The 576,716-nt window shown below is 42.6% G+C and overlaps 1 protein-coding gene and 3 long non-coding RNA genes across 10 annotated transcripts; 2 read left to right on the top strand and 2 right to left on the bottom strand.

Annotated features, from left to right (window-relative positions):
* The first annotated feature begins 4,622 nt into the window (after positions 1–4,622).
* On the top strand, positions 4,623–8,270 carry LOC307207404. The gene is made up of 3 exons (XR_013834674.1): positions 4,623–5,084; positions 5,813–5,918; positions 7,166–8,270. It is a non-coding gene; the product is annotated as an uncharacterized lncRNA (long non-coding RNA).
* A 98,117-nt stretch (positions 8,271–106,387) lies between these two features.
* Positions 106,388–498,804, top strand: AFF2 (ALF transcription elongation factor 2). 7 transcript variants are annotated; one of them, XM_079962631.1, is made up of 23 exons: positions 106,388–106,764; positions 208,256–208,376; positions 218,632–219,522; positions 334,352–334,396; positions 344,730–344,822; positions 349,485–349,577; positions 351,024–351,060; positions 351,291–351,342; positions 399,408–399,459; positions 419,145–419,182; positions 464,117–464,279; positions 465,219–466,232; positions 469,567–469,688; positions 474,796–475,012; positions 476,137–476,273; positions 479,202–479,265; positions 482,823–482,959; positions 486,236–486,424; positions 487,031–487,102; positions 488,466–488,559; positions 490,386–490,435; positions 495,297–495,511; positions 498,270–498,804. In XM_079962631.1, the coding sequence occupies exons 1-23, from the start codon at positions 106,718–106,720 to the stop codon at positions 498,389–498,391; spliced, it is 4,065 nt and encodes a 1,354-aa protein (XP_079818757.1). In that variant the 5' UTR covers positions 106,388–106,717; the 3' UTR covers positions 498,392–498,804. The 7 variants fall into 7 exon arrangements, with proteins under 7 accessions (XP_079818757.1, XP_079818756.1, XP_079818758.1 ...); XM_079962630.1 differs by having other exon boundaries at positions 469,564–469,688; XM_079962635.1 differs by lacking the exon at positions 106,388–106,764 and adding an exon at positions 205,168–205,344 and having other exon boundaries at positions 469,564–469,688.
* On the bottom strand, positions 230,995–248,790 carry LOC307208347. Its single transcript, XR_013835116.1, has 2 exons — positions 248,728–248,790; positions 230,995–231,222 (listed from the first exon to the last, which is right to left on the bottom strand). It is a non-coding gene; the product is annotated as an uncharacterized lncRNA (long non-coding RNA).
* Positions 360,904–366,066, bottom strand: LOC307208323. The gene is made up of 3 exons (XR_013835093.1): positions 365,923–366,066; positions 363,270–363,395; positions 360,904–362,262 (listed from the first exon to the last, which is right to left on the bottom strand). It is a non-coding gene; the product is annotated as an uncharacterized lncRNA (long non-coding RNA).
* Positions 498,805–576,716: the final 77,912 nt, after the last annotated feature.

Raw genomic sequence — 576,716 nt, 5'->3', positions numbered from 1 at the left:
ATTGGAGTACAGCCATCCCACTCAGTGGTGATGGTATTTGGACCAGCAGTCCCACATACAGTGCATTGCAGTAATCTACCCTGGAGTTTGAGTACTGGGGAGACCACATTTCTTCCTTCTAATCTAGAGAAGCCCCATATTTTAACATAGCTTAAAATAACCAGATATACAGAACAACAGTAATTCAGCAAGCCAACAGATACCTAGGTATTTATAAAGTTTAAGGAGGTGGGCTGATTCCAACTCTCATGGCCAACTCAATCTCCCCAAGTAATTTATGACACTTCTTATTTTATTTTTTTTACATTAAAAAAAAAAGTTTGTGTGGTATACAACAAACCTAATTTAGAAAGCATTTCATTTTATATCTGGTGGAGAGGAAGAAAAAAGGGGAGAAAACCAAACTCAAGGCCGCAAATGACAAAAGATACTATTTAGAGCCCAGATGGCAGCATAAAATAAATAGCCATTTCCTCCATAGAAGCACAAGCAATTTGGCTGCGCGGAACTGCGTTTCCAGCCGAGTTCCTTGAAACAGATGTCGAGATTGCTTGTGCCTGGAAACTTTTTAGGGAAAAGCAAGATGTTCAGGTAGAAAGTATAATAACAGGCACCCTCAGCTCTTTGGTGTCTATGCAGGGGAGATGAGTATTTACAATAAAAAAAAATTGTGAGCTTTCTGATGCTCGGCACGTAAACAATTCTCTTTGGACATGGGAGGCAAGATCGATACAGCTCTGGAAGCTTTTATGGCGCTCCTCTTTTTATCTATTTTTTTCTGCCTGTTGAGGAAGAAGGATGGGTTTTCTTGAAGAGAAACCTAAGGAAAAATCTCAATAATACGTCAAATATGGAGGCGTATAGATACCATCAATTGGGTTTTATGGACTGGTCGTTTGTGTTATTTATAGGGGAATGGGGACACCATCAGTTTGATTGTATGAATTGGTCACTTCAGATACTATTGGTGCGCTCTCTCTCTCTCTCTCTCTCTCTCTCTCTCTCTCTCTCCTCATCCATACTGTCGTTTAATGTAGACACGAAGAAACCTGTGCCTCTATTAATTCTCCATTGTTCATATGACGTTGTCCTCTAAATCACTGCCTCACCACCCTTTCCCCTCCGTCAGTCTGGATTTTCTCTTACCAGGGATTCTCCGAAAAGGGGAAGGAATGAGTAAATGTAGACTGAGGGAGGAGAAAGTTTGGGCAGTGATTTATAGGAGAACATTATATGGACAACTGAGAATTAATCAAGGAACAGGAAGCTTACAGTCCACATTAAACAGTATGGGTGAGCCTTCTCTCTTCTTTTAAGTCCAAATTGTCCTCAAAGCACTGTATAACAATGGCTCTATTGCCTTTAGCATCAGAGACAACATGCCTCTGAAGACAGGATGAATCACAAGGTTGTTTCTGCCTCTGGAATCTGGACTTCCCATTGGGGCATCTGCTTGGCCAGCGTATGCGGAACTAGGTTGGATGGTCATCTGTCATGAATGCTTTAGTTGAGATTCTTGCATTGCAAGGGATTGAACTAATGACCCTTGTGGGCACCTTCCAACTCTTAAGATTCTGTAATTCTATGATTAGATGGGCCACTGGCCTGATCCAGCAGGGCTCATCTTTTGTTCTAATGTTATAAAGGCATGGGTTGGTGATGATCTGGCCAGGGAGAAAAGAGGATATGTATTCATGTGTGTGTGTGTGTGTGTGTGTGTGTGTGTCTACAGTCATTGTTTCTCTTGAAATAACCTGCTTGCACATTTTTTTAATTAAAGCCCATTGCTGAACCTCCATAAAAGCCACAGTCGGTACTCTAATGACTGCAGAGAGATGCACAGCCCTGTTCCTCATACTCACAGAAAGACGTTTCACCAAACACTGCAGTGCTTCTTAAAGCCTAGTGGAATTCTGGCAAGTCGGTGCTGTTGGTTGCTGGAGAGTGGGGAGGACTCCTGCTGTAAGGAGGAACCATTGCTCAGTGGTTAGATTGCACATTGTGTATGTATACGGTTCCAGATTAGCCCATGGCATAAGAAAGATTCAGATAGAAGGGATAGGAAAGGCCTCTACTTGAGACCCTGGAGGATCACAATTGAACTAGGTGGACAAAGTCCCCTCCTAACAACCATAAAAAGCTACAGCTTGCAGGTTTCTTTGGTGGAGCCCATGGATGTTTAAAGTGAATGTGGCTATACCTCATTTACGGGAAGGCAAAAGTCCATAAAGTTTTTACAAATCATTTACTCAGGAATGCATTATATAAAGTCTGGAACAAATATAAATTGCAACTGGAACCACAAACCCCCTGGTGGCTTTTGATGCTGGAGGCACATTCCGTGAAAAAACTTAATATGAGAACAAACTGGGCATTATATAGACCACTACTGGAGAAAGATCAAGGAAAACTCAGAATAAAACCCTATGAGAAGATACGACAATATGTGTCAGATAGATGGCAATACCTGCAACTAACAAGTGTATTTAATTCAGATCTAAAAGAAGGTTTTGCAAAAGAGGATTCTAAACTGAGCACCACAATATTACAAAATAATAAGAAAATACTGTCTTAAACATATAATCTTTTACTTGATTGGGAATTGATGAATGAAGAAATGAAAGAAACTACGATCAAATGGGCTCAAGATGTTGGACATACGATATACTTAGAGTAATGGGAGAAATCCTGGTGAGAGGATAAAAGATTTACCACCTCTTACATGATTAAAGAAAATTTTGTTAAAATGTTCTACAGGTGGTATTTAACACCAGTTAAGCTGGCCAAAATCTATAAATTGAAATCCAGCCTCTGTTGGAAATGTGGCAAAGAAGGAGGAACAACAATACACATGTGGTGGGGCTGTGAGGAGATTAAGAAATTTTGGGGAGTAATACATGAGGAAATGTTGAAAATCCCAATTGTTAAAAAACCAGAGGCATATCTCCTAGGCTTGATAGGGAAAGATATACCACAAGTGGAAAAAAGAATATTTCTGTATGCAACTACGGCAGCCAGGGTAGTGGTTGCTTCTAAATGGAAATCTCAAATCTTACCCTCAAAAGAGGAGTGGATTTGCAAATTAAATGAATATTTAGAACTGGCAAAGCTAACCTCAATCATATGATATGAGTCAAATCAAAAATTAAAAAAGGAATGGAAATGTTTCAAAGATTATATGTTAAATATTATTCTAAGAAATTATGCTAATATGCCTAGAATAAAAATGTAAAGTACATCTATGATTTGGAAAAGAGAAGAGATAAAAGAAATACAAAGTATGATACATTTGGAGAATGCAAAGATAAAGGTGGAAATAGAGATTCTAAGAAGTCAAATTGTAGCGGAGGGAAGCTGCGGGTGGGGGGGAGAGTATTATATGATATGTAATATTTACTTTCAGTGTTTCTGGATTGTTTTCAAATCTATTTCTCTCTCTTTGTTGATGTTTTGGTTTTTTCTGTACTACTTAAACAAAATAAATAAATAAAATTTGGGGGGAGGGGAATAAAAATAAAGTGAATATGGCTAAAAATGTGATCTAACATAAGGTAAGTTCCTATATGCTTAACAGGCTAGGTTCTATGGCTTCTTCTTCTTCTTCTTCTTCTTCTTCTTCTTCTTCTTCTTCTTCTTCTCCTCCTCCTCCTCCTCCCCCTCCTCCCCCTCCTTGTTTCACAAATCACCTTCTTTAGATGCCTCAAGGTGATTTACAGGCACCGTATGGAAACAGCTTAAAACCATTTTGAAAACAGTGCAAACCTCCCCTGAAGATAAGTTTTAAAACAATGCAAAATGAACACCTTGAAACAGGGACCTATTTATCTGGCTGAGAAAGCCTGTCGAAACAAAAATGTCTTCAGTTGTTTCTGTAAAGTACAGAGAGTGGGCGACTGTCATATCTCAACAGGGAACATCTTCCACTAAGCAGGTGCTGTCATGCTGAAAGCTCTGCTCTGAGCTACTGTGGAGAGGGCTTCTGATACCTGAGGGACTTCAATGAAAGACATTCCTGTAGAATGCAGTGGGCGCAGGTGCATAAGGTGGTCTCCAGTTGGCATACCTGTCTAATGATGAGGGATTCCCTTCCATAGATGTTCAGCATGAATCAAGCAAGCAGGGCAAAATGATCTTGTGAAATCAGTGTATACAATTGTGCGTACATCTGGTTGTATTGCATTTTGCTCAACGGGTGCTTCGGAATTCCCATTGGGTTAGGGTTAGGGTTAGCTGATTCTTGGGCATACATTTGACAAAATAGGCACTTCGGCTGCATACATAATATGTCTTCAAAACATATTTTAAAAAACATTCCCCCTGCCATCAGGGGCGCTGTAGTTTGTTAAGGGTGATGGGATGTAATGCTATGCAGGGGTGATGATGATGATGACCTTATTAAATTTCTATCCTGCCCTTCCTCCCCAAAGGGACGAGGCCAAAAAAAAAACAATCTAGCAGGAAAACAATGTGATTAAAACAAAATTGTAATATATTTAAAACATCTGAAAAAAATTAAGAATATCAAAAAAATAAAAATGGTCATATACCCTCATATGTAATAGTGGATGGATCTAAACACAGGAAAATAAACGCTATAAATAAGTCAGAAATGAGAGGGGAAAATATCTATGGAAAATCGTGTTTTAAAATTTCCTGCTCTCTGTCGTCATCTGATGTTGCGTGTTTATAGCTCATTCAAATCACTGTTGCTTTCCTAATGTAGCTGAGTCCAAGTTTCAATGAGGCCAGGATCAATAATATTTCAGCCACCAAATGCCTGGGTGAACAGGAATGCACTGCTGATTTGCGTCCCCCTGTGTTTCCTGTTGCACTGCTGATTTGTGCCCCTCCCCCCATTATAATTCAAGCCTTCCATTTCCAATTGCAGTTTTCTGAGGTGATATTTGGAGCTTACATTTGGTGAAGTTGTTTTTGCTATTTATTTTGCGTTTTTTGTTTTGATGCTTTTTTTCAGTTAATTTGTTTTTGTGACTGTGTGGATCCCAGTTCAGCTACTGATTGATTGATTGATTGTGTGACTGTGGAAATGAATAAATTCCAAACAATGACTATCATCAGTGCAGGTAAGATTTTTTTAAAAATTTCTATTTTATCATCTACAATACTGTTTTATTTATTTTATAGTACAGTACATTTTTTATTGCTTTCATTTTATGGATCAATGGTCTCATAAAATAGTAAAATTCATGTTAAATTGCTGCTTTAGGGGTTGTTTTTAAAAGTTTGGAACGGATTAATCCGTTTTGCATTACTGTCTATGGGAAAGTGCACCTTGGTTTTGGAACGCTTTGGTTTTGGAACAGACTTCCAGAACTGATTAAGTTTGAGAACCAAGGTACCACTGTAATGAGGGAGATACATACACCACGCCTGGGAGGACCAACCAACCTTCACCATTTTACGTGGCAATTACCTGCAAGTTGAGTAATACAATGTGCATCATCTTTATGTATGGAGCTTAGATGAAGCAGCTTCCCATCATGGCTGGCTGCATATTCACCAACATATTACTTCCCCTAAAGAATCCAGGGAACTGTAGTTTATTATGCGTGCTGGAAATTGTAGTTCTATGAGAGGTAAACTACAGTTCTTGGGATTCTTTGTGGGAAAGCGTTTTGCTTTAAGTGTATACATAGCCCATAATTTCAACTGATGGTGGCTGCTTGCTCAGCCAAATGCACCTTTCCTGCGTCATGCAGTTTGCTTAGGGTAAATCAATTGTTCCATCAAAGCTACTGCTAGTACTGCAAACTAGCTTGCATTAACTTAGATGCCTTTTGTGTCTTTAAAGGAACACGCTGCATTTGATGTATAGCCAGGAAATCTAAAGGAACATCTACAATGAGAGGGAAGCACAACTGCATGAAGGCTGCAATTGTAACCCTGTCTACTTAGAGGTAAGTCACATTGAATTCAATGAATGGGAAACAAACATATTCAGTAAAAAGTAAGCTGATAAAAAGACTAGCAAATAAAGTCAGGAGACAAGCAAATTCTCTACGGTGTTCACAGCTGTTAGTTTCATAGAATTGCCCTTCCAAACAGATGGCAAAAAATGGGGGGTTGATGCCTCCATGTCCTCTAGGCATAAGAATTACAAAAATGCAATAGAGGACGCAAGTACAACATCCCTGAAAGATGTGACCACAGATGCTGAAATACCTCCAGTGAAGGATAACTTCCCCCTGCCCCCCTGAGGCAGCTTGCTCCACTGTTGAACAGCTCTTACCATTAGGGAGTTCATGGAGGGTAAGGCTATTGGTGGCTACTAACCTTGATGTCTTTATGTTCTACCTCCACTGTTGGAGGCAGTAATGCTTCTGAATACCATTCGGTGGAAACTGCAGGAGGGGAGAGGGCTCCTGTGCTCAGGTTCTGCCTGCAAGTTCCCAGAAGCATCTGGCTGGCCACTTGGGGAGTGGAGCTGCACACACAGTAACCCATTTGTAGCACAATAGTTTAGTTTTTCTCAGTCTGGACTCATTAATGCACTTCCTCAACATGCTGCTTTCCATCTAGATTGACGGATGTGGTTGTTGGATATGCATTTGATTAGGTTATCCGTGCCTTTACGCCCCCTGCACATGCCCAGGCGAATAAAGATGGAAGTGGTCATTACAATCTTGGTGTACATCCACCCACGATGTCATTGGGCAGAACTGCTTGCATCTGCTTTCAAATGGACACACTAAGGGGCAATGCAGAATTAATTTGAAATGAGCTTTCATTCTCAGAATAAAAGCAGCTTCTCAGGAAATGCTTTTTAGGGGCAAAAATATGGAGCGAAACTAGCTTGGCCAGAGCTGTTCGGCAGTGGAACAGACTCCCACAAGAGGTGATGGACTCTTCTTCCATGGAGGTTTGTAAGCAGAGGTTGGATGGCCATCTATCATGGATGCTTTAGCTGAGATTCCTGCATTGCAGGGGTTGGACTAGATGATCCTTGGGTCCCTTCCAACCTTAAGATTCTATGATTCTATGGGTGTGGCCTATATAAGGGGTGAAGTGCTGCATCTCAATGGATTCTAGAATAAAATGTCATGTGTGCCCAGTCTAGGATACATCAGGGTTCTTCTTATGTTGTTAGGAAGTTACTCCTAATAAAGTTGGTAAAAATATCTTGCCCTTCTATTTCCACACATAGGTTCTAGACCTGCCCTCTGGAACAACAGAGAACAAGCCGGCTACATCTTCTATATGACAGCAGCCCTTCAGATATTTGAAGGTTGCTATCTTAATTTTCTCTTCTCCGTTCATAGATTTTATGTTGGGGTTATATTCCAGGTCCCCATGTGCATAAGTGAAATGCACGTAAGTGGGGAGCTCCCTGCAGTACATATATCTTCCTGTCCAACAGCTGTTGTGCAGGGTAGCATGGCAGCAGCAAGAGCCATTTTGTAGCTGTTGGAGTCTCTTTTTTCTGGATGTTTGGCCCACTGGTGTCCTCTCCAGGCTCTTCAGAAGGGTCTCCTTACGAGCCACAATGTACTTTCCACCTACCATTTCTGGTTAGAATTTTTTTCTTTTTTAATTATGTCCAAGCACTGCACGTATACGTGGTCACATGCGAGCTGATGACATGTAAGTGTGGGGATGCCTGTACTCTCATTTTAAAATGCACAATTTGTGTTCATGTAGGCTGTGTATTTTTCCTTTTCTCTCTGCTGTGCTTGTCTTTAGAATCCTGTGCTGCATATAAAATTGTGTGTATTACCCCCAAAACTGCACCAATTTCAAGAGGACTTAAAAAATAACACTTGGCAAACTGATAAGAAAATGTGAGGAACTAAGATAAAGATTGGAAAAATGAGAAAGTGGGAGAAACCAGAATTAACTGATTTGCCAATCTCTGTCCAAGGCGAAGGCCTGAGCTCAACAGCTGAGCATCAGTTTCCCACGCAGAAGGTCCCAGGTTCAGTTCTTGGCATCTCCAGGTGAGACTGTGAATGTCCCCCATCTGAACCCCTGGAGAGCTGCTGCCTGTCAGTGGGACAATGCTGAGCTAGAGGAATTGATTGTCAGACTTAAATATAAGGCAGCTCCCTATGTTTCCAAAGCAGCACCTTGTCAGCCTGCCAGCACTCTCTGACTTATCCAGATCCAAGGCTTTGCAGCTGGCGCATATTTTAATGCCAAATGACTGGCACCATTGATGTTGGAACACATAGTCTCTTGGTGCCCACACTGCTTGCACATTCATTTCAGTATGTCACACTGTGTAACTACTTTTTGCTGTTGTTGCAACTTAAGTTTATATCTCCCCAGAGGTATTTACCCCACTCCCAAAATTCACACAGAGGAGAATGTGGGTCCCCTTTGCCAAGCAGCCATCCGCCTGATAAAATTAAGAAGAAAAACAACAGAAAGAGAAGCAGGGAGACCTCCTGTTAATTTACTGCCCTGAAACAGTCAATTAGAGACTTGCCAAACTGTCTGGCATTCGTTCCAAGTCCTTTGAAATGCCAACCCCCAAATGAAAGATGGAGGAGAGGATATTGCCTGGCTCTTTCCAAGAATTGGCCCAAACAGCAACCACAATGTGTCAACTTGCGAGCTGGGGCTAGTTTTGCTGATAGCAGAAATAAACGCCTGTTGTTTGTCAGAAATTGGGTTCAATTTTCCCAACAATAGTGTTGCTTCCCATGCTACACTAGTCTCACATGCTACTTCCAGAAGTGTCTGGAATTTAGTAATGCTCTGTGTTCGTTCTCTCTCTCTCTCTCTCTCTCTCTCTCTCTCTCTCTCACACACACACACACACACACACACACAGCCTGAATCTCTAATTGAAAGGACATGCGTTTACATCTAAGAAGTCTTGTGGGAATATTTGGATCGTTCAGTCTCCATTGGATAGCTCAGCTGGTGGAGCATGAGACTCTTGATCTCAGGATTATGGGATTGAGTCCCACATTGGGCAAAAAGTCTCCTGCATTGCAGGGGGTTGAACTAGATGACCCTTGTGGTCCCTTCTAACTCTACAATTCTATAAGATTCTATGAATCCACAGCTAGAGTGAAATAGCCCAATCACACTGACATCTGCCAAGGACAGTAAAAGAGGTGGAGAATGGTAATAACTTAGTGGAAGAGCATCTGCTTTGTATTCAGAAGGTCACAGGTTCAACCCCAAACATCTCCAGGTGGGGCTAGGAGTGTCCCCTGCCTCGGAGAGCTGCTGCCAGTCAGTGTAGATGACATTGGGACCATTGGACCAATTGGTTTGACTTAATAAAAATAACCTTCCTATGTTAATTTCTGAGTCTCAGAGCTGAGGGTAAGGGAAAAAGTTGACCAGGTTGTTCAGCAAGCAGAAAAAGGACAGACAGCTGTTGGTTCAGCAATCTCAGGCAAATAGACTAGTCAAAAAAATAAGCAGCTGCAAAGGCCTGTCACATAAAAAGGCATTCAAGAGATGCATGGAAATCAAAAGTGATGGTTCTTACTGAATCTCTGCAGGAAGAGTCCTCCAGGGCATGAGACCAATGGCACCAAATGCTGGACTTCTGGTTGAGGCCAGTCTGGTTTCTGTAACATGGGAGACAACTAACACTGTTCCTCCAGATGATTTCAGCCATTGGGCTGGGATATAAGAGCTCAGGCAGTCAACAGCAACAGCATTTTTTTTATTATTTGTACCCCGCCCATATGGCTGGGTTTCCCCAGCCACTCTGGGCAGCTCCCAACAGAGGACTAAAAACAGAATAAAACATCAAACATTAAAAACTTCCCGATACAGGGCTGCCTTCAGATGTCTTCTAAAAGTTGTCTAGTTCCTTATCTCCTTGACACCTGCTGGGAGGGTGTTCCAGAGGGTGGTCAGCACTACTGAGAAGGCCCTCTGTCTGGCTCCTTGTAACTTCACTTGTCGCAGACAGGGAACCACCAGAAGGCCCTCAGAGCTCTCAGTGTCTGGGCTGAGCAATGGGGGTGGAGACGCTCCTTCAGATATACAGGACCGAGGCCATTTAGGGCTTTAAAGGTCAGCACCAACACTTTGAACCAGTGTAATATGGTCTCAGCCACAGCTCCCAGTTACCTTAAGACTCTTCTAAAAACACAAGTAGAATAAAAACAGCCCTTGTAAAAGAGTCAGGGAGTGATTAGAATATTTCTGCTACCCTGTAGAAGTGTAGATATTCAATTACTTTAATATGAGCGGAGATTATTCTAAGATTAAAAGTAATCATGAGCATTGGCATAGGGGAGCAGATGATGCCTGTACCATGGAATCTGTTACACACTTGGGCTTCAGAGTGATTGATTTTATTCAGCCATGATATGCACTTGTAAAAGTAGGCTTTTTCTGTCCATTGATCCCATGGGGAGCAAGTGTTTAATGTCAACGCTGAATGTTAATGTACAATTAAAACCAAAACAAAATCGATATTCCTAGCAGGGAGGGAGAGAATGGGTTGCCATTCATAGGCTGCCTTGCTCATGAGATTCCCGCCCTGGTCCATGAAACTGCTCCAGTCTGAATGGTCTGTGAACTGCAGCTGTCATTTTTAAAAGGTTTTGGACACACTGATGTTTATTGTAGTTTAAACCCCCCTTTCTTTCTTTTAGTGGTGGGCTTTAAAACATTTACTGCCAATAATTTGGAGAATGGTGTGGGTTCTTTATATGTTAAGATTTATTACAGTCAGGAAACAAGTGTGTGTTAAACAGTCTCTAACCTTTCTTTAATAGCAATCCTTAAGCCAGGCCTGTACATCTTGGGTGACTCATAAGCCATTTGTTTCTATTGTAGGATACTTCAACATAGCCCTGTTTATTGTATGATGCAGGCACTGGCCTCAGGCCAGGCCAGTCCGTATGTAGGGCTCAGGCTTTTCCATAAGGGGACAGAGCTTTGATGTTGCTTCAGCAACAGTGAGCTTAGGTCCTATATGCATTATACATTGAAAGCACAATGATGCCACAGTCATGGCTTCCCCCAAGGAATCCTGGGAACTGAAGTTTGTTAAGGGTGCTGAGAGTGGTTAGGAAACCCTCTCAGAGCTACACTTCCCAGGCTGGTTTAATGGTCCATCCCTCTTAATAATAATAATAATAATAATAATACATTTATTGTCATTGTACAACCTTCTTCCCAGGAAACTCTGGGAATTGTAACTGTGATGGAAAGAGAGGCCTGTTCATCTGTTGTCAGGAATGGAAATTAGTCCAGTATTCATTTTCATTGTGGGGTTGTTGTTGTTTTTGAGTCTCCAAACAACATGTAATTAATTACCCACCCCCATTGTTTTGAAGTTTCCTTTACACCGAAATGAATGTAGACTACATACATTGCACAAGTTGTTATGCAACTCATGCTAAATAGCAGAGAGCAAGATGAATAACATAGTATTTGATGGAAAGTGAACTGCAGCAGAACAGAAACAGGGCGATTGTGGCAAATACAAGTTAGAATGGAAATTGCTGCCCTCTTACATTCTTCATTGTCACTGAGCACTCTGTAACCTTGCTCCTGCCAACCTCATTTTGCTTAAGTTCTTTTCAGGCTGGTGCTCACCCAACTTAAAGAAAACACCTTAAGCAGAATGAATGAATGACTCAACCAATTTGAGCAGAAGTCATATTGCATCATCAATAAATTGAAACATCATAGTTTAAGACTCCATTCATTCTCCGGTGCATTAGTCCTCCTATTTAGGAGAAGTCTTGAAATGTAAGAGCTTTTGCCATCAAACTCTTTTTTTCTTCACTTGATTCATCTTTTGTCTCCTCTGTGCCAATTATTTCTAACCAAGAACTGACAACCTCTTGTCATTCATTGTTCCTTCCCTCCCACATCTGCTCTCAGCATTGACAAAATGTTAAGGGGTTTTTTCCAGACCCGCATTGATAATTTGACTGACAATAGTTTATAATCTTGTAATAATCTCACTGCAGGATCTGTCAAATGAATGATCCTAGTTGAGAGCAGGGGGGAGGGATTGAAATTTAATTATAAGATACATGTTTGATATTAGGAAAGGATAAAAGTGATTCTTAGTTTTTATTTGCAGAAGAAGAAGGTGCCTTAATTTCCTCCTTTCGGCTGCTGAGTGAAACTGAAAAAAATGTAAAAGGAGAGAACTATGGTCTTTACATCCAGTGTTCTAGCCCAGTGGTTCCCAATGGTTTCCTTGAAAATTGCTGAGAGTCCTGGTGGTAGGGTTGCCATATTTTGAAGAGCAAAAAAGAAGACGCTATGATGGCCATTCAAAGCAAATAAATGCAACATGTCTCAAATTTTCCCCTGATAAAGAGGACGTGTCCTGGAAAAAAAAGAGGACACATGGCAACCCTACTCGGTGGACTACTTAATGATTTTTCTGCTTGTTCTAGCAACTGTAATTCCATAGAATTCAAATTTTAATACAAGAAATACAAGAAATAAATGTGATTAAAATGTGATTAAAAATCAATATGAATATTCAGTGTGATGGAAGTGCTGTTTCTCATCTTCATGCCATGGATTACCTGAATTAAATCCATGGACCACTGATGGAACCCACAGATTGTGAACCCTTAAGTCTATATAAATGAAGAGAGCTGCCTTATCCTGAGGCTATTGGTACCTCTAGCTCAATATTGTCTTCTAGATGAGTGAGGGAAAGAAGATGGTGTTCACATGTGGCTCCATAAAATGAAATATGTGTCATTTTCTGTTGAGTGCACTTCTCTGAAGTTGTTTGGCTTTGTGGGTCCTTGCTGATAAAACTGTACTTTTTGACCGTCAATTACTTTTTTTAAAAAAAATATTTATTGAGATTTTTTATATACAAAAGTGCAAAAATAATAAACAATAAGACATGTGTCATAACGTATTTTCAAAACTTCTTTGGACTCCCTCGCGTCCCCCGCTCCCACTTGCATCATTGTAAAACTTTTTCCAGCAATTTATCAACTTGTTTACATTCTTAAATCTCATTCATTTAATTTAGTCTAATAATTCTCCAAAAAAATTATATTTTCCTCAATCTCATTTATCATCCAGATTACGTCTAATTTAATGGTGCTCAATTGTTTATGATCTGGCATCCTTCTTAACATCCAATTAAATTACAGTATTTTTGTAAATAACACCTAAATTTCTTCCAGTCTTCTTCAACCCTCTCTTCTCCCAGGTCTCGGATTCTGCCGGTCATCTCAGCCAATTCCATATAGTCTATCAGTTGCTTTGACTGTCAATTACAGAGAGTTCTCTTTAGGCCCTGACCCAATGAAATCCTAGAGGCATAAACCACAACTGGGATAAAGCAAAGGGAAACACACAAGAATATAGTTAGGGATGTACAACCTTACATTTTAGGGAATATAGTGTGCGCAAATATGGCTGCCTTCCTCTGGCATTGGTATGACCCTAGTGCCTGCATCATGGTTTGTTCTAACCCTAACATCCAATATATACATGATATACATGATCCATATACATGGATAGTTTAATATCCAACACTGAATATTTTGGACTCCCATCAGTTCTGGCCAACAGGGGTCAGTGTCAGGGATGCTAGGATTTGTAGTCCACAACATCGGCAGTGCACCAAACAATGGAAGTCACTAAGAAGTGGTAGTGAAAGTCAAAGTGCAGCGGCAGAAATAAGGAATCTGTGGCTCTCCAAATATTGTTGTACTATAGCCCCCATCAGCCCCATCCAGGATGGCCAGTGGTCAGAGATGATGAGAATCATGGTCCAGCAACATCTCAGCATCCATGGTTCCCCATACCTGGACTATGAAAAGGAGTTGTAGTGGGCAGAAAGTCTTGTTCAGTAACAGAAGTCACTTGGGGCTTCCACTATTGGGCTTATGCCTCCAATCAAGACAATAACGAAAAGTTACCTTGTGGTACCTTTTCCATGTCAATATGGAGAGATGAACTGTCTTGTCAAAATACCATATGGGAAATCTGAAGCATGAAAATGTAAAATTCTCCGCACCACTAGGTGGCATTATAAACAAGCAGCTTAAGAACACAGGAACCGGACTTAACACTGAATTGTGTGGGATATTCAGTCCTATGTAACCAACATGCTTAACTCTAATGCATGAAGGGGTTAAGACCAGTGGCAGATCTTGGGGTCTCAAATATTAGCAGTGTCCCTTTCAGTGCCCAAATTTGGTGCCCCCACCTCTTGCCTTCAATTCTACATAATAGTTGTGGAACCCCCTCTGGCGCTCCTGAGTCTCCACACTCAGTGTGACTGAACTGGTCACGCTCCCCTAAATCCATCTGTTAGGACAATAGAGTATGTGGTCCTGCCAGGCCTAGCAAGGCCACACACCCTCATCTTGGGGGAAAGGGTTACTCTCTCTTCCACCCTACCGATAAGGAGGTCTAAGCTGGATGCTCCAAGCTTAGACCATGTGGCTTAATCAGGCCATCTTTGTGTCTCTATACAAATAATTTAAAAACATTTACCACTTTTGGAACCTACATTATACTGCCTGTCTTTTCTAGCTGTTGTATGAGAAAGCACTTGAATCTAACCTTTGAAGTGTTTTAAGTAAACTATTTTTAACTTACCAAACGTGTGGCTTCTTTCTATGCTAAGAGAAGAGGAGAACTTTGGAAGCAACTTAGAAGGGGATATTTTGAAGGTCTTACTGCTTATATTTCCACACTTTACTTTGCTGCATATTTTGTGATTTTAAATCTCTGCTGGTGTTCTCTCACCAAAGAGTACTTGCTACAGGAATTGTCCTTCGTATAACTAGTAAAGTGGTACCTTGGTTCTCGAACTTAATCCCTTCCGGGAGTCTGTTCAACTCCCAAAGCCATTCAAAAACCAAGGCATGGCTTCTGATTGGCTGCAGGAGCTTCCTGCACTCAAGTGAAAGCCGCGCCAGACGTTCAGCTTCTGAAAAACACTTGCAAACCGTGACAAACTGTTCGATTTGTTCAACAACTAAGCCATTCAAGAACCAAGGTATCACTGTATATATATATATACATCTTTTAAACAACATACAAAAAAATAAAATAACAAATTGCTCTCAATGGAAGCATCTCTCCTAGTCCTTCCTGGAGATGTTGGGGATGGCACCTCAAACTTTCTGCATGCAAAGCATGTGCTCTATCCACCTCTACCTTCTACTGTTATTATTTTGTTTGGCCAACAGCTTAGATTGCTTTAAAAGAGAATTGGACAAATTCATGGAGGACAAATCTATCAATGGCTACTAGTCATGATGGCTGTCCTCTGCCTCTGAGGTCAAAGGCAGTAATGCTTCTCAATACCCATTGCTGGATATCTTAGGAGGGGAGAGCACTCTTGTGCTCGGTTCCTGCTTCAGGGTTTTCTACAGATACCTTGTTAGCCACAAGGCAGGGTACAAATGGAACAAAACCATCGACGGCTTAAGGCAACCTTCCCCAATCTGATGCCCTCCAGATGTTTTGGATGACAGCTCCCATCATCCCTGGCCATTAGTCATGCTGTGTGTGACTGATGGGCATCAGAGTCCAACAACATCTAGAGTACACAAGATTCTGGAAGTTTGGCCTAAGGCTACCATCACCAGCCTTCCACAACCATTAGATGCACGCTGCTTACATTTGTACACATGTAGTCTCTCGCTCTCACACACATCTGGAATGGTAGTGTGAAATTGCAGCTGTTTATTAACTAAGGACACAGGTCTGTACACCAGCAAGTCCTGAAAGTCTGAAATAAATTCAGTGAAGCCAGAATATTATTTTTGCCCCCTTCTCTGAAATTTGGTCCACTCCTTCCTTTCTTGAGTTTCTCCGTCGCACAGCACCTCTAGGTATGAAAGAATAGGAGGGCAGTGAGTTGTGACTCTTCTCTTAAACCCAGAGATGAAGTGGGCCGTTCCTGAGTCTGTTCCAAGTAAGAGAAGTTTATCTGAATCAGATAAATAGGCTCCTTTTGAAATGTGAGGTGCCTTTATGTTGGCAATGAAGCAGCCTCTTCTTTTCCCTCTTCAGACGAAACTTGCTCTCTGTCTGAGCACTCTATGCAGAAACCTTGGGAGAACAATTATTTGCTATCTTAAGATATCATGACACACATCCTGGATACAATAACCAGGAAGCTCATACAAAAAGATGAAGAAACAGGCATAAATGCCTCCTGTATCCTCCTTTTCAATCTCTCCAGCTCTGAGCTGGATGTCTTCAGAGTTTTCTTCATGGTTCTTGCACATGCAGAGTTCTGAACTGATTTCCCCTATCTCAGGAATAGTGAGCATGCTCTGTATGGAAGGAGGCCCCAGGTTCAATTTTGGGTATCTCCAGATAAGACTGAGAAATAATGATAAAGTGGGTTTTTATGGAAGCCGCCCAGAGTGGCTGGGGAAACCCAGCCAGATGGGCGGGGTACAAATAAATTATTATTATTATTATTATTATTATTATTATTATTATTATTTCCTGCATAAGCAGAGGGTTGGAGTAGATGACCTCAGAGGTCCCTTTCCACTCTCCGATTCCTGTTTAAAACACTGGACAGCTACTGCCAGTCAGAGTGGACAATACTGAGCTGGATGGATGAATGGTCAAACTCTGTACACAGCAGTTTCCTCTGTTTCTTTGTCTTAAAAGCTGAGTGGTGAGAGCATCTGCTTTGCATGCAGAAAGTACCAGGTTCAATCCCTGGTATCTCCAAGTAGGGCTGGAAATAACTCCCATCTATAACCCTGGAGAGCCTCAGCCAATTAGAATAGGAATTGCTGAGTTAGTTGGACTGATGATCTGATTTAATTTAAAGCAACTTCTGGTGTTCCTCATAGTAACTCTCCCTGTCATGGGCAGGCCATTTAGCTGCCATCCCTGTTTATCTTCTAAAACAGCAGGGAAGGACCTCCAGCTTGAAGACCAAATTAGGTCTGGCAGGGGTCCTAATTTGACCCATGAGGCCGTTTCCCCCAAACCATGTCCATTTGATATCATATGTGTTGCTGTGTTTGATATAAGAATATAATAAGAGCCTGGTGGATCAGGCCAAGGGTGCATCTACTCTAGCATCTGGCCGACTAGATGCCCCAGGAAGCTCGCTCATAAGGATGCAGCTTCAAAGGAAGTGATGGAAGCTTAAAGAGTGCTCCCAATTGTTTATTGGCAAGTATGGCTTGCTGACAGCACCAATCAGCTGATTGGCTCTGACAGCAAGCTCTTCTGAAGTTGTCTATTGGAAGATGTGGTTTCGATTCAAAGCACATTTGTAGTTGGGCATTTTCTCTCTTTGTAGACAGCTTTCGCAGTCTGCAGAAAGAAAAGTGTCCATTTGCAGGTGTAATTTGAATTTAAATGCCCTCAAATGGACAAAGCAGGGCTCACTGTCAATGACAATCAGTTGATCACCACCTACTGCAGGCCTCGTTGAAGTTATCTGCATCTCACCACATGATCCTTCTCACACAGGAAGCCTTGCTTTGTTCCAAGAGAATTTGTGGGCTGGTGAGACAACATGTTCTGTTGTATCACCCAGTTTATATAAATCCTTCACCTGGAAGCCTTACCTAATTCCTTCTTGGCCTCTCTACATCTGGTGGCCTCTCTACATCTTGTTCCACCTTGTACGTACTAGAAGAAGAAGAAGAGAAGAGTTTGGATTTGATATCCCGCTTTATCACTACCCGAAGGAGTCTCAAAGTGGCTAACATTCTCCTTTCCCTTCCTCCCCCACAACAAACACTCTGTGAGGTGAGTGGGGCTGAGAGACTTCAGAGAAGTGTGACTGGCCCAAGGTCACCCAGCAGCTGCATGTGGAGGAGCGGAGATGCGAACCCGGTTCCCCAGATTACGAATCTACCGCTCTTAACCACTACACCACACTAGTTGTTAGCTTTTAGTTACATGCCGTCTAGTTTACTGTTTGTAAGGAATAGCATGGTCTTCACAGAAGCATGTCCCATTTGAATTCAACAGTTGGGTGTAGAATTGCACATTAAGCCATCTCAGTTTCTTTGCTGCTCAATTTTCATAGTTCAATTGCTTTAAAAATCCCTCTAAATATTTTATTTCTTGATTCTTGAAGGGTATAATCCTTTGGTCTCTTTGTGGTCCTGGAGGTGGTAGGGATCCCAGAAGTCACAGGGCATAGCAGATTTCCTCTCCATGGGTGAAGAAGAAGACCTGCCCTCAGAGGGGGAGAGCCATCCCTCAAAGCCCCATCCCAGCCACAGTGCAAAGAATATTTGCTGGGACTTCCTTATCATTGGAACATTGTCTCCCAGATCTTATACAGAGCCCAGACCAAGCAGGGTTCCACATCATACATAAGTTGCTTGCGATTTTTCAGATATACCTTCCGTCCACCATGGAAACAAAATGGCCATACCAATATGGACCTCACTCTGATGCAGGAAATGCATTTTTATGACAGAATTGCTAGATTCAGTCATTGCACAGCAATCTATCCAACAGGGAACGTAGATGTCATTGCACTCCAACTCCCATAGCAAGGCTGGTGGGGTTCACCAGAGGCTGGGAGATAATAAATCAGATAGGTTAACTCAGATGGGTTATCAGATGGGTGAACTCAGCAGGGTGATTAGAAATCAAGTTTTTAAAAGGCAAGTTTTAGAGTACTTGATTTGTGTTTCTTGCCCTATTATCTGGCTCCTGAGGTGCAGGTATCATTATGGAGAGATCTGCTTGGTGAATAAGCTGTAACTTCATATGGCATTTCACTTTTGTCATGTGAATGATAATCTGTACTCCATGTTTTGAACCCTTATCTTATTGTTTATTGTTTACTGAAAATCAGCAGAAGGCATATGGGAGTTGGAGCCCAACAGCTATTGGAGGGCCACAGGGCCTCCCCTCAATATAATAAATACATTGAATCCCACAAGGGTCCTTAATTCAATGAGCATGAATGACCTCACTGGGCATTTTAGCTACAATGCTGTTACACATTTTTCAGTAGCAATCCTTCATTAGAGCTGGATCTGGTCCTTGCTGTTAGCAGAGACTGAATGTTGAAAATCAGTGGTGGGCTGTGGGTGTTAGGACTAAAATAGTGGTTCTAGTCATCTCAGAAATTTGCAGCAACTAAGAAAGCCCAGCTCCCCCACTTTGCAATCTCACTTTCAAATACGTTGATCATGTATTGCTAAGAAGGCAGAGTGTTTGTAGTAGTTGCATGCCACTCTTAATTAAAAGAAAATGTTACTTCCATAGCACCTTTTGAGAGAGGATATCCTGGTGAATCCCATTAGATGTGCTAATGAATTTGCACTCTCTGCAACCCTGTGGGATGTGGTAGCAGTTTTATTTACTAAGACAGGCATCAGGCATTGAGATGTGATGCTCAAGGCCAGGATCACTGGTGTGAAATCAAAGTAATGCCAGGAAGATGTGGTGTAGATTAAGGCAATGGGACCCAAAGTTTAAGATTTTCAAGTTCTAAGCTTTGTTCTGCAGGGGCAATTGGGAAGTGGTAAGAACAAGGAGCAGGAATGGAGATCTGGACTAAAAAAGAGAAATCAGGTTGCAGGAGCAAGGATGCTTCCTAGCAGAATATCACATGTATAAATGGGTGAATCAAACAATTTTGGTTTCTCGGTTTCTCATTTTTCCAAACTTAAATTCAGTTCTTCACACTTCCAGATTGATCTGCTGTTGCTTTTTAAAGTAAAAAAATGCACTGGCATTTAATGTAAAATTCTCCTAAAATATGCAGTTTTGTATGCAGTTTTGTCTGACATACATTTTTGCAAAAGAGTTTTCCTAATAGATTGCATTTCTGCAATATGCTACGTTACACATCTTAATGCACACTTCACCCTATTATATGCATTTGTATACACATTACTTCACCCAGAAACCGCATTGCAAAATTTGGAGCAATGCGAATTTCAAAGGATGGTTGTGCTTCTGTTTGGTATATTGTTTCAGAAATAGCAGATCTGGTAGGTTTGCCTTTACAGTATATGTGAATTGAATCAAAGGGATACTCTGTTTTTAATTGATTTTTTTAAAGAATAAAAATGCAACATAAAATGGTAAGTAGCAGAAGCTGGCATGAAGCAATATAAAATATATAGAGCCAGAGTGGGATTTGTAAACAGCAGTACATATTATTCACTGCTTATTTCAAAGCAGAGGCCAGTAAAGGCGTTCTGACCCAATTCCTAAAGCATAACATAGCTGGCATCAGGCAAAAACCTCTGAGGAGGTTTTCTATCATTGGGGTGCCACCACCGAAAAGCCCCTGTGTGGAAACAGGGACACCTAGAGAAAGGATTCATAGGTCAGGGGATATTTCAATATTCATGCAGCTTCATGCAGGATCTCCCATTTTTGCACCCCTCTCCCATATAGATGCTTTGTTCTGTTTTTAAATAAAATTAATTGGTACAAGGTTGCCCATAGCTGTTTAAACAGCCTTTCCCAAACAACCAATTTAGTTCCTAAAAAAAGTTATTTAACTAACTGCCTATAAGTGATTTGAATGAAGGGTGTTTTTTATTGTTATTATTTCAATGCCTTGCGGCTGAGACAATGGAAAGCACACCATGACTGGAAGCTTTAATCAAGGTCAGATTCTGGAATTTTCCTTCATTGTAACCGGGGATCTCTCTGGTGGATTTAACCTTTCAAATGTCTCTTGAGTTTAGCCCTTCAATATGTTCTTTGCTTGGGCCTCTCTGTCTTAGATGTTCCCAATGCCAGCTAGCAGGTCTCAATGACATTATTATTTTAAAAAGTTAAAAAGGCTGTCAAACAAAGGCAGTGGTGGCGGTGGGGTGTTTGGGAGGGTGGTATTCAAATACGTTCATTTAAAAACAAAAGAAATCCAGCAAAAGTCAACATTATTGTTTAATAATTCGACCTTTAAAGGGCTAAAAGGAAGATAAGTTATGACTAGTTATAAGATAGAGATTTGAGGGCTAGGCAGCTGTCAGACATAAAAAGGGCTCAAAAACAGGGCTCTGGGTGGATTTAAGGCTGAGTTGAAAGCTTTCGGTGGAATGTCCCCCCCCCAGCCCCACCCCAAATTTGCAGTAAAATTTCAACTCACTTTGGGAGCTTAGGTGAGTGGCTAACTAGGGATGAAAAGCAGGACTCTCTGTTTTGCAGAAGTACTAGGTGCCTACCATCTCCACTAATGGCCCTTGAAACAATTTTAGGATGAGAGAATATAACAATTTTGGTTCTTCTCCATTTCTCATTTTTCCAACCTTAAGTTCAGATCTCCATATTTTCCTTTCTTTTCTTCCTCCTCCTCCTCCTCCTCCTCCTCCTCCTCCTCCTCCTCCTCTTCTTCTTCTTGTTTACATGCACATAAAACATACCAGCATTTTAGAGAAGAAAGGCTTTGTACACAATTGTATACAATTTTTTCATGACACACACGTATTTGTGTGTGTGTGTGCGTGCGCGTGCATGCGTGCGTGCGTGCGTGCGAAAAAAATTGTCCAAGCTTATTTATTTATTTATTTATTTATTTATTTAGCACACATTCCTTTTCTAGATAACTGCATTTCAACATTTGGAAAAGTAAGCTTTTCAAAGGATAGCTGTGTTTCAGTTTGCATCTTGTTTAGGGATGTGCCGATGAGATAAGTTCCCCTTTAAATGCAAACTGAATAGAATTTCAGTTTAAGAGACAGCACTTATACGATAACCCTGCTTCAGGAATTATACAGTTGCCCCCTTTGCCGTGGCACCACCCTCTGACCTCCATCTGGAGTGCTATGTGTGTTGGCTCTCCTCCCACAATGGTTTAGAACATAATTCAGAAAAAGTTCCACACCTTCTGGATAACCCTCCATGGGCCACAAGAAAAACCCAGAGACTCACTTTTACGTATGGTGATTATGATGCCCCTTCCTTCTTGACAGATTGCTTGCAGTGGGGCTTATGTGAAGGACCACCAGGGACCTCCCCACAGCCCCTCTGTGTATGTCTCCTGCATGAATGCAGGATAAAGAAATGCTGGTGGAGAATGGCAGGGGGACAGTCTTGTAGCCAGACAAAACTTGCCATGTCTGGGGCCTGATCAGTGGGGCCTGATCAGACAGACCAGCTGAAGAGAAACTCATTTGTTTGCATTGGGGCTCCAGAGTTCTTTATAACTGAGGAGGATGGGAAAGGAAGGGCCGGGATGGTTTGACTGGAGTTCCAGTTGAGCCATAGCCCAGGAGGGGGGAGGTGAGAATGATAGAACCATAGAATTATAGAGTTGGAAGGGGTACCAAGGGACATTTAATCCAACCCCCTGCAATGCACGAATCCTGCCCACAGCCATCCTTGACTGGGCTTGAGCCACCAATTTCTGGTTAACAGCCAGGCACACTGACCCATTGTGCCACCTATGGAGCAGGCCTTTTTTTCCAGCCTGAACCTGACGGAACTCAGTTCTGGTACCTCTCAGGTGGGTTCCATTTCCATTATAAGAGAACAAGGGTTCATGGTAAGTTCTGGTACCACATTTTTAAAATAGAAAAATAGCACTGCCAAGGACTCTCTAGGAACTTGAGGGGTCAGCTGGCTACAGGATGAGGTATAGGACCTGACACTTAACCCAACCAGTGCCCACCCCCAGACAGGGAACTGCAGGAGGGTATTCGCTGGAGGAGGAACATATGATATAACACCGTTATCTCCAATGAACAACTGTTTGTGGTTGTGGCAATTTGTGAGCAGGAAGACTGGCATCATGGACACCCTGGAGCTTTTGATATATCCCTGTCCATGGAAGTTCAACAGCTTGTTTTGCAAGAATGAGATTCAGCAGGATTACAGGGAATGATAGGAGGTGGTGGGGGAGGTAATGGATGGAGAAGAAAAGGAGGGGGGAACCACTCGCAAATATTACAATGATCTTGTTGAAGGGTACAAGAAAATCTCCCAGGATAAGAGGAAATAAATGCTAGATTGCAATTGTCTAAAAGCCGAATTATTCTTTGTTTCACCAGGTTATCTCCCCCGCACCCTGTTCCTTTTGGTATTTATATAGCCTAACAAATAATTCTCCTGAAAAAAGGAGAAGGTGGGGGAGATGGCCCAAGTATTTTAATGAGAGCTCCACAGTTTCCATGGAGATCAAGAGTCTGACAGCCAAGTACTATAGCATGCTCTAAAAGGCAGTCTGTGTTTCAGTGGAAAGCACAGTCTTGAGAAGAATATGTGGTTTCTTGTCTTGCTTTTTTTTATTTTCACACCCATCCAGACAGTGCCCATTTGAAACAAAGCTCAAGTCTAACCTTCCGCTTGTCCACCTCAGACTATTAATTGTCAAGACCATGATTATTATCTTTAGAGAGTATTCATCTCAGAGTCTTCTCACCTGCCAGGGACTCCGAGTATCCATTGTATTTGGATTCAACAAGTACTGCCCCCAACAGCATTCCTTTCCACATGGGCAGCTTCTGATGGAAAGGTGAGACAGAGGTTCACCTGGGGCCAGTGGTTGCCATTTGGCTACTTTCCTCCCAGAGCTTCTGCCATCAGCAGCCATTCTCATCTAACATCTGAAGGTGTGATGAGACAGTGAGGCCCCCTTCATTGGCTCAGTGGGGGCCAACTGCCATTTGGCTGCCTCCTCTTCCAGAACCGCCTCCACTAAATATATACAGTGGTACCTCGGGTTACATAAGCTTCAGGTTACATACGCTTCAGGTTACAAACTCTGCTAACCCAGAAATAGTGCTTCAGGTTAAGAACTTTGCTTCAGGATGAGAACAGAAATCGTGCTCCGGAGGTGCAGCAGCAGCAGGAGGCCCCATGAGCTAAAGTGGTGCTTCAGGTTAAGAACAGTTTCAGGTTAAGAACGGACCTCCAGAACGAATTAAGTACTTAACCCGAGGTACCACTGTATAAGAGATTTGCTAACTTTACAGTCATCTTTAAGGAACGCCATAGTTCAGTGAGAGAACATTCTCTGCCTGTACAAAGTTCTGAACTCTTCCCATGGCATTTCCAGTTCTAATTACCTTGCAGGACTGGGGAAAACTAGGGAGATACTGCTTGTCAAAACAAATAGTATCAAACATGAGTTATAAGATATTCCAGTCTAGTATGGATATGTTCCCAATGCAAAGCTATGCTTTGGAAAATATCAACAATTTTAGACAAGGGCTAGATGACATGAGTTCCCAGAATATGCAGAATGGATAAGGAAGTGCTGTGGTCAAGGTGACCTTTAGGACTCTAGCCATTTAAGGAGTTTATTTATAAACTAAGGACAGCACATTTTTGTCTTGTGGACAAACTTATTTTATTTGAAAAGCATGAGCTGACCACAGCCTGATACGTTAGGCTGAACAGCAGCAAGCAATGAACAGGCCTGCCATTGAGTAGCCAACCTGATCATCATGCCATTTCATGAAGGACTGCTCCAGACAACCTATTTATTGAGCATTCATCTTGAATTGCTTACACAAAGCTTATGTGGTGGTTAGATTGTCTTTACTGAGCATTCGTTCTGATTTGTTTGCCCCGGGGAGATTATACAATGAGCATTCCTCCTGAGTTGCTTGTGGGGTGTTTATGCACCTTCATGTTAATCATCTGTTTATTCCACACCTGTCAGTGCATAGGAGCCAACTCCTAGGGGCCGAGGGGTCTTTGCCCCCATAAAATATTTGAGGGGAACACCCCCACCCCCACATTGATGGGCATTGCCATTGAAATAGTGTGCATGTGCAGCATCATGTAGGGTGGGGCTTACCTGACCCCCATATTTTCTTCAAGTTGGCACCCCTGTTTCAATGTATTTCCCAATACTTTCCTAACCATAGAAGTACTGTTTCTTTTTAAAGTGGATTTGCTGCACAAGAGCAACCCAGCTCCTAAATCCATGTTAATGGTGCAAACTGAATTTTCCTGCTAGATGCTTGATTCCCTCTCACAAAATGCTGACAGGCTGGAGGTGCTCTAATTGTGCTTGCTTTCACCCCAAAAAGAGGACACCAGATTACATAACAATTGCATATGTTAAAGTATACATTCCAAGATGTATACTATAATGTAAACATAAATGCAATTCTCACTGTGTGGGGCAGGCTGTGATCAGGAGATCGGTGCCTGGTCCTCTTCAGTGTGCAGCTCAAGTGCTGTTGATGGGCAACCTCAAACAGACACACTCCCCTTCCCTCTCTTTCCTTAAGGTTATTTATCATTGATTGATTGATTGATTGATTGATTGATTGCATTTATATCCCCCCTTTCCTCTAAAGAATTCAAGGTGGGACACATTGTTCTCCTCCTACCCCATTCTATCTTCACAGCAACACCATGAGGTAGGGTACTCTGAAAGGTAGTGAATCTAGCCCAAGCTCAAGTTCAAGTGAGCTTCATGGCTGAATGTTGACTTTAACCCTGGTCTCCCAGGTCCCAGCCTGACTCTCTAATTACTACTGCATACTGGTGATCTATTTAGGAAGCCCTTCCATCAGAGAATACCAAGGAGAGTCCTCTGTTTGTAGGCAAGTGAGGATGCATGTTTGCCCTCCTCCTTTTCCACCTTTGGTTAAATATTGGGAAGGCTCATACAACACCTTCCATGATTCAGGGAGGCTTTGAAGTTTAGGTGTTCCCCTTGTCCTATAGCGTCTTTTGGTAGTTGCCAGGTATCATTTAAGACCTTAATTTTTCCACATTACCATATTAGTTTTGATAACCACGCAGAGACAGATGGCTGCACGTCGGCTTTCCAATGCGAAGGAATAATTTCCCCAGCTCGAGCTGGTGTAATGAGAGAGCCGCATTAAGCTGAAGATGAGGCGAAATCGAAGCATCTGTCAGTCCTCGCCTGCCAGCTCTGAGATGCTGCCGACAGACTGATATTTCACAAATAAAAGTTGAGACTATTATAGATTTGTGACACACACACAAAAAATTATGGTGTTGGATAACAATGCTATGGCAGATGTCACAAAGTCCATGCTTGAAGGTTTGGGGGCATTTTCCCTCTCATTCTCTCTCCCTCCCCTTCATTTTTTATTGCTGGTCTCTGTACCTCCTTGGAATCAGTCCTTGCTCTGCACAGCTTGTGTGGAGTGTGCTCATTATACAGAGGGGGGGGGGGTTTGCTTAAAAAAAAAATCTGAGGAAACAATGAGGCTAGGATGAAATTGTTGCTCTTCTGGTGATAGTCCTGTTGTTCTGCTTCTGAAGTTATCTTTGATCCAGAGTTTGCCTTTTATTTCATTCCTTTAAAACAGGGGTGAGGAAGGTTTTCCAGCCCAAGGGCCACATTGCCTTCAGGGCAAGCTTCTGGGGCCACATGATAGTGGTGGGAGGAGCCACTTGCTTCTGTGCAGGCAAGTAAGAAGCATGGTCAGAGTTAGAATGGAATCAGAGAATCATGGAGTTGTAGATTTGGAAGGGACCATGAGGGTCACCTAGTCCACCCCTTACATTGCAGGAGTGTTTCACCCAATGTGGGGCTCAAACCCATGGCACTGAGATTCAGAGTCTCGTGCTCTACTGATGGAGCTGTCACAGCTTCAGTTCAAGGGCACCTTCCAGGCAGGCAAAAACACTTGAGAAGGATGCAAAGCAGGCCAGATGGGAAAAAATGGCTCCAGAGGTTTGGGTCCTAGGGAGGCTCCCTGATCCTGAAATTTCCCATCCCTTCTTAAGAAAGCCACTTGATATGGAAGCCCCAGGGATGTGACCAGCATGATTTCCCACATAGTTTCAACTCTGGAAGCATATCCAACTGTTGTCAGGGTTGATGTGGATCTTGAGATTATGTACCTCAGCACATTTCAGCTTCTCAACGTTTATTTCTGACTGCAGGCCTGAGAACATTATTAGGGTCAAGGCTAGGCTTCTACTGCTTCCTGCCTGGATCCAGCTATCAACCGCAAGCAACAGAAAGGAGGGTGAAGCTAAATTAAAGCCTCTTCTTTGCTCCTAAGAGCCAGTGGCCATATCACTAAGCTGTATAGTTAGGAAGCATAGGAAGATACTGTAGACTGACACCTTATACCGTCAGGTGGAGAGGCCTCAGCCCCATAGAGTTGGCGTGCCTGACTGGCTACCAATGAAAGTGCAGCTTTTGACCTTAAGGTGCCAGGTAGTAACATTCCTCTTCTCCCAGGTTTTTTGGCTAATTAAACAATCTATGGCATTTTAAACTGGGATGATATGTATATTGTATTCATTCGTTCCTGTGATCCTTGGGTGAAGGGCACTATAGAAATTTTATAAATATAATAAATGACTTGGGAGCAGAGTAAGCAAGAGGGAATTTCCTCTGACATGAACCTGCCTAAGCAGGTCAGTTCCAACATAAGGATGCCTCTGTAAAGTGGACCTCCTACCTAATGCCCTGGAATCAGGCTGCATTGGTGCCCCCCTCACCATTTGGCACTGAGACCAATAGAGAGAGTGTGTGTGTGTGGGTGGGTGGGTGTGTGCTTGTGTGTTTTTTTAAAAGGCTGACTTTGAAGGTTGACTTCTCATTTTTCTTAAGCTCAGCTCTCTGCGTTTCAGTTTGCTATTTTTAAAGAAGTTCTCATGAAAATTTGTCAGCATTGCTCCCAGTTTACACCTTTGTAGGCAATTTTGCCTAATATACACATTTTTGGAAATTTATTTATATGGTGGTGGTAGATAACCAGTAGTTTGGTTATTGCTTGAGGTATTGGAAGTCCTGTACTGGGAATCCTTTAAGGTAAACAGGAACCCAAGAGGAATTGAAAGAACCTTTGCCATGCAAAAAGTGAGTATAATTTAAATTTTAAGCCATGCTTTCCTTCATAATATTTTTTTAAAAAAAACTAAGCATAGATGCAAATTGCACTACTTTTGTTTTTGTTTTAAGTAAAAAACAAAACAAACCACACACACCATCATGGTTACAGATAGTTATACAGCTTGGACAACCCTTGTTTTAAAATCTGCAGTCGAATGTAAGCTGGAAAACCCTTAGAATTCAGACCTATAGATCTAGACTCTTTGTTTTCCTTTTGTTTGTTTTCAGGAACTGACTTCCTTCAGCACGTAAGCATCCTGAGCCATTGGTATATCTCCTCTGATGCCATCTGTTAGAGTGGCTGGATGCCCGCTTGCAAGGTGCAATGCCAATTTCAGCAGGACATAGGTGCCAATGCAACATAGATTTAGCGAGATGCTCCATGGACAACCCTCCTGGTGGGAAACAGCAACAAATTAGGCCCCTGTGCTTCATTATGTGAGATAACATCTGTTTCTGCCATCAGCATCCACATTTATTCCCCTTCTCTCGTCTTTGCATGCTTGCAGGTTGCAAAAAAGGCAGGTTACAAAACAATTGCAAAGCTGGTGTGCTCTTTTAACAGATGCTTATCTTTGAAGCTGGGAGTATTTACCTGTCTTTTCTGTCTTTGTGCTTGACTCTCATGAGAGAGAGAGAGAGAGAGAGAGAGAGAGAGGAGAGAGAAAGAGAGCATGGAGCATTTAACAGGATATCCTCAATGGGCTTTAAGCAATGTTTCATCTAATCATCACCTGGTGCCCAAAGGAGTACCTGTTTCTCAGGTTCAAGCTACAAATTACCCATTCAGCTAATAATAATAATAATAATAATAATAATAATAATAATAATAATATATGGTGATTAGGCATGGTGGGGAATATAAACAAAAACAGAAATGGGAGGGATAATTGTCAATGTTCGATTATTCATTCTTTGTCTGGGATGGAAATCAATCTGGCAATTACAACTGGTATTCACTGTTGTTGATTTAATGATGTGTAATTGATCACACACACACACACACACACACACACACATTGTGTTTCTTTTGCATTGAAACAAATGGGATGGAATAATGCAAGGGCAATGTAACTTACATGCCTTACGTAATTAATTACATACATTACGTTATGTTACATAATTTTGCCACAGCTGACAGCGATATGAAAAACAGTTTTTCCTCCCAAAACATGAACAGCAGCAGAATGGAAACAGTACTGCATGCAATGAATACAAGGACAGGAACAATGCCTTCTGACATCAATGATGATGGTGGTGTCTTACCCACTGTTCAACCTTAAGGTTCTAAGGCAGGTTAAAACAATGCAAAAAGACAGTATTAAAATCAGTTAAAACAATTCATGATCACAATAATAGGGTGGGAGATGCATGCACACACACACACACACTATGAAAAGCCAGGATAAAGAGGAGTGTCTTCTGTATATGAAGGTGCCGGGTGCATCTCTGTGTGCAGAGAACTCCAAAGTTTAGAGACTACCACAGAAAATGCCTCTCTCCCAGGCCACCACTCTGGGAACATCTGAGTGTGATGGGACTACCAAGAGACCCCCTCTGCCAATGTTAACACCCAAGGTGTTCTGCAGTGGTCTTTCAAACATATGCAGATTGGACCAATTTAATACCCTTCCTTTTTCTTCCATATAACCTACAATACTTTTCCATCTATAAGACACCCCCATGTATAAGACACCCCCTATTTTGGGGGACTCAAATTTAAGAAAATGGGGGGAGACGGTACAGAGTTGTTGAGCTTTTTTTAGGGGGGATTGCAAAAGATTGCTCCTCACCCATACACGTCGCTAAATCCACCTCCCGTCTGTCCCATTGCCGGCCCAACTGCTGGAGCATCAGCTAATCAACACCACCCAATGATGTAGCAACCAATAACACACACAATAGCTGCTGACGACCTCGTCAGCAACCAATCAAACGTCCACCCTATGCACTACCCCCACTTTTTAGCATGATTTTTAAAGAAAAAAACATAGTCTTATACATGGAAAAGTATGGTAATTTTGACTAAGTCAATATGTGGCAGCCTTTTCCAAACCTTTAGATATTGTCAGTAAAGAGTATTTTCATCCCCCATTTTAAACTCATGGTTTTCCAGCAGTGAAAACTTGAGAACAGGACCCCTCCCCATTAGCTATGACAACAAGATGCTATCTACAACGTTTCATTTTTAAATTATATATATCTTTGCTGTTAATCACTTGCCCTACATGCATTCATTCATTCACTTACTTACTTACTCATTTATTATACCCAAATGCTTTGGGATTAAACCTCAAAGGCAGGCAAGCTTCATACAATCTTCCTTTTTCTATTTCTCTATTTTCCTTCATTTGTTTTTTTGTTTTGTTTTTTGGGTTTCTTTGAGGGGGAGGGGGATGTTCAAAGTTAGATTAAGCCTAGGTCCTGCTTAATGAGCTGCTTCTTCCTGACTTTTTCATGCCAAAAATTCCTCTTACTCAGCGGTATGTTCATACTATATAAATTATAAAATTTCTCAGATCCTCTTCATACACAGAAAGACCCTTACCCTATGCAGTAGCATATCCTAAGAAAAACAGCAGGGGTTTATGAGACATGGGGAGCTAGATTTCTTTGATACCACAGATAAACACACACATCTGTTTGATGCTTCTATTTTATTTTATTTTTCAAAGATTTTTTATTAAGAGTTTTGTTAATACAGTAGAGAAAAGACAGAATAAACAAAGAATAGACAAAAAAGAAACAAACATAAAATTTAACATCTTGTGATACCCATCTTTTCTTCATCTTTGGACTTCCTCACATCTCGCGCTCCTGCGTTCCAAATTTATAAAACTTTGGCCAGCAACTTATCACCTTATTTCCATTCTTATTGTGCATATTTCCAATGTTTTGTCCCTAACTTTGAATATTTTTTATCTAGGTCTTAGATATCTAGTTTTAACACAATATTTATTCAAAATTTATTTTTCTCATAAAATTCACTCCTTCTCATAATCTTTTCAACTAACTTTATGGGGCCCTGTTGTTTTCAAATCTCTCATCCTTCTTAACACTCATATAGTTTACAGTGTTTTTTGTAAATAGTCCTTAAATTTCTTCCAATCCTCTTCCACTGCTTCCTCTCCCAGGTCTCGGATTCTGCCGGTCATTTCTGCTAGCTCCATGTAGTCCATCAGTTGCATCTGCCATTCTTCCAGCATGGGCAAATCTTGAGATTTCCAATATTTAGCGACGAGTATCCTTGCTGCTGTTGTTGCATACATAAATAATGTTCGATCATTCTTTAACACCCTCTGGCCAACAATACCCAGAAGGAAGGCCTCTGGTTTCTTAGGAAAGGTATACTTAAATACCTTTTTCAGCTCGTTATATATCATTTCCCAGAAGGCCTTAACCCTGGGGCAAGTCCACCAGAGGTGAAAGAACGTTCCTTCAGTTTCCTTACATTTCCAACACTTATTATCTGACAGGTGATATATTTTTGCTAGCTTGACTGGGGTCATGTACCACCTATATATCATTTTCATAATATTTTCTTTCAAGGCATTACATGCAGTGAAGTTCAACCCAGTGGTCCACAACCTTTCCCAGTCCTCAAACATGATATTATACCCAATGTCCTGTGCCCACTTTATCATAGCTGATTTAACCGTTTCATCCTGTGTATTCCACCTCTGCAGCAAATTATACATTCTTGAAAGTAATTTAGTCTTAGGTTCTAACAGTTCTGTTTCCAATTTCGATTTTTCCACCTGGAATCCTAACTTTTTATCCAATTTAAAAGCCTCTTTAATCTGAGCATAATGTAACCAATCTCGCACTTTATCTTTTAGTTTCTCCAAACTCTGCAATCTCCAATTGTCTCCATCTCTTTCTAATATTTCCCAATACTTTGGCCATTTGACCTCCATATTGAGTCTTTTCACAGCCTTAGCTTCCATAGGTGATAACCACCTTGGGGTCTTATTTTCTAATAAGTCTTTATATTTTGTCCAGACATTAAACACTGCTTTCCTTACAATATGGTTCTTGAAATTCTTGTGAATCTTAACCTTGTCATACCACAGATATGCATGCCATCCAAAAGCATTGTTAAATCCTTCCAGGTCTAAAACATCAGTGTTTTCAAGAAGCAGCCAATCTTTCAGCCAGCAAAAAGCTGTTGATTCATAGTACAACCTTAAGTCTGGCAGGGCAAACCCCCCTCTTTCTTTAGCATCAGTTAATATTTTAAACTTAATTCTGGGCTTTTTGCCCTGCCAGACAAATTTAGAGATATCTCTTTGCCACCTCCCGAAACACTCCATTTTATCCACAATCTGTAAAGTCTGAAAAAGAAACAGCATCCTTGGCAATACATTCATTTTTATAGCAGCAATTCGGCCCAACAAGGAAAGTTTCAGTCTTGACCAACTTTCTAAATCTCTCTTGATTTCTGACCAGCACTTTTCATAATTGTCCTTGAATAAATTGAGATTTTTTCCTGTTATATTCACCCCTAGATATTTTACTTTTTTAACCACGTTTAACTCTGTCTCTTTCTGAAACCTTTCTGACTCTGAGACTGTCAATTTTTTTCCCAATGCCATAGTTTTCTGTTTGTTTACTTTTAAGGCCGAAATAAATAACAGAGGGGAAATAGGGCAACCTTGTCGTGTTCCTTTTTCAATTTTAAACTCTTCTGTCACCACATTGTTAACTATCAATTTAGCCTTTTGTTCTGAATAGATTGCATCTATCCCGTTTTCAAATCCCTGTCCCACTCCCATCCCTTCCAAGTTTCTCTTCATAAACTTCCAGGAAATGTTGTCAAAGGCCTTCTCCGCATCTATAAATATTAACACTGCTCTTGTATTAATATTTGTTTGCAGAAGTTCCAAAATGTCAATAATATTCCTTGTGTTAGCAAACAAATGTCTTCCTGGGAGAAAGCCTGCCTGATCTTTGTGAATCACTTCGCTTAACACCTTTTTAAATCTGTTTGCTAAAATGTCTGCAAAGATTTTGTAATCCACATTAAGAAGGGAAATGGGGCGGTAGTTCTTAAGTTGTGTCTTTTCCAATTCTGATTTAGGTATCAATGTGATGAAGGCTTCTTTCCACGTTTCCGGTGCTTTCTTCCCCTCCATAATCTCATTGCAAACCTCCATTAGTGGATGTGTCAAATAATCTTTCAGTGTCTTATAATATTTGGAGGTAAGCCCGTCAGGCCCTGGGGATTTGCCCAGTTGCATATTCTGAATGGCAACTTCAATCTCTTGTTGTGTTATTTTACAGTTCAGGATTGATCTGTTTTCTTGAGACAACCTTGGTAGTCCATTCTTTATCAAAAATTGTTCTATCTCCACCTTGTTTTGCGGCCCTTGAGTATATAATTGTTTAAAGTATCTCTGGAAGCACTTCCTAATCTCCACAGGGTTCTGCATATTTCTTCCTTCAATCTCTAGGTTAGTGATCGTATTTAATTTTTGTCTCTTTTTTAACTGCCATGCTAGCAGTTTTCCACATTTATTTGCCAAGTCGAATGATCTTTGTTTCATCAACTTAACTTTCCACTCCACTTCCTGATTTATCAATTTGGAGTATTGTGCTTGGTGAAATTTAATTTCTTTCAAAATCTCCTTTGACTTCGGTTTCACTCTTAGCTTTTTCTCACATTCTTTAATTTTCTCCAAAATCTTATCTTTTCTCTCATTTTGTGCTCTTTTCTTTGCAACGTTCTGTTGTATCAGAAACCCCCTCATAACCGCCTTACTTGCATCCCAGATGATTCTTTTTTCCACCGTAGTGTTCAAATTTATCTCAAAATAGTCCTTCAAGGCTTTTTGGGCCTTTTTGGTAATCTCCTGATCTCTAAACAGGTTGTCATTCATCTAAAGGAGCCGGTTGGGCTTAATCTCATATCCATCTTTACAGCATTATGGTCGGAGCAGGTCTTTGGGCAGATTTCCACCTTTCTCGTCTTAGGTGCCAGACCTCTAGTTATCCATATTTGGTCGATTCTTGTCCATGTCAGTTGGGCTTCAGAAAAGAATGTTCCCTCTCTTCCCAGGGGGGTTCTTTGTCCTCCAGATGTCAATCAAGTCCATATTGTCAGTCAGTTCAAAAAAAGTTTTAGGTAGTCTGCCATCTTTTGTCACATTTTGGTTTTGAGACTTGTCCATGTTGGTTGAAGCCACCCCGTTCATATCTGCCATCATAATGATGTTGTCATAGTCCAGATAGTCCAGCATTATCTCATGCAGCTTCTTGTAAAATTCCGATTTCCCCTCATTTGGTGCGTAAATTCCTAATATCAAAAACTTTTCTCCCTGGTTTTGTATCTCTATAGCCAAAATTCTTCCTTGCTCATCTTTAAATAGAAATTTTGGTGACAGGCTCTCCTTTGCATATATCACCACTCCTCTTTTCTTGACTCGGTCCAAAGTCACCTGGAGATACCCAGCCAGGTTAAATATCCATAGTATAGACCAGAACATGAATTATCTCTGGGAGGAGTGCAGAAGGAAGAAATGCTATAGTACACCTGCATCAACACAACCTGATGCCTTCATCTGCCCCAGCTGCAACAAAACATGTTTCTCCTGTATTGGTCTCTACAGACACAGCAGGAGCTGCAACCTTCCAACAGTCTGACTGTCGGAGCCAGCCAGTCAAGTGGTTTAGCATAGCATAGAAAGAAGACACAATGAGGCAGCGAGTATTTTCATAATACTGGAGGGCAGCTCCTTTCAGTCTTTCTCCTCCGGCAACTTTTTATTATCTCCTTTGTTCTCCCAGCCGCATGGCCGTTTTCCAAAGTCTCCTGTTACCTCATCCGGTCAAGGCTTGACACTCCCCTCTCCATATAAGGTAATCATTGCCCAGAGGAATGTCAGGGGGCACCCTGCAGTTTTTACAAGCCTCTGCCTTAGCTGTATGACTCCCACATACCCTCTTTCTTTATTTTATTATATCGAGTGCGATAAGCGACTCTTGTAAGGGCGGGAGCGGGCCGCGGACTGGACAACCATGCAGTACATATAGAGATTAAAGAAGGAATACATTGAATACAGCAACACAAAATAATGCAAATAACTACTATAATGATCACTAAAATTAATAAATGTCGAAGCCAACTTCCATCCGGAAGCCAAGAATATAAGAATTCTGATTCCAAGCTGCATGGTAGGCTTCCTTTGCAGTTTATAGCCATGCACTTGTGTCACTCCTACAGCACTGAGATTGGTCACTGTATGTTCCTGTAAGACAACAAGAGCTATTAAAAGTGAAATTCAATGTATATTGACAGTTTGGATATATGCCCCATGATTCTTTCCCCTCTCTAATTTGAAAACAAATTGGGGCAGGCTCATGGAGGGTCAATTGTACTGGAGGCCAAAAAGTTTGGTTAGGTGATATAACATTTGTAAATTGAAAAGATCCATTAATAGGCACACCATGAAGCATTAAGCCCGAATGAAGGGTAAAAGGGGGCATTTTTTACACAACCAGCATCTAGAAGCATGCAATACACTGGTAAACATAATCGTATCTTGTACAAAAATATCATCCCTCCATATCTTACGATAATTTTCTCCCCTAAAAGTCTTATTCAACAAAGCTGTTCTTATAGTTTGAGAGTGGCTGAGCCGTGGATGCTGCCAGCCAGAGTAGGATTCTGACGACTGCGGCTTGCCAGCTGATAAGGTGAAATATGGTGGTTTCAACTGGACTGTGTCGTCTGCTCCTCTTCCTTGTATAACGGTGCAGGAAAGGATGGCAAGGCAAATGGTCAGGAAGGCAAACACTGCCAGATGCAGTTCGTGTGTAGCACCTCTAGGTGGCGCATGCGGAAAGGTTTCAATGCTTCATCCACAAAATGTTGGCAAAGTGTAGGGGAGTTCCGCATGCCTTGTGGCAGAACAACCCACTGATATCGCTGGATGGGCTGCGAATTGTTATATACTGGCAATGTAAAAGCAACCCGTTCCTGTCTGCTGGGGCCAGTGGGATGAAAGTGGTTCAATGTGGCCGAAAGTCAATTGTTCAGAAATAAGCTGTTCAGAAACGAGATGGTGCCATTGCTGCGGATTTTTCTTTTGGTGGAGGCCACTCTACCCACACTGAGGTATCGGTGATCTTGGTTTGCCACGCTGGAAACGTTGTATCGGTGGCTACAGGCTGGTTTTTATTTTGCGCTGCTGCTAACAGATGAGCTGCTGTACCTACAGACTGACAAATGCGAAGCATGGCTGCTGTGTCTGTGGTAGGATTGTGTATTATCGGGCGCAACGCAACCTTACAATCCTCATTTGCATTTTCAAAGGCCAGTTGTTTGATAATTATTTGTTTGGCTTCAGGATTTTCAATTTGTCTACTCACTGCAGTAATCAGCCTGTCCATAAAGGAAGAATATGATTCTTTAGGTTCTTGTCTGATTGAACCCCACCTAGACTGAATACTGGAGGGTTCCGGGATTTTTCTCATTGCTTGTTGAGCAGCAAGAGCAGTATCCCTCAATAAGATCTGCAGCAGTGTGGCTTGCACTGAAGCCTGAGCAAAGGGCCCACGCCCCATCATAGCATCCATCACATCTGCGAGGGTAAGATTAGGATTATTCCCTCTTGCTTGTTGCAGTAAAGCAGGAGCATAAGCACGACAGGCGATTTCCCATTCATTGGCAAACAATACACCTGCTGATGGGGGTAACACTGTACGTGCCAAAAGCTTGATGTCATCTGGAATCAACAGCTGGGCTAATGTGGCTTCCAAAAGAGCTTGTGTAAATGGGGCTTGCAGTCCATTTGTCATAACTGACAATTGCAGTTCTTTCAAGATTTTAAAGTCAAAAGGTTGGTGCTGGGCTTGAGTTCCTGCTGGAGCACCAGCAGGGGGCACAATAACAGGGAATGCCATGGTATCCTGTGATAAGGAACAGGCAAGTACTGCACGTTGAAAAGGGGTAGCTTGTTCTGCCGCTGAAAGAGCAGGGTCATTTCCAGCCAGACCACTGTATTTTTGCAGGATTGGGTCCTCTGTGAGGCACTGTAATCTGGAGGTTTTGGGTCTGGGGCTGCTGGCAAAACAAGTGCTGGAACACATGGCATAACAGCATGCTGAATTAATGAAGCTGAAGGTTATTTTGGCAATGCAGCCATGGAGATATTTTTTGGTGATAAAGAGCCCATAGCATAACGAATTTTACACCAAGCATTTAAAATTCAAACACCAAAACTGGGATGTCCATGAAAATGTGCTCCAATCTTATCCCATTGTGTTAGTTCCCATGTGCCCTCTGCTGGAAACCAAGGACAATGCTCATCAATGGCCAGAATGAGCTGTATCAAATCACCCTCCAATTTGTTGGAGGAGAGGAGAAATTGTAAGTCTTTTAAAAATTTCTGTTGCGGAGATGACAGGGAATTGCCCATATTTCTAAAATCAATATAATAGGGATCGACTCACCAGGGATCCTTAGATGAAATCAGCGCTGTGTAACCCTTTCCGGGCGTGATGAGTCGATGATCGAGAAGCCTCTTACGGTTTCCTTTGAAGTTTGAAGTCAGCCTCTCACTGCTTCCTTTAGCCTTTGAAGTCCGCCTCAACTGCTTTCTTTAGTCAGCCTCCTTTCTTTTAAGTTTTCCTCTTCTTTTAATTGAGCCTCACACGGGGCACCACTTGTCGGAGCCAGCCAGTCAAGTGGTTTAGCATAGCATAGAAAGAAGACACAATGAGGCAGTGAGTATTTTCATAATACTGGAGGGCAGCTTCTTTCAGCCTTTCTCCTCCGGCAACTTTTTATTATCTCCTTTGTTCTCCCAGCCGCATGGCCGTTTTCCAAAGTCTCCTGTTACCTCATCCGGTCAAGGCTTGACACTCCCCTCTCCATATATGGTAATCATTGCCCAGAGGAATGTCAGGGGGCACCCTGCAGTTTTTACAAGCCTCTGCCTTAGCTGTATGACTCCCACATCTGACCACCTCCAAAGGAGCAGTCCTCCATTGACTCCTAAGACAGATGGATGGCAACCAACATACTTATTTATCACAGTGCTCTGCAGAAGAGGGCCTCCTGCAGGAGGTGCATTCTACCTGATGTAGGAATCAGACCCTTAGTGTGGTGGCACCTAACCCTTTGGAACTCCCCCCCCCCCCATTACAAATAAGACAAAGGCTGCCTTACTGTTTTTAGGCACCTATTGAAAGCTTCCCTTTTCCTTTTAAGTCTATATTTGTACTGGGTTTGAAATTGTTTTTATATATGTTTTGCTAATTGCTTTGGGATGTTTGGAAAGTGATTCATAAATTTGATATATCTATATGAATCTCCATGGTCATTATAATCCACAAGAGACAGCTTGCTTTTAGATTGCTCCTCTCTTCATTTTACAGGCAGGCTGAAGTTTTTCTATTTATAAAAAGGGGTTTTGTCTCTTGATGTCCCTGTTCTGCTGCCACAGTTTATATGTCATTTTGCATTTTGATTTTCTTGTTTTAATTGGCTTAGCTGGCTTTATCTGTTTTGGTTTTTATTGTTATATTGTACACTGCTTGGAGAACAAGTTTCAAAACAGAGAAATAAAGCCATTTGCTGATAACATTTTCCACCCCCCATTGTGACCCCCATGTGAGAACACGGGGAGGTTCAGATCCCGGACTGAGATATGAGGTGAGCCCAGGGAAGGGATATATTTAGGAACACAGTAAGCTATACAGAAGGGACGCGGGTGCTGTGGGTTAAACCGCAGAGCCTAGGACTTGCCGATCAGAAGGTCGGTGGTTCGAATCCCCGCAATGGGGTGAGCTCCCGTTGCTCGGTCCCTGCTCCTGCCAACCTAGCACATCAAAGTTCAAGTAGATAAATAGGTACCGCTCCGGCGGGAAGGTAAACGGCATTTCCGTGCACTGCTCTGGTTCACCAGAAGCGGCTTAGTCATGCTGGCCACATGACCTGGAAGCTGTACGCCGGCTCCCTCAGCCTATAGAGTGAGATGAGCGCCACAACCCCAGAGCCGGTCACGACTGGACCTAATGGTCAGGGGTCCCTTTATCTAAGCTATACAGAGTCCATCTAGCTCAATATTGCCTACACAGAATGGTGAAAGCTCTCCAGGGTTTTAGACAGGAATCTCTCACAGCTGTACCTGGAGAAGCTATTGGGGACTGAACCTGGGGTCTTCCGCATGCAGTATAGGGTGTTAGGAGAGGCTTAGTACCTCTGGTGGGGGACATGCCATGCTTCCTTCTAGAGTAATTTATTCTCCTTTGGTTCCCACCCTGCACTTGGCTCTCACCTGGGGCTCCTAGGAGCTATCAGCATGCAACAGAGGTCACACCCCATGAATGGCTTTGACTGAGCAGCTAAACCAGGTAAGGGTAGCCAATGGGTCTCATACTCTCAGTGAGTTAGTGAAGACAGGCTCTGGCAATTTGGGCAGACAAGACAAATAGTCAAGAAGGGGGTTCCTGCACATGTGTAGAGCAGCGGTTCTCAACCTGTGGGTCCCCAGATGTTGGACTATAACTCCCATCATCCCTGAGATCTGGTCTTGCTAGCTAGGGGTGATGGAAGTTGTAGTCCAACAACATCTGGGGACCCACAGGTTGAGAAAGGTTGCTGTAGAGGGAAGTATGGGTAGATGGGGCTCATCCCCCTTGAAGGTAGCACATCTAGATAAGGAAGCTCTGATCCTAAACCTTTGCTGTCTTGCAGCTATACTCATTTGTGGGAAAGGCTTTGGGGAAAAAGCACAAAGAAAAATGCATACCCACTGCCTTGCAGGACATCTTTGGGAGAAGAAAAGACAAAGGAGTAAACCCTACACAAATCTTGGGGGGGGGAGCCCTTAAGATGGTGGGATTGTGGCTTCTGCACCTCCTTCTGGCAACACCTGCAACCAAGCTGGAACCAAGCATATTGTTCTGCTTTCCTTTGGACCACAACAGCAAGTCGGAGAGGGAGGCTTTGTTGTCTGAGCAGCCCAGAACTTCCATACACACGGCCCAGGCTTGTGTCCTGGAGAGGTTACTTTAATGCTGCTAATGCAGCAAAAGCAATGTTGACTTTAATAGTGAAACTAGTAAACCTCGTAAATCTAGCCTCCATGTTCTGCATCAGCTACAACCTCCAGATGAACTTCACAAGAATGACCATGTTTGATTTGTGCCAGAATGTGTTTTATATTTTTGTATGGAAATAAAATTCAACTTTTAAAACAGGGATGTTGCTAGGTACTTAAAGAGCTCAGTAAACAGACCCAGAATAACAGATGGGTGAATCTGTTCCTTTCAGTTTCTCTCTGTTTTGCATTTTTCCAATCTGAAGTTCAGAAAGGTTTCTGTATCAGTTTGCAATTTTTTTGAATAAAAAAGGTCTGCATGAAAATTCCTCACAATTTTAGTGTAAACTTCTTACAATGTACACTTTCTTATGTAATTTTATGTAATTGTTATGTAATCTTTATTAAAATGCTCATTTTTGCAAGCTATTTCCTCTACATAATGCTTCTTTGCATGCTATCTTCATATGCATTTTATTGCACACTAATACATGCATTTCTAGGGTATTTTTTTGAGGTTGGGGAACAAATTGCAAAATTCAGAGAAGTGCAAATTTTGTGGGATAAACTCATTTTGGTTGATGTATTGCTTTGGGTGGTGCAAATTAAGAAGGTTTACATTAAAAGGTGAAGCTGATTTCCCCTGTCTCTACCCATAACACAATTTTGTACAAATTTTCAATTTTTGTGTGTGCATGCCTCTGGGAAATTAAAGGCAGCTGCTATTTTCTCCACACTGCACTTATGCAGTGCACTCAGTTAAAAAAAAAAAAAGTATCAAAAGGTGGTTAATAAAAGTGGTGGAGAATTGGGCAATCCTGGCTGCAACACAAAAAACTCAGGACTCAGAACTCCAGCCCTTCCCATCATAATGCCCCTGCCCTGATATTACCCTAAAGAAAACAATTCCCCACATTCCATGATCTGAAAATGAAAACCTGCTAAGTAACAATCCACACCCACCCACACTTGTTTTTACTACTGTTTCAATATCTTTACGACGTTGGGTTTTTACTACTGGCAACTAATAAATGATATTATGATATAATGATATAATGATATAATGATATGCTTATTGGCCCTCAAACAATGTCTACTCTCAGACGTCCCAAATTACTACTCTATAATCAGCTTTGAATGCTGTCATTTTATTAAAATCTGTTTCCATATCTTTATGATGTTGGGTTTTTGCTTCACTGTCCTGTTCATCTCAGAGTTCTGTAAGTAAAGCTGGAACTTTGCTTCATTTTCAGAAATTATTGTGCTGCAAAAGAAGGAATTATCAAAAGTGCAATAATATTAGACAAGGGAAAGTGTCAATACTCATCATTTAGAGTCTAGGTACTACAAAAGGAAGGAAGGAAGGAAGGAAGGAAGGAAGGAAGGAAGGAAGGGAAGGAAAGGGAAGGAAGGAAGGAAGGAAGGAAGGAAGGAAGGAAGGAAGGAAGGGGGAGAGGAAAAGGAAAAGGAAAAGAAATTGAACATAGACACATGCACCCCATTAAAACTTACTACAATAATAGCAGTGATTAGGCCATCATCATGAAAGGGATCACTGATTGCACACACCCAAAAAAACCCCGCATGGGTTAATATGGAACACACCAGTGATTTTTAGGAACAATGCTGCTGGATGTATTTATTTATTTATTTATTTAGCAGGTGACAGCAGCCAGGAAATTAAAAGACGCCTGCTTCTTGGGAGAAAAGCAATGACAAACCTAGACAGCATCTTAAAAAGTAGAGACATCACCTTGCCAACAAAGGTCCGTATAGTAAAAGCTATGGTTTTCCCAGTAGTGATGTATAGAAGTGAGAGCTGGACCCTAAAGGCGGATCGCCGAAGAATTGATGCTTTTGAATTATGGTGCTGGAGGAGACTCTTGAGAGTCCCATGAACTGCTTTGAAGATCAAATCTCTCCATTCTTAAGGAAATCAGCCCTGAGTGCTCACTGGAAGGACAGATCGTGAAGCTGAGGCTCCAATACTTTGGCCACCTCATGAGAAGAGAAGACTCCCTGGAAAAGACCCTGATGTTGGGAAAGATGGAGGGCACAAGGAGAAGGGGTCGACAGAGGGCGAGATGGTTGGACAGTGTTCTCGAAGCTACCAACATGAGTTTGACCAAACTGCGGGAGGCAGTGGAAGACAGGAGGGCCTGGCGTGCTCTGGTCCATGGGGTCATGAAGAGTCGGACACGACTAAATGACTAAAGAGCAAACCTGCTAAGACATTATAATTTGTTTCCTCCTACATTAAAAGGAAACAGAGGTAGGATCAAAAATGGTTGGCCCCAGTGCTTTTTTCCCTTAAAAAAATGTTTAGGGATACTCTCATTTTGGCTGCTACCCTTCCCCCTCACCCCCTTCCTCCCCCTGAACCCCTGGATGAGGGACTTGAGGCGGCGGCAGCTCTGAGAGGATGGGAAGGCCTCTGGCGGCAGCTGCTTGAGCAAGGAGGGACAAGCGTTTGCCAGCTGGCTCTAGCCCAGCAAGTGGAGGAGGAGGAGGAGGAGCACCATGACCTCCACTGCAGCCACCCCAGACCCACCCCAGGCACCGGCGGAGAGAATGACGGAGCTCCAGTCCGCACTGTTACTGCGGAGACAGCTGGGATGTTGGTCCATTGGTCGGCCAGGGCAACACAAAATGTTTAGGGATACACATACCCCTGTGTCCCCCCCCCCGAAAAAGCAGCGGTTGAACCGATGGGGACAGCATTGTCTGCAGCTAGGGGTGGAACCTGGAGAGCGTGTACTTTCCTTAAAAGTATCACTACACCTAAGAAAAGCCTTACTGGATGGGTCAAATGAACCACTGAGCACCGCATTCTGTTTCCCAACAGCATCCAAATTGCATGCCTCTGGAAACTACTCAAGCTGGGTATGAAAGCATGAAGTGGTTAATTCCACAAAATATGCTGTCCTGCCAAGCTTAGCTATGCCACTTAATTTAGCTTGGAATGAAATAAGTAATGAAGCCTGTTGTTCTCCCCCTGCCTACCTGAGAAGCTCAGTGTGTGAAGAGGTTTGAGCTGACCCCTGCAGCTCAGCCGCATGGCTCTCATCAGCTACTCTTGAGTTCCTATACAAATAAGCACTTCTTGGGCACAGCCATTGCAGCTAGGCAAGGCTGCCCAGCGCCAGTGACCAAGGAGGGAGCCCATTAGAGGACATATAGCCCAAGACTTCCTCAACCCTGAATGTAAGAAGAGCTCTGCTGGACCAGGCCAATGGTCCAGAATCCTATGAGGAAGCTTGTAGTCAGGATGTGACTGAAACAGCAGCTCTCTCACTTCTGATTCTTAGCATCTAGTATTCAGAGGCAAACTGCTTGATAGCCTCACACTATCAACAGAGGTAGCTGTTGATAGCCTCACATTCTGAATTTGTAGAATCCTCTTTTAAAGCCACCCAAGTTTAAAATGATGGTGGCCATCATTACATTTTATGGAAGCAAATTCTGCAGTTCACCTAAAAACTGCACAAAGAAATATCTGCTTTTATCTACCTTGGGTCTCCCAGTGCTCACCTTCATTGGATAGCTCCAAAGATATATCCTGAAGCAGCCTTGGAGAAGTTATGATTTCTCACCTAAACAGACCATTGGTCTTCCATCAACGATGACACACATTTGTCTGTGAGCAGACGATTAGGCCTGGGTTCCCATGACAAAGCATTTTCATTCGAATGGAAAATACACTTCAAGAGCCTCCACACGGCTTCTTCAGATAAAATGCAGTATGTGTTTCTTAATTATTTGGAGAAAGAAAGGAAGAGAGGGAGGGAGGGAGGGAGTAGACTTGGAGATTAGAAAGCATCTTTTAATTTGGGCATGGATGCTCTTGCTAACTTCCAAGCAAAGATGATGAATTGCAAAAATTCCTAAAACTTATTCCCAGCAGACTGTCAGTTTGCACTTTTAAAAGCAACCCTTGAATGATTTACTGGTGCTGGTAATAGCTCGCAGCTGCGGCAAAGGAAATCCCGTTGCTGTTTTGCAAATTTATTTTGCTTCATATGCCTTTTCTCTCCTCAAAATACGTCCCTCGTCTGGTCATTATTGCTGGGCCAATTCCCAAACAAAACGGAGTCTGTTCATTCACCATCCAGTGTGCTTAGTATATTATATCCTGTCGGTCATCCATCCCCTTCCCCTCCCCCCACCCACTTTCCCATGTGCTTCATCGTTTTGCTTTTAAAATTAATGTATTTGTAATTGCTTAACCTTTTCTTCCTCCATGTGTAGAGGGACATTTCACCAAGAGCTGACAATACCAAGGGAGCGGGAGCATGGATAGAAAAGTGGTTATTTCTCTCTATAATGTATAAAACATATGTCCGAACACATACGAAATCAATACTGGATGAAGCAAACTGCAGCCAAGATGTAATTTTTTTATGTTTGTAGAGAGACCTGAGTGCCTGGGGAAGCATTAACCCTGGAATGCAGTCAAATGGTATATTTTGGAATTATAGGAACCATTGCACAAAATGTCACCAAGCCAAAATTCGTTTAGCAACAATGGCAGAAAGCGAGTGGTTAAGACCGAGCAAAATGGTTAGTATCAAGTTCTGAAGCTGTAACGTTCCTTATTTAGATTTACAACAGCCTAAATAAGAGGCAAAAAGTTAGGCATTTTGTGCTCAGATTCACTATTCATTGTTTTTTCATCATACTCTTTCTCCTGGGAGATAGCCATGGATTGTATCCAGTGGTGCAGTTAGGGAAATCTAGACTGAGTGCTTTGTAGGATTCCCTTATTTAATGACGGTGTGCATTTATTTCACTTCAAAATGTGGTGACCCAGGCCTGCTGCATTTGGGAACCCTCCTTCTCATTCTACGTAGTGGAGCCCTGGACTTCTGCTCCAAAGACATCATAGGACAATGGTCTGTAGATCAGTGGAAGAACACCTTTGCCTGCAGTTGGTCCCAGGTCCAATCCCCAAAGGCATCTGCACATAGGCTGGAAATGTCCCTTATCCAAAACTCTGGAGAGCTGCTGCCAGGCAGTGTAAACAATACTGAACTTGATGGACCAATGGCCTGACTCAGTTTTAGGCAGTTGTGTATGTTCCTGTGCTCACTGTTTACCTCCAGACCATTCTCGCTCACAGAAATTCTGTGAGATAAGTTAGGCTGGGAAGGGATGACTGATAAAAAAAAAATAAAAAATGAACCGCTAAGTTTCTTGACTGACAGGGAATTTGATCCTAGCTCACCTAAGCCCAAGTCTGACATCCAGTCCATTACATTGCACTGGCTTTCAGTTAACATCTCACTCTGAAATGTGTGCTCTTCATATGAAAATCAAGTTTAGCTTTCATTTGGCGCTCAGTATTAAAAATGACCCATGTTGAGAAATGGACACATTCCATTCCCCCCCAGACATTTGTGTGCATGCAGCAACGACTGAAGTAGCAACATGACACAAAATACAACATTGAATAAATGGGTGCATAAACATTCTGTGGTTAAGCTGTATTTTGGAAACTCTTAAGATGGGATATGATCCATTTTTTTTTAAAAAAGGTAGTTTTCCAAGCAGTTATTTACATTGATTTCTTATTTGCCATGAATAGTTAGAATGTGGTGGGACTAATATTCTGTTACTTTAAGTATAGAGTGGGGAAGGAGAGAGGGAGTTGGCTCTCGTGTTTCTAGCCCTCAGTGGTGTTTGATCTTGTGAGAGCACTCTTTAAACATTTACGCTTGTAAAGGCTGTGTTTTATTCTTGTCCCTGTATGCTGTAGTTCTAACTCATGATTTATTGGTTGCATTTCACTGCATATTAATTGTATCTTTTGCTGAATTTAATACACTGATTCTGCTTTGGGGTCCTTTGAGCCACCCCCCAAAACCCCAGCATTGTACTTAAAGTATCTATTTGCAAAGAATTTGTAATCCAATGTCTGTTGAGGGACGACATACCCAAAACTACTGAGATTGTTTCAGGATATTTAGTCGAGATTTTAAAAGTCAAATTATTATTATTTAATTTTACTTAATGGTGGCTATCGAATCTTTTATGTTTTATGCATTTAATATGTCTGAATTACCAATGTTTTATTATTATTATTATTATTATTATTTTCTCTCTCTCTTATGATTTTATTGCCTAAATTATGCCAATAAAGTCTGAATGAATGAACGAATGAAAACGGTATTGTATATAAAAATAAGGGTTCATTTGTGATTCTAATCACTGAGTGTCTTCATTTTTAGGAATTAAGGAAGCTGCCCTGTACAGAAGAAAACCAACAGGCTATCTAGTTCATTACTGTCTACACTGGGGTTTCCTCCATCCATGCCTGGACATGCCAGGGATTGAATCAGGAAAGTTAGCTAGTTAGTTAGTTAGTATCCAGGCCTTCATCCAAAGATTGCAGAGTGGTTCACAACATAAAAATAGAAAATGAGAACACAAAATACATAATAAAAAGGAAAGAAAAACAAACCAATAACCCACCTTCCTACCAACACATTTAAAAGTCCATGGATTGCTTAATCAGCCAAAGGACGGGTTATAGTCGATTTTCACCTTCTGCGTGCAAGGTAGATGCTCAAGCTAAGTCTCTTCCCCTAAATTTAAATGGATGCAATAGAAAAATGAGATTTCACAATACTCAGAACCAACAAGGAACCTGAGCTGAAAGCATTTTGAAACCAGCAATAATGAAGACGCAAACTGAAAATCTTGTCCCTCTTTCCCCCCCAATGCAAACTCAATATTGCACGGGGTGAATTTAAGGTCAGCTTTTTTGAGTGAGTCATCAGTAGGTTTTTTTTTTTAAAAAAAAAAAACCACAGCAGCAAGTGTTAGAGATGCATGCAAGATAATGCGCTCATATCTTTGGTTGAAGTTTAATAGGAAAACGGTCCTCCTGTCAGCTAGCATCATACATAATAATGTTAACACCACTACAAGCAGGTTGTGGTTTATTGCTTCAATTTCTTATGTACTGGCAAGAGAATTAAGAAGATTGATGCTTTAAGATGGTAAAGCTCAGTCAAATTAGGAATCTGAGTGGAGGGGGGAACAACACTTCTTCGAAGGAGCTAGAATCAGTCAGGGATTTGTTACTACTTAGCATCAAGCCATGGGATCACCAAGGCAGATAAGCACAGGTTTGCTTGTACTTCTTCAGGATCAAGGAATTATGGGAATAAATGCACAGTGGGATTTCTAGCTAAGTTCTGGTGCAACCAGTGGTTTTATGTGCAACTGGTAGGGATGGTATAGGACATGGATTCTGTTCACATTCAGGGCTCTCCTATGCTTTTCTCTCCGTTTTGCTTCATATCTGTTCAATATGTATATTGAAACAAAGACGAGTGGGACCTTCAGCAAAGTATTGCAGCAAGGAGTGCTAATACTTTTTTCTCTTTCTTTTCAATATAAAACTTTATCATCATTCTTTAAAATAAGAATAATGAAACTGATGCAATTGTTGCATCCGAGGATGAAAATCAGTCTTATACTGAGCAATCCTATACATGCCTACTGAATGGGACTTAGGTAAAGGTAAAGGGACCCCATACCATTAGGTCCAGTCATGACCGACTCTGGGGTTGTGGCGCTCATCTCACTTTATTGGCCGAGGGAACCGGCGTACAGCTTCCGGGTCATATGGCCAGCATGACTAAGCTACTTCTGGCGAACAAGAGCAGCGCACGGAAACAGTGTTTACCTTCCTGCCAGAGTGATATTTATTTATCTACTTGCACTTTGACCTGCTTTCCAACTGCTAGGTTGGCAGGAGCAGGGACCAAGCAACAGGACCTCACCCCGTCACGGGGATTCGAACCGCCGACCTTCTGATTGGCAAGTCCTAGGCTCTGTGGTTTAATCCACAGCACCACCCATGTTCCTTACTCTCTAATAATTGTTTTTAGGATTGCTGCCTTGATTAGTTACTCACCCTCCCGACCACACACACACACACACACACAGAGAGAGAGAGAGAGAAAGAGGCAGGACAAATGCACAAGAGTAAGCGCAGTGCCTTTGCAAAGCTCACAGCTGCTTTTAATTTTGTTGAGGAGCTGAGAAGGGAAGGCAGAGTCATTTGGTGGGCCTCTTACAGAACCTTGGAAAATTACACTGCCATTGACTAGAATACATCAAGTACAAAAGGGACATATAATGGGGGGGAAAGTAGTTACGCACCTCAGCCCTGAAATGTAGCATTACATCCATCCAGAGAGGTAATCAGTCTTGCCATCATTACTGTGCTGCGTGATCACTCCTCCTTAGCATGATAGGAGTGTTGCCGGAGACCTGTGGGTTGGCTCAGCTGGGCTGCTCTTCATAACCTGCCTCTGTGGTTCTATCAAAGCTCAGAAAACATTTAGTGGTGCTGAGCCTGTCAGAGAACAATGGCATACAAGCTTAATGGAAATTGATGCAGAGTGCTTTGTATGATCAGTGGTGCAAAATTCTGATGCTCTGTCTCCACCAGTGCTGAAAAAATAGGCTTTGGTGCTTTCTGACTGCCATCGCCTTCCCTTACTACTTTTGTCCCCAGTTGCAATGAGCAACCACTCATTGGAGCAAGGAGCTATAGTGGATCAGACTAATGGCCCATCTGGTCTAGGAATGGGGGGGGGGGAGTTTGCATCCCTCAATATTTGGACTCCAACTCCTATCAGCCCCAACAAGCATGGCCCATGGTCAGAGATGATGGGAGTTTTCCAATATCTGGAAGGTCACAATTTCCCACACGCATGAACTTCTAATCCAGGGAACGGGGCACTATGGCTCTCTGGATCCCATTCAACTACATCGTTGTTGTTTTTTCTGTGCATTGGCCATGCTGCATATGGCTGATGGGGCTTGGAGTCCACCAACATCAGAAGGGCCTTAGCGTCCCACACCTGGACTGATCCATCATCCCATTTCCAACAGTGGCCAGACATACTGTTATGAGTTTGAGGCAGTAGGTTGTATGACAGACCCTTCTGATCCCTGAATCCAGCAAGTGTTGAATGCTAATCGAATCTTCTAATTCTGAAAATAGCAAAGCTAGCTTTCTGATGAGGTAACAGAGGATTATGGGCCTCGGGGCCAGATGGCAAATGGGTGGAGCACTCTCCCTCAACAGACAAAGCCAGAGTTTGGAGTGAAGTTTTGCAGGGATGCGACCTGCAAGAAAAGCAGCAAGCTGGGGAAAGAGAGGAAGAACAATGTTTGATTTCTGTTTGAATCCAAGGCTGCAGCTAGGGGAGATGCCATACCCTTTTGGGGGTGTAAATTCCGTGAACCCCTCTATCGTAGGCTCAGGTTGTATATATGTGTAAATAAACCATATCACATAATGATACCGCAGTCTCCACTGTGCCTCATTCTAAAAGGAAGCATGATCCCTGAGTAGAGGCCTGGAACGCCTGGAATCTTGTACTGCTTGGAGATTAGGGTGACATGCAACAATATGTTTCTAGGGAACCTACCAGCAAGTAGCCTGAAAAAATAGCCTTTCCTTGCTTTCGCTTTGCCCAGCAAATGATATTCAATAGCATACACTTAGATGTGGAGGCTGTGTACAACTGCCATGATGACTCATAGCCACTTATAGCCTTTCTCTTTATAAATTTATCTAAGCCCCTTATAAGCCAGCTACGTTTCTGGCTATCACATCATGTGACAGCAAGTTACATAGGTTAAATATGCATGATAATTATATGGAGATCCAGTGTGGTGTAGTGGTCAGAGTGTCAGACTAAGACCCTGGAGAACAGGGTTCAAATCCCAGCTCGGCCATGAAACGCACCGGGTGACCTTGGGCCAGTCATCATCTCTCAGCGTAACCTACCTCACAGGGTTGGTGAGAGGATAAAATGGGGAGGAACAGAACTATGTATGTCACCCTAAACTCCTAGGAGGAAAACAGTCAAGAATTATGGGAACTGTAGCTTGTTAAAGGTGCTGGGGGTTGTTAGGAGGCCCCCTGTTCCCCACACAGTTACAACTGCATGGTTTCCTTTGCAAAAGGATTGTCTGTTAATTCACTCAAGGAACTGGCACTCTGCAATGGGAAAGGAGGTCTCCTAAGAATGCTCAGCCCTACCGCTTCCAGAGTGTAGTTGTTTAAAGTAGCATCATAGCACTTTATATGCATTGTGTTGTTGTGATCTTACTCTGGGACATGATGAGCCTAAGCCAACCATAAGTTGTTTTGGATGACAACCGCTTTCAGCCTCAGTCAATATAGAGTGTACTAGGTTGGGTAACCTGGTTTAGGTGACTCAGATCTGGGTCCACCTTCCTAGTCGCAAGCGATATTCTCTGAATTGCAGCTTTGGTATTTATCACAAAGTTCTGGTTCTCACTGATCATCCCATGATTAAATCAGAGAATGGTTAATCCAAATACATGTGAAGACTCAAGGATATAAGAAGAGCACTTCCCCGAGAGTGCATTTTCTTCTAGTGTGGTCTCTAGGAGACAAGCTATCAAGTTGTCCAGTTCTCTTTAATTTGGTAACGATTGTGGATATATTTTTGTATGTGATTAATGTTTAGTTAGAAATTACCACTAGAGCTTGAAAAATTCACACTAGCTGTTTTTCTCTTTAGGGGAAACGAAGCCCATTTTTATTTATTCAGCTGCCTCTCTCCCTTTCTCCTTTATGCTTTTCCTACTTGATTCATTGAGCTTTTCTGTTTCTTTCTTTTAAGAAAAGAAAACAAACTTCGGAAGTCACGATCCAGAAACTCACCAGGGTTCTTAGATGAATTTCAAGGACACACAGAGAAGTTCTACAGGCTGGGTCTGGAGTAAGTGGTTTGTGGGTCGCAGGTATAAACCCTCTCCCAATGAATCAGTTTCATATGGTGCTAGCCCTACTCAGAGTAGACCCGTTGACATTAACAGACACCACTAATTTATGTCCATTCATTTCAGTGGATCTACTCTGACTAAAATTTTGTTGTTACAGTTTACACAGAAGTAAGTTTATAAATTGTTGTTTGATATAGCAAAACACTTACAGAGCACCTTTCATTCAAAAATTGCAAGGTAGCACGGTTACAAGTGTGCAAAAGATAGCAGCCCTGATATCCCCTTCTGGGTGGTAAGAGAATTTAGGCCAGCAAAGGGCCATGGCTCAGTAGCAGAGCATCTGCTTTGCATGTAAAAGTTCCAGGTTCAATCCTGGCATCTCCAGGTAGGACTGGGAGACCCTCCTGTGCAAAATCCCAGAGAGCTTCTGCCAATCAGTATGGATAATGCTGAGCTAGTTGAGCCAATGTCCTGACTCTGAATAATTCAACACCCTGTATCTTTTCTTTTTTTCTTTTTTTAAAAAGATGATTTGTATGTGATTTGCTTTACTGTTTTTAATCCCTGTAGGGCCTCCTGGAGAATTCTAGCCAGAGGGAGGCCAGTTGCCAGGTCAAATCCACCAGGGTTTCTACACAACCCCGAAGATGTTGCCACTCAACCCCAAAGTGATCCAAGTAAGCTGCAGCAATGTCAGTGTTGAGAAGGTGGCCCAGAATCTCTGCGTGCCACACCATTTGCTACTGAGGAAAGCCAATAAATTATATAAACCAGGGACGGGAGACCTTCAGCTGTAAGGCCAGCTGTGTCCTTCTAGGAGTCTCTATCTAGCCTTCAGAACTCTTCCTAGGCCATACATCCTCTCCTTGGGACATATCTCTCACTAGTCTCTAGAGTGCTTTTGCCTGGCTAGAATGTTTCCTTGAACTCTGACCACGTCTTTTGCTTGCCTGGATGAAGGAGAGAATGAATGTACAACTAGCCTACTGTACAAGGGTAACAGCTGTGTTTGTTGCTCTGCCCACCTTTGCACCTGACCCCACCCACCAGCATGTGGCCCTCGGAAAGCTGCCAAAAAGGGCAATTGGCCCTTAGGCTAAAAATGATTCCCTGAACTCTCATATAAAAAAATAAGCAAACAAAGAAACACAAGCCCCACATATCCTTTTGTTTTCTTGGAGCAAAACCAGGAGCTCCCATTTAAGTAAAAAAGGTAAAGGTACCCCTGCCCGTGCGGGCCAGTCGTGTCCGACTCTGGGGTTGCGCGCCCATCTCACTTAAGAGGCCGGGGGCCAGCGCTGTCCGCAGACACTTCCGGGTCACGTGGCCAGCGTGACAAGCTGCATCTGGCGAGCCAGCGCAGCACACGGAAATGCCGTTTACCTTCCCGCTAGTAAGCGGTCCCTATTTATCTACTTGCACCCGGGGGTGCTTTCGAACTGCTAGGTTGGCAGGCGCTGGGACCGAGCAACGGGAGCGCACCCCCACCGCGGAGATTCGAACCGCCGACCTGACGATCGGCAAGTCCTAGGCGCTGAGGTTTTACCCACAGCGCCACCTGCGTCCCTTTCCCATTTAAGTAAATGCCTTTATTTCCAGTTATCTTTTAAGCTCCCTGCATAGCATGACTTTGTCATGATGCGTTGGCTGCGATACAACGGAGAAACTTGTGACCTGAAACTGGCAGGTTTTATTCCTGGTCTCTGCTTGCTGGGAGCTCAGCTAAGCAGCCTTTTGTGAACGGTTTAATTACTTTGGGGCGTGCATGCAGAGAGATGCTGAAAATAAAATAATGGTGTGCTTACCTGGGCCAGCAACGCGGAGGTACAATTCATTATTAAAATGTGCCCCTCCTGCTCACTTAATAGCAACTTCCCAATCACTCGAGTTTGCCTGGGAGGAAACTGAACAATTTGTCTCCATTCTGTCTAGGTCAGTGGAATCCTTTTTTGTATCTGTAAGCAAGTAAGTCATCTCCTTGGTATTTTAATGAGAAGAGAGCAGAAGGGGTGGGGGGAGGGATGTGCAATGCAGGTATCTTCTCAGAGAACAGCAAGCACAAATAGATTTGAATACAGGAAGCTGCCTTATACTGAGTCAGGCCACCAGTCCATTTTGTAAGCTCGGTATCCATTTAGCTCACCGCCCAACAATGGCCCTTCAGTCTTACCTGGAGATGCTGGGGATTGAACCCAGGATGATCTGCATGCAAAGCAGAAGGCTTGGTGCTGCTCCTACACTGAGTAGACCTGCTGAAGTTAATGGACATGACTAAGTCGACACCCACACACTGAAAGCACTATGATGCTAGTTTTAAACAGTCATGGCTTCCCCCAAAGAATTCTAGGAGGTGTCATTTGTGAAGGGAGCAAAGAGCCCCCAGGAGCCCTCTATTCCTCTCAGACAGCTACATTTCTCAGAGTGGTTTAACAACAAAATCCCTGTTCACAGGGAATTCTGAGAATTGTAGCTCTATGAAAGGAATAGGGAGTGTATCCTAACAACTCTCAGCATCCTTGAGAAACTACAGCTCCCAGAGTTCTTTGGGGGAAGCTGTGACTGTTTAAAGTGGTGTCATCGTGCTTTAAATCTATGGTCTGGATGTGGCTAAACTTAGGTTCACGGGTCTACCCTGAAGAGAACTTAATTGGCTGCAACCCAAACTTTGCAGCTACAGGCGGCTTTAAAGAAGATTTGTCAAACGAGCTCATTAACACAAAGCTTTGCAAAGCGTTTCCATTTCAGATGTCATGAGTCCTGATTTTATGATGTTTTGGCGACAGCATTAAACCCTCTCCGATTCTGACAGCATGCAGCCAAAAAACTGCAGAATGTATGCAGGGACTCCAGAAGTTCCACTAATTGCCTGTAAAACGCAACTGCCGACTTCTCCCTTTTGGCAGACGGGGCTACAATAGACATTTTCCCTAACTGCACAACAACCAATTGCTCCTAGTTCCACTTGTTTGTTTCAAGCTAGAGCAATAAATGCCGTGTGTGTGTGTGTGTGTGTGTGTGTACACACACACACACAGAGGGGGGGACAGGAGAAGTAAGAAGGCTCTGATTGTCTAATGGAGCAATGTGTGTGCATTTGCACAAAGCTTTGACACATTTGCATAGAGTGCCATTCTTCTCTTCTGACTACCTGGAACCTTTAGTATGGACAAATCTGTCTTATTTCTTTCCTGTGTCAATGTTGTGTGTTTTGCATGTGTTGTTCTGCCCATTAATCTTTTTTTAAAAAAAATCAGTACAAAAAAATAGTATTTCAATGCATACTGAAATCTGTATTCTCTCACAGCAGGAAGAGGAAACCTGAGGAGCTTTGTTTATGTCAGGCAATGGAGCCGGCAACAGCAGTAGTGGTAGATGCAAAACTATGATGATGAATAAGCTTAGGATCTTGAGGCATCTAATCATAAACCTGCATTTTTATCAAGCTTATATTTTGATCAGGGCCTGTATCTTAAAATGAGCTTAAAGATTTTCAAATGTTCATGCCAGGCAGAAGAGCAGCTGCCTAAGATCCTTGGCAAAATGTTTTTCCTCCTAGACAAGGGGGCCCCCTGATTTATAGCAGAAAACAATTCTCAAAGTCAAAAAGGGAATTACAGGCTGACAGCCAAGGTTACACTGACCCTACATATTACAGAAGATAAAAAAAGAGATAAACATAATTAAGAGTGGGTAAATAGTAAAATAAAACCATGTGCCTCCCATTAAACTTGAGCCATATTTTCCTAAGGTTCAAAGGTCAAGAGCAATGGAAAAGCATCTAGCTGGCAGAAAGGAAGAGAGTATTTTGGGAAGTCTTTTTCTAAAGTTGTTTCTTTCTTAAACTGAGATCCTTTTAAGATTTCTTTTCCTTTTAAAAGGTTATTTATGTTATGTATTAAATATATTGGCTTAAATGTAATTATGCAAAGGAATTAGAAGCTAAGAAATGTTAAATCCTTATGCTAGATTCTTATTTCATATAGTTGGAAGAGATCACAGGGGCCATCAGCCACCAGCCTAGCCCCCGAGCCAAGCAGGAAACATCATTAGAGCACTGGTTGTCAGGCCTTTGTTTAAAAGACCTTCAAGAGAAGGAGATCTTTCAATGATGATCCTTGACATCTGTTTAAGATAAAAATTTGAGATTAAACCATTTGTTTTGGAGGGCAATATGGCGAGGTGAGCTGGTAATTAAGGTTCCTTGTTGAGACACATGTAAGATATATTACTACTTATTTGTCATTTATAGATAGAAGAATATATAGCTTTTTGTTTCCCATAAAAGGGCAGAAGGAAATGGGTGTATCTTTTGTGATTGGTTCTAGCAAACAGCCAATAGGAATTTCAACCAGGCTGATTGGACAGAGGCAGCCACAGGAGGAGCAAGGGGGCTGGATTAAGGAAATATAAGTGCTGGCCAGAATGGCAGGAGGCCAGGCCAGAGCTTGGTAACCATATACCACTGTGCCTCTCATTTATTTGTCTGACAAATAAATTATTATTTTAATTTCTCTATTGCTGCGTTGAATATTTCATTCCAGCTAAGCGTTAACCACAAGCAGGGTGCTACAATCTCTCTATGAGAGCAGAGAGAGGAAAGTTTACTGAACTGCTTCAAGAACCAAAAAGATGTGACCGTGTTGCTTGAGCAATATGTTACTTTGTATATTGTAATATTTATATGTAATTATTTTAAGACTATTTCCAGTATAGCTTTGAATCTCATTCTTGCGGGGGAGTGCAAATTCATTTTCTACTCTGGACAAGTTCCAGATCAGGGATTGCTTTGTAGCACATCTAACAGCTACGAGTTAGCATAAGCCTGAATTCAAAGTGTTGGTTTTGATCTATAAAACCTTACACAGTACAGGACCTCAAAATCTCAAGGACTACCTCTTCTCACTGGGACGCAGGTGGCACTGTGGGTTAAACCACAGAGCCTAGGACTTGCCGATCAGAAGGTCAGCGGTTCGAATCCCCATGATGGGGTGAGCTCCTGTTGCTCAATCCCTGCTCCTAGCAGTTTGAAAGCACGTCAAAGTGCAAGTAGGTACCACTCCAGCGGGAAGGTAAATGGCATTTTCGTGTGCTGCTCTGGTTTGCCAGAAACAGCTTAGTCATGCCGGCCACATGACCCAGAAGCTGTATGCCGGCTCCCTCGGCCAATAAAGCGAGATGAGCACCACAACCCCAGAGTCGGTCACGACTGGACCTTAATAGTCAGGGGTCCCTTTACCTTTTACCTTTACCTCTTCTCACATATCCAACACAGCCGTTGTGGTCTTCATCAGAAACCATTCTCGGTCCGCCTCACCCGAAGGAGGTGCAACAAGAGATGACCTTTTCAGTGGTGACTCCCTTGTTGTGGAATGCTTTCTCAAAGCAAATGTGTCAGGCACTATCATTTTCAACATCCCACCAACTAAATGGGGTGACTCTGCAGGTGAAATGATAATTTGGCATTCCTTCTACACTATATTTGGGGAAAATATTCATATGTGGAGCGAAGTGTGTTAAGAATTTCTGTCAAAACATTCTCAGCTCCAAGGAAACTTTGGGAGAAACCATTATTTTTAATGGCACAAAACTGGTTTTACTGGTCAATAGGCCTACAGAAGGAGTCGTCAACCTTTTTAGGCCAGTGAGTACATTTGGAATTTTGAGCAAGTGCTGCGGGCACCAGTCACAAAATGGCAATTGTTGGCTGTCACATGACATAAAATGGCCACCACATCTGAAAGACCTTGAAAAGGAGACACAAAATGGGGCGTTACCATGCCTCCCATCTCATGCATTGTGGATTTTTGAGAGGATATTCATGGAGACACTTCATGGGCACCATACATAGTAAGGGCTGGTGTGCAGGTGACCCCTGGCCTATAGAGTGTTCAGTGTTCTCAGATGGTGCAAAGTCAATTGAATGGTTGAAGTGGATTAGTTAGCAAGACAATGTACCATATAAGATTTGCATATTAAAAACACAAAGATATTATGAAATGTACAATAACCCCTTTGGTAGGCTTCAAGACAGTGCCTGGGGTGTGTGCAAGGGAGAGAGATATTAATGGCACGTAAATAAACATATCCTTTCCATTTAGGTCACCCTTTTCAGTTCCAGAAGTCAGTTTAATAGCAAATCATATCAGATGTTTTCCAGGACAGGGTGCATCTCATATGCCTGCTGTTGGGTTCATTACGTCAACCTGTCCTTCTTGTGTCTCCTTTTAATTGCATTTTATGTTCCGCAGAGCAGTGTGTTGTCTGGTGGGATGTTTATTCACTGTAACAATTAAGAAAGGGGCATCAGAGCTGACTCTGCATTCTAGGTAAGGAAGTGGAAACAATCTAAATGACTGAGGGAGTGGCAAGGGGGGGGAGAGAGAAGCAAAACAGAGCTGAATGCAAAGACAGGTGGTAGGAAAATGAGGACACCGTTGTTGTAAAGTATTGTTATTTATTTAAAAAGCCAATGTATTTATAAGGCTTCAGCATGGAGAGAGTGGAATGACCATAGAATTGGCACAGGAAAATTAGAAACATCTCAGGAATCACTCAAAACATTCAAGGAAGGAAATCATATATTGCATTCTGATTAGTGCAATCGCTTGGGGAGGGGGGTGTTGGCTATTCCTAAGGGGTGATGAGAGCTGTGGTCCAAACATCAGAATGGGGAAGGCTGGTGGGAAGGTAAACAGCATTTCTGTACGCTGCTCTGGTGTCAGTGTTCTGTTGAGCCAGAAGCGGCTTAGTCATGCTGGCCACATGACCCGGAAAAACTGTCTGTGGAGCGGACAAACGCCGGCTCCCTTGGCCTGTAAAGTGAGGTGAGCGCCACAACCCCAGAGTTGTTCGTGACTGGACTTAACTGTCAGGGGTCCCTTTACCCTTTACCTTTACAGCTCTTGGCTGAAGAAGGAGAGAGCTGAACCATGATCCCAGATCTGGGCGACATGCTGAACCAGGAATAGGGAACCTTTTTTGGCTAGTGGGCTAGATCTTTGTCTCCTCCATCCCACCCCTTGGGCCAACTTTGAGAGGTGGTACCAACCACTTGTCAATCATCCAATGTCAAAGATGGCAGGTGGTGGTCCTGCCCCTCTCTTAAACTGAGCCCATGGGGATGAGGGTGAGATAATGATCAAGCTGGCATGTGGTAAGCTCAGGCCTGTTTACTGCAGGGATCAGCTGTATAAGCAGACAAGCCAGCTGTCTCTACCTGGCCCACACATAACATTACATAAGACAACAGGTGGTCCAGAAGCTAGGTATGTTTTTTTAGAAAATGGCCTGGTGGTCCAAATTTGGCCCATGAGTGAAATGATCCCTCTGTGTTTAGCTGCCATGCTGTGTTTGTTCTGGGACTGTAACACTTAAGGTTGGTGGGGAGATGGGATGTGGTTCAGTTATTTCCTGCAATCAGTGAAAATAATTGGCTGCACACTGACAAACTTGTATATTGGGGAGAAAACTGGGCTTCAGTTCTTTTCTTTGACATTCATTTTCTTATGTATAAATTGCCTTACTAGTCTGACACACACTGCACCTTGCCAGTCAAAAACAAGTTTGCAAAAGAGGGGAAAGGAACATTATTATTATCTTTTTCCTTGAAGGCTAGTTTGTTGCTCAGGGTGTGATTACTGTGTACCAAATAAGAAAGAAAAAAGAAAGGTGAAAGTTGGTCCTTGAATTGAAATTTTGAAAAGAGAGGCTCCCATGGGTCTTCCAGGTGATCTTGCCATGTCTGACTTCGAAGTCTTTAATGTAATTTGTTCTGAGCATTATACGTAAGGTCAAATTCAAACGAGGCTTGATTCAGTTAAAGAGGAATAACAATGAGGACTAGTGTGTTTCCGTACAAGCTCACAGGGTGCATTTACATTTCTATTCCACTTCTAGGTCCCAGACAGTGAAGCTGACTTTAAAAGCATGGCTACCTGATGGCTAAAAGGCCAAAATGTACAGAAAACCAGAATTCATAACAGAAATCTGACGCTCGGAACATGATTTGGCTGGACACATTTAGCCATTCTCAGTATCAGAATAGTATTGTTAAGCACTTCGCACATGAGCAGGGAAAAGTCCAGGGATAACACTAAATCAACTTTTGGCAACCTGATCCCAGGCACTGTGTTCACTTTCTCTCAGACCCAAGCAACACAGCAGCATCCTGTTAAATCCATATCTTTAGGTACAGGAAGTGCCATGAGAGGGAACTGCTGGCCACTACATATAAATCTGATGGGTCTAGACCTCTGTATGGCGCAGCTGCCACTCAGTTGAGCAACATCAGCTTCGGGGTGGTCTTGGCAGTTCAGCATCAGCTGTGACGAGACCTGCTGGGCCTCTAGGACCCTGACATCTGCCCCATCATAGCTAGTACTGGGCCCATGCCTAGAATCAGAGTATTGGATCTAAAAAGCAAGGCTAAAAAGAAAAATCCCACACAGCTAATCTATACCTTGGAAAGTCCTTCTCAAGGTTTAGAAGATAATTCTATTTTCAGTGCAACCCTCATCAGAAGCCTTGGAAAATCTGGAACTCTACTTGATACTCTGATAACACTGTTAGTCTCTGCTTGGACTTTTAACCCATGTGCAGCTGTACTCATTCTGCATGCCCAATTTATAGTTTCATTCCTCATCTTTTGATTTTCATCTGTTGTTCTAATTGCTCTTTCTGTTTTGCATACATTTCAAAATGAAATAAATAAAAACTTTAGCAAAAAGAAAAGAAAAGAAAGGTTCAAAAGAAAATGTCATTCCAATCTAAAGCTTGAAAATTAAATATTTCCCACAGCCCCATCCCAAGGCAATAGGGACTTTAACTGAATTGGTCAGTTTTCAAGATGAGTCATAGAGGGGTTAGAAAAGGCTAACCAAAGAACAATCAAATCTTGCTAGCTGCAATAGCTGCATGCATGGAGAGATAACAATTTTGCTTTGGAAATAAAGACTGAATTTTCCTCTGATCCAAAAGACAGCACTGGAAATAAAATAAAATTATGGAGGCCTTCAAAAATACTTTATTCCATCTTAAATCCTCCCTACTCTCCTCATGCCAAAAAAATATTTTAAAAAATACAAGCCGTGAACTGGTGTTTTGCTGCCTATAAATCCCCTTTTCCTCTTGTTCTGAATTCCTGCTGTGCCTTTCTCATCAGCAATGTCAGAAATTTTCAGCAAAAGTGGAGTTTGTCCAGGTGCTATTTAACAGCTTCTTACATTTGGCACACACTTTCTAGATTCAGACAAACTCCATCTCCTATTTTGACTCCTGTGCTCCTCACAAAGCTATGATTTCCCTGGGGAAAGGGATTGACTGTTAATCACACTGAGAATTGTAGCTCTTGGAAGGGGGTTGCAGTTTCCTAACAACTCTCAGCATGCTTAACAAACTACAGCTCCCAGAATTCTTTGGGGGACTGTTTAAAGTCATCCGAGGCCCCTCTCTATGCCCCATCCCTCAGAGGTCTGGAGGGTGGCAACATGAAAATGGGCCTTTCTGTGGTGGCTCCCCAACTGGAATACTCTCCCTAGAGAGGCTTGCCTGGTGCTATAATTACATGTCTTTAGGCATCAGGCAAAAACATTCCTCTTTACACACACATTCAACCACTGAATAATCTATGGCTGTTAAAGCTGGAGCAGGGGGCTGTTGTTATGATTATTTTATTATTTTGCTATCTGGTATATGCTTTTTATTCTGCTTTTATTCTGTTTTTTATTGTTATTGATGTTCCATAAAACGTGTTCTTAATGTTGTACACTACCCTCAGGTCTTTTGATAAAGGGTGGTATATCAGTCAATCAATCAATAATAAAGTGGCATGATACTGCTTTAAATATATAGCACAGATGGGGCATTTGTTTCAAACAAACCAAGAGCAATAAGCCAAGGTGATTTCTGGCTTACTGCTCATGGTTTATTTTGTTAACATTAAATGTCAAGCTATGGGGTAGCCCTTTTTTCGCCTTGCTGGTGTCATGAGGAAGGAGGAAACTCCACAGGGACCTGATCAGTGCAATGAGGCAAGTTTGCCATTGAGCCATGCTTTAAAACAAATGACGACTTAATGTGATGTACGAAGCACCCCTATGTACAGTGGTGCCTCGCAAGATGAAAAGAATCCGTTCCGCGAGTCTCTTCGTCTAGCGGTTTTTTCGTCTTGCGAAGCAACCCTATTAGCGGCTTAGCGGATTAGCGCTATTAGCGGCTTAGCGGCTATTAGCAGCTTAGCGGCTTAGAAAAAAGGGGGGGAGCAAAAAAAATCGCAAGACTCGCAAGACGTTTTCGTCTTGCGAAGCAAGCCCATAGAGAAATTTGTCTTGCGAAGTGCCTCGAAAAACGGAAAACCCTTTCGTCTAGCGGGTTTTTCATCTTGCGAGGCATTCATCTTGCGGGGCACCACTGTATTGGTTACGCTTTCAGTTGGCCATGGATATTGCTGGTTAAAGGAACGGATATCATTGGGAAATGGCTACATATTAGATCTTGAAGGACATGATAACAGATCTGGCTGCCACGTTTATCTGTGGTGTAACAAGGTTGAAGTTCATAAAGTTTTTTTTGAATCATGTTATAAGGAAAGCGGCATATGAAGTATGGGGTAAATATAAAAATCTATTCAAACATAAAACACCATGGTGGCTCTCTCTCTGCTTGAAGCAATATTGGTGAAAAACAGAAATATGAGAAATGACTGGGCAACATGTAAGTAATTATTAACAGAAGTAGATCAAAATTTAAAGTTAAGGAGGTTTGAAGACATAAGAGAATTAGTAATCGATTGGTTGCAATATCACCAACTTAATGAAGTGTTTAAGATGGATAAAAAGGAAGTTTTTTTTCTAAACAAAACCTCCCAATTTGAAAGGGAACTGTTAGAAAATAAAACTAAGTTGATTTATAAAATGTATAAACTTCTATTAGACTGGCAAACGAAAGAACAGGTCAAATCGGTTATGATTCATTGGGCGAAGGATTTTGGTTGTAACACTGAATTAGCAGCATGGGAGAGGTTATGGACAATAGGATTAAAATTTACAGCCTATTATACTTTGAAAGAAAACTATATGAAAATGATGTATCATTGGTACTTAACTCCTAGTAAATTAGCTAAAATGTATAAATCAAAGTCTAAGACATGCTGGAAATGTAAAGAGAAAGAGGGCACGTTTTATCACATGTGGTGGTCATGTAAGCTGATAAAAGACTTTTGGGAAATGATATACGATGAATTGAAAAAAATGCTGAAAATAACTTTTTCTAAGAAACCCGAAGCTTTTATTTTAGATATTTTAGGTCCAGAGATCTCAAAGGACCAGACAAAATTATTCATGTACGCAACCATGACTGCATGGATGCTGCTAGCCCAGAGATGGAAAGACGGCACAACTTCGACCAAGGAAGAGTGGCAGATAAAACTGATGAACTAGACTGAGATGGCAAAACTTACAAGAAGAATTAGAAACCAGGAAGAGGCTGACTTTAATAAAGAATAGGAAAAGTTTATAATTTACTTTAAAAAATTACTGTAAACAGTTACCCTGTTTTCATGGACTAAACCCCCAACACTCATATAATGAAATCTTGGGTGAAAAAGCACCAGTGAATTATGGGGTGGGGTGTGGCAACATGTCTGATGTTCATTCTGGACTGAGCAAATTTGGCTGGGGCAGATTCTTCATGGTCGGCCTTGGGAGGTGGGCAGCATGCACTGCACAGGGCCCCTGACAGCCCTTTGCCAATGCCAGGTGCGCACGGCAGAGCCAGCTGGCAGCTTCAGTGCTGCGCTTGTCATGGGTCTCTCAGCCACCACCATTGCTGTGGGTACTTTTCCTGCAAGAACTACATACCTCGGCCTGGGGCTGAGAGTTGACAACATGAACGAGGAGGAAGGATGTGAGCAGGACAGGAGAGACTCTGGCAGCAGCGCACATGGTTTGTGCTTGCTCTTGCGTCTTGGCACCTGTGCTCTGGCTCAACACTGGTGCACCAACTCCTAGGGTCTGAGGCAGTTTTGGCCCCATGGCTCCTTGCGATATTGTGCACGACGTCATGACATTGCACGGTGTCATGTGCATGGTGTCATTATGTCACGCAGAGTCCCACACAGGCCCCCTCAATCCTCTTAAGATGGCTTCTCCGCTAAAGTGGATTATATGTCTAGACAGTGCTCAGCATGAAGTGCCACACTTTTAACCAGTGCTTTTCTTCTAGACAAAAAGCTGTCGTTACTCCATACCTTTGAGTACCCCCAGAAAAAAGCACTGTGCCTAGAAGGTCTGTGTCTTGTAGGTGAAAGAAAGGAACAGAAGGGAATTTGCTACCCTAAATCAGAAGACAGAGGAATATGTCGGGACAGAAAGATTCATATTAATTTGAGCAATCATGCCAGATTTTCAATTTTTCAACGATTATTCAAATTGCATGGACTTTCCAATAACAATACATCATTTGACTTCCCTACTGTGGTTTCTTACGTTATCTTGGAATTACTGCATCTTGGAATTAACTCCACTTATTATTTAGTCTCAAAGGTTTCCTTAACAAATATATTTAACTGCTTGTTCTATGTTAACGCTGCAAATGAATGTATATGTTCACTATAGTTTTTCAGATAGTTTTCCAGATATTTTCCCCAATCTTTATTAAAAATACTTTCTTCTTGGTTTCTTATTCTTTCAGTAGTTCAGTAGTTCTGCCATTTCAGCATAGTCCATTCATTTTATCTGTCACTCTTCCTTTGTTGGGATTGTATCTTCTTTCCATTTCTGAGCAAGGGTTATGTGGGAATCTGTTGCTGCATACATAAACAGGTGTTTTTTTCTGGTCCCTGGTTATCTCTGCACCTAATATTCCTAAAATAAAAGCTTCTGGGGGTTTGGGGTTTTTTTTTAATGTTATCGTAAACTTTTTAAAACTCATTACAGATCATTTCCCAGGAAGCTTTTACTACCCAAGACCACCACATATAATAAAAAGTACCTTTTTTCTTTACATTTTTTCTTTCTTTCTTTTCTTTACATTTCCAACATACATCTGATTTTGATTTATACATTTTTGCTAGTTTACTAGGAGTCAAATACCACCTGTACATCATTTTGAAATAAAATTTGTTTGAAATAAAAATAACATGTTTGGTAGCACATTCATTTTTGTAAGTGACATCCTTCCCAGCATAGGCACTCTCATCCTTCCCCACACTTTTAAGTTTTTCTTAATTTCTCTCCACACTTTTAAATAATTATATTTAAAGACGTTAATATTCTTTGTTGTTGACCAAACTCCCAAATATTTAACTTTTTTTCCAAGTGTTAATCCAGTTGTTATTTTTAGATCTCTCTTGGGTTGATCATTCACATTTTTCAGTAAAATTTTTGTTTTACTCTTATTTAGTTTAAAGTCTGCCACTTCTCCAAATTTAGTTATCTCTTCTGGAGGCTTTGGTATATGAACCAATGGCTCTGCCTAATTGCCAGTGCAGTTTAGTACTTTGTATACCCACTTCAGCCTGGAGAGTCCTGGGTTCAAATCCCCACTCAGTTACAAAGCTGACTGGGTAAACTTGGGCCACATGCTATCATTCTATCTGATCTACTGCACTGGGGTTGCTGTAAAAATAATCTGGGGAGAGCCATGATCAGGGTTGGATCTACCATTAAACTAATAAGGCTTAAGCTTCAGGGTTCCTAATCCTGGAGGGGCCCTAAAAGCAACTTTACTTCTCATTGCTTTAAAAAAAATGGACCCAGTAGACCCAGTTTGATTTGCACAACTCAAATTGATTGGTTTTTGTTGTTGTATATATTTCAACAATCCCAAAGTTTGAGAGTCAGTAGCACAGGCTACTGACATACCACTTGTTATTTTCTGCCTGTTCTGCCATTAAGAACTTCTTGGATCATTCTTTGTCTAGCTCTTCCCCCTTGACCTTACTACTTTGGGTGACCCTACTGGGAGTACAAGACTCCTGACGACTTCGCTCACAAGGGTCATAGGAACATGCAAGCCCACTCACCGCAACAAGGTGATGATCCAGCGAGTGGGACAGATGTTGCTGTAAAGGTTGTAAACAACTCCATTGAAGAAGGTAACAGGATAAGCTAATAATGTTAGGTATATTCACCATCAGAAGGAAAATACACATCAGGAAATGATAGGATGTCCAATTATTATTATTATTATTATTATTATTATTATTATTATTATTCTAGGTTAATAAATAGAGAAGAAAACAAGAGATAGTAGAAATAAAAAATTAAGTTTATTTTGTTAACAAATGGGGTATTACTTGTATATGGTTGCTGTTTTGTGGTATAAGATTTATACTCACGTCTAGTTAAAGAAGATGTATACTATATTTGTGGTATAAGATTGTCAATAAAGTATTATTTTTTAAAAAAAGAAAGAAAAAGAAGGTAACAGGGATTACCCAGAACTCATTGTCGGTTGCAAAGGTTCCCTCCATAACAGTTCGAGCTTCAGAGCCCAAAAAATGTTGGTCTGCCACTGGCCATGAAATTGCCTTGAGCTTGAAATGTGGCCTGTTTTTTGTAATAATTAATTTCTGTGGCTTCAGGCCTCCAAAGGAAGGGCTCTGAGGAAGATTTTAAATGGTGGGCAAATTAATCTGGAGGAAGGCAGCACATATGCGCAGGAGGGACTTATGGGTGCACTCTTCTGTCTTCATATTGTAACATAGGGCCTTGATATTTACAGGCACTATCAATGATCAGTCGAGTTATTCAGCATGTACCAAGAGGTGGCAGTTAATTAGGTCATTGATGAATGAGAGTATGACTTAGCAATGAATTGATGCAAACAGCCAAGTTAAAACTGCAATGAATTAAAAAGCCAAGCTACATGAATAAAATTCAATCTGAAGGGAAAATTCAATGAATTAAAATGTCAGCATAGGGGGCCTCTCAGAATTAGAATTCAATGTGTAGGATCAGTTAATCATTTTCATAATTATTGCAAAGCAGGCGGGCAAGGCAGAGGTCAGCGAAGCCGACGGCAAGCCATTTCAAGGCGTTGGCGGATAACACAGAGGTCCAAATTAACATGTTGGTTAATCGCGGTTTGCCTGCACTAAATTGGCCATTGATAAAATTAATTATTGGGCTTAAGTGAAATTAAATAAGGCACAACCACTTAAAAATAGCAAGGCAGCCGGCCATCCCGAGGCACACATAGGCATTTTTCAGCACTGGTCATAATAACATACTATAAAAGAGAACTTTGGTGTCAAATTAGTGTTTTAGATTAAATAGACTGAGGATAAAGAAGCAAAAGTTCCTTGTGGGTTGGCTTAACTGTCCGTTTTAGACATGATTATTTCGCTAAAAATTGGCATCGCTCCTGGCTTCTCCTTAATGGCTGCCTACAGCTTAGATAAGAGTTGGGGAATCTCCTGCAGCCTGGAAGCCACATCCCCTTCTGTGCAATCTACTGAGGGTCACCTGCTAGTGGGGGGTGGGGCCAGATGCAAAAGTGGGTGGAGCAGAGAATGCACATTCCCTCTTTGTACAGTTGGCTAGTCTCTACAGATACTCTCTCACACCCATCTCTGTCCTTTTAACCAAAGAAAGGTAGCACTCAAGTAAATTGTGTATGTATGTAATAGTGCCAGTCATGCAAATCAGAGCAGTCAAGTGGGCATATATGGGATTTATATATTAACACCTTGGACTTGGTCCACTAGCAAACTTTGACTTCTGTGTAAAGTGTGGGCAAGAACAAGCTCCACATGTATACTATTCTGTGCTTGTAGAGTCTGTTTTTGTGCTCAGGAATTGTTTTTGCATGTACAGTTGTGCACAAGTAAACCCTATTTGTGGAATAACCAACCTCATATAACCAACATGCTTCAGTCTAATTAATGCATGAAGGGGGTTAATACCATAGACTAAGCTTTCATGTTAAGCTTAGCTATGTCCACTTCCCTTATCTTGGGAGGAAATGGGCAATATTCAGCACATGAAGTGGTGTGAGTTGGTTGTTCCAGTTCAGACTAGAGATGTAAAATTTCCGGAAATTTTGAAGCCTTGGGGGGGAAAACGTCCCCCCCCCATTTTTTTTCTGGGGGGGGAAATGGAAATTTTGGAAAAACTGAAAAAAAGTTCAGTGTGGAGTGGTTTTACAAATTGCATGAAACGCAGTGTGTATAAAAGTATTATGCTTGCAATAAAACAGGTAACCACCCCCCTTTCACTCAAAAGGAACAAAAAAAGCAAGAAACCATCAACATAAATAAGAATCAGATTTGCCCCTTAGCACCAACAGCAAATAAAGTTAAGGTCCATCTCAATATTTAAGCTCCATAGACGGTATACCCTTTGAGTAGTGCTTTAAAAAACAACAGAAGACACAACATATACCTGCTGTTTATTCTATCTCATTTTCTGAACTACTGCTATCATTTTCCATTTCTTCCTCCTCTTCCTCTTTGTCATTTTTCTCATGGACTTCTAAAAAACAACTTTGGGGGGAAATGGGAAAGAACCTGTCCCCCCAAAAAAATTTTTGCAGGTTTCCCCCAGGCCTTCCCATCTCTACTTGAGGACAGCCAGGGCAAAGCATAAGGCAATTTTTTTTTGCATGCCAGGCCCTGAAAGAACCAAAGACTCTCCTCCCTGCAAGAGAGGGGAGCGGTTGTGGCCGGGAGCAGTTGTGGCCCCCTGCCTGCCACTCACCTGGCTGGCGCCCCCGCCCTCGGCCAAGCACCCAACCAGGTGCCTTCAAGGGGGCGTGTACAGCAGCCTGAATTGCTGCGGCGCCAGCCTCCAGCCCTCACTTTTTGTCGTCCCGTTGCGAGTCACCCACCCTCCACTCCCTTAGAGCAGGGTTTCCAGTTTTCTTTTGGCCTTGCTATGGACCTTAGGTTGGTTGCCCTGGTTGTCCAGGGGGCCTGGTAGGAATTTTTCCATTTGGCATTAGGCTTTTTGGTTTTTTCGCCTACCTCGTAGCAATCGTCACAACTTCCGTGGTATTGGTGGGTAGGTTAGGCATTGGAATAATGTGTTGTGGTGTCGAAGGGCTAGATGTGGCCATCACCTGCGCCTTCAGTTTTTGGGTATTCCGTTAAAGGAATCCGGTGGTCGTGTATTCTGTCCGATGCCTGCTTGGCGGGAGGCCATGGCACGACCCTCGGTGACATCAGGGGAGAGCCTATAGTTGGATTAGCATCAACAGGCTCCACCTACTGGTGAATAAACCCCCCTTTGTTTTTTTAGACTCACCCCTCTCCAAGTGGGTGGAGTCAGCTGACATAATCCAATGCCTAAGCCAATACCTTTTCACTTGCTGTAATCAATAAAGTTGTGGCCTTTTCTTGCCCATTAACCTTATATCACGTGTCCCTGTGTCTTCATTCCACTGCGCGGGGTTCGGGTCCTTGAACCACAACATCCAGTTACTTAATAGTATGTTCCACTAAGGCTCAAATTCTGTTTGAAAGGAAAAGGAGTGTGTGTGTGTGTGTGTGTGTGTGTGTGTTTTAAATTGAATTTGTTATTATATATTATAAACCGCTTCTAAATAGTTTACAAAAATATAGAAGAGAGCTTCTAAACAGTTTACAAAAATATACAACAGAACATTAAAACGATTGATAAAACACAGTTAAAAGCAGGTATTTAAGATTATTCAAAAGATGATTAAAGTCAGCAGTGGTTAAAAGGAAATAAATCACATGCAGCTTCTACGTGTTCAGATGGGCTGGCCCTAACGAAAATATTTTGAGCAGTTACCGGAAAGAGTACAGTCAGAGCACCTGCCTGGTGTCAGTCGGCAGGGAGCTCCAAAGTGGGGGTGCTGGAAGGCCTGGGAAAAAAATGGAAAATGGGAGGAGGGACAGGTTTTTTTCCCCTGTTTTTCCCCAAAGCCATTTTTTTCAGGAAAAAATGGGGGGGGGGGAGTTTGTGGAATATTCGAACTATATCAAACTCCCCCCCCACCCCAATTTTTCCAGGAAAAAACAGCTTTGAGGGAAAATGGGGGGAAACCTGGGGGGTTCCCCATTTTTTCAGGGTTTTTAAAGGCCTTCCCATCTCTAGCTCAGACTGCATGGGTCTCACAAGTCACTACTGAGTTCCTATACCAATAATTTAGGACATTTCACCACTTTCGAACTAAGCCAAGTTTTACTGCCTGAGCAACTTTTTCTGAATGTTGTATGGAAAAGCACATGAATCTGACCTTTGAAGAGTTTGCAAGTAAACAGTTTTTAACTTAAACACGTGGCCTTTTATTATGCTAGAGGAAGAGGGAAACTTTGGAACTCACTTTAAAGGGCATATTTCAAAGGTCTAACAGCCTATTTTTCCACACTTTACTTTGTTGCATATTTTAAATCTCTGCTGGGGTTCTCTTACCAAAAAATACTTTCCCCCAACTTGGATTTTGGCATCCAGGGAATGCTCCTTTCTATATACCTATATACCTATATACTGAATGGGCAGTGATCAGTGAAGGAACCAGTGCTTCTCTAGACTGAATGTGTGTACCAGAAGAACATGTGCAAAGAAATATGACAGAATTGGTGTCCATCTTCTATAGATCACAATGAAAAATAAATAAAAAAATGCCTGACACTTCAGCTGCATGCACCCCATACATTTATAGCATATTGACAGAGCATGACTTCCCCCAAAGATACTGGGAATTGCAGTTTACACCTCACACAGCTACAGTGTCCAGCACCCTTAACAAATAATGTACTAAAACTAAAACCACTGTCTTATTTAGTAACATAGCTCTCTGGTACTTCCTTGAAAGCTGAAACAGTTACACATCCGAAAGCCGGAAACATTTAGTCTAATCACAGAGCTATGCATTAATTTTTCATGCAGGAAGAAGGATTCCCCTCTTGGCTTATATATAAGTTACTGTAAACAAAGAAAGAATATTAAAAAGTATTCTGTCTGGTTTATAGCATTTATTATGGCCAAATGAACAGGATAAATCAAGTCACCAGATAACTTAACAAGGACTCTAAGCAAAAACTCTTTATTCATGACATGTTCATCCAATCTTTTCTCTGTAGAGCTGAGGATTGAATATGAAATTCTCTCTTCTCCCCCCACCTGCACTGCCTTATTTTATCACTGCAGCTCAAGGATGTGAAGGTTGGCCTGAGAGATGGTGCCTGGCCCAAGATTACCCAGCAAGCAACACAGCTAAGTGGGGGATTTCCCAGTCCTAGGCCACATTCAAACCATAAGCCTATTGTGCTGTGATACCACTTTAAACAGTCATGGCTTACCCCCACCAAAAGAATTCTGGGAGCTGTAGTTTATTATAGCTAAGAATTGTTAGGAGGCCCCTATTCTCCTCACAGGGATTGGCTACTAAAACACTCTGAATATTGTAGCTCTGTGATGGGAACAGGGCGGAGGCTACTGACAACTGTAACAAACCACAGCTCCAAAAATGATGATGATGATGATGATGATGATGATTATTTATTTATTTATTTATTTATTTATTTATTTATTTATTATTTCTACCCCACCCATCTGACCACTCTGGGCAGCTTTCAACAGAACATTAAAAACAGAATAAAACTTCAAACATTTAAAACTTCCCTAACCAGGGCTGCCTTCAGATGTCTTCTAAAAGTCAAATCGTTGTTTACAGTGGTGCCCCGCAAGACGAATGCCTCGCTAGACGAAAAACGCGCAAGACGAAGGGTTTTTTTGTTTCTTGAGTTGCTTCGCAAGACGAATTTCCCTATGGGCTTGCTTCGCAAGATGAAAACGTCTTGCGGGTTTGCTTCCTTTTTCTTAAAGCCGCTAATACCCGGGGAATCCGCGCTCCGCAAGACGAAAAAATCGCAAAATGAAGCAACTCGCGGAACGAATTAATTTCGTCTTGCGAGGCACCACTGTATTTCCTTGACATCTGATGGGAGGGCGTTCCACAGGGCGGGCGCCACTACCAAGGAGGCCCTCTGCCTGGATTCTTTGAGGGAAGCCATGACTGTTTAAAGTAGCATCATAGCCCTGTAAATGTACACAGTGAATGTGGTCTTAGTTATGTATAATTCAGGGGCTGGGAACCCAGGACCTAACATGGCCTTCCAGGCCTCTAAGTTTGGCCCCCAGAACTCTTCCCCCCTGGTCAGAACCTGCCATTGAACACTGATCATGGGTTTTGCTTGCCTGGATGAAGGATGGAGAGGAGTGTGTGGGTGTATTGTTTGACTCCCACTTGTGGACATGGCACTCTGTCTCAGCACAATTATTTTTGAAATGATCAAGCTTAGATCAGGTTACAAGGTGAGCAGGTCAGTGGTTAGAACAGGGAACCAAAGGTCATGGCTAGGCATAAACTAAGGCATTGTCCCAACACTTGACATGTCTCCTGCTTGACAGGCACAGTCATTGGCACATGTCCTGTCCTGAGCCATTGATCTTGGGCTTTGGGATTCTTGATTACCTGTTAACACTAAATTCTAGGCTAGGTGGGCCAGTGACTTGGCTCAGGACAAGGCTGTTTCCTGTGCTCATGGCCCAGCCCTCGCAACCAGCTTAGAAGTCCCAACACCCAGGTACACAAAGCGCCTGGCAAGCACCACTGAAGCAAAAGTGCTTTCCGAAATGCGTTCCACTGAAATGGTGCTCAGCTCCGATCCACAGCACCCAGAGATGCCTGCCAGTCCCCTGGAGGAAAGCCAGATGGGTAAAATATGAGAGCGAGAGATGTGGAGGACATGGTTAGAACAAAGCAGGTGGAAAAGAGGAGAGCTTCTTAAGTATGGCAATAAATCTAAATAAATAAAAGAGGTCTGCCGTGAGGCATTGGGGGTAACGGTGTTTTTTTTGCTGAGCTAGGTTGGAAAGAAGCCCAGGGAGGCTGCCAAGGCAGGGGAGCAGCTGCAAAATGCTAAGGTGTGGATATTTAGCTGTAATCTGCTCTAACCCTGCATATAATATGATATAATGCACAGTTCACCATGCGCTCGGTAAGCAGAAAGAAAGCCATGTATTGTATTGGCGGCAAACCACTTCCAAATAAATAAATAACCAAAATAACCCGTATGATGCCCATCACAATTATTGACTGTCAGAACCTGGCCTGGAAAGAAAAAGAAAGAAAGAAAGAAAGAAAGAAAGAAAGAAAGAAAGAAAGAAAGAGAAACATTAGCAAATGTAGGCATTTTGTTTTGTTTTCTGCCCTCTCTGTGTGATTCAGTCTTGGGTTCCTCTTTGCTTGCTATTCGGTAGCTGGTTTCTACTCTGTCCTAACAGAGCATGTTGAATTTTTCAAGTTTCAAAAATGAAGGATGCTTAGTGGTTTATACGGAATAAGGTTGGGGAAGAAGAAGGGGGCAGAGAGGGGGTTGGAGTGGTAATACTTAGTGTAGATGTGGAGTTTTAATGTCAGCATCACTTATGTAGAAAAGACTCTACAACCTGAAAAAAAGACAATGCAAGTACTTTTGTAAAGTAAGAAAATCTTTAATAACAATAAAAATATTTAAAAATGAAGGATGCTAAAAAGTTCTAACAAGACTTGGGAATTCAAAAGTTAATATAATTTAATTTTTCTTGGCAAGTAAAATGTGCATAGAAATAATTGAAAATGATCACCAAGTTATTCCAGTTGTACAATATATTATATATTATAGAATAATATTTATGTTTATTATTATTTATATATTGTTACTGTTATTTAGTATTACCCAACATTTTCAGAAGGTAAAATAATTTTCTTTGTTTTCCGAAAGCACTTTTTCATCATTTGCTTCTTCATCAAACTTAGACCTACCTTGTTAAATGTTGTCTAGTGACAAAACGATAATAGCAGATTTGAATTCCTCATACACATAAACACATTTGTAAGACCCATCACTGAATAAATTTGCAAAAATTAAGTTCCACCTTCTAAAATGACATGGCCTATGTGCCCTAAGTGCTTCACTGTAAGAGTCTGGTGGACCTGCACAAACTCTGATCCGTGTTTGAGCAGAAACTGTCACTATTTTTCAGGAGGGAATAAAGTGCTGGAACTTTAGGTTTGTGCAATTAAAATGGCCCAAAGTGCTTTGTTGCCCTAGCACAAAAAATTTGCATTAACAAACAAGCAAATGCAATTAAATAGCACTGACTTTTTGCAGTTAGGAAACTGATGAGGAAATGCACTGAAAAGTGTGGAATGAAAGAATGCTTAAAGAGAATATGTGTAAACACCCCACAAGCAAACAAGGATGAATACTCACTGCCATAAAGGTAAAGGTAAAGGTACCCCTGCCCGTACGGGCCAGTCTTGACAGACTCTGGGGTTGTGCGCCCATCTCACTTAAGAGGCCAGGGGCCAGCGCTGTCCGGAGACACTTCCGGGTCACGTGGCCAGCGTGACATCGCTGCTCTGGCGAGCCAGAGCTGCACACGGAAACGCCGTTTACCTTCCCGCTGGTAAGCGGTCCCTATTTATCTACTTGCACCCGGAGGTGCTTTCGAACTGCTAGGTTGGCAGGCGCTGGGACCGAGCAGCGGGAGCACACCCCGCCGCAGGGATTCGAACCGCCGACCTTTCGATCGGCAAGCCCTAGGCGCTGAGGCTTTAACCCACAGCGCCACCTGCGTCCCACTCACTGCCATACAAGTGCCAAATAAGCAAATCAGAACAAATGTGCAATGAAAACCAGACCTATAGGGCAGATCCACACTGTACATTGAAAGCACATCTGATACACACTTAAAGCACATGATTCCCCGCAAAAGGAATCCTGGGAACTATGTCTCAGAAAGCACAGATCTGATAGATTTGGCTTCTAATACACACTGAATTGAATTTCTCTTCTGTGCTGAGTTATGAGGTCAGGGCCTGCAGTTGCACCTGGCAATGTGACGGATTATATAAAACATACAAAGTGTGCAAAGACTGCAATCATTGCAATATCAACATTAAAAGTTGTTATATTTCCCCTGAGGGATAGCTCATTTGGTAGAGCATTGCACTCTTAATCCTAGAGTTGTCAGTTTGAGTCCCATGTTGGGTGAAAGATTATTGCACCACAGGGGGTTGGACGAGATGGTCCTCATGGTCCCTTCCAACTCTACAATTCTGTGATTCTGTGTTTCTCCTATAGATATAGATATGGAAATAGGCAGCAGCGCTGTAACAAAAACAGATATTTCCTAGGAACAGGAGTTCCAATGGTGTGGGGCTGCCTCCACATTCCCTGTCCCTGGAACCCACTAATACTAGTACTAACAGTACCAATACTAATGCTGCTGTAGTCAAAGCTTTTGAGTGAAAAAAGTTACTCTAGAACAGATGGGGGACCTTTTTCAGACAGGGGGCTGCATTCCTTTCTGGAGAATATGCTAGTGCCACATCCCCATAGTGGTGGGTGGGGCTAGGGGCAAAAGCGGGCGGAGCAATGAATATAATTTTTACCTCTGCTCAGTAGGCTAGTTTCTACCCAAACTTGTGACAATTTTGCTCTGTTCAGAGGACAAATCTAAGCCTGATTTCAATGTAGCAGAAACAAAGTCTGAGGGTTACATTTTTCAGTTTCATTCCCTTTGTAACTACTGCCACTTTAAGGGTGAGATTAATCCTCTGTAAGCACACAAGACTACTTAATGCTCAAGGATGAGCATTAAGGATGTGCTCATGAGCACATGGCAAATACATTTCCTATACTTAATAGAAGTTAATCAAGCATCACTAAAAAGAAGATGCATGACATTAAAAGAATTAGGAACTTTATAAAATACTAGCATTACAATTCTAAAATATTGATTATTGATGCAGAGCTATGATACCCTTGTTAAATCATAATCACTTGAATCAGGAAGGCTACAACTGGGCAGCAAGCAAAAGGTGATTTCAAATGAAAGGGATGAGAGATGCTGAAACAAAGGGATATTTATACTCAGGTTTTTTCATTTGAAGTCAATAAATTTTCTAACCTTACTCAATTAAAAAAACAAAACCCAAGACTGTATTTCACAAAATACCAAACTTCATGCAATGATTTGATAGATCAGCTGCCCAAAATACTGTTATTAGTTGTAGTTGTCAGGCCAGTTTGTGTGCTGGAGGAAGTAGGCTGTATGCAAGACCCTTCTAGTACCTGGATGCAGCACAGATTTACTTGCTGGAATAGCCAGGCCAGCCTGTGTGATGGGCCATTAAGAGAACAAAAGGGAAGGGGGTTCTGTGTCAGTGAGCAAATGGGTGGGACCTCTTTTAGGACAAAGCAGGAGTTTGAGGGCAGAGTTTGATGTGATGTGACCTGAGGGGGATGGGGAGCTGCAGACTGGAAAGGCAGAGAGAAATCCATGGCTGATTTCTGTTTGAATCAGAGACTGCAGCAATGGGAGAAACAATACCATTTGGGGGTGTTAATGCTGGGAACCCCTCCGTCGTAGGCTCAGGTTGTATATGTGTGTCAATAAATGACATATCATCAAGTCAGCACAGGCAGCATAAAGACAGCACTTTGCCCATCTGGTTAATAGTTATTTAGATTTTCAAAATTCAGGAAGTGATTCTTGAGAAGTGACTTTCCACAGCCTCCTTCAAGGAGATAGGGACCAAACTCTCTCTCAAGGATGCAGTTCCCTTCCCCGCTCATTTTTATCAGGCAAGATAGGCAAAGGTCCAAACTGCAAGTGGTCGCCCTGATCTACCCAAGCACCTTATCCATATCCTTAAGGCTTACTAACTGAAACATATTCAATGAAAAAGGGTGTTCTGGACACCCCTTGAGATTCATCTGTTGAACCTTGACAGCAGTGTCAAGTTTGTGGTGGATGGAAGAGATTTTATTCTCATAATGCTTTGCAAACAAGTCACAGAGAACTACCATTGGTTCTGCCACCCCCTTTGGGCAAGACTGTAAGAGGTCCAACACTCAGTGGCGTAGCGTGGGGGGTGCAGGGGGGGCCGGCCGCACCGGGCGCAACATCTGGGGGTTAGGGTTAGGGGGCGCAAATCCACGGGTTAGGGGGCGCAAATTACTTGCCTTGCCCCGGGTGCTGACAACCCATGCTACGCCACTGCCAACACTACCCAGAAAAAGCTTTGCCAGACAGCACATTGAGGATGAAGTGCTGCCTGCACTGACACTAAGTAGTTTGATGATGAGCCTTCACCAGTGTTCAATTTCATTTGACTGGAACTTGCCTCCACTTGCTTTCAAGCTGCCTCCCAGTTTGTTTCCTTGCCCTAAACTCTAAAATATACCAGGGAGCCAAGTTGGCTTCACAAAACAGGAGAGGGTGCTCAGGGGAAATCATGCCAATGGCATGCCAGACATCAGCCAGGGCTTCGAAAGGAATGCCAGTCGTATCAGCCAGAAAATCCGCCAGAGCGAACTGGAAACCCATTGGATCCCTTAGCCTCCAAGGGCGGACCATCCTTATAGGTCTACTGCCTGAAAGCTTCTGAAAGTCTAAATCTCAGCAGGATGTTAGTAGTCCATGATAAGGGACTGATGTCAATATCCTCCATTCTCAGATCACCCTCTTTCTGCCTAGCTAAGAAACCAAAGTCCAGAGTATGGTATGTCACATGCGTTAGGTTGGTGACATGTTTGGACAACCCCATGGCAGCCATGGTCCTAAGCCACTCCAGAGTTAGTTGCCTTGGCATGGATGTTGAAGTCCCCCAGTACCAACAGTCTGGGAAACCTCAACACCACCTCCAAGACCAACTCAGGCAGTGAGACTGTTGGGCTGCAAGGTGGGCTGTAAACCAGCAGAATCCCTAATATGCCCCAATTGTCCAGTGTCTGGAATGCGCACCCTAGGCCCACCCAAACAGCCTGGAAAGAGAAAATCTCTATATACAGCAACTCCCCCTCAAGCCTGTCCTGATGGACACTGAGTACCCAGGTGGACACAGCTGGGTGAGACCAAATCCACGCTGCTCATCCATCCAGGTCTCAGTGATACAGACCAGATTGACCTCCTCATCCATAATCAGACAACAGATGTGGGAAGTCTTACCCAGCAGCTGCAGACCTGAGGACTATCTGATAGGACCCCAAACCCAGAGCCACTGTGATTTGGACCCCACATACTCCCCAGATACATCCTACACCCCTTAATTTAAAATCAACACAAGTTTAAAAGGACACAAGTTAAAAGAAGTTAAAAACAACTTTAAACATTTTAAACAGGGCAATAAAAACAACAACAGAACCCCCCCACCCCTCAACAAAAATGCCTCAATGACCCTGTCTGCTTATCCACCTCATTTTTTTGTAGTTGGAGTCAGTCTGCGTCCTATCCTTCCAGGCCAGGTGGAAAAGGCCTGCAAGACAGAGAGCAGGACGCACAGCCATGATGACAGGGGCAGCCCAAGCAAAAGAATTTTAGCAACAAAATGACATCAAGTACAAATTGCTATTTTTTTGCTAATTTTAAATTATTATTATTTTTTTAAAAAAGGCATTTCTGAGTAGAAGTTACCTAGACATGATAAAGGTAAAGGTAAAGGTACCCCTGCCCATACGGGCCAGTCTTGACAGACTCTGGGGTTGTGCGCCCATCTCACTTAAGAGGCCAGGGGCCAGCGCTGTCCGGAGACACTTCCGGGTCACGTGGCCAGCGTGACATCGCTGCTCTGGCCAAAGCCAGAGCCAGAGCCAGAGCCGCACACGGAAACGCCGTTTACCTTCCCGCTGGTAAGCAGTCCCTATTTATCTACTTGCACCCGAAGGTGCTTTCGAACTGCTAGGTTGGCAGGCGCTGGGACCGAGCAGCGGGAGCGCACCCCGCCGCAGGGATTCGAACCGCCGACCTTTCGATCGGCAAGCCCTAGGTGCTGAGGCTTTAACCCACAGCGCCACCTGCTATCAAGACCTAAATTATAGAGGAATATATTTGGCTCATATCTGAAGATACCAAAAGTATCAATGTTAAAAATAGCATTTGCCATGAATACAATTTGTTTAACTATTCTATAAAGGTGGATATATTAAACCAGTCCAATTCAGAGTTGTTGTGGTTTTGTATGCTTATGCATACATAAGCATGTTGCAAAATTGGGATGAAGAGTAAAGATGCAACAGTCTGGTATGCCAGCCTGCAGTGGCATAGTGTGGGTTGCCAGCACCTGGGGCCACAAGAAGGGGGTGGGAGGGAGGGAAACAGAGTATGCATATTCAACCCTAATGGCATCCAAATTAACCAGGAGATCACAACCACAGAGATAAGAAGAGTTGTTCCATTGTCTGGAGAGGTCACTTCCTGGTTCACATGGAGAAGCTGTTTTCAACAGAGCCCTGTGCCAGAAGCATGCAGCTGTATTGAGGTGTTGGATTTTTGCACCCTTAACAATTTTGCACCTGGGGCAACTGCCCTTGTCCCCCCGCGCTGCACCACTCCCAGCCTGGATTGCATCTGAAGGACATTACAAAAACAGAACAATGCCTATTATTCCCATTTTAGTAAGCCTAATTATGTTGCATTAGGATAAGGAAAATCAGCTACAGGGCCTGTTGCTCTGGAACCAGCAAAAATAGGAGCCTGGTTCTGAGGTCCCCCACCCGCTACTGTGGGACTTTCTTGCCCGCAGGTCTCCGCCTTTCAGTCTCCAAACTGTGAGATTGCACAGCAGACATTCTTGAAACAACGGGTCTCTTACAGGTAAGCAGCTGTGCTGCATCTAGCTCTTAAAAATAAAAATAAAAATCAATCTCTCTCATGATCCAAAGTACAGCAATAAAGATTACAATAATTCCCTCTTCAAATGGAGGTCTGGTCTTAAATATCGCTATGTAGCATTGCCTCTGTGGGGTTCCTCCTCCATCTCTTTTTCTCCAAGTCCAAATCGATTTTGCTCCATTTACAAGGGAAAGGTATTCTTTTTCAGCTGCCAACCTTCCTCCCCACCACCACCTTTGCAGACCTGATATCTGGCTGTCAAGCTGCCTTCTCTCTCTAAAATATAACTCCCAACCCCAATCATCACCAGTTATTAAAACGCTCACAAACTGAATGATACACCCCCACCCAACCCCAGTTTCACACTTCAGTGCTTGGGGAGGGGGTTATATTGGTTGTGTTCGAGGATGTAATTTGAAGAAATGGGTTTGCACGGGTGTAATGTGAAGGCAGGATCATTATTGTTGGTTGTGTCTCACAAGTAATGAAGGCGCTCAGTGAGACTCGTCAGGGAGAAGATGGAATTGCCAGTATGGGCAGGTGAAGGTGAGAAAAATAACATCTTTGACTTGTGTTCAGGGCTGTTTCTGCTCTGGGAACCTAGAGAGTCCATAAACAGAGAAGCCCATGATGCTATTTTTACAGAACAGGACTGCATTTCAACCAAATTGGCAACAGCAGTACATTTTATCTTTGCTTGTTTGGGGATGTTTCCCCAAATCGAAATCTCCCCATTAGTTCTTGGGACCCACTGTCATAGCAGTTGAAGATTTGTCTGCTATCCTTTTTAGGAGAAATTGATTATTATTTCCTGAGACTATGTTTCTTGGCATTATAAGACAGCTAAAGCAAAGCTGACCAGCAAAGTTTAATTGGCTCCCTAAAGGTCTCTTCCTCTTCCAATAATAAATCCAAAATATCACTTAAGATAACCCAAGACCTTTTGTGTAATCATGCAGGATAATTTTAGAACATCAAATCAGGCATAATTGCACAGTTCCATGTGCACATCACTTTAAGGTAACGATATAGATAAATAAAAATTAGACAGTTGTATATAAGGAGAAATTTACAGCTGCTCTCAAAATATCTCTTCTTAGCAGTGCAGAAGAATTAATGAGGTCATTTTAAGAGAAAGAGAGAGAGAGAGAGAGAGAGAGAGAGGGACTGAGCATAGATGGAATAACCAGTGTGTTTAATTTTCATCTCAGTTTTAAAACAAATGTAACTTATGTAGGTTTAGATGTATTGGCTCCACAATTAAGAGAAAATAAAGTATCTACCCTCTTCTTCAAGCAGACATAAAAACAGACTTGCTGAGTCTGAATAATCTGGTCTATAAAACCTGGTGTAATGATGCCCAGATCGGAAAGTCTAATGGATATAAAGTTCCAATAGTGTGGTTTTACTCCAGCAATCCAGGGAGTGTTTCCAGGCAGGGGATTAATACTGTAAATGGGTCATTTATATCTTGCAAATAGGTCATGGGCAACATGTTTTGTTTTGTGTTTTACTGTTGTTTTTCCATAAAGGATAAATCTGGATTAAATGGGTAGGGAAATACTGACTAGTATGCCAACAAAATTGTGTGGAAGATGTGAAAGATCAGCTAGCGTCCACTTTTTCTCAAAAAAACAAAAACAAAACCACAACACAACAATTTATACATGTGTAGAGGCAGCTTGTGTCTGTGTTCATTGTGATGTGTGAACAAGTCTTGTGTGTAAGAGTGTACCATGGTATGGAGCTTGCTCCCACAGGCGGCAGTGATGGCCACCAACTTGGATGGCTTTAAAGGAAGATTGGACGAATTCATGGAGGAGGAGAATATCAGTGGCTACTCATCAAGCATTTCTGCAGGTGATATTTATTGAGCTTTCATCCTGATTTGCTTGTACAAAGCTGACAGGGAAGTTTGATTCTGTCTGGTCTTTAAAATCTCCAATGAAGGAGAGGCCACCACTTCTTGAGGGAGGCTATTTCGCAGCCAAACAGCTGCTTCGGCCACTTCAATATTTATGGGCAGGGGGTGGAGCGCCCCCCCCCAGTATCAAGGGGACCACCACCCCCACTGCCCATGGGCCTGCTGGGTGGGGGTGGAAGGCAAGGAGGGCCCCCTCAATGTGGGGGGAGGCAAGCTGGTGCCTCTGGCAACCAGAGCTACCCAAATAAATTTTTGCTCCTGAGGCAGACCATAAAATGTTACCCCTCTCCTTGCCAGGGAAGAAGGGGTAAGTGAAGATCTGCTGCCACTGTGGATCCTGTCTCACCTTGACTCATGGGTGGGCCAACCCTGTTGGCTTACAGAATAATTCCAGCACAGCACACTCTCTAACCAACTGCAGCTGAGAAGAGTGGTATGCTTGAAGTTTGAGCACTCATGTCCTGATCCCTACTGTTTACACAAAGCATCTTACAACCAACCTGTTGTCAACAGCTGAAAAGTAGCCTCTCCCTCCCTTAAATGAAATTGGAAGGTTTAAGACTCATGATACCTTACTGCAGGGAGGAGAAATCTTTTCCAGCTCAAGAGCTGCATTTTCTTCTGAGCAAGCAGGAAATCTCATGCGCTTTGTGAGATTTCACCAGAACCCATTGCTGTCGCCTAGATAAAGGAGTCTTTGGTGGGTTGGCATGAGGTTGCAGTGGTGGCATCAGAGTGCAGTGGCAAACTTCCTGTTTCACCTCAGACAGCGAAATGGGATGTGCCACCCCTGGAAACTTGTAGCTACGTATGTGATTTGGTGTCTTTGGACGGGAAAGTCTCATATCTCCTCCTGTTCTATGTACAGAGATTACCCACTCTAATGAATGATTCTCCCAACCCTCCAAGTCAAGGCATTAATGTTTTTCTGCATAAATATCCGGGCTCCTCTCCATCCCAAAACAAAAAGAGACTCTTATCTGAGATCAAAGAAAAGATATTTAGTGAAACAGAAAAGAGATACTGGCTCTACAACAGGGAGTGAGTCTTGCAGCAGCTGCTATGCTCAGGCTAGAAGCAGCAGTCTAAGTTTAAGGAGCCCAAGAGTAGGGCATTCTATTGCTGCACTTTAGGAGGGAAGGTGAAATGGGAGCACTGCTTCCCCAGCTGCAGTGGCCATATTCTGGGGGAGGAAATTCCCATAGCCTCTTTTACAAGTCTGCACTTGTAAGAGAGCCAGTGTGTTGCAGTGGTTAAGAACAGTAGACTCGCAATCTGGGGATCTGGGTTTGCGTCTCCGCTCCTCCAAATGCAGCTGCTGGGTGACCTTGGGCTAGTCACACTTCTTTGAAGTCTCTCAGCCCCACTCACCTCACAGAGTGTTTGTTGTGGGGGAAGAAGGGAAAGGAGAATGTGAACCGCTTTGAGACTCCTTCTGGTGGTGATAAAGCGGGATATCAAATCCAAACTCTTCTTCTTCTTCTTCTTCTACTCTCCTGTGCCATCCTCTTGTTCCTACTCCCTGCCCAACAAGCTCTGCTGCTCCATTCCTGAGCTTGGCAATGTCTCAGGACTCAGGACCGTAAAGCCAAATAATGTTTGTTTTTGTGAATAAGCATGTGAAGGATGAGCACTGTCTTCATTGAGTTGAATTAATCTGGTTATTATGGGAATCCACCTCCTAAATCCACTTGAGATGATGGAGCATGAAAGCACACCAACAAGTCTTCCCTTATACTTATGACCACAGGATGCACTCTGATCAAGTATTCAATAAAAACAAAGTCAAGCATTTGAAAGCTTCCAATACACAGGGGCCAGAGATCCCAGGCATAGCAACGGTGTCCAAGTAGAACCAACAGTTGCAAAACCACTTTAAGAGCTCTGGGGAAGTCAAGGCAACAACAATTAGATCCTGTAGGAATGGGCACAGAAGCTTTTTCACCAGTAGCAGCAGGAGCTGAATTAGGATAGCAATTAGAATTCCAGTGTCTTTGAAGCCATCGTTTCATTAATGCTCTGGTATCACAGAAACATTTCTGGAAACTCAACCTCTCAAGAGGGCACAGCAGGGACTCCTTTAAATATGATTTTATAACTATCATTATTAATCATTACATTTTTTATCCCACCTTTCTTTAACGAAACTCGAGGTGGTGTTAATGGGGTTCTCAGACAGTCTCCAATACAGGCACTAACCAGATCTAGGCTAGGGATACTCAAGTAATTTGACCTTTGTAAACTCTGACATTCACTGATGCAATCCACACCTCCTGGACTAACATTTGGATGTAGTTAGCATTCTTTTCTTTCCTTTTTTCATTTTGATGAGAAAACACCCCAGTGAGTACTGAGCATGACCAGGGGGAGGAGAGACAGAAAACCAAGGGAGGAGGAATGGAAGAGAGCTGCTCTGAATTGCAATGCTTTCTTGTAGGCAGGGAAATAGGAGCCAACTCTTTATTGTGGGCTTCGGCCTCCACAATCAAATATTTGAGGACCCCCACCAAGTTGATGGGCATTCCCATTCAAATGGTGGGTGGGTGTGCACTGCATCATGTGATCAGTTATTTGGGGCGGGGCTTACCTGGGCCCCAACAATATTTTATTCACGTTGGCACCCCTGGGCATGGATGTTAAAGAATTGATACAGAAATGGAAACAGGAGTAGAAATTGCCATTGTCCACTTAAGTCACCTCATGTCCAGAACACAAATTAGTCCGGCCGATATTATCAGCATTTGCTGCTGCTGCTGTTTTCAGTCAGCGAGTAATGCAGAATTGATCACTCCCACAACTCCGTTTCCATTGTATTCCCTTAGCACTGAAATGAATGCTGCAGAGTAATGTAATAATACAACACTGAGGTGGATAATGCAGCTTTTGTCAGAAGCGGCCTGCAGCGGAAGAGAAACAGCTGCATGCAACAAACATGGGTCGGAGCTCCAGTCAATGCCTGTTTATACCCCTAGTTGCTGGGTCTGTGTATAAAAATACAATAACAAATGTTTCTGTAAACAGTCCTAGACATTTGACCTTCTCCCTGACAACTACTCTTCTATGTGCAAGGGGTTTTCATATGGGAAAGCATTTGGTCTTGCAGTCTCAAACTAGTAGCTGAGAATGGTGCAGACCAGAATCAGTTTTGCCACAGGGTAAGAATCTATGAAGGTGCAGGTGGCACTGGAGGCCAGAAATGTTTCTTACCAGGCTAGGCTTCTTCACCAGCTACGTGCTATCTGGACAAAGTAGACCTGGACTCACAGACCCTCCAAGTATCCCTATTTTCCAGGGACATCCCTGATTTAGAGAAGCCTTGCCGGTTTCTGATTTGATCCTGGAATATCCTGCTTTTCCTTAGGATGTATCTATTTTTATTGGAGAAATGTTGGAGGGTATGGAGTTATCCAACCCCCGAGCTAAAGGCAATCCTGTATAGGAGGGATTTTTTTTTTTTTTTTAAATGTTTAATGTTGTATTATGTTTTTATATATGTTGGAAGCTGCCCAGAGTGGCTGGGGCAACCCAGTAAGATGTGTGGGGTATAAATAGTAAAATTATCATTATGGAATGGGACGTCCCTATTTTCACTGGAGAAATATTGGAGGGTATGGACTCAGTCATGCACATGCTGATTATATCCAGACTAGACTTCTGTAGTAATCTCTGTGTGGGGCTGTCTTCCAGATAGTCTGGAAACTTCAAGTGGTACAAAATGTAGCTGCCACAACACAAATAGAGGTCTAGGCAGTTGGCTCATATTATACATGAGTTGCATATGAATTGCACAAATGATTATGCAATCAATAGTAGTGGCTACCTTTTCAATTCCATGTGCAACTTAAAGTACCAATACTAATCTGAATGATTTGGGACCAGGTTAATTGAAGGGCCACCTGTACTGATATGGGCCGACCTGGGCTCTCAGATGAGTCTCAGGCACCTTATTTTCTGGCCTGCCATTCACATCTCTTAGGTTGTTGAGTACCATGTTCAGGACTCTTTCAATAGTAGCCCCACAGCTTGGGAATTCCCTACTCCCAATGTACAAAGTGTAGCTGTGATATTCCCTTTTCTCAAGGCCTGTTGGAAATTAAACATATCAACTGAAGAATGTGCAAAATACAACCTAGATATACATATTCCCCAAAGCCTGTTGGAGATTATGCATAATGGTCAAAGAACATAAAATACAGTCAAGATATTCACATTTCCTAAGGCCTGTTGGATATTATTTATATTGATGGGAAAATGTGCACAGATTATGCACACATGCTCCATGAGATACGGTAAATGTGCATAATGGCTGGTTATTACCCAGCAGCCAAACAATGACAAAGTCTGCCACTCCCATCTCGGAAACCCATGTGCCAAGTTTGGTGAGGGTATCTCAAGCAATGGCTGGACCTATAGAGAAGAGATGGACAGACAAGGAGATGGATGAACCCTGTTCCAAAATATATTGTAATTTGGTTTTTTTATTGTCTCATTTTTTAAAAAAAATGTATACTGCCTTGTAAAGACTTTCTCTAAAAAATGGGTATAAATATTTTTTTAATAACCTACTATTTCTCATAAATATTGGAAGGATCCTAAAATAGTTATGTTGCTACATAGTTCTTACATTTTAAAAAAACAACAACCACACCCAATTTTACCTGATGTTGAATTATTTTTTTTGTAGAGCTGCTCAGAGTAAATCAATCTATATGTGCATAGAAATCACATGGTACAGCCTTCCTTGGACGGCAGACCACTTCAAACTGCAGGTTAATAACTGCATGTTTCATTGTTTTAAAACAACACCTTTCTGTGTTTGCCAAGTTAATATGATGGTCCTTTCCTAGTTTTCTGGTCTCAGTACAACCAACAACCTCAAGAAAACCAAGCTTCTTTGCTATGGCAGCTTTACAGATAAATGTGGGAATCAGACTTCAGTTTCTGAATCAAAATCATTATACTAATTTCTACTCCATAAACACTGAATTAGTGTCCCATCCCCCTCTTGCTTCAGTGCTAGAGATGGCTTATGATGTTATAAATGTAAAGCTAAATAGAGATTAAAAATACTTCACAATAGAATGAATTAAAACCTAATTACAAGTGCTCAATCTCATTTGAATTTTATTTCAGCACTCAAAGACAGAAGCAAAAGAACGTAATGAGATAGGACCAGTTTGGATTCCAGAACAGAGCTAATCAAAAAGAGTTGCAACTGTATATAACTGATACTTTATCAACTTACACCGGGTTCTTGTTAGTTTCCAGACCCAATTCAAAGGGCTCAGTCCACAGGCAGAGGAGAAATTTGCTCAGTTCGCTTTTTACTGCATACAAACTTCCAGGTATATCAGAATGTAACTGGTGGTTGGCTGGCATCCTTCTGTGTTAAGAGGCAATGAAGGGTACCTCCTGCTGTGAAGTAAAACCACTAGAGAATCACAGCACCTGCTGTGGCTGCAGACACTTTTAACTAGTAACTGCTGCCACCCATGTTATTTTTGCTGTGTGGCAGCACTGAAGTGACCTCTCAGGGGTGCAAGCATGGGCAGTGTGTATAGACGTCCTGGGCTGCCCAGAGAACAAGACCTCCCTCTTGGGCTCACTGGTGTAGTCCAAAGGCAAGCAGAGCACCTGGGGTGTAAGGGGAATTAGGGGAGGGGCAGTGCCTCTGGTCATGCTCCTTTTGGCATAGTTTGTCCACCTTTGGTCCCCATCCTGCACTCAGCTCACAGCGGTGTCTCCTAGAAGCTGTCAACATGTGACAGCAGCCACACCCCATGAACAGCTTTGACTTGCCTGCTAAACCAGGTGAGGGTAACTGATAGGTCTCAAACCCTTGGTGAGTTAGGGACTTCCCCGCATTCAAAGGCTCTGGCAGATTGAGCAGAGGAGACCAATAATGGGTCCAATGGTTCAGAAGGCAGTTTCTGCCCATGCTTTAGAAGGAAGTGAGGAACAGATGCAGCTTGTCAACCTGGTAGTCCATCTAGGAGAAGGAAAACTCTGATCCTAAACCTCTGCTGCCTTGCAGGGTATCTTCTGGAGTAGCCTTAGCCTGAAAAGGCTAAGGAGTAAATCCCACACAAATTCAGGGTGGAGTCCCTAAGGCAGTTGGATGGCAGAACAAACACACTTTTTTAAAAGATTCAAGTAGGTAGCCATGTTGGTCTGACACAGTCAAAAAAAATAAAAAAAATTGTCCAGTAGCACCTTATAGACCAACTAAGTTTGTTCTGGTATAAGGTTTCATGTGTATGCAACACTTCTTCAGATACCTTATTTATTTATTTATTTATTTATTTATTTATTTATTTGTTTGTTTGTTTGTTTGTTTGTTTGTTTGTTTGTTTATTTTTATTTTGACTTTCTTAAAAGATTAGACTTTTTGCAATAAGTAAAGTGATGAAGAAATTCCCTAGAAAGTGTGGGATAATGCTTCCAACCTGCTTGCCAGCAAATCAGAATGAACACCATATTCTCTAACCTCTGTGCAAACAGAGTAAAATGAATGCTCAGTGAACAGTTATCTAGAAGTAACTTTCATTCAGGAAAATCTGGATTGTCTAAAGTGTCACTGTAAGATAGAAAACACTGGAGTGTCTCCTATCAATTCTTGGCACCCTCAGCAGACTACAGTCCCCAGTTTATTTGGGGAATCAATTACTGTTAAAGTGGTCTAAGGGTGTTTTAAATATACAGTGGTACCTCGGGTTACAGGTTCAGGTTACATACGCTTCAGGTTACAGACTCTGCTAACCCAGAAATAGTGCTTCAGGTTAAGAACTTTGCTTCAAGATAAGAACAGAAATTGGGCTCCAGCGGCACGGCGGCAGCAGGAAGCCCCAGTAGCTAAAGTGGTGCTTCAGGTTAAGAACGTTTCAGGTTAAGACCGGACCTCCGGAAAGAATTAAGTACTTAACCCAAGGTACCACTGTATTGTGTGGATGCGACCTGAGTCCTGTTAACTATTGCAATGGGTTTTTAATCTTCAGTATATATATATATATATATATATCCCAATGACCATTATTGTCCGAATCTTCACAACCTCCATCCTAGTCAAATACAATAAATGATGGATGGATGGGTGGATGGATGGATGGATGGATGAAAAAGTGCTTTTTTCCTGAGATACTAACTTTCTGCATGTCATTCCTTCAACAGCTTCCTGTGCAAAGATAAGGCTTGCTTTCATTGCTTTGATCATTTGTACAGTGGTGCCTCGCAAGACGAAATTAATTCGTTCCGCAAGTTTTTTCTTCTTGCGAGTTTTTCGTCTTGCGAAGCACGGTTTCCCATAGGAATGCATTGAAAATCAATTAATGCGTTCCTATGGAGACCGCTTGCCAGGCTGGCGGTGCGGAGAAGGGCTTTTCTCCCCACCGCAAGCCTTCAGGACAGGTAGGGGAACAGAGGGGAAGGCGCGCAGTGCTTCTCCTCTGTTCCCGGGGCTTGCGGTGGGAGGAGGGTTTTTCCTCCCCACGCCAACATTCAGAACAGCATTCTGAAAGTTGGCAGTGGGAAGGAAAACCCTCCTCCCACCGCAAGTCTTCAGGACAGCCATCCAAAGGCTGGCGGCGGAAGGAAGACTCTCCGCCCCACCGCCAGCCTTCGGAGCAGCCATCCCAAGGCTGGCAGCGGGAGGAGGTCTCTCCGCCCCACCGCCAGCCTTTGGAGGAGGTCTGAGGACAGTGGGGAAGACGCGCTGCGCTTCCCCGCTGTCCCGGAGATTTCCCTATGGGCTTTCGTCTTGCGAAGGAAGCCCATAGGGAAATTCGTTTTGCGAAGCGCCTCCAAAATGGAAAACCCTTTCATCTAGCGGGTTTTCCGTCTTGCGAGGTGTTCGTCTTGCGGGGCACCACTGTACATTTGACTAGTGTTGTGTGGAGGGAAATGCAGCCCCCGGGCTGAAAAATGTCCCCCTCCTGCCCTCCTGTGTTTGAAAATCTAGAATAAGAAACTGCGTCTTTTACCTCAGCTGCTATGTCTGTTGGTGACATCACAGGAGACCATACATAGACAGGGCTGGGGAAACTAGGCCTCAAGGGGGGCATTTATTAATAAAGAAATGATGACTGAGGACCCCCCCCCCTTGTGACACGTGTGGCATGTGGACTCCATGGCACACTCAAAAACCAAGGCCCCCTGACCCTCCCATTTTTAAAACGTTTTCCCAAACTCCATTAGTTTTTGCAGGGCTGCAAGACCGTTTGTTTTGGCAGTTGAGGGATTGTTATTATTTTTTTATTTGACCCTTTGTGGGAGATTAATAAACTGGTTCCTTTGACTTAAGGTCCCTGTATCCTTTTAAATAAAGTGATCTGGACAAAATGGGTGATTTAAGAAACCTTTTTATTAGACACACTTGCAAGTGGGGTATTCTAAGATCAGGTACATCTTCATCCGGAAAAACACATTTTACAAAGTCGCTTGTCCAGCCGCAAGTCCTTCCTTCCACGTCCACAAGAAGGGGCGTGCCAGTTTACAGAAGTATCGCGTCTGCCTCATTAACATTTTACCTACACCGAATGGTTCCATGGCTCTATCAAAAGCATAAACTCCATTAGATATTAGCAATCTAAATTCATATGCTCTGGAGACTATCCAATAAATGCATTTCCTTTGAACTTCCTCTGTATTATCATCTGCCTACATTGCATTTTCTGACCACCAGCTCGATGGATTTAAAACAAAACATAGCTAGCAATTGGAAAGAGGGCCTGGTGTTTGCCTTGTTCTCTGTGTTGATTTAACAGCAAACTAAATGCTGTTTTATGTTACTCTGTGTGGTACTCCTTTATATTATCCATCGTGAAACTATACGACCGTAAGTCACAGGCACTGGCAAGACTTATCTGTGCTGCTCATAAGGAAATAATGTTGCCTGATGGTGGGAAATATCAGAGAATATATAAATATTCCATAGGTGTGTTGGTGGGGGGTGGGGTGGGGGGGACACATCCATTAAAATGATGAAATGAGCCAAACATCCTGCCCGCACAAATGACATCCTTGCACAATTATGGAACACTATTAAAAGTTGCTGTGTTTACAAACCTTGTGTCTAGTGATGCAGTTATTTTGATCAAATATATGGTAGAAAGATATAAGTATCCTATAATGTTTCACAGTACAATTCAGCAGCTGTAGAGTGTTGAATAGCAAGCTGTGGGCTGCATGGTGACTTCATGTTCATGCACATGGAGCTACATGCATGTGCCCTAAATGCAAATTATCCTAAAATACGTTAAGAAATAGAAATAAAGATCTGGCAGCTGGCATGTGTGAAGCAGCAGGCTGCTCACTGCATGGCGCCTTAAAGGTCATGTGCAGTGAATCACACTACTGGCAAGAGATACCTTCTATCCACTCCGAGGTATTAATTTCAAGCAGGTCCAATTGTACCATTAGACAGAGTGAGACAGGTGTATCTGGTGGTTGATGGGTGGAGAGTAGCAATGTGATGCTAGAGGACTGTGCTGTGCTTGTTTCACAGCCTGCCTTGAGTGCCCTAAGCTAACCTGGAACCTTGTAGTGTAGATGTAGTGTAAGATGTAGTGTAAGATGCCATCCCATTGGCAATGTGAAGCAATATTCAACTGCTGGTTCATCTGGCTTCCACAGGTGAAACTGGAAAGGTTGCCATCTTCCTTTTGCCTTAGGCAGCAAAATGCGTTGTGCTAGTCCCGAACTGAATCCTGAAGAATGACACTTCTAGCTGATAAACCCTCAGGCCACTCCTTAAACTGTCTTATTTCTTCTGGAGACCAATACGAGGATTGTGCTTAACTGGAAGAAAAACAATACTCTAGATCTAAAATGGCATGATTGTTGAGCCAGCTAAGATCCAGTTGATAAGGGCCACATTACAGTTTTATAGCAAATGTTAACAATTTCATAGCTCTTCCCCAAAACATCATCCTATCTCTGGTGAACTCAAAAGGTGAGCTTGATTACGAATGCGGCAGGAGATTGGTATATCAGCAGTAAGGGCTGTACTTGATTAGCGCATACAATGACATTATTAAGAGTAGGAAATTGTCTGTAAAGGCCATGAATGCAGCTTTAGAGTATGAACAGTATTCCTGCACATCTCTACCTTCCCATGTGATAAGAAGTCAGATAATTAACAGTCAAGCTACAAGATACTTTGAAAGTCAATCAAAAATTAATTAAGAAATTATAAATCGGTCAATAATGCACCAAAAAGTCTTGTAATGACCTCAGTTATTCTGTTTAAGCACAAACAAGATCATCACTTCTGTTTCCCATCCAATGATAAGATCTTTGCCAATTAACTTAAGTCTTAATTAACTCTCTAAGGTGCTGAACTTTAGAAGTCTTGCATAGTGTGCTTTAATGCTCTAATTCCTTGTCACAACAGTGTGTGCAATTTCTTGATTTAGCAATATTATTTCATTACAGTTGCACTCATATTTATCCTACCATCTTTAATTTTATTTTTAAACCCCCCCCCAAAAAAAAAACCCCAACAAAAAACCAACAACATTATTAAATTCGTGCTAATGGAGCAAATCATTTCAAAACTTAATGGGAATAAAATGGAATGGAATGGGGGAGGGGGGGAATAAGCTTAGAACATTGTATGGACCACATATTTAAAGCAGTACCATACCACTTTAACAGTCACGACATCTGGCAAAGAATCCTTGAAAGTGTAGATTGTGGGTAGGCAAACTAAGGCCCGGGGGCTGGATGCGGCCCAATCTCCTTCTAAATCTGGTCTGCGGGCAGTCCGGGAATCAGCGTGTTTTTACATGAGAAGAATATGTCCTTTTATTTAAAATGCATCTCTGGGTTATTTGTGGGGCATAGGAATTCATTTATTATTATTTTTTCAAAAATAGCCCAGCCCCCCACATGATCTGAGGAACAGTGGACCGGCCCCCTGCTGGAAAAGTTTGCTGACCCCTGGTATAGATTGTTAAGGGTGCTAAGAGTTGTTAGGAGTTCCTTATTCTCCTCACACAGCTACAATTTTCAGAGTTCGCTAGGTAGAGGGATTGATTGTTTAACTATTCTGTGAATGTCTTTTACAGAGCGATAATGATTGAAGTCCACCCTCAACACAGAGAATGTTATGGTGGGATCTCCTGGGGTAAGTTGTATACCATATTCATTGTCTTGTGAACCTATACATAACTTATTTAGATTACAATTGGGGCTTTATTCTTCTGCATGATTGGATCAGTGAAATACATAATTGATGGATTGTATGAGTGCTCTTCATTGTATTGTTATGAAGGTTATGAGCCACCCCCAATTTCTGCCAAGCAAACCTGCACATAAAGGGCACTATACAAATTTAATAAATAATAGTAGTAATAATAAAGATTCCAGGGGGTTCCAGGGGCTTATCCCATGGAAATTTCAGTGGAGGGAGTGCAGGGTTTACAGCATAGATGCTGGCTCCTAAGGGCTGAAGCACTTTTGCTCCCCTCAATGATGAAAACCATATAAAGAAGGTGCCAGATGCAGCTCTGTGGAAAGAGAATTGCACAGCTTAGGGGCTGCCACAAAGAAGGCCCTTTCCCAGACCGTCAACACCACCCCAAGCTTCAGAGGGAGTTGGAACTACCAAGATGGCCCTGTCTCTTGATCTTAACACCCAAGTGGGTCAGTAGAGAAGGAGGCATTCTTTCAGATATTTTGGGGCCTAAGCCATTGAGAGCTTTAAGCACTAACAAGGGCCAGAAAAGTACCTGCAACAAATGTGGCTGATTTAAAATAGGGGCTATAGGAACTGTAAATAGAACCTCTGCTGCATTTTGGACCAGCTGAAGTTTCCAAGTTGTCTTCAAGGGCACCCCCACTAGGGCTGCCCCTTGGCTGCGTGTATAGACCAGGCCTAACGTTATGCTGAATGATTGCTTGCCTTCTACTTGTCTGGAAATCACTGAAGATTTAGGTGCATGTAAAACAGAGCTTAGCATGGTGCACAGAGTTAGACTGCAATCAATCTTGAATGCATCCCCAGAGTGTACTAACATTTCCTTGCACATGGGTGCTTTCCCAAAAGCTAGTAAATTACCTGTTTAGAGAGATTAAGTGAGGGGGCACAGCAACACGCAAACTGTAATTTAAAGGGACAAATCCCACTTGCTCTCTTCCCTTCCTTGCTGAAATTAAAACCTCCAGGAAACTTAATGCACATCTTTCATAAAGGGAAAGGGGAAGCGGAAAAGGCTGCACTCGCTTTGGTAAAGGAATATTTTTTATTACCATTCAGAGGCATTTCATTCTCTTTTCGAAAACCACAAGTACCAAGAGGAATATTACACCCATAACTTGGTTTGCTAAAAATTAATGCAAGGCGAAATTATGCTAAGAGAACTGGTTGAGTTTAATTGCAGTTCCCCCTGTAAAATATTTTGATGCTACTGCTGTAAAAATGCAGAATGAGAACATTACAGTTCTATTAAATGCCAGTAAATTTAGAAGGTAAGTCATGCTCACCACAATGTGGAATATTCTGTTTTTCTCCCCCAAACCTTTTGATCTTCCTTATCTGTAATTTTCAAGGGCTGGTTCACACATACGTGACCCAGCAGGGCAATTTTTATTAATTGACATACCGGCTTTCACTCCAGCGAGCTCAAGGAAACCTACATATCACAACCTCCCACATTCAATCCTACATCAATAGCCTAGTGAGATCATTGTTAGGATGAGAGAGTATGCAGCTGTCCCAAGGTCACACACTGGGTTTCCTGGTACAGAGCTATAGCTTGGGGGTAGAGCATCTGCCTTGAACACAGAAGGACCCAAGTTCAATACCTGGTTTCTTTGGAGGGTCACTGCCAGTCAGTGTCAATAATACTGAATTGTATGGTCTGTCTTGCCATAAGGCAGTTTCGTATGTTCTAGTGATGATGGTGAGGCTGAACCTATACACTCCTCCCCAAGTCCTAGTCTGACACTGTTAGCTACTATACTTAACTAACAATCATCAAATTTTCAGGTGACACCAAGCTGGGAGGGGTACCCATTGCTGTTGAATACAGAATCAGGATTCAATATGACCTAAACAGACTGGAGAACTGGTCCCATACTAACAAAATGAATTTCAAAAGGGACGTATGTAAGGTGTAGAACTTAGGAAGGAAGAACCAGATGCACAAATATAAGATGGGTGGCACCTTAGTTCTTAGTAGATCACAACTTTTACATGAGTCCACAGTGACTCAATATATATAAGGCAGCTCCCTATGTTTTGACTGCCTCATTGCTCTTGCTTTACTCACCTAGGAAAAAAAAATGGAAGAGGGCTATTGCATTTATGGGCTTTGCAGTGGCATCCCGTTTGCCTCTTTGGGAACAGAATGCAGACTCTTGGTATAAACCAGGAGGGCTCTTCTTATGTTCATGTGGTGAGTACCAATTTAGGAGGTGGATCAGAAAAAAAAAATCATGGAGGATAACGTTATCAATGGTTACTAGTCATCCATACAAGAGGCAGCCGATACAACTGCTGCGCACAAGTCATGATTACTTCTAGGCCTATGAATATCAGATGCTGAGGAAGAAGAATAGGAGAGGCAGTTCTGCTATGCCATATCCAGGTACACACCCACACATCCCACACAAGCTGTTACAAAAATATGCAAAAACTGATTGTGTCTGAAAGTGTATAGCATCAAAGTGATGGCCACAATGGCCTATGCTGCACCTTTATGGGCTGCCTTTGCAAACCTCTCACCATTAGAGTCACTTCAAAGCCAATTCTTACGCCGACTTTTAAAATTACCAACATGCGTAAGTAATGCGGCTATTCGCATAGAAATGAAGATCCCGTCAGTGGAGTTAGTTATATGGAGGAGAGTTTTGATCTATTGGATATCCCTATGGCATAAACTCCCGAACCACTATCTCATTCAATGCATGTGGCGAGATGACTTCACAAATTTGTGGTCAGGAAAAATCCTTGCCAAATTGCAGTCCTATGAGATCTCGCCCACTGAATTGCTCAAACTGGATCTAAATGTGGCAAAAAGGTGTATAAATCAAAGGCTGGATGATGCGGAGCTATACCAAAATTTCGTAGCTGGTGGTGGAGCCTGTTCGCCGTTAAATTTCGGCATAACCCCTATCTACCGCACTCCGTCCTACTTAACATCGCTTATGGCCGCGTCTCACCGATATGCCTTCATTAGAGCTAGGTTTAATGTCTTTCCAACAAACGTGCTGAGACATAGATTCACTAAGGGCCAAGTCCCTTCAACGTGTGCATGTGAAATGAAAACATCTGAATCTCTATATCATGTTATGTTTATCTGCCCTTTGTACAGTTCAGCCCGTGCTAGCATACTAAACTCTATAATCCAGCCAATGGCTGAAAAACCAGTAGACCTACAGCTTGCCTGGGTTCTTCAAGATGTGGATCCTTATATCACCCTACAGGTTGCTAAATTCCTAACAGCCGTCCTCTCGTACAAGAGACGGAATGGAATGTTAGCTGATTATTGATAGTTATAAGAATTTTCTATAACGACATCAGATATTGATTTTAGTGTAGTGCAATTTTTTTTTAATTTTAATCTTAATCTTAAACTTTTCTTATGAATGGCTGATATTTGTCCTTGTGAGTTGTGAACTGTGTTATATTACTTGTGGCTTGTACGAGTCCGCTGTTTTATTTGATTTGTTTTGTTGTGTTGTGTTTCATGATGGGCGTAAAGCCGAATAAACATTTTTTTTTTTATGATGATTGTGTCTGGAGCTGCAGAAGCTGTGAATAGCTTCACCTTGTGGTGAACTACTGAACTCAAGGCAGTAACTTTCCCCTGACATACTTTCAGTTCCAGGACAGAAAGAAGCATAACAGCAGAGGTGGATTTAGAGATGCATGATTAGTTCAGTTGCACTGGGTGAGGAGCCTCAGGGGCACTACAGGGAATGCAGCAACTTTGTTTTAGAATAGTGTGTGTGAAGTGGTGGGCACCTATGAAATCTGAGACACCAAGGTTGACCACTGATAACAGGCTTCCTGTTCCAGTTGAATGTTGCTTGTGCAGCATGGCCTCCTCAAGCTCTGGCATAATCCTATATCCTTTGTTAATCTTCAGTCTTCACTTCCTCCTTAATGTTTCCTCCAGGCTTGTCTGCTTAATGGAGGGCAAGGTTATCAATGGCAGCTTGCCATGATGGCTGCCTCCATGGCTGAAGGCAGTATGCCCTGGGACAACACTTGCTCAGAATCACAAGCGGGGACACGACTGTTGCACACAGGTTCTGCATGTAGGCTTCGCGCTGGCCTCTGTGAGAACAGGATGCTGGACAGAACGGGCTTTTGGCCTGCTCCACCAGAGCTTTTCCTTAGTTCGGACTTGCTCTTGACTACTGGCTGGTTCCATGGCTCCTAGTTCCTGGCTCAGCTCAAATCGTTGCCTGCCATCCAGCCCAGATGTATTGCCTCCTGGTTTGTAGCAACTGATTTATTTGTGCTTGCCTATAGTAAGGAATGGGTAGATCTGTCAGTTTTCTCTGCTCTCAGTTTATCATATTTCCAATGTTAAGTTCGGTTCTTCACATTTACATCAGTTTTTGATTTTTTCTAAAAAAAACCTCATGAAAATTCATCAGCATTTTTTGTGTGAATTTATCATAATCTACACTTTTATGCAATTTTGTCTACTATACACATTTTTGCAAAGCATTTTCTCTAAAGTAATGCACTTTTTGCATATTATCATCACTAATATATCTATTTTTATGTACATCGTTCCCTAGGGTATGTACACATTACCTGGCTGGAGAACTGCATTTGATAGTTGTGTTTCAGTTTGCATATTGAGGAGCATGATCAGTTCAGTCACACTGGGTGAGGAGCATATTGTTTTAGTAGGTAACTCTGCATTTGAACTGTGAACTGAATCAAATCTCTCCCACAACTCTGTCCTATGGGTCTGTGAGGTGGCCATGTATTTTGACTGGTGCCCTTCAAATATGTTATCAAAACAGCTTTCAATAAAACATCAAAACATCAGTAAAATAACTTACACGTTAAAAGATGTTTAAAATAACCATATAAAATAAAAGCATAAAAATAATCCATTTTTTTAATTCACGGAAGTAATGAAATCAATTTGCAACAGCTATATCTGTGACAAAAGAACAATATTAAGCTCACACTGCTATTGAAAACACAGAGTCTTATTTAATTGGGGTGCTATATGCACAAATGTTTTAAACTGGGGAGGGACACAGATTCACACAAGTTTTTTTAAAAAAACACCACCACAAAAATCTGGGGAATTTGTTTTTAAATGCCTTCTGGAACTGGAAAGACATCAAAGTGGAGCCCAGGCAAACTTCTCTGTGGACAGCATTCCACAGCTGAAATGCCACCACTGAAACTCTCTCTCTCTCCAGCAGCCTGCCATACCTCAGCCCACGTGAGAATTTGGAAAGGACTTTTAATGAGACTCTCAGGGAATGGGGAAGTACAGGTGGAGACTAGTGATCCTTCAGGACCCCTGTTGCAAATTGATTTTACTATGGCTTTGCCTTTCTTGCCTCACCACCAGTCCCATGGAAATGGTTTTTGGTTGCAACCACACCGCTGCAATAACTAGCTCAGGTAGGAGGCTGGAGCAGGAAAGGAGTGGCTGAGAAGCAGTGGGATCTGTGGAAACCCCTATTGCAGAGGTATACAATGTGTACCACCCCAGATGTTGGTGCATTCACCCCTGGGGTGCCAAGCAGTTACTAAGAGCCAAGGGAGCAACAGGGGGCTCTGGAGGTGTAAACAACGATCAGACTTTGAAAAGTTGGCATCACTGGACCAAGTTAATCAGTGCTGTTTAATTGATTAAACTAAATAGGTTTGATTGGATTTTGAATAAATGTGCAAATAATTGCTCCTGTTTTGTGTTTTATTGTGTTATTATATTCCTTAGTACTCAAATAGCTCAGCTGGTTAGAGCATGGTGTAGATAATGCCAAGGTTACAGGTTCAATCCCCTTATGGGACAATTGCATACTCCCCCTGCATTGCAGGGGGTTGTACTAGATGATCCTCAAGGTCCCTTCCAGCACTATGATTCTATGAATTATTTGCAAACTGCTACTGTGAATGATGCAGTTTATAGGGTAGGGGGCACTGGGGATGTGTTGACGGAAACTAGGGGGATAGCCTAAGAAAGTTTGGGAACTACTGATGTAGAGCATTTGAACCCTGGTCTTGGGAACTTTGGATGCCCTAGATTTAAATGCAGCCTCCTGAGCCAATAAATGCAAACAAAGCCTATTGGCTGGAAATCTGCACCCTTTACGGTCCGAAGGAGACAACAAAAGCAGGTGCACAAAACTTTAGGGCAAATAACATGGCTGATGAGTGTGGTGGAGTGGTTTAGAGCGGTGGACTCATAATCTGGTGAACCGGGTTCGCATCTCTGCTCCTCCACATGCAGCTGCTGGGTGACCTTGGGCTAGTCACACTTCTTTGAAGTCTCTCAGCCCCACTCACCTCACAGAGTGTTTGTTGTGGGGGAGGAAGGGAAAGGAGAATGTTAGCCGCTTTGAGACTCCTTCGCGTAGTGATAAAGCAAGATATCAAATCCAAACTCTTCTCTTCTTCTTCTCTTCAAATCTAGCAACAACTTGGCAGGAGAGGTTGTCTTTTGTGTCTACTTGCTGTACCACCTCTTCTGCCCCCCCCAATCTTTGCTCCTGCTGTCCCTCCACATTGCTCCCAACTCCAAACCTGCTTTTGAAGAGTGGGAAATCCCACATATGTCTTCCTCACTTGATTCTTTTAGCAGGCTTCTGGTTAATATGTGCAACAATTTCTCTAGATGTGCCCATCAGCACTCTCATCCTTTCAAAGGACTCTGGCAGCGTTCCCAGAAAAGCAAGACTTGGGTCACTGAAACCAGTTGCCAGGAAGGCGGATGGATAATCCTCATTCCAGCTATTTGTTCAAGATCCTACTTCTCCTTCTATGAAATAAAACGTGCCAGAAAATCCATTGCTTTAAAGAGAAAGAGTTGCCTCAAAGGTTTCAGGTGTGTACACATTTTGCAGCAGCATTTCAAAGGCTTACACAGACTCTCTGAATGGTGACCTCAGAGTCAGGTTATGTGGAAAGTCATTTATCATGCAGTACAACTCCATCTGTGTAATCATATTTGTCTCCCTTCTACTGGTGCTACAACCTCCACTTAGATTGGGTCCATTCCCTGCACACACACACACCCTTGCAATCTGAACATCTTCAATACTGAAGGACGGAAACCAATGTAGAACCACTACGGCAAGCTAAACCACACAAATTTCCATGTTGTTTCTTGTGGACTATCACCCACATCACGTATTGCCTCCTTGGGGTTAAGGCAAGTGAGCGTAATAACTTACGGTGATGAAAGTTGTGGTATTGGCACACCTAGCCCTGAGCAGGTACCTGATATGAAGTCCTCAGAGCTTGAATCAGACACCTCACAGTTTGAGGTCCTTGTGGAGCAATGCTGAGGATCTCCTTGAGGAGCCCTCCAGGTGGATGCCTGCTGAAGAACTCCTGGAAGAGGTGGGGGTGCCCTGCCCACAGTCTTCAAAAGTGCAGGCACCAAAAGCTTTGGGTCCAGGCTGAAGAGCAGCAGCACAGTATGTGTACATGGACCTAGAGGTGTTGATCCAATTGTGAGTAAGCAAACCCCGAGACTCCTCTACTTGAGCCAGCAGCTGGGTTTGGATGTGGTTTAGGGGACAGCAAACCCCATCTTCTGGTTGCTGGGGAAAACACAGGTCTGTGGCTCCTAGTTTGGTTTCCTCACCTTGCTGTGTTGCACCTTGCTTGAATGCCCTGTGATAAATTGAGCTTGTGCTGTTGTGTGACCTTGTCTCTGGATCATGTTTGATTCCTTTTCTGTACTTGACCATCATTTCTTTGCACTATGTTGCCTCTGCAGCCCTATCATCATTGGTTACTACTTTGGTGAAGGCATATTAACTTCTGTAGCTGGGACCTTAGCCCCTAAGAGCAGGTCCTGGAGCAAGGGTGGAAAGCTCATGAAGAAGAGGAGGAGGAGGAGGAGGAGGAGGAGGAGTTTGGATTTGATATCCCGCCTTTCACTCCCTTTAAGGAGTCTCAAAGCGGCTAACATTCTCCTTTCCCTTCCTCCCCCACAACAAACACTCTGTGAGGTGAGTGGGGCTGAGAGACTTCAAAGAAGTGTGACTAGCCCAAGGTCACCCAGCAGCTGCATGTGGAGGAGCGGAGACGCGAACCCGGTTCACCAGATTACGAGTCCACCACTCTAAACCACTACACCACACTACACCACCTCTAGTGATGAGAAAGTCACAGTTGTATGAAACTCTGAGTTGTAGACAGTGCTATTTTTTCTAGAGAGAGGTGCTGGGACTCACCATGAACACTTCCCACATTCTCTTAGAATGGCAATGGCACCCGCCTGAGAGGTGCTGGACCTGAGTTTCGGCAAGTTATGGCTGAAAAAAGCTCTGGCTGTACAGCATATTTTCAACAGCAAGAAACAATGCCATATTTGTTGAGCATTCCAGCAAGTGCTAACACTGCATGCCAGGGAAGATGTTGCTGGACTCCAAATCCCATTGCACCCAACCAGCATGGTCAATGGTGAGGGACCTGGAGCTCAGTAACTATTGGAGGGCCACAGGCTCCCCAGAATCATAGAGCTGTAGAATTGGAAATGACCCCTGGGAGTCATCTAATTCAATGCTCTGCAATGCAGAAATCTCAGCTGAAGCATCCATGACAGATGGCCCTCCAACCTTGGCTATCCCACGCCTGGGAGGGCACCCTGCACACCCCTCGAGAGAGCGCCCACCCTGGGCAGTGCAGGCATATGCTCCACCGCTGTTACCAGCGTCAAGTATTGGAGTGAAATCAGCATAACATTTGGAGAACCACTTTTTCCTACCGGTTGTAGCAACTGGAATGTGCTGTGCTAGATGCTGTATGATTTTTAATTATATTTTTTATTGCTGCATTTATTACATATTCTGAATTCTATAGACTTCAAATTACAATACAATGCAATGCAACATAAGAGAAGAAGCAATCAATGCAATTAAAAAACAATATGGATATTAAATGTAATAGATGTGCAGTCTCCCATCTTCAGTCACAAAGCCATGGACACCCCCACAGGCTACCTGAATGAAATTTGTTTGGGAACCCCTGGCCCATTTACAGCTTTTGCCAAATGCAGACAACAATAAAATATATAAAACATCTGTGCAGAAGAGTGGGATTCATTTAAATAATGAATTGGGGCTACATGACCACAGCAGACCGCAGAATAGAACCAGAAGAACCTACTGGATCAGGCCAGTGGCTCATAGTCTAGCATCCTGTATGCAGAGTGGCCAACCAGATGCCTGTGGGAAACCTACAAACAAGAGCACTCTCCCCTCATGAGGTTTCCAGAAACTTGTTTTGAGATACATTGCTTCTTCTGGCCAAGCAGGCAAAGCTTCGCCATTGTGGTTAATAGCCACTGACAGCCTTATCCTACACAAATTTGTCCAGTCCTCTTTGACTGTCTTCTTTGGATGGGCCTGTGTGTGGCTGGAGTCTCATGGTGGGAACAACACCTCCACAATGCAGCCCTTCTTCTTACAGTGGGAGTTTCTCCCCCTGCCCTCCGTGTTTTTATAAAACAGCCAAGGGAATCCAGGAGAATGAACTGATAATAGTGAGAGTGTTTCACTTTGTGAGGAAATAGAAATGCTGTTAGAGGAAATTATGAGACTTGGCGGGGCTGGGGGGAGACAGATAAAATGGCAGAGAGACAACTCAAGGAGGGTGTCTATGTGAGTCTGTCTTAAACATACCATCTGCAATTTGAAATGCCTGTCGGTTTCCAAGGGGAAGTTCTACCCATGAAGGGCTGACGTGATGGCACCTTTGTGGTATCAGTGCCCTGCTTGTGTGCATTCTTTCCTAAACCACAGTTTAATTTTACATCGGCCTGACACTGTGCTCTTTCTCAGTCAGTAGGATTGAGTCAGTTTGTGTTTAACATCAGGCTTATCTTAACATTTACATTGCTAAACCGTAGATTAAATCGTGTGCTATGCATTACATAAGGAGATTTGCTTTCTTGTTTTACTGATGTTTACACAGTTGCAAGGGTCGAGGGGAATTAAGTTGGACATGAAATGGAGGGGGGGGGGGAATCAGTCATTGGCTTACCCAGAAGTACTGTATAGGCTATAGCAGGAGGTATGGGTGTTTGCTGGAGAATGAAAGGGGGGGGGGATTCCTTTGGTGAAAGTATGGGTGGGTAATCTGTGGACCTCAATACCCATCAGCCCCAGTCATCATGGCTAATGGTAGATGCAGCACTATGGTACTTGCTGCCACAGAAGGCAGTGATGGCCAGCAATTTGGATGGCTTTGAAATTTGTGGAAGAGAAGGCTACTGATGCCTCCACAGAACAGGATTAGACACTAGATAGACATGGCTAGGGATGCAGGTGGCACTGTGGGTTAAACCAGAGCCTAGGACTTGCCAATCAGAAGGTCGGCGGTTTGAATCCCCGTGATGGGGTGAGCTCCCGTTGCTCGGTCCCAGCTCCTGCCAACCTAGCAGTTCGAAAGCACGTCAAAGTGCAAGTAGATAAATAGGTACCACTCCGGCAGGAAGGTAAACAGCGTTTCCGTGCGCTGCTCTGGTTAGCCAGAAGCAGCTTAGTCATGCTGGCCACATGACCTGGAAGCTGTATGCTAGCTCCCTCGGCCAGTAAACAAGATGAGTGCTGCAACCCCAGAGTCGGCCACGACTGGACCTAATGATCAGGGGTCCCTTTACCATTTAGACACGGGTAATCCATCAGGCTCTTTTGATTTTCTAATGTCAGGGCTGAAGGAAATGTAGTATCCAGCTACATTTTACTCAAAGCAGACCCATTAAAACTGATAAAGGTAAAGGTAAAAGGTACCCCTGCCCGTACGGGCCAGTCTTGACAGACTCTGGGGTTGATCATTGCCATTAGTTTCAATGAGTAGAAAGTAGTGGAAGACTACCCATTGTAGAATGGTATCAAACTGATACTGGCAGTAGAAACGTAGAGTTAGATCCAGACTGAAGTTGGATCCACACAATATGTTTATAGCTTTCCCCAAAGAATCCTGGGAACTGTAATTTGTTAAGGGTTCTGGGAATTGTAGTGCTGCGAGGTAAATTGTGAGGAAAAGGGCTCCATGGGCTCTGTAAATTATAGTTCCCAGAATTCTTTGGGGGAACATTATGTGTATGTGTTAAATATAAGATGTGGATGTGCAGTCAGTCACACAGAGCACAGTCTCACAGGATGTATCCCAAATAGGAATACTGCTACACAGATGTTCAGCGATGCCTCTATCACTTTTGAGTGGAATTACCACAGCCTCCTTCCCTCTCGCCCTCCCCCTTCCTATTGTGGGGTTGGAAGGAGAGGTCATCTAACCCAAGCCTCTGTTCAATTCAAGATCTTACAATCAGGGGTGCCAACTTGAATAAAATATTGGGGGGAAGGCAAATATGCCCCACCCTGCAAAACCAATCACATGACGGGATGCACCCACACCGTTTGATTGACATTGCCTGGGGGGGGGGGCTCAAAGGGACCTCAGCCCCTAGGAGTTGACCCCTATGTTTACAATGTAGGAGGCAGTTACAAGTGTACCTGACAGATGACCATTTACCCTCTGCTTCTCTTGAGGCATGCTGTTGTTCCACTGCCATAACTTTCTCATAAAGTTTAGCCAAAATCTGATTGCCAAACATTTCCACTGGCCTACTAGAGTAAGCCTGCTCCATCTTCTCTGTGACAGGCCTCCTGATCTAAGAAGGGTTCTATCATGCCTCTCCTTAGTCTTCTTTGGGCTATATGCCTCTTTCTTTCTTTTCTTCCTATGAAGAACTGCTGCCAGAGAAATTCTAAGTTGTAACTGCAACCCGTTTATGGGCTTCCCCTAGGAATCATTCCAAAAGTGCACCCACAGAGGCAAAGTTCTGAATGATCAGGCCTTGAAATCATCCAGAAATTTTTTTCATGTTCTCTGGAATGTGGTAAATCTCAAGTTTCGCCACATGGGGGCACATCCAGAAGAAACTGTCACCCTGTGAAAAATGACAGGTAAAAATCACATTGTGGCAGATTTTAACTTATTGTGAAAGACTGTGGGGATCTGGCTGCAGTGAGGACAGTCTGGGAGGGTTACAAAACATCAAGCAGCACCAGATTGGGACATTTTGACATGCTAATTGGAAAAAAACCACCTCTCTAATTCTGTAGCCTTACTCTGAGGTAAATATTGGGGGAAACTGCCATATATGGAGGCAGCTGATTCATTTAGCTCATTGTTGTCAACAATGTTGGATCTCCAGGTTTCAGATAGAATTTTTTTCTAGCCTAACCAGTACATACTAGGTTATTTGACCTGCAGTGTCTGCATGCAGTGCAGGTATTCTACCCCTGAGATATAGTTTGTCATCTCACGCCTCTCCCTGTCACCTTGGCAACCCTTATTTTGCACAGACCTAAAAACTTTCTCTGATGTGTAGATGCCTGGCCATTGTGTCATAATGGCTTGAATTGAACCAGCCTGGTGGCCAGGCGGGTTGGCATATACTGGCCCATGGATTCCTTACCTGTCACAGTTCTGTAGCTTGCATTTTCCCTTCCTATTCCAAATATTAGCTATATTTTGACATTCATTAATTTCTTGGGTTTAGCAGAATCTCTCCTTCCCACCCCCCACCATAACATTAGCAAAGCTATGTGTTTCTGCCAATTGCTGCTCTTGCAAAGGGGTCACTGTGTGGTTTATCATTCATATAGAGGTGGCTGGAACCTATTTGGGCTGTTAGGAAGAAAGGCTGAGAGGCCAGAGGAAGGTTGAGCCGAAGCCAATGACAGGCAGAGCTACCTAATTCTAGTTTTGTCCCCCATTCTCCTCCTTGCTAAGTCCTACAGGGATGAAGCTGAGAAGGAGCACGAAGAAGATGACAGACAGGGGCACATGCTAAGCTGGTTGTAAGTAAGAAAGCAAGCAAGTTTGGGCTGTCTGAGAGCAGACTGAGGCTGATAGGGCTTTGCCCCATTTGTCCTGATGGGCCAGTCTCCACTGCATATATATATATATATATATATATATATATATATATATTTCAACTGTGTACAGAAATGTCAGGCCATCTGCTACTGCGCTCCTTATTCATATTTATTTGGAGCATTTGTACCCACACTTCAACCAAAAAGGCTCCCGGGGCAGCTTACATACAATCAAAGAAAGATGGTCCCTATCCTCAAGCTCGCAGTCTTAAAAAATGAAAAGAGTGGGAACCATGGTGGCTCAATACTTTATTGACTAGGGGTTGCCAGGCTTAAGACGGACAGTAATTGACTAGTCAGACATGATGATCTCTCCTACTACCGAAGGCAGCCAGTAGTGCACATACCTTATGCCAATCAAATTGAGTTTATAAGTCATAACTGTTGCCTCCCGCATTGCTTGTGCTGTGTTAGCAGCACTGAAGGAACCTCTCCAGGGCATAAGCCTGGGCAGCGTGCATTAAGGTCCTGGGCTGCCCAGGTAACAAGATAGCCCCCCTTGACCTCACTCATGTGGTCCAAAGGAAAGCAGAGCAAGATGTTTGGCACCAGCTTGGCTGCAGGAGTTGCTGGAAAGAGCTGTACAAGGTGCCATCTAACTGCCTTAGGGACTCCACTCTGGATTTGTGTAGGGTTACTCCTCAGCCTTTTCTTTTGCTGAAGATGTCCTGCAAGGCAGCAGGTACAGATGGTTCCCCAGGGTGTACTCCTGAAGCCTTTTTCAGGAATCAGTATATCTACAAGGCAGCAGAGGTTTAGGATAATAGTATTCCTTCTCCCAGGTGGGCTACCTTACCAGGTAGAGAAGATCCAGCTGCCCCTTGGACAGGAGGGAGGAGGAAAATAAACACTAAAATTCAGACACCAGTTTCTAACTAGTTGTTCCTACATGGACTAGCTGGCACAGTTCAAGAGCAAGGAGGTTCCTGATGGAGCTGGGCTTCCAGAAAAGCTGATTAAATGAACCCTGCTTACTGTTTCTCCCACTGAGAGAGAAAGGCTGCCCCCAAGTGACAGTTGAGGGGACAGGAGGCCTGATGGAACTGGCCTGTTGCAGCAGAGCCGATGGAGCAAGCTCTGCTTCTCAGCTCTCTCAATGCCAGCTCTCATGGTATTTAATGGCTTTTGGGAACCTTACGTCACCACCACACACTCATTACCTGTGTCTCCATGTGTGTCTTCCCACTTACATTTTGACAGCAAGGATGAATCCAATGGATTCAAGTTATAAAGAAGGAAATTCTGACAGTAAAAGCTGTTCAACAGTGGAACTGACTCCCACCAGGAGGTGATGGACTCTCCTTACTTGGAGGTTTTTAAGCAGAGGTTGGATGGCCATCTGTCATGCATGCTTTAGTTGAGAATCCTGCATTCCCTATGATTCTATGTTTTGTGGACAGGGCAGCCAACAAACAAGCTCGTATGCTGCAGGAGCTATCTCTTCCCACAATCTGGAATCAACCAGAGTTCTGGGCGCATGTCTGTTGGGTTGCATGTGACTGGTCCAAAGTCACCCGCTGAGCTTCATGGCTGAGTGGGGATTTGAACCCTGGTCTCCCAGGTCCTAGGCTGACACCAAAAGCATTACTCCACCCCTTGTGATGTGGGATTGCTGATGCTGCAGTTTTAGATAACAATGAAGTTATTTGAATGCTGAAAATATTAACATCAATATTCATACATATTTTTAATTGTACTCCAAGAGGCCATAGGTATAGCCAAGGGGGGGGGCAGAGGGGCAGTTTTCCCCCAAATCAATACAAATCCGAGGTTCTGCACCCCCTAACAACCCCCTCTGTGAACAATCCTGGCTATGCCCATGCTAGTGGTGCCACAATAAAACTGCTAGCACATTTCCAAAGTTAAGTAGGGTCCAGTATGGTTTCTAATCCCTGCATTGCAAGGGGTTGGACTAGATGACTCTAAGGGTCCCTTCCAACTTTACATTGATATTCTTATTCTTATTCTAGTATTGCATGCACATAGAGCAACCCACAATGACACCCGTTTGGAAGCAACCAGAACCCCCGTCTCTCGTCCGTGGCACATGTGAACTCCACTCCAGCTGCGAATTGGCGAGCGGGGAGGGATGCTAATGCAACGCGTCTCGGAGTCGTGGCTCTTGCCGCTCGCTCCACCCCTTGTGGTGGGTGTTGATATTGCTGCTGCCGCCGCTATTTCTGCTTTTCTCAGCCAGCCAGCCAGCCAGCGAGTCAGTCAGTCAGGCTGCTGCTGGCTGTGGCGGCGGCGGCAGCAGCAGCAGCCACAGCTGAAGCCAGCAGAAGCGAGCGGAAGGAGCTGAGAGCAGCAGCAGAGCTGCCTTCCTCCTCCTCCCTCCGGCCGGAGAGACCATCGCAAGCCCCGGCTTGTCCCCCAAGCGCGGCGAAACGGAGAAAGCCCAGCTCGCCCTCCAGATGCGCTGCTAAGCCTGCCCTGCCCCGGTGACTTCTCCTAGCCGGGCTGGGGGGAGGCGGACCCGGGGAGGGGGGGCAGCCAGAGCTCGGAGTCTCTCCTGCCTCCCTTCGCAACCGCTATGGATCTATTCGACTTTTTCAGGGACTGGGACTTGGACCAGCAGTGGTAGGTTTGATTTCCCACCCCGCTCATCATCCTACTGCGATGCCTTCGGGTTGTTGTTGTTGTTGTTATTGTTATTATTAGCATCATTAATAGTGCAGCTCAGAAACCTTTTGTTGCATCTTCCTCTCCCCTCCTTCTCAGTGTCTTGTCTTTAATAATAATATCGAGAGCCATGCACCCGTGGTGGTTTTTGTCCGGAGGTGCGTGATGCGCGTCGCATGCCCTGTTTTTCGGAGGATGCTCCAACTTGGAAGTGGTCCATTTGCAAAACAGGCAGCATCTATGGAAGAAGTCGGCATAGTCTCGCTTCCTTTGAACCCGCTCTAGCATCCCATTATTTGAACCCCCTCTTTGAACCTATTCCCAACTCAATCCGATCCGCTGGGGGTGGTGTGGTGTTTGGGGGGTGGGCGTGGGGGTGTTGTTCACGCATCTTTCATTTTCCATGTTTCAAAATAGGTATCAGGACCTATGCTTTCTTCAACCTGTGGGATAAGTTGCAAGGGTGTGTGTGTGTTGGCTACCAAACCAAAAGCAACAAAAAACAAGGGGGGTTATCCAACCAGCAACACTCCCCCACACTGTTCATACATTGTCTTCATTGTGGCATTCTCAAACCTGCAGTTTAGTGGTGTCAGTTGCAAGATTTCTGTCTCTCTCTTTCAAAAACTGCCTGTGATTGTCTCTCCTCCTACCCTCTCTACTGATCCAGAACTGAAGTGATAGGGTCCCCCCCCCTTCCTAGTCACTGTCAGATCTCTTATTGTTTTAACTTATAAGCTTTGGAAATATCTTGACCATTACCATGTTTTTCTCGAATTTCAGATATGTTGTGATTTGCAAAGAAGGGAGTTGTGTGTGTTGGTTGTTTTTATTGTGAACTTGCTACAAAAAAATAAATCAAGCTTGGCATCTTTAAAAAAGAAAAGAAAAATTGGGGTGTTGATACTGGGAGAGCAGAAGTAGTGCAGAAGTTGTGATTTGATTGTGTATTTAACTTGGAAAACAGAGATGCTTTGTTGCCCATAAATATTTAAATATGATTTGCCAATGTCTGGACTGGTTCTGTGTTTCACTCTGCCAAGCTAACAAGTTGCAATTTGTGCTTTCGCTCTAAAATTTAAAATAATAATAATGAGCAACCGGATTGTGGCCATTTGAGGTAGGCTGTAATTTACTAACCAGGCAAGCAAAGTAAGTAAATGAATAAATTTGCATTTTGCATGCCTGATTGGCAAAAATCTTGGCGACATAGGTAATATTATGATGTGTTTTGCTGAGAGAAGGGCAGAATCATTTAAATTTGCTGGCATTTTAAGTAAATAATTGCTGAAAATACTAATAATAAAACATCTAGATTTTATATCAAGCTAATCAGTGACACTTTGTCAAGCATACTGTAGTTGCCCAGCTTGAAAACCCTGAAATACTGTCATGTTTTCATTTATTTTATTTTTATAGCGGTTGAGAATCAGTCCTTGGGACGATAAATTACTTGGTATCAGTTTTAATCAGCAAACCAGCATTGTGGATCTTGTGAAGTGTTTTATCAGCTCTGTGTAAACCATCACATTATGTCACTTAATAACCTTGCCGTTGTTACTTAAAAGTAATAATCACAATAAAATTAGTGCTCAATTAAATATGCTGCTTCACAGTATCTTTACCCTGCCAAACTAATTTATTTTTGCAGACAGCTGATAACCACTGTATTGCTACTCAAACAGTATTTGCATACAATTTGCCTAATTTATAGTGTGGGTAACATCATTAATTTAATGGAAGCTGTTACAACTGAGCATGGAGGTGTCATTTGGAAAAGGAAGCATGTTGCGGTGTTTGTAGAGTCCAACACTGGCTGGGATCAGGATGGTGAATGTTGAAATGATGTGTCTGAGAAAGAAGGAAACTGTTAACATGTGTTTTTGTTGTTGAGGTTTTGGTGGGGGTGGGGTGGGGGTGGACAAGTGTTACAATATTTCCTCCTCTTTCCTGATCACCATTAACTTCTTTTATCAAAATATTGCTGTTTTGATTTTTTTAAAGGCATCTAATGCTTTTGGCTGCAGGGGCTCTTTCGAGAGTTCGTCTCTTCTGATCTCATATGTGTCTCAGCATGGAGTATCTCCATAAATTCTTCGACTTGTGTGCCATAATAGGCAAATGCATCAATTCGGTGGGCTTGGGTCTGCATGGTGTTGTGTACATGCACTCACTGGGGGTCTCTGTGAATTTGTGTTGATGTTCACCAAACTATTTTCTGCTGGTGAGAAGAATTTGCCAGCATAGGCACTCACTGAATGACCCCCTCCCCAAACAAGCCATAGTCATCTATAATTTAATGGCTACTGCTACACATTTAAATTTTTAACTTTTGTTCACCCTGTGCATCAGATTCGTGCCTCTGCCCTGTTTACTGCTAATTAGCTAGTTGCGGAATGCGTGCGTTTGCTCCTCAAAGTTGGAAGAAACTGTACATTAAAAAACCATCCTGCTTTTTTAAAAAACTAAAACAAAACTAAAACCTGGGTGCAATAGGCAATCCACTCAGCGCTTTGCAGCAATTTGCCCCCCTGATTTCAGCGGCACTTACTCCCAAGCAAATGCATAAGACTGGGGCTGGAATTGACCAGTGCAAACAATTCTGATGTATGTTGGCTGCTAACTGTTGTGCATTTACATCTAAGTAGCCTTAAGTTCTATCTTTAAGGAACAACAAAAGATAATTTGCCAGAGATGAGCACACAGCAGCAGCCAATCTCTCCCTTAACCTGAAAGAAGAAGGGTTTGTAACCCTGGGATAAAAATATGCAGTGAATTACTGCAATATGTACATCTTATTCCACACAGTCAGTGTGCAAGGACACAACTACATTAAGGAAATGGGATTGTAAATCCAGATACTTATACAAAACTAGTATAAGCATGTGATTTAATGGAAATTTAAATTGTAACCTGCTTGGGGCAGAGAGCTAGTCTGAGGTTTGGTTTTCTCTTGATGATGCTATATAAATATAATAATTATGTTGGGAATGGAAGACCAAAAGCTATAGGATAGGTTTGGGGTGGGGTCTGTATCAGAGAATTCCACATGTGTTTCATAGTACATCTTGCAAATGAACCCCAAAGTAAAATTGTACCTGTCTATTTATTCATTACATGTCCCCCCCTCACCTAAGGAACTTGGATTGGAATTTATGTAGTCCCCCCAGTTTTATCTCCACTACCTCTCGGTATATTAAGCTAAAATACAGCAAATGGTCCAAGCCCATACAAGGCAAATTGTGGCTATCTGGGGATCTGAAGGCAGGTTTCTCTCCATGCAAAATTAAAACTCTGCCCACTACTGGCTCTCTTAGAAAATGACACATGTTAACTGACATAAGGCTCTGTATCAATCTAATTACCTTGGCTACATTCATATCACAGTTTATTTCATTTCCCTGATGTTTTCCTAACTGTTAATTTCCAGATTATATTTGAGCTTCCACATGACATAAACTAGATTTTGGAAATCTAGTGACATAAAAAAATGAAAGTTTAGTGGTAATTGCACTAGCATTTTAATCAGGAAAACCAACACAATTTTCCCCGTGTCTGAGTGGACCTTTCATCACCTTGTTTATGGAGATGTGGAGGCCCAGAAAGAAACCTGGGCAACATGGAATGACAGTGCTCTCCTCAATCCACTTTTGTTTTTTGATATTACCTGGTCCTTTACGAGGAATGTGGAACCAGATAATGTTGGACTCAGAACTCCCATCAGCCCTGGCCAACATGATCCTTGATCTGGGATGATGGGAGCTGGAGTCCAGCAACACCTGGAGGGTCACAGGATTTCCCCTCTTGTCTCCACTGTGCTCATGGGACTTTACAGCACTAAGCAAAGCAAGGCAGATTCCTAAGGTACATAGAAGATTATATTTAAAGATGGCTGGAGGTTAGGAAGGCCCAGGGGTTGGTAATTAGAAACTCCACAATATGGATGGGCTTTGATGGGGCTGTTGCAGGAAGAGAGAGTGTTGGCACTAGGTGTGTTCAGGAAACAAATAACAACAACAACAACAGCAGCAGCACCAGCACCACCAACAATTTATGCCCTACCCATCTGGCTGGGTTTCCCCAGCCACTCTGGGCAGCTTCCAGCACATATAAAAACAGTAATAATAAATAAGGACAAAGGAAGAGAACTGTCAGAGTCTGAAGTGCTGTGGTTGATCATGAGGTGGGAAGTCCTGGGTTCGAAATGCAGCATGCCCATCAGGTAACTTTAGCCAAGCCATAATGTAGCAGCCATTCCTCAGCATCAATAGCATATTATACTGAAATGTGTAGGAACATAGAAGGCTTCTACAGAGTCAGGCCATTGGAACATCTAGTTCAGTATTGTCCACATTGAATGGCATTGGCTATCCAGGGTTTCATGCAGGGGGCATTACCAGGCCTACGTGGAGAGATGCTGTGGATTGATCATGAGACCTTCTTACCTGGAAATCAGGTGCTCTGCCACTGATCTAAACTAGTCATTCTCAACTTGTAGGCTTCACTGAGCCAATGTCTATTTGGCTTTTGTGTTGCAGCAGAATCCTAGGTACAGAAAAAAGTCCTATTATGTTTGATAGTCCAGGGTATTGCTGCTAACAAGCAGTCTTGAGTTATCAGCCTTCTGCTGCAGGGCCCAGATACTCTTTCCTTCCCACTTTTTCGAAAAGAAAAGGAAAATCTTTGCTTACAGGGCATGTGGGGAAACTGACGAGCACAGCCGTGGTGAAACCCCAGACACCCTACACCTTAATTTCTCCCAAGGCACCTGTACCTGTAAATTAGTTCAATTTAAGGTAAAGGTAAAGGTACCCCTGCCCGTACGGGCCAGTCTTGACAGACTCTGGGGTTGTGCGCCCATCTCACTCAAGAGGCCAGGGGCCAGCGCTGTCCGGAGACACTTCCGGGTCACGTGGCCAGCGTGACATCGCTGCTCTGGCCAGAGCCAGAGCCAGAGCCAGAGCCGCACACGGAAACGCCATTTACCTTCCCGCTGGTAAGCGGTCCCTATTTATCTACTTGCACCCGGAGGTGCTTTTGAACTGCTAGGTTGGCAGGCGCTGGGACCGAGCAGCGCGAGCGCACCCCGCCGCAGGGATTCGAACCGCCGACCTTTCGATCGGCAAGCCCTAGGCACTGAGGCTTATAAGACTTGGTAGGCAGTATGGCACAATGGCTACTCCCTTAGTACTATTAATGAATTAATGAATTAATGAATCAAAACACACCTTCAAAAAAAGGAAAGATAATGCTTCAGAGGGTTTTATTTGTTTGTTTACCTCATAAAAAAGAGAGGTTGATTTACACCAGACATCAACAGTAATCCAATTGCATCAAACGGGGAAGAAAACTGGACATTTATTCAAGAAGCTAAAACTCACTAAAGTGTAACATAAATAGAAAGGTCAGAAGTTGCCCTGTAGCTGGTGGAGCTGAGAATGGACCATCTGTAGGTCAGGTCTCCTTCACTCCCCATATCCCCCCCCCCAATGTCTCTCTCCTAAACCAAGGCACCTGCTCCCCACCAGGGCATTCCGTCAAACCTACTTCCTCAATTGGGAGTGGGGAACCCTGCTTGCTTGCCAGACAAAGGTGAATTGTTTTTGATCTCTACCTCAACACATTTGTACCTCCCTCCCTCCAATATGCTGCCCTGGGATGCCTTCTCAGTTACTGTGCTTTACTGCCCTGAGGCCTCAAATCACTTATTAAATAACTGTTTCCCTCTGAACACAGGGATGGTTCAATGTTGCCTAATGGGTACGTGTGAAATGGAGTAGATAGATTCCCTCCCCCTTTTTTTTCGCGGTAGGAGTTGGAGGAAATTGAAATACTGAATGGAATACTCATTAACAAAAGAAATCCCATCTCTTTCCCCTTCTGTTCTCTTTTTGGAAGTTAAAGTGTGTTTATTTAGGGAATTTGTATTAGGCACATCCCCAAAGTAATTATTTAGGATCATTTTCAGTTTCCCCACTCCCAAACATAAAGGAATTACTCACCATGCTCCTTGCATGTGGTTGAAGGATTAGGATCTGTCAGAATGAGCCGCTGAGTCTAGGAGGAAATAAAATACAGTCCGGTTTGAGGCTTGGGAGGGTGGAATAAGCCCCGCAATTGATTATGCCGTAACATACTAAATTTTTCCTGGTCTTCCATGAGATTGCAAAGGATGTTAAACCAGAGTGGATCCTGGTGTTTGCAAAACACACAGCCTTGTATGCCACTGATGAGTCGAAATGATGAAGTAAGTGTGATGGAGGGGTGGGTTGTTTTGCTAATGAGTAACCTAAGAATGTTGCGGTTTTTTAAAAAACACACACCAGAGAAATCAAGAATGGACTAATACAAAAAGAGTGAGCTTTCAAGAAGTGAAAAGAAAAGAATCCAGAATTTTTGGACAGCTTTATGTACTGTATGCACTGTACATATATAAGCCCCATGAAATCAGATGGAGGTGGGTATGTGCAGTTTGAGTGTGAGATTGCAGGGGAGAGCCTCAAATGCCCTCAGATTTAAGCTCAGGCACTGCATGCAGAAAGTTGGGAGTTCAACAACATCTGAAGTACTAGAATCATAGAATCATAGAATCATAGAGTTGGAAGAGACCACAAGGGCCATCGAGTCCAACCCCCTGCCAAGCAGGAAACACCATCAGAGCACTCCTGACATATGGTTGTCAAGCCTCTGCTTAAAGACCTCCAAAGAAGGAGACTCCACCACACTCCTTGGCAGCAAATTCCACTGTCGAACAGCTCTTACTGTCAGCTCTTACTATAGGTTCCCCATCCCTGTGCTGAATTATGTGTGTTATTGTTTGTTTTTCAAAAAGTCACAGATTTAGTATCTCATTTAGATAATACATTGAAAGCACTTAGGAAGATGTATCCCTCCTTCCTTTCATTTTGGTCTCCAAGATATGACATCTCACCTATTGGCTTGGTAGAACGACTTGCCCTAAACATCATCCATGTATCAAGGGTGAAGGACCTCAGGCCAGGAGGTTGAATATGGCCTTCTGGGACAATCCTGAGGTCACATCCCCAACTCAGGCCACATCTATCTCCAGGGAGTGGCTGTAGCTAAGTGGCAGAGCATCTGCCTTGCATGTAGAAGGTCCCAGGTTCAATCCCTGGCATCTCCGGGTAGGCTGGGAGAGAACCCTACTTGAAACCCTGGAGAGCTGTTACCAGTCAGTGTAGACAATACTGAATGAGATAGGCCAGTGGTCTGACTCGGTAGAAGGCATTTACCTATGTTCCATGCTCTGTTACTCACTTATCTGTATACAGATTTTCCATCAGCAACTGGAAACTACAAACAAGTGACTGGTTAAATCAGGCATAGGCAACCTTCAGCCCTCCAGATGTTTTGGACTACAATTCCCATCATCCCTGACCACTGGTCCTGTGAGCTAGGGATCATGGGAGCTGTAAGCCAAAACATCTGGAGGGCCAAAGGTTGCCTATGTCTGGGTTAAATGATGGTATTTCCTAGGAGTTTGGAATGTTTTTCAGGTTCCCTTTCTTCTTCTCAAACACCTATTCTCCAAATATTATTACCTGATACCATCTAAAGTAACTTAGCCAGCAGAAACCCCGCCCCCCATGGTATGTATTGGTTGCTGGAAGCATCAACATCAAAATCTAGTATTTGATTGAGACTGTTTTGGCTGTATAAAGAATGCACTCATTCCAGTGCATTGGGAATGGAGGAGGGAATTATTATTTGTAGCAGTGCATCTTTCATGAGATTAGTGGTGGGGGATAAATTTGATTTAGTACGTATTTAAAGGTGAACCTACATTATTTGCACTTTCTGAAACAATATGTAAGCGCAAACACAGCTGCCCTTCAAAATTTGCACTTCTCCACGTTTTACAGTGCAAGTTCTCCAGTCAAGTGATGTGTTCAATGTAATGTAACCTATTCTACAAAGGCTAAAACTCACTTTCATTGTTTCACCCATTTTTGCCTCTTTACCCACCCACTACTGGAATGTGGCTCCTGAAAGGTTGTCCTGAATGGAATTTGGCCCTCAGATTGGAAAAAATCCTGGTATATTCTGTTGGATTCAGTCTGCTCAGCTAAGCTTTTTCTTTTATTTTCTTTTTTAAAAAAACAACCACCCTACTATCGTTTTTCAGTTCAGTACTCTGTCCACAAAGGGAACTAAGGAATACCTAACAACTTGAAAGCTTTTACTATCCAAAGGTAGCTGGCTAATGATGCTTGGCAATTCAAAGAGTTGTTTAAATTGTTGCAGTGTCTCTTGGACATGAACTCCCTGACCCTGATTATCTACAGACTAATGGAGATATCTAGAGATAAAAGGATATCAGAAGAGGAGGGAGGGAAGAGAAAAACAAATTCCTTGTCAGCATGGATTTGAAGTCTGCTTCGGATGACTTGTAATGATCCAGTGACCTTAAGTTGAGAAATGCCTGAAAGGTATGCTGGACAGCCAAGTGAGTAACTAGGGCTATGTTGTACCTCTGCCGTTGGAGGCAATATGCTTCTGAATGCCAGATTCTGGTAATCACAGGTGGGGAGACAGCTGCTGCACTCAGGTCCTGTTTTGGGGCTTTTGCTTGGCCACTGCATGAACAGGATGGAGGAATAGAGGGGCCTTTGGGTTAATCCATCAGGTGCTTTTTATATTAACTTGCGTTACAATCTTAAGTTGAAGGAAGTCCCGCGGAGATCAGTTAAGCACATTCCCTAGTGTGCATGCTTCGTAAAGGGGAATGCCTTGCTCTACAAATTATTATTTTGGATCCTGGCCAAGCAAACATCTGAATGCTTATCTACAGCTTGTCTGAACTGCCCTCTTGAATGGAATTCTTGTGTGTAGAAGCCAAGAGCCTACACATGTTCAGCAACAGGCAAAGGAAAAGATGCAGCTCTCCTCGGACTGTACCACTTCAAGAGGACCAGGCCAACAATTACCCTGGGAGGGTAGGAAACCTGTACCCCTCCAAATATTGGTAGGCTCCAGCTCCCATCAGCCTCAACCAGCATCAAGGTTGATGGGAGTTGCAGTCTAGCACACAAGTCCTGCACCCCTTAGCTAGCATGGCCAATCGTCAGGGATTGTGGGATATGCTGGGCTTTCCTGAGCATTCCATCTTGGCCTCATGATTCTCCATAGGCTGTGAATGGTCCTGAGCTACAGCCCTCAGCAGCCATCCTTTGCATTCTCCTTGAGTGCTTTTGCTTGGCTGTAAATGTGTTCTTGAACTCCGATCATGTGCCTTGCTTATCTAGAGGGAGAATCAAGAAGGGAAGCATGAATGTGAAGAAACTAACCAGAGGCAGCCCAGCCATTAGACAGGGTGAGGTCACTGCCTCAGGTGGCAGATGCCCTTGAGGTGACATTCCTGCAGGCGCCCTGCCTGCCGTGCTGCCAATGTTGGACAATTTCAGCACCAATTTCTGGCAAGATCTTGTGGGATGCGGAAGATGTCACATGATTTTGGGTGAGATCTTGCCCCAAATTGATGCCATCTAGCCTGAAATAGGTGGAATTGGATGTGGCAGTGTGCACGGTGGCAGCAGAGCAAGGACGGCAGGTGGCACCGGTGGCAGGAGCAGCAAGGAAAGGCAGCACTTTCTCTTTCACCTCAAGTGGCAAAACAGGATGTACCACTCCTGAAACTAATGTACTGTACAAAGGTAACATTTACATAGATTGTTCCACCCACTTCTGCTTTTGGCCTTACCTACCACTGGCATGTGGCCCTCAGAAGGCTTTCTAGAAGAGGATGTGGCCCTTGAGGTGAAAGCAGGTTATCCACTCCTGTGCTGGAGCTTCTGCAGAGAGTCTGCTTTTCGTGACTCTTCAACAGAAGAGGGAGGGCCGATTAACTTATTTCAGTGGGCGGGGGACTTGCAAAGCCAAAGTGAATTTTAAATGTAGATTAGGAGTAAATGTTGACAGCTAAGGCAGCATTACCTCAGCTGATTAATTTATAAGGATGCTGGTCAATGATTTTAACCAACAGCTACGTATAACAGAATCTTAATGGGATCTGTCTGTTAAGATTATACAAAGGAGAAGTGTTTGATTTATTTCATAGAGTATTTCCCCACCGCCCATCCCCTTTCTTCAAAGCTCCACTTTAACTTCATACAAATAATGCATTAGTCACACAGGATAAAATGGCATATTGAATAAAATTGTGATTTTGTCTGCCTTTCATAATCTGATTTAGTAAGGGATTAAATCTGTTTGAGTAGTTTATTCATATCATAAAAAGAGATTGTTGGCTGAATGAAATCTTTTACATCTGCCACTTTCTATCTCATTAGGAAAGACAGTAATGCAAAGCCCTTCATTTCTTTATAACGTATTCCCCATCACCACCACACATCCCCTGGCATTTCTGAGGATAGTTATTTGTTTGTTTGTGGTCCTCTGCATATATTTGTGTGCTAGATTAAGGCCGGGTAGGATTAACCACCAAAGTTAAATACTGCTTTTGTTGTTGGAAGCAACTGGCCATGGGGCTTAAGAAAGAAGCAAGACTCAGCTATGAAATTTAGGCAAAGTATAGTGCTTTCACCCTTTGTCTTGTGGGATTCTTGGAGACTTCTGGTTGGCCAATGTGAAGGGAAAATGTTTGACTAGAAGGTCCTTAGGTCTGAACTAGTAGACAGGGCCAGCTCTATCATGCCTCAGAGTGAGGTAGCTGCCTCAGGCTGTAGCAGATGTGGTTGCTAAGAGCAATGGCAGGATGCTGGAAGACAGAGCTCTGTGTGACAATAGCTCTGCCTGACCTCCCCTATATTAGCCTGCTATACTCAAGTGTCAGGAATGGGCAGGATGCTGATGAGTGTGCACTGGGGGCAGAGGCGGAAGTAGGGCTGGAGTATTGACTTGGGAAAGGGCGTCAGTGATTTGTGGGGAACTGTACCAGCAAGGAGGCAATAGTCAGAGGCAAGGGAAGCTTCAGTGTTTGAGGGTAGAGCACAGGATGGGTCTGAAAAAGACAAGGAAGATGTGGGTTGAAGACAGATGAGCAGAAGAAGTTTCCACACAGGTGTAGGCTCTGGCTGCATGTATGCAGCCTGCTGATAAACTGCTGGGGGGGGGGGGAGTGGTCCCCTGCTGCTGCAACTGCTCTGTAGAGTGCTTACCTTGGAATAGTTTCCTAGACGCTAGGCTGGTGTGCATAGGAATCCAGAGCTGTACAAGTGACTGTAAGTGTGATCTTTGACAATAAAGCACTACCTATCTGCTGTGTGCATTCCTTTGGATGGAAAATGCCCTTGACGTCAAGTGAGGTGGAGAACTCTGTGTAGAATTGTGGTTTCTGTACATCATGGGTAGGGAACCTCATTCCTGGGGCTCCTTCTTGGTTTTCCATAGGCTTCATCCCTTCTCCCCAAGCTACATCACTCACCAGTACTGCTTTGCACCCTGAATGTTTATGTCCAGATGGAATGTGATGGGCATGTGAATCTGTGTAGAAATTACTCTGTTGTACAAAGGTAAAATTTGCATCTATTGTTCCACCTCTTTTTGTCTGTGGTCCTGTCCACCAGTACCAAAGAGGGAATGCAGTCCTTATGCTGCAAAAGGTTCATATTCTCGGCTTTAAATGGGTAGAGGGGAAATTATTTTGCCCTTCTCAAAAGAAAAGAAAATGTCACGAGCTGCTCCTGCTGGAGGGGCTCTCCTTGCACACTTCATAGTCTTCATCTCTCTTTGTTCCTAAATTTCTCTGGTCTTTCAGCCTGTTGCCGACACCTCAAATTGTCCAATTTCACTGGGGGTTTTTTCTAGCATGGAACACAGAGCGTTCGTAGTAAAAACAACAGCAGCAGCAACAAACCATGGCAACACCTTCCCTTATGGCTTGTTTTTCTACCTAGCTTACAAAAATTTGTTTCGTAATATTATTTATTTATGCAACCAAGAAGATCCTGCTCTGGAATGGCAAGCAATCTTATTGGATGAACATTGATGATGATGATGATGATTTCATGGTATTGTACAGTTGGAAGGGACACAAAGCATCATCTAATCTAACCCCCTGCAATGCAACTTTATATTCTTATTAATTAAAATTATTAGTCTCTTTCCCAAAAAAAATAACTCAAAGAGAATAGCGCATCCTGTAAAACTAGCATTAAACTAAAACTGAGTAAAATCAAAACCTCATTCATTTTTAGAAAGCAGGAGTAAAACTGTGATGGCCTGGGATTCCGATTCAGAGGCTGAACCAGAGGAATCCCAGCCTGCACAGGAGTCCCTGCCTCCAGGGCCGGCTGAACTGGGGCAAGGCCTAGATTCTGAGGAGCCTGCACCTGTGTCAGATCCTCAAGAGCAGGCACCAGGTGAAACCCTTCTGGCCCCAGAGGTGCTTGAGGACTCAGTGGCTACAGGTGAGCCTCCTCCGGGGCCCAGTAACCCTTCGGCCTCTCCTGAACTACAGAGGCTTAGGGCAGAGAGGCGAAGGGAACTGGTTGCTCCCAGGAGGAGTGCTCGCCTTAAGGCCAGAGGAGGCGGGGCTCCTGGGGGCCGGGACCGCCCCTGGCCTTAGAAGAAGATAAAGGTCAGTCAGCCCGGTCCCAGGTTGCGGGAGCAACGTCGTGGTTGGCTTCAGACCTTCCAGTGTTCCTGTTCCCTGCTCGGCCTCCTGTTCCTGACCTTCCAGCGTTCCTGTTCCCTGCCCGGCCTCCTACTTCTGACCTTCCAGCATTCCTGTTCCCGCCCGGCTCCCAGTTTCGGACCTCGCCTCTCATCTTGTGAACTCTGACTACGATCACGGTACCTTCCCCCCGGGACCAGCACAAAAACACAGTGGAAAGTAGTGGACTCTCCTTCCTTGGAGGTTCATGAATGCATTGCAGGGGGTTGGACTAGATGACCCTTGAGGTCCCTTCCAACTCTAAACTGCCATGATTCTATGACCCCACCTACAGATAATTAAAGCCAAATGCCTGGCGAAAAAATAAATCTTTCCCCCAAGTGCCTAAAGATGGTGCTAGGCAAGCGTCCCTGGGAAGAGCATTCCATAAGCAGGGAGCCTCCATTGAAAATGCCAGGTCTTGTGTTGCCACTCTCCTGACCTTCCATGGAAGGGGCAAACAGAGAGGAGCCTCACAGAGAACCACATTTGCCAAGAACATAAGGTGAGTCCAACCATGTGCTACACATGCAGACTCTATATCCATGGAGGAGGGAAAGGTAGGGATGCATGCGGAACCTCCTGCCCCACTTTCAACACATTGTTCCAACATGCTCAGTCTTGACCTTTCCCTGGGTTGAGTGGAGAAGGTCTGCAGAGGGCTTCTGTTTACATCTGTCAACCCCCAGATAGCGGTGGGAAGCTCCCTGGCAGGGGTTGGGGTACATGAAGACAACAGCCTGCCCTGGTTCTTTGTCTGCTGCACCTGGAATTTTGAAGTAGACTCCCCCTGTGCACAGTAGCATCTGGTGTCTATTGTGGCAGAAAGCAGAGAGCCCAACAGGAGGTGGAGGCAGAGCCAACGACAGGCAGAGCCAAATGATTCTAGTTTGGGCTCCCTCTTCCTCCCCGCTGAGCTCTACGGGGACAACACCGAAGATCGAAGGGGAATCTGGCATGCAGTGCCACCCCAAAGACTGACTGTAAAGAGAAAGACTGGCAGGCGAGTGTTGGCTGAGTTTAGTGGAGCAGTGCCCCATTTGCCCTAACGGAGCAGCCGCCACTGCCTGTGGATGTAAATTCCGTTCCATCTTTCATGAGCTATCCTCTTTGAATTTACCTAATCCTTTTAAAATGTCAGCTGAGTTAATGGTTTTTGCCACCTCTTGTGGCATTGCATTTAATGAGATAATTATATGTGTCATTTCAAGTGCCTCCCCCTCCCCACCTTTGGTGTGTCCTAGATCTGCTGATAGATTCATAGGTGGAAATGGGATTGTAGCACAGTGGGAGGGGGGGATCTTCCTTTCCATACCACTCTTAGGGTTCATCAGAACATAGCCACCTGTTCAGAAAAATAGGGTGGCCAGTTGCAAAAAAGGACAGGGCTTGTGTCAGCTTGCAGGGGCAGCATTTCCTGTTTCGCCACTGCCACTCCCTCAACCACCTCTTCTTGCCACTGCCACCACATGCCCTGCTGCATCCACCACTGGTGGAGAAGCACCACCATCATTGGCACTGGCTGAGATCTTGCCCTAAATGGATGCAATATTGCCCAAAATCAATACTGATGGCAATAGCACTTCTCCACCTGCAGTGGAGGTGGCAGGCAGGTGGGGAGCCTGTGGTGTGCTGCCTTGCAGCTTCTGCCGCCTGAGGCAGCAGCCTCGCCCTGCCTAATGCCTGGGCCGGCTCTGCTAAGCTGAAACCCCCTCTTAAAGTACACAAGCCCTGTCCTCTTTTAGCATCTAGCCCAGTGTATTACAAACGCCTCAGGGCTTTGCCAGCATTCACACATGCACAGCAATGCTTTTTTTTTAAAGTCCATCTTACTGTTGTCTGATTGCTTTGTCTAATCCTGTACCCAGTGTTACTGGCTGCTATAAAATATGGTACAAGCATTAAATAACAGAACAATAACACACAAACAACATTCCTTTAGCTATTTTGGCTCAAGTAGCACTGCTGTTTGTGTATGTGTTTAAACATAATTAAAAGTGCAGAGAGAGAAAAATTCCATGTTTGTGCCTCTGAGGGAAATGGTTCAGTAGTGGCTAAAACCAAGCAGAACAGACACAGTGAGAAGTTTATCAGTGCATGACCCAGAGTCCTTAAAGTGATCTGTGGTTGGCAGTTGCGCTGTAAGTCTGCTTCTTGTCTCGGTTATTGCTCTGGCTAAAGTGTCTGCGCTTAGCAATTAGAGGGTGAGTAGATCACCTAGAAAGATCAGGTGAGAGTATCTGGTGATGATAACACTAGCTCAGCAGGCAAGCTCCTTGGTGACACCATTTCTGCCATCTCTCTTAATAAAGGCAGCTAATTATGGAGAGCTTGATCAGACTGATATTATTTGCCTGAACGAAATGTGTAATTTCCAGTTAAACAAGGTAGAGTTCAGACTAATAGCCTTGGGAGATTTTCATTGGCCTCCTTATGAGTGTCAACTTGTACCATTAATAGCCATCTTTATTGGATTTTGTATTTGGAAATGTTACTTAGGTTAAATGATGCCCAGCCAAGGCATCTGACATACAAGTTGTATGTCCAAATAATTTGCATGCATTTTGATTAAGTAGTTTAATTACAACTTACATATATCCTCCTGTGCATTTAAAATAACGGCTCTGGAGGAAAAGAGCATGCTTTCTGGATCAGCAGAAGTAGACAGGAGAAATAGTTTTGCATGGGAACCTTGCTTTGAAATTACACATTCTGCTAGCTTATGATAGCAGATGTTTTGAACATTCTTTGTTGAAGGCTACAATCTTGAACACACTTACTCGTAGGGGGGATTCAGTATTGTGCTATAGCAATTGTTCTGTTAGCACAAGCATTTCAGCTTGCTAAATGGAATGACCCTGCTCTCCACACCCAAACAGTTCTCGCACCCACCCCTAACCAATCGGAGCAGGAGGGAGAGATGAGCAGGGGAAAATTCCCATTGCACCAGCAGAAGTCCTTGTATGGACTACTGCAAGTGGGACTCAGTAGCTGAATCTGGCCCAGTGGAACATATTCCTGACTAAACGTGCATTGGATTGCAATGTAACTCTTGCAACAACTTTGTAAGGTAGGCTGACATTAATAACTGTACAGTATTACAATCTGGCATGGAGGATGACCCCTCATTGAGGCTGTATAGTGAGCTGATGCCTGGAGTCAGATTTGCGATGCTGAAAGTAATTGCTTGAAACATAAGGAGCCTCCAAGTGACTTACAAAATTTTAAAAGCATAAAGTGTGGCATAAAAAAGAATGCATTACAGTAAAAAAAACTATGCAGTAGCCCATAAAACAAACCCAATAAAACAGCAGCAGCAATGGTGGGGGGGGGGGAGTCTACCCATAAACAGAAAAATCATTATAGTTCATAAAAAGCCTGGGAAATGAGATAAGATTTCACCTGGCGCCGGGAGGATGTTAATGAAGGCACTAGGGAGACTTCACTGGAGAGAGAGCTGTGCAAGTGGGGAGCCACAACCAACTAGTCCCCCTCCCTTATCAGGACTTCTCATCTTGCAGTCTATGCTCTTCCCGACAACAATGCACCAATTTGTTGGTACCACACCATGGTGGGACTGAGGCTGATTTAATGGAGCCCATAGCTCAGTTGGTGAATTCAGACTTGAGGTGACCTGTAACTGACTTGGTGCAGATTTCACTTGCTCGTTGTGCTGATGGTGGAAGACCTGTTGGGTTTTGATCCAGTTCCTTTCCTTTTCTGGGATGCGGACGCAGCGCATCCTGACACTCATTTGAGGCTTGTAAAGAAAATGAAGGAAGGACAAAAATAGCCATGCCTTTAATGGCACTTGTGGCCCCCTGACCACCTGTCCCAGGGGAAAGAGGAAGCCAGAGTGGTTTAAAACAGAAGTGAAACTTCTAGCTGCTCTTTGGCGTCAAGAGTGCAGACCACAGGTGCTAAAAGCTTGGGCAGTGACAGCCATGATATGAAAAGAGAATTTTTGCAATGGGTCCCTTAGTTGTGGGATGAGTTGGCCTTCCTCAGTGCTGTGAAAAGGCAGACATGCAGATCACTAACTCAGTTTAATGCCTCTCTATCTCCTTTCATATCTTTAAAAGTGCTCTGCGAATGTTCATTTAGTGCTGTGCCGCTGAGCAACATTCAGTGCTTAAAGTTCATTCCAAATTTGAAGGGCTGGAGGCAGGAGGCAAAAGCCAGTTCCCCTCTGAATCAGCATTCTAGGAAATCTGAAGTGTCCGCCATCAACATTGCCTCGAGTATCACCTCACATATCAATGAATTGCCCCCCCCACTCCATTTTGTGCCATATGGGGCTGAGAAATGGGGCAGAGAAATGGGGCATGGTGTTCATTATTCATGCTAGTATTTTTAAAAGCAAAGCGAAACGAAACATTGTTAAATAGCAAAAGTGTTCAAGGGATTTAAGGGGAGGTGGGGTATCATGGTGACATCACAGAAGGCTAGCCAATTAGCAGGATGCAGGGCGGCACCTCTGCTCTAGGCTTGCAGAGCTGTGTGTCTCCTGACTTGACCCTGGCTCTCTAGAGAGAAAGTACACTTGTGTTGAATGTAATGTGGGTGCTTACAAAGTGCCTTTCTTTATGTCTGCCTTTATCATTATTGCTTCTAAAGAAATGTGAAGTGTGCAATGGTGGCTGCAGGAATAAGGCAAAACCTATTTCCTTAGATTCCTTTCCCCCTCTCCCTCCCCCCCTCCCCTTACTGGGGAGCACCAATTAGAATATATATTTTTGTTTCCAAATTAGTTTTTGTGTTTTATGCGAAGCAGTTATTTTCTGCAGATGCAATCATGTATTAAGCTCACTAAGTTTCACACACATACACAGAAGTTTTCAGGGAAATTGCAAGAACTCTTTGCCTGGAAAAAAGAGCTTTAGGGCTTTTTCTCTTTTATTCCCCCTCGTTTCTGTGTTCACTAATGTACTGTTTGTTCTAGAGTCACAGCGAGTGGGAGTTAAAGCTTATAAACGCACCGTTTGGCTCTTTAAAAAGGCATTTAGTGTACAATTACGGCTGTTTACTTTCTGTAATTGTTGTGTTTCGAGGTTTTAGCAGGGCTTAGAAAGATGGGTATCTACAATCTTGGAGGGCTGCTTCCCTTTTTAACAAAAAAAAGAAGGAAAAATATAATTATAGCTTACTGAGACAGATATACAGATAATGCAATGTTTTGTATGCTTTTCACACATGGCTATGATACTGCTTTGCGTGGTTTATAATTCCAGCTGGATTGAAGGAGACTGAGGTGCTCTTTCTACATTGCAGTCTTGGTGTGGAAGCTGCTTTTCTGTGACTCCAGCCAGTGGTATTGGAACAATATTCAAAAACCCTGTGGCACATCCTGCACCAGCCGTGGCTCAGTGGTAGAACACCTGCTTTGCATGCAAGAGGTCCCAGGTTCAGTACCCTGTCCCATTTCCAGGTAAGGCTTGGAGAGGCCTATGCCTGGAACCTGGAAGAACTGCTGCCAGTCAGTGTTGACAATACTGAACTAGGTGGACCAATAGACTTCCTATGCCATATGCCCATGAGTCCTTCTCTGGCAAATATTGCCTGGTCCAGGATAGGGAGTGAGAACTGAGTGGCAAGGGCCAAGCCCATTGCCTTTCCTCACACTTTCACTTCCTCTTTGTTTCTTCACACCCTTCCACCCACGACAAGGTGTATCAACCCCCCCCCCAAAAAAAAGAGAGAACAGAAGCATAAAGATATGGTGGGGAAAAACCTCCTCCCTGCATGTGCTAACTTTTGGACCCAAATTTAGAAATAACCACTAAAATGGAAAGAGAAATGCATTTCACCATACTGGGGTAAGACTGAACAGGAAACGTGTGTGACTGCTCCATCTGCTATCCAGGTGCTGAGTTCAAGGCTTCTGCCCTTTCTTGTTAAGAGTTATTTATCTTTTAACCTGAAGGCCTGCAAACGGATGATTCCTTCAAACAGAGGGCTGTCCTTGATGAAGTAGGATGCACGGCCATCAGATTCACATATCTATCCATTACTAGCACACATGGAACATGTCAACAGCACAGAACATTTACAGGCAAGATGGATCAAGATTCTTTTTGAACTATGCTTTGAGGACTGTTGTGTTTCTGGTAGTGTATTATGAATATGAATATGGGTACATTTTTTTTTTATCAGCCATGCCATGCTCTACCTGTGGCTGGCTGGGGGGGTAGGTTTGCCCTACGTCCGGAATTTCCTGGACGTATCCGGAATACTGCAGTTGACAGCAGTGCCTGGGCGGAAATTGGTAAAAAAACAACAACTTTGGGCAATTTTTTTTAAAAACCATCACTGTTTGAAATAACCCTAACAAAGGAGTTTGAAATATTCTAATTATTTGCTTTACGTTGGGAATTATTTGCAGATAACGTTAGGAATTGTTTCACATTCTATACATGTATCTTTGATACAGGCTGGGATAGGTTTCATTTGTTTAGAACAGATTAAGCCAATCTGTAGAGAGAAAAGCATCTCTCCACTGAAGAGTGAAGTCTGAGTGTTCAGCCAGCAATGTTAGGGTTCCCCCCCCTCCCACCTCTAACGCCTTTGAGAGTTGTTTCTCAGTCTAGTGTAAACAATTTATTGTTGAAGTCCTGGAATATTTGCATTTTAATTAAAGACAATTTTAATTAAACACCAAAACTTTAATAGGAAAAGTAGACTTTAAGCCTGCAGTTGCACTCACACACCAAGGAGGCCAATTCTGAGGGGACCCCTGCATTGTACATAAATCTAGCTTGTGTGTAATTTATGCCAAGGCAGAAAAGGATATGCCTCTTCCTGAAAGAAACAATCGCTCTTCCAAATAATAATAATAAAATCCGCTCTAGAAACAAGCTAGTTGGAGAAAAGGATGGGGAGTTTAGAAAGGGAAGGCAGCTAGGAGAAATACGCCCCAATTTTCAATACAGTGGTACCTCAGGTTAAGTACTTAATTCATTCCAGAGGTCTGTACTTAACCTGAAACTGTTCTTAACCTGAAGCACCACTTTAGCTAATGGGGCCTCCTGCTGCCGCCACACCGCCGGACCACAATTTCTGTTCTCATCCTGAAGCAAAGTTCTTAACCTGAAGCACTATTTCTGGGTTAGTGGAGTCTGTAACCTGAAGCGTATGTAACCTGAGGTACCACTGTAATAAGAAAAGTACCAACTTCTGTCAAAACTTTAGAGCTCTTCCGAATATTGGTCACCACCTATTGATAGCACATTATTTATTTCGCTTGCTTCTTCTATGGAGCCCAAGGTGGTGGTTCTCCCTCTCTGTGTCTTCTCCTCACAACAACCCTGTGAGGTAGGCTAGACTAAGACATAGCGGCAGGCTCAAGGTCACCCCAGCGAGCCTGGCACCTTCTGCATGGAAAGCAGATGCTCTGCCCTTCCCAAGTCATGCACAAGGCACTCAGTTAGCTGATTTCACCTACTCCATTGAAATGTATGGCTCATGCAGGGCCAGACACTGCTCTCTTACACATCACTACATCATATTTGGGGCTGCTACATGGACAGGGTTTCTCTCTACATCAGAAGTGAGAATCCTGCAGGCCTCCGGATTTTGTTGGACTACAACTCCTTTCATTCCTCTCCACTGACCATGCTGGCTGGGACTGATGGGATTTGGAGTCCAGCAACATCTGGCAGCTACCCCTGTTCTACCCTGCATGCAACCTGTAAACATTGGCTGGATCTACACAGATCTAAATAAAAAAAAGCTAAGAAAAAACGTTATATATCTCTTAATGCAATTTTCCATTGACTGCTGTACAGTACCCCCTGGTGTCACATTTCTATAACACATTTATAACGTTAAAACTCACCAGTATAGGTTTGTCCATTGTCTCCTGTATGGGCCTTCTCTGACTGCCAATGGTTCTCAAGGGTCTCTGGTTGAGATATTTTTGTTACGACAGGCTTTCCCTGCTGGATAAATGGGTCTTTCCCATGAGCGTCCACATGCTAGGTTTTAGTCTTGCTTTAAATGCATTTGCTGTATTTGTGTTTCTGTTTTCAATTATCTTATGTGTAAGTCGCCTTCAGGTGATGGTTTGGAAGGTGATTAGTAAATTAATTGTAATAATAATAATCTTTCCCTTTAGCTGGTGATGCCACATAATGATCCTGGGGCCGTCTACCTGCTATATATATATATATATATATTGCCAAACTGTACCCCCTTTCATCCATTACTGGTAGGCAGTGCTTTTTTTCCTAAAAAAATGTTTAGGGGTACTCTCATTTTAACTCAAGAAGACCATCATTTTATAGTTCAAATCAGGAAAAATAAATACAGTAAATGGACAAAAGTAAAAAGATTCACAAAATGCTTAGGTGTATGCATACCCCTGTATCCCCCCGAGGAAAAAAAGCACTGCTGGTAGGATAGGGAGATCAGAAGTACATGGCAATTGTGCAACCACAGCCTGCAAAGCAGTTGATAACCAGGGAGCAATTTACCTAAATAGTGAGAACACTGTTAAGACATGCTTGGAGCAATCAATGGGTCTAAGAAATATGACCTAGTTGAATATCTCCCTTTGAATTTCAGTCATGGTACCCTTCTTATTTTCTGACATCAAGCTGGGGAGGCATTTTGTGCATTTTGAAACCTCATGTTCTACAGCTACTTAATCAGCATAGAGGTGTTTTCAAAAGTTCAATAGCACTATATATATATATATATATATATATATATATATATATATGCATATACTCAAGTTTGTATTGATTGTGTTGCTAATTCTGCCTTCTAACACTGCCAGCGAGCAGGCAGGTAGCTGAATTGTATTTAACTGGTTTTATTGTGATGTGACTAAGATGGATGTCACATGGTCTTCCATTATTCGATGGGGGAGTGTGGTTAATGAAGCCATTAGCTGAGCCAAGGCGAGTCGAGAAAAAATAGGGAAATCACAATTATTCTGAAGCCATTAAGTTGTAATCTGCCACTTTCTCTCCTTACTCAAAAAGGCACCTTCTTTTGAAGGCCTCCCTGACTGTCCTTTAAAGATTCATTAATTCATTAACTTTCTAAAGGAGATGAGGGGAAACACAATTGAAATTTTAATCTGCACGGCATGTCATATTATTAACATTTTCAGCATATCTGCCTCCACCGTCGGACAGCATCAGGTTAGGGTTAAATAAACTACATTACAGCAAATAATATTTTGTTTCATACCATAAAACATAAAACGCCGAGGACAGAAATTGGTTTCATGGATAAATTGAATTACAATTCAGGGCTAGCATTGTGAAGTCTGTTGTTCAAATTTGCATTATTCCCGGCAAATGTGAATGCCAACATCATGCATTAATGTTAATATTCTTTTTCTTCTGCGCTTGACTTAGTGCCCGCACAAATGTTGCTGTCATACGGAGACCACTTTATATTGTCCTATTTGGTGGTGGCTGAAGGGTTGTCGTTTCACCCGCAGCAACAACAAAGAACTTGACCAATTGACCGATAAAGTATTGATCAAATTAGGATAGTGACAAGGAAATGGGGGGGGGGGGGATTATGTTAACTACCAAACTATTGTAGTGTAAATGATTCTAAGATGGCAAAAAAGAGGCCATAGCTCAGTGGTAGAGCATTTACTTTGCATTGAGAAGGTCGTCAGTTCAATCCCTGGTTGGGCTGAGAAATATCTCCAACTTGGCTCTTAATAAGATGGTAAACCTGTGCCTAGGCTTTACTAAGAGGGGTATTAAACTATGGACTTAATGTGTATTGCTTTGTTCCAGAATGTGGTAGTGCACATTTTGGGGGCACTTCTGTGCATTCTGAATGGGGCCCTGGATTAGTACTTCCATTTTTGAGGGAGGCAGGGAGCTGGTGGAATGTTGCTAGTTACTGAAGTAAATTCATCTTCTTAAGGGATTAATGGTGCTATCCCATAAACATGCAGAAATCTGGCTTCTATCAAGTTGGACTGAGTCTTAGGGTTTAGTTAGAATGGGAGAAAGTGGAGACATTTTCTAGGCAGAAAAATGAGAGTGGCACATGTGTGACCCTAAGTAGGGTTTTAGGGAAGGAACGTAGCTCATTGGCCAAGCATCTACTTTGCATGCAGAAGGTCCTATGTCCAATCCCCCACATCTCCAGATAAGGCTGGGAGAGACTCCCATTTGAAATCCTGGAGAGCCACTGTCCCTTAGTGTGGACAACATACCCTCCAACATTTCTCCAATGAAAATAGGGATGTCCCATTCCATAATGATAATTTTACTATTTATACCCCACACATCTGACTGGGTTGCCCCAGCCACTCTGGCTAGCTTCCAACATATATAAAAACATAATTAAACATTAAACATAAAGTACTTTCCTATACCCGGGGACGCGGGTGGCGCTGTGGGTAAAACCTCAGTGCCTAGGACTTGCCGATCGTATGGTCGGCGGTTCGAATCCCCGCGGCGGGGTGAGCTCCCATCGTAAGGTCCCAGCTCCTGCCCACCTAGCAGTTCGAAAGCACCCTTAAGTGCAAGTAGATAAATAGGTACCGCTTTATAGCAGGAAGGTAAACGGTGTTTCCGTGTGCTGCGCTGGTGCCGGCTCACCAGAGCAGCTTTGTCACGCTGGCCACGTGACCCGGAAGTGTCTTCGGACAGTGCTGGCTCCCGGCCTCTTAAGCGAGATGAGCACGCAACCCCAGAGTCGGACATGACTGGCCCGTACGGGCAGGGGGTACCTTTACTTCCCTATACAGGATTGCCTTTAGATGGCTCGGGTTGGATAACTCCATACCCTACAACATTTCTCCTATGAAAACAGGGACATCCTAAGGAAAAGTGGGACATTCCGGGATCAAATCATAAATCAGGATGGCTTCTCTAAATCGGGGACCTCCCTGGAAAATAGGGACACTTGAAGGGTCTGGGACAACACAGAGCTAGGCTGACCAACTGGTCTGACTCAGTATAAAGCAGCTTCCTGTTTTCCTATGTCCTGCCAGACTGAGGAGCAAAGGGCCCTCACTTTTTCCTTATTGGCACTGAATTCCATAATGATGCAATGGAAAAAGGAGAGCGCTGCTTACACAAGGGTGCTCTTGGCTTCATGGAGTATTTTGATAGCAGTCAAATAATAAATAGGAGGTCAGTTGACAAAATCTGGCTGGTCAACTGACTGAGTTGGCTCTGTGTGCGGTGAGAGATCTTTGAGCTCTGGGATTCTATCAAGTGTTTGTTTCTGCAGGGCTTGTACTGTCATTTGCTAGACTGAGGCAGCCTGCTCAGGTGGCAGATTATAGGGGTGATGATAGCTCCCACAAACATTTTTTCTGAGCCCCTCCCTAGAGCACATGGCTGTGTATAGCCTGTTGTATACCCTCCAAACTAGTCCTTCGCTAATTGGGTGCAATGGTTGACCCCAGTGTTGAAGTAAGATTCAACGGCTGGTCTATTTGCCTTCTGCAAGTGGAATTGTGGGATAGGGGAATACCACCTTGCCCCTTTCTTGCATTTCTTGAGCCAGCCCTGCTGTTCCTCCACTTCCTTTGCTGCAAAATGGCCAATAAGGTCTGAGGTAGTATGGAATTTACCCTAACCTACCCCACCCCCCCACCCTTGCTAGCTCTGAGACCAAATTCCAGTTCCAGTCTTGGAATTCAACCTTGCAGGATCTCTCTGCTGATTCTGGGTGGGTCATCAATCAAGAGTTCCAGGCGAACACCATGGGTGACTGCAACAGTCACACTTTGAGCCTTTTCTTCCATTCCTCCGCCTCTCTCACTCCTTTCATGGTGATACTGTCAGTTTGATATATTGCCTTCCGTGTTGAGTTTGTTACTTAGGTCAGGAAACCTCAGAGTTGCTTGTATCATCGGTGCTGGAAAGCACAAGTAGCCTTTTGCATCTCTGCTCTGTGCCTTTCAGTGGACGTGCTGGGAGGAGGAACCAGCAACTGAACACACAAACACACACTATTCTCTTCTCTATTCCTCTGGAGTAAATTATGTTTATGGTGATGCAATTAGGGCAACAAAGGAAGTATAGGAGTAACAGCATTACTAATTATATTGCTTTACATAAAGAGTGACATCAATATTATCAAGTACCATTAACAGTCCTTAACGGAAGTACATAGAATAACCTTTGATTTCAAATAGAGCCTGTAAATCTCACGAAACCATCTCCGTAGGCTTCCCATTTCTTGATAAGAAAAAGTGATTGTTGGTGAATGTACTCTTTAAAAGCTTTCAATAACCACCTAAAAGCCAAAATGTGAGGCTCTTGTGTTTGAGTTCATTCAGAAGCTGAATCCTTATTGCTGGAAACATAAGTTAAGGCCCAGTTTCTAGATGATGTCATACCTCTGGGGCATCCGGAACTCTTCACAGTGCCCCTTCAAAGGAATGAAGTGACTGGGCAGGGGTATAAGGGGCAAGTGCCTGTAACCTCCCCCTCCCCTGATGATACATGCTTAAAATGAATAAAGTTTAAAAAAGAATAACATTGTAGGTCGCAGCATCAGATTGGGCTCTCCAGGAGCTCTCCTTCAGCTTGACCTACAAAGCCAGATGTTCACCTGTTCACATTATGTCCATTAAACATTTTCTAATATTTGTGGCCACCAACATATTTTAGGCCTTCCACTCTGCCTGCAAAAAAAGAGAACACACATTTGCAACGATGCAAAGCACATGCACATTCTTAATGCAAATCTATGTCATCTTTTGCAAGTGGGTCAGAGGGCCTGTAATTCACATACAGTGTAGGCTACCGGGCACAGAAAATCCTCTTGGTACTCCTGCTAACCACCAGGTTGAAGATAGCAAGGTGTAGCCTCTGGGAAGCCCATAAGTTTGGAATGGATAAATCAGTCCATTTCAGGTCTGTGTCCGTTCTCAAATGTTCATTCATAAATCCATCAAAATTCTGCATTTTTATTTTATTTGTCTTTTTTTTTTAAAAAAAAAAACTACTCACAGTCATATTTGAATGCCTATTTTAATATACATTTAATCTCATTGTACACATTACCCTAAATTGAGTATTTTATTTTAAAAAGAAACATTTTGGTACCTTTGGCACATTTTAAAAAACCAATAACTACTCCAAAACTTGGAGAAGTGTGAATTACATCCTGATGCATGAATTAGTTTGGGAGCTATTAATGAGGACAGTTGGCTTTAAAAAATTGGACTTCTCCATCCCTATGCACAAGCGAGCCATGGTGACAATAGCTCACCTTTCCTTCCCAGCTGCAATTCAGTGGCATCCTGTCTCTCTGAACCTGCAAGCTCTGATCATCTGTCATGGCTCAGAATAGTTGCTAGAATGATCTTCCTTAAATTTGACTGACCCCCCCCCCATTTTTTATGCAAGGATGCAGAACCTCAGGTTCAAATGTGGCCCTGGAGGCCCTCTGTATGGCCTTCAGGACACTCCCCAGCTTGCACACCTTCCCCAGGCCATGGCCATCACCTGCCCTACTTTGGACCCTGATTATGCCTCTTGCCTGATTAGATGGTAGAAAGGGAGAGGGATGTGTAGAAAGCAGCCTACTGTACAAAGGTAACATTTTCATTCATTGCACTGTCACTTTTGCCTCTGGCTTGGCCCACCACAGATATGTGGCTCCTTGAAGTTTGCGCAGAAGAGAATGGGGCTGAAAAAGGTTCCCCACCTCTGCCCTAATGGGATGCCCCCTGGAGTACCAAGTACAGTGGTACCTCGGGTTAAGAACTTAATTTGTTCTGGAGGTCCATTCCTAACCTGAAACTGTACCACTTTAGCTAATGAGGCCTCCCCCTGCTGCCGCACGATTTCTGTTCTCATCCTGAAGCAAAGTTCTTAACCCGAGGTACTATTTCTGGGTTAGCGGAGTGTGTAACCTGAAGCGTATGTAACCTGAAGCATCTGTAACCTGAGGTACCACTGTACATATTCAGGAATGGAGCTCCAGGCACTGGAGTAACCCTTCTTGTGTTGTGGTCATGTTTCACAACTCCCAGGTACATAGCCACACCCTGTGCTGGGTAATGCTAGCTGTGAAAAACAGATTGTCATGTCTAGCAATATAACCTGGTCACAGGTGAGGTCATCCTTAATCTAGAATGAGTTCTGCAAGGAAAGCGGCGGTTTTGAGCTTGTGAAAGGGGGGGCGGGGGAAGCAATCCTCCCCATGCTCAGCAGCTGGCAGCCAGCTGAGACTGTTGAAAAGCTGGGACAATATTATGCAGATTCAGAATTTTAAAAGTGTGCTGATGAGTTGCCTTTGATCCGACAAACATCGAAGACATTTTCTCGGTCTGTGCCGGGCTGCATTTGCTTATTCATTCAGTTGCAATTTATTTTCGGTTTCCATCTCTATCCTGCCCTTCGGCCTTCCGGGCTGCTCACACAACCGAAACAAGTGCAGATGTAATTGCATAGTGCTTAGCAACTTTAAGCCTTTTCTAAAAGTACTGGAGAGTGGCCGCTTATGCATCCTCACCCCACAGAAAGGAAATGTATCTCCAAAAGCGAGAGAGAGAGAGAGAGAGAGAGAGAGAGAGAGAGAGAGAGAGAACGAACAGACATGGACACAGATTTGTATATGCTGGTTTATATGTATAAATTTGCACACTGGCAAATAACAACTGCAATTTAAACAAATGCAGGTGACTTGTCAAAAGTGCTCTTCCAGGGAAACAAACAACAGTCTTGAAACCAGCAGTGTTGGTGTGCCACTGTGAGGGTGGGTTGATGTTGCACTACCATTTTGGCACACAGTCGTCATCATCAGGGTTTTTCCCCCAGCCAGAGCTCACCAACACCTCTCAGGTGAGCACCATAGCCATTCTAAGAGAACAAGGGAGAGGTTCATGGTGAGCTCTGGCTCCTCTTTTTCTCGACAATTAGCACTGCTGATAAGAAACTTTGGATGCAGTATATTACATCTGTCCCTCTTCTTAACCCATACAAACTTCAAAAACAGCTAGGTGTTTCTATTCGACAAACGAGCTTTGGGTGGGGGTGAGAAATTGCCCGATTCATAAAGCAAAGACTTTGTACTCTGCCTGACAGCTTCATCATTAGCTAAAATGAACTGTACGAGAAGTGTGCAAAACTGCAGGATTACGCATTCCCAAATCAATGCTTAATTATTGTTTAATTGATTCTGAAATCTACAATGGAACCTTCTCCCCCCCCCCCAAAGGAAAAGGAATAAAGGCAGGTTTGAAAAAGAGTTAAGTGACAGTTTTGTATCAAATAAGAAATTGCTAAGAGGCTGAGTATCTTTTCAAGAAGGGCTAGTTTTATGTCAGTACCCCAGGGTTTTTCGAACTGCATATCAAGGCCTGTGTGAAGGTGTACAATTCTTCACACATACAAATTCCACATTCTTCCTTAGAGAGAGAGAGAGAGAGAGAACACTGAGGAATGGAGATGTGTTATGGAAGTAGCTTGTGTGTCCAAATCCCCCACTGATTTACAGTTAAATCACAGGAATGTGCCTTATACAGGGTCAGACCACACTGACTACTAGCAGTGCTTCTCCAGATTTCATCCATAAGTCTTTCCCAGCCCTAACTGTAGACAGCCAGGATTGAACCTGGATTCTTCTGCATGCAAGTCAGAAGCTCTATCACTGAGCTACAAACAGCTGTCCTGTGTGGGGAACTATGAGAGATGCAGTATTCTCAAGCTCTGGGCTGGCCTCACTTACCCTAGCTGGCCATTGGGTATTCCTAGACTGGAAGGACATGGCTCTAGTGTGGTTTTGCAGTATGTTGTTCAACCAAGACTCCCTGTTTCCCAACCCTTCCCATCCCATGACAGCTGCTTACAGCTCATCTTGAACAGATCATGCTGTCCCTGGCCCCACACTGCATGATTCCGCTGCCCCCTGGATGCCCTCCCAAACTCCCTTCCCACTTGCCTTTGTCTTCTTACGCCAACTGCTTTCCTGCTCCCCTTACCATTTCCCCTTTTTAAAAATAGTTCCCTGTCTTGTTACTTTCCTTTTGCACCTCATTGCATAAATCCCAATAATGCCTTAATTTATGCTTGCATATCCAGGAGCTTTGTTCAAAATGAGCTGCATCCAAGGTGGAATCGGAGCCTTCTGTTCCTACAGAAATGAATAAGCTGCATGAGGTGAATTCTTTCACTGCCCTGTTTTCTAACCTGGAGTTTTCAGAGTATAATTTAGACATTGCCTCGGTAGTTTATGACCATATAATGTGTAGGTGGGTTGGTGGGAGGTTAGATAGATGCACTTGTAAATGGCAAAAAGCAGGATGGCAGAGTGCAGTCTCCAGCTGTGCATTATTTTACTGCACAGTTTCATGTCTCTATCTTAAGGCATTAGATGCTACTAATTCAGCAAAAGCCCAAAGATTTGTTTTACAGAAGAAAATTTGGATTTGATTAAGATATTGCTTCCAGACCTAATCCCCCTTTTTAGCAAACCACGCTTTTGTCTGTGTGGCCGGCAATAAACTGCATTTGAGGGGAGCGCTTTACAGTGAGGACAAAAAGGCTTCCTCGCCTGGGAATTATCTTACAGAAGCAACATTCGCTGTAATGGCATTATACTTAGATTAATTATAGGGATGCTAGCAAGAACTATTTCATCATTTTTGGCAAGGTCAGCACATTTTTGCTCTTAACCCTCCAATGCAGAGGTTTATAATTTAGCTATTTTAATGTGTCAGGGGTCACCAACTGGATATGACCTCAGAAGTCACGGAGCTGCAGAATATGGCCCCAGAAGCAACTTTCTGGGGGCCTACCTCACTCAACAGATTTTAATCAAGGTATGGGCGAACCATTTTGCACACCATGGAGATTCTCTCCCCCCCCCCCCGCCCCCTCTCTCATCGCCATTTTTGGAAATGCAAAGGACTGCTGCCAAATTCTGTGTCTCCTGGCTCCTTTCTGACAGCTGCCACACACAGCTGTAGAGATGAGCTGGTGGCTAGGGGAGCATGAAATGTGTCTAGTGCTTATCACTGAAGCCTAAATACACCACAACCAGGAAGTATGTTATTGCTTAGGCAAAGCCCCAACCCAAACAGAAAGTCAGTTGTAGCCCTTCCTGTCTAGGGTGCGGAGCATGGACAGACTGGGTGGGGCTAGTCTGGGGGAGGTCCATAGCTCAGCAGTACACCATTTACTTCGCATAAAGAAAGTCCCAGGTCCAACCCCTGGCTTCTCCAGGTGGACCCACTCTGAAATCACAGATAGCTGCTGCAAATAAGTGTAGACAATACTTGGCTTGATGTACCACTGGTCTGACAGTTTCTAGTCTGGAGCCAGTTAATTCATTTACTGCCAACCATGTAGACATTCCAAACTGGAGTTCTCATAGGTCACCACAATGGGGCCCTGATCTGTGGATTCCTGGTTCTACCTCCTGACAGAACAAGAACCTTTCAATTTGTCTTATACCTAGTCAGCCTGCTGGTTCATCTGGCCTAGTATTCTCCCCTCTGATTGGCAGCAGCTCTCCAGTGTCTGAGAAAGTTCTGCTGCCTGATAGCTTCTTAGCTTGGAGCTGGGAAACGTTCCCCCCGCCCCCATGAAAGGCCAATGAACCATGGAAAAATCAGTCAACAATTGCAACTGATAGTGGGTGGGGGCACAGTCAAAAGAAAGTGGAGCTTGCAAGATTATATCATTTTGTCCCTCATCCTCAGATATGACTCCACCTCAAGGGATGTTTCAAGAAGAACATTCTTTCCTTGCTTCCCTCCTGCTGCACATCGTTGACCTCATGCTATCTGAGCACATAACTAGGAAGACTTTACTGATAAGCAGTGCTAATTTACAGAGCCAGGTGATCAATGAGGGGTTGAGCAAATTGCATTTATTTCTTATGTTCAGGTCCTCCCTTTCTTCCAAGGAGCTCAAGGCCTCCAAACTAGAGCAAAGGAATGGGGTGTCCCCTGAAAATATGTATAAGTGGGCCATTCTTGTTTATGGGGCCGGCCCACCCATGAGGCAAGGTAAGGTGACTGCCTCAGGTGGCAGGATCCACTAGGGCAGCAGATCCTGATGTAGATTTCTTTTTCTTTCCCCCCTTGTTTCTGATGTAGATCTTCCCTCACCACTTCTTTCCTGGCAGGGAGTGGAGTGCCATTGTCTTGGGCCAGCCCTACCTGTTTATATGTAGTTTGAATGAAGCCCAGTATGTAGAATACTTGAGATTCAGGCTTTACATTTAGAATGATGGGAGTCAACTTTTGTTAATACACTTTCATAGAACTGATATATGGCAAGGGGGAAAAGTACAAATTGCTGAGCACATCTTGATTTTCTCAGTCATTTTTTTTAACTCTCTCCTTTCTCCCTCTTTTAAAAGTTTTCACAGGCAGGCACTGTTTTACTTTTTCTCCTCTGAGGCATCTTGGAGAGTGCCTCTTGCCAAGGACAAATGATGCCATAAATCAGGACCCAAATCAATGTTGTTATGAGGTTGTAAGTCTGAGAAGCTGTTACGAGGACCCTGGTGTCTTCCCTGCCTCCGACAGCAGCAAGAACCGGGGACTGTCCAGGGTGCAATTCGGAACCTTGTCTGCTCTTTTATGACCCAATATTCCTTTGCCTTACCTTGACTGTGAGTTATCACTACCAAGCCTCTGTTTTAATTTCCGTTTCACACATACTGTTACGCGATGGAAACAGCACAAAATAAGCAATCTTAGGAACATCCACATTTGTATTTCCTCAGGATTTTCTCCAGAAACTTGTGTGAATAATAACAAAATAAGATAATAAGTTTTCATTTGAAGAATGCAAATAACCATGCAAGAGGAAAACAAAAGGTTTCCCCTCCCCCCTTAGTGTTGTCAGCCTTGCAAAGAAGTCTACAAGCTTACAAAAGTGTGAAAAAATATATGCATTATGTATATATTTAATGCTGAAGTACTATGCCCACTTACCTGGAAGTCATCCCCATTGAGCTTTTGAGTAAACATATCTACAATTGCACTGTTAAGCATTTATATGCTGTTTTCAGCATGGTTAAACAATGCAACTTGTTCCTGCATGAGACAGTGATGGCCACAAACTTGCATGTTTGTTTGTTTTTTAAATTTTCAGCAGGAGTTGAAAAGTAGACACAGAAGTTCTACTTACTGGGGACCCAGCAAAACTAATGAAACTTCAAATGTTCAACTCTGTGTAGAACAAGCATTGGATATATCCTACCGGGTGGTATTCAGCTGCTTTTACTCAGCGTGGATCCACTGAAATTAATGAACATACAAGTTAGGTCCATTACATTCAATAGGACTATTTGGAGTAAAACTTGTTGAATACCATTGGGTTCTACTCTGAGAATAACATTGTAGGGCACAATCCTCTGTTCCTATGCTGGCCAGTCCTTGGGAAACTCACAAACGGGACAGTCGTGTTGTCATGCTCTCCCTGCTCAAGTTCCCCAGCAACTGGTATTCAGCAGCATATTGGCTCTGATAACTGGAGGCGTCGTTTGCTTGCCATTGATTTCTGCCCAGTGCAAAAATAGAGGATAATTGGAACACAGTTCACTCACCACCACAGAGAGTTCTTAATGCCACATCTGGTCTCTCCCCCCGCCCTTCCATAGCAGTAATTCCTGCCTTGTGCAAGCGGTAGGTGTTAGTGTAAACAAGGCATGATTTGTGTGGCTGGAATATGGCTGTAGACATTGTGCTAGACATAAAGAACAAGGGTCGGGGCAAGATGACTCTTGGAACTATATTTCATTACCCTTAACACACAGCTTTCGTAATAGAATCACAAGGAGCCAGTTCCATCTGGTATTCAAGATTTTATGACGGCGTTTTGCTTCAGGACCTAAACTTCCTTAGCTGACCATAACCTGACCAGTAAGAACCTTTAAGTGGGTCATTAATGCTTAAATAATAGTGCGTGTGCACACACACACACACACACACACACACACACACAAAAGTCTAGCTAGAGCAAGAACCTCTCTTGTCATTTTGTGGGAAAAAGAAAAGAAAGTGCTCAATACAAATATGCAACAGTTTGGTTTGGTTAGAATGGCAAGGCTAGGGGTGGTGTTGCTGAGGAGAATGGGAGACAGAAGCAGATCAGCACAGAGCAAGCTAGTATGTCTCAGGAATCCTGTTCTCACAGGAGTCAACTGGATGCCCATGGGAAGCCTACAAGCAGGACCTGAATGCAACCATGCTCTCCCCACTTGTGATTCCTAGTAACTGTTATTCAGAGGCACACTGCTTCTGACAATGGAGGCAGAACCTCATGGAGGATAAGGCCATGCTCCACCTCCACTGTCAGAGGCAGCATGCTTCTGAATATCAGTTGCTGGAAACTGAGGGAAGGGAGGGTGCTCTTGTGCTTGCAGGTTTTGCCAAAGGTATCTGGTTGGCCATGGTGAGAACACGATGGCAGGACTAGGTGGACCATTGGACTAATCCAGCAGGCTCTTCTAAGGTTCTCATGTCAGAACACAGCCAGCATGATAAGGTAGCCTTATCCTCCATTAATTTGCCTAATCCTCTTTTGGAACCATCCAAGTTTGTGGCCTTGTTGAGCGAGTTGATTCCATAATTAAAGGTAAAGGTAAAGGTACCCCTGCCCATACGGGCCAGTCTTGACAGACTCTGGGGTTGTGCGCCCATCTCACTTAAGAGGCCAGGGGCCAGCGCTGTCCGGAGACACTTCCGGGTCACGTGGCCAGCGTGACATCGCTGCTCTGGCGAGCCAGAGCCGCACACGGAAACGTCGTTTACCTTCCCGCCGGTAAGCGGTCCCTATTTATCTACTTGCACACGGAGGTGCTTTCGAACTGCTAGGTTGGCAGGCGCTGGGACCGAGCAGCGGGAGCGCACCCCGCCGCAGGGATTCGAACCGCCGACCTTTCGATCGGCAAGCCCTAGGCGCTGAGGCTTTAACCCACAGCGCCACCTGCGTCCCTAGATTCCATAATTAAGTATATGCAATATGAAGAAGAACTTATTTCTGTCTGCATGGGATCTCCCAATATGAAGCCTTATTGAACACTCCCCAGGTTCTAGCATTCTGAGAGAGGGAGGAAAACATACCTCTGTCTATTTTATACTGCCGTGCCCCGCTCCCAGTGCTCACCCTTCTGTAAACTGAAAAGCCCCAAATGCTGTAACCTTTTCTCATAATGGCGTTTCTGTAGCCCACTTGATCGTTTTGATCAGGAAGATTGTGCCCCTAGCCTTGGAAGTTTCAGTGCTAATAGCCATTGAGAGACCTCCTTGCCACAAAAGGTCTAATTCTCTTCATACTTATTTTCAAATGTGCTGAATTTCCTGTGTAGATAGCACTTCGGGTAAACCACGTATTGATTGTTGTGTGCAGTGGTGGCAGAAACGTAATACACCCACACATTCCTATCCTTATTTGAAGTGTTCCCCAGGGACACTTCAAGTATCACTTATTCCTACACCCAGGGTAGTTTTTACTGGGTGCAAGAATTAACATTGTGCAGGTCATAATGAGCCAGGAAACCATAGCCAGTCAGTACCATGTGCCAAAGTATCCTACCATTTTGTTGTTGTTTAGTCATTTAGTCATGTCCTACCATAGGGTTGCCATGTTATTTATTTTTATTTTATTTGCTTTTTTATTTAATCATACAGTGGTACCTCAGGTTAAGTACTTAATTTGTTCCGGAGGTCCGTTCTTAACCTGAAACTGTTCTTAGCCTGAAGCACCACTTTAGCTAATGGGGCCCCCTGCTGCTGCTGCACCGCCGGAGCACTATTTCTGTTCTCATCCTGAAGCAAAGTTCTTAACCTGAGGTACTATTTCTGGGTTAGCAGAGTCTGTAACCTGAAGCATATATAACCTGAAGTGTATGTAACCCGAGGTACCACTGTATCACCAATGCATGTTGTGTTACAGTCAAGTACAAGGTAATAAGAAAGAAAAACCCTTAACTTAAATATAACACATATGTATATAAGTAATGATCACGACATAACTTATTCCTCCAATTAAATTGACTCCTACAAACTTTGATTTTAACTTCCGTCCCACTCTTTCCCTGGTTTCCTATCCGATATCTTTTTCATCTTTCCATCTAAACATTAGGAAGAACTTCCTGACCGTAAGAGCTGTTTGACAGTGGAATTTGCTGCCAAGGAGTGTGGTGGAGTCTCCTTCTTTGGAGGTCTTTAAGCAGAGGCTTGACAACCATATGTCAGGAGTGCTCTAATGGTGTTTCCTGCTTGGCAGGGGGTTGGACTCGATGGCCCTTGTGGTCTCTTCCAACTCTATGCTTCTATGATTCTATGATTCAAAGGGTTGCCAATTTAAAAGCAAGGATTGTGGAAACTGTGGCCCTCCAGATGTCGCTGAAATCCTGTCCGCCTCAGCCAGCATGGGAGCGATGGGAATTGCAACATTTGCATTCTATTTGCAGGTGTCAGAAGAAGAAGAAAACAAACACACAAGTACCTTCCATGATGAAATTGTATAACGTGCAAAACTCAGGCCTCATCTGCACTGTACTTTCAAAGCAGTATCATCCCACTTTAAAACAGCTACAATTCCCAGAGTTCCCTGGGAAGAGGGATTGGCTCCACGATTTTATCTGGATTTTCAATCAAGGGGAGGGGGGATGTTGGACTTTATGCATGCATGCTTTTATGAACAGGACACCCAGGCATTGACATCTGGTGGCACTGGAGATGGGGCAATGATTATAGGTGGATGGGGAGAGAAGGCAACAGGCACAACCTCACTCCCCACTCCATGGAAAGTACAAAGCTGTGGTCTGATGTGGACCTTTGAGAGGCAAGGCATTTCAAACATGCTTTAATTACTGTGTCATCGGTCTTCCCTGTGCTTTAACCTAAGATTCCTATGATCTTTTCAAATAACCAGCCATTTCTACAAAGCTCTTTTCTGACTTGACAGCATGTTTACCTAGTGATTAGAAGAAGGCAGATACACTATTTACAAGCCTGAGTAATTCCTGTGCAAATCCCATCTCTCTCAAGAAGAACCGCAATAACAAAACGAGGGAACATAATAGCTATCTAAAGACTACCAGGGGCAGCCAGTGGGCAGCGTGGGCTGCTTAGGTGGTTAAGATCTCTGCTCTTTTAGAGAGTAATTGATGGTGACGCTGATGAGGAATATTTCATTTCAATGCTGCGACCGCTAAGAGACTGCTAACTTTAAAAATTTGACTGGTGGTTGAGGAAGTATCCAATTGGCTCCCCTTTTAACTCATTGCTTCAGATATTCAGAAACAGCAGTGGGACCCTGGTTTTGGAATGCCTTCTTCTCATAGATTTCAGTAGCACGTACCCTAATGGGCTTTCAATGTGGCGGGGAGGGAGAAATTATTCACTCTGTATTTTTTCAAACTGCGTGTAGAGCTGGGTTGCTTCCCCACCCTAACTTCTTGAATTGTTTGCTATTTCATTGATGGATTTTATTGCATTTTTGTGCTTTATATTGCACCCTGCTCTTGGACTACAGTGTTGCCTCGCAAGACGAAAAGAATCCGTTCCGCGAGTCTCTTCGTCTAGCGGTTTTTTCGTCTTGCGAAGCAAGCCCATTGACGGCTTAGCGATTAGCGCTATTAGTGGTTTAGCGGCTTTTAGCGGCTTAGCGGATAAGCGGCTTAGCGGCTTAGAAAAAAGGGGGGGAACCCCGCAGGAACTCACAAGACATTTTCGTCTTGCGAAGCAAGCCCATAGGAAATTCATTTTGCGAAGCACCTCCAAAACGGAAAACTCTTTCGTCTAGCGAGTTTTCCGTCTTGCGAGGCATTCGTCTTGCGGGGCACCACTGTATTTTTAATAAACAACAGTGGTGCTATTTTTCTAGGAAAAGAGGTGCTGGAACGGAGTTCTGGTGAGTTCCAGCTGAAAAAAGTCCTGAACAACAGGCTAAAAATGGTTAGCAAAATCACTTAAATAATGCAGATGGGGCACTGAGAGAAAACTCCTAAGAACACTTTACTGAACGAACTGAACAAAAACAGTGTATAACCTGAGGTGAAACAGATAAATTATTATTATTATTATTATTATTATTATTATTATTATTATTATTATTATTATTATTATTATTATTATTATTAAAAATTCTATACCTCCCTTCATCCAAGGATCCCAGGGGGTTCACAACAGAAAAATACAAAATGAGAATACAAAATGCATAACAAAACAAAACAAAACAAAACAAAACAATCCCCCTCCCCATTGACACAAATACATTTAAAAAGCCATCACATCTTAATTAGCCGAATGCCTGGTTGGAGAGAAACATTTTCAGCTGGCACCTAAATATATGTAATGAAGGCACCAGGTGAGCCTTCATTTTGTCTTTCTTAGTTCAGGCCTTGTACACAGCACAGAGACATGGAACTGAACATACAGAGGAGAGAATTAAGCAGCCACTCAGATCATGTGTCATCTCAAAGAGTATTGTGCCACTCCTGACTAGTTGCTAAGAAACAACACCTTGGTTAGCTGACTTACTAATAACAGAATTAACCCTTCAGTTACACACTGAATGATCTCTGCTGTTGTACATCCAACAAAAAAATCTCTATATGAATAATAAAGCAAAAAGATATAGCATTCAAATGCTTTGGTAAAAAAAAATGGGCCTTAGGGAAAAGGGGTGTAAATCAGGTAGCACAGATACATTAGTACAGAATACTGTGTGGAATTTGCCTCCCTGTTTTTGACCCAGCCTTGTCTTTAATTGTATAAATGAGGCTAAGCATGGAATTATCTGTAGGCATAAAGAAATTGTTCAGCCTGGCACTGTGCAAAGCTCCTAAAATGTCTTATTGGGCGGATGTTGGGTTAAAAGAACAAGGTTATTTCTTGTTTCTATAGAAACATGGTAGCGATGAGATAGGAAGAGGATATCTTTCAAATACACAGTTTAGGAGAGCTAGCTCATGAGAGGACCAGAAGCAAAACAGAAGACCAGTAAGTGAATAATTTGTGCCCCATCAAACCAGCAAGAAAAACTAGGCTGGTTCAGATGTAATGCTAAGCCATGGTTTAGTGTCCAATGCATAAACATCAGACTCATGTGAGCCCCTCCTCTGGTGGTGACCTGAATTTTTTTCCTCTTATTTCAGTGTTATGGTTTGTTCCAGGGGCCCAGATGTAGTTGGTCTAAGCTCCAATGATCCCTGACCATTGGGCATGCTGACTGGGGCTGAACAACATGTGGAGGGCCACATGTTTATTGAAACAAACATTTTCATAAACCATGGTTTAAAGTTGGTTTGTGAACTTCAGTTAAGACTATCCACAATTCTTTGTTTATTATACTCAAATTTACATTTGGGTGTGGTTAGTAAAAATGGAAGCAAAAGCTTCCAGTTACTTTGTGGCTTCCCAGAGGGCAAGAGGGGAGCAGGAAGCTGGTGAACTTTAAGCTCTTTCACATAGCACTAACTCAGACATTAATGTAACATCTGAACTCAGCCACTGTCTCAGTGTAGACAACAAAACGAGGTTAAGGAAGTGTAGCCCTGGTTTATTTAGCTCTGGTCTAAATTGACAAATGAAAGTTTCTGATAGGCCATGCAGTATCAAAACAAGGTTTTTCTTAACACCATGTCTCCTTGAGTCAGCAGTTGGGAACCTTGGATCACTAGCCACAGAGATTGCATCTGTCCGGGCCATTTTGTGTGAATCACACCGACCCTTCCCATGCCTGATGTCATATGAAAATCCAATTCAGGAAAGCTTTTTAACAGTTCTTTTAACAATTCAAGCCACAGCTGCAAAGGAAGAATGTTTTCAGCTGCAACTTGAATTTTAAAAGTGCTAAATTTAAGCTGGGTTTGCGAAAAAGTAAAGTTCCTTTGCAGCTGTGCCTTGAAATTTCAGTCTCCTGATATCATATGATGGCAGATGACTGACAGGTGGGTGTCCCCATCTATCTATCAAAGTGGTCCACGGAGAGTTGACCACTTCTGGATACAGCCCTGTGGCTAAAGCCAGTTCCCCACTCCTGATGTAAGCCTAAGCTTAAGTAGCTAAACTCAAAACATGATCTTCTCCAGTTTAGCTCCCATCTTATTACCCTCCCTGCATTATGGCAAGTTTTAGATTGTAAATTGCTCAGAAGTTGGATATACATTTCTGCTGTTTCAAGAACAGCACCATACAAATAAATGAACAAACAGCATTGGCCAAACATGCTGCTTGTCTTGCCAAGCTGAAAGGCTGCAATGGTGGAGAAGCTTCCCTCACTGTGGTTTGCAAAGTCTAGCTGGGTGGGTAACTTATTGCTTTCAGGTGTTGATGGACTACAACTCCCATCATCCATGACTTTTGACCGTGCTGGCTTGTGCCAGTAGGAATGGGGAAACTCACAGCAGATATAATGTAAAGCCACAGTTACTGTACATGGTTAATGCAAACCATTGTTAGCAAATCCAATTCAGCCCTAGATGTCACATTGTGATGTTCAGCCAATCCTTGGTTTACGTATTCCTGTGCAATACTTAGCCATGTCTAAGAATGGTTGTAGGGTTTTCAGAGTTGGCTACTTACTTCTGTTTTTGGAAACAGTGCATTGGAATGGAGAGAGCCTTGGTTTGACCTTGCAATCCCTTTTCGATATCTTCTAAAGCAAGTCACTGTTAAGTGCTATGTCTGCGTAAGGCCCGTTTGAGTCAGCCTTTGAAATCAGTTCAATATAATGTTATTAACTAAAATAGATACCCCAGTGCTTGCGGAGCATTGTTATGTTTCTGTAATTATACTTCAGGCTCAGCATAAAGTCCAGCTTCAGCATTTGCCAATGTCTGCAGCACAGCAGGCTCAAATAGTCCCGAGGAATATCTAGAAAGTTGGAAAGGAGCCATCTTGGTTTGACATTTATCTTGAATGGAAGCAGCAGAAGCCCCTGTCTATTGGCATCAAAATGGATGAGCTGGTAGCAAGCCAATCCGTGGTTTTGAATATTAGATGGTCTCTTGCTTTCTGTTTTTATAAACACATCCTCTAAATGACAGGGCGATGTTTGCTGCAATCTTCCTCCCCAGTTGTTCAAGCAGAAGGAATCAGTTTGCAAGATGTAAAAGCCTCGTCAGATCTTGGAAACATCAAGAAAAACATAAAATAAATGGATTAGAGGATTAGACACTACATTTTGGAATGCTCATAGCAGATTTCATAACCAACAGGGTTGTAAACACTGTAACATATTATGAATGGAACATGCAATGAAACGGGAGCTCTTACAAGGACTGTTGCAAATGAATCATCTGTTTGCACCATCTTTATCAGCCTTCCAGTGAGAGCCAGTGTGGTGTAGTGGTTAAGAGCGGTAGTCTCGTAATCTGGTGAACCGGGTTCGCTTCCCTGCTCCTCCACATGCAGCTGCTGGGTGACCTTGGGCCAGTCACACTTCTCTGAAGTCTCTCAGCCCCACTCACCTCACAGAGTGTTTGTTGTGGGGGAGGAAGGGAAAGGAGAATGTTAGCCGCTTTGAGACTCCTTAAAGGGAGTGAAAGGCGGGATATCAAATCCAAACTCTTCTACTCTTCTTCTTTCCCAACCCGGTGCCCTCCATTTGTTGTTGGATTACAACTTCCAACATGCTTGATTGTTGACCATGCAATCTGGAGGATACTGGTTTTAATGCTGGTCTTAATATTGTGATGCTGAGTGGATCAAGGCAGCCACTTACTGACTTGGAGTCACTTAAAAAAATTTAATAACTCCCCAGCAGGAGTTCTGCAAATTTAAGGCAGCATGTGCATGTGTTTGTCTTAACCTGGGAGTTCTAGTAGTTAGGCTCTGATACCTTCTCCATGTACTACCATTACTCTGCATTTGCTATAAGCCTAGTGGAATGAAATTTCTGCTTCAAAGGACTATTCTAGGATGCAATGCCACCACCCTGCTTTGGCAGTCAGGTGACCTCAAGAGCCAATCTCTGTCCATCAGGGCCTACAACAGGGCCTATAATGAACTACAACTCCATCATCCTTGACCATTGAATATGTTGGCTGGTGTTACAGTCCACATTGGCTACTGCTGGCCTACAGAGACCTAGGTTCAGAGCTTCTGCCTCAGAAGAATTTATCTATGATGTGAATACATTGCTCTAAGCTCCTGCTCCTTCTTCTACTTTAGGCTTTGACTCTTCTAACCCATATTTGCTGCTCTGAAACTCAACCCTTCCCTGTTTAGGAACACATAGCTTCTTCTGATACATTTGGGTGGACAACTTGCTCACCTTCTGATCCCAGAACCTGAAAATCTGGTTCACATCCAGACTTGGCTGGGGGAAAAATAGAGGAATAGTCATTCATGTTTTCCCTTCTTCATAAACATAACGTGCAACATGCATTCTCCACACTGTGGTCAATCTACATGAAGGCTTGATTCACACAGTTAATTGGTCCTCCCCCAAGAAATAGAGAAAAGATGGTGCAGATTAATCATTCATATGGACCTCTGAAAGGAAGATTGTTGTGTTTTGGTCCTCATATCATCCTAGGAAATCCATAGGTATGACCATGTTGGAATGTGAACTGAGTTAAATTTCATCCTCAGCCATAATTTTGAGCTAAGGTCACAATGCTAGTCTCTTCAGAAAGAAACAAGCTCCTCCCATACTAACCCATGCCTGTGAGGGTTATGCAGAGCGCAGTCATTTCTGATATCTGTAACAAGTAGGTTTGAAGGTAAATAGCAGCTTCTTGTGTGCATGTGGAGGGGAGGGGATGGTTAAGATGGGCAAGTATGGGGCCCCACTGCCTTGGATGTGCTGTGGTCCAGATGTGGATTGGGGTGCACTTGTAGCTTCTGTTAGTTTAAAATAACAGAAGAGTAGGATGCCATGAATGGCATTCAAAGACATGGAGAATGTCACAACAGGTTTGATCCTGAGAGGTAGCGAACAGAACATTAGATTTGGCGGCCTCACAAGGCTAGGATTCCTGGGGCCTTTTTAATGAAGTTGTGACAGTGAAACCCGATTAACCTTGTAGTGCAGACATAGCATAAATAGCATTGCTTCCACCTGGTGCTGATATTTAAGATATAATTTTTTTTAAAATCTGCAATTAAAACAGTTCTCTTTCCTGTTCCTTTTTCGTGTGTGCTTGGAATCTCTGCATGAGGGCAGATCGGCCCAGTGACTCCTGTGTAATTACAAAGAGTTGGAGAAGGTCTTTGAAGTTGCTTCCAGCTCTGTAGTTCTATGATTTACAGCCTGTAGGCATCTGTAAACCATTCAAGCCAATGTATCTCCTCCTAAGCCTGCTTAGTCCAATTGATTTTCCTATTGCCTTAGCAAAAGCTGGCATGGTCCCACTGACTTCAGCGGGGCTAAGCTCATTAAAGTAGTTTGTCAATTTTGCTGTGAGCTTCATTAATGGATCCTGGTTTCTTTAGAAGTTTCGGAATGTATGAATTCTGTGGTGTTTCATATAGAGTACGTCCTGCTTACACACTTCTTTGAGATAGCTGTGCATTCCTCTACATGCCTACCCAGAAGTAAATTTCTGTTGAGTTCAATGAGCTTAACATCCAGGATAATTTATATAAGACCGCAGCCTAAATTTTTCTGAGTTCAGTTAGATATACTTGTGAGTAAGGATGGGGAGAAGTTTGGTTCACTTCACATTTTTATGCAAGCCCATGTAATTTGTACTTCTAATTTATGAACGAAACAGTGCACAAATTGTTTTGCTGCTATCATTCTGAATTCACTCTTCTCTGAAATTTGCCATGTGGTTCTTCAACCAAATAAAATGTACAAAGGGCACTGCATATATTAGGGGAAAGTGTGTATTGCAGTGTATATATTACTGAATCACAACATACAAAAATGTGTTATGGCCAGGGAAACTACTTCCAGAAACTTGTATATGCAGTGAAATTTCACACAAAACCATGCATTTTACAGGAAATTCACACTGATGATGAATTTTCATGAGGACTCTCTTTTAAAAAATAATAATCCTCACACTGATGCAAAAATGTGGTGAAATATATTTAGGACTGGAAAAATTAGAAACTGGGAGGAAAATCAAAATTGACACACACACACACACACACACACATATATATGTTTGATACACTGTAGGTGGGCAAACATGTTTCTTCATGCTAAAGCTGTTGCTAGAGCAGACCTGAACAACTTGTCGCTCATGTGGAAAACAGCCCGCAAAGTTGTCACTTCTCCCCAGTTTTTGCAGTCTTAGACTATCAGTAAAAAACAAAGCAAGTAGAGCTCATTCCTTGATATCTCCAGTTAAAACATTTCAGGTAATGATGCCAATATGTATTGCATGGACCATTGGTAAATATCAAGAACAAAGAATTATGTAAGTTCCACAAGTATAGATTTATTTATTTATTTATTTATTTATTTATTTAGATTTATTTCAAATCTAAAAATTATGGGTGGGAAATATTTAGATCACATTCACAACTATGGACAAACAATCTGTTTCCATGCCATGAGGCTTTTGTGTGTGTGTGTGTGTGTGTGTGTGTGTGTGTGTTCACTCATTAATCCATATCGTTCCATTTCTATCTCAATCTGTAATTTCTAAAAATTTGCACCAAAGTTCACATTTAAGTGCATATTTTAAATATGTCTTTTTTCCTGAAAAAATGCATTTCTAAACACCTTATCTCAAAAATATGCATTATAAATGTATGTTGATCTTTTTTCCAGTCAAGAACTACCATCAGAATATTCAGGAAGGGTGAATATCTGTAGATAACCAAGTTACAATCTGCCCATTAGTTCAGGATAGGGATGAAGCAGAATTACGTTCAGAACCAGCCTAATGTCCATTTCCTGGACTGATGCATTGATTGGAAAGTAATTATCCCTTAGATTTCACACCTTTCTGGATTTTACAATACACAGATAAAAAAAGGTATAAACATCCATAAAAAGGTGTATTGCTTATTTGTGCCATTTCTGATACTTTGAATTATAATAAGTTTGTATTAAATTGCATTAATAGTATGCTGAATTTGTTTGCTTTTGCCTTATTTCTATTCTATTTTGCTTTCGATGTGATTATATGGATTGTAACAGTTGATCATTTTTAATGCTGCTATTATTATCATCAGCCACTTTGAGCTCAGCATTGTTGCTGGGAAAGTGAAAAACAAATATCAAGTTAAATTAAATCAATATTTTGTGATAGCATACATATTTAAATATTCTTCTTATAGCATTTAAAAACAAAAACAAAAGACAACTACACTTGACTGTGGAAATAGAATGGACCTTATAAGTTTATATGTGCAACATTGGCATCTATCCATTTGTAGTCCAGGAGGTGTGGATGGGGGGGGGGTGTTCATAGTGGAGTTTGCTAAAATCTAATTCCTCAAGCACTCTTATTCACAACCCCTCTATCAGTCATTGCACATTGTAAAAGACTGGGGACAATTTCTAATGAGAGGAGCACACATTTCTGGGATAGATGAGTCAAAGGCAGTGGTGGCTGGTGCCCATTGGTAGGGAAGAAGGCAAGAAAACTACAGTAGGTGGAGCCAGAGCCAATGACAGGCAAGAGCCACTTCCCTGATTGGTTGCCAGTAATGAAGTATATGGGCTGGTTGAGGGCAGACTGAAATTGGTGGGGCAATGCCATTCTTCTTAATGAACTGGCCTCCACTGGTGAACGGTCAATTTTGTGTGTCCTGGAGAAAGCAGTGTTGCTACTAAAATTCCTGTTACCTGCTCAAGCAATGTTCAGGTGGAAAGATATTACATATTTATTACATATTGAATAAAAGTGCATACCCCATCAATAAAAATCGTGTGGTGGTTATTTATCATGGGGCAATCAAGAGAAAGTAATCCTGAGAAAATAAAAGTGGAAGGTGGCGATATATCCATACAAAGCATTGGTCCTCTTTTCTCCGCCTTTAATTTGGTATGGCAGAGTCATAAACTGTTGTTAAACAGTCAAAAAATTAAATGTTGGTATAATTTATGGCGGTTCCAGGATACTTTAGAGTGCACTTTAATTAGCAAATAACATGTTTATTTTATTTGCTTAGCATATAATTGAGATCGGGAAACTGCATTTTAACTTCCCCCATCACCTTGCTCTTCTCATGCAGTATAATCTTTAATCACTTTTTTTTTTTTGGCGGATTTTATTGCAACATCATACAGTTTATGAAATGGTGCAGAGTTTAATATGCTCAGCTCCCGCTTTGCTGTCAAGGAAATTATGGTTTAGCTTCAGTCTAGATTGGCAGAGGCCTGTGCACAAGGAGTTGGTACACATACTAGGGGGTATATGGGAAATGAGCAGGTGAGGCTTTTCCTGACAAGGAGGTCAGTGCTGAGAAGAACTTTGTCTTTGGTATTTCAACATGGCAGGCTGCTGTTCAGGGCACAAGGGTAGGGCCAGGATGCCAACCTCACCTCAGCTCTCTTAACCACCAGGTCCCCAAGAGTTAGGTCTTCCAAAAGGCAGCATCTGAGTTCTGAGGCCACAGGCACACCACACATTTAAAGCACTGTTATGCCACTTTAAATGGTATTGCCTCCCCCCCCCCCCAAGAATCCTGGGAAATGTACATTGTTAAGGGTGCTGACAGTTCTTAGGAGATCCTTGTTTCCAGGATTCTATGCTATCATTCCCAGAGTGGTTTAGCAACCAATCCCTTTTTCCAATGAGCTTTGGAAACTCTGGGATAGGGGTCTCCTAATAATTGTGAGCACCATTAAAAACTATAGCTCCCAGGATTCTTTGGGAGAAGCCATGCCTCTTACAATGATATAGTAGCTGTTTAAGTGTGTGGTGCGGAAGTGGTCTGAAAAGCTTGTACCACATTAAATTTGACACATTGCCACAGAATATTCAGTGCAGTATCAATACACTGCATGTTCTGGGCAGCCTAGGGCATTGTGGGAAATTTAACATGGTGGACATTTTTCTGGGCCAGCTGTTTCCACTGAGCAAGCTCATGGCTTGGGGGTGGCCCTGGCAGGGAAATTGCTGGTGGCAAGCTTGCCAGTGGCCTCAAACCTGGAGCCCTGGAAGCAGTAAAAATGAAAAATGGAGGCCATTAGGGGGACCTAGTAGGCCAAAGTTATATCACCTCTCATGTCATAATTAAGTCAGAAGTGGGATGTATTTGGTAGTCATGAATCTGATTTATAAGCTTGTTCATACATTATCCTAAACAAAGGTACAAGCTGTCTCTACCCATGTACAAGGGCTTGTGAGCAAGACTGTGCACATGTTGATTTGTACAAGTACACAGAGTGTATACTCACCAAATGTACTGTGTGAATCTCCCTTATGAGGATATCCCTCCTGTGGTGGTCCAAGAAGGAAACATTTACCAGGATGGTGCTCCTTTTACCCATGAATATCAAGGACAACAGTCACTGCTATAAGGCCATGCCTGTCTTCACCATGCCTTCTGTTTGGCAAGCCATGGCTATCCCCAGCTACTCACAAAATTGCCAGGACCTTTTCTTCTAACCATCTTGGTTTGTATGTCTTGGGGAGCCATTGTAATTCCCCAAAATGCCCCATATGAAGTATCGCTTTGCAGCATTGTGGGGGGGAAATAAAATGGCAGCCACAAGGAACCTGTGGGGGTCCCAATGCTGGGTCCTGTCATTGGTGCTCTAGCACCTTCTCAAAGATGCTAACTCTGCAGCTGGGCTGGCAGACAAGTGTGTTTGTACTAGATTCTTCAAGCAATCTACACAGGGCAGGTAGCATTGGGACCATAGTTTACCTCCACACACTTTGAAGAAAGTTCCAGCCTTTGGGACTTCTTAGTTTAGAGAAAAGTCATATAAGAGATGGCATGATAGAGCTTAATAAAATTATGCATGGTGTGTGGAAGTAGATGGGGGTGGGCGTGGGAAATGGTCTCCCTAGAGCTCTCAGGCAACCAATTAAGCTGAATGTTGGAAGATTCATGCCGGATAAAAGATGGTACTTCTTCATGCGGTAGATAGTTGAACTATGGAACTTGCTTGCCACTGGAGGCAATGATGGCCACCAACTTGGATGGCTTTAAAAGAGGACTAGATAGATTCATGGAGAACAAGGCTCTTGATAGCTGCAAGTGATTGTAGCTCTGCTCTGCTTCCATGGTCAGAAGGATTGATGCTTCTGAATACCAGTTGCTGGAAACCATAGGAGGGGAGAGGGCTTTTGTGCTCGAATCCTGCTTACAGTTTTCACATTAGGCTATCTGGTTTGCTACTATGAGACCAGGATTCAGAAGTAGGTGGGATGATGAACTAAGCTCTTCTTATGTTTACTGGATCTGCTGTTGTTTTCCCCCATAAATAAAACAGCAGGTTAATAGCCTAGCCCCATAAAGAGAGAGCCTCCACTGAAAACTGCCATTCTGTCTGAAAACATTTGATGTGGTGTTGCTCCAAGTTATATATATATATATATACACATATAAAAGCAACCAAAATATAACAGCAAAATATTGGTTTCCGCTTTCCTTCCTATTGTGTACTTGACCAGACTTAAGAATAGTCTGCTGTGCCATTTCACTAAGTGGGGGGATTTGTTAGGCAGGCAGTGAATCAAAGCCCATTAATTTAATTCAATAGGCAATGAATCAACACCCCCCCTTTTCTCTGCTTCCTTCCATTGTTTCTACGGCTTGTACCCATCAGGATAGGGGGAGGGGAGCGAACAAACAGCATTCTCAAGCATAGAGAAAATGTCACAGAATGACAAACGTTGACAGCCTAAAGGCGGAATGTGCCCTGTTTGAAAGCCCTGTTGACACTTTCCCACATGACATGTGCTGTTTATCTTCTATTAGCAAAATGCCTGTCATTATGATGGGTAGGAGTGTGTGTGTGTGTCTGTGTGTGTACATGTGCGGAGGGTGTGTAATAATGCAAGGACACTTGAGGTGTGCGTACATAGGTTCCTTGGAAGTCTGAAGGATGAACCAGGTCATGGACAGGTTTTGCTCCCACTCTGACATTGCAGTGTGCCTAATCCCTGCCCCTCAATGTATCATTGAATTTGTTTATTAATTGGATGAGTATCCCATCCTGTCTAAAGTCTCTGGGCAGCTAATGGTAACCTTGTGTTGATCGATTTATACATCTTGTTTCCTGATTTCCCAATGGGTTAAATGAATTTTTTATGGCAGCTAATGAAAAAGCAGTCCAAGTTCAAATGCATGCCAGAACAATCCCACCTTAGGTGGGGAGAAGCAACAACCAGGGAGGAACTTTGATGCACATCCCATGTTTTGGAGCCACCACTGTAAAGGCTGTGCACATTGTGCCTACCTGCTGCATCTCAAAATTGGGATCTTCTCAGAGCTCCACTATTCTCCACCAGACCATTTTAGATTTCCCAGAAATTCACCATTCCAGTTTTGGGGTTTGGGGGGGGGCTAGGGTTTGGAGGGGCTCATGGGCAAGGCACCCACAGTGGTCCCTCATCCTTCAGTGAAATTGTCTCTTCGCAGCCATTGCATGCCAGCTACTGTTGCTCCTTTGCCTCCTCGCTGCTACTACCAAAGAGAGCCAGCAAATAAGAAGGCCATGGCGGATCCTCCTCCACACTATACACTTGTTTGCTTGCTCATCTTGGATGGTCCATCGGAGATGCAGGAATCTTTTGCCCAATGTGGGGCTTGAACCCACGACCCTTAGATTTAGAGTCTCATGCTCTACCAACTGAGCTGTCCTATTCCATAGAATCTTGAGTGGTTCCTCTGTGAATCCATATGCTTACAAATGCCTGCACTTGTACATAGCATTGGCTGCAATCTTGCACACTCCAGGCTGCCTCTAAATCCTGCTGATTTCAACTCCTGGACTCCTTTGCTATGACAGAAACCTAGTAATGAAACATTGTGGTTTGCTGCCACACTATATTTGACCTAGGAAGAAGGCTGTATTTATTGATATGTCAATTACAGCTACTAAAAAATACCCAAGGAGAAGCACATAAGCTTAGTCACAACTTATGGAAGAAATTTGGCTCCCATGCAACATATTATTATTATTATTATTATTATTATTATTATTATTATACAATTTTTGGAATACATCTTCTGTGAAATGTGGGCATTGGAACCTCTCCCCTGAATACAAAGTAGCCAACTTTGTTTCATTTAGGATTACAGCCAGATGATAAATGGTAGCTGTAATTAACGCATGTAGTGGAGATAGTGGAAATGGCAAGACCAAAGATGGAGAGGAAGGCACGGAGTGAAGGGGAGGGGGCCTGGACGGGGGATGGGTGGGGTGGAGATAAGGAAAGAAATATTTTGCTTTCCTCATATACTGGGGTGGTTAAAGAATATTTATGAGCCTTGTCTTGGAGATGTCGTAATGTTGTGAGGAAATATCAGTGGTATTTAGAGCTCAGGCCTAAAGTCCTTTAAATAATGGGTGCCCCCCCCACCCAGCTATAAAGAGAAGGTACATCTCCTGGCATTCCTTATGGAACACCAGAAGAATGGCACGAGCTTCATGTATAATTAATCTCGTTTCTCGGCGCAGTATCCATGGAAACCCAAGCTGTGCCACGGCTCTGGATTTCGGCCCACTGGAAATCTCAAAATTCACTCCAACAGGGAAAGGATTTAAGTCCTTTAAAAAAGAGTGTGTGTGACAGAAAGAGAAATGTTTTCTCACTCAGTTTCTCTTGTTTTCACTGAGATACCTGCCAGCTGTCTCACACAGGCCAAATAAAAGGTGAGTCATTTCTGGATTTTTGGAAAACTAACGTCTTTGAGGCAAGCATTTATAGATAGGCGTATAGATACAACCATACATAAATACATGACTGTAACATCTCAGATTGGTATTGGTATTGTAAAACTGCATAGGCAACTGACAAGCACTTAAACGGTCAATTTTTGGGGGGTTGCTAGGCCCAGTCATTTTAGGTCTTGTTGAGTGATGATAGATATAGATAGATGATAGATGATAGATAGATAGATGATAGATAGATAGATAGACAGACAGATATATCCATCTGCCTTAAAAACATGTCTCTCTAGGATCAATATTGTCATTACCTTGTGTGTGTATGTGAAGGAACTCACCCAGGCTGCAGTGAAAAGCTATCATCCAGCCCTCTGTAATACTGTACGTGTAAAGAATAAAAACTACATGGAAGTTATTTATAGACCATAAACCCTCTGGTTTCATAAACCATTTTATGCTATTATTTGTCCAAGTCTCCAGTATCTCCACAGAGTTCATCGAGTGCTCTAAAATCTCTCCTTTTGATTTCCTGGCTGTTTGAACGGGGAAATTAATCAGAGAGTAAAGTAGCAATTTATTAACATAAAAAGAGCCACTTGGCTCAATGAACCTGGTTCATTCTTCTTTTAAATAACACTTTCTTATTCTCATTCTTAGATGCTCTACCCTTCCATCTGTGCTCATCTAATTAAAAAAAATATTGAACTTGGAACACCATTTGTGTACCTAATAATAATGCATATTCTAAAAATATACCGGGTTTGACAAGAAGTATACTAGCTTTGAAATTCTGAGGCAGGAGTGGCGTTGTAGTATTTGAGAGCTTGGTTTGTGAAATTACATCCATCTTACTTAGGTGGCAGCATCTGCAATGGTTAGCATCCTCCTCTTCCTCTCCTGCCCAGATTATGTTGTCTGCTGTGCTAGGTTGGAGTAAGGCAAAGTGACAAAAGGTTACCCTCACTCTCAATTTGATATACCTGCCCTCAGTGCAAACCACTGTGTCATCTCTGATTCACTATTTGGCATAGTGTGAGCCAGTGTGGTATAGTGGTTAGAGTGTTGGACTACGGCGAACCTTTTAGAGACCAAGTGCCCAGCCTGCAACCCAAAACTATTGCAAAGTGCCAACACGGCAATTTAACCTGAATACTGAGGTTTCAGTTTAGAAAAAACAACTCATACATGTTTGGAGCGTGAGGAACAGTTCGCGTGATGTGCTTGACTGGCTCTGCCTGACTCAGTCGAGGGGCGTAGACCGGAGCGGAAGCAGTTGGGCTGGGCAGAGGTGAGAGTCATGTGAGAAATGTCCTCAGGCGTGCGTGGAGAGGGGGAGGAGAGTAGCCCGGCCCCGCGTCCCTCTGGCTTTCTAGTAACAAACTCTGGCGAACTCTGTGCTGTGGCAACGGCGCACGTGCCCACAGAGAGGGCTCCAAGTGCCCCCTCTGGCACGCATGCCATAGGTTTGCCACCACTGGACTAGGGCCTGCAAGACCAGGGTTCAATCCCCACTCAGTCACAAAGCTCAATGGGTGAGCTTGGACCAGTCACCACTGCCTCTCAAACTACCCTACCCCACAGGGTTGTTGTGGAGGTTAAATGAGGAAGTGGGGAACCATGTGTGCCATCTTGAGGACCTTTGAGAAAAAGGTGAGATATGCATGCAATGCAATGCAATAAATATTGAAAAATAAAATAAACTTATGATCCCTAATTGGCTGGGTTCATGTGGTGAAGAAGGAGCCATGTTGGAAGATGTACTTGACACTGAAGTTGCTCCCCAGAGGGACAACCAATCCATGGTTGAACTGACATGAGGGGGGAAATTCCTAACCATCATTTTTTTGCACTGAAAAGGCTTGCCCACAAACCTTGAACTAGAGGAATACTGAATCTTGCTTAGCTACAACAACCTAATAGCATGGACTGTACTCAGGCCAGTTTTTGTACAGCATTCTCTAGCCACTTTCTGAGTTTAGAACCCATGTCCTTTTGGAAAGTGCCAAGTAGTTTATCTAGAGGAGTTCCCAAAGCATTCAGATGGATTAGATGTGCCTTTGGTCTGATCCAGCAGAACTCATCTTAGGTTCTTAACTTGAGTTAATGTTGGAACAGGTCATCCCTTCATGAAGACAAGGCCGGGGCAAGGTAACTACCCCTGCACTTCCATCAACAGTAGGTGTCTTGTTCCTCTGCATTTCGGCAAAAGTACATGAAAGGCTTTCTCAGTTGTGGAACAATCTCCCCTGGGCAACCTGCCTGGCTCAATATCTCTTGCTTTCTGGTACACTGCCAAAACTTGACCTTTTCAGAAGAGTGCTTGGGAACGCTGTGACCTGATTATTTTTTGGGTGAGGTTTAACTGCCTTGTCCTGGAGTTAATTTAGGTCTGTATTGAGATAATTGCTTTCTTTAGCTCAGTACTGAGCTAAATGAACCAACTATACAGTGCATAGTAAAATTATGAGATTCCCTCCCACAAGAGGCAGAGATGGCCACCAACTTGGAGAATTAAACAAATGCATGGAGGATAAGACTTGTTGTTGTTGTTTAGTCATTTAGTCGTGTCCAACTCTTCATGACCCCATGGATCAGAGCATGCCAGTCACTCCTATCTTCCACTGCCTCCCACAGTTTGGTCAAACTCATGTTAGTAGGATAAGACTAGCATCATGCTAACCACGATGGCCATGTTCTACCTCCAACGTATGGGGTTTTATGCTTCTGAATGCCAGTTACTGCGAATTGCAAGTAAGAAGAGCACTCTTGCACTCAGGTCCTGCTTGCAAGCTTCCCATATGCATCAGGTTGGCCACTGACCTGATTCAGCAGGACTATTCTTGTGTTCTTATTTTCTTATTATCTCCTTCAAGTGGCAGGCATCCTCCAGGATCCCCTGCGGAGAAAAACCACCACATCACCTACTATCTGACCTTTTGACACTTTTGATATTAGACACTGAACATGACATATTTTGAGGAGGGGCCATACCTCAGTGGTAAAGTGTGGATAGAAGATCCTAATCGTTGATACCACCAGGTGAAAGCATCAACAGCTGTGATGTAAAAGGCCTGTGCCACTCATAGTAGCTGGTGCTGAGATTAGTGGACAAACAAGCTGGCCTCAGAAAAGGCAGCTTCCTGCAAACCTAAATGTAAAGCAAGGTTGCTATATTGCTTTTTGCTAGTGTGCATTTTTTAGGGGGGAGGGCAGTTAAGGTCATTTGCTTCTTAATTGTGTATTGTACTCCTTTTATGATTTGCATATCATATTTGTTGTTAGCTGCCGTGAAGATGAACACCAATAAAAAAGATTTTAATAAAATTTAAACAAATGTGTGAAGGCAAAGGTGGTAAAAAGGAAAGGCAAAGAAGTTTGCAAAGAAGAAAATCGGGTTTCTTCATAGCTTGGACTAGTAAAGAAGCTTGACCCAGAGCACAGCCCATTGAGCCTGGTGGGCTGGAAGGCAGGGAGCCCAACAGTAGGTGGCGCCAGAGCCAGTGAAAGGCAGAGCCCAAACAGCCTAGTTTTGCCTTCATCCTCTTTGATGAGTCCTACAAGGGCAACAGTAAGCCTAGGAGGAGGAAGCCGCTTGGTTGTGCCACTCCCTGAGCTGGTTGTAAGTAAGAAGGTGGGGAGATTGAGGATTTTGAACTAATAGCGCATGGCAGCATATGTGGTGGTACTGTTTTAAGGTATCAGGTTCCTGGGAGACAGTGTTTCAAGAGATATGCAATATCCCTGGTCAACAGGTCATTCAGTCCCCTGATAATTTTATTGAAGATATTTAATATGAATATTTTAGTGGTTCTTTATTGTTGGCAGATAAACTTGTTATAGCCCAGTTTTGGAAATACCCAGTATTTGAAAGGCATATCCTCATCAAACTGTCCTAACAGAGTTTGGCAGTTGGTCCTAACTGAGACATTCACCAACACAATACAACTAGGTAAAGGACAGAGACACAAAGACTCATTTACAACTGACTGGTACTATTTTATTGAGAACTTGAATGAGAAAAATAATCCCGGATTTTATGGGCATCTAGATATTTTGGTTGCTCTAGGATAAATCATACCCTGTGTTTTTAGACTGCTGACTGCGTATCCTTATGCTGTATTTTCACAGTATACCTTGGGATTTTCTATTATTTTCAAAAAATAATCAATAAAGCTATTTTAAAAAAGAGAAGCAGGCAGGTCAGGGCAAGCTGAGATTTTTCAAGGCAGTGCCCCATCTACCCTAATGAACAAGGCTTTACTATCTAGGAGCCCTTATTGGGGTCAGTTAGTGCCAGCTGACTTACTCTGGCCTATTAGTTACAGAATACTTCATTTGCTGAAGTTGATCATCTCCCTGCAGGTTCCCACCCTTTTGGATGGAGCTGGGAATGGTGTGTACAGGTTTGATTGTCCCCATCCCCTTTTCTTCAAACTCTCAGGTCACCAGTTTGAAAGAACACTTCAGTCTTTATTTCTGCCTGCTAGAAATTGAGTTGTACAGTGTCTTCCCCACAAGCCGACATTTTAAGTGAGTGGAGAGCGGAGCAAACACAAATGCTGGTTAAACAGGAGGGAAGCTTGTTTCCAGCATTACAGCATCCACCGTCTGTTTTCATCATCCATCCCAGATTGTTTAAACGGGGCCAGTGTGAAGTGAGATTAAAGTGATTTTGATGTACAGCTGGTCTGCCTTTAAATACATTGTCAGAAGGAAGCTGGCAATAAGTTTTAGATCTTGATTCCACCAGACTGTGATGGTGCTCAGGTGGACTTGTGTGTCTTGCTGAGCAGAGATTTTTCAAACTTCTTGCCCTCAGGAGACACTTCCTGCATCAAGGTCCTCATTTTGGGGATGGGGTATGTGAGAACAACAGGGGTATCACAGTTGGAGGGAACCAGCAATGTACTCCTACTGGAGTGGCTACATTCCCACATAAAGTCATAGAACTGTAGAGTTGGAAGGGACCCTGAGGATCATCTAGTTCAACCCCCTGCAATGCAGGAATATGCAGTTGTCCCATGTATGAATTGAACCTGCGACCTTGGTGTTATCAGCATCCTGTTCTAACCAACTGAGCTATCCAGTGCTCATATAGGAGATGAAAGCCCCTGATAGGCTGAACTGAAAGGAAACAGACCAATTCTGCACTGCCTAAAAGGCCGAGTGCTCAGACCCCTGTGCAGATTGTTGACCTGTACATGATTATCTTTGCATGTCGTGCTGGAAGGGAAAACTCAGGATGGCTGTGCAAATATAATAATACCAAAACGACAAGCGGTCTGGAGTAGATTCTGTATGAAGAAAGCCTAAGGATATCAGGCTGTTTATATATATATATTATTTTAAAAGAAATATGACGAACAGGGGACAAGATGGACAGTTAAAAGATAATCAGTAACTGGGGCAGAGAAAGTGGATACAGATAATTTTCTCTCTCCTTTTATGCTAGAACTTGGGTTCAGCCAGTGAAACTGATTGGCACAACAGGCAAAGGATGCACTTCTTTGCGTGATGATATGAATTTAAAGAATTTGCTATGACATGGTATGGTGAAATCCACCCACCTTAAGCTCTCTTAAAAGGGGATTAGATAAGTTTATGGAAGATAGGCATTGACAGACCTATCGCCGCTTTATGAGAATCAGCAATATACTGTGCCACTAATAAAAACTCCCCCAATTATCTTAAAAAGGGGTAGGGAATCTCAGGCCTGGGTTCTGGATGCAGCTCATCCAGGTGTTTCTCTCTGGCACTTGAATGTCTCCTCAGATAACAACACCTTTCTTTCATCATCCCAAGTGTCTCTGCCTGGCTATAATTCTGTGTCCTTAAATTCTGACTATGCTTCTTGCTTGTCTGAATGGAAAACAGTGAGGTGCACCTATACTGCAAAGGTAAACTTTACATTTCTTGCCCCACCCACTTTTGCCCCTGGCCCTGCCTACTACTGGCATGTGGCCCCTACTTGGGAATGTGGCCCTCAGATTAAAAAAAGTCCCCCCTCCTGATTTTAGCCATCTAATAATGGATTTGTAAAAGGAAAGGTAAGCTCTCATGTAGCCCTGCCCCCAAGGTCAGGGCTTTGCATGTTAAAAATGAAGCCTTGAGCATCCAGCAAGGTTATTCTTATTCGTATTCTTATTACTTACAGCATTTTTAAACCTGATGAGTGCTCAGATCACTTCGCACACTCAGCCCAGTAATCCTTATAACAACCCTGTAAGGAAGATCAAAGTTGCTGTGGGCAAGATGGCCAATAAGATAATAGCTTGACTAAAGGAGGGTGGGTAGGTTATTGGGTTGTTGTTTTTATTTTGATTATATATTTTTGGTTTTATATTTTGATTTTGTTCTGTGAAACACCCTGAGACGTCCAGGTATAGGGCGGTATACAAATTCAATAAATAATAATTTAAAAAGCCCCACAGTGGGAACCAAGATGTGAACTGAGGATTTACACAGTCTCTTAATTAGGAATGTGTGTGTGGGGGGGGAGTTGATTTAGTTCATGTTTAATAGACTACCTAATTCACACTTTGCAAAACAATACATGAACTGAAGCACGGCCATCCTTCAAATTCACATGCTTTCATATTTCACAATGAAGTTCTCCGGCCAAGTAATGTGTCCCCCCAAAAAATCATCTACCAGGGTAGATTGTGAATAAAAATGTGTGTATCAGTTAAAAACAACATACCAAAATGCATTGTACTATGAAAAAAAATAACGTTATAAAATTGCATACAAAAATGCATAGCTTAGGTGAAATTTGCACAAAATGCTGATGAATTTTCACAAGGGTTTTTTTTAAAAAAGCAAATTGCAAACTGATGTGGAAATATTATTTTAAGATTGGAAAAAAATGTAGTGCATGGCTTTCTTTAACAGCTGCCAATGGTGCTAACTAATGTTAATTCTGGCAGGGTTAATTGTGGCAATTTAAATGCTGCTCCCAAACAGACTGATCCCTTGTTTCTCCAGTTAAATAGTCAGCTTTGGCATAGGAAAATGTCTCCATTAATATAAATCTCCCCCCACCCCACCCCCAAGGGCTGCAGCATTTATAGCTTTCAGAATATGAATCACAAATTCCTAGGGATCCTGTGGGAAGCAGTATATGTGTGGTCAGGAGCTTGTTCATTTGTGTGGGTGATGTGTGTGCATGTTTGGAAAGGAGAGAGATAAGATAAGATTGCCTGTGTAACTTTTACTGCTTCAGGAAAATGATACTCAGGATGGCAGGAAATCACCTCGCTGTTGACATTTGGAGTGAAGAATTTAATTTGCATGTTGGCATGTTACCAAGCTTTGAAATATGGCAGTAAATACATTCTTCTACAGGTAGTGCACTGTGTGAATGTGCAGAGGGTGACTCTGAAAATGCAGGCAGCTGTTAACATGTGGGTTAACAGAAGCAGTGAAATCGTTTAGCATTTTGTATTTTTGAAAAAACAAAAACAAAAAATAAAAGTTCAGGGTCATGCATCTTCTCCTCCCCCCCGCCCATAAAATTTCCCCAGATTCTTCTTTACAGGTGACAAAAACAGTGATGCCAACTCAACCCAGTATGTTCTCTGAACACCAATCTTGTTAACACTACATACGAGGCAGGAAGTAAACTGAGAAAAATATATTAACATAGCACAGCTGTGCATATAAATGACAAGGAGGAAGATACATCCCAATTCAGTAATCTTTAATTTATAGTGCAGTGCAATCCTTTGCAGGTCTGCTCAGAAGTTAGTCCCATTGAGTTCAATGAGGCTTTATTCTAGGGATGGCTAGATCAAGTGACTTCCCTTCAGTTTTGTGTGCACATTTTCCTTTAATATATACACTTTTGCTGACACGATTTGATTGCAAACTTTGGGGAAGTGCAGATTCAGAAGGATACATGTACTTCAGTTTGCATGTTGGTTAGAGAAGTGTGGATTTTGTAGTTTCCCAATGAAATACAAACAGGGTTTAATTTTATCGCCATTCCTACACATGGCCAGAGAAAGATAGTTGCTGTTGTTTTAGAAATAAAAATGCCAAGATTTACCCAGTTCTAGCCCTAATCAGTATATGAGTTTATTCGGAGGCAGAGAGCAAAAGTAAAGCAAAGTAAGAAAATCATGGTACGGTATTCTTTATGTTAACAAAGATTACTGTTAGGTGGTACATTAGGTATAAAGTCAATAGAAGTCAAGTTGGGTAGTGTGACCTATTCGACATGGGGGGAATGTAACTCTGTAACTCTCTCCAAGCTCCCAGTGTGTTCCAGATGTAATTCTGAATGAGCTTTCAATAATGCCACTGAAATCTGTAAGCTGTTGATATAAAGCTAGCAGTTTTAAAACATCATTTGAAGGCTATCCCCAAGGTGGTATGTGCACTCAGCCAGGTCGCCTGGAGAAAATTCTTACCTCCTCCAGGTGGAGGACTCTTTACAAATCTGCTTATGATGCAGTACATACCACAGAATGAGATACAACACGCTCAGGGGGTAGAGTTGACCCTCCTTCAGATGACCATTTGTTGCTTTTGCATACTTTCCTGAAAGTAAAGCTTGCCTGCTAGAAATGTTCTAGGCCAATCAGCTTCTTGCTCTGCTCATTATTCTACTCCAGCATGGGGCTCAAACGTATGACCCTGAGATTGAGAGTCTCATGCCCCATCAACTGAGCTATCCTATTGGAAAGATTCTTGAGAGGCTCCTCTGTGATTCCATATGCTTACAAGTGCCTACATTCTTGCACACTCCAAGCTGCCTCTAAACCCTACTGATTTCACCTGCTGGACTCCTTTGCTATGACAGAAACCTAGCAGTGAAACATTGTGGTTTCCCGCCATGCTATATTTGATAATATTATCTAGGAAGAAGTCTTTGGTCAACAGCTGCTAGCCAGCATCAGAAATTCAGAAACATCCTTTCTCTAGAGCAGCCTTTCTCAACTGTGGGTTCTTGAACTAAAACTCCCATTAACCGTGACCACTGGCCATGCTGGCTAGGAATCATAGGAGTTGTAGGCCAACAGCATATGGGAACAAAGGTTGAGAAAGGCTCTCTAGAGTATAAGGAAAGCTCTGCTGGATTAGGTCAAAGGCCCATCTAGTCCCGATGCCTGTGGGAAGCCAACAAGCAAGACTTGATTGCAATCATGCATTACCCACTTGCAATTCCTAGTAACTTTATTCAGACACCCTGTTTCTGACAGTGAAAGCAGTACTTAATGGAGGATAGGGCTACATTTTGCCTCCACTGTCTCAGCTCTGCCTTTGGGCTATTTTCAACTTCCTAAGAGAAAAGAAAAAGTCATCACATTGCCTGAAGGTTTTGTGTTGCCCCTACTCAGGTGACAATGTCAGGGCTGATCATCAGCACAACTGTACTCAGCCCTGCAGAAGTAAGCAAAAAAGTAAAATGTCCCAGCAGTTGCTGAGTCTGGGAGCCGCCTGCCATTTTAAATTTCCTATATTGCCCTGGTACACCCACCTAAGCATCACCCCTAGGGCATTATGGGAAACGTAAATGCTGGCCAGAGGTTCACTGATGTAGGGAGGCCATCCGCCTTGCAGATAGTTCCCCCTCACAGCTATCACTAGCTATACTTTTGAGGAATCCCAAGTTTCACCCCTAGAAGACAGTTGGCAAACAATTGAATCTATCCATCAGTCAGAACTGATTAAAAGGCTAAAGATCATCAGCTAAAGGAAAGAAAAGCAATTCTGGAAACCCTTGACAGCTTTTGGGGAGGAGAAATACCCTCTTTCTCTCCCTTTCCCCCTCCTCTGTCAGAAACACAGCTCCCTCGTAACTTGTTACTGTCTAAAGACATTGCTAACATTGTCACATTTCCTCGTTAGCTTCGCACAGGATAGAATCCTCTGTGTCACAGCTGATGGAACCTTTATGAGCCTTTTAGCCAAATGACTGATGTTCCCCTCGTTATGTCAGATCTGAGGGCACTGCTGGCATCTTTCTTTATTTGCTGTCTAACACCATCAACAGAGCAGCTGCAGTGCACCCATGATCAGCCTGATTATTAAAATGTGCTCAGGAGAGTGCCGACACCAATTTCCTTTCATCCAAAAGAGGCCAGCATACCGTTCGCTCAAATCAACGCTTGCCAGCGAGAGATATTGAGTGCCAGAGACGGCAGGTGAGATTGCTAAGGCTGGCTTCATGGGATCTGGATGCGGGCCATTTGGAATTAGCATTAAGCTGTTACAGAAAGCATAGAGAAAATGATTTTGAAAGCCCTCTCCATATTCTATTGGAATCCCTCCCTTTCCCCAATTTAAATAAAAGAGGGAGATGAAACCTCTCTCTCTCTCTCTCTCCCTCTCCATGGACATTTCTGACTTCCCACAGGCAATACATGTTCAGGACATTTATCTGCGAAAGCAGAGATGCATTTTTATTTTATGTTCACATTGCAGAGCCCAATTGAGGGAGGGCTGTATCTGAGGAATAGAGCACCAGCATTGCATGGGAAATGCCCCAGATTTAGTCCCTGGCAACCTCAGGTAGGTGGGCGGGGGGGGGGGGTGTGCAGACTCCTGCCTGTCAGTGCAGACGGTTCTGAGATAGATGGGCAGGACCAGAAAAGCAAGAACAACCGCTCAGATACAGACCTAGAAATCCTGGACTTGTGTTTAGGAAGTACGACACAAAGGGATGTGTGGATGAGCCTCCTATCAGAACAAAGCTTGCATTGGCTTCACCATCATGTTGACACCACTATGGGTTGTAAATTATTAAACTGCTCTTGTGCGTAGCCACTTCCCTGGTATTATCAACATCAATATTTGCAATAACTAATGTGCTCTAGGTGGTAAACAACATATTAAAAAGCCTATTATTAGTATTAGTATTTTGTAAAAGGCAATCACAAAAAGGCAGAAGAAAAAACCCCCAAATAAAACAGCATTTAAAAGCACTAAAAGATTGCAGCAATTCAAAATGCCTGTGGATTTTCTTTAAGATATTATTTTGAAGAAAGGACTATAATGTGGGTGCCAGGAGAGCCCTTTTGGGAAGGGCATTCCACCACCAAAAAGCTCCTCTTTTTAGTAGCCACCTGTCACTCCTGATTTGGTGAGGAAACCTGAAGAAGGGGCCTTGGATGAGTATATTCCAGGTATTCTTCTGACCCCAAGCTGTTCTGGGCTTAAAAGGTTAATGCTAGTACTTTGCAGGAAACACAGATGGCAAAAGAACTTGCAGAATACAATTGTATTAAGGGACTGGCCAGTTCCCAGTTAACACAACTGCTGCCCAGTTTCGGACCAGGACTGTTTTCAAAGGCATTCCCCAAAATGCTTCGTTATAGAGATCCAAGCGGGAGGTTATCAGAGTGTGGAGAATCGTAGCAAGGTGGCATCAGTCCAGATGGGGCTGTAGTTGGTATATCAGCTGAAGCTGATAAAAGTAGCTTGGGGCAAATCATGGATGGCTGCCAGGTGACAAAACATGGTTTTAAAGGTTTTTGTTGTTATTTGCTTTTAGACTCATTATTGGCAATGCATGGACACCTGGTTTTAAAATGTTTCTCTGGGTTAGTAAATGATTGTAGGCTGCTTCTAACATATCAATAAAACCAATCCCTGTTGGAAATGGGCCATTTGACTAGATTTGGTTAAAAGCCCAACTTCTTTCTCTGGTTGTTCTGTTTTGCATTGTGCCATGCATTGTGCTATGCAGTGCTTTTTTTCTCTAAAAAAATGTTTGGGGGTACTCTCATTTTCCTACTCATATTGAAATACTGCCCCTCAATGAAGGCAAACTTAGATTCACAAAATGTTTAGGGGTATGTGTACCATTGCATCCCCCCCCCCAGAAAAAAGCACTGGGGCTATGCCAAAACCTATCCTTCAGTATCTCCAAGGTCTTCTTGCTCTGCGAAACAACCTTCAATTTTTCTGGTACATTGCCAGGGCACTTGAGAATTTCCTTAGAATTTTGGGTGGTTTTTAAGCTTACCTGATTGTTGTCAGATGGTCACAGGCAGCATGATGGGTTTTTGTTTTTTTCTTATCCGTAAAAATTACTCCATTATTGCATTCTGCAGCCTCCCTGGGTTGCCCACACTTCCTGATTGGAAAAGGCCTCATACAAGGAATAATATAATGATGACTTCCCCTAGGCATTAATTGATGTGAGAGTGTCTGCAAAAGCTGCAAAGTGGAGGCCAATGGAGAGATTATTTTCAGAATGAAAGAAAGGATACTCAGAAATATCCCCTTGGCCAACTCACCAGTAAAGTAGACATGACACAAACCCTGCACCCCACCTATGAGAATTTCCCTGAAATTTTCTCTCTTCTGTTCAATAGTTTTCAAAAGCAATTTATTTTCTCATTCACTGATGGAGAGTGGTCCAAAAAAGACAAGGGAAGCATGTTCATCTCAGCACTAGTTTAGAACGAGAAGGCTCTCTCCTTCTCTTTCTAACCTCTCTGCTTCCTCTAATAACTAGAAATCTTCTGCAAACAATGTAGTTCAGAACCTCAAGGTTGACCTGCCATGTCTCAAAATTGATCGTTAGTTCAGGCACAGCAGGAAGCTTCTTACTGACAACAAACAGGAACGATTTTGCCACGTTGCTTGAGGTACACTTGGCAGAGCTGTGTGGGCAGATGTTTTCTTGTTTAACCTGGTGCTGAGTGCTTTGTCTCACACCCAACATGCCTGCGGCACAATGGGTTGGTATGGTTCTGACAACCGGCTTGATGCAATTCTATCTATCGAGTAGGGATTGAGGAGGAAATCATTTTTGTTTGCATTTTAGTGAGAAACTGTTTAATGCACATCTCAAACCACAACACAGACCAAAACACTGCTGTCCTTCAAAATTCACACTTCTTGAATTTTTGTAGTGCAGTTCTCCAGCTGCAAAGAATATGCACAAAAATAACATACAAGAAAGCATTATATCAGGGCCAGCTGCTTAAAAAGTGTAGGTGCTTAACAGAACTGCATACAAAAATAAGTTTGGTTGGAAAAAATTGCACTAAAATGCCAACAGATTTAGGCATGTAAGGGGCTCAGTTAAGTGTTCTCTCCCTCAGTGACATGTGATATGTATATGACTGCTAATATTCCCTCAATTGAGACATTTTTTTGGCACTTATTCATATGCTTTGGGGGAAAGGTGAAATACTGTCCAGAAGTCTTTGGTGGTTCTTGTGGAATGAGGGAAGATACTTATTGTCAAGGCAACCAACCTATCAACCCAACAACTGTGAAGATGAGCTGCACTCCCCATTTAATTCCACATTTTAGGCTCATCAGTACTATACATTTAAAGCAGTATCATACCACTTCAAACAATCATGACTTCTTCCAAGGTAAATCAGGGGTGGGGAACCTTTTCCAGCCTGACGGACACATTCCCATCTGGGCAACCTTCTAAGGGCCACATGCCAGTTTGGGGGGGGGAGGCAAAAGTGGGAGGAGCAACAAATGTAATTTTTACCTTTCTACAGTAGACTAGTTTCTACACTCAGAGAGAGAGAGAGAGAGAGAGAGAGAGAGAGAGAGAGAGAGAGAGTTCTGTATCCTTCATCCAGGGTAGTGAAAGGCATTATCAGAGCTCAAGAACACACTCCAGCCAGCAAAACCATTCAGAGTGCAAAGCAAGACCGGAGGAAGATATGGCCCGGGAGAGTTCTGAGGGCCAGGTAAAGAGCCCTAAAGAGCCACATTTAGACACCATTCCCAAGGCTCCCTGCCCCTACTGGTTAATGTTTCTTAAGGTTCCATTCTTTGCATTTCTGGGCATCCACTGTACAATGGTACCTCTGGATGCGAACGGGATCTGTTCCGGAGCCCCGTTCACATCCTGAAGTGAACGCAACCTGCGTCTGCACGTCTGCACATGCACGGATCATCATTCGCCACTTCTGCGCATGCGCATGATGTCATTTTGAGCATCTGCGCATGCGCGAGCGGCAAAACCCAGAAGTAATGCGCTCCATTACTTCTGGGTCAGCACGGAGTGCAACCCGAAAATATTCATCCAGAAGCTACTTCAACCCGAGGTATGACTGTATACACATCCACATCCACACGCACACAAAAGAAGATCTTGCTCACCGTGTATCTGCTCTCGTCCCTTAAGGTAGCCTGTCAACCCCATGACATTGATAACTGCTATTAAATTCTCAGCGATGCTAATTAGGTACACAGCAGCCGAGAGCAGTTAACAGTTTTAGTGTCTATCTCAAGTTGGCTCCCAAGGGGTGGTTTCTCATCGCAAGCCTTTCTCCAGAGGGGCTGAGGAAACTAGAAAGGGCCAGCTGAGATTGCTTAAATTAACAAGATGTTGTTTGTGAAGCTCCTATTACTTAGGAATAATAGATCTTGTTTCCTGATCAAAAGGTTTGAGTCTGTGAACCAGTGGAGGGATTTGCCTTTAAAACAGAGCAAAAATCATAGCATGGTTTTCCTTCTAGTAATGTGTTTTCACGTACTGAAAGGACACAGCTCAGAATTAGTCAATAAGCACTGCTTCTTTCAGCTCCGCAAAACCCAAAGAGGGGGCAAGAAAAAGGATCCTACATTGCCTGTTATTCTATAGTATTTTCACGGCCCACCTGCTGGTGTAACTAATTAACAGTCATTCTCATTAATTACATCGATCAGGATCATAAAATAATTTTAAAATTGCCGAACATGATCAGCAGGGGTAAAATGGCTTTGCTTTAAATCCCTTAATGACAGATTTTCCCCGCCATGATTAATCAAATAAAATAGATGTATGGAGACATTTATCGTGCACACCCCGGCAACACACATTTGCGCGCGCACACGCGCGCACACACATTATTATATTCCCCCCTTTCATGGAAATACATGTCTAGGCAATTACACAAAGTTGATGGCAAGAGAAAGTAGCGTTTCATCCGGCAGCTAATTAAGCAATAAGACACAACGAGGTTGTGTGGAGGGCAGGTGGGTGGAGAGGCAGCAGCGATGGGGGAGTCACATAGTTATTATGAGATAATCATACCTCTAAGGAGAGACAAAGCCAAAAAAAGTGCCATTGGGGGTTATTTATTTATTCATTTATTTATTACAATGTCTAGGCCATCTTTAAATATCAATATCCTCAGAGTGGTTTACAGACAAACACGCCACCCCATCAACAAATACACCAAGATTAAAAAGCATACAGTAGCAGATAGAAAGACGGTTATTAAAAAAAGAGAAAAATAATAATCATTTAACCAATTGAAGTCCTCTTTCTCTTGTTTTTTGTTGCTTACTAAAACATCTTTGCCAAGTGCCAGAACAGGGGATGCTGCACAGCTGAGTTTTCTCATACCAGGGATGGAGAACAGGTTAGATTCTGCCCTCTACCCCCCCTCCACCTCACATACCGGTTCTGCCCACCTGATCCTACTAGGTTCCTCCCCACCCACCCACCCCCACACTCCCCACCCCAGACCTCCAGCTGTGCCCTAGCTCCTCTGCTTCTTGCCACCTGGGGGTGTGGTTGCCTTTTTGAATTCAGAACATGGTGATCTGGGTTAGGCATAGATAGCCTTTGGCTTCTTGCTAACAGGAAACACTTTCAGATTTGTGGAGAAGTAAATAGGCTGTTCTTTGATCACAGGGATCCAGATGATGGCTTTTAGTGGCTATGGATGCTGTCATTGATTTCACATCCTTCCCATCCCTGGGCTAGTCAGGTTCTTTTCATCAGACATCAACAGAGTTTCCACTGCCCTTAAGCAACAAATTTTGTGTTTCGTCTTGGTTTTTTTGGATGTAGTTAGGCCTGATCAGCAGCTTGCTAAAAACAAAACTAACCCAGCAGTTAAGAGATTTGCATGATGTGCAAATAACCTGGTTTCATGAAAACTGCAGGGCTTATCTTTGGTGTGCAGCTGTTGTCAAGCTTGCAGTATTTACTGAAGACTTGTTCAGGTGGCAGCTTCTCTTGAGAATGGTTTGGTTGAAGGAACAAAATATCCGGAAATGGAAGGCGGGAATGGACAAGGAATGAAAACAAAGATATCCCCAATCATGTTCTGTCTATGCGTGCATGTTCCCACCAGTGCCTGCAACATACTGCACCAAACACATTAGCTGCCAGTGTGTCAGTAGGGATGGCACAGTTCTTCTACAGTTTTATTTTTTTTGGGGGGGGGTTTCAATGTGTGCCAAAGTCAGCAGAAGTGGGCATAAAAAAGAGCCTTCCTCTAAATCATTGGTTCCCAAACATTTTCCCCACATGGACCATTTTAAAATAGCTGATTTTTCTGCTTGTTGCAGCCATTGCAATTTCACACGATTCACACTGCAATGCCATAAAATACAACATAAGAAATAAGACAGCAATAAATATACAGTTAAAGGTTAATATGAATGTTCAGTGCACTGGACATGTTGCCTCAGATCCTCAGGCATGCTGTAGACCATCTGAATGAGGCTCACAGACCACAGTTTAGAATCTAGAAGGGGCTGATAGTCTTGTCTGTACTGGCAACATGAAACAGTTCCAGGCATGTTTGACATGCACGAGCTTCTGGTGCTTGGACCAGGAGCAGGAGATCCTTTATACTATGCTCGACTATTTGACCATCTAGCATAGCTTAGTCTGTATTGGGTTGGCATTGTTGGACACCGACCAAAGCCCACATGCAACCAAGAGCACCACCACAAGTACCTGGCATCCCAACGTCATGTTGGGAGCTGGGGGCAGAGCCAAACTCAGTGGTCATGCAACTTCAATGGCTGGCAGCTCATCCTGTGCCTACTCTGGGCGCTGCAACTGGTGGGAGGCTGCTTCTGCCCCCTCCATGACAGAAGGAGGAGCCAGCCACTGGAGCCATATACTCAGTCTCTGGGCTTTTGGAGCATGGGGGGGTGACCCCCAAAATTGAGGGCCCCCAAAAGGGCTCATCCCTCAGGAGCTGGTGCTGTTAATGGCATGTGCTCTACCACTTGACTGTGCCATGGGGCTGGGACTTAACCCAGTGAGTTACCATCAACCCTTCATCCTCAGGCCTCTGTGTGTTCTTTGTACACAAAAAGTTTTTTAAAAAAATAAATGGCTCATGAAGCATTTCCCCCTTTTATTAGCAGGGGGTTAGAAGCCTTTGGACTGGAAATACCTGGCTTTCAGATCTGGTGAGACAGCAACATGCCTCATTCTCAGTGGTGAAGCATTGGAGCATCTGTTTTGCATGCAGGCAACTCCCAAGTTCAGTCCCTGGTATCTCCTGCTAAAAAGATCAGTTAACAGGTGAAGGGAAAGATCGCTTTCTTCCCAAGAGCCCTGAAAAGCTGCTGTCAAGTCAGCAGACAGTGCTGGGCTATAGATGAACAAATAGCCTGACCCCAATATAAGGCATCTTCCTATGCTCCTGCAACAATTGCTCTCTCTCTATACATCCATCCATCAAGGAATACTGGACTTAGAATCGCTTACAAATAATTCACAACAGCTTTGCAAAGCTGCAGTCCCCAAGGTTGTTTTGCAAAAATCTGCAACACTTAAAACTGCTGTAATACTGTAGTGCAGAATTTGTACCACAGAGAGAGGGAAGTGTCAGTTTTTAGCTTAAATTGCCATTAAGTAGCACAGCTGAGAAGGAAAGAGATTCTAAAACCAAAAGCAGAAGGCAAGCATTGAAACTCAGATAAGTTCTAAAATGCACTCCAGAACTGCTGCTTAAGAGGATTTGGCATTTATACTGTCACCCTTTCTTTTTGCATTTAAAGACAAGCCATTAATTAAACACAGCCAGAGTCTTAATTATAATAATCCGTTGCTATCATCTTAATGCAGTGGTTGTTGGCACATGGAGCCCCTTCACCGTCTCGGATGGGAGTGCTAGTGGGCAAATATCTGAAGAACAAGTTAAGCTAATAAGACAAAGATGAATTACAGTGGAGATGGGCCCTCTTCCCTGTAAGATGTGTGAACCTTTTCCACTGAAGAGAAGGACATCCCCACCCTAACCCTGAGCTTGCCTATGGCATTGATTGGGTCAAGAAGTGTGAGGAGAGCTGGTGTTCCCCAATTTGGGAACCTGCGTCAGCCCAACTGGGACTAACAAGGGAGGCTGAGCCATTTAAAGATGTAGTGATGGCCAGGGTGTGTGTACTATGGTAATACATAAGAGGAGCCTCCTGGATCAGGCCAATGGCCCATCTAGTCCAACATCCTGTTGCCACAGTGGGCAGCCAGATGCCTGCAAGTAGGACCTGAGCTAAACAACACACTCCTCTGCTGTGGTTTCCAGCCACTGGTGTTCAGAAGCATATTGTCTCCTCTTGAGCCTTCAAGTCTCTTTACTTGGCTCACAGGCACCTCCCCCTCCCCAGCCCTTGCCTCTCACCTGCCCTGCTCCATGGCATCCTCAGGTTCCTTTGCCCAACTGGCATATGTCCTTGAACTATGATAGTGTCTCTCTCTTGCTTGCCTGGATGCAGAAAGGTGTCAGAGTGGGTGGAATACTGTCCGTTGTACAGAGGTAAGACTCATGCCTGTTACTCTGCTCACATTGAAGATGTACTGTTAACGAGATTAAAGCTAAACATTGCATCACATAAACTATCTCCATTTCTTAAAGGCTGGCACAAAAGCCAAAGTGTTTTATAAATTTTATATGATATATGTTGATTCAAAAGTTGCCTCTAAAAAATTACCTAGGACTGCTGCTCAGTTGTTGTTGTTGTTTGGAGATGTCTCATTCCAGTATTTTAGAAACTTCAGTCGCATTCATGCCATACATTGAAAGCATTATGACACCATTTTAAACACTCTTGAGAGTTGTTAGGAGACCCCAATTCCACTTACAAAGCTACAACTCCTAGTGTTTCCTGTAAAGAGGGATTGACTGTTACACTACTCTGGGAATTGTAGCTCCGTGAGGGGAATATGGGCTATAATCCAGGAGACTCTTCTTAGGGTTTTATGTACTGCTGTACACAAACCCCTTGTTATCACTACGTCATTAAGTGGCTCAGCCTCCCTTGTGGGGGTTCTAAATACATTTCTTTGTGCAGGTGCTCACTTTCCCTAAACCGTTTGCAATATGTGATCCATAAGCACCTTGTGCCTATAACAAAAATACCCCAGTATTTTGATCTTGGGGGAGAAGCAGTCGGATCTGATAAATGTTTTGAACTGACTTAGCAATAATGAAGCTTTGTCCAACTGTTCCACATGGTATCCACTGAAGCTCCATTTTAAGACCTAATTATCAGCCCATGCAAGGAGAGCAGAGCTGGACTAGACAGATGGAAAGAGCTGTTTTAAGAAGGACTCAGAGGGGGTAAAAAAAGGCCACTGCTGCTAATCATCGGGTCTAAATCCACTCATCTGATGTTATTATTAGCGATAAGGAGCCGCAGCCGGGATAGAATCTTATTCCTTGCAAATGTCATTTAAATAGGATTCTGAACGTATTTTCTTATTATTATTTTCCTCCCCCCAGTCAAGTTGACAAGGCTTTAGTCAAATGGTAGAGCACTTTATTTGTAGATGCAGGGTGGGGAAGAAAAGAAATGCTTTAGTGCAGCAAGTTCGTAAGATGTCAGCTTACTGGTATTGATTAATCATTCAGCCAGAGGCAGCTGCTTCTTTATTAAAAGTGCAGCCTCTCCATGCACCCGGTATCAGATGGAGGAGAAGTTTGCTGATGATTCATCTCTCCTTGCAGGGTTTCAAGGAACCCAGTGGTGAAATCTCCCCCAGGTCTTGGCCTTGGAACCAGCACATATGAGAGCCCATTAGAAATGTGGCCTTATTTTTATCTGTTTATAGGATTTATAACTTTTAATTTTATGCACATGCCCTCAAGATGGTTTGTAAGGCAGTAAAGGAAATAATTTTTTTTTAAAAAAGAACCTTAAAACAATAACAATTGTGTTACTCTTTTTCTCTTTTCAAACAAACCATGATCAGTAGTTACCAAGGCTTATTCCTGGCTTACCCACTTACGATTTGTTTGTGGGGAAACAAAGTACAAGTCAGGTTTGGATGACATGATAAGCCAAACTTTGGCTTGTTTTGTCCACAGCATGGCAGCAGCAGGAGCAGGTGAAGAGGGCTGAGGGAACTTTTAAAGCAGTGTGCACCATCCTACTGTTCATTCACATGGAACCATATTTTGCTTTAAACTGTGGCTTAATACAAGGATGGGGAACCTCATTCCCAGCAGTCGCATGTGGCCCTCCAGGCCTCTCTACTTGGCTCTCAGGACTTGGTCCAGGCCACACCCCTCTCCACAGGCCACACCCCTCTCCACAGGCCATACCCTTCACCATCCCTACTTTGAAACCTCCTTCAAGGTGTTTGCCTGGCTAGAATAGGTCCTTGAACCCTGAACTCTAGCTTCTTGCTAGCCTTAATGGAGGACAGAGCAGCGGTGTGTGTGTGTAGAAATTAGTCACTTGTACAAAATTAAAATTAGCATTCATTGCTCTGCCCACTTTTGCTTCTGGCACTGTTCACTTTGGATCTGTGTACCATAGAAGCCAATGCAGTCCTTGGGCTGAAAGAGGTTTATCCACTTGTGGTTTCATATGCTGTGTGAGCTCAGCCAGTCTTGTAAGACAGAAATATCAACCAACTTTCCTGGTGATACTTTAGATGGCACTGCGCCAAACAAGAAATATAAAAGTTTTTACGTTTCTAAGCATATTTCAGAATTTTGGTGCTGACCTACAAAGCCCTAAACGGGCTTAGCCCTGTATACCTGAAGGAGCATTTCCACCCTCATTGTTCAGTCCAGACACTGAGATCTAGCTCCGAGGGCCTTCTGGCAGTTCCCTCACTGAGAAAAATGAAGTTACAGGGAACTAAGCAGAGGGCCTTCTTGGTAGTGGTATCCATAATGTGGAATGCCCTTCCGTCAGATGTCAAAGAGATAACCAGTTATACAACTTTCCATAGATCTTGGAAGGCAACTTTGTATCGGGAAGCTTTTAACGTGTGGTGTATCATGTGTTCTTTTATATTCTGTCGGAAGCTGTACAGAGTGGCTGGGGCCGCCCAGTCAGCCTGGTGGGTTATAATTTATTACTGCTGCTGCTGCTGCTGCTGCTACTACTACTACTACTACATATACTGCTTGATTGTAAAACAAACAAACAAGGTGTTATGTACTGAAGTTCTCACCCTGGGCTAGCAGGGGGATACTGTAGATAGTTATGCAAATGAAGGATCGAAAGTGACGTTCAGTGATTGGATAGTTTGTATGCAAATGAAGGATCGAAAGTGACGTTCAGTGATTGGATAGTTTTAGAAAGTTGCAACAGTTTTACACTGTTCTGGAGCTCTATATAAGCAGGCTGACTGAGCTCTTCAGTTCAGTTCTGTTCCGGCCTCAGAATAAACAAGAGCTGTTTGAAGAATCGCTGTGTCATCTGATATGTTCACCCACAACTTAACACAAACAAACCTTTAAAAAGTTCTTAGTAGTACTTCACCCTCACTTGTTTGCTCTACTCAGCTTTACTCGGCTTTAATAATAATTACTTGCTTGCTCTCTTGACATTGCCAAAATGATAACCAGTAATCTAGTAACCCATTTGCTCCCCCCCCCCCACTGCTGTTGGTCTTCACTGGTTTCCTGCCAGTTAGCAAGTTAACTCTTTTGACTTCCCTTTGGATTGAAGTTTCTCCTCCCAACATTTTTAGAAAATCTGAATTTCAACATCATGTTCCTAAGGAAGGACGCAATCCAGTATGTTAAGTGGCTGTCTTATATCCCAGCATGGGCTTTGTAGCTTTCATAATGTCAAAGTACTAGGGGAGGAAATAGTAAAAGGGGAAGAAAAGTGCTGATATTTATGCCATAAAGTCTTGTTACAAAAGGGAAAGGGAGATGGAAATGAAGGCATTATGGACAACCAATTTTGTTCATGGAAGAGTAATAATGCAAAGGCTGCTCCAGGAGGCAACAGAATGAGCGTCCTTGAATTCTCCTCCATGGAAGCGGCGGCGGGGGGGAATCCTATTCCCCAGAAATGACCACCCTTCCCAGTGTGTTCACCCATAGCCAAAAAAGCAGATTTGCAATTTTCACAGATCCTGTGGTATATGTGCTTGATGAAGACTTTTTCTGCATGGAGGAGATGCCCATATGTACATGTGTTTTAAAATTGCATGCGTTGTTGTTGTTGTTACCATATTAATAATAATAGCAATCTCTATTTATATAATCCAACCCAAAGATTCCCAGGATGCTGCATAAACCCACTAAAATACATTGAAACGACACTGAAACTGATGAGGTCTAGGAAGGAGCATTTGATTGGTTTTGGTTTATGTTATTTGCTATGACTGCTTTTGTACTCTTGTTTCCACTGGAACCTGTCATCTGTCATGCATCAGTGAAATTTCTGCATGGGACATGCAGAATATAATACCCACATCCATCTTCTTCGACTCTGGTAAACATTTCTACAGAGCACTGCTCCAGAAGATAGTTGTAGGATTTTATTTTAGCTAACCCAAGGATATTACTTAATTTCAATCTTTAACCAATGAAGAGAAATTGGATCAAAAGGAGTTTAGGCAAGTCACTGTGAAGCAAGAGTTCATGTCACCCTGTATATTCAAAAGAAACGAGATAGCCCATTCTGGGCTCAATATTAAATAAATTGTATGCTGTGCCAAATTGTGGCTTGTTGCAGCCAGACTTCTTCCTTGGCATTGATGGAACTTGCACCTGTGTAAGTGAAGTCTGAAATTGGACTGTAGTATTAGTGGAAGCTAGGTGCAGGTGTCTCCAGAGAAGCTTAACAATCAGAAGTGTCAACTCGATTCTGTCAAACGGTTTAAGGTAAAATGTAATCTGCAATGCTTGGAAGCTCTTGTAAACTGTTGTCAAGCGGTTTCACTCAATGCTAAATATTTACTTTGCAAAGAAGGCTGCCGGCAGGTTGCCAAAAAGAGAATGAAAATCTCTCCCTGCTGCCTGTTTCTTGCGATGGGCCATCTTGGCTTTCTGTAGATATGACAACATATAACTCAGCACCTATATTTTGTTGCTGAATGATGATCTTTGCCTCTGGTCACATAAACATCATACATTTGAAGCACTGTGGCACCACTTTAAACAGACATGGCCTCCCACAAAGAATCTTGGGAGCTCTAGTTTGTGAAGAATGCTGAGAGTTGCTAGAAGAGCCCTATCCTGCCCCCATCTACCATTCCTAGAGTGGGTTTAACAATCAATACTTGGAATTGCCTTTGTGTATGGTATTTCAGTATTAGTGCCTTTCCCCATCCCAAATCTCAACAGAAGCACCTCTATTTTTTTCTTTTGTTTTTGAGCTAGTGCTGGTGTTATGGTTAGCCAACTGCAGAGGGCCCATTCTCCTGCCAGGGTGCATGCTTTGGAAATGCTCTTCTTCACCACTGCACCTAGTTATCTTGCTTGGGTGACTACTTCTCATTCTGGACCAGGCAATAGTGCTGGTGAGGAAAAGGAAGAAGGCCCACTTCCTGCTACCTCATTGACTGACTGCCCAGCAAGCAAGTAGGTAGTACCAGTGATGATGATGAGGAGGAGGAGGCGGGGCTTATGACCCTGGTGGTATGGAGGTAGACTCTCTGAGGAAGAATTATTACTTTAACATGCAGGAGCCGAAATTCCTTTTAAAAATGAGCAATTTTGTTGTTCCTTCCCGGATTGCTGTTTAAAATTTGCTCCATCAACATTAAAAGTGTCACTGCCTCTTATATGATTAAGACTAAAGCTTTAGTTCAGTGGGACACAGTTGGCGCTGTAGTCTAAACCACTGAGCCCTAGGGCTTGCCGATCAGAAGGTTGGCGGTTTGAATCCCCACGGGGGGGGGGGTGAACTCCCGTTGTTCGGTCCCAGCTCCTGCCAAACTAGCAGTTTGAAAGCACGTCAAAGTGCAAGTAGATAAATAGGTACCGCTCCGGCAGGAAGGTAAACGGCGTTTCCGTGCGCTGCTCTGGTTCACCAGAAGCGGCTTAGTCTTGCTGGCCACATGACCCAGAAGCTGTCTGCAGACAAAACGCCGGCTCCCTCGGCCTATAGAGCGAGATGAGTGCGCAACACCAGAGATGTTCATGACTGGACCTAACGGTCAGGGGTACCTTTACCTTTACCTTTACCTAAAGCTTTAGTTCAGGGGTGGCTAGGTGCTTTTCCCCTGGCAAATTCTTCTGCCCCACACCAAAGACCCCACTGATTTTGTTGGCAGCAAAACAAACAAAAAGACAAAGTAGCTAGGGCAGTGGTAGGGTGAAATGGGATGTTTAAACCTGTCTGCTTCATCTAGCATCCCAAAGGAATGCAGATTGGCTGTTCCTGCCCGACTTCAGTAGGACTGGGGGAGAAATTTGATTCAGTTTACATTTAAATGTGAACAAACTTAATTTTGCACTTTCCAAAACAGGATCTGAACAGCCATTGTTTGAAATGTGCATCACACTACTGAATTTTGCAATGCTATTGAGCAATGTTTGCCAAAAATGCATTTATTGGGGCATTAAAAAAAATCAAACAAACATCCACACCCCATAAATGGTAGTGAAATGGCAGAAAACTGAAGTTAAGGTTGGAAAAATGAGAAACTAAAATTGACAGATTTGCCCTTCCTTCCTAATCATCCCCATTAAACTCATATAAATGCAGAGGACTGAGATTTCATGTTAGAAAGTGTGGGGAGGGTGGTAGCTTTCCTAATGCCATAGCTGAAATGGAAACCACAAGCTGGAGTTATGAGCTCTGTGTGTGCTTGTCGTTCTCTGTCCTAAACTGCTGATATGCGTGCACTGCATTTTAATTTCACAGCCAGACCCCCAAAGTGAGCAAGAGTTGAATCTCAGCAGCCGGGGGTGTGGAGAGTGGAAAGAGAGACAGAAAAGCATTTAAAAAAAAAAAAGAAGTCTGTAAAATAAGAAAAACAGAAATGGATGCCATCCCAGCGTAAGGCTACTTGATGGAGCATAACTGAATTTTAAATTACAGATGCTTGAGGCTCTTACCTGACTTGCCATGGGCAAAGCAGACCCACAAACCATAGCACAGCACACAGAACTGTCAGTAACAAAAGATTGCTTTGGGAATAGCTGAACCCTCTTCACTTCATGAAGCTTTGTCTGTCTGTTGAAAGGGAAGGAAATATTACCTGCTGATTTCCTCTCTTCTTTCTTTCCTTCCATCAACCTCAAGTTAATGCAAGAGACTGAACTTTCACTTGTGGAGGAGGGAGGACATTCTGCTGAAGTAATCCCCAAACTGAAGCTATGAGCCTGAGGAATGGAAATGAGATGCTCCATATATATGTGTTTTCCCAATTAGTCAACCCCATCTGTAGTGTATTCTTTCGCAGAAGGGATGCCTTGAAGTCTAGCTTCTACTGGTGTTAATTCACCAATCCAAGCAGAGTGAATGGCCCTCAGGACAAAAAAAAAACAAAACTAAACACATCTGACAATAGGAGAAGAAACACTTCCCACAATGAACAGAATCCAACATTCCCATGCATTTATCTATATTTCGTTTGTTTGAGATGTTTTTGTTTTCATGGAAATGCTTCCTCATTTTCTCAGATGAGTTCATCTATGTAAGGGAAGAGAGGAGCCCTCTTCAGACATTCTTATTAAGAGTTTTAAAAAATGGAAAATGGTGGTGTGGCGATGAGAGTGGTAGCTCTGCCCCCTTCCTGTTCTCATGACACACACACTGTTCTGTATCTGTGGAGGCTCCCTGCGCATTTCAGAAAAGAACTAAGAGGGAGCTTCCACATTTCTTTTCACTTCAGATGGTTACTCTCCATGGGTTCCTCTCCATGGCAAGTGGAATAGCAATGGGAGGACACTAGCATGCTCTTGTGTTAACTCAATATGCCATCCAAATGTGAATCAAAGTGGCATTGTGACTGTACAGACTTACACCGACATGGACCAGAAATAGTTGGAGCCATCACTGCCTGCTTACATGTTCAGTAGGAGATCCCTAGCAGGGTTTAGATTTTTGAGAATACTCTATTGATTAGAGAGCTGAAAGGCAGTAGTTCCTATCCTGATCTGTATTCATCACCATCATCACTGTTTTCATTCCTCTACAGTTTGGTTTCCACCAAATACTACTTTAGTCACCTCACTGTCAGCTATTTAAGTTGTGTAAGTTACCTGACTATTAATTAAGCTACTGCATAATTTACATTGTAAATGAAACATCAAAATAATGTTTAAAAGTCATTCATCATGTAATGTTTGCAGACTGCCCCCCTCCCATGTGAACAAAAACTGATTCTATGTGCTGTGTTTATTTTCTGTTCCTGAGCCCAGACAAACATGCAAACTTCAGTAACTTCTGCTTCTTTTTCTGTTTTCATTGAATTTCCCTGACATCACTACTCTTGACTCTGGATTAAAAAGCAGGAATGGGCCTTGAGCCATCTTCATTTGTGGGAAGAGGAAACCTGTTTAAGGTTATTGTGATAGCTGAAAGTTTGCACACTTGCCAAAACCCCATTGTCTGTGATTAACAATTCTGGGGACAAGAAAAGGTTTTAACAGAAACTAAAAGGAAAAGGTAGGGTGTGGGAAGATGACTTATGTCGAGTAGAAATGAAACATTTAGATTTTGCCCCTACCCCCTCTCATTCTAGTTGTGCCTTTAGGGAACTGCAGTAGGAATGGAATACATAATATATTGAAAAGGAGCAATATATATTCCACTCGTGACTCAATCCTCCTGGCTTCTCAGTTTCTGAATCATCATGTCTTCCCCTCACTGGAGAGATAAATGTGGCATTCTCTTCAACCCATTTAAGACCATTATTCCTTGGTACATAAAACGGGCCAATTAAGAAAGCCTTTTGTGTATTTGTACATTTTATGTATGGAGGGAGAGTTAAAAATATCTTGCCGAAAATGTGTCGGAATGTTCCTTGAATACTTAATATAGCTATATTTTCCTCCCCATCACCTCTCAAGCACTGGGGATGTTGCTGTATACAAATAGTGGCTTTGTTGTTGTTCATGCCAGGTCTGAGTTATAAGATTCATGGAGGTGCCAACACATTTACCAAATTTTGGAAGGGGGGAAACCCAGAGTACATTGTTGACTGTGCTCATAATGCCATTCTGAGCCAGCCCCCTTTGCACATATTGGATGTAGACAGAGTTGGCGCTATGATGAGGCAAAATGAAGCAGCTGCCTCAGGTGGCATATGCTAAGGGGCCTGTCCTGTACCCACTATGCTAGACTGCTGCCCTCAAGTGCAGTGGAAAATACTTTCCTTTCACCAATATAGTAGTAAGATTCAACTGCCAGTACAATTGGCTTTTCTGTATGTGCCTTGCAGGAGGGCACCATCTTGTCCTTCACTTCAGGCAGCAAAATGTCTTGAGCTGGCCTTGGATGTAGGATGTTCTGTTTCTGGGCCAGCCCTACTGTTAGGCAATGTGAGAGGACTTCCCCAGGCATCAGTTGCAGGGGAAGCAGCACCATTTCCCTCTGGTGGCATGGTCTACCTTGATTCCTCTAAACTAACCTAATGCCTCAGGCACAGCGGAGGATGCTATCTGGTAACTAGCATCAAAGTAAGATTTGACTGCCTGTTCTGTCAACTTCTTTACATAGAATGGGACAAGAGGTATTATCTTGTATTTTACCTCAGGCAGCAAAATGCATTGGGTGCTCCCTGGTTCTGGCAGTGGCAGAGGGCTCAGGTGGCAACTGGGGACAGGAAAAGAACCAAATGGGTGTGAAGCCTATGTGCAAATAGTATGACATGGGCAGAATCATTACCAGCACGCTGTCCAGGGGCAAGCTAATGTCATGGCAGGACAAGCTGAGAAGGGGGAAGCTAGATTAAGGAGGAGGACTTGGAAGGAGGTGTAAAGAACTGAAGAAAGGCATCAGGAACCTTCCCATACAAGCAAGTTGCTTAAAGAGAAAACATCAGCAGATCCTTGATGGTATATAGGTGGAAGCAGAAGTTGGTTAGTTTGGCATAGTCAGGTGACATCCTAGCTAAGAGCTTGTCAAGAGCTACTGTTAAGAGTTTGCTCCTAGTTGGTCAGAACTGCCTGCAGTTCTCTTTCCCATGGGTGGTCACAGCAAAATGGACCATTCAATGGACATTCATGGGCATTTCTAATGCTAAATAGACACCTAAAAGACATATGGGTAATGCTATGTCTCTGAGATAATCATTTCCTAATACGGATTTGGGTATTGGAAATAGAGCTGAACTGAATTTTTCTCACAAAACTCTTTAAAAAATTCATTAGTTCTCTTTTGGCTTCTGCATATTTCAAAAGAGAAAGCTATCACGTAAACTTAAGATAATACAACAAATAAATAAGCTACCCCCACTACAGAGATAAATAGGATCCAGACCGCTCACTGCAATTCAGGGTGCAATATAAAATACTGCATTACAAATAATATAACTTAATAAGCTTTCAAAAGCAGTGTTTGAATATTATAGGTGTTGTCTTCCTTTTTTTAAAAAAAAAAAAGTTACAAGATTTCCAATTGACAAAGGCAGACAAAAAAAATTTCACATAGAATTCAGGATATCCACGCCAATTTATAAGTTGTTGGGACCATCCTATCATGATCCTGTGCATTTGTATAATCAATAAAGGGCAATCAAGTTGTTGCAGATTGATCAATTTTTCATTGTCCCCTCATCAGTGGTAGTTCGTGGTAAAGTTTCTCCCGCAATGCTATATGCCAGATTTTATCATGCCAGTAATACATCTGTATATGTAAAATGCTTTCCTGGGGGAAATTTTGTTATTTTTATTTTTCTCCCCCCCCCCCCTCCTTCTCCTAAAAGGAAGGTAGATGGACATTTCCCAGATTGTTGCAAAGTCAGGGGCATCGTGGAGTATAAAAAATAGGGGGTGCCCCCCCAATAAAACACCACTCTTAAGGGGGAAAAGAAAGAAGCTGTGCTGGATGTGAGGGCGATCTGGCTGCGACATCTGTCACCCCATTGATCACCAGGGTTGATTCGGCTGATCTGGCTGGCTAGGCGGGTGTCCCCTTCCTCCCTCACCGCTCCATGTGCGTCCCTCCCGAAGCTGCGCGCTCGGTGGAAGAGGACAACCATCCCAGATAGAAGCAGTGTACCGTTCTTCGGTCAAGGGTATACGATAGCTGCGCTCCCCTGCTAGAACCTCCAAACAAGCTCAAGAAAGAAGTTGTGCTTTTGGTGAGCCCTGCACCTGAAAAACTGTTGGGAAATTTCTCCCCTCACAAAAGAAATTCTGTGAAATGTGCCCTCCTTTCTTTCTGTCCACAAACAGAGTGAATAATCTTAAGGGAGCATGCCTTGCTTTATTTGCTGTGCATCTATTTATTTTTCTGTTTGCACATTTTTACACTGATTACACAATTCAAAAGCTTTTACAGTGAAATAACTCAGAGGCAGTAATAGAACAATTCGAAACTATCCTTGTAAAATGAAACAAAAACACTGCATCAAAATAGAAAACAGCTTCCAAACTGCAGCAGCAACCGAGACATAGCTAGCATCCGAAAGCAGATTGAAATGATAAATAATCTTTTTCAGGAACACCAGAAGGGAAAATGAGCAGTGAAAGTCAACCAGGCCTTTCAAAAATGGTGACATTTAACCCATGCTAGATAAGGACATGATTATTAGTGAATCAAACCGATGGCCAATCTAGTCCAGAATCCTGTTCTCACAGTGGTCAACTAGATGCCTGTGGGAAACACAAAAACAGGATCTAAGTGCAACAGCTGTCTCCCCGCTTGTGATTCCCAGCTATTTCCATTCAGAGGCAGCAGCGGAGGAAGCCGCTCAGGCACCTGGGGCAGCGCGCTCAGGGGCAGGACAAGCCGCCCATAGGGGCAGGGCACACCATGGGGCCTCTGGAGTCTGCCTGCCTCCTCCCACTCAGCCGCCCTACAGATGGGGGGGGGAGGCAGTGGGTGGACCATTTGGGCAGTGTGGAGCCTGCGCACGCCCAAGCCACCGCATCTCTCCCAGGCGGCCCACACCCACCGCACCCACCTTCCTCCGCCCCTGTTCAGAGGCAGAGAAGGGATAAGAGTTTTTCTTCCTCTCTCGTAATCGTAGAACTTGGGGCCAATCCCATGAAGCTGGACACTGGACAGACAGAAGAACCTGGCACTTCTTCATGCAACAGTGCAGTGTTAAACTCTTGGGTTCACACTCTCAAGAGGTAGCAATGGCCAACAACCAACATCTTTTTTAAAATATTAGACAATTAGACAATGGAAGAGAGGATTATCAGTGGTGACTTGCCACTGTCCACTGTCACATCGCTACCAGGCTTTATACATATGGCCAGAGGGAGCAGGTGTTGCTGCAATTCAGCGTCTCAACAATATGCGTTCAGATTTGGGTATTGTGCTGCTTCTCTCGTCTGAGTGCAGAGCTTTTTGTTACCACTTTTTCTCATGTCACGAACACATCTTTGTTTTGACGTGGTTCCTCAATCTTTCTGACAATTTGTGACAGGAGAATGAAGTCGTCTCGTTGGTATTTTTATTTTTATCAAAGAAAAGCCGGCTCACTATTGATGTCATAAGATGAAGAGTGGAGGGTGGAGGAATGAAATTCACGTTGGCAATTGCCGGAATATCTCAGACTGATAGGAGCCATTGTTGGCTTAAGTGTTCCCTGGCATAAAACGCCAATTGTCTATGCCTTGAAGAGAAAATCAGCATGTTCACGCAAAATGTCAATCCCTAAAACACAATAACATGTAGTTGCTACTCGAGATTCACTATCAGGAGAGATAAGGGATGTTCTGCTGAATTATGATATGGGGCTTTAAAGCCTTGTTTTGTATTAGATGGTATTAAGTGGCATTCTGAGGTGATAACACTGCATGCTGCATAATACCCGTCTTCTTCGGAAATGGAGAGCAGTACAAAGCAAAACTATGTTGCTAGTGATATTTCCCCAGCTGGGCCCTGGCATTTAGCTACTAATATTACAATATTAGCGAAATGTTTGTCAATAATGAAGTGGGGGGCATGTATGGAGGGATCAGAGAAACACTCAAATGACATACAGAGAGACACATTTGGCCTGTTGACAGGCTTCTTGTTAGCCACAATAGGTCTCCCTTCCATTCCACTGTTGTTGGGAGGAAACGTAAGGGTGACTGGCATTTACATTTACATTTATATATGGGAGAAAGTAAATGGCATGTTTTGGGGGAAACTCCTGACCCATGGGCCTAACTTAACAGACAGTTCTCAGTCTGGGGAAACAATCCACACCCCCCCCTTCCCAGGGAACTCTGGGAATTGTAGCTCTGGGGGTGGAATAGGGGCCTCCTAACAACTCTCAGCATCCCTGCAGTTCCCAGGATTCTTTAGGGGTGGGGGAAACCATGACAGTTAAAGTGGTATAATCCTGCTTTAAGTTTGTATAGTACAGACGGGGTCATAGTCATAGTCAGTTTCTTAATCTATCACAAGCACAGGTGTGCTCAAAGCGTTTCACATAAAGAAAAGTCTAAAAAAGCAGTGCAGTGACAATACATAATAAAAAAGTATCTCTCCAATATAACACTAAAAAGCAACCAGTTAGTTATTAAAAATTCTTTGCCATTTGAGGCACAGTTGGTGGCAACCTGTAAGAGGGCTTTCTCTGCAGTAGTGCCCTATCTGTGGAACTCCCTGCTTCAAGAGGTTTGGTTATCTTCCTCTCCTGATGTTTTGCCAGGGTTTGTGGACATTTTTAATAAAAAAACAACAACAAGAAGAAGCCTTTGATTCAACTGTAGCTTAATTTAGTTTATTTATTCTTAGCTCTGGCTGTATGTTCTTTTGACGATGCTTTTTGGTCTTGGCGGCTTTTAGCATCTTTTAAAAATGACTTACTGTATTCCTGTTCCCTTTTTTGTGCTCATTTCTAGACATTGCTAAGCACTCTGAGCAGCTCCTTGTTGAGGGGTAAAAGTAGAACACACTTTAAAAAAACACAAAAAAAACCACCTCTTTCCTAAAATGATGTATTGGGAACATTAAGTAATATGGTGGCAATTTCTGCCAGTAAAAGATCCTTCTACTAACTGTACATTTTGACATGCATTTTTAATAGCCTCCAGGGCCCGCTCTACCATTAGACAGAGTGCAGTGATAATCGCTGGGAGGCAGCAGGGGCAGCCACTGGCCTTGCTTTTGTGTTAGCAGACAGAACTAACTTAGGTTCATTCATTTTAGTAGGTTTCCTCTGCATAAACTTAGTTGAATGCCACTCAGAGCTTCTGAAGGAGCTTGCAGTTTTGTGTTTTTACTGGTCTGAACTTAAGATTATCTGATACTTCCAGTTAAGGGGAGTCTCCCCCACACCTCACCCCAGCTTTCCCTTGGTTCCTCTCTTAACTATTGGCTTTTTGCAGTGCATGTAACTTTGTTGAGGGCCTTGCCCTCCAGTGGTTTTTTTAAAATGAAGCATCTCCCCATGTCTCCTGTTAATGCGGCAGTAGAATGGGTTATAGACAGCAGAGAAGAGCTTTCCAAACTTTTCATGTTGGTGTTAAGACATGCATCATTTCACAACACAGTAATTCAGTTTTAGTAGCAAACCAGAGGTTAAACTGCCGTATTTTTTTGCTCTATAGGACGCACTTTTTCCCCTCCAAAAATGATGGGGAAATGTGTGTGCATCCTATGGAGCGAATGCAGGCTTTCGCTGAAGCCTGGAGAATGAGAGGGGTCGGTGCGCACCGACCCCTCTTGCTTTCCAGGCTTCAGGAAGCTATCCGCAAGCCTTCGGAGTGCAACGGGAGTTCCCACCGGGCTTGCAGATAGCACAGCGCTGCGCTCCCCGGGCTTTGGGCAGCTATCCGCAGGCCTTCGGAGCCCGGCGGGAGTTCTCACCGGGCTCCAAAGCCTTGCAGATAGCAGCCTGTTCTGAGGGCTGGGGGCTAAAAACGAAGCCAAGATAGCGAGCAAGATCCATCCCGCTCGCTGTCTTGGCTTCTGCCAAAGCCACGCACAGCCTCTCCTGGCTGGAAAGGTTGTGCATGGCTAAAGAGGAAGCCAAGACAGCCAGCGGGATGTCTTGGCTTCTTTGCTCTTTGGGGCTGGGGGGGGGAAATAATTTTTTTTCTTTATTTCCCCCCCAAAAAACTAGGTGCGCCCTATGGTCTGGTGCACCCTATGGAGCGAAAAATATGGTAACCCCTTTCCGGCCCCGGGAGGAGCGTTGGGAGCGTTCACGTGACACACCTATACACTGCAGCCAACACACTAATGTGTTGCAACACACCATTTGGAAAGCTCTGCAGTAGAGGCTGAGCCATTAGGACAAACGTGACATTGCCACACCAGCCTCAGTCTCCCCTCAGCTAACACCCAACCTCCCTGCCTTCTTACAACCAGACCAGCTGGTGGCACTGCTTGCTAGATTCCTCCTCCCTTGCAGTTTTGCCCTTGCAGAACTCGGGAGGAGGTGGAGGGAACAAAACTAGCATTAATCCACTCTGCCTGTCATTGGCTGTGGCTCTGTGAAGCCTTGGTTCTGGCTCCACCTGCCATTGACCTCTCTGCCTTCCACTCTTCCAGCCCTAATGGACAACAACAACTGCTGGTTGAAGGCAGCATACCCCTCTCCGTTTGCTCTCCTGTCTCAGTAAGTTGAACTTTCCCAGGCTGCACAAATGAAGATGATAACCCTTCTGTTCAGGTGGCCATTCGCTTCCCATCTTTTCTCTTGCTGCGGAAGGCATCTTTTCGCCTGCACTCATAGAGTCCTGCTGGCTGCCAGCAGGATTTCTGTGTGTGCTTACTGGGCTGTCGGCGATAATGAGCTCCGCCGATGTGTTTCATGTGTCCATCGGGAGAGGCTGTACAAAGGAAGAGAGAGTTCTAGCATGGTGTGTCTGAAAAAGTAGACACAGAAGCCAGCCGCTACCATTAGCTCTGAATTTTCCAGCCTTCCAGCATCAAGCGGCATGATAGTAGAATGAGATTGGCAGCTGGTTGTTCGTTTTCACAAACTTCCCCCTCATCTTGTTTCCAGACTGAGTTGTAAGTTGCGGTGCTCTTAGGCATCTGTGACAGATATGGGCAGGTAAGCTGATCTTTTGACCCGTATAAAATAAATCCAGAGAACAAAGCAAAACTTCAGAGAGTACAATCTGTGCAAACATCGCTGTAGGCCTGTGGAAACAACACTGTGTTCGAATCCATATATTTGAGCTTCTACTGTTCATTAACACACTGGAATGGCATCACAAACCTGAAAGCAACGTCTGTTTCATTTTACAGCTAAAAGGCTCTGGGTGAAAAGGTTCAGGGACTTTTGCTCTTTTCAGATGTTTCTGAGATATTTTGATCTTCTAAATTTTTATTTTTATTTTATAAAAACAACAACAAACCACACAGCTTCTAAGTAAATTCAAGAGATGAAAAATGAAACAAACTGGAAATGAAAGAAACCAGGCTGTCCAGCATTTTGATTCAGTGTAAATGGGATAATTCATAATTTAGATAAATATAATTTCAAACATAGATAAACCACCAAGTATTGTACATCTAATGCCACACTGATCTAGCTATACATTTGTAGACAGTCTCATCCCCAATGTTGCAGGCAAGTAACAATATAGTAAGACAGCATGCCAAGCAGACAAACTGAACCACAGTAGGATGGAAACAATGCTGTATGTGATGAGTAGAGAACCAAACAGAAAACAATGCCTTCTTATATCCATATCTAGACATTAGTTTTGCCACATTGAGGATGCCTCCAGACTGTCAGTATTTTGCAGGAGGGATTCAAGTGCATACTAGAACCTTAAGTTTGCACGATTAAAGGCACACTAGTGTAATAAATCCACTTATTTATTTATCAAGCAGCCTGTCTACTGGTTGATGCATAAGGCAGGGGTCAACCCTTACTAGCAGTCGTCCCCTGATGTGCATCAGGTGTTCCGCCAGAGCCACCATTGGGAAGAGTTCTATGGCCCATAGACCCCTGTGTGGACACCTGGGCAGAGACATTCTGTCCTGGTACCCAAGCAGCCAAAACTGTGACAATTGCTATGAGGTAGGCAAAAGCCTGCAGACCAAACAATTTGGGAAAAATTCTCCTTGGCCCTGAATACAGCAGCTGGACATACCATAGCAAGGTCCTCATACTGCCCTACACACTCACCTTTCAGCAAGGGGTGTACAGACTGGGTGGGTGATGAATCTCCTGGTGATCCCAGAGGGCTACTCTGGGCATGGTCCTCATTTAAAGGGTACGCAAGGCCACCTCCTTCAGGACTACTGATGGCCCATTTGCATGGGCCAATGCCTGCTCAGCTGGGAGGGAAGGCCCGTACATCCCACCCCTAACCACACAGAAGGCAAACGTGTCCCCCAGGACCACATTCTGCCCATGCTGGGCAGCAAAGGCTGCTTCCCCAGAGCCCCAGTTAAGTTGTTATTTCACACAAACACTTGTGCTTGCGTAGAGACAGCTTGTACCTGTGTTCAATATAATGTACAAAAAGGTTTAATATTTTGTTGGGAAGAGTGGAAGAAAAAGAAGAACCCTCTAGAGTCATCTAATGCACTCGCACAGTATCGTCTCTCTCCCCTTTATAGGTTAATTGGATGGACACTGCTATATTTCCTTATTTTGGTTTCCTCTCGGTGCATTTAGCATCTGTTTTGTCACTGGAGAGATTCACCCAGTATTGACCGCATGACTTGACATGAGCAGAAATCATGAATTAAAATGTTGAAATCATTAAAATGGGGAAATGGTAGATGCAAAACGTGACTCTGCAAGAGTGGGAGAGAATGAAATGCAAATTGTTATAACACCAGGGAGTTCCTCCCAGCCAGTGACTCTTCCCCTTGGAACAGAACAGCTGCATTCAATGGGAAAGCTATTCAGTGGTCCCTGTAGCTAATCTGAGGAGGTGGTGGTGTCAGGGCACTCTCTTTGCAGCAAGCTGTCCAAACAAATGGGGAACTAGTCCAAGAGGCTTGAACCAGAACCCAGGCTCTTTACTCCCTATGCAACCATGACAACCTGCAAACAGTGAACAGTGCTGCATTACCACCAATGTAAATAGCCCAAGGGCAGTAGTGGAGCCTCTAGTCCAACAGAGATCAGGTGATGCAGGGAACCAATAGCATTCCATCTGGCCCTATATATTTGATGTTTGGCCCAGCTCCTCAGTTCAGACTCTCTCCTGAATTGACTTCCTGTGTCCTAGCTCTTGGCCCTGACAGCCCATTAGGTGTTTCTTTTGGTGAGAGTCTTCTCTGCACAGACAGAAGGGATCAAGAGAGCAAGCATCTGGGTAAAACGTAGTTGGTAAAAGGGTCAATGTTCAATGTGCACATTCAGTGGGAGCCCCCCCACCATGGCATCATTTAAGTGCATATCGAAAAAGTTTCTCCTTGTCTCAGGGCCTCTGTGCCTGCCTCTTCTCTTCACCACTGCAACATGCTTGCTCATCTGCCTGCTAACGCGTTGGGTCTCTGGCTGGCAAGCCAGCAGCTGGTAGCAAGGAAGAGGAAGTGGAGCAACCACAGCTGGTCATCATGGCAGTGAGGAAGTAGATACAGCAAGAGAGGGGAGTGCACAAGTAGGTTGGCTTGCTCAAGGACCTTAGAGAATCTGGATACTCCATTGCCTTTGTCTATCAGGCAAATGATCGCAAAGAAGGCATGCAACAGATTGACATCCTATACAGGTCTGCTCGATCATAAGCCCCACTGAGTTCTCCCAGGAAAACTGTATAGGATTGCAGCCTAAAAGCACAAAAGGCTATGCTCCTTGTTTCCCAGGAGGATGACATCCTCACTTTAAAGTACTCTTAGGCTGTTGCAAGCTAAATGTAATCCTGGTAGACAACAGCACTATGGAATGCACCCTCCATCCCTGGAGTTTCTGTCTTTACCTCTTGATTCCCAACAGAGAGCAGAGAATGAGCAGATTGCTTCCCCAGCCAGAAGCTGTGAAGATTTGCAAGCAAAAACACCCCCTCTCCCATTTCCTCACAAATATAGCCAAAACACACAACTATTATAATTATTATAAATGGTACCAGTTAACCCTCTGGTTTTATTCTGTTGAAGAATGATTCCTTTCAAAGCAGCAATTCAATAATAAACACATCTTCAGGCTTTAGATGTAAGCACTACAACACTTTCAAGTGGAAAAAATGTTTAATTTGCTATAATGAATTGAAACCGGGGGAGGGGGGTAATATTTAGTTAATTGCCTCAAATCTGTCTGTTTGTATCAGCCAAATTAACTTGATAAACTCGACTTCAAAATTAATTTCCTTCCAGATGGTACTTAGTGGATTATTTTAAGTAGAGTCTCTGATTCTTTCAACTCTATGTATTTATAAGTAAAAGAAACACTAGGGGGTTTCTCAAACTATACTAAACATGATGAAACAAGCATTTTATACTGGTGTTATGGGTGCAGAGACACTGGAAAGGTGAGACAAGATAAAACAAGTAGCATTCAGTTAATAATAAATCTATAATATGTTTGGATAGGTAGATATTTGTGTGTATCTCTCTCTGTGTGTACTTTCAGTGGCCTGGTTCACACACCATAGGTGCCAACTCTATGGGGCTACCCCCTCCCCCCATATATTGGGATGAGACTGAGCTCCCCCAATCTTGAGGGGCCAGGCCTCGTCGGGCCTTGCTGTGGCAGGCCCGAGTGGACCTACCTGTGGCTGCAATAGGCCTCATCAGGCCTCCCCACAGCCTCCCGTCGCTGCGTGATGTCACATGTACATGTCATGCACATGGCATCACACGTGTGGCTCCCCCCTAAAAAATGTTGTGTGGAACCCGGTGCCTAGGCTTGCCATATTTTCTGGATGTGTGGCAGCCCATGTCAGTAGTGTTGTTTTTGCCGATTTCCCTCAGAAATAGCTCAAAAACGTACAAGAAAAGCCCCCCCTCCCTTTTTTTAATGCTCAAAAACTTTTCTGTCTGGATCTTCACTTTTTGAAATATAGTAACCCTACCGGTGCCTATGTCACACATCTTAATAAGCCTGACAATGGTTTGTTTGAATGCACCAACCCAGCTCAGGAGATTAACCAAACTTTCTTTTCTGCCAACCAAGCTCAGAGTTTGTTGCTTGATTACAAGTTATTGTTTGGCAACCTAGGGTTTGGTGTTATGCCTGAACCCAACAACCTTGCTTAACCATGTTTTGTTTGGCCACTTTCCCCCCATGCTTATCATTCCACGTCCAGAATGTGTCCTGCAGCAGGGACAGGTCCAGAATTTGCTTGGGGCAGACTCATGGTTTTCATGGCAGACATCAGATCATGAGCCAATCCTGACAGGAGAGCCTTAGTGTGAATGTTAAAGTCCCCCACCACAACAAGCTAGGGGACTCTAGCACCAACCCCAAGATCACCCTAGTTAGCTCAGGAAGGGAGATTCTTGAGCAGCGGGGTGTGTGATGCACCAACAGGATCTGTACTCGTCCTGGCCATCTTCAGATACACACACACAAACTCAGCATCTTCAGATACACACACACAAACTCAGCAGGAGAAGGTACCTGGTGAGAGGAATGCAATCATGCTAAAGGTAAAGGGACCCCTGACCATTAGGTCCAGTTGTGGCCGACTCTGGCGTTGTGGCGCTCATCTTGCTTTATTGGCGGAGGTAGCCGGCATACAGCTTCTGGGTCATGTGGCCAGCATGACTAAGCCGCTTCTGGCGAACCAGAGCAGCGCACGGAAACGCCGTTTACCCTCCTGCCACAGTGGTACCTATTTATCTACTTGCACTTTGACGTGCTTTCAAACTGCTAGGTTGGCAGGAGCTGGGACCAAGCAACGGGAGCCCACCCCGTCGCGGGAATTTGAACCGCTGACCTTCTGATCGGCAAGCCCTAGGTTCTGTGGTTTAACCCACAACGCCACCCGCGTCCCTAGCACGGTAGACCACTGCAATTCCACACCCCAGACCTTGCATACTGCTGTACAGAGAACCCCAAAGGGCAAAGCTGAGAGAGTTTTACCACCATCCCCAGCTTCATCCAGGATCAAGTCCTGGATAGCTGTTGTTTTGCCACCTGTCATTGACCAGCAGCATTTTCAACCCAGGGGGACTGTTGCCAAGGCTTTCCAGTCTATTTGAACAGGGGGAGAATATGGCAGCAACCACCACCATGTTGTACTGCCCCCTTTGATAAAGTAGAGTTGTTACCCCACCCCTACATATCTCTCTTTGCCCTCTTTGCCCTTGCTCTTTTTCCACCAGTTCAGATTGATCACCCAGTTCAGCTGGGTGTAGACACGCAGCAGGTGTTGCTGGAAGCTTCTAAGTACTGCAAGAGCATTGTTAAGGAGGAAACAACAGCAACAAATGCCCAGGAGTCCCACCTGGAAGGAATGAACAGCAGACAGGTGGTTCCTGTTCAGACATTCCTGGGTCGCCCCCCCCCCCTTTCTCACACAGGGGAGCTTTGGCTTCCCAGTCCCAAGGAGGTGTTGAAAGAGGTAAGATATACTTTTGCAATTTGGAATGCAAGGCATCTTGCATTCTTATCAGCAAACTGTTTATTTTTATATAGCAGATGCTACTATACTAAGTGGAAGCAATTAAGGAAGGCTTCAACAGAGATAGAATTAATTTATTGAGAAGTAATTAATCTCACCCAGAAGATTCTTGCATAACCAATGCATTAATTTATATTGGAACTCCTAGAGCTGTTCGTCTCAGTATTGGGGGCCTGTGGATCAATGGGAATCCATCTGCAGCTTACAAAGGCAATAAGTGCATTGCTCCTTCAATCTATAATTGATGAGCAAAAGAAGGAGTAATCTTATTAAACTGTTAGACTTTACCTTGGAAGAGTTTACATTGTTGATAAAGCTTGGGCAAAGTACCATTACACTGCATAAGTGAGTCCTTCCAAGTGGAGAAGGTAACGTGTTAGTAAATAGACAGAATGATAGAAGCACTGTGCAATAAAATGCCTACTTGTCTGACATTGCAGATTCCTCCGTTGGAGTCATTCAGTTAGGACACAATCTAGCCAAAGTTAAGCACTTGAAAGCCTCTTGGATTTCAAAGAGAGATTCAACAGCTCTAACCATTTTGATGCAACAAAACCAAAATGATCAAGGAGGTGCAGCATCTCCCTTGTGAGTGCTTGGGGATTTTTAGTATAGAGAAAATGTGAGTATGAGGTGATATGATAGAAGTTTATAACCTTAGGCATGGTGTGGAGAAGGTCCATGGAAAACAGCTTTTATCCCTCCCCACCAATAGAAACCTAATGACTCTTAGTGTTGGAAGACTCCGGAGAGACAAAAGAATGGGCTTCTTCATGCAGTGCACCGTAAAACTATGGAACTCACTCTCCCCAGGGAGCAATGTTGGCCATCAACTTGGCTGTATTTAAAAGAGGATTGGACAAGTTCATGGAGGATAAGGCAATTGAAGGCTGCTAGCCATGATGACTATGCTCTACCTCCATGGTTGGAGGCAGCAGTGCTTCTGAATACCAGCTGCTGAAACCACATGAGAAGTGAGTGCTTTTGCACTCTCTAGGGTTCAGCTTGAGGGTTTCCCACAGGCATCCAGTTGGGCACTGTGAGAACAGGATGCTGGACTAGATGAGCCATTGGCATGATTCATCAGGCTCTTCTTATGGCTAGCAGTAAATGGCTTTGCGTCCCAGTCCAAAGTTAGCCATACGCAGAGCAGACCCATTGAAATCAATGGACTTAAATAAATTGGATACTACCCAGTGATGGCCAATCCCCTTTGGGGTGGAAAGTGAGGCCAACAGTAGGCTAAATCTAGGGCACCTTCCCATATGTCTAAGTGTGAGATCACATTTGGCAACAGAGCTATATTCATAGAAAAGTAAGTGTATACATCCTGGCTGCTGATAAGAATTAGATTGTTTCCTGTTTAACAGCATACTGTTTCTCAAAATGATTAGTTAACAGTTTGAATGATCAAAAACTGGTGTGAAATAAAGTGCTTAGGCAGTTATGCCACATTGATGTCAGCCCTGGGAGCCAGAAAAAAAAATCTCAAATAAGGTGGCAAATGGTTGTGTAAATCAGAGTCCATTCACTTTGCAATCAGAATGGTCCCAGTGAACATATGATGGTTGAACAGTATTGTGCAAGGGGAAGAAAAACAGCAACAGCGAAATCAAGACTCATTTATTAAGCAGGGAAACAACTGGTGGTAAGATGCATAATTTTCTGTGAGATGTACTTTCCTGGAAATCTTTGCACACAGGTTGTAGGGCATGTTGGTGATGCAAGAACAGATTGATGTTCTTTTCAATTATCCATTGCTTTTTCATCTTGTTCTCTTTTACTAAAAAAAAGTGCTTGGGAGACACTCATCTAGATGTGTTTGAGAATTAAGAAGACCCATTAATCTCTTGAATAATGGCACATGTACATAACGTATCCATGGTGGGTGCTGTGTTAACAATGCATATTCAGGATGTCTTCGGCATGCTCTTACAATCCTACCTTGTCAACTTGTATTTTCTTTCTAGTATGCTAAATTTGAGAAATACAACAGTTAACAGTAAAAACACTATTTTTTATTTTATTTTTTGCACATTCAGCTAATCACAAGAGAGACCCATCCCCCAACATTCTATGTGTAGCTGGACCTGAAAATTAACACAAATTAATGAATCTGTATCAATACTCTGACATTAGTAGGGCCCGCTATATACTTGGCAGGAGAACACATGAAATCCAGCATTCCAGTTATTGCTTATCATACTGAACTGGTAAGCTGTAACAAATTTAAGTACACATGTGTGAAATTCATTAGGGAGTCTTGGCACCAGTTAAATTACATCCAGGATAAAGGATGTGGATTAGGAGGCTGTGTTAGATAGGTACCCTGCTGTGACTCTAAGGAGAATCTGAATACCTTGTGGGGGAGGAAAGAGGATGGAATTTCAGCTTCAGTTCTGCATTTGCCAGCTTTCGAGAAGATGGACAAAATGGATTTTTGTTGCTGTTGTTGCTAATAATGGTAGCTTTTCTCATACCTGCAGTTCTCCATCTCAGCCCCTGTATTTTGTTATGAGACTGAAATCTCCTGAAAACAATAACCACCTGGGGATGGATGAAATAAACCATTTCATTTAAAACAACAACAACAACAACATAAAACAAAGTGATGCTTAATAGGGAGAAATGAGTTGTCTATGTGAGATGCCATGTGGTTTTGGATGTAATGGGGATAAGTGAGTTATTACATCTACTCCATGAGACATTTTAGCATATTTATTTATTTATTTAGATGATGGATATGCTGACCTTTGTCCAAGTCACAGGGGGGTTTGCAAGTGAGTACATAAAAATCCAGAAAGTCCAGAAAAATAACTCAAATCAGTTGTATAGAACAGGAACAGTGTAAAATTAAGCTACAGTTAACTTACAGTTACTGGCTAACAACTGTGCATGCAGAAAGTCTTGGAATAGAAAGATATGGTACAACTAGCAAAAGTGAAGAGAGCCCTTTTAAGGGAAGTGCAATTAGTTTCTGTTCTGGGGGGTGGGACAATTTATTCTCCACATAGTGCTTGCTCTAGGTCAAGAGTCTCCTTACCGTAGTTCATGAGTTTACCGGTAATTCAGGTGGTCTGAGAGGAACAGGGGCAGTGGCTGTTCTGGGACAGATCAGAAATGGCAGGGGGGAGTGACTTGAAAGGAGTGGAAAGAGGATTAGGCGTCAGAAGCACATATTTTATTGTATTACAATTTAATAGAATCATAGAGTTGGAAGGGATCCTAAGCATCATTAGTCCAATCCCCTACAATGCAACAATCTCAACTAGAGCATTCCAATAACACGAATTGTTGGAATTAAATTTGTAATGCAAAAACCATGCAGCAGCTAGCACAATGCATGGCAATCACTATAACAGACAGGAAAACAAAAATATCTGGTGTTCCGTCAGGAGCCTTAACAATTTTCAAATAGCCCATGGAGGGGATGGGAAGGGAGTTTGGGAACTACTTGCCTGGGGAATAGAAGTGTATGTTGCCACACAAACTGGCCTCTTTGTGCAAAGCTATTGTTGTTATTTCTATCAGACCAGTGGTTCCCAAATGTTTCAGGCTGGTGTGCTCCCTTGGTTCCCTAAACCCATTCCCAGTTACCCTTACCTTACCCTATAAATAGCATTATTGAAAATAGCAGTTTTCTTGAGCCACTTGAGGAAGATAATAAGACAATAAGATTCAAAGCAGTAACAATTAATTGCATTTTTATTTGAAATCAAATTAAAACTATTTAGTTTAATTAATTCACATAAAACCTGATGAAGTTGATCCAGTTTCTTTCATGGTGCTCTCGAGCAAACGCCTGCTTAATTTCTTGAAACCTAAAAGCATTGTTTGCCCTTGGACCATTCTCTGAGGCCCCTTTAGGGGACATGTCATCGCTCAATAGCAGAGCATGTGCCTGGCAGGCAAATGGTCCCAGGTTCAGTTCCTGGCATCTCCAGGTAGGGCTAAAAGAGACTCCTGTACGAAATCCTGGATTGCTGCTGCCAGCAGTGTAGACAATATTGAGCTAGATGGACCAATGGTCTGACTCAGTATGAGGCAGCTTGCTATGTTCCCTATGGCCTGCATTGAAAGACTGCAAGCCCAAGGTTTGCACGAGGGACTAGAAACACCATCTGATCTTGACATTTATTTCCTCCAGAGACTGCACCAGAATTTTGTTCCAAACTGACACTGAAACACGATTGACGTTGCACGATTTTGACAATGTGTGTCTGTGTGTGTGCAGGGTGGGTGGTTGGGGGTGATTTGATAGGCTTCAGACAAGAGAAAGGAAGATGCAAAGGGAGATCCTGATTTCAACCCTACAACTAAAATTTCCATAAACTGCCTTTGGGTCCTGCAGTGGGTGTTTTCGTAGATATACTTTAATCTCTTATTTTTGTATCAAGTGTGCTGTCATTTGTCACATTACATTATGCAAATCTTGGAGAGATTTAGCACTCTGTGTAAATAAAAAAAAATGGTCATCTTGAGGGCTTTGGCATGTAACTGTTGAACATCAAAGATAGAACCATCTATATTTAATAGACAAAAGATTGATTTTGAAGCACAGTGATAAATATTTGTTTGAATGAGGTAGTCATTCTGGCAAAATCGGAAATGATGCGTAAATGTGTATAGACAAAATATGTGCGTTGCATACCATTTTCTTAATGAACATACTGTACTGTGATTAATCTGATTCAACTGTCTGTTAAGTGGTGATGTTATTAAACAGTAGAATTGGAGCCAGCAGGAGCGAAAGTTTCCTGAGGAGATAGCTGTTTTAAATTTATTAGTCTTTTTAAAAAGTCTTTAAGTGTGTTTGCCTCAAAATTGTTTAGTCTTCATTAAGGTGTCACAAGACTCTTTGTTGCTTTTGCTGCAACCTAACTAACACAGCTGTCCCTCTGGAAATTTGTTTTAAACCTGTTACTGATTAATAATGGCCCTGGACTGCTCACAAGCTTGCTTTTATATTAAATCAAGTAGGTCCTTCAACAAAACGCATGGGACAAATAGCCAGCCAGCCATTATGCAGGATACTCCGTTCTGTTCTCCCTCCCCACTTTTCCATTTCCAACCTTTCATTCAAGTTAAACACAGGAAGTCTGACAAATGAGCAGATATGTCACTTCTTGGATATTAAGCTAGAAATCTTAGCTAAAGGTGTTCCCAGGTACAGTGGAAGTTTTGCATTCATGATGGAAGTTGTAGTCAGCCCAAGTAAAAAATGCAAGGATTCTATTTTCACACCAAGAGCAGACCTTTCCAAATACCTACTTTACACATGGTCACAGCCTACTCTCCAAGCTCTTTGTTTAAGATCTCAGTAGTGTCAGGGGTGGTGGTCAAAAGTACCACTGGACTAGCAAAAAAAACACCCTTTTGTGAATCAGTATAGCTGTCTTCAATCCAGATTTTAGGTTGGAAAACTATTTTTTTCCTAAAATGTATTCCCTCCCCTGCATCACTTTATTCTTTTACATATCCAAAGTGATTTATTATGCCCATGTTTAGGGTTCCCAATTGGATTATGTCAGGGGAAGGGGCTGCCCCAGAGACAGAAGGGGTGGGGGAAATAACTGAAATGGCAGTGTGAATTTCCTGATCTGATGTTTTCTTTTCTTCTGCCTCTGAGCCAGCCCCCACTCCACCTACTTTCCACTGAAATAATCCATCTAGTCTCCATTTCACTTCAGATGGAAATAAATACCTCCTCTAGTCTGGACTCTGCATCTCCACTGCAGAGACTGAGGTGGATAGAGAAAGTAAAGGAGTACAGAGCCTCACCATCACCACCACGAGAACCTATGCAATAATTTGCAGCCAGCTCCTGCCAGGCTGGAGCTTGCAAGCTGCACGCAGATTATGGTTTTCTTTTTAAAAATTTCTTTTTAAAAGTTTTTATTTTATTTTAAATAAAACTTTATTCCAAAACCAAAAAAGAATTACGAACATCAAATTCAATATCCATATTTGTTTTGTAACATAAGCCTATTACATAGTTGACTAGATTAAAATATACCTAATTGCTATAGACATCCCTTTGCTATATATAAATGCAACACAATTAGAAATATTATATTAGAATTTTTTATAAATTCCCCTATACCCCCCACTCCCCTTCACCCATGTGTGATCTCAATTTTTTTTTACTTCTTCCATCTTGTTGTGTTGTTGTAGTTTAATAATTATTCATTTGATTATTTTATTATTTCCTTGCTTACCCCTGCACATTTGACACATTATCTATTAATATTCCAGTTCCAGAACCATATTTTTTCATGTATTCCTTCACTCCATCCCACTTTTTAATTATTCTCTGATTTGAATGGCCTCTAATGATTGATGATTTTTAAAAGTTTTTAAAGTGCTTTTGCCCACCTGGAGATTCAAACTCTCCATCTGCCACCTGGAGGGGCCAAGGCAAACCTGGATATCTGGCAACCCTATCAGTATTGACTACACTGAGTGGCAGTAGCAATACAGGGTTGTAGGGAGGATTCTTTCTCAGCCCTTCATAGAGAGATTTCAGAGAGTGAAGCTTGAAACTTCTGCATGCAAATCAGATGCTGTACAGTGGACCCTAAAACAGTACATTTGAACTGTCTCCTTATGAGAACCACTGCAGCTTTCAAGGTAGCTTCATGCAATGGGAAAACTTAAACTTATTTCAGAGGAAGTTATCTCTGGATTGCTACCATGAGAGGGTCAAGGAATCAGCCTCTCACATCCTGTCATCCCACCGCAACTATCTCAGGCCAGTCATGAATCAGTAGATGTCCTTATAGAATCCTTAATTTGGCACCCCACCCATGTCTGCATACCAGGATCATGTATCTAGAGATAAACAAGACATGAGTAAAGAGTATTGGAATTTTCTTTTGGAGGAAAATTCATCTTCTTCCTACCCAAGCCCTGTAATAGGTAAACAAGTTTGTTTTAGGATAGCAGATCATGTGAGTGGACTAAAGCCAATGTAAAGACAGTAGCATGCAAACAAACCTAAACAGGGCTGAACTGAACTGATGCTAGTCACTATTCCTCATAACAGTTTTCAGCCATGCTGAAAACACCTCCTTTACTCAGCAATCCCCCCCATCTTTATCATAATGAAGACTTTCCATTGCTTTCACTTGCCCTCAGTGATGTCATAATGTAGTCAAAACTGATTAAGCAATTGTTTTATTTTCTGATATCTTACCATGTCATCACATGATAATGTTGTACTATGTAGTATTACTATGTGATTCCTGGTTGGGTAGGATCACCCACATGACAAATTCAGGAAGGAAGGAGCAGAAGAAGTCAGGGAAAGCAATTGTATTTCCCCCAGATTTCAATCTGAACATTTTGTTGGAGTAACTGGACATGAGAAGTTAATTTCCTTCATGAGTGTAAATCACCCTGTGGATGAGCTAATCGAAGGTGCAAGATCAGCCAAGCCAGTTACTATGATAATAGCCCAGTGCGCTGACTATATCTGTGATATCTGAGCAGTCAGCTCAGTGTTTCTTAGTCTGTGAGTCTGCAGTTAGTCTGTTAGTCTGTGTTACTTGGATGGTGTTATCTATTAATTATCTGAACTTGTTTAGAGCATCAGAAATACTTTGTATTTCTATCTATATTTGCAAAAGCCTACTGTTTTGCTAAGCCTTATCTTCTGCAACAGTAAAGTATCTTGACTTCTGTGTACCTACAGGTACTGGGAGCAACTTTCACTGTGTCGGTATCTCTCCTGAGATTCTCAGTACATTTATTGTGGTTTCATTTACCGTATTCTGTTTTCTTTCGATGTGAAAACAAGAATGCAAAGCTAAGGAATCATCAAGGAGATGGTTACATGGGTTGCCTCTGGCCCCTTTTGGGTGTTTGGGTTCAAACACAACCTGCCTGCATCCGGAGAACTTTAATTGAGTAGATAAAGAGGTCTCTGTAATTATAAAACTGTAGTAGGTATAACAAGAGGCTAAATACATAGCTGTGGTTTTAATTAGACAGCGCTTCAAATTAGTAATTGTGGCTTCAGTGAGGAATCAGTGACTTTATACCCTGCAAAAGCCCCATCACAGCACAGCTCATTCCTCATTATGTCACACTGTGTGAATCTTTCAGTGCATTGGCATGCTGAGCTGAAAAGGCAAACATCGATATTGGGTTATCTTCCTGGTGCAGAAAAGCTAGAATGGAGATTAAATTCATTCCCAGTAGAGATGTGGGAATATATTGTTCTTTACCATGTATATGTGTGACCATGTCTGGAAGGTGAATTTTTATATGTGAGAGTGGGTGATGTGCCTATGTATATATGTATATTTGCATAAGATCAAACCAAACAATAGAACTTAAGTTAATTGCCTTTGCAATTAGGGTAGGGTCAGTTCTCAATGGCTCTTGCATGAGATAAATTAAGTAGGCTACAACTTACATGCACAGGTGAAGAAAGATTAAGATCTATCCATTCATCCCGAGATACTTGGGGTTGTATCCAGTGTTAGTCTTACTCAGAGTAGATCCATTGAAATTAATGACCAAGACTTAGATTCCTTAATTTCAGTGGGTAAAACATAGCTGGATACCCTTCCAAGGGTCCCGCCAGTACTTGCTCAGCATACTGCACACACAGGCATGCAAACACACACATATATAACACTATTTGCACTATACAATTAAAGCTGCATCATACCACTTTAAACAGTCATGGCTTCCCTCTGTTCTTACAGTAGCTACCCAGATCCTGTGGAAAACCCTTAAGCAAGACTCAGGCCCAAGAGCACTCTCCCCTCCTGCGGTTTACAGCAGCTGGTATTCAGAAGCATTTCTGCCACCAACTATGGAGGAAGAGCTACTACAGGCTAATACTGGGAGGTGTAGTTTGTTAAGGGTGCTGAGAGTTGTTAGGAGGCTACTATTTACAGAGTGGTTTAAGAAATCAGTTCCTCTTCCCAGGACACTTTGGGAAATTGTAGTGCTGTGAAGGGTATAGGGGTCTCCTAACAACTCTCAATACCCTTTACAAACTACACTGCTCATGATTCCTTGGGGGAATCTGTGACTGCTTAAAGAGATATGATTCTGCTTAAATGTATAGTGCAGATGGAAAGTAATAGAGACAGCAGAGGGAGAGAAAATACCTGTTTTTGACTGTGAGTGTTATCTGTGGCAGCAATGTGGTCTGGGGTTCAGAACCCACCATCTTCTATCAAACAGATCTGAAGTGACGGTGCATTATAAGGCTTGAGAGCACACTGTGAATGGGTTCAGATATGTAACTACCTGCGCCTGTGTGTGACTTCTACTCTTAACAAGTAGCGCAGCATCAGAGAACATAATTGCAATGTAGTTCATCCTTCTCCAAAATAGTTGGAATGGGAAGCCAAAATCACTGGCTGCAAAGCATGTTGTGACTTTATGACAGTGGGACTTGACAGCACCCCCACACATAGACACACAGAAGCACAACACTGTTGGATTTCAGCTATGCCGTGTGCTTTGTGACATCACAGTGAATGTATGGTTGGAATCTCAACCTCAGCTCATTGATCTGAGAATACATAGCAGTAAAAGTTCTCAAAGGTGCTGTAATCTACATTAAGAAGCAGGTTCACCATCTCTGCTCTCACCCACTTCAGTGTATTTTGAACTATGTGACTCCTGCAGTGTCTCAAGAGGAGCACTTTGTGGTCTCCTTGGGCTTGACTCAAAGTAGACAGGAGCAAAATGGGTAGGAGGTGCCTACTGTTTCTTGAAAGGCACAACGAGAAAAAGCTTTACCCAGTAAGTTCAACCCATCAGTTTTGACTCATTCAGATGAAAGATAAAGAAATGTGTTGGGCATCAGGCTAAAAGCTGTAAATGAGGGGCCAGCAGCTAGAACACCCCATGGATGTTCTGTTATCTTCTTAGCAGTTTCCAAACCCATAGGCAAAAAGTAAAAGGGAGGTGCAGTTGAGCATGAAGTATGGCAGCTGGACTTGACAGGTAGTAAGTTGTGAGGGTGAGTTAAGGTCTTAATCCTCCACCAACCCACACGGCCACATTCCATCGGCAAACTGGTCATGTTATTTAACATGGAAGTATAGACCCAAATGGCTTTTCCTTCTAATGATGGCTTCATTCACATGGGAGCTTATTCTGTTTCACCGACATTCCCCTAACTGTTAATTTCTGTGTTATATTTGGGTTTTCACATGACATAAAAGCCACTTCTGGAAACCTAATGGAATACAGTGGAAGCTTTGAGCTCATTTTTGTGTTAACTGGCTCCAGGTATAATCCATTTGGAATCCCACTGAAACAGAAAACAGAATTTGGGCCAGCATACCGGTTCTTTACTGCTGTATTCATGGGTGAATCATGGGCGAGGAGTGCCATCAGCTTCGACTAGTGGCTCAACTGTGTCCCGATCTGGACAGGGATGGCCTAATTTCTGTTGTCTGTGCTCTGGTAACATCTAGGTTATATTCAGTGCTATTTTTCTAGGGAAAAAAAAGGTTCCAGAATACACCACGAACACCTCCTTTGTTCCCCTATAATGGTAATGGTGCCCATCTGAGAGGTTCTAACTTTGAGGTAGACAACACAAATTAGGCTATCTCTGTCGAGATAGGGACACAGTTGGGCCACCAATTGAAGCTAATGGAAGGCACTCACTCCACGCCAATAAGGCAACCTGAACCTCAGGTGACAGCAAAGGAACCAGACGTACCCCAGGCTACTTACCCACTCCACCTACACTTTCTCAGAACCAGCCCCACCATGAAGCAGAATGAGGCAGCAGCCTAAGGCAGCAAAAATTGCTTGAGGACAGAGCTGTGTACATCATACAGCCTCCCCAATGTACCCCTTACAAGTCTGCTGCTCTCAGGTGCACTGCCCTGTTATCAGTTGTGGAAAGGTCATAGCTCAGTGATGGACATGTAGAAGACTCCTGCCTGAAACCATGGTATACTGCTGCCAGTCAGTACAGACAATACTGGTTGATCTGGCTAAGTAGAAGACAGCTTCCTGTGTTCCTAAAACATTCCACTAAGGTCCATTTTGATGGATTTGCTCAAGCAGATATTTTGGTGCAAATGTTTAAGACTTGGCTGCCAATATACAATTTAAAGTCAATTCACACAAATCATTTAATGATAAAGCAAGAAGCTTTTGGTGTGTAGTAACTGGAATCTTAAAATCAAGTTTCTCATTTGTTTTATTTCCTAAACAAAGGATCTCTCTCAGACTTGTCAACACAACCATTCTGTTTTAAAGTGCTGATTTACAACTAACAGCCAATGTATCCCATTTGTTACATCTCTGTGCTACCTAGAAGGACAGACTATAATTATGTACATTGATTTGAGCAATTATAGAGCTTGATTTTTATTAATCTACTTTTTAACCTACTAGAAAATAGTAAATGGTATATTGCTTATTTACTATATAATTATGTTTTTAGTAATGATTTATGTCAGACTGGATTAGATTGGTGGGATTTAATTAAACACGTAAAGCAGCAATAAAAGTGGGGTTTTTTTAATTAAAACAAAGCTCCTGTTACAATATTCTGGTTGCATAAATTTCTCTTATTAAAATGTCTCCTACACATGTAGCCCTGCTTGCCATAGATAGATAGAACAGTTTAAACTACTGTAGTTATGATGGTATTTTGCCTATGAAAACGTGGTGAAGTACATCCTATCTAGGAAGAAGGCTCTGGGTTCAACTCAGGAAGTTGCTTTATGCCAGTTTGGATTGTTGGCCCATCCATCCCAGAAATGTCTATTCAGTCTGGTACCAGCTCTCCAAGGTTTCAGATCTTCCCTTCACCTGCAACCTACCCCTCTAGAAATGTAAACTTTCTGGAAATTCCTTTGCAGGGGACAGCAGACAGAAATGTGTTGTTGCTTTTTCTCTACCTGTGAATTGTTTTATTAGACAATTTATATAAGCAAGAAAGTCTGACTATAGCACCATGTTGACTCTATGCTTTGATTTAGATTTTCACACCTGCCAATAGGGCTGGCGACATTGATATATTGTCCAAAACTGGTTTGAAGTCTGTATCAGTTTCATAATTTTTGACCTGGCAATATATTGAGAATCATGGTATGTGTATTGTGTGTGGCATGCAAAAATCACAATGTAAGAAAAACTGTGAAGCCAGCCAATGCCTCTACATAGCTCCATTCTTACATCAGACATTGTGATATATCAGTATATCACAATGTTTAGCTGGTGATATATCGCGATGCTGAAAACCAGATATCACCCAGCCCTATCTGCCAGAATTGAGTCTAAACTAAGCTAACATTACAGTGAATACTAAATGCAATCTAGTCAAACTGCAAAAACAACTGGGGGGGGGATAGTTGTTTACGAGCAACGTGTTGATTTGTATTTACAACAGGGTTTTTGTAACAAGTTTAAAGACAGTTGCGGTAAAACTGAAAACCTGGTGCAAACCTCTGCAGCTGGTACAGGGACCTCCAGTCCTGGAGATAGATAGGAAAGTCTGGATCCGGTGGCCCACCTGAATGACTGGCAGCTGGGTATTATGAGTCTGGGCAAGGCTTTCCACTTAAAACTGGTAAGAACGATGTTTGGGTACGAAGAAGAATAACAGTTTCTCTCTCTTTTTATAATTCTAGTCACTATGAACAAGATCGGAACGCACTAAAGAGGAAAGAATGGGAACGTAGAAATCAAGAGGTCCAGCAGGATGAAGACTTCTTTACATCTGGCTTTAACCTCTTTGGAGAACCCTACAAGGTAAACAAACAACTGAAGCTGTATTCAACATTCATTTCATTTGAAACAGCGCTCCCCACCCTCCGCAATTTCACCAAACATAAATCACACGTTAGACCCTCAGAGAGGATAGCAGCACTGAGGGCATCCTCTTGGTTTCATGCACAGCAAAATATGCTTCCACAGAAGCGCATTGACTGGTTTAATTATCTGTGGCAATTGGGGGTCCTCTGGGCTGCCACTGGGTTCTTCTGCATGAGATCCACCCAGTGGCTGAAGCACCCTAGTCTGCAAACAGTTGTTACAATAGCAAGAATAATTAGCACTGAAACAATGGCAGTTCAGTGGCAGTTCCCACTATGGAGATTTCTTGAATATGATATCACTGCAAGACAGCCGTGCGAGTTGACCGTCGAGGCCCTGCTTTCGCTGAGGTGTTCAACCTGTGACTGGGCTGTGCCACTGCAGGTTGTGTGTTGGGGGCTAAGGCTTGCGTAGATAAATGTTCCTTCTCTCAGAATACAGAAAACTTTTTCTTCTGTATGAAAAGGTATAGCCCAGAAATGGGTTTACTTGTGATATCTACAGAATACACAGACATGCCAGAAGCCTTTGTTCTCCCTGATGCATATTTTTGGAATTCTGCAGTCAGGAAAGGAGAGGCTTATATTTTCTATTTTTCCAGTTAAAACAAAAAAACCTACCCCACCACAAACTAAATTTAAATAAGACTCCCAGAAGGCACCTGAAATATTTTTTTTATTTATTTCCCCCCTATCTTTGCTGAATTTTACAAGGTTTTTAATAATAATAATAATAATGTTTTTATTATTATCACTTTTCATTAAAGACTGAGGGTGATGGTTCTTTGAATTTATATCTTACTTTCCCCTCTCCCCTCAAACCTTTCACAGGAATATAAATGTCATATAAAGGGAAGTGTGTTGCTCATTAAGTGCTATTGTGAATGTATATCTCAGTATCCGGAACTCTTGCCAGAACCCATAGCAAAATCCAAGAAATATAAAACCAGCAGAACAATAATGAGCAATACTGAGAGAATCTCTGTGAAAACGAGCTCCTTAGCCCATGCAAGTAAACTCTGGATTGGATCCTACCAAAATCATCCTCCCCTGGACCTGCTCAGTTTTCTTGCTCATTAGTAAATTATGCAGGCTCCTTAGCTTAAAGATCTTAGCTGAAAAAGACTGTTCTGTCACATACCATTTCACCAATGCTTATTTCCCCTCTTCCCCCAGCCCCACTGCGGCTTCTTCTTCTTCTTCTTCTTCTTCTTCTTCTTCTTCTTCTTCTTCTTCTATTTGCCACTTAAGGAAATGTTCCCATTCATGTAATCTCAAGTCCTCAGCTGCGTCATATAGCAAGATCTCATCTTGTCACAAAATGGTGTATCATCATTATGTTTGCTAGATGATCCCTGATTGGTTCATATCACTCATAAGGCTAATCCAGGTGGAAGCAATGGTATCGAGGGAAATAGTGTTGAAGCAGTAACCACCAGGCAAAACAATGGAACTGGACAGGACTGGCAGGGCTGGAGGTGGGGAGGAGAGAATGTGAATCTGTTCACGCAGCCTAAGTGGCTTTATGCAGGAATAACAACCCACTAGTATCAATCTGAATTTTTTTTACTGGAAAACACTTGGCATATCCTGCCACCACCACCACTTCCAAACTGGCACACAATCCCTAGATAGTTAAGAAGGTATACACCTCATGCGGAAAAGCAATTCTTCCTGAAGCAAAGGGGGAAACTCTCTCTCTCTCTTTTACCATCATAACTATCCAAAGCTGTCTTTTGGGAGAATGGTTGAAAATGTACAGCATATCAGCAGGGTAGCAGAGCCTCTTCTGAAAATCCTCCAAGGGACTTCCTTGCCTGTGATTTTCATCACCAAGGGATGTTCCCCATTTGACTGTCTCTGCTGCTTTGATGATCACCCAAAAGCATTCCCTGAAGAATTCAGCTGGATTGAAATGCACAGATTCCTTTTTTCCTTTCCATCAATGACAGTCTTTGGCAAATACCACCTAGGGTTCATATAACAAACAGATAATGTGGAAGATGAAACCTTTCAAGTCTTCTCTGCGGAATAAGCCTACATCTGAAGGCATGATTGTCCGAGGTCACAAGCGCAAATCACACAAGTGAATTCGAGGCAGAATTCATTGTTATTTTCTGTCATCATTATTTTTAGTCACTAAGCATTATGTAAACAATTATGCTATTTTCTGCATTGTTTTTGGTGCTTCCCTTCCACTGAAATTCATGGAAAGTAATTATGTAATTAATTACATTATGTAATTAATTACATTAGTTCCAGCCATAGTTCACAGCAAATTGAATAACGTAAGACTCCGAACTGTAGCAACACAGAAACACTGCTGATTGCAATGAACACAAAATGGGACAGAAGTCATTGTCTCCTTACATCCCTAGCTCTTCTGTTGAGATATGACCCCTGTCCCTTAAATAAAAATGAATAAAATGAATTAAAAAAGTTGTATACCACCCTTCATTTGTAGATCTTGGGGCAGTTCACAGGATAAATTAGGATACCTTTTGATCATTTCAGTGTCCACATTAATTGGATCTTCACTTCTGATTGTCATTGCTCTCATTCATAATGTCCCTGTTGGTCCACAAAGCTTTGCTAGTTTATGTTAATCTTAATTTGGCAATGAAGGGAGAAACCCTGTGACTTGATGATGCCCACTTATCCAAACTCAATTATCCAAGTTCTCTGAAATTTCATCAAGACAGCTGTTTATATTCTGTTTCTGCTGCTTCTTTTGCCACATCTCACATCCATTGTTTGCTTCCTGCATCCACATAAAACCTGCTGCAAGTTTTGGATTATCCACCCTTCACATAGGCGGTTGTCTCCTTGGTCTTTTGAGATTGTAGGGCCTCCATACTGACACTGTTTTATTCCTTTGACCTGAAGCACCTCTTGCTGCAAGTCCTGCATTTGTCCATTTTAACTTCATGGCCTTTTCCACTACAACCATAACTTTCTATCTTTGTTACATCCAGTTGTTAGTTTTTCTTTCTCAGAACATTGCTCATTCTAGAGCATGTGGTGTTATTCTGGAGGTGTTCATACTTCTCTGTGTCATGGGCTGGATCTAGACACATCAAAGAAGTGTTTCAGCTAAACGCATTGTAAATTTAAACAGAGAAACAGGTAGAGAAAAATTGGGTTCCACAGTGCCATCGGTGTCACAATGTTATATCGCATATACAACGCATATAAATTGCTTTTTCTTTACCAATCTAGCTGAAGTCCATGGACTGTTTTTCTCCACTATTACACATCACAGGTAATATGCACAGGTAATTGGCCCAGTATACCTGAAGGAGTGTCTCCATTCCCATCGTTCAGCCCGGACACTGAGGTCCAGCTTTGAGGGCCTTCTGCCGGTTCCCTCACTGAGAGAAGTGAGGTTACAGGGAACCAGGCAAAGGGCCTTCTCGGTAGTCGCGCCCGCCCTGTGGAACGCCCTCCCATCAGATGTCAAAGAAATAAACAACTCTCTGACTTTCAGAAGACATCTGGAGGCAGCCCTGTTTAGGGAAGTTTTTAATGTCTAATGTTTTATTGTGCTTTTAATATTCTGTTGGGAACTACCCAGAGTGGCTGGGGAGGCCTGGCCAGATGAGCAGGGTATAAGTAATAAATTATTATTATTATTATTATTATTATTATTAAACACTTTAGCTTTCAAGTCGAAGGAAATATTTGTTTTTCATCTTAAAGCTGTGTTTTCCAAAGGCTGCCCAGGATTGTTTTATTTTCCTCCCTATTTTGTTTGGTTTTCTGCTCTCAATATGATTTTTTTTAATCCTAAATTAATGTTTTCTTCAATGTGCTTTGTTTCTTTGTTTTAAAATAGTATATCATTCTCTTCTTCAAACATTATTTTAATCTTGGCTAGATTCACCTTCATACCTTCTTTTCTTCACTTTGTTCTTCCAGCATTTCTTGTAGTATTATTTTTTTTACTTTCGACTGTTATAACTATATCATCTGCATATTGTATATGATTTAATATCTTCCATTGATTCCTTTTTCTAACTACCTTAGCTTTTTAAATACATCTTCCAAGCTGACTGTAGATAGCTTAGGTGATTAGCTATCTCCTTGTCTTACGCCTCTTTTTAAGGGTCTTGGACTGGTTTTATGTGGTTACCCCAAGCGAACGGTCTCTTATTCACTGACACTTTTGGTTGTCACAGTGTCCTTCAGCTCCATTGAATAAATTCAGCTAAAACCCTTTCATGAGGACATTTGTCACTGATGTGGAATAGTTCAAACTTAACCCAGTTGCTTCAGTGCAAAGTGAGCTTTATGGGCCACTGAGATGATAAGAGAATAAAGAAAGGGGAGCCAAGTCTAAAGAATGGAAACAATAAACAAGAGGAAATCTACCCAAAAGGGAAAGGTGAATCTTTTTGTAGGAAATAATTTATGTAGATAGCCGTATATTTCTGTAGAGAAGGGTGATACAGAACTCTAACCTTAATGATTAGAATCACCTGCATCTCAGCACATTAATGGGCCAGTAGGACCTTTAACACAGGTGGCACTGTGGGTTAAAGCCTCAGCGCCTAGGACTTGCCGATCGAAAGGTCGGCGGTTCGAATCCCTGCGGCGGGGTGCGCTCCCGCTGCTCGGTCCCAGCGCCTGCCAACCTAGCAGTTCGAAAGCACCTCCGGGTGCAAGTAGATAAATAGGGACCGCTTACCAGCGGGAAGGTAAACGGCGTTTCCGTGTGCGGCTCTGGCTCGCCAGAGCAGCGATGTCACGCTGGCCACGTGACCCGGAAGTGTCTCCGGACAGCGCTGGCCCCTGGCCTCTTAAGTGAGATGGGCGCACAACCCCAGAGTCTGTCAAGACTGGCCCGTACGGGCAGGGGTACCTTTACCTTTACCTAGGACCTTTAACATGGTCTTATAAGCCAGTTGGCTTGAATGAGAGTCCCAGATGGTGTGGAACATGGCCAGCTGGTTGTGGAAAGAATTATGTGGAACTTTTTTTTTTTTTTTAAGGCATTTTTTCCAGCACTTGCTAAAACCAGAGCTCATCTCCTTGTCTGCAGAAGTCTCTGCTTCTGAAAGACTCAAAGAAACAAGTAACTGTAGCTTGCAAATTGTGTCTTGATGTCCAGTGCCTGGGACATGAACAACTACAGCCAGATGTCACTTTACTCTAGGAAAAGTGGAATGTTACTTGATTAAACACTTTTTTTAAAAAAAGCAGGGAGGAATCACATTTTGCTATTCATCAAGGACTTTGAATGAGTGTGAAGAATTATACCAGTGAGTCAAACCAGACATGGAGTTTATGTCTTAGTGGACTCCCCTTCATTAGAGGTTTTTAAGCAGAGGTTGGATGGCCATCTATCACGTATGCTCTAGTTGAGATTCCTGCATTGCAGGGCGTTGGGCCTTGGGATACCTTTCAACTCTACAATTCTATGATTCCCTAAGTCTTCAGAAAAAACTGCATGGGTGAAATGGGTTTTCAACTAGTTCTTCACAAGAAAGAGAGAGAGAGAGAGAGAGAGAGAGAGAGAGAGAGAGAGAAAGAAAGAAAGAAAGAAAGAAAGAAAGAAAGAAAGAAAGAAAGAAAGTTTAGTAGAAAGCTTACTATAGAGTCAGACAACTGGGATCCATGCAGTACCTGATCAAATGTTTATCCCAGACACCTGTAACTGGGTGATGACTACGCCCTGACTGATAGAGATCAGCCTTCCAAACAACATAGAAAATATATTAGCTCCTTATAATTCTTGCTGGCCAAGCTGATGCCTGCATACACTTAAGGGATCTCATAGGAACATATGAAGTTACCTTAATACTGATTAATACCAAGTTCAATCCTCAGCATCTCCAGGTATGGGTGGGCGAGATCCCTGCCTGAAACCCTGGAGAATGACTGCCAGTCAGCTAGATGGACCAAGGGTCTCAGTCAGTATAAAGCAGTCTCTGATGTTGATACTGAACTGTTACCAAGCAACCAGATATTCCCATTTCCTCACCTTTCCAGAAGTGAAAATCCACAAAGCGTAACCAGACCCTTAAGACGAGAATTGCTAAGTGGCAGCGGCCCAGCTCCCCGCCCCTTACACAAATGCTGCCTCAGCAATACTGCAGGGAGGATATGAGAGGAGGAGAACAAGGAAGCAAGTGTTCACCATTTGCATCGTAATTCCTCCCGGTCCCTTAAGCACAATGGAATCTCCTTGTTTAAAAAATTGGGGGTGCTGAGCCTAGGCTAGCTTTGGCTGCTGCCCAAACAAGTTCATTGTGCAGCTTCAGTTGAAGGAGGCGGGTCAGGCACAAAGAGCTTATTCTAAGCTTAAACGGAATTCACTTTTTTGCCACTCAAAATTACCAATTTAAGAGTGGGTTTTTTTGTTTTCAGTTCTGGTGTGTGTGCTTTTAAAAAACCCAAAACTGTTTCTTGTATACAGTGTAATTCTTAGCTTTACACAACTGATGAGCTTTCTAAATATTTACTTCAGTGCACAGCTCCTTGAATAGAAGCCCTCGGAGGAAAACCAGAAGGGGGGAAATGCATTCTTCCTATTCCCCCCACCCTTTCCTCATAATCTTATACTCCAGTGTTATGATCAGGGGTGTTGCAAACTACTTAACGGATTTGGGACACAGGTGCATGAGTGTGCATTTGCATAAAATTTGCATTGCCTGATTTGTATGGATGGGTGCTTCTGGGGAATTAAGACGGGGTGGCTGGGGTCTCCTCCATGCTGCGCTTTGCAGACTAACCCTATGAGCAAGGTTTCTTTGAAAAATAATGTTGAGAAAAGGTGAAAAAGGGCAAAAGAGTTTGGGGCTACCTCAATAGATTTGGGGTTCAGGCCTAAGGACTACGATCTGACAACACTCCAGGTTGTGGTAATCACTGCGGATACTCTTCTGATTGCTTTCCTCCATGAAATCCCATAGCTTTTTATTCCACAAATGTTCTGGTTTATTATTGTTCCACGTTTGATGTGCTGTAGGCCTTCCATACATGGCAATAATGTGGTAGCATTGGGGAAGTGTCGCAGAGCAACTAATATGGCAGAATAAACCCACCACTAATGCACTTTTGTTGTGTCACGGACATGTACCAGAATATACTTTGAGAAATACACCCGTCCAGAGAGACCAATTTTCCATTTCATTTTGCCACAGAGATAAAAAGTAACTACTGAATACCTTTAGATATACCTTTTTCTGTTACAGTTGCATTGATAGAACCATGGGTGCTGATTATGCCTCCTCCAGTTCCATTTTTAAGTATCATAAATAATCAAAATGGAGAGGAAACAGGGATGAAAATATAACAGCATTTGTTGTTCCTAAAGGAGCAATGGCACTGCTGGAACCCACCCCAATTTAAAACTAGAGACACACTTCACTCTTAATCTCAGCAAACTACATACTTTCTCCAGTCATTTCCTGGATTTGCATCCTCCTGTGGAATAAAATAGTTAATATTACCCCTACTTAAAACAAGCACATCACTCATAGCCTCAAAAAAAATGTATTTAGTTCAGGGGAATTTGTGTAATCATTAAGTTTCTTCAAGCCAATTCACACTTGGCTACCCTTCCCCTTTCCTTTAGAGGTAGACTCAAGTTACCCCTAGTAAATTTACCTCTCTTAAAAAAAAATTATTTCTAGCTACTGCTCAGATGTAACTTTGGCCCATAAAATGAACAATAATCTGTGTACAAATTCCTGTTCATATAAATGGATTCTTTGGGGTGAGAAAGAAGAAACAGTCTGGGAAACAGAGTAGAAAAGCACTGGAGATGAAAACATAATAATGTCAAAAATGAGTCAGGATTTGCTTAATAACTGCTGCACAGAAAATAACTGTGAATCATAGATTTGCAAAACAGACTCTAAACGGTTCTAGAAAACAGAACAGAGGACTTCCAAATCTAGCTGGCAACAATTTATAAAGATATATATTCCTTTTATAATAGATCTTAAGCAATCTTTAGAAGAAAGTTGTCAAACAACCAAGCTGACCTAAAGCTGTAACAGTTCATGGTAGCAGAGCCAGTGCTTTTTTTCTTCTTTTTAAAATAATGTTTAGGGGTACTCTCATTATCCTACTCATATTGAAATACTGCCCAAACTTAGTTTCACAAAATGTTTAGGGGTATGTGTACCCCTGCGTACCCCCAGAAAAAAGCACTAAGCAGAACAATAATATTAAGAAAAGCTTTATAAAGTTTTCTGCCTCACAATGTAATATGACAAGTTAGGCCAGAGATTTCCAAACTTTCCATGTTGGTGACACACTTTTTAGACATGCATCATTTTGTAACACATTGATTCAGTTTGACTAGCAAACTGGAGGTTAAACTAACCCCTTTCTAGCCCTGGAAGGAGCATGGGAAGCATTTGCACAACGCACCTAAAGATTGCTGCTGACACACTAACACTGTTTGGAAATCTCTGAGTTAGACTCTGCTCACACTAGCAGCCTGAAGTTCATTTCCCCTGCGCTGCATTTCCCAGTTGCTTTCTCCCACCACTGTTCACACCAAAGCAGAGGCAGGGGGATGCCTTCGCCCGACGATTTCTTCCCCTGTGGTGTGTGGGCGCACTGCCAACCATGCATGCACAAAAGCCGCCCGAACTTGTTCAGAGCACGGCAGAACTGTGGCTTCTGTTTTCAAACCGGATGGAACCTGGTTTCAGGAGAAACTCATCCAAAGAGGAGTATTTCCCTTAAGGCTGCGGGACACAGATGGATTGTGGCTAACGTCGTGTGAACCTGGCTTAGATAAAACAGCGGCGGGAGCACGCTGGAGTAAATGGTAATGTGTACAAACCCTTAGATAGCTATAACTTATAACCTTCACCATCTAACATAGTAGACTGCCTGGGGGTCCTGTTTGCCATTGCTGCCAGCCTTTCTACGCGCTTCCCTTTTCTTCTCCATTGGGGTACCCAGCGTGAAGCCCCTCCAGATGCTGTGCTCTACAACACCCACCAGTCCCAACCAGCATGGCCAATGGTTAAGGATGGTGGGCATTGTAGTTCTGGAGGCCGTTACATTGGCTACCCCTGCTCTAGGCTGGCAGCTCAAGGGTCAAAGGCCGGACTTGCCTTTGAGGACTCCAGCTGCTGTTTGTAGGGGATACTACAAACAGAGCAGGCACTAACCACTTCTTGTACCTTTCTCTCTCAACTTGAAATGTCACATGCAGCCCAAGCCAAATGGGTATGAACTCTATTGACTGCTTATATCCGCATGTGGCTAGGGGTGCCTACCCCTCACACACTAAGCAGGGACAAAACAAATGCTGAAGACTTTCTTTCCACACCTCAACAAGAGAGATGTTGAGTTCCTTCTTGTACGCTAAGGATTTTCGCTTGCCCTTCCCAGTTGCTAAGCTATAGGTTCTGATGATTCTGCGATTCTGTGCACTAACAATGGCAATCAAGAGATCTGTAATAATGAAAAGATACATAATCAGAGCATGTAATCCCCATAGGAAACATTGCCAGCAGTAAAAGCCAACAGTAAAAGCATGGGATATGAAAGTGAAAACTCACAATGGTGGCAAAAATTAACTGAATTGGTCAGAATGATGGGGAAAAGAGTAAAAAAAAAAAAACACAGAAGAATTTGGAAGCTTATCGTCTCATTTTATTGAACAGAATTACAAGATGCAATCATTTAACATTTTCTTGCAGCAGAAATGCAACGTAACTATGTTGGAAGAGTATTAGTGATCTATAGCACTGGCTATTGTAATAGATGCTTATAAATGTGGAACCTGTAGTCCATAATTAGGACACTTTCTATCTGAAGAGCAGGTTTATGCAGATTTTTTTTAATATATGTTGTCTATGTTTGGGGGGGGTGTATGAATGAATGTAGACTTTCTCGGTGCAAAATTGGCACACAAGCTCATAATATTTTCAATTTAAATTCCAAGCTGAGGAATTTTTTTGAGGCAACAGAGCTTTCCTCAGAATGCATCCAAAGATTATGAGCCGAGAAAAGTCATATTCTGAGTCCATTGTTTTTTGTCTTCAACAGCACTGCTACTTACCCCTGCTGCTTCTTGCAATCCTAACACTGCTTTCCTAGGCATAGATTCCACTGAGTCCAGTAAGATGTCCAAGTAAATGTTATTAAGATTGCAGCCATGCTGAATAGTGAAATCACTGAGGTATATTCATGTTGTCATTGTTTCCCTTCTTGTATTTCAGACTAACAAAGGCGACGCTTTAGCCAACCGTGTCCAGAATACATTGGGGAACTACGATGAGATGAAGGACTTTCTGACCAACCATTCCAACCAGAGCCACCTTGTAGGAATCCCACAGAATTCTGTGCCACAAACTCCAGTAGATAAAAACGAACAGACCTTTTTCCCAGAACAAAGGAACCGGATGGTCCCGCCCCACCAAATCACGGGGCACTCCTCAGCTTCGATGCCGCCCCCTGCGGCTATATCGTCCAGTTCAAGTTTAGTCCACAGTCACCAGAGCAGCAGGAAATCCAGGACTGACTGGTCCCGTGTCAGCCACAGCTCAAACGGTGGTCAGCCAAGTCAGTCCGGGAGTGCGCAAAGTCGGACAAAGCACAGCTCATCCCACGAACCTCCACAAGGCAGGTATGATGACCGCTATGCTTGCCAAAGTGAGCAGCATAAACCTGGAGGAGGCGATGAAGCCAACGCAACGCCATCCTTGTCACACTCGAGGAGGCATGCCCATTCAAAATCAGTGGTGGCAGAACACTCTTACAAAGAAAGCAGCCACTCAAAGTCTCCAGTGGATCTCGAGTTTCTGGGCCATGGGCCTGGATCTCCACTCCCATCTACATCCTTGTTGTCAGGAAATAGTGGTCTTTCGACTCAAAATTTCCTGCCGGGCCTCCACTGTAAGGGCAGCATGACTCAGCAAAAGCCCACCGCTTACGTTAGGCCAATGGATGGTCAAGACCAGGTTCCCAACGACTCACCGGAACTGAAGATGCCAATAGAAATTGAAGGCGTTTATGGAAACCAACCCTTTGGGATTCCACTGGAAGGAAAGACCACTGGACCCAGCTCAAAGAATAAACTACCAAAGCTTAACATTCCTCAAGCTAGTGAAGTAAGTCTTATTTATCTGTTCAGTTGTTTACTTACCTCTTTTGCCTCCAGGGTTTCAGTCCACTACACTTCCTCAGTTTCCTGTTTAACTGACAGTCTCTTACCCCACATCCAGACCATACTTTTAAAGCACTATGATACCAGTTTAAACAGTCATGGATTCCCCTAAAGACTTCTGGGAACTGATTTTTTCCCCCAGGATGCTGAAAAGTGTCAGGGGACCCCCCTCTCCATTTCGCAGACCTACAGTTCCAAAAGTGGTTTAATCATCAATTCCTCTTCGCAGGGAGCTCTGGAAATTATGTGCTTTCAATATCTGTTCACTGTTTGGGCACTGCAGCTGAAAAGAATGCTCTTTTTGACATGCTGTTTGGGTCTCACACAGATTGTTCTGTCTATTTTTAAGATTACTAGGATGCACGTCCTGTTATGCTTATCCTGCTACCTGACCCCAAGAGTGTAGTCAACGTAATCAGGTCTGTGGTTAAAAATAGGAAAGTGTCAGTGGGTTGCGGTTTTGTTGTTTGTTTTGTTATTGTCAATTTAAAATGTTCAGAAGAATTGCACAACATGGATACCTTGGGAAGTATTTATACAGCAGATAGATAGATAGATAGATAGATAGATAGATAGATAGATAGATGATAGATAGATAGATAGATAGATAGATAGATAGATAGATAGATAGATAGAGCCCATTTTCTGTAGTGCAAGAAATGTGGAGTGTTGGTGGAAATCTCAATAATCATTGGCTGCAATGGGTAATAGTTCTCATCTTGACAAAACTTGGTTGTAAATATGCTGTGCATCCAGGTTCATAGAAATTAGTTACCTGGGGAAGAATGAAAACTACAATCCTATCCACATTTACTTAGAAATAATTCCCATTGAATGGAGCTCTAAGGACTATATAACATATAATGACTATAATTTAGTCCCTCTCCATGCTAAGTCACAATCCCTGCTTTGTCCCTTTTGTGGATTACTTATTTAAAAAATATATATATTTGGGTAAGTAGGGGTGGAGCACCCCATTTTTCTGCTTGAGGTGAAATAGAAAAGCCTGCCTTGCCACTGCCATCCACGTCACCACCTCTGCCACTGGTTTTTTTGTGAGATCACACTGGTTTCCAGCTAGATCTCACATGCCTGCAAGATCTTGTGCAAGTTTAGTAAGAGCTTGCTGGAAATTGCTGTGATCTCACTCAAAATCAGTGCTGATGCCGATGCCAGTTCTCTGCCAGCAGGAGAGGTGGCAGGACAGCCAGGGCACCCACAGGGGCTCTGGCTTGCTTGTTTCTGCCACCTAAGACAGCTGCCTAACCCTGCCTAATGGCTACACCGGCCCTGGGGATAAGGCTTCTTTTTTGTTTTGTTAAATAATTTATTCATTTTGAATAACAATCTTCCAATTAATGACAAGTTAAATCAAATCAATCAAAATTACAATAATAGCAATACACCAATTATGTATTCCAATTATAAAAAAATTATTGGGACTTCCCATGTTCCAGAAGTCTGGAGATAATCATCTTCATTCATGTCTCTGCATTTTCAGTATTTTTCAAATTCAGCACTAATATTATCTATCCTTCTTCTCAGTCTAATCAGCCGTTGTTTCTGTGGCTCACATCTAGTAGCAAGGTTTTTGTGCAATTAACCCACAAGAGGCAGGGGTGGTTTTTTTTTGGGGGGGGGGGATAAGGTTTCTAATGGTGCCATTCTTCAGGGATCAACTCCTTTAGATTGCACTCACGGTCCCTTCAAACACTGCAGTCCTATGATTCTATTTCATGTGGTCTCTAGAAGCAAGCTCCAGAGTGAGAAACATGCCTGTCTTGTATCTAGTACATGTGCATGTAAGTGCATGCACGTGAAAACCAAGGCACCATGCAGTGCTTACCCAGCTGTTTCTCCAAATGCAGCTGGGGCTGCATGAGAGCTGAAGGCACCAAGTTGCCTAGCCCTGCTTTAAATCCAGACCAAATTTCAGAAGCTAATAGGTAGCTGCTCAGCTATCCCAGTGAGTCAGGGCTCAGCCTTGCCCTGGGAAGTCCTTTGCAAAATCAACATAACTCATTCAAGTTACATAACAGGACTTCCCTGTAGCGGTTGGGTTAGCCTGATGTAGAACCTGACTCTCTGTAACATTGTATATGCTTAGTCTTGAATACAAGCAGCTCTCCAAAGTGAATCTGCATGGTATAAATATTGTACTATTATTTTACATTTAAGAGGTGTTAAGCAAGGTGGTGTCTACCGCTGCATACTTCCAAACAGATGGAAATAGCAGGACTTGCCTAGCAGAGTTCCCAAAATACCTATTTCGTGGCTGGTAATATTTTTTACACCCTGAATAAGTGATGATACATTCTTAGGGTGCTTTATTGCGAAAGGTCGGCTTCCCTTACCCACATTCGAACCCCTGCCTGCCGGCTCTTTGGAATAATTGTTTGGGGCCAATAATTTGTTTGACTTCTTTAAAGAAGGAGGGAAATCCCTTGCCATTATTTATTAACATTCCAAAGAGCAACAAAGACTGATGTGTTTTGCAGGAGAGCTTGGAATAATTTTCTGGGAACAGCATCTGAAAACCGTAAAAAGACCTATTTATATGAAGTGGAAGCTGAGGGTTCCTTGCAGATGGTGTTTTATTAGAAAAATGTATTTGTTAATAAACGTAGCTGTGTACAAGATTGCTTTACAGATGTTTCTGTTTATTTTTACCTTTGGTTAAAAATCTGCTGGAGTAGTCTGTTGCAATTTGTCACCAGTGTTGTTTGGCAAGGAAATAATTGCATGGAAAGAAAATAATGAGGTTGCAAAGGCAAATAAATGTGTTCACTCTTGCTGTCTATTAAAAACAAAAACATATCCATTAACAAATTTGAAAGAGAATATTTAAGTCAGAGAGCAGTTGAAGGGGTGTGTGTTTAAAATATAGTGTAATGGGGGGGGGGGGTGAGCTGCTTATGACCAAAGGCCTTGGATCCAAAGAACTGTGAGTAGAAGCCAAAAATCTTTTAGCATTGGTTTCAGAGCATGAGTGAGAGGAAAGTTCAGTTTAGCACTAGAGCATCTGTTTTATTAAGACCAGAGCATAGAGGGAGAGCTTCAGCTTTGTATGCAGAATATCCCAGATTCAAATCCCTGGCATTTCCAAGTAAGCACTGGGAAAGTTACCAGTCTGAAACCCTGGAGAGACCCACCCAGTCAGTGTGGACAAGACTGAGCTAGATGTACCCATGAGTCTGATGGCTTCCAACATTCATCTTGGTATCAGCCCTTTATTCAGAATCATGAGGAATGGAATCCTGCTTAATTAAGGGGGAAACCATAGCTCAGTGATAAGAGTTCTGACTTTGCATGGAGAAGGTCTCAGGTTCAGTTGCCATCACCTCTAGGTTGGGACTGAAACCTGGAGAGACTTGCTCACTCTGTGGACAATACTGAACTACAAGAACCAGTGCTCTGACTTGGTATTACGCAGCTTACTGTGTTCTTAAGATTTCTCACAGTGGAACATTTTGAATAGTTCTCTTATCACTAGGGATATTGGAAAATTCCAATGAAAACAGATGCAGGGGCAGAAATTGCTGGTGCTCGCTTGCTCATCTCATGTCTAGAATGGAAATCAATATGAGTGAATTTGGTTTGCCGTGAGTGCTGTTGGCTGTTGCTGTTGTTTGCATTCTGCAAACAATGCGCAATTGGTTATAGTTCCCAGTCCACATTTGCATTATGTTTCCTTTCCATTGAAATTAATGGGGTGGAATAACTTAATGGCAATGTCACTTATGGAATTTATGGAATTAATTATGTAAGTTACATGATTTCAGCACAGCAGACAGTGAGATGAATAAAGTAGCTTTTAGTGGAATATGAACTGCTGTGGAATGGAAACAGTGTGGCATGCAACAGATGCAGCACTGGGTGATTTAGGATGGATTGGGCAGTTCCCCCACACAGAGTGCTGAGCTAAGGGGATGCATCCTCCTCTTCCTCCGCCTCATACCTATATTTATATAGGTACCTACTCATTTAGAGAAGGGACGCGGGTGGCGCTGTGGGTTAAACCACAGAGCCTAGGACTTGCTGATCAGAAGGTTGGCAGTTCAAATCCCTGCAATGGGGTGAGCTCCCGTTGCTCGGTCCCTGCTCCTGCCAACCTAGCCGTTCGAAAGCACGTCAAAGTGCAAGTAGATAAATAGGTACTGCTCCGGCGGGAAGGGAAACGGCGTTTCCATGCGCTGCTCTGGTTCGCCAGAAGTGGCTTAGTCATGCTGGCCACATGACCCGGAAGCTGTATGCCGGCTCCCTCGGCCAATAAAGCGAGATGAGCGCCGCAACCCCAGAATCAGCCATGACTGGACCTAATGGTCAGGGGTCCCTTTACCTTTACCTTACTCATTTAGATGGGCAATTGAGTTGCTGCAACTAGGACATAGCGCACTTGAGAACATGTGCAGAACGGAAAGCGAAAGGGAGGGAGGGCACCAAATTTTATTCCAATTGGGTATGTGTGCCAAATTCTGTCCTCACTCAGGGTGCCATATTACCAAATTCTGCCTTCTGACAAATACAAGGTGGAACAGAAAATGATTCCGCCTTATAACCCTATATCTCACTCAAGGAAATACCTTTGGAACTTTCCATTCCTCCTTAGCTAGCCGTTCCTTGTTCTCTCTGGAAACTGTGGCAGTTTGTAGATCATTATATATCGGAAGCAATCAGGCCCCTGAAAGTGGGGAGTGAAAAGTCCCATAACGCTTCTCACACCACCCACCTAAGCCGTGAAACATGGAAGATTTCTCTTGCCATTCCTTCTGAGAAAATGTTTTGACGGGTTCAGTGTACAGTGAAATGATAAGCTTTTGTTATATGTGTTTCAAATCACCCCCTTATCACAGGATATATTGATTAGCTTAGTACTTCCTCAGCAAGCTATAAAAGAGGGGGGGGGGGGGAGGAAGGGCCTGAACTCTTTCTGGATTAAAGAGCACAAAAAAATTGACAGGTAGATAACCATATTGATTCAGCTCGAGCGGTAAATGCAAGGAGCTTTGTATATGACTTATAAAACTTTACAAGCGCAGTAGGTTTTAGGGGTTTATATTTTTATTTCTTTTAATTGAATGGAAGGGCTAAGAAAAAGGGGGAGAATAAGGGGTGGGGGAAGAGCTCTGGGTTAACTAATTCCTCGTTTTACATTGATTTGCCAAATAACATTACATTATGTCCTCTGTTTGCGGGTGGATCTTTCATTCCATATTTAAGCCTCCCCTTTGCTTTTTAGAAAACTTCAGAGGAGGAAGAATAATGGACTGGAACAAGCATTAGGCTGGAAACCCCCTTTGCCTGGTTCATATTTCAAATAAAATAAAACGACCAATAAAACAAAGCCAAAAAAACCTCAGTCCCTTAGCATAGTTGTCTGTGGAGTATTACAAGACCTGGCCATGTGGTTTGCATTTGTAAATACTGTGAGAAGTATTGCTTTTGCAATACTTTATAATGAAGGCCATATGATGGGCTCATCAAGAGAACTCTGGCTGTAGACACATCTCTCTTTGTAATGCGGCTTGGCAGTGCCCCATTTCAGGGGCTTGGCCTCTGGCTAGAACCACCTGCCACCCAAGCCTGAGTGCACCCAGACTGAGCATTAGGTAGCTATCAGAGGGGAACCAGGAGCTGGAACTAATGAATTGTGCTAGGGTAGGGGTGGTGAACCCTCTTCATCTTGAGGGCCACCTTTGTCCCAAGGGCAGCTTTCTGAAGTCCACATGACACTGAGGGAAACACAGAGCCAGAGGGAAACATGGGTGAAGCAATCAGAAGAGCTGTGCTTCAGCCAGAAGAGCAAAGGGCATTATCAGAGTTGGGAGGACACATTCTAGCTTGGCAAAAGCACTCAAGGAGGGTGTCACACAAGACCAGTGAGGGGTGTCGCCTGAGGAGGGATATGCCTTCCAGAAGTTTGTATCTGCCACCTGTATCTGCCTCAATCTTCATCTTTCAGTGGCTGCTAGCCACAATGCTATTTTCTTTGTTTACTCTTGAAGGTATTACATAGCCTCCGACACATGGGGGGGGGGGAAATAACCCAAGACACTTCTGGGGCTGCACTTCCACACAATTCATGTGACCCTTGTGAGATTGCAGCCCCCAAAGACACACTTTTTTCAGGGCAGCATGGTGCCTCAAACCGTGGCCCTGAAAAAGGTACTTTTGGGGGCAAGTTTGCAGCATCCAAAATGGGTGCTGTGCTCTTGTGTGAATAAAGAGAGGGTGTATCTGTTTTACCAGGACACTTGAGGGGTAGGGACATTTTGCCTACGAATACTAGTTTATGGGAATCACAAGTATGGAAAGTGCTGTTGCCATCAGGTCCTATTTTTGGGCATCTTGTAGGCCTCTGGTTGGCCACTATCAGAACAGGCTGCTGGACTAAATTGGCCCTCTTTGGCTTGATCCTCCAGGGCTATTCTCATGCCACCTCATTGTGTGTAATACATTGGTTGTCTCTGATTAGTTGCACACTTCAAATACCTTAGCACATACCAGCATCAAGCCTTCAAGCATCATTCCTCTACTGCAATGGCCAGCCATCATATATTGAAAACAAAGGCTTCCCACAAAAAAATCCTGGGAATTTTAGTTTGCTTTTACTAGGATTCTCTAGGGGAAGTCATGTGCTTTAAATGTATGGTGTGTACGCATCTTTATTCTGAAAGCTGCCTGGTGGTAGTCAGCTGCAGATACGCCCACACAAATTGCAGAAATCATTTGTGCCCCAGTTAAATGCGCTAATATCATTGTTTTGCCGTGCAAAAAAACCTGAGGAAATCTCTTTGTAGAGCATTTCTAGGTTTTTACAAACCATCTTTACGCTTCCACACACACTTTTTTTTTTGGTCCCTGATTCAAATACAGTATGGGAAAACACTTAAAGGCTTCAAGTGAAAGACTCATATGGGAATATGTTAATAAAAATAATAACACTTAAGAAAAAGGAGGAAACAAAGCACATGCTAGGAAACAGAGTTGACCACCTACCCTGGCAACTACCCATGACTTGTAGATTCAAGCTGAAATTTAACTTGCTAACCATTTCATGAATATTACAGGAGGGGATCTGATTTCCGAATTTCCTTTGGATAGAAACCTTTGGCTGCAATTTGGCTAGTTTCAGGGTGAAAGCAGGGGCCAAAGCCAACCCACCACCACTGCTTGGGTTTCACCACCATTTATTTTGTGATATGTGTGTGGAGGGGAGAGATTCCTGTCACTTCCCAACGTCATTTCTTCTTATATATCATTCCTTTGTAAGTCACTCTATGAAGCCCCTCCCCCTACCTTTAAAAGGGGTCAGTTTGAGGTGCAAGGGGAGGGACTCAGAGAAAGTTGTGAGGGGTGGGGTGAAGTTTAAAGAGCATGAGTGATCCTATGTCAGGATGTTGCATCTTTCCAAGGCAATTCAATTGGGGGAGAGGGTATGGCACCCCTCTCAGCACCCACCATTTTGCCCCACAACTCCTCTTTCAAAAATGTTACATTATGACATGGGATCTCTTAGGGGAAAGATTGTGAGGAAAGAGGAGAGAATATTGCCTTACACTCTCTGAGGGGAACTGCAATGCTGCTGCCACCACTGCCATTAAATTTCACCCTAGGATTGGGAGATAAATTCAATTCAGTTTGCATTTAAAGGTGAACCTACTTAATTTGCTTATTCCTCTTTTTTGTTTTGTTTTACAAAGTCCTAGTTAGCTCAGTTTCAAGCAATAGACAGATTGAAATACAGCCATCCTTTGAAAGTCACATATCCCCGAATTTTGCAATGCAGTTCTCCTGCCAAGTAATGTCTACTAGAAATGCATATACTTGGATAAAATGTGTGTGTGTGTGTGTGTGTGTAATCAAATGCCGAAATTCATTGCAGGCCCAGAAGCAGTAAGCAGACAAATGTCATAATCGCCATGGACAGATAGAGTAATAAAGACACAGCAAGGCAGTTCTTGGGATCAAGCAGACCACAACTTTATTGATTACAGATGCAATACGGTCTTGGCTTAGGCACTGGGGTGTGTATCCTGAATTGACCAACCTAATCTGCAGGTTGATTACTCCATCAGGGTCAATTGTGTACCACCATGTACACCACCTTGACCTCCTTGGAGAAGATGTGGGATATATATTTCAGAGCTCTACTCATGTCATGTAATTCATCCAGTAATCTATCAGTAGATTACCAAAATGCATAGTTTCCCAATGCATCCCTTGAAATTTGATCATGTTAGGCAACCCATCATTCAGTGGCTTCTTGTGTGCTGTTACTGGTTTCTTCTTACTAAGGAGCTCCTGTTGCTGTGAAAAACCCCAGAGTTCTCCTGGAACTCGGTTTCAAAATCCCTCCTTCTTAAGTGGATTGATTTTGCTTTTGGGAAAACAAAGAAAGGACATAGCAGCTGCCATTTCCTTAAATTGATATGAAAGGATGTTGCATGAAATATTTAATGGCAGTGCCTTCCTCTAAAGAATGAAATCACACCCTCTGACCAGCTGTTTTTAGTATAAGTTTGAAGGTTGATCAATTATTATTTTTTTGTAAAATTACCCCTACGATTAATTGGCCAATGGTTCAGAAGACCTAAAAACTGACTAAAGAAAGGAATGGATTTCTGAAGGACTGTCAGATGTGCTGGAAAATTTCAATAGTCCCATGATTCAGGGCTACAGTTAGTTTGTTGAACTAAGACCAGGGAGACCCAGCTTCAAACCCCCACTCAGGCCTCAGCCTAGCCTACCTTGCCGAGCTTTTGTGAGATAAAATGGACAGGGGGAGAACCACATATGCCACCTTGTAGTTCATGGGAAGATGGACATAATAAATATGTAATTAGGATCAGATAGGTTTCCTAAACTGTGTTTCAGAGAGCTGTTACTTTCCTTAGAACATTATCAAAGGGTTCTTCAATGAGACAAATTAATCCATGGTGGACCAGTTTCCCTAAAAAATGGCTAGCAACTAGTGATCTTCCCTGGCAATGCCCAGTCCCATAGGTGCATTGGAATGGTTCTAAACAAACCAGTGGGTGGCTCCATCCATATAAAAAGAGCATGCAATGTAAGGATCAGGACTCCAGATCCTGCTCAGGGTTGCTCAGGGGTCCCTCTGCAGAGAAATCAGTGTGGAAACCCTTCCCTGAAGGCCAGCTGTTTGAAAGCACTGTTCTAATCAGAAGGCAATGGTTTATTGGGGGGGGGACCCTCAAATCTACCTGGGGAATAGGAGATGAGAGACAGGATAGCAAGCTCAAGTGGCAGTAACTCTCCTGGTATGCCCGCGGAGGACCTTGAGGTCCACAAATAACAACACTTTGGAGGTCCCGAGCCTCAAGGAGGTTGGATTGGTTTCAACTAGGGCCAGGGCCTTTTCAGCACTGGCCCCGACATGGTGGAATGCTCTCTCACAAGAGAATAGGGCCCTGCGGGACTTGACATGTTTCCGCAGGACCTGCAAGACAGAGCTGTTCCGCCTGGCCTTTGGTTTGGACTCGGTCTGACCCTTATGTTTCTCTCCCCTTATGGTCCTGATTTATTGGCTCTTTTAAAATGAGGCTGCATTTTAAATTGTATTTTAATTGATATTTTAAATTGTTTTTTCCCCCTCTCTTTTTCCCCTATTATGTTTGTATTGTGACTTTCTGTTAGCTGCCCTGAGCCCAGCTCTGGCCAGGGAGGGCAGGGTATAAATAATTTTTTAAAAAATTATTATTATTATTATTATTATTATTATTATTATTATTAACGAAGAGATGTGTTACATTTTGAGCAAGGAGGCCAGCCTGGAAGCACCACATTGCATATAGTTTATATGTGACTTTCCAAGTCTGACTTCTGAAATGAAAGAAACAAACTGAAACCAATTCTGAAAGCTGGCTCTGGATGGTTCTTAATTGGCTTATGCCCATAGGGTCTCCAAGAAATAGCCCCACCAAATGCAGGAGCAGTTTCACACCTTAAAACATGCTCCCATCCTATGTGCAAACCGATTATCCATGTACAGAATCATGCAGTGCCTAAATTTTTCTAGATGCAATACAGATAATGAACAATGAAGGCTTTCCCTGCCTGGCGATTGCAGTCAAATAGACAGGCACCAGTTCTTAAGGTTAAATTGTTCTTACAATAAACAACTTATAGCAGAGACAGCTCATGGAGGGGAGAAGAAAAATGGCAGTTGGTATCTCAGTAGAAGCCATGGAGTGGCTCTGCTTCTCATCTCTGTTACAATCAATGGTGCAGTTAGAAAAATTTAGATTTAATGGCTGGCCAGGGCAGGGGCTCTTTGCATAGTAATATGTATTACTTCACTTGTTTCAAATTGTGGTAAGAGAGGCCAGTTACATTGGAAACCCCTACTGCATATTTTTCTTAAAGTGGTCCTTGAATCCATCCCCAGAAGTCCTGTCTTGATGGTACCACTGTCCAAGTGGAATGGCTGCTATCATGTTCCTGTTCAGTCTAAATCTGGGATCCCAGCAGCTACTGTACTTCCACCCACAGACTTTGGCAGCACCCTGTGAGTTTTCTTTCGAGATCTTTAAACACACACACTGCTCAATTTCAAAATAAGTTTGTTGTACAGTAATGCTGTCCAAGTAACACAAGGCTTAAGCACACACAAATACACCCGTCTGGGCAATCAAAACTGGCTGCAAGGCACTTTGGATCCCGATCTAACTTTCCATTACTAAAAAGGAAACACTGCTGTTTGGATGAAGAATAATCTTTAAACAACTTATCCTATAACATTATAAGAGGGGGAAAGCAGCCTTTAGAGTCTATTGCTAACATTTAATAGAATTTGTGAGGAGATTGCTTAAGGGAAAGATACCTAGCTTGTTTTGGTGGATCTCTTTAGGAGATTGATAGGAGTTTTTTTTTTCAGGGGGTGGTTTGAGGTGGGGAGGCAATGCACTGAGTGGGGAAACACTTTGCTTTTTCACTCCACCTAGTAGAGAAGCTGTGCTGACTCCTAGGAAAGTGGGAGGAGAGCATAGCTCAGCAGTAGAACATGTGCTTAGCATGCAGAAAGTCCTTGGTTCAAACCAGAGAGTCACCATCTCCCATTCAGAGAGTGACAGGAAGGTTCACAGCCTGAGTGAGAACCCTGAGACTCACTGCTAGTCAGAGTTTAGAGTACTAGATGAAGTGGCTAAATAGCCAGACCTTGTATTAGCCAGCCACTTATCTCCATAACTATTAAGAAGACATTAAGATGGAATATTAGGTTGTTAGTGTGTACTAGCCATACTGATTGCCCTCCTCCCATTGCTGGAGGCAGCATGCTTGGAATTACAAGCAGGGATATCACCAGTGGTGACAATTAGTAGAAAAATCAGCAGTCATATGTGTTGTTAGTGACTTTTTACACTTACATCTACAGTTGCCTGTGTTTTAGCAGGTGAACATTGAAATAGGTATTTTCTTTAATATGCAAATCAGTGCTTTCCTAATTGAAACCAGCTGGACATGCTCTTAATGATATTGGCAAATTTCTGCAACCATTTGTTCCTTTTCATTTGAAGCAGTGGCTGCATGGCGCTTCTTGATTGAGGTCTTTTGAATCCAAATTGAGATGGTAGATGTCTAGCCATAAGCCTTTGGTGCACAAGTATCGTTCCAGCTGGGTTTCCTTGGAGAGAAGAGGAAGGAAATAGGAAGACTATACACAATATTTTTTGGAAGCTGAAGTTGCTGTTGAGATATAGCTTTCTTATATCAGTTTTCTCAGAAGGGTTTCCTTCTAAATTAAATCTCATGTTCTATATGCTTTCCTGCTTCCAGCTCCCTCCTGCAGCTGTAGCCGATAATTAGAGATGGAATAGTCCAGGGTCAAAGACTTGTTAATATTTCTGCAGCAGGGTGCCTCTCTCCAGCATCCTAGAGCTGCCCAATCAGTATGAAAGGGGAGAAGAAGCCAGGAGAAGAAGCCTTCTCACCCTTTGTGCTGATTGGAATTGTTGTTGGCATTCATATCTCTTTTGAGAGACAATGAAGTGTGCCACCAGAGTTGAAGTCAAACCGCTGCATTAGCAGCACTGAAGTGACCTCTCTGGGGCGCAAGCCTATATAGTGCATATAAAGATCCTGGCCTGCCCAGATGACAAGACCTCCTTCTCTGCCTCACTGTTGTGGTCCAAAGGAAAGCAGTGCAATCCATTTGGCACCAGCTTGGCTGTAGGAGTTGCTGGAAGGAAGTGTGCAAGGTGCCGTTCAACCATCTTAGGAACTCCACTCCGGATTTGCGTAGGGTTTACTCCTTAGCTTTATCCTCTCCCAAAGATATCCTGCAAGGAAGCAGATGTTTAGGATCAAAGCTTTCCTTCTCTTAGTTGGGCTATTTTCCCAGGCTGGTGAGCCCACCTGCCCCTCACTTCCCTCTACAGCACGTGCAGAAACTGCCTTCTTGACCATTGGACCCACTATTGGTCTCATCAGCCCAGAGTAAAAGGAAGTGAGCCTGCCACTGAGGACTAGTTCCTAGGGTCACTTTGGAGAAGGTACATGGAAAGGACACCAAGGAAAATCTTTTTCTATAAGCTAGGCATTTAAGAAGACTGAAAACACAAGGTGCTTTCAAGAGAGTGGTGTGCAAGTTTGTTTGTTTGCTTTACATACAATGGAACTTCATGGAAAACACTCCAAAGCATTTGCCCATGTATGTGCACAGAAAACAGATAGAGCTGAAAGGTAACACATAGAGATCAGCACTGATCATGGTAAAAAGGTAAAGGTACCCCTGCCCGTACGGGCCAGTCTTGACAGACTCTGGGGTTGTGCGCCCATCTCACTTAAGAGGCCAGGGGCCAGCGCTGTCCGGAGACACTTCCGGGTCACGTGGCCAGCGTGACATCGCTGCTCTGGCCAGAGCCAGAGTCGCACACGGAAACGCCGTTTACCTTCCCGCTGGTAAGCGGTCCCTATTTATCTACTTGCACCCAGAGGTGCTTTCGAACTGCTAGGTTGGCAGGCGCTGGGTCCGAGCAGCGGGAGCGCACCCCGCCGCAGGGATTCGAACCGCCGACCTTTCGATCGGCAAGTCCTAGGCGCTGAGGCTTTAACCCACAGCGCCACCTGCGTCCCACTGATCATGGTAATACATCTCTAATTATTATTACTACAAAATTTTATGATTATTGCATAATCATAGTATTAGAAGGCTGAGTGGCTGTGAGGGGACGTAGTTGTGACTACCATGAAGGGGCCCTGAACTTCTGAATTTGCCACTACAATAATGCCCAGTGGTAGCCAACATGGCACTTGGGAGATGTTGTTGGTTGGACTGCAGGCAAAGTCCAGAGAATAGAGTTACCAGGAGTGCCACAAAGAATTTAGTTAAAAGCCCAATGTGTTTAAGAAAAATTCCTGTGCTGAGCATCCATTCCCTGCCCCACCCAATAAATGAAGCCATGTGAAAATGGCAAAGCTAAACTGTGTTCCAAAATTAACAGTCACAAGATGAAAATGACATGCATTTGCGATGTTACCCCTGTGCCGTTCTACAACTGTCCTGGATGCCAGCTCTGGGGAGAATGAATGGAGGGCTTAACAAATACTAGAGCCGCTTGCATCTTCATACATAATAAACACGGCTTCTGTAAATAACTCTTTTTATCTGTCAAACATTGTAGGCGCATATGCCATGCTGATTGTCATGGGGGTCGTAAATAAACAATGGATCTGTCTGTGCACGTTGCTTGTTTTTTGTTTTAAAACATCTGTGCAATAATAAAAATGGTAGCAAGCTCATTTTGATCATGAAATGACACAGGATGGGAAAGGTGGGCTGAACGATACTCCTGCTAGGTAGACCCCTGGCTGCTTGAACAAGCATACCCAGGGAGTAACATCTGGGTGTGAGGTCTCATGTTGAATGCCTCAGGGCTCTGTCCTCATACCTGTGCTGTTCAAAACACACACACACACACACACAGAGAGAGAGAGAGAGAGAGAGAGAGAGAGAGAGACGATTTACATAAAAGTGAAAAGGGGATGCATGACAGATTTGCAAAGAGCACAAAGGTGGGAGGGCTGAGTAGCACCATAAAAGACAAAGGGATATTTTTATAATCTGATTTTCTCAGAAGGCCCATTCAATCTTAGGCATAGGGAGGACGACAAGCAGACCCCTCTTGTTATATCTTTGGCTTCTTTTCCCTTTCCTATTGGTAACTTGCTTACACAAGACAGTGTGCCCTGGTGGACATGTTATAGGATTCCATGCTGTTAATGGGATTCTGCTTAAAGCTGAAAGTTTGTTGTTTAAAAATGTTTCTGTGTTCTTTTGTTTACATATATGGACTGTTTGGAAGATTCTGGGTTGTATGGAACTTTGCATCTCTTTATCAGATTTACAGTGCTGGGTATTTGTGTTTGATGATTGCATAGATCGAGCTATCTTCCAGGGGTGTGTATGTGGAGAAAATCTTGGCAGTTTGAGACATTGGTTAGAAACCAACAAGTTGAAATTCAAGAGAAATAAATGTAATGTCTTGCATTAGGTACCAGAAGAAAGGTGGAAGTATAGGATGGTGGAGATCTGGCTTGGCAGGAGTACCTGTGCAAAGAATCTTAGTGTCTAACAGTGCAGTCCAAACTATAGGAATCCAGCACACATTACACTGGGTGCTGCTGCAGACTGAGCTGACATGAGCATGGCAGAAGGGAAATAAGCCATTAAGAGAGAGTTTGGTATACACAAGCCTTTTTGCCATTGTATCTCCCACTGGGTTGCTAGTTCATGGGAGTAAGTATTGCTGTGCCCTGCCCTGCCCTGCCCTCCTGTACTACACCCCCAGCACTCACCTTTTGGGGAACCTACCCCAGCCTTGGCTTTGGCTGAGCCTTGGCTGAATCAGGATGAAGAGCTTTAGCCAGCGTAGCCCAAATAGCCCACCTCATCCTCACAGATCTAGGGTTTGATCTGTTCCATTAGCTGATCACAAGGTGAATATGAGCCAACAATGTTACGTAGCTATATATTTTAAAAAGCCAATGCACTCCTAGAAGGTTGTATACTAAGGTTGTAACTAAGTAATATTTGGAATAGACCCATCAAAATAAGCAGACGTAGGTTATTTGTGTTCATTGATTTCACGGGGTCTAGTTTGAGTATGACTTAGCTACTAACTATTGGGTGTATTGAACTCCTACTGACAGTAATCTCATTGAAATTAATGAACCTAAGATAGCCATCTCCATTAATTTCAACGGGTCTGCTCTGAGTAAAACCTAGGGCTTGTCTACACTTCCACATGTGCCTAGAAAGCATGGGTTAAAGTGGTTTGCCGCTTGACCTATACCTTCCAGGAATGGATCAGTGTGGTTTTGCCCTTCCCCAACTCCTTTCCAGTGGAAAACAAACTCAGTAGGATGATGAAGGATCTTGGAAAAGGAGTAGATACTAGTGTGGATGTAAGAGGATGTTGTTTTCCATTATGCCCTGTATTTGCTGCATGCAACACTGTTTCTGTTCCACTGCAGTTTGTCTTCCACCCAAAATAACATTGAATGTCTTGCTGTCTTTTGTGGTGAAATATGGTTATCATTGCATTATTTCACCCTGTTTGTTTCATGCAAAGGAAACACAATGCAAATAGTGGAAGTGTAATCAGTTATGTGTTATTTGTGAACTGAAACAACAGCATTGATTACCAATTATATTTGCTGAATTGGATTCCATTCCAGATATGGGACATTTCTGTTCCTATTTCTGTCTTTGTTAGAATTAACTGGCATCCTTAGTTGCAAGAGCTGGATATATTTAGTCTGGAAAAGAGAAGATTACAAAATATGATAGCAGTCTTCAAATATTTGAAGGCCTGTTGCACAGATCATTTCCTGTTGAGATTTAGGCTCTCAGCACCTTTTACCCCAATGTGGAAGTGGGGGACACCTTAGGATGGTCCACCCCCAAAGGCTGAAGGATCCAATGTGTTTCTAGATGACCCTGGGGGATTTCCCTGTTCATATGACTGGCATTCCAGTTGAAACTCTGGATGACCTCTGGAACATCGGAATGGCATGGACTGTTGACCTGATGGCCCTTGAGCTCCCTCATTTTATGAAGCCTGCTTGGCTCTCTGGTATATTCCAGAACTTATGGCAAGGAAAAAAAACATGTCTCAAACATGAATGGAACAAAACTGTGGTTGAATGCAATCAAACACTTGTGAGGGCTCATAATCGAACCTACCTTGTTGCAGTGAAGACAACAAAGAAAGCATACCTTGCTGTCTCCATTCCATCATCATTGGTCCCTCCAGCAGAGCTTTTCTGAGTAGTGCAGACCATTTCACAGTCCGGCCCAAAGGAGGTGGCAGAACTGACTGCCTTTCCCCATATGAACCAACCCACACCCTGTGATCATCATCTGAGGCCCTGCTTTGTGTGTCCCCTCCAAGAAAGGCCAGGAGGATGGCAACATGAAAGCAGGCTCCTTGTTGGTCAGATCCTGTCCCAATGGAGGCTTGCCGACATATCTTTAGGTGCCAGGCGAAAATGTCCTTCTACAATCATGCCTTTGGCTGATAAAACAATCTGTGGCCCTTTCAATGTGTTTCTAGGAGGCAGATTTTTAGTTTGCATTTGTTGTTTCATTATGTATTTTGTGTTCTCATTTTGTATTTTTACAAAAGCTGTCCTGTGATCTTTGGATGAAGGGCAATATGCAGATTTAATAAAAAGGAAAGGAAGAAAGAAGATTTCAGACAGATGTCTGTCAGGGATGCTGCTGTTGCATTCTGCATTGCAGATCCTGCATTGAGCAGGGGTCAAACTATGTGACCTCTAAGTTTCTTCCAGCTGTTTGAATCTTATTATTCTAAGGATCAAGCTACACATTAGGATTCATGCGTAGCAGGTAGCTACGCCTCTTGTTTTTCTCAAATAAATTACAACTGCAGGAAGTGTGATGGTTATCAGCAACATGAGCACACAGGGGCAAGAGGTTTATCCCTTTCCCCTCCAGCCATTAATCCCCCCACTCAGGAATCACCCCTGCCCAACCACTAGGCATAGTAAAAAATAAAAATGGTGCTAATAGGATTTTTGTTTCTAAACATTGTAGGTGCACAGGGTGACAATTTCAAGGGGCGGTTGGGAGGTCATGAATGGCAAGAGGAATGTAAAAGAATTCTGATGAAAAACAGAAGCGGAAGCAAAAATTGCCAATGTTGGCTTATACATGGAATTGTAGAGTCCACCCCCTGCAGTGCAGGAATCTTTTGCCCAAAGTGGGGCTCAAACCTATGGCCCTGAGATTAAGATTCTTGTTCTCTACCGAATGAGCTAGGCTACACCTCCCATGTCCAGAACAGAAATCAATCCCGCAAATACGACTGGCATTTGCTGTTGTTGCTTTCAGTCTGCAAATGATACATAATTGATTATATCCCCCCCCCCTTTGCAGTGTGTTTCCTTTGCATTGAAATGAATAGGATGGAATAACATAATGATGATGCAACTTACATAATTAATTACATGAGTTATTTCAGTTTTCCATTATGCCACAGCAGACAATAAGACATAACATATATATATTTTTTAATAGCAGAAGTCAAACCGCAGTGGAGCAGAAGCAATGCTGCCTGTATTGAATATGGGCCAGAATGAATAATGATGCCTTCTTACATTTCTACCAGAGTAGACTTTCTGTGTTCTGTGATCCTGGAAATATTTGGCCTCCCCCTCCCCTGGGCCAGAGATGAAACTGCTACATATCATGCCATGCATTAAAAAAGAAATGATGCACTCTTTTATGATTTGTTCCATTTTCCATTTCCAAATGCTCAGGTGTAACAGCTTCATAGAGTCAGTCAGTGTAGTGGATACGCTTGGATCAATGAGACCCATATTAGGGCTTTCCATCTAGCCCTTGGCTCCCTAATGTACCTCACATATTGTTGTAGGGATGAAATGCAGACAGGGGGCGGGGCAACCCCCCATGAATTGTGTTGGAGGAAAGATAGTCTACAAGTGTGTTAGAGTGGGTTGATGAAATTCATTTTGGGGGACTGTAGCTATTTTCAGGTGGGAAGTGTAGGATAAAACTCGCTTTGATGCAATGGCATCAAACGAATCAGGATGAATGCTCATTAAATAGCTGTCATTGTCTATTCTCCCCTCAAACAAATCAGGATGAATGCTCATTTAGCAGGTCATCTGGAAGTGACCTTTGAATTCCATGACTGGGATTCTCCTCCTTTCTCTCTCTTTAACTGAAAGTAGTGGTGTGAGAGATCCAGATTGGGATTGTGACACAGGGGTTAGCCATTTAATTCTGCCGGCAATCCCTCCCTACTTAACCCCCGCCCCCTGGGCAGAAAAAAAAAGCACTCCTGTTAGCATCCTGGGTTGAAATATCAGCACAGAGTAAGAGTTGCACTTGGAAAATTAGTGCCAGAGAAAAGGGCTGAATCTATTCACCCTGCATAATGAGCCTGATCTGGGTCTATCTCCCATGGCTGGGGCAGTATGCCAGAATACATCCAGTTCTTTCATGCCAGTTTTGTGGGGAAATCATGGGGGAACAGAAGTATGCATGTGCGGAAAGGATTGGGGAGAACCCCATTGTCCAATGATTGTCATTGCTGTGGCACACCATTCCCACTGGTGTGAACGTAATTTAGCATGACATGGTAGTACATTGGTCGGAAAGCAACAGATAACTAACACAACAGGTACTACAGTGTGAAAGGAACATTAGGATATGGGACAGAACTGCTAGCATTATAATCAGGAAAACAAATGCAGTATTTCCCATGTTTGAATATACCCCATGCCATCCCCCAACATGGGTACACCTTATATCATTACAGGCAAAGCCCATTGTGGCATGCAAGCTTTGATTGCGTAAATTCCAGACAATTCTTTAAACAAGTATACTACAGGTTATTTGGAAAGCTCTCTATTTGCACCTGAGGTTTTGAGTTGCTGGGTGTCCCATACTTTTTCTTCTATTTCAAAGTATCTAATCTGGACATCCATTGGCTCTTGAGAAGCAATGTTCATTATAATTTGTCTCATCAGGCTAGGTAATTGCTTTCAACTAGGTAATCACTTTCAACTTCTGTCAGCCACTCTTGCTCTTAACAAAACCCACAAGTATCCTGCCTTCCCAATCCTTTCTGCTAAACTATTCACTGATTTCAACATGGCTTATTTGATGTGGCTCCTTTGTATTTCATCCTGATACAGTTAATGTTCCATATATAAAATCCACGATTTTCCTCTCTCAGTGAGGAAAAGTGACATTCTGCCTTCTGTGCCTGTTAAGGGAGGTATACATTTTTAATTCAGCACATACTTACCAATTGGCTGCCTCTATCAACTGGGTGAGACTTCAGAAACAAATTCAGAGCCTCCCTTCTTACTATCAGAGTCCAATTCAGCAAGACATATCCCCCATTGTTGAGAAAATTTCCGTATTTAAATAATTTTTCACCAAATGGTGAAAAGTTCTGAATCCTCTGAATCCCCACAAGCATAGCCAGTGGCCAAGGAAGACCTGAGTTGTAGTTCAGCAACATCTAGAGGACCAAAGGTTCCTGACACCTGGCCTAAATGAACCTACCCATGCATCTGAGAAGCACCAGTGCATCAGGAGCTGATCTGCTTATGAACCCGATCTGATGTGCAACATGTAGAGATGCAGTTAGGGTCTTCTCGGTAATTGCACCCAAGCTGTAGAACTTTTTGGCCTGGGATGCCCAGTTGACTTTCTCTCTAACAGGCAGCAAGTTAAAACACAAATGCGAGCATTTTATTAGTCTGGCTTTATACTGTCTGTTGACACATGACAACTGCTATTTAGAGCACATGCCACCAGCCAGGTCATCCATCAACAAGTATCCCCAGGTCATCCATCAACAAGTTCTAATTCCATACCTGGCACTCCATCCTTAGACATGCTTTACATGAATTTGTGATGGGGTTGTGGGAGGCAGGTGGTCTACTTTTGGCTCCAGGCTGCCATTCTTTACTTTTAATGAATATGTTTGGGTTTCCTCCAAAGTTAGTAATACTCAAAGTATATCTATTGAAGTTAATGGCCACAACAAGCTAAGGACCATTCATTTAAATGGGTCTACCTTGGACCTATCGGTCAGGGGTCCCTTTATCTTTACCTTTACCTTTACCCCGCATAAAAGTTAGTTGGGTACAGCTCTTTGACCTGGAGACCCGGAGCTGCCCTGTCAGGCAACCATCCTATGCACTGTTATATCTTCCTAATCATCAGACCCTGAAGACATTATGTGGGATTCTTGGACTTTCTCAACAATGCCATCAGCAGTGAATAACCTTTTCTAAGGGGAAGCTGCAGTCATGGTCCATGTTCGTCATCTGCAGTTAACAAGTTGATTAACTTGATTAACTGAAGCAAATAATTGTTTAGTGAGTCCTTATTTAGCATAGATCTGCACTGTAAAAGGACCAACTACCTTTTCAAAAATAAACAGCATCTCAGTTTTTTCTGTGGTGTTTATGTTGCCAAAAGCTGTTGTGTGTAACATAGCCCCCTTTCTCTTTGACATTGTCTGATAAATCACTGATAAATGGCACATTAGAGAGCATAAGAAACATCTACAGAATTGCCCAGCCAGTTCGAAACAGCCCCACTAGAAAGAGGATTCCAATGCAGACACCTCCTGATAATGACATTTCCATAGGTGCTTAAGTTCAAATTAACTGTTCTAAAAACCCAAATTAGAGTCAAAGATGATGCGGACTTCCGGGTTGGTGCCTCCGGTAATGGCGGAATTCCTCTGATCAGGAGGAATTTGCCCCGTGGGAATTGGGTCTGGCCGCCACGGCGAAGGTGGAGACCCGCAAAAAAATCACATGCGGGAGAAGCCTGTGAGTGTGGGATTCAGCGGGCACCTTTTGCGCCTCCCCTACTCACGGGGAAACCCGGTTTCGGGGCTCCGGAGCGACGTGAGGTGAGCGGCGCGGTGCTTCGAATCGACTGCTTCTTCCACGGAGCGAAGCTGCATAGCTGTTGCCGGAGAGTGCTGACTTTTTCCTGTGGACAATTTGACTTTAAAGTAACTACCCGTGAGTAGAGCTGAGGCGGGAGAACTGGATTTCTAAAAGTTTAATTTGGTACCGTAACGGGGAGGTTCAATAAAGGAAGTCTGCCTCCCCCTTTTGTAAATAGACTGAAGCAATGAGGCTGCAAGCTGAAGTCTTGGAAAGCCTATTGTAAAAGATTGAATCTCCATCTGTAAAGAATATTAAATCCCCCCCTTGGAGGCAGGAGAAGAGGAGGGGAAATTGTGGACAAAATACGCTTGCAGGAGATAGTGAAGAGTGTTAAAATACCACCGCTCGGACCCTGGAAACGGGCTGCTAGCAGGACTGACGCTTTTTGACAGTGCTTAGAACATTTATTAACAGTTAGCTACAAGAGAAATACAATGTTTCTACTGTCTCCGGTTGCTTTTAAAAAGAAGTAAAAGTAACTGAAAATTGATACTAACTTCGGATTCTTTGAACTGTGCTTAAAAGAGGACACTATTGATTAATACAAATAGAAACTGTCAGGGAACTGCCATCGGAAAGGCAGGAGGTGGAGGGTCTCTCAGAAGTCAGGAGAGACTCAGCAGCGGAGGAAGGCACCAGCAGGGGGAGAGTGGGAGATCAGAGAGAGAGAGAAACGAAGGAATGGCTCAGGGAGTCTTCCAGCTACAACAGCGGAGAAGTCTCAGGTCCTCCCATAGGTACACCCACTCCTCGCCGGAAACTGTCGCACCGAGAATCCAGACGACGCATTTCCGTCAAGGAGCTTTTATGCTGGAGTAGATTCCGTAAACGCCCACTGTCGGATTCTGCCAGCGATTGAAGGAGCCACGCTTAAGGGCTCCGCTAAAGACAGAGTCTTGCTAAGCTGAGCAAACTCTGAGGGACTAAGCTTTTACGCACAAGCAGCTCATCATCCCATCACAGAAACTGTTTCCCCCTAGTGGAAGCCTTTGAGACTGGTTGTTTTACAAGAGCTGGGCTAGGGGAATTTCCAGCTGCAAGATAAAAAACTGTGAGACCCTGGGACTGACCTTGAATTCTTAAGTGTTATGGCAAATGGAAAGGGAAAAACAGACCAGCAAACCGCAGAAAAAACATTAAGGTCTGGGAGGACTTTGCAGCAACCCAGGAGAGGCTCAACACCAGGTCTCCCTGCTTCTTCTGCGGCTACTTCCGTATCAGTTCACTCAAAATCAAGAGGAATGTTGACAAAAGAAGCCTTGGTGATTGCATTAAGTAAGATAAATGATTCACTGGAACAGCTTAACAAGAAAACAGACGCGATAAATGTGAAAGTGGATGCTGCAACTACTAAAATTGATTTAAATACAGAAAGTATAAATAATTTGGGACAAAAGGTGAATATCAATACAGAAACCATCCAGAAATTGATAAAGGAATCTACTTTGATACGGCAGACTGTGGAAGAAGCCAGGGTGAAAGCTGTTGCTGCTGAATGTAAAGTAACAGAACTTGAGAGAGAGAGAGTCCCACCCTACAGAGGCAACTTGAGGAACATAAGTTGACACTTGCTATGATTGAACTTAAAGAAAAACAGACGAATTTGAGGATCAGAGCCCTACCTGAATTTGAGAAGGAAAGTTTGACAGATTTTCTCACACAGGAATTTGCTGACTTTTGGGACTTGGATTTGGGCCAAGAAGAGTTTAGAATTGTGAGGGCCTTTAGACTTGGAAGAGGAGGGAAAAAAGAGAAGAACAGAATAAGAGATTGCTTGATTACCCTTCGAACGAAAGAAGAGAGAGATAGAATATTGGGCTGGCACTATCAGAAGAACCTAGAAGTACAACGGTCAAGAGTGGAAATTTTTAAAGACGTCCCAAAATACCTTTTGGATCTAAGGTCTAACTACAGAGATCTGGTAGCCCTGCTGAGAATGAACAAAATTATCTTTAGGTGGGAGTTTCCCCAAGGTCTATCTTAGGCACAGAAAAAACTCAATATGGAGGCCAAATGGCCGAAATATTGCGAAATTTTGGAACAAGATGGAGACAGAATAAAATTGCAGAGTTTTGAAAAATTGAAAAATAAAGTGCGAGATCAAATAATGGAGGCATACAATTCGGACAAAAAGGTTGGCTTCCAGGTGGAAAAATCAATATTGGAAACAGAATTGTTGGATCCAAAAATTAAGCATTTGTCAAGAATGTATAACTTGTTGCTGAAATGGAATACTCAGGATGAAATGGTGAAATCAGTTATGATTAAATGGGCACAAGATGTTGGACATAACATAATGATGGCTGACTGGGAACAGTTATGGACCACAGGTATGAAATTTACGGCATGTAATGCCCTAAGAGAGAATATAATGAAAATGATTTATAGGTGGTACATGACACCAGTCAAGCTTGCAAAAATTTACCATTTGCCCGATAATAAATGTTGGAAATGTAATGAGATTGAAGGTACATTCTTTCACCTTTGGTGGACATGCCCAAGGATTAAGACATTCTGGGAGATGATTTATAACGAACTGAAAAAGGTATTTAAATATACCTTCCTGAAGAAACCAGAGGCCTTTCTCCTGGCCATGGTTGGCCAATTGGTGTCAAAGAAGGATAGAACATTTTTCATGTATGCAACAACAGCAGCAAGAATACTCATTGCAAAATATTGGAAGACACAAGATTTACCCACCCGGGAAGAATGGCAGATGAAGTTGATGGACTACATGGAATTGGCAGAAATGACTGGCAGAATCCAAGACCAGGGAGAAGAGTCGGTGGAAGAAGACTGGGAAAAGTTTAAAGATTATTTACGGAATTACTGTAAAATTAATGATTGTTAGGAAAATGTTGGAATGAAGTTATATGGCTTTAGTAGAAATGTTATAAGGAATTAAGGATAAATAGATTAATAGAGTATTAAAGGAAAAATAAGGTTAGAATGTGTTAAAATAATTATAAGATTAAAAATAGAGGAAGATGGAAAGGAATTGCTGAAAAAATTAATAGAAGTGGAATACAAAAAGGGAGGTGTGAGGAGGTCGCGGAAACAAGTAAATGAAAGATAAGTTATTGAAAGTATTTGATGTGTTTTAAATTGTGTTTGTTTTGTTTTGCTAGTTTAATGTTAGTGTTTTGTAGTGTTTTTTGTATTGTATTGTATTGTATGGTTTTTCTTTTTTGTAGTGTTTAAATTGTTGGAAAAGGTAATAAATATTATTATTTTCAAAACAGAGTCAAAGATGATGCGAGCCAATTTACTCAGCACAACAATCATGGGCAATGAAAAGTGTTCTGCTAGATTGCTGCTTAAATCGTATCACCGTGGCTGCCTCGGTGGGAGAGCAGTACAGAATAATAATCGCTGCCGGCTAAATGTAATTTAATTATTAGGTTTTTGCATTGGTTAGCTCTTGCATTGTTTAAAAGGAAGCTCTCCCCACCCCATCTTCTACCAGGTGTGCAATGCATGGCCACTGTTAGAAATCTTTGAGAAACTGTGGCAGGAGGAATAATAAGTGGCAGATCTAATTGTAGCGCTTAAATGAGATGTGGGCTAATAGTTGAACACTGAAGGTGGCCCAAGGATGGTGGTTCTGTTTCCACCCAAATGGATGATGTTGACATTTTGTCCTTCCACTGTTAGCTCTTCGAGACAGACAACAGGACCCAAAGCCAAGCGGGTGTGCCATTGCAGTTGGGCATGTATGCAAAATATTTCGTGCACAAAGTGTTTCTCTATCATAGATCTTTCAATTTCTCAAAAACCTTATGGGAAAGGACACTACAGTTCATATTTTTAGAGTGTGGATCCAAACTCATTGCTTCCCTAAACAACATACAATATTGGGTGGGATTTACAGTTGAATACAAATTCTCCTTCTGATTTGCTGGTGGCAGAATGATTGTGGAGGTATTGATCTCACTTATTCTTTTCCAGTCTATAGATGTACCCCACCCCCAATTAAGTAATAGTTTGGAAGCAGACCCTCTCAAAACAGAGTAAATTCTCATATAATTTCTCAGAATACTTTTTTTCCTGAGAAATTTCAAATCAGTTCTGGTTTCTCTGGTCTGCTCCAAGTGTACATGTGTGTGAGAGAGGGAGAGATGATGAGGAATGTTACACTTGTGTGTGTACACACAGGAAACGGTGCGCTAGAGGACTATCAGTGCTAGCTGTCAACAGAGAAACAACATGGGGGGGGGAGAGAAATAGGTCAGAGCGACTTGCCTGCTCTTTACACTGCCATGGTTGATTGGTTATTCTCATCACCCTTTGTTTAAAATCATTTTGGAATTAATTGGCGTTCATTAGCATGAGCCTTTGTAGCAGAGTTGCAGAAACAGTCATTAATGTAGCTAATAAACATAAAAAAGAATGGGGAAAATATCCTATTACCAGGTCCCTACAGGCTGTTAACTAACATTTTGAATACGAATATATAAACATAAATTAAACGTTTTTATGAAGTGCTAAGAGTGTGAGGATTTAGCAAAGCATCCTGCGGTAAAGTAATACCTTGAAATGCCTGATATAATATCTACACAGATACACACACCCTGCAACAAGGGTTACTAGGCAATGCCCATTAATATGGTACTTCAGATAAGATACATGGATTTCTTCGGAAATTTTGGAACACCAGTGTGGTCCAACATCCCAAACAAGGGAGATGAGAAAGTGTAAGGAATGGGTTCTAATCACTGCCAGCAATGAGTTGATGACAATGATAGACTCAGCATAGCAACAACTTAGTATGCTTGCAAAACAACCCCAATTGCTTATTTATTATTATTGAACTTTAGACTTTTATTGAATTTTCAACTAAAAATGTCTCTGAATGAGTTGCAGAAAAGAATGTTGTATTAAACCATTACTTTTTAATCAGTGCAAACCACGCAATTAAAAATCAATATTTTTAAAAAATCTAAAGCCGGTGCCCCTAGCTCCCGGGATGTGATGGACTCCAAGTATTATCAGCCCCAGCCAGTTTGAAAGCTTCCTGGGGCATCCATTTGACCACTGTTCACCTAGTGGCTCAGTTGGTAGAGCATGAGACTCTTAGTCTCAAGGTCATGAGTTTGAGCCTTGGGCAAAAGATGCCTGCCTTAAAGGGGGTTGGACTAGATGACCCTTATGGTCCTTTCTGACTCTATGATTCTATGACTAGGTGGTCTTTTGGCCTGATCCAACAGTGATCTCCTTAGGTGTGTAGCAAATGGTCAGGGATAATGGAACTAGTAGTCTAGTAAACTCTGTGGAAAGATACTGGTTGGAGAAGATGGAGTTAAAGTGAAGTTTAAAACAACAGAATTAAGGGATCACCCTCCCTCTTATATATGCCTATTTGATTTCTTCAGTCTGTGGCACCTGCCACATACAAGGAATTGTTCCTGCAGTACTATAGCTGTCAACAGAATTGTTCCTGCAGTGCTATAGCACATGGGCTTTGGAACTCTCTGCCTATTGACATTAGGCATTGACACTGACATTAGCCAGGCACCCTCACTATATTATTTTAAATGCTGAAAACATTTTTGTTTTAGGAAGTCTGTCCTTGACACATTATTTAATTACTTATGTTTGTTTTAGTGATTTTTTTCTTTGTTATTAATTATGTATATTTGTTCAGCTGGTTTATAGATTTCGCCTATGTTTTAGCTATCATTTTCTTCATACACCAGTGACTTTTTGAACAAGCAGCTTATAAATTTTCAAATAAATAATGCTAAATAATTTAAACCCACTTTGAGATTATCATTATATTTTAAGATGGCTGTGTGAAGGCTAAATTACTCATCTCGTGAGCTTGAACTTGTCTGTCATGATGAGTGACTCTGGTTTTTTCATGTGTGTGCAGATCATCTGCAAATAAGGTCAAACCTATCAAAATGTATTATGCAAATTGACTTTGATTCATTGGCCCTGCAACCCACTCAAGGCACAGTCCTCTCCCAGTGCCGCACTGGGCACGTTTCCCACAGTCCTCTGAATGTTGGAAGAGCCAGGGCAGATAAAAGAAGCACTTCTTCACCCAGTGCAGAGCTAAACTATGGAACTCACTCCCATGGGAAGCAGGGATGATCACCAACTTGGATTAAAAGGACTTGAATTTTTTTTATTTTTATTTTTTTTTTTTTTGAGGACTAAGGCTAGTCCCGGGTGCCAGGAGTTGGGAGTCACAAGTGGGCAGAGAGCTGTTGCACTCATGTCTGACTTGCACTCTTCCCATGGGCATCTGGCTGGCCACTGTGAGAATAGAATGCTGGACTAGATGGGCTATGGACCTGATCTAGCAGGGCTTTTCTTAAGTTCTCTGGTTCAGAACTCCAAAACACATAAAACTCATGTGTGCAAACAGGAGGCCAGCTGTCCAATCATATACATGTCTTTCCCAGAATAAAGTCCCTTTGATTTTAAAGAGCCTTACTCTCGGGAAAGTAGATATAGGATTGCAACCTGAACTGAGGGTATTAATATTAATATTTTTTCCTACACCACAGGACTCCAGATCTTGTTAGACTCCAATTCCCATCAGCCCCAGCCAGCATGGCTAGTAATCAGGGATTATGGGAGTTGAATGTCAATACATAACATAATCTCTATACAATAAAAAAAAAAATCAAAACAGTTATACATATACAGTTATAGTAAGAGGAAGTATACAAGGGCGTGTTTTGTAGAACAGGCATGGTACAACTTTTTAAATAATTGAGAAATAAGGGAAATATGAATACATGGCTGTAGCATCACTAGACATGGCACAATCCCGGCTTCTGGTCCCACCTTCCTTAATGGAGGCAGCCCCCACAACAGCAGGGGTTCGTCAGGAAACAAAAAACAAGGATGACAGAAGGTAAATCATCTTTTCAAATTCCCCCCCGGGGATGGGGAGAATGGGCTTCATTCGCAGTTCGTCTCGGTACCTGGCTCCCACTCTGGCATGGAATGTGGGAGGCAAAAGCCTGGAGAAAACCCTCCTATTCCACCATTAAGAAGCAAATGTTCTCCATCTTATTGGATCTTTAATTGGCTTTAAAGTACCAGCGTGTGATGGGAAAGGGTTGCAACAACATACTGCAGACTATACCAACTACATAGATCAAAAGTTTGACCTGAGATAAGATTGTCTTCGGTGTGAGAGTTGGTTGGGGGAGGCAAGCCCAGGGTTTGTTTGTTCTAAGCTTCTTTTATATATTTATGATTCGGCAACCCTTTCCAGAATATAAGATAAAAATATATTTACAAGTGAGGAAGGGACATTGGAGTAATATTGATATTAACAAGCAAAAATTGAAACTTCATGTGATCTGAAATGAAAAAAGGAGGGGGAGGGGAAGCTCAAGTATGACTATGTTGGAAAGACAGAGTAATTCTCCTCACAACAGACAAGGAAAAAGAGACTGAGATTTGTGTGTGCTACTGATGGAATATAATCTAAGATAAACTTTAATTGGGCCATAAATCTCATACTGGAATGAAAAGAATTTTGGGGCTGTGATAAGAACCTGCAGAGATTCTGGGAAGTAGAAAGCAGTATTAAATCTTCTGTGCATTCAAAAACTGCCCACCTTTTCCTAGGCTGAGGGAAAGATGGTTAAGACCTGTAACATGTTCTACTAGTGAGACAGAATGGTTTCTAGCAGACTGTTACCTGTTCTGAGACATCAAAGCAAGGGACGGAAAGATAAGATCTCTGAGAAACTTAGAGATTCAGTTCCGCTCCAAGCCACGAAGGTAGAAAACAACAGCTTGGAAGTGAAAGAGACAACATCATATATGGACAGAAGGAATCTCCATGGATATAACAGTTATCACATGCAGGACAGAATAAAGATAATAGTTTGAGTTCCTCACTTGAAGCTTTATAAATTTATATATTGTAACATTGTGAATGGAAATCATTAATTATGTAGCTGTTGACTAAGGGATTATTATAACTGAAATGTAGCTGACATTAATTAAGATTATGGAATGCAGTGGTATAAAATTGGAATTGCATCCAAACCACCATGCGGGGAGCCACTAACTAAAATGAATTAATTGGAAGTTGATTGACAGCCCTAGCTCAGTTGGTAGAGCATGGACTTGATGACCCTCATAGTTCCATCCAACCCTACAAATTCTAAGATTCTATGATCACCTTTATATCCTGCTTTTCTTCTTGAGAGTTCTGATGACATTCATGAAGCCCTCCATATTTTATCAGCACAACAACATTCTAGCCTGGGAGATTGGTCCAGTGTTATCCAATGAGTAAGCAGGAATAATGGGAGTTGTAATCCAATGACATCTGGAGAGTATTATTACACTGACAACGCCTGCCCCACACTGTCCCAGAAATCAAGTAGCCATTACATATCTGAAAGTCTCAGTGCATAATATACCATGTCTATTTGTCACAGACCACTTATCCACTTTTACAGGCCAATCAACAGAATAAAAACATTAGAACTGAAGTCTAACTGAACATTAGAACTGAAACAGGAATCAAAACTGGGTGAAAGGGCTCTATTATTATTATTATTATTATCATTATCATTATCATTATCATTATCATTATCATTATCATTATCATTATCATTATTATTTAACTTGTACAATTAAAATCCAGTAAAAGAGGGGGGAGGAATAGTAAAATGCACTGTAGCCTTGATTCTTACTTATGGAGTGGCAGAAATAAAGCATTTCAGGCATCCCTAAACAATGAAAAGTGGTCCAGTGCTGGGCCTTTTATCCCTTTTAATTTATTTCTGATGCTACGCGTGCAGTTCCTCACTATCTTTTGTGAGTCGTAATAAAATAGCCGTGGTGCAATTCTGCATGTATGTCAAGCAGTGCGTGACCTGATATGCAAATTTAATACCAAGGTGCCAAAACGGAATTCATAATGTTTCACATCTACTGAGCTGTTTAAAGCAGTTTTGAAATCAATGAATATGTAATATGAAGGTGATAAGACCTAAATAAAAACCCTATTTATCTACTATGAAAAAGTATTTATACACAGAATGTTTAGCACAGGCAGAAAAATGGACAGAGTTTCCAATTATGCGGTTTGCATAAACAAATGCTAAATCATGTGCTTGGAATAAATAGCTGTTCCGCGACTTCCTTTGCATTATATACATTCAGATGCTGGAAATTTTTACCAGTGTATCGCCTTGTTTATATGTATATAAACCAAACCACTCAAATGAAAGAGCCTTTGAAGGCAAAAGCTCTTTGAGGTCACTCATTTATTTTTAATTTGGAGTATATGGGGTGCTTCATTACAGGTTTGTGTTACAGGTTTCCAGGTTATTAAAGATCAGTGAAATAAGACACACTTTTATGAAGTCTTGCAGTTCATGATAAAATGAGAGGCATAAATTCAACTGACAGCAACAAATAAATAACAAGTGTTCCGATGCATTGCATCTGTTTACCATAACATTTTTTAAAAGAAAACTTTTTTTTATTTTAAGATGAACAAGAAGAGTACTTCGTTTTCTGATATCTTAGACTGACTCAATTAATTGGACATCTCTGGTGGTGTTCATACTGCTATTTCTCTCTTTATATTCCTGGAGCTGGAAGTTCTGTCCATCTGCAGCAGCAGCAGCAGCAAAACTGCTGTCACGTCCTCTCAGGCTTTATGTCCTTCCTGCTTCTTCTCCAAGTTAGTCCAAATATGAGTTAGCATCTGATAGGATTAACTTCTGGCCTCCATCTTGACCACGTGAGAAAACTATACTTACAATGGCTTTGTTTCCCATGAGTAATCAACCTTAAGTTTTCTTTATCCTTTCAACTAGACATCTTATCAGACTATCTCTTTCTGTAGTATATTGACCAAACACCAACCGTTCATAATGGCTTGCTTAATTTCCTACAATGAGTTTGTTATGGCAGATAGGAAATGGGATCTATGTATAGCTATGGTGCGTATTCTTTGACCTTCCAGCTGCTTCCAGCTGTTGCTGGGCTACAACTCTCAGCAACCACAAACATTGACCATTCTGACTGGGCTCCATGAAAGTTGTAGTTCAACAACATCTGGAGGGTCCCAATTTGGGAAGGCTGGTACACCTGCCTGGTTGCCTGTAGGACAAGAATGGGGAAACCTGGCACCTTACAGATGGCTACCAACCCTGGCTATTGGCTATGTTGTCTGGGCATACGAATTTGGAGGCAAACAAAATCTGGAGTGCCACAGTTTTCCTGAGGTATACTGTGGGCCATTCAGTTTATAGTCATTTCACTGAATTGACTCTACAGATGTCTTCTTTTAAATGTGACTTTTCATGCAACCTCCCAAACACCTCTCAAACCATAGTGGCAAAATCCTGCAAATAGATCAGTGCCACTCAAAGAGGATGGATGCCAGGCTCATTGTCATAAACATGCCTGCTTCCATACATTGAACCAATATGAGGCTTGAGTGTATGTGATGTGTATGTCTCCACACCCATCATTCAGCCCAGACACTGAAATCCAGCTCTGAGGGCCTTCTGGTGGTCCCCTCATTGGAAGAAGTGAGTTTACAGGGAACCAGGCAAAGAGCCTTCTTGGTAGTGCCTCTTGCCCTGTGGAACACCCTCCCACCAGATGTCAAGGAGATAACTATCTGACTTTCAGAAGGCATCTGGAGGCAGCCTTGTATAGGGAAGTTTTTTATGTTTGATGACTTACTGTGTTTTAATTTGTTGGAAGCCGCCCAGAGTGGTTGGGGTAACCCAGTCAGGTAGGTTATGTATATTAAACATATATACAAGACTGCCACCTTTGCTTGCTCCATTCCCTAGCCCTGCCTACCCCTTTGCCTGTCCCTCACACCTGACCAACACCCACCCTTTTACACCCCAAGTCCCTCCCCTCTCATCCCAAGCCCCACTCCCTTTTAAGAGGAGTTTTAAGCAATTGAATGAAGCTGTTTCTGAACTGTTTTTCTGTTTTAAAAATACTCACTGCTCTCTTGCTAGACATCATTATTGTCATTACAAATCCTTGATTTGAAAACTGTCCCTTTTAAAATAATTACTTGATTAGTTGAACAGCAATTAATAATGATACAAGAGAGCAAGGGAGCTATTCTCAGTTACAACGTCCAGCAGACTGAAATTGTTCGGAAGCATCAGCAATGCCTGGCATACAGCAGACTGAGATCCATCACAACAGAAGCCTGGATCTCTGTCCTGAGAGTAGAAATAATTACATCCTGATTGACCTTTGCACTTGCTGTGAAAGTTAAGAAACACTTAAAAGGGAGGGGGGAACCACAGGCATTTGCAGACAAATTCCAGTTGAGCCAAAGGGCAGCATTGAGTCAGTTCTGGCACATTGTGAACAATGGGGTTGGGCAATGAGCTGTTGACCCTGCTATCTTGAACCCTGTTGAGGTTTCAAAGCTTGGATGGAATGACATCCCAGCAACCTCCCTTCCCAGAGATTTGGGATAATGGTTATCAGGAAGCTGATAACCGCCAACAGCATTCTTTATTGTGAGTAGCTACTACTATTGTGTTTCTGCCCCTGTTACTTCAACATCTGCTGGATGTATTCTACCAGGTATTCTTTCTGGCAACTATACTGGAAGAAGTTAGATGGAAATAGCAGCTATGTTTGCAATAGAATAACTTGGATATTTTGCCATTCTTGTGTAAACAGACCTGAGGCTGGCAAATTAGCATTTAATATTCTCAGCAAAAGGGGTGCAGCTTCTCAGTGGAGCTGCTCTCTTTCGCATTCATTCCTCCTTTTGAAGTCTGTCCAAAGCAACTTAAAGGAGTGTTTGACTGGTGTATTGAAGGTATAACTATTGTTGGGGTCTACAGCAGCGGTTCCCAAACTTTTTGTGTGCCCCCCCCCCCATGGACCACTTGAAAATTGCTTGTGGTCTTCAGGAACTATTTAACAGATTTTCCACCTGATGTAGCAATTGTAATGAGCTGTGCTAGACGCTGTGTGATTTTAAATTGTATTATTATGGCTTCTTTTATTTCTTATATGGTATTTTACTGTATTACAATTTGCTTCCCATAGAATTCAAATGGTAAAACAATAAAATACAATATCGGAAATAGAAAGCAATAAAGATGCAGTTAAAAATCAATATGAATATTTAATGTGGACATGCTCTGGCCCATCTGCACAAAGCTTGTGGGCCACTGGTGGCCCATAGACTACAGTTTGGGAAACCCCCAATTTAAGGTAAAAAAAGGTTGTAGGACCAGTGCTAGCTCCAAGTTTTGGAGTGCCTTCTGGTGAGCTTCCTTTATGGGCCTTCCTCTCTCAGTGAGTCAGTAGCATCTACTGCTGCTTCTCCACTTCCTCACCACTTCTGTTTTCTGGACTAGTGTGAGAGGCAGATGAAAAAGTGGGTTGCAATGCTGGAGAGCAAGGGCAGGTCCAAAGGGGCTCCTGTCCAGTGCCCGTCTCCACTGCTGGGTATTAAGCTAGTGGCAAATGCCCAACCATGTTGACTCTTGGGACTGGCCATTTTTTTGGGGGGCGGGGGAGAAATTGTCCACTGTCCCTGCCATCATGACAACCTTGCTCATACCAGGCTCCCTCTAGCACAAGAACACCATAAGAAGCCAGTCTACCTAGTCCAGTTGGATGAGAACAATCTGCCTTTCCAACAACAGCCAGGCTGATACTTTCAGGAAATCTGCAAGCAGAACAAAATGGCATCAACCCTCCACTGTATTTTGACCCTAAAATTTGGTATTCTGAAGTAGAATAATAGAATTGTGGAGTTGGAAGGAATCCCAAAGGTAATCTAGTCCAACCCCCTGCAATTCATGAATCTCAGCAAGATCATACATGACAGATGGCCATCCAACCTCTTCTTAAGGAGAGTACCCCACCTCTTATGGGAGTCAGTTTCACTGTTCCATTCTTCCTAATGTTTAGTCGGAATCTCCTTGCTTGTAATTTGCATCTGTTGTTTCTAGTACTACCCTCCAGACCAGGGAGAAAACAAGCTTGCTCTATCCTCCATGCGACAGTCCTTTGGATATTGGAAGATGGCTATTGTATCTCCTCTTTTCCATGCTTAACATACCCAACTCCCTCAACCATTCCACATAAGGCTTAGTTTCCAAACCTTTGATGATCTTGGTCACCCTCCTCTGCACCTGTTCCAGCTTATCAATATCCTTCTTAAATTGTGGTGCCCAGAACTGGCCACAGTTCTCCAGGTAGAGTCTGACCATAATTCCTCTGAACATGGAGGGTTCTCCTTGGCTGCCATAACTAATAGGGATTTATAGCAGGCTAGCAGAATTCGAGACCTGGGAGAAGAGAGGGTTGAAGAAGACTGGAAGAAATTCAAGATTTATCTACAAAAGTATTGTAATTTGGTTGAATGCTAAGAAGGATGCTAGATCATAAATAATTGCCTACCATTGAATTAGATTTGAATTTGACGATAAGTGAGATTGAGGGAAACATAAAATTTTTGGAGATTAGATTAAATTAACTGAACAAGATTTAAGAATATAAATAAGATGATAAATTGCTGGAAAAATTTATAATGATGTAAGTGGGAGTGGGAGACGCGAGGGAGTCCAAAGAAGTTCTGAAAAATGTGTTATGATCCATGTTATATTGTTTATTATTTTTGCATTTTGTATTTAAAAAAATCTCAATAAATATTTATATATATAAAAAAAAAATATAGCAGGCTAGCAGTTATATTCCCAGACCTCCATGCTTCTGTCTTCTAAAGCCTTCCAAATTTTGTAAATGAATTACCAAATCTTTGAAGAAGGGCCTTTCTTGCTCGCTTCTTGCTGTTTCTGAACCTACTGCCAGTAAAGATAGGATCAGGGTTTTGCTTCTTACAAACTATGGGTGGAGAATGTATGCTTCTCTAGATGATGTTGGATTACATATCCCATCATACCCAGTTATTATCCATGCTGGCTTTGGGTTGATGGGAGTAGGAGTCCCACCATACTGATGGGCCACAGATTTCATGATCCCTGCTTTAGGCAGAACTTTGCCATTCCTTGAATATAACATTTTGTCTTGAACTGAGCAATTCATTTGATTAATTGATTGGTATTGGTCAGCCTGGGGAATAGAAGAAGCCAAGTAAAATACAAACAATGTAAAAATGAAATCAATTTTACAAGAAAAGGAAAGAAAAATACACTGAGAGAATTACAAAAAGCCATGCTATAAATATAGTGATTGACTGAAGATAAGAATATATCTGCTAAATGAATATCTGTTACTATACTGTGCCTAGCAGCTGGGCTGGCTGCAGAGTATGTAGCTCGGTGCTAGGTGCTGCCCAGGGGAAGGGTCCAGTGATTTGTGGTGTACTGTGCCACCCATAAGGCAGCAGCCCTGGGGTGGAGGAAGAGTAAATGTCTGGGAGATCAGAGGTGAGAGGAAAGGCGGTGTGGAAAGAGTTTCAGGAAGGCACAGAGGTGGAAGAAATGGTCCCAGAGAGAGTAGGGCTGTCAGGATCTCCGCCATCCCCTCGCCAACATGTCTCTGAGGACAAGCAGGGGCTTACAGCAACAGGAGCAGCTGGAGCTGCCACACAGGAGAAGTCACTGGTTGCTTCACACACCATGTCAGATGAGGGTGTTTAAGTGAGCTGAAAGGGGAGTAGTTGCACTGTTGCCCAAACTGTATGGGTTGGAGCACAAATCTGAAAAAGTAGATACCTGGTTAGCTAATAAGTAGGAGTGGTTGCATATATCCCTTGCACCTTAGGAACTGACGTAATCAGGTGCTTTGTCAATAAGGAACTAAACTTGCAATTGCTTGCTTTTAATGGGGCAGGGTGTGCTTGAGACACACTGTTTCACTTAGTTCAGTCAACCCCAGTAAGCCCCCACCTGCCTGTTTTTTTATTTTTTTACTTTAAATCCAGTCCAGCAGGTGGCACTGGACATCCCAGGCACCAGCAGCTTTGAGTAGCTTCCTATTTTGGGCTTTTACTTTTCCTGGGCAAACAGTCTTCCTGGCTTTGGAGTGTTTTGAGCTTGCTCCCTGGCTCAAAACTCCTGGCTTTGCTCCTCTTGGTTCTGGCATCCTTCCACAATTCCTAGTTCTTGGGCTTACACCAGCAGCTGCCTGCTTCACAGCCCTGACGCACAGATGAACACTGTAATGCTGAGATGGTGACAGAATGTGCCCAGTGGTGCATCTGTATGTAGGTTGGTTCAACAGGAAGACTGGCTAAAAAAATTGATATCCCCTCCTAGAACCTGAATTCAGTCTGCAGTCCTGAGCCCAGTTGCCTGGGAGTAAGGATGGGTGAATCTGTCAATTTCAGTTTCTCTTAATTTATCATTTTTCCAGGCTTAAGTTCACATCTCTTGTCACATTTCTGCATTAGGCTGCAATTTGTTTCTGTTTCTGTATTTTTTAAAAAGTCAGCATTTTAGTGCTCACTGAGGCCAGTTTGCACTGTTTTTGTATTGAATTTTGCTCGACATGCACATTTTTACAAGCAACCCACTGTGTTCATTTTTGTATCTTATTTTCACAAGCATGTGAAAACAAACATTTCTGTGCAAAATGCACCATTCTTTGGGCTGGCAAACGGCGTAACAGAATTCAGGGACATCTAGATTTTGAAGGATAACTGCCTTTCGGTTCACATGCTGTTTCAGGAAATAAGACTTTGGAAGTTTCACATAAAAATGCTAGCCAAACCAAAATTCTCACCCATCCCTACCTGGGAGTAAGCACCACTGAATTCAGTGGAATTTGCTTCTGGGTAGACTTGTATATGAGGCTGTTGAGGTGTCGATTTCTTCCGCAGCTGATATGCCTTTGTTTGTAATTGTGTATGTTCCCCTGTTATTTAATCTGTGTTCCACTGTGAAATCCCCCATGACTGACCCATGAAATTTGACATTTGGATCCTCTCACTTTGCATAGGGCTGCTGCTGGATGAGAGTGCTCATAATTGCATCTCCTGGTAATCCCCCTTTTAGAACCGACAGGGCTGATTCTCTCTGAACCAGTAAAAGGTGGAGTCTAAAATAGTCTTCAGCTGTTCTGCCATTTCTATTCATGGGCTTCACTTTCTTTTAAGTGTTGGGGTCACCATGAATTGATTTGCTTTTACTGGAAAAGTACTTATCATAATGGATTAATGTGACACCCATGTGGTTATCACATGTTCCTGTTTAATACATGTCATCCTATAATGCTCTTTCAATGCCAATTTAATTTAGTACCAGTTAATGGACAACATATAAAAAATATTGCAGACTTTCCCAGTGAATTCCCGCCCCCCCCCAAAAAAAAAAAAAACACACAACCAAGGCACACTTCAGGAATATTAGGAGAATAATCCTTAGTCCTATCCCACTAAAAATACAATGTAAGCCAGGGAGGCTCATGATTGTGAATCAGTGCAATGTGGTGTCTAGTAGGGGAGGAAGGGAAAGGAGAATGTTAGCCGCTTTGAGACTCCTTAAAGGGAGTGAAAGGCGGGATATCAAATCCAAACTCTTCTTCTTCTTCTTCTTCTGTTTCATTTGACATGGTCAACGTTCTATTTATTCCATGTGTCAATAGCCCAAAGCCTACGGTAATATCTCCAAGATAAATTTGGAATCCAAAAGGTTTTTTGTATGTGCCGGAATAATAGAAGTAGGGGTGATGTCTGCATCACATTTATGTGGACGTTTGAGGAAAGAAATCTGATAGCCCAGTGAAGATATAACTCTTCCCCCATGGGCTTGAATGCTTCTCCCACTTCAATCCTCTTCTCAACTTTATTGGATATTTTCCATCTCTTTCGTTTTCTGAATTAACCACTCTGTACTGTTTCATTTGCACCACTGCCATAGTTAGCCGTCTTTAGCACCAACCCACAGTTTCTCTACCCATTACAAAGTATGGCTGTAAACTGTAATTTGGAGCTATCCATGGTTACTCAAATTTTCAGTGGACCATAAATGAAAGGGGAGAATTCCCATGTGCAAGGAGGAGGGGATGGGAATAATGGAGCCTATGATCCCACAGGATGCTTCTTGACTATTTAATGTGGGTAAGAATTAAAACAGCTGATCCATCTTTGAAAGTGGCAGGGTGTTACAGTCCCTAAAATTTGGCTCATTGTTTGGGAGAGGGGTGAACTGGTTGTGACTTTCTCCTGGTACATCAGTGCTTTGCACATTCAACTTTTAACCATAGTTAAGCTTAACTATGATTGTAAGGGGTTGTGCAAAAGAGGTCAGAAAATAACAGGGATTTTAAATTATTATGTCAAGACAGATAATAAGACAAACATACTGTGTGTGCAAAGGAAACCTCATGTATGTCCTTTGCAATTTGCTGATGCTGATTCCCATGTCGAAATCTTCCAGTATCTGTAGAGCTTTCAACACTCTAAAAGTTCACATGGATCAGAGATGAACATCTCACTGCTCTACCTTCTTACTTATCTTAACTCTGAGATGTCTCACTTAGATTCCATCTAAAATGAGGCTCTCAATATATTTTTCAACAGACAGATTTTCTTTTCTTTGTATTTTTAAAAAGAATACTACACTAATTGAGTTATAGCAACCTGACCTTTGGAAAATGCAAACTGCCTGTCACATTTTGGGTAGGACATTTCCGGATGTTGAAATCCAGTGAGATTTCCCATCAAAGCTGATCAGTAACCATGAAACCCAGCTCTCCTAAATTGAGGTGATAGTTCCACGATGGATCCTTCCGCTGACTCTAATGGGTTTTGGAAAAGCACTCCAACCATCAAAAGTGTTCAGGCCCATGCTAAAGTTTAAGCTGATGGTTGGGTTCTCAATAAAGTGCATGTTTTACTGCCAAACTAGCAGTCCCATCTCTTCAAAAATAAAACCTTCCTCCTCTTTAAAGCAAAAGCTATCACTCAAATGTATATGTTCATCCACCCAAATATATGCAGACCTATACATGATGGGGAGGGCGTGTGGACCAGTAGCAAACTACATACTTAGTGCATGGGAAGCTGCCTTATATTGAGTTGGGCCATTGCTCCATCTGGATCAGTATTGCCTTCGCTGAAGGGCAACGGCTCTACAGGGTTTCTGACATGATTTCCATGACCTCCGTCATACAGTAGGTGCTCACAAACTGGAGATGCCTTTGGGGATTGAACCTGGGACTTTCTGCATGCAAAGCAGATTCTCTACTGCAGAGCTTATGGCCCTCTACATGTCGTGAGAAAGTGCCTTGTGTATAGCTTACCCTTTGGTTTAGCTCTTTCTGCAAAGGGAACTAGACTTTGTGTTGGCCCTCTCTTACTTAGTTTCTGTTTACCATTTATATATTGTATAGACTGGGATTTACTGGATTTGAGTGCCTTGTTTTAGACCATAGCTGCTCATGTGATAAGAGAAAGAAAAAGGAGATCTGTAGTGCCCCCAAAATTTTATGAGGGTCTTTACAGAAGTGCTTAGCTAGTATTGTTATTTGTAGTTTATTTTGTACTGAATATATTTTGTTGATGATGGTGGTGATATTTTTTTACTCATACCCTGCCCATCTGGCTGGGTTGCCCCAGCCACTGTGGGCGGCTTCCAACACAGATAATAAAAGATAATAAAATGTGTGACATTAATAATAGTATGATCCAACACATAAAGAAAGGAAAGGAAAGAGGGGGGAATTGTTGTCACCTCCTTGGATTAATACCATCTTTAGTGAGACTATGGACAAGGGCAGGTGTATAATGATAATGATAATGATAATGATCCATCTGACAGGGTTGCCCTGCCACTCTGGGTGGCTTCCAACACATATAAAAACATAATAAAACATCAAATATTTTAAAAACTTTCCAAAACAGGGCTGCCTTCAGATGTCCTCTAAAAACTGTATAGTTACATATTGTATGGCATCTGTTGTACAGCTTTGGTCATAGATTTTATTCAAGTTATGGTAATTGCAGTTCCAAAATGTGGATCCTTGTTTGTCACCCTTCAACCACTCAGGGACCCACCATGATCTTCCATGACATTGGTTTCCAAAATCACACCACTGCTGTGCATCCCAGACTGACCGATAATAAATCAGCAGTTGTGTTATTTATTATCCAGTGTTTATAATCCAGCAAAGTAGCCCATCTCCAGTAAGCCTGGCAATGAATTTTCATAACTGCTCTGCTGCAACCCGTCTTTTAATTTCTTCAAAGTTTCTCCCTGCTGAGAAAGAGTCTACCTCTTTTCTTTTTTCTTTTTGCCCCATTCTCAGGGCACTTTCTTCACTTTCATGGCATTCTGAGTTAACCATATTTTGGCAAGATGACAGAGGAGTGTGTGTGTATTTCATCCCAGGAAATGTTTTTCTAGCACTCTGCAGTCTCTCAAGCTGCCCATATTTCCTCATCTGAAAAAAACAAAACAAAAAACTTGTGAAAGGAGTTTCCTCACTATTAGAATCATAGAATTGTAGAGTTGAAAGGGACCATTAGGATCATCTAGTCCAACTCCATACAATGCAGGAATCTTTCACCCAGCGTGGGCTTGAAACTGTGGCCCCGAGATTAAGAGTCTCATACTGAGTGAACCCTTCTGTGTTCCGCTTCACTTTAATTGTTGCTTGGGCATTTAAAGGCAAATTTATGCCATTAGCTCTTCTTGAAACAATATGTGAAATGAATCAGAGTCCTTTGAAATGCACACTTCTATGAATTTTGCAAAGCAATTATCAGGCCAAGTAATGTTTACATAAATGCATATACTGGGGTAAAGAGTGCATTTGAATGCACGTATTAGTGAAAATAATGTACAAAATAGTAGGGGAAATTGTATTGCAAAACTTGTGTGTAAGGCAAAACTGCATCCAAAAATGTGTCTCTTAGAAGAAATTTGCAGTAAAATGCTGATGAATTTTCATGCACACACACACACACAGAGAGAGAGAGAGAGAGAGAGAGAGAGAGAGAGAATATATCACAAACTGATCTGGAAATGTGAAGAACTGGATTTAAGATTGGAAAAATGAGAAACCATAAGAAACCAGAATTGACATATTCACCCATCCCTAATAATGGTAACGATCCCAATTCCCCCCTACTTGCCATGAGAATTTAACTACAATTTTCTCTGATAATTTCTCATTGTATTGTTTCTGCTCATGGGGATTTTTAAAAAGAAAACACTGAAGAAGAAATTTTCAGCATAGCACTAATTTTCACTGGGTGTTTCAAACAAAAGTGGCAGGATGTCAAATCTGTGCTGGAAAAGGGCAACAGGAGTTTACATCAGAAAGTCCAGAGTTGTTGAGAAATAATAACATAAGGTCCCCATTTCGGCTATTGTTTGAAGAGCTGCAGCGCACTGTTTGCCAAAGATGCAATCTCTAAACAGGCCCCTCTAGGCTCGCTTGGAAGAGTTCTTAAATTCACTGAAGCTTTTTTTGCCCATTAGAGTTAGGATAAAAAGCCAGCATAAGAACAGCCAATATTTATATACAGCATTTGATTCACTTAAGAAGTGTGTGCAGTGGAGGCGGAGTGGGGAATGGAACCGAGGAAGAGACAAAAGACGCAGTGACCCTCTCACAGAAGACTAGCACGCCGAAGTAATTAAACAGAAACTGTTGAGACACTTTAATACACTTATGACCCATCTTTGCAGCTGTTGCACAAACGTTTTTGCAAGCAATAAGTGCCATTGGCATTCCTAAAAAGTTCTTTTTTTAGCCAGATGGTGGGTTAGACGGAACAAGCGTTGTCCAGCAGGTAGTGTTGGATGCAGAACTGGATTTCCTTTCTAGTACTAAGAGATGCTCGGCAACGTACTGATGCGTTAGGGCACCGAGGTGAAGGGCTGTAACTCAATGGTAGAGCATACGTCTTGCATGCAGGTTCAATCCCCAGCATCTCCAGATAGGACTGGGGCTCCTAACGCCAATCCTGGAGAGCTGCTGTCAGTGTGGACAATATTGAACTAGATAAACCATGGGTTTAAGGTGATTTCCTATGTTCCCATCACTTGTGGCCATTGGCCATGCAAGCTGAAGCTGATGGCACTTGTAGTTCGACAAGATCTGGAGGTCCACTACTTTGTCGGTGCCTTGTTTGAAGGCCACAGGGATGGAATTAACCAGTTAATTCACCTCTTTCAGACATTTTGATAACTTCATAGGAGCCCCAAATTAATCAAGTAATCATTATTGTCATCATTGTTAGGGCTTTTTTTCAGCTAGAACTCACTGGAACTCAGTTCCAGCACCTCTCCGGTGGGCACCATTGCCATTATAAGAGAAAAAGGGAGCATTCATGGTGAGTCCGGGCAACTCTTTTTCTAGAAAAACAGCACTAAGAAGAAGAAGAAAAACTTTGTAATAACTGCAGTGACAAACACCAGTACATAAGAGGTTTTACCTTCTGTAGGAAGAGAGAGATTATGCTTGTTCTGAAACATGTGAGAATAATCTAAAAACAAAAGTACAGGGGATGCTCGGGTTGCGAACGTGATCCGTGCAGGAGGCACATTCACAACCTGCAGCATTCGCAACCCGCAGTGCTGCATCTGCACACACACAGGTTGCGATTCAGCGCTTCTGCGCATGCTCAAAGCACGATTTAGCGCTTCTGCGCATGTGTGAGTGCTGTAACCCGGAAGTAACCTGTTCCGGTACTTACAGGTTTCGGCACATCCGTAACCCGAAAACACGCAACCTGAAGTGTCTGTAACCAAAGGTATGACTGTACTCTTCACCCTCCCTACAATGAATCATTTTTCCTCATATGCAAATTTGGTTGGTGGTTCAATCAGTTAATCTGCTTAGGTTGCTGTTCAAAACCTAGTTACCTAGGTGTTACCTCCTTTGCATTTAACCAGCCATACTTCTGAGAAAACATTTGTATGTTTGCATTGTAAAGCACAGATAATTAATCTGCTAAAGATGGTTTTAATCACAACACAGCTACTTTATTTGCCCCCACACTCATAAAGAAGACCCAGGAGGCAATAAATTGGTAGAAAATGTTATAAGTATTAATGTAACATGCTGAAGATATACAACCTGATTAGCTACATTCAGGAAGGTGGAGGTGGTGACTAAATCCAGTAGAGAACAAATCCCTCCAGTTCCTAGTCATGTTTGCAGCCTCATTCTGTGACTCCCCAGCAAAGGACTGGGTAATTTACTCTCTCCTTGCAAGGTAAGCCTTAGGTTTGTGAGTCTAACATGCGTACCCTGGCACTGTTGTCTAGCATACACCTTCAAAATTTACTGCTACACCACAGCCAAAAGTGAACAAATCCATGATGCCCAAAGTGTGCCAAGTGTTCCATTGAGTCTCAAGTATGTATTTAAAACTCCCTTCACAATGAGACTGCATTTGCTTGCTCCCGTTCCTTGCCACCTTCTCTTCTTTCCCTTTTCTTCTCTCCATCATATTCAAGCTTTTGAATGTAGACTCCCTGGGGCAAGGAACTTTCTCTTATTTTTCTATTCACGTTATAAGATTCTGTGTTCACTAATGGGCTTAAGGAAATTAACAACGGCAATGATGACAATAACTTCCACTTATTCTTAGCAGCATGGGAACACACCACCAGTGAGCGACTAAGGGGGGGGGCAAAAGAATCCCTTGCAGCCATCTTGAGCTGCTGATCCAAAGTTCTCTCCCACCCTGGACACAAGGCAGGTGGGATGGGATTTGGCCAACACACAGCTGCTTTCCAAAAGCATACATCTGGAAGTGGGTCCCTGGGGGAACTTTGCCAGTCAGCATGGTTTATTGCAGGGTTAAAGGTGTCAGATTCTCTCAGAGGATTAAGAGGACTGTGCTTTGTTATTTTTTTCCTCCTCAAAATAGCATTCCTAACTGTGCTCCTGTTGCTCTCTCTCTCTCTGTGTGTGTGTGTGTGTGTGTGTGTGTGCAGATACAAACATATAGGACTAGAGAGACTGCTTAAATATTTTCAATGGAATATAGCTAATATGATAGCTATTGTTTATAAGCACCTTTCCAAACACATCCTACTCCCCAGTGAACTGAGTCATTAGACAAATGTAGCCTTCATCCTCACCTTCCCCAGCCCCCCCCCCCCACACATGGAAGCTCTAATATATCATTACCACAAATAAGACCGATGTTATGAGGACAACATTAATCCAACTTCTTGACCTTTGGAGCTGCAGGTGACCCATTTAAAACACAAACCAAAGCAAAATACAGATCACCTAGCAATAAGAACAACACAAGACAAATTCCAGACCAAGTAACACCTTTCCCCTTCCAAGTCTCCACCCCTTTAAACTGTGTGCATTTTGTTTCATGAATACAGTACTAGGCCCCACAGCCAAAGCTCTTATTTTGGGGGTCCCTGGAATGTGAAGTGGCATGGTAACAGGGCCAGCTGAAGACATTTTGCCACTGCACAGAAGGGACAAATAGCCCCCACTTTTTTAACCTTGTGCAGAAGTCAGCTAGACTAGCATTCCTCCATGAGGGCAGCAAGCATTCCTCCATGAGGGCAGCAAGCTGGTGTGGAGGGTTGCAGAGCAGGCCACGTGGCACCTATACCTCTGTCATCCTCCTGCTCTTTCCTTCCCTGTCTCAAACAGTAATCTTTCTCCTGAAATACCTCCTTCACTCTGCCTAATGGTAGGCCAGCCGTATGATAAGGCAATGGCCCTACCATTAGACCAGCCCCCTGATTAGTCCATGAAAATACTTGGTAAGTGCTAAGATCTGAGAAGGAATGGGCAGTCAAAGTGGGGATGCAGGAAATGTTTCCTGTGTGGAGTTAGTGCTAACATGCTGGATTCATTTAGTGTGGGTTGCAAATTTGTGTGAGTATCCTGGGTACCAGTTGGGGAAAGGTGGAGGGGCATTCCTTTGCACAAATATGCAGATTTATGCACACATACCACAATTCAGAGCATGTGAGATTTATATTTCAGGCACAACTATATCCCTCCCCTCCACATTTTATCTCAAAAAAAGATGTACAATTAATCAGCCACGATTTCCTAACTGGGTGGCAGCTCTAATAAATTATAATTATAATAAGCATAAGAACAAAGAAGGATTTATATAATGTATTGTTTTTCATTACAGATCTCTCTCTATAGAAGTTAATTAAGGCATCCTTAAAACAAGCCTATAAGTTTGGTTGGTATTATAATTTCCATGTACATGTAAGGGATCAGGAACCTCACCAAGGAAGCTTCACCAAAGAAGTCTTGATTCCTTATTTTTCTGTTATGTTCAGTGAATTTTGGACTAGAAGCATGATTCCCCTGACCTAGATTGTCTCTAGAATAACTAGAATATACCTAAGTCTGAACTGGGTCCAAATATTCTTATAGGCCATTCACCCATCTCGACTAGGACCAAAATATATTTATATCCCTTTTTTTGCCTCCTGGATGGGCAGGTGATACATACATTGGTAGGTGCTGATCAGAGAGGGTTTATCCTAATGGTTTATCCCATATCATAAACCAAATCTTACTTAATATTATTTATGATAGCAAAAAGCAGGATTCCCCTCTGGTATTATTGTCCCTTGAGGCATACAAGGTTTTTGATTGCCTGGAGTAGTGGTATTTAATCTGAGTATTGGAAATGCATCAGTTAGGTCATAAATTAATTTCTATCATTTCAACATTTTACAAAACTGACTATGCTGAAGTCTGTGCTAATAATCTGGATGCCTCTCCCATATGTCAAACAAAGCTGCCCTTCATCTCCACTATTTCATCTCCTCTCCCTGGAGCCATTAGCTGTTGCTCTGTATTCTAAATCAAATATCAAGGAAAACTGGGTGGAGGGGGACAAGCATCCTCTAAACTTACATGCAGACAACATGATCTGCATGTTAAGCAACCCCCAAGAGGTTCTAATGGTGTTTGAACAGTAAGTTTCTGATTTAAGGAGCACCTTGTGTGGATGCTGGTTGCTGTGAGAACTACTTAGGTCAAGAAGTCACTGCAGGACTTAAACCTCTCACTTCACTACACAAATACATGGGCTCTGGCTATTGCAGAGAAATAACTCATAGATTACATGATTCTAAGAGTCTGAATCCCCGTGACAGGGTGAGCTCCCTTTGTTTGGTCCCTGCTCCTGCTAACCTAGCAGTTCGAAAGCATGTCAAAGTGCAAGTAGATAAATAGGCACTGCTCTGGTGGGAAGGTAAACAGTGTTCTGTGCGCTGCTCTGGTTCGCCAGAAGCGGCTTAGTCATGCTGGCCACATGACTTGGAAGCTGTACGCAGGCTCCCTCGGCCAATAAAGCGAGATGCAACCCCAGAGTCATCCGTGACTGGACCTAATGGTCAGGGGTACCTTTACCTTTACCTTAAGAGTTGGGAAGACACATTTCTGCACCATTTGGTGGGATTTCATTTCTTAAGTGTCAAACTCAGATACACAAAGCTCTCTTTCCTCACAAAATCACAAAATCTGGCTTTGATGATGTGCTTTGCTGCTTTTATTTTTCTACAGTATGTGCTCTCTATTTATGTGCATTTTTCTATTTCATGTTAATAAAGAATAACAACAACCACAACGAAACTCGAAAATGAATGGGAGCAGGAACTTGACTAGGAGAGATTTGTTTCTAGTGCCTAATAAGTTTTGCCATTACATGGCACTATAGCATAAATTGAGATGCCAGTGATTTGTTTAGCACTTGTACTGAAAGAGAGGCAAACTGAATGAGTAAAATAATTAGCACATTTTGCACTGAAAAGCAGAAGTGTGATAACTTCATAATATACACTAACCCAAGCCAATTATGCTTTAATTAAAATAACAACAACGAGTAACAACTTTGTTTTTGTAATACTAACCATCTCTGTTTCTTTTCACTCCCTCCTCCCACAAAAGTCATCTCTTTGTTTGTTGCAAGCAATTAGCAATGCACTGGAAGAAAGGAAGGAAGGAAGGAAGGAAGGAAGGAAGGAAGGAAGGAAGGAAGGGCACTTGTGTAGTGACACCTTTTCTGAACTATTTTGGAGCCCACTAGGGTTGCACAATCATCTCACACTTTTTCTCAGTTCAAATACCAGTGTAGCTGGGAAGTAAGTAGCTTATTTTGCATTGGCCCAGAGGCCATGACAAATGCAGCTCTGAAATATATGTTTCACATTATCGTTTTTCTTTTTTAAGCAACAGTTGAATTCAATAGTGTGCGCATCCCAACAAACTTGGAGGATTTAGAACGTTGGCTAATGCAAAGCCAGCTGCTGAGTACGTAAATTTATTACTTCAGCATGCCTGTAAATAGCTGGTTATCACTTCAAATGTAATCATTTATTCCTAGTGCAGCACCCGTAGAACGTCCCATGTACAATCTCTAGCATCTCCAAGTAGGGTGTGGAGAGACTCCATGCCTAATACCCTGGAGAACTGCTGCCAGAGTGTACAGAGAATAATGACCGAGGTGGGTTCCTGGTCTGACTCTGACTCAGTATATGGCAACTTTCTATGTTCCTGCAAATTTGAGCTTCTTGACTTGATAGTTGGTGTGCCCTGGGCCCTATTGAAGGACATGGCCATATTGATGACAGTGTGTTAAGTGTTTTATATATGACCCCTGGCTTTTGCTCTCTATTCAGTGATCTATACAGCCCCATGGCACCTTAAATCCTTGGAACTAGTTGGCTGTTGGACTGTGGTGGGCAGGGGTGGGGAGCTGGAACTTTTAATTTATATGCAAAACAGGGATATATATTTACACACACACACACACACACACACACACACACACACACACAACACAATACAACACCACACAACACATACAGTGGTACCTCGGTTTTCAAACGTAATCCATTCTGGAAGACTGTTTGATTTCCGAAACATTCTAAAATGGAGGCGCAAAGGGTGGCCTGCAAATTCAATAGAGAAAATTGGGGGGGGGGCGGACTCAGTGGAAGCCGTTTGACTTCTGAGGCTTGTTCGAAAATGGAATAATTTACTTCCGGGTTTTTGGCATTTGAAAACTGAAATGTTCAACTTCCGAGATGTTTGTAAGCCAAGGTACCACTGTATATAATTTAGAAACATTTATAGCATATATGCCGTAAACCCACACTACTTAACAACTAATTACAATAAACTGAAAACGCACATATTTCCTAGCTTTTCTAACACTTTTAATTACTCATTACACAAATTACTGTATTTTTGCAATGAGTGTATGGCAGGGCGCTAGGGGTATGGCAAATTAACTCTGATATTGCCATGTTATCTTGGCACCCTTCCACCGCCTATGTGGAGCTAGCTGCCATCAAGCGACTGGGGCTTGGCTCTTGGGGGGCCTCCTCAAGTTTCCAGCTGCCTCGCTCTTTTTCTGGTAGTCCTCTCTGATTTCGTGGTACATACACAGTGTTCTGGTGAATGTCTATGGAACTTTACTTCCGTTTTATGAGAGAGAGAGAGGATTTGAGAGGTTGTTATTTGCTGTGGGAAGTGGCTGGAATAAAAGTGGTTGGAATAGGGGGGGAAGACTTGCATTTTGCAATTGAGGTGAGGTTGTATTTGAGGAGTATATGGCTGGAATAAAGTAGGAGTGGCTGGATGGGAGAAGGTGGTAGAAATATTGGCCTGGGGGGAAATTAAAACCACAGCATTAGGAGGGGCGGTAAAAAATATGGGGAAGTCACAGACGTGAAAGGCGGAGTTAGAAGGATCGCTTAAGAACTACCTAAAACTCTCCTGGGATGCAGGTGTGTGAAAGTACTCTTGGAACTCTATGTTTAAGTCTCCACACCACATAATAATTCAATTCATAACCTTTTCCAGACTCTTTAAATTTATTAAGCATGATGCATTCAGTTCTACTCGTTCCTTCTCTCTCACTGGAACGTTTTCTCAATTACTTCTTTCCTGGTTTCTCATACACAGTGTCCTCCCAACTTCGTACATCCGAAGATCTTTACCTTCACAACACAGAGAAACACAGACACTGTCATCTGCAAACATCTCTCTGCAAGGAGATGGATCCACGGAATAAAGACCCCTTGCTTTCCTCTTCCTCACATAGAGAACTGGTGCCACATAGGGCTGAATCCACCTCACCTCCCTCCATATTTCATTATCCTGTTGGCTGATAGAGGAAGTAAGAGGGAGGACTTCAAGAGTGAGTTCAGAACTCATCCACAGTCCTACCAGTTTTTCACTGCTTTCAACCATCATTTTCTTTCCCATCAAAAATGGTGGGAGAAAGGGCCATAGCTCAGCAGTACAGCCTCTGCTTTGCATTCAGAAGGTCCCAGGTTCAATCCCTGTCATCTCCAGGTATGGCTGGGAGAGACTCCTGTCTGAAATGTTGGAGAGCTGCTGGCAATCAGTGTAGACAATAGTAAGCTAGATTGACCCAACAGTCTAGGTCGGCATAAATCAGCTTCCTGTGTTCCTGTGATGATGGGCAGTGAAGGCTGTTAGTTCCTTCCAAGAACTAACTTGAAATGATGCTTTGTCATCATGGTGGGGAATTTAAGACAGCTGCCAGGAACAGCAAGAAGGTGAGGGAAGCAGCAGTGAGTTTTGCACCCTGGCCACAAATTGCAAAAAAGGAGGGAACAAGCCCTCCTGCTCACACTGCAGACTGTACAGTACATTTGGTCAAGTTCTAAAAGCTTTTGAGCATTGTGGTGGGACAGGGATGGCAACAGGGAGGCCCTTTCCCCAGGCATTTCCACTGGAGGACAACCAGCTCATTGAAAAGGTTCACAAAACACAGACACACACTGATACACAATCTGTGAGCTCCTTCGGAATGATGTATTCTGCAGTACGTCATTGATGCAATAACAATGCATTAGTGGTGGATTTGAGCTACATCCACACCATACATTTAAAGTATTATGGTACCATTTTAAACAGCACTGCTTCCCCCAAAGAATCCTGAGAAGTGTGGTTTGCTAAGGCTAAGGGTGCTGAGAGTTCTTAGGAGACACTTTCCCGTCCTGTCCTGTCTCCGTCCCCGTCTCTCCCCCCCCCCAAGCTACACTTCCCAGATCTACAATTCCTTTTCTCAGGAGACTATGAGAACATGTATCTCCTAACAACTCTCAGCACCTTTGACAAACTACAGCTCCCAAACTACAGCTTCTGACAAACTACAGAATTATTTGTAGAAACCATGGGTGATTAAAGTGGTATCACCGTGCTTTAAATGTATATGGTGTGAATGTGGCGTTATACTGGATTGGCCGTGCATTATTCCACTTTATTCTTTGTTCTGAGATGCTTCTCCAATGTTTCAGCAATATAGCTGTGTGGAGCAAACTCTTGCACTACAGAGCAGCAAAAGCAGGAGCAAGAAAAACCAACGAATCAAAACATTCGTAGGATATTAAGTTACAGGATTTCACCAGAAAGTTGTGGGGTTGTTTGCTGTTTGTGAAAGAAGCAGTGTGTCCTCCCCAAAAAACTTTGCAGGTACAGTTGGTTTTGACAGTGGGATTGCTTATAACTGCCCCTGTGTTGTCAGGAGCACAAATTGTCATGGATGCACAGTAAGATGGACATCTGGAAAGGCCCTGTTGGTAGCAGAACATCTGTTTTGCAGGGTCTGTCACCCAGCAGCTGAACACATATGTTTCATACAGTGACCTTCTGGTTCAGTCCGTGACACTTCTGGTGAAATCAGAGGCAGTCTCTGGTCTTTCAAATTTCAGTGGTATGCTTTGCGAGGCCAAAATTCGGCACCCCCTGCGCCTCTCCTACTTTTCTGCTCCATTCACTATGTCATAGTTGTGATGCCCTGCCAAGCCCCCTAGTTTCAGTGCCCAGTGCAATGGAACCGGTCATGCTGCCCTAAATCTGCCTTTTGTGGAAAAATCCCAGAATCCTCCAGATAACTAATATGGGCCCTGAATCAAGTCCTTTTGCCTGTCCTTGCCCTCAGTTCAGATTTACTGAGTGGAGGTGGTTTGAGATGCAGTCATGTTCATGTGAGCTAGTTCAAATCTACAACATACACTTAAAGCACATTTTTAAAAGCTCATGGCTTCCCCCAACCCAAAGAGTCCTGAAAACTTTAATGCACCTCTGAGAGAACTAAAATCCCTGGCACCTTTAACAAAGTACAGTTCCCGGGGTTCTTTGGGGGAAGCCATGTGCTTCAAATGTATGGTGTTGGTGTTACCTAACCATTTTTCTACTATTACCATCATTTCACCCTTGGGACGTGGTCCTGGTTCAATAGCCTAGAAGCTGTTGTTTGTGGTGTCTAATGCTGTTGGAGGTTTCTGTTGATGAAACAGTCTTGGAGATAATTGGTACAGGAAAGTGCTATCAAGGCCACGTGTTTTGTCTGATCAATAAGGATATTTCCTTTAACCCAGAGGGAGAAAACTGCTTTGTGTGCTTGCATTCTACTCCTTGTCCCACCAGTGTCTGATTTAAATAGTTCCAATTCCATTTTGCAAGTAGCCTTAGAGTTATGCCCAAAAAATGGCACTGTATGTCATAACAATTCTATGTTGTGGGGCTATTCTAGGTTAAGGAGAATCATATTTAATATTACTAATTTTCACATTATTTTACCCATAAAATTCCTTCTAGCAGCAAAGCAGGGCAGGGGGAGAGAGAAAAGAGGTTTTATTGCACTGTATTCCAGAGTCTCTGATTTATTCATGGGATAAATGTTTCATCTAATGAATTTTCTAGTAGATGTATTCTGAAATCCCTGCTGAAGAAGGGCCACTGTAAAACCACAGGCGGTTTTGCTTAAATGAGACAGATGCCCCTCGATCCTTGTCAGAAGGTCTTCCGGACAGTGAAAACCACAGGCAATATGCTTCATGTCATGTAGGCAAAGGCCTGGGGAGTTATACAACTGAATCTCTGCTTGTGGGGAAAGTGTGGTGCAGCTAGGATGCTGGAGGCAGAAGGCAGCAGGAGATTTAAAAGTGAAAGTCCAGACTCACTGGGCTGGTGCTCCCCCAACATGGGTGATTCCCCCAACACGGGGCACGGCTGCCTCTAGTCTCACAACTAAGCCACACAGTTTGGGCAAGAACCACAGGTAGCTCACTGATAGTACACCTGCCTCACATGTAGAAGGTCCCACGTTTAGTCCCCAGCATCTCTAGGTAAGGCTGGGGGAGACACTGCCAGTCAGTGTCAGCAATGCTGAGCTCGATGCACCAAGGATGTTTAAAGATGCTTCCTATGTTTCTAGATGAAGCATCCACAGTCAGCATTTCATAACACTCTCTTGCTGGAGAAAGTTGAGCCTCTTAAGGTCAGCTTGTGACATTTCACTGCCTGTGCTTGAACCTCCAGTCCAATTAACCTGATCTGTGGTCCATTGGCAAGTTCTCCTGAGCATTCTCTATTCAGCTGCATTCAGGTCAACCCTCATGGCAAAGGGTTAGCCTAACTGCTCCCTGCTCTGCTGCCCTAAATTATGCCCAGAAACCACCACATTGCCATGCCTCTCCTTACTGTAGGGCCACCTCTAAACCTTCAAACGAGTTTCCTTGTGGACACAGATGGCTGCTGCACTTGTGTAGAATTTATCTAGGAGGGCCCAAAGCTCAGTCTGGGTAGGGCTAGTCATGGGAAAGGCCATAGCTCAATGGGAGAGCATCTGCCTCACATGCAGAATGCCCCATGTTCAATCCCCATCTAGGTCTGGGAATGTCCCTAGCTTGAAACACTGCTGCCAGACAGTGTCATCATTACTCTGATATATGGACCAATGATCCAGATCACCACATGACAGCTTCCTGTAACCCCATGTTTGCAGTCTTGTGGGTGTGCAAAAATTATCACATACTTCCTTACTCCAGGGGTGAGAAACCTCAGGTCTGGCAGCCAAATATGGGCCTCTAGGCCTTTTCATCTCGCCCTCAGGACATTCTCCCAAGGATGCACTGCTGCATCTTCACCACCTGCTTCTGCGCCCTCCTCATGTGCTTTTGCCTGGCTGGAATGTGCCATTGGACTGCATATCACCTGCATATTGCCTGAATGGAGGGAGAAACATGCTTTGGGGCTTGCAGGTTTCCCACAAACATCTGATTTGCCACTGTGAGAACAGGATGCTGGACTAGATGGGGTATTGTCAGGGATTGGAGGGGCTCTGGGGGTAGGTAGAGGAGGCAAGGGAGCTGGAGGAGGGTCTTGGAGAAGGAGCCAGCGATTTGTGGGGTTCTGTGTCACCCATGAGGCAGGAGTTGGAGCTGGGGGAAGAGGAAGAGTTTGGGCTCTCAGAGGTAGGGGAGGAGTGTTGGAAAGGAGAGGAAGAGACCGATCCTGAGAAAGTTGAGCCCTAGAATCTCTGTCCCTTCCTCTGCTGTTTTCAAGGACAAGGAGGGTCTTAAAGCACCAGGTGCAGCAGCAAGTACAGTGCAGGAGAAATTGCAGTTTGCTTGTGAGCACATCATCAGGTGAGGGGATTTAAATTTGGGGAGAGATGCTCCTATGGTCCACTTCAGGGCACAGGCCTGTAGAGTAGATGCCTAGCTATCATGCACCAGACATGGTATGTATACCCTGTGGACTTCAGGAGATGCTGTAATAGAATACTTTGCCAATAAAGAATTAAACTACCACCTGTTACTTCTCCTTGGACTGGGTGTGCTCAGGACAGCTGTTGACCTGATCCAACAGGCTCTTCTTATTGTATTAAGTGTGGGTGCATTTAGAAAGGCTTACTAATGCAAGCATCCCAATCCTTTGTGCCCATTTACACAGAAGGAAGTACCACTGTGTGAATTGGCTTAGTCCCAAGTAAAGGTGCATAAATTGACAGCCATAAATCCTAATCCCATGCACATTTACTCAGAGGTAATCCCATTGCACACAGTGGAACTTACTCTCAAATATGAGCACATAGGATTACAGCCTTGGTTGGAGTGATGTTTCTGTTTTTAGATCTCTTTTTTTAGGACTATGGGGTGGGGGGGGAAGGAAAAAATCTTAGGATATGAATTTTGAAGTGTCCAGGAGCAGGTTTTTAAAATTGCTCCAATCTAATTGATATATGCTGCCATCCGTTTTGACCCTGGTAATAGCGTAGCTAAAACAATTTCAAGTGGGTCGAAATATCCCTGGAGTACTTACTGCAGTGATATAAAAATCTTGAAGCAATGTGTCTTATGTCCCGTAAATCATGTTAGACTTAATGAAACCTGCTGCAAGAGCATTCCATATCTGTGATGCATTTAACTGCACTCTGCAGATGACTTCTATCTGCTTTTAAGAAATATGTAAACCTCTGATGAAGTGCAATGGCAGAAGGCAGTGGGGGAGGAGTAGCAAAAATATAGAGACAGGTGAATATATATATATATATTAAGGCAGTATTTAGAGTTACCCAGATAATTCTAAAAAAAAAACCACCCCTGTAAATCACTAGGACTGCCAAATGACCAGAACTAAAAACTAGTTGGCCTACTCCAGTGTCTTTTAGTAGTGTTTTGAGCTACAGAAATCAGCAGATGCTGACATTAATGCCATGGAAATGTATGCAACTATTCACTAATCTCAGCATATTTTATTTTATCTATTTAGACAATTTTATAGACCATTTAACTGCAGCTATCTTTAAGTGGTGTACGAGAAACACAATGCAATGAAAATAAAAATCAGTTAAAATGATAACATCAGAATTCAGTTACAATGCCTATTGTTATATATAAAAAAGTATTCTGTTGGCACTGGAAGTTTAACAGGGAGGGGTGTCTTGACTGCAACTGAAATGGGGTTTTCTGTAAAATTAAGGCCACAGTACTGAAGGTCCAGCTCCTGGTGGATGTGAACTATTTATGTATCCAACTCATGGGGGACCACCACCACCCCAAAGACTTCCATGTTTGGGCAGGGATATAGGAGATCAGGTGGTCCTTGAGGTATCCTGGACCCAAGTTGTTAAGGAACTTGTAAATTAATGCAAGGACTTGGTCATTGGAGACTTTGAGCATCAAAGTTTGTACCGGTGATAGTTTGTCTCCATCGGCAGTCTAGCTGCAACATTTTGCACCAGCTGATTCTTGTGGATCAGGCCTCAGGGTAGCCCCACATAACCAGATCACATCACATACTGCTAAAGATGCAGGAACAGAGCTTGGTGGGGGAAAGTTGGCAAACTATGTCTGGGCTTCTGGATTGTTCAAGATTTCACCCAGAATGTGGCCATTGGTGTTCATGGGAAGAAGCATGCAATACAGGCAGTATATTTGTTTCAAATGGCTTGATACAACCAGTGGTGGAGCCAAAATTCATTACCATTTCCATTTAAAGGTGAATCTATTTATTTTGCATTCTCCAAAATAATATGTGGACCAAAACACAACTGTCCTTCAAAATCTGCACTTCTCCGAATTTTGCATTGCAGTTCTCCATCAGTGTGATGTGTACAGAAATGCATAAAGTAAATTATGGGGATTTGGTGGCAACGAGGAATTGGCACATAAAACATTAGCATCCTTCTTGTTACTGGCTGCTCAGTTAGAAATGGCAAAATACTGGAAGTCAACTGTCAACCTAACTTTAGAGCAAAGGCTGAAAAAACTTGAAGAAAAATTGTCATTCAGTATAAAATTAGCCAAAGGAGAAAGGCAAAACCTTTTGACCTTTTCCTACCTGGAGCCAACTCGTGGGATATGTTAGGGGACGTATACAAGGTCATCTTTCATCTGCTTTCCTGAGATCATGTAACATTGGTCTGAAGTGGCTTCTGCCCTTTGCCAGCTGGACTCTGATTTCTTCTACTTTGAATATCCTCGGAAACAGTAGAGCTTCTTGTTCTTCTGTGGGTAGGGGAAATTATGTGCTTCTACATTGTATTAGTAGTGGTTTTCTTATGAAAATCAATAAAATGTATTTTTTAAAAGACCCCCCCCCCATTATATTCGGGGAAATTCAAATATTCAGAGAAAGATGTTTTGCAAAGATGTGTATACTGAGAGAATGCTAGTGAATTTCCATGAGGACTTTAAAAGAAAAATCACAAACTGATACGGAAATGCAGAGTAATGCATTTAAGAGTGGGAAAATGACAAACCAAGAAAAACTGAAATGGACAGATTTGCCCATCCCTGGCTGCAACTGAGTCAAATCAATTTCATAGGTATGTTGCTTCAGCACATGCAATTTACCTAGCTTCTGTTTACCGGTGAGCCATGCAAGGGACTAGATAATCATAAGAGGAAATAACCTACAAAGCCTCAAACCCACATAGGAGTTTATTGTTCTCCATGCGACTGAGTGTTTGTGTAAGGCCTGACACACAACTCTGATGAAAGAATGACACATGTCTTTCTTTTCCCTCCTTTGGGGAATGTTTCCTCTGTTGGGGATGTCCTCATTCCTATGGGCTTTTAAGCTTAGAAATCTACATGACTGATACTGCATCACAGAGCATGGGATATAGATTTCACTAAGAGGGCCGTGGATAGTGGGAGCACATTTTTTAAAGTTTTCTAGACCCCAGCTTTTACAGGAGTGTGTGTTTGTGTCTGGAATACAATGTGGGCAGTTTTTTGCACCAGAAACCCAAATAAATATAGATGAGGCTTCCAAAAGCCTCTGGAGTAATGATATTCTTAGCACATGTCCCTCCTAGGACAGCCAACTTTCTATGTGTTTTTTGTACCTGTGTTTTTAACTGCAGCATAGTAGGTGATAACATTTCTCTGCAAGCCATAAAAAGCTTCTTCATTGCTAGCAGATGAATCCACAATTATAGGTGCACAGGGAAAATTGGCAGCTGTAGCTTCCATCCATTCTAGCGGTGCCCAATCCTAGATCATATAAAACTTGAATATTGGACAGGAATAATTACTTTAGCAAGTAATAATTATTAATTTATTATTTATTTATTTATTATTCATAATCACTTATGAATAATTTATTCATTATTTATTATTTATTTATTATTATTTATATTTATTTATTATTATTTATATTTATTTATTATTATTTATTATTATTTATATTTATATTTATTATTATTTATATTTATTTATTATTATTTATATTTATTTATTATTCATAATCACTGGCATAAAAAAGCACAATTCTGTGCGCCTTGGATGCATGAGAGGAAAAAATATACATGGGAAGAACACATGTGATGAACTGCAAGACTGCCATATATATTTTTAGTCTTTCCTCCTGTGTCTTTAACAGCAGATGCCATACAACCAAAAACGAAAGAAAAATGATTTCCCTTATGGCTTCACTCCATGCCAGCAAAAACTAGAATAGATGTTAAGTAGTCTCCCTGCCCTCCCTGCCTTGCATGCGGTTTTCAAGATTTAATTTTATTATGAGTTCTGGGGAACTCTGTCCATCTATCCATCGTCATCGTGCGCATTACGGCATGACGTTGTGCAGCATCACACACATGTGCCCCCCCCCATCATGTTAAGAAGATGGCGCCTCTGGTGGGAGGGATGCACAAAGTTATCTGCAATGTTGCCTATTCCTTGATGGAAATATTTCTCACTCCTTGTCCTCTGTTGCCGGAGGCAGTATGCCTTTGAATGGCAGTTTCTGGAAACACTGCTGTTGTGCTCAAGTCTTGCTTATGTACTTCCCATAGGGTATCTGGTTGGCCACTGTGAAAGCAGGATACTGGACGAGATGGGCCATTGGCCTGATCCAGCCAGGGTTCTTCTTAAGCAGTATTGCTATTGTCCTTCTGCCGTGTTTTGCTCACGTCTTGATTGCTCTCACATCTCTTTCCTTTCTTTCCTTTAATACACTCCCTCCTAAATTATAATCATTGAGAACACATTAGGAGTGAAGCAGAGGGATGATATGGAGGGTGGGAGGGGAGAGCTAGAGAGAAGCTAAAGCAGACAATTGCCTTGTAAACATCTGGGGTACGAGGGGGGTGGCTATTAAACAGGAATGCTCTGTACCCAGTGAGGTGCACGCACACAGGCGAGTTTATCCAAGCAAATCAATTCAAGTTAATCTTTCAGTGTCAGCTGGCTGGGTTTTTGGACTGGTGATGAATGCTTGTGCCGGGAAGATGAAATGCCGGAATGCCAGGCAGGGCTCTGACAGCAACAGATGGTACCAATTACTGCCACTAGAGCCTGTCCTGCTGCGGGCCCCGAGATGTCTGATTTGTGGTCGCAGCAAAATGAAGGAGAAGCTTCCCAGCTGGGCTTGTCACCTGCCCTGGATTGCTCCATACCGGAGGGAGGGAGGAGGGTGAGGGAAATTAAAACAAAGGTATTTTAATTGCAATCCTTTGCAGACGGATGCAAACTGCAAAGCTCATGGATGGGCATTGTGTGCAGCGAAGATGCTAAAAAGCACCTTCTTGTTGCATTCTCACTTTCATTTGCGGGCTTTTTGTGGTGGGGAGGAGAGGGGGAGGGGAAGGAGAACAAGGAAAGATACATGAAGGATTTGTTTAAACAAAAAGGCTAAACCAAGAAAAACATAAGGCAAACAAGATCAGCAAGGTAAATTTATTCTCTGCTTCCAGGGCATGGCTGGAATAGATCCCACCCACCACCCACCCCATTGCTGGTCTTAAGCCAAGAACTCCCTATATGCTACCACAACTCTCTCTTACCCCAAATCCCTCGTTAAACATTACTATGTCATCCATTAGAGAAGGGTTGATGGGCCCCTTTTTCCTGTCAGAAGAATCCCTACAAAGGATGGATCTGTTGGAGGATGTGATGGGGTCAGAGCCAGAGGATGCTAGGACTCTTTTATCATCTTCTTTTCCACCCTTATTCTCCCCCACCTTCTCTCCTTCTGTCGCCCCTTTCTCTTTCACCCTCCACCTCTCTCTCCTTCTCTCCTTCTTTCTCTCTCCTTTCCTCCTTCCATTGCCTCCTTGCCACCCACATGAAACTAGACCAAAGGCACTACAAAATTAAGCATACGCACCCAAAGAGCTGTAGGTTTATCACTTTGCCTTAGATGTTATCTTCAGCCAAAATGAGACTGAGGCAGATTTTCCTCCTATCCACTCTACGTTGCCCTTACTCTCCTGGTGTTGCCCCCACCCCATCTCAACACACGTGAAACCCAGAGATGTGATTTATATTTTAATTGTAACCTCCTTGATGGCGAAGACCCGTCCTGTTTGGTTACATTACTCTGCAAAACCTGATGTTCATTGATAAATGATATCATTAAACATTAACAGCTTGCAGGCACAGAAATTTTGATTGAGAATCATCCATCTTTCTGTTAACATAAGCCTTCTGTCTTCTTTCCAGGCATTTGAACCAATTCCTGTTTGTTTTGCTGCCCTTATGTCCTCCCCCCTCCCTTTTTACCATTTTCTCCAGTTATTCAAAGGATGGGCAAATTTGTCTATTTCAGTTTCTTTCAGTTTCTCATTTTTTTTCCAACTAGAAGTTTCGTTTATCCTATTGTTGCCTTTTTATTTATTTTTTAAGCCTTCGCGAAAATTCACCAGCATTTATTGTGCAATGTCTCCTAAATATCATATTTGTATGCATTCTTTTTACTGAAATACATATTGCTGGCAATTTTCCCTAATACAATGCTTCCCCCCCCCCCCCCCGTGTTAATTTGAATAAGGTAAACACATTTTAGGTGCATTTCCCTCTAACAGATGCAATTTTGCCTGGAGAAAGCTATGTATGAACCTTTTCCCGCTTTTATTTAATAAACATTTTCCAGCTCTATTATATCCTATTGAAGGTGAGGATTCCCCTGTGTCCTACTTTATGATTGGTGGTCCTCTGTTTGGAGACTTTGTGGTCCAGGCTGCTCTTGGGCTCAGTTAGTCCAGACACATGATGCATGTAATGGTAAGACTCAATTATTGCAATGCACACGATCATCTGTCCAAATCCGTACTTTTCCAAATTTTGCGTTCCACTTCTCCAGCCAAGTAAAGTATATATATAGAAATGTATATATAGTATGGTAAATTGTGCATAAAGTTGCACACATTAGTGAAAATACACGATATTAGGAAAATTTGGTTTGCAAAAATGCACATAAGAGACAGAAATTGTCCAGAAAATTGTGCGTATATTAGAAGAAAATTGCACAAAAATGCTGATGAATCCTCACAAGGACCTTTTAAAAAAATAATAATGCAAAGTTGTATGGAACTGTGGGGAACTGAACTTGTGAGTGGAAAAGTGAGAAATTGAGAAAAAGCAGAACTGACAGATTCAACCATCCCCAGCTTCACCACTGAGCTAAGGTGGTAGTATCTTTTAGGTTAGTATTCTTGCCTCATCTCATTGCATAATCCACCAATAACCACCTTTGGAACACTCTTTGGAAAGCACTGTTTTATAATGGCATGTGATTAAATGTTACCTGAGGATGAGCGGGTTTCGTTTCCTATGCAAATCCCTCTACTATCTTCTAGAAGATTTTTTTTTTTTAATTTTCAGAAGAGAGCATTGGGAGAAACAGTTGGGAAAACGGCAGTTCTGTTTACCAAGTTAAATGATTTTTTTTGGAAAGGCGAATTGCCCAGGAGTGGAGGACTATTGTACCTACCCTGGTTTATGTAATGTTAAAACTGTGGATCAACTTAATCACTCTGCCGCAGCATGGTGTGCCTAATCCTTGGCACTGGGCAGCAGGTTCGTGTTTCACTCCACTCGGCTCGCTGCCACAACCAGAGACTCTGTTGTCTTTTCTTTCTTTCTTTTTTAAAATCACTTGGCAGATCCTTAAAAGTCACTGGAGAACTTCGCCTGGGTAATAAAAAAAAAAAGAGGCAAGCTTTATTGAAAACTAATTATTTTTTCAGTATTGCATACCAGCTATTTTAAAATGTTATGGCCATGTTAGTGCATATTTTAATGTCCAGAAAAAAAATGTTATTCATGTTGTGAGATATTCGGGCCTCCCAGCAGCCACTAATAACACCCCCCCTCTCTATGACCTCCCAATATGTATAAATATACTGCAGGGCTTTGAGAAATAAATAAGGTTTTCTGAAAAATCGCCAAGTAAGGGGGGGGGGGAGAAAATAACAGCTCTTGTTTAGTTTGATGGGGCTTTTGAATAGGCCCATTACATGTTTGCATTTGGAAGGTTGAAACTCTTTTCGGGTGTGCATGTGCCCTGCTTTAGACCTCTTTTCAAAAGACTGTCAGATTTGAAGGTTCCTCTATTTGAAGGGCTGCCCGGCATAAAGGGGGGGGGGGAATCCATTTTGCAAAAGTACATAAATCAGGATTTGGTTGCAGAAGCTTACAGAGAGGTTCCCTCTCCACCTCTGGGAGCGAAAGTTGTGGAGAAGGCTCCAGGGACTTCTGGAGCCAGAATTTCTCTGATCCAACTGTTTTCTCTTGTAGCGAGACAAGTCCCTGTGTGGCCTGACCTCTTCCCTAGAGGAGGTGTTTGTTACACTATTCAGCCTCCCTAGAGAAGTAAACTTCCATTGTACCAAGGGCTGTGTGAAGTATTTGGCCAACCAGATGTCACTTTGTATTAAAATTATGTTTCCAAGTAACTTGAACAGATCCCCCCTCCCAGCTGTGATGCTCTGGATCAGGCGTCCCTGCCCTTTATTCTTTCCTGCCTTTACTGTTCCTTATTAATCCAATGGAGTGGCTTCTGCATGGCTTTCCGGAAAAGCCCTGGTGTTCTATTAGATCAGTAACAGGGGACTTGGGGCTGTGGTTTACCACTAATACTAGTAGGCTCCCAAACAGGGATGGGGAGCCTCAGGAATGGGAGCCAAATGTGGCCCCTAGACCTCTCTGTCTGTTCCTGGGGGCACTCCCTGCATGACACACCCTATCCCCAGGCCATGCTCCTCACCTGCCCTGCTGCTTCACACTGCCATTTAGTGTTTTTTGCCCTCACTGAACTCTGAGGGTAGATAGAACACTCACCCCACTAACACAAAGACATCACACCCAAGTTCTGTCTTCATGTCTGCACAAATCATACAGTACTTACTAATTCAATATTGCTCAACTCATTCTATTCCCACACCTTACACATATTCATACAATCACTCTAATATCTCCCCCCCCCAAAAAAAAAAAGAAAACCCACAACCCAGCCTCTGGACATTTAAATCAGCAGAAGACAGATTTTGCAAAAGTGAATGAATATTGCATTTAAGAGGCCACTGAAGAGCTTTATGCAAGCAGAGTGGAGAGGGTGGTCCTTGGGTAGGGGTGCTACATTAATGGTATTTAATAAGAGTTTATTGTAGCTTTTTCATAATGCAATAACAGAAACCCATCTAAAATGGGGCAAAAAGAGAAAGAGAAAACTAAACACCAAAGGAAAACCAAAATAATAGAAGAAAAGAGAGGAAGGAAAATAAAAAGGACTACCGATTTTCCGTCTGTTAGTTATGAAAAATATATGATTCAAAATATTCACTCTAGAATGACACCCAGCTGATCTACTTTCTGTTAGGCAATGTTTTCCCAATCTTCCAACCCAAATAGATGATTTTACATGAGAAGTCCAAAATGGGTTCTCTAATTATTATTATTAATAAATGTTAGCAATAGTGTTTCTCTAATCGAACCTATCAGCTTTGTCTCCAATAAGGTATACTATGTGAAATTGATGGATACTGGAAGAATGAAATATAAACTATATTTTACTTCCTTATAAAAGGATTTCTCTTTTTTTAAATGGTGTTGCAGACATATTCCTGTTTTAATTTGTATAATGTTAGAGGGAAGAGGAAAAATCCATGTGCAAAGGGGTCTCATAGTGGGGGAGACATGCAACCAGTTGGCTCAAGGCAAACTCACACAATATTAAATTTATTATGAGTCATCCATATGGAGGCTCATGTAACCAGCATTTATGGCCTGGGTTCACAAACACATTGATCAAACCACCAGTTGTCTCTTATTGGATCTTTTTATTTGTAGATCAAGCTTTTGCAGGCATTAAGAGTATGAGAGCTGCGAGGCGCACAAGAGAATATACTAGACAGAGAGCTACAATTTCATATATAGAGGTGATCTGATATACCAAGCATATGTTTGCCATTTGGGTATATGTATGTTAATCGAGCAAGGACTTTTGATGACGTCTGTTGCTGCAAAGAGATAGTTATCAGTTTATTGTGATTGTCTTCCATTCCCATTATAGGGTTGGGGGTTCTGATTGCAATCATCTTTAGGCATGTGTGTCACTGTATGTATTAATTGTTTGTAGAGGGGGACACTTTAAAAGAAAGGGGACGGGGGAAGCTGCAGTGACAGGTAGAGATGGACCAATCTATCCATTTCAGTTTCTCTGTTTATCATTTTTTACAATCATAAATCCCATCTTTTTGAATAATTCCTCATGCAAATTCATCTGCTTTTGACCAATGTACATATTTTTGCGAGCACTTTCCCTTAATATAACTCATTTTTGTGGGTAGTTTCCACTAACATGCATTTTAGGCACACTTTCCCCTAATTTATGCATTTTTGTACACACACACTTCAGTTTGAGAATGGCACTGCCTATTTCAGAGAGATACACACTGCAAATGATAACCATGTTTCTGTTTATGGATGGTTTGGGAAGTGTGAATTAGGTGGTTCCTTATTAAAAATGCAAATTAAATCAAATTCCTCTCCCACTTCTAGCACAAGGGTTTAGCCTGTCCCCCATCAGCCAAGCCCCCAGCTTGATATATAAAAGATGTGCATAAACCCTCTCCTCTCATTTAAAAAATGGTAAATGAAAGGTTAACATATGAACCACGGGAATGCAGGGGGTGGGGAAATGGATCAAAAGTGGTGATGGTGGTTCTCCTTTGGACAGCTCCTATGCTCTGTTTCCTCCTCCAGAAGTTCCCCTTGAGTTGAAACTGCATCCAGGGGTCAGCATCATCCAGGTAACCCCCAAGGGCCACACCAAGGGCCACTGCTCCCCCCTGCAGAGTCCTGCTCATCGTCAACTTTGCTATTGCTGCCTGTGTTCACACGCTGTGTCTGAGCACACAAGCAATGAAGAGAGTAAGGCAGCAGTACATCAGTGCCATTGATCTGCCTTGTATTCTCCCTCTGGTGAGAGGGGAAAGAGAGAGGAAAAGAGAACAAATGAGTGATCAGCTGTGCCTTGGTGAGGAGGAGTGAGGTCAGCAGAGGCCAAAGCTCCCTCCCCTCAAAAAGGAATGAAGCACTTGCCTTCCATGGGGAGGAGCTCATGTTTAATCTCTGATATTTTAGTAATCACAGGAAAGACTACGGAAAGGTTGCCTCATACCCTCCAACATTTCTCTGATGAACATAGGTACGTCCCATTCTTCTTCTTCTTCTTCTTCTTCTTCTTCTTATTATTATTATTATTATTATTATTATTATTCCCCATCCATCTGACTGCCCAACCACTCTGGGCGGTTTCCATCATATAAATAATAATAATAATAATGAAACATTAAACATTTAAAAAGCTTCCCTTCCCTCCCAGTATGTTTCCGAGCACAATTCAAAGTTTTGGTGCTGACCTTTAAAGCCCTAAACGGCCTCGGTCCAGTATACCTGAAGGAGCGTCTCCACCCCCATCATTCTGCCCGGATGCTGAGGTCCAGCGCCGAGGGCCTTCTGGCGGTTCCCTCATTGCGAGAAGCAAAGCTACAGGGAACCAGGCAGAGGGCCTTCTCGGTAGTGGCCCCCGCCCTGTGGAACGCCCTTCCAGCAGATGTCAAAGCGATAAACAACTACCTGACATTCAGAAGATATCTTAAGGCAGCCCTGTTCAGGGAAGTTTTTAACGTGTGATATTTTACTGTATTTTTGGTTTTTATGGAAGCCACCCAGAGTGGCTGGGGAGGCCCAGCCAGATGGGCGGGGTATAAATAATAAATTATTATTATTATTATTCCCTATATACATCCTTCAGATGTATAGTTGTATAGTTACTTATCTCCTTGGCTCGGGGGTAGCATAACTCCATACCCTCAAACATTTCTCCAATGAAAATAGGGATGTCCTAAGGAAAAGCAGGACATCCTGGGATCAAATCAGAAACTGGGATGGTTTCTGTAAATCCGGGACTGTCCCTTGAAAATAGGGACACATGGAGGGTCTGTTAACTGATACCCCAAAAACTCACAGTCATTGTCAGCAATACTAAACTAAATAGGCCAATGATTTTTTTTTTTTTAAATAAGTTGTATGCCACAGGGCTGTAAATAAAACCTCTTAAGTGTTTTACCCCATCCTACCCCTCCCAAACCCCATAATATTTGCATTAAAATTATCAATAAACGTCCAAGTCTAAGGCAGCTTCCTGGGTTTCTGTGACTGTGGCTGACACTTGTTCCATAATTATATGGCAAAGTAGTAAATGGGTGGCTACCTAGCTCAATTGGTAGTGAGACTCTTAATCTCAGGGCCATGGGTTTGAACCTCACACTGGGCAAAAGATTCCTGCACCACAGGGGGTTGAATTGTATGACCCTCATGGTCCCTTCCAACTCTACAGTTCCATGAGTCTATATAGGAGTGGAGTCACCAGCTCCAGGAAGGAAAGTACCACCATAAAGTTGGTGGCAGAAAGAAAGGTGTGCTGGGGGTGGTTTGTGAACACCATCCATGCCCACCCCCTTGCAAATGTCAGGTTGAAATTTCTTCTGGGAGAACCTGTGTGTGCTTGTTTGTTTGTGTGTGTGCGTGTGTGTATGTGTGTGTGTGTGAGAGAGAATTGGGTATATAATGAGCTTCCAGTTGTTAAACCACAACTTTCTTATTATCTCCGCCACCCCAAGGTACCAATTATCCAAAGATACAAATAATCCAAGTGATTTTCTTTCTTTTTTAAAAAAAAAAGAGAAAGAAGGAAAAATACCTATTATCTAGATAAAAAATTTTCTTCTGGCTGCAGGATAAATCTGGAAGAATCCTGGGCATAGAGAGGGGGGGGAGAGGGAGAGGAATGAGAGGGAGGGAGAATTTTAAAGGTTATTTATATTGTCTGACAGTGGAATGTGACATTTTCTCCCTGGAAAACGAAAATAGCCAGGAAGCAGATGAGCCTGGCTTGAGGTGAAAACGAAGAAAGGAACAAAAAGTACATTTTAATGAGACATTTACAAATTGTTCTGCACAGAGAGATCCACAATGTAGCAGCAGTTTGTCAGGGAACACGGTGCAGATGTCTCTCTTTGGAGTTTGTCCTGAAGCAGTGTTGCTTCAAAATACACAAGCAGGACTCCACGCAGCAGACTTGGCTTCCGCTGTCCCTTTGGACGTGGTTGGTGTTGCCCTGCCTTTCATTCCAACACAGAATGGGCTCCCACTGCAACAAATTTTCCCCATGGGAAGAGTATATACTAGGGGAGATGGATAATAGTGTTTCTGAGTATGCCATCAGGGCTTCCTCTGCGTAGGAGACAGTTTTTTGGCGCAGTACTTGATGGCGGTGGGGCTTGAAAAGGCAACGCGGGAGGTGAGGAAGTGATGATATCCCAGTGGAGGTGAAATCAACATCGAGCATTGTTATTTCTTGTTTCTTGCCTCAGTGTGACAGTTCTTTAAGCAGCAGGGGAGCTCCTCTGGCCAAGGAGAGAGGCTGTCAGAGGCAATGTGCCTCTGGAGCCTGGCTTCTCTGCCTACCAGGCAAGCAGTTTCAGTGGAGACAGTGCTGTGCAAAGTAAATGGGACCTGCGGCAAAACATTGCAGGGGGCGCTGCTCCTAATCTGGGTGTCAGCCTGCCATGCCCTTTTGTTATGGTGTTTCATTCCATCCTCTCATTTCCCTTCCCCCCAGTTGTCAATATTCTGCTGCCCGTGGGCATACCCAGTAACTGAGAAGGAGTATCCCTGTATACTGATACTTTCCTTCGGATCCAAAACTGCTTCTGCCCCATCTCTGCCCTGCCCCTGAAATGCCTCATTTTGGACTGTAATGCTGGCTGCCACAGTAAGAAAGAACCCCAGCATAGATCTGCACTTGTGGAGCTTCCCACAAAAGCAATCAGGGACCTCAGCATCAGGCAGCACTGCTAGGTTACCTTTCTCCCATAGCTCTCATTTCCAAATTAAGCCCTGCATAATTTACACACCCCACATAATTTGCATGTGTGTGTAAAATCATGCAAGTCTTTAATTGTGTTTGGAAAATTTCTCACACTTATTTATTTATTTTTCAAAATAAAATTACACCCCACTTTCTTTCTTTTTTAAAAAATAATATTTATTAGCAATTTAAAGATTACAAAAGAAAAGAAAAAGAATTAAACAATACAATGCAATACAATACAAGAAATACAGAATACAGAAAAAATAAAAACAGTTAAAAATAAATCCCTCTTTCTATGTCTTACAATTCATTTACTTGTTTCCATGACTCCCTCACACCTCCCTTTTTTGTTTTCCTGTTCGAATAGTTAATTCAGCAAATCCTTTCCCTCTTTATTTTATCTTAGCTCTTTATCTTAACATATTATAACATTATATTTTCATCTATTATCAATCCATTTTTACATATTCCTTTTTAACCTTATTACTAAAACCGCTTTGTTTCATTCTGACATCATATTAACATTCATTAATTTTACAATGTTTCTGTAAATAATCTTTAAATTTCTTCCAATCTTCTTCCACCAACTCTTCTCCCTGGTCTCGGATTCTGCCAGTCATTTCCTCCAGTTCCATATAGTCCATTACTTTCATCTGCCATTCTTCCAGGGTGGGTACCCACTTTCACCTCCACCAATATAAAAGCAAAGAATCAAATTAGCAGCCATCTAATTATTGTAGCACAAAAGCAGCAGCAGCAAAAAAAAGCAGAAATATATAATAGAAATTTGGGACTGGTGTCCATTGACTAAAAGCCAATCTCTCCTACATGTTATTTTATTGTCAGTGAGTTTCTCTGAATTTATTTATTCTCCCTTCTCAGCCTACCTGCTGTTTTTTCTTTAGGGGGGAGGGGAGGAGGAAGCACTTTTTTCATTCCTGTTTGTTGCTCACTTAGGAGAGATGTTTTTGAAGGGCGGAAAAAAACCCATGTACTGTGAAGAGGGCTGTAGCTCTGTGGTAGAGCATTTGCCTTACATGCAGGGGGTCCCTGGTTTGATCACCAGCATCTCCAGGTCATTGTGCATATTCACCAGGCCTCTTGGAGAATGTGCACACCATTCCATCCACAAAGAAAGAACTGTGCACATGCATTGAAGAATGTGCATCCATTGACTGGATTTTTGTACCGGGATATTCCCAGGGGAATTGAAGGAGGCAGTGGTGCGCCCGCTCTTAAAGAAAACATCATTAGATCCCTTAGATCTATCCAATTACCGCCCTGTTTTGAATCTTCCATTCCTGGGTAAGGTGATTGAGAGAGTGGTTGCTGAACAGCTTGGTAGGTTTCTGGATGAAACATTGGCTCTGGATCCATTCCAGTCTGGCTTCCGCGCTGGTCATGGGACCGAGACGGCTCTGGTCGCCCTAACAGATTATCTCCGCAGGCAGCTGGATTGAGGCGGGTCGGGGCTGCTGATTCTTCTAGACCTGTCAGCAGCTTTCGACATGGTCGATCACGAACTCCTGGACCACCGCCTTGCCGACGTGGGGATCCAGGGCACAGTCCTTCAATGGCTGCGCTCGTTTCTCTCTGGTCAGGGACAGAGGGTGGCGCTTGGGGAGGAATTGTCATCCCGCCACTCCTTGGTGTGTGGAGTGCCTCAGGGTGCGATACTCTCCCCAATGCTTTTTAACATCTTTATGCGCCCCCTCGCCCAGCTTGTCCGGAGTTTTGCCGATGACACCCAACTCTATCTGTTGATGGATGGCCATCCTGACTCGGCCCCAGACACACTGACCAGATGTTTGGAAGCTGTGGCTGGATGGTTACGTGGAAGCCGGTTGAAGTTAAATCCTTCGAAGACAGAGGTCCTCTGGCTGGGACGGGACGATATGGGATTGGGGGGGCAACTCCCATCTCTTGCGGGGGTGCAATTAGTGCCAGCACCGTCCGTTAAGAGTTTGGGTGTAATCTTTGATACCTCCCTCTCTATGGAGGCGCAGATTACAGCTATAACAAAGGCGGCATTTTTTCATCTCCGCCAAGCTAAGCAGTTGCCCCTTATCTCTCTCGCCCTGACCTAGCCACTGTGATCCACGCGACGGTCACCTCCAGACTGGATTATTATAACTCGCTCTACGTGGGGCTGCCCTTGAGACTGACCCAGAAAGAAACTCCAGCGGGTGCAGAATGCTGCGGCGAGACTCCTTATGGGGTCTTCGCTGCGAGATCACATTCATCCTGTACTATACCAGCTTCACTGGCTCCCAGTGGAGTACAGGATCAGGTTTAAGGTGCTGGTTTTAACCTTTAAAGCCCTTTACGGCCTAGGACCTTCGTACCTATGGGACCGCCTCTCCTGGTATGCCCCACAGAGGAACCTACGGTCTGCAAATAAAAACATCCTGAGGGTCCCAGGCCACAGAGAGGTTAGGCTGGCCTCAACTAGAGCCAGGGCCTTCTCGGCTGCGGCTCCAATCTGGTGGAATGCTCTGTCACAAGAGACTAGGGCCCTGCGGGACATGACATCTTTCCGCAGGGCCTGCAAGACAGAGTTGTTTCTCCAGGCCTTTGGTCAGGGCGCAGCCTGACTCCCTCCTCTGGCAACCTGCACAGAATTTTGCTTAACGGTTGCCATTAATTTGATTTTAATTAATTTTTATAATGAAATGTTTTTAGAATGTTGGATTATTTGATTGTTTGATTATTTGATTGTTGTTAGCCGCCCTGAGCCCGGCTTTGGCTGGGGAGGGCAGGATATAAATAAAATTTATTATTATTATTATTATTATTATTATTATTATTATTATTATTATTCTCCAGTCATTAGGCACACTCTCCAGCAGCCTTGGGGAATGTGCATATCTCCATTGAATTTTGTACATTTCTCCGGCCAGTATGCATCATCCCCCAACGTGCTTGGTATGTGTGTGCATTTATGCATATTAATCACTCAAATTGCATTCCCCAATATATCAGTTATCCGGAAAGGGTGCATATATTTTCATCAATGAATAGTTTCTAACACCATTGGTACGATTGTCTTGACTGTGATTATTATTTTACATTTCACTCTATGGAAGCAGTTCATATTGTGATTCAAGAAAGTAGCACTTTGTTACTCATTTCCCCCTTTCCTTTTCAAGCTGGGTCACAACATCCCATTTCATTGCGCTCATTCCATGCAATTGACCGCACACATAACTGCTCCTTTCCCTTCTGCAGTCCTGCACACATCTCTGTGATCATCCTCTCCCTGCCCTCCCCTGGCCTTTTTCGAGTAGGGAGAGTTTGTTCTTTCCTTGCACTGCCCTACCAATCTACAACATCTGTCTTTTTTTACCTTCCTGGCTGTGAGGGATTCCGCCCCCATGTCTGCCCCCTGCGATCTCCCTTCTTCCAACACATTTTTCTTTTGCTTCCTTTTCTTTAGCTGATAGCTTTCACTGTAATGTGTCTGTGAACCTCATGGATGCAAGTTATTTTAAAACTATGCCATTTTTCTTTAACTTTATAAAGGGATAAAGGTGTGTTTCAAGTAACAGTGGTGTTTGTCAAACAGATGTTATTCTGTAATGAATAATGGAAGCCATCTGAGATACCTTAAAAATCATCATGGGGTAGTGTGTGTGTGTGTGTTGTGTGTGCATGAATGATTCAGCAGGGATATAGCATTCCCCAAATGTCCTTTTCTGAACAATGTAAATAGTAGATATAAAGAGTCTGCAGATGTGTTTGGTCCAGGAGCTCTTGAGGAGAAATGCTACACATCTTTATCTCCAGACTCTTATGTTGACAGATCTTGATTCTGTGCCCTGCTGAGGTTTTCCACATAAAACCTCACATCACTAAGCTGCAGAAAAATAGAGTCAGGAGTGTGATTTATGTAGAAAACATCAAAATCCGGATAGAAAGCATTGTTGCCTCTGTTCCAAGCAGGCAATTTTTGGATATTTAATGTTCAGATAATTTGTTATACCTGTGGCAACTAAGATGGCATGTACAAGCCATTCACATCCCATTGACTATCAGGCTATGTCTGCACATGACCTTTAAAGCACTTTGATACCACGTTAAACAGTCATGGCTTCCCCTCACAGAGCTGCAGTTCTCAGAGTTCCTTGAGAAGAAGGATTAGTTGGTAAACCACTATGGGGATTGTAGCTCTGTAGGGAAATAGAAGCGTCCTAACAACTCTCAGCACCCTTAGCCACCTACACTTCCCATAGTTATTTGGGGAAACCATAATGGCCGCAGTGGATTGGATGAGGTAACCGTTAGGTGGTTTTGTAGGTGGTTGGCTGACCAAACCCAAACAGTGTTCACTAATGGTTCCTCACATCCTGGGGAAAAAGTGACAAGTGGAGTGCTACAGGGTTCTGTCATGGGCCTGTTGTCATTCAACGTCTTCATAAACAACTATGATGAAAGTATTGAGGGGATGCTCATCAAATCTGCAGATGCAACCAATGCTACAGGAGACAAGACTGGGATTAAAGATGGCCTAAACTGATTGCAGAACTGGGCAAAACTAACAAAATGAATTTCAATAGGAACAAATGTTAGGTTCTACACATGGGCAGGAAGAACCAGCTTTATAAGTATAAGATGAGGGACACTTGGCTCGCCATTAGGACATGTGACAAGGATCTAGGGGTCTGGAAACCAAGCCTTACGAGGAGTGGTTGAAGGAGTTGGGTATGTTTATCCTGGTAAAGAGAGACTGAGAGAAGATATGAGAGCCATCTATAGGGCTGCCACATGGAAGTTGGTGCAAGCTTGTTTATTCCTGCTTCAGAGGCTAGGATGCAACTGAATAGATTCAAGTTACAAGAAAGGAGATTCCAACTAGACATATTCTGAGTTTCCCAGGTGCATCAGAAATGGTTTGTCTGCCCCATACATTCTTCCAGCTGCCCTTACTATCTACAAACACTCCACACTCTTCTTCCCTTTTCTTGAAGCTGGATAAGTGGGGCAATATTGGAGGAAAGGGTATATATTTTTCCTCCGTCCTCCGAACTTAGGAACATAGAAACATATTCAGACAATGGGTCAATCTAGCTCAGCATTGTCCATGTTGACTTGTAGCAGCTCTCCTGGAACATCATTCCCAGCCCTACCTGGAGATGTCAGGGATTGAACCTTAAATCTTCTGTATGCAAAGCAGATGTTCTCCCACTGAACTATGGCCCTCCCCTTATAGCTCTGCTGGCTAACAGCATGCTGGAGTGCTGGGAAGAATGGGAGATACAGTTCTACTAACAGCTTCTGCCATTTTTGTTTTCTGCTGCTACTTTTACAGCCCAGCCCACCTTCAAGGTAAGAAAAAGGTGGGAGGAGAATGTGGTGTGTGTTTGGGAGGTGGAGAGGCTGGCTCTTGGGGGATGAGCAATGGCAGAAGACGTGGATAGGGGCAGCACTGGAAATTCTTTCCTGGCTTAGATTTTAATCTAATCCATAGAAGAATGTAGTGGTTAGATAATGTCTTGGGGGCTTATAAAGCTTGCCTCTTGTTTTGCCTCTATGAGCCCCTGAAAGTTTGTTTCCAAGGACAAGTTCAGTGAACATCACCAGCATCTCTATGGTGCCTCCAACACTGAGCTGAGTGTGTGGGAAGATTCATAACAAAGCCCAGGTACATCCCTGCTCTGTTCTCCCTTATATGAATTATCTAGATCAGCTGACTAATATGGCTAGAGCATGTGGCTTATCAGGAAGTCAGCTGACCACCTAGCTGCCATGGTTAAAGCTGCTACCCATGTGGCACCATCATCACAGTTTTGTCTGTTGGGTTGTCTCGGTTTCTTCCACAAGGCCCAGTTCTCGTCTTGAACGCATGAAAAGTGAAGAAGGGATTTGTTTTTTAAAAAAGAAAAGTTGAATTACTCACTTTTGTTTTAAAACAAACAGTCGTCAAATCTAAATCCTTAAGGGTGATTACTTGGCTTTGTGATTTGTTTATCCTCACTCGAGGGAAATTTCACTAATAATTCTCACAAAGGCTCCCTGCTTGTTTATAGCGCTTTGCTGTCGTTTTCATTAACGGCAAATTGTTCAATATGATGCTAAACTGAACTATATTAGATCAGCTAGAAATCTTTGCAGGCTCTCAAAGGCTGGCCATTATATATTCAAAACAGGGACCTAATGTTTCAGAGTTTCATATTCTACTATAATTATATGGTTCAATGCAAGTGATTATATCTCTTCTTCAGTATCAGACTGAAAAGTTTTGGTTAGCTGGCTCCCTCATAATTTACTGCCTCGGCATAATGGGCCAGCCTTGTGGAAAAAAAGATGATAAATGACGCTGGCGAGGATTCATAGATTTATTAAATTTCTATCAAACTGTGCAACAAAAAAAAAATCTGCTTAAGTTAGAAATAGGCTCAAATTTTTTAATCAAAATTCATGAGTCCCGGTACTTGCTTCAGTAGGTCCGAGGAAAGCTTGAATTGAAGACTGATTAAAGAAAATAAAAGGTTTATTTGAAGTAATTTTTCAATGACGGCTTTTAATTGGATGTTAAATCAAATCCTTATCTTCCTTTCTGCAGATAGCACATTATATAAAATACAGTTAAGGGCTTTACCACTGTAACTGATACACGGAATAACAATTGACTTCTCACTTCGTGCTGTGAGGGGAAAAGGGCACCAATTGTCAACCCGTCAGAAATTACGTATGTAAATTAGTTCTGAAGTTGACGGATATGAAGATGACTTACAACCTTGCTCTCAGTACTTCCTGGGGGGGTGGGATACCTGTTTAGATTCTCCGTGAAGGCTAACCATTGTTTTGCTAACCTTTACAAGTGTGTGTCCACAAACCATCCACCAGCCCTCTCATCTCTTTTGCTGATCTTACAACTTTAGGCATTTCAGATAGGACATGTTTTACCCTTTGGGAGTCATTTGGCCTACATATGTTAGTTTGTTCCCGAAGTTTGCTCCCCTTCCCTTAAAATAGGGGTGGGGATCTGTCATCCTCCGGATCTTACTGGTCTACAACTATCATCATCCCTGACCACTGACCATAGTGGCTGGAACTCTTCATGTAGTAAGTCCACCAAAAGTCCCTCCACCAAAAAAAGCCCAACAATTATTTGTACCTCCACAATTAGCTCTGTTAACGATTCTTGATGGCAGAACTCTTTTTTTGGTCATGAGTTGCCCTGGGGTTGGCCCCTTTTTGGCTCGGCAAGACTCATCAGTAGTTTTCTAAATTGAATCAGTCATACATTTATAAATCAAATGAGTTTTGCCCGTCCTTTACCTCCCACCATTCAGTTTCCAGGGAAGACCCTGAGTTCTAGCACTGCAAGAGAGGGAGAGAAATGCAGGATTCTGGCTCAGCTGGGACCATCATTACATAGCTTGAGGCTCTTGATTATCTGTGGCGTGCTTGAATGGGTGGGATGCTTTAATCCTGCCTTTCAAAAGCAGGATTGCCCTTTAGATTCTTTACTTTGCTTTTCTTTCATGCCAGGTTTAACATATGTGTTTCTTTATGTATTGTAAGCCGCATGGTTAAAAATAGCAACCAATAAATTTAATAAATAATAATAATGGATCCCTACACACTGTCCACAGACTGTGGATATATGTGTCCCTTTCTCCTTTTACTTGCCTCCCCCCCCCCAGCTAAGAAAAAGTCCTAAACAATGTGACTTTTCTCCTTAGGGGAGCTCCTTGCCCCAATTTGGCTACCCTTCAGCTACTTCTCCTCCACTGCTCTCGTATTCTGTTTGCTCCCTTGCTTTCCCAGTCCTTCAAAGTTAATTTTTGTATGTGTTTAATCATCTTTAATTTCTGTTTAACCAGCACATAGCCAATTATCAGCAACATTTCTACCATGCAACTATTGTGTGAAGACCAATATTAACTTCTTACGCAGGACTGCAGAGTTTATTGTGGAAGTGTAATTTTAGGAGGCTGTTCATTAATTTCACACAGCGGCGTGGGACGGGGAGGGGGGAGAATGAAATGCCAGCATGGATAAAGGTGAAAGCCTTCTCTCCCTCCCTCCTTTCTTCTCTTCCTTCCCCTTTTCTCCAGTAGATAAAATTAGGAAAGTAAAAGCTTTCACTGTTGGAGACCGACTGAAGCACTTTATAATCGCTATGCTGAGCATTATGATTATTGGTACATTAGTGGGTTTTGAGTGGGTGCATTAGTAGGCCATGCTGTACTTACATCTGTAAATTGGTACAAGGAACAGATCCCATGGAGGCTGGGCATAGGTTTTAGTATATAAGGCTGGTGCAGAGCTCCTTCTGTCCCGTCCTCCCTCCACACTCTCCTTATACCGCAGGGATGGGGAAGATACTCAGTTTGTTCACATGTGAAAATACCTGATTTGCACTTCCTGAAATGGTATGTGAACTGCAAAACTATCCTTTTTTGAAATTCATACTTCTCTGAATTTTGCAACTCCAGCCAAATGATGTGTACAAAAGTGTGTATATTAGGGAAAGTGTCCATTAAAAATGCATGCGAAAACTGTATATCGGTGAACAATGCATATATCAGTGAAAATAACATAGGAAACAGCAATATATTCAGGAAGATTGCTTGAGAAATAGTGTATGTTAAGGGAAATTTATGCTAACATGCTGATAAATTTCCATAAGCACTTAAAAAGTAAATAAACAAGCAAAGCACGGATAAGTCATGCACAGCCTACTGTTTTTTTGTGGTTCTTTCAAGGCAGGGGCTGGGATGCTGTTTCATTGTGAAGGCCACCTTCCTTCATGGGTGACCTTCCAGGAGCCACATCTCAGCTTGGGCAGGGGAAGGTAAAGGGCAGATGGCCACAAAGCAATGGATGTGATGCATATATAGGTTTCATTCCAGTCATGGCAAAAGCCAGAGACTTCTGCATACTCATGTCTCTCTTTAGCTTCCATCTAGTGAAGGACAAGGCATTAGCGCAGTTCAAGGACACATCCTCAGTCAGGAAGAAAAAAGAGCAGGGTGGTGATGGGCATGGCCTGGGGAGAGTAGAATTGTCCTGAGGAGAGTCTCCAGGAGCCAGACATGGAGACCTGGAGGTCCAGATTCAGTCCCTGGGCCTGAGGTTCCCTACTGCTGTTCTAAGGCCTCAACTAATCAGAAAGGGAACACGTAAGATTTGCACAGTGTGCTAACACTGTAGATCAGAAGGCAAAGCATACAGTGGCCAGAGTTACAAAAGGAAGTTGGACGTTCATTCAAAGCCAGGAATAAGACCAAAGAAGTAGAAACTGGGGAATCTGTAAGATCCAAATGTCAGTATAATTTTAAAACCCAAAGGGAGACCAGATTGCACTGAATTTCCAGAACACTTGTGACTTTACAGTGGTACCTCGGGTTAAGTACTTAATTCGTTCCGGAGGTCCGTTCTTAACCTGAAACTGTTCTTAACCTGAAGCACCACTTTAGCTAATGGGGCCTCCCGCTACCGCCACGCCACCAGAGCACAATTTCTGTTCTCATCCTGAAGCAAAGTTCTCAACCTGAAGCACTATTTCTGGGTTAGCGGAGTCTGTAACCTGAAGCGTATATAACCTGAAGCGTATGTAACCCGAGGTACCCACTGTATTTTCAATTTTCAATTGCAGATGATAATCACCTTCTTGTTAAATCTGCATTATCTGTCCAGCATCTGTGGCAGCATAATTAACAAGGAGTGTCCCATTTAACAGTTTGGAAGTTTTAGTGCTTGACCAGATATGCTTCTAATTATAGTGCCTACATTTTGCTGTTTCAATTGTCTTCCTAAATGGACTTTTGCTATCCTGCCAAGAATGTGTCAGCAATGTATTTTAAGAGAATAAAGAACTTTTCATCATATCCAGTGTATTGGAAAAGACCATAATTTTCAGCAGCGTTTAAGTACATTTTCCCTTCGTTTTCTTGTTGTTGTACTATGGTGGTTTCACAGTGTGGTCCTTGTTGGGGCATGTGCAGAGTGCCCATTCAACATGCCAGCAGATTGTGCAAATGCAAAACCCAGAATGGGGGTGTAAAAGAAAAACACAGGACAGTTTGGGTGGGGTCAGTTCATTTACTGATAGGCAGTCCAAAGTGTTATGCAGTTCCTCAGCTTAGCAGTTACATACAGTGGATACTCGGGTTGCGAACATGATCCATACGGGATGCACGTTCGCAACTCACAGTGTTCGCAACCTGCAGCGGCGCATCTGCGCATGTGCAAAGTGCGATTTAGCACTTCTGTGCATGTGCAATCGCCGAAACCCGGAAGTAACCTGTTCCGGTACTTCTGGGTTTTGGCAGGTCCATAACCCAAAAAAATGCAACCTGAAGCATCTGGAACCCGAGGAATGACTGTATAGTCAAGGCATGTTCTTATGCGTAGTGGGAAAGGATCACAACTCTGTGGCAAAGCATCTGCCTTGCATGCAGAAGGTCCTAGATTCAACCTCTGGCATCCCCAGATATGGCTGGGGAAAACCACTGCTTGAAACTCTGAACAGCTGCTGCCACATTTCCAGCTGTTTTGGACTACGATTCCCATAATCCCAAATTTGGGAAACCCTTGGTTAGACAATGCTCAGCTAAATGTACCAATGGCCTGACTCTGTTTAAGCCTATTTCCTCTGTTTCTAGCATGGCTTTTCCTGCTTCGGTGCATACTCTTGGTTGCTGATGAGCACCCTGCCCTGCTTCTTGTTACAGGCACAGAGATTAATTGAAAGGATCACTTCCCAGTCTGACCGGTTAATCTGATCATGTTGATGACTAAAGTTTATTAATTGCCATCTAATTTGCTGTTGACAAAAGGAACACTGAGCTCTATTCACATTAGACAGAGTTCCGGTCAACTCCACCAGCAACCTACTTAGGCAATTATTTCAAGTCATTAGAACCATATTCATTCTGCTTCTCCTCTTTTAAAGCCCTGTGTGCTTTTTCCTATGGTTAATTATGATTTTAAAACTTCAAGGGAATGTTTCCGGTTGCTTGAAAGTGCCCCGATCGCAGCCTTTCGACTGACACAGAGGATTAGTTGAGATTTAAACCAGTGACCTCCAAGCTCTGGCTACTGTCACCTTGCTTCATACAAAACACAACAGGGCTGCCTCTGCTCAGGTTACTCTAAATCACAAGTTGATGAGAGGTGACAGGTTCTGCAACGGAGTTTGATTCCTGCCTCCCTGGGCCAAATTCCTTCAAACAGAGGCTAGGGGAGGTCATTTTGTGTGTCCAGAACCAGTGAACTGTGCTCACTGTTATATTGTACAAGCCTTTCATGTGCATGTGTCTTCTTTTCTCTCCTCTTTTTTCTTTTTTTTCTTTTTGACAAGTGAAGCTCATCTTTGTAAACACCAATTCTTAAGAGAAAGTAATGTCAATACAACCAAAATAATTTTTTAAAAACTGATGATATGCACGAAAGATGAAATATCAATTGTTTATTCAGTATGGCCATACAGATAGTTTAGATATAAATGTGCATATCTGGAACTCATTTTAAAATGGTTCCCATCTCATGTGAAGCAGGTTTCATTGTAAGGATATGCCATTGCTGTAATGCAGGTTCTACCACCATGTTATGCAGGTGGCTCTGTGGTCTAAACCACTGAGCCTCTTGGGCTTGCCGATTGGATGGTTGGCGGTTCAAATCCGCACGACGGGGTGAGCTCCCATTGCTCTGTCCCAGCTCCTGCCAACCAAGCAGTTTGAAAGCACGCCAAAAGTGCAAGTAGATAAATAGGTACCGCTCTGGCAGGAAGGTAAACGGCATTTCCGTGCGCTCTGGCATCCGTCACGGTGTTCCGTTGTGCCAGTAGTGGTTTAGTCATGCTGGCCCCATGACCCGGAAAGCTGTCTGTCGACATAACGCCAGCTCCCTCGACCTGAAGCGAAATGAGCGCCACAACCCCATAGTTGCCTTTGACTGGACTTAACCATCCAGGGGTCCTTTTTCTTTATCTTATCTTTCCACCACCATGTGAGTGTTTCCTTGCAGACTGCACTTTAGCAATTCAGTAACTTCATGGCAAAAAGACTGGATACAACCCATGAGCTCCCTATTACTAGTGGTTCTTTAATTCCCTGCTGGAAAAACAAAAGCATGCCTTGTAGCACTTTAAGACTGAGCAAATCTATCACAGCATGAGTCATTGGTAGTCAACATGGTGCCCTTCAGACGTTGTCAGGCTACAACTCTTGTCAACCCCAGACAGGGATAACAGGAGTCGTTATCCTGTTGGATAGGCTGGATTCACACAGCAATGTATTCCATTTCCCCGACATTTTACCAGCTGTTGATTTCTGTATTATATTTGAGTTTTCACATAATGAGACTCTTAATCTCAAGGCTGTGGGTTCAATCCCCATGTTGGACAAAATTGTCCTGCATTGCAAGGGGTTGGGCTAGATGACCCTCGGGGTCTTTTCCAGCTCTACCGTTCTATGATTCTTGGATGAAAAAGACACTTCTGGAAATCTGGTGGAATATAATGGAAGTTTAGTGATCATTTCTGTGTTAATTTGTTCCAGAAACACTCAGTTTGCAACTTCACTGACCCAGAAAATAGTGGGAGTAAAGTGATGAAATTTGGGGTGGTTATACAGGCATACAGTTTTTTCCAGCATACAGTTTTTTCATGTTAAGCACACATGTGGAACGGTGAGGGAGTAGTGATGATGTTGTGCCACACCATGCCCAGTGGTATGAATGACATTTAGTGCCACAGGCTGATATGTTGGTCAAAAAGCCACAGTTCCTTAACACAACAGGTACAGCAGTGGGAAAGGAATGTTAGAAAACAGGACGGAAGTACTAGCTTTATAATCGGGAAAACTACAGTCCACTTCATCATACCTGACCTCTAGTGCCCAGTAAATGTATCAGTCTTTAAGGTGTCATAAGATTCTTTGCTGTTTTTTGCTGCAGCACAGACTAACATGGCTACTCTTTCTGGAAGTGGCTGCAGTGAAATCTTCCTATGGTTACATTTTATAAGCCATAAGTTCAAGGAACAACAGCATTTGAGGGTGTGCCATAAAATCATTTACCCTGTCGCCTTGCATGTTCAGCAAACACATGTAGAGCCTAGGATGGAGATAGGGAGCTATTCTGTGCTCGTGGAGAACAAGATTGGGTTATCCACCTTACATCACAATGACTTCAGGTGACTCATTTGTGGCCACTGGCAGTGCACAGCACCTTGAAGCCCTGACAGTCAGCTGGTTGTTAGAGCTTTGAAGCACCACATTGGCCTCTGAAGGGGGGGAAAGCTAAGCACATTCATCTGGATGCACTTAGACTCTTCCCTGCGACTGGGAAAGCTGAATGTGTGATGGGGCAGTGATCTCAGGGGGTGGGACTTGCATGAGTAGCCCTCCTTCCCCTTTCACAGCCTGGAGAGGGCTTTTGCTGCATGTGTTTATATGCAGAGCATCATAAGGAAACAGGGATGAATGAAATGGCATGGCACCAGCAGTTTGTGGCTCACCTTGCCGTTCAATTCAACAGCTCTCTTTTAAAGCACAGAATGGCAATTCATCCTTTAGTCAAGTGACCAGGAAATAAATAAATCACCTCTATGCTAATAGGCAGGCTTCTAGACAGTTACAGGAATGTTTAAGTGAGCAGGAGAGATGCTTGTTCTGCTTCATGTTTGTTTCGGACATAATTAGCCTTCACTCCCACATTTCAGCTGCTCTTCAGACTACAAGAGCGATACTATCCTACTTTTGTGTGTGTGTGTTTGTTTCACTCAGTTTTTAAGATGGTCACATTCCCTTCGAAGCAAAGAGATTAACTAGAAGCTTTCCATGACCTGCCAGCTGTAACTGATGGAAGTTGTAGCCCAAATCATCTGGAGGGCACCCGCTTGAGGAAGGCAGAAGGCAGAAGGCAGCACTTGTGCTATACATCTCAAGTGCTGTGATACAACTTTAGACAATCATGTTGTTTGTTAAGGGTGGTATTAGGAGAACCCCTATTCCCCTCACAAAGGCATGATTCCCAGAGTTTCCTAGAAAGAGAGCTTATTTGACAAACCACTCTGGGAAGTGCAGTTCTTTTAAGGGAAAAGGGCTGTCCTACCAACTTGTAGCACCCTTAACAAACTACAGTTCCCAGGATTCTTTTGGGAAATTTATGGCTGTTAAAGTGCTATAATAGTGCTTTAAATGTACAAGGATGTGGCCTGAACAAGAACCACAGCTTTTCCTATCTCACTCAGCATTATTTTTTTTAACAATCAGCAATTTTAATATCTGAGCGGCAGTTATGTAACCTATAGATTGGTAGTCTGAAATATTAATTAATTTGGAATAAACCAAGTCCATTCCGTCTTCTGGCAGGCCTAGCGGAAATCCTGATAAGATATTTTTTCCTTCCCAGTAACACTGAATTTTTTCATTGTTATGATAAAATACAGGTGTGCTTCAAAATGAAACTTGCCTGACCAGCAGAAATTGAATATATTTTTAGAACAAAGAGGACTTAAATCAAATTAATCTTTATCAGACAGGAGCATTTGCATTTGTATTACTGAGTGCAAAGCCATAGTCAAAACTGAAATAATAATAATAATAATAATAATAATAATAATAATAATAATAATAGGAAAATACTTACTTTTTCAATCTCTCTTCAATATATTGGAGAGCATGTATCTCACAACATTTATTGGATTAGCACTGCAACATGTTACCTTCAATGAGTGCAGCTTTACCATAATGAGAAGGTAGCTGAATGAATACTTCCATGGAGAGAAGTTAATGCAGTTTAATTATTTAATTTGATTGTTCCTAGATATTGATTTGCCATTTTTCTGTTGGAATATCTAAATGGTTTACAGCGATTTGCTCAAAAAGCAATCACCAAACGGACATGAACCATGACTAAATCACAGCCTAAAATGGTGTAAGAGGCAAAGAAGAAGCTTCCATATGCAGATCAGTCCATCTAGTTCAGGCCCCATTTGCACTATTCAGTTAAAGCACTATGGTACCACTTATTTGGCTTCCCCAAATAATTCTGGGAGCTGTAGTTCATTAAGGGAGCCGAGAGTTCTCAGGAGGTTTCTATTCCCCTCCCAGAGCTACAGTTCACAGAGTTCACTGTGAAGAGGCATTGAGAACTGTACACTGAGAACTGTAATTCTGTGTGGGAAATAGGAGTCCCCTTACCAAACAACAGCTCCCAAAATTATTTGCAAGAAACCATTGTTGTTTAAAGTAATATAAAACTTTTAAAAATATATAGTGCAGATGAGTCTCCCTCATGCTGGCTGACAACAGCAGTCCAAGACACCAGACATTGAGCTTGGAAACTTCTACATGCAAAGCAGATGCTCTTATTATTGAGTTAGGATGTTCAGTGAAATCACCAGTAGACTGAATCAAGACAAAGTATGACAAACACCATGTGTGTTAGTTGGCTTCCTAGTGCCAGAATGCTTCTTTTATAGCATTCAAGAACCTTCAGGTGAGTGAACACTCTTAATACCATAACTATCACTTTCTAATGTCCTGTATTGAGTTCCCTTTGACTTCACTGTATCCTTTCACTTCCTAGTTATGTGTGCTGTCAGTAGTGTCCTGCTACTGGCATTGCTGTGACTTACTGGAGGGGCAAGATTGGCATGACACAAATGTACCGATATGCACATCAGATTAGCTTGGCCACTGTGTTTGCATCAGTCCAACCTCCCCTCCTCCTCTTCCTCCTCAGTAAGCTGCAACACTGCTTGTGACAGGTCAAGTGTGTGTGTGTGTGTACCTGCAACGCAGATAACACTTCATGCATTTGTTGAAGTGGGTTGCAGTTGGCAAAAGGTTATACTATAAAAAATCAGTTTGTCTTTAAAACCCACAAGACCCTTTGTTGTTTTTGCTGCAGCAGACTCATTGATGCAACAACTCCTCTAGATGTGTGTTTTCTTCTAACCCTGTTCCAAATCTGTCTCAGTCGTGAAAGAGAACGCTCAATGCTGCGTGCCCTGTATATAAAACCTTTGGGCCATCCCACAATTGGCAACATCAAAATTCCCCCAGTAACCCAAACAGCCCAGTCGCTGCCAATGACCATCTAAACAATCCCGCCCAGCAACAGAGGGGTGGCCTGTCGGACTCCACTGCAACACGTGCTCTCCATGAAGGAAAACACGCTTTCCAAATCTGTCTCAGACGTGGTGTCTCCATGCACCAGAATGAGATAGGAAGGAAGGACTAGAGTTCCAAGTTGGTGCAAAGGGTCCTTGGTGCTAAAGGATCTTTAGACTGCAGGAATCATATTTTTAAATACTTCCACCCGCAGAATCCCCTGCAAACAGAAACTTGCTTGCCCGGAACCTTTCTCCCTGCTGTGTCAGGTTGATTTCTTTGTCTTTATTTGCAGGAATAGTTTGGAGGTTTGGTTGCTGCTGCTGTTGTTTGAATGCAGTGGAGCATTCCAAAAAGTTGTCCCTCCACCACTTGCTTTCTGAAGTGATAACAGTACAGTGATACCTCTGGTTAAGAACTTACAGTCATACATCGGGTTAAAGTAGCTTTGGGATGGGTATTTTCGGGTTGCATGCTGCGGCGACCGGAAGTAACGGAGCATGTTACTTCCGGGTTTCGCCGCTCGTGCATGCGCAGTCAAAATGACGTCGCGCGCATGCGCAGAAGCGGCGAATTGTGGCACGTGCATGCGCGGACGCGGGTTGCGTTCGCTTCAGGATGCAAACGGGGCTCCAGAACGGATCCCATTCGCATCCACAGGTACCACTGTAATTTGTTCTGAGGTCCGTTCTTAAACTGAAACTGTTCTTAATCTAAGGTACCACTTTAGCTAATGGGGCCTCCCGCTGCCGCCGTGCGATTTCCGTTCTCATCCTGAAGCAAAGTTCTTAACCTGAGGTACTATTTCTGGGTTAGCGGAGTCTGTAACCTGAAGCGTATGTAACCCGAGGTACCACTGTACTCTGTGTCATCTCAGAGTTCTACCACCCCATCCTGCAGCGTATGAAAATGAGGCTCCAGCTATTTTCCTTCCCCCTAAATCTTGTGGAAGTGAATTCCACATGTTAACCAGGCATTGTGTGAAAGGAGCATCAAACACCCGGTCAGTTTTCTTGGGTGACCTCAACTTAGAGCATTATGCAAGAACGGGGTGTCACGAGACAAAGGTTCTTGAGAGCAGAAGAAGCAGTAAGGCCTACAAGGCCTACACAATCCTTCAAGCCTAAGCCTGCGTTAACAGCAAACTGCTACGTCACTGTGACTCATCTTGGGTGAAGACTCATTCTCCCTATAAAAGTAGCCAGCCTCTCTGTGTGTCTTGGCCAGTGTGTGTGTTGTGTTGTTGCAGACTGAGTGGCTCCAGGACTCCAGTAAATCAGTAACTTAAGACTGTGCCTCTGTGAAGAGTCAGATAGCTGCTATAAGCACTCTGTGTATTCTCTTTAACTGTTTCTGAACAAGTTTATTTTCTTCAGTAAAGTTTTATTCTGTTTATAAAGAAGACTCTGTGTTGATTAATTTACCACTGCGCAACACGGGGAAAGTAATTTTCTCTGTCTCCCATCTAACATTGGGCTGGAAATTTATGGGTTCCTTGGAGCTCTGTAGATACAGTTATACTTGCACCACCTTCTAGGCTTCCTAGGCACCTGCTGCCATCTTCCTTTGATCTGATTCATGCTGTAGGAGGAAAAGAGTGACCTAAACCAGATGGGCCATCTTTCACACTGTTCCGACACAAGCAGGGGTCACAACCTGATATCCTCATTTGGACGTGTGTCTGGTGTGGTGCATTTTTCCATAAACATCGTGCTCCCTGCAGTGCACCAGTCAATTGAGCAGAAGGGCTCGAGTTGAATCCCGTTGTGTACCAGGTCAGTTCAAAGGTAGCATTGGTGTGATCAGGTTGCCCTGGGCGAATGGAAGACACAGTGGGTAAGCTCCACTCTTTTCTGCTCAATTAGTTGGAACACTTAGGCTGTGATACACATACCTTCCGTACGCTGTGCAACTCAGATTGACTGAATTTGGGTCACCAATTGCAATGTGAAAGCACCATTAGGGGGTGCTTCTCTTATTGCATCCCTGGGCATGTGACTTAAGAATTTATTAAAAAGCAAAAAGTTTGGCAAAAAGGCCCCACTTTTTAGCTCTAGGAGGATTGGATGAAGGCTTTCCAGGCTGCAGCCTAAAGAAACCTCAAATATAACCATACAATCTGTAGGTGTAAAGGGTTCTGTTTGCAGTTTGGTCAGTCCAAATATAGTTGTTGCTGCATTGGATTTTCCTGACCCATCTTGTCTCACGAATTATCTTCAATCGTTTCATTTTTTCTTGTCCTATATGTTTTTCTACAGCTTCTATCCATACAGCCATTCTCTTGTACGGTGTTTTGTTGTTTCAGTTATCACCAAATTCAAGACATGGGCATGGCACCGAATAGGAACATGCTGATCAGCCACATCAGTAATTTTACTTTGTAAAAACCATTATGCTGGCCACAGTAGTTGCAGCTCTATCTGTTGCAGCTCTATCAGATAAACAATTTGGGGATAATTTTAAGATACTGTAATGTTTCAGTCACTAGATCAAAAAGTGCCTGTCCTGTACCATTATTACTTGGTACAACCAAAAGTAGTCGCTCACAGATAACACCTTTAAGTACATACTGAATAATAATGCTAAACTGATTGATGGGTGATTTATCTAGTGTTGAATAAACTTGAATAGAATTATATTCTGCTTGAGAATCTCCATGACTAATTCTTTCTTGGGGCACAGGGGGCAGGCAGGTGTGGAGGACTCCTTAATCCTGAATGGGGTAACTGTGCCCCTGAAGGACCAGGTGTGCAACCTGAGAGTCATTTTGGACTCACAGCTGTCCATGGAGGCACAGGTCAATTCTGTGTCCAGGGCGGCTGTCTACCAGCTCCATCTAGTATTCAGGCTAAGACCCTACCTGCCCGTGGACTGTCTTGCCAGAGTGGTGCATGTTCTAGTTATCTCCTGCTTGGACTACTGCAATTTGCTCTATGTGGGGCTACCTTGGAAGGTGACTCAGAAACTGCAATTAATTCAGAATGCGGGAGCTAGACTGGTGACTGGGAGTGGCTGCTGGGACCACATAACACCAGTCCTGAGAGATCTGCATTGGCTCCCAGTACGTTTCCGAGCACAATTCAAAGTGTTGGTGTTGACCTTTAAAGCCCTAAATGGCCTCGGTCCTGTATACCTGAAGGAGCGTCTCCACCCCCATTGTTCAGCCCGGACACTGAGGTCCAGCACCGAGAGCCTTCTGGCAGTTCCCTCGCTGCAAGAAGTGAGGTTACAGGGAACCAGGCACAGGGCCTTCTTGGTAGTGGCGCCTGCCCTGTGGAACGCCCTCCCAGCAGATGCTAAGGCGATAAGTAACTATTTTACTTTTAAAAGACATCTGAATACAGCCCTGTTTAGGGAAGTTGTTAATGTTTAGTGCTGTATTATGTTCTTAGTATTCCATTGGGAGCCACCCAGAGTGGCTGGCGAAACCCAGCCAGATGGGTGAGGTATGTATGTATGTATGTATAAATAAATAAATGTATCATATTCTTCATAATTTGCATTAATATGCTAATAGTTGTTTAATAGTTGTTTTTATTATATTGGAACTTCTGTTATATTTTCAAGCTAATAAAAGGTCATTACCATTTTTAACATATTGTCTAATATTTAAGGGGCCCCACTTGCCATTGGGCAAGCTGACACCCTGGTCAGTCCAGCACTGCGCTGCAAGTCTGGAGGCCAAATTAACTCACTCTTTTATTTTATGCCGTTTGTCATGTTCAACCTGAAACAGGTTCCACTTTGGTTTATGAGGTTCTTTCCCCCAAACCACGGTCACTTGCCCCACACCGGACAGAACATAAGAAATTAGATTGTGGCTGAATTGGTTGTGTGACCAGTCAAAAAGATTGTGCATCACACAGCCAACCCCTGAGGAAAGAGGGTTGAAGTCACCATGCATCAGACTGCTAATCAGTTGGACTTCAAAGCACCATGCAGGGCTCCTTGCATGTCATGTTTAGTGTTTTGAAGTCCCCGTGATCACTTGCCCTGCCCCCCTGTTAGATTTAACCAATGAGGGGTAGGTGAGATAGATATCTGGCCAGTTTCCCACCCTTACACTATGAGCATCTTAATTGTTGGTGATGATTTATTTTAGCTGCATTAATCTGCATAGAACTGTAAAGTGTTAAGTACAGAACAAAGAAAAAGAAAAGTCCCTGTTCAGAACAGCTTCCATTCTGGTTTCATATGTGCATTTTCAAGTGGCATTGAAAGCTTAGTATCATACTAGGGATGGAGTGAACAAGATAAGTAGCACCAAAAATGCAATTTCCCCTCATCCTACATCAAATAAGGCAGCCTCAGTTCAAACTGGAAAAAGCCTATTTGACATTTAACTGATTCAAATTTGGAACCATTCTCCACCTTCATCACTGGCAGCCAAAGGCCATGAACTCTGATTGCAAACCATTTGTTCCATGCTGCCCATGGTAACCTCAAGACTTGATATGTTTAATGTGCCTTTTGTGGGTTTGCCCTTGTACCTGGTTCAGAAGCTACAACTAACACAAAATATAGTAGCTGGACAGCTCACAGGATCAGGTGACTAGCAACATGTTTCTCCTTTGCTGAGAGAGGTGTACTGGTTGCTGATTTGATACTGGGCAGGGCTCAAGATTATTGTGTAGATTCACAAAGTCCTAAACAACTTTGGACCAAAGTGCCATCAGAACCTCTTGATTCCTTATGCTCTGCCTCACTCACTGAGATCTTCTGAGGGAGCACTTTTGGTGGTCCCCCAAGCTCCCAAGGCTTGGTTGGCCTTCACTGGGAACCACACCTTTAGTATGGCAGCCCCTGTCCGGTGGAACTCCTTCCCAGTAGACATTAGGTATGAATCATCTTTGCTTTATTTCAGACATCTTTCAAAAACTTTGTTCAGACAAGTATTTGGAATCTCTCTTCTTTTTTACAAAGCAATTTTTATTAACATGTTACAGTATTGGTGTTTCATAGTAGAATCAGAGAATTGTAGAGCTGGAAGGATTCGAAGAGTTCTCTAGTCTAACCCCTTGTGATGCGGGAATCACAGCCAAAGATTCCTTGACAGATGGCCATCCAATATCTGCTTAAGAACCTCCAACGAAAGAGAGTCCTCCACCTTCTAAGGGAGTCTGTTCCACTCATGAACAGCTCTTACCTTAAGAAAGTTCTAGTTGGAATCTCCTTTCTTGTCATTTGAATCCATTAGTTTGGATTCTATTGTGGGTTGTGTTTTTATGCGATTATACATATATAGTTATATTTTCTATGACAGTGTGGGTTCTAGATATTTAAATAAATCCACATGTTCATCCACATGTTCTTTGATCTCCTCCTCAAACCTTGAGGGTTTTTTTTAGTGTTCAGCTGTAACAGCCAGGTCAGCCCAATTTATTTCCAGAGCAGTGGACTTTACTGTACAAAACCCTTCCAGGAATAAATATTTTTGAAGTGTAACGAATGGAAGAAAACCCATCTAACATGTCTTTGGAGCCAAATGTCATCTATCATCTAACATACTACATGGAGCCAAAGTTTCCAAAATGCTAAATTGAAAGAAGAATTGGGATGTGTTTGATTTCCTGGTGTTGAGATGCTCACTTGCTCTTCCTTCTTTCAGTGCTTTCAGGTTTCTTGTCCCCTAGTTACAACTTTTATAGAAGGGATGGGGTGAAGATAATTGAAGTGAAGGGTCCCTGGGAATACACCAATATGATAGCTTAGCATGCTGTCAGAACAGAGCTTGTCAGATGATTCTATTGTACCGGGATGTGATTTTTACTACCAAGCACGATTAGGGAAATGATTCATGTATTGTGCACCGTTGAAAAGAAGGGTAATTTGAGGTAACAGAGAGGGTTTTCAATGCCAAAACAATAATGATAATTCATCCAGTGGTAAGGAATTGTTATGACACGTTTTCTATTATTAATCTGGTTACAGGGTCTAGGTTAAATGACTGCAGTCGATTAAAAGATACATGGATGGGGAGCGGGGGGAGCATTCTATATTTATCACCTGCTTAAAGAAAAAGCAAATTTAGCCAAGACAAATCGTATCATGGAAGAGTGCACAATGTGTGATTTAAAGAGCGCCTTTCATGGGGACATCCTGTTTTAATGAGAAAACGAAATACACCCTCTTTATAGATGCATATATGCAGTTCCAGGTAATACACAGTGGAACAAAGGTGGATTTGTAGTCAGGTTTCAGCTTAAGTGCTTGTAATGGCCCAGTATTGTGGGAATGTTTATAGTTAGAGGTACACATGGGTGCTATCCATTGTAGAGTTCAAGGAAGCAAACTTGTCCATGTGCATCAGCCTTTCCAAGGCTGAGCATTTTGGGGTTGACGTTTTACACCTCCAAGTAGAGGGAAAGCAGAGTGGTGTCAAAAGTTATGTTTGTTGATGCTTGTAAATAGACTTGCTGGCTACCTGTGGTGTGTGAGAATCACCTGGAGGCAACCAAGCGTGAAAGCTTATGTATTACTACATTGAGTTTTCAAACATCCTACCTTTGTTCACATTCCTTCTCAACTGAGGAATCCCAACACATCTGCCACAGAACCCCTGAGGATTCTGAAGTGTACTTTAGGGCCAAACACAATTCTTGGGGCCTAGGCCAGGCCTTTGGGATCAGTGTTTCCCTGTTTCAGATAGGAGGCCTAGGCTTAGTGCTCTTGTGTGGGCAACTGCAGACTACATCACAGGAAAAGAACATTCAGGGAAGCTATACACTTGTCCACTTATTAAAAACTATATCTAAGACTCTGCTCTGAGTGCCCCACCTTCAGTAGTGAACTGTGTGGCACCAGGCATATCTCAGTGATGGTTCCCTCATTGTGGAATGGTTCCATTCTCCATGTTGCCACCTGGGTAGGTGAATATATATTCCTCAGGAAAATCCATTAGCATTTTAGCATGATTTTCTCTTAATGTACACATTTTCACTCAGTACTTAGCAGCAGAACTACATTTTGAAATTCAGAAAGTATGAATTTCTAAGGATGCCTCTGTTTTGGTTCATATATTGTTTCACAAAGTGTGGATTAGATAGGTTCTCCTTTAAATGCAAACACAATTAGATTTTCTCCTTACCTGCTGCACCCAATTTTCTGCAGAAAATGAGGCTCTTAACAGTAGCCAGGACTTCAAATTAACCTTGCCAATGTCTTATATATTTAAGGAGTGTGGTTTAAGTAAAGCAGAGTGAAGAAGGATATAGTTTATAATCAGTTGTTTTTTGGGGGAGCTATATTTTGTGGTAAACACATTATTCCTGCTTGGATCCCGGGTGCATTCCATTGGAACGAACACTGGGGTTAATGCAGCAAAGAGGTTTGTTGTTTTTTAAGGGAACCTAAAGTCTAGGACAAATATCAGGTTAATTTAATCTCCAGCAACTCTGATTGTATCCCTTAAGGCAACATTAGATGGGACTTTGTTACAGTATTTTGCAAATCAAATTAAAGACTCTTATGTTAATAGATTTTAGAATGAGCTGACACATCTTTTGCTTAGCATCAACCTCCCAATGGGCCATTGCATGGTTTTGTAAAGGAGAAATATAAAATTCTACCTGCCCTCCAAGAAGGGAGGTTTAAAAAAAGAACAACACACAACCCAATACCATGACTAGATCCTCTCCTGGGGTAAACTGATAGTGTTCTGTTGAAAACCAGGGTATTTTGTTGGCTGTGAGTTTTCCATTCAGAGGGGAATGCTAATGGTTTCAGAGATATAACTTCTTAAATATGACCTGGTCCAGGAAATGTGCAACTTCAGAATGCAGATGAAGATATGCATGATTGTATCCTTCCTTGTGTTTAAAGAAAGGAAAGGGGGAGAACAACTCTGTAAATGGCAAGTTAGGATGTCATAGAGAAGGGTTCTCTCAGATATGATATTTCTGAATGTATTCTGTGAGAGTCAGTGTGCTACTTCAACCTTGGATCGCCCAATCTGTGGGACCCATGTACAAGTATGCACAGCAGAGAAACTACTGTACGAAGCACGCACTGTAATCTGGGTTCAGGTAGGTAGCTGTGTTCGTCTGATGCAGATGAAATAAATAAATAAAAATTGTCCAGTAGCACCCTAGAGACCAAATAAGTTTGTTCTGGGTATAAGCTTTTGTGTGCATGCATACTTCTTCAGATACACTGAAACAGAAGTCACCAGACCCTTATATATAGTGGGAGGTTCTGGTGACTTCTGTTTCAGTGTATCTGAAGAAGTGTGCATGCACACGAAAGCTTATACCAGAACAAACCTAGTTGGTCTCTAAGGTGCTACTGGACAATTTTTTAATTTTTTTATTTATTTCAACTGTAATCTGGGTACAACAAAATTCTTCAAGCGTAATTTCAGTAGGAGGGTTCAAGGGACTTTGTGGGTGGCAACAAAGACATCTGCAGGTGCAGGTGTGGCTCCAAGGGTCAGTTTGGTTCCTGGATTAGAACGCTTAATTAGGACTCGGGCATCTCAGATTCAAGTCTCATCTGTAGCCAAAACAAAGTTCGTTGGGTAAGATAGTGAGTCTCTCTTAACCTTACCTACCTGGTTATTGTGAGAATAAAATGGAGGAGGCAGAATCATGCAGAGCAAAATAAATAATAAATATGGAGACAGTAGTCTTGTAGCACAGTGTTTCTTAGTCACTTAGTTGTATACTTGTTCTGCTAGTGCAGCAGCAGAATGCTGTCGCACAAGAGAATGCATAAGCAGGTCACTGGTAACTTTGTTGCCTAATTAATGCACATTCAGTTGTGCAACGAGTTTCCACTAGTACAACTGTTATGTAGAGTTCCTCTTTTGTGGTACCTTAGAACAACCCCCAGCACAAAGGCCCTTTCCCTGGTGGACAGGGAACATACCCCTTAGCCTTCAGCCATGAAGTTAGGACCCACTACGGCTGGGATAGGAACCTGTAGCCTTCCAAATGTTATTGGACTCCATCTCTCACCACTCCTGATCATTGTCTACCTTGACTGAGGATGATGGGAGCTTGAGTCCAACAACATCTGGAAGGCTGCAGGCTTCCCATCCCTGCACTGTTGGGTTGCAGCCTGATCTAAGGTGTATTGTATATTAGCAGCGTATTAGTATTATACCAAATATAGGGTAGGGGAAAATAAATAAGTGGGCTCCAAGATATATGTTCAGATTAGAAACTGGGTCACAGGTCTGACCTTAAAGATTATGATGGGAAATGTGAAGGAAGCGGTGCCCAAGTCTGAACCAGACCTACTATTTAGGGCTGAAATGTGGGGCTGCATCTGAAGATGGTTCAGAAACTTCAGCTGGTGCAGAATTCATCAGCCAGGTTGCTTACCAGCACAAGATGGTTTGAGCATATAATGCCAATCCTGACCCGACTGCACTGGTTGCTGTTAGTTTCTGGGCCCATTTCAGACTGTTGGTTTTGACCTGTAAAGCCTTAAATGACTCAAGATTACAATACCTCAAGGACCCCCTCTCCCCATATGGGCAGACCTAACCCCTATGCTAGTCATCTGAGTCCCTTCTTGTGTGCCTCTTCCACATGAGGTCCAGAGGGCAGCAACATCAGAACAGGCCTTTTCTGCCCTGGCTCCCCACATGCAGAATGCTCTCCCTAGGAAGCCTTGCCTAGCACCCTCATTACATACCTTCAGGTGCAAAACAAAGGGTATTGTTTTTGTTGTTTATAATGGTATGTATTTTTGTGTTTTTATATTGTAAACCTTAGATGATCCTCGGATGAAGGGCGGTATAGACATTTAATTAATTATAAAAAATATTTAAAAAATGAAGCATCTCAATCAGTGCCACAGAAGACTAGATGAAGCTAGAAAATACGCTTGTGCACTGGTAGAAGAAAGAGTTGCTTTGTGAATATCACTTAGTTAGCAAGAGCTTTGAAACAGGGATAGAAAGGAGAGATTTCAAGTTTATCTGAAAAAGATGCCTGCAGAATTCATGGTAGATTGCCCAGAGCCATGAGGTTATTGGCCCTGCAAATGTGTTTTTTGACCCATAATAGGCTTCGGCTTGATTTAATAGGTCACATTCCACTGCCTTTATGGACATCCTTACATCTTCTTTGCAGGGTAATTATCTTTACACACATCTGATGTGGCAACGTAATTGACTCCTGCTTTTGTACAGTTACAGGTTAATGAACCAAACTAAGGGAGAGTTTTGTAGCTTTCTTGGCAGCCCAAATAAAATTGCGTAACTTGTGGTTTAGTTCGGTTTTCAGAGGAAGGAGTGGGTTCAGATGGCACTCTTTGGTCTAGAATGGTGCTCCTTAAAACTTCTCAACGTAGTCATCTATTTTAGTGACTTTCCCAATATTTCCACCACAGCAGATTTTGGGTGGCTTGGAATAAATGTCCTTCACCCGAGCACTTGTTGCCAGATGGGGCTGTTTTTCAAGCTGGAAGGATCAGAGACAGCCAATCAGGAGGCCTGAAGCTGTAGTGGAGAATAGTGGTTGGTTTATTTGAGCTGTGACCCAGAACTCGTGTTGAAGCAGTCTCTGTTCATTGGCTCAGCAGTGTTCACAAGCTTGAAAGAAACCACAATCTCCTTTTCACATATAATGTGAAGTAAAGGCTTCCCTGTTTGTTTATCCCAATCAACCCAGGGATAACTAAATCAGCATACATTAGTGTACTGCTTCTTTATAATAAATTATGGTAAACCAGAAAGTCTGGCTTACCATTACATGGAAGCAGCCATGAACATTTCCTGATCTTGTATAAGGCTACTTCTTCTGTACATTCCAGAATACTGAAGATAAAATAAGATTCTAAGGAACCTCAGGATCCCCCAGAACCCACTAAGAATATAACACAACCTTGCTGTATGAGGCCAATGGCCCATCCAGTCCAGTATCTTATTCTCACAGTAGCCCACCAGATGTTTGTAGAAAGTCTGTAAGATGGACGTGCTACAGCAGCCTGCTCATCTGCAATTCCCATCCACCAGTATTCAGCAGCATAATGCCTTTGGCAAGTAACATGGACATCACTGTTAGTAGCTGCTGATAGCCTTGTCCTCCATTAGTTTGTCTAATCCTCTTTAAAGCTATCCAAGTTGCTTTAAACTGCATGTCTGTAATCCATTTCCAGGAAGTCTGCACCTTGAGATCTTCATGCTTGAGGGCTCCCTCTGGGACATTTGCCTGAATCTTTGCTTAACTGCAGGATATGGCCCATTACTTTAAACAGCACATTAATCACCATGTTCTAATATTGCTGTGAACCAATCATGAAAGGCAGCTATGGAATTAGCTTACTAGATTTCATTATTTTTATACATTCATATTTAGAACTTCAACAGTGTTTAAAAGAGTCTTATTTCATTATACTTTTTTTTAAGTAAGCTTATTATCAGGAATATGTTTAGCATAAAATTTATTAGTGACATGCCCTTTAATTTAGCCTGTCTAATTGATGCTAATTTAGTTAGATTGCATTAAATTATACCCTTTAATGTAGCAGTGAGTGGGTCAAGAATTCCATTCCAACAGGTTAGGTATAATTTTTCATGCAACTGAACGGTAAAAAAATGGTATAGAAGGAAATGCAATCACATTCCAAAATAATAGTTTTCTCAGATATTAATATCACAGGGAAAAGATTTCTTCTGAGTGCTCTCCTTTGAAAGCCTTGCAAAGTTCATCTTTCATCTCATCTATCTTGGAAACAGAGACAAAAGGTGGAGAATTGATGTTTTTACCCTTAAATAAAGTGTAATCATTAAGAGTGCTCCTTATTCCAGCCTTCACTTCATGTTTATCACATTCAGAGAGCCGATAAGAGTGGGGGAAATATGTTCTCTCTCTCTCTCTCTCTCTCTCTCTCTCTCTCTCTCTCTCATCTTAACTTCTGACCCATTATAATTAGTTTGGCTCAAGTGGCTGGTCTGGAAAGTAATTGATTTGGTCTGCATGGTGTGCAATGTAAGTGTCCGATACTGGCAAAAAATAAATAAATTTAACCTCCAAGGACAGAATCACAGAAAACATTGTAAAAGATTTGTTCTGGGCTAAACCTTGCAATTCAAGAGAGTTGCGCCGCCGCCGCCGCCGCCCGCATCCTGGACTCTCTCCAGTTTCAGTTTAGGGTTGAAAATGAAACAAGCAGCAAGGCAAGAAAGAAAGAAAAAGAAAGGAAAGAGAAAGAAAGCTCACATTAACAACAAAAAGAAGAAGAAGAGTTTGGATTTGATATCCCACTTTATCACTACCCGAAGGAGTCTCAAAGTGGCTAACATTCTCCTTTCCTTTCCTTCCCCACAACAAACACTTTGTGAGGTGAGTGGGCCTGAGAGACTACAAAGAAGTGTGACCCAGCAGCTGTATGTGGAGGAGTGGAGACACGAACCCGGTTCACCAGATTACGAGTCTACCACTCTTAACTACTACACCACACTGGCTCTCCATCAATCCTAATTTTAACATACATATAAATATATGCAGTCCATATATTCCAGGGCATCTACTTAGTACAGTGGACACTTGGCTTGCGAATGTGATCGGTGTGGGATGCACATTTGCAACCGACAGCGCCACGTCTGCGCACCCTCAGGTTGCAATTCAGCACTTCTGTGCATGCGCAAAGCGCAATTTAGCACTTCTGCGCATGCACAACTGCCAAAACTCGGAAATAACCCATTCCGGTACTTCCGGGTTTCGGCGCATCCATAACCCGAAAAAACGCAACCTCTTTTTTTTTTTAATAATTTTTTTTATTAAATTTTCACATTTTATCAAGACAAACATACACACACATAAACAAAGACAACACGTATGAAGTTTCATAACCTTACTTTCCTAACCCCAGTTCTTGACCTCCCCCCACCCCCCCTTCATACATCCTAGTTCAATTAAATTAACTCAGCAAATTCATATCTCTCATCCTTTACATATTATTATTGTATATATATATTTTTTTAAAAAAAACCTTTTACTTGGCCAGATTTTACTTATCCAATTTTCTTATAAATATTAAAACCTTTTCTAAGGTCGACTCGAATTCCTTCCACGAATTTCCCTTTTATCTTAAAAATAGATCATAATAATCAAACACAAAAGTCATAAAGATTTTTTTTAAAAAAGATTCTCCTTCCCCCCCCCCCCAGCCCCGGTTTCTGTCCCTTCCAACTGTCCCCACGTCCACAAAAACAGTTCTTAGCCTGGATTCCTCACATCTGAGGCCTTTAAGTCCCTGTCGGTCTCTCTTTGCCGATCTTGTTGGTAGCTCTCCTCATTGGTCCTCGGGTTTCGAGGAAGTTCCAGCTCGGTCTCATCAAAATTTCTTCCATCCAAAGTACTTGACACCAGCTGCTGCAGAAGGTCAACCAATCCATACTCAAAGAGGAAGCCCCAGTCATATTTCTTGTTTCTTTTAAATTCAAATATTCCAAATGTTCCAGGGGCTTCCTCCCTCCTCTTTCGCGTCTTTCGCAGATTTGTAATCCAAGGGTCTTCTTCTTTGTATTCTAACAATGTAAGCTTGTGGTTGGTAGTCTCCATCTGTACTGGCCCTTGCTCACTCTCCCCCTGTTCCAAAGTTATCTCTTCTGATTCAGCTGCAGATTTTTTCCCAGTCAAGTCCATTGTGCCTTCAGCAGAGTCGCTTATTTTAGAGTTCAAGGTTATAAGTTGTTTACTCATCACCGTAGTCTGCTCCTGCAGTTTTCCCACAAGAAAAAACATTCTTTTTAACTCTGCCTGTAATTTTCCATCTGCAGCCATTGTAATGTTTCAATGTTTCCCCTAGGGGGATTCTAGTTACTTAATAGTCTTTTCCCAATAGTCCTTTACCTTGTTATTTCCCTACTTTGTTTCCAACCACTTTAGTTCAAATGTAGCAAATTAAGTCCAAAAAAGTGTTAAATAATAAAGTTTTTAACTTTCGCTGCCCGTTTGACAGCTCCTTTGACAGCTGTCAAACTCCTCGTTCCTTTTTCTCCAGCTCACATAGAGGACACCCCCGGGTCTGGGGAGGTTTAAACAAAAACTTCTAAAATTCCACTCTTACTCTCCAGCACAAATCTTCTTCTGTCAAATTCGTGCAAATATTATCTTTTACAAAACATCAAAGAAAGAACTCTCCACCTTAGTTCTCCGATCTTTGCTTTAAATTTTCTGTAGGCAGGGGGGTGCGGACTTCCCTTTAGCACATCCCCCGGTCGTGCCGAATTCAAGGATAAAATTTTTAAAGTCCAAATTCCAATCTACTCACGGATTAGTTAAAGTCCGAATTTCAGGGAAGAAAGTCAGCGGTCTCCAGCCATGGCTCGAGGCTTCGCTCCACTGCAGTAGCGGTCTACTCACAGCACCACGCCACTCCCCGTACCCTCTCCGCAGCCTTTAAAAAGGCTCTTCGTGGGTCGGGGGGGCGCTTTAGGTGCCCGCCGAGTCACCAGGTCCGCAGGCTTCCGCGCCTGCGGTTTCTAAGGGTCCCTGCGTCGCCGTCGCGGTGAGACCCGTCTGCAATGGAGCCGATTCCCCCCGGAGCTCGGAGGGAATCCGCCATTAACCGGATCGCGCTAACCCGGAAGAAAAAACGCAACCTCAAGCATCTGTAACCCGAGGTATGACCGCACAGTATTGTTTTTCAATTCATCCACTGTTATTTGCAGTGTTGCCTTCAACGGTTTTTTAGCTGTTTTCAATGCATTTTGTACTTTGGCTTGAGGAAAGCAAGAAATAAATAATAGCTATGCAAACAAGATCGACCGTTGTAAAATTCGCCAAGCACAGGGAAAACTTTGCCTCTTGCGGTGTTGCTGAACTACAACTCCCATCACCCCTGACCATTGGCCATGATTGCTGGGGTTTATGGGAATTATACTTCAGCAGCATTTGTAGGAATAAAGGCTCCCTATACTGGATATATATAAATTCAAATGTTGAAAGGTCTTTTGTCCTTTCAGTCATCAGATTATTGACAAATGAGCTAATGGTGTGCAACCATGAGGAATCAGTAGATCATAGAATCATAGAACTGTAGAGTTGGAAGGGGTTCCGAGCGTCATCTGGTCCAATCCCTTTCAATGAAAGAATCTCAACTAGACCATACATTACAGATGGCCATCTAACTTCTGCTTAAAAGCCTCCAAGGAAGGAGAGTCCACCACTACCTCTCATGGCAGCCTGTTCCACTGTTGAACAGTTCTTCCCTTTTCTTGAAGCCATTGGTTCGAGTCCTACCCTTCAGAGCAGGAGAAAAGAAGCTTGCTCTATCTTCCGTGTAACTGCCCTTTGAAGATATCTGAAGATGGCTATCATATCTCCTCTCAGTCTCCTCTTTTCCAGGTTAAACATACACATCTCCCTCAACCATTCCTCATAAAGCTCAGTTTCCAAACCCTTGATCATCTCAGTCACTCTCCTCTGCACCTATTTGAGCTTGTCAATATCCTTCGCAAATGGTGGCACCCAGAACTAGACACAGTATTCCAGGTGTGGTCTGACCCAGGCAGAATAGAGCGATACTATTCTTTCCCTTGAACAGGACACTATACTTCAGTTGATGCAGCTACTTTTGTTGTTTATTTGTTAGTCTTCATATTGCAAGAACATAATTTAAACATTGTGAATATCTGCAAATATCAATGATTATTTTCCCTCAAAACAAAGTTAACACAGAGATCATTTTCTGTCTGGAAAGAAGACCCCACAGGACACAGTCACAGGATATGCCTCAAAGAGGCCTTGTCAGCATTACATTGAGTCCGAAATACTTGTAATATCTTTCTGATATTGTTGAATTGATCTCAATTTTAAATCTAAAGAAACGTTATATATACCTTACATGTGCGCTGGTGTTCTTGAGTATCGGAAACTGGTACACACATTGTGAGGTTGATCAGTTCCCTGGTTGTTTGGCCTTGTCTATTTTGTCTGCTGATTTGTCTTTGAAGAATGGGTCCATCTCATGGGAGCTTGCTTTTTACACATGAAGAAGATTGAAAGGGTTTTATGGTGCCCCGGTGCTCTTGTTTCGATCAAGGATCCCATTTTTTATTTTCCTGTAAACTGTGTTGGAGCAGCCCAGAATCAAAGTGAAAAGATACTGGAGATTTACAAGTTTAATCTCATTGAACGAGAGCGATAAGCCTGGTAATGCCGGGTGCATATTCTCAGCGCTACTTAAAAAGGATGAGATCACCAAGCCTAGGGAAGCAATGCATCTTGCCTCTTTATCTTCGCATGGCCCATATCTAGAACTAAAGACTTGCAAGTGATGTTTCCATGCTCTCCCCCACACAATATACAACCAGCAGTATAGCAATTAGCCTGATTGCTTGCAGAGATCTTGCTGTACTCTTCATTTACTGTACTCACTGAGGGAGTCAGAGAAAACACATAAACATACCGGTACTTCTTAATAAAAGGATCAAATTCCATAAATCTAGTACAATGGAGTGGTGCCACTTTCATAGCTAGGGAGCAATGTTGTGGAAGATCAGGCTGTTCCTCTGAGCCCCTTGGCTCACCTTCTGGTGGACAAAGCTGTGTGTTCACCATGTGGTCTGATCTACAGCCCCATAACCAAGTGCAATGAAGGACACCATCCCATTTTCCATGATCAAAATAAGCTTCAATTGCTGGGCCTATGCATGCAAAAATATATTGCAAAAAATGTAGCACTGCTGCATTTGGAAAGAAAAAAGAAACAGCTCTATATCTTTGCAAGGTGTCGATAAGGAACACTCTTTTAAAAAGAACATAAGAATAGCCTGGCTATATCAGGCCAATGGCCCACCTAATCCAGCATCCCATTCTCACAGTGCCCAACCAGATTCATGTGAGGCGCCAAAAACAGAATCTGAGAGCAACAGCATTCTCCCCACTTGTGATCCACAGTGCCTGGTATTCAGAGGCACTTATTGTCTCCAAAATGCATCTCTGAAATGGACCAGGCAACAATAAAATATTTTGGGCACTTCAAAAATCTTTTCATCTTTACCCTTTACGTATGCATTTTCTCACTTGGCCTACCACTTCACAAAGAAATTCAGAGACTGCAAATCCATAAAAATTGATGTCTATGGGCGAGTGAGTTCCCCAGAGCTCCTATCAGATGAACTTCAGTTCTTCTGGGAAAATATATTCCTTGTGATTCCAAGAGCTTGGGCTGTCTTAGGTGTGATTTCTTTTCCCCTTGAGAACTGTAGGCTCAATTTAAATCCAACTGGGAGATGAATATGGATTTTTGAAAGCTCACTTTTTCTTTTAAGTGAGATTTCACAAGCCCCTGAATTAAAATTTTGTTTGGTTTTATGAGTTTGGCTCAGGAAAATTTCAGTTGTCACAAGAGCATAGGAAGTTGCCTTATATTGAGTCAGGCTGTTGCTTTGACTAGCTCTACATTAACTGGTAGCAGCTGTCTGGTTTCAGACAGGAGATACTGCTATGGCAGGTGCTGTACTACTGAGCTACAGACCTTCCTACAGGTGACCAGTTAACCAGAATTCCATGCTCACCACCATATACAGAAAGGTTTAATTTTGAACCTTTAGAATGGCATGATAAAGGACACAGTAAATCAGTGCCTCCAAGATAACACCTAAGCTTCTAATGCAAACTGTGAATATATGATGTGCCTTGCAAGCTACTACATAAGGCTTTGGATCCATTGTTGTTGTTGTTGTTGTTCTAATAAAAGCCTAGCCAGTGATAAAAGAAATCCAGCGAGGAAAATTCCTCGATAATACTGTAATTAGAAGCAACAGTATCCTGCAATGACAGCTTACTCTTTTGACTGCAACAACAATGTGTACTGGGAGTTGGTGGGGAGCGCATGGTAGGGTAGCCCCTTCCTATTGAGAAGGATGCAGAGTGCAGCATTACAGGCTCCCTAAATCTTCACCTGGAGGCATGATTGCCTCTTGACAATAGAGAATGCAGGAGACAGGGAATCTACTAGTGGTCTGTGGCAGCTGGCGGTTTGGGAGGGTTGTAAATCAATTATTTTGCTAAGCTGTGTGGAAATGAGAGCAAACTGGAAAAAAGATTCATGTAGAGTCTGCCAGATCTTCAGTAATGGCACTGTTGTGTAATACTCATTCTGGAGATAAAAGTGAATAAGCTAGGAGGTTAAGTGGTTTCAAGAAGTGGCTTCTACTTGGGTTTGTTTTGGTTTTTTTTTTTTTTTTGCTGCAGATTAACAATGATAAAGTTTGTTCAATGCACTCAGAACCAGGTATAGAGGAGGAATCATTTTCAAATGGATTTATGCATAGAATTTGGCTGTTTCAACCTGATCAAGCTTTGCCCACTGCCTTTTGTTTTGATTATTTTAGGAAACCTGGGATTGTATCCAACTTAGTCATATTCAGAAAGGACCCACTAAAATTATTAGACTTAAGCTAGTCGTACCCATTAATTTCAGTGGGGGTACTCTAAGTAGGACTAGCATTGAATACAACCCCTGGAGTGTTTTTGTGTACAATATGCAATAATTGCTCATATTCTTAGCAGAACCAGTAAAAACAATAACTTTCTTCTCTTTGAGGTCAAGGTATTGGGAAATAATCCTTTTGGATAAGCTCAACAGAGATTTTCAGATAATTCCATCTCTCTCTCTCTCTCTCTCTCTCTCTCTCTCTCTCTCTCTCTTTCTTTCTTAATTTGATCTGCCCATTCCTTCCTTCATGCTGTGTTTGATAATTGACTGCTTGATGATGCCCACTGTTAGTCAACTGGCAGGTTCTACAACTTGAGTTCTACTGGACTCCCCATAAATCAGCAACTCTGGAAATGTTAGTTGTACAGTGAACACACTTACACATCGTCACTTCTCAAGAAGGTTTTAAAATGGCTTAGTACAGAGTGAGTCTTTTAAAAGAGACCCTGTGAAACATGTGTACTCCGTGTCCACAGAGCCTCTTTTAAAGGACTCAGCCTGTAATTCACGGGGCAGTTTTGCAGGGTAGCAGAAGGGAAACCCAGGAGGAAAAGAGACATACACCCTCTCCTCTGCTCCGGCATATAAGTAAGGCAGAAGCCTAAGCAACTTGTTTCACTGGAGAAACTATGTAAAGGGTTTGAATCCCACTGTGTATATAAGACCCTTCCTACAATCCTAGGAGTTTGGGACCTGGGTGGCCCTGTGGGTTAAACCACATAGCCTAGGACTTGCCGATCGGAAGGTTGGCGGTTTCAATCCCTGTGACGAGGTCTCCCATTGCTTGGTCCCAGCTCCTGCCCACTAGCAGTTTGAAAGCACGTCAGAGTGCAAGGAGCTAAATAGATACTGCTCCGCGGGAAGGTAAACAGCGTTTCCGTGTGCTGCTCTGGTTTTGCCAGAAACAGCTTTGTCATGCTGGCCACATGACCCGTATAAAACTGCCTGCAGACAAATGCCGGCTCCCTCAGCCAGTAAAGCGAGATGAGCGCCGCAACCCCAGAGTCGTTTGTGACTGGACTTAACTGTCAGGGGTCCTTTACCTTTACCTTTACCTTTACCTTACAATCCTAGGAGCTATAGACTCAAAAGTGCAAACCGCAAAATGAAGCCAGTGAAAATAGTGGAAGGGAAAGCCCCTGTTTACTTAGAGACTCCTTTCTCACCTCATTTTTCAATGCTCAGCAGTTGCAAGGAAAGTGAGGCGCATTACTGTTGATATCTGATCATCCCGGTTTTTTTCTGTCTGGTATCCATCAGCATCAAGCCGGTAAAAATTATGACTCCAGCAATTAGATAGACTCAGTATACATGAACAAATTAGAGGCATGGTTGTTAATCCAGGAAAACAGCCTTGAATCTTATAGCGATAATCCTGAGAGCCCCCAAATGGTAAGTACTAGTCAAAGATAAACCTGCAACATACTGCTTAGGGGCTTAACATCTAATAGGAGGCATTAATATCATTATTGTCAGTCTTTCAGCTGCAGTAATGAAATGCGAGTTCACTACTCTTGAGAAAGTCTTATGCAACTGTGGTTGTTGTTCTTGTTGTTTTGTATATGCAACAAGTAGGCTGAGGCAGCAGGTGGAATCAAATTTGCACCTGCATTGCAAGGTAGATGGGAAATCCTTCCCTGTGTCAAGTTGCAATGCAGATAACAATTTCACTGGGTTGTAGCAACCAATGAAGCCATTGTCAAGTGGAACTTCCCTGCATTTGCTCCAAGAGAGTTAGATGCACCCCTAGAGCAGATTTGTAGGACAGCACATGAGAGGAGAGGGAGAAAAAGTTCCATTGCATGAGCAGAAGTTGTTCTGCCCATGCAATGACACACTTGGATACCGTCCATTGACTATTTTGCATCTGGATGCAGAGCCACATCCATAATTCTATAGATAGACCACCTGCTGGCCTCCATTTGTTTTTTACACTGCAACCCTATGCACCATTACTAAGGCACACTGGAATCAATTGGACTTACTTCTGAGTAAACATTTGCCGGTCTCTGCTGTCAATCGGGTTGCTTAAGAAGCTCCACTGATATATACCAGAGTGGATGCTGTGCCATAGTGCAAAGGTTTATTCCCGAATCATCCTCCTTCCCACCCTAGAAATCCTCTATATGCTGCGATTTTGGTTCACATTTTATGTGGGAGAAAAATGAAAACCAAAGCTTAGTGTGTGCCCTGTATGTTTGATGACATAGTATTATGTATTAGCGCAAAAGTAATATTGAATGAAGGGACGCAGGTGGCGCTGTGGGTTAAAGCCACAGCGCCAAGGACTTGCCGATCGAAAGGTCGGCGGTTCGAATCCCTGCGGCGGGGTGCGCTCCCGCTGCTCGGTCCCAGCGCCTGCCAACCTAGCAGTTCGAAAGCACCTCCGGGTGCAAGTAGATAAATAGGGACCGCTTACCAGCGGGAAGGTAAACAGCGTTTCCGTGTGCGGCTCTGGCTCGCCAGAGCAGCGATGTCACGCTGGCCACGTGACCCGGAAGTGTCTCCGGACAGCGCTGGCCCCTGGCCTCTTAAGTGAGATGGGCGCACAACCCCAGAGTCTGTCAAGACTGGCCCGTACGGGCAGGTGTACCTTTACCTTTACCTTAATATTGAATGACTGAACCCAGTTACATTCCCAGAAGTGTTAAGATTTCATCCACCACCAGGCTCTTTAGATTACACACAGAGAGACACAAGTATCAGCTATATTAGCACAGAAGTATGTATTTTTGAACAGAGAGCAGTCACTCTGTCTAGGTATTTATATCAAAGGAACTAAGCTAGAACAGTACTTGCCCTCCTTCCTTGTTGCCATTTGCTTGGTTTTCACCCATTCTCCTCTGTTATGCTTGGGTGGTCATATTCTGAAATTTCCCTGGGACCAGTCACGTTTCTCATCACATCTGAGAGATGCTGTGCTTTGCATGGCAATTAGACCCTCTCTTTGTTTCATCTCCTCCTAAGCTGTTTGCTGTGGCTTCCTGCAGTATATTCAGTACCAGAGGCTATTGCTTGCAATGTGCTGGTTAAAATGGGTGCTTTCCTCCAGGATTAAACAATTCAGCTATTACTTAGGAAAACAGATGGGAAGAAAACTGCATCAGCAGCATTATTCTGTTTACCCACACTCTTTTCCTGAGGAATGTCGTTTGCTGACATAATTTGTTGGCCACATTGAAGTGAGCATGGGAATCAATTCAGACATTGAAGGGTCAATTATTTATATTGGGAGTAACAGATTCCTCTTCATATATTCTACATTCTGGTGGGTTTCCTCCTGATTGGTATGCGTTAACCCAGGGGTGGACTTTGGTAAGACCAAAATTTGGTTCCCCCAAAGGGATCTTCTCAATTATGGATTTCAATTTTGTGCCCCCTTGGCTCAGCGCCCTTTGTGGGGGAACCGCCTGCACTGTCCTAAATCTGATGCTGATTTACCTGGTTAGGAAAAATGTGAAAGCATTATGCACATGGAAAATTAGGGTTTGGCTGTAACAGAGACACTGTAAAACAAAGAGTTTGCCCCATGCATATGCACTCCCCCTTGGAACATTTTCCCTCTTATTACTTATTACTGAGGGGGGCACAAGGGGGTGAGAACATTGATTCCCCCCCCCCAGTCTGAAGGTAAGAAGCATTGGCTTCTCTTTGCTTTGTGGCATCATTACCTAATCAAATCAAACTGACAATGTGGCATTGTCAGAATGCCTATTTAGATTGATGGCATTGTTTCCTGCCCTCACTCTAGTGTGGCTTCATGATAGCCTCACATTGCCTAATCTGATTGGCTTTGTAATGAGATGGTCCCTTCACGTTGTTGGCATCCTAAGACTGGGATTACATTAGGAAGCAACCCTAAAAAATAATAATAAAAAGGAATTTGTCAAACCATCAGATCCTGGTTGGCAAGCAGCTGAGAACAGGCTGTGAACAGATGAAGCTAAATGAGGGGGAATAAAAACCAATGACAAACCTAGACAGCATCTTAAAAAGCAGAGACATCACCTTGCCAACAAAGGTCCATATAGTTAAAGCTATGGTTTTCCCAGTAGTGATGTATGGAAGTGAGAGCTGGACCATAAAGAAGGCTGATCACCAAAGAATTGATGCTTTTGAATTATGGTGCTGGGAGAGTCCCATGGACTGCAAGAAGATCAAACCTATCTATTCTTAAGGAGATCAGCCCTGAGTGCTCACTGGAAGGTCCATGGGGTCACAAAGAGTCGGACACAACTAAACGACTAAACAACAACAACACCCCCTTGTTTGCTTCGAACATTTTTGGTGGGTTAAACTTTGGTGTAAGCCCACTTTTTAATAGAAGTACTTTGACAAAGAAGTACTTTGACAATAGACTGATTTGGCAAGCATTAAGAGTGACTTATCAGACCACAAACTCATCTGCACTGGATTGGTTTTTCTGCCACGATGTCCAGCAAGGATGCAAATTTAACTAACCATTGACTGGCCCACTGTTTGATCATCTGATCGGAGCAAAGAGAAGTACCCTGATAGCTTTCCAGTGGCTTATCACATAGTAGTTGCCAAATAGGGCTTCTTCATGGTGTTGCTCCATGTCACTTTGATAAGGGATGGAAGGGTAGCCCATGTGAGGACTGACTCACAAATGCTGGTGTGGGTGCGGCTGTGAATAAAGTAATACTGTGTGACATGACCACCTGTCAGTCATCTGGCATCCCTATGACATCAGGGTGATGCATTTGATGCTACCGCCAATCAGCTGATTGGAGCTGACCACAAGTTTCACATTCTCAACTTCATTGCTGAGTTCCCCATCTGCAGTTGGTGGCAATCAAAGTTTTGGATTACTCTTTTATGGAGATAGGTGAAAGGAGACCTGCTTTTTGGTGCTCATGCCAACTCTCCAGAACCACCTTTCAAAGGAGGTCTGCCTTGTTATTATGTTCATAAAATATTGGATTTAGCTTCTCCTTGTTACTATAATTATAGTTGTCGATACTATAATTATAGTTGTTGTTACTATCATTGTTACTACAACAGGTGTTACTAATAGGTGGAAACTTCAAGGAAGCAGATTTTGGCTAAACATTAAGGAGAAGAGTTCTAAAATTTAAAGGATTCTTACAGTGGAATGGTCTTCCTTCGATGGTGGTGAGCCAAGGTTGGACAGCCATCTGTAGTTGCAAGATTCCTAGATTGAAATCATGTGGTCTAACCCCCTGCTCAGAGTTCCCTTCTAAATATTGCACCAGTTGCAATTAGTGGATGTGTTTTTAATTGTGTGGCCAAATCCACACCATACATTTAAAGCACTGTGATATTATTTTAAACAGTCATGACTTGTGCAAAGAAACTTGGCAACTGTAATTTGTAACAGGTGCAGAGAGTTGTTAGGAGACCCTTACTTCTCGCCACAGAGCAGCAGTTCCAAAGTTCATTGGGGAGGCGGATTGATTGCCGAATGACACTGGTCCTCTCTCTCTCTCTCTCTCTCTCTCTCTCTCTCTCTGTGTGTGTGTGTGTGTGTGTGTATGTGTTTGTATGCGTGTGAGAGAGCGAGAGAGAGTGCTTTGAATGATTTTGTGCAGAATGTTTGCAAACTTTTTTTTTTAATTGCCAAATGAATGTTAGAAGATATCTTGTCTCCTCAAGCATTTATGGGAGTCAGCTGCACAAGACTGTGTGTTATCTTGCCATGATGCATGGAATTAAGTCTTGGAGCCTCATCAGTTGTGAAGGAATAATTTATGCCACCATTTCTCCTTGTCAGGTGTTCAGAACATGACAGATATTTTCCCGCTTTCGGCCTATTAAAGATTAGCTCATTCTCTTCTACCTTTTCATATTCTTTGTAATATAAGAAATATGTTTCATTCTTATCAGCCTTCTGCTGATTTCATTTTAAGAAGTTTACCAATAATACCCAAAGATGAATTTATTTACCCTGGAGACAAAGCATCCAAGCTGCACAGTTTAGACGTTCAAAGAAAGAGAAAAATCAAGCCTTTATGCCATAGAAAGGTAAAAAGAAAAAAAAAGAGCTTCAAACACTCTGTTCACTCTGTCCCCAACCCGGTGCCCTCCAGATGTTTTGGAAAACAAACTTCCATCTTCCCTGAATAAATGGCAATGCTGCTTAGTGCTGATGAAGAGAATTAGGCTGGAGACCCACAGAGTGTGGGTAGCTGCCCCTAACATCATCTTCCGGCTGGGGAGGGCGGGGTACAAATAAATTATTATTATTATTATTATTATTATTATTATTATTATTATTATTCTAGGGATAGGGGAGAAAATTGCTCCATTTCTCATTTAAAGCCGAATCCAGATCACTCACACATTCTCAAACACTGAGCATACCAAACCACAGCCATCCTTCCAGTATTCACACTCCCCCACATTTTGCAATCTAGCCAAGCAATATGTATGACAACACATCTGCTAAGGTAAAGTATGAGTAAACTGCATACATTTGTGAAAAGAGCATTGGTGAAAAGAACACACGCCCAACCAAGCCTGTAGATTTTTCAACAACTTTTGATGGTGTAGCAGCATGTTGAAAACAGCAACTCAACTGGTTGGCTACCTGTTTACCTAGGCCATTTCCAACTCTTGAATGCTGCCCCATGTGGTGAACCCGGGTATAACCTTCCAGGTCTAGTTTGGCTTCTCCAATCCAATCCAGGCTGGGCATTGTTTTTTTCCTGGGCAGGGATGTGTATATAAAGACTTCCTTTTCCAGCTGAGCCTTTCTTGAACAGCAGGATCTTCATGAGCTGTGGTGACTTCCTGTATCCTCTCATGGTCATTGATCCTGCTTCCTGGTTTGCCATTGCTCTTGCCTTACCCATCAGTTCTGACCACTGTCCTGTCTCATGGTTCCTGTCTCTTGTCCCACTTCATACATGGGAAGGGCTCAGTGGCTGACTGCCAGCTTTGCATGCAGAAGGTCCCGGGTTCAAATTCCAACATGTCCGCTGTGTGAAACCCAGCCAGTGTAGCCCATACCAAGCTAGGCAGTCAGAGTTGGCATAAGGCCAACTTCCTATTTTCCCTTTCCTGCAACCCAGCCTTGCCATGTACTGAGAGGCTCTACCCCCTCCCCCAAAAGGGCTAACTCATCTTTTGTAGCATACAGTTGGGGATATCAGAGGTCTGATTAAAACAGAAAATTGGGGCAGAAATTGATGGTGTTTGCTTATTTGTCCCATGTTCATAACAGAAATCAACCCAGTGAATACAGTCAGTACTGAAATGAGTGGGGTACAATAAAACAATAGCAATGTAATGAATGCAATTTACATAATTAATTTCATAAGTCGCATAATTTTGTCTCAGTGGACAGAGAGACAAATGGTGCTATTTTGGGCAGAAGGTAAACTGCAGTGGAATGGAAACATTGCTGTATGTGGCAAACAAATGAAGGGGTGGAATACAAAGCTTTCTTACATCCGAACCTACAGTAAACAAGCACTGTTCTGCATGAGCACACAGACTGGCATCTTAAAATGTTTTGTGAGGCTCTTTGCAAGTTTAGCAAAGAATGCATTGGCCCATTTACATCTGGAGCTCAAACAGCTTCCAGTTCTGTGGTTTCCCTACAAACTTTGCTTTATTTTGTTTACAGTATCAGTCAAAAAGAATGGAAATAGGAAAGTCTGCCAAGGCTGCTATTGGGAATTCCCAGCTGCCTAATATATCAGTGTCTTCTTCTTGTCTGTTCTTGATGGGGTCCAGCAGCAGGTCAGCATCCTAAGGTAAAAGAAAGGCTTCTCAAAGTGAGCAGCAGTTGGGGAAAGAAAATTAATAGGAGCCAGCATCTGCTGATCTCTCCAACAATGAGGAATTTTCACGGCCAACATTTATAGAGAGGCATGAGATGCAGTCTCTGCAAGGAACCAGATTTCAACTTTCTGCCCTGAGATGCCAAAAATATTTCAACAGGAAATGCTAAAGGAAGTTGAACTTTGAATTATAATTTCAATGACTGTCTAGCAGAATGGATTAACGCTTTGGCACGGCACCTTTTGAGGCTATGGGTTGACTCTGGCAGGATAAAAACCTGTCTGTTTTGACAGATGAAAAAGGTCACAAGTGAAGCAATGTCAGGTGTTAGCCCAATCTTTAAAAAGGGGAGGGGGATCTGGATTAGGTGATAGATGTAAAAAAGAAGAGTGAAAGAAAAACCTTCCCCCCCCCCAGATATATTAGTTGAGACATCTACTGGAATCTCTTCTAAGAACATTGAGATGCTTATTTTTTATTTTTAAAGAGATGCTAGGGATCAAATGAAACCCATATTCCCCCCTCCCCCGGTCTTATTTACATTTGTGCATTGATTAAAGAGAGTTTAAGGGGGATGAGCAACATATAAGATGAGCTTTCAGATATGCCTGGTTGCATCCCCCTCTTGAAGATTGCATCTTCAATATAACGGTTGTGATCCTGGCAGTGATGTAGATCTAAATGTTTGGAATGTCTACAACTGAAATGACATTATGGTTGCATATGCAGTCTCCTTGGTTCTTGCCTCTAAGAGAGCTGTTTCTAGCAAACAAGAGCCCTGATTCTAAAGGTATTTGAAGGACCAGTTTACACAGCTGAGAGGCAGTTTTCTTCACCTGCAGTGAAGCGCGGGGGGGGGGGTGGCATTTCTTCCAATTTTTTAATTTCCCATGGAATATTTTCCATTTCATAAGTTCATTAGTAACAAAGAATGTATGCCAAATAAAATATAATGGATGCCAAATACAATATAAGGCAAGCTTGGTAGTTTCAAAGTGTTTAGTTTTGTTTACTAAAATAGAAGTAAAATAAACATTCTAAAATTAGGCCACTCCCTAGGGCATCTAAAAATTTTCAGTGCAAACTGAAAGTTTTTCAGTACAACTGAGTCTCATTTGCAAATTACCACTTCTTGAGGAAACAACTATCTCAATACAAATGTTTCTGAAGAACCCACATTACTGGCAGTGAGGGTAGCATGTTTGCAACCCCCCTCCCCCCCCCATGCCAGGAGGTAAACTGGGCAATTGCCCAGGGTCCCATACCTTTGCATTTTTCTGTCACATTGGTTATCTAATTTAATCCCCTTTAACACAGATTTAAAGCAGCCTTCAACTGCTCAGAGACATCTGCATAGGAATTGGTTTGCATTTTGCAGTCTATTTTTCAAAGTTTCCCAGCAAAAAACAGAGGGGGAGGGATGTTGCCAGCTGAAACCTCTTTTGATATAAATGGGGATTTCCACTTAAAAACCAATCTGTCTCTGGACAGCCCAATAGCTGGAAGGCTTTCCAATAGAGTTGCAAAGAGCTTTTTTACAATCTTAGATTTGTCACAGTCGTGTGTCTGGTGAACTCACCTCATCTGTGCCAAAAAAGAACTACTTGGCACTCTGTCCTCAGTGGATTTTGGAAGGGACCGCTGATCTTCTTTGACTGGCCCAGCAGCAATTAGGCACACAGGCAAAGAGATTCAGTGAATTCCTTAGTTTCCTTTTTTTGAAATATTTGCATTGGTAAACATTGACATTCCACAAGTAAAACAAATATGATTCATCCCTACCCTAATGCAAAGTGGTGCTTGCTTCCAAATGTCACACAGATTTAGAAAAGGAAAAATGAGCCCACCCCCAATAATATAAGAAAGCAAGAAGATGCTTTCTTCTGGAAATGCTTTGCTGGAGCAAAGCAAAAGTCGGGCTAGTTCAGCATTATTTTCCCACAAAAGCAACCAGTTGCCTATGGGAAGCTCACAAGCAGGCCCTGAATGCAATCAGACTCTCTTGCTCATAATCTCCTACATACTGCCTCTGCTGCAGGAGGAAATATATAGACACCTTGACTAGTAGCCATCGATAGCCTTCTTCTCCTATATTCACACAGCATTGTTTCTGTTCCACTGCGGTTCATCTTCCACCAAAAAGTACATTATTCAACCCATCGGCAAAACTTATGTAGTTATGTTCCACGTCCATTGCCATCATTCCACCTATTCATTCCAATGCAAAGGAAATACAATGCATATAGGAGAGAAGCGTAATCTAACTACTTACCGTTTGTGGACTGAAAGCAACAACAGCAGCAGTGAGTACCAATCATAAATGCTGGATTAATTTCCATTCAGGACATTTCCATTCAGGACTAAGTAGATATTTGCAATTTCTGTTTGTTTATGTTTTTCATGCAGTTCTCCAACATCCCTATCTGTATCACAAAGTGGCTGCTTCAGATTACTTGATGTAATGGATGGGTGGTATCATTTAATTCAGGGTGGTGAATATTTGTTTGGTTTTTTGACCAGAGGTTCTCATTTCCCCTTGGCTGTGATCCTCCAGCAGCCACACCTTCAACAGCAATCTTGTGGTGGGTGTGACCACACCACGGTACAAACACAATCTTACATGCCCACACCACAGGGCACACATCTACAGGACAAGAAGAGAAAGAGAGAGAATAACCCCCATGCAGATCAACTGAGGAGGCAGCTACTACCCACTTCCGGCTCATCAGTGTGAGGTACTAGTCTGCAGTACTAGGCTAGGCAAAGAGGTTCAAGCCTCTCTTCTCACTCCAGCAGTCTGATGGAGATTCAAATTGCCCACTCCATGGTCATGAGATGAGTGAAGAGGGGGTTATTTCATGATTCAGATTTCCATTGCAGCAGTAGACTGAGCAGAGAGTTTTAAACCTCTCTGCCAAGCCCAGCACTGTGTCTAGTTTAAAGGCAATTATACTCAGCACTGGCAAAATAAGTGGTCAAAGGGAACCGCTAGGGGTTCACCACTCCTGATTTAATTGATTACCTTAGTGAGATTAATTAAAAACTCATTTGATTGACTAGAAAGGTGCCTAGATTAAGTGGGCACCAGAATTTAAAATACAAAGACACAAAATCATTGTGTCTAATCAATATAAACAATAAACTGCAGGTGGCAAGCACCATCTTAAAGAGGTGTTCCTCTTTAGCTCCCCAGCAGGATGGAATTATTCTTTTCAAAAGCATGAAAGAATGCTTTTTATTTCACAGCCATTATTTTCACTCATACCCAAATTGCTGCAAATTTAATTGATTAGCCAACTAAAACTCAAATCAACATTTCTATAATCAGGTGAAAGCCCTCTTATTTCATTCACAGAGAGCATTGCCACTATAAAATCACCCAAACCAATGTAAGAAGACATGTAGCAATAATCTGCCACAAAGTGCTCAATGCTGATTTTATTTTCCATATATAAAATCCTCATCAAAATAAAGAATAAATAGCACTGCTATTACAGTGAGGCGACTGTCTTTACATAGCAAGTGGAAACCATAGCTCTGTTTCTTCTTCCAGATTTTGCCTTGCAACCACAAAAGGGAAAAAGGAGATCTGACACAGAGTGTGTTGGACGGATCTCATTTGTAGAATATTTACCTTTGCATGCAGAAGGTCCCAGTCTCAAACCCTGGTTTCTCAAGACAGGATTAGTATAGACTATTTCCTGAAACCCTGGAAAGTCATTTCACAAAATGAGGTCCTCCAGGGCTCTCTATATCTGACCCTCAAGACTCTCCAAATCCATACTTCTCACCATCCCTGCTCTGTGCCCTTCCAGAGTGCTTTGCCCAGAATGTATCCTTGAACCTTGATATGTCCAATACTTGACTGGTTGGAACATGGAGAAAGTTGTGAGTGCCCTCCATAGCTGCAAGCTGCTTCCCAGCCTAGCTGCTTTGGGGTGACATCAGCTCATGGCTGGGGGTGGATTTCAGCCCTGCTGGGTGCTGCTTTGCCAGTCCAATTTTACAGGTGGGGGAGACCAACCACCCACCAGTTGCCTAACATCACCATAACACCAGATGATTAGCAGGTGGGTGGCCCCACCCAGCTTTCAAAAGCTAGCCCATAGTGTGGGGGTGAGAGATACAGATCTGGCCTGCCAGGCCAAAAAGGTTGACCACCTTTGTCATACACTAATATTGCAATGACAGATTTTATGCTTCTGCATTTTCAGAGCGTGGGAAGTGGTAGGAAACGAATAGAGGCTAAGCACTCAATTGCTGGCTGTTGTTTAAAGAGAGAGCCAAGTGGTAATTTTGCAAGGATCACATCTCAAATATTTGGCTATTTCACAGGTCGTAAAATGATTACTCTGAAACTCTTTGCTTATCAGGGTGACATTGTATGTTGCGTGACCCTCCAAAAATTGGAGGTTATCTTACCATTCATTTGAAATGCAAACTGAATAGAAAATCTATAGCTTATTGCCCTGTGTTTTAAAGTGAAACCAGGCACTCTACTGACCTCCTATTTACATTTCCTTGAGAACAGGGCAGGGGGAACAGCAACCATAAAAGCTATCAAGAAGCATTTCACAGCAAGCAAATTAATTGGTTTTTACTGTATTTGAATAGAGCTATTGTCAAATAAAACATGCCATGACAGTTAATAGTGTCATTTAGAGGCATAAAATTATTGGCTTATTTGTTATTGGATAAAAACAAAGGCAAACACTTTGTATTAGGAAGTTTTAATGTGTTTAAAATCCTCATTAGGGATTTATGGACATTCTTGCTTAGCAGAGTGCCTTATTAATTTGAGGCTAAACAGTTACAATTCTGTGTTACAATTCCAGTATTTCAGTATGTGGGGGTGGCGGTGGGGTTTGTATGCGTTTTTTGTGTGTGTGTTTCCAACTTTCCTGTTTTCTTTAATTAGACCTTGCAATAGAACCTGGGTTGCACACTGCTGGAAATGTAGAATTTAATTAATGCAATTTATAAATTGAATGGAAGTGAGTTATTTTAGGATCTCCTTCTCCCTTTACATTTTAGGGAGCAGTTAAGAAGTGTGATGTGTGAGCACATACAGATCTAAGAGTTTTTCGAATCTCAGGGAAGGCTAGAGACCTCAATAGTGAATACATTTAGCAGTGTCTCTTTGCATCAATAGATCAAAGTGGTTTAATTAGAAATGTAACTAAAGAGGAGGTAGTAAAAATCCTGTTGAAATCCAGACTTCTTTAGCTTTTTAAGTTATGCATTGTAGCAAAGAAGGACTTCTTCAGCTATTTTACAGCCTCAACCAGGGGCAATTAATATAATCTCACCACCATTGCCATCCAAAAGCAATTATAATAATGCAACACTTCTCTTGCACTGCTACAATTTACAAAGTTGACTTGGAAGTAGAAAATTAAGTTTGTTACGTTACTAAAGTCTATTCTTTTATCCATTTTTGTGGATATTTTTTACTTCAAATATTTCAACCAGATTGTTGACGAGAGCTGGTTATAGGGAATATACAACTCCCTTGTTGCAACAGCTCCATTGGCACAATACAAAGTTTGTTTGCTTTCACATTGACTGCCTGCTGAATTTTAAATGGTTGTAACCTGTCCAGGAACCTATGGGTGAGTGGAGGGTAATACATTTAATAATAGTAATAACAAGAATAATTCATTTCTCCCCTTCTAGGTCAACCTTCTCAGTGAGTCCAATTGTGTGGATGACATATTGCGGGTAAGTTGAAATGTTTCCATCTGTTATCACTTGAAAACCTGTGGAGCGGGGGGGGGGGCAGCTGATACTGTTGCGAACTTAGATCTGGTGCAAATCTCTGTTCATGCATGAAGGTTACTGAGTGATTTTGAGCCCAATCCATCTCCCTCAGACTAATCTAATGGGTTGGAAGGGAAGTAAAAATAAACAAATACATCAAACTGAAGTCACTGCTAGTCCTACTCAGGGTAGACCAATTCAAATTATTTTGCATGACTAACTTAGGTCCATTAATTTCAATGGGTTTACTCTTAGGGTGACTAGCATTGGATGCAACCATTGAGCTCTATGGAAGAAAGGTGGCGTGCACATATAATAAATCCTACATACTAAAAGCAAACTCATTCTCCTCTGTATCCTCATGTAGCTAAAAGACAGTTGGGAGGAGGAGGCGGGCGATCAGGCAGGATTTCCCCCTTGTGTCCCCAGCCTCTGTTTTGTGTAACATCTTGCCTAATATAGGGTTATTGAGTTGTTGAAACTTGCTCACTATTTTGTGACATTTTGCATGGTCCTAGGAATGGTATTGCCCAACTGTGCATTTTGGAAAATCAGCATGGACAAAAAGTGTCTTTGGATAATAACGACGTATATACCATGGTCATGTCCTAGAGGAAAGTCCATCTTCTCCATGATAAGAGACTGCAAGGGAAGATGTCCATACATTCTCCATTCCATTCCACTAATTCTCCTACTTGGAAAGTCTCGGTTTGGGGCCTTGAAATCTAGTGCAGGAACATTCATGGCAGTGATGGTGAACCTTTAGACCTCCAGTTGTTGCTGAACCTTTCAGCCCCCAAATATTGATGGCATATTATCCCTTGCCATTGGCTATGGTTGCTGGGGCTGATGGGAGTTGTAGTTCGGCAACCTCCAGAGACCCAAAGGTTCCCCACACCTGTTCTACTGTTCACAGCAATCTGTCCAGCCCAACACCAGACACACATTTTGACAAATTTAAGCCAGCCCAAAAAACCATTTACTAGCCCCAAATAGAGGCCTCTGGGGAAATGGCTCCACCAGGTGGAGGCTACAACACTTAGAGACACCACATGTATACTGTTCATCATCAAAAAAAGTATTTATGTCACTTCAGAAAACTCTAAACAACATAAGACAAGCCTGCTGGATCAACCAATGCCCCATCTTGTCTAGCATCCTGTTCTCACAGTGGCCACCCAAGAACGTTGGGGAGCCAGCAAGCTAAGCATGAGCGCAACGGCATTCTTCCCCACTTGTGATTCCTAGCAACTGATAGTCAGAGGCATGCTGCTTGTGACAGGGGAAATAGAACATAGCCATCATGCTTGGTAGCCATCAATAGACTTATCCTCCTGCCTCCTGTGGGAGCAAGTTCTATAGTTTGACTATGCGGAGTGTGAACGAGTACTTTCTTCTATCTATCCTTGATCTTCCAGCGTTCAACTTCATAGGATGCCTGTAAGTTCTAGGGTTATAACAAAGGGAGAAGACATTTTTTCTCTGTCTACTTTCTCCACACCATGCATAGTTTCACAAATGACCTTTCCATCCAGTGCAAGAGATCCACATGTTAAATATTGTGCTCACCCCTTTGCCATCCAGTACTGAGAAACAGTTCCAATGAGAGTGGAGGAGGCTGTAAAGTGAAAGGCAATTATGAGTGTGGACTTCCTCTTGGTTTGTTCTGATTGGTTTGTTGGTGACGTTAGAGGATGTTGCACCAGAGCAGGTTTTCTCTCACACTTTCCATGGCATTTCCCTGCCACTTTCCTTATTGCAAAAAGTCCAATCTGGATTTACCAATCTGCTACAATTGCACAGCCTGAATTTGTTGGTGTGTGATTGGACCCCATGTCAAAACAGCTGCAGTCTGGGAACTCCCCTAGTGTCTCAACAGATACCCACTCCAAGAACAGCACTACTCTAAGTTAGGAACACACATTCAGCTTTTGAACATTTGAACAAATAGCTGGACAGGTGTGATATTAATTAAAAGCTCTGTAGTCTTGAGCAAAAACAAAACCTGCCGATAATTAGAGTAAAATGACTTGAGTTAAATGAACAAAAGGCTGTAATTTATTCTCTCCTCTCTCCTTCTGATGACTGGATTCAATCTAATGACATTGGAGAATATGTAAATTGATCAGCAGGTGAAAATGCCCTTGACTGAGTAAATTATATGCGGTATTACCTTTCTCGTAGCATTTGAAAAAGCGCTAATCGACTTAATATGTACCAGCCATAGCTGAGGTGACTTGTTCACAAAGCAAAATTAGCCCACTAATAGGTTTATCCCAACATCCCCACCTTCCTTGTCACCCTATTCATTGTTTCCTCTTCTGACTTATATTTAAAAAAGAGATGCTGGAAAACTGCATAAGATGAGGGTGCTGATTGCATTTTGAAACACACCGGCACAGTGTCTAGCAGGGCTGCTCACAAGCCATTTCAATATTTTCTCGTAGAATCCAGAGGTTTTGCTGGGAAGAGGTCGGGTAGGGGGGCAGGAGAGGAGATGATCTGAATTTCAAGTGACTTTACGGACGTCATTGGGCCTGGGAACAGCAAGCCACCCAGCATAGTAAATCATGCAAGCCTGTCAAATGTAGGAACACCTTGGGAAGGATGTGATGTCAAATATCAGTAACTTAGCAACCTAGCCCTTTTGCTGTCTGAAGAATGAGTAAGAATGGGCACTTTCCAACAGAAGAGTAGATAAATCAACCCATATGCCAGGAGCAGCCAGGGCTACAGATGGGAGACTTCAGGTCTTTGCACTACTGCCTTGCATGGTGCAAGTCGGAGAGAATGAGAGCCTTGTATTGTGATGTCCAGTTGGCCCATGGCATTTGGAAGGACAATACAGGCATCATGGTCAGGGCAGCGGGTGGTGGTTTCCTGGATCTTCAATGCCCCAGGCTCCTCACCTTGTCTCTACCTAAGGCTTAGCACCAGTGCTGGGGAGAACTCTTTGGCAAATATTTTTAGAGCTAGAATAGAAATGGTGTCAGTTCCTGGCACTCTAGGGCAGCTGCCAAGGACTCAGGGCCCTGAAAGGGTCAACTGACAATGCCTGTCTTGGGCTGTCATTACACAGCAATTTGATAAGCACCATAACAGCAAGGCCTGGCAATTAAATCCCCATCACAACCATGCCCCAGAGCAAGATGGACACTCTGGGCAGGTTGATACATTTAAATGGCAGCAGCAAGTCTTAGGTGCTCTTGGGAGGGTTGCTGCTGCTGCCACTGCCATATGCCATCAGGGAAGCCTACAAAAGGGTACCTCAAGAGTTGAAGGAGCCCCTAAGGAAGCTCCTGCCATGTTGGGAGGCAGAGGGAAGCAAAGGAAAGTGAGGCAGCATAGCGACACTGTGACTCTGCATGCATAATCTGTACTTATGTAGAGCCTTTTCTTACTCCAGGTAAACATGCAGACAGCAGAGGATGCGGCCGCAGCATGTGGCATTGTTAGCCTGTCCATGCTGCAGCCCCCTCACATGTTCTTTCAACACATGGGTGGGTCATTAGTGGGGCGGGGGGACCACAGTTATGAAAAACTTTTATCCAAACATATTCATAAGCTGCCTTGGAAACCTCAGTGACAGAAAGGCAAGTTACAAATAGGATGGATGGATGGATGGATGGATGGATGGATGGATGGATGGGAGACCATTTCATTGTTCTGACCAATCCCCCTGGAGTTCCCTGTTTTGGCAAAGGTTTAGTGAATTTCTGCTGCTGGCTTTGTGTTGTTCTGAAATTAATATGTGTTTGTTAGGACCTCTAACCTTTCGTAGTGGGCAGCATTGTGGCTGGGCATCTGGGCCACTGTAGTGACCCAGCTCAAGGGTGGGGATCAATGTCCCCTCCACGTCTGCCCCGGCCGTGTGACCCCTGCCCAGCCAACCTTTGCCAGCAGGAGGAGGGGCTGTGGGTAATTTAAACAGTGGTGCAGCTGGGGGCTTCCCTCTCTTGCCTCCTTGCCAGATCTCCCTACCCACATGCCCTCTTTTTAAAGCTTTGTTATGGCATAACCTTGCTATAGACAAATGTCAGCCGCCTTGTTGTTGGGGCTGGGTAGGAATTTTTCCACTTGGTGAATTGGCACATGCCATTTGGTTTTCGCCTACCTAGTAGCAATCGCCACAACTTTGTAAGGTTAGGCATTGGGTAAGCCATTTTTAAATGGAGGGGGGGTTGTAGCCTCTGCCTGCCCCTCCTCATTAAGGGTATCCTGTTAAAGGGATCCGGGGGTGTGGATCCTGGCCAAAACCTGGACATGGGCTAGGGCCATGCCATGACCCCAACGGGGACCCTCCAGGGTGCTCTTATTTGATGTAAGTCATAGGGCTCCCTCTGTCGGTGGTTTACCCTTAGTGTGACTCCCTGCAGACAGGCAGGAGTCAAGATATAGCCTGGCTTCACCCAATGCCTAAACCAAACTGCTCACATCTGCAGCCAATAAAGTTATGGCCTGTTTTAGCCCGTAATCCTAAACACTTGTGTCAGTGTGTTTATTATTCAGCAGGGTACTGTGGGGCACTGGGCCTTGGCACGCAATTAGATTTCTTGCCCCAAAGTTCAGGGATGATGGGAGATGTAGTCCAGCAACATGTGGAAGGTCACATATTCTCCTTCCCTGTGCTGTTGGCTTGAGACTTCTGCCTGGCTGGCTGGCTGTCTTGGAAAATATGTTTTATTGTTTGTGCAGAAAGGAGACAGAATTAATGGAAAGCATGACCCATCGATGACATATGTAGTGCAGGCATGGAGAGTCTGTAGCCCTCTGGATGTTGTTGGACTCCAACTCCTATCAGCTTCATTGAGCATGGCCAGTAGTTATCAGGTATGGTGAAAATTGTAGTCTAACAATGTATGGGCACCAGGTCCACCAATTCCCCATCCAAGATGTAGGTGTTCTTGGAGGGGAAACTAGGGTTATATCCATCACTAGTCCTACTCAGAACAAACCCACTGAAATTAATAAACATGACTAACATAGACCCATTAATTTCAGTGGGTTTACTCTGAGTAGGACTCGGCTGAGTACAACCCCTTGTCTTAAGAGGCAATTTATCCTAACATCTATGGATTTATTTGAGTAATCTTCTCTTGTGGGCTGGGTGAGGCAAGGACTGGAGTAGAAACTGATGTATCTAGCTTGGCATTTTTTGTGCTGCCAGAGGACTCCCTGACACAGGAAAATTGCCCTTTGGCCGCATCTCCCTTGTTTTACATATGCTGTGTGTTCCCAGCTGTGCAATAATTAGACGTTGAGGGGGATGGAATCTGTCCCAGAAAATTTATATTCTGTGTCAAACTCTAATCATTTGTACAGGTGTGGAGATGATGATGATGCAGAGCTTAAGACAATGCAGCATCAGGGTCACATAAGTAGATCTCAGCGAGGCATCATAAATCTGGCCCAGTTTCATTTGCTCGGCAATATTTTCGATATCCCCAATATGTTAGACAAATCAGCAGTGGAAATTGAGATGTAAAGGCTAGTAAAAGTCCACATCAAGACTGGCTCAGCTTCTTTGCATGAAAGAGAGAGAGAGAGAGAGAGAGAGAGAGAGAGAGAGAGAGAGAGAGAGAGAGAATTTGGAATGCAATCCTGTGGCTCCTAAAAAATGTATCTTAGAGGCACCTTACTTGCTTTTTGAGCCTTTGAACTGGAGATGCTGGGGACTGAACCTGTAACCTTTCTAGCAACACCCCTACATATTCTACAGCATGTACCTCCAGACTGAAGTTGCTAGAGAGGGGTTTGTTTCCCCCCATTTTAAGCATTTGATTTTTGGTCAACAGTCCCTCAATCAAAAGAAGTATAAATTAACTAGAGACCTCTGTTTTCTGTTCCTTATCAGCTTTGGGCCAAGACTTCCTATATATAAAGTCTAAGTCCAGAAGCAAAGATATTTTACAAGGAGCAATACATTTAAAGATAAATGTTAGCTGGCGAGCCATGTGTGGTCTGCACATCATACAGAGCAGATGTTTTTAAAAACTAACTGAAACTGTGTGATGGTGCCTATCAGTAATGGGGAATGCTCTTATCCCCAACAAAAATTAGGGATTGGTCAGGAAAGTATTGTTTTCTATAACTGAGTTTTTGGGGAGCACATTTGTCTTGACTCTCTGATTCAAGATTCCTTGACAGTTTTTCTTTTAATAGGAACACTTCTTCATCACTGTAGATAGCATTACATCCTTGCATTGCTTATTGACAGAACATACTCTGCAGGCTGGTTGGCAAAACTCAAAGGCCCACTAGCCATTAGTGTAAAATAGTGTAAAATAGGGACGCAGGTGGCGCTGTGGGTTAAAGCCTCAGCGCCTAGGGCTTGCCGATCGAAAGGTCGTGGTTCGAATCCCTGCGGTGGGGTGCGCTCCCGCTGCTCGGTCCCAGCGCCTGCCAACCTAGCAGTTCGAAAGCACCTCCGGGTGCAAGTAGATAAATAGGGACCACTTACCAGCAGGAAGGTAAACGGCGTTTCCGTGTGCGGCTCTGGCTCGCCACAGCAACGATGTCACGCTGGCCACGTGACCCGGAAGTGTCTCCAGACAGCGCTGGCCCCTGGCCTCTTAAGTGAGATGGGCGCACAACCCCAGAGTCTGTCAAGACTGGCCCGTACGGGCAGGGGTACCTTTACCTTTACCTTTTAGCATGAGACCAGACCTAGAGTAAATAACACCTTTGATGTTATGCTTCCTCTGAAGGCATGTGGGGAATTGACTGGAGAGGAGAGAATATGCCCAGCCATTTTGCTGTTGTTGTCAGAAAGGGCCAGCATGAACCTGAGAAACACATTTACTTTGTTTTGTTTTTAAATGTATATATCACTTTTCCAGTTGCTCAAAGTGGTTTGCAGCAATAACTTGAGAACAAATACCGATCAAGTAGCCTAAAGAAATCCTATCTCAACACAAGAGAATCTTGGTTATAAGAATATCTGATAAACTGTTTTAGGTTTCAACCATGTCTCTGAGCAGCCACACTGAGATCCCTACACCAAGTGCTTACTGTTCTTCTTGTTCCAAAGACAACAAAGTCTGTTGACTAGAACTCAGTCAGCAAGTATGCTCAGCTGGAAAATGGTAACCCTTGAGGTATTGGGAACCAGACTGGCCCAGAATGAACATGTGGCAAACATGGGGCAGTTTTCAATATGGCAGCTAGAATTTTCAATCAATGAACAGTGACTGGAACCACATTCCTGGCATCAATTCTGCTTTTGTGAAGTTTGGCAGGAGAGCTAGAGGGACTTAGGGATTTTTTTCCCAGCCCAAGGGCCATATTCCCTTCCAAGCAATATCCTAAGGGCCACATACCAGTAGTAGGTGGTGCCAGAGGCAAAAGTAGGTAGAGCATTTGTACAATAGACTAGGTACTACACAAATTACTAGATCCTGCTGTCTTCTAACCTGTGTTGACCACACTGATAGATGAGTGGGGCTTAAAAACTGCTAGTCATCTGATGTCACCATGATGTCAGCTGAAGCATTTTCCTTTGCCTGTGTGCTTTGAAATCAAACCATATGGGCAAAGGCATCATTTCCTGTGGGTTTTGCTGTAAGCACTGGTCAGCTGATTGATGCTTACCTCACTTCTTTATCTGTCCCATAGAATGTCAGGGTAGGGCAGGAGGGTGGGACTTGGAAAAAACAGCCTCATAGGCAAAATTAGGAGGCCCTTCTAGGGATGATCTAGGTGTGCACTTGAAACATCTTTGAAGGCAGTGTGCCCTAAGAAACAGGAAATGTGATGCTGTGGGAAGCCCTGAGGGGAGAATGGTGTTAAGATCCCTTGAAGCACAGATGCTCTGCTCAGATGTAAACCTGGAGCTGCCTGCCACTTTTTCTCTTTCCCCGGCTTTCAAGTAACGACAGAAAGTGAGCAGTACTCTTGAGTTGCTCACTGGAGACCTCTCTCCAAGAAAGTAGTGATCATTCTTCCTTATTTCTTCGCCTGAGCAATTCTGCCTTTGTCACTTTCAAAAAGAAGTTGTCATGATCCCTTCATTACCATTTTTCTTAATGTGATAAGTGAACACTACAAGGAAGCGATTGCGTCTGAAAAGGGAGAATAGTCCTCAGAAGCAGTTCTACTGACTGTTGCTCTTTGAAAAGACGGGCTGGGGGATTTTGCTAAATGTGTTGTTCTGTCTCCTTTTGCCAGTGTGGAGTTGTCATTTTAGGGCCTCTCTCTCTCTCTCTCTCTCTCTCTCTCTCTCTCGGAACATGAACATGAGTTATCCTTGTAAGAAAGAGAAAGAGATTGCTACATTACCAAGTCCAGCCTTTGTATCTCTCCAGCAAAGCGAGATCAACAACTCCATTTTGTGATTGCTGGAACTTGATAATAAATTGCATGTTGCACTGTGGGTAGGAGGGGGGAAAACAGTGTTCTTTGGCAGGTTTACTCCAGTTCCGCTTTGTATGATAACTGGTAATTGTCACTGCTTGACACTTGCAGGAGTTATGAATAACATTCACTGCTTAGGGCTAACTAGTGTAGTAATCACGGTTCTTCTGGGTGGTCTTTACATGGGCGTCTATCCAGCTTTTTCTGTGTGACCCCCTGATAAACTGTTGCTAATGAACAGCCTGCTAGTGTTTGATGACCAGCTGGAGGCAACAAAGGCAATGCATGCTGTAGTAATAATTAAGATCTGTTCTTTAAAAGAAAGGAAGGAAGAAAAAAAAGTCAGGGTTCTCAAAGCTTTCCTGAATTTCTCTGCAACAGTATTTTGTGGCCTCTTGGCTTGCCCTGGCTGAAAAACCTGATACTTAAGAGAAGACGGTGAAGGGTTTTTACCTGTGTGACTTTAGTTTAGAACATAGGACAAGTCCCACTTGATCAGGGCAATGGCCCATGTAGTTCAGCATCTTGTTTTCACAGATGTCTAAGGGAAGCACACAAGCAGGACCTAAACACAACAACATTCTCCTGACTTTTGATTCCCAACAACTGGTATTCAGAGGAATGATGCATCTGACTGTGGAGGCATAGAATAGCCACCATGACTAGTAGCCACTGATAGCCTTAACCTCCATGAATCTGGGGAAGCCTCTTTTAAAGCCATCCAAGTTGGTGGCCATCACACTCTCCTGTGGGAGGAATGAGATCCATAGCTTAACTATGAAGTAGTGCTTTATTTTGTCTGTCCTGTTCCAACATTTCATTTAACTTCCATGAGTTCTGGTGTTATGAGAGAGGGAGCAAACTTTTCTCTATCTGTTTCCTCCACTCTGTGCATACTTTTAAACACATTTATCACGTCTTTTATTGCTTGTCTTTTCTCTAAATTAAGAAACCCCCCCCCCCAAATGCTGTGACTTTTTCTCTTAGGTGAGTTTCTCCATCCCCTAGATATTTCTGAAGGTTGTAGCTTTTAGGGAGTATGGACAAGGAGAACCTTGAGGATTCCCGCATCATTTGTATTTCATAACACCATTGAGAAATTGGGAGCTTGCTCTTGAACGCCCTGAACTGTCTTCTTTTGCCTGAGTATTCCTAGGCTAGAATCCCATAATCATTATCACCCACAGTGTAGTGTGTGTTGCCATTGCCGGGAGGTAATATTAATGTGGGATGCAATCAGACCATTTTCACCATCATTATTATCATTTCAATTTATTAACCACCTTTCAACTTAAGGTCCCAAGGTGGGTTGCAACAATTAAAGCACAATATTTTAAAAAATATTTAAAACTTGTTTTTAGATAGGTCCTGAAGCATACATCTCAGGTGTTAAGAGCTAGGGTAAAGAAGTGCCTCTTCAGCATTTGCCAAAAGCTGTATAAATGAAGGTGCCAGATATACCTCTGTGTGAAGGGAGTTCCACAACTTAGGGGCTGCCTTTCCTTGTCCTTTCCTTGTCCACCACACCCTGAGCTTCAGAGGTTGGTGGATCAACCAATGGAGCACTCTCTGCTAATCTTAGCCCCCAATTCGGTCTTGTGGGGAAGGAGGCACTCTTTCAGATATTTGGGGCCTGAGTCATTTAGGGCTTTAAAAATAACATGAGCACCTTGAACTGGGCCTAGAAATGAACTGGCAAGCTGTGCAGCTGTTTTAAAACAGGGGTTATACAAGATCTGGAGGGAGCCTCAGCCAGTAATCTTAACTACTTCATTTTGAACCACCTGAAGTTTCTGAGTCATCTTCTGGGGTACAGTTGCTCCAAACATTCAACCTTCAGGGAGGAAAAGCCAATAAAGAAGGAATGACTTGAACTGATGCTCACAAAATTAGATTTATTTGCAAATATTTATTTGTTACATTTATATTCCTCCTTTCTTAGGAACATAAGGAACATGGGGAAGGGCCATGGCACAGTGGTACAGCATCTGATATGCATACAGAATGTCCCAGGTTCAGTCCTCAGCATCTTCAGGTAGGGCTGAGAGAGAACCCCATCTGAAGTCTTGGGGTCATACTCATTGGGGCTCTCTGGTCTCTCTCTGGTCAAAATATGCTGTAGAAATGCATACAAAAATACACAATTTAGGGGGAAATGCATTGAAAAGCTTACAAAAAATGCATTTTATGTAAAGAATACATGTAAAATACATACTTTGAGTGGAAATGCACACAATTTAAATGTGAATTCATTGTGCATGATATGTTTTTTTTGTGTGTGTGTGTGTGCAGAAAACAGATCAAAGGAGACCTATAACAGAACACATATAAAGTGACACAGAACAGAAATAACCTGAGCCATCCACCCTTTCTCCGGGAAGAACTCCCTCAGCAGAGAATTTGTGGATATAGAGCCCTTCGTGATGCTAGATTCAGTAGGATAAACATTTCATGGAGTGCATTTCATTTCAGAAGCACTGGTTTCCAAAGCACCAAAAATAAACTTCTCTGGTTTCTCTAAAGGACAAAACTAAACTGTCACAGTGCCTGTTTGTGGAATTATTCCTGAAACCATTTAGTTCTACTTTATGCACTAAGCCTCCAAACCACTGGAGTCCGTCACTAATCTGCATCTTTGCAAAAGGCCCAAGATGAGTCCAGCCAAAATCCTCAAGGATTTAAACACATCAATCCCAGCCAGTGGCACATTAGCACTCAATTTAGCACATAGGAGGATTCAGAGCCTGAATTCTCCATTTCCTTGGTTTAATTCTAACTTGCTTCGTATAAGCTATTAATGCATTTCATTAAAACGGGATACTAAATTATAAACTCAAGACCATTAGGTGGATGCACAGGGCTGTGTTGTGCTGAAGTGAGCCTTTGCAATGGATTCTTCTATTTATTTTCCCTGTACAGAAGATCCTGCCAAATTTCTCCAACTTGCTTGCCACATAAATTGCAACCTGGCATACAACAGCTCTTTCTCCATACACTACAACATTTCCTTGCAAGGGAGTAGCTCCACCATCCCCTTGTTCATTTTGGTTGCCTCTTCCTCCTTTTTGGTTGCCTTCTTCTGAACCTTTCCCCACCCTACAATATCCTTTTTGAGGGGAGACAACAAGAACTGCACACAATAATTCCAAATGCAGTTGCACCATAATTTGTATAATGGCATTGTGATATCAGTAGTTTTACAATGGCAATTGTTCTACATTTTTCATTTGCAATTATCTTTTGAAAGGGCCCAGCATTCTTTGCGTTCTGAATGATCGCAGAATGGCATGAAAAACAACACATGGCTGTCAATTCCACAAGGTCTCAATAAGGATCTCCAGACAGGGGCAGAAAATGCAGAGTCAATGTTGGGAAGTGGATGCCTGCCGCTGATGTCCCAAACATTTGCATCAACCTTGCTCCCATTTGTGCGTCAATCTGTTTTGCAACTGTCGGCTAAGTTTTGTGTATGGAATTGGAATTGATTACACCGTGAAATGGAAACAGTCTGAACATACATGCATGCATACATACATACATAAAGGTAAAGGTAAAGGTACCCCTGCCCGTACGGGCCAGTCTTGACAGACTCTGGGGTTGTGCGCCCATCTCACTTAAGAGGCCAGGGGCCAGCGCTGTCCGGAGACACTTCCGGGTCACGTGGCCAGCGTGACATCGCTGCTCTGGCGAGCCAGAGTCGCACACGGAAACGCCGTTTACCTTCCCGCTGGTAAGCGGTCCCTATTTATCTACTTGCACCCGGAGGTGCTTTCGAACTGCTAGGTTGGCAGGCGCTGGGACCGAGCAGCGGGAGCGCACCCCGCCGCAGGGATTCGAACCGCCGACCTTTCGATCGGCAAGCCCTAGGCGCTGAGGCTTTAACCCACAGCGCCACCTGCGTCCCATACATACATACATTCAAATAAATGCCTTTGGATATTTCCAGCCTTGTCTGACAATTGCAAATTGTAATTACATTCTCTTCTTGGAGCAAAGCCCAAGTGTTGGCTATTTTTAAGGGAAGCCTATGTGGTAGGGTATTTTTGTTTGTTTCTTAATTTGTTTGTACTTCTTGAGATGGATGGAACAAATTATCACATACCCCTTAAAAAACCACCCATGCAGAACAAGAAGTGGCAGGTTTTGTTTTGTGGAAAGAACCCTGCCAGGGTTTTAAAATTTTCAGAGATAAAATTATATCTTACTTAGTATTAGTAGTTCTTTTTTAAAAAAAATAGCTTTCCTCCTCCTGTCCTTTGATGCAGCTTTATATATGTGTTGCTGCTCCATTGGTAAGCTGGAATTTTATGGGTTGCATCTCATGTTAGCCCAACTCAGAGTAGAGCCATTGAAAATAATGGGCATGGCTAATGGGTCTACTCTTGAGTATGATTTATGTTTGATACAACCCTGTGACTTTTGTCCAGTGCAATGCTAAGCAATTTGTTCCATTGGATTTACCCTTGCATAATGGAACTCCACACCCAAAAGATCAGAGGTTTAAAGAGCAGCATAGATAGAATGGTTTGCAAAAAGGCTTTCAAACAGCCCCATCCTGCACTCTGAAGCCCTGAGCCTTTAAAGTGTGCCATCCCCTGATGTCACTGTGATGTCAGGTGACTGGCATTTGGGAACCCCACTGTTAAATCTGGCCCTCCAGAGGTGAGGAGATAAACATCGAGGCCACCATCTAGGAAAGGCTCCTCCACTCAAATTGCATAATATACAAATAACACATCACAGATTTAAGGCAGCTCAGATTCAGCAAAGCACAATATTGGCAATTATGTCTTCAATTCTGATTTAACTGCTTCCCCCGAGACTGAGAAAAAGCCCTGATAGCTTTAGGGCAAACTCTTAACACCTGAGAAACTTGCAAGTGAGATATGAAGTCAAAGGCAATAACCCTACTCATATTTTTATTCCCCAAAATTGCTTTTGTTCCATCTGAACATGGAAGTTCTATTTAGATACTATTGCCTACAGTGGCAGCTGGTGGGGCAGTGGGGCTGATGCTGGGCTGCTCTCCCAGTTTCCTAATGCCATGCATCACTTCTGCTTACCAGGAGAGAGGGGAGAAGGCAGAAGGGAGCTCAGCATGGTGCAAGCACAGCATTGGGGCCAATCCAATGCTCCAAAAGCTGCACACACACCATGCAAGCTCCACTGCTACCTTGCCCCTCTCTCTTTCCATAAGTGGTAGTGATGCATGGTGTTGGGAAGCCCCACCTTCACCAAACCACCCTGCCAGCAACTACTGATGGCCTCTCAGCTCACGATAGATCTACCCACTATCAATCTAGCCAGCCTCCTTTTAAGACAACCAATCATTTGAAAAGAGAGCAATTGATTCTAGTCCAAATTCCTTGGGCTCATTTACTGAAAGTTTCTTGGCGTTTCTTACTTGTAGACGGGAGTTCCTCCTGCAGCAACCGCTTCACAAACCTGCCTTGCAGAATTACATGAGCCTCCTGCTAATTCTCTCCAGTCCTTCTGAGCACTGTAGGAACCATTAACCCTACAGCCTTGCAGACAAATTATGCTGCTGTTGCTTCTTTTTCCCTAGCTATTCATTAAGCATCTTCTGTATGTTATCCTTCTCAGTTCCTTACCTCAGGGCATGCACAGCTAGTTTAAAAGGATGGTTGGACGGGGGGGGGGGGGGGGGAGAGAAAAAGGAGGAGGAGACTTGGCTGGAGAAGTGTGCATGCCTAGCCCTTATAAGAAAACGCACTGTGTCAATTAAAACAATATTTAAATAATTTTTCCAGGAAGGAGTACACTTTGATAAGCAGATACATCCTTAGGGCCAAAGCAACTCCGAAGCCAACAAAACCATACCCACTTAACTGTCATTTAATCCCTTTTCTTTCAGTGCATAAACTCTGCACCCTTTCCAATAGCTAACATGACTCTGTAAGTCCAAACCACATGGAAGTAAACCCTGGTTTGATTTTCTGAACTTCCATTACACCCCACTTTAAAACATTTCTGTTACTTCTGTGATACTCAGAGATTTTTTCAAATCCTTCCAATCTTGGACGTTTAATTCTTTCCACAAATAAGTGAATGACGAAACCTTGATTATTCCCTATCAGTGTTTCGGAAGTGTATATCAGGTCCAGCTGTATTGCTAACTTAGAACAAGGGTGAGCTTCTGTGTTGGGAATAAGTATTTCACTGGAGAAAATGACGATGAACATTGAATATTACTCTTCTTATCCAGTATGGTTGTTCTGAAATCATTACACTGAGGGGTGAAAATCTTGATACCCCATTCCCCACACAGAGCTACAATCCACTAAGTGATTTAACAGACAATCCCTCTTCACAGGGAACTCTGGGAATAGTAGCTCTAGGAGGGAAACAGAGGCCTCCTAACAACACTCAGAATCCTTAATAAACTTATTTTTGGGAAGCCATGACTATTTGAAGTGGTATCATTGTACTTTAAATATATTTTAAATGGTCAATGTCTTTCTGAATGCTCATTAAATCATAAGCAAAATAGAAGGCTGTAGCCAACAAAGTTCTACTCACCATAGATCCTTTGGAATTAATGAACTTAAGGTAGTCATGGCAATGAATTTCAGTGGTTCTGCTCTGAGTAGAACTTGCATTGGCTACAACCCAGAGAAAATAGATGGGGGTATAATGTGGACTACATTATTCTGATTTTTCTTTGTTCTCTTGCTAGGAGATGACCCATTCCTGGCCTCCACCACTTACTGCTATACACACACCTGGAAAGGCTGAACAGAATAAGTTTCCCATTTCGGGCAAGGCACAGGTAGGTTAAGAGTGGACTTTGAAATGCAGATTGGGCATCAAAGGTTGGTTCAGCTGAATTAGATTACTGTTTTGGCTACAAAGGCGTCAGTTCAGCCCTGAACGTATTCGACTTAATTATGCATATGAACAATGTTGTTGTGCGCCCCATAGAGACATCTTGGAAGGGCTGGCCAGCTACAGAAGAGGGGTGGGGGAAGTTTGAAGAATTGGAGGCCAGTTATCCTGGTGAAGTGTGTGACAGGCGATGTCCGGTCCTAGGAGGTGTTGTAGTTGTCTGGGAAGGTTGTTATGGGCACTGAATCATATCCCAGGGACAAGCCCGATAGATTGCCAGAAGTGGTCCTTTATCAAATCCTGGAATAGCTCAGTCAGTAGAGCATGAGACTATTAATCTCAGGCTCATGAGTTCAATCCCATGTTGGGTAAATGCTTCCTAGATTGCAGGGTGTGGGATTAGATGACCCTTGTGGTCCCAACTCTACAGTTTTATGATTCTTTGATTCTATACCTGCCCAGAAGCTGCTTAACACTCTTATCTTGTTTCCTTGACCAAAGATGGCTCAAACTTCAAGTTGGCACTGTCTCTGCTCCATCACCTAGGACATTATTATTATTGTTATTTGTTATTTGTGTTATCTTGCCCAGGGCAACCAAAAGCAACTTATAACCAACCAACCAGCCAGCCAACAAGAAACCCCACATAGATACATTAAAACAAAGGGGGAAAGGAAATACATCCTACCCACTTATGAAAGGTCATAGATAGTTAAAGGCCAAGGGCCTGGTTATGGAAGAAAGTTTTTGCCTGGCACCTAAAGATATATAATGATGGTGCCAGGCAAGCCCACCTGGGGAGAACATTCCACAACCAGGGAGCTGAACAGTAGAAAATCCCCATCGTTGTATTGCCACACTCTGGGCCTTCCATGGAGGAGGCTTACAAAGATGGACCTCTGATGGTGATATCAGAGCCTTGGTTGGTTCATATGTCAACGCTGGCAGAAACAAGTGGCTCAGGCATAGCCCTGTAGGAAGATTGCCTGTTCACTTGCCCAGTCCAAAAAAAAAAACACAACCTTAATTTATCATGATCCAACTCATAGGCATAGATGTGCATAGCTACCTGATGGTAATAGAGGTGTCCTAGTAACTCTCAGCACCCTCATGAAACTACAGTTCCATTGATTCTTAGGGGAAGCCATGCTATAACTTTAAACGCATAGTGCAGAAAGGGCCCTAATTGGCTACAATTCAATAGTTTTCTCTGAGTGTACAAATGAACAAATGTTTCTCTCTGGTGCCATTGTTGTTGCAAGAACTACATACTGTAAGGGGCTTCCTTTGTTTATTAAGGTCACTTTGGTGCCTTAGTCTAAGGAGAAAATACAGGTTTTCCTTCATAAGTTCTTAACTAATGTTGACATTTTGTGTGCTTTCGTTGTAGGATCCACAGCATCTGACCTCAGGATGTGGAGTTCAAAGTAGGTCTTCCCTGATATTATTTGAAACTATCGGTTATCATTTTCTGCCCACTATACAGTATCATTAAGACAACAGGTTTAAAATTAATCAGTGCGCTGCTGAAATAGATGTTGTTTATTCACACTGTTGTGTTAATGTGTTGTGGACCAGTTTTGATGTCACTTAAGCCTTTCTTGAGAGTGCTGTTAAATTCAGTGCAATTATATGGAAGTGATTTCTTTCTTTTCAGAATGGGGAGAGCCGGCTGGCAAAGTTGCAACCAAATCAGTGCCACAGAAATCGTAAGTAATTTCCCTCTCCTTCCTCCTTGAAAAGTTTTCAATATGCCTGAGTGATGATGCTGTGTTTTCCTGCCATGATGTAGTGCAATGCAGCCTTTCCCAACATGGTGCCCTCCACATAGTGCTGGGCTATAACTCTCATAATCCCTGACCGGTTTGTCATGCTACTGGAAGCTGATGGGGTTGTAGTCCAGCAATATCTAGCCTGCGTTCAAGATCATTCATAATCTATGGTCAGAATCCAGACTTAATAATGCTTAGTGTAGGTCCATGAAATTGTTGGGCATGTTAATGGGTCTACTCCAAGCATGACCGTATCTGAGTCTACCCCAATGTGCAGGGGAACACTAGCACACTATAGGAAATTAATTATTTTTAAAGAAGAAGAAGTGCTCATCTATGGGAGAAGCTGCCTGCAGTTTCCCTATGCATGATTATCCTCTAGCTTTCCCTCCTTCTGGTTAGCCTCTGTGGAAAGGAAAGAAAGGTGTTTCCATCTCATTTCTGCACTGGGTGAGTTTGGAGCATCCAATCATTCCCAATGGAGAGAAAAGCCTTTGAAAGAGGCTGCCCTCCAATCAAAAGCCATGCCTGGAACAGTGACTCATAGAAAACCCCAGAAAATGGATAAATCTTACCCTTACAGAATCAAAACGTTCTTCACTGAAAGCATGAGAGGGAAGGGTATGCATAAATGCTTGTGGGAAGGCAGGATATATATGTATAATTTGTGTTGTATATGTGTGTATTCTAATGCTTTGTGTATGTAAGGCACTTTATCCACAAAGTTTCATTCCACATTTGTTGTTCCACTGTCTATATTAGTTCTGAGAACTGTTACTAATACTTCATCTCAAATACACCCAGAACACACCATAGTTTGTGTGAAAGTTCAGCAGAGTATATGTATGTTGACCTCTTTCACCCAATAACTAAGCAGGAAGTGTTGGTTTTCTTCCTTCTAGTTTCTCTGTCTGCCCCCACCACATTTTAAGAAGTGGTTGGAGAGGTATTATTGAAGTGTAAGAACAATATACCAGTGCTGTCTATGTGGAAGGGGCTTTATTGCTTACCAGATTCATGTAAACTAGGAGTAAAGGCCAGCTCAAGCTGGGAAGGTTCAACAATAGCTGGTGAAGGGATCTACTGGCAGGACCTGCTGGAAACCACTGGGAAGGGTTTGAAGGAAGTAGTGAATTTCTATCCATACCAGAATCCGAGGGGAGACAGAGGTGCAGAAAAGGAGCCTTAGTTCACACAATGCAAGTGCATGTTTGCTAACTGACAAGCCACCATCTTCCCATGTGTGCAGGCATCCAATGACAGCTAGACACTTAGGGAACAGTGTAACTGCAGTAACTCCAGTGCAAGTCACCTCCTGAGCTGCTCCTTCAGGAGGCAGTGATAGCCACAAACTTGACACATAATGCATCTCAATACTGTGAGAGCAGGACGCTGGACTAGATGGGCCACTGGCCTAATCCAGCAAGTTCATCCTGTGGTCTTAATCTACAAACTTTTTCAAGCCAGAATGGCTGCATAAATACATGCAAAGGTACAAAAGTCTTGCTGAGAGGACCAGTGTAGTGCCAGAGAACATTGGCCATGACAGGATGTGGAGGCTTAGCTAACCCTGAATAGCTCAGTGGGCAGAGCATAAGACTCTTAATCACAGAGTTGTGAGTTCTAGCCCCATGTTGGGCTAAATATTCCTGCTTTGCAAGGGGTCAGATTGGTTGACCCTCATGGTCTCTTACAATTCTATTAATATTAGCTAAGAGGCCAGGTTCCCTTGGCAGGCAGAAGGGATGAAGCAGATCCTCCTCTTCATTTCGAAGGCTTTCGAAGCATTCTGCCAGCTGGGATTGCCTAGGGGGCCAGCATTTTGCCTCCCTCCCTCCGGCAGTTGTCTGTTAGTTTCTATTTAGTGAGAAAAACATAAACCTCATTGTACTTGAGAATTCTCCAGCTTGTCAGCAAGGGAAAGCAGAAGCCTGGACTTGCAACGTCAATCATTTCTAGCTTCTGGCAATAGGATGTTTAGGGACTCTGAGCATTGAGCATATATGCTCAGGCCATCTTTGTTAATACCTTTTGATAGGGAAGTAGCAAAACCACTCTTGTCATTTTATTTTTAGCTGTTTTGCAAAACTGTTGACTTTCTGGTGGGGGAGGGATTTGTGTGTGTCACAGGTGGGAATGCTAGGAAGTTGCTCAGCCAGCGGCGAACCACAAGGTGCTCTCTACTCCCTGCTTTTTTCTGCAAAATGGTGTTAGCACATCAGCAGAATGTCGTTGTGTTGTTGAGAACACAATATGGCTGCATAGCTATGGCATTTTTAATCTAGAATTGACAAAAGCTGAGTCTTTGTTCTTCTTTTTTCTATGTAGTCCCCACAAAAATGGGAAATACTGCATGTTTTTATGCCCCCAATAAGCTCTTATTGAGAAACTGGATTAATTCAGAAAACATAATCTGGTTGCAGCTTGATTCTGTGTTACCCTGCAGTGTGTCCATTTGAAAAACAGGTTTAGGTGTTCCCAGCTATATCATAATGTAAAAAGGTAAAGGACCCCTGACAATTAAGTCCTGTCGCAAGCGACTCTGGGGTTGCAGCATTCATCTCACTTTACTGGTCGAGGGAGCCAACATATGTCCACAGACAGCTTCCGGGTCATGTGGCCAGCATGACTAAGCCGCTTCTGGCGAACCACAGCAGCGCACGGAAACGCTGTTCACCTCCCGCTGGAGCAGTACCTATTTATCTACTTGCACTTTGACGTGCTTTCAAACTGCTAGGTTGGCAGGGGCAGGGAATGAACAATGGGAGCTCCCCCCCTTGCAGGGACTCGAACCACCGACCTTCTGATCAGCAAACCCTAGATTCTGTGGTTTAGACCACAGCGCCACCCGTTGTGCATAATGTAGGTGGGCGTATTCCAATATTTCAATCACTACTTCCTTCTTCCTTCACCTGGGGCATGTGCAGGGAGAAAAAGGCATGGATAACCTAATCAAGGGGAGGGTTTTCAAGTAACCACACCTAACCTTGTGTAGATTGAAAGCAGTATGGTGAGGATGAGCATAGACAAGTCCAGATTGAGAGAAAAAAAACTGGGTTTTTGTGCTTCAGGCAGGTTAGCATGTATGCAGCCTATTTCAAGGTTACATCAGTGTGCCATTTCTACAATAGTTGACATCTTCACTTTTTTAAAAAATGGTTTTGCTCCTTTAAACAGATAGGCTGGAATTGTGTGCTGGGAAAAAAATATTTTAGTTGAGTTTATCACAAAAAGTGTTTCCGTAGTTTATAACAAGCAGTAGTAGATATGTCAGTCATGGTGTATATGGTTATATGCCTGCTTTCAGGATGATGAGGAGGAGAGTGCATTTCTAGGCTCAGTGGTATATAGTGCATTTAATGGGACCAAAGCTCTCTCTACAGGAAGCCAAATATAAAACCAGAGACACGGAGAGTACGTTTTATGAACCAGCCTCTCTTATTGTTTTGCTGCTAGATCTAAGGTTCCAGCGCTATCAATCAGAATCCTGTGAGGAATGATCTGCCATCTCAGGGAAGGTGATGGATTTTACACATGACAGATCAAAGCTGAAATAAAAAAAGTTACTTTTATTTTTACTTTCCAAAGGAAGATCTGCAAAACATTTGCTGTTGCTTCCTGCCCCTGGGTCCTATGGATATATAGTTGAGCCAGTTTTGAAGAAGCAGGGAGGGGTATTTATAGAAGATGTGATGAACCTTTGAATCTCCAGATTTTTCTGAACTTCAGCTGCCATCATCACTGGTCTTTAGTTACGTTTTCTAGGGCTGATGGGAGTTGTAGTTCAGTAATAGCTGAAGGACCAAAGTTTCCCAACACCTGGTTTACGATGTTTTATGGAGGCCATCTTAGGTGACCAGAACATCCCCCCCCCCCAGTTTGTGTCTGTTTCACATATGTGACCCCATTTGATCACATTTCAGCTTTAATCTGGAGGGGGGTGCTTGCATGCGCACACACACACAAACACACGCATTTAAATGTATATTTTATTTCAATGTTTGCATTTATCCTATAATGTGGAACTTCCTATGTATTTGGTGACTCTTACTACCTGGAGCAGAGTATTGGTTTGGAAAACCTGTGGCCATTCAGATATTGTTGGACTCAAAGTCCCATCAGCCCCAGCCAGCATGGCCAATGTCCAGGGATGATAGGAGATGCAGCTACATTTCGAGGGCCATAGGTCCCTCAATCCTAATGCAGGGAATAGGTACCAAGAGATTGTACCAAAGCTTTCAAAGAAAGAGGAGGGGTGTGTCAGGAGTTTTAGAGAATGAAAAGAAGTGGCATCATGGATGCATTTGGGGAGGGGCAGTTCTAAATATACATAAAAGACAAGGAAAGCCTGCTGGACCAAGCCAGTGGCCCATGTAGTCCAGCATTCTGCTCTGACAGAAGCCAGCCAGATGTCTATGGGAAGCTCGCAAGCAGGAATTGAGTGGAAGAGCACTGTCCTTTCCTGCAGTTTCCAGGAACTGGTGAAATGGTGGTTTGAAAGGAATTGGCCAGGTTGTTTGAAATAATAAGAGATGGATTTGGTGTGCATCCTCAAACATTGCCTTTCCAAGTCTTTAATCATTCTCAGTAGCTTCCCTAGCCCATGAGCCAGGACCTTTTAACAGTGTGTTAATAGAGTGAGCTCAAAATGTTATTTGATGACAAGGATCCCTTTTATGACTCTTCACTTCCTCGTTTTACTTCTGACTGGCTTTTAAGGGAAGTCCTCAAGAATGCTCAATAATATGACAAACAGAACATGATGTCCTTCATTTAAAATGGGCCCTGGATGGATTCCAAGTGGATCCAGGCCAGCAGCTCACAACCAGAAAAGCACTAGTGATTTTGAGGACAGCACAGCCTCAGTAACAATTTCAAGATACGTATTTAAGGCACTCATGTGTCCTTACAATCCTGGGTGTGTTAAAGGAAAAACCAACCACCAGATTGCAAGCAGATGGTTCTCTCTGGGTTCACCGGTTCCTTTTTAAAACAGGCTCACACATTATACTTTAATGGCATGACAACATCCCATGATTCATCTACATGTCCAAAGATCAGCAGAAGTGTATTATGAGACTGGCAGTTCCACAGAATCAAGGCAGAAGCCCAAGTAAAAGAAGAAAGTGCTCCTAAATTACAAAATAATATTGAGCAAAGGCTTTAGATGGGTACAAAATCATGGCAATCTTTGACTGGGGCAAATGCATATCATTATGTGGTTGGGTACAAGTTGATGATGACAGTAATGAATAGGTGCAGACAGCATTGTAGCTCAATACAAACAGGAAAAGAAAATAAATTTGCAAGCAAATGTCATATTAATGTTTATATACTCTTGAGCCCCGTGTCTGCAAAGATTTGTTTTTAAAGCCCTCTTAGAATTATAAGGGACGCAGGTGGCGCTGTGGGTTAAAGCTTCAGCGCCTAGGGCTTGCCGATCGAAAGGTCGGCGGTTCGAATCCCTGCGGCGGGGTGCGCTCCCGCTGCTCGGTCCCAGCGCCTGCCAACCTAGCAGTTCGAAAGCACCTCCGGGTGCAAGTAGATAAATAGGGACCGCTTACCAGCGGGAAGGTAAACGGCGTTTCCGTGTGCTGCTCTGGCTCGCCAGAGCAGCGATGTCACGCTGGCCACGTGACCCGGAAGTGTCTCCGGACAGCGCTGGCCCCTGGCCTCTTAAGTGAGATGGGCGCACAACCCCAGAGTCTGTCAAGACTGGCCCGTACGGGCAGGGGTACCTTTACCTTTACTTAGAATTATAAATGAATATGTCAAGATAGCCATGGTTTATCATGACATGAATGAGCCACAGTGAGCTTTGGGCCAGCATTCTCCCCCTTTCCCCTCCTCTTCCAGCAAAGTTGCAAGGAGGAGATTGAAACCCTTTGCTTCCATTTTTAATTAACTGCAGCTTGTCTTTTCATACGTATCCAACAACTATGGTTAATCTTAGCAATAGTTTGTTTGAAGCCAGCCAGTTTCAAACCATGGGATATGAATCAGATGGCTTTTTTCAATAATCTGGAGTTAAGATTAATCACAGTTTACGGTAACATGCTAAAATGTGTTAAACAAAAAATGGAAGTGACTAGCTACCTACTGTTTATTCTGGACAACCTGTTAAAATGGATAGCACTTAACCGTATTTTTTGCACCATAACACTCACTTTTTTCCTCCTAGAAAGTAAGGGGATATGTCTGTGCGTGTTATGGAGGAAATGCCTACGGGTGGCATGCCTACGGATTTTCCTCCTCTAAAAACTACGTGCGTGTTATGGTCGGGTGCATGTTATAGAGTGAAAAATACGGTAATTGCTTTAGTGAACTCCTAAACTATTGTACAAACTTGCTTAATGTTTGGCAGTTTCATTTGCCTTGTACAGTAGTGGTACCTCAGGTTACAGACGCCTCAGGTTACAGACGCTTCAGGTTACAGACTCCGCTAACCCAGAAATAGTACCTTGGGTTAAGAACTTTGCTTCAGGATGAGAACAGAAATCGTGCTCCGGCAGCGCGGTAGCAGCAGGAGGCCCTCTTAGCTAAAGTGGTACCTCAGGTTAAGAACAGTTTCAGGTTAAGAACGGACCTCCAGAACGAATTAAGTTCTTAACGCGAGGTACCACTGTATGTGCATGGAATGTTTCTTGGGGGGGATTATATGGCGATTGGTATAAGCATTTTCAGAAACTGAAAAACAAAGTTTTTTAAAAATGTAAGTGGAAGTTTTCATTCTTTTCTTCATGGCCACAGTGGGGGAGAAGAGGAGCATTGAGAGTGTGCATGCCTGATATTCCCTGTGGGTTGCTCTCATCATGGTAAACCATGGGTTATTGTGAGGTCAGAACCAGTTAATACTATATACTGAAATGTGTAAAGGTCATTTGCATACTGAATCTTAGCAGCATCTTAGTCTCATCTTACATCAACAGATTTATGTCTTGAACGAAACTCAGCTGCGTCAACACTTTAACAAACCCCAATCAAAACAGTGTCTTTAAAGAGCTCAAAACAATGAAAAATAAGCAAGGGGCCATTACTGAGCTAGAAGTTATATTATTACAAGATTGGCGCTTTCAGTGATAATTGCCACTAGATTCCTAACCCCAAAGACTATGAGTATACTTCTTGGAAGTCTGTTTGAAAAAGGAAACACACTTCATGATATCTAGCTACTCTTGAAGAGTGTTTCATCTTATCTTTTTGGAACTTCTCTGCCACATCAAAAGGAGCCACCTGGGAGCACAGAAAACAAAACACACACAAAAACTGGCAATGTCTTCATGCTATGAATTAAAGGTAATTCATTCTTTGAAATGAACCAGCAGGAACCCCTTATGAAGAGCAATCAGGCATCAAGAGGGTTTTCACAGCAAGCTTTTCATATTGGGTAATGTGACAACAGTCAATATTGCTCTTCAGAACATTCAAATCAAAATGCAGTTGTGTTCTCTCAAAGTTGACAAGGAACATTAAACAACGCAATCTTGTCAGTGGTGGCATTTGAATTCCTCTCCAACTCCCCCAAGTTTTGAACTTTTTGCAGTCATAAAGAGGCATGAGCACGCCTATATTTTCTAATTGTTATTTTTATTGGAAACATGTTACTTTTTAATTTTCTAGTATTAGGAAATAGATGGGGAGGGGCCATAGTTAAGTGTTAGGTCATGTGGTTTACCTGCAGATGGCCACATGGTCAACCCAAGACATTTTCACTTAAGCTAGCAGTAGATGAAAATATGCAAAGCCTGCTGGATCAGGCCAGTGGCCACTTCCTGTTCTCACAGTGGCCAAACCAGGTGCCTATGGGAAGTTTGCAACCAGAACCCGAGTGCAACATGCAACTTGTGAATCCCAGCAGCTGGTTTCAGAGTCATAATGGCTCCAACAGTGGAGCATTCAGAAGTTGTTCCAGGAACATAAGCCCTGTTGAATCAGAGATACCCAAGGGAGGTCCACAAGCTGGACTTGAGAGCAACAGCAGTCTCCCCTTCTGTGATGCCCAGCAACTGGTATTAAGTGACATACAGACTCCAGCCATGGAGACGGAACATAGACATAACGGCTAGTACGTACTGATAGCCTTATCCTCCATGAAATTGTCTAAATCTCTTTTAAAACCATCCATACTGGTGACCATCACTGCCTCCATAGTTTCATAGTTTATCTATGTGCTGTGTGAAGAAGTAGTTTCTTTTATCTATTCTGAATCTTCCAACATTCATCACCTCCCTGCCTAAGAACTTGGAGAATCACTGTCAGAGAAAGTCATACTGAGCTAGATGGATAAACAGTCTTGCATGCGCTTGATGTGCAACTATAGTTTTGGATCCATTATACTAGGTTCTGTGCATTGTCTCATCATGAGCACAGTTCAAAGGCTGGTTCACACATATATATGCATCAATTGGTTTTGTGACATTTGATGACAGGCAGCTGAATGTGTTGATTTAATTTTGTTTCCAATTCGTATGCCACCTTATACATTGCTGTACACAAGGCAGTCATAGATTTAGCAAATATACAATAAAGGTCACACATTCTATGACAATCCAGTCCAGTACAAATAAGTGATAATGAAAAATTGGGCTATAAAAATATATGACTTAAATAAGGTAACATCCAACCATCCATTTGAAAAATAAAAATTGCATGATAAAATTAACTCTCAGATTATCAGCAAGTAGTAATTAAATAGAAAATCACTCCCAGCAATTACAACAAATCATTGCTAGTCTATGATTAATTTTAAAAAAACACCAAAGGCACAATAGATAAAATACCATGAAAGATCAACTGAGCAGCAAAGTCACAATGCCTATAAAATCCAGGATGGACAAACGTAGCTGGTCTCCTGCTCCAGGTCTAATAACTAATCCACAGGTACTTTGCGAAGAAGGAGGAAAGGTCAGTCTCAGTACTGAAACAGCTGTGCTGAAAACCTCGAAATGAAAAGGCTCAGTATAAGGTGGGGCAGGGTTCATAAATGCTGACAAAACATTGATGGACATAAATTGATGGGCTGTAGTGAAACACGTTGCATTTGTGGTAGTGCATCTATGGGCCAAACCAGGTGATACGTTTTGTGATTTGGGAGCAGGGAGACGGTAAAAGGTCCTGAAAGTGTTAGCTGATACAGTGGGGAAAGTAGGTAATCTAACTGGAAGCTTTTCCTTATCAATTGGGGGAAGGGCAGTAAATTCAGTGGCAGAGCAACTGCTTTTCATGCAGGAAGTCCCAGGTTCAAACCTCAGCATCTTCCTGTAGGGCTGTGATTGACTCTAGAGAGCTGCCACTAATCAGTGCAGGCAATTCTGAGCTGGGTGGGCAAGGGTCTGGACTCAGTATAAGTCAGTTTTCTGTGTTCCAGTTTCCTCCATTCTTCCTCAGTGATGCTGTCATATAAGCACATCTGATTAGTTATGCAGCACCTTGATACTATCAGATTCATTCTGTGACCCCTGATTGGCTGGGAGACCCCTGATTGACAGAGAGAAAAGGGGGCAGGGTGACAACACAGCAGAAGTATGTATTGTGAAATGTGGGGGGGGGGGGAGGTGAACATTCAGAGATGTAGAAGGACTGGGATGGGTTGTCTCTTTTGAAAGCATACCTATCGCACAGAAAATATTAACAGGCAAGAGTTCAGTGCAGCGTTAATAATAGACAATTCAGATTATATTTAATGCAGACAAATAATTAAGATTGGTGTGCCCCTGCAGATGAGGCTATTCTTCAAAATAATTTACAAATGAATCTTTTAATTTGTTTTCATTATTCAAATGACTCACATGCATCTTAACCTCCCCGTCAGAATAAAATATTTGCTAGCCCGGTCTAATAAGCAGCCTACTCTTGACATGTTTATAAATTACTTTAAAAGATTCTGTGACAATGGGAATTTAATTTGGTTATATTTTAATGACCCGGTGCTGAATAATTTGCATGCGCATCTCAGGCCTAATTGGTACTTTAAAGGAGGCAGGAACAAGCTGCCCAACCATAAGAAAAAAATGTAAGCGTGAGGCCTTTGATGTACTATTGAAAAAGAATTTCACGAATTGGTTCAGCCATTAGCTCTCCATTTTGAATGTCAGTACACACATGGCTACGTAGTGCTTTTGGTACCCAGTTGCCTCAGAAGCTAAAATATAGTGAGGTGCTATTTCCCCCCCATTTCTTCCTTCCTTCTCTAAAGAAGGCAGGGCTCCTCCAGACAACCTGTTTTTATTGAGCATTCATCCTGATCTATTTGCACAAAGTTTATGTGGAGGTTAGATTATCTATATTGAGCATTCATTCTGATTTGTTTGTAGGGCGGTTAACAACAATGAACACCCAACCTGATTTACTAGTGGGTTTTTCTACATCTTCCTGTTAATCATCTGTTCATCCTATACTTTGCAGTTATTTGCACGTCACTTTCCTGATTTGAAAATGAGCTCTTTTTAAATATAAAGTAGATTTGTTGTGCTAGGATGACAGAGTGCATTACTCCACATTAATTGTGCAAATCTAAACTTGCAGCATATGCTTGCATTCCTCCAACAAGATAATGACAGTCTAGGAGTAGCCCTATTGAACTCAGAACTTCAGGGTTTGGGAAGACAGGTTTAAAAACAGCAGAGCTGATCCCATTGTGTTACAATTTCAGGAGAGACAGCCATTTGATTCTTGTGAGACTGAGTTGATGTAGCAGTTGGGAGAGTGTGGCATTGGTTAGAGGAACAGTGCCTATAGCATGTTGAGGGATGGCAATGGAGCTCCTCTGATGTGACCGCATATCACCAGTGTGCTGGAGGAGTCATTGCTCAACCCTAGATGCTTCTTGCTCATATTCTGCCACTTTGATCTCACACACTGAAACAGAGAGGTGAAAAGGAAGAGAGTGCTACTTAAGTGTCCCTAAATTAAACACCAAAGGCACATAATGCTGCAAACTTGCCAAAGCTAAGCAGATCTGAGTCTGGTCAGTTCTTGCATGAGAAACCACTTGATACTAGGAATGGAAAGGTCTGTCCAGTTTTTTATTTTCAAATCTTAAATTTAGTTCCCCACATTTTGCAGCAATTTGTTAATTAGTTAAAAACAAAAAAAAATATCCTCACGAAAATTCATCAGCATTTTATTGCAAATTTCTCCCATTAATCTCATTTGTATGGCATGCACTTCTCAGTAACGTACACATCTTTGTGGTCAATTTTCCCCAATATAATGCATTTTGTATCTTATTTTGACTAAGATCATCTTCATATTTGTGCGCATTTTACCTTGCTATATGCATTTTTGTAAACATTGGTTAGAGAACTGCATCACAAATTTTAAAAGATAGCTGTGTTTTAGTTTGCACATTGTCTCAGAAATCATGGATTTTTGCTCCATCCCTGCTTGGTATGTCAAGTAGTTTGTCACCTTGAATTTCAGTGAAGAAAGCAGCAATGTAAAATGTAACACGTGGGCCTTGCAACAACAAAATATTGCAGCGTGGAGTGCTTCTGTTCAGTTTTCTAGTCAATAGAGAGACCAAGTAACAGGAATCCCATTTAGCAATGGTAAAACTAATATTGATGCTACCATGTACTGAATAGTGGAATAATGCAGTTTAACTACATACAATGCAGGCCAAGGCCACAAAATGAATACAAGCTAGGGCCACAATGTAAGCATTCATACAGTTCATACAGTTGCAGCTCATTTCGTTCTTCTTCAAAACACCAGTTGAAGAATATGGATGGATGGCATCGATTAATCTCTTATTGCATCAGTTATCTTTTATACATCTTCCTTCATTTTAGGAAAAGATCATTCCTGATAATCCTAAAAGCATACTTTTGGGGAGGAGGATGAATAAATAATCAAATTGCTACCTTTTATTCATTCAGAGGCCTTTGCTGGTATTATTTGTAGTTTATTGTTGGCATTCATCTGTCTTGGGCCACAATGGAAGAGTGTGTCTTCAGGGGTAAAGTCTAACCCCTGGAGAGATATAGTGCCTGTGGATATAGGGGAGAACTCTGCCTTCCGTGTTGTTTTTGCTGAGTTTGCAACACTGAAATAACTTCCCTAGGGTGCAAGCCTGAGCAGAGAGTACGGAGGTCCTGGGTTACCCAGATGGCAAGTGCCCCCTATTGGCCACACTGCTGTCACCCAAAGAAAAGCAGAGAAATAAATTTGCAACAGCTTGGCTACAGGAGTTGCCAGAAGGAGGCATACAAGGCGCCTTCCAACTGCCTTACAGACTTCACTCCAGATTTGTGTAGGGTGTTAGTCCTTGGCCTTTTCTTAGTTTATTGTACTCATCTGCTATTTTGTACATGTTTGCATCAATATTACTTTAATTTTTGCTAAAATGGGAGATCCCTATTCTACTCACAGAGCTGCAATTCCCAGAGTGCTTTAAGAATCGATCCCTCTTTTCCTCTTGAATAGTGGCAAATAGGAATCTTCTACCAATTCTCAGCACCCTTAACAAACTATAGTTCCTGGGATTTTGTTTAGGGAGAGCCATGACACTGTATTAATGTATAGTGCAGGTGGACTCTTAAGATAAGTTCTCCACATTTTCACACCAATTAATAAGCTGGAATAGCTCAGTCAGAAGAGCATGTGACTTTTAATCTTAGGGTTCTGAGTTTGAGCCCCACATTGGGCAAAAGATTCCTGCATTCCAGGGGGTTGGACTAGGTAACCCTCGTGATCTCCTCCAATGCTACAATTCTATTATTCTAATTATTATTTATTTATTTATTTTTAAAAAAACCCTCATGAAATTTTATTAATATTTTTGTGCAAATTTCACTTCATATATATGTTTGTATGCCAATTTTGCCCAATATACATAATTTTTTTCAATGCAGTTTTATGCTATTTCCACTGGTATGTGCATTTTCATGGACACTTTACCCCAGTATGTAAATTTTTGTACACATGACTTGACCAATGAACTGCATTGCAAAATTCAGAGCAGTGAGGCTTTCAAAGGATGGCTTCAGCTTATGTATTGTTTTGGAAAGTGAAAATTAGGGAGGTTCACCTTCCAATGAGTAGTAGATAAAAAATTATCCCCCGTCCTCCTCCAGCGTATACAAACATTGCTGCTGCCATGTGGTAGCATGATGCAAACGTGCAGGTTGATGAAAAGCAACAACAGGCTTAAGCTTTTGTTATCCAAAATCTTAAACCACTTGCAGCCTAAGATCTGCATATGAAATGCAGACCCTCCAGACTCCCCCCCCCCCCGTCATTGCTCTCACCATGAGTAAAGTAACTCACCCGCAATCTAGGAAGGGAGGGGTGGGGAGTCTATTAATAATCTTTAAAAGTCAATTGGATAGGATAATGCAGTTATCACTTACACTGCTAAACTAATAGAATAAAATTTGAGAAAACAATTAGATTTTACAGAGTTATTTCTCCAGAGCTAGACATCAAAGTAATTTCAAAAGGCACCACTGTCCTTAACTCCGTTTAAGAGAAACATCTCTCCACGTTTGATTTCAGCTTTGATTTCAATAGCACCAGATGAATTTGAGGGTTTTGTATAAATCATAAACTTTCTACGTATCCTTCATTTTAGAATCTTGGGGTGTCCCCCATGGATTCCTTTAAGGTTAGAAGTTGTATAGGCTGTTGCAGGGTGTATGTGTGTCTTTATTCTAATATTGAAGAGGAACTGAAGCTGTTGACCTGTCTTGACCTTTAGTGCTAGATTAAAATTCAAAGAAGCTGCCATGGCAACTGTGCCTTGAAAATTAGATCCTGACAGATATGCCTAAAAGAAACTTAAAACTGCAAGTGTTGCTTTGAACTCTGGAGAAAGATTGCTTACCATTGTCAAAGACTGCTCCTTAATTGAAATAATCTGCTTTTCCCCTTTACTTGTATATACATAAAAAAGAAAGGACAAACGGAAGGGAAAAAAGAAATGGAAGAATGAAAGATTTTATATTTTGAAGAGATTTATTTGTTAAGGCTCCCCACCTGTGCTATACTTTTAAAGGGAAATCATACTGCTTTAAACTGTATATAAAAAATCCTGGGAACTGTAGTTTTTTAAGAGTGCTGAGAGTCGTTAGGCAGGGAGGAAATTTGCCACTAATATTAGAAGGAAATCTCAAGTTGTATTAAACTTCTAGTCAATAATTCCTAATTTCATTGGTAATTGGACCAATGCAGTTATTGCCATGTTTCATGTAAACAGTAGTTTCAGAACCCAGTTGGGTGGTGCTTAACCCTTTCCCCTTCTGACATGTTCCCTGGTGAAAATGCTCCCTCTGGGTCCAGGCTGGAGCTACCATGGCCAGCAATGGAGTCTTACTTCTCTAAGCAAATAGGAATTTAAAGGGATGACATGTGGGATCTCTGCAGAGGGAAATTTTAATCTCCCCCATCCCACCTCCAGGTGCTGCTTCCTCCCCTCATTCCTGGCTGTTGTTTGTTTACATTTTTATAAAACCTTCACACTGATGGCATTGACATCACGTGGATATTGTGGTACTCACAGCTTGGTTCCCCCCGTACCTGTGTGGTGGTGAAAGGAGAAAGTTGTGACATATACACAAGCCTTCAGAAACCACCAGCTTATCTGGGGGTTGACAGACTTCTATAAAATGTGAGCTGTTGACATTATGATGTCATCAGCTGGAGGAGGGGCTATCTGTGTAATTTAAAGAGGCAGTCTGTAAATTGCCGAAGAGAGGAAGCATCCTAAAAGTAAGTAATTCTAAAGAAAAATGGTTATTTGATTGATTCCATATTTGTGGGTGGGTGTGGGTGGGTGTAAACACATAGACATTCCTTATTAGAGATACTTATGTCAGATTAGAATGTGTTCTGGATACATTCAAAGATCACCATTGTAGCCTTTGATGTTTTGGGTCCTATGTCAGGTGCTCCCATCTTAATAGCCCATCATGGCCAAAAGTGCCCTTTGAAGCCCACCACCATCCATGCATAAGGTCAGTCTCCAAGGCGTAGGAAGGGAGGTGCAGTCAGCAACTGCTCCACGGACCCTTGGCTAGAGTGACCTTCATCCATAATCAATAAACAAAACTGGAGTTGTCTCGTTTTTCTTTGCCTTTTGGCAAAATTTGGGATTAGTAATGCAATCTGGCACAGCTGTTTCCAAGAGCGCACATTCTGTGTTCTGTGGGCAGTTCTGCCCAATTAATCTCTTTTTCTGTTTAATTATTTTTATGTATTACATTTTTATCCTACCTTTCCTCCAAGGAGCTGAAGATGGTATGCATGGTTCTCCTTCTTCCCCATGCCAAAAGTGAGTGACTGGTCACCCAGTGAGCCTCATGGTTGAGTGGGGATTTGAATGCAGGTCTTGCAAATCTTAGTGCAACACTCTAACCACTACACCATAGTGGCTCTCAGTTTTTGACAAAGCCAATGGTACCCTCTCCTGCAAGCAGTAGTACATGAAGTGAAAGCACACTTCCAAGTTTTAATAAATAAAACTGGTTAATTGCATTTCTTGGACTGTGACCATTTCGCTCACCTGGCCTTTAATTCTGCAATCATTGCCTACCGACCACAGGAATAGGGGCCAGTGGGGAGAGGGTTCTGTGCCAAGAACAAAGCTAAATAACAACAAGAAGAGTAGTGAACTCTCCAAAGGCACACTACGGTGGCATGTGCCGTTTATCAAAATATATAAGCATATAGCAGTAACAGGGACTTTGTAAACACATTATAGGAAACTATGAAAGATAAACCACTAAGGTGCCATTTTCCAAACTCCATAAGCACCAAGTTAACAGACTAGCATCATAAAGGAGATCTGTGTCTTTAAAAATATTTGTTTTCGTCGGATCTTATTGTGCTTTGGGCCCAGTGGACTAATCCCTTTTTATCCTTGGGAAATGGTGCCATTTAACGAATCCACAGCTACATGGAATAAGCCTGGAAAAACTGAGATGGTGCAGGCTAAGCTTATGTGCAATGCAAACTTGTTAGAGATTGTCACAAGCCTGATAAGCTGGTTGTGTAAGAGTACACAACCAGCGTATCAGGCTTGTGACAATCTCCAACAAGTGTTGAATTAACAACAACAACAAAATGGTATTGTAAAAGTGACTTCTGCTGGGGTTTTATAGAGTCTGGATGCAAAGGGTTTGGTTTTTAGGCGCCTCCAAACTGGGTTTTTTTGTGGGGGGGGGGTTGGGGAAGAATTCTGCAACATGCCATGGATGCAGTAAAGCCACATTCAACCCCTACATTTAAAGCACTATGATACCACGTTAAACATCCATGTCTTCTCCCAAAGAATTATGGGAGCTGTAGTTTGTTAAGGGTGCTGAGAGTTGTTAGAAGACTCTTATTACCCTCACAGAGCTACAACCAGCAGAGTTCCCTGGGAAGGGGTAATGACTGTTATACTACTCTGAGAATTATGTTTAAAGTGCCTTAAGTGCACACTGTGAATGAGGCCTAATTGTACATTAGTGGTGGATTTATAGTGGACCATCCACACATCATTCTAATTTTTTAGTTGTTCTGCGATGCTTCCCCAATGTTACTGAATTATTGCTGTCTGGAGGGGCAACAAAAGCAAGAGTGTACCAATTGGAGATGAAGCAGTATGCCTGCCTCCCCTGGTGCAAGCAGTATTGAAAGCAGCATCATATATAGTTGCCCCAATACCACCAAGAGCATTAATCCTCGTGAACAAAGCTGGAGGGGCCCCTAGTCTCAGCAGACTAAATGCTTGGTCATGAGGCAGGGCTTATCCTGCAACCTAGCAGACACAGCTGACGTCTGCCTTATACTCTATTTTTCCCCCTCACAAAAAGTGACTAAGCATGCAGTGAACAAAGCAGAATTAATGTATCATATTTAAAAACACAAAAAACAAACAATAAATCCATTAAAGAATAATCACTTCCAAATGTGACAAATTTGCAGATTAAAGCTCATTGAATATGCATTGAAATGATTGATGGGAATGGCTCAGAAAGAGCTATTGCAATCTATTGGATCAATAATCATGTCCCCTCTCCTCAAACCCACCCCTAGAAACTGTGCTAACTGCCTGATGAAAGACATACTTCGTTAGGGAAGACAATCAAAAGCAAGGGCATTAATAGAATGAACAAGTGCACACAGCAGTAGTTAACTGTTTATGTTGCTTACCCATCCTTCTATCAACTGATAATACAATATTTCTAAGCATTTGCATTTGTTGTGGAATGTTCTGCTAATGTCATTCAGACATAATTTAAAAGGAGGAGTCTGAAAAAAACAACCAGGTACATTTATTGATTGGACAAATTGCTTTATCAGTGTGAACATTTCTAGGCCAGTTGTTTCCAGTCAACTGACACTTCAGGGCCAGCCCTGCCATTAGACAGAGTGAGGAAGCTGCATGAGGTGAATGAGTTGTGCTAATGGAAGACAGAGCTATGTTGCCCACAAAGTCTGCCCTGTGCCCTCTCAGCTAGACTGCTGCTCTCAGGAGAACATTGTCCCATCAGCAGTGTTGAAGTAAGTTTCAGGGGCCAGCCTGATCAGCTACTTAAAATGGAACTGGGCAAGGGGGGTAGCATCTTGTCTCCACCACAGAGAGCCAGTGTGGTGTAGTGGTTAAGAGTGATAGACTCGTAATCTGGTGAACCGGGTTCGTGTCTCCGCTCCTCCACGTGCAGCTGCTGGGTGACCTTGGGCTAGTCACACTTCTTTGAAGTCTCTCAGCCCCACTCACCTAACAGAGTGTTTGTTGTGGGGGAGGAAGGGAAAGGAGAATGTGAGCCGCTTTGAGACTCCTTTGGGTAGTGATAAAGTGGGATATCAAATCCAAATTCTTCTTCATGCCTTCACTGCAGAATATTCTGGGGATGAAAGATCCATGTTGCCACATGGCAAACCATCAAACAAGCACTTTGTCACGCTCCTCACTCATTGGGCTTCTTATCTGGTAATGTGTAATGGTGCAGAATCAAGAGAAGTGGCCATACCTCAAGTGTTAGATTAGGAACATCAAAAGATCCTGCTGAATCAGGGCCCATCTAGTCCAGCATCCTGTTCTCAGAGTGGCTAACCAGATGCCTATGGGGAAACCTGTAAGCGGGACCAAAACACAAGAGCACTCTTCCTTCCTGGGGCTTCCAGCAACTGGTATTCAGAAGCACTACTGCTCCAACCATAGAAGCAGAGCATAGCCATTATGGCTAGTTGCCATGGATAGCCTTGTCCCCCAATAATTTTTCCAATCCTCTTACAATGCTTTGCAATGTATGCATTGCAGAAAAAAGGTCCCATGTTCAATCTCTGGCATTTCCAACTTAGAAAAAAAAATAAACCAGGTAGTTGGTAACATGAAAGAGCCTTGTCCTAGATCTCTGACTGCTGTCAATCATCACAGGGCTTGTCCATACCTCCACTTTCCAAGCAGTTTTCTGCTTGGCCCACTCTTTTTGGACATAGGTCCAAGCAGTTTTGCCTTTGCCCCACTGCTTGCCCCAGGAAAATCTGCTCCTGAGTGCTAAATCAGAACAAATGGCAATCTGCAGAAACACTGATTGTTGTTGGCTCCAATTCAGTACTAAAGATTGGGCTTCCCTGGGGAGAAGCAGCAGGGCAAAAAGAGCTGTGAATAAGCCCATAGACAGTTCTGATCTGTATGGAATAATTGGCTGCCCCTGGTATAAGGCAGCTTCCTATGAAATGGCTAATAGGGTAGAAATCATGGGATCTCAGTACTAGTGGATGTGAAACCATAATCAGTGAACCTAACCAGAACCTCAAAGAACTCCACTGGTACAAGATCGGGGGGCGAGGGCAAGGGGGAGAAGGCTGCAATAGCAGGATGATTTTAAGATCTCTTAATGTTGTCCTGTAGTAGAGCCACAGTATATAATTTAAATCCCTGAATGGCATCCTTGATCCCTGCTCAACAGCACAGGAGTGTAGAAATCAATATGAGCCTAACATGAAGATACCTAATGTCAGAGTAATGTCTAGCTTTGCGGTACTCTGTAATAATACGCATTGTGCTAGCTTTTAGGACTAAGAGTGCTATTGTATTTATGACCCTCTGTGCGATGCTAAGAATTCCATTAAGTGCAAAGATAAAACAGCATAAGCTTGGCCAGTAAGCAATGTCACCTGTGGAGGGTGGGGTGGGAATAGGTCCACTGAAGGCGGGCGGGAATGGATCCCTTGAAAATGAGGCTTAAGAAGGTGTGTGGGAGAAGGGAAGTAGGGTAGACGTGTGTCTAAGAAACCAATCCTATACACAAGAAGCTGGTGTAAGGTGAGCTGGTGTAAAAGCTATACCAGATCTAAACCCTGTTCAGCTGCGGGGCTACAGTTCTACTAAAGCCTGGCAGAGGGAAACCAAGTTTTTAATGTAGTGCTTTACATTGGATTTCCAGGTCACATGACCAAGCTAAATGGGTATAGGCTCCAACTTAAGTGCCTCCTCTCTAATCCTGCCACCAAAACGGAATGCTCCACCTTGGGTACTTCCCCTGGCCTTGGCTAAGCCAATTTTGGCTCAGCTGATTGAGCCGTGGCTGAGCCAGGATGAGCAAGTTATGCCACCATGTACCCAGATGAGCTGAGGATTGAACTGAATGTCTACTGCATCCTAAACTGCTTATCCTGGCACATCTTGCCATAGGATTCCCCCCAAAGTGATGGAGCTACAAATTGGGAAAATCTGCATTTAGTGGCAAATGCTAATGGTACAATTGCTGACAAGAGCCAGACCTTGTCAGCATACAACACCTCTGCTCAGAGATGGGTCAGCCCCTTGGGGGAGGGGGTAACATGGTTGCCCAACCTTCCTGGGAGGGACCCCAATGCAGTATGAAGTTGCTGACCTTGCAAGATGGGCCCTTCCAATCTGGAACCTGCTGGCTTCTTGTTTTTCCTGCTACAGCAGGTAGGCTGATGAGGCCTCAGCTGATACCATCTCTCCCCCTGCCTTAGATGCTCCTCTTTACAGGGCAGGTGGAACTGGTGGTGTCTGTGAGGGGGAAGGATGGGCCATGCCCAGTTGGTGAGAATGGAGACAATGGACTATGAATGGACAATGCTCTGAAACCCTGCAAACTCCATGACATTTAGACTTTCCACAATGAAATCTTGGCATTCAGATCTTTCTCCTCTCCACTTACTGTATTTCAGTGCACAAACCAATAGAGTCGCTCTTTCTCCCACTGCAGTTAGGCTGCAGGAGATACTGAATTCTAAAGTGGCTCCATATTCTGAATAGACAGGAATATACTGTACTTAGTTTGTATAATGCAGACAGATGCATAAAGTTATTTTTTTCTTTTATTAGACCCCCACTGTAAATGTTAATAGCAAATTGCAAACCCATTCTTGAGATGGCAGGGGGTGGAGAAGAGAATGGCTGCCTCTGGTGGCACTACAAGTCAGGCAATGCAGCTTCTGTCCGTAGAAAATTACTCAGTCTGAAAACCACAAACCCATTTGATAATATTTATGTACAGGTTCCCTCATTTCTCCAGGAATGACACTATGAAATTAATGCTCAGTATACCTTGGAGAATCCTGGGACAATTTTTGTTATAACTTTCCAATATTCCAGTTTTAACTAAGGCGTATCTCAAGTAGGGCAGAATGATTTAAAATCAAGGCAATTTAATTCCATGAATGAGGCTGCAATCATATACCCACTTGAGCCATACTTCTGAGTAGACGTGCACAGGGCTGTTCTGTGAAATCATTGCTTTAAATCATGTGCCACTGAAACATCTTCATGTATTTCTTAAGCAATAATGCAATTCTTATCACTAACTCATGCTAATTTACAAATAAATAGAGTATTGTTTACACTGTGTATGAGTGGATACTGGATACTTCGTGATTTTTTTAGATGTACAGTGGTACGTCGGGTTAAGAACTTAATTCGTTCCAAAGGTCTGTTCTTAACCTGAAATTGTTCTTAACCTGAGGTACCACTTTAGCTAATGGGGCCTCCTGCTGCAGCTGTTCTCACCCTGAAGCAAAGTTCTTAACCTGAAGCACTATTTCTGGGTTAGCGGAGTCTGTAACCTGAAGCATCTGTAACCTGAAGCGTCTGTAACCTGAGGTACCACTGTACTGATTTATACTAAGCTTACAATGTGCTTGGAACATAGAAAGCTTAGACCAATGGTTCATCTAGCTGCGTAGACTGCCAGTGGCTCTCCAGGGGATTATTTGGAGGTTGTAGAGATTCAACCTGGGACCTTCTGCATGCAAAGCGGGTGTTCCACCCTTGAGCTACATCTTGCAGAATACACTGCTTAATGGGTTGTTGTCTTGGTTACCTACATTCAGAATGTTTAATATCAACCAAGTTCTTCTTTCAGAATAACAACATTTATATATATATATATATTTAAAAATTAAAATTCATTTTGAGTAGAAAAACCTAATTTTAGTAGGAAAATTTGTATTTATCATTGCTTTAAAAAAAATTAAAAAGAAATCTAACGTTGTAGGTCTGTTCCTTCTCTACCCACATAGTCTAGATCTGAACCATAGCAGCTTTGTAGTTTGGGGTTACCAAATGCCTCCTTGATACTTAGTAATTGTATTTACTGTTTAACCTAGGTAAAGGTAAAGGTACCCCTGCCCGTACGGGCCAGTCTTGACAGACTCTGGGGTTGTGCGCCCATCTCACTTAAGAGGCCAGGGGCCAGCGCTGTCCGGAGACACTTCCGGGTCACGTGGCCAGCGTGACATCGCTGCTCTGGCGAGCCAGAGCTGCACACGGAAACGCCGTTTACCTTCCCGCTGGTAAGCGGTCCCTATTTATCTACTTGCACCCGGAGGTGCTTTCGAACTGCTAGGTTGGCAGGCGCTGGGACCGAGCAGCGGGAGCGCACCCCGCCGCAGGGATTCGAACCGCCGACCTTTCGATCGGCAAGTCCTAGGTGCTGAGGCTTTAACCCACAGCGCCACCTGCGTCCCACTGTTTAACCTAGGAGTAGACAAATTCATGGAGGACAAGGCTATCAGTGGATCCTAGCCACAATGGCTATTTGTACCTCCACTTTCAGAAGGCTATGTGCCTCTGAATTCCAGTTGCTGAGAATCCTAGTGCAGAGAGGCCCTCTTTGTGGACTTCTCATTAGGGCATCTGGTTGGCCATTGTGATAAAGAGGATGCTGAACTGGGTTAGCCATTGGCCTGTTCCAGCAGAGATTATATATCTAGAGAGCAGGATTAGAGATAATGTTCAGAATGCTCACAGTGGTTATGTTTCTAGTTTCTTTTCCATATAAACTATGGGAGCATATCTAAAGTCTACAAATGTTCCATTCACCTTTAATTTCCCGATTGACCCATAATGGGCCAATAGGAGAAATAAAAACTATAATGTGTATGATGATTGTTGACAAGAGAACCCATATTGTGGAGTATGGTGTCCCCTCCTAATTGTCAGGGTTGGAGCAATTATTGCCTGTTTCTTCAGGGCACTCTAACACACAACCTGAGGGCACAACAGCCCTCGAGGCCTTTTTTGGTGGCCCTCAGCAACATTTGACACACGCACCACAATCCTTGCACTGCCTTCCCAAAGCCAGGTAAGCGAGGCACTGGGCTTTGGGAAGGAAGTGTGAGCGCTCTGACAGGATCATCCTACCTCCTTCCCAAAGCCTAGTTAGTGCTTTCCCAGCTTTGGGAAGAAGGTGGGAGGGCTCTACAAGGCTGCCAGAACCTTAGCGAGCTTTGAGAAGGCAGCATGAGGGCTGAGGGAGCATCAAACTTTGGCCTCACTCCTCCACAACCCCTCATGCAACAAGGTTCCATGTTGAAGTACTCTTGTGGCCCACTTGGTATGAAAAATTAGAGTGCCCTGAGCTAGGACCAAGTGCAAGATAGTGCCTCCCTTTTCAGAACTGCCTTCATTTGCACCATTCCACCTGGATGAAAAAGGAGAGCTGAGGCAGCAAGGCCTCTTCCTTCAGTTTATTTGACTCCTCCTCCTTCCCAGAACTGTCTTCCAGATGGGCATGATGCCCGAGAGTGTCTCTTTCTCAGTTTTATATTAAATTGCAAGGCATGATTTTTACGATTTAATTGCAATGCGTTATTTTCAACTGGAGACTGCCTCAAACATATTGGTAGATAGGTAGTATGCAAATGTAGTTAGGAAGTTAGCTAAATAGACAGATCTCGCTGTTTTAGAGGGTGACATGAGACGCCCTCCATTGGGCTGGCCAAGTCCAACTGCCCCTTCCCTCTTCAAGCTGCCTCACGTATGGGATTGAATCTACTTAGTTTCTCCTTCCCCCCTCATTTTCTTCCCCACCCCGCCCCGATGCCTATTAAATTGTAAACCATTACTTGAAACAGTGAACTGCCTTGAGTGCATTGTTCAGATACTAAATAAATACAAAAATATCCTGCAGCTAATGAAGGATTCATCAGGAATGGCTAAACAGCCAACCACCCGAGCCTTCCATCAATTTTCCCTTTCCTTTCACACTGGATGGGAAATGGCTACCAGGAGTTCTTTATGCTCCCTGTAACCAGTTGATTAATTGACTTTTCTATGAACCTTGGTGACCTGAGGTTGAAATATCACCCAGAAAATAATGACAGAGGCCTTTTCCAATGGAATAGCGCTATAAAAATGCCAGTAAACCATCAATGAGGCATCCATGTTCAAGTTCAGCTCCCCCTTAGAAGTCAGGGCAGGTAAGGAAAGCTTTCAGGCTTATTGCCTATCATCAGAGGTAATGTGTATAGATATTTCTTACAGCAGGCCAAGCCCGCAACCGCTGTCAGTGTGGCTTTTATGCTTCCTCTGTGGGCAAAAAACCTAAACTCTCAAGGGATGGGGGTGGGGCAGCAAAATGTAGTGTCATCCACAAGCACTGGAGGCCATTACAGGAACTAAACCTCAGCTTAGTGCAAACACTGTAAACATTGCTTATAGTTTGTGGTTGATCTGGAGGGAGCTTAACTATGAGCCTGGGTTCAGACACTACCCGACATTTCTTGTAGGAGACTTTACCCTTTCCATACTTTACATGAGTTTGGTTTAGGAACAGATACAGAGCCAACGCATGCTTCTCATACAATTCTGCACTCACTATGCTGTCACACGAAGAAATGCTAGTGGGAACCGAGTTGTACATTGTGTCACAGGGCTAGCACCAGTAATTGGCATGGTCAGAAATCTGCCAAGGGCTGACTCACTAGCAAGAGGGGGGGGCATTGACAAGAGCACCCTGCGCTGGGGGAGCCAATCAGGCACTGCTGTTGACATATTTGAGGGGACCAGGGCCCACCCAAGTTGATGGGCATTGTCATTCAAATGATGTGTCCATGTGTGCCTTCTCCCAATATTTTATTCAAGCTGGCATTCCTTCCTGCTGATGTGTTTGCACTTCATGGACCACCCCATCACTTTGTCCCTTTCTCTTCTGATATGTAACAGTGCCCCACCTGCTAGGAAGCTAGCATAGCAGCCCCTCCCCTCTCGGCAAACTGATTCTGCCACAGCGCCTCATTCAGGAGTGGATTTTCAAAACCAATGATTGTTTTTACAAGCTTATGGTTACTCAGCTGTTGCCAAGAGCCTACCTCTTAATTATCCAATTAAAAAAGCAAACATTTATATCTCACCTTCCTTCCAGACACACAGTTCCCAAGTGGTCTCCCACCCAGGTACTAAGTGGACCCAGAATTGCTTAGCTTCTGCAATATGACTGCATCATCTGCCTTCAGAGACTCTTCTCAAAGTTGAATGGGGAGCCATCTGAGTAGGAACAGTACACTTCTTGGACTGAACCATTCATGTAGTTCTTAGGATCCCAGCCCTGTTCTTTTCCAAACTAAATGGAAACGGATTGTGCAGGCACTCTAAATACTATCAAAGTCAGGAACTATATTTCCTGGAAGGCCAGTTTGATAATGCAGTCAAGTATGGAAAATGAAGGCCCTGACCCATCTCACAAAGTAGCGCGCTGGCAAGTTCTGACACCATCAATGTGTCTGAGAAAATAGAAACTAGTGGCTGTCATTGTGTCCTTACGCTGTTGTCTTAGGTTTTATAGGTCAAAACCAACATTTTTATTGTAAACCTGAGTCCACAGGCTTCCTTTCCCCCCCCCCTTTCTGATACAGTGGTACCTCGGGTTACATATGCTTCAGGTTACATATGCTTCAGGTTACAGACTCCGCTAACCCAGAAATAGTGCTCCAGGTTAAGAACTTTGCTTCAGGATGAGATCAGAAATTGTGCTCCGGTGGCGCAGCGGCAGCAGGAGGCCCCATTAGCTAAAGTGGTACCTCAGGTTAAAAACAGACCTCCAGAACGAATTAAGTACTTAACCCGATGTACCACTGTATTGCATAAGCTTCTCTGGGAGCCTTTTTGGCTAAATGATGAGGCTAAAAACAGCTTTAAATAAATACATGAAATTTAAGTATTACATATATTTGCATAGTTTATTCCCTAAGTAAAAATAAGAATATCTGGTTCCTGATTCCGAACAAATTATGGGCACTGATCTCTAAATGACCTGGTAACAATCAACCATGAAAAGAAGAAGAAAAGGATTAAAATTCTTTAAAACAAACATTCAACACTGACAGCTGGCCTCTGTCAGTGTTTCAAAGTAGAATTAATCCCCTATCCACATTTTATTTTATTCTTTAGGCTAATATGAGTGACTTAAGCTTTTGTAAGGGGCACAGTTGTATATTCTGTTCCAAAATGATTTCCCGTTCCAAGTCCCTAACTTGAAATCAATCATACACAGGAAATACTAGTCATAATATGCAATTTCTTGTTCTGAAATTGAAAACATAAAACCTTGTTAATGATGATGCAGTTAATTTAAACACAAGATTTTTTAAAGCTCAGAACATTTGTATTCCTGCCAGTGGCTAAGGGAAAAGGTTGATTTTTCCTAGAAAACCCACAAGTAGAATTACTGTAATATCTCTCTCTCTCTCTCTCTCTCTTCCCCCCTCTCTTTTCTGAGCTGTGAGGTTAGCCTGAAACAGGCCCTGCAAACAGGTATAGATTTATGTAGATTAATGTGATGTAGTCGGCTGAATTGCTGATATGATGTATATTTTAGTATTACTTCCTAGCACAGACTAATGGCTGGAATCAAATAAAACATAAAAGCAGATTTATATAGATTGCTGAATAAATCAGATAAAGCTTTGTGTTAGCTACCCTTTGAGAGGGGAAGCTTTTTTTCTCCCCATAAACAATATAGAAGCTTTTCATGTAATATCATTTCTAATGTAAACCATTCTAAGAAAAAGATGGAATGGAGGGAAGGAGCTCCAAAGAAGAGAGAAGTCTATTGTGTTTAGCCATCATTAACTATAATATGGCCTGACAAGCTTCTTACTCATTTAATGGTGGGTAGGATGGCACTGTGGGACGCAGGTGGCGCTGTGGGTTAAAGCCTCAGCGCCTAGGACTTGCCGATCGAAAGGTCGGCGGTTCGAATCCCTGCGGCGGGGTGCGCTCCCGCTGCTCGGTCCCAGTGCCTGCCAACCTAGCAGTTCGAAAGCACCTCCGGGTGCAAGTAGATAAATAGGGACCGCTTACCAGCGGGAAGGTAAAACGGCGTTTCCGTGTGCGGCTCTGGCTCTGGCTCTGGCTCTGGCTCTGGCCAGAGCAGCGATGTCACGCTGGCCACGTGACCCGGAAGTGTCTCCGGACAGCGCTGGCCCCTGGCCTCTTAAGTGAGATGGGCGCACAACCCCAGAGTCTGTCAAGACTGGCCCGTACGAGCAGGGGTACCTTTTCCTTTACCTAGGATGGCACTGTATTTAGGAGTTGATCAGTTTGGGTGGTACATTTGAATCCTGAATTACAGGTAGACTGTTTCTGATTCAGAGGCAGCAGTGAGCTAATGGGGCACTGTCCCACAACCTCCAGTCTTCCATTGGCCTGCCTCCACCTGCCTTCCTTCCTACACCCAGTCCAAGGGGTGGAATAACTGTCAGCTTCCTCCTCTTCAGTGATGTCCTTATAGAGCTCTGTTGCGAGGACAATGGGGAAGAATTAGAATTAGTTGGCTCTGCCCATCATTGACTCTGCCTCCATTTGCTGTTGGACTTTTTGCTTTCTGCTCTGCCAGTCCCAATAAGCACCAGCCACCACTGGGTGTCCACCTGCTTTCCTTCTTTTGGATGGCTGAATTGCATTTTGCAAGTGTGTGTCCAGAGCTCCCTGAAGAGCTATGAATACCAAGTGCTACAGGTTATGGTTAGTGAAGAGAGAGCGTAAGTATGAACGCCCATTTAGACAACACATGCAGTCTTGGTAAGCCGAGATTTGGCTTAGTGTAACATGAGAACCAGGCCAGTGTCTCCATTTCCCCTTCATAGCAAGACTGCAAATTCTATGAAACCAATCTGAAATATGAGAGATTGCACTCTATCTTCAACAGTAGATTGTAGATTTTCCTGCTGCTTTTCATGTACTATCAGTGTGGTATCTACCTTTTCCATTAACCCATTCAGATAACTTGTTTCACGTTGCAATCAGGTTGTATTTAAAAATATACCAACAAGCATCCCACCATTTGTCAACTGAGTTGATTGAGCATCTTCATTTTTTAAAAAAATGAAAATAAAAATGTTTAAAAAGTTGAACAAATAGTTATGTCCTCCTGGGTTTTACTGTTTTCCCTCCTGGGGAGGAGATTGCAAAATTTAGAAGAACTAAATTAATGAATTACAAATTTATATACTTAATAATAATAATAATAATAATAATAATAATAATTTATTATTTATACCCCGCCCATCTGGCTGGGCCTCCCCAGCCACTCTGGGCGGCTTCCATAGAAAGCAAAAATACAATAAAATATCACACGTTAAAAACTTCCCTGAACAGGGCTGCCTTAAGATGTCTTCTGAATGTCAGGTAGTTGTTAATCGCTTTGACATCTGCTGGAAGGGCGTTCCACAGGGCGGGCGCCACTACCGAGAAGGCCCTCTGCCTGGTTCCCTGTAGCTTTACTTCTCGCAGTGAGGGAACCGCCAGAAGGCCCTCGGCGCTAGACCTCAGCGTCCGGGCAGAATGATGGGGGTGGAGACGCTCCTTCAGGTATACTGGACCGAGGCCGTTTAGGGCTTTAAAGGTCAGCACCAACACTTTGAATTGTGCTCGGAAACGTACTGGGAGCCAATGTAGGTCTTTCAAGACCGGTGTTATATGGTCTCGGCGGCCGCTCCCAGTCACCAGTCTAGCTGCCGCATTCTGGATTAGTTGTAGTTTCCGAGTCACCTTCAAAGGTAGCCCCACGTAGAGTGCATTGCAGTAGTCCAAGCGGGAGATAACCAGAGCATGCACCACTCTGGCGAGACAGTCCACAGGCAGATAGGGTCTCAGCCTACGTACCAGATGGAGCTGGTAAACAGCTGCCCTGGACACAGATTTGATCTGTGCCTCCATGGACAGCTGTGAGTCCAAAATGACTCCCAGGCTGCGCACCTGGTCCTTCAGGGGCACAGTTACCCCATTCAGGACCAGGGAATTCTCCACACCTGCCCACCTCCTGTCCCCCAAAAACAGCACTTCTGTCTTGTCAGGATTCAACCTCAATACTTTAAGGGAAGTATCCTTGAATATGAGCCACAACTGCTTTACTCAAAGCACACAGTGAAATTTGTAGTGAGATTTTATGACCTAAGGTAAAGGTAAAGGTGCCCCTGCCCGTACGGGCCAGTCTTGACAGACTCTGGGGTTGTGCGCCCATCTCACTTAAGAGGCCAGGGGCCAGCGCTGTCCGGAGACACTTCCGGGTCACGTAGCCAGCGTGACAAAGCTGCATCTGGCGAGCCAGAGCCGCACACGGAAACGCCGTTTACCTTCCCGCTGGTAAGCGGTCCCTATTTATCTACTTGCACCCGGAGGTGCTTTCGAACTGCTAGGTTGGCAGGCGCTGGGACCGAGCAGCGGGAGCGCACCCCGCCGCAGGGATTCGAACCGCCGACCTTTCAATCGGCAAGTCCTAGGCGCTGAGGCTTTAACCCACAGCGCCACCTACGTCCCATTTTATGACCTAGCCTAGTGTAATTTGGAAGTTTTTTAATTGTCCACAGGGGAGAACATACAGATTCTTTTCATGCCAACACATGTGGAAAATGAGGAACGAGTATCACAATGAAAGGTTTAATTTACTCATGACATACAGTTCCCACTTTAGAGTTGTCATAGATCAATTGTGGAACAATTACAGGGTGAATAACTAAAGATGAATAAAAACTAAATCTTTGCTTTGGAAGCATAAGGTTTATTTTTTTTAAATGGCATGGATGTGTGTGTGTTTTTTTAAAAAAATCAATCAATGTAGGGGTTTTTTATTGCCACGTCAAAAAGTATTTACTGACAAGAAAGGCCTGTGTTTCTTTGTACATATCTTTCTTCAACTGAGGGTTGCATTGAAAATTGATAGACATGACTAGCTTTGATAAAATAATTTCTATGGGTCTACTTTGAGAAGATCATACTTGTATACAACCGTGACATCCTTAGATTCTCCTGCAACATGTAACTGTGTGTGTGTGTGTGTTGATAGCCATCTTTAATTCCCATAGTATTTCATCCCTGTAGCATTGTGGAAGAACTTTATGCCAAGAAAACTCACAGGAGACTGAGTGACAGATCAGACTATTGTCCCACATCCCCTTTTCTACTAAATCACAGTTTTCTATGGATGGAAGGTGGCTATTGTGAAGCTGTCAAATGCAGAGAAGTTAAATGGGCTGAAGTGAAGGCTCATGTTAACAATAGTAGCTATCTCTGTCAAATGAACTTGTGGGTGACAGTTACAAGGCAATTCAGCCCTGATGGGTGGTCGATTAAAAACAACAAAGAACAAGTGGACTCAGAGCAGAGGGGAACCCCCTGTTTGCTTTGCAGTAGCCCCAAGCAGGAGAGCGAACCAGAGTCCCCCTTTGAAACCAATGTGATCTGCATGAACTTGTTGGAAGAGCAACAAGATAGGGCCAAATCACAATGACATGACTTATTTACTTCTGGAGATGGGACTGAGGTTTGTTTGTTTGTTTGTTTGTTTGTTTGTTTGTTTGTTTTTACTTGGTGTGGAAATGATACAGTGTCATAAAGTGCACATGGTATTCTAAGACGCATAGATATTTCCTTGCTGTGGTAACAGAGGAAATTGAAATGCTACCAAGGAAATTGCTCAGAGTTCTGAATCTTTGCAGTTGCTTTTAATTTAACACCTTTGATCACTTGCAGACTACACCCTGCCTAAGGATGTGAAGGTTATCCCTGAATATTAAGGAGGGCTATAGGTAATGAAGAAGCAAAGCTTAAAGAAGGAAGACTGTGCCCATAGGGCAGAGGTGCACATTACCTGAGTGACTTGTTTCCCTGTCTGGATTATCCTCAGCTGAGTGAAGTGGGCCAAAAGAAGCAGCATGTGTTGGCTTAATGGTCTGAAGCAGGATTTTGGCCATTTTCTATCTCATTCTAGACGTGGTTAGTGATGGTGCAGATATCAAGATGTGGATTTGGATCTGCCCAAAGGACTGAGAGGGTTCATTATTTATTGTGCCTTTTTGGAGTCTTTTTGAAGAGATTATGGGTTCTGAATGGGAGTGAGGGAAACCCCAAAGACCCCAAGGTTCTGAGGTGTTCCCAAGACATTCAACAAGGATAAAATAGGAGCCTATCTATGCTGACTGAGATCACTGGTCCAAGCAGCTCAATATTGTTGTGCTGTGGCTTTTCCCCACCCTACCTAGAGACAAGAGAGATTGAATGTGCTGGTTAATGATGATACAGTATATCTGGGAGGGTTTCCACCTGTCACTAGACTCACTACCTCCATAAGCTTAGGAAACTGGCATAGCTTTCCCCTATCACATATGGTGTCAGCTGCTACTCTTCCACGGTGGGGAGACAATCCCCAAATCATTGTTAATGAGGAGCAGGGTGATCCAACCTGGTTAAAATAATATTTTACAATGTGTTGCTATAGCTGTTACTTTCCATGGTTGGAGAAGAGAACCAGTATTGACAACTAGCAAAGGCAGCTGACACCCACATTAAATGGTTGGGCCCATGGTCAAAAGTGGATTGATCAATGGATGTGGCCTGCACGACTTCTACATCCAGGGCAAGCAAGTGGGATCATCATAGATCAAGACAGGCAAAAACAATAAATACAGGTTCAGAGTTGGGTTGCGGAGGGGGAGGAGCCTGGGAAGGGCATGCCCTATGGAGAATCCAGAGGACCAGACAGAGAGACATGGCATTAGATTTGCATAAGCATTGCATGTTCTCATTGTACGTGTGTGAAGGAGACTGTGTGCTCCATGGTGTGGTCCACAGAGGAGAAGCAGTGCTCAGACTACTGTCCAGGTGTTAATGCTCGAGAGGCACTTCAGCTCTGCAGTTTGGTCCTTTATCTTTACAGTGAAGGGCCATAGCTCAAGATACAGCATCTGCTTTGCATGCAGAAAATTCAAGGTTCAATCCCTAGCATCTTCAGAGAGGGCTGGGAAAGGCTCCCTAAAACCATGAGAGCCTCTACCAGTCAGTGTAGACAGTACTGAGTTAGATAGATAGATAGATAGATTCTTTATTGTCATTACACAAGTGCAACATTGCACAAGTGCAACGAAATTGGATGCCATCCCTTAAAAACAACAAAAGCAACACAACAACAACAACCAAACAAACCACATTCCAGCCACACCCACACCCACACCCATCAAACTCCCAGGTCACACTATCGAGTTACAGCATTTAAAAAGGCCACAGCTCTTGGATAGAAACTATTTTTCAGTCTATTTGTCCTTGACTTGATGTTTCTATATCTCCTGCCAGAAGGCAGTAGTGCAAACAGACTGTATCCCGGGTGAGATGCATCCTGCAGGATGTTGTTTGCTTTCCTAAGACAACGGGAACCGTACAGTTCTTCCAAAGATGGGAGAGGATGACCAATAATCCTTTGGGCTGTGGTTATGACCTTCTGGAGCACCTTCCTCTTCCTAGCTGTACAACTGGAGAACCAGGCACAAATACAGTATGTGAGAATGCTCTCTATGGAGCCTCGGTAGAAGGACACCAGCAGTCTCTCACTCAGATTGTTCTTCTTTAAAAGTCTGAGGAAATAAATTCTCTGCTGGGCCTTCTTCACCAGAGCAGTGGTATTTGCGCTCCAAGTCATGCCCTGATCGATAGTCACTCCCAAAAACCTGAATTCCGCCACCCTCTCCACCCGTTCCCCTTTGATATACAAGGGCTGAATGTCCGCCTTTTTTTTCCTGTAATCCACCACCAATTCCTTAGTCTTAGCCGTATTAAGAGCCAGATTGTTCTCTCCACACCAAACACAAAGCCGCTCCACCTCGTCCCGATAGGCGGACTCATCCCCTCCTGAAATGAGCCCCACCACCGTAGTGTCATCAGCAAACTTGATGATTTTGTTGCTGGGATAGATGGCTGTACAATCATACGTATAGAGAGTATAGAGCAGGGGACTCAACACACAACCCTGTGGTGAGCCGGTGTTAAGGCTAAGGGCTGTGGACATATGTGACCCCACTCTAACCCTCTGAGAACGTTCTGACAAAAAATCCAAAACCCAGAGACAGGTGGAGTTGGAGAGTCCAATCGCCTCTAGCTTGGACACCAGTCTATGGGGGAGGATAGTGTTAAAAGCAGAGCTAAAATCCACAAACAGCAGCCTCACATAACTCCCCGGCTGCTCCAGATGGGACAGAGCAGCATGGAGAGTGATAGTGATAGCGTCTTCCGTGGATCTATTTGCCCTGTATGCAAACTGGTAGTTGTCAAAAGTTGATGGAAGACAGGAAATTATATGACGGCGCACCAGTTTCTCAAAACACTTCATGATGATTGGAGTCAGTGCAACTGGTCTGTAGTCGTTCAAACTACTGATTGTAGATTTTTTAGGCAGAGGAACAATAGTTGACGACTTCAGGCAGGGTGGGACAATAGACTGGTGTAAGGACTTGTTGAAGAACCAATGGTCAACTGGGTATAAGCGAGCTTCCTACATTCCTATCTTTAACATGGATTTTGATCTCAGGTTCCCCACAGTTGATTACTAAGTATTTTTCAGCTGGTTGGTTGGGGTTTTTTGGCCTGTTTTGATTGGCATTAGATTTCTTCCTTCCTATGTTACTATTTGAAAATGTGGTACAGATTGCATTAAGGTTTTTACTTTCTTTTCACACACACACACACACACACACACACACACACATTTTCTTTCATTAGAATTCCTCTCTAATTAGCTATCACTGTGTCTCCATCATTGGTGTTCTCCAGGCAGGTAACCGAGTATTTAGCTAGACAACGAAACAAACTTCAGAAGTCAGTGAAAACAGTCTTTGAAAAGACATAGGAAATAATAATTTACCATTCTGAACCCCAAGCCCAATGTGGCATTTTTTTTTTAACAAACAACAACATAAACCTCATATGCTATAATACTGCAGGGTAAACAACTTTCTGCAAGAGCTAAATATATCGTGAAACATGGATAACTAACACAGAAGGGGCTGTGAATTCCTTTCACAGCCACAATTCACCATGCTGAGGGGAAATTCTCCTGGATTCCAGGCAGCTCAAGATTGGGGCTCCAGCCAAATACATCAACAACAACAAAAAGTTTTGAACTGCCTAGGGAAATACAAGCCTTGTACTGTTACTCAGGGGTAAAATGTGCTCAGACAGGCTGGAGCCCCTTATAAAACAATAGGATCAAATTTTTCAATCAGGTTATCAAGCAATATTGCATTTACAGAGCTTGCCAAGGGGAAAAAATAGTATCTCAATCAAACACAAAACGTGGAAGTTGAAACAAATATGTTTTCATTTATCTTTTGTGTTTTCTTTTTAAGAGGGATACTCTTGTGATTTATGTGCAGTTGACCCTTATTCTCTCTAGTTAACTGCACCATGAACAGCACTCATACCTTTATAGGAGTGCCAGGTGTCCTGTTTCACTGGGGACACCCCTCTGCTTGAAAGGCTTTTCAGAGATCAGTCCTCTATTTAAAGGCATCCTCTTACTGTTGCACTGTCTAGTCCAGGTCCAGTTTAAAGACAATAATTCTTAGGAAGGGACAGCAGGGGGCAGGACTTGAAATGACCCATTAGCAGTTATCACCTGGACAGCAGATGGACAAGGTATACAAGCCAGCTAGTCAGTCTTCTCCACCACATTAAGGTTGGTTGCATTTCTCTTTAAATGATGGCAGTTACTGCTGATGCAATTTGCATGCAGATGCCTGTCCTCCCGTTGTTGTGACTTGTAAGTAACCAGCCTACATACTTTGCTTCATTTGCCTCAGTCGCATAGTAACATTCTAGCTTGGTGTTCCAGGTTACGTATTATAAATCTGCCTTAAACTAAGGTCAGGCCACTGGTCCATCGATCCAAATACTTTATGCTGCGAGTGACAATGGCTTTCCAAAGCATACTCTTGAGAGCTATTGGCAGTCACTGCAGAGTCTTATACTGTGGGCACTACTGACCTAGATAGTCCAATGACCTAATTTGTTATAAGGCAGCTTGCAATGTTCTCAACAACTCTTCATCCTGATCTGCAGAAAGGCAGTCACCCATTACTTTAGGTTCTCCTTTTCTAATGCTTAGCAACCTGGACCAGGACCACAACAGGAGGCAAAGTGTCAAAGCCCCCGTAGTGTCAATGGACTGTCAAGAATGCAGATTCATCCACAGGTCAGGAAGAGGACTTGAGATGCAGATTGCAGTCAGCTTTAATTCACAAAAGTGAAAACACAACATCTAACCTGCCCTAATTGAAGACATTGCTGGGACTGGTGTCTGGCCCCTCCTTCCTTCTCTAGCCCTCTCCCTCTGGACTCCTCCCAAGCAGCCATAAACTCTGGCCCATTGCTCAGAAATGTGCAAGGCCTGTCATGATCTGAGTATCAGTGGAGGAGAAGAGCTAGCTGCAGAAGGGCTGTCTGAGGCAGCATCTGGCTCCTCTCTGGCAGAGGCTGGATCCACACTGATAAAAGTAATATAGCCCTCAATGCAATTTCCCATTGCCGATGGATCGCTGCTTTACAGCATCCTCTGATGTCACATTTTTAAAAAGCATCTTTAATGTTATATCCAACCAGTGTAGATTTGCCCAGAGTCTGCGCTCACACTGAGACCTCGGTGCCCAGCCCTGTCCTGAAATGGCTTTCTTCTTCTGTACCACCCCCATGTTCACTCAAACCTCCTGCTTCTATCACCTCCCAGCTTGTCCCTTCCACAGACTGGTCCTCAGTGTCCCACCACCACTGTCCTAGGTCTAAGTCTTCTTCCTCTGCATCATCCCTGGGGGTTCTCAGGCTGGCGTCTCCTACCACTCTTCATCAGCCAGCCAGTCTCTGACACCTAGATCCCCCCCCTCCATGCTAGAATCCCAATCTGGATCAGTCCCCCTATACATACATATCATTGCAACAATGGCCCCCTCATGTCTAACAAGAGCTTTTTTTAAATACAGATTTCAGGTGTAGATTGTGCATGTCCATCACCACTTTTCCTTGTGAAGGGCTGTGTGGAGCAATGGGTGTTTGGTCTGTGCATATGGTTGCAGTCCGAGATGTGTGGCCTGTTTGGGTGATTTCAGTGTATATATGTGTGTGACCACAGTTGGTATGTGTGTGGTGTGTGTCTGTGTGGTTGCAGTGTGAGTGGGCGGCTTATCTGCTGTGTAGCAGTCTAGGATGAGTAGCAGGTTTGTGTGGTTGTGGTACAGGGTGAGTGCTTCTGTGTGCTTGTTGGTTTTCCTCATTTCAAAATAAATAAATATCAGAAACCTGTCAGAAAAGGCAGGTTTCAGCCGCCTAGTGAAGCAGTTAGAAAGTGTGCAGATAGCATCATTGCAACCCTCTAATCAAAACTCTAAGGCTGCAGCACTATATTTGCTTTCTGAGAAATCTAATTAAAATCAGTGGGATTTGCATTTGGATAAGCATAGGCTAGGATCCAAAAAACTGCACAGCTCAGTGAGCATACCCAGCGAGCCACTAGTGTTTTTCAGGCAACCCTATTTGATTTCTTGTGACATCCCTGCTCAGGATCATCTTCCAGCCCACCTCATCAAAGACAATGTGTTGGCTTGCCCCACCAAATGAGCACTCTCTCTCTCTCTCTCTCTCTCTCTCTCTCTCTCACACACACACACACACACACACACACACACACACACATCAGAGTTTATTTTCAATGTCTGAAGTATATTCAAGTAGTCCTAATATAACTCCAGATATGTCTCAGCAGTTATGTACATACATGTTCCTAAACATCTGAATCAGGTACATGCATAACACTCAGCTTCACAGATTGTTGGTTAGGGGGGAAGTTCTCGTTTTTGCTTAATTGTTCCATGCTATCATTTGGCCCCAGATGCCACAGTCAGACCTACTGGAATGTCACAGGTGGCCAGAAAAGGGCAAGGTTCTAAATGGACAAATGAGCCTTTAAAGGGATGCTTCTGATCCTACAAAGTCAGGGCCTTGCTGGCCTCCACAGACATCTGAGGGCTCTGGGTGGCTGTCTACGTCCTGCAGACATTGCCCAACCTAACTTGTCAGGGTTCTGTGGACACACCACCTGCTGCTGTCCCTGCCTTTCCATAGTGTTTAGCCTATCTCGAAGATCTCTATCTTGCCCTGCATACCCCAGACTTAAAGCCATGACATGGTACAGCATTGGAGCAGGTCAGTATATGAAATACATTATCAGTGTAATTTTGAAAAGGGAGTTGTGGTATATTGTCAGGAAATTTTGCAGCATGAGGAGTTGAATCTTTTTGTTGTTGTTATTTGGATCTGAGATTTGGAGTGGCTGTAGTTCAGTGGCAGAACATTTGCATTGCATGCAGAATGCCCCAGGTTCAGTCCCCAGCATATTTAAGTTAGAGCTGGGAAAGACACTAATCTGTAACTCTGGAGAGTCACTGACCACCAGTATAATGAAAATATAGTGCTAGATGACCAGTGGTTTGACTCAGTATAAAGCTGCTTCCCATGTTCCCATGAAAGCACTATTGTAAAGCCTGAACATAATGACATGTGGCAATGACATGTGGCAATGTGGCTAGTTATGGAAGATCAGCCTAAATCCATTTTATGTCAGTTTCATAGGTCTATTCTGTGCCAAATTTTGCAGACTTCCTGAAAGAATGTGCAAAATAATTGTTTACATTTGAACGTAAAATACCTATTATGTATGCATTTGTTCCTTAAGAGACGTATTTTTGGGCATGTTTTTTGGGACTGCAACTATCTTACAAACCTGGAGAGTGGTGCAGTCTAACTGATAGTTGCACTCCAATCCACAAGCAAGTTTATGAACATCAGATTAGTCCACTGTGAGTAGCAGGACTGTACCAATTCCTCTGTGAACATGTATTGTGGATTACATGGTAGAGTTAAGCCATATGGAGAAATTACTCCCCTTTTATCCTTTGGTACTGATTTCTGGCAACATCCATTTCTCACATCATCCGAAGTGTGTCTTCCATGAAAGACAGTCTCATGAAGTATGCCATTGTTTTCTGTTTCAACAACTATTATACGTTAGTGAATGTTCAAAAGTTAGTGAAAAATTACATTCCCATATAAAGTTTGTCAATTTCTAAAATTAGTTGTATATCCTTCCCCCTTTTTTAGACATACACCACTGAGTGACTGAGTGCTAGCTATCACTTTTAGATACATTTCAACATTCACTAACATATTTTTCAGTTTTCGGCCGTTCCCTGAATTCCTCTGAAATGATCAACATTCAACATGCCTACCAACATCTACACAAGTAGATTAAGTTCCTGGCTTCAAAAGGTCAACCTCCAATTCCTTATGAACATAGTGGGGTGAGGGACAGGGACAGGGCTAGCTTGCTTGTCCCTACATCACCTATATGTGTTTACACAACACAGATTACAGATGCCTGAAAAAAGCTACCATGGCATGTCATAATTCCAAAGGTCATTTTGTTGTTGGAACACAGATCACCACAGTTGATTGACCTCTCTTTTTATCTTTACTTCTGTGAAAGGAAGGGATACACCTATCAGAAGAGCTGTGGTTTCCGTTCACTTAGTAACAACTTAGTATTTGAGTTGCCTGGAAGAGCTTTTTACATGGGGAGATTAATGGCCATCGAGATAAAGACATTCTCCTGCTAAAAGAATTCATTTCGTTTAATCCTTTTGAAATTAGGAGATGATATGGAGAGATGAGTAATGAAGTGCACTCTCTGATTGTGAGTTACCTAATAGATAACCACAGGGGTTACTTTCTTCTCAGTAGCTGTAATTACACTAATTACTGATATGGTGCTAAGGCAGATTGAGTGTGACAACACAAAATGGAGTGCTTCTTAGCAACATAAGATCTCCCTCTACCTCATCAGTTTGCTGAGAGGAGAGAACTTTAAAAGAGAATGGATGAGTCCCATGGGGTTGGGAGGCAGGGCCTCCCAGATATAGGATCTTCTCCTTTGCTATTTCCTGAAATTTCATTGGAATCGCTTTGCTTGGATTCCATCTATCAAATGAAAAAGCCTCACTCTGCAATGAGCAAGTCAGTTAAACAGCTTTCTGCCCATGAGTGGACCCACTTATTTCTGAAGGTTTACTCACAAGAGCAAAGCTTTGACTTAGCTGCAGAGAAACTTGATGGCAAAACAGACAACTTTTCAAGCATAAGATCCCAGGCTCAATACCTGGTGTCTCCAGATAGGGCTGTAAAGACCCTTGTCTGAAACCTTGGATGGCTGCTGGCATTCCCAGCCACCACTGAAAAGTATAGGGTAGCAAGAACCCAGAGAAGTTGCTACCCATAAGAGTAAGTAGTGTTGGCTTAGGTGAAGCAATGTTGCAGTCTGATACAGTGGTACCTTGGGTAACAGATACTTCAGGTTACAGATGCTTCAGACTCTGCTAACCCAGAAATAGTAACCTTGGGTTAAGAACTTTGCTTCAGGATGAGAACAGAAATCGTGTGGCGGTGGGAGGCCCCATTAGCTAAAGTGTACCTCAGATTAAGAATAGTTTCAGGTTAAGAACGGATCTCCTGAACGAATTAAGTTCTTAACCTGAGGTACCACTGTATAGGACAGCTTCCCATTACCATGTGTCATGGGAGGATGTACTGCATTTGGGATATTGGCTCAAATAAATATAGTAACATCAACAATATTCAGTAATATTCAACGAACAAAGCCATAACCAAACAACAACCAATCATATGCATAAGCAACACCCAAATAAATACACTAATTATGCTGTATTTTACTCACCTGGGAATAAACCTATTGAACTCAATGGAACTTACTTCTGAATAGACATGTGTAGGATTGCACAGTTAATACAATCCAATCACACTGTTGGTTAGCATTAAAAAGTAGCTCAGCCTGCCTCATACAATCAGTTTTAGCTCCGGGAGCGCAAGCTGAAATTTTGCCAAGACTTGACCAGATTACCTCTGCACCTCTTATCTGCTGCCAAAGATGTCCCTTGCATGATTCAGTTCTGCCAATCTGTTTGTCATGATGGTAGGGCGGTCACCCCAAAATGTTCTCCTTGCGCTGGGGGCCTGCACTTATCTGTCACTGTGCAGAATGTGGTTAACAGCTACAGGTATTTTATCTGTAAGAGGTTCAAATAAATAAAAATTAAAAAACCCAATGACCAAATTCACATTTCCTTCAGATGAATTTTCATATGAAAGGTGCTGTATCAATATTACATTTTAAAATCAATCCTATGATGTAGTAATAACATCTCAATTTTTAGTTTATTGTTTATTCATTTAATTTTTATCCAAGCTTGCTACAAAATGATGCTCAAGGCAGCTTACCACAATAAGATACATGGTATTAATAATTAGTTTTAATACTGTTTTCATTCTTTCCTATTTTATGTCATGCCTTTACACATGTACATTTCGTAAGTCACTCTGTGGGTGGCAGATCCACTGAAATTCATGGACCTGACCAACAGCTGAGTCAATCAACTAATACATTAAGAGAAGTTGTCTCTAATATGTCCTACTCAGAGTAGATCCACTTAAATCCATGGACTGGACCTAAGTCATTTCTTCAGTGAATCTACTCTGAGCAGGACTAGATTTGGATACTACTCAATGATGATGATATCATCAAACAATATTATTAATATGAAAACTTTTCCAGAGGGGGAGATTTGTTAATCTCTTCCAGCAAAAAAACAACAACCATCTTGTGGCATCATAAAGACTAACACATTTCATATGGCATAACTATAGTTTATGTCATAATATATTTGTTAGTATTTTAGGTTCTTTGTTCTTAACTTGTAAACTATTCTCTAATCCTAACTACCCTCATAGAGACCCTGTGAAGCAGAGCACTGTTTATTTCCATTTTGCAGACAGAAAAACTGATCATTGGAGGTAGAAACTTGCCCCAGCCCACACGATGAAGCTACAGTCTTCAAATTAGTGATCACAGCTGACTTTTCCAGTCACCTCCAGGGGCTGCTTGTACAGGACCTGAGGCAGCAAGAGGAGCTGTCTGGGTAGTCCAGCATAAATGAGACCATACACACAAAACACGTTTCTATGTAAGGCACCCAATCCAGGAATGGGATTGGTGCATGGAATACTGTCTTCATGCACAGATTGTCCTTGCTGGATTGAGGTGATCTGAGCTGTCCTCAGAACAGTAAGGTAGCTCAAACTGAACAAAGTACAGTATTAACAAAAGGGGGAAATTAAGTAAAACACAAGTTTAATCAAATGCAGTTGCATATGTCTATAATTGTTGAAAAGCAAGCTAAATGATGCTTGTAAATTCTTTTTATTCTCCTGAGTTTTTAAGAAGTTTTTTTAAAAAAAAGAAAAACGAAAAACGATAACTCTTGCAAAATCTCAGAGGAAATGTTTAAAAAATGACTTGCACATTTTGCCCAACAAGTGAATATCAAATTTCAAGATTTATAGAGGGAATGTTTTAAAACAAAGGCTTCTCTTTCTCCTTCAAGATTACTCTGCCATTTGTTTTGAGTTCCCAACAACGGCCTAAAAACCCCCAACTCCAATGCATTACAAAATTGCTTAAGAAATCAGTTGTTTGAGAGTTTTTTCCACAAAATATGAACATGCATACAAACACATCTGATAAATACTTTTATAATCAAGCCTTACATTTGTGCAATCCATCAGTTACTACTTTACCATTTTTGGGAAACCTTAAATTCCCTCTGAACAATGCTTTATCATGCAAAAAAAGGTGAAAACCGTCGTCATCTACCAGAGCTGTTACCCAATTAAATAAATCAAAGTTCATGAACTGTATTAATTTTAGTTGAGACATATTATCTTTTAGTTGATAAATTTATCTGCATTCGTTGTTAAGTGTTTAGTAAGCACTTAAGAAGGACATAGGGAGAGCCTGCTGGATCAGGCCTGTGGCCCATCTGGTTCAGTATCTTGGTCTCACAGTGACCAGCCAGGTGTCTGTAGGAAGTCTGCAACCTGGACACAAGCACACTCTGCCCACCCGCTTGTTCACAACAGCTGGTATTCTGGTATTCTGAAACATACTGCCTCCAACAGTACAAGTTGGAAGTTAGCCATCAGGGTTAGTAACCACTGACAGCCGTATCCTCCATGAATTTGTCTAACTCTCTTTACAAAGCCTTGCCACAAAGTGGATATTTTAAATGGTTTCCTATTGTATATGGGCTTGGCTTTGCATTTTGTATATGTTGCGAGCTGCTTTGTGAAGCACTCTTCACAAAAGGAAGTTTGCAAATCCCTAAAACAGAATGAACCTGCATGAAAGCAATAGTTCTGAAAACAAGAAGCATACTTCCCTCGTTTTTAAATGATGCAACATGTGTCATTGTAGCACTTAGAAGTGGCATTTCCTCCTATGTGAGATAACTTTGGGTACTGATATCCCAAACTCCTTTCATCATTGAGCACCACCAAGGCAGCATCCATGTGGTTCACAGCTGGTCTCCCTTCCAAGCATCAACCATCCCCAGACCTGCTTAGCTTCACCACCTTATGTGTCTTCAGACCAATACCCTCTTTTAAGATGGTGTTAGCTGTGTGCAACTTTTACTGGTGTTAAACACAATGGGTTTGTTTTTGTTTTTTAAAGGAGGGGGGACTGCAACCCAGTTAATCAGGAGAATGTTGTTAGTTGGTTGAAAGTGGGTTTTTGTTTTCTGAAATTGCAATCTGGGAATAAGCCCAACTGGACTCGATGGGATTTCTGAGTAGACATTAAGGCTGTGTCTCAACTAATCTAACTGATTAAATGTTGCAGCCATGAGAGTTGCATTTGTACTCCACCTTCCCTCAAAACAGCCCAGGAATCGATCCATGGTGGTGGTTAATTTTTAAAAAAAATTCTCACAGCAACCTTCAGAGATAGGTCAGACTGATGTGAATCCCAAACATTATCAACTACATCAAGCTGGTTCTCCTCTTGATAAAATCCTAAATACTGTATAGAAAGCACAGTGGGATTTGATTCAAATAAACATGTACAGGTCTCCTTTGTCAAGGATATTCTGTGAACCGATGTAGAATCTATAGGGTGGCCAAGACTGCATTGCTTAGTGAATGGAGAGTTGAATTCACAACTTCATTTCCCATTTCTGTTAGGAACTTGTTGTCTGGCCTTCAATAAGTCACTCAGATTTTCATCTGTAAAATGGGAACAATAGCCACCTGCCTTACAATCGAAAAATACCTGTGGAAATCACCTAAGTAGCAAGAGTAGTTTGCCACTTGTAGATGTCCACACACACACAAAACACATATGTATATGTTAACAACACATACACCTGTCATTCTCAGTAAATGCCTATGACAAACGCAAGTGGTTTCTATGTTTATGGGGAAATGGCAAACTCTTCATTATTACTCACAGGTTAAAAGCCTTTGAGACTTCACATGTGGGTTGGGAAAATATTTTGAGATGGGAGGTATTCAGCCATAACCTTCTTTTATCTTTCTCCTGTCCAGTTTCAGTACCACCACTTCCTTTACTTCACTCCCTCATCACATTCCTAGCCCCCTTTCCCCAGTAATTTCCCGTGCATGTTCTAAGCATGTAAATTCAGAGTGTTATGAAGAGAATTTTAGAAACTGTGCATTATGTTGATAGACCGCCCTAATGCCTGCCAGTCTGAAAGGCAGGAAGGAACAGGCTAGGAATATGCTAACTATCAGATGTAAATGGCATTGCTCCAATAATGAGATCAAAATATCCTCTGTAAGCTCCCCCCCCCCAAAGTGATATGGGGTATTAGCTATGGATGAGAAGACAAACAAGTATATGTATTTTCAATAATAATGCCAGTCAGGTCAGAGAAGAATAGAAAATGAAGTGAATTCCTAATATCCTTTGAGATCGCGTTCTTAGGCAATCTGTTTTCCCTTTTTATTTAGCTTCACTGCCTCCGTGTGTGTGTGTGTCTACGTCTACGTCTACCCACAGAGAGGGACACACACTATCATTGTCTTTTACTATCCTGTGAAGGTGTATTATATGTACATGTCTATGCACACACACAAGCACCCCTCCAAACATACGAACACATAATGAAGTGCTCCTAATCAGTGTTTTAGCTAGCTGCCACCTTTTTTCAGAGCACACTATTCCATTCCCCATCCCACTCAGTGTTCCTTTCCTACCCTTCCAAGAGTCAATATTCTGAACCCACCAGTTGAGCATTCCCAGTCCTTTGGTGTTGAGTTCCATCCTCCACTTAGGGCCACCCCATTGTTGTGTACCTTCAAACCTCAAGATTCTCCTGAAGCTGTTAATGCTACTGTTTTGGCTGCATAAAAAAGGCATTCACAAAAGAAGTTTGATGTTAGTATATAGCAGACATGTTCAACCGGTCAACCGCAATCGACAGATAGATCCCTGGGTGATCCTGGTAGATCGTGGTTGATTGCAGGATCCTTATCCATCACTGGAGGGGGGACACCAGGGAAGGAATGTTTCCACCCCTTCCCCCCTCTCTATGTTCCTCTGTCGCATCACATGGGTAGTTGTTTGGCGTTTGCTGCAGATGATTGTGGATACGATGATTGTCTATTTCGGGGTGTGGGTGTGTGTTTGCTATTGATTTTTCAGTTAGCAATGTATGGCATTTCCCTTTAAAAAAAACTCTGGTCAGTCCTTGCCTTCCACCAACCCAGCCCATGCACGCTCCTCCTCCCTCCAATGACAACAGGTAGTTTACTGCCAGTTTTTTTTATTGCAGTCTCTTGGGAGTTGGACGTGCCTGATATACAGTATATTGACACTTGAGAGTTGTTAACATCATGTTCAGAATTAGTTTTCACAGGGATTGCTAAGGCAATCCCCAGTGACAGAGCATCTGAGTTGCATGCAGAAGGTCCCAGGTTAAATCCCCAGCACTGAAGATCTGGGAGAGTCTCCTTGTCTGAAATTCTTGAGGGTTTCTGCCAGGCAGTGTAGACAATAATGAGTTAGATGGATCAATGCTCTGAACCAATATAAGGCAGCTGCCTGTGTTCTATGTTCCTGAAGTAATTTGTCTTCAAATTTTGTGGCTGAGATTCATTGTCTAACTGTTTGTATCCAATGGCCATTAGAATGGAAACACCAAAGATACAGGCAGTAGAAGATAAGGTGGTTATCCAATGAAATCACTAATTGCTTTCACATGAGTGCCTAAGGCCACATTCACACCATGCATTTAAAGCAAAATGGTGCCACTTGAAACAGTCATGGCTTCCACCAAACAATTATGGGAGCTGTCTTATATTAAGGGTGCTGAGAGTTGTTAAGAGACCCTGTATTCCCCTTCCAGAATTACAATTCCCAGAGTTCCCTGGGGGAAGGGATTGACTGTTAAGCCACTCTGGCATTTAAAAAAAGCAATAACCCACAAGCCGATGTGGGAATGTGGAAAACTAAAGCCTGGAAAAATGAAAAACTGAAAGAAACAAAAACTGACATATTTGCTCATCCCTTGGTAGGATGGTGGTGTTTAAGAACAATTCTTCATCAGCCACTTTAGATGGCTGTGTCTCATTTAGTCATTCTGTTCAGTTTTATCATCTCTTCCTCTTTTTTCCTTTGTTCTTTCCATTTGTCTAATCTCCAGTTTCCTTTATCCACTCTGTTTGTTTCTACCACAGTGTGTCAAGTAAGGATGTTTAACATGTAAGAGAATAAAGAAAATGTGCTCAATAAAGAAAGAGATCCTTCAGAAAATGATTAAAAGAAAATCATTTTCATGCTTCTCTCCTTATAATTTTTTTTAATAACACAGAACAGATTATTATTTTTTTTAAAAAAATCTTCTAAAAGACAGAGTTTTTACATATTGAAAAGAGATGTAAGTTTTAAAGGAAGGATTTAGGCTGGAGCTAATGGTGGTCATCATTGTGATGTAGCCTTATCAGTAGGCTGCTATTTTTGTAACTGAATCTTAAAGGCATTTTTGCCCTTTGAAGAGAGTGTAATGTACTATGCTGATAAAAATCAAGGGTAAATAGAGGTTCTGTGGTCTGTTGTCATGAACATCACGGGCGACTAATGCCACTGTAGAAACAAAGATGGCAGCTAGATAAACAAGTAACGAGCACCCATTTGTCACCCCAAATCCAAACTGCTAAAGATTAATATTTGCTGAGGGTCTCTTGTTTTAGGTAGAAAGAAAGATCTGTGATCTTGGTCACACGTTTACAGGTTTGCACTTGACAGAGGCATCTGTCATTGATTAAGAGGTTAATGATCAGTAGTTTCAAGTCTAGATATTTCGTAACAGCTGAGCCACCCGACAACAGAGGTCAGGGAAAGACGAATGACTTACAAACCAGTTAACATGCATTCTTGCACTTTTAAAAAGTAAACAGATAGATTTAAAATTTGGGGTGCTAATAATATCCATGGAACTTTACATACAAAGAGTTCAGAGGGACACCATAATGGAAAGTTGCTGAGTTAAAATGAGTTCATTAAGAAATATGGTAGCATTTTTTCTTGAATTGAACTTTAATGGTTCTCTCAAAACAGAAAGCAATTGCCTATTATGTGGCTATCAGACCATTTTGCTCAATTGTACCCTCAAATATTTGCAGCCACCTTCCAGGTTGCTTTATGGAAAAGAAATAGTAGGCTGTAGCCCAAGAGAGATAATGCCACAGAATTCTTTGTTGACATTGAAAATGGCAGTCATGGATTGCTATATGTTAAAAGTATGTTTTGATCTTCACAGCCTTTTATTAACCCTTTTATAAGCAGCACATCAAAAAGTGGTGCTTCTGTGCTTAATTCTTTGCTGCACATCTAACATTTTTGTCATCAGCATCTTTTTTGTCCAGTTTTGTTTATTGAGTTACTTACTAAATGTAAATATCCCTGTGGAATGCTTTGCATTGTTCTGTGTGATTGTTACGTTAACGAACATTTCTTGAAATAAAGAATAGAAATGTATTTTCACAGAGCATAAAAGAGAACAAACTATTTTACAGTTTTAATGTAAAGCGAAAATAAATTCCCTCTGTTGTTAGTGAAGTTAGGTAAAGGTAAAGGGATCCCTGACCATTAAGTCCAGTTATGGACGACTCTGGGGTTGCGGTGTTCATCTCGCTTTATTGGCTGAGGCAGCCGGCGTACTGTTTCCGGGTCATGTGGCCAGCATGACTAAGCCGCTTCTGGTGAACCAGAGCAGCACATGGAAATGCCATATACCTTCCCACCAGAGTGGTGCCTATTTATCTACTTGCACTTTGACGTGCTTTCGAACTGCTAGGTGGGCAGGAGCAGGGACCGAGCAACGGGAGCTCACCCCGTCGTGGGGATTCAAACCTCCAACCTTCTGATCGGCAAGCCCCAGGCTCTGTGGTTTAGACCACAGCGCCACCCGCGTCCCTGTTAGTGATGTTACTTTCATTTAAAATAAAATTAATATGAAAATATGTAGCACATTTTGATGCAGCAATCAACAAGGTTACTGGCTGTATTATTTAAAACCAGCGGAAAAAAATTCAAAGATTAGCAGATCGGCAACATTTTCATGATAAAGTTTTATTAACAGTTTTCACATTACAATAAAATACAAAGTAATGACACAAAAATAATAAAAAGAAAAAGGATAAAAGAACAGAGAAAAGATAGAAGAGATAAATAAGTACAGAATCCTCTCTCACAGATAAATCTTAACTTTTCTTCTGTTCACAAAAGGGTGTGCCCTTGAACCTGGGAGCATCCCTCTCTTCTCCCAGCTTCTCTCCTAAGAGATTTCTTTCCCTGCCTCTCACACAGGGTCCTTCAGGCAGATTGGCAATCCAACCCATTAAGTTGAAAATGTAGTCAAAAACACAGGGGCTCAAACAATCTCCAGAACTGCACTATTTTGGTGTGCATGTACAGCCCTAGGGAGGATGTTTCAAAATTTTGGTTCCACCACTGAGAAGACCCTGTCCTTCTAACAGCCAGGACACTTGGAACAGGGTCTTTAAGGAAAACCTGAATGTCTTAGCAGGTTCACATGGGAGAGGGAACTCCCTCAAATGTCATTGAGCCAGATCATTACCCTGAATTAACTAATCTAGTGGTGGTTTAAGATGTTGTTATCATGTGATCAGAACCTGTGTTCAAGTGGCAAGAAAGCTTGGTCTCTGATGTGACAGCTGTTTCAAAATCTATCATTGCATAGACTGAGCTCCTGCATAAGATTGCTAACTACTTACTGTTTTTAATCTTATGCATTTAACTTGGACATACAGAGTAAGGACCTCCAAAGGTTATCCCTCCAAAACAACAGACAAATGCAATGGGTATAGCATGGAATACTATAAATAGATTCGTGTAGAATGTGCTCCACAGATTTATTATTTTAGTAGCTCTAATCTAGCTGTGCTTTGGTTTTTAGCACATAGATTGCTTAGTTATTTTCAAGAGAGGCTCAAACATTGTTCATTTTAAATAACCTTGCATTTTTTTCTTTCTTTCTCTTTTTTCCCCTCCTGAAAGAATGCTTGAAGATGATCTGAAACTCAGCAGTGATGAAGACGATAATGAGCAGGTAACATTTTTGACATCCAGTCTGCTTTCTCAAATGCCTAATGTAGCTGCATGAATTTTTATGATATTTGCAACACTTTATCCCTGCCTGCCCAGAACCTAAATGTCATTTCCATTTAGGTAGCTAATGAGTAGCACCTCAAAAGACTTTGCAATTGCTTGTCAGTTGTCCTTCATTCCAGATACACCAGCATTTATTTTATCCTGATGAAAGTACTCAAGAGAGTAGCTTTTTACTTCTTGCAGTTTCTTAATCAAACACATCTCCATTCAGGTATGATCTTCCTTCAGTCTATCTTACCAAAGGTATCAAGGTTGGTTGCCACTGTGGACACCATTCTCATTGTGACTTCCATGAAAGGAGACCCATTACAACAGGGCTCAAACCCGTTTCCAGCCTAAGCGCCTCTTTCCCTTCAGGCCACATTCCACAGTAGGCAGATCAGAAGAAAAAATTGTGTGGAGTAATGGATGTTAACGTGACCTTTGCAAAGGAGGCATTTTTTCTATGCACATTCACACATCCCTCTCAGTCCTCTATCTAGGCAAGCAAGAGGTCAAGGTGCATTATAGTCAGGCAAAAATACTGAAGGAGGGCCAAAGCATGACCAGTAAGGGTCATGTGGCAAAGAAGTGTGGCCTGGAGAGAGGCTCAAGGGCAGCTGGAAAGGCCTGGGGCATCTCATTCAGCCCCTGTGGCCTGAGGTTACCCATCCCAGCATTAAAGCTTCCATTCAGAAGCTTATCCACATTCTGCAAAGCTGATTGTTTTCAGAATACTTTGGCAAAGGTGTAGAAGTCACACAGAGACACCTTCACATATATCAAATGCCCAGTTTGTCCCCCTTTTATTCTCTGTGAGTATTTTGAGTTTCTTTGGGGTGCCAAGGGAGGCAGAAAATAAGGGGTTAGATCTGGAGTCAATTTTCATTTACAGCTGTGCAGCAGCTATTAATGCTGTGTGCTCTCAGTTCACCGAAAGATCTAAAGATGCAAGCCTTTGTGTTTCTCTTTCAGAATGGGCTGCATAATCAGTATCAAATGCTTTTTTTAAAAAAAAAAAAGTAAAGAAAATTCTATTGATGGCTTTATAAAAGTATTGTCAAATTGTTTGAAGTTATCCACCAATATGGTCTCATTCCTATGATCCCCCTCCCCCTTAAATATGCATGCTGGCCAGGCTACAAGGCACAAATTCTTAACAGCAGGTAAACATCTGCTTAATGTTTTATTAAGCAGTATCATTAAACTGAACTTAAGCGTTTTCTGCATTTTAAAATATTAGAGTTCCCCCAACTGAGTGAAAAGTAATGCAAGAGCCATCAGCATTCCCATGGCCAAATCACAGATGCAAAGTTGAATTTCCTGTGTACTGGGAAACTGTAGCTCTGCACCATGCTTCATCTACCCAAACTTTTATTTGTTATAAATATTTCTACACCACCCTTCAACCATATTCCCATGCAGCTTACAAAAAGAATTAAATAGTTGTGGCTCGGTGGCAGAGAAACTGCTTTGCAGGCAGACGCTCCCTCGTTCAGTCCCCCATGTCATCTCCAGGAAGGACTGGGAGAGCCACTGCCAGTGTATGCAATACGGAGCTGGTTGGAGTCAGTATCAAGCAGTTTCATATGTGAATTTGTGCATAGCTCCCAGTACATTTCCGAGCACAATTCAAAGTGTTGGTGCTGACCTTTAAAGCCCTAAACAGCCTCGGTCCTGAATACCTGAAGGAGCGTCTCCACCCCCATCATTCTACCCAGACACTGAGGTCCAGTGCCGAGGGCCTTCTGGCGGTTCCCTCGCTGCAAGAAGCCAAGTTACAGGGAACCAGACAGAGGGCCTTCTTGGTAGTGGCGCCCACCTTGTGGAATGGCCTCACACCACATTTAGAAGACATTTGAAGGCAGCCCTGTTCAGGGAAGTTTTTAATGTGTGACATTTTAATGTATTTTTAATCTTTGTTGGAAGCCACCCAGAGTGGCTGGGGAAACCCAGCCAGATGAGCGGGGTATAAATAAATTATTATTATTATTATTCTAAAAGAAAAAGTCCCAAAGTGATTTCCAGCTAAGTAAAAAATATGATAATTAAATCACATAAATGTATTAAAAACAAATGTAACAGAACAATATTATACCATTGGTGCTCCCAAATACCTGGTAAAACAAAGCTGCCTTTGCCTGGTCCTGGTTCTGAAGCAATGATAAGGTAGATGCCAAGCAAACCTCCTTGGGGTGAACGTTCTGTATGAGGGATACTGCAGAGAAGACAATTAAAATGGCATGTTTAATTTTTTTGTATCTGAAATTAAAATGTAAATACAAAAAGTCACAAAGCTCCATCCAATGCCCTGCATGACTTTCCCTTCCTCTCCTTTCTTCACATGCCCCCCAGATCTGCTCCAGAGGATCTGTCAACTTTCTGGTGCAGACTTGGTAGGTGCGCAAGGGGGATGCAGGAAAGAGGAGAGGAGGGGGAAGTTCTGTTGCACAAGCAGGTCTGCTGCATGAGCAGAATGGCAGTGTTGGATGCAACATAGCAAATTATTTTATATATATATATACACACACACATACAGTATATTATATGTACTAAGCAGAAAAGTATGAATATATGGGATAAATGTCAGGTTGTTAGTCATTAGCTCTATATTTTGCACAATCAAATAACTTCTGCAATAATTGTTTCTCTTATTATGTGGCTTTAATGAAAGTAAATTTTAGAAACCACCCGGGGTGGGGTGGGAGGGGGGAGAATCAGCAGGATTAAAGCTGCATCTTTAACGCCCAGGAAAATAAAAAATTGGCTGGTGCCAAAAGAACAGTACAGGAAGGAGTGGGCAAACCACTCTGGAAAGAGTGTTCCACAACGAAGGCGCCCACCACAGAAAAGACCCTCTGGCAGCAACCCATCTCCCTTCAAGATAAGCATTAGGATTTTTGTACTGATAACACTGGACACAACTAGGGATGTTAAAAAGCATTGATTTTCTTTTCCACCCCGTGGCCATCATATGCTGCACCATTTCTGTTCCGCTGCAGTTCACCTTCTGCAGAAAACCACATTATTCAGCTCGCTGTTTACTGTGGTAAAATCTAATAACTTAATTAATTATGTGATTGTTGCATGATTGTCACATGGTGTGTTACATGATTCCACACCATTTCAGGGGTGGGGGACATCATCAATAAGAACAGTGACTGCAGACTGGGAGTGACTGGTCATAGTTGCCTGCCTGGCTTCCATTCCTAAACAGACACAATTCCTTGTACTATTTCCCACTTTGATGGAATTTCCCGACATCCTTTGCCACAACCTAATTCTTGCCATGTGCAACCACTTTCAGGCAGCAACTAATTGCTTTGCATGGATATGTGTATTGCCATCTCCACCCAGATGGTTCACTGAACCCCGAGGAGCATGCAATTGTGCATGCAAGGATCTGATCCTTGATCAGGCAATGTGTGTTTAGCAGGATCAGCTCTTGTTGACTTCTCTGTACAAATTTAAAAAAGAAAGAAAAGAAAAACAATTTAAACCTGTTCCAAAGTCACAATAAATAAGAGCAGCTCAGTGTCTAGATTCTTTGAAGCAGTCTTGTCTAGTCCCAATTAGCTTTGAGCTCCAAGTTATCCAAGTGAATTGCAGCAGAAACTAGTATTTTAAAGAGCTGCAGTTTACTAATCTTCTCCAGCCCATTCTTTGTTCTGCATTCTGCCCAAGAAATAGTCCTCTTAACCTTTAAAACATGTGTCCTTAATCTAAAACACATTGCCAGAGTGTTGTGTGTTTTGGACCCAAGTAACTTTGATACCATTCACTTAAAAAACAACAACAACATTTTCTGCATTTAAGTATTTTCTTGGCAAAACAAATTGCTGGAGTGGATTTTTATCTTTTCAGCCTCACACTCCCCCCTCCCTTCTCCCTTAAACAATTAAATTTTACACATGTGGATCTCAGATAACCCTACACTCCATTGCCACCTCCTACTTAATCCTTGTTCCTGATTTGGCTGTCATATTTCAGTTATTGTTTCTCTCTTGGCTGTGTTTGTATTAGATAAATGCATGCAAAATGAATTACTTGATCACTCCGACGCTTGTCAGGCCTTAGATTGAGCCTCCCCTTCCTTCAATAGATAATGGAAGCATGGAACATTTCTTTCCAACTGTCTGTCTCGCTGGTGTTGTTTTAAAACCCTGATTAAAAACTGGCTAATTTGGAAGATATAGTTGTGCTGTTTTAAAGAGATATAGCATCTGAATCTTAATAGCAGGATCCGTTGTTTTTTTTCCAGCGACCTCCACCTCCCTGCACCCATTATTACCCAGATCCTGAAAAGTTTGCTTACCTCCTACAATATCTCCTCCCCACGTTTCTATTTAGTTATCAGCAGAAAAGCTGAGGAATCATTCTTCAGTAATGGCATCAATACTGAACACACGTACCAGGGGCAAGGTCATCCTGTCAAAGGCATGGGCTAGGGGAATCAGAAGGATTAGGATGAAACCAGCTACAAATAACTTTGATGGAGTATTTTAATGTAAACAGTTTGCCTTCCTTTGAGTTTCACTGACATCTTAGGCAGCACAATGTTTCCAGAAGCAATTAAGAACTGATTTTTACAGTGTATTAAAAGGCCAATATGGATGGTTTTCACCACCTCTTTAATAAGGGTGTGTTACTTGGAGGAAAGACCCACTGAAACCAACAGGGCTTACTCATAAGCAAGTGTACTTAGGACCGTATTCTCAACTGAGTGTGTATGTGGGGGGGGGGGAGTTTCTTATCATTTTATACTGAGGTGACAGAGGCAAGAGGCATTTCCAAACTGTCTCTGTTTTTTGATGGGAATTTATCACATACCAGCAAATTCAGGTTGTTCAGTTCTTAAAGTTGCTTTGGAGCTGTGCACAACAAATCGACTCCACCCCCACTCCCCAATACTGGACTTTCCCCCTCCCCAATAAGGAAAGTAACAGGGAAATATGCTGGAAAGAGCAGGATGGCATGTGCTTGATGCAATGTCATCTCACCTCCCCACCAACAAAGCAGGATGAATGCTCAATAGACAAGCCACCTGGAAACCAGCCAAGAAACCTGAAGTTTAGCAGGTCAGAAAGAAACATAGACCTTCAGCATATCTACATTTCGTCTCCTAGTGATTCCTTATAATGGCTCGTAAACATGTAATTGGTTTTTACACTCCCACAACCCAGCAGATGAACTCTGCAATTGAGCATTGCATTGACAATGGCAGCAGCAAGGCCTCACGTCTCCACTCCACCCCTCCTCTTTCTCTTTCTTTCTCCACGATGTCGCTGCTGTTATCCTTTGCTTTTGCCCTTTCCTCACTGGAGAGTTATTCATTGATTGAGAGAGGGATAGAGATTAGGGTCTGCTGCAGATTCCCCAAGGACCACAATAAAAAAGACCTTCATCATAAAGGAGAATCTAAGGGCAACAGCTGCAAGGAAAGGGAAGCCAGGAACAGCCTTTGCTGAAACGTCTTTCAGCATGGCAAAAGGAATTTTAACCCATAGGGGGGCTCTCTTCAACACAATAAAAATGGGAACACAAACCAGACCTAGTTAGAGCAAGCAAGAGATAGAGATTCTCCCCCTGGGATGTCACCCTTGTATTTGTAGAGACTTGTTGAAGCCTGTGCAGCTTATCTGCTACTTATCTGGAAGGGTTTGGCGTTAAGCCGACAGACAATTTCCAACATGGACGCCACCCTCACATTGGGATTCTGAAAGGGAAGAGGGGGGAGTCGTTGCAAAGAAAAGATCTCTAAATGTCAATCTTTGAAAGCTGAACCAGAGATACAAATGGGGACTTGGGACAGCTTAAAGCGGTGCTGCTAATTACCACACACGCCTTGGGAACCTTACCTGGAAATGAAACAGCATGTGCAAAGGCAAAACATCCCAATTAATCTTCAGGCGGCATTGCCTTAACTTCTTAAACTAGACACCAACATATTTTCTCAGAGGAGCAATATTGTGGGCAGATGAGAGATGCAATAGTTAAGGGGCATGTGTGCTCCACTGCATGCAGAAATTCCCAGGGTCAGTATCTTGTTAGTGGATCTCATGTAGTAGAAGTGAGAAAGACATTTGCTTGAGGCCGCAGGGTATAGCTGACAGCCCAAGGTAGACAAGTCTTGGGCTGGACAGCTCACTATTGGCCCACCAAGCCCAGGACTAGTCTACTTAGACCTTAACTATGTATTCTGGGCTAACAGTCCTGGACTAAATGGACCAACAATCCATATTCTGGGAATCTAGATTCATGTATTATTAGGACAGGCTATGTGGCACCCTCCAGATGATGCTGGACTCCAAATCCCATAAGATTTCCAGTGGGGGAGCTGGGTTAAATGTTTAGCCCAGCTGAATATTGGTGGTTTTGGAGTGGCCCTGTCTTGTATTTTCATATAATGTCCCTGGCTATGTCATTCATCCTATAGCATCCATGGCTACTTCAAAGTATGCATTAGCTGGCTGGATGAGCAGCTTGGATTTCTAGACTTAAAAAAGAAAATGACATGGGCCACCTAACAAACAGCAGTAAATGCTATTTACACACATGCCACTCCTGAAAGTCAAATGACTTTCTCTGTCACCAGCACTAAATGACACCCAGTTCCCCCATACACACTTGCATTCAGAAGAAGGGACTGAGGGAGATGGAGGCAAACCTTTGCCCAGCCTTGGTTCCAGCCAGCCATGCCCTTTCCATTCCATTCCTCTCCATCACTGTTCTCCATTCCTGCCCATTCCACAGTCAGTCGGGATCCTGCAGCCACTAAGCATATTCCATCTTCATTTGGTTGTTACGGTGCCTTCTCTTTTAGTTCTTTTCTCAAAAGTATTTTTGTACTTCCAGCTGCCTTAAGGTTCCCTCAAGTCAGCTGATACTTCCCACTTGCATGTAGATGTTTTCATTTTGGCTACTTAAGGAACCCCTCTTGGAGAATGAGTTTCCAGTTAGCATATAGCTAAAAAGTCCAGGGTGCCAGAGCTCTACATCTGAAGCTAAGACTTCCCAGCCACACTCCCTGTTTAGCCTATTGGACAAGGTAAAATTCACATTTGTTGCTACACCCACCTCTACTTCTGACCCCACCTACCACAAAGAATAGAAGGATGTGTCAATTTTGGTTCTCTCGTTCATTTTTCCAATCTTAAATTGAGTTATCCACATTTTGCAGCAATTTGCAATATATAGAAGAAGAAGAGTTTGGATTTGATATCCCACCTTTCACTCTCTTTAAGGAGTCTCAAAGCGGCTAACATTCTCCTTTCCCTTCCTTCCCCACAACAAACACTCTGTGAGGTGAGTGGGGCTGAGAGACTTCAAAGAAGTGTGACTAGCCCAAGGTCACCCAGCAGCTGCATGTGGAGGAGCGGAGACGCGAACCCGGTTCCCCAGATTACGAGACTACCGCTCTTAACCACTATACCACACTGGCTCTCATATATATACTTATATATACATATATAAGTGTATTCCAGAATTCCCATAAAGTCAGCTCAGCTGGGTCACTGAAACCATCATCAAGATCCATTTTTTTAAAAAAAACACACAAAAAACAAACATTGTCCAGTAGCACCTTTGAGACCAACTATGTTTGTTCTGGGAATAAGCTTTTGTGTGCATGCACACTTCTTCAGTTACTGTGTCAGACCAACACGGCTACCTACCTGACTCAAGAACCAATGTAACAGTGGAAAAGCTGTTGGGACTTGGCACACAGAGACCTGGGTTCAGATTCTACTCATCTGTGATTCTGTTCATCCATCTGTTGGCCTAACATAGATCACAAGATTTATTGTGAGGATCAAGTGAAATAATGCCCCTGTATATGCCACCTTGACCTTCATTGTGGAAGGGCAGGATACAATCGTGATGGCAATCATCAGTCTTGAACTGCCCTTTACAAATATAGTTTTATGGGAAAGAATGATTGGTTGGTTGGAATGGTAAGCTAGGACACTTAGACTGCATTCGGGCAGCACATTCTTCCATTTTCCAGATCTTCCCTTGCCTGTTATTTATTTGCATTTAATGATATCTCTCACTCAGAATAAAACCATTTCTGGAATCCTAGGAAAACCTAGTGGAAATTTAGTACTCATTTCTGTGTGAATTGCTTTCGGGGGCAGGGGGGAAATCAACCTGGTTAGACTCAAAAATCATGGGATGAAATTTAGGGCTGCATTGTGGTGTACAGTTCTCTCCCGCCATTTTCATGGGTAAATCATGTGGGAACAGAAGGATGCAGTTGCCACCCCATGCCCACTAGTTTGAATGTAATTTAGTATGACATGGTTTGTTTGTTTTTTAAAGAGTTCCATAATGCAGGAAGTATTGCAGTGTAAGAAGAATGCTAGAAACTGGGGCACAAATACTAGCATTTTATATAGATACAGAAAGCTTTTCTTCTTAATGTTTAAACAACAACACATACGCAACAACAAAAACTCCTACTGCTTTAATAACTATGATGCTGCACAGAATATAGCCATATTATATAACCAATCAAAGAAAAGGAAGAATCCAATACAATAAAAGAAAAACAGAACAGTGTCAGAAATCAAACCAGTCAAAAGATTTAATATGCTGTAGGATAGTGTCAATTATCCATGTTGTTCATATTCATAACAAAACAGTGTCATTCTGCTGTTTGTAAGCTTTACATTTAAAGCAATCTGCCACACCATTTGACACTATGTCATAAGAGTTGCCCCCTTCCAATCCCTTCCAGAATGTGGCAGTCACCAACCTTGGCCACCACCTGTAAATATTCAATTAATGATTTAAAGAGAACATTCAAGTTTTCACGATGAAGTAAATTCAACCTGGCTAGCTCACTTGTCTTTTGTAGGTGTTGGCCAGTAATTTCACAGATCTCCGTAAAGACAGGATCAAAAATGGAGAGAGATTATCATATTTCCAGCACTTGTCATAGTCTCTCAGCCTAAGCTACCTCATAGGATAACAGGGGAGGATAACAGGGGAGCAGAAGAACTGCATATGTTGCTTTGAATTCCTTGCTGACAAACTGGACAAAATTATAGTTACATACATATATATATATATATATATATATATATATATATTTCCAGGAAGCACATGCTATGTTACAAAATGACTGCAGCATCGCAGCAAATCCTACCCTGACATACTGATGATACATGTGACATTTCAATCACATGGCACATTCTAGGGGATATAGCCATGAGTATAAAAATCATAAGGAAATTACAAAGTGAAGTGGTGAAATTGTCCGCCTCAATCTGCTCTCCATTTTCCAATTACCTTTAATTATCTTAATGTACATTTTCAGACTCAAAATTAGCGGCAGCCACATGATGTAACCCTCTTAATGTCCTAAGGGTCCACTTTAGGCTCTTTCAATTCCATTTCTGTCCTTCACAGTATGATCTCCCCTCTCAGACCTTGTTCTTCCTGAGGCTGTGAAACCATGACTGAGCTGTGCCACTTCAGGCTACAGGAAGTCTCTGCCATCACGGAACAGGCCTCTGTTCCAAAACAATTAACAGCACATGGGAAATTAGATGCCCCATGGAGATGGGATTTGGCTTAAGTCTTCTCCCTGTCATGCCAGGGCTGCAGATATTTATTTAGATATTTAAAGGCTGTGTTTTCATAATATTACAGCAAGGCCGTGTATAACATTCAAAATTGCAGTAAGATCAATAAGAACATCAATAAATACTGGTCAGGAAAAAGGAAATTGTGCTTCAAAAGCCTGTCTGAATAACACCGTTTTCAGGATTCTGTCTGATTTCTTCCCAGCTGTACTGGCAAGGAGTTCCTCAGGGCAGGGCCCACCACAGAGGCAGGGCTTAGTCCCCAGCAAAGGCCATCCAAAACTCAGAGATGTGGGGAAACACCAGAATTGCCCCATCAGAGGAGATCTCAATGATCAAAGTAAAGCATTAGGAATCAGTTGTTTAGTGCTCCCTAGATGTTTAAGGCTTTGTGCATTAACACAAGAACCTTGAATGTGGCCCAGTATCAAACTGGGAGGCAGGCAGACATGAAGGAAGCAAGGAATCAGCAGGAATGGGCAGTGCTATTTTTCTAGGAAAAAGAGGTGTTGGAACTTGCCATGAACGCCTCCCTTGTTTGCTTATAATGGCAATGGTGCCCACCAGAGAGGTGCCGGAACTGAATTCCAGTTACTGGGTTGGTACCATGATGGCACGGGGGCAGGATAGGGTGGTAACAAACTTGGGGCTGGCTTCATGCTGGTTCTGCTGGTTCACTCATTGCTGGTGCACCACTGCCTATTCCTGCTTTCCACCATCTTGGTACCATCATAGTAAATAGCAGTAACTCTACTGTTGGAAGGACAATGGCATGGCACTGCCCAAACTCACCAGATGCTAGAGAGGGAGAGAGAAATTTACCCCTGGATTGTAATGAAACTTCAAAGGGATTACAAAAAGAATGAAATAATAAAATTACCAGTAAAACAGTTCAAAACAGCTATTTAAAACATTTAAAAATAAATAAATCTTCAATAAGTTAAAAAAAATAGATTAGAATGCATGTCATCGTTGTACATACCTGGAATGGCTTGCTTAAACAAAAATGTTTTTAGCAGGTACCAAAAAGAGTACAGTAAAACAGCTTGCGTCATAAGAGACTCGTAATGGTAGATAGATATAAGGTGCTTCTTAAGGTGGTGCTGCCCAGATAGAACTATATGGCTTCAGTGACAACTGGGCCTTTGAGTACTTTGGAGTGTTTAGAAACCTCCTTCCAGCTTCATTTAAATAAAAACAGAAGCACAGAAATAATTATTAATTGCCTGGGGGGTGGAACCCTTGTTAAGCCTACATTTATGTAGGTTGAACAAATATCCCAACTGAGAGAAAGAGCGAGCAAGGCATCTGAAATCCTTTAAATTAATAATCAAAAGTTCACATCACGTCTCAGACAGATCAAACTTAGCCAGGAAGACGAGAAGCAGAAATTATTAACTCTGTAGTCAAGCTGATGGAGGTTCAGTGAGATCATTTTGTTCAAAGATTAAAGGTGATGAGTGCTAAAGTAATTGAGGAGGATGACTATGACAATATTAGACTAGAACCATTAAAGTCAGTAATGATCAAAAGTTAATTATCAAAGCAGAGAGAACTACTCAATGCAGACAATTTGTGTCAATAGCTAGCTATCCCAAGAAAGAGAACTGGGTGAGAGAAGGGACTAATTTGGAGACAGTATTTTCTTATAATGACGTTACAGCAAAGATGCATATTTCAAAAGATGTTGGCTACAAAAAGAGAGATTAAGAAAATAATGCATTTTTCCCCTGATCAGAGAATAATGATTACCGGTATCTCTAATTGACAAACCTGCTGCATACAACATGTTTTCATACAATGTACTTTTGCATTCAAATGCAACGTGTACTCAAATGAAGCATCAATGAATGGTGCTTTGATTTCAGTATTCCTCATAGTTGCCAGATATTCTATGTGTTTCTTTATTAGAGGGGAGTCCGAGCACTGCCTAAGTACTTTCAGAAACCAAAAAAAAAAAATTGTAATTTTAAAGTGGACAGTGTAGTTTTGGAGCTTGGAATAGGTTTAACAACGTCTTGATATGTTGTCACCAAACTTGGCACATGGGTTCCCGTAGTGTTGGTGAGGGTTAACATTTATGTTTTCATGCTGGACTCCATTTTAAATCAGGCTGGTAGACTAAACTGTTACTTTGGCATGACTTCTCCCAGTTTTTCGCATGAAGGGTCTAAACTTACAAATTACACTATCCATTTAAAATTCACAAAATTTGAGTGTTTCTTTAATTTTTTTTTTAAAAAAGCATGGCCAGCACCAGACACTCCTCTACTATATATTTTAGGAAATTGCTTGTCTATGTCTTCTCTATGCATTTAGACACCTCTTGAAATAAAATCACCAAACAAGTTTTCTTGTTGTTATTTTGTTATTTGGATTTCTGGGCAGTGCTGGGCACTTCCCACTAGCTGTTACTATTTTAAACTTGTCACACACAAAATGGCATCTTTGCAATGCTCAGAAAATAAAAATGCAGCAAAACAATAGTGACAACTTTATTCCAAAATGTAATATCAGCATTTCCAGAAAGCTTTCAATAAGCCCCAAATCAGCAACAAAGAGTCTTGTGCAACCTTAAAGACTTTAAAAATCTATTATGGTATAATAAGCATTTGTGTGCTGGAGTCCACTTCGTGATATCCATATCTGCATTTTTAATAGCAGTGTTTTAATAAACAATCCTGTAACATTTCATATCAATGAACATGACATCAGCATTTCAATAAACCATAAAACGCCAGACTCTATAAAGGAGCAGCAGAAATAATGAAATCTATCCTAGTAACAATAAGAAACTGCTTAGCAAAACTGAAGAGAATAGACAGAAAAAGGGAAAGGGAAATCTTTTGGACCCTAACTCCAAAACCCTTATTAAAGCAATATATGTATTAAGCTAACCAATAGATTAAACCAGAGTTGGGCAGAGTTGTAGCTCAGTGGCAAAATATCTGCTTTTCACAATTCCCAGCATCTTCAGGGCTGGGAAGGATACGTTATACGTGAAATGCTGGAGAGTTTCTGCCAGTAAGTGTAGGCAGCATGAGCCAAATGGACCCTAACAGTGACTCAGTAGGAGGCAACTTCCTATGTTTCTATCACAAAATATGGGGTACACTTTTGAGTTCCACAGAACTTTAATCAGGCTGGGTGATAATCCAAACTGGGGTGTATGTGTATGTGTATGTGTATGTGTATGTGTATGTGTATGTGTATGTGTATGTGTATGCATGGCCTTAAACATCAGCACATTTCCCCCCCTTCCCATCTCAAAATGGCTCCCATTTGCCAACTAGCCTTGTCTTAGCTTCCCTCTGGTAGTGCTCACTTCCTTCATTCCGCCTATCTGTGGCCACATTGCCTACACCTGCTGCCTCTTTTATATCATCCCTTTGGATTTTGTTCAAGTATGTTTGGGATAAGCAATCATGTCAGAGCCAGCCCTACCATTAGGCACAGATGGCCACCTCAGGTAGTAGATGCTGTGCAGGCAGGAAGCAACCATAGTAGCCCCTCTTCATGTGCCTAAGGCTACCAGTCTGCTGGAGAACAGAGCTGTGCCACCTGGCCTGCCTTTATATGCAGCGGAGGATACGATCCCCTTGCCAATGTTGATTCAGCCAACTTTTTCACATATGGTAGGGAACGTCCTTCACTTCAGACTGCAAAATGTCTTGGGCCGACCCTATATGCAGACATTTTGGCAGAGGGAAAGGGACTTGTCAACTGGCTTTTGGCATTGGGATCAGAGGTGCTTACCCTTGGTGGACACACCTTGAGGCCACAAGATTCCACAAACTCAAATGATTGCTTTCTCATTCTTGAACCTTTTCCGGCTCCTCAGAAAAGTCCACAACACTATTTTTAGTGTCAGCTTTGCTGTGTTCATCAAAATAAACTGCATGGTGCACACTTGTCTTACCAGTTTGTAAGTCCAAAATTCTTTATCCCTTGCCTCCAGAGGTGTACCCCACAAGGATACCTGCTTGTGCCCTTGAGTCAAGCTTGTCTCTATGTTCTTTGGGGACGTGGTAGTAACATAGACTTCCAAACACACGTATGTGTCACAGGTTGGGAACTCTCCCATGCCAAAGTTTGAAAGGTGTGCGTTTAGCTCCCTTAGTTCTGGAGATACACTGCTGTGTTTGCTGAATCTGGCCACAGCTTCTGTGGCAGGGATGCATCCTTTAACATGCATCTTGCCATCTCCATGATGGATCTAAACTTTCTCTCAGCTATGGAGTTCTGTTGTGGTGTGTAGGGAATGGACTTGTTGCATGGGGTAGTTATAAACAGAACTGTGTAGCATTATCTTCCACAAAAGCAGAGTATGTTGCAGCTACAGAAGCATGCAGAGAGGTTGCCTGGTTGGATCAACTCATTAAGGACTTTGGGTTGGTGAGCAAGGTACCTGTTAAGCTGCTAGAGGACAGTCAGAGTTGCATGAAGCTATCTCTGAGTGAGAAGTTCCACACAAGAATGAAATACATTGGCGTAAAGTACCACTACATTCACGAAATGATTCAGAGTGGACTTGTGGAACTCTCTTATTGCAACACCAAAAAGATGACTGCTGACAAAGCCCCTGCCAAGAAAAAGTTTCCAGAATCTAAGTGTTAAGCTGGGACTCTGGGTAGTTGATTAAAGTTGTTTACTTTTGTAAATGTTGTATTGCCTGAGAAGGGGTATGTGGGATGTAAAAACGGATTGCAGTCAAATACAGTGGTACCTCAGGTTACATAAGCTTCAGGTTACAGACTCCGCTAACCCAGAAATAGTACCTCGGGTTAAGAACTTTGCTTCAGGATAAGAACAGAAATCATGCGGCGGCAGCGGGAGGCCCCATTAGCTAAAGTGGTGCTTCAGGTTAAAACAGTTTCAGGTTAAGAACGGATCTCCAGAACGAATTAAATACGTAACCAGAGGTACCACTTTACAACATTCCTACAATGCACATGCTGGGGAATGCTTTGTATCACTCAGGAGAAAATTTGCTAGTTCCTCCTGAGCTGGGACAGACTTCCTTTGCATGTGATTTAACGTGGGTGTGGCCTGTTCTGCTCTTCTTGTTCTCCCTTTTTGTGTTCCTAAGAGTTAGGAGAAGTGACTGCTGAGTCACAGTCACTTGAGACTATTTCCCTTATGGGATACTTCACATAGTTATATGTTGTTCTGTAAATTAAGTCTGCCTTCAGGGATCTTATTGTGAACTGGATGGTTGTAAGTAAACTAGTTTTATGTTAACTTTAATCAGATGGTTGTGTCTATTCTTTTAGGAGGGATATAAAAAGGGATCTTAACAGGAATCCTAAATAGTGATGCGTAGATGAGCCTGCAGCCAGCAAACCACTGTGTAATTTAAAAGGGGGATTGTTTAACAACTCTGCTAAGTTATAGAACTTGCTGATGAAAGTTAGGAAGGATATAATAAAATAATATATCCTCTCCTGCATCCCTAAACATCCCCACAAACATCACTACTGTCAACTTCCTGATAGCTTTTTCCCATCTCCACTGAGAAAGCAGTTGACGAGAAGAGGGACATTGAGAAGCCCACAGACATATGGCACATTATATAGGCAGAAAATTCAGAAGCAGCAGATTATGCCATCAAAATATGTATATATATATATCTCACACACACACATATGAACGACATTACCACTAAAATCTCCAACAGCTTAAACAGCTTGATAGACTTTAGCCATTCTGCCATCCTTGCCCCCAGCTGTGTTGCTTAGCAACATTTTAATTCAAGAAGAATGGATGGAGATGAAATCCCTGCGGAGAGGGAAACAGAAATAAGAGGGCCGTTGACAGATGATCTGAGTTGTTTCTTCTAATATACTGTGAAGATCACCAGCTCTTTTCATGAATGATAAATGGACTGTATACAGATCAATGGATTCAGCAATAAACTGGAACCAGCCTCTGAATCTGAGGCGGTGCAGGCCAAGAGGCCTGGATAGTTACTCATTTAGAAGATTTGGAGTGTGTTTTCTTAAAGGTTTCACAGGAGGAAATTGATCTGAACATTTGGTCATCCCATCTTGCCTTTTTCTGTTGATGGCTAATAAAAAATAGCTTTGGAGAAAGAATCTATTCTGCCATGATAGATATAATTCTTCTGATCTCATTGTTTAAGACTGACAGTAGCTAAGAGGAAGTTAATTTCTCAGTTGCTGCAATAATTCTAAACAAATTTACTTCCTGGTTTGTTAGATCTGTGCCAATTTGTGATGACCATAAAATCTAAATTTTAAAAAGCATAAAAAACTTGAAGAGTGCAATTCTATGCATTTCTATTTGAAAGTGAGTCCCACTGGCTTTCAGTTAGTTTCCCCCCCCCCCCCCCACACACACACATATAGTATTGTTGGCTAATAACACTGGTCAACAACAAATTTGTTGTCTGCATTTTTTCAGCTAATTTAGGATGAATCTGATGCGGTAAATCCAAAAATCACATTGGTTTTGCTCAATCAGGTCAAGTTTTTGAGCTATGGCCACATGTCTTTTTTTACGTTTTTGTTCACATGTATGCTTGTGTGGAGCATTTTAGAAGAAGTTGGGGGGGGGGGGTAAAATGCCTTGTCAAATAATTGTTTTCATTGAAAATGATTATTTTAATGACAAGAAGTATTCAGGTCCGATAGTTCTGGGTGATTATGTCGAAAAGGGATCAGTTTGAAGTCATAAAACCTCGAAATCTTCCATAAATTGGTCCCACAAAGCATAAAGTTGGGGGATCAAAACTAAGTTAATGGGGCAGCCGCCCCACGAAGTATCCTGATCTTCAATCAGCACGTCACCCTGTAGCTCATTGTGATGAAATTCCAGTGCCTATCTTCGGAGAACTTCCTGACATTAGTGATGAAGATGCCTCCAGTGTTGAAGGACATGAAGAAGAAGTGGTTCTTGAAGATGATGCTCCACATCCATTTTCCCAAAAGGAGTTGAATGATCTAGTTCGCGACCTCAGCTTGTCAAAGGACTTTGCTGAACTGTTGGCATCCAGATTGAAGGGAAAAAACCTCCTCTCTGACAGTACTCACATCAGCTTCTTGCGCAACAGGCATCAAGAGTACTTCCGTTTTTTCTTGGAAGTGAAGGACTTGGTGTACTGTGCAGATATTGCGCAGCTTCTGCTGAAGCTTGGAGTGCCACAGTACGAACCCAAAGATTGGAGACTGTTCATTGACAGCAGCAAGCAATCACTGAAATGTGTTCTGCTACACAATGGCAACCAGTTTGCCTCTATACCCCTGGCTCACTCGAGTACACTGGAGGAGAACTATGAAGCGGTGAAGTATGTGCTGGAGAAAATTGGTTATGATCAGCATAAGTGGTTTATTTGTGTTGACCTGAAGATGGTGAACTTTTTGTTGGGACAATAGTCTGGCTTCACCAAGTACCCATGTTTTCTGTGCATGTGGGATAGTAGGAACCGTGCTCAGCATTACACGAAGAAGGACTGGCCTATGCGGGAGGAATTGGTGCCTTGCAAAGAAAGGAACGTCATCAATGACCCTCTGGTGGACAGAGACAGAATACGCTTCCCACCGCTGCACATCAAGCTCGGCTTAATCAAGCAGTTCACCAAGGCTCTGGACAAGGATGGTGACTGCTTCATTTACTTGTGCCATACTTTTCCAGGATTGACCATGGAGAAGTTGAAAGCTGGCATCTTTGACGGTCCTCAGATCCATCAGCTCATCAGAGATCCAGAGTTTGGAAACTCAATGAATGAAGTGGAACTGGAAGTGTGGAAGGCATTTGTTCTGGTAGTGAAGAACTTTCTTGGCAACAATAAGGCCAGAAACTACGCAGAACTTGTCAACAACATGCTGCTTTCAGAAACCTGGGCTGCAACATGAGCGTCAAGATGCACTACCTATTTTCACATATGGACCGGTTTCCTGAGAACCTGGGTTCAATGAGTGACGAGCAGGGGGAGAGATTCCATCAGTACATGAAAGAGATAGAGACCACGTATCAGGGTCGCTGGGACGCAGTCATGATGGCTGACTACTGTTGGACTCTGAAGAGAGACCTCCGTGCTCCTGAGCATTCCAGGAGTTCCAAGAAACAGAAATTCAAGCCCCGAAGTTTGAAAAATGGTGAAGCAACATGCAATTTATGTGTACTTACCTTTATCAATGCCCACCATTCAGTTTACAGAAAACATGACCTGATGGAGAGAAACGGATGCCATTTCCTGATTCAGCAGTGCAAAAATACCCTAAATCAGTTGTAGAAATCTAGACAACATTCAAAAAGTAAAAAAAATTGTTGCCCAGTGTAATATGTAACTTCAGACTATTAAACTGTGTGTCTGTTTGGAGAGGGTGATTAAGTCATTCTGTTCACAGTCAAACTCATACAAGCACAAGTCCACAATCCCATTCTCTCATGCAGGCATGAAATCCATCACAGCAATGTCTTGCGTACCCACACATTCACAAGCCATTAGCCAAAGGTGAATGGAGATGTGGACACCATTTTGACCCAGATTTAAAAAGTTTTATTCATTTTATGCCCTTGCCCTTTATGTTTAGATTCTTCATATGAAATTAAGAACATAAGAATGGCCAATGACCCGTCCACTACCCTGCTTTCACAGGGGCCACTCAAATGCCCAGAGGAAACTCCCACAGGACCTTAGCGCAAGAGCATTTCCCCCTCCTGTGGTTTCCAGCAACTAGCATTCAGAAGCATTACTGCCTCCACAGCTGCAGGCAGAGCATACCTATTATGGCTAGTACCCACCGATAGTCTTATCCTCCATTAGCTTGTTCAATCATCTTTTAAAGCCATCCAGGTTGGTGGCCTCCAGTGGGAATGAGCTCCCCTAGGCTGACTATTTGTTGTGCAAATTTTAGCCATGTAAAGGAACTGAAGGAGAAGCTGTGGATTTGGGATGATTTAAAAACAAGCAAACCCCTAATTGCCATGGTATCAATCAAGCCCCTTGAAGCATAGCTGTCAACTTTTCCCTTTTCTTGCGAGGAATCCTATTTGGAGTAAGCGAATTTCCCTTTTAAAAAGGGAAACGTTGATAACTATGCCTTGAAGTGTCTTGGTTTTGACTTTTTCCCTCACTCTACAGAATTTAACACCCCTTTGTCCAAGTCCTTTGCATTTAAGGCTGCCCCTACTCAGCAGGACAGCAAAGTCACATTCCTGGGGGTTTTGAGCCCACCTCACCTCATTATATTTGACATAATGCCTAAACATATTCTCAGGCCTAGGCACAAAGGAATCTACATGTCTGCACATGGTTTAGCCATTTCAACAAATGTGTTAAGGTGCTGGCAGCTGCTGCACATGCATGCAACCTTCTGAACCGTATGTCAGTTTGACCCATTTTCAGATAACAGAGCTCCAGAAGTTCAGCACTATGTGCACTTTGCCCCAGCTTCTGGTTGAAATATGTGCATTGCTTGACTGGCAGACACAGATTAGCCAGGATCTTGAGAGAGACTCAATTCACAAGTAATCCATGCTTGTGTAGGAGATGCTTCTGGTGAGCACCGCACTCTATGGTCCTGCATTCATTACCATGGTCACAGGAGCAAAGGTGATTACAGACGTCTCTGTTACCCAGCTAGCGCCATTCCTCCCAGTGGGGTGCAAATAGCATTGGAAAGGGCTCCACAATCCACTCTGTCCTTGTGGCCACATTAAGGTTACACCACAGAAGCTGCTCCTCAGTGGTGACTGCACATGTAATGGAGGCCACTGTGAGATCCCCAGCATTCATGTCATCGCTTTACCATCTGCCTCTCTGAGGTTCTGTGGTGTTGCAATTTTTCTACCAGTCTGCAGCACCACTAACCCATTAAAAGAGATAAACAGTTGTTTCTCTTGCTGTGCTTCCTGCTTAATTATGGAGGCTTCCAGTACAATATTGTGCATATTCACTTGCAGTTCTCAGAAATATGCTGGAGTGTGTGTGTGTGTGTGTCTTAAGAAAATATTTTGGGTTTACCTCTGTCTTTCTAAAAGGCTGTTCTTGCTAAGATTAACTAACGGCTCTTTCACTTTCCTATTTTTATAGACTGCAGAGAAGACAAAGCCTCGAAACATTCCTGTAAAGTAAGTTATTTTTAATATCCCTTTGAGAGAGAAAAATCAGGTTTAATGAACTTCAAGCAAAAAAAAAAAAAAAAAGGAAACCCCACACCTGGGCAATAAAAACATAGTGACTCAGGTTACTCTGTAGTCATAGCCTTTTCTCTTTTTTTTAAGTCCCTGATCAACAAGGACAGGTTTTACATTTTCCATGGCTCACTAATGGCTACAGGCTCCAAGTTGTCCCTGGTTTACATAAATTAATATGTGTCATCTATGAATAGCTGCTAAATGATATTATAATCACATTCAGTGCAGAGATCTCCTAGCCTTGAGGGGGAGTGTGCCCACGCTAAAAAGATTATGATTTTTAATTGCAATCTCTGGGAAGGTCTGACAGAGGGGAAATAACACAGAGTATGTAGGACACATGGGAATAACATTTTGCACCTATGTGCCTGGGCCCTTTCTAGCCTGTTGCTTATACATATGGAAAACGCTCCCATGTGCATGAAAAGAGCTCTGCAAGATGAGATAAGCAGTCTGCCGGACATTGGCTTCAAAGGCATCTCAGATTGTATTTACTCCATTGCTTTGGAGGCCCCATAGTTTAATGTTGCTGATAATGATGTAGAGCCCACAAAGTCTGTGGTGCCTCTCAGGGTAAGTTTATGCAAGCCCGACAGCAAGATCCTTTTCCCAGAGGATTTGCAGGAGCCAAACTACACCTTACTTCAGTTCATAGCAGTGTTTCTGCTATGGTTTTTAAATAGCACCTGCAGAGAGGTCTGACAAGAGCCACGGTGTGCAGGGAAAGGCAATGAGCAATTTCTCCACATATCACTGTCCTGATAAAAAATTACAACTACCACCCCACACCTTCAACATACTGTCAGCCACAGAAGGGAAGGTGCTTTGAGCATCATCTACTCCCAAACTGTACCTAGAAGTGTCTTAAGGAGTGGGTGGTGCACAATAGTCATGGTTTCTGTGGGGTTTGGATCATGCGAATGGACCCAGCAGAAGTGTGAGACTTAAGGTGGTGGGGTAGGGAGTAAAATTCAGGTGGACGGCCAACCAGCCAGACTAGATCTCCCCAACTCCATGTATTATTTATGCTCTGTTGCCTTTCTGTTTGAAATATTTTCTGAATGCATCCTTGGGTTTTGCTTCAATTAGTTCCCATGGGAGCAAATTAGGCATATTAATTACATTCTGCTTGGTATTTTTGATATGTTTTATTAGTTTGCCCACCTGTGCAAAGTTACTATTTTCCCATTAAAGCTTCAGTTCTCACAGTGCAACGTAAGCCTCTTTAATGAGGCTGTTTCTACCAGGGGGTCTAAATGCCTCTCTCTCCTTGCTTGGCTTACACACAGCTCTTCATTGTGGCTGCCTACACACCATACATTTAAAGCACATGGTTTGCCCCAAAGAATCCTAAGAATTGCAGTTTAATACCTCAGAGAGCTACCTTTCCCAGCATCCTTAACAAACTACAGTTCCCATGCTTCTTTGGAGGAAAGTTTGCTGCCTGAGTCTCCCTGCTTTTTGTCATGATTGAGTTGGCACTGGAGAAAGCCCCTAGTTTTCAGTGGGCACACACCACTGAAATTATGTGCGTCAGCTTCTCAGTAGGTTGTGTATGTGTGTTGTTTGCTTCCCCAGTTATCCCAAACCTCAATTTAAATCAGATTTGTGGGACTGTAAAGTGTTTTCTGCATCCAGAACTAAGAGTTGTCACTTGTTGAGTTGTGCATCCTTACTTTGGGTTCATGGAATCTCAGAATTGTAGAGATGGAACCCCCTACAATGCAGAAATATGCAGCTATCCCATATAGAGATTGAACCTGCAATCTTGGCATTATCAGTATCATGCTGTAACCAACTTAGCTACCTAGGCTGTGCCGAACCAAACTGTACTTAGAGTAGACCAAATGAATTGATGCACCAACATTAATTATGCATTGATTTCAGTGGGTCTGCTCTATGACTAATATTGAATACAACCTTCAACCCTTATTATACTTTGGAGACATTTTCATGATACAGTGAAGCACATTAAATTCATAGGACTATAGTGTTTGGGGGGTCATCTGTTCCAGGGGTTTTGAATTCAGAGGCACATTTAGAAATCTAAGAAACTGTTGTAGTTGCCACAAAATATTCTGAGGGGGAAAAGGTGATGCTCAGGACCCCTTCCCATTAAAAAAAAAAAATTAAAATTGAGAGAGCTAGGGACCTTGAGGGACACAGGGGGTTGTCTGAGGTGCCCATGGATGTAACATTAAGGACACCAGATTTAGTCCAACTCCTTCCCAGTTCAGGGTATACAACAAGGATGGAAGCCAGTAATTCCTGAAGGACCATACCTGGTTTATGATGCAGATTGCAACTACAGCATCTCTGATATATGGACCCCCACTCTCTGCTTAAATACCTCCAATGAAAGAGAGCCCATCACCTTTGCTGTTGAAAATCTTTCCAGTACTTGGAAGTTTCCCTTAATGTTTACCTGAAATCTTGCTCCTTGCCATTTCCACCCCTTGACTGTACTGCTGCATTCTGAGGCAACGAAAGGACTGGTCTGCTCTGTTTCCTTTACTGACCTCCTTCCACACAGTCTGTTAGCATAGACAGACTGCCCAAAAGCATTGGCAGGTGTGACCAATGGGCATAACTGGCTTACGTTCATTGATTTCAGCAGATCTACTCTAACTGGGTTGAATACAACCCATTGAAACATGGGGAGCTGCTTCACAGAACATTGGTCCATCTAATTCAGTGTTCCTAGTTCAGTGTTGTTCACACTGACTGGCAGCGACTCTCCAGAGTTTTTCAGAAGAGGGCATTCCAAGCCCTGGATGTCCAAGCATCCCATGACAACTAATTGTGCACTCCAGAATGTGCCACAGAATACCTGGCCAGTTTCTTGAGTTTCATTCTGCAAAGCACATGCAAAGGTTTCCCTAAGATGATGATGATTGTTGTTGTTTAGTAATAATAACTACTTCAGTGTAGCAGTAGGAAAATGCTATGCTAGAAGACACGCCTTTTGTAGAAAAACAAATATATATATGTGTGTGTGTGTGTGTGTGACAAAGAAATGAAGGCTCAGCTTGTGTGGGGGAAGTAGGCTCCCCCCCCCCCGCAATGCTGTCACTTCTGTTGTATTTTCAAACATCATCAAAAATTCCCCTTGAATGTTAATCTTCTTCAGCTGCGCTCAGCAGTGTTTAGTCGCTTCCATTGTCACCACAAGTGAAAGATGCCCATATTCCTTCTAGCATATGTGACTTATCACATACATTTTTAAAAACAGGGTTCACTTATTAAGACATATGTGATAGTATACTTCTGGAAATGTGAATGGCTGTTGGCTTAAAGCCACGCACTAATAAGTTGAATTGAATCTAACTACAGTTGACATCTGCTACAATATGAAAGGGAGGGGGGTGGATGAAAGAAAGGTTCTCAGTTGTCATTAGTGTAAAAAATATTCTCTGCACTTACATGTTGCTGACATCATGGCTGTCTACTAGAATCAGATTTCATTCAATGTTAAGGAATCGTTTAACACTGGGTTTGGGTTTTGAAGCCTTGCAGGAGTACAAAGGAAGTTCTTTGAAGGGGCAGCATCAGGATTGATGTGAAAATTAAGCACTTCTCCGACTTCCTTAGAGTAGTGTTTGAACCTGGCCTCATACTTTGATCAGGATGTTCAGGCATTGGGGGCTGCTGTGTCTACCACTTCAAGGAACAGGGACTTTTTGGTAGTGGCACCCAAACAGGGCAATACTTCACTGCAAACGAGTCAGTTAACCTCGTCATTCTGTGGCCATTTTCACATGCCATGCAAAGCTGTAAACCAGCCCTTGCCAACCTGGTGCCCTCCAAAGGTCTTGGACTACAATTCCCTTCAGCCTCAACTACAGACCCTCCAAGTGTCCCTGTTTTCCAGGGACGCCCCTTATTTAGAGAAGCCATTCCGGTTTCTGATTTGATCCTGGAATGTCCCGCTTTTCATTGGAGAAATGTTGAAGGGTATGGAGTTATCCGACCCCAGAGCTGTCTGAAGACAATCCTATATAGGGAAGTTTTTAAAAAATGTTTAATGTTTTATTATGTTTTTATATATGTTGGCAGCTGCCCAGAGTGGCTGGGGCAACCCAGTCAGATGTGTGGGGTATAAATAGTAAAATTATCATTATGGAATGAGACGTCCCTATTTTCATCAGAGAAATGTTGGAGGGTATGCAACTAGCATAAACTGTGCTTTTGAAAGATGTAAGATCAGTGGCTGCCAGCACCAATGACTGCATTCTACCTCCCATGCTGGAGGCAGTATGCCTCTGAATGCCAACTGCTGACAGAAAGAGCAGACTGTTCTTATTCTCGTATGTTATGGTGGAGAATTTCAGTAAGCCACTTTATCTCATTCCTCATTTTCAAGTATCTTCTGCTTTTATGGCTGGCTGACTTATTGGCTATTTCTATAATTAGTGTTTATGGTGGCTTATTGTTTGAATGAGGGGACACGGGTGGTGCTGTGGGTTAAACCACAGAGCCTAGGACTTGCCAATCAGAAGGTCGGCGGTTCAAATCCCCGCGATGGGGTGAGCTCCCGTTGCTCGGTCCCTGCTCCTGCCAACCTAGCAGTTCGAAAGCACAAAGTGCAAGTAGATAAATAGGTACTGCTCCGGCAGGAAGGTAAACGGTGTTTCCGTGCACTCCTCTGGTTTGCCAGAAGCTGCTTGGTCATGCTGGCCACATGACCCGGAAGCTGTACGCTGGCTCCCTCGGCCAATAAAGCGAGATGAGTGCCACAACCCCAGAGTCGGCCACGACTGGACCTAAGGGTCAGGGGTCCCTTTACCTTTACCTATTGTTTGAATGAGTATGGGGAACATAGGAATTTGCCCTTTTCTGAGTCCGAACCCCGGGCTTTCTTGTGCTGCGACAACTCCTTGGTTTGCCATTGAGTTGCTTCAATCTTAGGATCTTGTAGGCAAGTAAATGTTCTGATCCAATAGTAGGATACACTCATATAGCTCTTTCTCATGCAGCAAAAAATGACCAGGCATGTCTCAACCTTGCTAGCCCAGAAAGCCCAAGGCCTCAGGGGACTTTGCAAAGCTGGTAGTACTTCCAAATGATTTGATAACCCCTACAGGACAATCAAGCAGACCAATTAATTTAATATATATTTCTATGTGTTGTGTCGTTTTTAAAAAAAAAAAAAAAATCCTGTCAATAGAGATAGGTCTTTGTATCCCTCTGGAACCAGGCAACGTGGATAGGCAATATTATTTTGCTAACCAGGGAGCACTTAGGATACTAGAGAGCCATCCTTGCCTCTTGTCCATTTCTTTGTGACAAGGTAATGAAGGTTAAGGGTAAAAATAACCACCCCTTTTTGGCTGGAACTGCAATAGCACAAGCTGGCTGCTACTGAAAACTGTGTTTGCTGTATTTCTTTAACTTGCTTTTATGGAGGATAAATCTATCAATGGCTACCGGCCATGATGAGTATGCTCTGAATCCAAAGGAGGGTAGAGTGCTCTCGCACTTGCAGATTTCGCACAGGTATCAGCTACCTGGGTGGCCACTATGAGAAGCGGATGTTGGACTAGATGGGCCTTTGGCTTGATCCAGCAGGGATCTTCTTTGGTTCTTGAAACAGCATCTTTTTTCTTTCTTTTTCTTTACCCCTTGTTATTCCTGCAAAGAGATTTTAGAAAGAAAGGCGGGGGGAGAGAAAGCAGATCATCAAGTCTTTTCAAGTCTTTTTGTGACTGTAGGCAAAACATTCTACTATCAGAAGATTCCCACTAGAGATATAAGAATGGTCAATAGAGTTAATCAATTGAATATTGTTTCTACACCCCACCCAGCTCAGCTTCAGATGCCAATATAGCCATGGCTGTCTGTGATAATTTGGTCTTAGCTTTAGTCAATTTGCCATTGATTTACACTACAGTTGGGTGGCTGTTGTTTTTTGAACGATGTTTTGCAAAGCAAATGGCACTAAGGGTGTTTAACTGGGTTAAGTGGACCAAAGCAATGACAAGAGAATGTTGGGGCAAGGCTGCAAGACCTCAAAGAAGCGACTTCTGTTTCTCCCTATTTCTCATTTTCCCAGTCTTAGGTTCAATTCACTCCTAGTATACTCATTTTTCTATGCGAATTTGCCCCATATGCAGATTTTTGCAAGCACTTTTCGCAAATATAATACATTCCTGAATATAATGCAATGCTATTTTCACTAATATATATGCATTTTAACACACATAGTTTCATAAATGCAGAATATTCTGCAACATGTTTTGCATAATATTTAGTTTATCCATCAGTTTATGGAGTTGCAGCTCATGTTAGTTCTACTCAGAGTAGATCCACTGAAATTAATGGAGATGTATAACTTGGGTTCGTTCACTTCAGTGGGTCTACACTGTGTAGAACGTAGTTGGATACAACCCAAGTAAAGGGAAGAGTTTGTCTTCACTAGTTACACAAGAAACAGATGTAAAGCAAACATGAAGTTGCACCAGATCCAAACCCCATTCAACAGCAGGGATACTGCTTTGTCCAAACAGAGCAAAACAATCCTTTAAAAGAATGCTTTTTGCTGGGTTGCTAATTCATACAGAGAAGGATTTAGGGCACTGTGACCAGTTCTATCGCACGGGGAAAGGGAGCAGCTTCCCAAAATTTGTAAGCACTGAGACATGAGAGCTCTAGGACCCTGCAAGAGCCTCACATCTTCTCAAAGCCCAGTGACTCCCTTTGGGAAGGCAGCATGAGGGCTGGATATCAAATTTTGGCCTCACTCAGGACATCACATGGCCAAACTGAATGGGCTTAGGATCCAACCTAATTTCACACACCCAGTCCCAGCCCTGCCACAGCTGTTTTGGTTGACACTCATGGGCCTCAGCTCAGGTAGCTGAGCTCCATCTAAACTGGGATGAGCAAGATTGCAGTGGCGTAACTTTTGCAGAGCCAGGGTTGGGGACTTAACTTCAATTGCTCCTGCAAGCAACCAGCTGAGCTGGATCTTGCTAGGCGATTGCCCCCTCAGTCTTTTCTTGTGGAAACATTGAATCACATCTGAAATTGCAATACTATTCCACACAAACACACACATACACTGAGGTTGTGTACATACCATACATTTAAAGCACACATAAACACAAAGACTCATGGGAACTGCAGTTTGCCCTTCGCAGATCTACAGTGCTCAGCACTCTTAGCAAGCTAAAATTCCCAGGATTCAAGATATGTGCTTTAAATGCTCTTGAAATGTATGGTGTGTACACCGCCTTACTCAGTGAAATCTGCTTGCATGTGTATCTCAACAAGAAGCTTTCACCTTTGCCTTAAAAGTCTAGCAATTCTATGTCAACAACTTTTATATTTGCATGAAAAAGTGAATGAACATTATATTGTGTTTCCTTACATTATAATTAATAAGTAGGGTTAGAAATATATGTAGATTTCCTTTCCAACCCCTCATCTCCTCCCCACTTCCATTTAGGGTCAACTAATACAAAAGAAAGAGGAGAAACTAGCTAAATGTTTCAAAGGATAATAGCACAGCAAGGTTAATTTTGCTTCGTGCAGCATTTCCAACAATTGAATTGCCTCTTATCCACCCTCCAGGGTCGCTCCTGCGCTAGCAATAATTGAGGCTGATTTTATTGGAAAATCACCTCTGGATGAGAAACATACTCTAGAGGAAACAATGCATGGGAACAAATTGGCTTTCTGGTGCCAGGGCCATGTTGGGCTGGCCAGCAGAGCTCTAGCTCCCAATCTGTCTGTGCGTTCATGCAACAAATTCATTAACAACCCTTCTGGTGGGGTGGAAGACTCGCCATATTTGAAATGTTTGCTTTTGAATTGTTTTTATTTATTTTTTTCAACTCCAGAAGTTGTCAGATAAGAGTTTAGTGAACAAACTCAGCTTCTTCATGATATTGCTTCCTTTTTTGAATAATAATAATAATGATGATGATGATGTGTTAATTCTGGTCAGGGAGTTGCAGTTAATATTAATTTATTGATTTATTATTATATTTATATCCTGCCCTTCCTCTACAAGGAGCCTAGGGTGGCAAACAGATATGCAGTTAAAAAGTGAAAAGCAAAAATAGATTAAAACACTGTTCTTCAGCCAACAAATGCCTGGGTAAGCAGGAATGTTTATGAATTCCTCCTGCAAGTTGATAATGATGGTGACAGGTTCACATTCCACAACCCAGGGACCCAACACAGAAAAGGCCCTGCCGTGGATTGGTTCACCAACCAGACAGCCTTTGCTGGGGGCATCACCAACAAGGCTTCCCCTCCTGATCTGAGTCTGAGATGGTTTGTACTGGGGAGGGCATCCTTTTAGGCAGCTTGTACCAGAAAATATACTGGTGCAGAGAATAGCAACCTTTAGGAAGAGTGCTAGTGGACACATTTAAATAGTAGTTCTTTGGGTGCCAGTCACAAAATGGCTGCTCTGGAGGAGGAGCATGGCAGAACATAAAATAGTAGCCAAATCTTGAAGGAGCAGAAAAAGGCAGGATCAAGAAAGGTGCAGATTTGCCCACCATCACCGATCAAGTTACTCCATCAGTGGACACCAGTCACTGCCATGCTTGCTCATACTGAGAAACTCTTTATACATCTCTGTTAAGAAGTGACAGGAGGGAACAGGTCCAGTCCCACCACCCAGTAAAATGTTGGCAAGTTTAAGGGTGTGTGGTCAGTACAGGAGAAGCTCAGCCAAAGCAAACAGGAAATGAGAGGAAGTACAAGCACTTTTCCCTTGCAATGTGAACTGTCGAGGGAATATTGCCTGTGACCTTTTGTGGACCTGGGAGGGGATGCCTATGGCTACAGTAGCATCCATAGAAGCCACGTTGGCAATGCCTGCCTTTGAATGTTGGAGCTGGGCCCATGAGGGCTGCGTCCAAATCCCAGCTCGCCATGACACTCTCTGGGGCACTTTGTGCTATCCACAAACACTCCTCCTTTCCTGCTTCTCAGGGTTGTTGGGAGGGTAGAATAAGAGTTGCCCTTCTGCCCCACAACCCTGGCTCATTGGGGGAAGGGTAGACTGAGAAATGTGGGGAATGCTTCACATAATGCTTGGTTGTGGGTAGTCCAGGGAATGGGCTGGGTTTGGGTGCAGGAGTTATGTGGCCCCGGGATCTGGGCTAAGGAGAATCTAGCAGGCAAGGGAGAAAACATGTGGGTCATGAGTCCTACAGGGCAGGCACATGCTGGTGGAAGGGGTGGTGGTGGATGAGGAACAGCAGAGCAGAATCTGGCAGATGGAATCCCTCCCTGCTCCAGGTGGGCTTTGATGGTGAGGCAGGAGTTCCGGCTGCTCTTTTCCCTATGGTGGAGGAGATAGTGTTGTCAGAATCAGGGCGTTGATACACAGCCTAGGGTGGCTGGACAGGATTCAGAGGGCAAGAAGAGAAGAGAAGAGACACAGCAACTTAGACATAGTCACACCCTCAAGCAAGACATAGCTGCAGAAATTGCACTCCTCACAGGTTAACGCACCTCACCTAGGTTTAAAAGCTTGACACTTGGGCAAGACAAGCATTGCAAAACTCTGCAGCTTCCATACAGCAGTAACCACCTTGTCTGTGACTCTTCAACCTTGGTCCTGGCTTTTAGACTGGGCTATTTTCTGCTCCTTGTGGCTTTATACAAGTTCTGGAACTTGAATAGCTCAGTGCTTACTGCTGAAGTTGTATCGCTGTTCTGCTTTAACAAGTATCTCTGCCTCACAAGTAAGAGCCCCTGTCATCATGTTTTTGGGCAGGAGCAGGACACCCTGTTACAATTGACATAGCTGTCAAGGGCACCTGTTGCTCTCGTAAAGTCCTAACCTGGAGGCTTTTGTAACAGTACCAAGTCAGAAGAAACCAATGGGATACATGGGCAAAGGGGAGTTACCCTGGAACCTGCGAGAACATCACAACCTTGGGACGTTAGGAACTTCTCAATCTGTTGCCTGAGTAGCCCACTCCAAGAGGCAAGCAGAAAGAAACAGATTCGGACACACGAACACACACACACTCAGTTCAAGTGTCAACAACTCTTGTCAATAATGTTAGATAATGATTAAAGGCCCAATGAAGAAGAATAAATAAAGACAGTATTACAGCTTAGGAGCAGAGGAATTTGTAAATTCCTCCATTGTTGTGTTGTTCTCCTTCTTCTCTTCTCTTTCACTTTCTGTCTTTCCCTATTGGGCATCAAAGTCTTTGTAGAGTCATGTAATTCACACTTTCCTTATTCAGGTATTGGCTCATCCATCAGGTCCTGCCAGCTGGTGAGTCTTTTTAATTATAGGAGTTGGCTGCCTGGTCAGCACTGTGCATTGACTAAGGGACCTACATTCAGGTACATACGCAGATTACCCAGACCATGCCAGGAGGAAAAGTAAGCATGCTGCAAATAGAGTGCCTTATGTCCCTGAAGCCAGATAGAAAGCAGACCTGGAGCTTGTGTCTGTGCCTTTGCTGACCATGGAATGGAAGGGCTTAATGATGAGGTCTAAAAGGGCTGATTCAGGCAGATGAGGCTGAAGATGGCAGAAAATCAGAGCTATTTTTTCAAGCAAGGGAGATCTCTGATAATCCTTACCCTCTCAGAGTCAGCTATAATAAAAATGTCAGAAGGCTAGGAGAGCCACTTTCAACTATACTTTTTTTTTTTCCTACAAAGAGGGCTGAAAAAGGATTTCTAATTTTCCTTGAAAACTCATAAAGGATAACAAATACATCATCCCAAATTTAAACCATCAAGGATAACAACAAAATAAAAATATAGTAATAACTTTCTCTATCTCATTATCTGTCGCTTTGAATTCTAAGAGTGCAGTTCATTGGTGCAGTTCATTGATTTGTTCATGAACTGGAAATAAGTAGTTGTTTTATTTGAGATGGAGCTCGTTTCCTACAAATCATAGAAGCAGTTTACCCCAATCTAAATTCTGGAAGGTGAGGAGAAATGTAATGAATTGTATCCAGTGCTAGTCTTCCTCAGAGTAGACCCAATGAAAATAATGAACATGGCCAACTATTAACTTAAATGGGTACCACTCCTTAAGTACAGCTCAGGTGGATACAATTTACAATGCGTATAAGCCAGAGGAAAACACACCTACCTTCTTAAACAGACACACACACACCTGCCTCTTTAGATACACAAATAACTTGGATGTTCTCAAAAATGCTTTGGGGCTCTGTAATAAGCTTGCTGTGCTTTGTACTGCAGAGCAGTCACAGCTCAGTTCCCAGGGAATGTCAATGAGATGATTATATATATATCAAGCTCCCTGTGTCAGTCAAAGGCAGCTGAATCTCACACAAAATTAGTGTGGACCACACTCCCTTCGTTTCAGTGCCATGATGTGTAGCAGCTCCTCCACAGTAAGAGTCAGATTTGCCTTCCAAGTTAATAAAAAACAAAAAGGAAGGGAAAGATCCTGTTCATCTGTTATGTCCAAGCAGGAAATATACAACCGCCTTAGGGCCACAGAGTCATGCATCCTACCTATGCCCCCAAGTTCCTTGCATGTGTCAGCCTCACCTTCTCTTTCCCATGCTGATGTTGGGATGGATAAATATGTCAACTTTAGTTTCTCTCCATTTCTCAGCTTTCCAGTCTTAAAGTCCAGTTCATCATGTTTCTGTATGGATTTCGACTGTGTCCAAAGCCTTGTTAACATATAAAGTCTTGAACAACTTGGGGACAGCTTCCCTGAAAGACCTGCTGTCCCTTATAGAAAGGAGAGGTCACTTAGGTCATCTACTCTTTGCACTGCACTCAACAGAATATCATAGGGCATTGATCCAACAATTGGCATTTTCTGCTGTTGCCCCCATTCTGAGGAATGCCATATGGAAAGCAGCAAACATCCATTGCTACAGACATCTTGTGAAGAGCTAATTTTTCTGCCCAGACCTTCCCTGACCCATATGATAGGACTGTGTTTTATGAGTTTAAAACCTCAAGATTTCTCTTTTATCTGCTTTTATATGTTTCTATGCATTTTCATATTGCTGTTTTACTAGTTCTGGGTTGTTAATATAATGTTTGTTTTCTAATCTGTGCACTGCTCAGAGTTTTGAAACCTTAAGTGGTATGCAAATGCTTTTAAATCAATAAATAGCAGCTGTATTCCAGGCACTTGGTTCATAGCTATAAAAAAAAAAAGCAGTGGAAGATGTAGTTTCAGCACCTACATTGTGATAGGAGGCGCTTCATCATCCTATTTCAATGAGGGTTTCTAGGAGGGCATTGTGTCCATAGATAAAACAGTCTTGATATTTGTGTTGCCCAAGCTGCTCCTGTGCTAATGGTTGAGTATCTATAGAAGACCATGGTTCGGTAATGTGGTGCCCTGCAGATGCTGTTAAGACTCTTATCAGCCCCAGCCAGAATCTCTTGTAGTCCTTGGAGAGCACTATGTTGTCTATACCTTCACAGACCCACACAAAGAATCGCCTTATACTGACATTGGTCCATCTAGTTCAGTGTTGTCTCCCCAAGGTTTTAGGCAGGGGTCTCTCCCAGCACTACCAGGGATTGAGCCTTGGATCTTCTGCATGCAAAGCAGAGCAGAGTCAGTGAGAATGTGACCAGGGGCTAGGGAGAGTCTTAGGGGCTTGATAGAGGGATCCCTACTATATACAATTAATCTTATGAGAAAGTAGACCAGAAATAAAAAGCTGTCCTTCCCTCTTAAGAAAACTGTAGCAACAAGAATGTTATTTTCAACATAGTTGTGTTTTTTTAAATTAAGTTGATGAACTCTTCCCAACCACCAGCTATCTGTAGTCCTGCAATTACCAAAACTGGTGGAAAGAATAATGGCAAACTTGTACATGAGATCATTCAAAGCCTTCTCTTAACCAAGCGTAGCTGCTGCCTCCGCTTTCTGCATTGGCTGTCCATCCTGCACGTTAATGTTTCGGCAGTTGGCTACAATTTTGTGGGGCTGCTGCTTCTTTTTCTTTTTTTTAATGCAACAGAGTTCTTTCAATTATGCAGCCATCATAAGTTTTGCCAACATGGAATATGGATCGATTTGTGTTCATTAGAGCACAAAATTAAAATTTCATTGCAGCAACTATAAACGTGTTGGCTCAAAGAAGTCAAAATACTTTCCAGTGTGAAATCTTGGATTAAGTGTCATTGGCAAGCTCTAACTTTTTTGTATGCTTTTTTTTAAAAAAAGAAATGTTATTTCTGTGAGATTCTGCCTTCATTTCTTTCTATCTATCTACCTAAACACATATACAACACATACATTTGTTTTGATCTATGGCCATAATAGGAACCTTTGGCCCTGCAAATGTTACTGAACTGGAAACTCCCACCTGCTAGGGGATGATGGGAGTTGTAGTACCACACAATCTGGAGAGCTAAAAGTTCCCCACACAGAAAGAATAAGGTTCAATCCTACTCATAGCTAGCTAGCTACGAGTGAACCCCATTGAAGGCAGAGAGAGCTTACTTTTTAATTACTTAACAAAATTGTAATTGTAAAACCTATAAGCAGTTTCCATAAAATATATAAAAAAGTTCAAAACAAGTCAGCCTTAAAAAGTTCAAAATATAAATGAATCAGCAGTTAAAATGCACTATAAAACAAATCTCGTGTATTAAAATGTGTGCAAACTTTAGTTTTGAATAAACATGCAAAGTACCAGGCCCAAAGACCAGTGTAAACAAAAAGTTTTAGCCTAGCACCTGAAGACTGATAAGGATGACACCAGGCACATCTTCCTGGGGACATCATTCTGTGGGTGTGGAAGTACCATGGAAAGAGCATGTTCTTATGTGGCAACCCTCAACACCTCCCTTGGGTGTTGTAGATGGAGAAGAGACTGTTTGCATTGAGGAATCTGGAATCTGTGGTTATTTAGGCATGCTTGGAAGCCTTCTTCATACCTGCTAACTCAGCGTAGAAAGGTCAAGGGTGGAGTCTCTGGGAGTGAGGGAACTAGGATGTAAGAATGCATCATGTTTCCATTTCACTGCAGTTTGCCCTCTACCAAAATTATGTAACTTGCATAGCTTATGTAATCCATTACATAAATTAAGTACAGTGGTACCTTGGTTCTCAAACTTAATCCGTTCCAGGAGTCTGTTTGACTCCCGAAATGGTTCGAAAACCAAGGCTCAGCTTCCAATTGGCCGCAGGAGCTTTCTGCACTCAAGAAGAAGTTGTGTTGAATGTTCAGATTCTGAAAAAGTTCACAAACCAGAACATTCACTTCCGGGTTTGCGGCGTTTGGGAGTCGATTTGTTCGGGAGCCAAGCCGTTCGAGTACCAAGGTACCACTGTAATTATGTTGTCATTACATTACTCCATCCATGGGGGCCAACTCTGGGTGACTGAGCTCCCCCCGGCCCAGTAATAATTTGCTTGGAGAGCAGGGCTCCCCCATTGTTCCCTACCATCAGGGGGTGGAGGAGGCCAAGCGTGAAGCCAAGCATGGCTTCAGTAGCCAACTCCTCCTCCTCCTCCTGCACTGGAAGTCTGCTGAGCATGAGAGAGGAGGAGCTCCCAGCTCTGTACCCTGACGTCTCCTGAAATGTGACATTGTGTGTCACATGCATGATCCATCCCCCTCAATCTTGGGCACAAGCTGGTGGCTCCAAGTCCATCCCATTCATTCCAAGCAAAGGTAACTGAATGCAAAAGAGGAGGCGCATATTCAATATGTTATTTTCAGAGGAGTGTTCTCTAATGCCCTAGTGGGGACATGGGGTGCAGGACTAGCATAGTTGCCTGCACTCCTCCCTACACAAATAGAGGTGATAGCAGCTAAATAGAGCTCTAAATATTTGTATTTCCACCTTCCTGCTTCTTATCAGCATTGCATTGTGTCTGCATAATTCCAAAGTGTCCAGATTAACATGCAGGAGGAAGTGGCAAAAACCTGGCTACTTACATTTGGCATTTGCGCCACAAGCACTATGTAAACATTTGCTTCTTCAGCTCTCTTCCAAAGCCTGTAATTTAAACGTCAGATGGCATAAATTAGCAAGGTGAAAAATCTAAATATGCACCTAAAGCGACTCTCAAAGGAAATAAGCAGATGAATACACACTGTGACGAATGACTGGGGTGGATAAAATATCAACATACATTTCTCCATGCAGGTTATGTATAAATCAAGGAAGGTGCAAGAAAAGCCCTTTAAGCTTTTAAGATTTATATAGGCTGTTTGCACTTTAGAATTCTCTCACTTAAGGAAAAAAAAAACAATTTTGAGGGCTTTTAGTACGGAGGAGAAAATTGGCATATCCAGGCAGTCCTTCTCCATCAAATTGGATCACTGCTGAACTCATTCCTGAATTAATGTGTTCATTCGTAAGGTGGAAATCTTAAGGAATGGACTTGGAGGGAATGGAGAGATGGCATAGCACATTTATTTATTCTGGAAGAAAGGCGTTCATTAATCTATCGTGAAAACGTGGAATTAGAAGGGAAGGAACCACAGTCTGGAATTTGGCAGCTGCTTAAAGACACAGATGGTCCGGCAGCTTTTAAAGAGTTTCCAGGCTTTTGATACTGATACCAGCATTAAAAAGTAGCTTCATTGTGTGCCTCATGTTGATCCAGAATAGCCACAGAAAAACAAGACCTGGTATGTTTTGGATGGCCCCATCTCCCACTATATTTGCCTAAACTAGGCATGGGGAACCTTGCATGGTGTGGGGGCCACATTGTCAATTTTAAACTGGCAAGAAGTCTTCATTAATGAACGAATAAACTAAGATGAACAATCCCACTTGGCCCATAATATTGAAGTGGAACATAGGCAGCTGCTTTTTATGGAATCAGGCCATCTAACTTCATATTGTCTACACTGACAGGCAGTGGCTCTCCAGGATTTTAGATGAGGACATTTCCAGCCCTATGTTGAGGTGCTGGGGGGTCAAATGTGGAATCAAACACACTGTCCCACTGAACTGCAGCCCATCTTCAAATTGAAGCAGCGTTACATCCTCGTATAACTTTTCTCTCACAATGAGAAAAACAGCTGAGGGAGGATTTTGAAAATGGGTGGACTATCATCTGAAGTAGTGCTTAACTCCACTAATTCTGAGCATTTACTATGCCCCTAAATTAAAACAAAAAAATAAAATAAACCCAAGCAGTTGAGTCAAATTTATACACATTTATGTGAAGTTTGGCCCCTTTCGTAAGTTCACCCCCCAACTCAGAGAGTGTGATGGTGAAGCTTAGCATGCTTATTTCCTCTCTCCCCATTTGCGTGAGTAAAATTTCTGAGGTGCATTCACATCGGTAATATGGTATGATGTGATATGATTTGATGTGATGTTTTTCTTTTGGGCCATAACAAGGAAAATCCATAACATCCATCCAGTTATTTGTTAAATTACCAAAAAGAGAGGCTGCCTACCCAAAGCTAAGATTGACCATTCAGAAGGAAAATGAGTTGGCCGAAAGCACACTTATTGGACCAAAGCTGGGAACGATATCTTTGTAGCAATGGTCTGGTTCAGACGTAACACTAAACTATAGTTCACCATTACCAGAACAAGCCTAGGCAAGTCTCACATTTTTCTGTTCCCCTCCTCTGGTGCCATGGCCAAGAGGGGAAAGTTCAAAAGCTTGTTGTTACATTTCAGATTGATGACAGTTTGCTGTGCTATCCAAGCTAGGACAAATGGTGGGTTAATCTTAACAATGGTTCACGAAAACAAACCCATCCATGGTTTATATAAACTGGCTTATTAAGATTAGCCACAGTTTAAGATTTAGATGAAATTCTAAAATGGAAGTTGACACTTCCAATCTCCTCTCCATGGCTGCAAAAGTGGAAAGGGCAGGGGGAGAAAGCTCCCATTGTCTCTCATTGGAGATGTTTTCTCTCCCTCTGATGCAAATAGCAGCTGTGATGGAAGATCCCAAGTTGAGACTGCTGCGAGATGGGGCTACCACAATATGCATCATACATAGAATGCATTGCTAACATCTGCCTGTGGATTGAGAGTGGAGTGTTAACCTCTTTTTAACATTTTGTTTTAGCACTGGTGTTTGCAAACTTTAATAAGAAATCACTACAGGGATAGACAGACACATAGGTTGTTATGTGCATTCAACGTGGCCTAATGAGATACTTGCTCAGATATTGATAACTAACAGTGTTTTGTGGCAGTTTCTGTTTCATTAAGGACTTGTGTGTTTAAAAGTTCAGAGTACGGACTTGGAGAGTGCCCATAGAGGGGGGGGGGAGATATTTGTACAGATCTGGAGGAATAAAATTGCCCTTCTTAAGAGGAGCTTGAACAACACAAGTCCAGGGTGAAAGACTCCCACAGTGTCGCTGCAGTGACACAGAGCTTGAACTCTTGAGTCACTGAAATAGGGATGAGTGGAGGTGAAGTGACGTTATCAGATCAACAGCTAAAAGAGATGATCTTGGCATTTTGTCGGGATTAGAGAGGAGAGGCATGGCTGTCAGACAATCAGGAGGGAAGGGGGACAATTTCACACTTGCCTTTGCATGGATGGATGCAGAACTGCCATTGTTATGAATGCAGTGGGCCATTTGTGAGTCTCTAACTCAAACCCTGCATTGGGATAATGGAGATTAATATAGAGGAATTATTATTGTTGTTGTTGTTGTTATTATTATGCAGCTGGTTTGATCTACTTAAATTTTAAGCATTTTGATGGGAAAGAGGAGATTGGACTATTGGATTTTCAGGGGTCTCTGGAATAACGCTATCCTAGCCTTCAAGTAACATTACGGTAACATTACGGCTAGCATCTGAGCATCTGACCTCTGCTTTCTGGTGCACAGTATGAGACTTACAGGTGCCAGGAATGAACCTCTTCTTTGGAAAATCCTCCAGGAGAATGCCCACCCCTTTCCTGATTGCCTTAGGGATGCCCAGTTGCAATCTGGATGGTTTGTATGGTGTTGTGTTTTAATCTCTGTTTTATCCCCTGCTACTATTTTTATCAGGGTGTCCCTATGCACACCGCTATTTACTTTTCTTAAACATTGTTGCTTTGCCATTTCTGTTGTTTAGTAACTTGCTATATTACTATACAGGTAAACCCACCACCCCCATTTACACATGTTCAGTATTTTGGGAGAAATGTGCAGAATGGAGTGTTGGCAGGCCATTTCACTGATGTGGACAATGGCTTGGAATGTAACCCCTGCGTAGATGGGGGGGGGGGTTGCTATACTGTGTCAGTGACTCTTTGCAAACCATCTCAGGAGGATCATTTACCGCGAAAGGTGGATTAAAGATGCAACAAATAAATAAATTTGTAAATATACATAAGTGCCTTCAAGCAGCAAGGTTTTCATTCTGCTACAGTTTGTCTTCCACCAAAAAAACTACATTTGTCTCACTGTCCAGCACAGCAAAATTGCATAACTTAAGAAATTACGTCAATTATATGTGTTGCATTGTTGTTTTGTTATTACACCTCATTCAATTCAGTGCAAAGGAAACACAACACAAAGGTGGAGGGCACATAATCAATTACAGTTTGCAGACTAAAAAGAGAAGAAGAGCAAATACCAGTCATATTCTCTGGATTGATTTCCATTCTGGATATGGGATGAATAAGTGAACAATAGCAATTTCTACTCCCATTTCTGTTTTTGTTGCAATTCTCTGACATCCTAGCTTCTGGAAACTACTAGATCTGACTTTTTTAAAAAAGAAAAAGCCTAAGTGTTTGCCTCTATTCCTATAGCTGACTGTATATTAAGTAGAAAGCTCTCATCAGGTTTAGCAAATCAATACAGTAAGGCTGTGAAATGGTCCCCAGAAATCTTCAGAATTCTATTTCACGGCAAGAGCAATTGGGGAGGGGAGGGGGAGAAGCTACAATGGAATAACTTACGAGATAGCCATTTAGATCACAAAAGGATCATAAAAGTCAGAAGCAGTTTGTTTGAAGCAAGGTTCATCACGTAACCATACAGGACTTGCCTCAAAGGGAGAGCGAAAGAGAGAGACGAAAATTGCAAACCAATTTGTGGTTATAGCTGTTGCTGACAATTCTGCTGGGATTTAAAACTTGTTAAAGGTAGGAACTTCTGCCATCTTGCATTCCTCAACTAGCAGGTATAGCTATCGTCAGGGTAGCAGAAGAAATGCTAGCTATTGGAAGTCAATAAAAGTACCTCCAAAACAATTAGTACTTTGCAAGGTCATTTATTACCAAACAGAAAGGTGTCTTGGCAATAACGTGAGTTAGCAATAATCCAAAGACTGCTTAGGGAACATTTAGTGCCACTCGCTAACCTATTTTTATGAAAGAGGATTCAAGTCTATGTTTTATTTTCTCATTCATGGCATTTCTCTACTGCCTCCAAGCATTTCAGGACAGTGTAAATGGAGTCATCCCAACTAATTCTCACAACAGCCCTGGGAGGTAGTTAGTGACTGGCCCAAGTATACCCATGGAACTTAATGACTGAATAGGGATTTGAACCCAGACTGCCTCCAGTCCAAAGTTCAAATCTTCCCCCATGAAAAAGCTCCCTCTACTTATAAAGCTTGTACTTCTGGAAAAAAGGTGCCAGCCTTTTCTCCTGTTTGCCAGCCCATAATATGCCTTGAATTAAACTCCTCCTCCTGACTATTCTTAATGCATAGATCAACTCTCAGAGGTGTTACAGACTGTTTTGCTAGTTCACAACACGATCTGTCTAACCCAGGCATAGGCAAACTCGGCCCTCCAGATGTTTTGGGACTACAGCTCCCATCATCCCTAGCTAACAGGACCAGTGGTCAGGGGTGATGGGAGTTGTAGTCCCAAAACATCTGGAAGGCCGTGTTTGCCTATGCCTGGTCTAACCTGAAACTGACCAGCCAAATGCCTCAAGGGTCACATCCATGCCATACACATATCCTCCAACATGCCCAGTCCCAAAACCAGGATGCACATCTTCCTGTCCATGCTCCCCGCATGAGTCATGTGACCCACGTGGGATCACTAAGCCCAAACAACATGGTTTTGCGGGGACCATGTTCTCACAGGACCCCAAAACACACCTCTGAAAAAGTTTATTTCAGGGCTAGATCTCAGCATGAAATCATGGCCAGCATGCCCCAGTTTTTCCAGGACACTTGCGGGGGGTGGTATGGATGCATTTAAAACACACCTGTTATTAAATTTATATTCTGCCATTCCCTCCAAAGGAACCTAGAGTGGCACATGGCCTTCCCCAAAGAATTCTGGGAACCTTAGTTTGTTAAGGATACTGGGAATTGTTGTTCTGCTGTGGGGTTAACTACATTCCCCAGGAATCTTTGGAGGAAGCCATACGCTTTAAATGTTTGTTAAATGTGCACTAAGTGTACAATGTGAGATGTGACTTGGGCACCCCTAATCAGGACATTGCTCTGTGAACTGCTATTCAGAGATACATGTGGGGACCTGCAACAAAGTGACGTGCAGGGCTTCTGCTCAAGTGTCTAGCCACTGCAGTCCAATCCCCTCTCCCTTCCCTAGTATTCCATTTCCTGATCCCCAGCAGTCAGGAACCCGGGTCCTCTCCCCCAGGTTATCATGAGTCTGTTGGTACAGTAGAGGCTGGTGCCCTTTGGGACTGATTGGGCAAAGGGAAGAGTACCTATGTTAGGTGGAGCTAAGTAACTATCCGCATCCTCCTTAGTGGGACTTAGTTCTAAGCAAACTACATGTTTGTTTGTTTGTTTGCTTGCTTGCTTGCTTGCTTCCATCCACCTCTCTCTTAGACACAGTGATAGGGATTCCAACCAGGTAAGAGCTGGCTCAAGTTCTGGGTTCTAAGCAGGGAAGGGGCACTATGCCACATCACGAAAACCCTGTAGTGCATGAGTGGGGCAATTTTGGCTTTGCCCCCACAAGCCTGTAAAGACTTGAACTGGAAATAGAGGGAACAATACTGCCCCAATACATGGAAGCTTTGTTTACTTATCGCTGCTGAAATTTCAACATCTGCTTCTCCATAGTATATCATGCCCCCATTAGGGTTGGTTAGATCTTGCCAATGTTTGCATCTGGGACTCCTTTGCATAGCGGCTTTGGGATATATGGTTGATTTGGGGCTAATATGAAGTCAATCTCCTTTCTTCCTCTTTCTCTCTCTCTTTCTTTCTTTCTTTCCTTCCTTTCTTTCTTAATGTAGGCAATAAAAAAAAAGTTTCTGGTTTCTCTTCTGCTCCTATTTCTCTTCAAAGAACCGTGTTGCTTTATTAAAGATCTAGGAAATGAAATTCTGGCAATGTTACACTCAATCAATTGACTCTGGGCAGATGAAAAGTAATACCGCTGGCTTTAATGCCATTAGGAGACCTGATATTGTGGGCTCCTTTTAAGGTCGCAGCATAGCAGCAAGGCTGCAGACTTGATGTGGCGGTATCCTTCTGCAGCGTCAATGTAATCACGCCACGGGAGCAACACTACCACAATGTGTTATGGATGCAGGAAGCAGAGAGCTAATGCACTGTGACCCACTCGGGAGCATTGCTGTGCAGATTCATCTTCCTTTTTCCTTTACTATTTTCCCCTCCGGTTCCATGGATGCTGCAGAATAAGCTGAGGGAAGCAAGTTGCAAGAGGGCACCTCAGTTTCTGATTCACAGATATAAAACATGGCTTTGTGACTGGAACTACACACCCAGCAATGAGCTCTGGGTTTAGGAGCAGGGAAGAAGGAGAAATTTGATTCAGTTTACATCGAAAGGCAGAATCACCTAATTTTACACTTTCCAAAACAATACATGAGCCAAAACATAGGTATCCTTTTCAAGTTCACACTGCTCCAAATTTTGCAATGCAGTTTTGCAGCCAAGTAACATGTACAAAAACATATATACCGGGGTAAATCATCCATAAAATGCATATATTACTGAAAATAGCATACAGAAATGCATTATATAAGAGAAAATCACTTTGTAAGATATCTCTACAAATATATGTATTACGAGAAGTTCACACTAAAATGATTTTGGATTTTCATTTCTTTTTTAAGCAAATTGATGTGGAAATGTGAAGAACCAAACTTAAGACTAGATACATGAGAACCTGTAAGAAACCAAAAATAGCAGATTCTGCCACCCCTGTATGGGACCCCAAGTCTTCTGCAAACTACTGTAAAACTGGAGTCTGGAAATGAGTGGTGGAAATTCATTGGGAAACAAAGCAGCAGATCTCCCATTTCCACCCCCCCCCCATAAAAAATATTTCCACAATTCACATACCTTCTTCCATGAATCATTATGTTTTTATTTGGGATAGGGAGGTTGCCGCATACAAGGCGAAATTTCAGGGGCTCATGTTGGCAAAATAAGACCAATACCAAATATGAAAACATCAACTTGCTCTGGAGATAAGCCGATTGTGTTATATACTGTGCGCGGCGGGAGGGGGTGTTTCATTAAATCATGACTTTCTAGCAAATGACATCCGAAAAGATATTTATCAAAGCAAGAAAGCCCTAGAAAGGTGTGCCCTGCATTCACTTTAATATTTCTCCTTTTCTTCTGACATTTTTCTAGCCTAGAGATCTAATTCCATTAAATATGTACATTTTTTGACTGGGAGACTTCTTCATGTATCTTTCAGATGAATCTTAAAAGTACATAAGGTCTGTAGGGCATCTTTTTTAAAGTGCAAATGAGGCCCACAGTAGAATATTGTCTTCTGAGCCTTTTCAATTTATTTATATTCCTGCAGTGTTTTACCTTTTTCTGACTGTGATAATGATGTGGAGGAAGAGAGAGCCCAATGCACCTTCCACAGAGCCCTGTCAAACAACGTTAGTCTTATTTAATGCATGAGACATAGAGGAACTTAACTCTGACCGATTTCCGTTTTCATCGGCTTTATTAGCAGTTGTCATGTTGGGTAACTTTCCGTTTTCCACTTGTATAGAAGTGCTCTTAATAATTAGGCGTTCCATTGTTCAATATGCTTCTTTATTAGAACGTACTATGTTGGAGGAAAAGGCTATCAATTGCTATTAACCCCGAAGGCTATGGTTTCCCCCGTTAGTTTGTATTGAATTTGTTATATTAAGTTTATATACCGTCCTACATCCAAGGATCTCAGGGCAGTTTGCAGTATAAAAAACACAAAAGTACACAGCATAGTAACAAACAAAAACAATACCCCACCACACACACACACACAGAGAGAGAGAGAGAGAGAGAGTTTTTAAAAGGCCATAGAACCTTTAATTGTCCAAATGCCTGTGAGAAGAGGACTGTTTTTGCCTGGTGTCTAAAGATATGTAACAGAGGTGCTAGGTGAGCTTCCCAGGGGAAAGCATTCCACAAGCAGGGAGCTACCACAGAAAAGGCCCATTCTCATGTTTCCACCTTATGGACCTCTCATGGAGGAGGCATGTGAAGAAGGGTCTCAGATGATGACTGCAGTGTCCAGGTCAGTTCACATGGGGAGAGGTGGTCCTTGAGGTATTGCAGTCCTGAGCCATTTCAAGGCTCTGTGGTTCAAAGCCAGCACTTTGAATTGGGCCCAGAAACTGGTTGGCATATATATATATATATGAATAATGCATTTGGCTGCATAAATACTGATGCTTAGCTCTGTATATCAGAAATAGAGAGAAAGAGTCACATATGTCTTTCAGTATTCAACCTGTTCAGCATGTTGAACAAGTATTACCCTTCTAGCAAAGTTAACTTCTGAAACTCACTTCCATAAGACATGTCGATTACCACTGAATTACAGTCCTAACCATGGGTTGTATCTGGACTTCCACTTGCCAAGTTTCTCTGGGGGAATGCGATGGGTAATTAGAGCAAAAGTCAATCAGCTTTTCTGCTGATTTGATGTTTGCTCCAATTCAGTGGACGGCAAACAGAAAACTACACAGACCCATTCTTTTGAGGCACAGGACAAGCAGGAGCAGGGCTTCTTCTTTTTTCAGCCAGAACTCACCAGAACTCAGTTCCAGCATCTCTCAGAAGGGCACCATTGCCATTCTAAGAAAACAAGGAAGGCATTCATGGTGAGTTCCAGTACCACTTTTTCCAGAAAAATAGCACTGAGTGGAAGTGTGGACAAGGTTGATTAATTTCAGTGGGTTGACTCTGAGTAAAGCTTAGACCACATTCACACCATACATTTAAAGCACTGTGACACCACTTTAAAGAAATATGGCTTCCCTAAAAGGCTTCTGGGAGCTGTAGTTTATTAAGAGTGCTGAGTGCTATTAGGAAAAAAACCCATTCCCCTCCCAGGGCTACAATTCTCAGAGTTTCCTGTGCAGAGGGATTGATTATTAAACCACTCTGTGAACTGTGAACTGTAGGTCTGGGAGAGAAATTTGGGTCCCTTAACAACTCTCAGCTGCCTTAAATGTTTGGTGTAAATGTGGCCTAAGAGAGCAACAGTTTAACAGGAAACTGAGGAAGTATAGTGGACTGAAACCCTGGAGGCAAAATAGATAAGCAAACAACTGAACAAATAAAGAAGACTTACTTCACTAGCTTGAGGAATGTTAAGCTTTGGTAGTTTATTGTTTGAGCTGGGTCCAGTGGTCTTTCCTTCCAGTGGAATCCCAAAGGGTTGGTTTCCATAAACGCCTTCAATTTTGGCATTGGGAAAGTGCATCTGGCCATCTGTTGCTGCTGGACAGAGATACTGTCAGAACTGTATGGACAACACAGTTAGATTCATAAAAGTAAAGGGACCCCTGACCATTAGGTCCAGTTGTGGCCGACTCGGGTTGCGGCGCTCATCTCGCTTTATTGGCCGAGGGAGCCGGCGTACAGCTTCCGGGTCATGTGGCCAGCATGACTAAGCCGCTTCTGGCGAACCAGAGCAACACACAGAAACACCATTTACCTTCCCGCTGGAGCAGTTCCTATTTATCTACTTGCACATGACGTGCTTTCGAACTGCTAGGTTGGCAGGAGCAGGGACCGAGCAACAGGAGCTCACCCTGTTGCGGGGATTCGAACCACGACCTTCTGATCGGCAAGTCCTAGGCTCTGTGGTTTAACCCTCAGCGCCACCCGCATCCCTAGTTAGATACATAGCTTTGTACAAAATCATGTTGCCCTTAAAGTAAAGTTCCAGCAGAAAATTCTGAGTTGAAATATTCCTTTTTCCCAAGAAGGACATGGATGGGAGCAGTGTGAAGGACACCTAGGTTCTGCTCAGAGTACGCATAACAACACCTAACAATTCTCAATTCCTTTACAAACTCTGGCTCCCAGAATCCTTTGGGGAAAACCACTGCTGTTTAAAGTGGTATCATAGTGCTTTAAATATATGGTGCAAATATGGCCCTAGTTGAATACAACGTCTTGCCAACTCAGAAGCACATACATATGTAAGCATCTCATTTTATTTGTATGGCACTTCATAGTTCAGGCCATGCTCATGGGAGCTTACAATATGAAAAAATATGTAATTACAACATAACATAAGTAGCCATACATAATGAATAAAACATCAAAATAAAATAAAATACACGACCAAACTGAACAATTTCCACATAAATCATAATAAGATCTAAAATACAGATACAAAAAAAAATATATCCCCCACCCAACAAAACCCCCTAAACAATACCATACCCCAACCCAAGAGTCAAGGGGGGCGGATTACAATCCGAATTATTAATTATTAAATTTCAAACAGACTTCCCATATTCTGGACCTCTGCAGGAATCATCTCACACAATTATGTTTTCTGCCTTTTTCTTGTTCTCATATTTTCTTAAACTCTCAAAATTCTTAGTCCCTGGTTCATATGTTCTCATCATGTTAAACAGCCATGTATCCTTTGATCTGCTGAGTACAGTTTGAATATATGTAGCAATGAAGATATAAATCATTTCGCGATTGATCAGCTTTCCCGGAGATCACTCAAACCCTGCCCTCCGGGTCCTGGAGGGGGGCTGCTAGATGCCCGCTTTGCGCGCTCTCTCATCCATAATGAAGAAAAGCATGCAAACAGATGCACTGTATATTGTGGGATATTTCCCAAATTATTGTCTCAGATTGTTGTAGAATCAGCCAACAAATGTTTCCCACTCCCTCGAAAAAGGGAGGAATTTGCTCTTTTTCTGTCCTTCGTCAGAGCTAGCAAATGCCATCTTAGATGCTCCTTTACCTTAAAACTGCACAGCTGAATAATTAAAAGCAAATGTAGATATAAAGTACGTACCAATTGCCTCCGTAAATCAAAACACTAATGATGAGAATCTCTTTGAAGTCCAAACTTAAATACCAACGACTGTGCAGTTCCGCAGATTGTTTCCTTTTTCTCCTTCAGTCCAAAATATGCCTGTTTTACGCCGAATCTTATTAATTTTTAAGAAACAGGTGCCCCTGCGTGTAGGAGTGGCTCTGGAGAGTGCCAGCCGTACCTTGCTCTTAGACCCAGCGCCCCTGCCACTCTCACCTTGATGCGAGCCGACAGATCATGGACGATCCACGGGTCTGTGAGACAGTCCTCCCCCACCCTGGGGAGTCTACCAGGGCTAATTACCCCCATATCAGCCCTGAATTACTGGCACGGCTGGGGTCCATCCCACAGCAGGAAAGCTGGAAGTCCACACCACATATTTAAAGCACATGGTGACTGTAACACACAAAAACCGCCTGGGAGCAGTCATTTTTGTTAGAGTGGACCTTTGCTCAGCAACCTACTTCTGACAATGGCCAGTCAGATTCCTCCTTGAAGTCCACAAACAACAGGCCTTCCCCTCTGACTCCTGAAACCAGGTCCAGCCTGAGATATATTGCTACTGCAGGTGAAACACCACCTCTCATTCAGATCCTCTGATATGAGCAGCAGGTGTGATGGAAGATCCCAGATTGAGATGCAATTCCCAGAATTCTTTGGAGGGAGCCATATGCTTTAAATGGATGGCATGGGTTGTATTTCAGCAGTTGCTAGAGTGAAGCAGTGGTGAAAGGTTGCTGCTTTCAAGCTCTGCTAGTGGGCCTCTAGGAGGCCCCTGACTGGCCATCATCAGAAGCTGGTTGTTGAGGAGAGTGAATTCTTAGTCTGATCCAACAGGCTTCCACTGGGTCTGCCACACAAAAAATTGTGAGTTGTGTTCTTTGGCTATGACTATGGGCTACAAAAATAGAATTGCTGTTTAATCTATAGCATGTTTAGGTGTGTCTGGTGTGTCTTGATTTTGCTGGCTGGCTTTCTAAAATGTTTTTATAAGATTATTGATTCCTAGGTGGCTTTTTTAAAAAAAGTTTTTAACATGCGCTTGTGTTTTGGTGGTCATTTTTATACATGTGGACCACTTTGTGAAGAGAAGAAATCTGTTGATCTCTGTGAAATCTGTCAGTGGGGTAGTATTCAGAAAGCTGGCTTTAATGTATGCAAAACCATTCAGTTGTTAGGAAGCTGCTTTAAACTGAGTTAGACCATTGGTGGATAAGGCCATGTACTTTCCACTTTGTCTGATAGAGGCTCCTTGCGGGTCTCAAGCAGGTCTATTCCACAATGCCTGCTCTTGCTTTATTATTGCTATCATTATTGGGAGCTCTCCTTGGTAGGGCTTTGCCCTGACGTTCCAGATGGTGCAAAATGCTGGACCTAGACTGCTGATGGGGACAGATGATTGCCAGCACATAACTCTAGTGCTCAAAAGCTTGCACGGGCTGCTCATACGCTACTGGGAGAGTTTCAAGGATCTTGTGCTAATTTGCAAGGCCCTTAACTTACCGGTATATCCCTGACAGATCAATGATGTCTTGGGCAGGAGTCAATTGTTGGTGGTTTCCCATAGCTAAGGTGCACAGCTAAATATCCACAATGCATTCAGTACTGTGGGCTTGATTTTATAGAACTTGCTTCCAGCTAAAGACAAACAGGACATCTCCCTGTTAAACTTCAAGTGCCTACTGAATGCTTTTAAAAATGCTGCAGGCATTTTAAATGAAATCTGATGTTATTAACCAGTTTTTATTTCCATTGTATTGTGATTCTTATACACGGCTTGGAGACAGTTGTAGCTAAGTGGTATATAAATGGTTGGGGAAAGAGGGGGAATTAGTAGTGGTAGCAGGGTTGCCACCCATCCCTCGAAAAATAAGGCCATCCTTTGTTTGGAGAAAAGTGTCCCCTGTTATGTTAGGACTTCAATCAGGAATCCCTTTTTCACGTAATTGAGCTCATCCGCCTCTTCTTCCTCAAAATTGCATGAAGATAGTGGGTCCAGTGGGAGAAGTGTTTCAGTGACCACATGCATAGATATAATCCTGCTGGGGGAAAAATATGTAGTTTTCAACCTTAGAAGCCTGTGTGTGGCCACTGAGCTTACATTCGCAAAGTCAACATGTAAAGAGAAGTTATGATGATCTGTTGTTCCTTAAGATGCATTCTTAGTTTAGAGAAAAGGCAGGTAAGAGGAGGCAGGACAGAGAAGTATAATAGTATGCCCAATGGGGAGATAGTGTTTAGAGAGAAGTTTGTTCCCTCTCTGAGATATTGGAACTGGGGGGGGGGCATCCAATATATCTAAAATATAGTCAGACAGACAAGAGAAAGCACACAGTGCATAGCTAAAGTATGGAATTCCCTCCCATAAGAGGTAGTGATGGCTACCAACTTGGATGGCTTTAAAAGAGAATTAGCCTTATTCTCCATGAATTTGTCTATCAACACAATAACCCTCCACTGCCATATGTCGAATGGATTCGTCAAATGTGTTGTCAATTAGATTTGAAATCTTACTGGATAGTAATGAGATCCTTGTTCCACATGTTGACATTTGAGTTGTAAACCACCTTGAATACAGCTGTGTAGAAAGAGAGTAAAAATTCAAATTCCCTGGTCACTGTGTGAACTGCACCCTGCAGCACTGTTTAAAGACCATGTACATGTTGCAAATAAGAATACAAGCAGCTGCTCCATGTTGTCTGGTGGATGTGCACTGCAGGCAACACTTATGCACAATGTCTATTCAATAAGGCACAACAGATAGATATGTGGTGGCCCTTGTTGGGAAGTCACCCACAGGGGCCTAATTGGCCTTCCAATACCTTCTTGAGCTAGACCATGTCTTAGTTGGCCAGCTCCAGGTTTAAGGGGGGTCTTCTGCATAGTGCCTTTTGGGGAGGGGGGGTTGCTTTCCTACATTAGTGGAACTTCCACATGGACTTACGAGGCAGCAACAAGCATTAGCATCAGTGTAAGAACTTCTGTTTCCCACAATTACCTTGATGCAACTTCATTCTTTGGACATGTTGGGAACTTTAAATGGTGACTCCCAGACCCAGCACATAAGGAGGATCCCTGGGCAGACATCAGTAGTGGCCCCTACTGGCATTCTGGGGCCACAGCATATTGGTCTATATCTTAGAACTGCCTCTCCCCACCGAGTTATGCTAAGGCAGTGCTTAGAAGGACTAGGTTCAGGTTGAGAACAAATTAAATCAGGCTGTTAGGGGGCTTTAGGATGTCCCATAAGAAAGGGAAAGATCACTGGAACTGGTCCACAGGTAGCATTTACTCCAGATGCTTACACAACATAGGAATGAATGAAGGAATCTGCCTTATAGAGAATCAGACCATTGGTCCACCTAGTTCTGTACAGATAATGCAGAATGGCAGTGACTCTCAAAGGTTTCAGGCTGGAGTCTCACAGCCCTACTTGGAGGTGCCATTGAAGCTTGAACCTGGCACTTTCTGTGTGCAAGGCAGATGCTCTACCACTGAACTTCATCCCTTTGTCTAATATCCCTGGTGATACAGATTCAAATATCCCTGGCGATATACAGTACTGTAAGTGGGGTTTAGTTCTGTGTACATGCAGTGTAGACGTGAAGGTCAGGGAAGGTGGTGGGGGAAGCAGTTGTTAGCTCCTTTGCACAATAGTCCTCATCCAGAACAGATTCCCAGATGGAAATAACAACCTGAGGGAGAAGCAATTTCTTATTTCACTCGTAAGGCAGCCTGCGGCTCAATCCTCTCAAGCAAAAATGTGGCTTTAAAGCTTTCAGCATTCCCCGTTACATTGGATAATTGTCATATCCTTGTTTTTTCTTTTGTCAGTAGTTCTGCCATCGATAACAGCCTGAGGGGAGGGAGGAAATGTAGGGTTCCTGCAAAATTATCCTTGGGAAAAATAGCCAGAATGTCAATGAGAGTGTTTTGGTTGCGAAAAGGGTGAGCAGGTGTCTTAGGAGCCCCAGATGAGCTGTGTCCAGGCTTGTACAAACAACCTCCAAATCATGCTTGTTTGTTATTCACACAGAGTTTTAAACAGCCTTAATTCTGCCATTCCCAGAATTCAGATGGCGCACAATGGCCCATAATGAACAGCACCTGTGCTTACCTCAATTACTATACAAATCTGAACACAGCAGCAGGAAAAAAAGGCACTTTTTAAACCAATGATAGATTCCAGTGCGCCTTTCATAATTGGATTCAAAAGCTTCAGATTTCATTTTGCAACTTGTTCATAAAACGAGGGGGGTGTCTGGCACTGATTCAAAAGAACGACTTCGCACCAGAGAAACTGCAGAACCAGCCAACTGCTGGTAACTAAGCAGCCAAATTTTTAATCTGAGGAATTTAGGCACAGCCAGCTTCCCTCCTTTTGCTCTCGCGCTCCCTAGTCTTTGCTGTAGTTATTATTATTTCACTAATTGAATTTCTGTTAAAGCATGGGGTATAATTTAACATCCTGAATTTATGATACAATAGTGTGCTTTTTTCCTTGGTAATAAATGCATTATTACTGTCACTTTTAATGGAGTTGTGTGTGTTCCCTTTGCAATTGTCCCTGATACAGCTGCTGCATCAATGTTGTGTGTAGACAATTGAATTAATTGGAGACAGGGTCATTAACTCGACCTGAATACCTCTGATTGCTTCTGTAAATAAGGTTAGAGAGCAAATGGCTAATCTTTGTTGTCATTATGGATTCTTTTTTAACATTCTCACACTGCCTAGTATATTAAAAATCATTTCGCTAAGCAGCTTTCAGGTTGTTGGTGTATTTACTGTATTTCCTTGCATATCACATAGTAAAAAAAGGGGGAGGGATACTGGAGGGAGACCTGCGATGAATTTAGAATTATAAAAACCACCAGACCAACAAATTAATAAGCCAGAATGAATAAGTGGGGTGGGTGAGAAATAAATAAAATCAACAAACAAAACTTTATTTGCAAATGGTGTGTCAACACTGCTTCACCTCCAGTCAGATTCGGGCTGGATTCAAGTGAAATAAATGATTATTATTATTATTATTATTATTATTATTATTATGGTGTTGGCAAACATTTGGAAACTCAATTTCAGTTGTCCCTTCTCAATCTCCTGGTGATGTCATGGGGGGGTGAGCTTCCACCTAATGGTTTCCTAACCACCACCACCCTACTTTTTATCCAACTTACTCAGGCAAGTTTTCATAGAGATAAGCACACAAATTCAACCACCTGGGCCTCAAACTTAAGGCGTAGATGCTGCCACTAGTAAATGTGACTGTCATTGACCCTGGGATGGTTAGGAAAAGATTCTCTGTCACTCTTGTCGGTGCAAATATGTTGGAGTGTTGATGGAGCAGTGTCACATTTATCGTAACCGATCAGCCTCCACCAAAGTTGCCCATTGGTAGTTAGTTCCTGGGCAGCAGACTGAGCAGGCAGAAAGGCCGTCTGGTCCCAGCCATCCCCACCATAGCAAAGATGCAAATCATGGTAAACATTTCTCAGTCTGCAATGATCCCCATAAAATAGCATATGGACATTTTACACAAGGCTGTTCTCTTTGGGGTAAGTGGTTGCCTTGCACCCAAGTCGATATGCTTGGGATAGAACTGCACAAAGCAAGGACAGGGCTAACTCAGTTGACATCTTTTACTCCAAGCAACTAACTGTTTTCACATGGTTTCGACTCCTGATAGAGAGCTGCTGGAGTCCATAAGAGGGAGGGAGGGAGGGAGGGAGGGAGCTTTGTCGTGAGGAGTGCAGCCAACTTCGTATTCAGAATTTGTCAATATGGTCATGGCGCAGCAACATGCTGAAAAAGCCCATTGAGTTTCCACTTTAATCTTATATGGCCCTGGTAATTATGCCTGCCATAGGAACAAGTTGTTATCCCATAGAGCTAGTGTTTTCTTTCTTCCCTCCCTCCTTCCTTTTCTTTCTTTTATGTTAAAACTCCTCAGGAGCTCTATCCCATACAAATGAGTCATACGGAAGATTTAGATGAGTCACGCACTGTGCTCTTTTGCAAATACTTCTTGACAGCAGGCTACAATAAACCAAGAAAACAGCTATAAAAATGGAAATAAAAATATCTCTGCAAAGTAAGGGTTGCCTACCAACCAACCAACCAGGAAGCAAAAAAATGAAACAAAGCAACATGGCTAGGCCTTTTTGTTTGTGGGTCACTTTCCTAGATAAATGGGCCAAAGTTAGTCCCTCCCACAGTCTGTGGCCCTCCAGGTGTTATTGAACTTCAAATTGGAAGTTGTCCAACAGCATCTGGGGGGGAGGTCAAAGGGTTGTATCCCAACTTAGTGTGATTCTGCTGTAAGTGTAGAGTATGTTTGGGGAACCTAAGGCCCAGGGGCCAGTTGTGATATCTATTTGGCCCTTGGGACTCTCCCTAGGCTGACCCCACTCTTTAAGCCAAACCTACCAGTTCTGCTCTGCACCCACATCTTGTGCTTTTCCCTGGGCGGAATATGTCCTTTGACTGTGAGATGCTCATCTTGCTTGCCCGGCTAGGGAGAGGTGAGTGTGTATGGAGACCTAACTTTTTAGTAGCTTACTGTGAAAAGAAGGTGAAAACCGGTTGCTGCTGTGTGTAGACCATTTTTCGGTAAACACAGAGCTTGTTGACCTGTAAATTTAAAAAAAAATAAAATTGCAGGCATGCAGCCCCATACCCACTTTCCCCATAAAGATCCATCACCATGCTGTGAGTTTCCTGATAACCACCCACCACTTGACAGAATTGGCTGACACCTATGTGGAGCTGGGGCAGCTGACACTTCAGAAAGTTTTACTATCATGGTGTAGCGCTTAGAGTGTTAAACAATGACCTGAGAAACCAGGGTTCAAGTTCCCACTTACCTATGAAGCTCACTGGATGACTCTGTGTCTGTTACCGCCTCTTAGCCTAAGCTACTTCACAAGGTGGTTGTGAGAAAAGAGAACATGGATGGTGCTGTGGTCTAAACCACTGAGCCTCTTGGGCTTGCTGATCGGAAGGTCAGCAGTTTGAATCCCCCAATGGGGTGATCTCCCGTTGCTCTGCCCCAGCTCCTGCCCATCTAGCAGTTCAAAAGCAAGCCAGTGCAAGTAGATAAATAGGTACCGCTGTGGCAGGAAGGTAAACAGCGTTTCTGTGTGCTCTGGTTCCCATCACGGTGTTCTGTTGCACCAGAAGCAGTTTAGTCCTGCTGGCCACAAGACCCAGAAAGCTGTCTGTGAACAAACACTGGCTCCCCGGCCTGAAGCGAGATGAGCGCTGCACCCGATAGTCGCCTTTGACTGGACTTAACCATACAGGGGTCCTCTACCTTTTTACCTTTACCTGTGAGGGGAAAATAGACAGCGCCTTGATATCCTTGGAATAAAGGTGGGATATAAATGCATTTTAGGAGGTTGGGACAGAAGCCTTGTGAAACTTCCTGTTCTCAGAAACAATTAAAAAGAGATCAGATTTACTTCATTTTATTGCAAGAGGCCAGATCAAAACAGAAATAAAATTAAGCATGAGTGAATTCCTGAATGCACACAAAAAAAGCTTTTTTTTTGTACGACTCTCATTCTGTAGGACATAAGCGTCCATAACACCTAACTATGCAATGCCCAATCTGCGGTTTTTCAGCAGGCAGCCTACTCCCCCCCCCCAACTGGGGACTTGCTATGGCAATGGTTGACAGCAATGGCAGGGTGAAGGGAAACTGGCTAGAAGGCAAGGTCATCAATCAGATAGATTTACACTATTTCTTTTACTGTCATTCAGAGCAGCAGGCATTGTGAATTTGGTTTTAAAGAGCCGAGCCTTTTGACTTCCAGGATTCTGATGGCAAAGATTTAAGATGTCAGCCTTATACATGACACTGATAACATCAGGCAAGCGATGGGAGCAGATCTTTGTAAAATCTGTCATTTCCTCTCCACTCCAACACAGCTGTTTATTAATAGTCATTTTCTGATTTATCGTGAATGCTGAGAGGGATTCTGAAATCCATTTATCTTCAGCAGAAACACCACTTGTGTTTTGAATGTCATAATTAGCAAGAAATTTGAAGTTGGGATGAGGGGTTGACTCTGCCTCTTGCATAAAAACCTTTGAGGCAATGTTTAATCCAAAATGGATTAAAAGCTATTTCTGTTGGTCGGGTAGTCTCTTGTATCCGTGGAAAGCCACCTCTTTTCAAACTAGCACATAGTGTAATAATGAACAGAAGCCATTATTGTAATGCAAAGAGAACATGCTAAGTTTCCCATATGGGAATTTATTTATTTTCCCCAAAATGGGGAGTTAGTGAAAGGGAGTTTTTTGTGTTGGACAGTTGCATTGTTTTTATAGCTTGGGACACTGTTTGTCCATTTACTTAGATTATCTTTTCATCTTGCCTTTCTGTACCAAAATGCTTGTTACAAAATGCTTATAAATGACACTTGTTCCACTGGTTCCCTTTACCACTCACTCACCTGAGCCAGTAGGACACGGAGGTTAAAATATGGTGGTTAGAGCTACTAGTATGGTGGTGTCCTGCGGACATTGCAGGACTCACATCAATCTCAGCCAATATGGCCACTGAAGCCAGAGATGATGGCAGTCCCAACTTCTGAAGGGCTGTAGTTGGTTACCACTGGGTTAAATTGTTGAACTAGGATTTGGGACACTCCGGTTCCAGTCCCCAGTCAGTGGCAAAGCTCATTGGGGATATCTGGATAGCCATTTTATCTTACCCTGACTTAGCACATATTATCGTTGTGAAACCATGAATGCTGCCTTTGGAGGAAAGGTGGGGTACATGTGTAATAAAAAAGCACATAAAAAGAGGGAAATGCCCTGTTGAATCCTACTGTTGCATTTACTTTGATCAGGGGTGGGAAATTTCAAGTGCGGCCCTTTAATCTTCCTTTTCTGGTCCTCAGAAATCTCCCCAGACCACACCTCTGACTGGTCCTGCTTTGGATCCTCCATAAATGTTTTGACCTTACTGGAAGGTGTAGTTAGACTCTGATAATGAGTCTTGCTTGCCTGGATGCTGTGTGTGTGGGTGGGTGTAAACTTGCTTCCTGTACAAAATTAAAATTTGCATGCATTGCTCTGCCCACTTTTGCCTCTGGCCGCACCTACATATGGCATGTGGCCCAATGCAGCCCATGGTTTGCAAAATGTAGCCCATCTCTGACTTGGATAGTAAAGTTCAGTCCAGCAGCTGAGAAAGTTGAAGGTTTCTGTCTTTGTGGCCTTCTCTTTTAAAAACATTCTTTAAAATATTTTCAATAACTCAGAATGTACACGAAGAATGGGAGGTGGGTTTTTTGTTAAAAATAGAAGCATTAATGAAGATGAATAAGCAGTGCAAACAAGCAGCATATTAAAATAAAGACAAAGCAACGAATAAGACAGATGCAGCAATTATCTTTATCAGTTCAACTCTCATGTAGATTTTTAGCTCAGTGGCTCTTAAGAGACAAGTTTTTGTTTTGATTTTTTTAAAAAAGACATGTGGTTGCATATTATGAATTTTATCATTCTAATAGTTTATATTTAAAGACTATTACTCAATGAAATTATTATCTTGTAGTTTTGTGTGTTTTGCTTGGAACTTGAATTATAAGTGAGTTTGGGGTAATATGACGGCTTCCCAGGTTTTCCTTAGCTATTCTGTAATAATAAGGGGTTCTGGAGATTTCCTGTGTTGCCCTACACACAACCTAGCTGTTATGCACAAGCTTATCACCATCATTAAATAATCCTATTCAGTTTCTGTTTTTAAATAGTTTGCAAGAAGTTAGTAGCCTGTGATACATTGTATGATGGAAACTTCATTCCAGATAGAGAGATAGATATGGGGAGCAAGTCCAAAAGATATGGATGAAATCCTTGGATACTTGGCACCTTCTACATAAATCTCAGCTTGGAAGATAAATTTTGCTCAGCCTGCATTGAGTGATGTCAGACAGTCTTTGTCCTTTCGGAAAAGACTAGTCACATTTTTATCAACCAGGTTGTCAAAGCTAGATCAGTTTAATCAGTAGGTAGTGTGCTCACAAGCAACAAGGATGCAACATGTGGAAGCAAATAATTGCACATAGGCTGAGATGGGTTTTAAATGGCCACACTGCAGCATCACAGGGTTTGGTGTTGCATCAGGTAAGGGTCCAGATATCAAACAGCCCATCTACTTCCCAATGTCACCAAACAGGTCTGAGTGCTGGGATATTAATCAGTGCTGCCTGTCTCTGCTTATCTTGACTCTGGATCCAACCCAATGTTTGCTTTGTATAATAAATATATTTACTTTAAATACATTAATTAATTAATTATCTGCCATTTATCCAATAAAAAACTGAACTTAATTTACTTGGTTGGCCAAGTGCCAAGTGACATTCTTGATCATTGCAGCACTAGTCCTTTACATACTTACCTGAAAGTAAGTCCTACTGAAAACAGTGCTTCCTTCTGAGTAGGCAATGCCTGCCATTGCACTGTGAATATATTTGCAATGTGAAGATCCGGCACCGTTTGTTCTCAAAATTAATAATTGCCAGTAATACAGTAGTTATTTATTGTAACTACTCTGCTTCACCTTTAAAGTGGTTTATTAAAATATTAAGGGTAAATGATGTGTTGAAAATAATGTAATAACAGTCTCAGCAGTGAGCGGGGGGGGGGGGGGGGGGACACAACCAATGCATGAATTGCACATTTGTTCATCATTTATGGTGCAGAAAAATAAGCCATGCTCATGACAACTCTGTAATCATTTAAGAAATGCCTGGAAATGAATCTGTAACTTTAATACAGGGGTACCTCGGGTTACATACACTTCAGGTTACATACGCTTCAGGTTACAGACTCCACTAACCCAGAAATGGTACCTCTGGTTAAGAACTTTGCTTCAGGATGAAAACAGAAATCATGCAGTGGCGCAGCAGCAGTGGGAGGCCCCATTAGCTACAGTGGTGCTTCAGGTTAAGAACAGTTTCAGGTTAAGAACAGACCTCCAGAACTAATTAAGTTCTTAACCCAAGGTACCACTGTACATGAAGCAAAAGTGGAGGCTTTAACGTGCAAAGCAGATGGCTTGTTTCCTCAAACTACTGAACTGGGGAAGGGAGTGCTCTTGATGGCTATGGAGTGTTTGATAATAATAATAATTTTTTATTTATACCCCGCCCTCACCAGCCAAGGCCGGGCTCAGAGCGGCTTACAAGCAATAATAAAAACAAGATGAATGATTACAACTTAAAAACAAAAATGAAATACAACATTAAAATAATGGAACATTAAAATATTAAAATGTAGCCTCATCGCAGGAGCAGAAGGAAAAGAAAAAAGAAAGAGGGAGGGAGGGAATCAAATTGGCTCCAAGCCAAAGGCCAGGCGGAACAACTCTGTCTTACAGGCCCTACGGAAAGAAATCAGATCCTGCAGGGCCCTGGTCTCATGAGGCAGAGCGTTCCACCAGGTCGGAGCCAGAGTTGAAAAGGCCCTGGCTCTGGTTGAAGCCAATCTAACTTCCTTAGGGCCTGGGACCACTAGGGTGTTGTTATTTATGGACCTTGAGGCTCTCCGTGGGGCATACCAGGAGAGGCGGTCCCGTAGGTGCGAGGGTCCTAGGCCGTTAAGGGCTTTAAAGGTCAAAAGCAGCACCTTTAATCTGACCCTGTACTCCACCGGGAGCCAGTGCAGCTTGAAAAGCACTGGGTGAATATGCTCCCATGGCAGAGACCCCGTGAGGAGCCTCGCTGCAGCATCCTGTACTCACTGGAGTTTCTGGGACAGCTTCAAGGGCAGCCCCGCGTAGAGCGAATTACAGTAGTCAAGCCTGGAGATGACCGTCGCATGGATCATTGTGGCCAGGTCGGGGCGGGAAAGGTAAGGGACCAACTGCTTGATGCAGCGAAGGTGGAAAAATGTCGCCTTGGCTGTTGCTGTAACATGCACCTCCACGGAAAGGGAGGCGTCAAGGATTACACCCAAACTCTTAACGGAAGGCAATGGCACTAATTGGGCCCCCGCAAGAGAAGGGAGTTGGTTCCTCATCCCCATGCCATCCCGACCTAGCCATAGGACCTCTGTCTTCGAAGGATTTAGTTTCAATCGGCTCCCACGAAACCATCCAGCCACAGCTTCCAAGCATCTGGTCAGTGTGTTCGGGGCCGAGTCGGTGTGGCCATCCACCAGCAGATAGAGTTGGGTGTCATCAGCATATTGGTGACAGCCCAGCCCAAAGCTCCGGATAATCTGGGCAAGGGGGCGCATAAAGATGTTAAAAAGCATCGGGGAGAGAATTGCGCCCTGCGGCACTCCACACACCAAGGAGTGGCGCAACGACATTTCCCTCCCTAGTGCCACCCTCTGGCCCCGACCAGAGATAAAAGAGCACAACCAGTTACGGGCTATGCCCTGTATCTCCATGTCATGATCGACCATGTGAAAGGCTGCTGACAAATCTAAAAGGATCAGCAGTCCTGACCCACCTCGATCCAGTTGTCTACGGAGATCATCTGTTAGGGCAACCAGAGCCGTCTCCGTCCCAAAACCAGGACGGAAACCGGATTGAAATGGATCTAATGCCGATGTTTCCTCCAGAAACCTACCAAGCTGTTCAGCAACCGCTCTCTGAATTACCTTACCCAGGTATGGAAGATTTGAAACTGGGCGGTAATTGGATAGGTCTAAGGGGGTCCGCGCAACATCTGGACACTCCCTAATCAGCCAAGATGGGCACGGATCAAGGAGGCAGGTGGTGGGCCTACCAACTTTGAGGAATCTATCCACATCAGTAGGGAGTATCTGATCGAAATGGTCCAACACTGGACCTGAAGTCAGTCGAGGGGCCTCCAGTTCAGTCACTGTATCTAAATTGGCAGGGAGGTCATGGCGGAGCAACAGGACTTTCTCCGCAAAAAAGCTTGCGAATGCCTCACAGCTGTGAGTCGAATTTGTACTGATTTACTGATCCAACAGTAAATAAAAAATCTAGCACAGAGAAGCAGATAGCCCTAGTGCAACAGGAGATTTTGTGGAGTGGAGGAGGCCACAGGTTCACTCTCCATTTTTGCTAGCAATGCTGGGAAGGGCCTATCGGTGAAACCTTGATGAGCTCCTGCTGATCCAAGGAAACAAGAGTGGGCTGGATGGGCCAGTGCTCTGACTCCTATAAGGCAGCTTCACTTGTTTATATCTGATTGACTTAAGGTGCACATGAAATGAGGGGAAAACAGGCCTTTTTATGGACATGATCTCCAAGGCCTTTAGTCCCCATTTTAACCTTTCCTCATAGGGGAGTTGCTACACCCCCTTGATCATTTTGGATGCCTTTTCCTGTATCTTTTCCAGATCTGCAATATCGCTTTTTGAGTTGCATTGACAGAAAGTGATATGAGAGGTCAGGGGTTGCCACTGTGGTGTCCTTCAGATGTTGGACTCTAACTCCCAGCAGTGCGATCAATGGTCAGGGATAAGGGGAGTTGCAGTCTAACAGCAAGATCTGTGGAGTGTTGTGAGCCCTTGCTTCTCATTCTCAAATTGTAAAGGTAAAGGTAAATGAAACCATATATCCTAAAGTCTCCATTTACCTTTATTACAAGGAAATCAAACTCTAGTTAGGCTCAGGCATCTCTGGAGTCTCTCACTGCTTGGAAATTGGGGTACACATGACTCTGTTAAAGAGAAAACAGCACTTCCATCATTCAATCTTCTGTCCCTTGATCTTTGTAGGAAACCATTTCAAGCACATGGCCAAACCCTAGTGTCCAGGTGAAGGTTCAACCCAACATGTTCTTTTTCTTTCTTTCTTTTTAACCTGTAATCTCTCCATTTCAGTTCATCTTTCAAAATAAGGATCCCCTTCCCCTGCACCAGTACCTCATTCTGTTTATTTCTGCTTTCCCCAGAATCAGTCATGCATTCGTCCGTATGCAAGAAGCCCTTTATCTTTCATTTTGCACAAACATTGCAGATAAAAGGGTTTTCTCATCTTGGCTGGTGATAAAGCAAGAGCTACTCTTAGGTTGAACCCAAGTGACAAAAAGGGAGTGTTTCAGCCTTAAAGTGGACCATTTAAGGGCTAAGAGTTCTTCAGTGCAGAATTGCAAGATATATCAAGTCAGTTTTGTTACCCAAGACGAAAAAGCAAACAGGACCCCATTGCATTTTGTATGGACAAAAGGAGGAGGGGGTATTTTGAGCAAACCAGTAATCTTTCAGAAGTTGATTTTTCAATGCTATTTGGCATATAAGTAGTTTTCTTGGAATTATTTTTGGATTGGAAAGAAATTAAGGCCACGCTGGGTCTGTTTCTATTATTTTGGTCTTTTCTTTGTCCAGCGATTAAAAGCTTAGGCCGCTCTATACATACATTTCCTAGCATGCTTGCTTCTGCCTTGGCAATTGGTGCTGCCCTAGTCCAGGAATGTGCTTTTCATTGTCGTTTTTAACAACCTGCACAATAAACAGATCTTCCATAGATCCAGGTGTGGCTGTAAACATGCCAGGAAACCAAACTGCATAAGCAGAATTCTGGACTGGTTTCATCTCCGTGTAGCGTTGGGGAAGCCCTCTGCCAAAAAGCCCACCTGAATCTCTGAGCTGTCCTGTAGAGCTGTTGTCAGTCTACAAAGATGACACAAACCTGTGGAGAACCTTGCAATAATCTGAGATGTGCAGGTAGATTGTTTTTCTTAAAAACAAGAAAACTTCTCCTCCAATCCTGTTCAGTAAGAACCCTGTTCTGAATGCAGAGTAAGCCAAGAGCATCCTTTAATGCAGGTGTGGAGAACCCTTTTCAGCCCTGCATTCAGGCTGCATTCCCTTCTGGGGGGTTCACATGTTAATGGAGGGCAAGCCCAAAAGCCAAATAAGGTGGAGCAAATCATGTTGATTTTATCTTTGCACAGTAATCTACTTTCTTCACACACTCGATCTCTATCCTCCACCTTTGCAAGCAAGTCCTTATCAGAGGCCCAATGACACATTCCAGCCAGGGGGAAAACACCCAAGGAGAATGTGGCAAGGGGAAAGTCCCAAGGGCCATTTAGAGTGGGGGCTTGGAGGGTTGCATTTGGCCCCCAGCCCTCAGGTGTTCAGTGCCTTATATCTAGGAGCAAAGAATGCATGGCTTGTTGTATGACAGCTTCCTGTGTTCCTAATGGGAGCCCCTGTGGCAGCCATCCCACTATGAATATATCTTAGAGGAAAAAATGTTGTCTATATATTCTATCGGAAGTACTTTAAGGTGGACTACAAGGCTGCTGCACTCACAGCCCATTCAGGGTGTATATGGTAAACAGTGTTGCGTTTGCTTCAGTGTTGGAAGACCCAGTTAAGCTGAGTGTTGGAAGACTCAGGACAAATGAACAAAAAGCATTGCTTCACAAAGCAGATACAGTAGTTAAACTGTGCAGTTCACTCCCACAAGAGGGAATGGTGGTCACCATCTTGGATGGCTTTAAATTTATAGAATATAAGGCTATAAGTCACTACTAAGCCTGGTGACTGTTCTTACTTCACAGCTGGTGACATTATGCTTCATTTGCTGGAGAGTCCCGATGCACTTGTTGTCCTGCTTATAGGTATCCCATAGGCATGTGGTCAGCCATTGGGCACAGGGTGGGCCACTGGCCTGACCCATTAGGCTATTCTTATGTTCATATGTAGGTCCTCTTCCCCTTCAAGTTTAGAGATGAGCAGACCATGATAAAGCTTTCACATCCAGGCAGTCAAGTTAAAACCACAACAGCATTACTCAGATTTCAGCCTACTGCAGGGAATATCGCCAAGCAGATGCTGGGATCATAGGTGGGTGGAACATACAGATAACTGTTTCTAAATTGGACTTAATGATGAGAATGCAGATCTTATATGACAGAGATGGGAGACCTTTGACCTTCCAGATGTTGCTGGACTTGAACTCCATCAGCACCCAGCCAACATGGCCAGTGGTCAAGGATAATGGGAAAGGGATTAGTGGTGGGGAAGGGAGCAATGGAGCCTAATTCTTTAAAAAAAAAAAAGACTTCCAAATTATTTTTGGTGATAATTTGATATTGGGGACGTGTGTTTCCCATGAGATATGCTGAATAGGCGAAAAGGCATAATATCAAATGACCTCACTTCTCTGACGTTTTGCTGTCTCAGCTTCGCATACTTAAAATCAACCATCAGGCACTCTCTCCTTCTTCCCTCTCATTCAGGCAGATGGATACAGAAGTGTGAATTATTACCTCTTGTGAAATTCAGAAATTCTATTTGTGTGCTTTTATAAGGCTAAAGCCAGTTTTACTAGAGTGCCAAGCACACAAACTTTTTCATGCTCCACATGTGGGTCATGTTCATCATTACAATGGAAAGTGGTATGTCCCTCTAGAGGTATCCCTTGCATTTTAATGAGTATTTTGCTTGTGCTTAATGAAAGAGGCTCCTTATTTATTTATCAACCAGTTATGTCCTTGGACTCAAAGCTGTTCTCATCTTAGGAGGATGGGTCACATAATAATATTCTACCTAATAGCTAGTAGCCAACAAAAGCCTGTGCAGATAAAAACGTTTTGTTCTGCTTCCAGAAGATGCATGAGTTCTGGCTCATGCATCTGTCTCCCAAGGGAAGATAGTTTCTCCTGCCTTGGTGCATGGATATCTCCCTTAAGAGAATGCTGCACCTTCACTCATAAAAAAAAAAAAAATCAGGTTGGGTCATAAAAATGGAGGTGGCTTCTTCGATTCAATGGGACCAAGCCATTTATTGGTTTTGGGCCTTGGAAATCACAAGCGTTTCCAAACTTTGGGGACCTGTCAGAACATTTGTGACAACTGGGGAAACTTCTATAGGCATCACACCCACCAGCAAGCAACAAGTGCAGCTTCTTTGTAGATAGACAGTCCCAGGTTCAATCCCCGAGGGTACTACATATTCTCTCTTTTGTAAACAAATTTCATTGTTCTCAAAAAATCTAACACATATCAAATTGGAATACAGTGATCCCATCCTATTACAGCCCACCCAAAAATATAGGCAATGCATATAAGGGCAATAATAGTGTGTAGCATATGTTGCAAGAAAATAATGATAGCATATGTGCAAAGCAAAGTCCAGGAAGAATGAGTATTTATGGCACCAAGAAAGTAAAGTAAGATTTTGGAGGAAAACAAAGGGCACTAAGGTATGTAGGCATTCAAAATTCTTGCATAGTGTGATGGCAGACAGTCACCACTTTCTCAACCACTGCAGAAAGCAAAATCTGTTGCACTGGAAATCCAGATCTTTACCCTGAATCTATAACTTGTAGCACAGGTTGGGGAAAGAAATATGGGATAAGTGTTGCAATTTGAAACAGAGAGGCCTTAAAAATATTTTATTTTAGTACTGTGTTTTACAAAGGCACAAGTGAATAACTAGCTTCAGATGAAGACTCCCCAGGGCATCTCTACAGAATTGTAATGCACCTATTGCTCTTTCTGTACAACCCTGGCTGCAGTGTGTGGGAGACGGGGGGGTGGGGTGGAATAAACCATAGCATTAGTTAAAATAAATTTTTACAATGTTTACATGCAAATATTAGAGCTGCCTAATGTCCTTCATCTGAGCATAAATTATGAATGTGTGGCTCAAAAAAACAACAACCGAGGACTGCACATTTCTGTTGGTAAATTATTTAAACAATTGCTGTTTGTTTCTGGAAGCCGCATTCTAACAGGTTTGGACATGTGACAATAAATTACATTTTATTGGGCTACTTGCTCATAATCCTTGCATCCTACTTAGCTTAAAAACCTCAGAGACCAATTGAAAAATTACAGCATGCAAATACTCATCCCCATTGATTCTATAGTAGCCTCCTTTTATTTGAATGGGAGTACACAGGAGATGGAGATTGATGATTGATGATTGAAAGTCTAATCTTCTAGGTTTATAGAATAGGCCAAGAACGGGTTTGGGCCCATCATTGCTTGAACACAGTGACAGAGTTATGGTTTCTCCATGGCTTTCCCCCATATTGTTTTAGTAACATGAAATTACAAGGAATGATCCAGTGTGGTGTAGTGGTTAGAGAAGGCTTCCTCAACCTCGGCCCTCCAGATGTTTTGAGACTACAGTTCCCATCATCCCTTACTACTGGTCCTGCTAGCTAGGGATCATGGGAGTTGTAGGCCAAAAACATCTGGAGGGCCGAGTTTGAGGAAGCCTGGCTTAGAGTGTCAGACTTGGACCTGGGAGACCTAGGTTCAAATCTCCACACAGCCGTGAAGCTTACTGGGTGACCTTGAGGGGCCAGTCAGTGCCTCTCAGCCTAACACGACTTCACTGGGTTGTTGTGGGGATTGAGGAGGCGGGAGAACTTAGTGCACCTTCCTATCCCATATTCTATCTGCATTGGATGTGAAGTCATCCAACTCATTTTCATTGTTGGATGTAATCAGCTTGCATACATGTTTAGTTCTTATTGTTTATATTTTTATTGGGGGGGGTTCTTTTTAATTGCTTATTGTTTCATGGGAAGCAATTCAAAAGCAAAGTAAATAAATATGGGTCGGTGAGCTAGCTGGATAAAGGCAAAGTTGACTTCCTGGAATCATTTCTGTTGAAACTCTTTTCCGAGTCAACTGGGAGTCAGAGCTGAATGAGAAATTCACGTACCTTTAAAATCAACCAGAGCAGAAGTAGTGACAACCTGGTGTTTCCTCAGAAACGTTAACAGCCGGTATGTGTCTTTTTCTATTTGCAGTGGCCTTGTGTCGCCAGCAACACACAACCCAGTCTTAATACATTCCAGTGGAGGTTCTGGGAGCTCAAGTGAATCTGAAAGCAGCTCGGAGTCTGATTCAGACAGTGAAACCAGCTCCAGCGACAGCGAATGCAACAAAGAACCACGCAATGAAACACCAAAGGTAAAACAAACAAACCAAAAACCAAGGTCGAAAAGTGTGACCCTTCAAAATCTCTCTATATATGGGATCTGCAACAAAAAAATTGCAGCAAAGTAATGTTCCACGGCATTCCCTCTGCCTTCTGGCTGTCCTTTCTCCCCTGAACAGTCAGAAAGCGTTCCATGCCCATAGAGGAATGCCAGAGGTAAAAACTTAATCATGCAGTTGAATGTCTGAGGTAAAAACCAAAGGTCTGACGCCCTTCCCCTCCAAAATTCATTTATATTTCATTTCATTCATTTATACATCAGGGACCTGAAATGAAACATTGCAGCAAAATGATACACTCTCTGCCTTCTGATTTTCCTTCTCTCCTGTAAGCATTCCATGGCCACTGAGCATGTTCAACCATGTTTTGAGGCTGTTTTGAGGTGCGCCCTCTTAGGATTATTTTTGTATCAAGGTTTTTATTGTATTTCTTCATATTCAGAAATTCTCCCCAAACCTGCTGATAATTTCCACCTCAACCCTCACCCCTTCTCTCCCCTCCCTTCTTTGGCTACTTCTTGACCAGCACTAAGAGTCTCGGCCCACATGTAATGTTAAGCTATGGTCAGTGTAAATAGTTGGGGTGGCTTCAGCTGATCAGTTTAAACTATGGTTCAGTAAACCTTCTTTTATCAACCATGGCTTAGTGTTACATGTGTACCAGGCCAGAGAAATGAGTTGACTCCTAGTATATATGGTGACTATGATGATCAGACAAGGTCCTTGCAAATAAATATTCACATCTCTTTGCAAATGTTTAAACCTCTTAAGCTTTTAGAGCAATAATGCAATTCACTTGGGGTTGCCAGTTGATGGGGCAGGGTGAGGAATGTTGCTCAGGTCCAGACTTGCTACCAGAAAAGCTGGTAACTTTTCAGAAACAAGACTTCTCCCTCTTTCATCCTTCTGCAGCCTGAACCTCCCTCAGCAAACAAATGGCAGTTGGTGAAGTGGTTAAATAAAGTCAATCCCCACAACAAAATGATCATCAGCAAGCAGCATGAGAGTCATGGTGAAAGCAGCTCTCAATCTCAGAGCAACTCACAGGCTGAAGGACAAAACAAAGGGAAAGCAGCTAGCACCCTGCCTCTGACTGATTCCAAAGACAGGGCGCTCCGTAACCCCGTTTCAGAGAAAGCCAAACCCCGTGTCGCCCAGAAAGCTCCACCAGAGGTGAAGAGTTCCAAGCAGAAATCACCAGCTCACAATGAACCCACCACCCAAAGGACTACCGGGAAAAAGCAACCCAAAAAGATAGAAAGGACTTCCAGTGTAGAAGACTACAATTGGACCAAACCAAATATTACCAGCACACCCAAAGAGAAGGAAACACAAGAAGCCCAAGAGCAGCCAAAAGTCCGCCCAAAAATAACTGCTGGAAAGACTGCTCCACGTAAAGAGCCAAGAATGACCACAGGGCCAGCACCCGAGAAGAAGAAGTATAGAGGCCCTGGCAAAACAGTTCCCAAGTCTCGGGAATTTGTGGAAACAGATTCCTCCACATCTGACTCAAACACCGACCAGGAAGAAAGCTTACAAGGCAAGAACCTGCCATCTTGCAGTGGCCCCAACAGTGGCACCAAAGCCAAGAACTCCAGCAGCAACGTTCTCAGTGTCAGCAGCCTAACGAGCAACAGCAGCAATGTGTCCGTCGACCAAAGCAATGACTTGGAGGAGCTTCTATCCCCAATACAACTTCTGCAGAGTGAACCCATTTCTCCCCTAAGAGAGTTTGAAGGGCGCAGGCACCTCTGGGTGAAGATAGACCTGGATCTAATCTCTCAGGCCTCCAATCAAAGTGTCTTCGAGGCCATGCCCAGGAAAATGGAGCCCTGGGAGGCCAACACGAAGCACAGGCGACAGTCCCGAGAGTCCCCAACACCAGCGACCGAAAAACCCAACCCTAAGTTGAAGAGGAAGCACAAGGTAAACCAAACACAAACTCTCTCTCTCTCTCTCTCTCTCTCTCTCCAGGCTTGCAGTTATTTGCCACTTCAATTTCCATATAAATAGTGAGGTGACTGTAATAATAATAATTTATTATTTATACCCCGCCCATCTGGCTGGGTTTTCCCAGCCACTCTGGGCAGCTTCCAACAAAATATTTAAAAATACATTAAAACATCAGTCAGACTCAAAGTAATCAGTACAGTAAAAAGTGGGGGCTGGAGCACAATCCATACATGACGTGGTGTTCTGCAGGTAAGTGCCTCACTCAGCTACCCCACTATCACCACCACCATCCCAAAGTATCTGCTGTCATGCAGGAAGGATGGCAGCCAAATAATAAAGGTTGCAATGTTTGAGTGTGTTCCCCCCCCTTTTTTTCCATTTTGGTTTAGCATTTTCTCTGGGCCACACCTTCAGAATAAAAATTTGCTCATTCCCCACCAATTATTTTTTTTTAACTGATAAGAGATGCACTGGAAAACAAAAAGAAACAACTTCTAGCAGTGCTTGATTCAAAGCATATAACACAACTACAGTGGTGCCTCACAAGACGAAATTAATCCGTTCCGTGAGGCTCTTCGTATAGCGGTTTTTTCGTCTTGCAAAGCAAGCCCATTGACAGTTTAGCGGCTTTTAGCGATCAGCTGTTAAGCGGCTTATCAGCGGATCAGCTGTTAAGCGGCTTAGCGGCTTAGGAAAAGGGGGGGAAGGGGGGGAAACCCGCAGGAACTCGCAAGACATTTTCGTCTTGCGAAGCAAGCCCATAGGGAAATTCGTTTTGCGAAGTGCCTCCAAAACGGAAAACCCTTTCGTCTAGCGGGTTTTCCGTCTTGCGAGGCGTTCGTCTTGCGGGGCACCACTGTACTATGTAATATCTTCATGGGGACTTCCTGAAAGTATGAAACAATGCAGCTCAATGAATTATGGATCGTTCCCGAAATATAATTACAAACGAGCCTCTTATATACGTAGCTTAAGTATGTATACAAACTCAGTGAGAGGTGAGAGCTTGACACGTTCTCTCATTTTGAAAAGATATCCAGCCATATTCTGCAAATAAAAAGAAAATTGTTTTGATACTATGCTATACTATACTACCCTGAAAAGTTTAAAGCAGAAGTTTCCAAACTTTTCATGTTGGTGACACACTTTTTAGTAATTCAGTTTTACTAGCAAACCAGAAGTTAAACTAACCCCTTATAAGAGCATTCAAGCAACACACCTACACATTGCACCCAACACACTAACGTGTTGTGACACAGTTTGTCCTTGAATCTTCCCATCACACTTTTCATCCCGTTCCACACCAGGGTGGTGCACCACACCCTTTGAGAACCACTGGTTTAGAGTAAATGTATGTTTGGGGGGCAGGGGACTTGATAAAATTATTCATGATGTGGAGGAAGTGAATAGAAAGAGGTCTTTCTCCCTTTCATATGTTACTAGATCCCCTAGTCATCCAATAAAGCTGAATGTTCAGAGCTTCAGAGCAGGCAGAAGGAAAGACTTCAAATGTCAGGTTCTACAACTGCTAGAAACTTGCTTAAAAAAAAAAAAGATGGGAATTTAGGAATTATGGTCCATCAAGCAGGGGAAATGACTGATGGTGACGGTGACCAACTTTAAAATGGAAATTGACAAATTCATGGAGAGCTGGTCTATCAGTGGCTACTAGTCATGGACCTTGTGTCTATGGTGGACTTGATAAGTCTTTGATCCAATACAACAGGGCTCTCCTTAGCTTTCTAGGTGAGAGGTGAACTGTAGAAAAGACTGTAAAATGTCTATTCTGGGATTTGCCCGATGCTGATATATTTTAAGTGCCCAAAGAATCAAGGCCAGATTTGGCTCCAAATTAAATGGGCAATGCCTCCATTAAAACCAGCAGAGGTTTTGCTGTTTTGCTGTGACAGTTGCCGAATTATGCCTTGAGAGTATGTAGGTACAGTTGCCAAATTATGCCTTGAGAGTATGTGGGTTTTCCTACATAAACAGCTGTGATTTATCAAAATGCCATTCACTTAACTCGCAGTCCTCCCTTTCCGCAACAACTACCTGTAAAGTGGAATCTATTGTGATTCGAACGACAATGCTTTATCATGTGTTCTATGTTATTTTTGCCCAGGGATATCCTGTTGTGTGGGATATGACAGTATGCTTCAAACTGAAATTTGTTTGTTAGAAAGGAAGCAGGGGTTTTATATCAAAAAATGAGTATTTGCAGAGTCTGAAGGATCTCCATCCCCTCCCACCCCCTTTGCCTGAAACAGCTCTATTTCTGGTATCAGAGTCCAAACAGCTTCATGGTTTTTAAAAGGGGGGGGTTATAAATCCCCACAAATGTGATGTCACCCATCACTACTATTTGTCTTCTGAGAATGCCAGCTTCAGAATTGTCTAAAGGAGAAGAAATCCAAGCAAAAGGCATGCCTTCAACCCTGTGATAGCAGTGAAATGAGTTTGCAAACCACCATCTCCCTGGTCTGTTTCACAGAATAATATTGGAGTGATAGTGTTGGTTGCATCCATCTCTGAAGCCTGTGTTGCAGCTTGGTCTTCCTGGCTTGACAAACAAGGAAGTGCTTGAGTTCAACTCTCAGGCGCTTGGCATGTTTGGTTCAAGCAGAATTTTGGCTGCAGAGCTTGTCCTCTTTGAGCGTCTTCCTCTTTAATAAAGGTGCCACTTGCCTGTGTGCCCTCCTCTTCAATATATGCAATACTGATATGGATGCATTTGAGTCACAAAATGTTGGCTCTTTGTCAAGAAAGAGATGTAGGCAGGAACAAATCATCTGTAATTTTTATATGATGAAAATTCATCAGCATCAGTACAAATTTCTCCTAAGATACATATTTTGTATGCAGTTATAACTAATATACACATATTTATTGATTGATATAACAAGCTTAATAAACAAAAACAAAGTGGTGGTGCAAGAATAATATACAAACAGTTTACCCAAATATGGTGCATTTTTATATACACAATTTTGTGCAGACTCTTTAGAGAACTGCATCACAAATTTCAGAGACATGCAGGAATTCATAACTTCGTTGAGTTTTGGCTTGTATATTGGTTTGAGAAGTGTGGCTTGGTAATTTCTCACCAGTGTAGGAGGAAATCTCATGTTTTTAAAAAGTATTTTTTGACCAATCCAAAACTGCCTGTCTGGATGCAACCTTGCTTAAAATTACTTGAGAGATTCATTGTGATTTCTTGCATTCTGCAATGGTTGGTAATGTTGGTGTTATGAGATTTTGTGTTTATAAAGACATGATTGACTGGTTTTTGTTTTTGTGGTTGAAGCAGTCTGAAAACCAAGACACGCTTGGTGAAAACAAGAAACAGCGTCTGGAGGAGGCTGCTGCAATGTGTTCGCTTCCACCCTGCATCTCCCCAATACCCAACCACAGAGTACCAAGTACTAAAGAGTAAGTTATTCCTAATATTAAGATGGTCCTTTACAGCATGGCTGTTCAGATCCAGTTGTCATAGGGAAGCCTCTCCTTACCTATTGATAAATATCAATAGGGCCAGCTTTACCATTAGGCTGAATTAAGTTGCTGTCTCAGTCAGCTGGCTTTGTGTGTCATGAAATGGCCAAAAATAATAATAGAGGTGCTTGTGTGATTGTCTGTCTCATGGCCAGCCTTGGGTACCTTTGCACTATGACTGTGTGTGTGTGTGTGTGTGTGTGTGGTGGGTGGGTGTGGATTGCTGTTCATCCTCAGCTGCAGGAAGTGTTGGGCCAGCTCTAAATATTCCTGTTATGCAAAAGAATCTTATAACATCATCTCTTTATGGCCGCAGTGGACTTTTCTGTCTTACACTAATGGAATGCAATTTGCATACTTTTATAGGTGACAAGTATTTCTTGAACTACCTGTCTTTCTAACCAGAATGCTAAGGAGAGGATTGTGGGAACTCCTTAAACTATTTGAAACTGTTCATGTTAATTGGGTTAATCTTTTTGGACTTGGTCCCATCAGCCCCAGCTAGCATGGCTAATGGTCAGGGACGCTGGGAGTTATCGTCCAAAACATCCAGACGTCCAGAGGTTCCCAATCCCTGAGTCAGCAACAGTTTTGCAAATATTCTGAATAGTGTATATACAATATGGGTGCAACATTTCAGTCGCATTTATCTCTCTTCGTTGAGGCAATTCTTAATACTATACATAACTATTACTACAAGCATCATGTGGGAGGGATCAATATCCCCCACCTCGTGTGCCCAGCTTTATCCTTTTATTAATTTTAAAGCCCTTACTTTGGACTTACTATAGCAAAGATATTTACGTTATTAAATAATCCCACAATTAACAGGTAAATCATCTCCTTTAAACCCACTGTGAACCAAATCAACCAGTTCCCAAACTCGCTTATGTCTATGTAATTACTATTTCCACTTAATGCCAACAGTGCAGAGTTACAATATTTAAACCCCCCATTTCTCAAGTCTGAAAAAGACACTGATGTTAGTGTTAGATGCATTTTAAAATGATACAAATTTTCTCCGTGGCATTTCTTCAAACACATAAGTTTATCTTTCTCTAACACTTACATTATTTTTTATGAATCTTTTATTTCCTGCCTCCAAGCCTTAGGGATCTACCCCCAACCTGATGTTTCTTAATTTGAGCTTGTTTTCTAGGTCATTAATTTGATTCCTTAGAGCTCTGAAACCATTGGTATCTTCTGTTAAAATATAATTGTGCTCATCAATAGTTATTTCCCCTATGCTAGCTTTCCATTCCCCTGATCCCAGATGCTCCTAGTTGCCAAGCAAAATTTTTCAACTTTCTTAACTCATATATTTAACTAAGACCATAATCACATTGCAGTTTATTATTAATCTCCTCCAAGTTAATATTTAACCCAATCCACTTCGATAACTTAGTTCCAGAGGAGCACACAAATACAAAAGTTTAAAGCAAGGAATCGAGAATATCCACCAAAAAGAATATATGGAATATCCGGCAGCAAAGTGACTTTGCTAAGGTTATTATAATGGGCTACACTGACTATTCCCCCACTTTTATTTTTGAACAAATAATAGCCATTTCAGAGTAGGTTGAGCTATTTCTCCAATATATATAATTGTGAAAATAACCACTCTTTTCACTGGTTGATGCAGCTTCAGTACAATTGTTGGGGAGGAGGGTTCACAATTACTTTTCCCTTCATAGACAAGTCAGTTGGGTGTCCTCAGCCAATTGGGAGGATGTAGTGAATGTGCTCCCATCACAGTGCTATACGATGGTGTCATTGTGGGCAAATAAAATCAATTCAAATTGAGAGCAGGAATGCAGAGTAAATTAATAGGTGGACACTTCTAAAGCAATTGCTGGACATTGTCAGCAACGTGAAGTGCTTACTCTCCATGCTCATGGACTTCACCAATATTCATCTTCAGGTTCTTCTTTTTTTTACTGTTATTTCTTAGTCTCAGAACCACAGTTTCTAGCTCTCTGCACAGCCCCTACACTTTGCAAGGATTCAATTCCTAACTGGATTAATGTTATCTCTGGGCAAACCAAATCAGACTTATTTACTCATCTTTTACTCCCATGCTAAGGAACCAATCCAATGTAGTTATCTCTTCTTTTTAATTACTGTTGCAGTTTCTTTATTATTAATAATACTTATATATATGCCAAGAATATGTGAAATCCTTAAACGCTCTATATAAAAAACAATGAGATGATTATAAAAGAAAGTTTGTGTGTGCACACACACATTTTATAACCAAAAATGCAAAGAAACAGCAGAGACTCCACCAATAAAATATGAATTAATAATTATTCATAGATGTCTCCCATCAGGGGCAGACTTTGGTCTTTCAAATTCCAGCAGCACCCTGTGCCAGGTCCAGATTTGGTGTCCTCCCTGCCTCTCACCTTCCATTCTGCTCAGTTCAATTCATCAGACACCCTGTGGCGCCCCCTAGACTTGGTCCCCAGTACAGCAAAACGAGTCGTACTGCCCTAATTGCACCCTCTGCTCCCATGCTGCTCAAGTGATATTTGAATAGTAGAATCACAGGGAGTGGAAAACACTAAAGGCTGCTCATGTCCAAGCTAGATAGCTCAGCAGGTGCAACAGGCTTGAGAGTCTTGATCTCCTTGTCATGGGTTCGAGCCCCACACTGGGCAAGAGACTCCTGCAGTGCAGAAGGGTTGGACTAGATGACAGTGATAGTCCCTTCCAACTCCATGATTCTTTGATTCTGAACTTACCATCCCCAGAGAGATATAATGCTAATGGGGCACAGGAGCTTCCTACACTTTGTGATTCCATTACTGTATTCAGATGCTACTGCAGTGGCTTGGGATCCACCCAAAGGACTGTGGGACAACATGAGAATTAGGGCTTAGGAGTTTCTCACACAAATTAGAAACCCTTCCCTCATCTACAGACATACTTGGAAAGGTTAAATGAAATCTATTCTTTGCCACACATTCGACCCCCTCTTACAAAGGTCTGGTTAAAGCAAGTTGAACATGGGAAGTTACATTTCACCCAGTCAGACTCTTGATCCATCCAGGTCAGCATTTTTACACCGACCAGATGCCGCTCTCCATGTTTTCATGTAGTGACCTTTCCCTGGAGATGCCAGGGGTTGAGACTGCAATCTTCTGCATGCAGAGGATGGGCTCTACCACCAAGCTGTTGCCCCTGCCATAGCAAATTATTTTGCACTCAGTTCTCTTGAATATGTATTCTTAGCTAAGAATCGGATAGATGGATAGATAGATAAAACATGTGAGGAAGAAGGGCAATTAAATGCCCATTTTGATGAAACTGGTTTTTAATTTGCTAATGGCCACAATTAGGGAATAACTGGAATGGATGCTACTATCGTGAAAGCTCGGGAAGCATACTGCCAGCTGAGGCCATTGAATTTCCCCCAATCAAGAAATCAAGCTGCTTTGCTTTCCTTGTTCCTCTTTGATTTGTTGCTTTGAGGTATTGTAAATCTATAACTGCCTGACACTGACTTAAATTGACTAAGAGGGAGACATAAATTCTTGTTGACTTAATTTGCTATTGAAAATTTGAGTCAATAATCATGAAAAGTAAATGGCTGTAGAATGCAATATGAGTTGTCTAAGGAAAAATTAAAATTCAAGTAATCTTCATTGACTGGACTAGGGCAGTAACTAAAATAATAATAATATAATAAAATCCATGGTCAAATTAACATGTTAAGAAATCAGCTGGGTATATTTGCCTCTCCTTTTTTTTTTTTTAACAGCTAAGGTTTAAATGTCAGTCTTTTTTCCCCCTAGGGGTGGTGGGAAAACATTTCCAAGGCATTAGACCATTTATTCATTTACTGAAACAATTTTTATGCTGCTTAACCACAATAGCCTCTAAGAAGCTTAAAAGGTAAAGGTACCCCTGCCCGTACGGGCCAGTCTTGACAGACTCTAGGGTTGTGCGCTCATCTCACTCTATAGGCCGGGGGCCAGCGCTGTCCGCAGACACTTCCAGGTCACGTGGCCAGCGTGACAAGCTGCATCTGGCAAGCCAGCGCAGCACACGGAAACGCCGTTTACCTTCCCGCTAGTAAGCGGTCCCTATTTATCTACTTGCACCCAGGGGTGCTTTCGAACTGCTAGGTTGGCAGGCGCTGGGACCGAACGACGGGAGCGCACCCCGCCGCGGAGATTCAAACCACTGACCATGCAATCGGCAAGTCCTAGGCGCTGAGGTTTTACCCACAGCACCACCCGCGTCCCTTTTGTAAGAAGCTTACAAAAACGCAATACCAAAAAACAACAGTTAAAACTATAAATTCAAACATCAGTTAAAATGCCCGTTAGAATGAAGAAGAAAAAAATGATTCAGTAAGTGCCAGGAGTTCAACAGAGAAGGGGACCTTTCTAACCTCAACTGGAATAAAGTTTCATAAGATTGGACCCACAATATTGAGCAAATTGTTCCTGTTAGGTACAAACTGTTTGTCTGAGCCATGGAGAATTGCAAACAGTGATTCCCCCCTCCCAAAATAGGCAGGGAGATAAGGGTTAAGACAGCCCCTGAGGTAACCTGGACTCAAGTTGTTAAGGGCCTTGTAAATTAATAGTAGAATCTTAAACCTGGGCTGGTAGTGGATTTCCAGCACTGGACTAATGTGCTGGCAATAATCTGTCCCCCATCGGCAGTCTACCTGCAGTGTTTTGCACCAACTGGAGCCTGTGAAGAGCAATTACTATATTAGCCATTTTGGATGGACCCAAGTTACAGGACATACTTTTGGAGTGCCTCAGCTATGTAGAGCAAGCACTTACACACAGCACTGTCACCTGACATTCGCAGGGAAGGTACATATGTGCCTTCTGAATGCAGCTGCTGATGCTGCTGCAGTAGCAGCAGCAGCAGCTTCAGGAAACTCTTGGAAACCCAGGGCCCAGAACTTGACCAGCGGGCGCTCCTGTTGACTCAACAGGAGGCACAAAAGAATCTGGCTGGAATTTGCCGGTGTCAACGCATCCCAGGTTATAACAACAGGTCCTTCTTTCTCGCTTGGCAGCACCAGCTCAGCGAAAAAGGCAACAAAGAAAAGGGAAGAGAAGCTGTTTCCACCCCCGTTGTCTCCTCTGCTCAATGAGACGGCAGCCCGGCGGAGCAGCAGCAGTGGCAGCTCCTTTGGCCAAGAGAACAACCTCTCAAATCCCTTGCAGGCCAGCACCTCCTCCAAACACCGGAAAAATGAGAACAAATCCGCTTCTAGCACAAAGGGGAGCTGTGTAAGTCACTCAGGGACACTTGAGAACAGGGATTCCCTTCTACCAGAGCAAACTGTTGCTCTGCCATGCCCTGTCCCCAGAGTAGCCAATGTGGCGTTCTCCCGATGTTGATGGATTCCAGCTCCCATAATCCCTCACTGTGGGCCATGATGGCTGTGTGGCTGATGGGAGTTGGGGGGATGTCCAAATAGGATCTATACTGTTTGCTACAGGTTGACCAAACAGAGTCAATGATGGGCTGAAAGTGTTCCAGGGAAAACTTGGGGGCAAATTTGGGGGGACTTTTTGGCAAAGGGGTGCAAGGGGGGAAGTGCAGAATTGACTTCCCTTTTATTACTATGCCTGTTTTGCAACAGTGATCATTCCAAGGTGGGAGGGGGAAATATTGACCACCAGCTGCTACCATTTCCCCACTGACTCCCCTCCCCATTAGAGCAGCACTATATCATGATGTGATGTTGTTCGGGGAGAGGGGCAGTGGGGGGAAGTGTTAACCGCCATTTGGCATCCACAAGGGGGGAAAGGGTCACCACCAGTAAGTTCACCCTTGCTCAGTTTTGCAAAAAATGGAAAGGAAAAAAACACCCGGGTCAGCATTTGTATGTGGAAAATTGCAAGGGGGAGATTGTCCTTCAGCCCAGGAAGCAAAATGCCTTGGGCTGGGCATGCTTTTTTGTAATGTCCTATAGCAATTTAATAGAATTAAGTCATTATTTTAATGGATGTTGATTTAAATGTGTAGGGGAGGAAGTTTGTGAATTATTTTTCAGCGGCTGTCCCACTGCTTATCCCCAGTTCCAGCCCTAATCATCGGATCCTGTGAGTCTTTCACTTGCCATTCATCTTCTTTCCACTTTATTTTAATAAGCAAGCGATGCTACAAGGCGTCCATGCTGACATTACACCTTCCTAGAAGTGGGTGTTAATGATACCGTGCGTGTGAGCAATATGTAGCTGCTTGTTCTTAATTAATCTATTGAGCTTGACTTGTGACATAAGGGCTGCGAGATGCAAAATATGTGCCTTGGTTTTAATTTTGAGACACACAAACTTGCTTAACACGACATCTAGAGATATTATTAGCACAAAAACCAAAGCCGCTAATTAAAAATCGCTTTCTGCAGGAGGAAGATTCCCACAGCAGGTCCTCAAATGCTCTGCCCGACACCAGCCACCCAGAGAGTAGCATCTGGCCTGCCACTCCTGCCTTCACCAATGGGAATCGTGATCCAAGGAGACCTAAAATAACATTTGATGATACGTAAGTAGTTAGAGCAAACCTACGCAGCCATTTCTTGTCCATGCTTTAAATTGGCAGAGCCCTGCAATTGCCTAGATTTGAGGCAGACTCTAAGAAAATGTGGGAGATGCCTGTAACTGCAGCAGCATCTGACTTGGTACCCTCTGGATTTGTTGCTGGACTCCAGCTCTTAGGAATATAGGAATCTGCCTTATACTGAACCAGACTCTGATTGGTAGCAGCTCTACAGGGTTTCAGACAGGGAGCCTGTCCCAGCCATACCTGGAGATGCCAGGGATTGAACTTGGGACCTCCTACATGCAAGGTATGGTCCTTCCCAAATCTAAGCATCCCTGAATCCATTGGCTATGCTGGCTGGTGCTAATGGGATTTGTAGTCCAATAACATCCAGAGGGCACCACCTTGATTTTCCTTGCTGCACTTTATAAATTAAGAAATATTTCCATGCATGGGGAATTCTTGCTGCACATGTTGCAAGAATTCAGTTCCAGTTCTTGAGATGTTCAGTATTTCCAAAGAGCTGATATATAGGGAGTAGCTGGGTGATATTGATGGAGGCAAAATGTTAGAGATCTCCTATGTTTGAATATAAGAACCTGACATAATTAGAACCTTGGTGGATTAGGATGGCAATCCTATGTGTGCACTTAACTGAAAGTAAGCCCCACTGAATTCGTTAGGACTTGGTGCCCCAGCCAGCATGGCTAATGGCCAAGGAAGATGGTGAGTTGTAGTTATGCAAAATCTGCAGGGTCAAGACTTTCTCATACCTGATCAAACCCCTCCATGTGGTCCATGGCCTCAATCTTCCCCATGACCACCATAATGACTATTTAAACTACAAAAACTAAGCACGCTCAGAGTATTCCTGCAACTAGCATCATGGCTAGTTTTGCCCTTAAGGCTATGTCTCATCTTCTCTCCCTGTGCCTCTTTTAACTGGAGATTCCAGGGATTGAACATATACCCTTTTGCATTACCACCATTGCCACTATCCTCATTTAGGTATTTGTGTGGAATTTTAGCTTGACCAGCATGTTAGAACTATATACATCTTCTCTTTTTCCTGTTGCATAATTTTACATTTTAGCTTTTCTAATGGAACCTTGTTACGGTTAATCACTTTGAATTGTTTATCTTTTCCTTCTGTTCAGCAAAGTTTAATAGGCCCCTTTGGGCTCCTGGTTTCCACAGTTAGCCATTTTGCAGCCAGCTCATCAATCACTTCTTTGCATCCAGCAGCTTAGCACTGATAAGACTGAAAGAAGCAAAAATAAATGGGCGCTTCTCCTCCTGGAAACCAGTCAGCGCTTTTTATCAGATATTTGACATACAAGAGCATTCTACAAACATAAGGCTTAGCCATGGCTTCCACTTAACTGCAGTGAAGCGTTGTATCTAAATACCTAAACAGTGGTTAATAATTGGCTGCAAGCCAGGAAGAGAGCTTATTTGTGGAGGCATGAGTTTTTAAATATTATTTGTTTTAACCACGTTTAAGCATTACATCTGCACTGAACAAGCCATGGTTGCAATAATTCCCTCATTCCTCAAGGCTCTCTGGCATCTCTAGGTCTCATCAGTGTCTCCCTCCAGGGGGCTGGGCCTAGATCATGACAGTAAACCATTGTTTGTCTATATGTTTTGGATCTTAAGGGAGATTCAGTATCAGATAGTGGGCACACTGTCAGGCGAGAAGAACAAAGGGGGACCCAGCTCAGCCAGAAAGCTCAAGTGCCCTTGGGCCAGTCACACTCTCAGCCTAGTCTGCTTCATGATAAGGTGGGAAGGATAAAACAGGACTGGAAAGCCATGTATGAGGGCAATAGTTTCTTGGAATAATTAAAAAAAACTGATCAAGGCAACAAGTCCTATCGGTATTACGCTTCAGACATCAGCTAAAAACCGCTTAAGCTGTCCCTAGAGCATAATACAGCCATGTGTATCGATGAACAATTTGTTTCCTTTCCTTTTTCTTTTTATGCCACACTAGCTCCCAGTCTGTTTGTTTCCAGGCACAATTCAAAGTGCTGGTTATGACCTACAAAGCCCTATAAAGGTCCAAGCTCTTTGAAAAACCATATTCCCTCATAGAAACTTGTCTGGGTTTTGAGAACTTTCAGGGAGGCCCTTCTCTTAGTCCTGCCACTCTTGCAGGCATACTTGGTGGAGATGCAGGAGAGGGCCTTCTCAGTGGCTGCTCCCAGACTCTGGAACTCCCCCCTAGAGAAACTGGACTGGCTCCCTCCTTGCTGTCCTCCTGCCAGCGGGTGAAGACTTTCTCATTCCAACAGGTTTTGAGAAACTGGCTGCTTTTCATGAAAGCCCTGGTGCAGTGTTGCTGTTGTTGTTTTTTATAACGATCTGCCTGTTGTTTTTTTAAATATATTTTTTTATCTATAGTTTTAATTCTGTTAATGTTTAATTGTTTTATTTATTTTCCCTATGTTTTTAGCTGCTCTTATTTTGTCCGTAAGCTGTCTGGGGTCCCTGTCAAAGAAAAAGGCAGGGAATAAACACGTAGGGATATTTGTGAGGATTTTGCTTTTCACCACATAAAACATATGTGATCAAGCTCACTGCGATTCTGTATGATAAACCAAACAAGTGTTAACCAGGTGTAAAAACCAAGTCTAAACCAGGCCAATGAAACAGGAGCAGCTAACACAGAGGGATGTCACCAAGAAGCCAGCCTGCCAACACCTTTATCACCATCACTACCCAGACAGTGTAGAGAAGGGGCAGCAGCAAGCTTGGAGCCAGACCAGGGCATCAATATTGCCCATCTGACACTCCTCCCAGTGTGCCCACACGGTCCCAACCTCGCCAGCACCCTGCTGTGCCCATTCTCTAAACAGATAGTGACACTGGAGCCTCATTTCCTACTGCTGCTGCTGCTGCTTACTCTTGTTCTCCTTGTTTTCTCAGGCTTCGCAATGCAGATCACTACATGCAAGAGGCCAAGAAGCTGAAGCACAAAGCAGATGCCCTGGTAGGTCTTCACATTCTACTCCCCACCCCACCCCCCATGCGCCTTGTAAGGCAGTTTGCTCAGAACTGCAAAGGTATCGTGATAAGCCAGAGGGCTGCTTCAGATTTGCATGGTGTATTAAAGTGTGCAATTAATTACTCTAATTATTGGCGCAGAGCACCATTAATTAGCAGAATCTGCACATCATCTGCAGTAACACAGGGTGTTCCCAGATAATGTCTTCTGGCCAAGTGGCAGCAGTCGGGCCGTTCAAAGTTGGATTTACCAATCAATTGCAGGGCGGCCATTTAGGCGGTGCCTACCCCCCATGGAAAATGCATCTCTCTCCAAAGCTAGAGCACTAACAAGGACACAGATTTGTCCTCATTAAATAAGCTAATGTATGCATATAGATGCAGATTTGGAAATAATACTATAATACTATAATTGAAAAAAATACTATAATTTAAATAAGACAGTATATCTAACCATAGTGAGGAAAGCTATGACCAAGGGACCAGACCCTCCTATCCAGAACCGATACCAACTGGGATAACAATATTCACTTGGAAAGCTTGTTGAAAGAGCTGGAAATATTGGAAGGCTTGTTGGAAGGTAGAAGGTTGCACCCACCCCATTGTTCCATCTGTCCTGTTACTGAGCCCTGTACAATGGGTGAGATGTGGGCATGACTTAACATCAGTCCCTCTTCCCAGGGAACTCTGCAAGGGGAATGGGGTTCTGCTAGCAAGCCTCTGCACCTACAGTTCCATGATTATTTGGGGGAACCTAGGGTTACTGTTGAGTGGTATAAAAGTACTTTAAGAGGACAGAGCAGATGTAACCTGTTTGCGCAGCATTTATTCTGGGTGGTAGTAACTATCCAGGGTCTTGGCCTCTGCTGCCTTTGTAGCTTAGGAAGGAGGTGCCTTGGATGGAAACAGGGTTCCTCTGCATGCAAAGAAGGCACTCTCTCACTTGGCTGCATTCCCTCCCTTGATCTGCTCCTGGCGTAATTCAGAATTTGGACTGTGCCCTATGCTCGTCACTGAACTCATATTCATACTTCTTGAAGGGCCTGTTCCATGATGGGGACCCGAGCTGATTTGCTGACGCCGGACTGTGGCGAGCATGCTCATAAACATAGCTATCCATTGATGAATATTTCCAAAAGCACCTTACCGTGGCCAGTTGACCTTTAAAGGAGCTCGAACATTTGTTTACCCCTTGGAGCCCACTAGCAAACAGTTGGAGGCAATGGCTCATGGCCACTTCTGCACACCATGCCAGTTTGTTCACCCCACCCTACCCAACCCTGTGCTCCACTCCCTACTGCCCAATTTGCTCAGCATGTTGATGAGCCTTTCATCTTGCTACCTTTATCTGCGTCTGGCAGAATTCAGTCTGTTTCTCATGCAGCACTAATGCAAAAAGGCACCATGCATCATGCTGCTGCCTGAAGGAAGCTCTTTCCCATCACATGGCGTTGCTGAATATCCCCTATGCTCTGACTGGAATGCAGAGACAAGCACCATTTAACAACTTGACAGCAGCCTCACATGACCATCACAGACCTCTCACGTATCCATCATGGCGAAGGAACAACCTGTATTTGACCCTGTTTTTTTTACCCCATCCCTGAGTCTCCTGTTATTCTTGCCAGGGCCCTCATCACATGCCCCCCTTTTATTTTCCTGGATTTGCCTGCAGTTTGTTATCTCCTTGTCCAATCAAGTCACCTCAAGTAGCTGTCACCTTTCTGACAAACTAGGTGTGTGACATTAGAGTCATCTTTGCATTTAGCGTTGGGAGGGTTGTATTTTTTTATATAAAAATCAGTGCAAATTGCATCAGTTTTGGGTGGTTGACAAATAATGGGAACAGAACATGCACAGAGAGGGAATTTAACACTTTCCTCCCCTCGTCTTGAGTGAAATTTAATAATAACAACAACAACAACAACAACAACAACAACAACAACAACAACAACAACAACAACAAAATTTATTTATACCCCTCCCTGGCCGGAGCCAGGCTCAGGGCAGCTAACACCAATAAAATTACAGTAAAAACATACCGGTAATAGGGAGAAAAACAATTTAAAATACAGGTTAAAATGCAATTTAAAATGCAGCCTCATTTTAAAAGTAGCCCATAGATTGAAACCATAAGGAGAGGGAAACATAAGGGTCAGACTGAGTCCAAACCAAAAGCCTGGTGGAGCAGCTCTGTCTTGCAGGCCCTGCAGAAAGATGTCAAGTCCCACAGGTCCCTGGTCTCTTGTGACAGAGCATTCCACCAAGTCAGGGCCAGTTGATCATCATCATTATTCTTCATTGGCACCAGTGAGGGATTTCCACCCAATGTGAGAGGAGAGGATTACAGAAGAGGGGTCTTCAGAAGAGGGGTTCCCCTCAGGGCTTTGCTGATCCTAATGTAGAAGGAGGCGGGTGCACAGGTGAGGCTCAAAATCAACAAACCGCCCTTCAAATAAACATTAAATCTTTCTTGGTGGTTAAGTCATGATTGTTCATGTGCATATCCACATCAGCTGCACACAGAAGCTGTCTTCAGGCATTCATAAGTGGCGTAAATGTCAGAGAGATGGGAGTGCATGCATGCTAGCTTCACACACTGTTGCTGTTCTTGTTACCCTTCAAGGGTTTTACTCAAAGGGAGCCTCTGCTACACAAAGAAGCTCCCCATGCATTCTAGAACCCTGAAAGATCAGTATGGCTTTCTCCCTCATTCACCTTCAGCAGGCATTTTAAAAATAAGAAGGGTCCTCTTCACTGAAACATTTGATGGCCAAAAGATACTGTTTTTCAGGGGCTCATCCTATGGCTGTCTTCCATTTCATAGCAGTTTCCAAACATGCTGCCACCAACTTGAAAGAGATTAATGATTTCTATAGTACAACCTCATTATGGGTGTTCCTTGGGTGTCTCGTGTACTTACCTGGCTTTGCTTCACATTGGTTTGTGACTTGACTGTTGCTTCAGCAGCGGGAATAAAAACTGATGCATAGATAGGTATAATACCATTCGTGGCAACCTTAAAATTATCAGCTATGAAGATACGTGACTTTTAATTTTTTCTCAGATGTTTTAAATGTGGAGGTTTGGGGGGGGAGGTTAAAAATGCTATGGCTTGCTGTTTGCTTCCTATTTGGGAGGAGGAGTTAAAGAATAAAGGAGGCTTTCCCGCTGCAACCAGTTTCCCTCCAACTGGTAGAGAACAATGTGGAAGAGGATGACAGAGCTATCGTGCTCATTTTGGCCACTTACGAATTCATGGATAATGCTGAAAAGTGTACAGTTGATGCAGATATACCTGTGAATGAAGACTTTGATCCTTCATTTGAAGTTCATGGCTTTAGAACCATTCATTTAAGTCACTTACAGATGCTGAAATATAGGGCTGTGGCTCTTCCTTGCTGGAGTGGGACTATAAAGATTACAAGAGCTCACCATCTCTGGTTTTGACAAAAATGTATGAACCATTGGGCTCGTGTATGCCTATCCCAAAGTCAAACCTGTGGCATTATCTTGAATGTGCTTCTTCTTCCCCCTTTTCAGGTGGAAAAGTTTGGCAAAGCAGTGAATTATGCTGACGCTGCCCTTTCCTTCATCGAGTGTGGCAATGCTATGGAGCGCGATCCATTAGAGGCGAAATCTCCATACACTATGTACTCCGAGACTGTGGAACTCATCAGGTTAATGGCTTTCCTGTGATCATTCTCATAATCTCATTTCACTCATAATTAGAACTAGCTACGCTTTTTAAAAGTATCATTTCGACCTCATTAATGATTAGTCCAAGGCATCTTCATCTCAGAAGTCATCATAATTAGTTCTTCTTGCCATTTTATTAATGTCACAGAAAATTTATAATTGATGGACACTGCTCTTATAAATTAGCCCCGTTAGAGGTTATAATGTGTGTGTTATATAATTTGCAATATTCATAAAATTAAAATTGAAATGTAGTGGGTGGAAGTAAAGCATAGTAATTTCACCATTTGGCAGTGACACTTGTCTTTTAAAAGGGATAGTTTTATCATTCCAGACATTAAAGGGAGCCCACTGGGATCTCTGTTATAAACCCTGTTTTCCAGAGGTTTGTAATTTGGCTGTTAAAAATTGTTCCAGAATTAAATTTGTCAGTTTCAGCTTTTCAGCCCCTGTTTTGCATGTATATGCACACATACACAAAAACATTTTTTGACTTGCATAGATGTGTATTACTGGCTGTCAAATTTTTTTGACTTGCATAGATGTGTATTACTGGCTGAGAGCATGCCAAAATTTTGTTAGCTTCAGTTTCCAGTGGTTGCTGTTTCATGGGAGTCAAACAGGTTTGGTAGGGGAGGGGGACATTCCTTCTTTACAAAAAGGCAATCAGTGATCAGAGTGAATAGGATGACGTCTAGAAATCACAGTACAAACAGAAGCATGGGTGAGCCCTTAGTCTGAATCCAACCAAGAGGGTCTTATCTTATGTGCATGCTAAATTTCACGCCTTCATTTCAAAAGGAGTTTGCAGGATCTTTCCCATGTAGTGGTTGTGATCAGCAGTCTTTGGCTTAATTCAACTTGACAGAGATAAAGATAGATCTATTGATCAGTTAACCCAGCTCTATTTATGGGCTGGTAAATATGAGATTTCCTTGAAGATCCTGGAGTTATTAATAGGTTCTGCCCCAGAGCAGTTTTCAATTCAATTTCCTTTGCTGCAACAACTTTCGCTTAATATGGGAACACTTTTTAATAGCAGCTGAAACATGGCAGGTATTAAAACTGTTGCCATTTATTTATTTACTTGTTTTATGGGAAATATAGCTAGCCTGCTTTTCCATAATGCTTAAGGCAGCTCAGAGCGTAACTTTAAAATAGCTATGGATCTTTATCTATATAAAAATAAGCAACAGTAGCCATAAAGCTCCAGGTTGGCAAAGTTTGGCCAGATCCAAAGGCCTCAGAGGATAGATAAGGATGGAGAAGAATCTTCGTTCAGTCCACTTTTTTATGTGAACAGATCTGATTTGCACTTCCCACACCAATGTGCAGATTGGAATGCAGTTACCCTTTGGATTTCACACTTCTCCAGATTATGCGATCCAGCCTTCAGCTCTAAAGCCATATCAGAATGTGTAAAAGATAAAAGTGTGTAAAAGTTTAGAAATGTCTGCACTGAGACAAACTGCTATTTAAATATGCATTTTGTAGTAAAATGTTTATTTAAGAATTTTCACATGGATTTTTAAAAAATGCATATTAATGCAAACATTGACTGATGGGTGAACAGTTTTGAAATTGACACAAACCTGAAATAGACTGAGCAATCCGACCCTACAAATTAGGCCTTATATAGGCACCAAAATCAAAGGAGGGAGGATCATAACCATTCTCTGGATTGAAATTATTTTATTTTACCTGTTGAATTTCAAGTAGATTCTGCATCAAGGAACTTGGACTGGTTTTGAACTACAGTACTGATGTGGAGGCGAACTATGGTTTGCAGCCACTATATCTTGCCCTATAAGGGAATATCAGCCATGAACACCTTGAACCAGTAGAAGAGGAGGAGGCACATGAGCCCCTCACGTGGTTTGCAATAGTTTGCAATGGGCAAACCATGGTTTGACCATAGAATCAAAGAGTAGTAGAGTTGGAAAGGGACCACAAGGGTTGTGCAGTATAACCAACTCTACAATTCTTTGATTTTGTGAATCCCCTGCAATGCATGTGAAGGACTAAGGGAGCAGAGTTGCTTCCTGACAAGTTGCTGGCATCTGAATTGATTCCACTGAAATATATTGTGTTTGAGGTGATATCTGTGGAGCAGTGTGTGCAACGGCCATTCATCTGCACATGCAAGCCATTAAAAAGTCAGGTGTCAACCCAAATGTACAGGACCAAGCACTGTGCACGCAGCATATGAACCAACTTTCCCTAGCAGTTGTGGGATTTCCCCTTAGAAACGTATATTTATAACATGAAAGAATTCAATGTCAGGGAAGCATCAGTGAGGAAATAGTACATGCTTTGCATTATGAATGAGTATTTGTTTACATAGCAGAAATGTACCGGATTTGAAAAGAAACTGTTATCTTTGGGGAAATAATATGCCTTGTAAATATTTCAGAATGTGTATTTGCGTGCAGCTCTGGTTTAAACAGAAAGGGGAGATCACAAAGGAGGTTTCAGGGCAGCAGAATGATCACATACTAAAACTCAACTAAGCCAGACCTATCCATTGGATGGGATGAACCTCACCCCTGTTCACAGCTTTCCCCCTCGCTTCATGTTGCATTTCATTATCTGAGCTCCAATGCCAGGTGCTATCCTAGCTGTTGGAAGTGTTCAGAGAAACAGGTGTGGGGAGGTAATCTGTGGGCAGAGAGGCATCAAGCACCTTTCCTGATATGTAAACCTGCCCCTTTTCTCCATTGTGGGAGGGAGCCACAAAGGCTGTGTCCTAGCTGCACTATTAAAGGCAGTGGCACTCTGAATGCCAGGTGGTGGGAATCACAAGTGGGGAGAGTACTGTTGTGCTCAGGCTTCACATAGGCATCTAGCTTGCCACCATGTGAACAAGATGCTGGGCTAGATGGGCCATTGGCCTGATCCAGCAGCTTTCCTTATGCTGATATGATTGGTTCACATAACATATTAAAGCCATGGGTCTGTTGCCCTCACATACAGTTTTACCCTGGAGAGAGAGAGCAGGGGGGATTTGTCAGAGCTGGAAGATACAGTGTAAGCAAGTGATGTCCCTTGTCTCTTCCTGCTGTCTTCCCTCCCAGCAGACCTTTGGGGGTTCTTTTTTTAATCCATTTTGCTAATTATAGCTATTCAAAGGCTCAGATGCACGCAGATGACATTGATTTGTGAGAATGAGCAACACATCACAGTGACTCAGGATGCCAGAAATACGGCTGCCAAGGCTGTTTAGACTAATTGTATCTTTAAATCCCTTCCTTTTTAAGCGTGCACATCCTCAAAGGATACGAAACCTTAATTTGTCCTGAGCCACCAAGTATGACAGAAGCTGTCGTAAAGCACAAGAAGGGGCAGGGGAGGAAGAAAATGAAGAAAGAAAGCGCTGAACTAAAAGGGTCCTTTATATATGAAGCACATAATGGTGATGACGACAGGGGCGGCAGTGATCCAGTGCGGTAAAAGCAGTGCATTTCTCCTGCACTCCATTACTCCCTTGTAAATGAGACCGCCCGGATACCTTAAAACCTCCTTACGCAACACTGAACTCTATTACTTACTCTAACACAAGTACCTGTGAAATTGTATTAAGGCTCAGAACAATGGTTTTTCTATGATGATTTGATTTTCAGAAGGCTTAAGTGTGCGGAATGTTGCGGGTGGTGAGGAACACTTTCATCAGGGAAGGAGGGGAGGGAGAGAAGGAAAGGAAAGGAAATTGCCCAACTTTATTATTCGCAAGCCAGGACAGGAAACGGTTGAGCAGCAAGGGGCCCCCTCCTGCAGTTCAGTGTCACAGGTGATGCACTCCACACAGTTGTTTTGTTTGAGAGTGCATTGCCCACATGCTAGTCTCCCTAAGTTTGAAAGCACTTGAGGAGCCTAGACCTGGAAAGATCTCTGCCTTTGAATTCCTAAGGGGATTAGAACACTCCAGGTCTAGGTGGACCAATGGCTTGACTCACTCATTTTTCTCGAAGCATCCTTGCTGACACTCAATATTTAATCCCTCTTCTCCTTTTTCTCCTCCCCCTTCTCCTCCCTTAAATCTCTCCCCACTAAAGGTATGCCTTGAGACTGAAGAACTTCACTTGCTCTACAGCCACAGATGGAGACAAGAAACTGGCAGTTCTATGGTGAGTTGTCTTCCTCAGCCCTGGTTTAGACAACTTAGATATAATAGCAGGGTAGATATTGTTGGGCAGTTGCCGAGGGTCCTCATCCAATGGGAGAGCCCATGGTCCTTCTCCTTGTTTAGGAACGTGAACAAGGCATGTGAGCAGTGCCCAGGTTCAAAGAAAGGCAACCTCCACTCAACTTGCTCTCTCTCCCTCCCTGTGGCCATGGGGAGAGGGACCTGTGTCCCAAGGGTTGCATGTGGCCCTCAACTTGTTTCTCATGTGGCCTTTTACACAATTTCATTCTCTGTGTTTGTATGTGGTTTTTAAACAAATTCAAATACAATAACCATCACTTATCCAACAGTACATCTAATGGTGTTTGTTTTATCCATTGACAATAGACATACACTTACACATTCAACATTCAAACATATTACTTAACGTAACCTTTCCACTGAGAATATTGAGCTGTTGCTCCCACTCCCACCCTGCCCCGCCTTGAGTCAACAGCCCTTCATAGGGAAAATGGTTCCCACTCTAAGGGAGGTTGAAGACTGGACCCAAAGGGAAAGAGGCAACAAAATGGTGGTGAAGTGACTAGAGTGCTGAGCTATGCTTGGGGAGAGACCTGGGTTCAAATCCTTTCTCAGCCATGAAGCTCAATTAGTAGTCCTGTAGTGCCCTCCCCCCCCCCACACACACACACTTCACAGGCTTGTTGTAAGGATAGTCACAAAAGGCCATGAGCACGGCCCCAAACTCCTTGTAGGAGAGAAAGGATAATATGTAGAGCAAACGATATGTAGAGCAAACGATCCAGCCAAACCCATGCACTTACGCAGCAATAAAACTGCTTACACATTTGCAAAGCTAAGCAAAGTCTGGTATGGCTTCACATTGGATGAGGGACTGTGTGTTGAGATTCCTGCATTGCAGGGAGTTGCACCAGATGACCCTGAGTCCCTTCCCACTCTGCAATTCTATGGTTCTATTAATCCCCATTTATTGAAATTAGAATTACACATGCACTTAACAGCACAATTCCAACATGTCTATTCAAGAGTAAGTGCTGTTGAATTGAGTGGGACTTACTCTCAAGTTAATGGAATTAGGATTGTAGCCTCAGTCTCTCCCACTCGTATCAGTTGCACTTCAGACCGATGCACATGTATTTTTCTTGGTTTTACAGATTTGACGCTCATTAAAATTATTGTGAGATAATTGCAGCTTCACCATAGTAGGGGCAACTGACAGTCTGATGGGGAATGAGGACATATGATTCTGGGTCTGCTTAATTTGGACTGGATTGTGTTTAGTTTGCAATTTCATTAAACAGAAGAAATGTGTTTTTTCCAAAAAAAAACAAACTTGTACACAGCTACCGATGCTTATCCCTTCTCTACCAGAGAATGTTTAAACTAAAGAGGGAGAATGCTATGAAGTACTCCAGATCTCTTATGGAATACTTTAAGGTAAGCATCAGTTTGTTTCTCTTACTCTGAGTGCCACACAGAAAACCACAGGTTGAGCCATGGTTGACTCTAATGGGCAACTGGTTTGCACACGGCAACTACTTATGTAAGCTGACCATGGTGTTTCTGAAGCATGTGAAAAGCCCCATGTGGTAAATGTCAGCCCATAACAGTATGAGGGGCAATTGCAGCACGTGTGCATGTTACATTTAATATCCTCAGTATTGATATTCATGTGTGTACATTGACAATCCCATATGAATTTTGTGAATTGCAGCATTTACTGGTTTATGTCCCCTCCCCATTGTAGGACATAATGCTAATGGGCCAGTTAAGACATGTGGTTGCATCCACATTGCCTGCTTTATTTGGAATGAAAATTTTCATCCACTTAATTCTTATGGTATTTTTGAACACTAGCCTGCTTTGAAGTTTTGGCTTTCAGAGCATTAACAACAGTGAGACTTTGGGTTTTGCAGTTCCCACTCCCCTCTCCTACACTAGCATTGCTATGAGGAGAGGTTGGATGCCTGCTTTAAACTAATCAGTTTATTGTTACATCTGAACTGGAGATACTCTGGTTTAACAAGCCAGGGTCATAAACCACATCTTCTTGACTTGTTACAATAAATCCTGGAAGTGAATGCTTATTATTATTATTTCATCCTCCTGGCTACACCAGAGGGGGTGGGGAAGTGGAGCAGGCAAGCCAAAGACAAACTTCTGCTCATTCATGTAGTAGTATTAAACCATGGTTTTTTTTCCAGCCCCTAGGTGTAGTGAATTTCACACACACACACACACACACACACACACACACGCTGAAGCTCACCATAGATTAGCAAAGTACTATTGAGGCTTCTTCCTGCAATTGGCCCATCGGTTTTCAGCTTCCTCCTTGCCCTTCTTTCTTTTACTTAAAGTGGCTTTACTTTGATTCTTCCACCTTTAATTAGTTGCAAGTCCTTTGTTAATGGGACTTCCTTCTGAGTAAATATTATTGAAGTTAGATATTGTAAGCATGGGCCTATGAGAAATATATGCTAAATTTGACGCCATGTGGAAACATCATTTAAATGTCATTTCCAGCCTCCCTGTAGAATAGCAATATCTTGGCAATGCTAAAGTTTCCTAGCGTGTAAGCAACCACTGCTGACATTCATAATATATCTGGGCATTCACAGATTTATATGGATTTTTAAATGCTAATTTAATACCGAGTATTTGCTGTAACATGGACACATGCACAGATATTGGCAGCTTGAACCAAAAAAGGCCAGGCCTACCAATATAAGCAAGACCACAGTCTTCAGTGCAAGTTTACGAATATTTTTCAATTATGAGATGCAATTTCTCCTCATTTCAAGTTATCATCCTGAGCTTTTGTGTCCAGATGTAAAGTTTGCTGATTTCTCTTGCAAGGTGAAAAACATCATTTGCAGAAAGAATTTTAGATAAAGATTATTAAACCACCTTCACAAAAGGTGCTTGATTTATTCTGGAGTTCTGGTATATAGCATCTTTCGTTGACTTTTATCATCCTAGTTAGAGCCCACTAATTATCCAACCTGCAGGTTTCCCCCTCACCCTTTATTTTTAGTTTAAAAGGGATTATTATGCTGGTATGGTGATATATATATATATATATATATATATATATATATATATATATATATATAACCTTCTGCTTTGCTACTGAAGTAGGTAATGCCTTCCTTTGCGCTGATCAATATTAATGCAATGTAAATCTTCCTTTGTGTCTGCTGCTGAGTGAACAAAGACCTGTTTCTTTCTTTCTTTTTCCCCCAAACTTGTTTTTCTTACAGAATTGCTCCAAAGTTTCACAGGCCCCTTCTCCTTGGGGAGGCAATGGAAAGTGAGTATTCTCTCTTTGTGGAAATGACCATTTAAATGGGATAGAGGGGTGAGGGCTTTATTCATTGATGAAGATAAGTAGTTATATTACGATGAAATGAGTTAGTTTGGCATGCAGAACAAGGAGAAACCTTGTGTGGATTGATCGATCCCACTCTCTTCATCAGCATGGTTTTTAAAGCCAAATGAGGAACATTAAAAGAGCTGTTAATCGAGTAGGAAATATCATGGTGTTCCAGGATGCCAAAATAGTTAATCTCCAGGGCAATGATTCCAGCCCCGACCCCCCCCCCCCCCAAAAAAAAAGATTTGTTCAGTAATGAAAGGCCAATGAATATTTCATTGATAAATGGTAAGTGCTGTTTAATAAAACTGGAAGCATAATAATGGTGAATACATGAATGCACTTATTCAACCGATTAACTGGACCCCTATATTAAAACTAAAGTAGCTTTATTTTATTTAATAAAATTTATACACATCTAAATTGAAGGTGGTTGTTTTGTTTTTCTAACAAAGTGGTTTATCGAAAAGATAAAACAATTTTTAAAAGACAACAATAATTTAAGATTTTTTAAAAGTTAAAGTAACAGTAAACGTAAAAACAGATTAAATCTTGCATCCAAATTCTAAATAACTGGGTAGACCTGTCTAAACAGAAATGGTTTTAGCAGGCACCAGAAGGAGTACAGTGATGGCGGCCGCCTGATATCAATAGGCGGGGAGTTCCAAAGTGTCAGTGCTGCCACACTAAACAAATGATTTCTTACAGCAAATTGGCTGAGGGGGCACATACAGAGTAAGGTAATCCTACAAATAAAGTAATCTCAAACTTGTTAAGGACTTTGTATACCAACAGTAGCCCATTGAACTTCCTGTGGTAACAAATCTGCAACCAATATAGTATCAATCAGGCTTGCATTTCTAACTCATCCACATGCTGTGGACCAGACCTGTGTGCCTTGAGACCCACCAAACCGAACTGAACCAATAGCTCATCAGGTGTTGCCAACCAGGAGCTTAATAAAACCTTCTTTTCTGTTGTCCGGCTGGGACAGAAACGGGAAGAGTTGTCACTAACCAGCCTTGTTGATTCCTTGCCATTTGATTTCGTGAGTCACAGGTTGCACAGGGCAGGTGCTGCTTGTGAACAGAAAGGAGAACTACTATATGGCATGAACTGGTTCTTATGCTTCATTCATTGATGGGCTGGTCTTCTGTATATATGAAATATTCTCCTTGTTCCTAGTTAAGCAGAGTAGCATTCAACTAGGGGTGTAGCAGAAGACACAGTGGAGAAGGGACCACAGCTAAGTGGTCTGGGGCCACAGAGGGTTGAAGACCCATTATTATTTCTGCAGCAGAGCTGCCAGTTGACATCAAAGGGGTGTTGTTTAGCCCCTGCATGCTCCAAAGCTAAGCATTTCGGAACACTTAAAACACGGGGGGGGGCTTCCATTTCAAGAGAATGGTGTGCAAGTTCTGTTACATAGAATGCAACTCTACGGAACACACAACTTAAATCACTCAAGATATTAGAGCACTCCAAATAATTTGCCCATGTACGTGCACAGAAAATAACAGACCTAGCTGAAAGGCAACACACTGAGATCTGCATTGATGGTTGCAATGTAACCCTAATATATATATATATATATATATATATATATATATATATATATAACGTTATATTAAATTATTATTGAATAATCTTAGAAAGTTGTCTAATCTAAAAGGAGTGTGGCTGTAACTGTAATGACAGGACCCTGAACTTCTGAATTTGCCACTAGACCATGGGCGTAGCCAGGATTTTTGTTGGGGGCAGCAGGACTTTTATTGGGGGGGGGCAGAACCAATGTGGTTGGTCAGTTAAGTATTCCTATTGTTGGGGTGGCAGCTGCCCCCCCCCGCTGCCCTTGGCTACACCCCCCGCGCTGCCCTTGGCTACACCCATACACTAGACCACTGCAGCTAAGTGTTAGCACATATGCTTTGTTTGCAGATGATTCCCCAGAAGGTTGCTTAGCTCATTTGGTAGCACATGAGACTGTTTATCTCAGGGTTGTGGGTTCAAGTCCCACATTGGGCAAAAGGATTCCTGCATTGGAGGGAGTTGGACTAGATGTCCCTTGGGGTCCCTTCCTACTCAAGGTTTCTATGATTCTTAGGGAATGTGTTCCCTATGCTGGAAAGGTTCTTCACACCTGTCATAGAGAAATGTGGGGATTGTAATTCTATGAAGGGGGAGCAGTAAAGAATTCTAACCAGAAATTCTCAATATCCACACCAAATTCCAAGTCATTTTGGGGAAAACCATGACAATAAAACCTACTATATCTAAACCAAAGCAAACAATAGACAGTAGACAGTATTGAAGTCATGGCTGTGTTGCACAGGTGTTTGGGATTTTGCATATGCCCCCAAATGTTTACGTTTAGGGTGTTAATTGTATTCCCAGAAACCAGAATTTATTGAGCTCTCATTGAGTGCACAACACTGCAAGGGCAAGCCCCACAGTGGGGCTTTCAGCTGGCAGATGTTTCCTAATTTCTGGTGTTAGAATTAGAAGAAAATCCATATGAGAGCATTAGCTTAGCTCTAAGTAGGTAACTTAAAGCACAGCTTCTTGTAAAACACTGCCCAGATGAATCGGTGCCAAATAGAAACAAGCCGCCACAGAAGTTCTTAAGGGCTTCTATAGAAGTATTTTTAGTTGTGCTTACCCCAGTGCTCTTTAGGGACATAGGAAGCTGCCTTATGCTGAGTCAGACCATCAGTCCTTTCAGCTCAGTATTGTCTATATACTGACTGGCATTTGCTCTGCATGATTTTGGGCAAGAGACTCTCCGACCACTATCTGGAAATACAGGGGACTGAATTTGGGAACTTAGGTTTGCAAAGCAGATGCTCTTCCACCAAGCTATGGCCCTTCCTGTATAGGGAGCTTTCCAAAATGGTGCATTGTTTACTATGCAGAGGGGCTGGATTTTGTAGCAAATAGTCCTAGTTCATTCCACCAAATACTTTGATAGTAAGCCAATAATGCACATTGAGTGTTTTCTAACAGCAGGTTGGAAAATCATTGTAGCTATGAAATATATTTATTTCTGCTGTTCCCTGCAAAATGGCGGCAATTACTACCTACTCCCCCAACACACACACACACACACCCCACAACACACACACATTTTTCCTGCAACCTTAATGCAAAATCTATACCCAGTTTTTTTTAATTCTAGGTAAGCTAAAGTTGCACCTGGGGTACCGTCCCTACAAAAATGAAGCAAAAGTGTTTCTCATTGTGTATAAATAACTTTAGAACGGTCCATTTGCAACATTATACAATAATGTTAGTGCATTGCTAGGATAATTTCTAATAATATAATAGTAATAATACTATCAGCTTATACAGCAGCTTTGAGAGGTAGGCTGTGGCTTTGGGGAGAAGCATTATTTTTTTTAATATTAGGAATAGACAAATACTAACAGTGGTGTTGTGGGCGGGGGAACCAGCAGATTAATTGTCAAACATTGTAATGATGTTAATACGATATGCAAATTAGCCACAGCCTTACAGCTCATGATGAGTTTATGTTGGGAATCTTGGGAGTTGTATGGCTTGATTAACTTGATTCCTTCTTAACTGAGCAATCTGAAAAATAGTGTTCATAGCATGAATAGGGTTTTAACAGTGTTCATAGCATGAATAGGGTTTTAAAAAAATAAATGTATGTATGTTGTTGTTTTCAGTCATCCCCAGTTACCAAAATTCTCTCCTTGGATCTTTGCCTGAAATCCATCAGCCCTCCAGAAGTTGTCTGACTACAACACCCATCATCCCTGACCATCAGCCATGTTGGCTGAGGCTGATGGCACTTGGAGTCCCACAACATAAGAAGGATCAAAAGTTCCCTGTCCTTGCAATAGCTGGGCTAGATGGACAAATTTAGTCTTATGTCAGCTTCTGCCATGTCTTATCCCAATGAATGCTTGAAATTGTAGTCTGGTGAGGTGCTTAGCATTCTCTGTTACAAACAAGCAGGGGAGGGAATGGGTGTTAAGACCATAGCCCAGCTGAGTTGAAAGAGTCCAGCTTCCATTCCTTTCAACAGGAAGAATCTGCAGCTAAAGGCTTGTTTGCATTCTGCCTTTCCTTTGCTGTTGGTTTCATGCTAGAGTGCTAAGCAAAAAGTGGGGAAGCCCCCACTGCTTTCATTGGGGCGGGGGAGGAAGAAATCTTCTTCCCTGAGGTTCCCATGGCAACAAGGCAAATTCATATTTGGTCACAGAGATTGTACAGACCATCGCTGGTGGCACATATTCCTTGATCTGTGTTGTGAATTGCCTTGTTCAGCTGACTGGCCGGCATCCTGCGAGGGCCTTGGCATATGTTTCCTTCAAAGGGCTGGAGGCGCATCCATTCACCTCCAGCCCCTTTCATAAAGCTTCTTACAGGTGTGATCCAATATACCTCTCTGGTGAATGTTTGATTCTCCTCCACTTCTTAATTCCAGTGGTGGCTGGTTCTCTCCTGAGACTGGTGGGGACAGAAGGGTGGGAGCCTAACAGTAGGTAGTGCCAGAGCCAGTAATTATGTCCACATCCTCCTCCCTGAGTTCTATGAGGGGCAGCACTGAAAACTAAGGAGAGGGGAGCTGATAGCCAAGGCCACCCCCTTTTCAAGGAAGAAGGCAGGCAAGTTTCAAGTGGCTGAAGGCAGACTGATGGGACAGAGGTGCCTCACTTGTCTCAATAGACCAGCTTGCACTACCTAACACAACGTGTTTCAGCAAACTCTGCCCAAGTCAACAACTAGGAAATTTCCCGTAAGGTGGAATCTCATTCTCTTTCCCTTTTCCCAGGAGCACAGGAACACCATCTCCCGTGTCTCTGAGCCCATCGCCCATTGGCTCAGTTGGTAACGCCATGGGTGCTTCAGGATCCTCCTCATCAGGGAACGTAAGCATTCCCCAGCGCATCCACCAAATGGCGGCCAGCCACGTCAACATCACCAACAACATCCTGCGAAGCTATGAGCACTGGGACATGGCTGACAAGCTGGCGAGAGAAAACAAAGGTGCCTCAAACTGTTTCCATTATATCTCTGATCTAAAGAATGTGAATGTCTCTGGTGGTGGTTGCTTATTACATTCTTTCCCTAGGTCCTGTATGCAGGAACCAGAGAAAGTCCACTTCCCTTTCTTTTGTTTAAATGAAAGAATGTTTCTAGTCCTCATGAAAACCAGTTCCAAGTTGGGGGAGGGGCTGTAGAAAAGGCAACATCTGGTGGGCTCCCTACCCATTTCAATTTAATACATTTCTGTAAAGGTAGCTTGCAACTTATGCACAGGTAACTTGCTCACATTCAGCTTTACACACTTGGCAAAAAAAAATATTAAAAAATTAAAAGGGGGTGGATGTTGGAGGGGGGAGAGACTTTGGCACTCTCACATACCATTGAATCCAATGTGTTTTGACTATACCCAATCTTACTTTACTCACTGCATCCAGAATATAACCCCTATTTAAGCTGAGAGTTGCCTGTACCACCTTTCAAGAATGTTGTGCAGGTGACCATACTCAAAGTAGAACCACTGAAAGAAATGGACTTAAGTAAGCCCAGGGCTTTCTATCAGCCAGAACTGAGCACCTCTCAGGTGGGTGCCATTGCCATTATAAGAACCAAGGGGAACATTTCTGGTGAGTTCTGGCACCTTTTTCCATAAAAATAACACTGAGTAAGTCCATTGATTTCAACAGACTGAGTATGACTAAAGTTGGTTAACCATAATTGGTGCTCTATACATTTATTTTGTAGTAGGGAACAAAATGCGAAAGTGACATTTGAAGGACTCTTCTGACAAACATAATTAGGTACAGCTGAGCTGTGTGAATGCTGAGTTCCAAGTACCGACAAGTGGGAGCTGAGCAAATGAGGTCCACATTTGAGACTGTGAATGATATCTCAGCTTTGGCCTTTTCCAGCTTGCTTAAAAGTCAATTTTTGTGGGGGGGGGGCGGACATTGCCTATACAACACTAATGGTGTTCATGTGGAGCTGCCTCTTATGACAAATTTGCTGAAAGCCAGGTCGTTCTGTTTGCCTTGAGTCCATGACTCATCTAGTGGATTCAGATTAAAGCAGACTCTTCACCGTTGTTGACACTGACAAGCGTAGGTGAGGGGGGAAAATGGATGGCTGATGCTTTTTTGAAGGGAGCTGCAGGAGCATGACTGATGTTTGGACTTGGAAAGCAGCAACCGACTGTAACTCAGTGATAGAGCACAACCTTTGCCTAAAGAAGGTCCCAGGTTCACACTCTCATAGGGAAGGTGGATCAGCCAATTTCAGCTTCTCGTTTTTTTCTAATTTTAGTATTTGGTCTGCCACATTTCCACAGCAGCTTGCAATATATTTATTTTTTAAAGTCACTGCTGCAGTTCACCTGCATTTCAGGGCACATATTTTTGCAAGCTCTGTGTGTGTGTGTGTGTGTGTGTGTGCGCGCACACACACACACACGTCTCTGTGTGGCAAAAGGTGGGAGTCAACCCAGATTACACCTTGTAACCATTCATACATTGGCTGTGGTTTACCATGTTGTGTCATACAAACCAGGTTGGAAATGGTTCAGACAACTTTGGAATGATAACAAATCACGATGGGTAGTTCTGCATTTTTGAGACTCCCTAAAAACCAATAGAATTTATTTGTGCCAGCAAACTAATGTAGATTCCCAGTGCATCTGTGCTAGTGCTCCTCAACTTGGTTCCCTCTAGATATTTTGACTGGGGCTGATGGGAACAGCATTCCAAAGCATCTGAAAGGCATCTGGTTGAGGAAGGCTGACTTATGCTAAGAGGGGCAGCTGCTGGGGAAGAGGGGCAAGCGCTTACCTGGTCTCCTGCCAAAGGCATCACAGCAGCTTACCTGGAGGGAGAGGTGACAGGAGATTGGCACAGAATAAACGCACAGACAACAGAGCTGGCTTGGTTCCACTGGTGCATTTGCATCAGCCTGTAGTGGCTGGACCAGGAGGCAAGCAAAGAGCAGCCACACCCTCCCACTGGTGCTAAGTAAAGCAACATGAGATTGCATATATGCTTACATGTGGTGATTCGAATGGCAAGTCAGAAATGAGGGGAGGAATGTGAGAATCACAACTTCCTAGTCAACTGCATAACTTGTTTTACCTTTTATTTGTTTCCTTGGTACTATTATTATTTATTTGTTGTTGTTATTGTTGTTGTTGTTGTTGTTGTTGTTATATATTGGTGGTGCATATGTTTTTGTTTTCTTCCTCATGCTCTGAATGTTAAAAGATCACCAGGTTCTCTTCCCCCACAAGCAATTTTGCTTGGAATTGAGTCAAAGCAGCTCAGGTGCTCAGCCAGTAGAGAAGAAACCATAACCAGCTATTGTTATTCCTAAAGCTAAGTGCAGAAATAATAAGCTGCTGAAAATCCCAAATTGCATATTTTGTAACAAGCCACCTTTGTTACTTTAATAAGCTCCATCTCTTGACTCCTTAAAAATGTAGCCCACTCAGTTCTGCAAATCATGACTGATACACTAGAAAAAAGCATTGATGCTAGCCTACTCAGAGGAGACCCATTAAAGTTAATGGACACAGCTAACATTGGTGTATGTGTTGTTGTTTTGTTTTGTTATGTTATGGATTTTGTATTCTCCTTTTGTATTATGCCCTGTGATCTTTGGAGGAAGGGAAGTATACACATTTAATAAATAATCATAATACTTTGTGAATGCATTTGTTCAGTTATCCCAGATAGGAGTCTACTTCCTTATATTTATATTTATTTTTATTTTGCAGAGTTCTTCACAGAGCTGGACTTGGTGATAGCTCCATTATCGCAACACAGCAGTATGACCCACCTGGTCCGTTACGTTCGGCAAGGACTCCATTGGCTTCGCATTGAAGCACACTTGTCGTAGTCACTGCCATCCTGTCCATCACAGCTCCATCCTGTTACCTCCACCGGCACACAGGTGATCACCGATGGAAAGCCACTCTTTTCTGGGACTGTATTCATAGAGATTTTTTTTTTTTTGCCTTTTTTGCCTTCTTTAAAACAAAACAAAATTATCTGTTAGAAGTGGAATTCACTATAAATTGAAAATATAGATGCTGAGCAGGGTATTTGTTCTGGTTTAATCAGTATGGATTCTTCCTCTTTTTTTATTATTATTTTTGCCTTGCATCTCTTGAATTCTGCCACTCTTGCCTTCCATAACGTGCTTTATGGAATGGGCAGTTCCCTGCAGTATTGCACTTTGTTGAAGATATATACATTTTTGTGAAAATGTCTTAAATCTAAACAAAAATAAACATGTAGCAGTTCAACCCATGCAATTCAGTATTTCCCTTTGGATGCAGACTAAAAGCTGTTCAGTTTAGTCCTGGTTCCAGTTTTCGGCCAAAAGTCATTGCTAAAATCAATCCTCAAGAACCAAAACATGAAATGCCTTATACAGAGTTATACACACACACACACACACACACACGAGATCACAATGGGCTTGGAGAGATATTTCTATTAATGTCCAAGCAATTATGTTTACTTGATTTGAAATTTTAACATTGCAGGTTTAACATCCATTTTAGACTATGCGATTATATTTTGAACTGAAGGGTATCTGGCTGCCTGTATGGCTTATCTAGATACCATGAATTGAGGGAGGGGTGTGCCTCTGGGAGGAACTGGATATACAGCTTCCTACCTGGAGCATTTATTTCTCCACCAGCCTATAGGATGACCAAGGATCAATATGGGTGCATACTTTTGGCTGCTGCTGGGACAAGGTTATGGAGAAGGGGACCAGTGGAATGTATGGGTTCCACCATGATAGGCTTACATGCCAGCCTTTAGAGACAAGCATGATGACATTATTGCTGCAATGGCGGCTGGTGCCCATGAGGACTGGTAGGGAGGGACCCCTAGGGACAGAGCCAGAAGCATTGACAGACAATTCCCATCCCAGGAACTGCCTAAAAGTAAGAAGGGAGGCAAGTGGGAGGTGGTCAAGGACAGACTGAGGTTCATGGAGCAGTTTCCCTTTCATCCTAATTCACCAGCTTCTACTGCCTATCTCGATACTGGCCTCTAAGGCTAGTGGGCTGGCTCACTGTGATGCCATGCTCAGCAAACCTCGTCTACTTGCCAGCTTGCCACCCTAGCATCTGTTGTCAGTACCAGAGCTATAGACTGGAAAATAAGCAGTAAGGAGAACTGAATTTCTCCTGGGTACCTGCAGAATGTTCTTCCTTTACTAGTAGATAACTACAGAGATTCATACATACACATGGAGTAGGGGGGAGGGGGTTTCAAGTTCAGAGGGTGACTTTTTCCAGACAGACTGATGTTAAATCTTTGTCCACAAATTAAACAGGGCGTACAAGTGTCACAAATTTGGACCAATGTGTTCCATATCACTTCAGAACAGAGTGACGTAATTTAATTTTTTGTTAACTGCCTTGAGGGTTTTAAAATTAAATAATAAAAATATAAATAAAATTATCATCCCCTAAATAATTCATTTCCACTTTCTTTCAACATTGATTTTAATCAAGGTATTATTTTTTTCAAATAGTGCGGATCATCAAAACAGAGCTAATTTGTTAAACTAATTAATAAACTGTATTGCATTCCGCTGCAGTCCTCATGACTTTAACTGTAAATTTTACAATTCACTGATCCCATGTTGATGTAAATATCATTCTGTGACATCTCTCTGGAATATGTTTCCATATGTATTAGATAATTAAGAGGACAGTTAATTGCAGCTACATTCTCTTATATAATCCTAGAATATCCTCTACTGCTTGGTAACTAGGCTTACATGGCTAGGATTTGAAAACAAGCCTTGCATAAGTGTGATAAGAACATTCTTAATATTATCCCATATCAAGTTCTAAACCCGATTTACGTTATTATTTTTAAAACGTTATATTGACATCTGTTAATAGGGGCTTTTAGAAATCCACATAACAGAGCATTTCTGCTCTGTAAAACCATATAACTGATCCCACAATTGGGAAATAAATACTGCATAATGTTGGATGAGTCTAAGGAACAGAGAACATCAATATCCAAACCCAGCAAGTGGCACTCTTTGTGCAAAAACTGGTACCCACAGATAGTTCCCCTTCCACTATTCTGAGGCTACAGCTTGAAAGAGAGGACTCTGCACCTCCATCCATTGTTTTGTGTTTCCAGCTCTGATCCAGAGATCATCTGCTGTGTTTGTGCTTCCTCCTGCTCCCTGCCCCATCCATCCAACCCTATAACAGAGGAGGGTGAACTCAGTGCAGGAAAACCCTTCTCTTGCCCAACCATCAGGGGCTTCACAATAAACTGAAGCCTATATGCATCTCTAGATTGGGGCCAGTTTGCCCTACGATGGTGCACTAGTCAGCTTATCTGTTCTATAGGGATATCAGCAATCTGACTGAATCAAGAGCAAGTTGTACCTATAAAGGTGATTGTTATTTTCTGAACAAAGAGACATTTTTGTTGTATAAAGCAAGGCTAGCAGGCACACCCATGAGACTCGATGAGGCAGTTGCCTAAGGCGGCAGTGTGGGGGGCAGCTGGGAGGATCAGCAGATCCTGGAGCCCCAGGAACGTCCTGTTTGCCACCACCTTAACTTGTCATCTGTGTGTCACCTGGGAAGAGGGGACCACAGCTGCTGCTTGCTCCTCTGTGGTCTCCTTCATTCCCCTGCATCACCTTCAGCATGCCAGGACTTCCCCACGTTGCCTCAGGCGGCGACAGCAGTGAGGGCGGCGGCATTTTCTGTTTTGTCTTAAGTGGCGAAACATCTTGGGCCGTCCCTGATAATAAAGTTATGAAAGGGTGAAGGTAACCAGAGTTTCTCACCCTCTTCATTAGGTCCTTGCCGGTTGATTTTGACTGGCCTATTTGGCCCAATTAAGTGCATTGTTCCTCCTTGTTAGTGTAATGCAAACAGAAATCCTAGACCACAAATCAAATCAAAACTTTATTAGCAAAGCCAACAGGCCACAGCTAGACAAGAATTAAAAATAAAAATAAAAATAAGAATAAAAAGAAGAAAAGAACAGGCAAAAGGGGGTCCGTCAGATGAACAAGTCTGTCACTCAGATGGTGGCCCTCAATTTCACAGCTCTCTCGATGTACCTCGCGACCTTCTCTGTTATCTGACTATCCGTATCAGATAAGAGAAAATACAGTGTAATGTCTGGTGAACGGCCGGGGTTGGAGAGAATAAGTGGAGTAATAATCTCATTCCTTAGGTCTTTGTAAATAGGGCAAGATAGAAGGACATGGGACACTGTTTCCGTGTTACCATCTCCACATGGGCAGAGTCGTTTTTCAAATGGAGTCTTTTGGTAACGACCTTCGAGTACGGCAGAAGGAAGAACATCCCATCTAGCCAATGTAAAGGCACGTCTGTATTTTGGGATGGTTAATTTAGACAAATATGAGGCTGGGGAGTCAAAATGAGAAGGGGGAAAGTAGGTATACCATGGGCACAGTTTCTTTAAGATGGTCAGGTTGTTTTGCCGTTCAATGTCTTTCAGGCGCTGGCCAATTAGACTCTTTGCTTTAATGAGGCCCATTGATAGTAGGGACTGTGAATGCAAACCGCATGTAAGGAGTTTTTGATGCACAGTTTTGAACCACTTGCTTTTGTGAGAATCTTGCATTACTAGAGGCAGTAGACCAGGTGGGTTTAGATTAAGACGAAGCCAGTAGTTGAATGTTCTTTGCCAAGTCTGAGTTTCTACAGATGGAAGGCAGGCCTCGAGTCGTAATGCTGCGTTTGGAACACAGGGGGGGACGCCGAATATCTGCCTTAGAAATTTAGACTGAACAGTTTCAAGACTGGAGCAGTGGTTCCCCGTCCAGATTTGTGCCCCATACAGTAACTGCGCCAAAGGTTTTGCTTGAAAAACTTCAAGGGCTGCTGGGATGTATCTGCCCCCCTTTGTGTAAAAGAAGCGGGACAGCATCTTAATACTTTGAGCTGCTTTTTCTTTGGCACATTTTTGATGGACATCCCAGGACCCGGTCGACTGGAACACGATACCCAGATATTTGAAGGCTTTAACCTGTTCAATTGTCTGGTTATCCATCCTCCAGCTGTACTGTCTGTGTTTCCTTGCAAAAACCATAATTTTGGTTTTCTGATAGTTTATTGCCAGTTGCTCTCTCCTACAGTATGCTGAAAATTCACCTATGAGCCTATTTAAGCCTATTCTTGTTCGAGATAGGAGTATCGCATCATCAGCATACAAAAGTACTGATATTGATTTGTCAGCCAGTTTGGGGGCGTGGAAGTCCGGAGATGACAAACAGTTAACCATATCATTGATGTAAAAGTTAAATAGAACTGGGGCCAGGATGCAACCTTGCTTGACCCCCTTGCTGACAGGAACTGGTCCTATAAGATGGCCATTTAACGAAGTTCTTACATGCAGCACCGTGTCTTTATATAGACAGCTGATCAGGAATAATAGTCTTTTGTCTATACTTGATGTGCTCAATTTATCCCAGAGTCTTGCACGTGGAATTGAATCGAAGGCAGCCTTTAGATCGATAAAGGCTGCATATAGCACCCCGCGGGATTTTTTGGCATATTTATCAATTAAATAGGCTAGGGTGAAGCAGTGGTCTATGGTGGATCTGCCTTGCCTGAAACCCGCTTGCTCTTCCGCTAGAATAGCTTCAGTTTCCAGCCAGCTAGTTAGCTTAATATAAAGATGTTTGGCATATAGTTTGCTGGGTATAGGCAGAAGGCTGATTGGTCTATAGCTCGCCGGGTCTGGCGTAGGTCCTTTTTTGTAGATTGGAATAACTATTGCCTCAGTCCAACCATCTGGAAGTAAACCCGTTGAGTCGATCCAAGAAAATAGAGACGCCAGCAGGGGGGCCCACCAGCCAATGTTGGACTTCAGAAGTTCGGCAGGGATGTAATCAATCCCTGGGGCCTTGTTGTTCTTTAATTGTGCGATTAAGTTCTCAACTTCCTTAACAGTTACTGGTGGCCAGTGAGGTAGGTCCTCCAATTGAATACATAATTTGTAATGTTGGGCTTCCTGGTCATAGAACAAAGATTGAAAATGGCGCAACCACTCCATTGGTTCCACTGTACAGATGGAATTAGTACGCTCCTGGTCCAGTAGACCAGATATGGTTCGCCAAAAGCAAGTGGTATCTAGACCACAGTGTACTTGATATTTACGACTTGAAATCCTATCGTAAAGAGAAGACATTTTTCAAAGGGTTATCTGTAACCACTCAGTGAGATCACGGTGTTGGTTTCGTTCCCTGTAACATCTAGTAAATGGATGCCTGTCTCCAAATTTAGCCTGTAACCACATATCTGTTACCGAGGCAGGATAGGGGAGCCTGTCTAATTTTTCAGTGGTGTGCATCCTAGGTCTGGTTCACACACACACACACACACAAACAAACAAACAAACATGCATCTCTTGATTTCTCTGTACTTGGTAACTCTGCCCCTGAGGAAATTTCACATATTCCGTGGAAGGTGTGCAGAGAGAAAGGCAGAACCACTTACCTGTCGTGCATCTGTTGCAATCTATAGGCTTGTCCATACATTACCCTGAACACAGGCACACGCTGTCTCTACACATGTATTAGTGTTTGTGTGGGGAAAGTGTACGTGCTGACATACCTGCTGCTCTGCTATTGTGTGCACAAGTACACAGACTGTATACTCATTGAACATTACATGTGAACAGTACATGTGAATAGTACAGCTCAAAAATCTGTGTTCTTGGGTTCACTTGTTGAATGCAAGGTGGGAATACTCCTTATGAAAAAAGAGGCTATGTTTGTACCAAAGCATTCACTCATGGGCTTTATACCAAGGTGGTGAAATCTCAGCTTCTGTTAGCCTTTCTGTCAGACCACTTTCCAAGTCACAACAATCCCCAAGCCACATGCCCTCTCGCTTATCCCCTGCACTATCCATAAAAGCTTTTGCAGGGCTGGAATGTGTCCTTGAACTGTGATAATAACCCTGCCTGTGTAGAGTATGGAGAGCTCTGCGTGTGGCTCAAGTGTAACCTGTGGTTCAGTAGTCAAAGTCATATCCATTGCTCAATCCATTTTGGTCTCTGGCACCACCCACTTTTGCCTCTGGCCCAGCCCACTACTGGCATGCACCCCACTCCTGGAGGTGTCTCACAAGGGTATGTAGCCTTCAGACTGAAACAGGTTCCCCATCTCTGCTCGTGTGCACAACTTGGGGACCTTTCCGATGTAGAACCCTTGGTTGTGTGTACAGTGGTTATCTTCACAGATATTGATAAACACATGGAGTGAGGATCAGCAAGCACAATCCTGCTACATACATACACACACACACACACACACACACACACACACACACACTTTTAGGTGATGTTTGAAGAATCATACAGGCAGCTGTATGAACTTATGCCATAAAAATTTGGCATCTTAGGTCATATTAAATTCCTACTGGTGCTATTAATATCCATGGTGACCATTCACAAAAAAGTGGTCACTTGATGTTGCAGTCATCAAGTGATATGCATGAATGTGTGAACCCTGCCCTCAGTTTGAGGCCCAGGATGGGCTGCAGAGAATGTTTCCTAGACCTAGGAAGCCATCCAGCAGTCTGCCCTCAGATCTTTAGAACTTGCCACAAGAAACATGGTTTGAAGTAGATTTGCAACCTGTGGTGATTACAAACCATAGTCTGGTATGATGTCTGAATTGTCAAACCATAGTTACAGTGGTTGCTCCTTCTGCATGATCTGCCACACTAGATATGGGAGTGTTGTGCAGAAGGAAAACAGGAACTCTAAATTATGGTTTGCATGACTTGGAAATTTGAGCCATCGTTTTGGTTACCACAATATATGGTTTGGTGTGATGTCCGAACTAAGCCTTTGGCTACCTTCGGATGCAACAGTAAAATATTATTGATCATTATTAGCACAAATCTCAAACAACTGCATTCTTCCTTCATTTCTCTTCCCCCAGCATGACTAGGAAGAGATTAGAAGCTTTGTCTTCCATTTTTAACTAATCATAGTTTATCACTAAGGTTCTACTTAAGCCTGCTTAAATTAGTTGTACCCATTAATGTCAGCAGGTCTACTCCAAGTAGGACTAGCATTCAGGACACCCCTATGTCTGTAAGCACAGATTAGTGTTTGGACATAATAAACTGTTGTTAATTGAAAATAGAAGTGAAAGTGTCCAATTCCTTCCTCATAGCCACACTTGAAGAGAAGAGGGAGAACACAAGCTCAAGGCTTGTGCACTTAACACTATGCCATAGTGTTACATCCAAACCAGGCCTTTTTCTTTCTGCGCTGGATGAGGTGCTTAATTTCCTACATTTCTGAAAGTTAGGATGCTTTAAAACAGCCATAGGAAAACTCCAGCCCTACAATTCCCATCATCCCTAGCTAACAGGACCAGTGGTCAGGGATGATGGGAATTGTAGTCCCAAACATCTGGAGGGCTGGAGTTTGCCTATGCCTGCTTTAAAAGCACAAGAGCAGGGATCATTTAAAAAGAAGGGGGGAAGGTGGCAACCTTGAAACCTGACTCAAATAAAAGTTCTCATTCACCTTACAGCAAAATTCATTGGGAATATTGATGGAGGGTACTACTTTGAATTATTGGCACATCAAACCAAGTGGAATTCACCCTCATGCCTTCTTTTTCTTTGAATGAATGGCAGTTTCTGTCAATTGTGAAAGTGTAAATCAGTCGCAGTATATAGCCTTTGCTCTGAATCCCTGCCAATATATGCCATGCAAGGGAGAAAAACGGCGTCAAGACTGCACAGTTTCCCTTTTTTGCCAGCTTTACCTTACTTAAGGTAAATGTCCATAACTTCATTAGTGTGCAGAACGTATTCCTATAGACCATGTTGCTGATTAAAAGCACAGGTAAATACAAAAAGCATAAAAAAGTGTTTAAAAATCATTGTTACAAAGTAATAAACCCCTAATAGAATTAAAGCAATAATTAAAAATAAATATATTAAAATACAAGTAATAAAAACATCACAGCACTGTTAAAAGCCCTTTCCTTCAAAAACAGTCAGTTCCCAAATGACTCTTGGAACAAAAGAATCTTTGCTTGCCAGCAGAAGGAGAGCAAAGAGGGAGGAGAAAGTCTAGCTTCTCTAGGGAGGAGGGAGTTCCAAAGTTGTCTGGGAATAGCCACCAATAGGGCCTGCTGCTGCATCCTCACCAAACCTGTCTGTGAGGGACTGAGAGAAGAGTCTTTCCTGAAGGGACTCAGCTACATTAGTAAAAAAAAATGATTTGAATGCATTATAAATATGCAACACCAGATGGTGCTGGAGAGCAAACAAATTTTCGATGTGATTTTTCCATGCTTCCCCCCCCCCCCTCTTTTCTTATGTGTAGATTCATCCAAAGTCTCAGAACCCAGGCAGGTTTGTATGGGAGGATATGGTTTTTCAGATAACCTGGGCCTAAACTTCAAAGAGAAGTTTTAAGTCAGGGAATCAATGTGAGAGCAAAGAGCTAAACAAAAATGCCTCTTACCCCATGCAGCAGACCAGAGCCAAATCGGGGGCCCTAGCTGTTGTTTTCTGAGAAAGAAAAAAAAAGTAAGAGGCTCCCATATTGCTTCAATTTTGATTCTATTTTACTGGCCAACACTTGAGTTTGTGATCCACAAAATGGTTGATTGTGCATGTGTGAACTCACCATGAAGACAAACAGCAGTTGCTTCCACGTGACAGTTTACTGTGGGAATTAGTGCTTTGCCTATTCCACCACTTCCCACTGCCTCTGGATTTAGTCTTCCTGTGTTGTTCATTTGTTTAGTTATTTGATTTTTTGCAGTAATGGTAAACCTAGATTAAATGAGAAAATAATACAGGATGACATTTTAATGGCTACTACATCATGTGGGCGCTGAACAAAAATGTTCAGGCATGAGCACCACCGAGTCCCCAATAAACTATCACACTGAATCATGGGGATAGGCTGGAGGCTTTCCGCTGGTGAAAATTGTCCCCAGTCTTAACACATTTACTTAGATTTAAAATTCCACTGATTTCAAAGGGACATGCTTCCAAGCAAGTGTGCTGAGACTACCAGCCATGCTCTCCCTGGAGTCCACATTGGATTCATCCAGTGTCACTTCTGCACAATCTTCATTCATTCGCCTGAGACTTGTTGGGGGAGGAATCTAGATGCAATGGCCTCTTTGATTTGTTCTGAAGACCTTGCAATTTAGTGTCCTGTTGTTGGCATTCACAAAGCAAAGAGGGCAATGGTGCCAGGCAAGGCAGATGACCAAATGGAATATAAATTATTCCATAATACAAATATCTCCAGGCTTTTGAAGATTTGTAGACAAACCAAACTACTGGGTTCCAATTAAGAAAACTCCATTCATTTCTCTCGTATTTTAAACCCATTGATTTCTTGACCTGTGGATTTATTGTACTGGGTGAAGTGGCCAGCTTCTCAGTGCTTCAGAGATTCTCATGTGATTATGTCAGGGGCAGGTGCCAGGAGCAGGTCAGTAATAACTCACACAGCATCAGTGAACTCTTTATTCAAAGAAACAAAGAGCTCAGGAGGTCAGGCCTAGTGAGCATAGAAAATCTTCCCAGTAGAGTTTGTCCCAACAAGACTGTTGTGAGGACTGAAGGTCCCTACCTTCCCACAGCTTCCTAAGCCTCCTCCTTCCCCAAGGTCCTTCCCAAGCAATCTGAGACTCCAACACCTTGTCTCTTTTTGTTCTGCCCTCTTCATACCTCTTTTTGTTCTGGGGAGGAGCTAGGCACAGTAGGAGGTTGGACAAACTCGGCCCTGCAGATGTTTTGGGACTACAATTCCCACCATCCCTGACCACTGGTCCTGTTAGCTAGGGATGATGGGAGTTGTAGTCCCAAAACATCTGGAGGGCCGAGTTTGCCTATGCCTGGACTAGATGAACCTCATGGTCCCTTCCACCTCTACAACTCTATGATTCCATGTCAGCTCTTCCAGTCAAAAAGTTCTTCCTGATGCTTAGTCAAGATCTCTTTTCTTGTAACTTGAATCCATTGCTTTGAGTCCTACCCTCCAGAGCAGGGGGAAAACAAGCTTGTTCCATCCTCCATGTGAAGTGGGAGATGTGTTTTCAAAGCCCACCAGTTTTTAGAAGGCTTTAAATAACTGAAGCAGGTTCTGATTTCTGGCATTTCTCATTTCTATTTAGCTAGAAGCTCTCTCAGCAAATTTGTTCATCCTATGGTGAAATGGTTACTAGACTGTGTCATTCAGACTGCAGGTGAGAGTGGGATTCATTAAGTAACTGAATACTATGGTTGGGGCAGGGTGAAATTCACCATACAAAAGACGTGCATGAAAGAAAGTTAAATTAAAACCCATCTCTCTGCCATCTATTTATTTACATGTAGCAAGGCAAACTGTAGCAATGCAAACTGGTTTTAGTATATGTGGACCTGTTTATTTAGAGAACTTAGAGCCAATACTGTTATTGACATGGTATGTTCCTCTCTTGCCAGCGTAGTCCTGTTCAGGTGCCAATGGGACTGTGGAGAGGGATATCAAGGTTCCCTCCCAGGTCTTCCACACCCAGAATCCTTGAATGCATGAAGGCAAGGATTGGAGTTACACACACACATTCATATGTACTTGAAGGAACATCTTAAGATCTCATATTTCACTTTGGGGTGGCTCATTTGAATGCATTCCCACATGAAATCATGCCCTACACATTTTCTTCCCATTAGCTTCTAACCTTCTCAGGAGTTCTGAGGAGGTATAATCAGATCAGAGGACTATACCACATTCATCAGACCTAGCTCAAGTTGAAATCAACAGAAAACCAATTTATACAGTGTGGGATGTGTTTCACCTTTGGCAGGCTTGGAGGGAGAGATCAGTTCAGTCTGAATCACAGCGAGGTAGGAATCCCATTGTATGTTTTATATATAAAGTCACAGGAAAAGCAGTTAAGGCAGACAAAAGAGGACTTTCCTCTTTGGAGCTGTTCTGTCTTTCCTCTAGAGGTGTTGGGATTTGTCTGGCTAATAGTGAGATTTTTGCACCTGTGCTTCTAAAGTGCCAAACAGAAAACAGGCTTGAATATTCATTTTGTGTGCATATATATATATATATGTAAACGTAACTCCAGTTGTCATCTGGATTAATTGTGTATGCTGTGTTCTAGTTACTGGATAGAAAAATAGCAACACGAAGACCTCTTGGTCCTCCAGCTAACCAAAGTCATATTTATTTTCCACATTTAGCTATCTACCCGCTGAAATTAAATGATAACTGACTTGGGCAGAGCAGGGAGGAGAGAGAGGTCTCTCCTCCTCTAGCATGCATTTCATACAAAATAGATGCCTTTTATGTGTAGAAACCACCTGCTCCATAATCTCTGAAATTCCACAATGTGTCTTTGTTCAGAACAAGCATGTTATCCTTGTAAAGTTTTAAGTATAAGTTAAGATGTTTTCGTACAGATAAAAAACAATAACTGTTAACATGTCTGGCAATTGCTGAAATGTTGTATAGTTATGAAGCTACTTTTCTTTTTCTTTCTATGTAAAGGGGGGGGGAGTATCCTGCTTGTTTCCTTTGCATTACCAATGTGTTGCACAGATTATCCACTTCTGTTTACATTTCTCTTCTTTCTTTCTAAAAAGTAATACTTTCTGTACAAACATTTTCAATGTTGTTTGTTGTTTTTAAATGCAATTGTCTCTGTATAATATAATATTGGTTGAACTGGTACATTCATGTCTCTCATAGAGGGATTAATTATACTGCCAGCACATTGAATTATTAAAAAAAAGGAAAATAAAATTTTTATGAAAGCAGGTCTTTGTTTGTAATCCTGAATTTTACACTGCAGTTGATCAATGCCTCATCTACTCACCCCTTTGTAGAAATCTAGATATCTTGCCATTTGCGTTTTATCTACTACCCATTTTCTCTCATTTAAATCTAGGAATATAGAAAGTTGCCTTACACTAAAGATCTTTGGCCTATCTAGCTTAGTATTGTCTACACTGATTGGCAGCAGCTCACCTGGATTTCAATATACAATCAGTATATAATCCTGTGAATTCAAGACAGTTCACACATTAATAGCCTAAAACTCAATAGACATGATAATGTTGGTACAAAGGAACCCAAGGAACCCAAAGTACAATTACTAGTGTTGTGACAAATTCAGAAGTGCAGGGTCCCATCATGATAGTCACAGCAATGCCCCACTCACACCTACACACACTGTCACAGCAACACACCATTCTAAGATTACAGTATAGTCTTATCCATGTGCTTTAATAATAATTAAAGGGGCACTACAACAATCAGTGCAGTTCTCCATGTGTTGCCTTTCAGCTCGATCTACTATTTTCTGTGGATGTACATGGGAAAAAATGATTTGGAGTGCTCCAGTATCTTATTTCAGAGTAGATTAAGTTGTTTTCCTTTAAGTTCCATTGTATGTAACAGAACTTGCACAACTGAAGCACCTTGTGTTTTCAGTGCTCCTAAATGTTCAGCTGTGAAGCATATGGAGCAACTCCTCTCTGTTCTTCCTATGTGCTTTCTCCAAACTGACCCTAGCAACCAATCCTCATTGGCTCACTCACGTCCTTTCATTCTGGATGGCTCCGGTCAGCACAAAGAGGGAGAAGACTTCTCAGTGGCAAAACAAAAAACCCTGTTCATGTTAGTTTGGCAGCTGTACGACTCTGGTGACAGGATGCAAGTAAAGGATGACAACTGGACACTAAATAAGAAATGATGCAGCTAAGGGAGGAAATGATTGGCGTATGTTTGAAACAGGAGCAGGAAACCTGATTTTAAGAAATTGTGTTAAAGTAATTTTGTTTGATTTGTAATAATTTGGAAAATTAATAAAAACAATTGCGGGGGGGGACTCTGGTGACAGGGGCCCTGCTGTGACCCTTCTGCAAAAATAGTAATGGGTCTTCAACCTTGGACAACTGCACACCTGTGTACAATACGTGAATGGAGTGGAATTGAAGAGGAGGAATTCTCCCATCACTGGTCCCACCACGTCCCCTGGTCCTGACACTTTGGTTCTTTAAGTGCAAATTTAAAGCGAACTGACATAATTCATTGCTTTTAGACTTATATGCATATCAGAACGCAGCTATCAGTCAAACACACACTTTGAACTTGCTGATGCAGTTTTGGTTCCTAAGCAATGCACCCCAAAACACATATAATAGGAGGAAACTATGCCCCCCAAAATGCATATTTTAGGAGAAGTAGAAAATGTGGACATAAGCGGGAAGTATGCACAATTTTAATATGGATTTTTCATGCCTTTTTATATAAAAGAAAACCTGGCCTTTTGAAGCACACATAAAGCAAGAACAAATCAGGCTTTTCCCAATAAAGATAGTGACAGGAAAATGCACTGGAAACTGTGGTGTGTCATTGTAAGGAAAACACTGGGGCCTAATTTGAATAGTAGAATGTTTGGTATCTGGTAGGTGGGGCTTCTGTGTTTTGTTCCGGAATCAGCCCTTCCCTTCAGTGGGTTCTGTTATGTTCAGTTAAGAATGTCAGTTAAGAGAGACCAACTGCCTTTTCTTGCTTCTTACCTCAGATTTGCCTCGTGATGTACCGTATTTTTTGCTCTATAGGACGCACTTTCCCCCCTCCAAAATTAAGGGGAAATGTGTGTGCGTCCTATGGAGCGAATGCAGGCTCCTTGGCTTCAGCGATAGCAACAGGACTGAAGCGCAGAGGGAGCGCTCCCAGTCCCACCAGGAGATGCTGGGGACTGAACCTGATGCCTTCTGCATGCTAAGCAGTTGTTCTGCCACTGAGCTATGGCCCTAACTCACAATATTGCTGTCAGGATAAAATGGAGAAGTGGAGGCTGAAGTGTGTATGCTCTGTGGAGGAAAGGTGAGATAGAAGTTTAAGAAGGAATAAAGTATGTAAACTAGCCTATAAGTGAATAAACTACAGTATAGTTTTAACTTACTCTCCTAATAATTTGTATATAAATTATAAAAGTGGTATATAAATTTTGTTAAATAAAAAAAGAGGAAATGTTCAGACTTTCAAACAGTATGTTATGCCTGAGCCTTCACTGCTGAAACTCCCAACAGCATTTTCATGCTCACAAACACCTGATGAAGGAACCATTGTGACATAACCCATTCAAACAGAGTGAAGGGGCAACAGGCTGTCAACAGTGGCAGTAGTTGGGGGCTCCCATCTACTCAAAAGCCGCAGAAAGTCTTTTCATACTGCCTGAATAATTAATCCCTTATTTAACGTTCATAATTGCTGGATCGATTTAATAGGACTGGAGCTAACATTTGCTTGGATTTGGCACCATTGATAGGGAACTGCCTGCTGCGTCCTCCACTTTGAAGTCACCCTGGTCCTTGGGCCTCCAGCACCTTCTTCAGCATGTCCAACCCATCTAAGAGGCGTATGATACAAGTGTTCCACTGGGTTAGGAAGAAGCCCCTGACAGAGAAGCCGTGCTCTACCATCTCGGCCAGACCTTCTGCCTCTGCACCGGCTTGCAACACTCCTCACATTTCACCCTACTTCACGAGGAGCAAGACACAACCCGCTCCGCTCAGGAGGTCCAGCAGGCGCAAGGTGCTGCGATTGCCGAATCTCACCGACCCCAAGTTTTTAAGATCTGTCATTGGCAGCATTGGCTGGAAGAGAGCCCGCAGGCATGGCAAGCAAAAGAAGACTCCAGTGGGAACAGGAAACAGGGTGAGGGCTAGGCTAGAGGTAAGAAGGCTCCAAAGCTAATTGCGGGGTGGGATTGCTTTGGAAGATGCCTTCTCACAATCTCTACCCTTGAACCACGTAAGGACATAAGAAGTGCCTGCTGGATGAGGCCACATTGGCCTGTCTAGTCCAGCATCCTGTTCTCACAGTGGCCAACCAGAGGCCTGTGGAAACAAGAGCATTCTGTATTCCCTTCCTGCATCTTCCATCAACTACTATTCACAAAGGTTACTGCCACTGACTGTGGAGGTAGAGCATAGCCATCGTGCCTAGTGGCCATTGATAGCCTTTCCTACATAAAAGCATCCAAGTTGGTGGCTGTCACAGCTTTCTGTGGGATTGAGCTTCCAGAGGGGTAGCTGAGCGTGCCTGCTGCAGGAAAAACAGGCATTAAAAGCACATTTCTCCCAAAGAATCCTGGGAATTGCAGTTTGTAAACGGTGCTACAAATTGTAGCTATGCAGTAGAAGGTAATCTACAGTTCCCAGGATTCTTACAGGGGAGAAGCGATAATGCTTTTAATGTATGGTGTGTACACAGCCTCAAATTAGCTCCACCAGCTCTGTAATCCTAGAGCAAAGATTATAATGCATATTGTTGTTGTTGTACTTTTATAAATATTATAAAACCCATTCCTGCAAGCCATATAGTCTGGAATAAACTCAGTCACCCCTCCCATCATTAATTGTTTCTACTAGGTGGGGAGGGGTGTTGGATCTGCTTCCCTGCCTTGAAGAAAGGTGCAAGTCAGGTGTGTGCCCAGACCTGGCCACGCTTCGCAAGAGAGATGTGTTGGTTCAAGGTGGCCATGCTGCCTGCAACTTGCACTCCTTCCTGACGTGTCTTCCCCAAACCCCTTCTTCCAGAGGCTGTGTTGAAGTTTTCCATCACGTGGAACACAAACTGGCGGAACTACCTCGAGGCTCCGGCAGTGGTGGAAACCCTCCTCAAGCATGAGACGCCAGAGAGCCTCTTGCAATACGAAGGTATCAAAGCAGCTGTGGAGTCTCTCCTACCATACACGGCACTTCCAGAGGCTGGGCCAGTTACTGCAGGCCTTCATGTTCCTTGATTTCATGTGACAAAACATGAAGTTGCCTGACGCCGCCAAATGGGACGAGGAGATGGACACATGATGAGCTTTATTTATTTATTTATTATTAATTTTATTGAGTACAAATTAGAAAAAAATACAAATATAGGAAAAAAAGGAAAACACATGTAACCAATAGAAAATTAGAAAACATTTTACCTCTTCTGATATTTACAATTATTTACACCTCTACAAAACAATATTCACAATAAAGAAAAGAAATGAAAGGTAAAATATAAAAGAAAAGAACAAGAAGAAGATAAAAGGAAGAAATAAGATCAAGAATGAGAATTTCCAATCTATATTTATATTCAGTTATGTATTTTCATCATATCCTTATCTATCTTAATTAAAATATTTTTAAAAGACTTCCACCGTTTGCCTCACGCGTTTTTGGTAGTCCATTTGTCAAAACCTCTGTTCTTTGTCAAAACCTCTGCCAGCCCCAAAGAGCAGGTCGAAAGGAACCCGAAGCCTCCGGAGCCCAGCAGGAACTCCCGCCACGCTCCTGAGGCTTCGGGTTGCCTTCGCTGAAGCCTGGAGAGCGAGAGGGGTCAGTGCGCAGCGACCCCTCTCGCTCTCCAGGCTTCCAAGGTAGCCTCCTGAAGCCTCCAGAGTGCGGTAGGAACTCCCACTGTGCTCCGGAGGCTTCGGGTGAATGCACCTTGAACGCACAGAATGCACCTTGTTTTAGAGGGGGAGAACAAGGGGAAAAAAATCTCCCCCTCTCTGCGCAGCGCCCCTTCAGTGAAGCGGCAGGAGAAATGGAAGGGGCTCTGTTTCTCCTGCCGCTTCGCTGAAGGGGCGCTGAGCAGAGAGGGGGAGAATTTTTTTCCCTTGTTCTCCCCCTCTAAAACAAGGTGCTTCCTATGGTTGGGTGCATCCTATAGAGCAAAAAATACGGTATTTAGTTTCTCTCCTTATGTTATTTTGTTAGTTTTCTTTATTAGTAAAGCTTAGTTTACATTTACATGACCCACTTATTTTTCTCAAAGAGAAAAAAAAAAACCGTGCTGACGAATGGTGGAATATCCTAAAGTTGGCTGAGTGAGGGGATATTCCCAGTTTGCCAGGAGGACTGAATTTGTTAATCATCCCCCCGCACCTACACAACAATTGGGTTACAGGCCCAGTTTGGCAAAGAGAAGACGAAAAAATTATGGCCACGTGTATATAAGCTGTGAAAGCCCTAGAACCTGCTGTGCCTGTTCTCACTTCAAGTAACTATCCTTTATGGAAATTTTGAATGGAGAATGAGCTGGTGAAAAAGGATTTGTGGGAAACAATTGAAAAATCTGCGGCAGAAGAAGAGGCAGAAAAAGTAAAGTGAGAAAAGCAGGACAGAAAGGCAACAGCAGAAATTTCAACGTATGTGAATGACAGTGACAGTGACACATAAGAGATTTTAAGACTGCCAAAGAGTTGTGGCAAAGTCTGAAAGAGTTGTAAGAGAGAAATGCTCTGAGTGAGAGACTTATATTTATGAAGAAAGCTGTTTAAAATGGAAAGAAAATGGAGATTTAGAAAAGCATCTAAATCAAGTGACAGAGTTGATGGATTATTTAAATACTATAGGCAGGAAATTTGAAGAAGTGGACGAAGTGATTTTAATTCTGTCAAGTTTGCTGGAAAGTTACAGTTCCTTGATTCATGCACTAGAGACTAAAGATAAACTTGATATGAAATACGGCCCGGAAACACCATTTACCTTCCCACCACAGCAGTACCTATTTATCTACTTGCACTGGCGTGCTTTTGAACTGCTAGATTGGCAGGAGCTGAGACAGAGCAACGGGAGCTCACCCCGTCATGGGGATTTGAACTGCCGACCTCCTGATCAGCAAGCCCCAAAGGCCCAGGGGTTTAGACCACAGCGCCACCTGCATCTCCTACAAAGGTATAAAGCAAGGTAGATGATACAATTCTGTGTACTGAGAACAAACAAGATTGTACAGAAATTGTTGAATGATCAAATAAGAAAGTTTTGAGAATTTACATGCAAAATTAAACTGGACTAACTCAAATTAGGCCCAGTGAGAAGAGGATTGTAAGAAAAAAGACTGGGGCCTAATTTGAATAGTAGAGGGCTTGGTATCTGTTGGGTGGAGCTTGTTTGTTTTGCTCTGGAATCAGCCCCTCCAGTGTGTGTTCATTTCTGTTCAGTTAAGAATATCAGTTAGGACTGAGAGACCAACTGCCTCTTGTTTCCAGGAGGAATGCCTGATAAACAGGTCATATTGAAAAGGCCAAAGTATTATTACTTTGCACCGCTGAGCAACTCTGGCAACATGGGTAGAGGGGGAAATATCCACCAAGATACACAGCAAGGTAAAGCCATGTCCTGTTCCCGGGGAGATGGCGTTGCGGGTGGTCGCAAGCCTGACACACACACAGGGCGGGATAGCCCCCACGCCATTAAGTGTCCTCGGCCGTGTCATCCCTGGATGGCCAGGGGGCATGGCTTGGGCTATTTAAACTGCCCGTAGTCAAGGACTCACCCCCTTTTGCTTCCCGCTCCCCCTCCCCCCCCCCCAAGGTTTGGCTCTTTTTCTCTTGACCTTGCTATAGACCTCGGTTGGTCGCCGTTAAGGGGCCTGGTAGGAATTTTTTCCACTTGGCAAATTGGCACCAGCCATTTGGTTTTTCGCCTACCTCATAGCAAATCGTCACAACTTTGTAAAGTTAGGCAGTTAGGCATTGGAGTATTCAGTTGGAGGGGCGGGGGGGTAGTGGCCATCACCTACCAATTCAAGGGTATTCCGTTAAAGGAATCTGAGGGGCATGGTCTCTGTCTGAAGCCCCAGATGGGGGGGCTAGGGCCATGGCACAACCCCTAGCGGTGACCCTGGTGTGCATCAGCAGGGCTCCCCCTTCTGGTACTTAACCCTTCCAAGACTCCTGCAGATGGGCAGGAGTCCGATATAGTGGGTTTGTTTCCAGTGCCTAAGCCAATACTACTCACATTCTGTAACCAATAAAGTTGTGACCTTTTTAGCCCATTAACCTAAAATACTGGTTTCATGTGTCTTTATTCCAACATCTCGGGAGGGTTTGGGACCTTGCCACACAAAACACCAGGCCTGCAACTGCACACTCACTCTTGTGGTTTAAATTGCTATAGCTGCTTCCTTTTGAAAGCCATGTGCATAGATAAGGTAAATTAGTCCTCGGGATGGGTTCTGTTTACTTGCAAACCCAGCAGCAGCAGAAAACAAGATATCACCATTTTTAATTTTAAATGCTGTGCTACTCTAATTGTGACACAGCCAGATCCTGTGTTGTTTATGAAGGAAATCATAAGGGCAGAACGACGTGGTGGAACAACTGCAGCTGAATCTCAATCAGGATAGCCTGGCCACTGTAGTCTATAATTCCGTAACCATGAGACTGAATTACTATACATTGTGCTCTGTGGGAGGGAAAGGATCATTTGGGTCTGCACTGGAAGCTCCAGCCAATGCAGATTACCGACCTGAAGCTTCTAAGGATGATTCAGGTCAGTTTAAAACGCAATATTAGAAACAGTTTTGCAAGTATATAGTGAGTCCTAAAAAAAATATTTCTCATGTGTCATAGGCCAAGCAGAAGAGGTGGCTCATCAGCATATGCTGAAAACAGGATAGTGAAGGGATAGTGAAGGTACCAGATGTACCTCTGTGTGGGAAGAATTTCATGATGTAGAAGCTGCCACTGAGATTGCCCTCTCACAGGCCACCCACCACCACTGTGGTTTCTGAGAGATTTGAAACTACCAAGAGGGCTCTTGGGTGAGTATCGTAGTAATCCATGTCTGCATTTTGGAGCAGCTGAAGATTCCAAGTCATCTTCAAGAACAGCCCCATGTAGATTGCACTGCAATAACCTAGTATGGAAATTACCAGAGTATGGAGTACAGTCGCCAAATCATACAGTATGTATTTCAGGTGCAAATTCCCCTAGCATTTGCATTGTTTGTTTGTTTGTTTGTTTGTTCATTTGATACACATCATTTGGTTGGAGAACTGCATTACAAAATTCAGAGACCTGTAAATTTCAAAATATGTTGGTTTCCCATGATGCCTTAGGAGCTGCGAAGTAGGTAAATTTGCACCAAAACGCAAACTGAACAGACTTCCAGAGGCGGCGCGAACGACAATGGCGGTCCTTCTCGCGCTGTGAGAAGGAAGCTCTCCAGAATCGGGTCGTCCGCTACAGCAAAGCGGAGACCCGTGCTGGAAAACCCCAGGCAGCAAGAGCCTGGGGACGTGGGACTCGGCGGGTGCCAAGAGCGATCCTGGAAACGTTGAAGAGACCCCGTAAGGAGCCTCGGATCGTGGAGGGGGTCGTGGCGCTGTGAGTCGATCGCTACTCTGGAGAGTGATGCCGCGCAGCTGCTGTCGGTGAGCGCTGACCTTTCTTCCTTAAAATACTGGGAACCGAAAAGCAACAACCCGTGAGTAAGAAGGGATTTTTTACGATTGGAGTCTAAATTATTGGAAATTCTGCTGAAAGCGGAGAGACGTTAAAAGGAAGTCCGTCTTCCGCTGCTATTTAAACTTCAAAGCAAAAGAGCTGGAGGCGTGGAGCCATTGAAGAGGCTTTTAATTTATTTTGATCTGAGCATTTTCTGAAGCTGTTTCTGGGTAAAGTAAGGATCTAATTTATTTATTGGACTTATTCTTTTAAAGTGGACTGTGTCAATCTTCTTTTTTGGGAATTACAAAATCTTAATTGAGAAGCCCAGGCAATAGGGCTGCCTGAACAGTAGAACTGTCAGCTTGCAGACTTGGCTATTGTGTATTTGGATTTGCAACAATCTGAGCTTATTTGGACTTGTTACTTTGGACTTGCTATTTTGAAACACCAGTTGGCACTTGTCAGAAACAATGTTATGCTTTTAACACCAACTCTGCTAAACATTAGCTATTGAAGGTCTGTGGTCATTAAACTGGACTTAATTGATTTTATTTGAATGGACTTCTTCCCTCAAAACATTCTAAGCTCCCTCTAGAGGAATTTGGATTTACAGCAGTGACACTATTTTACTTTCTCTTTCCTTTCCTCCTATTTGACTGTTTGCTCTTGGGCTGTTACATTCTCATGGGAACAACTCAGTTTGACCTTGGCTCTCAGATAAAATTGGAATGAGTGGCACAAGAAAAAGAGGAGCAAGAACTAGACAAACAACTTTAACCTCAGCCTTACAGACACGTAGATCATCTGTACCTACTCTGCCGTCAGCGGGGGAAGAAGAAATTGTGTCTACTCTGCCGTTGGCAGGGGAAGAAGAAACTGAGCAGTTACAGTTGGAAGATATGGCCTCAGGAACAACTGCTTCAATTTTAGAGAAAATTTATGAAAAATTGGAGTCTCTAGATAAAAAAGTAGAATCTCTGGATAAGAAAGCGGATGAACAAACAGCTAAAATAGACCAAAATACAGCTAGTCTAAATAAAATAACTGGACAGGTGGCACAGAACGTACAAGCAATTGGGCAGTTAACTGAGGCCACTGTAGAGAATCGTAAATTGGCTGAGGCCACTAGCCAAAAGGTCGAAAATTTAGAACAAGAGGTTAAACCATTCTATAAACAAGTTGGAGAGCAACAGATGTATTTGTCTATGATAGAATTGCGGAATCGGGAAAACAATTTAAGGTTAAGGTCAATACCAGAAGTTGAAGAAGGAAACCTAGCTCAGTTCCTGACCAAAGAATTTTCCAAGTTCTGGCCTATCCAGGAAGAAAAGGACTTTAAAATTGTGTCGGCTTTCAGACTTGGAAAATTTGCAAAGAAGGATAAGCCCAGAGACTGTTTGATAACTTTGAGATCGAAGGAGGAAAGGGACAAGATATTGGGCCAACGCTACGAAAAGTCATTGGACATTTTGGATAAAAGAGCTGAAATTTATAAAGATATCCTGAAACAACTGCTGGACCTTAGATCCGCCTATCTTGAATTGACCAGATTGTTAAGATTGTTAAGAAGCAACTCAATCATCTTTAGGTGGGAATTTCCTCAGGGATTATCTTTTACCTTCAGAGGGAAGAAAGTCAAAATTAAAACAATTGAAGACAGAGATAAATTCTTGACTTTAAGTTATATTATGAAGCAGCAGCTTTTTGCTGGTTGAAGGATTGGCTACTTCTTGAAAACACGGATATTTTAGATTTGGAAGGATATGATAACGTTTTTGGGTGGCATGCATACTTGTGGTACGGTAAGGCTAAAGTGTACAAGACATTTAAAAACCATATTGTCAGGAAAGCATTGTTTAATGTCTGGATGAAATACAAAGATTTATTGGAAAATAAAACCCCTAGGTGGCTCTCACCTATGGAAGCAAAGGCCTTAAAAAAGCTTAATATGGAATCTAACTGGCCAAAATATTGGGAAATTCTGGAGCAGGAGGGAGATAAAGTGAAATTGCAAAGCTATGAGAAACTTAAGGATAAGGTGCGAGACTGGTTACATTATTTTCAAATAAGAGAGGCCTATCACTTGGACAGGAAAATTGGTTTCCAGGTGGAAAAATCAAAGCTGGAAACAGAATTGTTAGAACCCAATGCTAAGATATTGTCGAGAATGTATAACCTGCTGTTGAAGTGGAATACTGAGGATGAAACGGTAAAATCTGCTATGATAAAATGGGCACAAGACGTTGGTCATAACATTATGTTTGTTGACTGGGAACAGTTGTGGACCACCGGTATGAAATTCACGGCATGTAATGCCTTAAGAGAGAATATTATGAAAATGATATATAGGTGGTACATGACCCCAGTCAAACTTGCAAAAATTTACCATCTGCCCGATAATAAATGTTGGAAATGCAAAGAAACTGAAGGGACATTCTTTCACCTTTGGTGGACGTGCCCAAGGATCAAGGCTTTCTGGGAGATGATATATAATGAACTGAAAAAGGTATTTAAGTATACCTTCTTGAAGAAACCAGAGGCCTTTCTTCTGGGCATGGTCGGCCAATTGGTGCCAAAGAAGGACAGAACTTTCTTTATGTACGCTACAGCAGCAGCAAGAATACTCATCGCAAAGTATTGGAAGACACAAGATCTACCCACTCTGGAAGAATGGCAGATGCAAGTAATAGACTATATGGAACTGGCTGAAATGACCGGCAGAATTCGAGATCAAGGAGAAGAGCAGGTGGAAGAGGACTGGAAGAAGTTTAAAGCCTATTTACAAAAACACTGTAAAATCTTTGAATGTTGAGGACATTGAAAAGGAAAAGAAGGGGTTCTAGTGACTGAGTTAAATAAGAGCACAAAGGGAGGGATCATGAATCAAAATGAACAAAGATTGAGCTTGCTGAACTAATTATTACATAGAATACAAGATCGGGAGGCGGGTGGAAGTAAGGAAAATAAGGTTTTGAAGGTTATAATTGGAAAGTGAGTTTATTTTTATGTTAAAATCTCCTTTTTTCTCTTCTTTTTTTGTCTATGTTTTCTTTTTCTTTTGTAATGTTTGTGAAAATTTTTCTCTTTGTAATGTTTGTGAAAATTTGCTTTTTTGTTCTTTTTTGTGGAAAATGCAATAAAAAAAATTATTAAAAAAAAAATGAATTGACCAGATTGTTAAGAAGCAACTCAATCATCTTTAGGTGGGAATTTCCTCAGGGATTATCTTTTACCTTCAGAGGGAAGAAAGTCAAAATTAAAACAATTGAAGACAGAGATAAATTCTTGACTGCCTACGGAGAGGACCTTCAGAAAGGAATTGAAACACCATTTGGGCCTGGAGCATCTGCTGTACTTCTACCCTTGGAACCTGGAGACTCAGAGAAAAAGATACCACCCCTAGAGAAATAACAGAATTGTTTAGGATGTCTCTGCAACTGTTGAGTTGGAATATTAATGGGTGCAATTCCCCAGAAAAAAGGAGGAAACTATTTCATATATTGAAAAAAGAACAATTGGACATTATTTGTTTGCAAGAAACACATGTGAGTAGGCTCCACAGAAAAGTGCTAATAAATAAAAGATTAGGCCAAGAATTTATTTCTTCGGATCGAGTTAAGAAAAGAGGAGTGGTGATCTATGTAAAAGAGAGCCTGTCACCTAAATTTTTGTTCAAAGATGAGCAAGGAAGAATTTTGGCAATCGAGATACAATACCAAGGAGAGAAGTTTTTGATATTAGGAATTTACGCACCAAATGAGGGGAAATCGGAATTTTACAAGAAGTTGCATGAGAGCGTCCTGGACTATCTGGACTATGACAACATCATTATGATGGGAGATATGAACGGCGTGGTATCAACCAACATGGATAAGTCACATAATCAAAATGTTACAAAAGATGGCAGACTACCTAAGACCTTTTTTGAACTGACTGACAATATGGACTTGATTGACATCTGGAGGACAAAGAACCCCTTGGGAAGAGAAGGAACATTCTTTTCTGAAGCCCAACTGACATGGACGAGAATTGACCAAATATGGATATCTAGAGGTCTGGCACCTAAGACCAGAAAGGTGGAAATCTGCCCAAAGACCTGCTCCGACCATAATGCTGTAAAGATGGTTATGACACTACTACCAACCGGTAGATGGAATCCTTTAGATGGAAGATGAATGACAATTTGTTCAGAGATCAGGAGATAACCAAGAAGGCCCAAAAAGTCCTGAAGGATTATTTTGAGATAAATTTGAATACTACAGTGGAAAAAAGAATTATCTGGGACGCAAGTAAGGCTGTGATGAGGGGGTTCTTGATACAACAGAATGCTGTAAAGAAAAGGACACAAAATGAGAAAAAAGATAAGATTCTGAAGAAAATTAAAGAATTTGAGAAGAAGTTAAGATTAAATCCGAAGTCACAGCCAATTCTGAGAGAAATTAAACTCTATCAAGCACAATATTCCAAATTGATAAATCAGGAAATAGAGTGGAAAGTTAAATTAATGAAACAAAGAACATTTGAATAGGCAAACAAATGTGGAAAACTGCTAGCATGGCAGTTGAAGAAGAGACAAAAATTAAATACTGTTACAAATTTAGAGGTTGAAGGAAGAAATATTCAGAACCCTGTGGATATCAGAAAATGCTTCCAGAGATATTTTAAAAAATTATATACTCAAGGGCCGCAAGATGAAATGGAGATAAAACAATTTTTGAAAAAAAATGGACTATCAAAATTATCACAGGAAAATAGAGTAATCCTGAACTCTAAAATAACACGACAAGAGATTGAACAAGCCATTCAGAACACGCAACTGGGCAAATCCCCAGGGCCAGATGGGCTCACCTCCAAGTACTATAAGACATTGAAAGACTATTTGATACAACCATTGTTGGAGGTTTGCAATGAAATTCTGGAGGGGAAGAAGGCGCCGGAATCGTGGAAAGAAGCATTTATCACATTGATATCAAAATTGGAAACTGAAAAGACTCAACTTAAGAACTACCGCCCCATCTCTCTTTTAAACGTGGATTTCAAAATATTTGCAGACATTTTAGCAAGTAGATTTAAAAAAGTTTTGAACCAAGTAATTCACAAGGACCAGGCAGGCTTTCTCCCAGGTAGACATTTGTTTGCTAATACAAGGAACATTATTGATATTTTGGAACTATTGCAAACAAATATCAACACAAAAGCAGTGTTAATTTTCATCGATGCGGAGAAGGCCTTTGATAATATTTCTTGGAAATTTATGAAGGAAAATTTGGAAGGGATGGGAGTGGGACGGGGTTTTGGAAATGGGATTGATGCAATTTATTCAGAACAAAAGGCTAAACTGATAGTAAACAATGTGATTACAGAAGAGTTCAAAATTGAAAAAGGAACACGACAAGGCTGCCCTATTTCCCCATTGTTATTTATTTCGGTCCTGGAGGTGCTCTTGAACATGATTAGAGGGGACCGGTTGGTTAAAGGGATTGAGGTCGGAGAGAAACAATATAAACTTAAAGCGTTTGCAGATGACCTAGTTTTGACTCTACAGGAGCCAGAATCTAGTACGAAAAAAGTACTACAATTGATTCAAGAGTTTGGTCGGGTAACGGGATTCAAATTAAACAAGCAGAAAACTAAGGTGTTGGGAAAAAATTTGACAGTTATAGAGTCAGAACGGTTTCAGAAAGAGACAGAGTTAAATGTGGTCAAAAAAGTAAAATACCTAGGGGTGAACATAACAGCAAAAAATCTGAGTGTATTTAAAGATAATTATGAGAAATGTTGGGTTGAAATTAAGAGAGACTTAGAAACTTGGACAAGATTGAAACTTTCCTTGTTAGGCCGAATTGCTGCTGTAAAGATGAATGTATTGCCAAAAATGCTGTTTTTATTTCAAACATTGCAGATTGTGGACAAAACAGAGTGTTTCCGGAAGTGGCAGAGAGATATTTCCAAATTTGTCTGGCAGGGCAAAAAGCCCAGAATTAAGTTTAAGATATTAACTGATGCGAAAGAAAGAGGGGGCTTTGCCCTGCCAGACTTAAGGCTGTATTATGAATCAGCAGCTTTCTGCTGGTTAAAAGATTGGCTGCTTCTTGAGAATACTGATGTATTGGATTTGGAAGGTTTTGATAATGCGTTTGGTTGGCATGCATATTTATGGTATGACAAGGTTAAGATTAATAGGAATTTCAAGAACCATATCGTCAGAAAAGCATTGTTTAATGTCTGGACAAAATACAAAGACTTATTGGAAAACAAAACTCCAAGGTGGCTTTCACCATTGGAAGCTAAGGCCCGAAAAAGACTCAATATGGAGGCCAAATGGCCGAAATATTGGGAAATATTAGAAAAAGATGGAGACAACTGGAAATTGCAGAGTCAGGAGAAAATGAAAGACAAAGTGCGAGATTGGTTACATTATGCTCAGATTAAAGAAGTTTTTAAACCTGATAAAAAGCTAGGATTCCAGGTGGAAAAATCGAAGTTAGAAACGGAACTGTTAGAGCCTAAGACTAAGGTACTTTCAAGAATGTATAACTTGCTGTTAAAATGGAACACACAAGATGAAATGGTTAAATCGGCTATGATAAAGTGGGCACAGGACATTGGGTACAATATTATGTTTGAGGACTGGGTAAAATTGTGGACTACTGGGCTGAATTTCACTGCATGTAATGCTTTGAAAGAAAATGTAATGAAAATGATATAGAGATGGTACATGACCCCAGTCAAACTTGCAAAAATATACCACTTGTCTGATAATAAGTGTTGGAAATGTAAGGAAAATGAAGGAACGTTCTTTCACCTTTGGTGGACTTGCCCTAAAGTTTAAGGCTTTCTGGGAAATGATATATAATGAGCTGAAAAAGGTATTTAAGTATACCTTCCTTAAGAAACCAGAGACCTTCCTTTTGGGTATTGTTGGCTAAGGGGTACTAAAGAAGGATCGAACATTTTTTATGTATGCAACAACAGCAGCAAGGATACTCGTTGCCAAGCATTGGAAAACTCAAGATCTACCCACACTGGAAGAATGGCAGATGCAACTGATGGACTATATGGATCTGGCCGAGATGACGGGCAGAATCCGAGACCTGGGAGAGGAGACGGTGGAAGAAGATTGGAGAAAATTTAAGATTTATTTGCAAAAGTATTGTAAATTGTATGAATGTTAAGCAGGATGTTTGATCATAAACAATTGGGCACCATGGAAACAAATGAAGTGAATTATGAAGATAAGTTAAATTTATGAAAAAACTAAATTTTTAGATAATTATTGGGTTAATCTTAATGCACTGAAGAGGAAATAAACATATCTAAAATTTAAGATATAACATTGTAAAAAGGGATTTTAAGGTGGGGATAAGGTGAGAAATTGCTGGTTTAATTTTTATAAATTTGGAATGTAGGAGCGGGAGATGTGAGGAAGTCCAAGGAGGATCAGAAAATATGTTATGACATATGACATTTCTGTATGTTTTATTTTGTTTGTTGTATTTAAAAAATCTTTAATAAAAATTATAAAAAACAAAACAAAACAAAACACAAACTGAACAGAAATTATCTTCCATCCCTATGAATCCCTATGAATGCCACCTCTTGCATGTTGAATGGTGCTATAGGTCCTGGCATAAACCCTGGAAGCCATGCAAATTTTGTCCACAGTGTACATAATGGAGAGGGGACTTTGCACCCTTTCACGGGCAGTGCTGCATTCTCTGCCTATCAAGCAAGAACTCAATAAAAAGGCTCTTACCGAGCTCCAAACCATTAATTTTACAGTAATCACCCTGTGTGTTCTTGATGGGCTGACAGGGAATTATCTGCAATGGGAAGTTGCTTGCCAACAAATGTTATAAAAGCTGAATGGGATTAGCCAAGGATGCAAATCAATGGTATACAACTGGAAACCAAGCTTGCAGTCCTTGGGATGAGCCAAGTGTCTGTTTCTAAGGGGGCTGGAGGACAGCCCTTGCAAATTGCACCTGTTATTTTTTAAAATCCAACAGCAAGAAGGAGGAGGCATGCCCCATTTTCATGTGTTTACTTTTTACTGCATCAAGACTTGCTTTGGCAGCTATATAAGCGTGATGGTACAGCCATCTCTGGGTCTCCAGTCCAGCAGCTCTGCACCTAAGAATATGCTCTAGAACTGGATCAGACCATTGGGCCATCTTGCTCACCATTCTCCTGTCTGACTGGCAGTATTGCCAGCAAGTCAAAGCAAGGAAGATCTTTCCTATTCCTGATATCTGAAAAGTCTTTAGCTGGAAAGAATAGGTATTTGACAGAGGAACTTACCTTGTACCAAGACAAATCAATAGTCCATCTGGCAAAGTATTGTCCACATTGATTGGCAGCCACTCTCTAGGGTTTCAAAATGGGGCATTTTCCAGCCCTGCCTGGAGATGCCACCAGGAATTGAGCCTCAGGCTTTCTACATGAAAAGAAGGTGTTCTACCACTGATTCTAGTTATTATGGTTCTGAACAAAGGGTTGATTTTAAATATGAACATGCCTTGTTCTGAGGACACCTAGCTCAGTATCATCCACACTAACAATGGTTTCCTAGGCCTTCAGATAGGGGGTGTCCAGACCTACTTGGAGATGCTGGACATGGGACCTTCTGCATGCAAGACAGGTACTCTACCACAGAGCAATCTTTAATTTGTTACTATATTAGGAACAGTGGGAGCTGCATTATACAAAGCCAGGCTGTTGACCCATCTACCTCAGTGCTTGAATGCTTTTCTAAAAGAAGACAAAAAACAAGGCTCCTTCCCGATGAATGGTGAAATATAAATGAATTAACTAAATAAATTACACAGAAGGTAGCAGACTGTCCTAAATTTAAGCATAGACTGGTTGCCTGCCCATCAGAGATACTGTAACAGAATAGTTCCCGCATTAGCAACCTGGGTTTCCTAGGTTAAACTAGATGGGTTTTGAGGTCCCTTCCAATTCTAAGGTCTCAGGGACCTTCATTTGGAGAAGACACCCTCTCAGTCAAGATTCACAGCCTTGGATAGCCCTGACCAGGCTCCTCCTGGTACCCCTTTCTGAAAGGGGTTGTTTGGGGGGAATCTGACACCGGTGTAGTTTCCACTTTCCATGACATCTCAGTGACCATCTCTGGAGCGCTTGTTGGCTCCCAGCTCCCAAAGCAAGGAGAGAAAAGCCCTCCAAAGCCGCTGTTATCCTGTGTTCATAGGTGAGTAATGTATAAGCTTGGGGGGAAATCCTGTTTTCCCCTGTTCTGTTTTTTAACGACTTCCTCTGTGTTGGTTAACATAATAATTCCTCTGAAAGTATGTCGATAAATGTCGGAGACAGCCGCAACTTGCTTTTTTATTTTTTAAAAAAAGAAGGGGGAGGAAAGGGAGGGGGAATGGAGGGGGGAAATAAAGATCAACAACTTAAGGACTGTGCTGCTAAATAATTCCTGGAATGAGTTGTCAGAAACCTTTTATTTACCGATTCTGTGCATTTCATTTCTTCCTGGCGTGGGGCCAACCTCCCTGACAGTCAAGATTTATTGATTTAATTGGCTGGGGTAACCATGCAATAAAATCATCTCCAAGATAAATTTTCATGGCACTTTGCAGCATCGAAGTAATTTTTCAAGTGCTACGGCTATATTTCTCCAGGTTACAGGTGCAAAATTTGCTTAAAGCTGAAATGCTTCATTATTGTGGACCCAACGCATCACTTTAGTCTCTGCTGTGGAAATCTTTCTTTTAAAATATTTTTTTGTTTCCTTCTCAGTTAAGAAAGGCTGGCATAGGTCTCTGAAAGAAGAAATAATCTTTTCCTTAATTGGTTCATATATTCAATGCCCAGGAGAAAAGGAAACATCCGTTTAATTAGGAGGCGGCTTAGAGGTTATTTACAATGTTATCCAGAATCATTTGTCTCCAGCTGCGAGATGCTTTCAAACTCCGAACCCTTTTCGCCCAAAATGATTGTCATTTTGTAGCATGATAGTTTATTGAATCTTTAGATCTTTTTATTTACACTGTTAAAGAGCTCATTATGGTTCTCAACAGCCACTACATGGGGCGGGGAAGAATCTCTGATTAATTCCAAAGCTAATGTTAGTGTTTTGGAGATCAGAAATAGCGCCAAGGCTTTTTAAAAAATTGATGGGAAATTGTCCCTTATCTTCAGTGATTTATCTTGTAGAATCTCTTGCTTTTTCTCTTCTCCTTCTCACTTTCAACTGCAGCATTTACTAGATGTTGCAGTCATAATGTGCCAACCAAATCCATTCAACTCCCTCTAAGGCTACAGTCCTAAACACACACAAACTGGAAAATAAGCTTCATTGGACACAGAGCAGCTTACTTCTAAGTAAACATGGATATGAGGCTGTTTCCTGGAAGAAGAAAAAAAAGGAAATACCCCCCTCCACAAATTGCTGGAAACCTGGATAGGCAAAAGACTTTCCTACTCACAAAATTTGGGTCTGTGTCTGCATCATTTCCCCTTTGTGAACAGAGGTGTCTGCCATTATTTACATGGCTCTACAGATTTATTTATGTTTCAGGGAGACACATGCACAAATAGGTTCCATTCCAGCAAACTGGGAACTTTCCATCTGGCCAGTAGAGATGGATGCTTGGAGTATTGTAAGTGGCCAAGTGGCTCGTTTTGCTGCACTGGGAAGAAAAAGCCATACTCTATGCCTGCTGGCACGGGTTGGGACTTGTGGTGGGGAAGGCCATGGCGCCAGAACCAAAGACAGGCACAGCCAACTCATTCTAGGTTGGTCCCCATTCTCCTCCCTGCCAAATTCTGCAAGGTCAACACTAAGACTGGAGAGGAGGAAGCTGGCATGGAGTGCTGCACTCTAAACTAGTTGTAAGGCAAGTTGGAGGTGGATGAGTGCAGGTTAAGGTTGGTGGGACAGTTCCCCACTAATCCTCATAGACCAGCCTTCACTGGTCATCTATTCACCACCAAAATAGAAGAAATGTGCATCACAGTAGCATAGCAGCACCAGCCCCATGAAGCCACCATTCTAACTGTCCACAATGCACCAGAATACTGAGCCAGGCAGTGGTATCATCTGTGGTGGGTCCTTGAAATCTGCCTAGGAATGCCATCTGCTGATGCCATCTCTGCATATGTTCACTGACAAACAAGCTATCTTCAACTGGAAAGTCTAAAACAGGGGGGTTTATTCACCAGTAGGTGGAGCCTGTTGATGCTAATCCAACTATAGGCTCTCCCCTGATGTCACCGAGGGTTGTGCCATGGCCTCCCGCCACACAGGCATCGGGCAGAATACACGACTGCTGGATTCCTTTAACGGAATACCCAAAAAATTGAAGGCGTAGGCGATGGCCACACCTAGCTCTTCAACACACCACAACACATTATTCCAATGCCTAATCTACCCACCAATACCACGAAAGTTGTGACGATTGCTACAAGGTAGGCGAAAAAACCAAAAAGCCTAATGCCCAATGGAAAAATTCCTACCAGGCCCCCCGGACAACCAGGGCGACCAACCTAAGGTCCATAGCAAGGCCAAAAGAAAACTGAGACCCTGAGCTCTAAGGGAGTAGAGGGTGGGTGACTCGCGACGGGATGACGAAAAGTGAGGCCGGAAGGCTGGTGCCGCAGCAATTTAGGCTACTAAACACGCCCCCTCGCAGGCACCTGCCCGTGGGCATAGGCGCCAGCCAGGTGAGTGGGAGGCGGGGGCTAACGCCCCCTGCTTGAGGCAGAGTCCAGCACCCGGCCACAACCTCTCCCCTCTCTTGCAGGAGGAGAGTCTTTCCCAGAAATCTTCTAACAGCCACATGCCAGTGTTTGCCAGAAGTTGACAGAGCAACAAAGGTGAGCATAAACCTTTGTACAGTAGACTTGTTTCTGTACACACCCACACGTCCTTCTCTGTCCTTCTCCCTTTGAGAAAAGGATGCAACATTTGCAGCTTTTTAGTTTAGGGGAAAGGCAACTAAGAGGTGGCATGATGGAAATTTATACAGTTATGCATGACATAGAGAAAGTGGATAGAGAAAAGATTTTCTCCCTCTCTTGTAACACGAGCATTTGTGGTCACCCAATGAAACTGAATGAAACAGATAAGAGAAAGCGTTTCATGCAGAATTTAGTTGAACTATGGAACTCCCACCCTCAGGAGGCAATGATGGCCACCAGCTTTAAAAGAGGATTGGAGAAATTCAGGAGAACAAGGCTACCAGCCATGATGGCCACAACCTGTTTCCACAGCTGGTAACAGTAATGCTTCTGAATTCCAGTTGCTGGAAACCAAGGGAGGGGAGGGTGCTCCTATACCTGAGTCCTCCTTGAAGGTTTCCCACAGGCATCTGGTCGGCCACTGTGGGAACAGGACACAAGACCAGATAGGCCATTGGCCTGTTCCTGCCGGCTCTTCTTATGTTATCTATCCAGACAAGCAAGAGGCATTCTCAGAGTTCATTTGCACATTATAGCCAGGCAAAAATGCTCATGGTGCTTGCACAGCAGGGCCAGACAGAGAGGCCAGAGATTCCCCATCTCTGACCTACATATTTCTCTTTGAAGCAGGAAGATAAAAGAGAAGCCCTGGCTGTTGTTTCCTTGTTTATTTAATGCCTGTTCATCCAACCCTTCCTCCCAGAAAGGTTCCAAGAGCAGCTCACCAAGCAAGAGGTAAAAACAGCAATTATACCACCAATGCACTAAGTGCTTATGAACTGGCAGAACAGGAAATCCAAATATTAAAAGCAGATCCACATGAAGGTTGCAACCCAGTAAAAGGTTGCAACCTAACAGTAAGTCCCATTGAGTTCAATGGGATTTCCTTCAGAACAGATGTGGTTTGAGGGGGTTGCATTACAAGGGTTAGACCCATTTGCTAAAACTACATCTGACACTGAAAAGATAAGAAGTTTGGTCCTCTGTGAACTCTCTGGGAAAGGGTATTTGGAAGAAAGGTTGCCACCATAGAAAGGGGTTGATCTCAATTTGCTGGCCACCTCCTCTCCAACAAAAGGGAGAATTGCAGAAGGGCCTCTGGTGCTAGGAAGTTTTGTAAGCATCTTGTCCTGCACCACACAGCAACAGTAGTGTTTGTTTTCAGTGTTTTGGTGGGCATTGATTGGATACACAGTTGTGGAAAATACAGCCAATGGGTAAGCGCTCAGTCACAGTAACAAGCGGTGAAGAGTGAGGATGCAGTCCATGGGAACAGCTGCTCTGTGGGATACAGATAAGTTCATTTTGAGGTGCCAAGGGTGTTCTATTAGGTGTCTATTTATTAGTAAAGATTTGCTGCAAACGGCTGACAAGCTATTGAAGGATGTCTGCAGATAGGGAGGTTTCTCCGGTTAGCAAAACCATTTGCACAATTTTGGGCAAACTACAAATGGATTTTGGAGCAATTCAGGGCAGTGAAAATACTTCTTGGATAAGGAAGATGCTCATCAATTGATGAATTGCCAGCCAAGTCGGAGGCAGGGGGAGAGAATTTCTGCTATTAATCTTGAAGGCTGAAGACAAATAATAGCTTCTTGTTCTTTTGTTTTTCAGAACTGAAGGCAGTTTGAGAGAAGATTTGCTAGTCTTGATGCATATACTCATCCCACTTTCAGGCCAGGTAAAAAGGCTTTGAAGGTTGTCGTATTTGTTCAAAAACCTGCCAACCCTTCTTTAGCCAGAGGTGAGAGTGGAACAAAAAAACAAGATAAGAAGTAGTGTATTTCTCAAACTGCTTAATGCCCATTTCCAGCCTCATAAATCTAGCTGGACAGGATCAACTAACGTGATGTCCTTCAAAAGTTGTGGAACTACATATCACATCATTCCTAACTGTTAGCTAAGCTGTCAGGCACTCATGGGAGTTGTAGCTCAGCATCAACTAGGAAGCTTCCATTATAGGCTGTCCAAGCATGTTACCAACCCAATGCATGTGACAGGGCATTCTCTGGGCTTTGGTTTCTCAACTGAGCAGAAAGAGGGTGATCCCACAGTGGAAGATATTGACATCAGTCCATGTCATGGACAGATCACTTCCTGCTGAGATTTAGGCTCCCAGCACCTTTCCCCCTCTGCAGGGGCAGGGAGCCTATTAGTACGGTCTACCTTTAGAGTCTGGTATATCTAATGGGTTTCCAGATAGCCCTGTTGGATTTACCAGCTTATCTGACACTCCAGTAAAAGCCCTGGCCGACTTGTTTTACACCTGAGGACCTTCTCCTGCTTCATGGAGTTCACTTAGCTCCCTGGTATACTCCAGAGCTTAGGGCAAGGAAACCAGCTGGGAGGCAGCTTGAATGCAAGTGCAGGAAAACTCCAGTTGAATGCAATCAAACACTTGTGAGGGCTCATCATCGACCAGCTTAGTGACAGAGAAGGCAGCAAATAAGGTATATTTTGCTGTCTCCCATCCTCTTTGTGCTTTTCTTGTGTAGTGTTGAGTCTGAAAGACAGTAGCTCACTATGACTTGTTTGAAAAACGTTTTGAGAATACTATCTCTGGCATCGACTACACCCTTGCCTCCACTGTTACAGCAGATGAATCTCAAGGGGTGTCCAGAGCACTATCTCGTCCTGTTGTGTTGGATGAACTTCAATCAGTAAGGCTCAAGGATGTGGATAAGGTGCTTGCATCGGTCAGGATGACCTCTTGCAGTCTGGACCCTTGCCCATCGTGGCTGATAAAAATTAGCAGGGAAGGTGAAGCTGGCTGACCCAAGGAAGTGATCGGTGCAGATGATTATCCTGCTTGAAGAAAGCAGTGGTAAACCATTCCTCAATAAACCCTCCCTGCATTCTAAAAATCTTAGTAACTATTGGCCAGTTGCCAATCTCCCCTTCTTGGACAAGGTCCTTAAGTGGGTGGTTGTGGACCAGATCCAAGTGTTATTGGAGGAAACTGATTTTCTAGATCCATTTCAGTTGGGGCTTAGGCACAGAAACTGCTTTGGTTACCCTGTATGGTGACTTCTGTTGGGAGAGAGATAGGAGAAATGCGTCCCTGCTGATTCTCCTTCAGCTCTCAGTGGTATCCTTCTGGAGAGGCTGTTCAAGTTAGGGGTGGGTGGGAGCACTTTGTGGTGGTTCTGATCCTACTTGGATGGATATTTTCATAGGGTGAAGAACTGAAGCCTTAAATGTGTAGTTGTTCAGGGTTTGTTTTTATCCCCTATGCATGAAACCTCTGTGTGGGGTTATCCAGACGGTTTGAGTACATTGTCAGCAATATGCTGATGACACACAGCTCTACTTCTCCTTTACATCTACAGGTGAGGCAGGGGATGTGCTGGCCCATTGTCTTGCCTCGGTAATGGACTGGATGAGGGCCAAGAAACTGAACCTCAATCCAGATAAGACAGAGAGACTGATAGTTAGCAGTTCCTCAGACTGGATGGCTGGGAGGTTGCCTGCTCTTGATGGGGTTATGTTCCCTCTGAAGGAGTGGGTACTTGTGGAGACTTCTGGATCCACTGCTGTCGCTTGAGGCTCAGATGGCCTCAATGGAGTGGAGTGCCTTCCATCAGCTTCAGCTGGTGGCCCAGCTGCACCGCTATCTGGACAGAGATAGCCTAACTTCTGTTGTCTATGCTGGCAATGTCTACATTAGATTATTGCAACAAGTTATACACGGGGCTGCCTCTGAAGACAGTTTGAAAAGTTCAGCTGGTGCAGAATTCAGCAGCCACTGGGGCAAGACTGAGCATATTACAATGATCCTGACCCAATTGTGCTGCAAATCAATTTCTGGGCCCCATTCAAAGGGCTGGAGTTGACCTATAAAGCCTTAAACGGCTCGGAATTGCAAAATCTCAAGGATCTGGACCCTCATTCATCATCTGAGGCCTTTATTCATGTCCCTCCTCCATGAGAGGACCAGAGGGTGGCAAGAGGAGAGCGGTCCTGTGGTGGCTCCCCTTCTGTGGAATGTTCTCACCAGAGAAGCTCACCTGGCACCTTCATTAAATAACGTTAGGCACCAGGCAAAAACAATTCTCCCTAACCACATCTTTGGCTGCTTAAAAAAATCTATGTCCTTTTAAATGTGTTTCTGGGAGGTGGAGTATGAAAAATCATGGATAGTGGTAGCACAAAAGAGAGTCTTTCTCAGCGGCTGCTCCCAGATTGTGGAATGCCCTCCCAAGAGAGGTCTGACTGGCTACCACCTTGTTATCCATCCATCTGCAGGTTAAGACCTTCTTATTGAGACAGGCCTTTGAAAATTAAGTGGCAGTTGCTGCTGATCCCTGTTCAGCAGCCAAGGCAAACTGTTTTTAATGTGTTTCGGTGCATTTTAATTATTGTTATTAACTGGTTTGTTTTTATTCCTTTGTATGTAATGGCATTGTTTTTAAAAGCTGTAAACTACCTTGAATCCCAGCTTGGGATAAATGTGGGATAGAAATATATGAAATAAATGAATATTAAATAAGCAACCAAAATGTTTCAAAACTGTGAGCCCACCAAAACTCTTCATCAGACTGGATGTTCAGCAATGCAGAGGTGGGTATGGTTCTGAGAAAAGTCAGCAAATGGTCCAAAGTTCATTTTTGTTGTATCGTCATAGTGGGGTGGTGGCTATAGGGTAGGTGTGGCTAACATCTGGCCCTCCAGATGTTGCTGAACTACAGTGCCCATCATCCCTGGCCACTGTCCATGTTTTCTGAGGCTGATGGGAGTTGTGGTCTATAAAGGTTGTCCTGTGAGCACCTACATTTCAGAATTTACCACTATGCTTATCCCAGTCTTACGTGCTTTTCTGACACTTAGTGGAACACATCTCTGGATCTAAACCCTCAGAGGAATGATTCAGATGGCTTATCACTGGTGGGCGGGGAGAGGCTGCTGAGCTAAAAGGCGCTGAGTCGGAAGTCATGCAGTCAGTGAATGATAAAAGTGGACATTATTCTGAGTATGACAGATAGTGACGTGGGTTGTCTAGGAGAATAGATAGCCCAAAGAAACACCACTTATCCCCAAGAATGGGATGAGCATTACTGAAATGACACCCACACCACTGAGAGCAGGAGGAGAGCAACAGCACAGGAAATCCTGCCAGCTTGGAGTGTAGCAAGGAAGATCTCTTGAAACTATAATACACATGGATGTCTGACTTGAGACAAAAGGCTAGAAAGTGGTATTAATGGCAACATCTCCGCTCCTGCCCTCCGGAGCTTTAAATATAGACAAGCTCAAAGATGCCTCATTAGAAGAAAACTCTTCAAATCTGTAGTGGGGGAAAGAGGGTGGTCACTTCTGGATGATCTGTTTACTGAGCATTCATCCCAATTTGCTTGCACAAAGTTTGCAGGGAGGTACAGACATGGGAGAAAGTCTGTCCGGTTTGCATTTAAAGGTACTTTGCTAAACAATGTGTGAACCAAAACACAGCCCTCCTTGGGCATCTACACTTCTCCAAATTTTGCAATGCGAAATCTGTTTTTGCAATGAATATATAAGTAATATATGAAAAACCATACATCGGGGTAAAGCATGCATAAAACTGCATAAAGTGTTCATGAAAAATAACATACTGAAATACCTTCTTGCTTGTCCAAAAAATATGTGCCTGTTGGAAAAAGCTGCACACAAAAATGTTTTTTTAGAAGAGGGGCCTCCCTCCCACAAGAAGTTAAGAGAAGCACTGTCGCTACTGAGTTTCAGACACCTGACAAGACTGTTTTATTTCAGGAGGCCTTTGCACCATGAAAGCTTCTAAGAAGTTTTACAATTTTATTATGACGATTTTAAATTCTTGAAGTTTTAAATTTTGGTAGTTTAATTTAGGTATTGAATTTTGTGTATTGTGTAGTTTATGGTTGTAAGGTGCTTCAAGACCTATGTGGTGAAAAGCTCCCTTTCTTTCTTTCTTTCTTTCTTTCTTTCTTTCTTTCTTTCTTTTTCTTTCTCTCTCTCTCTCTCCCTCCCTCATTTACAATCACATGGTGAGTATGGCCCAGAGGTTTTAAAAAGTGTTGGGATGTGAATAATCCACATTAAGGCTGTATACACATTCCCCTTTACTCCTCTGCACCCAGTGCACTCCCATCACTGGTTTGTGATGTTGTGTACATGCAGCTGCCTATCCTGTAGTTTCTTGAGAAATATCCCCCCCCCCAAACCACTTCAATCTGCTTTAAAAATGTAAGCTACATGAAGACATCCATGCCACCTCTCCACCCACTGGTGAGGACAGACAGGAGGTAACAAGGAAACACATCTAACCATACCAATATGTACAGTAATGCACAAATGTGAATTGATAGCCATCTTCAAATATCTCAAGGGCCGTCACATGTAAGACGGAGCAAGCTTGATTTCTCCTGCCCTGGAGGATAGGACTTGAACCAATGACTTCAAGTTACAAGAAAGGAAATGGCGACTAAACTTTAGGAAGAACTTTCTGGTGGTGAGAGCTGTTTGACAATGGAATGGACTTCCTAGGGAGGTGGTAGACATCTCATTCCTTGGAGGTGGATGGATGGCCATCTGTCATGGGTGCTTTAGCTGTAATTCCTGCACTGCAGAGGGTTGGACTAGGTGACCCTCAGCGTCTTTTCAAACTCTACAGTTCTATGATCCACTGCAATCTGGAGAAAGTGATCTCTCTTTTGAGTCATCTTATGCACAGAATAGGTATTCTCTTAAATGGAACAACCAAGAGTCTTGTGACACAAAAACAACGAAGGGTCTTGTGACACCAAAATAACCTATAAAGTTGTTGTGGCTTTGTGTTTCAGCAGCAGCGTTCTCTTACCTGGAGACCATGGTTCCATTGTACAAACTTCCCCAACCTGGTTCCCCCTTCAGATGTTTTGTTTTACAACTCCCTTCAGCCTCAGACAGCACATGCCAGGTAAAGGGTGCTCATCCATGGTTCCTCTTCATCCTGGAGAAGAGTGACTAGTGGGGTGCCACAGGGTTCTATCTTGGGCCCGGTCTTATTCAACATCTTTATCAACGACTTGGATGATGGACTCAAGGGCATCCTGATCAAATTTGCAGATGACACCAAACTGGGAGGGGTGGCTAACACCCCAGAGGACAGGATCACACTTCAAAACAACCTTGACAGATTAGAGAACTGGGCCCAAACAAACAAGATGAATTTTAACAGGGAGAAATATAAAGTATTGCACTTGGGCAAAAAAAATGAGAGGCACAAATACAAGATGGGTGACACCTGGCTTGAGAGCAGTACATGTGAAAAGGAACTAGGAGTCTTGGTTGACCGCAAACTTGACATGAGCCAACAGTGTGACGCGGCAGCTAAAAAAGCCAATGCAATTCTGGACTGCATCAATACGAGTATAGCATCTAGATCAAGGGAAGTAATAGTGCCACTGTATTCTGCTCTGGTCAGACCTCACCTGGAGTACTGTGTCCAGTTCTGGGCACCACAGTTCAAGAAGGACACTGACAAACTGGAACGTGTCCAGAGGAGGGCAACCAAAATGGTCAAAGGCCTGGAAACGATGCCTTATGAGGAACGGCTAAGGGAGCTGGGCATGTTTAGCCTGGAGAAGAGGAGGTTAAGGGGTGATATGATAGCCATGTTCAAATATATAAAAGGATGTCACATAGAGGAGGGAGAAAGGTTGTTTTCTGCTGCTCCAGAGAAGCGGACACGGAGCAATGGTTCCAAACTACAAGAAAGAAGATTCCACCTAAACATTGGGAAGAACTTCCTGACAGTAAGAGCTGTTCGACAGTGGAATTTGCTGCCAAGGAGTGTGGTGGAGTCTCCTTCTTTGGAGGTCTTTAAGCAGAGGCTTGACAACCATATGTCAGGAGTGCTCTGATGGTGTTTCCTGCTTGGCAGGGGGTTGGACTCGATGGCCCTTGTGGTCTCTTCCAACTCTATGATTCTATGATTCTATGATTCTATGATGAGATTGAGACCAAAACATGTGGATGGGGCACCAGGTTGTAGATCTCTCAGATCATTTTGGTATCACAATTCTGAATTACAGAAATTGAATTGCAGAAAATGTATTGAATCACAGGTATTGTAAAGTGATGAGCTTACTAAAGATTCTCTTTTATAGATCTCTAGGCCCTGCTTAGAGAACTATATTTACCAGAATTTCATGGGGAGAAAGACTGGTTTAAAATTATTATTATTATTATTATTATTATTATTATTATTATTATTATTACCCTACTATAGTAGATCTCACTATCTTTTCAAAGATGAGGTTCTTTTGGTCAACCAAGTCTAAGTGCAATCCAAAACACATTTGCCTGAAAGTAAGTCCCATTGACATCACTCAGACATGCTTCTGCATAAAATGATTAATGAATTTTTTAAAAAAAAAATGTATAGGAAAAGGGAGGGACATTCTGGGTTGCTCCCAAATTTTGTCACTCTTCATCAGATATGAGTTTGCTTTTCAAATAAGAGTTCCTTTTCTCATCTTCCCCTCCCCCCCATCCACTATGCTGTGTCTTAGTTCCAAAAATAATTGCAAGTGACAACACAGAGGCAGATAATGTTTCAACTCTGAGTTTTAAAATAAATATAAGGCTGTCATCAGAGACGAGCTGGTTGCAAAGTTCTCTATGCTCGAACCAGCAAGCACCTCCTCTAATCAAGGATTGTGTTTCATTATTAATTAGTTTTTAAGTTCTTGTTGCATATTAAATCAGCATCACTGTAGGCGGGGGAACAGCCAGCCCAAGTACCATTTGAAATGTCTCTTCAGAAAGTGTTGTCCTCTGTATTGTTGTAAAGAGAATAACGAAATTGCAGAGGCCACTAAGAAACATGTTTCTGACATTCTTCTGACTTGGGAGTACAAAACTGTCCCCATTCCCCCCTTAAGAGTACCAGCTGACTCTGGGGCAGCAGTAAGGGGCACAACACATGTGCTTCTTTCTCCAGCTTGCTCTTAAGAAAGCAGCTGAAGCTTTTCACAGCAGGGAGGTAAACCTGTACTACCTGCTCCTTTTTTTATGATATTTATTACTTTTAAGGCTTACAAAAAAAAGAAAAAGAAAGAAGAAACAAAAGAAACAATACAATATAGACAATACAAAACACAACCTCAACATCTAAACACCACAAACTATACAAAACAAAACAAAAAATTTTTTACACACATCATACCTTTACCACAATCTATCTTTCATTCCCTTGTTTCATTGACCTCCTCTCACCTCCCTCCTTGTATTCCACTTCTATACGTTATCTCAGCAAATCCTTTATCTTAAAATATTTTTAATCTTATTCCCCATTAAATCTAATATACCTATTTACACTTAACCCCTTAAAACATTTCCACTAAGGCCAAAAAAAAATTCCATTCCAAGATTTTTCTATCCCTCATTAAATTTTACAAAATTTCCCTATATAGACTTTAAATTTTCCAATCTTCTTCACCATCTCCTCTTCCTGGTCTCGGCCTCTGCCAGTCCTTTCCGTCAATCCCATATAGTCCATCAACCTGGAGATCTTATGTCCGAGGCTCTTAACTCTTCTCCACATCCCTTCTGCTAATCTTCTTCATATTCTTTAATTCTAGAGAGCAGATCTTGGGGAAGCTCCGACCCAACAGCACTTTTATTCCATCTCGACAGGTCAACCAGATTTCCATAGTTAAAACTAAAATCCATAAAATATTTCACATCTTGTTTCAAGGTTCCTCCAACTCCAAAGGCCCCCAAAGCTCCAATCCCCTCCCGACCCAAATCCATGTCCCAAATGTCAATTGACCCCTGCATAAGGGGATCTCCCGACCTGTAACCCTCAACCTGCCTCTGTGAGGTTAAAGCTCCCCCTTGTATTACTTTAAGTTCGACAACAGCAACTTTCTCCTTCTCCTGTTCAACGATTTGCCCTGTTGAAATAGATTCCTGTGCCCTGTACCACCTGCTCCTGTCTGCACATCAAGGCATTTTGAAGAGCACAGGCACAGCTGCTGAAGACAGCAGGAAAAAATGGCAACCCTATTTCCCACTATGGGTGAGCAGGTCTCTGCATTCTTTGCTGCACCATTTGAAACAGGGAGCTCAGATTCTGTTGAAGGCATGCAGTGCACATTGAAACTAAGAACATTTTTATACATCAAAGCTATTATTTAAAGTGGACTCTGGAATAACTTCCCAACGTCTGGTCTTATTTATTTATTTATTTATTTTTTGCTTTCCTCATGAAAGTGACCCAAAGCAACTTAAGCAAATAGTATCCACACTCAAACTAATTTTAACAGACACAGCCAATCAAAGCTCAAAAGACGGGCCTTAATGATCCCGCTCCACTAAAAGAGGTTCACAGATACCTGCAACCCTTCAGGTTAAGAACCAAAAGTCCAGATAAAAAGTAAAAATTTTGACTGGCACTTACAAATAATGATGGCACCAGGCAGGCTTCCCTGGGCAGAGCAGTCCACAACCAGGAAGCCACCACTGAAGAGGCCTGTTGTGTCGCCATCCAACAGACCTTCTTGTGTCGCCATCCAACAAACCTTCCCTGGAGGAGGCACATGGAAAAGGGCCTCAGATGGTGACTGCAAGATCCAGGTTGGTTTTAGGGCTCAAAGAACTGTTTTCATCATCAGCCATGATGGATGCTTTTGGAGAAGGTGAGCCATTGCTCCATGGCAAAGCATCTGCTTTGCATTCAGAAGGTCATCTGAATGCAAAGCAGATGCTCTGTTCAATCCCATATCCAGGTAAGACTTGGAGAAACCTCTGTTTGAATCTCTGGAAAGCTGCTGCCAGACAGTTTAGACAATTGTGAGCTAGATGGACCAGTGGTCTGATTCAGTGTAAGGTTGAGTCCTATGTTCCTGTATATATTATACAATGGTGACTGTCCCTTGTCCAATTGTTTAAACACGGGTACCCTGTTCCTGGGTGGGGCATAAGAGCCCCAGTATAATCACTGGGGTTCTTGGAAGACCTGTTTCCAAGCAGTAGCCTAGGCATATGGTGCCTATCCAAATCAAGGGCCATAAGACCCAAGGCTAGTCAAGTGATTTTTGCATTGGAGGCAGAAAAATTTACTAGCATCTCCAGTCCCACTCCCTGGTGGCTGTGGTGTGGTGGAAAGCTCATGGCCAGTGTTGAAGTAAGACTCAACTACCAATCTTGATGCTTCTGTATCTGGAAGGGAAGTGCCACTTCAGGCAGCAAAATGTCATGGGCTAGCCCTATCTCAAGTAGTGTGTTTGTTTACATCTGTTAATTTGCTATAAATAGTCTAATAAGTTGTGTTGGGTATGTGGACAGGATTTCTCCTTGCTAGCTTTCAGTAGGGGCCTTGCTCCTTTGATACATGTATTTGGTAGATTATTCTGGTGAAGTGCACACACATACCCCTCACATTTTTGAATGTCAGAGAAATTCCTGTTGCAGATTGCTCAGAAGTGATTTTGAGTAAATACTAGAATTAGATTTCAACAGCTTGAATACAGAGCAATTTGAAAACTCGCAAGCTCTCGCTTTGATATAAAACAATGTTCCTCTACTTTACATTAAAATAACCACCCTGGCTCATTTGATGTTGACTTGTAACCCCTATCACTCCTGCAAAGAGATTTCTTTCCTCCATCAGCATCTGACTAGATCCAAGTGTTTTTCTCAAGTGTTCCCATTTGCTTACAGCATCAATCTTTGCTAAGAAGAGTTTCCTCTGTGAGACCAATTATCACTCTTGCTCATTATTTACAAGTGCTGACAGTGTTCCCTGTATATTAAGGGGAGGGGAGGAGTTCTCTTTCTTACTGTGACGTTCCAGAGCAGGGGTATCCAACATGTTGCTCTCTAGATTGTTGATTCAAAGTCCCATCAGTCTCAGACAACATGGATTATGGGACCAGTAGTCCAACAACATCTGGAAAGCATCACCTTGATCACTCTTGCTTTTAGAGTAAAATGTTTGTCCTGCACAGCCCCACTGAACTCAAAGATGTTGAGCAAACAAACTGAACATGAAGAGCCAATATGTGGTAGGAGCTATAATGTTTGGCTTAGATCTGGAGTAGGCAGCCTAAGGCCAGGGAGCCAGATGCGACCCAATCGCCTTCTCAGTCTGGCCCGCGGACAGTCCAGGAATCAGCGTGTTTTTACATGAATAGAATATGTCCTTTTATTGAAAATGCATCTCTGGATTATTTGTGGGGCACAGGAATTCGTTCATATTTTTTTTCAAAATATAGTCCAGCCCACCACATGGTCTGAGGGATGGTAGACTGGCCCATGGCTGAAAAAGGTTGCTGACCCCTGGCTTAGATGAGGGGAGATGTCAGTTTACAAATCAGGAATGTTAATCCTGCCCATGCCCTCCTAATGTCAGGCCACATATAGACCATATATTTAAAACAGTGGTTTGATACTTTAACAGCAATGGTTCTCCCCACCCAAAAAAGTACTGGGAACTGTAGTTTGTTAAGGGTGCCAAGAGTTGCTAGGCAAACCCTACTTTCTTCACAGAGCTTCAGTTCCCAAAGTAGTGTAACAATCAATCCCTCTTTCCATGGAACTCTGGGAGTTGTAGTTCTGTGAGGGGATTAGGGGGTCTCCTTACAACTCTGTGCCCCAATCCCAAGCAATTCATAGCAGTCCACTACAATTTTGCTCCAAAAAACCCCACATTGGAACAAACAGGAACTATAGGGACAAGTTTTTTGATATGTCAGACTGCTGCTTTCTCTTGCAGCAGTGAGGTACGACATACAATAAACACAGACATATACACAGAGTACTCAGTTAAACACACTTGCAAAATTACATCTTTTTGGAACTTGTTGGGGACAAATTCAAACTGCCAAGGACTATTATTTGGGATTAATTTAACAAAATCAACTTCTCTCCATGGACAACACTTTAAGTCACAATTATAGTTTGCTATAAACCACAGTTTAAAATATGTCTTTCCTTTGAACTTGCAATTATTAATTAAATTTCTGCATTCTAATGTGTTTTTCTCCCTGAAAAAACACACAGCTGTCTCGCCTTCACTTGCTCTCTCTACACTTGTCTACTCAAATAGGGCTTATGTGTTCTCTCAATATGGGGAAGGATTCAGCCATGCAACCTTAATAAGTAGTACAGTGGTACCTCTGGTTACGTACTTCATTCATTCCGGGGTCCGTTCTTAACCTGAGACTGTTCTTAACCTGAAGCACCACTTTAGCTAACAGGGCCTCCCGCTGTCACCGCGCCACCGCTGCGCGATTTCTGTTCTCATCCTGAAGCAAAGTTCTTAACCCGAGGTACTATTTCTGGGTTAGCGGAGTCTGTAACCTGAAGGTATGTAACCTGAAACGTATGTAACCCAAGGTACCACTGTACTGCGAGTTTGGCCACCATTCTAGAAACTCCTTGTTAGAAACTCTGGAGAGCCACTGCTGGTCAGTATGGACAGTGCTAAGCTATATGGACCAGTGGGCTGACTTTGTATAAGACAGGTTCCTATCGTACTGGACCAGGGCCATAGCTCTGTGAAAGAGCACGAGTTTTGCCTGCAAATGGTCTCAAACTCAACCCCTGGGATACCCAGTTTGGGTTGGGGAAGACGCCTGTCTGAAATCCTGGAGAAGCATTGAAGGTCGTTGTTGATAATACTGAGGGTTCATTTAGGCCAAATATAGTTGACATGGTGCCTGCAGATATTCTGGGCTGGGTCAGTCTCAGCCAACACAGCCAATAGTCAAAGAGTTGTGTTGTTGAACATCTGGAGGGCACTGCATTGACTACTTCTAATCTAGATTATGTGAAACTGCAAAGAAGGGGCACGTTTACTTCTCCACTGGACACAGAAAAGTCTTGTTATGGCTCTGCTTACAGATCACCAAAAAGACCATGGCAAGCCGAAAACCATCTTAGCATTTTGGTACTTTGTTTAGAAGAAAGAAGTTAAGTTAGCACAGTCCTCGAGTTGCTATGGAAAACCTGTACTCCATTCAGCATTTGCAATGAGTCTGACCAAGCTGCGGGGGGCAGTGGAAGACAGGAGTGCCTGGCGTTCTCTGGTCCATGGGGTCACGAAGAGTCGGACACGACTAAACGACTAAACAACAACAACAATGAATATATGACACGCTGGTGATTAATATTAATGGCAGCCCTCACAACAAGCCTTCCTTTTGAAAGAAATCAGGCATAATCCTAATTCAAATTTCTTGGAGGCTAAAGAAACTTTAATTTATATCCCAGGTTGAGTATCCGTCAACAATGGATTCTGTAGTAGGCAAAGAGTGATGTCCCCTGTAATCACTGAACAGGAGATAGAGAGCTTATTCTATGAAACATTAAAGATTAAGCATCAGAACTCTTGCAGAAAGGTAGCAATTATGATATTCTTTTCCGTTTCTGTGCACCTGCATTTTTCAAAATAATAGGCACCTTTAAAAACAACCTGAATATGCTGTTCAATGATGTACAGTTATCTGATGCTGAGAAATACAAGATGAAACAAGAGTAAAGAACTAATTTTCTAATTATTTTAGGAAATTAAGATGGAGTTCACAGCCAGTTATACAACTAGAATTGGATTGTGGTACTGAAATCCAGGGTTCCAGAGCCCGAAGTGACAGCCCAGAGAGCAGTAGGTGATGGAGCAGCAGCAAACAGGTCTAGCATCATCACCCTTTCCCTTTTTTGTTATTTTTTATAAAGCCTTGGGGAAGGGCCGTCCCTTGTTGGCACAGCATCTGGCACAGGTTCAGTCCATGGTATCCAGAGAGGGCAGCAAAAAGATTCCTGCCTGAAATCCTGGAGAGCTTCTGGAAGTCAGTGTAGATGATGCTGAGTTAGAGGGATCAATGTTTTTGCCTGGTGCCTAAAGATATGTAATGAAGGCACCAGGCGACTCTCCCTGGGGATAGAAAAGGCCTGTTTTCATGTTGCCACCCTCCAGACCTCTGATGGAAGAGGCACACAAAGAAGGGCTCAGATTATGATCACAGGTTCAGGTCAGTTCATATGGGGAGAGGCAGTCCTTGAGGTACTGCAGTACTGAGCCATTTAAGGCTTTATGGGTCAAAACCAGCACTTTGAATTGGACCCAGAAACTAATTGGCAGCAGTCAAACCATGATTGGTGTTATATGCTCAAAAAGTCTTGCCCCAGTGAGCAACCTAGCCACGGAGTTGTCACCAACTGAACTTTCCAAAATGTCTTCAGAGGCTGCCCCACTTTAATACATGTCCTTTTTGCAGTAGATTGGTGCTTATTCACAAGTAGAGGTGTTCCAATTCAGGGCTGCAAAAACATTATTTATTCCTGTAGTCATACTAGTGCTGTGATTTAAGTGATTTTTAAATGTGACACTACACATGCTCAAAGGATTTCTCTTTTATTTCTGACAACCTGTTGCTAGTTTGTGTGTGTGTGTGTGTGTGTGTGTGTGTATTGTTCTAACATATGGAATGAAAGAGTGGCAGGATGCTGGGATATAAGAAGACAATATTTTCCATTCTGCCCTGCATTTGTTCCAGGCAGCACTGTTTCCATTCCACTGCAATGCAGCCCCTGCCAAAAACTACATTATTCATCTCACTGTCTACTGTAGTGGAATTATGGAATTTACATAATTTATATAACTGATTACATAACTTTGGTTGTCATTACATTATTTCACCTTCATTTGTATGCAAAGAAAACACACTGCAAATGGGAAGGGAAACATGATCAGTTGGGTATCGTTTGTGTAGTGAAATCAACAGCAACAGCAAATACTAATCATATCTGCTGGATTGATTTCTATTCCTGATACTGGATGACTAAGCAAACAGCAGTAAGTTCTGCTCCTGAATTTTCCAACATCCCTGTTGAGGGTGGTCTAGGAGGTATTGTGATGTCTGTCAGGGTTTGAGGTTGCTAGTTACCATTTGTGTCTTGCAGATGAATTCAGCTGGTTTGCACAGCAAGTTGTTATTTTAATGTCTTCTGTAATGAAAACTGGAGCACTGGGGTAGTTAATCAATAAAACAGGCCAACCTCCAGTGGTTTCTAGGAAGGAATTTTCTGCAATGACCTAGACTGTTCTCACACTTCCCTTTACAATAAGTGGAGGTAATTGTGATATAATTAAATTGGAATTATTGTGTGATTTCCAAATGAACCTTGGTAATATTTTCATTAATTTCCAATACAGCCCTCCTTTTACCTCACTTAGGATTACTAGTAATAAATGGGAGTAATTGAATTGTAATTAAACAGGAATTAAAATATGATTTCTTAATGAGCTACAGCTAGGAGAAGTCATCGTTGCTACCGTGTGCATTGATTTCTGCACAGTTAGCAATGCATGTGACATATTTTTCATGAATTACTGCAAAGAATTAGGGCAACACGGTCCAGTTCTGGAAAACTTCTGAGGTTGAAGGCTTGGGGCTGGTCAGTTCAAACAGCACACTGTCACACTCCCATCCCAAAACATGACAGCAGCTCTTACATAAGAATACAGTAGAGAACTTTATTCAGACTAAGATTGGCACAGGCTTAGCAATGAGCACAGGGTACAGAATGCATGATTCCAAGGGCAAGGCAAGAGGTGCAGAACTGAATGGAAGCAATGAAGATGTCCCAACAGTTGTCCACCCCTTCTTGCCAAGATTTTAAAGACATGGCAGGCACAGCTCAGGAGACTCTCTGGCCTTACAAGGCTGCAGCACATGCAAATGTGTGCTGTGTGTGGGCTGGTGCATCGGATCCCACCTAGAGAGGTGGCACCTGGTTCTTGATAACACTGTGTGCTGCCCTTCTGACACCAACTCTGTTGCCACCTTCTTCTGCTCAGCCCCGCCACTGGCTGCTCAAAGTCTTCTGCCCCCCCACCCCACCCCCCAAAAAATGCTCTGGGGCAGAGAGCCAGCAGATCTGCTTCCATCACTTGAAGATGGACATTTAGAGTTACAAGGATAGCACCTTCATTGTTCAGTAGCAGCCTTCAAGCCTTCCCTCCCCCGTGCTTCTTTTCCTGCCTCTTCCTCCTCTTCCATCTAGGACTGCCAAACTATGCCAGATCCTCATGGAACCAAGAGGCCCATGGCATGGACCAGCCCTGCTTAGGCCTAGGAAGTAATGTATTATCAGTGGAGGCTGGTTCATTAAAGCTAATGGGACACTACCCCTCAACCTCAGCCTCCACCTGCCTGCTTTCCTACTTAAATTTAACAACTGAGAGCATAAGATGAGCCTGCTGGATCAGACCAAAGGCCCATTTACTCCAGCATCTTATTCTCGCAGTGGCCAACCAGATGCCTAACTACAGAAAGCCCGCAAGCAGGAACCAAATGCAATAGCATTTGCCTCACTTTTGATTCCCAGCAACTGGTATTCAGAGGCATACTGCCTCTGACACTGGATGCAGAATATAGCCATCATGGTCAGTAGCCGCTGATAGTTTTACCCTCTGTGAATCTGTCTAGACCTCTTTTAAAGCCATCCAAGTTGGTGGCCATCTCTGCATCTAGTTCTTGCAGCCTCTGGGTCACTTTCACATTGTCCTGCCCTCATGGCTCAGAAGCAACAGCCAAGAGCCAGATGATACTACTTTGGAGGCCAGATCTGGCTCTGTGGCTGCCAGTTGGCCTCTTCTAATGTAAAATCATTAGAATTGCTCTGCACTTATTTATGCGTCCTCCTTCCTAATTCCATCCAAACCATTTTCAAGACCCTGCTGGTGGCTCACGGTCTCTGACTTGAAGTCATTCCAATGCACTTGAGGGTTAAGACTAGCCAGACAGAAGGAGAGTTAATAAGAGGCAAAGAGGAAAATGAATTAGAGAAAAATCAACAGGCAACAAAGGAACAAACTAAATTACATTTCATACAGACTCACGCATTCATTTGGCTGGAAGGAGCAGAAAATGGAGCCAGAGGCTGGAATGTTTTTATTTTAAACAGTGCATCAATCCATTGATGAATTTTACACTTTGTTCCCTTATGAACCTGGTCTGGAGCCACAAACACTGCTATGAAAAGAAGAATATAGCCAAGAAGGAACTCTTAAAATGTTGGCAGCCGTTTCAAGGTGCTGTGTCTGGCCAACAGGAAGGAGATGACTCCTCCAGGGAAATTCAGAGTGCTATAAACGCATTTTGCAATGCAGTCCTCCTCTTTTCTTTTCTTTTATAAGCTTTTGTACACAGGTCCACTGCTTGTAAAACAAGTGAGAAAGGCAGATGGAGAGAGAGAGAGAACGAACATTTTCTTTAGATAAGCCATTGTAGGATTTTAAGTTAGCAGCAGCTGAAATCTCTTTGTGATGTAACAGGATTAAACTTAAGAAATTGTTTCCACATGTTACTCAAGCTTGTCACTGCTCTCATTTTCACTGGGACAATCCACCTAGCTCAGTATTGTCTACACTGACTGGCAGCAACTCTCTAACGAGTCCAGCTAGGGTAACCCCTAGCCCTACCTGAAGCTGCTGGGGGTTGAAACAGGGACCTTTTGCATGAGAAACAGAGGCCACTGAGCTACAAATGGGGCACAGAGACTCATACAGAATTTTCTGAGATGAGGGACAGAGATCAAGACATAATGTTTAATGTCTATGGAGAAAAGGGAATGTACTGTGGCTGAACTCTTAGTTTTAAATGGCTTGACCTATTTCCCCCCAAAGTGTGCTTGCTCATTATACAGAAATAATAAGAATGGTTTAACAATCCCTCTTCACAGGGAACTCTAAGAACTCTGGGAAGGAATAGGGGTCGCCTCACAACTCTCTGCACTGTTAACCAAATTCCCATAATTCCCATAATTCTTTGGGTGAAGCCATGACTGTTTAAAGTGACATCATAGTGCTTTAAATCTGTGGTGTGAATGCAGGTTTAGTCATGGTGGCTATACATTACCTCCCAAATCAGAGGCACCATGTTTCTGGTCTCCAGTTACCAGGAGAAGGCAGTACCTGAGGAGACACTGGGGATTGAACCTGGGACCCTTGGCATACAAAGCATATCTTCCTCCACTGAGCTACAGCATCTTGTCGGCTACTGTGAAAACAGGTTGGTGGGCTACACAGACCTTTGGTCTCTCCTAACTGGGCTTTCCTTGGTGTTGTCTTTTGTCTACAAGATGTTGCAAGGCAATCCACAATATGCACACTGTCCAAACGAGCAGGGAGAATTCTGAGCTCTCTGACCTTTCTTGAAACCTGGAGTTTGCCATCCATTATCCCACTAGCCACACTTCTGGAGCATTGCTCAGGGAGGTTATTGCTAGCTTTCGTGGTACATGTCAAACGAGAAATGTTGAGCCTCACTCTTTCAAACTAAGAATTCACAAGTTTGAATGACAGTGACGATGGATGGCTTACTCATTTATTCCTCTTTGCCATTCAGGAGCACAGAGCAGCATGGAAAAGCCTGGAGCTGAATCCCATATCGGAGGTGACACATCCTTCTTTAGTACATGTCTCTTCCTATTTATCCCTATTGCATTAATTATGATCCAATTTCACTTCTGAAATTACATCACTCTGTTGCCAACAAGAAGTCAATGGCCACAATCCAGCTGCATCCCTGCTAATCTTATCACTAGCTACTATAAAGAAGAAGGTTCCATGGGGAGAGAGTCCTAAAACATACTCCATTAATTTCAAGTGTATATAATGCCAAATCTGGCAAGAAATCTTTATCCTCCTTCAATGCAAAGGTCACTTATTTGTTCATTAAATTCTCCTCAAACTATATCTGGGCTAGCTTTCTTCTTCCTCTCCTCCTCCTTATGCTCAGTTTGGTATGCTCTTGTCAGACTCATTAGACATCTGCTGATTAATGGATTTGAACTTGCAATCTGTAAAACATCACACAGGCACATTAGAGCAATATTTCTAGGACTTGGAAACCATATGCGCTTAAATCTTTGTAGAGAGTTGCTCAGGGTTTGTTTGTTTTTTTGATCCAGCACTTCACACATAACTCAAGCATGCTTGTTGTAAAAATTTACAAGGTTGGATCACAGCATCACCATCCATAAATCACAGTGGTGGCAAAATTGCATGTGAGCATGTAAACACATTCATGGGTGTACTGCTACATAGCACTGAGGTACATAATAAAAACAGGAGACTATACTTTGCATGTGCTTGTGTTCTTATAGCAAAGCCATCATTCTCTGGACCATTTAACATCATCATCATCAATAACAACAACAACAACAACAACAACAACAACAACAACAACAACAACTTAAAACATTTCAAGCTCACAAACACTTTTATACAGAATGAAGTGGACAAGAGCTGTTTTAATGTTTTTTAAAAATATTAGAAAATCCCCACATGTGCTCTTGGTTGTGTGGGGCTCCTTGCAGGCAAGAGCTCATCTCAGCTGGACTTTCTTAAAATATGACATGGTCACATGAACTTCCATAAAGGGCCTGCTGAGATGGGGCCATGTCTGTAAGGAACCCTGTACCACTATGAGTAAGCATGGGGCTTTTCTAAAAGTTTTATGAGCAAAACCTCTTCATTTGTGTGGTCACATAAAATTCCCAGGAAACTCTTCTGGGGTGGGATAATGTGTGCAAACAGCTGCGCACTGCTGAGAGTGTGCATGCAATTTTTCTAACATATAGAGAGAAGGTGGAACTGCTCAATGCCTGCTTAGCCTCTGCTTAACCTATTCATCCAATAGGAAAGCAATGGTCAACTGGTGAGGGAAGAAGACCCAGGTAACTACTGACCCGTCAGCTTAGCTTCCCTGCTTATCTCAGCCCCTCCAAGTGTCCCTATTTTCCAGGGATGTCCCTGATTTAGAGAAGCTGTCCCATTTTCTGATTTGATCCCAAAATGTCCCACTTTTGCTTAGGATGTCCCTATTTTCACTGGATAAATGTTGGAGGGTATGGCATTATCTGACCCCCAAACCATTTGAGGGCAATCCTGTACAGTGGTACCTCTGGTTGTCAACAGGATCTGTTCCAGAGACCCATTCACAACATGAAAAGAGCACAACTTGAAGTGCCATATCTGCGCAGGTGCACGGCGTGATTTGGCGTTTGTGCACATGTGTGAAGCACGATTTAGTCTTTCTGCGCATGCGCCAGTGGCGAAACCCGGAAGTAACCCTTTCCAGTACTTCCGGGTAACCACGGGACACAACCTGAAAAAACGTAACATGAAGCAAACATAACATGAGGTATGAATGTATAGGGAAGTTTTTTAAAAAAATGTTTAACTGTGTTTTTATATATGTTGGCAGCTGCCCACAGTGTTGGGACAAGCCAGTCAGATGTGTGGGGTATAAATAGTAAAATTATCATTAAGGAATGAGATGTCCCTATTTTCATCGGAGAAATGTTGGAGGGTATGTTATTTTCCATGAGATTGGCAATAATTTCTGCCTCCCGATCGTTTTACAACTGCAAAAACAAAACTGCTTTCTGCCAGTTGCTTTGATTCTCTGATGTGTAGTAACTCAGGTTTAGGTTGGTGCTTGTATATTATGCAGGCCATCCAGTGTATGGCTTACAAGGGTGAGTGAGTAATTGATTCCACCTTATGAGTCACTATTTTGCACCTGGCTTCAGCTGGTGAATCTCAGGATTCTAGTAAAGGAAAAAAAGGTAAAATAGACCCCACAAATCTGGTGTCTGCCTAGGAGATTGGTTTGTTGTATTTTTTTATTTTATATAGTTATTGCAAACTCAGTGCAGAGCTTTCACCTTCCAAGAGTTCTGGCCTGGACAATAGGTTAGGTAACAATAGGTTAGGCTGGGGAATGGGATTTTAAGAATAGGTTTGGTACAGGGGGAGAATTATGTGCACTTCTATACAGTTTTTGACCCTTGGATATCCTGCTGCTGGTTTTATCCTCCAATATGTTTTAGGAAGTTGCTGTTATTCGATATATGTTATGTTTTATAGTTGCACCCAAAATAAATAGGTAATAACTTGGTTATGAAACTATATTTTGCAGGAGTTTATTGATGAGATGACATTGTGCATCATTTTAACACTGCTGTGCTATGCGTTCATTATGTATTATGCACCACTATGTATGCTTTATTACTGTGTATTGCTTAATATTATGACTCACATTTAAAGAACTCTTTTGATTTTTTTTTGTTCATTGTATGCATATCATGGTATGTATCTATACATATTATATAAATAGCGCTATGATCATCAGATGAAGGGCAGTATATAAATGTTAAAAATAATGGAATAGGCCCAGTGCCCTCAGTTTTGTGGTTGTGAAAAGGCATATTCCACATCCACCTGAAATGCTATTCGAATCTGCAGTTCAGATCTTCCATCCACAGTGCATTGTCTGTTGCAAAACCACTATACATTTTGATAGCACTCTGTGACATATAATCTAGGGTGGCACAGTCACCAGCCAAGGGTTTGTCCTTTGTTAATAATAATCAGAATAAATCCACTGGGATTAAGGAACATGACTAATTTAGGTCCATTAATGTCAATGACTCTTCTTTCAGTAAAACTTAGCTGGATATATCCTTAAGTCTGCAGGGCCTAATTTGTCAGCCTACACAAACTGAGAATGTGGCCAGGATTTACACAACACTGTTGTGTAAACTGCAGAGGAAGATAAGTGGTGGTGGCAATGGTGTTTCAGGGAAGTCTATCCATCATTACCGATACCTTCTTTGATGGACAAGGAATGAACAAATCTGGCGATTTCAGTTTCTCTCAGTTTCTCCTTTTTCTAATCTTTCATTCATCTTGCACCATTTCTGCATCAGTTTGCAAGCTTATTTTTGTTTGTTGTAGTGGTCATGGAAATTTGTATATATGTTTGTGTCTGAATTCTCCTAATACATATATTTTTACACCCCTTGCCCTAATGTGTGCTCCCTTTTCATGGACACATTTCTATATGGAAAAATCAAAGTGTGAATTACAAACAACAGCTGCATTTTGATTGGTATATCGGTTCAGGCAGCATGAATGAGCTTGTTGTTGTTGTTCTTTAGTCGTTTAGTCGTGTCCGACTCTTCGTGACCCCCTGGACCAGAGCACGCCAGGCACGTCTGTCTTCATGAATGAGCTAAGTTCACTTTAACCTGCAAACGTAAAGGATGTCTCTCTTGGAGTTTCTCTAATCAGCATCCCAGGAAACCCAGAGTTCCCTGGAACCCAGCTTGAAAGTCATCACTATTAGATCAGCTGAAGTCATAGGGATGCTGCGGGGCAGCTGAGGTCAGCTGTGCACCAAACATCATCCAACCCTCTTTGAAAAACCACTATACAATAAAGGCAGGGGGCTGTTTTGGCTGAAGAGGAAACTTAATGGAGACTGCCAAGATCTTGTACCTCAGTTTTTGGTGATTCTCTGCAAGGAAACCTAGACAGGATTTATTTATTTATTTTGGCTTAGCTTATGCTTCACACAGTCTTTGCTCTTTATAGTAATTCTCCCCCACCTCAACAGATGTGAAAACTGCTTAGGAAAGCAGAGGCTTGCTAATTTGCAGGTGCTCCCACTGCTGTGTTGGTTATAAGCTCTCGAAGAGGCTTCCTTCCTCCTGGATTTATGAGTCTAATGAACCACAGTTGTTCTCCACAGTGGTGGGGGTGGGGAGAGAGAGAGTGATGCTGCAATGTTATAGCAGGGAGGTTTGGGAAAGTAGGGGAGACTATTTGAAACAAAATGATGGCTGTTTTTTGAAGCTTCCGGCTTCTGGTGGGTGACATCTGTGGCTTTCAAACTTTCTGTCTGCAGATGTGTTTCCTACAGAACCCCTGGGTGTCTCTCAGTGACTCTGGGGCATGTTGCGGGGACAAAACACATGCTGAGTTTATGCTGTTCAGACCTGCTCACCCACTCCATTGAACCACATGAACTGACTGTGTACTTTTAAATTCTTAAAGCAAGGCTAGGGGACACTTTCCTTTCTTGGCAATCTTCTGGGGGCCGCATGCATGCTGTGGTAGATGAACCCAGAGGCAAAAGTGGGCAGAACAATTGATGTAAACCTTCCCATTTGTACAGGAGGCCTTTTTTTACACATATTTACCCTCCTTTTGTTAGAGTTCAAGAACACATTCCAGTCAGGCGCAAACACATAGAGAGCAAAACATGGCCAGTTAGGAATATGGCCTGGGCAGAATTCAAAGGACCAGATAGGGAGGACTGGGTGTCACAATTAGTCCTGGAGTTCCCCACCCATCCGTACTCCATCTGTATTGCATATTACAGAAAAGCTTGTTCACTACCATCAAAGGACCTTAGATGAGATGCAAACATTTTGTTGCAAAAGAAACAGCATTTATGTTTGTGACATTCCTACTGGACAGTGGGACATTTTGGATAAGCCTCTGTACCTTCTCTTAACTTGATCTAATCCAATTAATTCTGTAACACACAAAAAGCACCTTCAGTATTGTAGGCTTGAGACTGCTATTGTGGGATTTGGGGGTAAGGATGGTGGAGATAAAACAGAAACTGGATTATTCCAATCTTCACTGTAGTCATTCCAGATAAGCATGGACGAATCTGAATGTCTTACAGTGCTTTGAAAACTGCCACCCTGGATTGCATAATTTGTGTAAAGCTGTCCAAAAGCCAACGTCAGCTGCACATTAATGCACAAAACCTCTTAAAAGCAAACTTTAAATTCAGACTGATTACTCAAGTCTGTTTTTTCTGTTTCTGTTTTTTGTTTTGTTTTTGCTCCAAAAGGAAACAATAAACATCTGCAAATGGTGAATTTGTTTGTAACACTTGGCACATGCTGATATTCTGTTGGCACATCTGAAAATCAAACACAGGTGTTCCAATCAGATATCAAGCAAGCCCAGGAGCATCCATTGCCACCAAACAAAATAATTGCACTTCTTGACTTGCTATGACATAGATAGACATGGGAACACTTCACAGGGTTTGATTTTAAAATTTTATTTTCTTGTTAGAAAATTGTACACACATAAATCATAAAACATGACACGGCTAACAAAAAAATGAACCACAAGGTGAGTGAAATACTAAATAACTTATTTTACAGTAAATAATAATGAGTTGATTACAGTAAACCAGTAAAATGAGTTCTTCAGTAAATCATCTTGGAAAACACAGAGTAATAGGAATGAGCTAATGAGTAATGCTTGCAATATATGTTGTAGGTATTTCTCATCCGTATGTTGTTTCAAATGTATATTTAATAAAATCACACCAAAGTGTAGAAATTGTCTTGGGGTTTTTTTCTTCTCTTTGGCATTGTTATGTACTGAAGTTCTCACCCTGGGCCAGCAGGGGGATACTGTAGACAGTTATGCAAATGAAGGATCGAAAGTAACGTTCTGTGATTGGATAGTTTGTATGCAAATGAAGGATCGAAAGTGATGTTCAGTGATTGGATAGTTTTAGAAAATGGCAACAGTTACATTGTTCTGGAGCTCTATATAAGCAGGCTGACTGAACTCCTCAGTCAGTCCTGTTCCAGCTTACAAATAAAGAGCTGCTTTGGAAGAATCACTGTGTCGTCTGCTATGTCTACCCACAACTTAACAGGCATCTTCAATTTTTGTGTCTTCCATGAACACAGTTTTAAAAGTGAGTCTATAAGTGACCGTGTAGGCCAGTTCTGGATCCACACATCCTTCCACAGTGGGGACATAGGTTTTCGGGCAGGAGTTGTTCATAGTGAGGGTCTGCCAAGTGTGCCTTCCACTTAGCATGTTTTTCCCTTTCGTCCTGAGTCTTCATGACACCTTTGGTAATATTATACCAATGACCAATATTTATTAATTGCAAGGTTTTCCAAGTTCTGGCTATTACCATTTTAGCTGCTGTTAATAAATGTGCTATTAATTTCTTACTCCTTAATTGGTCAATATCTGAAGTATATAAATTAAGGCTAATGCAAGGGTTATTCAAATTCTCTGAGATATCTCTTTAATATCTCTTTTCTCTGAGATATCTCTTTAAAAAGTCCTTCCAAAATTGTTCTATTTGTGGACATTCCCACTACATATGTTGGTATGTATCTATAATTTGGCATCCACTTCAACATAAATTGGAGAGCTATTGGGATTAATATATGATAGGTGCCTCAGTGTTAAATTCCATCCATGCTCAACTTTTTTAGTGAGACTTCCCTGGTAGTTGCTGACAGAAATTGATAGGGTCCTTTCATCCATACATTGTTCCATTTATCCTCTTCAATATTTACATCCCAATTCAGTTCCCACCAGCTTTTTGGATTTTGTTGGGGGCATAATTGGTTCTCAATAAGGATTTTGTATAAAAGGGAAATTAATCACTTAGTCATTGTACTCTCTCTTACTACTAACAGTATATTTTCATATACTGTTAGTTTCCTTGTAGCTTCATTTCTAATTTGTGTAGTTGTAAGAAATGATCTCAACAAATAACTCAGCAGCTACAAAATTTGATTATTTTCTAAATGTACTGGCATATCTGCTGCAAGAGATTGTCCTTTCCTATAATACAAGGATGTAGCATGGGGGCCTGGGGCCCTGGGCACCACTGGCTTTCACGGGGATCCCTGTCCTGCCCAGATGAATCCTGGCAGGCCTGGTGCCTGGATCCCCATCCTTCCCTGCCTGCTGCCAGGGATCTCTGGGCCCAAGAGCCCTGCCTGGTCTCACTGCTGTGTCTCCAGCCCCCTTGCTGAATGGCCATCCGGCCAGTACTTGCTTTCTCCTTGCTCGGCCTGCTCCCCAGATAGTAAGCGTGCGCAGACAGAGGAGGGTGGACAAGTGATGATCCCAGTGCAGCCAGCCTGGCACTCCTCCTCGGTGGCGTCAGCGAGATTTCTCGCCAAAGGCTGTCAGTTGGACAGGCTCTCCCATGCACAGGTGGGCAAGTGGCACAGTGTGGCCCCACTAGGTTTCTGGTGGGAAGGTTGCTTCATTGGTGTTGGTGGTGAGGGCTGGGCTGGGCTGGCATGGTGGACTCTGTTCACCCTCTGAGCCCTGCACTCGCCCGGTATGCCCACCTGGCACATGAGCGGCATTGTGCAATCCAGGCACCAGCAAACCATGCTACGCTGCTGCTGTGATAATCTTTCAGATAATATAAATGAAGTTCTTTTCATGCCTTCACATTATATAATTAATATAATATAATATAATATAATATAATATAATATAATATATATTAATTTTGAAATAAGTGATGATGCATCAAAATTATAGGTTACAATCCTGAGGCAAAAACTTTAGCATCCCCCCCCCCATTTTCTAAATAACGTGAGTTTATAGGGGTTAGTAAGGGACACGGGTGGCGCTGTGGGTTAAACCACAGAGCCTAGGACTTGCTGATCAGAAGGTTGGCGGTTCAAATCCCCGTGACGGGGTGAGCTCCCGTTGCTCAGTCCCTGCTCCTGCCCACCTAGCAGCTTGAAAGCACCTCAAAGTGCAAGTAGATAAATAGGCACCGCTCCGGCGGGAAGGTAAACAGCGTTTCCGTGCTCTGCTCTGGTTCGCCAGAAGCGGCTTAGTCATGCTGGCCACATGACCCAGAAGCTGTACGCCAGCTCCCTCAGCCAATAAAGCGAGATGAGCGCCGCAACCCCAGAGTCGGTCACAACTGGACCTAATGGTAAGGGATCCCTTTACCTTTTCCTTTAAGACAACACAATGGACAATGCAATGACTGAGTGCTTGCTTTGCCTCCAGACTGCCGGATCACACTGTTTTTGTGCTGCCACTGGATGCTTCCCAATCACCAGTGACTTGCAGTAGGGTCTTCTTGGTGGCTGCTCTCCATTTATGGAATGCCCTTGTGGTGAGGTGCATCTGTCTCTCTCATTATTAAGGTTCAGGGAGGGCATCTGGCAGTTTTTAATTGTTTTAGATATTTGTGGAGGGATTTCGGCAGAAGCTGGCTCTCTCCACTTAACTCAGCAGCTGAGCTGACACACATGGGAGTCGGAAGTAGATAAGGATACTGAGTGCATCCTTAGGGAGACAGAAGTCCAGCCTCTGAGAGCTCACTCAATGGCAAGGAGGAAAATGAAGAGGGGGACTGGAGCAGTGGAGGAAAGTTGCAAGCAAAGAAATGAGGTGAGCTACAAAAGGACAACAAGGAGGAGGAGAAGGAAGAATAGGACGGAAGGGTCTAGTAGGGTTGTCATCCCTAGTGGCAAATCAGAAATAAGGAGAGGACTTGAAAAGTAGACAAGAGAGGTCACTGTGCAAGAGGAAGTAGGAAAAGGACTGTATAAGGACATACAAAAAAGAACATAGCATATGGGTGGGGTGGGGGACACTGGGACTCAGCTATACAGCTGCAAATAAAATGTTTTAAGTGTGTTCTAAAGTGCAATATACAAATATAACACTAGATGGTGATGGCGAGCTATGGCAAATTCAATATATTTTTTTGAAAACTTTTTTTAAAAAGCTTTTTCGCAGCATTTTTTATATGTGTGTAGATTCCACCAGAGTCAGGTCCTGTGATGAAAGGGGGCATCAGGGAACTCTTTGAGTTAGTTTCCCACCAGGGTGTGCTATGAATACAGGAGACCATCTGTGGTTCAAAGGACCACAAGGACCAGGGGCCAGGATAAAGCTGACAATGTTTTTAATGTTTTTTAATGTGTTTTAATTATTTGTGTTTGTTTGTTTGCTTGCTTGCTTGCTTGCTTGCTTGCTTGTTTTTGCTACTTGTTGTCTGCTGCCTTGGGCTCCTTTGGGAGAAAAGGCAGATTACAGTCATACCTTGGGATAAATACGCTTCAGGATAAGTATTTTTGGGTTGCGCTACACGGTGACCTGGAAGTTACGGAGCACGTTACTTCCGGTTTTCGCCACTCGCGCATGCACAGATGCTGAAAATGATGTCACGTGCATGCGCGGAAGCACTGAAACGTGACCCGCGCACACGCAGACACACAGTCGCATCTTACGTTCTGTTCAGGATGCGAACAGGGCTCTGGAACGGATCCCATTCGCATCCCGAGGTACCACTGTATAATAATAAATAAACAGTAATGATATGAACTGCTGAGTGGTTTTCCATGCATCCAACTCAACCCCCAGGTTTCTCTGTTTTTTGGTAGAATACAAAATTTGGTAGAATACAGATTGAATAAATGAAATAAAACTGTGGCTATGAATCCTCAGAAAGGAGCTGTCTGCTCAAAATACTCTTTGTTCTTTGAGCAAAAGTTCAACCACCCCTCCTATCATGTCTAAGATTAATATCTATTACTGTGCACTTTTAGTCTGTTATTTTATACCCTTGTGCACTTATTGACGGCACAGTTGAGAGCACTGGACTTCTTGGAAGAAGGCACGATAGAGCACCCTCTTGACTGTTGCCTCCTTGGCTGTGTTACGGCCTGCGAGGAGCTCATAGCAAATTGGGTCACACAGGCCATCTAAATGGCAGTATTCTCGATAAGAGCTCTCTATAGGAAACGTTTTCAGCAACAGTTAACATTTCCAAGACATTATATCAGCGAAGGCCAACTTTCAATAGGAGGGTGAGGAGAAAAGGTTGAAGGGAGTTAATCTGCATAGTTCGGCAAAAGTTCAGGAAGAGTAGCAATTAACATCTGAGAGGAAGTCATGTATAAGGGAGGCCTGTTTGGAGCTGGCCCAGTTCAGTGCTTTAGAAGAGGCAATGGCTTTAAGTTAGGCCAACATAGAAGTGCCTTCCCAAATGGCACTCTGAAAGCCTGAGGAGGGATACAACAAAGGCAGCTGTGATATAGGAGATCTATATTTCACAGCACTTCTACACTGAGAGGGGCTAAGCTATACTGAGTAGGTTTTTGTAAATGCTGTAGAGCACCCTATCCAGTTTGGTGATTTGAGGATGATTTCTGAACTGATTTTTTTTTTCCTTAAAAAGGTTTATTCCCCACACACCCCAATGATCTCAGTGATCATTAGGAAAGGCAGCAAAGCAGGATGAAACTGTCCTCACATTCAGAAGATGACAGGAAGCACTGCCATCACTCTGAATTGGCTTTATTATGTTGGCATGCGTCCAAAGCTGATTGGCTCAGTCACAACAAGCAGCAGCAAAACATTGCAGGAAAATGCACAGTGACTATTTCGGGGGACAAGACTCTCTTTTTTGCACCAAAATTCTTTCTCCACAAAATCAAGCCGAAAAGTCTTGGGTCATCCTCCATTCTTTATCATCCTTCAAAGCTAGATGGCAGTCCTATCACTGCTATCAATGAAGCTTCAGACTGAGTGAATCTTGCCCATAATTATTATGAGATGTGGCTCTTTGGGTGGGATGGTGTCGCTACGCTATCTTCCCAAGAGGTGTGGTTCTGAGGCTCTTCAAGAGCAGCAGGGAGATTTCCGCTGTTCGTGCGCACCAGCAGAGCCAACCCAGCACTCTTGCTAATGCACTGCACCACACTGGGCATTCCCACCACCTCCCACTCCCACTAAATGGCAGCAACACCCCTGCTGAGAAGCTAGCATAAGCCACTAGGTGAATGGTTCCTGATTATTGTAATTCATTTCAGCAATATATTATTAGGAGCCACCACTTGAAGAAATCTTAGTTGATAGATCATATGAATTATAGCTGTTTGTTTGATTAATCAGAATAAATTTGCACATAAGCTCAAGCAATACTTCAGAAGCAAAATGCATACTTTGTTTTTTAGAGGATGCATGCGTACGTCATCTCATCCATCTTAGAATATCCATTCCCCTCCATTATCACTGTTTTTCCTTACAAGAAAGATGTTACTTTTGAGCTGCCCCTTGCAACCTGCATTTTTTTAAAAAAGTTATTCTTTTAAAAATAATTCTTAAAACATTTGAATTGTGCCTCCAGGTTAATCAAGGGACAATATTTTTTTAATCAAATTGGCCAATTAATCCAATTAGTTTTGCAGCTCTAAACAGTTTTATTCCCCACGAGGGTGCTATGCTGTGAGAATAGCTGGATTCCTTCCAAAGGCCATGTCAAACTTTCTTCCAAGAGTTTATTTGCTGCAATGTTTATTGTGAGTTATTTCCTTTCACGGGTGTACATTTGTTGCTTACTTTCCCTTCCCCCCTTGTCTATTTTTCTCTCCCCTCTTCAGCTTTCAGCATCATCTGTCAGTGTATTCATTCCTTGCAAGGGCAGTGGCTGAACTGAATTTCAAAAAGTTCTCATGTCTGGCAATGTGTGGTAGGAAATAACAAAATGAAGGATGATTCCTTGAAAAAGATCAGAGAAGAGGAATGTCTGCTGAAATAGTACTGACACCTGGTATTATGGTTGCCTAAAACTTTTCATTATAAGGAAGGGTTATAACTCAATGGGGAGACTTCCGGGTTGGTGCCTCTGGTAATGGCGGAATTCCTCTGATTGGGAGGAATTTGCCCCGTGGGAATCTGGGTCTGGCTGCCACGGCGAAGGCGGAGATCCGTAAAAAATCGCAGGCGGGAGAAGCCTGTGAACGTGGGATTCGGCGGGCACCTTTTGCACCTCCCCTACTCGTGGGGAAACCCAGTTTCGGGGTCCGGAGCAACGTGGGGTGAGCGGCGTGGTGCTTCGAATTGTCTGCTTCTTCCACGGAGCGAAGCCGCATAGCTGTTGCCGGAGAGCGCTGACTTTTTCCTGTGGACAATTTGATTCTAAAGTAACTACCCGTGAGTAGAGCTGAAGCGGGAGAATTGGTTTTCTAAACGTTTAATTTGGTATTGTAACAGGGAGGTTCAATACAGGAAGTCCGCCTTCCCCTTCTGTAAATAGACTGAAGCAATGAGGCTGCAAGCTGAAGTCTTGGAAAGCCTATTGTAAAGGACTAAATTTCCATCGGTAAAGAATATTAACCCCCCCCCCTTGGAGGCAGGAGAAGAGGGGGGAAGCTGTGAACTGAATAAGCCTGCAGGAGAGAGCGAAGAGAGTTAAAATACCGCCGCTCAGACCCTGGAAACGGGCTGCTAGCAGGACTGACGTTTTTTGGAACATCCACTGACAGCGATTGTTCATTGACAGCTAGCTAATAAGAGAAATACATTGTTTCTATTGTCTCCGGCTGCTTTTAAAAAGGAGTAAAAGTAACTGAAAATTGAAACTAACTTCATTGCTTGAGCTGTGTTTTAAAAAAGGACATTACTGACTAACTTAAATAGAAACTGTTTCCCTCTAGAGGAAGCCTTTGAAACTGTTACAAGAGCTGGGCTGGGGGAATTTCCAGCTGCAAGATAAAAAACTGTGAGACTTTAGGACTGACCTTGAATCGGTTAAGTGTTATGGTTAATGGAAAGGAAAAAACTGACCAGTCAATTCTTGAAAAAACATTAAGGTTTGGGAGGACTTGGCAGCATTCTAGGAGAGCCTCAACATCAGGCTCCCCTGCTTCTTCTACTACTGTTTTTGTACCAGCATATTTAAAATCAAGAGGAATGCCAATAAAAGAGGCCTTAGCGGTTGCATTAAATAAAATAAATGATTCACTGGAACAGCTTAACAAGAAAGTAGATGTGACAAATGCGAAAGTGGAAGCTGCAACTATTAAAATCGATTTAAATACAGAAAGTATAAATAATTTGGGACAAAAGGTGAATATCAATACAGAAACCATCCAGAAATTGATACAGGAATCTATTTTGACATGGCAAGGAAGAAAAGGAAGAAAAAGCAATTGAAAAAGTAACTGAAAACTGAAACTATTTTACTTTTGGAATTGTGTCGGAAAGGATTGATACAAGTGGAGATTGCTCCCCCCTAGAGGGAGTCTTTGAAACTGTTACAAGAGTCGAGCTGAGGAATCCAGCTGTACGATAAGAATTGTGAGAACTAGAGACTGACCTTGGACTAAAATGTCGGCAGATGAGATAATAGTGTCTGCATTTTGCAGGATAGATCATTTGCTGAAACAGCTTCACATGAAGATAGATGCTATGGCTACTAAAATTGACATTTCAGGACTAAAAGTGAATACCAACACAGAAATAACTCAGGATCTGGCACAGGAATCTATTTCAACAGGGCAAATCATTGAAAAGGTGGAGAAAGTTGCTGTTGTCGAACTTAAAGTAATACAAGGGGGAGCCTTAACCTCACAGAGGCAGGTTGAGGGTTACAGGTCGGGGCCCTTTGTGGTTGAAACTGGAAGAGGTCAGATTTTGAGGATTGGAGCCTGGCCTGGACTGGAGGGGGAAGGTTGGAGAGATCCCCTTATGCAGGGATCAATTGACATTTGGGACATGGATTTGGGTCGGGAGGGGATTGGAGCTTTGGGGGCCTTTGGATTTGGAAGAACCTTGAAACAAGATTTGAAATATTTTATGGATCCTAGTTTTAACTATGGAAATCTGGTTGACCTGTCGAGATGGAATAAAAGTGCTGTTGGGTCGGAGCTTCCCCAAGATCTGCTCTCTAGAATTAAAGAATATGAAGAAGATTGGCAGAAGGGATGTGGAGAAGAGTTAAGAGCCTTGGACATAAGATCTCCAGGTTGATGGACTATATGGAATTGACGGAAAGGACTGGCAGAGGCCAAGACCAGGAAGAGGAGACGGTGAAGAAGATTGGAAAATTTAAAGTTTATATAGGGAAATTTTGTAAAATTTAATGAGGGATAGAAAAATCTTGGAATGGAATTTTTTTTTTTTTTTTGCCTTAGTGGAAATGTTTTAAGGGGTTAAGTGTAAATAGGTATATTAGATTTAATGGGGAATAAGATTAAAAATATTTTAAGATAAAGGATTTGCTGAGATAACGTATAGAAGTGGAATACAAGGAGGGAGGTGAGAGGAGGTCAATGAAACAAGGGAATGAAAGATAGATTGTGGTAAAGGTATGATGTGTGTTCTTAAATTGTTTTTGTTTTGTTTTGTATAGTTTATGGTGTTTAGATGTTAAGGTTGTGTTTTGTATTGTCTATATTGTATTGGGGTTTTTTTGTTTCTTCTTTTTTTTTTTGTACGTTTTAAAAGTAATAAATATCATTTAAAAAAAAAGACATGGCAGACTGTGGAGGAAGCTAGGGAGAAAGCCGTTGCTGCTGAACGTAATGTAACACAATTGGAGAGAGAGAGAGTCCCAGCCTTATAGAGGCAACTGGATGACCATAAGTCGACGCTTGCTATGATTGAGCTTAAAGAAAATCAAACGAATTTGAGGATCAGAGCCCTACCTGAATTGGAGAAGGAAAGTATGATACATTTTCTCACATAGGAACTTGCTGATTTTTGGGATTTGGACTTGGGTCAAGAGGAGATTAAAACTGTGAGGGCCTTCAGACTTGGAAGAGGAGGGAAAAAAGAGAAGAACAGAATAAGAGACTGTTGGCACTACCAGAAGAACCTAGAAGTACAACAGCCAAGAGTGGAAATTTTTAAAGACGCCCCGAAATACCTTTTGGATCTTAGGTCCAACTACGGAGATTTGGCTGCCTTGCTGAGAAGGAATAAAATCATATTCAGGTGGGAGTTTCCCCAAGGTCTACTCTTCAGCTTCAAAGGAAGGAAAATAAAAATAAGAACAGGAGAAGACAAAGTAAAGTTTTTGTATAAATACGAAGAAGATCTGCAGAAGGGACTTGTAAAAGAGCTAAGAGCATTGGACAGAAGATCACCAGGTTGATGGACTATATGAAACTGGCGGAAATGACTGGCAGAATCCGAGACCAGGGAGAAGAGTCGGTGGAAGAAGACTGGAAAAAGTTTAAAGACTATTTATAGAAATATTGTAAAATTAATGAATGTTAGAAAAATGTTGGAATGAAGTTATATGGCTTTAGGAGAAATGTTATAAGGAATTAAGTATAAATAGATTATTAGAGTATTAGGGAAAAATAAGGTTAGAATATGTTAAGATAATTATAGGATAGAAAACAGAGGAAGATGGAAAGGAATTGCTGAAACAATCAACAGAAGTGGAATACAAAAAGGGAGGTGTGAGGAGGTCATTGAAACAAGTAAATGAAAGATATGACACTGAAATTGTATGATGTGTGTTAAAGTGTTTTTGTTCTGTTTTGTTTAGTTTATAGTGTTAGTGCTGTGTAATGTTTTTATATTGTATTGTATTGTATTGTTTTTTTCTTGTCTTTTTTCTTGTTTCTTTCTTTTTTTGTAGTGTTTAAAAGTAATAAACATTATTTTTTTAAAAAAATAACTCAATGGTAGAGCAACCACTTTGCATGTAAAGGTCCCAGATTAAATCCCTGGCATCCCTAGGTAGCGCTGGGAGAGACCTTCATCTTAAATCCTGGAGACCTGCTGAGAGTCAGTGCAGACCTCAGCGAGATAAATGGACCAATGGTATGACGCAGTATACAGCAGTATCCTATTCAGTTGGGGTTCCTGGCCACACAAGTTAATAGAGCATTCAGAGGCATGTGTGTGCATTTCCAGGGATGTCCCCGATTTAGAAAAGCCATCCCAGTTTCTGATTTGATCCCCAAATGTCTCGCTTTTTAGGATGTCCCTACAGTCATACCTCATGTTACGTTTGCTTCAGGTTGCGCATCTTCAGGTTGCGTTCCGCGGTGACCTGGAAGTACTGGAAATGACAGCACGCGCATGCGCAGAAGCAGCGAATCATGACTCGCACATGCACAGATGCGAAGAAGCAGGTTGCGTTCTTTTCAGATTGCAAACGCGCCTCCAGAATAGAGTCCGTTCTCTTTTTTCCCCCCATAATATTTATTCAAATTTTAAAAGGTTACAAAAAAGAACACAATATACAAAAACAAAACATATCCAAGAAAGAAAAATAAAAGTAGCAAAAGCAAAACAAAAACAACTAAGAAGAAAAGAAAAAAAACCAAAAGTTAAACCTTAATATAACTCCCTTTCTTAATTTATCTCCTTGACCTCCTCACACCTCCCCTCTTTGTATTCTAATCCATATAGATATTTCAGCAAATCCTTCATCTTATTTTTATCCTTATATCTTATCTTAATATACTGTAATTTTCCATTCTTTCTTTCACCAATTAACCATCCACTTTTACTTTATTTAATCTTATTTCTCATTAAAACTTATATATCTGAACTTATTCTTAAGACGTTTCCCCTAGGGTAAAAAAAAAATCCATTCCACGATTATCCCATCTCTCATTAAAAGAGAAAAAAACCAAATTATAATATATACACTTTAAATTCCCAATTTTCTTTAACCAGCTCCCTTCCCCGGTTTCGGCCCCTAGCAATAGTTCCATCAATCTCGAAAAACCATCAACACGAGGATCTTAAGTCCGAGGCTCTTAAGTCTCTTTCCTGCCCCCTCTGCCAGTCATTTTGGTAGTCTTTGGTGTTAAAAACCAGATCTCGGGGAGGCTCCAACCCAACGGTAATCATATTCCTTCCTGCTAGACTCCCATATTCAAAAGTAGGGCCTATAGGATATTCCAAATCTTGTTTCACACTCCTTCCAAATCCAAAGGCCCCAAAAGCTCCAGCCTCCGCCTGGCTCAGATTTGTAACCCAAAAGTCATTTGATCTCCACATAGGGTGATCTTTCCATCCTTCATTTTTGAAACCAAGCCAGGCTTCCATCTCCAGAAACTGGCATCTCCTAATTGCCATCATGTAAGGCCCCAAGTTATAGTCCACTATTTGCCTCTGTAGGGTTACGGCTTCCCCTTGCATCACTTTAATCAAAGCAAGTTTCTCCTTCTCAAATTCTTCGGTTTGTTCCATTGGAAGAGGTTCCTGTGCCAGGTTCTTGTCAGCTTCTTTACTTATGCCCACTTTTGTTCCCAAGATTACAACATTGGTAGCCATAACATTTATCTGGTCTTGCAGCTTTCCCAGCAGATAAAATGTCCTGTTCAGTTCACACTCGACTTCCTTCCCGACCGCCATCCTTATAGAATCATAGAATCATAGAATCATAGAGTTGGAAGAGACCACAAGGGCCATCGAGTCCAACCCCCTGCCAAGCAGGAAACACCATCAGAGCACTCCTGACATATGGTTGTCAAGCCTCTGCTTAAAGACCTCCAAAGAAGGATACTCCACCACACTCCTTGGCAGCAAATTCCACTGTCGAACAGCTCTTACTGTCAGGAAGTTCTTCCTAATGTTTAGGTGGAATCTTCTTTCTTGTAGTTTGGATCCATTGCTCCATGTCCGCTTCTCTGGAGCAGCAGAAAACAACCTTTCTCCCTCCTCTATGTGACATCCTTTTATATATTTGAACATGGCTATCATATCACCCCTTAACCTCCTCTTCTCCAGGCTAAACATGCCCAGCTCCCTTAGCCGTTCCTCATAAGGCATCGTTTCCAGGCCTTTGACCATTTTGGTTGCCCTCCTCTGGACATGTTCCAGTTTGTCAGTGTCCTTCTTGAACTGTGGTGCCCAGAACTGGACACAGTACTCCAGGTGAGGTCTGACCAGAGCAGAATACAGTGGCACTATTACTTCCCTTGATCTAGATGCTATACTCCTATTGATGCAGCCCAGAACTGCATTGGCTTTTTTAGCTGCCGCGTCACACTGTTGGCTCATGTCAAGTTTGTGGTCAACCAAGACTCCTAGATCCTTTTCACATGTACTGCTCTCAAGCCAGGTGTCACCCATCTTGTATTTGTGCCTCTCATTTTTTTTGCCCAAGTGCAATACTTTACATTTCTCCCTGTTAAAATTCATCTTGTTTGTTTGGGCCCAGTTCTCTAATCTGTCAAGGTCGTTTTGAAGTGTGATCCTGTCCTCTGGGGTGTTAGCCACCCCTCCCAGTTTGGTGTCATCTGCAAATTTGATCAGGATGCCCTTGAGTCCATCATCCAAGTCGTTGATAAAGATGTTGAATAAGACCGGGCCCAAGACAGAACCCTGTGGGACCCCACTAGTCACTCTTCTCCAGGATGAAGAAGAACCATTGATGAGCACCCTTTGGGTTCGGTCAGTCAGCCAGTTACAAATCCACTGAGTGGTAGCATAGTCAAGTCCGCATTTTACCAGCTTCTTTACAAGAATATCATGGGGCACCTTGTCAAATGCCTTGCTGAAATCAAGGTAGGCTACATCCACTGCATTCCCTTCATCTACCAGGCTTGTAATTCTGTCAAAAAACAAGATTAGGTTAGTCTGACGTGACTTATTTTTCAGAAATCCATGCTGACTATTGATGATCACAGTATTCCTTTTTAGGTGCTCACAGACTGTCCAAGGTCAAAACTAGTTTCTCAGAGCTTTTATCTTTAAAAACAATTTTCCAGCTGCATCCTTACAACAATAACCCAAAGCTCCTTCTAGAGGGACACAAATTCCTTTTATCACTCCTTCTAGCACAGTCCCAAAGGTTCCATTCGTAAAACTGTAACAGTTCCTTCCTTCTTTTTAAACATAGAAACAAACAGTAGAAACAAAGTCCTTCTTTTATATCTTGACAGCTAGCTTGACAGCTAGCTTGACAGCTGTCAAATTTATCTATTCCCCGTCAACGGGCTCTCGCAGACCGCTCCCGGGTTTAGGGAAGTGGCGCTTCAATTCCCGAATTTTAACCTTCTCCTGCAGGCTTCCCTGCTTCCAAAAAAAAAAATATTAATAGTAGTTTCAATCAGTGGAATTTAAGTCCTTTACGTAAGACTCTCCACGACCTTAGTTAACAAGTTCTTTGCTTCAGTTTATTTACAGAAAGGGGAGGTGGACTTCCTGTTTAGACCTTCCCCGATCGGTGCCAATTTAAAAATACTTTAAAAGTCCAATTTCCGTTCTACTCACGGGTTGTTGTTTGAAATCCAATTGTCCACAAAAAAAAGTCAGCGCTCTCCAGCAACGGCTACGCAGCTTCACTCCGTAAAAAATAGTGGTCGATTCAAAACACCGCGCCGCTCACCCCACGTCACTTCGGAACCCCAAAAAAGGGGTTTCCCTGTGAGTAGGGGGGGCGCTCCTGGTGTCAGCTGAATCCCACGTTCCCAGGCTTCTTCCGCCTGGGATTTTTAAAGGGTCTCCCCCTTCGCCGCCGCGGCACGACCCGAATTCCACGGAGCGGGTTCCTCTCAGTCAGAGGAACGCCGCCATTGCCGATGGCGCTAACCCGGAAGTCCCCAGAATAGAGTCCGTTCTCAACCAGAGGTACCACTGTATTTTCACTGGAGAAATGTTGGAGGGTATGGAGTTATCCAACCCCTGAGCCATCTGAAGGCAATCCTGTATAGGGAAGTTTTTTATGTTTAATGTTTTATTATGTTTTTATATATGTTGGCAGCTGCCCAGAGTGGCTGGGGCAACCCAGTAAGATGTGTGGGGTATAAATGGTAAAATTATCATTATGGAATGGGACGTCCCTATTTTAAACGGAGAAACTTTGGAGGGTATGAAACTGTGATGTGTGCTCTGTTTGTCCTCCCATTTTCTTCCAGCTGCAGTTTAGGTGAAATGTCAGTGAGCGCTTTACCATGGGGTGCGTAAAGCTAAATGACACGGCATCTTTAGACATCTTCTGTAGTGTCAGTACACAGCCAATGGGGACCAAGATATATAATCTATTAAATTTAGCCAGTTGAAGGTGTCACATTCCAACCTTGTGAGATGATATAGTTTTCTGCAGGCTAATATTTGAGAGATCTTTCAGACTGTTGACTGGGGGTTGGGGGAATACCACTGAGGATTAGCAGTCCACCTGGATTTCGTTTTCCAATAGCAGCTGAGGAATTCTTGCTTTTTTTATAAATAAATAAAAACCCCAATGCAGGCAATAGGGATGGGAGAATCAATTCTCTTGTCTCCCAGCAAAATTCAGTCCCTACTAAGCTGTTATAACTTTAAGAGCATGAAGGCAAACGTTGTAAAGAGGTCATTGTAAAGGTCATATAGCAGGTTCGATGTGTCACTGGATAAGTGATGGGATCACATCTGGAATAGTTTGGCAAATAAATAAAGTGGGAGCGCTCATATATCACTGCCCACCCTTCCGATCTGTAAGGGAAAGAGAAAATAAATTCTCTAATAACCTTGTAAAGCACATAAAAGATATTGAATACACTCGTGACATTCTGGAGCTATAACGGACTGCATTGAATAATGATTTTCAGAGTGGCAACATGGGGAATGGAGAGAGAAAATAAAAGGTTGCCACATGGTATGAATATTACTTTTACAAAATAAATAAATTAAAATTATCTTCATTTCATGGGTTATTTGTTTGCCTCTTCTTTAATAGCTCAAATAGCCATCCGACCCAGACACAGCTTAGTAACCTATACATGTTTTAAATGTTTTAACAATTTTTATCTGCACTTTAATGGTGATGGTTTTATGTATGTTTTTTTTAAATTACCTAGTGGTTTTTAGGTGTGTTATTTCTATAATTTTGTTTTTACACTGCTTGGAGAGGGTTCTTTGATTGAGAGGTATATGAATCTTTCAAACAAATCAATAATAATATAATTTGGAGTTTAACCATGTGGTGCAGGAGCATGCTTTTGCTCTAGACATGACCTACCCCTCGCTCCAGAATTATTCCTACATTAACACTTAGGGGAAAACAGATTCCCTCTGTTGGTACACAATTCTTCATTATACTGCAGCTGCCTTCTGCAACTAGCATTAATATCTGGTGGGTTTGGGGGGGGGGTTAAGTCTCCTACATTCCAAAGAGCTTAGGAAACCCCGGGGTCTGAGATGGCTTTCTGTAGGCTGGTCTGTTACTGGCTATTGAATTAAGATAACTACAGGCTGTGTATTATTTTACTAGGCTATTAATAATGGGCCCTCGTGTATTGTAAAACATCAATGGAGGGGATTGAGTGACTTCAGTCACCCATGAAATGTGTAATGTTAATAACAGCCTTGTAAAAAGGCATTCGGCAATGAACAGTCCTAAACACCTATGGGGAAATCCTGCTTTTTGATGCCAAGGGAAGTCATTGGTAACCGATCATGTGGGCCTTTTGGCCGAACTGGATACTTCGTGGAGTAAAATGCTTTCATTCAAGAATGGTGAAGGATAGAAAGCAAATAAAGAGAGCTGAGTTGCTCTTTTCCCCCTCACTTTCAAACAAATTACAATGTGCTATATATTTGTTTAAATTGCTAACAGTGGTCCCCATTATACATTCCAATGCACATAGGTCAACCCTTTCAAAAGGCTGGGGGTGGGAGGGAAGATTTCTACACATGTGCCCATATGGATTATATTGCAGGAGGGAGGGGTTATATGGTGTCTTTTCCACAAGCTGGGTAGAGAACTGCCCTTCCTTACATCATGCTTGCCCTCCAGATGTTGATGGGGTCCAGTTCCTAACAACCTCAGTCATCATGGCCCATGGTCAGAGAAGATGGTCAATGGCAGTTCAAAACATCAGGAGGACACCAGACTGGGGAATCCTGAGTTTTATACAATGTGGGAGAGTGCTCTGGACTGTACCACTTCAGTCTGATGATAGGAGATACCAGTACTTTTTTCTGGGGGCACTCAAGGGTACGTACTTTCCCCCCAAAGTGTTAAAAGTGTGGCACTTACTGTGACAACTTCATAGTGAGTACTGGCAACTTTTTTTTTTCTTAAACCAAAAAAGCACTGTGAAATACCATTTCTGAATGTTTGAAAAATCCTCGCATGTAGAAACATAGCACATCATGGAGAATTTATTTTTTTTTTGCATTGCTCTTTTCCTCCAGTGGTTGTTTCCTACATGGCTGGAGGGTTGGTTGCTTACTATTTTTTAAATGAGGCAACATTTAAAAGTGCTCTGCCTGATGGCCTCACTGTCTGAAGTGAAGTGGGTGACTAAAGGAGAGACGGCTCATGCCATTGTGACTCCTCAATTGTAAGGATGGAGGGGGGAAATTGTTTTCTTTGCAATCTAATGAAAAAGTCCCTAATTTGCACTTCTCAAGCCAATGCACATACTAAACTACAGCTACTGTTTGAAATTTGCAATTTTCCAAATTTTGCGAAGCAGGTTCCCAACCAACTGGTCTGCCCAAAACTGCATATATTAGGGCAAAACATGCATAAAATACATATTTTAGTGAAAAATAACATACAAAACGCATTATTTGGGGGGGAAATAGCTTGCAAAATACAACCACATACTAAATTGTATTTCTGAGGAGAAGTTTGAACTAAAATCCTGATTAATTTTCGTGATTTTTTTTTTAAAAAAAGAAAAAAGAAATTGCAAATTGGTGCAGAAATGCAGAGAACTGAATTTAAAACTGGAAAAATGATAAACTGAAGTCCCATCTGAAACCCCTTAAACAAGGAATTCTAGGATCTGCAGTTTGTTGAGGGTGCTGCTAGTTGTTCGGACACCCTTGTCCCCCAAACACAGCTTTAATCCTCTCTGAGAGGGGAACAGCTCTTTGAACAGTCTTTGAACAGCTCGCAGAACCTTTAACAAACTACAGTTCCCAAGATTCTTTGGGGGGAGCCATGACTGTTTAAAGTAGTATGATGCAGCTTTATATGTATAGTGCAGATGTGTCCTTATATAATTGATTAATCCATCAGTTTTTCTGAGTTCAAGGAAAGACCTTATTTCACAGTGTAGCCTCTGATACATTTTCCCTCCTGCTTTTATGGTTAATATTAAACCATAGAATTTCAGTAACCCGGGAACAGCAGTTTGTTAAGGGAGAGTTGTTACTTGCCCCCATGCAGCTCATATTGTCCACACTGACTGGTAGCGGCTGTCCAGGGTTTTGCACAGGAGTCTTTTCCCCCATCATACCTGGAGATGCTATGAATTTTACCTGGGACTTTCTGCATGCAATGCAAGTGCTCTGCCACTTAGCTACCAAGCTGAAGAAAGAGCTAACTTGGATGGAACAACTGTGGAAGGAAGATAAAGATAAACAGAGCAAGGAAGTATAGCTCATAGTCTTACGTGGCAGCTTCTGAAGATGTATGGTACCCTTGACAATATCTAGAATGGGTGTGCAGAGTTAAATTCCTCTCCCCCTCCCCAAGTATCTGAAATATATTAGCTAAAGTGGAGATATAAACAGCCAAAAACCTTGGATTCTTAAACCAACTCAACAAAAGCACTAAATCTCCGGTGTATGACTTCCTCTCTCCTAGACTGAGCTGGAGGTCATCCAGAGGTGGGGCATCTGGGGGCATTCATTCATATCCACAAAATCCGAGCCAAACCATTACATCTGTAAAATGCAGCATTGGCGTCATTCCTAATGTTGAACAAATGGGTCAAAAGCCAACCCACTGAATATTTTCACTAACACATTTACACTTTCTGTTACTGATTTCTTTCTGCACAGGAGGGGTTGGGTGGAAGAGATTGCATCGTTCTGGGTTTCTAGGAGCACCAGCATTTAGGAGTGAGTGGGGTGGGTGTTGCTGGCAGCAGAAATGGGTTTCTAGATGTTGGTAATTGATAAGGACACTATGAAATGAAGTAATTTCCCTACCTCTCTCCTGCATATTTATCAGAGGCCAGTCTGCTGGAAAGGAGGAAAACTGCGTAATCTGAGACTCCACAGAGAACCTGTTCTTTCTCCAAAGTTATTAAGATTTCCAGGAGTGCTGGCAGAATTTTGGAGGGAATCCATGTGAAATGAGGAAACTTGGCCATTCTGAAAATATCGTACAGGGACTTAAAAATTGAACTGATTTATGCTTTGTAATGTTTTCAATACTGTGTAAATTAAGTTTGAGTTCTTGGGCAGGCTTCAAGAAGTAATTTTATATGTTCCCAACCATGAAAGGACCAGAGAGAACCCTTATTGCATTGTGAGACCACCAGTTGCATTAAGAAATGCTTATACTTTGCATCCATAATATGTTTAAAGGGAGAATATAGAGACAGGTCTTCCTTCGGCAGTGCATCAAAAGCAGCCTGAGAATACCTTGAGGTTCTATTAGCGCTTCAGAGTTCTCTGCTGGTATCTTCCCGCACTGTAAAATGTATTGGCAATTTAAAGTTTCAACAAGTTCACTTTGGGGCTGAATTAACAATGGGGACACTGCTGGTGGCTCAGAGATGATCAGAAGAGGAGGAGGAGGAGGAGGAGAGCTTATGCTCACACTATCTTTTCGATGGCAGGTTTGGCCAGTTAAATTGTTCAGTAGATTGCATTTGTCATTTATTATGTATTTAATCAGTTGATTTGACATCTTGAATACCCTACCTTTCAGTTCCTGAGCAGTCACAGAGCATATTCTAATAAATAAAAAAATAATAAAATGCTTTAAAAGAAAGAAAAAAGGTCACAGCATTAATGCAGAGAACAGGAAAAAAATCATCAGAACAGCAAGAACTTGAAAAATAATATCTAAGAGTCTGGTAAGATATGTGGCTGCCATTGCTGCAGCTAGCTCAGTGTCATATATACTGATGTTAGAATCTTCCCAGGGAGTCAGACAGACAGGATGATGTCTTGCCCTACCCTGCTTGGAGATGCTGAGGATTGAAACTGGGGTGTTATTCCTGCAAAACACATTCAGTAACACTGAGCTATGGGTACTCCTGATGAACACACAAAGCTGTCTCATTCTGAGTCAGATGCTGCAGAACATAAGAACACAGCAAGAGGTCAGGCCAATGGCCCATGCAGTCCAGGATTCTGTTCCTACCATCCAGTTGCCTGTGGGAAAACTCCAAGAAGGACCCAAGCACAAGAGCACACTCCCTGCCTGCAGTTCCCAGCAAGAGGTATTCAGAAACATGCCACCTCTGACTATGCTTCTGCACAATGCATAATTTTATATACCTCTACACTTCATGACAACCACCACCACCATCCTACTCACCATTCTTCCCCCCCAAACTAAAAAGCTCTAGGCTTTGTAACTGGTCTTCATATGAGAGATGCTCCAGCTCTGTAGTAATTTCGGTTGCCCATTTCTGTGCTTTTCTCCATCTGGCCAAGTGTGGGGGCCCAAATGGCAGCATGGCAGGCACAGATAAAATCTTCTGCACTTTCCAATGGGCATCTTAACTTGAGGCCACTTGTTCTGATGAGCAGCATAAAGAGCCCAGAAAAAGTGTAATTATAGCAGGTGGGGAAAAACATGAAAAATGGCAGCTTAAGGAGAAGATTAGTTTCTTCTCAAGCCAGGGAAGAATAATCACAAAATTAGAAGAAACTGATGGAGGTTGTAAAGAGGCACTAGAGGGAAAGCGAGGTGTTAAAATGAAAGATGAGATGAGCTGCTGAACTTCTCCCATTGAGATTTTGAAGAAAGTAATGTGCAGGTGAAGAGTTTTGCAATAGCTGGCTTCAGCGAAAGAGATGCAGATGCAGAAGTGGATAGAGTTTCCATTAGATGGTATCTGGCACAAAAGCTTCAGAAGCTGCAACCGCAGGACTGTCAAGAGCCAGATTCAGCCTCTGCTGCTGAGGGGAAAAGGCAGAATCTGAGGGCTGGCATCTTCACCAGCAGCCAACCTTGCGCCCATCTGCAGCGCCTTAGGTATTTATTTATATGTACAGCTGTTCGTTGAAAATCACAGAGTAGGTTGCATTGCCTCCAGCAAAAGGCATCAACATCTAAACCATTTTAAATGATGTTAATAAAATACAGTAAACCCCAAATACAACAATCCATGATCTCAAAAGAGCAGTGAACAGAATGCATTCCATCATAATCAGACAGCAATAGATATGATACAGGTGTCTCATATACCAAAGACCCTGTGCTCTTTCCCTGGAAAAAGGGATTGATTGTGAAGCCTCTCTGGGAAGAGGATAGGGATCCCCTGAAAACTCTCACCTCCCAGGATTCTTTGGAAGAAGTGACTGCTGTTTGAAGTGAAATCTTGTTGGCATCGGTCTTGAGAGACAATGGAGTGAGCCTTCGGGGGTAAAGCCAAACTGCTGTGTCAGCAGCATCAAAGTGACCTCTCTCGGGCACAGCCCTGGGCAGTGTATATGGTGGTCCTGGGCTGCCCAGATGACAAGACCCCCCCTCTCAGCCTCAATGATGTGGTTGAATAGAAAGCATAACAATACGTTTGACACCAGTTTGGCTACAAGGTATGTTGGAAGAAGGCATTCAAGATGCTATCCAACCATCTTAGGGACTCCACTCTGGATTTCTGTAGAGTTTACTCCTAGTTTCTTCTTCTCCCAAATATATCCCACAATGCAGTGGAGGTTTAGGATCAGAGTTTTCCTTCTCCTAGACGGGCTACCTTCTCAAGATGATGAACCCCTACAGCACATGCAGAAACTGCCTTCTTGACCGTTAGACTC

This window comes from Podarcis cretensis (genome assembly GCF_951804945.1).
Source record: "Podarcis cretensis genome assembly, chromosome: Z".
Taxonomy (NCBI): Eukaryota; Metazoa; Chordata; class Lepidosauria; order Squamata; family Lacertidae; genus Podarcis; species Podarcis cretensis.
The sequence above is the reverse complement of the archived record's forward strand: the minus strand, read 5'-3'. Positions and strand labels throughout refer to the sequence as shown.

What these genes read in the sequence shown, in the direction of transcription:
- AFF2 (XM_079962630.1), top strand. Translation starts at nt 106,718, where the DNA reads ATGGATCTATTCGACTTTTTCAGGGACTGGGACTTGGACCAGCAGTG. An exon ending in CACGCAATGAAACACCAAAG is followed by an intron (nt 464,280 to 465,218) that starts GTAAAACAAACA and finishes ATCCTTCTGCAG; the next exon opens with CCTGAACCTCCCTCAGCAAA. An exon ending in AGAGTACCAAGTACTAAAGA is followed by an intron (nt 469,689 to 474,795) that starts GTAAGTTATTCC and finishes CTCGCTTGGCAG; the next exon opens with CACCAGCTCAGCGAAAAAGG.